The sequence below is a fragment of the Engystomops pustulosus genome, chromosome 1, assembly GCF_040894005.1.
Source record: "Engystomops pustulosus chromosome 1, aEngPut4.maternal, whole genome shotgun sequence".
NCBI classification, from domain to species: Eukaryota; Metazoa; Chordata; class Amphibia; order Anura; family Leptodactylidae; genus Engystomops; species Engystomops pustulosus.
The window spans coordinates 210,339,676-210,795,101 of NC_092411.1; the positions used below are offsets into that span (position 1 = coordinate 210,339,676).

Genomic DNA, 455,426 nt, shown 5'->3' on the forward strand with positions numbered 1-455,426 from the left:
CTTCCAACAAAAGAGAATATTAAAGGACTTATACTATTAGGTATATTGATGTTAGACACAGCAGGCACACGCGCAGAGACTTTCCATGCGAGCCGGAGTGCAGCTGAGAGATTTAAGTGATGTCACCAGCAGTCTGAATTATATTGGGCTGGACCCAACTACAATTAAAATATACAGGGCGTTAGGAGCTAGGAGGCACTCAGATGATGTACTCCTCAGCGCCTCCAGCTCGTTAGCACATAGAATATAAGTTTAAATTTCATCAAAGACAATACCCTATCAAGTAATAAAAAATGTTTTAGACAGTGCAGAAGACGGCGACTGGTGAGTTTATAGGCGTTTACCACCACTATAGAAAAAAAAATTGTTCCAGCTCACCAACCTCTCATGCTGAAAGGGCATAATAGCAATCCAAATCCAGCTTGTGAAGATCTTTTAAAAAGCTGTATAATCGCTCTAAATCATGTCATGATTATGAGCGGTTATACCGCTTGAAACACGTTGAACTTTTATTCGCTGCATACCTGGATGTTGAATAAGCGCAAATAAAGATGATGTTTTAAAAAGATCTTCACAAGCTGGATTTGGCTCCTTTTTACAGTTTACCATCACTATACCTGATGGTAGATGTCTTTTTTGTGTATCATTAAGCCAACTAGCTTTTTAGTGCTTTGGTTCAGCCCAGTCTTCTTGGTACAGTGATTTTCTTCTTTGTACATTGTCCAGCACCCAACCTTTACTTAGTGTGTGACGTCATCTAAAGGAGGTGCAAATAAGGTGCTAAAAAGAAAATGGGTACACTAGCAGACATACCTACCTACCTACTGCACCAAGAAGCTTTTTTGCATAATGATCAAAAAGCATGTTCTTTCTAATTACCAGCAGAATTATTTATCTTTGTAATTGGTTTAGTTCATTTTGTAAATGCACCCCCCCCCCCTTCATGAAGTCATTTCATAAATAATGTATCAATTAGTGTATCCTACATACACAACACTTTCCCCTGTGAAATCATCTGCTGCTTCCATTATTCTCTTAGATGCTCATATAACTCTTTAATGTTACGCCACTTTTGCTTATATGTTTTTTAGCAGGCTCAGGGAAAAGCGGTTGGCAAGGTCATATTTTATATAATGGTTTTGACCCATCTTTTAAAGATTTGCTATAAAGGTTAAGAGGTCACTAACCTTTTATTAGTGCACATTCCACAGTATAGTTCCACAGTATAGGACGTATCCATCTGCCATTATATGTCTATGTATAGGCACAGCGTATACGTCCAGGGTTCTACTGGCATATACAGAAAAATTAGATGAAAAATTTGATTAAATTAGTGAATGTAATACACCAAGAAAAATACTGACTGGAAAAGGAATGGAAAAGAAGACCTTTCACCTAGTGAGAGTTTTCTGATGATTTTTGATGTACTCATTAATGATGTTTACATTTTAATGATAATGTGTTTCATTTGTGATGACAGTTCCAATTGCAGAAGGAAATTAGTCACTGTCATTAGCAAGACAACAAAGTGATTAAATTGCAATGATTTGCCACAAAGAAGCAACAAAATAAATATAAACTCTGAAATTATATGAAATTCTCAAGTCATTTGTATAACTGAGTTTTATTAAGTTTTCCATGCAATAGTATAGAGTTTATTTTGTTTATTAGTTAAAAGACCAAGATCTAGTCAATGAATGCTAGTACTCTGAAGTTAAAGGGGAAGCATGTCTTAGACAACCCATATGCTTGTTACTGCATGTTGATAAAATAGAGGGCCACCTACCCAAGACTTATTTAACCAGTTGCTTACTGCTGTACGACTATGTACTGGCTTAGCCCTCTTCATACGCGGTGGATGTCAGCTGTATTACACCCGCCGGTGACTGCTGTGGTTGGTGCTTGCACTGAATGCGGCAGTTAACCTGTTAGGTTCCGTGGTGAAAGCTGACAGCGGCACCTAACAGATTTTCTGATGGGCGCCACCTTCTTCGATTTTTCTGTCAACGCCTTTCGTGACGTCATTGGAGGGCACCGATTGGTTGCCATGAAAGCCTGCTTAAGATATTGCAGTATATTGCATGAGTGATGAGATACTCTAGAGTTAAACGGTCTGAAATAATAGTAAAATTAAAAAGTTTTGAATTTTTATATTTTTTAATCACCCCCTTTCCCTAGAACACAAAAATAAGTAAAATAAAAAATGTGTCCCAAAATGTCCAATCTATCATAATATAAAGACTATTATTCCCGACACTGAACCCCTTAACAGAAAATGGCAGCCCCATACCCCATAGTCTGAAAAAATTTATTGCTGTCAGAATATGGCAAAACCTAAGAATTTTTATTTCACATTTTAATTTTTTTTTTTTTTTAGTATTATTACTTAAATAAATTTGGTATCACTGTGATCATACCAACCCAACGAATAAAGGTGAGGTGTTATTTGGACCGCCCAGGAAAAAAAAAAGTAAGAATATGGTGCGCATGTGTTTTTGGGCAATTCTACCACATTTGCATTTTTTTTCCAGCTTCCCTGTACAATGAACAAAATAAAAAATTATGCCACTAGAAAATACAATTTCTCCCTCGCATAACAAGCTCTTGTAGGTCTCTGTAAATGGAAAATAAAAAAAATCTGGATTGTGGAAGGAGGGAAATAAAAAAACGAAAATTCAAAACTGGAAAATTGGCCGGTAATGAAATGGTTGAAAAAAAAGTCATGTGTGTGCACCACAGTAGAGCAGGTAGGATTCAGCCCTCTTTACATTTACATAGAAGGTCCATTTATTTTAATAGGCAGCATGTACTGCTCCAGATACAGAGCTGGCAGGTTGTTTCCCTGGGAACAGCAGCTAATTGTAGGAGATTTTTTATGTTTGACCCAATACTCCCCTACCTGTGTGTCTTTTGTTACACTCTAGATTTAGTAGAATTAGTATATTGGTGATGGTGTTAAGAGAATTCAGGATGAGTGTTGTTTTACCTGTAGTAAAAATAATTATGAACTAATTGCTCATTTAGGGAAAATTTTAAAATAAAAAATCATCATACAAAATATGACTAAGCCAAAACCCTTAGTTATGATACAGTAGAAAGCATGTATGTGCTTTGCTTTACAGTTAGAAAAACCTTTTCGACATATAGGCAGATATTTTTTTTCTTTTGCATTCAAAGTTTGCACAAAGTTTCAATATGTGAAGATCTTGTTTCCTGCTTATATTGTTTCATACTGCTTTATTTTGTGTTGCAGTTTATATGATTTCATTTTTGTTTTCTTCATTCTTGCATGCCAAAAGTACAGTCTTCACAGTGGAGGGTAGCACAAGGAGCTTCTATTCAGCTCATCAGTCTTCCTGCTGCTACTCTACCTCTTTGTCTTCTGTTCCTTCTTCATCCTCATCGTGTTGGACACCAGCCATAGAATGCCCCAGTGGCCGCACCTGTTGCCAATACCTGATGAAGATTCTGGTGTCACTATACATCTTCATTTTCATTTGTTCATATGTTGTGTTTCTTTCCATCAATTCTACAGCTAAGTGTACAGAAAACACAAATTCAAAGAGTCATTCGAATGAATCAGATCCTTCTCAATCCAATACTCCATTTGCTCAGTGTAAGTGTAGGAAAGATTATATGGTTAAGAGCCATTTCATGACATATATTAGTAATGACAACTAAAAATGACTTTAAACAATACATTGTATAGGTTAGAGCATTATTAAACTTGCCCAAAGTGCATATACCAAGATTGCAGGAGATAATCGTTAATGTAAAATACTTATTAAAGAAAGATCAAAGATGTTTCTGATGAGTTAAAGAGATATATATATTTCCTTTAATTAGATGCATAGTCCCCCAAGTTATTATGACCAACACTGGTCACATTAACCTCTTACCCCTGTGTGCCTCTTCATATATTCGGTGCATGGCTCACCACAGTTGTCTCCAATGTGGGACTGCAGTCAATAGTAGCAAGCTTTCATGCCAGGTTTTTACATAGAAAATTATGCCTTGTTGTGCGTAAAATTGGCATTCATAAATGTATCCCAGTAAATTTTCTCTTACCGTATTATTATATAATATACCGTTATTGATGAAAAATTTCTTGTTATTTAGGTCATGTGATCTCAAAGTGACCTGGTAAAAAAATTACATGAGGTCATTTTTATTTTCTGCTGATAACTAGTGATGAGTGGACCCAAACCGCAAAGGCGGGTTATGTCACCATCGGCATTTAAATTGCTAAACCCCATGAGTGAGCACTAGCTTGCTGACGTCGCAGGTCACTACCATTTTGTTACATGTTACTACCAGTGCACACTGTCGCAGGAATTTAAACGCTGCTAGCGACTGTTTCAGCAGCTATTAAACAATTACGACTGCCACTGGTGGTGGTGGTGGGGTCTGGGTGACAGCTTGGCCTCCTGATTATACATTAATATTCCTTTTTGTACTATGAAGCAGGGAACTTTTGCATACCTTTCACTGTTTGCTTCAAATGACACCATACTTTGTCAGTATAATCACAGGGATGTTACGTAGCTGTTTTAGGTTTTAAATTTGTGATCACTTTTTATACAAATTTTTATCAGTTGCGAAATGGCAAAAAAGTGTCCTTTCAGACATTTGGCCACTAATTACCTTTATGGGGTTCACTGTTTTTATATTTTGATAAACCTGGCATTTAGAGATAAGAGATGCCTAACATGTTAATTTTTTTTGTTCTTGTTTTTGTATTGGCTCTAGGCAAAGGGAGGGGAATTAGGTTTTAGGTTTTTTAAATTAATTTTTTACCATTTTTAGACCCCCTAAGACTTGTAGTATATGATAGTTTTGCTATTGATGTCTAAACTTAGAGATCAGGCTGAATAACAGGCCTAAAAGTCTAGCATAAAAAGAGCTAAAAAAATTGCCTAGAGAAATCTTTTTCCTTAATAAAGTAAATGCAAAGTTTACTTTTATCACGTTGAGCACATTTCTGGTCTTATTTTACTTCTACCTTTTAATGAATCCATTAACTATGTACATATAAAATAACAACACATTTTATTTTGTTAATCTAAGAATAAGCACAATTTGCATTTACGTAGAATTACTTAAAATATAATTTTTTTTGTCCTTTGCAAGTATGCAGTTGTATATAGTATCTTCAGTTTCACGAAAGATAACACATTTTAGCTACCTCATTTACATTACTGGAGGACTTTGGTAGGTTTCCATGACAACATGGAAGTGCTGAATTTGATCAGTAATAATAAAGCATTGATAAGTGACTTAGCAGGGTTTTGGGTTTTTTTTTGTTTAATAGCATGCAATCTATGTGCTTCATGCTTGTTATAGCCATGTGTTAAATGACAGATTTCAGTGGCTAGGCTTGTTTTAGCTTGGTTAAACATTGATGCTGGTTTTATATGAAAAGGAGTAAGGCTGCATTCGGACAAACATGTACTTGCCATAGCCCGTAGCACACGGCAGTGCGCAGGAGAGCAGGAGGAGGCGCGTTTGTATCAACGTTCGTCTGAATACAGCCTCACTGTGTATACACCGTACTGTACAGCTCCGGCTTCACTACGCGACTGTGCTGCGGAGAGCAGAAGACATGGGTTTCGATGCGTCTCATCTGACGCATGTTTAGGCAAGTATAAAGGTTTTTTTTTTTTTTAAATATAGGGACTTGGTAAAGAACGATTTGGGACACTAAATAACCAGTCTGTAAGGACTGATAGGTCCTCTTTAATTCTTTTCTTTTCAGTATAATATAGAAAAAGCTGTCTGCTTAGTGCTTACATGTAAGTAAAAATGAAATCCCTATTGTGTCCCAGGGCCATTGGGATAATTCCATATTTTGACAAAAAATTATTCTTTATCATTTCTTCAACCAGGTAAAATAATAATAGAACACCCAAAACTTGGTTAGTGGTTATCTGTGTTTAAGATTAGTAGAATGATTTTATTGCATTTTCTGTATAGGCACCCAGTACATAAACCATCCTCCTTATGTTTTTGTGTTGTTAAATTGTGTCTTGGTGTCTAAAATTCATTTCTACTATCTAGAGATAACTCTAGAGGTTTGTGAGCATGGTTCTAATGTACTTTATTAAGAAATGCTGCTTATGTTTGTAAAGCAAAAGGCTTCAATGCTCACTTTTGTAGAGATCCATATTCCATCTATAGTGTGTGTGTCTATGGAGGCTGCTTATGATCTTACTTCTAATGTCCCTATGTTTGGGCAGAGAGAAATTGTTCATCAGTCTGATAGAGAGACAGATCTGCCTTTTGAACTCAGAAGTAACACCTCTACTAAGGGGAACTTTGCAGCCTGTTTCCAACGAAGTATATTTTATCAAATGTTCACAACACTCCCTCACCATATATTAAAAATTATCTGAAATGACAATTACTCCTTTAAAACAAAGTTCTGGGGTAACTATAAACTCAGGTTTTACAACATTAATTTTAAAGTAATTACCCTTTTAAACATAAAGGTTTTAATACCACATAAATGTATAAGCATTGTCAGCTGGAACCCTACCAATTCTTCAAACTAAAGGGACTCAGCAAAAATTCGGCAATTTAACATTTAGATCAGACTGTATGATCTTCTATATTATTTTTGAATCATTTTATCCTTGTCCATTTCTTGTTTATATCATTCTGCAGCATATGTAATTTTTTTTCTTATTTCTATAATTTATATGTGGAATCTGTACCTTCTGGAATAGAAATACTGGTTTGGTTTTATTTGTTTTAATCCTGCCTCGTATCATTAGGCTTCTTGAAAGTCATGCTTGATGTCAAGTGGTCTGCCTTACAAGGTAGTTTAAAAGATGTGGGTTTTCCTTAACCCATCCTGGAAAACATATTTGCATATTTTACTTAGAATCTGCTTAGTAACCATTTAATGGGTAAATATTATAGAAAGATTAGGTTGCTATTACTGGTGGTAATGATGGCCAAATTGTATATTAGGTTTATTGGAGAGTCACCATCCAATACGCATTTAAATCTAATTTCTGCTATAGATTTAGTTTTCTGAATATAAAGAAAAAAATGTAAACACTACCTGCAACTCTATCAATTTTGATGTTGAAACATTCTGCACGGTTAAAAACATTAGGTAGGAGCTCTGGTTTACCAAACCTTTGCCACACCTAGCCATAGGTTGTGTGCATCATTGCAGCTAAGCCTCATTCATTTCAGCAAAGCCTAGCAGCAACATCCCATGGAGAGAAGTAAATGTGTTTCTTGAAGAAAGCAGACACGTTTTTCTGATCCAGTACAACCACACTAAAAGAAATCTACAATCAAAATCAAGAATGATAACCCAGGGACACTTACCCATAGATCCAGGCATTGTAACTGTGGTAATATTCCTATATTTGTTATCCTTGACCTCCTTCCTGCTAAAATAAACTTTTAAAATAATGCAAATAAGCCTGATGGGCTTCTGGGGATGTTACAGGAGCTGGCTTGTGAATTTGCAGCGCGGAGTGACTCGGGGCATCATTTTGGAAGTTTATTTTAGAAAGAAGGGGCTATGTATGACAAAAATGAGGATTACCACACTGCCTTTATCTATGAGTAAGTGCCCCTGGTTTCTCCTTCGTCATTTTGAGAGTACTGTCCGGGAATGCATAAGAGCACATAAGAGACATTTAGCCCCAAAATCTAGACAGATGTGTCACACGTGATCTAAGCAGTGGGATGTCATCTACTTGTTACATAATGACCTTATGCGGTTGCAGTCTGCTGCTATAAGTTCCACTGATACTACAGATTTATTAGCTGTTTTGGTTTTTTTGTCTATTATGCCTGTAATGTAATTTAATTACTACTTTTTCCATTTAGCTCGCAAGCAGGAAATTATCAAAGTCACAGAGCAGCTTATTGAAGCAATTAACAATGGAGACTTTGAAGCTTATACGTAAGTGTCACTAGAATAGTGTTATTAATAGTCTGTGTCTATTAAGTATTTGATCATGTGGATGATGTATTCCAGAATTTAGAAATATCTATTTTCCACTGTTAAATGATATGGCTGTTAAAAAGCATATTCATGCCTGCAATTTACAACTGTACCTTAGTGGTGATTATGCAGTCCAGAGGGATAAGGAAGCAGCTTATTCCCATCTCTCTATTGAGAAAATACATGCATGCTCTGCCAAATGTTCTTGTTTGTGAGTTTGGAGGGATGGATGTAGGCCAAGCATAGTTTATCCAAATGTTATCTCAAGCCTATAGATGGCTTTAAAGGGCTTTGTCCACCAAAGAAAATTCTCATATTTCAATACCCTAGTGCTGTTTACACAACAGAGATCATTTTAACCCCTTACTTTACAATTTTACTCAGTTTTATTACTATTTTAGCTGGTCAGTGCAATAATATAAATATATATACATTATTATATTATAGCAGTGTTTATAATATTCAGCAACTCTCTAAGCAGACACTTAATGATACCTCTGGTGCTGTCAGATGCAGTGTGCTGACAGTATGGTTACATTGTCAGGGTCGGCACCAGGTTTCAGTAGGTCTCTTTGCAGTTAATGTGGCGGCATTAAAAATTCTGAAACTAGGGAACAGGAGACCGTTTTAGTTTTTAACCAAACAGCCCCTAAATGGTTATTTTATACAAGCCCCCTTATCCAGATGGATTCCTTATTTACAGTCTTATGTGGGCACCGACTCTTCCCCAGGTATGCCCTGAGCTGGCGCCGGCCATGATCAGTGTACACACTTTTTCATTTATATTCTGACACATAGAAAGAGAGATGCGATGATAAGATCCATGAGATAGATATCACACACAATGACACAGTCCGCTCTGCCACATTTCTGCTCTATCACACGATCAGATCTGCTGTGCCTCCCTCTCCATTCCCCTGGATAAAAAAACATATTTTCCTGTGGCTTGTAGCTCTCCTCTCGCTGCTTCTGTTGTTTGTCAGTGTGAGCTCATAGGGGGGCTTCAGGGATCAGAGAAGAGCTCAGCTCCACAGTGTCGGGCTAGATGGCTGCTGACCTTAAAGTCAGAAGATCCATGGTCGGAAACAAGGGGCAACTGAAATTGTGTACAGTAGGACTGATGGAGACAGGTTGGAATTATATCTGTGAAATGCTGTATTTTTGTTAATAACCGTTAATTAGAGAATGTGTTATTTTGAGTATATAAAAGAAACTTGTCTTTGTGGGAATACCCCTATAACTTCCTAACGACCATGCCCTTTTTTGTTTTTGCATTTTCATTTCATTTTCCCATGTAAAGAGCTGTGTGAGAGCTTGTTTTTTGGGTAACACATTGCAATTCATAGTGACAGTATTTAATATTCCATGCCGTGTACTGGGATGCGGGATAAAAATTTAGAATCCTGTGAAATTGGTGAAAAAAAGCTGCATTTTCACCACTTTCATTGTGCGCCCCAAATGACATGTCTCCTATATTTTTTTAAGTTTGGTATTATCACGGAGATGATACATTTATATAGGTTTTCATACAATTCTCCATTTTGCCATCTTCTTGCGCTGCTAACTTTTTTATACTTCGGTTGTACGGCGCTGTGTGTGGTGTTATTTTTTGCAAGATAAGATGACTTTTTCATTGCTGCCATTTTAAGGACCACTTTTTATTACATTTTTTGTTTGTTGCAAAAGGGAGAAAGAGTGGCATTTTCGCCTTTAGGCACTATTTTCTGTTACAGGGTTATACGGCAGAAATAACATTTATCATTTTTTTAGGTTTAGACGCAGTGATACCTAACATGTTTAGGATTTTTACTGTTTATTTTCATATCAATTCTAGGGATTTTTTTTATTAATATTTATTTACATGGTGTACTATAACTCCGGGTTGTCTAATAAGTCACATGTCGGTAAAGGGTTAAAAGAAAAACTACCATTAAAATTGTGCAATAACCTGGGACATTTACTCACCCATAGTTGCAGACCTTGACTGTGGTAATCTTCTTAGATTTATTATCCATGTCCTTTTTCCTTATAAACTTTTAAAAATATGCTAATGAGCCAGAAGGGCTGACCTAGCCCTTCTGTGATCTTGCTTTACTGGCTATTACACTGTCTCCCCTTACGCCTGCTACCTCAGGAAGTGCTCACTGCACAAGGGCTAAAGATGCAAGGGGAGGGTGATACTGTGTAACAGACTTTAAAGACAGATCACAGAGGGGCTGTGGTAACCCCTCGGGCTAATTAACATATTGTTTTAATGTTGATTTTAGAAGGAAGGAGACCATTGATGACACGTATAAGAATATTGCCACATTCACTGTGCCTGGAACTATGGGTAAGTGTCCCAAGTTGGTTTTGTGATGGTAGATTTACATTAAGTCTCTCTGACTACTGAAGTTACCTGGGATCCTGTCGGACCCACCGTTCTCGTGATCTGTGGGGGTCTCATGATTGAGACCCCCATCGATCAGCAAGTTAGGCCCTATACTGTGGATAGTGGAAGTAATACACGTCACTCAATGTTGGTGGTATGGGTGCACAAGTAGGCTGCAACACCTCTCAATAAATCTTGAAAAAAAACTTGGCACTCCTGTGATAGTTGATTTGCATATTTTATTATAGTGAATCGGCAATCCAAAATTAATGCAACGTTTCGGTCTTATAACATCAGACCTTCAGGCACGGATTTCTGGGCTTAAGGTGGTGTGAATACAGTTCTATGACCGTTGTGGCGCTTGGGGAGATGTGGAGCGCGGGAGACCCCGCTGTAAACTTTGATTTGGTTGCTTTTAAAATTCTACTTGATCAGTGCTCTTCTTCCAACTGGGGCAACAATGCACGCACGACTGACTTAAACAAATTTAAGAAATTGGTTAGGAAGGTGACCTCAATTGTTGGCTCTAAGATGGAGGATTGGGAGTCAGTCTTGTGTGCACGTATGCTTTCCAAATTTAAGTCCATTGTATGTAACGAGAAAAACCCATTACATAACACACTGATTGGTCAACGTAGTACATTTAGTGAACGGTTTCTGCATATTAAGAGTTTTAGAAACTCTTTCATACCTAGGGTAATTGCACTAGTTAATATGGGCAAGTAATTAATATTTTTAACCATGGTGCTTTCTTTTTTTTTTTTTTACCGTCTTTTAAAATTTCTTTTACTTATCTGTGGATCTATTTAATTGTTTGTAATATATGTATGTTAGTATCTTAATTGTTTGTATATGTATAATTGTGATCATGAATGGAGGAGTTGTTGTCGTTGTGACAAAATCAATTTCCCCTATGGGGACAATAAAGCATTCTATTCTATTCAACTCTGCATAGTATTTGTAAAGTGTCTGGAGCTCTCTGAAACATTTCAACTTAAAAGTTAATATTTAATTTACAGAAAGATTTGTGATCCTGGCCTTACTTCATTTGAGCCTGAAGCCCTGGGAAACCTTGTAGAAGGCATGGATTTCCATCGATTTTACTTTGAAAATGGTATGTTTCTTTTTTTTTTTTTTTTTTTTACTGAACAAATATTGAGACAGATTTAAGTTTTGGCCTCCATAGGAGGCCGCTCACCCATTCCAAAATCCACAACATCTTGTTTTAATTGTCTGCTAACTTCCCGCAAATTACACTTTACTTCTAGTACATTTATATCTTCTTTTTATTTACCGTATATTCCGGCGTATAAGACGACCTGGTGTATAAGACGACCTCCCTACTTTCCTGTTAAAATATAGAGTTTAAGATATATTCGCCGTATAAGACTACCCCTTTTCCAACGCATACAAAACACCGGTAAAAATTTAAAAAAAAAAACAGATTTGAATTTAACATGGTCCTTTTTTAATTTAAATTCTTATGACATTAAGGTATATAGCAGGAAAACTGTTGCTCATAAACATAAGGCATACAACAACAACATTACCATCGTCCATTTTACTGTAAATGTTACCATACTGTACTATAATACTGCCCCTTATGTACAGGAATATAACTACTATGCCATATACCACTGCCAGTCCCCCCAGTATATATCTAGTCCTCCCCTGTATATAGCCAAACAACCACCCCAGTATACAGCCAGTCCCCCCAGTATACAGCCAGCTCCCCCTGTATTTTGCCAGCCAGTCCCCCCAGTATACAGCCAGCCCCCTGTATATAGCCAAACTGCCCCCCCCCCTAGTATACAGCACATTCCAAACATCTGAATTGTCATCCAGGGATTTTTTTTGTGTAATATTTATAATAATGTTCCCCCCACACACACACACACACACACACACTCTTTCCTCTCTAATTTTTCTCTAGAGCTTCTCACCTTTCCCGCGATCCACCGAAGCTCCGCTGCTACACTCCGGCCGGCGCTGGCGGCTCACAGAATATTCTCTGCGACGCCGGCACCCACGGAGCTGTCACCGGCGACCGGAGTGTAGCAGCGGAGCTTCGGTGGATCGCGGGAAAGGTGAGAAACCTTACCGGCGTATAAGACGACCCCAGACAGAAGATTTTTCAGTCTTCAAAAGTCGTCTTATACGCCGGAATATACGGTAATTGAATATTACATACATGCACTTCTTATGTTCCCATCTCCTGTACAGACTTGTAATCTTATCTTTCGGTCCCATTCCTCCCTTCATCTGTCCCAGCATGAAATAATGTTGCCTTTATTTGTATACGCTAATTCAGCAGGAAATGAACAAAACTGGTACGGTAGTACAGTTAGGGCTCTTTTCTGGGAGAACTCATAAAAAAGCGCTAACGCTTCTCCTGTTATTAACCCCTTCCCGACATTTGACGTAATAGTACTGCATCGCGGGAGCTGTGTTCCCGCAAAATGCAGTACTATTACGTCATGCTTCTGGCCCCGGCTCCTGAACAGAGCCGGGGCCAGAAGCTGCGGGTTTAGGCTATATGTTATAGCTGACAACTGCCTCTAACACCTGCGATCGGAGATTTCTCCGATCGCGGGTGTTAACCCCAAACATGCCGTGGTCGCGCTGACAGCGGCGTGTTAGGGTGCATTTAAAGTAAATCGGAACACACCTCCCGCATCCACCCCCACCCCCCCACCGGCGCTTACCGGGGGGGGGGGGTCCGCTGTTCCGATCGCAGCCCCGGGGCTACGCGATCCTCCTTCCCTAAACACAAATATTCCCTATATACATGCAATAAAGTGAGAAGAAAACCACAAAATCGCCAAAAAAACCCACATATTTGGTATTGTCGCATCCGTAACGATCCGTACAATAACTCAGAAACATTACTGGACCCACTCGGTGAACGCCGTAAAAACAAAACCCGAAAAACATGCCAAAAATGTAAATTTTTCATAAAATCTCTGCACAAAAATGTTCTAAAAAGTGATCAAAAAAAGTTATGTGCACCAAAATGGTACCACTGAAAAGAACAACTCAACACGTGAAAAATAAGCCCTAAACTAGCTCTGTCAACCAAAAAATTTTTAAAGTTACGTCTCCGAAAAGATGGCGATGAAAAAACAAATGAGATTTCCTCTATATTAGTTTTTATGCAGTAAAATTGTAAAAATAAATGAAAAACTATATAAATGAGGTATCACCGTAATCATAGTGATCTGTAGAATAAATATAATATAGTATTTTTAGTGTACGGTGTACGACCCCCAAAAAATACAAAAAGAAAGTAAACCAAAATTGAGAATTTTCTTTTCATCCGTACATTCAAGAGTTAATTAAATCTCATCAATAAGCTAATGACCCACTAAAATGAAGTATTTGTAAAGTGCATCTCATTTCCAAATTTTCACCAAATATCTGATTTTCTCATACCATACCAACATGCCACCAAAATTTTTCAACTAACCTGAAGTACAATGTGTCACCAGAAAACAATTTTAAAATCACTTGGATATGTTAAAGCGTTCCGAAGTTATAACCACTTGTAGTGACACAGGGCAGATTTGAAAAAATGGGCCGTGTGAGGAAGGTGAAAAGTGGCTCCAGCGTTAGGGGGTTAATGTCCAAGTTCCATAAATAATAGCCCCTAAAAGGACTTGGCATGCTTACTATCTCCTTCATTCTCAATATCAGTGCGGAGCCCAGAGGATGGGGCATTTAGCTATGTGGATATGCTATAAGTGACCTTTTAGGTTCTGTGTCACACTTTAAGTTGCCAAAATTTTAATGAATTACCTTAAGATTGTGTTATATTTGTACATTGTTCTTCCTTTACACAAAATAAACATCCAACTGATGATGTTCTGGCTGGTCAAGCTTTTGTCAAGGATTGTCAGTTGTGAATGCAATGTTATTGAAATACATGACCCTCATAACACCTTGATAGACACTTCTCTATCATTCAGTACATGCATAATTAATCTTTAGGAACTCTGTTTTTCTTTTCCATTGAATGCATTCAAAGCCTTTATTTCTATTTGTAGCTTTATCCAAGAGCAACAAGCCAATCCATACGATTATCCTGAACCCTCATGTTCACTTGATTGGGGAAGATGCGGCCTGCATTGCCTACATTCGACTCACCCAGTATATGGATAACACAGGGTTGCCAAAGACCATGCAGTCAGAAGAAACTCGTGTTTGGCACCGCCGTGATGGAAAATGGCAGAATGTACACTTCCACCGTTCTGGGTCACCAACAATACCCAAGTAAGGACCAGCTTATTGCATAGGATCTTCCTGAAACAGAAAGACAGTTTATCTAGTTTACCTAGAAATCTGCCTTTATTCAGAGCTGCAGAGCCCATAGGAAGTCCTTTTCTTACAGGGAACTAAATGATCTTGTTTACAATAAAAAGAAAAAAAGCTTTTATTTTACACTTAATCAAATATACATAGCTAAAATACCCCCTGTCCCCTTTCTAAATCTTCCTGCTCTTCTGATTCTCATTCCCCTCTTTATTTCTGTAAAATGGGTTCCAACTTTCTTTTGCTACCTCTACAAATACTGTGCTTTGGTTGTCTTAGACATTGCATTATATACATCTGGATGATCATTTGCGCTCATCCATGAGGCATTACAAATAATATATTTAAGTGAACCTCAGAGCAATATGGAACACTAAACCAATCACAGGTCTGTCTCTCTCTCTCTCTCTCTCTCTCCAAAATGCCATATATAAGCAATGGCTGAGGCCAGGATAGCCTTACGTAGAGATAGAATGGACCCATCGCTGATGTTCCTGGTGCCATCACATGATATGTACCATTATTAATAAACATTGACCATATTTAAAAGGAACCTGTCAGGACAATTTGGGACATTAAAGGTTTTTTTCTTTTTTTTTTTAAACTGACCAGTTCTTTTGCATATATTATAGTTACACACCCTAATCTCACCACTCTGGGCTGTATACCTTGTTTTCCTTCACTTGACACTTCACGGCTCACTGCTGCAGCTGCATCACTCCAAGATGGCTACCCCCATTCTGATTACATCTCCCACAATCCCCCTGGTCAGCACAGCTTCTTCATACACAGGAATGTGCAACCACACCCCAATGCAGGAAACAAGGAGCTGACTGCACATGCCCGACTGCAGAGAAAATATACAGGTCGTTTGTATGGAAACTGCAAATGTAGGAGGAGCTGGCAGGGCACAGGAATGACTTTGATTTCAGGAAAAAGGGACAGAAGATTTTTTTTTATTCAGACACTGAATTAGTGAAATAATAAGTGTGGGGAGATGAGGTCTAGTGAGGTCTTTGTCATCGGAGAGCCCCTTTAAGTGTGTGGTCCATAAGGACCTCTAGGCTGTTTGGTATCCCAAATCTTCCTGCTGGATTCCTTTTATATGCAGTCAAGGTTTATGAACCAAAATGTAACATTTTCCTATATGTCATTTTCACATATCACATCTTTCCAGTATTCTATTCTCATACTTAAACCAACTTCTCTCTTTTCCCTCTAGCTAACTCTAAGCCTTGCAAGCCTTTTATTGTAAACACTCAAGACAACTGGATGGTATCTCTTAGACCAACTGCATCCTTCCTCTGTGTCCTAATCACAAGTGTTTATTTGAGCACAGAATGTCTTCATGTGTAATGCTTTTGTGTGTTGTATTTTTATATTTTCATCTCTGCCACACCTGAGGACAATCTAACTATGGCTTGGTTGTGACACCACACAAAACTTTGCCAATTCAAAAGCTGTAACAATTAATATTAAAATGCTTTTACTCTTTTGTTGAATTGTTCAGTCTACAATATTAAGGTATGATAACCCAGATGAAAATATATCTAGAGCGATTCCGACCTTATAGTTTTGAACATTTGAAGTACTTTGTTTTAAGCAACTGCTAAAGTACTCAATGTTAATATGCATAAAAAGTACAGCTATAACTGCTGTATCATGTTCAAGTACAAGTTAGACTTTCTAGTATAAGCATCTATTACACATTTTTATATATACCAAGATTTCTGTCTTATAATTATACAGTATATAGATAATTATGAACGGGTGATAGGTGGTTTTTGATAATAGACAAAGCAAAATTTTGCAATCAGGGTTATTTAGTCCTTTAACAAAATAGGTATTTTTGTGTTCTAGTCCCAAAGTACAGTAAGAGTTAGATATTGTATATTGTGTGTTGTAATGAATGTGTATTAAGTTGGTTGTGTTACACAAAATAGCAAGCAATCTACTGTATGTAAGGAATTAAAAAAAAAATCTTATAGTAATTACCGAGAACTTTATACTTATCCAGTGTACGATACAATCCATATTATATTGGCATTGTGAATGATATTGTAGGAAGACCATGACAAATGTTTTTTTCAATAGAAGTTTACTTTAAGATGCCCATGTACTATTGGTTGTTCTGTAGTTGTGTAGTTCTATTCAAATTGCTCCATACATCTGTATGTTCGATTCCATTGCTCACTTTCTTTCTAGGGGCTGTGAACTTCATGTGTGCACGATGGGATATCCTCATTCTTGATTTTTAATTCTTTTTGTATTTTTCCACTTTAAATTGTTAATGTTGTTTAATATTGGATGTAATACTAGTATGCTTATGAGCATTTAATTTTCTACCGTATGTTATCAAGATGTGCTGAGCCATTGAAACCTGCCAATTCAATTATGTGAAAATAAATGCTTCTTTTTCTGTACATCTTTAGTCTAGAAGTGGTATCGCTGTCAGCATCTAGATATAGTGGATGATGTAAAGTTCTTATTTTTTTACTTTTTATTTAGATATCGCATGGAATGCAGATATAGTACTGTAGATCAATTCTGTCTTCCACAAAACCATATGAAAATAGGCTGCACCATGGTGGTTTTATTTTATCATCTTTTGTAATGTTGCAATATACAGTACCAATAAACACAGTGTATATATTTCAAATTGCCATAAAATAGCTGAGAAAATTCAAGTAATAATAAAATTGTGTTTTCTGTTGCAGTTGTCGTGTTTGTATTTTAATCATCATAAAGCTTTATCTTCCTTTATGATTTCATTATATTACTAACAAATGTATGGTAACCATAGGGGAAAAAATAAAATGAAATGCACATGAAGACTACGTGAGTGTTTGTATGTGTGTTTATAACCATAACCAATGCATACATTTTAAAGGGAATTAAAATCCGTAAAAAATGGTTCTCTAGTCCCTGTCTGTAGTACATAAGACCTCACAACATACATCAGTAGTGTAAAGACGAAGGAACCTTGTCACCGTGGTCCTCTGTTTGTCTACAGAGGCCGGCAGTGCTGTTCTGACTACAGCCTTTTGCCTGCCACAAAATTCAGGCTATAATAAACCATAACCATGGCTCCCCAACATCATGTCACATCAACAGCTACAAACAAACTCCAATTGAAGCATGTGCGTGACCTTCTCTCCTTGTAGTCTCCACTATTTCTTTACTCCCAAAAACACTGAGATGTGAATGCGAACTTCACCAATATTTGTTTAAATATTTGAGTCTAGTACAAGGTTTTTTAGGTTGTGAAAAATTAAGTACATTGTGGTCTCCGTATTTAGCACTGGTATTGTTTTCGCTTCATTGAAATCCTTGCGTTTTTACTTTACAAGCTCTCAATAAAGTTATGTTGTAATGTTTCCTTACTCATGAGGACTCTTATAAAATATACTTCATAAAAAATATTGTTTTCTTACTGTTTTCTTCCTGCAAAGACTAAGTAATCATGTATGTGTGTTATGAATGTATATAAAGCAGGGTAATGGTGTTACCAGCACACTTCAGCTGTGATTGGCAGGTCGAGGCTTGTTCACACAAGGGTGTTGCAGTGTGTGGCCCGCCACTAATAATGTGTAAAAACTACACTATTTGATGGATTGCAACAATTTATAGATGGACTGGATAGATTATAGGTTGTAATTCTATTCTCATAGACATCACAGATAATACATCTCCGCCAATTTTTTCTTATTAAGAAACCTTGTCTTGATCCTATGTTGTTAACTTTTATGATACGATATAATTTTAGTTGGTTTTGTTGCTTTCTATTTCATGTTCTATTAATGATATTGTATAGTACTTAGGTACGTTGTGAGAACTTTGCAAATCAAACCAAGAAAAAGTTTTTAATGTCCCTTATAAGGTATTTTTTGAAAGACAGGTAAGAGAACTAGGTATAAACTGTTGTGCGTAGGCTGAGGTTTTAGGTGTGAAAATGAAGCGTTCATTGTTAGTGTGGGCTATGTATTTTGGTAACAGATAAATCACGCCACTAGTTGCCAGGTGGGAAACGTATAGGGGAGCTTACACCTCCTTTGGCAGATCAATCTCTGCCTCGCTAATTTGGCTTCATCGTGTGCTGTTTGTTACATGGACAAAGTCATTTGTCGTGTTTGTGTATATCTTGCATTATGTTTTGTAAGAAAACTGTGCGCATTTGGATATATAACAACTGCTTAGCAAAGAAGGAAATCGTAGCACATCCAACGGGATAAAAACACTTTATTCTTCATTCTTTAAAAGGCATACATCGGTGTGTAAGTAGGCAATGGAGACCTACGCCTACGCGTTTCAGCTTATTTAAGCCTTACTCATGGTATAATAAAAACAAAATGAAAGCACACATTAAATGCTCTACGAACACCTGATTGCAAGGATACATAGTATCCGGTTGGGGTGGGGACAAGAGAAGGCAAACCGCAGCAAGAAATAACATCAAATTCACAGACGAAAGACAGAAGATCGCAAGGCATATGAAAAGATCGTTAAAAATAGTGAATGTATGCTCAATAATAAAAGCAACAAAGTTAATAAGTGCCTGATGATATATGGTACTTGGTAGCATAACATAAGGAAACTGCTGAAAAACTAAAAATATCAAGAGCATAAACATGAAAATGTATATAAGAAACAGAAAAGAAAGCACCTGTAAGTAGATATATTCAAATGGGGTTTAGTAAATATAAGACAAATCATTTTTAGAATTCATGCCCTAAAAAACGGAGGGAGGAGAAATTCCTATCGTGCTGTTCAATGAAATGTTTAGCTGCCCCAGAGGCATTTATGTCTCCATTTTTGATGTTAGTGATATGTTGACTAATTCTGGTTTTAAGTTTTTGGACAGTACAGCCTACATAAATGCCTACACACTTAGTGCAACGAATAGAGTAAACAACGTGATGTATGTCACAATTAATTAATAAATGCGTTGATTTTCTGTGTTTTGTGTTCATTGATGGTAAACTCCAATGTTCTATTAAGGGCATATGTGCACACATTCCATCTAGCTTCTCCACATCTGTAGAACCCTTTAACCGATAACCAGGTTTTTTCAATGGACTGTGTTTTAATCATGCTGGAGGATAATATATTAGCGAGTGTCTGTCCTCTCTTAGCTACGCATCTATGTCCCTTCTGCATGATTTTGTACAGAATGGTGTCTTGGTTGAGAATAGGGATGTATTTCTGTATTATTTTCTTAATGGCATTATATTGAGGGCTATATGCGGTACTGAAGGTAGGTATACTTTGTGTGTCTCTACTAGATTGTTTGTTTCTACGATTGTTGCCGTTCAGTAAATAATTTCTATTAACAATATTTGCTTTTTGTTGGGCATCCACCAAAATTTTTTTAGGGTGTCCTCTTTTGAGTAATTTTTGTTTAATCTTGGTGGCCTGTGATGCATATTCCTCATTGTTAGAGCAGATCCTTTTGGCACGTAGAAATTCGTCATAAGGAATGGCATGTATCGTGTGGATAGGGTGACAACTCGTAGCCGACAATATTGAATTGCCCGCTAATGGTTTGGAAAACATAGAGGTGGTGACATGGTTACAGGTAGGTGATGCAGATAAAGAAATGTCAAGAAAGTGTATGTAGTATGATGGGTTTTCATAGGTGAATCTTAAATTTTTTTCTCTTTTTGGATATATAACAGTTTATCTTACAGATTTATAACAGTATTAAGTACAGGCGGTCCCCTACTTAAGGACACCCAAATTACAGACGACCCCTAGTTACAGACGGACCCCTCTGCCCACTGAGAACTCTGATGAAGTTCTCTAGTTGCTTTATTAGGCTCAGTTTGTAACAATAAGCTGTAAGGTGTCTATAATCAAGTTTTATTGATAATCCTTGTTGCCAATACAGCAAAAAATTTTAAAATCCAAATTACATTAATAAAAACCTCAAGAACCTATCTTGTACATAACCAGGGGACTGCGAACGTTGACCATGCAGTGTCAGGCTACTTGCATTAATCTTACTATGGAAATTACAATATGTTTGGTGAATTTTACCCTTACAAAATGGAGATATATTTAGATGAAAACTCCTCAAGATCCAATAATATAATCACAACCTGTGCTGTAGGGAATACACAGAGCAGTTTACCCATTCTCCATATCACCATGACAGCACGAAAGAACAACCCAACTCGGACAAGACAGGAGCTGCTATTTTTAGTTCAATAAAAGTAATTAAGGATTCCTATTTATTGCCTGGCTCCCATCAGGGGTAAACTGCAGCTGCTTCCTTTGTGTATAGAAAGGAACAATCGACATTCCTACTGATAGTCAGCTGTGGTCACTATTACAGAGCACTGAGCAGCTCATCACTTTATTTGTGCCGACGGTTATTCATGTATAATTTGGGGTGACACCTGGCTGATATTTTACTGTTCTGCCAAGTAAGTGGCAGATTGTCTGCCAAAATGCATGGATCATACAGCAACAAAATAATATATGGATATCTGGAGAGTTTCCGTACTTCCATATTGTCTGTTCTCCAGCTAAATAGTGTAGTGTTGTAAATATTGGTAATATTTCTGTGTAATTGTATATCACATCATAATTAATTGTTATATTGCTTAGTAGAATACCATTTGTGCTTCTTTACTGGCGCAGGGGTTAAACTAACATTATGAATATTACAGATCAGTGATACTGGAGCAAACTTTAGTAGATCTAGAAGATGAAGATCAGAAATTAAAAAATAGAAAATGGTGAAAAATGTTGCTTCACAGATTTATCAGTCTGTTTACCACAGAAATAAGTTTCATTTGTAACATTTTTTCTGTATTATTCCTATGCTTGAGATTACATTGGGTTTTTGAAGATATCTGAAGGTTTGGTTTTTTTTACACTATTGGGACAGCATCTTGTTTTGTTTCTTCCTGTCCAGGTTTTTAAAACACTTGATATGACAAAACATTACCTTTCTGCTTGGACATGTAATACCGAGCACATAACAACTGCAATGACATAGTAATTCATCTATAGTTATGTGACCTGCTGGACCACTGGTGTACAAAGATACAATTTAGGTGGGAAAAAACTGTCTTCTGTAATGACATTTTTCACTCTGGTGTAGTAGATTGAATCACGGTTGTTGTTTTTTTTATTTTATTGTATCAAATAAATCAATTGAATCTACTCTATGGGAATGGAGAATTAGATTGCAGGATGTCATAGGCCTATTTTCATCATAGGTAGTGCAAGAAATAGAAAAATGTTATAAACACAATACATGCCAAGGTGTGCCAAATGAATGATGCGTCATAAAACACAGTTGTTGCCAAGAAATATATATATAAAATATATAGTTGTTGCCTAAATATAATTCACTACTATTGTTCCATATGACTGTTTGCACTCTGTAATGTATTTATTTGCATGCCTCCCTATGATTTGTAAAGCACTATGGAATATGATGGAGTTAAATAAAGATTATTATTATTATTATTTAAACAAATAGGGTGGTGATATATTAAATCTGGAAACCTGGTTAGATAAAATAAATCTGTTTACCACATAACTTAATGATTTGAAGTTAATGGAATGATATGAAAAGAAATGGTAAATGAATGTATTGCCTTAGAACTAAGTATTATGCTTTATCAGTAAATATAGTTTTGTGGATTGTCCCTAATTACCATTAGAGGATAAAAGTGCATTATGCTAATGAAAAATAGCAGTCATGAAAAACGTAACAACATACCCTTAAAGTTTTGTCAAGGGTGAATACAGACGGATACAGTCAAACTCTAATAGGAAGATGGTCCTTCCTATTTGAGAGTCAATATAATTTGTTGTATTGTTTAAAATAAAGCAATTTCTTTACTATGAGGCACATCATAAGGATGCATCTGTTTTGCACATCAAGAGACTGAAATTCTTGCCCATTCTTCCTTGGAAAACAGCTCTAAATCCGTGAGGTTGGATGGAGAGGGTTTGTGAACAGCAGGTCTCAGCTCTTTCCACCGACTCTCGATTGGATTCAGGTCTGGACTTTGACTTGGCCATTCTATCACCTGGATATGTTTAATTGTGAACCATTTCATTGTAGATTTTGCTTTATGTTGGGATCATTGTCTTGTTGGAAGATAAATCTCTGTCCCAGTCTCAGAAAACAGGTTTTCTTTCAGAATGGTCCTGTATTTGGCTCCATCCATCTTCCCATCAATTTTAACCCCCTTTGGTCTGGAGGTAGGCGACGAAGTCTGCAATGTGTCTAATTAATAAAGAGAATCGGTACAAAAAACTCATGCACTGGTATCAACCTCACCCCCCCCCCAACTCCTGCATAACCTCAAACCTTCCTGCCCACAGCCTTGCTGGAGGTGCAGCGGGCCCAAGGCCACCATCTTCCATATTTTTTGGGACTGTTCTCTGCCCACACCTTTCTGGGACCAGGTATAACAAATCCTCTGTTGTTAATTCTTCAAAAAATTTAAATTTTATATCTTTGTTTAAAGCCTGAAATGTGGGAAAATGTAGAAAAGTTCAAGGGGGCTGAATACTTTCGCAAGGCACTGTACAAGCCTGGATCTGTGAGTTGGTGTCCCTGGTTTATCATGGTGGATTTTCTTTAAGCTTACACTTGTATATAAGTCATAGTAAATGCTACTCATCTGATAATATATGTATATAGGTCAGATACTCATTAACATCTTTAGGATTACATTATGTTTTCTTATGTGTCCATGCTATGCCTTTATGCCCTGTGTTCACATACATGTAATGTGAGTCTCCCCTATTGAAAAGACTTTGCTTCTATCTCCAGCAATCTGCATTCCTCCTATAACGTCTATCAGCAGGGAAGAAGCAGCTTGGCAACAGTCACACCATGTCATTCAACATTTCAGCCTGCGATATTGAACACATTTGTCTAAAAATACATTTTGGTAGAAAAATTTCAGTATTCTCAGTACTGGTTATTATACATGTTTAATGAGGAAACCCCTTGATTCCTCCATTTGTAACTTGCAAAGAATATATTTATTCCTAACAGTTCACATTTACAATCCTTGCACAAAGGAAATTTAGAAAAGGAAGGATGCACTAAAAATGAAAGCTGCTCTTGATTGAAATAAGTAATCTGCTCACATCTCGAGGCTCTTCTACAGCACTGGGGGATTGAACACGATGGTGTAGCACATGGTCAATGATCCTAGGTGCATGTTTAACGCACATAATCATTTACTTTGGTTCTGTGTCTGGGAGCATACACCCACTGGGGATGTAGGATGAAAAATGAAACAATGTTAAAAAGTTTGGAGCCAATTCATCTATTCCACCTAAGGCATATCATCAAAATTCAATCTACACAGAAGCAAAGTCATTTGGATCCTGTCCCAGCTTCACAGTAGATGAACAATGAGTGATTCTGCCTTGTTTAGAATGCATTTAGTCAGCTGTCATATTACCAGGGATACAACTTTACTCAAAATCTTTTCGTGTTGCCACTGTGCTGCAACACATCTCTTAATTGTATGATTATTGCACTTTGTAAAGGGCAGTAAAATGCCACACACTGTTACCGGGCTCTTAGCTTGTAGGCATTGCAGAAAAGCATTTTTAAAGGTATGAAATAACTGTTTATAGTAAATCTACCACCAGGGGCGCACCTGCCATGAGGCGAGTTGAGCATCTCGTCTCAGGCGGCGCGCCTCCTGCTCAACGAGGGGGCGGCACCGGCCGGCACTGAACTCCCGGGCCGCACGCCGGACGGGACCGCGTTGCAGCCCACCTTGCTCCCCGACGCTGCCGGCACCTTGCGCCCGCCCCCCAACGCCGCCGGCACCGAGCTTCCGCCCCCCTGCCTGCATCAAACTCCCCCACTCCCCGTATACTTTCGGTCCCGCCCATAACTCCGCTCCCGGCTCCCCCTCCATTCCCTTCTCAACCCCGCTGCGCTCATGTCTCCCCTCCCCCCTCCAGGCTCCCTGCTTCCCCCGCCCCCGCTCAAGTTCCAGGCTCCGTTACCGCTCTCCCCCCCCCCTCATGGCTCTCGGCTCCCCCTCCATCCCGTCTGAACCCCCGCTCACGCCCCCCCCCCTTCCCCGCTCCCGGCTCTCGACCTACCCGCTCCCGGCTCCCGCACTGCGCCACCGCCGCTGCAGGACAAGGCCCCGAACTTTCCAAGAACAGGTAAGGTTACTTTATATTTACATATTTATATATATGTGTGTGTAATATGTATATATATGTGTAATATGTATATGTATGTGTAATATGTATATGTATGTGTAAAATGTGTTTATATATGTGTAACATGTGTTTATATATGTGTAACATGTGTGTATATATATATATATATATGTGTGTGTAATATGTATATGTATGTGTAATATGTATATGTATGTGTAAAATGTGTTTATATATGTGTAACATGTGTTTATATATGTGTAACATGTGTGTATATATATATATATATATGTGTGTGTAATATGTATATGTATGTGTAATATGTATATGTATGTGTAAAATGTGTTTATATATGTGTAACATGTGTTTATATATGTGTAACATGTGTGTATATATATATATATATATATATATATATGTGTGTGTGTGTATATGTGTGTGTGTGTATATATATATATATGTGTGTGTATATATATATGTGTGTGTATATATATATGTGTGTATATATATATATATATATATATATATATATATATATATGTGTGTGTGTATATATATATATGTGTGTGTGTATATATATATATGTGTGTGTGTATATATATGTAATATGTGTGTGTGTATATATATGTAATATGTGTGTGTGTATATATATGTAATATGTGTGTGTATATATATATATGTAATATGTGTGTATATATGTTATATGTGTGTGTGTATATATGTTTGTGTGTATATGCTGTATCTACTGTTTGTTTATGTGTATATATGCTGTATGTATATGCAGCATTTGTACTACATGGTGGTATTCTGTATGCATTTTATACTACTTGGTGGTACACTGTATCTATTTTATACTACTTGGTGGCACGCTGGATGCATTTTATACTACATGGCGGCACGCTGGATGCATTTTGTACTACTTGGTGGCACGCTGTTTGCATTTTATACTACATGGTGATACGCTGTATGCATTTTATACTACATGGTGGTACGCTGTATGCATTTTATACTACATGGCTGTACGCTGGATGCATTTTATACTACATGGCTGTACTCTGGATGCATTTTATACTACATGGCGATATGCTGTATGTATTTTATACTACATGGCGGTATGCTGTATGTATTTTATAGTACATGATGGTACGCTGTATGCATTTTATAGTACATGGCGATACGCTGTATGCATTTTATACCACATGGTGATAAGCTGTATGCATTTTATACCACATGGGGGGAGGCTGTATGCATTTTATACTACATGGTGATACGCTGTATGCATTTTATACTACATGGCGGTATGCTGTATGCATTTTATACTACATGGCTGTACGCTGGATGCATTTTATACTACATGGCTGTACTCTGGATGCATTTTATACTACATGGCGATATGCTGTATGTATTTTATACTACATGGCGGTACGCTGTATGCATTTTATAGTACATGACGGTACACTGTATGCATTTTATAGTACATGGCGATACGCTGTATGCATTTTATACCACATGGTGATAAGCTGTATGCATTTTATACCACATGACGGTACGCTGTATGCATTTTATACTATATGGCGGTACGCGGTATGCATTTTATACTACATGGCGGTATGCTATATGCATTTTATACCCGCTGTATGCATTTTGCATTGCTTTATTTTTACACCAAACCAATATGATGGATCTGGTCCTGACACTCCCTGATATATCACATATATTGGCCGGGGGGGGGGGGGGGCGTCTCTCTATGGCTCGCCTCAGGCAGCAGACAGGCTTGGTACACCCCTGTCTACCACACGCCAGCTAAATGATGCTAGAAAAGTCTTTAATCTTTATTAAAGATTCTAAAAGGTTCTGGGGGCCCAGCCTTTTTAACTTTCCAGATGCAGGCAGGTTAGAAGGGCTGAGCAGAGGATGTACATTTTAAGTTCTACGTTAAAACTCTGTTAAACCCCCTTTAAAATGTTATTCTTTACTTTTTTGATGGAGGGAAGGCATGGTAGTGTGAAATGAGCCTAACATTGTTGATTTGCATCTCCATCCTCTATTTACTGTATATATTTCCCATTTAGAAATGCCAAAACTCACAGATGGAATTGGCAGTCACATTACTGCACTGTTACATGTTACAAATCCCATAATAATATTAATTAAAAGAAGTGTCAACCTGCTTTGGGTAATGTATACTGAGTTTGCCCATGTACTGTGAATTGTTACAGTATGTTTTTGGGGTTCATGTTGCCAGCATTGATCAGTATGAATCAGTCTTTGTTGAGGGCATTTGCACAATTTTCCAGTCTCCCAGCTTTGTACACTGAATTTCCCTCATGTCAGATAGATCCTACTACAGCTGCCTGAATGGAAGATGCATCTTTGGACAATTTGGGTAACAGGTTCCTAGTCTTCCATCAAAATCATCATGACAATCTTATTGCTCTTTCTGCATCCTATGCTGGCTCAGGGGGTAGTGTTTGAATCTGCTCTCTTTTCTAAGTGTTTCTTGGGATTTGATGTCTTGGATATGATCTTACTCCGAGTTATATCCTTTACCAAAGCTTGACTTTGTTAAACTGTTGGAGATGAACTGTTCAGTGACTTGGATTTTTGTTTATGGCAGGATTTGACTTCAGGAACTCGTTTTGTGTATCTCTCATGGTTTACACTTGGTTTGTTGACTATTTTGAATTGTCTATCCAATTATCTGTTTTTGGTATTAATCCGCAAAAAGCAATCTGGATCCTAAGCAGCCAAACCCAACTTGCCAACTTGTAGTAGACAGGGCCGGATTAAGGTTGGTGGGGGCCCCTGGGCGCAAAATCTGGTGGAGGCCCCCACTGAGTGTACATGTCCTCCTGATGCCTTTCCACTATCCCAGCAGTAACACAGCTACATACAGCCGCCTCTTCCCCAGTAACACCGCTACATACAGCGGCCTCATCTCCAGTAACACAGCTACATACAGCCGCCTCATCCCCAGTAACACAGCTACATACAGCCGCCTCTCCCCCAGTAACACAGCTACATACAGCCGCCTCACCCCCAGTAACACAGCTACAAACAGCCGCCTCACTCCCAGTAACACAGCTACATACAGCCGCCTCTCCCCCAGTAGCACAGCTACATACAGCCGCCTCACCCCCAGTAACACAGCTACAAACAGCCGCCTCACTCCCAGTAACACAGCTACATACAGCCGCCTCACTCCCAGTAACATAGCTACATACAGCCGCCTCATCCCCCAGTAACACAGCTACATACAGCCGCCTCGCCCCCAGTAACACAGCCGCCTCATCCCCAGTAACACAGCTACATACAGTCACCTCAACCCCAGTAACACAGCTACATACAGTCACCTCAACCCCAGTAACACAGCTACATACAGCCGCCTCTCCCCCAGTAACACAGCTACATACAGCCGCCTCACCCCCAGTAACACAGCTACAAACAGCCGCCTCACTCCCAGTAACACAGCTACATACAGCCGCCTCGCCCCCAGTAACACAGCTACATACAGCCGCCTCAACCCCAGTAACACAGCTACATACAGCCGCCTCATCCCCAGTAACAGCTACATACAGCCGCCTCGCTCCCAGTAACACAGCTACATACAGCCGCCTCGCTCCCAGTAACACAGCTACATACAGCCACCTCATCCCCAGTAACACAGCTACGTACAGCCGCCTCATACCCAGTAACACAGCTACGTACAGCCGCCTCACCCCAGTAACACAGCTACATACAGCCGCCTCTCCCCCAGTAACACAGCCGCCTCATCCCCAGTAACACAGCTACATACAGCCGCCTCTTCCCCAGTAACACCGCTACATACAGCCGCCTCATCCCCAGTAACACAGCTACATACAGCCGCCTCAACCCCAGTAACACAGCTACATACAGCCGCCTCTCCCCCAGTAACACAGCTACATAGCGCCGCCTCACCCCCAGTAACACAGCTACAAACAGCCGCCTCACTCCCAGTAACATAGCTACATACAGCCGCCTCACTCCCAGTAACATAGCTACATACAGCCGCCTCGCCCCCAGTAACACAGCCACAAACAGCCGCCTCATCCCCAGTAACACAGCTACATACAGTCGCCTCAACCCCAGTAACACAGCTACATACAGCCGCCTCTCCCCCAATAACACAGCTACATACAGCCGCCTCACCCCCAGTAACATAGCTACATACAGCCGCCTCGCCCCCAGTAACACAGCTACATACAGCCGCCTCAACCCCAGTAACACAGCTACATACAGCCGCCTCATCCCCAGTAACAGCTACATACAGCCGCCTCAACCCCAGTAACACAGCTACATACAGCCGCCTCGCTCCCAGTAACACAGCTACATACAGCCACCTCATCCCCAGTAACACAGCTACATACAGCCGCCTCAACCCCAGTAACACAGCTACATACAGCCGCCTCAACCCCAGTAACACCGCTACATACAGCCGCCTCATCCCCAGTAACAGCTACATACAGCCGCCTCATCCCCAGTAACAGCTACATACAGCCGCCTCGCTCCCAGTAACACAGCTACATACAGCCGCCTCATCCCCAGTAACACAGCTACGTACAGCCGCCTCATACCCAGTAACACAGCTACGTACAGCCGCCTCACCCCAGTAACACAGCTACGTACAGCCGCCTCACCCCAGTAACACAGCTACATACAGCCGCCTCTCCCCCAGTAACACAGCCGCCTCATCCCCAGTAACACAGCTACATACAGCCGCCTCATACCCAGTAACACAGCTACGTACAGCCGCCTCATACCCAGTAACACAGCTACGTACAGCCGCCTCACCCCAGTAACACAGCTACGTACAGCCGCCTCAACCCCAGTAACACAGCTACATACAGCCGCCTCTCCCCCAGTAACACAGCCGCCTCATCCCCAGTAACACAGCTACATACAGCCGCCTCATCCCCAGTAACACAGCTACGTACAGCCGCCTCATACCCAGTAACACAGCTACGTACAGCCGCCTCACCCCAGTAACACAGCTACGTACAGCCGCCTCACCCCAGTAACACAGCTACATACAGCCGCCTCTCCCCCAGTAACACAGCCGCCTCATCCCCAGTAACACAGCTACATACAGCCGCCTCTTCCCCAGTAACACCGCTACATACAGCCGCCTCATCCCCAGTAACACAGCTACATACAGCCGCCTCAACCCCAGTAACACAGCTACATACAGCCGCCTCAACCCCAGTAACACAGCTACATACAGCCGCCTCTCCCCCAGTAACACAGCTACATAGCGCCGCCTCTCCCCCAGTAACACAGCTACATAGCGCCGCCTCACCCCCAGTAACACAGCTACATACAGCCGCCTCAGCCCCAGTAACACAGCTACATACAGCCGCCTCAGCCCCAGTAACACATCTACATACAGCCGCCTCAGCCCCAGTAACACATCTACATACAGCCGCCTCGCCCCCAGTAACACAGCTACATACAGCAGCCTCACCCCCCAGTAACACAGCTACATACAGCCTCCTCACCCCCAGTAACACAGCTACATACAGCCGCCTCACCCCCAGTAACACCGCTACATACAGCCGCCTCACCCCAGTAACAGCGCTACATACAGCCGCCTCACCCCCAGTAACACAGCTACATACAGCCACCTCACCCCCAGTAACACAGCTGACTACAGCCTGGCAGGCACACGTTAGGCGTGCTGAAGAGGAGAAGCTCACCACTCCCCTCTCCATAGAGAATAGAGCTGCATGGTCGTTCTTACTGCACGCTCTCTTTTGCGGGCGCAGCACAAAACAGTGAGTACTCGTTGTGCTCACCGTACCGAGCACAGGCGGTATAGAAGCCTATGGGGGAAGTATATCCGGTAGCAAATTTGCGGCCAGATATACGTCCCCCATACGTTCTTGTGAATGTACCCTTATACAGACATGTTTATACAATTACACACATTTATTATACACTGATATATACACACCTTTATATACTTATATACACACACTAAAGTTCTACACTCGTATGCTTGCACCCATACATACACACAAGTATACACTTATGCACACACATTTATGCACTCAAATACATTTATACACTAATACACAGAGTATACACAAACTCATAAAGTATATACACACATACAGCAAATACACACACATTCAGTATATACAGCATATACACACACACATACGGGAAATACACACGCACATTTAGTATATAGAGCATATACATACATACCATATACCCAGCATTATGTATATATATATATTTAAATGTACACACATATATGCGTTTATAAATACAGTATATGCATCTATACATAGTAGATGCATATATACCCATATAAACAGTATATACACCTATACACAGTGTGTGTATATATATATATATATATATATATATATATATATATATATATATATATATATACACTGTGTATAGGTGTATATACAGGGTATATGTGTATGTATGCATCTACTGTGTACATGTGTATATATGCATTTACTGTGTATATGGGTATATACTGTTTATTATATATATATATATATATATATATATATATATATATATATATATATATAATAAATAGTATATACCCATATACACTGTATATACATATATACACATATACACTGTATATACACACAGATAAATACATGTATATACTTACATTTTGGGGTGACCGTCTGTGGCTTCAGGCAGGCGTTCGGGCGGGTGCTTGTTCAGACGGCTGGGGGGTTCTTTCGGTTGCTTGTTCGGCCGGGGGAGGGGGTGCGGGGGAGTCGACGGGTGCTTGTTCGAGCGGTGGGGGGCGGAGGGGGGGGGGGTCGCTTGTTCGGCCGGGCAGGGGGGGGGGCTTGTTCCAGCGGGGGGCGGGGGGGTCGAGCGGGGCTGCTTGTTTGGGCGGGCCGGCTGTGGGTTGGTAGCTCGGGCATGCACGGCAGGGTATGGGCGCCGGGAGGCGGTGACTTGTGCCGGGGGGGGCGGGGGGTTTGCCGGAGAGGCGGACGCAGTGTCATCGGTGCCGAGGGGGGCGGGCGGAGAGGCGGACGCAATGTCATCTGTGCCGAGGGGGGCGGGCGAAGAGGCGGACGCAGTATCATCTGTACCAGGGGGGGAGTCACCTGTGGGCGGGCGGAGAGGCGGAGGCAGTGTCCCTTGTGCCAGGGGGAGCGATGCAGCCGCGCTGCCGCGGGCATCTCAGGAGCGGGGATGCGGCATCGCAGGGGGTGCGATCTGGTGGGGGCCCTTAGGGGGGCAAGATGGTGGGGGCCCCGGGGCTCTAGCCCCGGGAGCCCCGCCTATAATCCGGCCCTGGGACGCGGCATCGCAGGGGGTGCGATCTGGTGGGGGCCCTTAGGGGGGGCAAGATGGTGGGGGCCCCCACCTATAATCTGGCCCTGGTAGTAGACCACTTTGGGGATAGACAAACCTATGGCATATACTTAAATTTTGCTAACTAGAGTAGTATTGGACTTGAGATAACGGGTTAACTTGTACACTTAAGTCAAACAGTCGACAGCTGCTTTTAGGAAATCTTAATCATAAACCTTCTATAAGGATACTTGCTTAAGTAGCTATTCCTTGACAGTTTCCCTTCTTTCCAAACTGCAATACACACATGCCTTACCGAGTAAAATACATATGCAAAGACCAGTATTAACCCTATATAGTGACTATATTGTGATAGATGTCAGATGGTTGTTACTTAGCATGTAATAGCAAGACTATGGCTCTTCTAGGGAGCCTGCTGTTTACGAATTATGGGGTAGAAGCCGTGGAATAATCACAAATTCAGTGCAAGAATTTGCAATTAAAATGGTAAATACGCCACCTCCATTCCATGTGGGTGTGGGGGGTTATGGCAGACGGTGGAGGTGGCAGTCCCTGCCCTGTTTGAATTGAAAAAGAGGAGTCGTTCGGCACCAGCTGAGTAAAAAAATCTTCTAAAGTTTATTCATAGCAAAAAAGATATTAAAATGGATGACATAGTGAAAAAATAACAAAACATGATAAAAACATGTTTGTACAAACAGGACTGGGTTGCGTTCTTTTGCAAACCCATGAAATTTTCATTTTAACGCAAAACTATGCCAGGTCTGACATGGTATAGTTTTACTCGCTGTCTGCCGGATACATCAAGAGCCGTGGCCTTGATCTCCCTCTACGTGTGTATGAATAAAATATTTCTGTGCACATGGTTTAATGTATATAGTATGATATTTTATCCTGTGTTTTTTTTTTTTTTTTTTTTTATAAGTATATTGCCCCATTTTCACCAGCGGACATACACTTCAATCAATAGCATTGGTTAAGAAGCCGATACTAGTGACTACAAGAGCGTTGCACAGGGCTCCTTCTCTCAGTCCTTCTGCAGCTGCCTCTATGCAACACACAGGTAGTGTAATGGATGTTATCACGCTAACTTTGTCGGGTAAGGCAAGTGGTTTTATCATTTTATGGTGAGGTCACTGTATGTATATAAGTGATTACAGGTGTTAGATGGTGGTCACTGTGTAAATGTAAATTAGAGGTACTGTGTATATTAACAAGGGGAGATCTGTATTTATGTAACTTCATTTGGGATCTGAAATCGCCAGGGAGCATCTTACAGGGGTGCGCTTCTAATACTAAGGTTGATCATCTGCAGCAATAAAACTCATACACTGCACTGCTACTGTATTACAATGTAGAGTTACAACACAAAAATGCTACATGGCAAACATATGCAGCTAATGTGGTACGTGTGAAGATACCTTAACAGTTTTGGGGTGGGAAAAAACCTGTTAAGTGAAGGGGGCCCAAGCCAGAATTTTGCTTTTGGGCACTGCCTTTCCTAGTTGTACCCCTGCAGGGTGGCCTCAGTAGGCAACAGCATGCTACAGTATCAACAGGACACAATGCAGTCATAAGTAAAGTCACGAGTAGAAAAAATAAAAAGGTAAAAGTCCAGGATCTAGCAGCAGACTAATCTTCAGTACAACTCAAAGTTTTGGATTACAGAAGGATCATATACAGTGAATCGAATGAATATAATAAAAATGAAGATCATGTGCAGGGGGCCTAATTATGGGGCATGGGGCAAATGACTCTGCCCCAAGATTGTTTGTACCTGAAGATGTTCCATCATAGACAATGTCTTGGGGATCAATAGATGGTGTTTGTGAACAAATCTAGAGGATGGGAGAGAGTGTGTAATAGTTGTCTGTGACACTCCAGCTAACAGCAGAAGCTGAGACACCGCTATGTGACTATTGAGAAACATTAAAAAGGATGACCGTGAAGTATATATATCAAGTGGAGATATACTTGTATTTCCTGATGAATATAATTAAGGACTCACAAGCCTCAAGGCAAAAGTTTAGCTTTGGCTTTGGTGCTCCCACACAAATACTCCTTATGCCCATAAGTAGCTTTCAACTGTAACATGACCCAATGACGCACCACTGGCAGTCAGATTCGTTGCCAGGATAAAAAAAAAATAAGAAATACACATTGTAAACAGAACATCAGTAATACAATGTTCATAACAAGACAGCCTCTCCACTCTATGTAAGGAGGATGCCTGTAACAGAAGCTTAGATCCCGCGGCTCAGCTCTTTATAATATTGTATATATTCCAGCTGTACACAAGAGAAGTGATTATGCTCCACTTCCATCAGGTTACCTCATCTCTGAATGTAATGAGAATATAGTAAAACCCTGGCAGCTGCATATTTATAGCATCAGTTACTTTGCTATGAAGAGACATTGTACTACTTCTAGCATTCAGAGGTTAACAATATCCGAAGGGGAAAACATCTGGCCGCTTGTGCTATAAAACATAATTCACAGGGTAAAGTTGAAGAATTTATGATACTTAAATTGGGAGGAGGTCCGAGGATCTTGCAGGTTATGTCAGTGTTTTGGAGTATGCGGTAAGTTGTGTCAAAAGAAGCCTTTGTCATGTTACATGTTTACATTGGGTAATGTCCGAAGTTAAAATGGAAAATTCCAAAATGAGTAGTTTCCAGTGTCTACCAAACGCTGAACGGTTTACTGGATGATTTGATCACACAAGTTCATATGTGTTAGAAGTCTAGATTGTTGTGACATTCAACTAACAAAGCTGTGTTGTGACCTTTTCTGCTGTACATTATAATGGCTTACCAAAAAAATAGATACAATTGGAGGAAGTTTACATAAAAGAAATGAGAACTCCTGGCACCCTGTAGCTACTGCTACAAATTTCTAACATAGAGTGATAATGCACCTCGGGAGGAAGGCAGTGAAAGCTTTTGTATAATAACATGTAATGAATACAGTCTAGTTCAAACAGTTTGGTAGATGCACTCTGGAAGCAATCATTGGAACCCAGACAATTGTCATTTGTATTGAGATGAAAGTGCAGTGCAGATAAAAGACAAATAAGATTAAAGACCACCACTGAGACCTCATACAACAAACAGTTTGTGCTCCGATCGAAGCATCAATCACCAGAACAGAATATTAATTTCATGTCTTAGTCTTCTCTTAGTTGACATTATTCAAATGATTTCATGTATTACTGGTACAAGACATTTCGACTGCACCCAGGCATTTGGGCAACCAACCCATGATGTCCATGGAATGAATAGAGAAAGTCGGTTGCACATAACATTACCACAACAGACAATGCTGGGATGTTACCTGGTTAAGAAAGAATGAATAATCAACTTGGAACTATGAGAACATATAAATTGTGAGTGACCGTAGTGACAGGTTTTCAGTCTGATCTTCTAAATATAGTACCAGAGGCTTAGTTCTACCTGGCACCTATATCTGTCCATACAACATACATGGATCTGTGTTCAATGTATTGACATATATCAACTTATTTTGCCATGAAATAACTATATAAATATTGTAACTTTTGCAAAAAATGATTTATAATTATATATTTTCCTTATGATATAACAAACGTGCAAAACCCCCTCTTCCCCAATCAGTATTATACAAGTTGGATGACACAAACAAATCCTGCCTATATTCTGATTTAAGAGTATATGTAAAGTATTTACACACAAATTCTTCCCAGATAGCATAAAGATTCATTTATTATCAAATATCCCAAGTTCGCAGGCACCTGAGGCCCCTGATATATGCGGAGGGGCGGGGCATTCATCATACAATGGCAGAATTAGCACCACTGTATGATAGATGTCTCCCACAATGTCATATGGGTATTCTATTTTCTTCCTGTACTAAACATGATGACAAGTTTATGATACTATGAAATAGGGTAATTATATTCTTATGGGAATAGTGACAAAATATAGTTCTCTGGAGAAATTCTCCCTGCGGGTTCATAATAATTATTAAGAAATTCCTATACAGTATCTTATTTCCTCTTTCAAAACAAACAGAACAATGCCAATATTGTGTGGCTCATAAAGTGTATATTTTGTGCTGTGTTAACATTAACTGTTAACAGCTAAGGTGAGGAAAGAGACAGGATCTCAGGAAAAAAAAGCGACTCTGCATCCACAGAGCTGCACAGGAATAAGGCTCTCCAGCTAGATACAGAGAGCAGTATCACATGGTCTCCCCCTCCTTCCAGAGTGAGCAGGGATCAAAATTGTCTGAAACCTAGAGGTTGGTTTCCAACAAGATAACAACTGACATATAAAACTGAGGAGAAACGCAGAGGAACTGCAGGACATTGGTATTGAAAGTATTGGGCAAAGTTGTCCTACATGACAAGAATTATTGGGTTGCGGAAGAAAATTATTTTCAGTAAAATAAAAATACACCATTTATATATACCCTTTATAATACAAAATAATCTATCATCATAGTGTATGACAACCTGTGATGGGAAATGTATTGTTAGGTTTTACTGTATAATAGGTAGCCTTTATTTGTAACCATAAGGCTGGAAACCACTTTCATACAGAACATAACTGCAGATAATAAAACAAATATAAAATGTTATCGCTGTGATGTTTCTCCATCTGGTGGGACTAGATTTGTGCAGATAATACCAACTTTAATATAGAAGCACAATGTCTGACCTTCCTGATGGTACGCGGTCTTTAGTCGCTACTGTATAATACGCTGTTATGAGAATATTTGGAGCTGATTGAGAAGTTTCTACACTTATCACTGTCAAGCTGTCCTAAAAGAAAGCAATCTCTATATTTGTAAAATCGAGTTTTTAACACAAATGTCACTCATTTCTTTCAAGACTACAGTTAGAGTGAAACCTTCAATTATCGTTGTGAGGGATGATGTGAATGGGATATTGCTTTCAACACTTTCTAGTAACCCTCTGCTTGTTCATTTGTGCATGTTATAGACAATCTCTCCTTTTCCAAAGGCAGAGTTCAGTGTGCACCCCCCCCCACCAACTGGTAATAAGTATTTGACTAAAGGGACCCATGCAAAGCCCAATCACACACCCCTGTGCCCCTAGTGAATATAATATAAAGCACTGCTAATTACTTGTATACAACACTACCAATTTATATACAGGGCCCCCTAATAAGTTCATGCACAACACAGCCCTAAGGCTAAGCTTACATTAATTTTGTCATTTTTATGCAGTGCACAATCCCCCTCTCCCCCCCTCGCTACATAATATCTACAAAAACTACAACTCCTGTATTAGGAGCACGCTGTAAGGGGGTATCCAAACTGGTGTGGAAAACGCTGATAAATGCCCACCAAAGTTCCCGGTCCTTGTAAGACCATTGTTGAAGTTGTGGAAAGAGACAGTGCTGCAGATTTATAATTCTGTTCAAAGGGGTTTTCCCAAGAAAGAAAGTTTTCAAATTTTGATAAATTTTTTAAACCCATTACTTTACAATCTTACTCAGTTTTATTGCTGTTTTGACTCCTATCACTCTCTAAGCAGACACTTTATGATCCCTCTGTGCTATGATATGCTGACAATGTTCTTACATGATCAGGTTTATCTACACCTTCATTTAGCGTCTGAACAATTACCAGTATCTGACAAATAAGAAAAGAGAGAAGATCAGATCTCATCAGAGATGATACACCCTTAGCTTTGCAAACTTATCTATAACACAATCAGTAAGTTCTGCTCTATGCCTCTCTCCCTCTCTCCTGGATAAAGACCTTATCTGTCTGTAGCTTGTAGAGTAAGCCTCTGCACACTGCTGCAGCAGGACATGCCTACATCTGAGCTCCTCCTGTAATGCAGGACGGTGGGGCAGGAGGCAGAGGGCACTGCAGTGTGCAGCCAAGAGAAGCTAATCATGAGAATAATCTGACCATAGTCAGAAGATTTACTGATGTATCCAGGAGCAACCAAAATTATGTACACCAGGATAGGATGGAATTATATGTGTTAAATGCTGTATTTTTGTTAATAACAGTGAATTGGAGAATGTGTTATTTTGTTATCCTGAGAATATTTAAGAATGTTGTCTTCATGGGAAAACACCTTTAACCCCTTCCCTGTCTCAGCTGTAGTACTGTAGTATGACAGTATATGATAGGATCGATCAGACAACCTAGGGTTAAAGTACCCTAGGGAGTAGAAAAATAGTAAAAGTAAAAATAAAAAAATGTATTAAAAAAATAATAAAAAAACCCTAAAAATTCAAATCACTGCCCTTTCCCTAGAACTGATATAAAAATTAACCAGCAGTAAAAGTCTGAAACGGTTTTTCACTGTGTTTTACCCCGTGACTGAAAATAGCGCCCCACATAGTCGAAAATGGTACTTTTTTGCCATTTCGAAAAATATTAAAAATCAATAAATAGTGATCAAAAGGTCGCACAGTCCTAAAAATTATAGCATTGAAAACGTGATCGCTAAAGTCGCTAAAAATTACACCATCCACAGCTCCGTACACCAAAGTATGAAAAAGTTATTGGCGCCAGAAAATGGCAAAATTAAAAAAAAAAAAAGTTGTACAGGTTTTAATTTTTGTAAATTTGTACGAAATTTGTACGAAATTTGTACGAAAACATTATAAAACCTACTGTATACAAATATGGTATCTCTGTGATCACACCGACCCAAAGAATAAGCAAACGTTGCAAATGCGTTTTTTAAATTATTTTCACTGCATTTGGAATTTTTTCCCCGCTTCCCAGTACATGGCATGGGATATTAAATACAGTCACTATGAAGTGCAATTTGTTACGCAAAAAATAAGAGCTCTTTCTAAATAAAAAAGTTATAGATTTTTGAAGGTGGTGAGTGAAAAAACTAAAAAGGGCCAAGTTGTTAAGGGGTTAAAGGTAGAATTCTGTCTTATTTATCAAGGGTTATGGACAATTTTTAGACACTTTTACAATTAGTGTGGTTAAATAAAAGGGAATTAGTTCCCTAAAGAAACTGATCAAGTAACAGGAGGTGCAAAGTACAACTAGACAATCTTACCCTACACTAAATTTAATTTTCAGCTTGATAACACTGGCACAGTTTAAGACTGTCTAGTCTTACTGTGCACTTTTAGTGTGTCATCCTTGTAGAAACGTTTGCCAAGTCTGCTCCACTGTACCTGAATTACTGCATGACCACTAAATTCCAATCTTCGGCATATTGTATCTGCGTGGGGGGATCGTTGATCCATTATGATGTCACGGGGAGCGGCGTGGCTGGTAAGAGCTACCCACATTGCTTTGCTAGTGGCATTTAAATAGATAACATTTATTGCTGCCACCGATCACAGGAATTTTAAATTTGAGTTAAGCTGGGTTCAGATTTTAATAGGGCCCGCCAATCCCTAATCACCATCAATGGAAAGCATCAGTTGGAAGAGTATTTAGCAGACATGCTTGCATGATAAGATGATTGGTATACTGTATAAAGGTATATGCTATATAGTCAGTATGAAAGTAAGTGACTGCCACGAGTGGAAATCTGTGGTACAAAAGATAGGTCAGGTCTGATAGGAGGATCTCTTTAATCTAATCTTTGTTTCCTTAAAACGGTATTGCATCTCAGATATTTATGACATATCCACAGCCTTGTGGTTGTTGGTCCCATTCCACGAAGCCAGGTAACTTATATCGAGCAGAGTGGTCGATGATTTGAATCAAGCAAGGAATGGCCTGAGGTCAACCGTTTTATGGTTCAATGGCTCCCAGACTGGAGGGCCTTTCAATTTGACATAAATGTCTGAGATAGGAATTAATGTTACAGCCAGAATAGCTGCTTTTGTAACCCAATGATAACATGGAAAACAGAAAAGGAAATGAAAATTTATGTGACAGTTCCAACCTATCAGTAACGAAGAGAGGAGAACCCGAGAAAGAGAGAGAGAATTTGCAAAATGCTATTAATTTGCAGCATCACATAGTAATTCACAATGCCAAGTATTTATAGGAGAGCAGCAGCACAGCCTACTGGATACATACTAGTATACAGCCCCAGAACCAGGATTGTAGCATACATTTTCTACCCCATATTAGTTCACATACCTGCAGAGCCTACAAAAACTATTCACCTCTTTCAAACTGATCTCAATATGGAATTGTGATAGATATAATTATCACAGACAAAGAGGAATTTAAAAAGATAGAGCCCCGAATGCATCAGAGGTGTAATGTGTTCATCCATCTTGTTGTCTTTTCAGGTACTGCCATGTGCCTATATGATCAGAATAGGGAAATGATTTATACAATCCATACTGTTTAAAAAGGGGGATCCTGTAGGGGTCCTCCCTTTGTTTCCATTACAGAAATAGACTATAATGCCATTGGGGCTATTACCTTCAAAAGCTGGCATACAAGCCCTGGCAATGTATACCCCAACCTCACGCATGGCACAGACAGAAGGCTGGCTTATAAGCAACACTTTAGGCTCCATTTAAAATGAATATAAACTGAATGAAATAAAGAGATTTATTATTCATCAAGGAACTACAATCAAGTACAAGAGAAATGGTTGATGAGGTTTAATGTAGATAAATGTAAAGTTATGCACTTGGGCCATGGAAACAAAAAGTATAATTATGTTCTAAACGGTCAATTACTTAGTAAAACTGAAGCTGAAAAGGACTTGGGCGTATTGGTGGATGGTAAACTTAATTTTAGTGACCAGAGCCAGGCGGCTGCTGCTAAAGCAAATAAAATAATGGGATGTATCAAGAGAGGAATAGATTCTCATGATAAAGACATAGTTCTGCCCTTATACAAATCCCTGGTCAGACCACACATGGAATATTGTGTACAGTTTTGGGCACCAGTATATAAAAAGGATATAGTAGAGCTGGAACGGGTGCAGAGGAGAGCAACCAGGATTATTAGGGGAATGGGGGGACTAGAATACAATGACAGATTACAAAATTTGGGATTATTCAGTTTAGAAAAAAGACGACTGAGGGGAGACCTCATTACAATGTACAAATACCTGAACGGACAGTACAAGGATCTCTCCAAAGATCTTTTTATACCTAGGCCTGTGACCAGGACAAGGGGGCATCCTCTACACCTAGAGGAGAGGCGATTCTACCATCACCATAGACAAAGGTTCTTTACTGTAAGAGCAGTGAGACTATGGAACTCTCTGCCGCAGGAGGTTGTTATGGCCGACTCTATGTACATGTTCAAGAGAGGCCTGGATGCCTTTCTGGAGAGAAAAAATATCACAGGTTATGGGGATAAAACATTTATTTAATTCTTGAAGGTTGGACTTGATGGACTTGTGTCTCCTTCCAGCCTTATATACTATGATACTATGATACAAGCAACAAAGTAAAAAAAATTAGCGAATATTTACTAAGTTAATGATAAAACAGGTCCACAATATCAGATGGGTGGGGTCTGACACTAATAAATTATTCTCAGCAGCCGATACACAGATAATGGTATAGGAAAGCCAGGCCCCGCTCCTTCCCTGTACCATGCACCTACAATAAAGGATTCTTGCACGTAATGGTGACTTCCGCTTTTTCTTCCCTTACTTTGCATTTAATGGGATAGGAAGCAGACAGCTCAGGTCTATTTTCATTATTTTAATAGGAGTTTAAGCTGCAGTGAAACAGTTTAGACACTACACAATGAATGGAGCTGTCTACTTCCTGTTCCATTTTCTGTTTATTATTAACCTCTTAACGATCCTTGACATACAGGTACATATAACTTGGTACTATAACTTACAAGGTGTACAAACAAAGACGCGAATCAAACGCAGCCGCGAGCTGGATAAATGCTGCAGTCACTGCAACTGCTTCATTGAAATCCCTGCTGTGGAATTCTCCCCATGACCAGCACCCCGCAGAATTCACAGGAGGTGACAATAGTTGCTATAGCAGCCCCAGGGTCTGATTTAAACCCCTCTTCCTGGGCCTTGCAGACACTGTTTTAGTTTATGAGATTGCATAAGCTAACAGTTCTAACACCCTGCAATATGTCAGTATTGCAGGGTATTACAATGAAAAAGCAATCCAGTGATTGCTTGTTCATGTTCCATGGTAGGGCAAGGAAAAAGGTAAAAAAGTAAACCATAATAATCTTTATTTATATAGCGCCATCAAAATCCATAGCGCGGGACATATACACATATAATATTACATTACAGAGTACAAACATTCATATGGAACAATAGGAGTGAGGGCCCTGATCCCAAGAGCTTACAATCTATGAGGATGAAGGGGGTGACACAAGAGGTAAAGAGCTCGTATACTGGTCCAGCCATTCTTTATAAGGCATCAGAATAAACTAATTTGATAAATACAAATTCTGCTGCATGAAGCATGAAGCTTGAAGATGAAGGTGACTGCAGAGAAGCCTGGAGCTTAGTTTATATCTGGTGTTTTCCGGATAACAGATGGGAGATAGGACATAGGATGGATTAGTAAAGAGTAAGCTAGTGTGATAGGCTTGCCTAAAAAGATAGAGCACTTTTGAAACTTTGGAGGGTGGGTATTTGGAACTGGTGCAGCTCGAGAGAAGTCCTGGAGACGCGCATGAGAGCTTCGAATTAAGGCAAAGATGAATCTAATATCACCGGCAGATCGAAGAGCACGGGAAGGGTGATAGACTGAGATGAGAGAAGAGAGGTAGGGAGGTCCAGCATTATTCCGAGCTTTGTGGATTAAGGTTATTATTTTAAACTGAAGTCAGAAGGAGAAGGGAAGCCTAATTCTGTAGGGCAAAATTAGCTGCTGCGTGGCCCTCCTTCCATTCTGCGCCTCGTTGTGCACCCAGAGAACAAGTAACGTCCACATGTGGGGCATACTCGTACTTAGTAGAAACTGAATAACAAATTTTAAGATGGGTTTTCTCTTTTTATCTTTTGTAAATGTGTACATTTTAGGGCTAAATGATCATATTACCAACAACATTTCAAAATTTCTCTTCCATTTTGGTTTAATTACTATCTCAAATGGTGAACAATCTTCCTAAAAGCAGTTTCCAATAGTTTGGGGGGTGCAGATTAGAAAATGGAGTGGACTTTCTATTATTATATATTTTAAAGTTAATAAAAAATGATGCCCAAAAAGTCATTTCTGAAATCCATGAAAATATGTAAAAATGATGTTCAATTTATAAGCAATGTGACACAAATAAAATATCCAGACATTTTAAAAATTAGGAAAATATTAAGCAGACATATGAGAATTAGTTACTAACTGTATGAAAACGAGATAAGAAAATTTGAAAATGGCAAATTTTTTCTGTAATTTTGCCAAATATTAGTTTTATTTTATAAACAAAAAACATTTATACCCAAATTTCCCATCAACAAGAAGTACAACAAATCAAGAAGAAAAAAACTCAAAATCACTTTGGTAAGGTAAAGTTTTCAAAACTTAGAACCATATAAAGCAACGCATTTCAGATTACAAAAAAATGGGGCTAAGCTTTAAGCTACAATATGGCGGCATCCTTAACCCCTTTAATTTAACACTTTGAAAATTCAACATTTTCAGAACTCTTTGTCTTCTTTATGGCGGAATTATTTTTTATTTTTTTATTTTTTTTCCAAGGATGTTGGGAGGTTTACAATCGAACAGGAATTTTCTGAATGTTCAGGGAAATTTCTGAATTAAATATTTTAGGCAGCAACTTATTTTTAAGGGGTTGTGAAGGTTCTATTTATTGTAAATCCTAACTAAGCACCCATTTATAAATCTGCACCCCCTCAAACTATTCAAAACCGTTTTAGTTTAGCCTTTTAGCCCCAAAAGCTTCTCAAATTATTTAAAATAAAATGGAGGTTTTATTTGGAATGTTCAAAATTTGACAATACAGCTCTTATTTGGACCTAAAATTTACAATTTTATGCTGACTGAAAATTCAAAATCTGTTGTGCAGCTTCTCTTGAGTATGGCATCACCCCACATGTGGATGTTACTTGCAGGGCAGGCAAAGTGGGCAGTTGCCCAGGGCCCCAAGCTGTTGGCCGTCCTGGTGGGTGACTCAGGAAGCCACCCAAATCCCCAACCAGGAGTATGGCCCTGCCGTACAAATATCAATAGCACCTGTATTAAGACTTGTCTGTGCTGCAGACTGCTCAGCTCTCAGTCCCTAACTTTGTGCTCCTGTAAATCTCCTCCCTCTCCCACTAATGTCAGTTCACCAGGCTGTGAGCTCCGTGAAGGAGCAGGAGGGAGGAGCTGTACAGGAGCACAAAGGTGGGGGCTGGGAGCTGAGGAGTCTGCAGCACAGACAAGTCACGTGTTGTTTTTTGAAATGCAGCCAAATCAAAGCACAACCCCTGGGACTACACAGAGGATTCTGTCAGGGAATTTATAACACACAATTATATTGTAATGCAAGTGCTTAGAAAAAGCATAAAGGCATATTTGCAATGCATCTCTAATGGGCTTTTGCAACCTTTCTTTAGTGAAAATGAGGTCCCTGGTGACAGGTTCCCTTTATTATTAAAACACACTTTGTAACTTATATAAAAAACTTATACATATGCATCTGGTGATATGTTTTTCCTTGTGTGTTCGCGCTTGGTTTCAAAACAAATTGCATGTATATTATTAATAATAATTATGGATTACTGTATGTAAGCACTGGATTATCCAAGTGACATTATACTGTAAGTGATTGTGCTATTTTTAGGGATGTTAGAAATGTGCTGGACAGAGCTCATTCAGCAGTGACAAGTCACGGTCGGGGGCAGTGTTAATGAAGTCCTCTTCCTGATGGAGCAGATCACATCCTGTAAGGTACTAGATGTCACTTATGTCCGTGTCACTGACTGATACTAGAATGGGAGAAAGCGTCAAACTGGTGTCAGTCATTAGTCAGCAATTTCTGATCAGGGTTTGGGCACTTTTTAAAGATTTGTCTGTGAATTCAGTGAGACGTATATAGCAGGTTAACACGGGTTGGAGCTGTTATGTCTTTATCTGTCTCATATCTATCTATAATGGATCTCATATCTGTCTATCTGGAGAAAACAGCAGCACTCCTGTCCAGGTATCAGGTGAAATAAACTGAACTTCCAAGCTGTAACGTTTCGACCAAGTAGCCTTTTTCATGCTGGAAACATTGCAGCTTATTTCACTTGATACCTGGACGGTTAATAAAATGGTTTCATTTCGGGCCTCCCTAGTTTTGTCCAGGGCCCCACTTTTTCTAAAACCAGCCCTGGTTACCTGTTGTATTGATCTAAAAGGGAAGGAGCCCTGTTAATATTTTGGAGGGCAGATATTGATGGAATCGTTATCAGGTGCCCTGACTTATCTGGTACCAGAACAGATGAAACTCCCACAAATGACACCATTTTGGAAAGTTCAACCCTCAAAGAATCTATCAAGGTGTACAGTGAGCCAGGGATGGTTCTAGACAAAGTGGGGCCCTGGGCAAAACTAGTGAGGCCCGAAATGAAACTATATTATTAACCGGGCCCCAAAATTAAACCTATTTTATGACCAGTCACAGTCAGTAAGAGACTGCCTTTAGTAAGGTAAAACAAACTGTAATATGGGAGAATTTTATAGGAGAAAGATAGATGATGGGGAGATTGATGGGCAGCACAGTGGCTTAGTGGTTAGCACTACAGTCTTGCAGTGCTGGTCAACATCTGCAAAGAGTTTGTATGTTCTCGCCGTGTTTGCGTGGGTTTCCTCCAAGTCCTCTGGCTTCCTCACACACTCCAAAAACTTACTGGTAGGTTGATTAGACTGTGAGCCCCATTGAGGCAGCGACTGATCTAGCAAGCTCTGTGCAGCGCTGCATAATCTGTGTGCGCTATATAACTAAAGGAATTATTAATTATAATTATTATGATAGAAGATAAATATGAAAGATGATAGATTTCTAGATGCAGAACTGTAAAGTAGATGATATATACAGTGCATGATATATATACAGTAGAATATATATTTATATATAGTAGATGGATATGAGAGATAAATACAGTAGAAGATTGATTGAAAATAGATAGAGAAAATGTGACATACATAAATGGTCAGATTTTGTCGCGTTATTGGCCAGAGAAATTTTACCATTTTCACGTTTACGAATAAAATCAAAATTACAGCAAAAAGAATTAAAGTAAACTGCAGCAAACCACATATTTCCTGAAAGCAGGATTCAAACTGAAACATTTTATAAAAAAATACTTAAAATTTGACTTTGATGGCAAAAAAATGTGCTTCAAACTGAGAATATTTACCTTCACATCTCCTAAATGTAATAGATGGACATGTGTATAGTTCACAAATGCCTCATATCGATATGTTCACATGAATAAATCCACATATAATTAACAGTTGAAAGCCCGGACCAACCTCATCTAACTTTGTGACAAACACAAATTATTAAACAAAAAGTGCATTGAAAATGCCTTGATAACGTACATTTTTACATAAAACTCACGTTGAAGTGGAGGTTTACTCACAAATGGGGATTTAAAAATAATAACACAAAGTGAGCAGATTTATTTATACCACAATACAAAACATTAAGGCCCCTTCCACACTTGCGTTGCAGATCACGTCAGAGTTTGATCAGGGTGCGATCAGAGTTTGGTCAGTGAAAAACGCACATTTTGCATCAGAGTGCAATCAGTTTTCAGTCAGAGTTTGTTCAGTGTCTCAGTTTTTCACGCGCGTTTTTAATGCAATTTCAATGCATTTTTCACGCGCAGAAAATGCGTGTGAAATGGACTCAGGGCTGAGCTCTATCTTTTCTATGGCAATTGATGCGCGAAAAACGCATTGCACTTGCAAGTGTCTCAGAGTGCAATGCGTTTTTGATGCGTCTCAATAGACTTGTATGGCGCGTTTTTCACGCGTCAAAAGCATGCGCAGAAAACGCACGTGAAAAACGCAAGTGTGAAAGGGGCCTAAGAATTTACACTCGCTAAAATGCTGAAACAAAAACCATGACATATTTGGTTGCTATCCACAAATGTCTTTAAAAATATATAATGCACAATCTAAAAAAGCTCCTATTCTGTAATCACCATGTAAACAAGAATAACTTTTAAATTCATACACACTACCACCTTCATGCAACTTTGCAGAAAACGGAAATAAAATGCAAATATTGGATGAAAATTCTAAATTTCCTCTAAAATATGTACAAATCCAGAAGATCTATCATTATATGATCCCTTACACAATGATAACCCAAATAAATAATCGTATATCCATCAAGCTAATGAGATGAAAAGTCACTTTTAGATGTGCGCCATTGTATTAGCTGCACAATAACAGAACCCTCAGCGCTTCATAGGAATATGAGTGAGAACATCATATCATAGGTGTAAATAATGGAGGATGGTGTGAAATAAAAACTTCAATCCAGAACATGTGTGTGCTTTTGGTGTTACATATAACTTTATGGACATTTTCTGGTCGCAGTGTTAATATGTAGTGACATTAGGCGAAGAGGATTGAATGTTCATTGTATCAGTCAATTTTCACCCCCCCAAAAAATATCACAAAATAAAAGACAATGAGAGAGAAAGTGTGTTCTTAAATAGTTCTGGATAGGAGAGGGTTAAAAACATGAATATTAGTTGATATTATCCCTTATCAAAATGTAGTAACATATAAAGTGAATATTTCCATTATCTCTGAGGTGCAGCAGCTCCTGTGTGCAGCAAATTCTCCCTGTAGCCTGATGGCTAAGAATCTGGAGGGGGCTACACTTCAGGGGGCTGTATCTCTGGCTCTGTGACACATAGAACCTCACTTCTTTTTTCCTATGAAAGAAGACAGTCTCTTCTTTTATATGAATCTGTGTTTCTAAGAGTAAGGAAAACAGAGATATTAACTGCTAACTGTGATTACTGGTAGCATAGCTAACGGAAATCTTCTAATTTACATGTGTAATGCAGCATTTCATATCCCTGCCATGCTCCACACTGCATATTTAATGTCTTTAATGCTAGAACAGAGCATGATGTGCTATGCCTCACTCGTACAGTGGTCAGACTGACCCTGAAAACATTTTTTTTTTTTTACTATTCTTACAATCAGAATAATATAACTCCATTGTAAATGTGTTTAATTATCGGTATTCACAATTTCTTCATTCCATTAGGCACAGTTTTTTATTGGAACCGACAGGAACAGTAGCAACGTGCCTTGACAAATGGTAGAATGCTGGGACTGCAGTTGGAGAGGGAACCACAGGAATGGGTCATCAGCCTGGATGCAATGGCAGGTTGGAAGATAGCTGTGTCCTAGTAGGATGCTTCAGCTTGTCCTGGGTTGCTTCAGATATCACCCTTAAAGGTAGGATGATACCCCTTTCTCTCACTAACTAGCTGCTCAGAGCTGCTCAGACAGTGAGCTGAGCTCTGGCTGCACTGGTCTGTCTCTCTGTCTAACTAGACTGGACTGCTCTCTAGAACTTTCCTGACCAGGGGTTTTATTACTCCCACTGGTCAGGTGGTGGATCCTCCTCCAATTGCATCACAGCTCACAGATACAATAGGATAATACATGTGATTGGTTGACACATATTACATCACATCCAACACTTAACTCCTTGCTGAGATGGCCGATTAACCTCTCTGATGCTGGAGGGCGGCTGCGCTGACTCTGAGGTACCTCGTGGGCTCACACTGGCGTTGCAGCGTGGGAGAGTTTCGCGCCAGAGGGCAGAGCTTGAGTCCTTTCTGTCAGGAGCAGTGGCAGGCTGAATTTTCTCGTGCAACATACTGCTCCGAGGCAGGATTCGTGCCATATACGCAGGGGGCAGAGCTTAGCAATGCCTCTGGGTTTCCCGCCAGTGAAGGTTCTGACGGGCTGGAATTACTTGCTGTGCCACAGTTACCTGAGGTACGCTCTTCAGGCGCTGCTGCACCAGACGTAGCAGAGCTTACAGAGTCCGTTGCAGGGATTAACCTCTTAACCTCTGGAGCGGAGCTCGATAGCATGGGGCAGCAGTAACACAGTTCGATGTAGAAATGCACACAATCACTTGGGCCTAAACCCGAATGGCAGCAGGGTTAGGCAGCACAGTCTTTGTAATAAAGGACAGTCTATAGTGCCAGAATAAGGCACAGAAGTATAAATCCTGTTCGTGACGCCACTTGCAACATCCCCCACTGGGGCCTAGCTTTTTCTTGGGGCCTGGAGACAGCTGGGCCCGGAATACCTGAGTGGTTGGCGGTTGCGGCCTAGGCACGCTAGTGTCGCGGTGCTTGGTATGGGGACTGGAGGGCTGTCCTACAGCCTGGCGGGTCTCCAGCAGGGTAGTGTTGGCAAGAAATGATGAGGGAGAGGCTGCTATAGCGGTTCTCCCTGGGGCAACCCTTTAGTGTCTGGAGTATGAGTCTCTGTGTGGTGAATAGGGTGCCCGTGATGGTGACAGCCATAGTAGCAGGGACCAGGTGGAGGCAGACGTTGAACAAAAATAACTTACAGTTCTTTATTGGAACCGACAGGAACAGTAGCAACGTGCCTTGACAAATGGTAGAATGCTGGGACTGCAGTTGGAGAGGGAACCACAGGAATGGGTCATCAGCCTGGATGCAATGGCAGGCTGGGAGATAGCTGTGTCCTAGTAGGATGCTTCAGCTTGTCCTGGGTTGCTTCAGATATCACCCTTAAAGGTAGGATGATACCCCTTTCTCTCACTAACTAGCTCCTCAGAGCTGCTCAGGCAGTGAGCTGAGCTCTGGCTGCACTGGTCTGTCTCCCTGTCTAACTAGACTGGACTGCTCTCTAGAACTTTCCTGACCAGGGGTTTTATTACTCCCACTGGTCAGGTGGTGGATCCTCCTCCAATCGCATCACAGCTCACAGATACAATAGGATAATACATGTGATTGGTTGACACATATTGCATCACATCCAACACTTAACTCATGCCTTACTAGGCAGACTCTACCGCTGCAGTGCTCCCCTGTGTTATGTAGTGACCTGCTGTGGGGTTTATCAGACCCTTCACAAGCTGTAAGCTACATGGTGGGGCGTATTCGCAACAACCCCTTGCATCGGCAGGGGTGTTGCATAAGTACCAGTCTTGAATTTGCTGGATATCACTTGTGCTTTATTGGGCAATTTCTGCTTTATAGTGTACAAGTTCCAGAAATTGTCAGCGGACCTGATATTTATGTTTTCATTAAATAAAGAAGTCAGCGGAGCAGAAGGCTAAATAATTTACCGGAATGATTAGTCTCTGCCTCTTGGTATTTATGTGGCTGTCATGAGTGACCTTCTTTAAATCTGATTCCACTGTACAGAGATGATTGTAGCCATTGTATTTCGGATTGTGTTATTGATGACACCCTTTAACTTTAAAGTTGCTTGGAAGTAAGGTGAGCCCTGCATTTCAATGACCAGAATGGCTTTTACCTCATTAACTTGCCACAAGAATTAATATAAGAATACAAGAAAAGTCGTATATCAGGGCTTTTCCAAACATACTTGTATTATCTAGGCAGCTTTAAACACAAAAACTTTCGGCCATGATTAATAATGTACAATAAAGCCAAAAAAGAGGGGGGAATGGCTGATCCGACACAGAGCATATTCCACACTGAATAGCTAAAATACAGTCCAAACAGTTCTTTGCCCAGAGAAATGGTCACTTGTTGCCGATCTAGCAGATTTTAGGGCAACCACTACATGCCTTAATCTCCTGGTTCCTTTATGATGGGTTCGTATAAGGGCAATACACCCTCTTTATACAGTGTTAGCTATAGGCAAATTGGTCTCCCACCTATTTGATGACTCAATAAATACGACTTAAAGGAAATCTACCACCAAGATCAAAGATTGTAAGCCAAGCAAACTTAATGCTAGTGTGTGCCCCCTATATCAGGACTTGCTTTTCTTTTAGCTTATAATGCAAATGAGTCCAAGGGGCTCCATATCTGTTATTTGAGCCTGGAGCTTCTCAGGCTAATTTGCATGATTTTTTAAAACCTTTTTTGGTAAAAAAAATAATGGCATAAGAAGCTAAAAGAAGAGTGGATCACCAGCATGTAAGTATGCTTGGTCTACAGTCCTTCATCCTGGTGGTAAATTTCCTTTATATTGGATACTAATGTATAACCTTTTAGAATAGAGGGAATTGTTAAAAGGGGTATTTTGCGATGAAAAAAAAATCTTCAGCTTGCTGCTTTTCTAAAAAAAAAAAATCGATAAACATTGATAATCATGTCCTGAGGGTCCTCTACTTTCAGTGTCTAGTAATGCAGCACTTGCCAAACTCAGGTATGAATGGCACATGAAGGGTGAGCCAAAGATTGCTATGTAATCACATGCACAATGTATGTAACATTATCACCTCTGGCCCAATTTAACTTGAAGCCCCAGAGTCCAGGATTCTGCTGCTTGAACCAGGGTGGCCGCGGAAGAGGTGGGTCTGTTATTTCTTTCTTAATCCAACATCCACAAATAATACAATGATCTACTGCCGCTAGGCTACAAGGTACTTCGATACATTTTGATCACATTGGGTGAGCCCACTAACAACTTTACATTGATCTTGTTTTATTGTATCCCTACTTTGATGATGATTGCGCGCCATGCAATAAACAAAAGCCAACAAATTTGTCTATGAAAGGAGGAGACAATCCACCATAAAGGTAACTGACCACTTAATAATACACACCAACTTTCTTACACTGACAATGTTTTGTCCCTTTATCCACTTTTTGAACAGAGAGACCCTGGACAATGACATAGGGCCCCTGGGGTTTTCAGCACATAGACATTATACAGGCGGTCCCCTACTTAAGAACACCCGACTTACAGACGACCCCTGGCCACAGAGCGGCCAGCCATTTGAAGCTACTGCGTTTTCTCAATCCTGTGACATCAACACAGGAGGTGGGAAGCTCTGTTAAATGTGTGCAGGTTTGGTAACCCGACAGCCATAAGATCAAAACATAAATTGATACATAGGTAACTCATACACGCCATGATCAAGTACCATTGAAAGCTAAATGTGAACTAATCAGGGAATTTACCACATAGAGACAGACACAGATTCAAAGAAAGCTTAGATTTTCTATCATTTAGTCCAATTGGACCTAATGCGTTGTACGTAAAATCCATATTGCTTCCATAGTGCGATAGAGCACTTTATAGTTGGTTTCTTGCACTTTACAGGGCATGGAGAACTTGTGCCATAATTTCCAACCATGGAAAAATGAAGGTATTGAGGTGAAACTATTTTCCATAATGATGTTATATACAGCAGAGAGAGTTCTAATACGAGGCGAGGATGATATTCACAGAGGTTCAAAAGGAATTAGGTCCCTGAAGAACCTCCTTGCAGGATATTTAGTAGTGCGGGATGCGAGATTAAAACAAAACCAGAATAGGTGTTGTGTAAATGTCCTTCCTCATGCCAGTAGCTACCTGGTGAGATTGATCACCTCACTAGGAGGTCTTTAACATGGGAAACTTAGTAATTGCAGCATGAAGCCACTGCCTAGTAAGGCAAGAGTTAACATGTGAAATGTTATTAACCAATGATATCCTTTGTACTATTGTAAAGCAAGCTGGTAGCTGGGGAGTGCTACCACCTCACCAGGGGAATATAAAAACCCATTGTGGGCGGGAGCACATGGTCCTGAATCAGTAGATTCCAAAAGCAGATGAGAGTGCAGCACCCGTCTGTGCTGCACAAGCCAGTGTCATGCTACCAGGAAGCAGAGGTGTATCAAACCAGATGCCTGACACCTTGGGCAAGTCAGAAGACTAAGCCCCAGAGCAGAGGTCCACTGTCCAGACTTGGTTCCATCTACCAGTCCAGCCTGAAGCTACTACCAGGCTGTGAGCAACCATTTTTGTGGACCAGCTATCTCCTACCAGCTTTCCAGCCTGCTGTTTCTTCTGCTAATGTTTGGCTGTTGCTTGCTGTTTAAGGTTGAATAAAGAATTGTTGAGCTGATTTGCACAAAGTGCCTCTATGTGATCCCTGGATCATGCTGCTTCGCCATCATGGGCTCCCTATCCTTCATCACCCATATACACCTCAGGGGTTGCCCCAGGGAGAAACCTATTGCATCAGCCTCTCCCTTCATATTTCTTGTACACACCACCTGCTGCAGACCTGCCAGGCTGCAGACCCGTCCTCTGGTCCAGCCACTCCGGTATTCTGAACTCAAGCCATTAATCTCACCTTTTATATTTCATAGCAACAAACTTATTTTGTAATGTATTATTATTTACTATTAGTGCCAATTCACAACTCCAAACCCAAGATGTAATGTAAAGATTTGTACCTGTGGTTTGTGTTCTAATTTTAGTTCACAGTAACTTAAATAAGAAATAAAGAATTAGAAGTTTTGCCTTTACATAGACAGGCAGGCTATTAGGCTTGGATCTAGGCCCAATTGGCTCTCACCCAATTGACCTGGGTCTCTCTGTTAGGCCCCCTGAATATCAAGTCAGTACTCACTTTTTAGGAGTATTAACTTTATGGGGCAATAAGATGTACATGTACGTAGGGAAATGTCTGTTGCTGCATCCCGACAAAATCACTCAATAATCACTTTTCAGGAGTATTAACTCCATGGGGCAATAAGATGTACACGTACGTAGGGAAATGTCTGTTGCTGCATCCCTCAATAATCACTTTTCAGGCTTTACCTGCAAAACAAGTCAACCATAAAAATCGCCATAATCGTGGTGACACATAGAATAAAGATAACATATAATTTTTAAGGTACAATGAAATGCCAAAAAACCCTAAACCAGAATTTAGAAAAATCTCATCAGTTAGTTACTGAACCCCCTAAATAATGTACCTGAAAAGTGGATCTCATACCGGAAAAAAATAAACTCTTATATGTCCACATTACAATAGGAAAAAGCTGGTAAACTGTGACAATGCAAATATGCTCTCAGTAGCGATGTATTCCATTCTATACCTGGCCGTGTTAACTCCTGTGAAACACCTGAAGGTATAACTAACACGTTAAAGTTTGTTTTTCATACATTGAGGGGTGTAGTTTCTGTATTGGGGTAATTTATGGGTTTTAGGTTGCATTCACACTACCATATGGGGACGTGTGTACGGCCTCACATATGTCACCCATAGACAACAATGCATTGTTAGCATTTTAAAGCACTGCAGCAAAAACAAGCTTAAAACATTTCAAGAATGAAATAGCCTAATATCCAATAAGGAGAGGCTTTACCTATGTTTGATAAAATGCATGAATGAGATGTGAAATAAATAAATGGCTAGTGTAATTTTCAATACTACTCAGAGCAATCATCTGGAATTACGGGTTTATTTGCAGTACTGGATCTATATAAATCCGCACTCAGCAATGTAAACAGCTTTTGTTTGCACCTTAAATATTTTATTTCTGGTGGCTATGGCATTAAAATGCCTCTGTGACCTTCCTGCTGCTCAGGGAACCTGTGATTCTATTATGTGGGGAAGTAAATAGAGATGGTATTCCCCGTTATTCTCCTGCCGCTCCAGAAGAAGAATCCTCAGTGGAATGCAGATGAAACTAGGACTATGTAGTGGAATCCTCAAGGCATAAAGCCAATGAAACACGTAAACAAGAGCAAGGAATGATTCCAAATCAATAGGTCGTGGAGTTTACAAAGTCACTTACACACAGAATTGGATTTTTAGTTGGAACAGTTTGCACATGAATAGATAGTAATTTTTCATTTCTGTACACAAAAAATCACTATAAAAGCACCTCCTGTATTTTGAACTTACTTTTACACGACCCCTAGAATAGAAGAGAAAGCAGCACCACCCTTTAAATTAAATCTACCATAAAAATAATAATTAGCATAATTATAAAATTTATTTTAAAAGTAAGGAGGCCATAAATAACATATATAAAAAGTCACAGTGCCTGGATCTATAAGTAACTGTCCCCAATTATCCCATTAAATTGAGTAGGAGGTAATTCTGATGGAAGTTGTTATAAGTATGATGGAAGACAGTGGGGGTCATTTACTAAGGGCCCGATACGCGTTTTCCCGACGTGTTACCCGAATATTTCCGATTTGCGCCGATTTCCCCTGAATTGGCCGAACGAAAACTCGAAGTATTCGGAAAAAACGCCGCATTTTTAAAAAAAAATGTGTTGCGGAGCTTGCACTTACCTTCACTTGGAATAGGCCGGTGAACTTGAGTGCGTTCCGATGCTCTTCAGCGCAGCAGCGCCACCTGGTGGACGTCAGAGGAACTGCCTTAATGAATCCCTGTTGGCCCGAATCCACCGCAGAGAATGCGCCGCTGGATCGCGAATGGACCGGGTAAGTAAATCTGCCCCATTGACATCTCCAGAACACATTGCTGTGTGAGAAAACCTGCAAATGATATATTAGCTGTGCAGTTGCCCCAACTTTGTAGAAACCAGATGTGTGTAGCGGTCCTTGAACTACATAGGCTTGATGATCCTAGCCAAATAACAACTAAACTGGGGAGATCAGCCCCCTGTTACCATCAGGTGCTTAGACAGTTAAACAGAAAAAGAGGTTGTAGGTAGGTTGAATAAGTGACACCATGGTACTTGTTATACACTTAGCTATTGATCTATACTGGCACTTACAGGTGTACACCACCAAAGGTACCGCGTAAATTTATTGTGGAGGTAGGGGAGAGATGGGGAAAGGAGTGTTTGTTGATACTTAACTTTTATTTCATTAAATCAATTACAAGTAATAAAATAGAGTAACTTTCATCCGCAAGAGTTTCTAAGTGACACCATAATGTTGGGTCGGTACTAACCAGTCACCAGCCAGACACCACAACAATGGTGTGGAGAAAAAGTCAGTACAATCAGAGGGAATGTATACTGGCTGGGTTTTGGCCAAAGCTTTGAGCTCATGCACACTAACATAAAATGGAGATGTGTGCTAGTCCCATTTATCTCTTGGGCTCATGCACGTGTGCACAGGGCTTGGAAAACATGGCCAAGTAGGCTACCCAATCCATAAGATTCTATTTGTGCTCCAATTGGTGGCTTGGGTAACCTGTTCCTTTTGTCAATGGTGCCGGAGCAGCACTCACACTCCAATGACAGCTGAATTTTGCAGACAGAGGAACTGTGTAGGGAGCCTTATGTTGCTGTCTACTTGTAATAGCCTCTTGACTCTCTTGTGAAATCTGGTTCAGTTTATCAGATGTGTCCACCAGATAACTGTTCAATGGTGCTTGTTCCCAGTGTTCCCCCTCATGTTTAATACTTGTGCTTTGTGTTACACAACAGAGAAGAGACAGGCAGGTATTTGTACATAGAACACTTTATTTAATTAAATCAGCCATTGTACACGTTGCAGCTATGTATTGTTAGTGTGATTTATTTTTTGCCATTTTTAACTAAGACATGCCCTCATAGATATATTAAATTAGTGTTATCACCATGGGAACAAGATGCTGAATCATCAACTTAAATGCCACTTCTCACAGTAGTAAACTTTGTTTTATAACAGAGCAGAAATAAAAAAGAATAAACCAGAACCATAAACGTGAGGAACAATTTATGCTGTTACACAGACATCATCTGCACTGCAAATAGCACAACCAATTTTGTTTCTTCAGACCTTGTCACACAATGGACACGATGGCCCTAAATGACAATAGCTGCAAGACTCCTGTCCAGACTTTATGGTAAGTGACTTGACTTATCTGCCTAGAAAGTCATTGAGCGATGTCTCCGCCAGAAAGAAATGAAGCTACACAGTAGGTCATTTTAATTAAATAAACCCTACAGAATTGTTAAGGGGTTTAATGAAACCCTAATAATTTACAACTGACATTCATCTCTCTCGGTGGGTCTCCCCCTCTACCCACCTTAATCGTGAAGAGCAAAGGCCTAATTTAATTTTTTTTCTTTTTTTAAGATTTTTTTTTCACTTTTCCTTGTATTATTTATAAATTAGTGTGTCCTTGATTAATTCAGAGTTTTGTTCTTTTCAATTCCCAAACTATACTTACATTAAATAAATGGGTTTATAATGTATAGTGCTTATAGTATTTATATATATATATTTGTACGTTAAAAGGCTACATAGTTTAAACCACGAGAAGAATAAGGTACAGAAGACAAAAAATATTTCCGTTTTCTTTATAATCCCTTCTTTTTTTTTTAAAAAAAAAGTGCATAAATGCTAGAATAATTTCCAAGGATTAGTCCCGACGTAAAAACATAAAAAATAACTGAAACCTGCATTGTGTCTTTAGCTTTTGACATAAAAATAAAATACAGAAATAGAAGAGGACACATTTGTGAAAACTGCTTGCTCAGTGCTAAGAGGGTTAACAAGTTCCACACATGATTACAGGAGTTTAATCTTTGTTTAATGCCACATGCATGTGCCATAGGAAATCCTGATAAACAAGGTGACTTACTTATTATTAGTTTTCTTTAACTGGGGAATTATCTTTCCCGTATCATTATTTACAGTGCCACATCCGCAGCCGTTTCCACTAGACATAGGACTACATGGTCTGCTATAGCATTGACACATGTCTGCATTAGAGTAGGTGGGTGCGGACTAGTGAGTCCACTTTACAATATCAGAATATTGTGTTCGTCTGCCTTATATGTAAGCAGCAGCTTGGTTATGTTTTTGGTTATTTTAACTTTTTCTTGACTTAGATGTAGCGATCCGGACACTAGAATAACCTGGGGCTGTAATGACAGTGTATTGACGTCATTGTAATCCTGCCCTAAATGCAGAAAACTTTATCAAGTCTATTTCATTTCATTACTAGAGCAAAGTATAATCAAGGCCTATAGTTGCATCTGGCATCTTCAAATCCACCTAGCACATTCACTCTGTGTAAGTAATATGGTATGGTCCATCTTTAGAAGGTTGCCTTTGTAGACACAATGAAGAGGCCTGTGGACGGAGCTGACATGTAGGAGAAAGGGAATTGAATCCATTTCAGACAAAAAAAAAAGATTGTATGGATTATACCATCCATAAGGAAAGGATGCTATCTTTGGTCACAAATTATCTTTGCACTTACAAAACTGATCATTTTGTTTATGACATTTGCAGAACAGGAGTGTCAGTGTTACCCGCTGCGCATGGTACCTGTGGCCCTTGTGCATGGACTAGAATGTATCTTTTGCATACTGACTACAGATATGTGTTGTAAGTATGAAGCAGCAGCCTCTCATTTGGCCTTTTTCTTCCAGTCCTCTCCACAGAAGCGGTTGAGAAGTTGCTGAAGATCAGTCTGGAGGTCGTCCTTCTGTAGCACTTCTGGAACATCCTCCAGCTGCTCAACAAAAACATGTTTCCCATGCTGGTCCTTCACCACAGTCCTCTTCTGTGTGCAGGCTTTATTCATCATTGTTCTGAATGGAATAAGACACATGAAATATTTACTGGACCTTCATGGTATTTCTCATTTCCTACAGATGACAGCATACACAAAATAACAATGCGATATTAGGCCTCATGCCATATTACAATCACTCAACACCCATATAATAAATCTGTGTATATTAAAAACGGGATTTTGGTATCCACAATAAGCCACCGTGAGAATGCTCAATTACAAGCTCCATCCTGGTGCTTCTTGGGGAAAATACGGCACCTCATGACACTAAATGACACTTTACATTAGGCACTTACCTGAAGCCTCTATATTTTCTTATCTTTCACACACCTGCTATTGCATATCAGAAAAGAGTGTGCAGAGCTGGAAGCAGATGGTTCCATAGAAGTCATAAAAATGCCAAGCTTCTACCTGTTTCAAAGGATCCAGATTCTTTATATTTGAAACACTAAAAAGTACTGTTGATCTACTTACCTTTATGAAAAAGTTGGAACCTTTGAAACATTTGAGGTAGAAGCCTGGGATTTGAGACTGGCATTTTATTTTTTTAGGTAGGACTTGCCTTTGAGCTGTAGCTCCCTTTTCTCCACACAAGTTAATAGAATTTTTTCAAGACGGCTCCATAGACTGCACCAATGGAACATTCATTCAAATGCGTAGGCAATAACCTCCAGTAGTGCAGCACAGGCCATTCATTGGTTGACCCCTGTACATGCATGCTTTGGCATTAGGCTTTATGCAGCCTTTTTTGAAATGTATAAAATACCCGTTTCTGTGTTTAGAGATTAGCGTTCGTAGATGCATGAGCACAAGTAAGACATGTTTATTTAGCTGGCTAATTCATAAACCAATAGCTTGTTATCTCTAGTGTTTACTATGGCGGCTTGAGGAGTGTTCCAGATGGCTGCTATTAAGCAGGCTTTAGAGATGAATTTTAAGTAGGATTTTCATTTCGCTGTTTGTTTTCGCATACTGTAAACCTTCCAATGCTGGATGCATTGTGCTTCCATTGACAATCATGCCATTTACAAAGAATTAATACTTCAGACCTGAATGACAATAACATGGAAGTGGGCGTTGTGTGCTCGGCCAAATAGCAGTCGATAAATTCTCTCTGCCACTACTGAACAGAAAATGTACGATACTAAGGGACAAGCCAAATATCCAAATGTATACATACTGCTAAATTCTCATTTGAATATACATATAATATATGGTAAACAGCACCCATTATGAATGTTACACATACTCCCAATATTCCAATTTAGACACTTGATTGAACAGTATACATCTGACATACAAGAGGCATTGTCCAGTAAAAGTATCTGTAGAGAGAGGGATTTACTATATACTGCCTCTACAAATAAAGTTATAACCTGACTGCCTTTCCAAATCCAAAATAGGATTATAGCAAAACAGAACACATTTCTTGTTTCAGCAGTTTTTCTAGTTCCTTTGGTAAGCTCTGTGTTGAACAGGACTGTGTCACATAAATAGACAGGAAAACCATTCAAGTTTATTATTTTGGTACCAATAAACAGTGTGACCATGGGGCGGCCAGGATGTGCACAGCCGCAGTTATGATCTGGATGCCCAGATCAAGTTAACACATTTTTTTCAAGAAATCAGAAAATTTATAATTACAAAATTATTACTGTTAACATGATATAGTTACTAAATAATAATTTTGTAAAGATTTACAGACGAAAGTCTTTCACTCAGTGTGGCTCACCGCATTCTGGTTGCACTGTATGTTTCCGCCTTTATTTTACTCCTATGTTTGACTCAAAATTTGCAAAATGTCAAATGTAAGACACGTAATGGACCCCACTGCTTGCATGGCCCTAATTCAGTTTATTGCATATTGTCTGTATTATCTGACATAACAGCGTAGCATTTTGTTGTAAACTTGCTGGTACAGTATATGGGCTTCCATATAAAATCCAGTTTAAAGTGCCTGGCGCTGCCATTCCTTTGCAGATGTTGGTAACCTTTGCTGTGCAATGTAGAGAGATTTGCAGTTCAGTCTTCACACCTCAGTCTAAGAGCAAGTCAGTGAGGTTATACAGTAGACAGGCATTATTGGTATTACATATTGACAGTAATAAAGTTTGCAGATTGTATGGCGTGAGTTTGTTACATGGAAGGTTAAAATTCACATGAATGTCACCTACACACAGCGAAGGCAAGTTATTTGTGCTGTTTTCTCTGAGTTATCCCATAATAGGTGAAGATAAAAGCAGTAGTATGTATTGTACGGTACTAGAGTTTGCTCATATAAGGGAAAACAAATAACCAAACCAAAAAATAAAACATATATTATGACAGCAAGGGCTGTGGGCAGACCAAAACTGCCTTCCTCTGTGTATAAATGGGTAACAGATACTCATCATGTGAATAGGTGAGCACTTCTGTTAGTTTCACTACAGAACAATTAATGTTGATGCCATGCCAGCCCAAACCTTTTAAGAACAGATCCATCCTCTTTGGTAATCTGTGATTCCACTAAATTTGGTAACTGAACTTTTACATCTCCACCCACATAGCATAAAGCCTAAAAAATGAGAGAAATCTTACTGCTGAGCGATTTTATAGGTTTTGTTTTTTCAAGGCATGAATAATACATCTAAAGACAGGCAGCCGAAATATTCACTTGAGATTATTTTAGCTGTGCACATGCATAACACTTAGATATAAAAATAGCTCTGCAATGTACTTCTGATCTGCCAACAGCAGCAGCCACCCACTCCGCTATTATCTATGAGTATGCATTAGATGTGCTCATCGGGATGTATCTGTCAGACTTATTTTCTGTTATCTATCGATTTTCTTTACATCTATCTAAATGTGTCCCTTTTAGTGACAAACAAACCCCTCAGTTCTCCCATTCTCTTCTGCTATGAGATCTCTGCCTGGATTCCCCAGATTCCCAATGTTATTCACCACATCCCTGGAGTATTATAATTCTGCAATGTGTTGTTCTAGAAGTATGCCTTAGCTGAGGGAGATTTGCATATACCAATATGTTTACAAACAGAGTATCCCTGTGGAAGTTGTTAGATTAATTAACAGATTGTAGAGAAGGATTTACTAGTTTTTTTTATAAAGCTCTTCAATCACCCAGTTTATTGAGGAAACACAATTATTCTGTGACATTGCTCATTGGGAATTTGCAGTTTCTTATTTGACAGTTTCTTTGGTGCGTCTTGATGTTATATTAAAGGGATTTTCAAGGATAAATACATTTTTGTACTGATCCTGTACTGGGCTGATCCTTAAATGGTTTGTCCACTTTCAGCAGGTAAATAGTATTTTTTTTAACATGAAAAGTTATACAGTTTTTAAATATACTTTCTGCATCAATCCCACACAACTTTCAAGATCTTTACTTGCTGTTATTTCATAGGAAGCTTCATTGTTTACTTCCTGTGGATAGAAATCTGTCCCTGGTCATGTGGTAATCAGAGCATTGTATTATAGCAGCTCACACAGCTGTGTAATATCATATCACCATGGACAGATTTCCATCCACCGGAATATATAAATCAAGGTTACCATTGAACGATGACAATCAGAAATCTATAAATCTGCAAGAAATTGATAAAAAAAGTATTTTGGAAAATCGTATTGCTTTTCATAACGCAAACAATATAATTTAATTGCTGAAACTTGACAATCCATTCAGCATTCTGCTCCCCTCCAGCCCAGCGCAGTGTGTCCCATCACTATGCAATTCTGTTTGTATACAAAGGCTTTAACATGCTTTAGTGGACACACATTTGATGAAACCTCTGTATTCAGACAACCTGTCTGTCTGTAATTGTTTAGATAAGAAAGATATTATACCCAGATAAGCACTATAAGTTAATGCATAACTAAACCTTTGAAGCATTTTTTTAAGTTTCAGAAATAAATAGCACAGGTGATAAAAGGAAGCTTTGTAATGTATTTCTTTAAGTAAAGTAGCCTCTCCTTTTTGCTCCTTCTTACTCCTACTGTGAGTACTGTATCTAAAAACCTTCTGAAGTATGTACAACTCAAGACCGATAAGGATCACTAATAATCACTTTTTTCATAAAGTATTTCTCTTGATGATTGAGTTCTGTGAGGAGATTAGACTATCCAAGAATGGTCTGTAATTATACACTTTATCTGGAGATAAATATACAGGAAGATATTTCTTTAATAGAGTACATTACAAAGTTTACTATTATCATCTGCTCAATTTATTTTGGAATAGTTGTTGAAAGTTTAGTTACGCTTCAACTGTGCTGGTTTTCTAGCAGCAAACCATAGATATAACAATGTAAAACCCCAAAAGTAGTTTAATCAGTTTAGTCTTATTTTGGTACAAAATAACGGAAGTGTATTTGCCCAAAAGAACTAATAGGGTTTGAGATTTAATGATAGAATGTACCTCTAGTAAAAGAAGCTGGCATGTGATTGTTTAGTATAAATCAGTTACACCTAATCCTGCAAATGGTTTGATCTACAGATTAGTCTCTACAGAAGCAGAAATTTTAAAAATGATATTCTACTATATATGATGCCTTCAGGCAAATCTACTACCACCACCATGTTACCTGCTCAAAGTCATCCTTAGCCGATGGCAAATCAGATGCTAAACTAGTGTCTCCAAAATATTTTTCTGTCCTTTCACCATGGACCATGGTGGTCTTCACAACTTTGCTGACCTTACGTCCTTTCACAGGTTCAACTTCAAATTCTGACGATACAACTCTGGGCTCAGAGAATGAGATCTGGTGACACAATTTTAGTTTTTTACATCTTTATTTTGAATTTATTGTTTATTACCCTGGGATTTTTATATTACTGAACAATACATGAAAACTATTTCCCATGACCAATGCAGTTGGGGGAGCTTTATCAAACAGCTTGAACCAGTATTCTGGTGTAATTTTGTACCAAAAATGAAAATGTGCCACATAAATGAATGGTTTTAGACCATTTTTAAGCACTTTTTTTTACTTTTATGATATCGGGGGCATGACCTAGTTTTGCCATGGTATAGTGAGAAAAATGTTTTCTGTATCAAACTAGACAAACTAATAGATGGTGCAAAGTACTTCTAGCGCAGCAAAAGGCTATATAGCACTGTTTACTCTGAAGCGGCTTTTTAATGATCCCTGTCAAAACATTAATGGTCAAAAATGTCACTTGCAAAGATGTGACTAATAGGCCTTCAAACAAAAAATGTAGTATCTGGCTTGTTGGATAGGTAATCAATTTATTTATTCTTCTGAGAACCTTAATATCAGTCTAAGGCTTTATGAACAGTTGGGTGCCGTAAGCACAAATGGCATCTAATTCACAGTTCCCAATGATCTCTGTTGTGGACTTTCACAGTGAGGCATGGTGCATGTACTGCGTGCATGTACTACTGTAAATGCACACTGCAAATTATAGAGCAGGTTCTTATGCAACATTGTCTTTAAATATTATTTTCAAAGAGTTCACTAAATGGATCCACTACTTTGAATAGTAACAGGTTTCCACTGCATCATTCTATCAATATTTCATTAGACTGTCAATATTTTGAAATGTTATTAATTATCTAAGGACTAGTTAACATGTAACCAGTTTAATAAACATCAATAATGTATTATTAATAGAGTATTTTGATGAGGGAATTATAGGCACTTCTCTATTTTCTTGATCTATTTTAAATGATTAGTAATTTGTATTAATTTAAATATTTTCAGGTAATGATTAGCATTAAGAATATTCATTTATAATCATACATGTATACTCTTGGTGTAAATTTATAATAATGTTTTACCAGTTGTTAACAGGTTTGTAAACCATCAAAGGGAACCTAAAATAATGGACTGATCTGCAGGCAGCATGCTACAGAGCAGGGGGAGCAGTAGTATTTCTATAGTAGTTGCTTATTATTTGCCCATCAGCCTCACCCTGCATAGTGTATAAGCCTTCCTACTCAGTGAGTAGCACCCTATCTTGCACACTACTCAGTAACAGCCTCACTTGCATGGTGCATCCACCTTACTAAGTGAGTATAAATGTGCAAACAGATAGTTGCCAATTTTTGAGCACAGCTGCCCACTAAACTGCCAGTATGGGAGGAATAAATATGAATTACATTACATTTCTCATAAAACTGTGCATTACTCTGCTCAGCTCCTGCTCTATGACATGCTTTCTACAGATAGATTTATATGATTCCTGTATGAAGACTTTTAAAATTCACTTTCTATTGTATATATTATGAAACAGTCTTTTTCAATTCATGTTGTTTAGGAGGTCTTACCTCAGACTGCTTACTGTCACTTTTGAGTACGGTGCGTTTCACAACTTTAGATACGGAGTCTCCATCTTCTATAGTAACTTGATCCTGTGGTCCTCCCTGCGCCACCACTTCTTCTCTTTCTGTACCATCAGGCAATACAAATCTTCTAATGATTTTCCTTGTGACCTGAGTGTTGTAAAAGGCAATATGCATATCACCTGGCTAACTAATGAAGACTTGCATGCAGCTTTACTACATTTTTTGGTAGACCTGCTGAAGTTTTCATTGATACCACTATGTGACCTAAGTTACCAATTTTGTCATACGGAAAAAAAATTACGGTATATTTTAAAGGATTTAGTTTATTGATTTAAATGTGAATTCCTGGAAAAGGATGTGATTTTTATTTTCCCCCTTTTTTCTATTGTTTTAGGCCCCCTAGGTTTGAGCCCTAGGAGGTCTGATTACTTATACATAACAGTTCATCTGTAAATACCATGGTTTAATGTTGAGCATCACAGAGGCTCCCAGCCACAATAGAAACAGATGGTCGTGCCATTATGTCATGAGTGGCAAAATTAAATCCAATATGAAAGCACCTCTATTTAAGTGCACCGATCACATTTACATACGTCACTTAATGGAAGTCTACCACCTGGATCAAGGATTGCAAATCAAGCACAATGATATGATGGGGTGTGCCACCTCTGGCAGGATCCAGTCTTATTTTAGTTTCTTATGCCCTCATTTTTTACCAAAAAAGGCCCTAAGGACCCTCCGACTCATTTGCAAAATATGTAAGGCCTTTTTTTGTAAAATCAAAGGCATAAGGAGCTAATATGAGAGCAGATCCTGTCAGAGGGGGCACACAGGGATCAGACCTTGATTCACTCATCCTGTCTGGAAAGCTCTGTGCGGGTTTGATAGAGCCAACCATGAGCACCAGAGCTGAGTTCCATTTCTGGCACCCATGCCAGGTGTTTGCCACCACTGCCATAAACATTGCTAATGCAAACAGTGCTTGTTTAGTAGCATTGTAAGGAAAAAGTAGATGGTGGACAGTAGATCATGGCCAAATAATACAGCGTTTCTGTCTGATATTTTTGGCATACAATACCTTTTTTACCACGATATGGCCATGCTCGTCAGTGTACTGCTCTTCTGTTACAGTTTCAGGAAGAATATCTGCCATATTGTCAGCCTAAGTAAAAGAAAAAAAAATAGTTGACATTTCCTGGGTAGTTCCATTTGCTTCCCAACCACATTACTGTTAGAAGGTGCATGAAACAAAAGAAATAGGTAAAATTAACAATAAAACTCTAAAAACCAATCTGCAAAAAAAAGTGTTAGGTTCATGCATGGACCTTGGACAAAAGTGCAGTAGTCGACCCTGCATTGCAGATGATCATGATGGTCTTCTATCTGAACTTTTGAAGGTGAAGTGAGGAAGCTTATAATGTACTTACTCTACTGGTATCAGTGGGGGGTGCTGATTAGTCACAGAACTGGGCATGCATAATTTGGGAATCATGCAGACAGCCATGTTGTTACGCAGTGCATAATTGCATAGCATGGCCATCAAAGACTCCTTGCAATTGTGACCAGGACTTTGTTGCTGAGGGACGTGCAGGTATTAAACGCTGTGTACCTGAATAATCACACGGCGGCGAACGACCCTGGTTGTAACCATCTCGTCCTCATCAGAGTTGGCCTCTAGATCACCTAGCTCATCTGCTAGGTCCTGGTGGAGGCATGGAAGCAGTACTCTTTTACTATTCTATAGGTTTGGCTTCCTTAAATTCTACGTCAATTTCTAATATATCAACTAATTAAAAATGTAATTTTTTTGCAAGCTGTCACACAAATTCATTAAAATACTAGAGTAATGTAATTGTATTTAGATGCTAAGCACATTATATTTACTGCACTTCATTTAGAATGATGTCAATATTATTTCCTAATTAGGAATTCATTTACATTTTTTGCTTGTTTTACTCTCCTGTAGATGCTTCTCCTCAAATTTAAAGAAGACTAGAATTTTACCCCTCAGAACCGTAATACCTGCTGTTACATGTACTCTCCGTATGACCTAAAATGATTTGCCACTGAGGCACAGTACCTTCATTACAGCTGTTTTTCTGATATGCAAATGAGTAGACAAAGAGTCAATTCTGAAGAGAAGAGTCATGTTTCTCCAGGCTACCAGTGAACCATGCCTCCTTCTTTTGTTTGCCAGTTCAGTATCTCTTCAGACCTCAGCCTGCCCGAGCAGACAAGAAGTTCTGCCCTGTCCACTTCCTGTCCATACCAGAATACTATCCTCTCACTGTGTGGTGTATTAAGCAGTGATCACTGTGTGGGAAACTGCAGATCTTGTCATTATTTCAAGCACCCCTTGACTCCTTACTGCTGCAGCCCTGTTTGGTGTTTGCATATCCTTTTCTACTGCCAAATACTCAAACCTTTTTTTCCTTTCCAGTTTACAGAGATGCATGGGGTTGTCTGTCAGTCAGGTGTTATTAAAGGGACTGCCTGTAGTGCCATTTAATATCCCATACAATGTATTAGGAAGTTGGAAAAAATTGCAAAAAAACTAAATTGTAATTCCAGCATTGCCTTACTGACTCTGTGTAGGCTACTTTAACTGTGCTATCCAAATGTCAATCTTATTTATTATTAGGTGCATTATGATCTCAGAAACTTATATAAAAAGGTAGATAGTGTGTAGTTCCCTCTGTTCCCTCATTCGCCAGTGCTTGTGCATGGAGGTGGCGGAAAGGGGGAAATAATTGCAAGTGTTAGCAATAAGCTCGTACTTGTGATTATTCCATGACATGGCGCAGAAGGCCTGATAGATAACCCCCATTTTCTTTTATATTTTTATATAATTTTATGCATTTGTAAACATCCGTATGTGAATAAATAAATGGAATGGGGGGTATTTATCATTTCTCCCCTTGCACCACTTTTTTGAAAAGTTTGCGTCAAGGGGTGGGTGTAAATTTACTATGGCCTGTGCTGTTATAGCAGTAACCTACACCCGGCCAGACCTGCCAAAGATTTCATTTGGGGTGCCAAAACCTCTTAATAATTACCTTAATACTCATTTGGGAACAAAAAACATGGTTCTATATATGATTCAATATTAAATTCAGAATATCATTTATTTATACATTCTACTCTGAATGGACTAACGGATTAGGACTTTTGGATGTTTTTTTTCAGTTACAGTGTTCAATGTATGGGATAATTATTGTTATATTGGGACGCAGGAATACTTAACATGTTTATACTTATTTATAATTTTTACTTTTGTGTCCTAAGGAAAGGTTTGTGATCTGAACATCTAGGTTTTTGTTTTTGAACTTTTTAAAATAAATTCTCTTTAATTGTAAACCCACTAAGGTATTTTAACCCTAGGGGGTCTCACCACTACAACTGTATTGGAGTATATTTTCATTCTGTTGCATTTCTGATAGAACCTGCCTTATGGCTGTCTTACTAACACCTTAAACACCCCCTGATGATGTCATGGGATACTATGATCTCAACAGAGATTGCGGCATTTCAACCATGGCACTTAAATGGTTAACACCACTGGTGAATGTCTGCTGCATAGTACAACAAAATAAATAAAAGTTACACAATGCTTCCCTGATTTTCTCTGTACAAGGGAGAAACCAGTCACCAATGACAATGAAAAGAAGCTTCTACAGAAGGGAAACTACACATATTTGTTCTAATTGCATACATGTAAGGGGAATAATGCTTACCCCTTACTTGCAACGTAATAATAAAAAAAAGGGGTAAACGTAACAAATATTGACTATGCTGTCATTTGTTGTTTTTTTATGTCTTCTTTAAGTGTACACAGCTTTATGTAAACAGCTTTACATATCATAACAATTTATACTTAGTTTTTTTCATGAATTTAGATCAAAAAGATAGTTTGTTTTATTACATATTTTTCTTCTTTATAGAATTAGAAGAAAAATGACTCTAATGGATAAAACCCATGACTTTAATGTGTATTTTTCACCCACTAATGTTTTTTAAGAAATAGTAAGATTGAATAAAACTTTACCAAAATATGTAAGTGGTCAATTTACAGATACAGTGTGCATGTTCTTCTGTAAATGCTCTTAGTTTCATAGTATATACAGTTGAAAAAAGACAAATGTCCATCAAGTTCAACCAAGGAAGGGAAGGGATTGGATGAGGAAGGGATTTAGGGGAAACAATTCTATATAACATAACAATCAATGTTATTTAGGTGTAAAAAGGCATTTAAACCCTCCCTGAAGCTCTCTGCTGGTGAAGAAACACAGTTCTTGTGTGATATTAAAGACATCTGGATTGTGTTTTTAGGTGTAACAGAACCGGAGATATCAACTTTAAAAGGAGATCTACTACCAGGATGTAGGATTGTAAACCAAGCACACTGACATACTGGTGTGTGCCCCCTCAGGCAGGATCTGCTCTTATTTTAGTTTCTTATGACATTGTTTTATTTAAAAAAGGCCTTAAGTGACTCATTTGCATAATTTTTAAAGCTTTTTTTCATAAAAACAATGGCATAAGAAGCTAAACGAAGAGTAGATCATGCCAGAAGGGACACACAGCAGCATGTACATGTGCTTGGTTTACAATCCATCATCCTGGTGGTAGATTTTCTTTAAAGTTAGAGTTAGGAATGGAGAGTTTTATATAAAAATCCCTATGCTCTCTGGTTTGGAAACAGCTAGTAACACAATCTTCACAATCTAGTCTTCAATATAACATGAGAACTATGTTTGTAGGTGTCAATGTTCAGAAGATATAGAAGTTTTAATTGGGCCACTGTTATGATGTCTGTTATAACGGTAGCATAGGAAAAAAAATATTTTGCATAATTATTATATTTCCTTTGCTTCCAGCAATTCTCTGAACCTATGCTACCTGTGATTGGATAGAAAAAAAAATCTAATTCACTTGACTAGTTTCACAACAGTACACTAGCGTATTGTCAATTTTCAGTGCAACAATTTTTTCAAATGAACAAAAACCTATTTCTTGCAGTGCCAATTTTACTAAAAGGAACAGCAACTGAAACTAAGGTTCAGCTTATTAAAGGGGTATTCTGTTCTGGGCATCCACATTTAATTTAATTCATCTGCCATATAGAGAGATGTTAAATAAATGTACCCGTGTAAAGATAATTTCCTGTACATGAAGTCATATGGCCACCTAGAAATGAAGCTGTCCTTGGAGACGACTGGAAAGAATGATGTAAAGAAACCAGTTGTTTTATTATATAAAATGGCCGGCAGTAACTGCATGTCCCTCAGCCATCCTGTGGTATTGAAAGCTGAATCCCTGTGGTCAGGCCTCGATAGCGCATGCCTGGCCACCGGTGCAGGAGTGAGAGTGTGCTCGTATCCATCAGCTATCATGTTTCTAAGGGACAATATGAATACAATTATGCAAAGTTATCTTAACACAGTTAATCTTTTTTTATAACATGCAATTTTGTAAATGTGCCTATATGGCAGATTAATCAAATTAAATTTGAATGCCCATATAAGAATACCTATTTAAAGGAGCTGTACACCACAAATCTTATAGGAGTCTGTCCATATGTGTATGGGATGTAGATGACAGTCCCATGGAATATGTGGGTGAGCTCTGCTTACAACTGCCATCAGAACAAGGAGCTTGCCACTAAAAAAACCCAGCTAGCACATGTCCTAAAACAACGATTGTGTGCATTTATACCAAAGATGAGTTGTGAGCGGCTGAGTCAATGGTCTGTTTTGCCAGATATATCTGGTGTTCACATACTTTACTACAATGTTTTGAAAGCAATATCTGAGGGAGGCTTCAGGAGCAGAGACGGAATATATCCTGTAAACATCCATGCATAATGTGCAATACATTATGTTCATGATTTACGAACCGTACTTACAAACAGCTGCCTTAAACTGTGCACAGGTCTGCCACAGGTCATTCATCCTTATAATCAGGTGCGCCTTATAACCTGGTACGCCTTATATATGAACCTAGACATTTTAGCAGGCATTTATTGATGGTGCGCCTTATGATCCGGTGCGCCTTATAGCCCGAAAAATACGGTATATTGAGAACAGTATTTATATATTTATAGATAAGAGCCTCATCTAGTTAAGGGTTCCTGTACACAGCTGTATTATGTCTAAGGTGTGGAAAATATGTATTTGATACGCTGACCATTTTTGTTTTCCAAAGAATTGAGAGGTCTGTAATTTTTATCTATGGTTGATAATGCCTTTATGGCGAAGGCAAAACGTCGCATAACTATGGTGGAATGAAAATATCTTCACTTAACCAAACGGACCATTCAAAATGTATTCTGTACCACCCTGTGCCACCTACTAAAAAAATGTTCCAAACTCCAATTTAAGCTAAATGATGGAGGTATTCTCTCCCAGACGCTAAGCTTATTGCAATATAACAGCTCATGAGGTGTCTATGACTCCATAACACAGCACTGTGAGACTTTCAGGTTAAGTCTGGTTTTAGGGTATTTTGGGTTACAAACCCTAAAAGCTGACCATTAGCACAATAGGTGTCTATTTTGTTTAGGGTACAAGATGACCCTAGTAGAGATTTACCTTTTCAAATGAGTCAAGCGATTTATACTCAGCAACCTTTTCCGACTTGTTTGCTTGCTCGTCCGATGATTCCACTATGCAGAGGTCATTTTTGTTTGTTCCATGCTGTTCCTGCTCCAATTGATCTTCTGGTTCTTGCACAATAGGAGACTCACTATGCTGGTCAGGCACAGGAGTCTCTGAATTGGGTTTACTTAAATCTTTAGATGTTCCAAGTGGGGACTGAGGGATTTCTTTGCAATCCAGAGTGTCTTCAGCTGTCTCTGTCAGCTTTTTCTCTAGATCAGGGGATGTAACACTACGGGGTATAAGGAGAAATAAAATTTAGGATTTATTCAATAAATTTCAATTATCTTTTACTAGGGTTCATTATTATAGAAAACTGTGCAGGCAATGTTATACGGGATAATGTTGAGATCAGTACTAATATATATTGTGGTGGGCACTGTCTCAGTGTCAGAGGAGGATTCCTAGGGCCCCCCAGTAAAAGCTGTTGTTGTTTTGAGGTCCACCGCTCAACAGCTATTTGCAAATAGTTCTGAGCCATAGCTTTCATTTGTCTCAGCATTAGATTGCTTCAGACTGTCCCCAGGTCCTGTGCCCTAACAGTAACCCTTACAGCGACACACCTCCGACAGCAGCAACATTTTATTCTGAATGTCTTTTTGGATCTTCATGTTTTTTGTTACCATGATAAGGGTTGTAAAAATGTAGAATAAAAAGTCTATTCAACAGAAAATAAATATGTGCTCTGTAACACGCTGTAATGTTCACTTACAATTTCTGTGTTGTAGAGAAATAAAACTATACAATCTGACTAAAATCAGATGAAGTGTCACACAACCCTTTTTCAACAGATGAAAACTTACACATACTCTTGCTCAGAAGACACTGCCCTTGATATTTCCTGTGATTCCCTTGAGAAGACTGACACTACTTTCTCTTTCTGTAGTTGACGGATTATTTCTGCAACAGACTTGTCATCTTCAGCTTTGGCTGAGCTTTCATGGAAGGATGAATAACTGATTGAAACGTCCTCCTCAGACACAAGGGGGGGATGTTCACCTCTGTCACAGCCCCGTGATTCTGAATGATCAATACTGATCTTTTTCTGCGGGCTAGAGAACTCATCCTGAAGAGCTGAAAAGCCTAAGAATAAAAATGAAGCATTCACTACTCCGCAAAGTATTACCAACATGACTGTACAAGGAATATCAACCAACTATGAAACGCTATAACCACTCACTGCTACTGTTTGTACATAGGTCTGTAGTAGAGAGTTAGGACTGTGGGCCTCAGTGGATAGAGGGATAGATGTCAGTGAATGCATTAGTACGTACATAGGTCTAGAGCAGGGGTCTCAAACTCGCGGCCCGCGGGCCAACTGCGGCCCGCGGGACAACATTTTGCGGCCCCCACCTAGAAAAGCACCGCCCGCCGTGTATTCACGGCGGCGGTCGGGAAGCGCTGCATGGAGAGGGCTCACGGGCTGAGCCCTCTCTATAGCCGGTAAGTCTTTGCTGCATATTGCCAGCACCGATCGCGGGTGCTTTCACAGCGATGGCTGCCGGCAATGCTGCCGGCAGCCTCAAAAAGATAGCGGCGCCGCCATCTTACCTGGGATCGCCGCTCCCCTTGACGTCATCGGGGGGGCGGCGGCGATCTGTCTCCATGGTAGCCTCGGGTCTTCCGAAGACCCGAGGCTATTTCGTTTTAACCCCTTCATTACAATGTGCTGATAGCACATTGTAATGAATGAGGAGGAAAATCCCCATATACTGCCATACTGTAGTATGGCAGTATATGATAGGATCGATCAGACAACCTAGGGTTAAAGTACCCTAGGGAGTCTGAAAAATAGTATAAATAAAAATAAAAAAAAGTTAAAAAAAAAAAATTATAATAAAAAAACATTAAATTTCAAATCACCCCCCTTTCCCTAGAACTGACATAAATATAAATAAACAGTAAAAATCATAAACACATCAGGTATCGACACGTCCGAAAATGCCCGATCTATCAAAATATGATAACGTTTTTTACAATGCGTTTAACCCCGTTACGAAAAATAGCGACCAAAGTCGAAAATGGCACTTTTTTGCCATTTTGAAAAATATAAGAAAATCTATAAAAAGTGATCAAAAGGCCGTACAGTCCTAAAAATGATATCATTGAACATATTATTAAATTTCGCAAAAAATGACACCACCCACAGCTCCGTACACCAAAGTATAAAAAAGTTATTAGCGCCAGAAGTTGGCAAAATCAAAAAAAATAATTTTTGTACAGGAGGTTTTAATTTTTGTAAATCTATGAAAACATTATAAATCCTATACAAATTTGGTATCCCCTTAATCGTACCGACCCAAAGAATAAAGTAGACATGTCATTTGGGGCGCTCAGTGAAAGACGTAATATCCAAGCCCACAAGAAAATGGCACGAATGCATTTTCATTGCATTTGGAATTTTTTTCCCGCTTCCGAGTACATGGCATGTAATATTTAATACCATCATTATGAAGTGCAATTTGTTACGCAGAAAACAAGCCCTCACACAGCTCTTTATGTGTAAAAATAAAAAAGTTATAGATTTTTGAAGGTGGGGAGTGAAAAATGGACATGAAAAAACAGGAAAGGGCCCGTAACCGGTTAATCCCCTTCCCTCCGGTACTTGAAGAAGATGAAGTCGCCGCTCTGAACGCACTTGGTGCAGGTCAGAGCGGCGACTTCATCTTCTTCGATGGGAGGGACACGGGGAGGCAAGTACCGGGGGGGAGGGGGGGATGGAGTGTCCCTGACTGGGCTCAGTGCGGTAGGAGCTTGGGACCCCTCGGGTAAGCGCATTTTGTGTGGAAAACTTGATGCGGCCCAGCCTTACCCAGAATCTACCTCCAGCGGCCCCCAGGTAAATTGAGTTTGAGACCCCTGGTCTAGAGAGATAGAGAAATATCGTTTGCACTGTTTTTGGTCAATATGGGCCACGTCTGATGCTAATAACCTTTTCATAAAATAGCTGAGTTAGACATCATTTTTTGCAAGATAAGCTGCCGTTTTTAATTGCTACATTGATGTTTTTAATATGCAGAAAACCCCACCTCTGTATGACAAGGGCTCACCCGGTGAGTCCTCCTTATACATCGTTAACAGCAGTTAAAAGGTTATCTTTCTACAAGCTTCTAACAATAGTTAGTAGGAATTTGGGCTTACTCCTCCTGACCGAACTGTTGTAACAGAGCTTTGTTTTTAGGCCTTCTTGCTCACACCTGCCTTTTCAGCTTTTCCCATAATTTTCAATAGGCTTGTGATGGCCACTCCAAACATTGACATTGATATCATTGACTTTGTAACCAGTTTGGCAGTATGCGTGGGGTCATTTTTTGTTTAGACCGATTTAAAGTACAACTGTAAAGCATAAAGTCTTTTGCCTAGCTCTGCACTAAGCCAAAATAAGCAATTCTGTAATTAACACTCATTAGCTAACTGCAGCCACTTTGTCAGCTAGAAGGCTGGCAGCTAGCAGTTATCTGGCTGTCTTTGCTTGGTTGGCTGTCATTGGAATCTGTAGCTAGATGGGGAGGGTGGGTGGATGTTGTTGGGAGCGATTACTAGCACATGCACAATCATGATCATTACAGGAGAATATCAGTCCCGGCAGCATGTAAAAAGCTCCAGAACCTGCACTGATGCCATAAGCAAGTGACTAATCATATGCTTCAGGTCATTCAATAACATACCAGGAATGGTATGTAGCAGAGCTGTTTGTGTTTGAAAGTTTGAATATGGTAGACATGTGTATGTATGAAAGTTTGAATGCACAAACAGTATATATACAGTATATATACAGTGAAACCTCTTTGGGCAGATCTCTTTGCACAGATAGGAGGCAGCTTCTATAGAGTATAATTCAAAAAAAAAAGAAAAAAAATCAGTGATTGTATAAAAAAAACAAACAGTCTCTCAGGGAGGTGGTCTTTTAAATAGGTTTCACTGTGTGTGTATGTAGATGTGCACATACTGCAATGCTGCCATGTGTTCTTCCTATGTAGGTGTTTTATAGTGTAGGTGGACATGTCTTAAAATATTATTTTCTTTGTGATGTAGCAGATTACTGTATAATGCAGAGCTCCAGTGCTATGTCTTCCCAGCCTTGTTCTGCGCTAGATCTCTGTACAATCTGTACACTGATCCTGTGTCCTGATTTGCTGGGTTTGTGCACGTTCAGGTAAATGCCCTGAATGCTAGCGGCATCATTGCCCGTAGCTGCTGTCACAACAAGGAAGTCCCGCCCACTTCAGAAAAAGCTGAGAGTGTTTTATAGGTAGCCTCATATATCTATTAACCCTATATCTTATAGTAGGAATAAGCCAGAAACATGATACAGGTATTGTTGGAATCGTTGTCAAAGGCTCTTTCCAGTTGTGCTAACACTATTTTTTTTGTAAATATATATAATTTTGGTCATTCCAATTAACCTAAAGCTGGAAAGGTTTATTCTGATATTTTTATACTACATATGTAAACTTCTGGGTTTAACTGTAAAAACAAAGTACATTTTAGAAAAAACTTGAGAAGCTAACAGTTATTTTGTTTGTGCTATCTACTATTATCAGCTTTAGACAATGACTATTTTCAGTCACTTTGAAACCCTACTGAAACAATACACACATTTACTGCAAATACCTCAGTGGTAGTGGCTTCAGTCAGAAAACAGGTCACAAATAGAGACATTACAACAATGTGGAGTTTGCACACCCCTCCCGCTATTATGGTGGGTAAGCAGCAAACAGTAGCAGGGATGCAACTGCCATTGGATGTTCTAAATTGAACCACACATGGTAAAAATAACATTGATAAAGTTTCAATGCTCTGCACTGTGCTCAGTCCATGGGATCTGTCCAACATACAGGACCAATTCCACAGAGCAAACACAAACCTTTTAGGACATTCTTACCTTCACTATGATCCAGAGTTATTGTCTGTTCTATATCAGCATATGTGCGATTGGCATGGCGTAACATGGGTTCTTTCATGTATGATTCCATTAAATGCACAATATCCATTCGGTTGATCTTGGTGAGGCACTGGTTTAGGCTGGAATCTGGATTTAAGAAAGTTAAAAATTTAACAATGAATCATGGTAATACAATGCAATGGGAGCACCCATACCATCTTATTTCCTGCAAGGAAACATTATATATAGTATAAGCCAATCCGAATATAAGCCATGGCTGGTAATTTTACCTCAAAAAACTTGGAAAACCTATTAATTGGAGTATAATGCTAGGCGTGAAATGCATTGGTCACAGCCTCCCCCCAGCTGCCTGCCTCAATATATAGCCAGCAAGCCCCTTGCCCAAGTATATAGCTAGCCAGCCTGCCCCTGTACATACCCATCCTACTTGTCCCCAGCATACAGCCAGCCCCCAGTATGTAGCCTGCCCCTGGCCCAGAAGAATAGCTGCAGGAGGCATCAGAAAGGTGAGTATTTTCCTTTTTTTTTTTGACTCGAGTATAAGCATGGAGGTACAATTTCTGTATTCTATGTGTCCACCATATTACAGTCTCTTTAGACTCACACATTGGGGATCATTTATCTTAAATTTTTCTCTTTTTTTTGCTGTAATATTGCAATTGCATTTTTGCACCAAAATTTGGAACTAGCAAAGTTAGCCAAGCAAAGACTTTTCATTGTGCCTGTTATATCTTTAAAGTCAAGATGTGGACATGTGTTCTGGGGTTCTGTTATTGATGAAATTAATAAGTATGCGGAGGTAGACCTACCATTTTCTTTCCATGGGTGTATCTTGGGTCTTTTGGAAAGTACAGGCAGTCCCCGGGTTACATACAAAATAGGGTCTGTAGGTTTGTTCTTAAGTTGAATTTGTATGTAAGTCGGAACTGTATATTTTATCATTGTAATCCCAGCCCAAACTTTTTTGGTCTCTGTGACAATTGGATCTTAAAAATGTTGGGTTGTCATAAGAATCAGGATTAACACTAAAGCTTCATTACAGACACCTGTGATAACTGTTACAGCTGATCATTGTAGCCTAGGACTAAAGTACAATAAATTACCAATATCCAGAGGTCCGTTTGTAACTAGGGGTCGTATGTAAGTCGAGTGTTCTTAAGTAGGGGACTGCCTGTATACCACTACACAACAAGGGATACGTTATAAATAAATTGCTATCTTTGGCATGATTCTGTATAATAAAAAAATGGATGTCAAAAGACCCCCCTAATGTTGGAAAAGAGTTGTTTATAATACGATCTTGGCAGTAAAATTGAAGGGAAGTAAAAGAGGATATGAAAAGTTTAAGTTCACCTGGTATTTTTGGACTAATAAAAACTTTAGCAGGGAACAGAGTGCAATACTAAGATGAGATAGATGTTAAAAGGGGATCAAGGTATGGGGAGGGAGAGGGGAAGAGACAAATTGATTCCTTTATTTTTTTTTTTTTGTGAGGGGGGGAGGGGGTTACGGAAATGTTACTTCATCCATGGTAAAATAAGCCATCATTTTCGACACATGCTCATAAGGTCATTTTAAGAAATTGTTTGATTCAAGTGTTGTTTGAAATGTATTGATAAAACGTATAAATACTGTTTATATATATACTGTTTAAATGACTTTTTAATATTAGCAGGCCTATGATATGGTATTCACCAATGATGGCTATGTAATAATATTATCACTTTAGGAAAAAAGAAAGAAAATATTTTTTGTATGGATTGTTACTATGGTTATAACGTGTAAACTAATAAAATTCTTTTTAAAAGATGTGGACATGTGAAAAAGTAGCAATTTTGGTGCAATTTTGTATTGCAGTATATAGCTATTTTACTATGATTTCTAATAGCCTGCCCTCTGCTGGCTATTAGAGATCATTGCACATGGCAAGCGTACAAGTCTCATTTGGACTGTAGGCTGCCATGCCAGCCGATCCGATAATGTCACAGGGGGCGGCGATCGTCCATCCAAGATGGCGTTGACCATGTAACGGTAAGTTAATTGGGGTTAATAAAGCCAGCACCAACTGCGGCAGTAACAGGTGACGTCAGCTGCGTTATACAGCCGTTACTCTCTGTGTATGGAGAGAGCTCAGCTCTCCATACACCCTTCGCAGCACTACGATAATATAGTTCGTCCTAGGACGCAAAGGTGTTAATCCATTTCATCTGGCTCCAAGTGTGATTTAGTTATTGCCACCACCTGTTAGGTGTTAGAGAAGCATAACATGATTTTTCAAACAGTGCCAATACTTTTGTCCACCCCTTTTTTATGGTTGGTGTGGAATTATATCCAATTTGGCTTATTGACAATTCTTTTTGTGGTTTTCCATTGAAGACAAATTAAATGAAGATAAAAAATACCAAAGAATTTCTGATTGCAATAATTTTTTGGAAAATGAGTATAGTCTGACAGAATTGCAGGGGTGCCAATACTTTTGGCCACCACTGAATATAGAGCTGAATCTTCTTAGATACCAGTGCGTTGAGCTTGTGTAACAAGTTGCAGAGTTTAGTAAAATCTAAACTGGCCTGCTCCCACACTATATTGTAATGGTTTACCTGTTGCATGTTTGCCATCCCTGTCAAGCCAATATTTTAGCAATGCATGGCTCTGATCCTGTAAGGAATTTGGATTTTCAACTCGTATTTGGTGTATTTGTTCTTCGGTAAAGTCCAGCTCTCTGGCTAATTCTGAGAATCACAAAGAAAGCATACAGTTAGCGAAAGACAACAAATTCACTTGTAAAAATATAATGCCATCTAGTTGGCACTCATGATGCTTAGCAAAAATAGATGCAACTGAGTCACATTGGACAATTTATCTCCAATAGGTGGGTCTTCAAGGGTTAACACAGAGGAATCACTTGCTCATTCCCCAGAATTAATGTTCCAAGCCAGGGTACTGTTGAGCCACTCTCCCTAACACCCTTATAATTGACTTACAAGGGCAGTACCACATACTGTTCCCTAAGTTTCACCCCCTCCCTGACGCGTTTCCTCCAATAGGATTCTTCAGTGGGTCTTTTGGAGCAAGATGCAAATAAATAATCAGATCTCAGTTGCACAGATCAACATGGGGTGCACTGTTGATAAGCTGTAGTGACAGCTAACCCTCCTGTTCGACCATGGTCAGATCAACGGTAGCCAGTGGATAATAAGGTTATTATCCGGATGCGCTCTATGCTGTGTCTATGCTGTTACTGCTATTGGACATGTATGGTTTATCACTGTTTTAAAAAAACTGAAATATAGAAATACATTTTTGCTAATTTATTAAACAAGAAAAACTGAAATATCACATGGTCATAAGAAATCAGACCCTTTGCTCAGTAATGAGTAGACACTCCTTTTGAGCTAGTACAGCCATGAGTCCTGGGAATGATGCAACAAGATTTTCACACCTGGATTTAGGAATGCTCTCCATTCTTCCTTGCTGTCCTGGTGAACGTTGGTGGACAGTGATTTTCAAGTCTCAGGGCTCTGGTCAGGGCTCTGGCTGAGCCAGACAAGATTGGTCACAGAGTTGTTCAGATACCTGTTTTGTTATTTTAGCTGTATGCTTAGAGTCATTGGGGCACATTTACACAGTGATGCAAACGGCACTAAATGCAGATTGCCTGTGTATAGTGCAGGATGCGCCAGATTCATGAAGAACGGACTCCAAAAATAATGAGTCTGGTGCCCTCTGTACGGCCCCGACAGAGTTCACTAACTTTTTTGTGGTGCACCTTTAACATAGGGCTTGCAACATACTGATCTGATAAATCTGGCGCACGGTCAGACTGAGCACCGGAACGCCTACTTATTTGTGTTGCTTGATGCCTAGCACTGCTGCGCCACAAAATGGTGAAAGTGTCTTAAATACATGTACAAGCAGTTTGCACAGACTGGTAGAAGGCTGCAGTGATAGTTGACGTTGTGGAACTTTCTCCCTACTGTATCTCTGGAGCTCAGCCACAGTGATCTTGGGGTTCTTCTTTACCTTTCTCACTAAGGCTCTTCTCCCATGATTGCTTAGTTTGACTGTATGGCCAGGTCAAAGAAGAGTTGTGCAGAAATTCTTCTGTGCCTTGCTACAATTCTGTCACTGAGCTCTTTGGGCAGTTCCTTAGACCTCATGATTCTCATGTGCTCTGACATGCACTGTGAGGTCTTATATAGACAGGTGTGTGCCTTTCCTAATCCAGTCCAATCAGTTTAATTAAACACAGATGGACTCCATTAAAGGAGTAGAATCATCTCAAGGAGGGTCATAAGGAAAAGGACAGCATGTGAGTTAAATATGTGTGTCACAGCAAAGGGTCTGACTTATAACCATGTGATATTTCAGTTTTTCTTGTTTAATAAACAAACCTTTTTTGATCTTACCAAATGGCTGCAATGAAACAAAGAGAGAAAAATTTAAAGGGGTGTGAATACTTTCCATACCCACTGTAACAATTTTCATAAAATATTATCTATACTGAGATGAGCAGCAGAATATGTTGGATAATGTGCAGAGATGTAAAATAGAACTTCTGCATGAGTAACTAGCTCTTATTACTAGAAAAGCAATTTGAGACACATCAATCAAACGTTGCAAGATGTTTGATAAAATTGGTGCAATTTGGTGACTGTTTCATGCAGCAGAATTGTTTATTCATTTTTAACTATCCCAATTGCTGCAAAAATTTTAAGTTATTGCACAGAAAAAAGAAGTTATGGCACTTAGACCAATAAATTGGCTAAAAATGCCCCAGTAATTAAAGCTTTTTCAGACCTGGTCAGAAAGGGGTTAAATAATGACTAGACTGTTATACAAGCTACTGTGTAACATCTTTTTCCTCACTCCTATTGTTTCATCTGACACTGTTATTCCTCTGAAATGTCTTTTTGTCTGTACACAGACCCTACTATTTGTAAAGTGTTGCAGAATATTATGATAGAATTTGTATTATTATTATCATAACACTTATGTCCCCATATGTTACTTCCCTTTCCATCTCCTCCCTTCTTCAACTATTTGTACAACTTTTGATAAAGATGGCTATGATCAATGCTCGAAAGGCTAACTTCTCCTACCTTTCCATCATTTTTTCCACTACGAATAGAATAAAAATGACAACATAAATAATTTTGCAGATAAGTACAACAAATATATTTAGCAACTGTTAGCTTGTTTGTGTGACCATTGACAATAATAAATATATTAATATCTGGGTGTAAGAACAGATACCGGTTAAGGTACAGCAGAAACCTCTAACATTCATGCACACTGAATGCGCTTACATGGGTTTGTTGTTGTAATTATGAATAGAAGAAAATGCTTTAAAAAAATTCCTTAACCCCTTAATTATGAGGACTGAAAGGGCTTTATTGACTAGCAAATTTAAGAACATAGCTGTTTAAGGACCATGGGGGATATTTATCATACGCTGGCGCAGGGCCTGGCGTAGAAAAAAAACGCAGCCGGCGACTTTTCACTGGCATGAAGGTGGCGGATTGGGGAAAATAATCGCAAAAGCTAGCAATAAGCTAGCATTTGCGATTATTTCAGGGCCTCTGCGCCACTGGCGGTGCGCAGAGGTCCTGATAAATATCCCCCCATAACTGTATTTTTGGTGTACTACCATATAAAAAATTAGGGTTAGTTAAAAAGCATCAAATGTTGAAGGTTTTTTGTTATTTTATTTTCAAATGAACTTAGAGTAAACATTATAAACTAATTCCATAGTTTGTGATGGTTAATATGATATGTAACATGTCACAGCTTCTTTACATTACACAGCATCCAAAAAACTACTGTATGTAGCGAGGAAAGGAAAAGGTAGAAGTGGTAATAAACCAGCCCTGCTCCTGATTTTTATTTACCAGTAGTTTATTTTTATCAATTAGTGCATTTTAACATGTTCATCTTGATATTTTATTTTAACAGAAAGTGGCCATTTAGTTCTTTCCACAAACTCATCAAGATTTTTGTTGAAAATGAGGTCTGTCATTGATTCTCAATGCAGAAAATGTGGGAGTTTTAAACGTTATTCTCCAAAACAAGAATACAGGAATTTTTTAAGGGGGGGGGGGTGTTTTACTGCACTATTACTGCACCACATTGATAAAAGACTATATTATAGACTTCAAATTTTTGAAAATTTACCAGTCCAGCTAAAGCCCAGATGATCAGCAATATGGGCAAGTCTTTGCTCCGTCCTTTCTTGGTCCTCCTCAAAACCTAAAAATGTAAATCATTACAATTTAATATTTTAACAATATATGATATCTGTCTTAAAGGAAAAGGTCAATGTAAAAGTTACTAGTGATCAGTTACCACTTTATCTTTATATAGTAATAGATCTGGACGTTCACTGTACGTCTTTTTTTTCACACAAAAAAACAGAAGAAAAAAAAAGAGAAAATAAGACTATAGGAAAAAAGTAGAAGTTCTACCATTGTTTGAAACTAGAAAAATAGGTCAGTGTGGGGTCTGCAAAGATAGATGTTCATAAGATCTAAAAGGACAGATGCTGTTTCAAATAAGATATTAAAAAAGACTAAGTTCAGACCTGCATTCGGCAGGTTCAGTTACATGCTGGGAGAGAAAGGTGACGTCATGCTGGGAGAGGAAGAAGACTCTTGTGTGACGTCACCGCCTTCTCCAATGCTCAAGGTGCGGAGTGTGTATAATTAGCAGCCCGGAGCTCTGGGCATCTTGGCCCTGCTCTCTGGGCTGCTAAGTAGGTGTGTAAACATTAAAGAAGCAGGTAAGTATGTCTGGTTTGTTGTTTGGTATGCTAACTGGTAGTTACCCTTTAAAAGGCCGTGGTTAAATTATGGTTACCCAATCTCATCAGGAAATTTAGAGATTTATGGGTAGTAACCAATATGTAAACCACCAGTATAAGCACATAAGTAGTAATTCAATTCAAGAATATAATTTTTTGCTATTTGTAAATCTCTAAAGTTATTGCTGTCTTATTGTCGTATATCAAAGTAGTCTTTTTGAGAACGGAAATGTATGTGGCACCAGTTATGGTTGGCACATGAACTTCCCAGAAGAAAGTGAAAGCTCTAAAGTTTAAGGCGGGTATCATATTTCATGCTTTGATAGCCTTGTGTAATAAAAATTAGGAGTTATGACCTGACCCCTTAGTAATCATTTTTATATGAAAGCAATAAAATGAATGTTTTATTTTAAAGGCTCTTAAAGGCTATGTTTTTATTGTACAGTTAAAAAGTATCTGCAAACAACTTCAATGAAGATTCAATGAAAGCAGAGTAGAAACTGTGTCCAGTATGGTCATATTGCTATCCACTGGTACACTTATCTTTGTTAATTTGTAGAATTGGATTACACATAACTTAATATTTTTCTAGAAATATTATTCTTAGAAATATAAAACTATAAACTTGCACATTGCGCATAGCAAGCACCCCACTTACAACTGATAAAAGGCAAAAATTAGTGTCCTACTATACTATGTGTGCCAGTTTTCTGGCATATCAGAGACATCTTGAAAATCCTCTTATGTTGAATGCACAATACATACTCTTATGTAGTATGTCCAAGTTAAACTATTTAAAAGCAGAATTCTTACATCCAATTTTTTTGATCAAATAACAAGTTTAACATAAAAAGGTTCATCTTTGCAAACCTTCACACTGAACTAGACAGCTCTTCAAAATGTGTGTTATGATTACTGCCTTATGAGGCGTTCACACTGTCCAATCTTGAGATTTGTTTTACAAACATATATATGATGTTTTACAACATAAAAACAGACAAAACGTGCACAGACAAGACAGTCACCACTAAAAAAAAATGTTCACAAATCACAAAAGTGAATTTAAAATCTATGACATGCATAACAGAGGGAAATCCCACTTTCTTTGGCAAATACCTTGTGCATTGTCATGGCTATGGTCATCTGGAATACGTTCAATTTGAGTTTCAATTGACTCATCCCATATAGGTCTGGTATCAAAGATGTCTTCTGAAACAGGCTGCTGGGTTTCAGGCATTGGAACATTTTCAATGACCGAAATATCAAAGGCACTGCTTTCATCATCAGAAACTGGTTCTTGTTCCTTTTCAGCCTGGGTAAGTCTGTCCACTAATTTAGATGCCTCGTCACTAATTTCTTCAAAAAAATCTATAGAATTTTTGTACATTTCAAAAAAACTTTCCTGTTCTGTTTTTGTTGATGATGATGATGATAAACTCTTTGCTTTAACTGGAAGTTTTGATAATTTTTGTTTAGTTATCTCAGCACTTTCTTTCTCAACTTCCTGACATGATCTTTCAGAAGTTTCACAGTGAGATTCTGTGCAACTTCTCGTTTTGGTGGAAGTTTTTATTTTGGAATCTGATACACTGGCATCAGACTCAGATTTACATCTATTGTCTTGTTTTACTGGTATTTTGCTACTAGATTCGGATGTTTTCACATCTGTAAATGTAAATAATTGTTCTGTTTTAGATAAAGTTGCTTTTACAGGGATCTTGGACTTTGGCTTTTGATCTTCTACAAGTGTAAGGCCATCATTTGTGCACTTGGTTTCAGTATAAGTGGATATAAAAGTTTGTGAATTTTCTTCAGATACTGAAGAGACCGACCTGATAGGAATTTTAGACTTTGATACAAAAGATGAAGCACTTTCCACATCTGCTGTTGGGATTTCAATGACAGACTTCTGTTCTTCTGGTGAAGAATCAGGAGACTCTTCCCGTTCAGATGTCCGTACTTTTGTAGGGAAATTAAAATCAATTTGCATATCTACCACGGAATGATCAGGAGAAGGTGACCAAGAGTCTAGTGAACTATCGAAGCTTTCCTGAGATTTTGTGGACTTCTCTTCCACACAAGTCCTCTCATTTTCTTTTTTAGATGTTTTTGAGGAAGCAGATATACCCATTTTTATTGGGATTCTTGACTTTTGTTCTGCTTTAGTACTATCTGATTCAGAGTCATCAACATCCACATCACATTCAACAACTGACTGGTAATCAAACATGGATTCTGTTGCATCTTGTAAATCACTTTCTGTTACATCAGTTTCTACAGCAGAAAAAGGATCTGATAAACTTTCAGGATTTGGTGACTCTTCCTCTCCACTCTCCTCTTTGATGTCCTCCGGCACACTTTCTGCACACTGCTGTCCAATCTGGAAGAAGTGAAAGCTTTCATCTGCATAGTTTCTTTTAGTCATATCAATAGCCCCACTGCGGGTCATTTCAAAGAGTTTCCCTTCTTGAAACATAAATGGATTTTGTTCGCTAGTTGGTGTGCCCTCTTCTGTAGGTGTACGTGCTGGAGTAGTATCAGGAGTAGTTCCCTGTGACTGCTTATCAACCATCAATCCAAATATTTTCTGCTCTTCCTCTTTTACACGTGCTTCAAAAGCTGCATCATCTTCTCTAATTGAACTCCATGAATCTGGTTCAGCTTCAGGTTTAGTTATAATAATGCGATCACTATGATGACCTACAGTTTCATCATCTGTTGAGGAACATACTGGTAGTTCTTTCTCCTGTTGATTGTTAGCCTCATGCATAACAGATGATGGACTTTCAACTTTGCTTATGTCTTGTGAAGCTTCTTCAGTAGAATGACTGGTAAAAAATTTTTCTATTGGTACATTTTCATATGGACTTGTGATTTCAGGTGCAGGAATCCTTTCTTCCTCAACTATATCATTTTGTGATTGAGCAGAAGTTTCAATCACTAATGATGATGTTAAAACTAATGATTTGCTTAAAGTATCATCCACTGGAGATATGTCAGTTTGCATAGGGTATGTTACACTGTCATAGGCTGATGTGTGTTCTTCAACAATTTTCTCACTCCCAGATGAATCATAAGAAACAAAAAGATTTTTTTCTTCTTTAGTTCTCTCTTCAATAACAGTTACATTCCCATAAGTGTCTTCAACTTTATGGATTGAGCTGTAACTATCTGTAAGGGTTACTGATCCATTTTTACTCATTTCTTCATTTACATTTGTTTTCATAGACGAGTCAAAACGGATTTCTTTACTTTCAGGCTTGGCTGTCAAAACTTTATCTTCAGAAATAATTGGGCCTTCATATCTACAATGTTCACTTTCTTCTATATTTTGAAAGCTTACATCATCTGACTGTGTATCTTCAGTCTTGAATGATTCCTTTACTAGCTTAATAGGTTGAAAAGCTGTATCTTCAGGGCTTGAGTTAGAATCTAAACTTGGAGGTAGTGGAGATGGAGGTTGAACTCTTATTACAGGATCCAACAATAGACCAGAGTCTGCTCCTTTTTTCAGCTGGGTTAATTCTGGTTCACTTTCTGAAGAAGAGCTACTTTTTCTGCTTTCTACCGACTTGACTACAATTTGAACATCTTCATCGTGCATTAATTTGATGCCATTCTCTTCAGTGTCATCATCATTTGGAATTTTTGTGTCACTTACTGGTATATTTTCTTCCTGCTTATATTCCTTTTTATATTCTCTTTTCTGCTTTGCTTCTTGCTCAAGCTCATCAAACATTTTTATCTTTGTGACCATTTTGAACATTTCTTCTTCAGGTGTGAATCGTTTTTTTGGCTCATTTTCAGATTCTTCTTCTGTCTCTTCAGACACTTCTGGAATTATACCTGGCTTCGGAAGCGTAGAGAATGCCTGCAAATCTTGCATTTTCGGTGTAACTTCGTAACTTATCTCCTCAGAACTGGGTGTATCTGGAGAAAGTGGACTTTTTCCAGAACTTTCCATAAGTGATGTCTGTTCTATGCTATCATCATCAGCACTACCATCTTGATCCCTGAGAATTCTAGATCGAAGAGCCAACTCTGATGCCAAGTCTGATTTCAAACTTGCATGGAGGGCTGAACCTATGAGGATGCTGGACTTAATTTTTTGCTCCACTGGACTACTCTCAAGTGAATCATGACATGGTGATTCTCTAGTGGGACTTGGCTCTAATGAATCAGGAGTTTTATGTGAAGAGTTGTCTTCTAACACTGGACTTGCTTCTAATGAATCCTTATGACTGATTGCTACTGATTCATCAGCCAATGGGCTACTGACCTCATCATCTTGTGTATGTGTGGAGGACAGAATTAACTCTAATCCCTGAGGGCTTTTCAAAGTTACATGACGTTCACCTTTCACAGTCACAGGATAATCTTTACATTCCAAAGGAGATTTGTCATTTTCAACACATTTTTCTTTGCTGTAAACTTTCTCTATGGTAGTTGTGACTTTATTGTCTTCTTCAGCTAATTTTGTATCCTCAATTCCAGTTTTACTAACTGACTTACTGTGATGTTCATCCTCTTTTCCCACCGTAGATTCATCTTCAATTTGATCTTCAGATTTCTTTGGTGAAAACGAAAGGCTGTCAGGGCTTGTTCCTGGGGTTTCTGCTAGACCTTCATGCTTGTAGCTATCTTCTGAGCTCATGTGAGGTGTTCCATCTAATAGGCTGGCACCTGGAGAATCTGCAATTCCTTCATGCTTAAGACTATCTGAGCTATCATCATATGTACCACCTTGTAAATGTAAAGCTGGTAGAAAGCCATCTGTTCCATATTCAGATGGAAATGATACATTAAATGGACTAATGAGTACCTGATCTAAATTTAACTGAACACCTTCATTTTCTGGGAGATGCTTAAATTGCAAATAATTGTCATTATCCTCAAGTTCCTCCTTAATAACATCTGAAAAATCTGTGGATGTTTTTCTATCGGGGCTAATTTGTGGATCAGCGTCTTGGTCACTAATGCTAACTCTTAATCTTATACTTGATTTTTCACTAGAGATTTCATCAATGACTGATGAATGATGGATAGATCCATCTTTTGTATGGCTCTGCTTCACTACATCTTGAATTTCAATAGGGGGCAATATAGAACTTTCCTTGTATTCATTTTGATCATCAGAAATTGACCTTAACTTAACATGACCTTTTTTGAATTCCTGCTCACTTCCACTAGAAGTTACTTTTACTGAGCTTTCAATTATTTTATTAGTATCTGAAATTTGAATAGTACTATCTGCTGATTTGCTTTCTAAAGAGAACTGTTTATGTACTGTTTTTACAGTTTTGTACTCAAAAAGTCCGGATTTCTCCTTAGACGGATCATGCCCTGACTGAAATGCTTTCATTAATTCACGAACAGACATAGTTTCTTCCACCTTCTCAATTTTAGAAGATGGAGAAACAGGTGGCTGCACTACAGTCACCACACTTTGGTGCTTGGCAGGCTCACATACAGCCTCCTTTAGTTGTGTTTTGCTTGATTTGCTTGATAGTCCCTTTTGCTCTTCTTCCACTCGCATTTGCAAAGCTTTTACTTTGTCTTTTATGGACCCAATTGGTGTTTCTTCAATTACTGGTGAAACTTCCTTTACACTTGGGGCAGGTACTGGAGCAAGACCAAGATCATCATCTAGAGACTCTTCTGAACTAAATGTTGTTAATGGCTCTTCAGTACCATGGAGCTCTTGTTCCCGCCTTCTTTCCCTAAGTTTCCTGCGGATAGGTTTTTTGATCTCCAGTGGAAGTTTACGTTGCTCTGTTTTCTGGCTTCCACTAGGAGCCGTTGAGTCTGCTGAATACGAATTTAGGTCATTTGTAAGATAATTTACCATGTCATGCATGCCTGTTTTTATTTTAGGTTTCTCCCCTCTGTCTATTCTTATTTCTATGCATGGTATTTCGAGATCTTTCTGTGGAGCATTCAATTTTGCTTCATCAATTTCATCATCCCCCACAACAACCCATTCTTCATCTTTTTGATATGATCTTGAAAAGTTAGCTTCTTCATGCAGCAATTGTTCTCTTTTGTAGGATCCAGTTCTGAGAATTTCATTCACTTTTTCCAAATCTTCTTTTACCTTTTCAACTATTTCAAATGGTTCTCCTGGTTCTTCTTCTGTCCTTCCAAAGTCTTTATTTTTAAGAGAACATGTATTTTGAGGAGCATCGACAGTTAGAATTGCACTCATTTTCATCAAATCCTGCTTCATTTCACACACTTCCGACAGCAAATCTGGACTTGCTAATACTGGCTCATCATTGACTAGATGACTTTTCAGGATGGATGTTTCTGTGGATTCGGTTTCTTCATCATCTTTGAGGTGAATGAGAAATATTAACATAAAATGGCAATAAATAAATAGTGACTGAATAATGTAATCATGAAGGAAATAATCACAGCTCTGGCTGAGGTGGTGGGTGAATGCAATGAACTGACGTGGTTGGTGGATCCAAACGGCCTTGAACATCATGCTAAAGGAAAAAGGTAACTGGGGAGGAAAATGGGCAGGAAATAACTTGCTTAGAATCCACACTGCACTACATTCACACATCCAACAGGACAACAACACAAATTTTGAGACAAAACAGCAAAATGAATAATTAACATGTAGAAAACAAAACCACAGTGAATTTGAACAAAGGCATCTCAAGATTGTTTTGATGCTATACAACCAATAAAAAAGAAAAATAGAAAGAAGAGCTATAATTGTTGATTGTCGATTGCCTCAAAGAGAAAGCCAGTGGTACTGAGCTGCCAGAGAAACAGGTTAAAGGAACTGGTACAGAATGTCATATATTTAATATGAAACCATCACACACATAGAGATTGATATATTTGTGTGCCAGTCTCTACCAATCTACTGTTGTGTACCTTGTGCTGCCAGAGAGGTCTGCAATCATATTTAATCTTTAATTTAAAAAGTTTTTTTTCATTCCTGAAATTAAGATGTTGTAGTGTCTATAATCTATAAACCTAATAACACACTTTCTAAACCAAAATGTCATTCAGCAGTATATTTCTGATTATTATAGAAGATTAAGTTTTAAGAAACAGGATTCCTGGCCAACGTTTTCTGATTGGCTGCCACAGGAATCTCATGCCAGGGACAAATCATCAGAAAGCAATGGTAGGTATCAGTAGCATACTGTATGCAAGTCCTGAATATGAGAAGAATAGAGGAATGTGCAATTAAGAAAAAGTGGATGGTTTTAGAATGATTTATGCTGAGAGTGGTACAGTATAGGTACACTTGAGGCAAAGCAAATACAATAGTTATTGTGTTGTCTCCGAATGTCTATAATTCACCTTGCTCATTGCACATGTAAGTCAAACTTGAATTTTGAACGCCCTCTCTTGCAGCAGAAGAACTTAAAAAAAGAATTATCTGAACCAGCTACAAACCGGCATTTCGTCTAGGAAGAAATCTTGTGAAAAATGAATGCTTCATTTTATCATGATTAAAATAAAGAGGGGGTATGATCCTATCAATGTATCCTCAGACTTTAGGACACATAAGGTGAGGTCTGAACAACAAAATCATAGGAAAAAAGGAGTTTTCATGGATCAACATAAAATGATTTGAAATACAAGATGTTATGCACGGCAAACAAAAGGTCAAAACATCCACACAAAACACACACACGCACTGTATATGTAAGTCAAGTTATTTCCATGCAAAGCAAAGGTGCTATGGGATCAGGTTATATGGCAGTAGCCAAAAAGTGACATGAAAAATCTGCAACATACTGTGGTGAAGTACAGCATTTATATATACATATATTTCTTGTCTCTAGTGTGATAAGTGCATGGCCAATATTTTACCAATTATTAATTACTATTACGGTATATGGATTTAAAAATACCCAAGCGAAAGGGCATATTCATTGTTATGGCCACAATGTGGCTCATCTGCAATCCAGTGGAGGCTAGTGAAGGATCTCCAAAATACTGCCATATAGGTGAGTAAAACCTTTAGGAAAATATTACCTCAAGCTAACCATTCAGTTTTTGCAAGAATTAAACAAGTTAAAGGAGTTGCCCACTTTCAGCTAATGACTTATATTGTTTGTTTAATGAATAGGTATACTATTTTCCACGTAGGGGCATGGCTCGTTATGATGTACAGCTCTGATTATGCTTGTGCAATACTAACGAGCCATGTAACTGTGTGACATCACATGTCCAGGGACAGTTTTCTATCCATAGGAAACAAACAATGAAGCTTCCTATAGAATGACAGTAAGCTGAGATCTAGAAAACAGCAATACTGAAAGTATATAGATTGACAGTAAGCTGACATCATTATTGTAAAACTTTTCATTACACAAACAATATCAATTATTTGTTGAAACTGGACAATCCCTTTAAAGTTAAACAAGTTAAACGATCTTTTCAAACAGACTTGGCTTAATCCTATCTTTCTAGACATGATAAGGAACTCACATTGGTTTCATGAAAGACTATTGTAAACAAAAATCTGGTTACATATCTTTCTTTGTGGGATGGCACAGGTGGTACTCGTTCTACAACTGGCATACCTTGTGTGATTACTTGTGGGGGCTGTCTCATGAAAACAACTTCTTTTTCAATGTATGATATATCTGATATAAGAATGACAAGCTGCTTCTTGTTGAGGAGAGTGATGAATTGGAGACCCTCCATGTCACATCTTTTTGTCCACAGAAGTTGTCTAAATTAGACAACTCCTTTGATCACAGTTCTTTAACAAGGTCATTAAATATAAAAACATAGATTTGATATGGTGAAAGATTTATCACAATTCCATGGCTGAAAATATATTATTAGACTGACACTCGTAAAGACATCATCTTCTTGCTTACTGAAGAAGAATTAAGAGACACTTCACCACAGTTACGTTGACAATGGTCATCTAATGCGTTAAGACCATATCCGTTTGGACCAAGCTTCACATTGTATGGACTGCAAGCATTTAGTTGGAGTTAAGTTTGCAGAAAATGTAATGTGAATTTTGCTTGGCGCCCAAAAAACTGATACAGTCGTTAGCCAGTAAATGAGATGACAATGTCATGTCAACAAATGCACAGCAAAAAACAGAAAATGGAATGGGCTTTGTAGCAGGAATAAAGGGGAAGGTTATGGGAAAAGTCAGTAGCAGGGAAGGGTAAGTTCAGTTCAAAAATAAGGTTGTAGCTTAGATTCCTATGTAGTGTTACAGTATATGAACAGTGCTAGTATATTATGTGTATATTTTTATTAAAGCAGTGTTAGTATCAGATTAGTGGAAATTGTCTGCGTGACTTGCATGTTTAGCAGTATTAAAGTATTCATTCAAAGCTTAACTTGTATAGAATAGTAAACCACTTACTTTTCTCAGATGTTAGATTGCCCTGGAAAAACGACAAACAAATATATGATTAGTATATACAAACCCAAATACATATATGTATATGTATGTATACACACACATAACATATACAATATATATATATACTACAGACCAAAACTTTGGACATTGAAGGCATCAAAACTATGAATTTACACATGTGGAATTGTATACTTAACAAAAAAAGTCAAACAAAAGTGTGAACAAACTGAAAATAGGTCTTATTTTCTAGGTTCTTCATAGTAGCCACCTTTTGCTTTGATTACTGCTTTGCACACTCTTGGCATTCTCTTGATGAGCTTCATGAGGTAGTCACCAGAAAAGGTTTTTACATCACAGGTGTGACCTGTCAGGTTTAATAAGTGGCTTTCTTACCTTGTAATGGGGTTGGGACCATCAGTTGTGTTGAGCAGAAGTCAGGCGGATACACAGCACAGCTGATAGTCCTACTGAATAGACTGTTAGAATTTGTTTTATGGCTAGAAAAAAGCAGCTAAGTAGAGAAAAATTAGTGGCCATCATTGCTTTAAGAAATGAAGGTCAGTCAATCCGAAAAATTGGGAAAACTGTGAAAGTGTCCCCAAGTGCAGTTGCAAAAACCATCAAGCACTACAAAGAAACCGGCTCACATGAGGACTGCCCCAGGAAAGGAAGACCAAGAGTCACCTCTGCTGAGGAGGATACGTTCATCCCAGTCACCAGCCACAGAAATCCCAGGTTAACAGCAGCTCAGATTAGAGAGCAGGTCACAGCCACACAGAGTTCTAGCAGCAGACACATCTCTACAACAACTGGTAAGAGGAGACTGTGCGCAGCAGCCTTCATGGTAAAATAGCTGCTAGGAAACCACTGCTAAGAACAGGCAACAAGCAGAAGAGACTTGTGTGGGTTAAAGAACACAAGGAATGGACATTAGACCAGTGGAAATCTGTGCTTTGGTCTGATGAGTCCAAATTTGAGATCACTGGTTCCAGCCAGTGTCTTTGTGCAACGCAGAAAAGGTGAACACATGGGCTCAACATGCCTGGTTCCCACCGTGAAGCATGGAGGAGGAGGTTTGATAGTGTGGTGGTGCTTTGCTGGTGACACTGTTGGGGATTTATTCGAAATTGAAGGTATACTGAACCAGTATGGTCACCACAGCATCTTGCATGCTATTCCATCTGGTTTGTGTTTAGTTGGACCATCATTTATTTTTCAACAGGACAGTGACCCCAAACACACCTCCAGGCTGTGTAAGGGCCAAGGGCTGTATTTGACCAAGAAGGAGGGTGATGGGGTGCTACGCCAGATGACCTGGCTTCCACAGTCACTAGACCTGAACCCAATCAAGATGGTTTGGGGTGAGCTGGAATGCCGTGAATGCAAAAGAGCCAACAAGTGCTAAGCATCTCTGGGAACTACTTCAAGACTGTTGGAAGACCATATCAGGTGGCTACCTCTTGAAGCTCATCAAGAGAATGCCAAGAGTGTGCAAAGCAGCAATTACATTGAACGATGGCTGCTTTGAAGAACCTTGAATATAAGACATATTTTCAGTTGTTTCACCACAAAGACCACAAAATCTAATGTCCAATAATTTCGAGTCAACAATTGACACATAGCTCAGTAACATCTACATAGTATATATAAATTGTTAGCATTACCTCATCTTCAAGTTCTTGATCAGATTCAGATTCCTGTGAAATTCAGGGTGCCAGACAAATATAAAGAAAAATGAAAAGAATGATTTAATTTCATGTTTATTTTATTTGGCTAATGGTTCAAACATAAATAACAGCAAACTGTTGAGCCTACATGTATTTGCTACAGAGTGATAAAATATATACAGGGGAGAAAAGAAAAAGTATGAAAAAGTGAAAAAGCCAGGGTGCCACTCTGCTCAGCTCCTAATAATGCATGCAAAAAGTGTGCATTAGAAACAACCTACTCCCTCCCCTTCCTGAGAGCTGGCAACGTCATACAATTCTAGGGGAGTGGGTGGCCGGAATGTGATGCACGGTAGAGGCGTGCATAATTAGTATTCATGCAGAGCCACTGTTTGAGCCCTGAGCTGAAGCGTGGGAACCTAATTTGCGTATTGTCTAAAGACGTTTTCTGGACTAACTAAATGCTTTTGAGCTCAAAGAAGATATGATCCAGTAGCAGTATGTGAACCCCACAGCAGGTATGTTTGGTTTAGATGTTGCAAAACGTAGTGGTAGATTTCCTTTGACCTCTTCCCGACATTTGACGTAACAATACTGCATGGCGGGAGGTGCGTTCCCGCAATTTGCAGTATTATTACGTCATGCTTCTGGTACCGACTCCTGAACGGACCGGTACCAGAAGCATGGGGTGCCAGCTGTATGTTACAGATGGCACCCGTCTCTAGTACCCGCGATCGGAGTTTCCTCCGTTTGCGGGCATTAACCCCTTTCACGCCGCGGTCACGCCGCGGTTTGCAAGGGTCTGGTGTGCTAAATCGAACCCCCCCGCGGCGCTTACCGGGGGGGGGGGGTCCGATCCTCCGCTGTCATCCCCGGGGTCTGCTACTGCCCCGGGGATAGGCAGCTTCTTCCGGGAGCCGGGTCCTGTCTATGGCCTCCTCGCCCATAAAGCAGGTTACCACCACATATGGGGTATTGTTACACTCAGGAGAAATTGGGTATCAAACTTTGTGGACAGTTTTGGTATTTTATCCACTGAGAATTTGTACATTTTTTGAAAAACACAATCATTTAGCCAAAAAAATGTATATTTCAAAATTGCATCCGATCTTGTTTTATCCCCTGTAAAATAATTAAAGGGTTAACAACCTTCATGAAAGTTGTTTTACATACATTAAGGGGTGTAGTTTTTATAATGGGGTAATTTATGGGGTTTTACTTTTATTTAGGCCTCTTAAAGTGACTTGAAATCTATGCAGGTCCTGCAAAGCATGATTTTGTGTTTTTTATGAAAATTTGAGAAATCCTGCCTAAAGTTCAAAGCCCCATAACATCTTACAAAAATGAGAGAATGCATAAAAAACCATGGATACATAAAGCGGACACTCGTTAATGTTAGTTATCAAGTTTTTTTGCTGTTATGACTACGTATGGAAAAAGTAGGAAATTTTCAATTTCAAAAATCGAGACTTTTTCCAAATTTTCACCAAATATCTGTTTTTTTAAATATAAATAAACACAACGCATACCACCAAAATTTTTCAACTAACATGAAGTACAAAGTGTCACGAGAAAACAATTTCAAAATCACTTGGATATGTTAAAGCGTTCCGAAGTTATAACCACTTATAGTCACACAGGGCAGATTTGAAAAAATGGACCGTGTCAGGAAGGTGAAAAGTGGCTTCGGCGTTAAGTTTTATCATTGAAGTTCTCAGATTCTGAGTGCTGTATTCACCTGTTCCATAGTTCCAGTCACTTCTATGGATTTCTACTCTAAAGGCAAATTCAAGTTGATGTGTGCAACATATAAACCTTCCAATAATTATTCTATTGTATGTTAAGGTAATACGGTTTATGGTTTTGCTTATCTAAAATAAGGCTGAATCCTTAAATATTAATATAATTATTCATGTCTAACTGAGCCGGAAAAGAAAATCTACAATCTCCTATTATCTGAAGTACCTGTTGTACTAAATTATCTGAAATATTGAAACAGAAAAGTGCATTTTCAATATAGATTCACAAAAATAGACACTAATGAAAGGTACTCTTTTGAATGTATGTGGTTTTGGATCAAATAAATTGGTTATATTTTTGCATGATATGATGGCTTTTGTTTTTTAAATATAGCACAACAATTTTCTACTCCCCAAATCTAGTGAAAGAAAGTCTTGTTGTTCTGTTAAATGGGATAAGAATCCCTGAATCTCATGTAGAGACTGTTATTTATGTGATAAAGAATTCCTGTATAGCTTTGGCTCAGTTCACACCTGCTTTCGGCAGGATTTATTCTCTCTTCTGTTATGAAATGACAGAAAAAATATCGCAGCAATAATATAACGGAACGATAACGAAATGCATCCTTCCATACAGTTATTTCTGTTCTTAGGAAACCCCTGATGCAGATGTGAACTGAGCCTAAATTTGTCAAAAACAGAACAATGCAAGATAAGATAGTCCCTATGGAAACATAATAGGTAAATACAAAAATTATCATCAAATATTTTTTTCTGAATGACTTCAGGCCAATAAAAGCTCTCAATATTGAGATTCAAACAACTCCATAGCTCAACCTATGGCACATACACCTGTTTTTGTAATAATAATATTACTGTATGTCTTGTGTATATTTGTTGCGGAAATGTAATTATAAATGAAATCCAAAAACATAAAGAGTACATAAACATATACTTGTCAAAAGAAAACGTACCTTATTATAAAGTGGTAAAGTGATGTTTAGGTTGCAAATGGCTTGTTGCACAAGGCCTCTATAGGATTTTGGCTCCTTCATAAAAGAAAGGCGTCCACAAGGTTCCTGGGTTGTATCTCGCACCTGGTGTTCATAAAAAATATGTCATACCTCTTAAGTGATGGTAGGAATAGATAACAGGTTAATCCATCCTGCTAAAAATATCCACACTTACAAGTTTGCAACACCATAAATAAAAATTACATGGATTAGGATGGGGAGAGGGGTGTGGAAGAGAGTGAAAGCTTTAAAACATAACTTTTATTGAACATTCTGTTAAAATTAAAAAAAACGTTTTATTACTTATTTTGTATACAAGTAATGCCCATTTGACAGTGGCCCACATTTATCGAAAACTATGTGCAGTTTGCCTGCAAAGTGTGCAGGGTGTGCCAGATTTATGTATTGTGGTGCACAGTGTCCATTAATCTGGCACTCCCTGCACTGTTTAGGCAAAATGCACCATTTTTGTTTTGGGTGCACTTTGTTCATGCTGCAGAACTCTGGCGCTGACACAATTGTCGCACACGTCGGACAGAATTGTGGTGCACAGTCTGACTAAGCAGTAACACGCCCCTTTAGGTGCACATTTTTTCTGTATTGTCGGAAACAGTGCACCTGCGATACTTGCGCAGACATTTTATAAATACAAGTTTGCAAGTTCTTTCTGGTGCAAAGTCAGACAGAAAACTGGTGCAAACTTTAGTTGATTGTAGTTGCTGTATCTTATATAGGTGACAGCCACTAGAGGGTATTGTTATTAGCAGAGCAACAGCAGTGCAACACTGCATTGTGTGTCTGTGCTGCCGTAGAGATCTGCCCGCAGTGCTGGTGAGCTGCATCATGTTGTGCGACTCTCCCATGCTGTTCGCTCCCGTGTAGACTGCCGTACGCCTCGGCCGAGGTGCTGCCTCCATGGTACGCAGCGGCACTGGTCGTAGCTGGGAGCGCATTAGGATAAATATGTGACACAGCCACAAGAAGTCGATGCTACACTGGGTAACTGATGCCTGCTCTGTTCCTCACAAATTGGTATCCCTAAACTACCAAGTATTTTGGCGGGTCATGCCACCTTCCTTTTTATTTTCATTTGTTCAATCAAATGGCAGAATACAATATGCTATTATTGGTCATCCTTCAATGCCATTCATGGGGTTTTCTGGGACAAACTATGAATGAACTATCCATACCCCTCCCTAGAAATAAGCTGAAACCAGTAGTGGCTGTGGTGCTGCTTCTTACCGGGTGGAGTCCCATGCAGATGGCTCATAGTGTAGAAGCCATCCAGACTTACCGCAGACTTAGCTATTATTCACTTCTTCATGTTATACACCATGGACAGAGCTGTGTGATTTCAGCTCTGTACTGTGTGTAGCAGTTCTGCAGTGTCTCCCTGACTAATCGACCCCTTTTTGGGATTCAACTGTTTGAGCAGATACCTCTAATTCCTAGAATAAACACAACGTATTACAATGCCATCACCAGTATTTGTTATCATGTTACCTTGACAAATAAAGGAAGTCTATTTTCCTTAAAGGCGTAGAAGCTAAATATGTGATGCTGACCACTCTTTATTAATGGCACTAAGTTGCCAAAGCAGTCCAAGTAGATTGGCTTTCCTTCCAGCACCTGAAAAAAATTATTATACATAATAATAAATAAATATATCACTGCGTTGCAAGAAACATGATTTTTGTAGTTCTTCAACTAAAATAATATATTTCTGAACCGTTTTTACCACTTTCTGTAAAAGGCATTTATATATATATATATATATATATATATATATATATATATATATATATATATATATATATATATATATATATAATATAATGGCCACTTTGTTAAATGAGAAACATTCACCTCTACATCTCTACTTCTGGCAACTTCTGCAAAGTTTTCTTGCTGTTCCAGTGTCTTGTCTACTTTATCATCGGTCATACAGAAACATCTTAGACGCGCCTCGATGGGGTCATGGGATTTGGCAAAAACAACAAATTTGGCCATATAAGGTACACAGATAATTTCCCTGTACACTTGGCTGGCAAAAGTAACAGATTCTTGAATTTGTCGGCAGTCTATCAACCAGAACCTGCAAAATAAAAAAGTTTATATATTTGTATTGTGGCCAGCAAATAACAAAGCAATAGATATTATGCTGACTAAAAGAATGGAAGTACAGGCGGTCCCCTACTTAAGGACACCCGACTTACAGACAACCCATAGTTACAGACAGACCCCTCTGACCTCTGGTGAAGCTCTTTGGATGCTTAACTATAGTCCCAGATTGCAATAATCAGCTGTGAGGTGTCTGTAATGAAGCTTTATTAATAATCCTTGGTCCCATTACAGCAAAAAATGTTTAAACTCCAATTGTCACTGGATTTTGTCTGGATCTACAATTATAAAATATACAGTTTCGACTTACATACAAATTCAACTTAAGAACAAACCTCCGGACCCTATCTTGTATGTAACCTGGGGACTGCCTGTATTTTAGTAGAAAAATTTTAAGGCAATAAAATTACGTTTATTTGAGATTGCTCCAACAATCCCAACAGCAATACAGCTTTACAGTGACAATATTGAATAAAAAATATGGGGCAACATTCATCAGGGCTTGTATACCTGAAATCTGGCCTACAATTTTTTTTTTTCCTAAATCTTAAACACACAAAGGATATCCTGATCTGCACAATTAGTTACCCTTGTCGAAATATATGTATGGTGATACATAAAATGTTATATTCTCTTCCCCAGTAATGATGCTATTACCATAGCCAATCTAGTTACATGCAGCGAACTTCCACCTGTCAGACTCCGATCGAATGTGCACACGTTCCGATCACCTGATCCGCAGGCCGGCATTACGTGTCCCACCGTGACGTCACCGCCATGTGTGGGTCACGTGCATGCAGGCGGGGTGGGGGTGGGGGGTGGGGTTGTCCCTCCCTGACGGCGTGCACTCGATAACGCCGTTCAGAATTGTGACTACTTCCTGACAGGTATGTGGGCGTTTTCGCCACTGGCCGCTGCCTGAATAAAACCTGAGTGCATTTATTCATACATCACCCCCAGGCGAAGGCTGGCGGCGAAACGCGCGACAGGGAATTTTGCATCAGACGACAGGTGGAATCTTGATAATGGGTATGTGCAATATGTTAATTTTAGCTTTACTGTAATAGGCTCTGACCAACTAATGTGTCCTGGGCACTGCTTTCCTCAGTAAGGTGTATTTTTTGGACGTTTATTATGTGATTAATTGCAAGATTGCATTTGGGACCTATAGGCACTGTGCACTTTAAATATTTGATATCTGGTCCATGCTGCTATATAGGTATTATCTATCAAGTCCATAGTACACTGCTCTATATACCTGCCTATGACATGTAGAGCAATACTCATCCCCATGCATCGCTCTGCATTATCTGTCTGCTTGTTTTCTTTAATATGACCAGCCTGTTTACAGTTTTTTATTGTTTATTATTTGTTATTTAACAAAGATGAACTTTTTCCCACATTACGGGTTAATTGGCTTTCTTGTTCTTGAGATAGGTGTAACAATTAGTTACCTAGCAGATACATTGGTAGTAAAGGAGACACATTCATTAACGAATGTAAGTGGTGTTGTCCCGGTGATGTCTTCCCATTGTGCAGGGGTTGTGCCACCTAAAGAGAAACACATTTATAAAATGTAAATATAATTTACTGTATATATTATTAATAGAAATTATTAACCCCCTCAGACTGCTATATATGTCCATATGCCCTAAGCACATATACTTATGCGATGAGAAGAGAATCCCCCTTTAATTATAGTGTCTATATAAAGATTGTGTTTCTAAGAGAAAAAGAACCAGAGATATACCCTATTACATTTTCAGTAAAACTTTAAAAGTGGATATCACCTAGAAGGAGATGCAGGGGACACTTTGCAAAAGCACATGCACCTTTTGCCTCTGAACCTGTAAAATGGTGATGGATTGACACTATACATTTTTTCAACAAATTAAAACATTTTAATGGGAAAAATGACAACATTTTTAACATGTTAAGTTATTTGGCTGCTAATTCATATAAAGAAGAGCAGAACATAAAGTAACCTAAACATATAGGCAAAAATGACCACTGGCCATGAAGGGGTTAAAAACTGAGATAACAATATATATTACATTGGTTATTATATCTTTTGACATTTTCTTTTTAGTCCTTATTGCAACACAATATACCGGTACTCACAGAAACAAATCAAATTTATATCTGTGCAGTACACTCCACTGAGTATATACACTCACCGGCCAATTTATTAGGTACACCTGTCCAACTGCTCGTTAACACTTAATTTCTAATCAGCCAATCACATGGCGGCAACTCAGTGCTTTTAGGCATGTAGACATGGTCAAGACAATCTCCTGCAGTTCAAACCGAGCTTCAGTATGGGGAAGAAAGGTGATTTGAGTGCCTTTGAACGTGGCATGGTTGTTGGTGCTAGAAGGGCTGGTCTGAGTATTTCAGAAACTGCTGATCTACTGGGATTTTCACGCACAACCATCTCTAGGGTTTACAGAGAATGGTCCGAAAAAGAAAAAACATCCAGTGAGCAGCAGTTCTGTGGGCGGAAATGCCTTGTTGATGCCAGAGGTCAGAGGAGAATGGGAAGACTGGTTCGAGCTGATAGAAAGGCAACAGTGACTCAAATCGCCACCCGTTACAACCAAGGTAGGCAGAAGAGCATCTCTGAACGCACAGTACGTCGAACTTTGAGGCAGATGGGCTACAGCAGCAGAAGACCACACCGGGTGCCACTCCTTTCAGCTAAGAACAGGAAACTGAGGCTACAATTTGTACAAGCTCATCGAAATTGGACAGTAGAAGATTGGAAAAACGTTGCCTGGTCTGATGAGTCTCGATTTCTGCTGCGACATTCGGATGGTAGGGTCAGAATTTGGCGTCAACAACATGAAAGCATGGATCCATCCTGCCTTGTATCAACGGTTCAGGCTGGTGGTGGTGGTGTCATGGTGTGTGGAATATTTTCTTGGCATTCTTTGGGCCCCTTGGTACCAATTGAGCATCGTTGCAATGCCACAGCCTACCTGAGTATTGTTGCTGACCATGTCCATCCCTTTATGACCACAATGTACCCAACATCTGATGGCTACTTTCAGCAGGATAATGCGCCATGTCACAAAGCTGGAATCATCTCAGACTGGTTTCTTGATCATGACAATGAGTTCACTGTACTCAAATGGCCTCCACAGTCACCAGATCTCACTCCAATAGAGCATCTTTGGGATGTGGTGGAACGGGAGATTCGCATCATGGATGTGCAGCCGACAAATCTGAGGCAACTGTGTGATGCCATCATGTCAATATGGACCAAAATCTCTGAGGAAGGCTTCCAGCACCTTGTTGAATCTATGCCACGAAGAATTGAGGCAGTTCTGAAGGCAAAAGGGGGTCCAACCCGTTACTAGCATTGTGTACCTAATAAAGTGGCCGGTGAGTGTACGATGTTAAGCAGGAGGAAGCAGGATGGAAAGACACAGCTCGCTACTTCCTTCCATCCTGTATTTCCTACAGGATGTGACCGATACTTGTCACACAGGGGCAAAAAGGATTCCTCTGTCTGCCATTATTTGAAACATTGAAAGTATCATGAAATGAGATGTGAATATAGGCTAAACTGTATAATTAATACCTAATTGAAACCGTATCCTAAAATACGTACCAGTTATACTGCATAGTAACCGTAGTGTAGGTGTTTCACCACCATATCCATTCAGCATTGCTTCACTTGAGGCCTTTGGAACTGGAATAGTCATTGTTATGGGCTTGTGGAATTTCCTTCTTCTTGGTTCCAATGTTACAATAGGACTGAATGTTGCTTTGTTGCCTAGTATTTTCCTTACAAGTTCAGGATGCATTGGCTGGGCCTTTCATTTAAATATATATATAAAAAACATTAGTCCCACATTATTTGTGCAATTCTATCTAGTTGTACAGAAATATAGATTGCAAAAAATATTGAAAGAGGCCCAACAATCTATGGAAATCCACATCAAAGTAAATAATCTGAATGTAATGCAATTGAGTCTCTTAGGTTTATGAATCAGATATTGATAATTTATTGAAGAATATGTCTACAATGCACATTTGAGAAGTCGCTGGCTGCAGCAAGTGCGCCACCGCAGGGACAGGAACACCGGCATTGGCACTCTACACTGCCTTCTGCTGCGGCTCACTGCCTATGCCCACTCTCTTGCCAGCCTCGTCCCCTTCACGCCGCCCCTGGCATGGAGGTGGTGGGAAGGGGAAAATAGTGATAAGCTAGCATTTGCGATTAATTCAGGGCTTCTACGCCACTTTAGTTTACCCCCTTTGTCTTTAATTGTCTTTAATTTATTTCTGGTTCTGTGGTTTAGAGAACCACAAGCCTATTGTGATCTGAAAGATGAATATAATGTTTATAGGTAGTTATAAACTGTAGATACAGGTGTTTGAAGAAACACTTCAGCTTCTAAACTTGACTCATCTCCGACAAAATGTGACTATTCTCAGCTCATTTTCACATGACTTTGGAAGAGACTTTTACAGGTAAATGGGTAAGATTTCACATAAAAAAGGGAATTCTAGAAAGGACATTACATACCCTATCAGTGGGGGCTAGTAGTTTACTGGGGTCAAATCTGGTGACAACTGAGAGATAAAGGAACTTAATAAATTGTCTATGACTTCAGTCTTTACAGACATTCCCTGGATAGTCTAATCTGCTTACAGAGCAGAATAATTGAAGGAAATATTCTCTAAGGCTCCATGCACACAAACAGATATCCGGCCGCACAATTTGTGGACATCCATCTTCACACCTACGGTGTCCGGCCATGATAAAGTGAGTGGACACATGTCACCATACAGTACATGGGAAAAAGATAGAGCATGCCTTCCCTTGAGCATCATGCATCACTCCATCCCCGCTGTACCCTGGTGTTGATGTCTGGATTTTATTCCCAATAAAGAAGAACCTCTTTTCACACAGAATTTGGGTGAGTGCTGTCCTTCCTCTTTCTATTTGTATTCGTTGTTTGGACTTGCATCTTTTCGGGACTTTGGCACCACATTATTCTGGGCTCTGAGCACGAGCAAGATTATCTCCGATCCAACCCTCCGTGAAGCCGTCTACCTTGAAAGGGTTATTGGAGGTGCCACTATCACTATCTGTTTCTATTGACATGCTCTATCCTTTCCTGGACCTGTACGCGTCCCTATGGAAAGGGGTTGAACAGCATTCACCTCTTGACCTATCCACCCCAACGTATGCTGCACCAAGGTACTGGCCCAGGCACAGCATATGTCGTGTACATACATTGTGGGATATTTCTCACTGCAGGAGATAGAACAGAAACAAGGCTAAGAGAAGCTGCTTTATTTATTGAAGTATTTAACAGAGTTTACTATTATCACCAGGTTTAGTAACTCTTTATATCTTACCTGAAGCCCAACGCGGATTCTCTTGGTAAGTGCACCTTCTGGGAAGACAGCCTGTACTTGGGGCACCACAGTGCTGCTAAGAATTCCCCCCTCTGGTCCAATCAAGTTGTTGTCCTGTTTGACACGAGAAACCACTGCGAAATACTGTGGGAAGTCCCGAGTGATAATACGGCAAATACGTTTCCTTTCCAGTTCTTCAGGGGGGTCAAGAACTAAATTTAAAAACATAAAAAGAGAGAATATGAAATCAAACAATATCCACAAGACTAGATGCAAAGTTTATTCAAATCCTCACATTACTAGGCCATTTTATAGAAATCAGAAGTCAACACTGTATATCAGTTTATAGACATGATATGACTGGTAATCTTTAGTTTATAGCAACATTTCCCTCTGCAGTCTCTGTGACTGCGGTCCTGGGTAGAGACCTAGCTGCTGCGAATCACTGCTCCCCTTCTCTGTGTAACCAGCTTTTGTCCGTCTTACTAGCAATTTAGCACATATTGAAAAGCCATTAAGAAATGAGAAAGATGAACTCTGCTTTTACATTACAAAGTTTCTTGTATTCCCTTGTATTACTGATTTCTGCAAACTGTGTTGAACAGTTAGGGACCATATATTTAGTGGCTTTTAAATTTCTGTTCTTTTCCGGTATTATTGCGCCAATAAGCAAAGCTAGTCTAACTGAAATTTAAAGGAACAATACCTTCATCCATTCCATTAAGTATCTCATTGAGTTCATCCTCCGTGAATTCACAAAAGTGCTCTTTCCAGTTGTCACCAGTTTCACTCCGCAATATGACAAGCTCTCGCTCTTTTCCACGCAGTGCAGCAAAATGAGGGATCTCCACAATCACTGGCCTGAGTAGCAATACATCATATTGAGATATCAGAGGAAAAAGTGATTTATTTACTGAGACAAAGGAACCTGGGATTTTCTGTTAGCAAGCACACACAACACAGGGTGGAGGCAACTAATTCATTGCATTGGGAACTGGAGGTTGACATTTACCATTTTAAAAAAATGAAAGTCAACCAGTTTATAATTCTTTTAAATCAAAATTTGGTTAATTTGGGGGTCATTGCCAATGGACATGCTGTCTAAATTATGATCCAGGTTCCTCTGACTCCAAGTCAATCACTACAGAAAAAGTGAAGAGAAAATCACATGCTCAACCAAAAAAATTAAAGGCCACTAAATAAATACACAAGAGAGAGAAAAGACACATACAATACCACTAAAACCATAAACACACAAAGATTAAAAGGCTTCATCAGACCACAATTGCTAATGAAATTTTTAAATAAAATACACTGACAAAATCACTGACAAAAAGTAAATAATACTGAAGAAAAACGGGGACGAGGCCGGCATCCATCAACTCGATCTTAAGTCTATCCTACCCAAGGAATTTGGTCCCAGGAGGTCCCAGTTGAAGGATTCGGCTGACCAAGCTTTCTCCCTCATTTAGAGGGGGAGGAGCCGTAGGAAGGTGAAGTTTACTGAGTACATCCAAAGCAGCAGTGGGAGAAAGAACATAGGTAAGAGGAATTTCAGCTTATCTTAGAGATGAGGGAGGGAATTTGGGAAATCAGAGTTCTGTATACTATTACATGTCAGAGTAAGAAAACAAATTTTAACTTGGGCATGGATATCAGTTTATATCTGTGTTGTTGTTCTTAAAAAGTCATAGTATATGTAAGGGCTTAAGAAAATGTTGAAAAGGCTTTGATACAAATGCTGGATTTAAACAGAAATTTTAATATGATCAAAGAAATGATTTAGCTAAACCTAGAGGTATAACGTAAAATGTAAAATTTGAAACATTGCACCCGCCAACCATGAACCAAGTTCAATATTAGTATGGTGGATGATCTCCCTCAGGAACCAGGACAAGCTTCAGTAGCTACACCATTGGCAACATTAAAACATTGTTAGGATAAATTCACACCTATTCACACTATTCCGTTATTAATAGTGTAAAATATAACACAACACCATGAGTGTTTCCTGCTATTAATTACAGATGTGTAGCTGAAGGTCTATCAAAGTATATGGGAATTGGAAGGTGAACAGAAATCCTTCCTCTTAACTTTTGACTGTTTTTTTTTTTTTAATTTCCGCTACGCCCTACTTAAAGGAAATCTACCTTCAAAATCAAGCATGGAGAAACCAGGGACTCTCCTCATAGAGCCAGGGACTGTGACTGTGGTAATATTCTTACATTTGCTATTCATTGCTTCCATCTAAAAATTCTAAAATACACTTTTAAAATTATGCTAAGCCCCTCAGTGGGGAGACCTGCTCTTCCAACCAGTGAAAAGACATCACTGAAGAGCTCTGAAAAAAAACATCAAAGCCCCTTTGGCTCATTGGCATAATTTAACAAGTCGATTTTAGAAGAAAGGAGGCCATGAAAAACGTATATAAGAAGGTCACAATCATGGTGCCTGGATCTATGAGTAAGTGTCCCTGGTATATCATGCTTGATTTTGATGGTAGATTTTCTTTAAGGAGTTTCCCAAACACAGGTGTAAATGGGCCTTATTTTAAAAAAGAAACACAAAATACTATAAATAAATAAGGTACTGACACAATTGTCTCCAGGTTTTGGACACACAAGCCGAAGCCTTTACAGAGGCACATGATGCTCAGACAGTTCTCTACTGCTCTTTCGGCTGCCTAATCTTATCTGTTTGGCAATGTACTAAATACATACTCTCCGCTAGGAGCAATGCTTTGACTTTTATGAAACATGCTAAACTTATTTGATTCAAGACTTCTTAATAATCAAAAAACGTCCATACAAATGTATAGCAAATATAGCATTAGCCCACAGAATTCTTTAGTTGTTATAAAATGTTTTCACACTGTTCAGAATTTGTAAGGAGCCTTAATAGGACTGTGTGCTTAAAGAGAACCTGTCACCCAAATAATCCCTAGCTCTTCCCCAGTGATAGCAGTGTTAAATTGCTAGCTTTATCGGAACATGTCGATAAAGATAGCAAACACTGTACTACATAGCCCTGTGAACGCTGGACCAAGCTTACAGCGATCCGAGGCACTCCCCTCTGCTTAGCTGCTCCCCTGGACCGCCCCTTCCACGCCATAGGCCGGCGGTGACTGCCAGGCTTCAAGTGGTAGTCACCACCTCCTCGGACCACCCCCTCATAAATACTGCTAACCGCTGTAAGCTTGGTTCCAGCATCCGGAGGGCTATGTAGTGTAGTGTTTTCTATCTTTATGTTCAGTATGTTCCTATAAAGCTAGCGATTTAACAATCCTATTACTAAAGTAAGCAGATCCTAGAGGGATTATTACGGGTGAAAGGTCCTCTTTAAGCTCTTGAGACTCACTTTAAGCAGAAAAAAACAGTTGGGAGTATGTAATCATAAAATATGTAAAATCTGGACTGAAGTGTCCTCATATCTTAAAATACACAGATGAAAATGGTGGATTTGCACAATTAGCATTTTCAGCCTTGCTTATTATGTCGTTTCTTAAATAACCTTTACAGCTGCAGGTGTATTACAAATTGTAACTTACCCAAGGAACTGAGCTCCAGAAGGTCCTACTTCGATAAGCCGACTGGCAAGACCTTCTCCTTCAACCATGGGAGGCATAGTAGCCAATCGATGACGCTTCACCAAACGACAGGTGACTCTAGTAGGGGCTGTGCATTTGCGAGGTGGAATTATTATTCTAAGTCCATTATGCCTGCAACCTCTCATGGAACCGCCACGGGCATCCACCATAAAGCTAACTAGAAAACTAAAGGGAAAATAAATGGTATAAATCAGGCTAAAAACTCAAATTTTACATAGTCATATCATTTACAATGTAGATACAAAATATGCAGATCTCATAGCTATATCGTTGTGGTGACTCAATATAAGGTCTCATGTTGATGGCCGCCAAAAACTTCTATTATTCACAGACATTGTTTGGACCAGTCTCCCCCTCCCCGCATTAGACCTAAACTGGGGAAGTGTATTGATCCAGGAGCATTGGTTGGATATGCCCTTTTTTAACATGATAGTCAACATTATACTTGTCTTGCATTAAGGGGGGGGGGGGGGAGAAAACTGTGTCAAACACAAAATGAAGAAACAGAAAACTGTAGAACAAACAAATCACATGCACAAAAAATAGTTTGTGGCAAAAAATTGTTTGAGATTGAGAATAAACAAGTCAATTGAAACAGTTTACAGATTGAAAAGCAACCTTAGACAATTTGGCTCTGTGTTGGGAAAGAAACTTCATGCAATGCATGTGAATGGTGAAAGTATTTTAAGCATGCGCATTCACACATTGGGGGACATGAATCTTATTTTTCTTTTCCTTGGTGTATAATTGAGACTTATGGCAGGTCTTTTGCGCCTTATGTATGATCCTGTCTTTTTACTTGTGATACATGTTCAGGTTTGCCTATCCTGGCAGGCGCAACTTTTGTCTTTTTTTGAGAGGCTGTGGTCTGCATTTTTAAGCACTTTAGTTACATCCAGGGGATAAGACGACATAAGAAGCTGCGGACACTCGTGGAAGTAACCCATGTGTTTTCAAACGCATCACAACAAATCAAACGCTCGAACATACATAAGGCACAAAAAAGGCCTTCCAAATGTCTCAATTGTGCACCAAAGAAAAAAACCTAACAAACATGTCCCCCATAGAAGGTCAAACTGTTTATTTTCTACTACATTCAGTTGTGGAGCTGCGCTCATGAGGTGTGCAAAAGCTTCAGAAGGAAAATTCATGCTAAAACACAGGAGTTATAAATCGTCAAGAAAAGTATTGAGGTTCCTAACAATCTGTTAAGAAATTGAGACATTTCGAAACACTGAAGAAATGCTAAGGAGAGATGGCACAGACTGGAAAATAGTATTACCAAAAAAAGGAGACATTTGGAGTTTGTCTAAAAATATTAAATTTTATTATATAGATATATAATTCATTTATGCAACTTTTTTATTCATCATACTTTTTTGGACAATTTTTACTCATGGGAAAGAGGTCCAGAATGAAATTAGGACAGAAACAGGATAAACAAACCCCTTCAGGTGTCTAAAACCAACAATAATGTCTATAACAACCAAATATGTATTACCATAGATGAGCGTTCATATATAAATTATACAGAACGCTTCAGTGAGAGTAATTAATTTTTTTAAAATTACACTGTTCCGGAGGTACCTTCCGGCCAAAATACACAACACCATCAGAATTCAACACTCACCTGAAAGCAATGTGAAAGAAGGTAATGGGAGGTCCTGGGAGGTCAATGTAAGTAATGAGTGTAAGGAACTGTCCATTACTTTCTTTCACAAAGCTTTTGGTTGAGTGTTGAATTCTGATCATGTTGCGTATTTTGGCTGCTGGTACCTCCAGACCAGTGTAATTAAAAAAAAAAATAATTTACGCTTTGTAGGTCGCCTAGTCCTTGTACTGTTACTATTCTCTGTCACTTTGTTAACAATAAACTTTTATTGAACAATAAAAAAAAATTACACTCTCTGAATCATTTTGCATTATTTTAACCCCTTAAGGACCAGACTCTTTTTTGTTTTTGCGTCTTTATTTTTCACTCCCCACCTTCAAAAATCTATAACTTTTTTATAAAGAGCTGTGTATGGGCTTGTTTTCTGCGTAACAAATTGCACTTCATAGCGGAAAAAAAATTCTGAATGCCGTGAAAATGATGAAAAAAACACATTTGCGCCATTTCTTGTGGGCTTGGATTTTATTTCTCTGTGTGCCCCAAATTACATGTCTACTTCATTCTTTGGGATGGTATGATCACGGTGATACAAACATGTTACTATTGGTTTTAGAGACCTGAGGGTGTCTGCCCTTTTTTCATTCTGGGCCTCTTTTCCTTGAGTTAGAATTGTCCAAATAATGATGAATGAAAAAACTTTGTATAAATGAATCATATGTCTATATAATAAAATTTGATATTTTTAGACAAACTCAAATTTCTTCCTTCATTTGGTCTTTCAGATGTTGTTGTTTGGATTTTATGGAGTAGTCATTGGAGGCTACGGTGGACAAGTTTTTTGGTTTTGTATTAGTCAATACGTCTCCCTAGTGCATCTACTCAAATCAGGCACACTAAAAGGAACCTGAGATGGGAATTTGGGCTCATAAACCTTTATCCAGATTGATGACAAGTTGGTCACAAGCGCTCTTTGCAAAAAAAGATATTTGAATGATATGTTCAATGAGTTACGGGGGTGGGTAAGAAACACATTAGTTTGTCCTGTTATTCCTTGGTTTTAGGACCTTTGGATGACCTTCAAAGGTCCTGAAATAGCTCTTATGTACATGTGTATTGAGAGCAAAAACAGATGCATGAGGCCACTTATAAATAATGTGGGGCCACTCAGAAGTGCATGTTACATTGTGAGGGCTATGGTGGGAAGGCACAAAAAAGGGTGGGGCCATGTAGGAGGGGCTGTAAGTGAATTTGATGTACATAAGTACATATTTCTGCTTCTCTAGGGCAAAAGTAACATGCACAGTAACAATTCTTTAACACCAGAGTTCATAGCCATTTTTTCTTTAATTCAGAAGAGTTTCACTGTATACAGGATATAAAGGTTTTATTATTTGACCAATTGATTGAATTATATCTTTAAGATATGTTCCCACGCGACTGAAGTACTGCAGATTTAGGCAGCAGAAAAACAAAAAACTGTTATTTTTTTGTTATACTATTTGCAGTAGAGATGTGGCTGCTTCGCAAGAGAATTGCATTGCCACGGGTGAAATATGGAAAAAACCCTGCAATAAACAATTAGAATGCAGCAATTTTCTAACATAATCTTTGTTTTTCTGCTGTATGTGGATAAGAATTCTTAAAACCTGAACTAAATTGCAGCTTATGTAAAATGTAAATTAACACTTTCTTTAGCAGTGCAGCATTTCAGTCCTGTAGGTACATACCTTTGGTATGTGTATAGATTGAAGGGACACCCCCAAAAGGCAGACTGAAGGGTAAGGAATGGGGACTACATGGCATCAATGCAGTAGGTATAATTACATACAGTCTCGGTTTGGGGGTGTCATTTGTGCATATTATATGTAGTTATAGAAAATAATATGCCCAAATGTTATATGAAGATGAATCTGAAAAGTTTTCTCTGAATAGCCAATCATTTATGAGCTGTGTAATTCAGAACAATCAGGTTGCTTCATTGTTTACTTCCAAAAAAACAACTTTCCCATTCCGGGTGGGTTCCAGGTTTCAGGAGGCCACTGGCGACAGAGCTACAGTGGGCCCCTTTACACTGAACTCCTGTGGCAGCATTACAAATTCAGAAACTAAAACAGACTCTTGTTCCCTAAAATATTCCCTAAAAATCAGCCCTCTCATGGTTATTTTATATAAAACCTGCCTCACACCCAGGGGCGCACCTGCCATGAGGCGAGTTGAGCATCTCGCCTCAGGCGGCACGCCTCCTGCTCGATGAGGGGGCGGCACCGTGCGTCTGGCAACATGCTCCCCACCCCCGGCGCCACCGTGCTTCCGCCTCCCCGCCGACCGGCACAGAACTCCCGCGTTCCTTTTGGTGGGCGACTCTGTCTTCCCACCCGCAGTCCCCGCATATCTGTGCTCCCGGCTCAACCCGTCCTCCGTGCATCATGCTCCGCGCCAGCAGCGTGCGCCCGCCCCCTCGCTCTCCGGCATTGAACTCCCGCCTGGCGTTCCCAGCCCAACCATAATCCACCCCCCCTCCCGGAACGTCCGGCCCCCGCCCCCAACAACGCGCTCCCTGGCCAGCCGCCCCCCCACCTCCCTACTGCCGCAGGAGAAGACCAAACTTACCAAGACCCTGAAGGGAAGGTAAGGTTATCTTATGTATGCATATATGTGTGTATGTATATATGTGTGTGTTTATATTTATGTGTGTATATGTATAAATGTATATGTATGTGTGTGTGTGTATATATATATATATGTATGTGTGTGTATATATATATAGTATGTGTGGGTGTATAAACAGTATGTGTGTGTGTATATATAGTATGTGTGTATATTTGCTGTATGTACAGTGTGTGTATATGGTGTATCTACTGTTTGTATATGTGTACATATATGCTGTATATATATGCTGTATTTGTGATATTTATAAGAGCTTCTATTTTGTACTATTTAGTGGTACACTGTATGCATTTTATACTACATGGCGGTACGCTGTATGCATTTTATACTACATGGCGGTACGCTGTATGCATTTTATACTACATGGCTGTATGGTGTATGCATTTATACTACATGGCGGCACTCTGTATGCATTTTATACTACATGGCTGTATGGTGTATGCATTTATACTACATGGCGGTACTCTGTATGCATTTTATACTACATGGCGGTACGCTGTATGCATTTTATACTACATGGCGGTACGCTGTATGCATTTTATACTACATGGCGGTACGCTGTATGCATTTTATACTACATGGCAATCTGCTGTATGCATTTTATACTATATGGCGGTACGCTGTATGTATTTTATACTACATGGCGGTACTTTGTATGTATTTTATACTGCATTGCGGCACGCTGTATGTATTTTAGACTACATGGCGGTACTCTGTATGTATTTTAGACTACATGGCAGTACTCTGTATGCATTTTATACTACATGGCTGTATGCTGTATGCATTTTATACTACATGGCGGTACTCTGTATGCATTTTATACTACATGGCGGTACGCTGTGTGTATTTTGTACTACATGGTGGCATGCTTTATCTATCTTATACTATATGGTGGCACGCTGTGTGCATTTTATACTACATGGTGGTGAGGTGTATGCATTTTGCATTGCTTTATTTTCACACCAAACCAATATGAAGGATCTGGTCCTGACACTCCATGATATATTACATATATGTGCACGGGGGGGGGGGGGGGGGCGGCGTCTCTCTATGTCTCGCCTCAGGCAGCAGACAGGCTTGGTACACCCCTGCTCACACCATATGGATTTAATAGATGCATCCCCCTCACATCCATGGATTCCATATGTCCAACCTTATGTGGCCCCCCCAAGCAATTCTGGGCCCCAGCACTTGCCCGCGTATGCCCTGTTCCCGCATATCATCGTCGGGTGATTGCTTTTTACAAGCCAATGACAATAAAAACTCAGTCTCAGTCAGTTTATGCAGTCGGCTGAGTGCATGAACCCAAATAATTCAATAGGGACACGTGCTAGCTGTAGAAGATACGGCTAACATGCGTCCTTATTTCCTTGTCATGTGCATGAGCCCTTATCCTGTAAAAAGCCAGTCTGATGTTTTCTTAAACTTTGCATATTGTGCTTAGATTTAGCCTTTCCATGAAACTGATACACACATGAAAATCAGCCATCACCCACTGCTGCTATTCTGATAGACCTCAAGACCAATTTGTTAAAAAGCACTCACAGGAAGTCATTTAACTTAGTTTTCCTTTTTTTGCACATTTGTATATACTACGAGCAAATGTGCATCTTGATGAAGCTGGCAAAGGTAAGTGGAGCTACTGCACACGTGCAGGGAACCAGGGACGCTGGCGAGCCTGCATTTACTGCGCATGCACATAGAACAGCATGGCGAGGACACACATGGATACAGTGGTAGGCAGAGCTAGGAGTAGCCTCTAGATTTGCATATAGCAAAAATAAAGATTTTATTTAGTTACACTAGGTAAGAGGATTAGCTAGTGTATGAAAGATTATAGGAGTAGAAACCTACCAATTGTGTGGTTTAACTTACTTTGTACACTCACAGAATCACAAAGTTGGGGGCTTAGAGCTGAGGAGTGAGTGAGCAGCACAGACAAGTCACAACTGTTTTTTTTAATGCATCTAAAACAAAACAAACTTGGGACTTAAAACAGGATTCTGTCAGGGTGCAAGGCAAGTTAAAAGACACAATGATACTGCAAAACACAGGAAAGGCAGAAAGACAATTTTTTATCAAGCTGTAGTGGGTTTCTGCAACCTGTTTTTAGTGAAAATTAGGTCCCTGGTGACAGGTTCCCTTTACCCAACTCTCCTGATGATTGCTCTGCAACACCTAAAGCAATGTAGGTGAATAAGGTTATTCTGGTTGCCACAAGAGAGCCTCCAAAACTGTGAGCATGGACTAATTTTCTTACAGCGATGTGGGTCCTCATTACTTGAGGTGTTGCAAACCAACATAGTGATCTTGAGTAGCATAACAGGAGCCATAGAAAAAAGAGCACCCAATCATTAGAAGTGAACACTAAAGCATCCTGATGTCAATTACTGGCATACAATGTGGGAACAATGGAGTTAGATATTGAACACAAAGAATCACCTGCTGTGGTCTCGGTCAAGGCAAGGAGATAAGCGGCTGCAACAGAACAGATTAGTTACCATGAGAAATAAAGAGAAGAGATAGAAAAAGAGGCAGATGTAATAAAGTTAGAGATTTACAGAAGAAGATTGATGACCATGCCACTACCATATTCTAGACCCGCGTATCACTGGGGAAATCCTAAGGCCAAAAAATAACAGTAATTGGCAATGCACTAATTTGTAGAGTAATGAGGGGATAATTATTGGGGGAGGTTTATCAAAGTGTTTGCGACAGAATTCGGTCAAGCCACAAATGCTTTGTGCCCCATTACACCGTATTATAGACAGTTTTCTGACTAGTATGGATAAGGGGTATGGTCTTCAAAAGGGGAAAAAGTCCAAAAATAGACCCAACTTTTGGTGCAGTTTTCTGGAGTAAACTAAATCAACTAATAGTGCAAAGTATGACTAGAAAGCCTTCTACTAGACCAGATTTATCACTCAGCATCAGGCACAAAATCTGGTGCTGTAACAGTTTTGATAAATCTCCCCCATTGCCTTTATTCTAAATTCTATGATGCATTAACTGTCTAACGGAACTATCATTGTTGACGTAATGCAAGGGGGAAAATGAGATTTCACATATTTTTACATTTTTATTTAGCTACACTTCCAGGTTTGCAATGCTAACAGTGGAGCCTTTACAATAATGGCCATGTCCAGGAGTCCTCCCGGACCTGACCCCGAACTTCATTAGAAGGCATTTAAATGGCTGCAGGCAGGACACCTCCATTTTGGTGAGGATTGTTGCTCCCTGATGAAGTAAACGGGATCAACGAACCTCCCCAAAATGGGTTGGCTCAGCCGGCTCGCAGCCATTTCAATCCCACTTGGTGACTTTGCCAGCAGCATTTAAACAGTTTACAACTGGCTGCCAGCAGAAGTATATGGTAAATGTTTTATTTAGTATTTTTGATCTAACAATTGAAAAGGGGTTAATTCCGTCATAAGTAACAGCTGATATTTTCTTAGTTCTACTAAAAAACAGATATTCATTGTGATCATCCTATCTAGCAAATCACTGGAAAATCTGCTCTAACAACATCCACTTATGTCATTGAAATCATTTTCTGAACACTATAAATGTGAGAAGTAGAGGCATTATACATTAAGTACAGAGTAATGGATAGCAACCAACTCCACATGTAATATGCCTTATACTCAGGTACATTAGTACAGAGATAGAATACCACATAATAACTGAACAGGAATTGTAAAGTCTTCCAGTTTACACATACATCAATGCACTGACAGTGCCACCTGTTTGTGGGATTAAGTACTGCAGAGGAAAGGTCTCTTAGAACATATGTCTTCACTCACCCAGAATGGATGGGGCTGGAGGAGAGAGCCACATTGTCCAGATTGTCATTCCCCCAGCTGAGGCGATATGAGTTCTGTTCTGATTTTGTTAAATATGTGACCTAAGCAGTTAAACAAAAGTAAAATGAATCTGAATCAATTCCATACAGATAAAGAAATTAAAGAACGACAAGCAATAGAAGTGAACTACTCAACACCTTAAATAGATAGATAAACTGTCTAAAAAGAGTTTTAAAAATATTTCAGCTAATGTAATGTATCTGTATGGTTTTCATGTTCTGATGACACATTCACATGTCCTATTTAGGGCCAAAAATCTACTATCATTGCAGTATTTTTCATCCTCTTGCATCACTGTTTTATATTATGCAACGTTCTTAAAAACTTCACTTCAAAAAGTTGACTGTGAGAAAAAGTACAATATAAAATTATATTAATTCATTTAAAACCATACGGGTACAATCATCCCGTGTACAAAGACCCCCTGAGAAGATCTAGTCAGGACTAGTCTCACTTATACTCAGTAGCTTTAGAACCTACCTCTTGCTGACTGCAATGAGTAGACCGTGCCCTCTAAGTACAGCTATCTCTATTCTTGTCGCTGACTAAGGCTATATTCACACTGCGTTGCCTGCCCGTACCGTAGCGGGCAACGGCAGTGCATGGGGAGAGGAGGTGAGCGCAGCTCACCCCCGCCCCTCTCCATAGGAAGTAATGGCGCACGGCGCCGTAATACGGGTAAAGATAGGACAGGTCCTATCTTTTTCCCGGGTACGGAGCGTTACGGTGCCGCACGTACCCGGGAAGGTGCCATGCTCCCATAGCCGTCTATGGAGGACGTATATCGGCCGTATATACGTCCTCCATACGTTAGTGTGAATATAGCCTAAGTCACACACCACCTACCACAACGTATCACACAAAGCTGCCTGATCCACCATCATTCAATTTTCATGATTAGTCTCTCCATCAGGCAACCCTTCAGAAATGGGTGGGGCATTCTATTTAAGTTCTTGGGGTCTCTGGTGCCTGTGGTACCCCTGATATCAATGTGGGGGGTATGTACACACACTAATGTGCTTGTCTAGCTGACACAAATACAACTTGAATATGACCCCTGATGATAAATATTCAATCTAGAAACACATGGGGTCTTGAGATAGCAATGAATTGATGATGCATCTGGCAGTGATGCGTCATAGGAGGTAGTTGGTCAGCAACAAGAGTAGAGTTACCTGTACTTAGAGGAAAGGGTCTTCACATCAAAGTACAGGCAGTTCCCGGGTTACAGACAAGATAGGGTCCGGAGGTTTGTTCTTAAGTTGAATTTGTATGTAAGTCGAAAGTGTATATTTTATGATTGAAGTTCTAGACATTTTTTTTCTTTTGCCCCAGTGACAATTGGAGTTTCAAAATTTTAGCTGTAATTTGACCAAGGATTATCAATAAAGCTTCAATACAGGCACCTTACAGCTGATCATTGCAGTCTGGGACTATAGTAAAGCATTCAGAGAGCTTCACAGCAGGTAGAGGGGCCCGTCTGTAACTATGGGTTGTCTATAAGTCGGGTGTCCTTAAGTAGGGGACCGCCTGTAATCAGTAAGAAGCCTTCACTATTCTATATGGAATTGAAATATATGAATATGCGGCTCATTTGTAGCAATTAAAAGACAGCATCATTGAAGGGATTAAAATACCAAAGCTTGTCTATAAAGTCCAAAAAAAAGCTGTTAGGATTAGAATTTGCAAAATGTAAATTTGTTAAAAGCCATATCAGAACCCCCCTCCCCATTGTTGGTGGATTTCTGATATGACTGAAATTAAAATAACGAGAAGAAAAACTAAATCACCCACCTGGTCATGGGGTATGATGACAGAGTCGTCTATAATGGCGCTGCTCCTGGGGTAAGAGTGATGACTCACTGAGTGGGACCTGTCTGAACTGAAGGATCGCAGGCTGGTCGGTTGACACATACAAATCACCAGAAATGTGAGGGTGGAATGGAAAAGGTGAATGGGAAAATTAGCCATTAGCTCCTGGTGCAACTTCCAGGGGAAAATTTATTTTTTGCAAGACCAAATTTTGAATACAGAATTTTATATTCTTAAATATAATAAAACATATGCCAGTGAACCCTAACTATTTTAAGGCGTATCTCACACTTGCAGTACTCTTATTTATAATCTGTACAGTTGTCAGCAGTCCTTCATTTACCAGGACTGCCCTAATGTTTTGGTAACATTTCGGGAAAATTCAGCTTATTCCAGTCCAAAAAGGGATGTTGTCTAAACAAAGCCCAAAACTGGTAAGTTTTTTGTCCCCATATAGGAAATCTTTGCAGTTTTGACCATACAACACTGCAGACCGTGTTACCTACCAGTCCTACAGATCTGTGTGTAGTCATACCTTGGTGTATGTTGTATGTAGTGACAGGACAGCTCTACAGTTCATGCCAGGTCTCTGAACAGGTCTCACAGCCTGAAGAGCTTTCTGCTGTCTGCACTATGCTGCTCCACAGCCCCTCCCCTTCTAAGAGTAGAAACTGCATCATGATTTTGGTTGGGTATTTACAACAATCACTCATGGCAGGGGAGGGGCTGTGCAACGTTTCATTTCAAAGATCAGAAAGCTCTTCAGGCTAAAAGCCACTTGTAGGAACTGCCAACCTGGATTTAAACTTCACTTTCCATAATCTTGCTGCTATTTACTACACACTAAAGTATGATGACATAGATCTCCAGAGCCTATACCTAGCACTGTCTGCAGTTTATTATGGTCAAAACTAATAATGGATTCCCTTTAAATTGTAATGTATGTGGATGTCAAAATAAGGAATCATTTACACAATTTATAATTTGTGAGATTTAAAGGGTTTGTCTGGAATCAGAAAAAGGTTTATATATGGCTTGGGGGTGTATTAAAACGATAAACATCTCCCAAACACAACAGCAGCTTCTGACAGCCTCTGCTTGTATTGGAGGCCGGCAGTGATGTCATGCCGACAGAGCGAACACCGCTACAGCAGGAGATTCATTGATTGTTTTAACACAAACCACAACCATACATAAACTTTTTTATAATCCTGTACAACTTTTTCAAATGAATTTGCTTTGTACAAGCCTCTCAAAACTGAGTGTCATATTAAAGAAATCCCTTTAACATAAGTGTGATATTAGCCTTAATACAATTCTTGCAGATTTCCATTGTGGCTTTCTTTCTTTCTTTCTTTCTAATAGAAACACCATAAGTAAAACTAAAAAAAATAGTTTGGAAACAAAGAAAACCTTTTAATTAATACATAATTGAAGAAAATTGCATATCCCCTGGAAGATACTGTGGATTCACTGGGAGACTGTAGGACATTGACGCAAAGCGCAAACAGCCTTGTACATCAGCAGGATGACACTTAATATGAAAACAGGAAGCAGACACATAGATTGACGACAATAAACATTCCCTCCCCCTTAAATAGAGTATTAACTGGAATTGTATATAGGATGCAGAAAATACATAAATAGGATACATAAAATCAAAGATAGAGTAAGGACCCTTATGGCACTACATTAAGGGTCCATTAAATATAGATTTGTGATTAGGTCATGTAGGAAAACAACAGATATAAAATATTATAGGTCATTTACACTGTCTAAAAGCTTATTTTCAGCTAAAGCCAGGATTCACTGCAGGCCATTTAGCTTATGTTAATATACGGCACAAGGAGTGAAGCATTGATGGATGAGTATATGTGGTGGAGGGTTAGAACATAAAGACCATAGTGGTAATATACCATGCGATGTCATACCTACCTAGGCATGGTGCTGTTGGTAGCATCCACAAAAATGATAGGGAAGAAAAATAAATAAATGAAAGGGAAATAGTTATGAAGTTACAAGTGATCGTAGTATTAGTAAGAAATGAAAAGGCGTATAGAAAGGAGACATAACACTGTGTCGTTAGTCATGTACCATTATATATGGAAGTTAGGTTTATCCTGAGGTTAGTAATATCAGCTTTTACAGAGTGTATGTATTACTCTATATCTTCTTTTATGAACACAATAAAAAGTTCATAAATAAAATTACATTGCACATAATAATGGAGACTTCCTAAACCCAAAGCACATACTAATGAGTGATCTCAATTTACAGACAGGGGGACAATTACCCGTATTTTTCGGCCTATAAGGCGCACCAAAAATCCTTTAATTTTCTCAGAAATCAAAGGTGCGCCTTATAGGCCAGTGCGCCTTATATATGAACTTATACAGAAATGTACTACTACTAGAAGATGTACTGTACATTTACCAGTGTTCCCACACACCTTCCCACACAGTGTACAGGGTCCCTAGCTCCTGAAGTGCCCTGACACCACAACTAACATTGTGCCCATCCTGCCCTCCCCTAGCACGGAGAGACCGGAGCTGTCATAGGGACGACCACGAGGCAATCATCATCATCAGTAAACAATCCCCCATACCTGACAGCCCTGTAACAGGGGAAAGAGAAGGAGCCACAGGGAACCCCACAGGAATAACACCCTGGCTGAGGGGGGAAGGAGAAGGGGCAGAGGGAGACCGCTTAACCCCTGCTGCATCACCCTGCATTAACCCCCAGCAGCCATACCTCTGAGATCGGAGCTCTCTGACACGCTGAAGACAAGTTTCCCGGTAAGTGTAGCTGGCTTGAACTGCGCACAGGACCAGCCATCTGCTGGTCATTTTTAGGTACTGCATTTGATCCTGCGCCTTATATTCCAGTGCGCCTTATATATGAACCTAGATGTCTTAGCAGGCATTTATTAGAGGTGCGCCTTATAGGCCGAAAAATACGGTCTTGTCTTATTGTCTTATACAGGACAGCCTCATATTTTTTAAAGAGATCCCTTTGCCTCTACTTTATAATAAGATAAATAGTACAAGGTGTCTTCCCTGTATTAGTATTATACTTGCACAGAAAGTCTATTTACAACCTCAGTTAGCTAAAAATGTGATGTTATTTTTAGAAGCCATTAGAATCCATTGTGGAGATAATCATGGTTATCTTCTCCGAACTTGAAGTAGCAATTTTGCTAAACTGGAAGCTAATTGTAGGAAAGCACCAGGAATGCACCATGCTGGGAAAGCAGAGATGCGCTCATCAGCAGGCAAATGAGACTCTTGTACGTGTGTACGATCCATTTAGGGCTCAGCAGTTACATGGCTGTCATATTACATTGCTAACGTGAGACCACATTTACCTCCTTTTACATATGATTTAGAAGTGTAATATACCACATATGCTGAGCTGTCTGAAGTAACTACAGTACATATTGCTACTAACTCCAATACCTAAATCCAATAACACAAATTGCATAGAAACCAACCAGATTATAGCTTTAATTGTATCAATGCCGTTTGGAAAAATGAAATCACAAGTAAGGCTAATTTCACACTACCGTTCAAACCTCCTTTCCTTACCTCCGTTAAAAAAAGTAAAGAACGGATGTTTAACATATCAATAAAAAATCCCATTGATGTGTTTAGGCGTGTATCAATTATCCATGCATTTTCTTGACCGAAAAAATGATGGAGGCTGCAGTACTTTTGCTCCGTTTGAAAAAAACACAAGGATAACAGATACCTGCCTAAACTGACCATAACGGATGACATAAAATTTACATTGATGTCAATGGGATTTTTAACTGATACGTTAAACCTTCGTTAAAACCTCAGTTCTTTACCTTTTTTAAGGAGGTTTAAACGGTAGTGTGAAATTAGCCTAACCTCACTTGTTTCTATGAATAAATGTTATAAGGGTTCACAGCTCCGGTTGAATGGACCATTAGTTTTGCAAACTATAGTATAATTTTGTTCAATATTAAAAAAATCAGCATTTTATTCTACACGTATTTACACTGTTCCCTCTATACAAGTGTCCAGATAAATAGTAATCTCACAATATAAAATAAAACTTACCCTTCTAATCCTTTCTAGTGGGTTCTTGGTTAATGTCCCCAAAACAAACTATTCATTAATCCCCACATTTTTACCTCCAAAACTAGACATTATGGATCGACTGACCAGTCTTGGATTCTTCTGATGTTTCTAAAAAAATGTTTTTTTTTTCCAGCATAACATATCACCTTAGGTACATTGACATACCTGTCTGAGCGTCCACCTTCTAAGCTGTACCTCAGGTAGGTCATTCCATCCAGAAACTGGCTGCTTGGGAGGGAATCATCTCCTAGCTCCTTCAAATCTTCAGGTCGCAAGTACTCTCCTCCATCACCTGTCATTGTATCATCTACTTGTAAAATTCAGAATAGAAGCTTTAGACCAGCCGCATATCTCACAAAATGAAATATTATGAACACATATAATGATGTATAATTAAACTAACAAACTGCTCATTTCCCTACAGGAGAAACTAAGAAACATATCATTTTACACTTTTTACTGTACTTTCATGGTTATATATGATTACCTGAAGTTATAGGCCAAAAGTTTGAGGCTGCTCTACTTAGATAATAAGTTTGAGTACTACTCAGGAGTACTGTAGCAACGCCTTGTATGGATGCAAAACAAAACTATATTTTTCCATGTATGCACACATAGCTTCCACTATGTATGCCCTACAGAGTTGAAATATGTTTGCTATATTTGTATTTATGAATGTGAAAAAATACAAAAGTACACATTGATTAAGAAGTCTCATGCCCCCGCTTGGTTAAAAGATGTACTATACTGTTCTCTTTTTTACTGGAGAATATTAGAAAAAGAGTCAGCTTGAGTCAGCAAAACACTTAGTATAATACTGTATGAACCAATACAGTTTTACATCTGTCTTATAATATACACTTGACCACACAGTCATATTCAAGCCCCAGAACATGCATCAACAACACTCCATTAAAATCAAAGTTATTCTCCAATTGTAAAATAAACAATTGATCTCACTGCAAGCCACACTGAATGCACAGCATTCTCCATCAGTCCGCATACACCAATACCTTGTATACTTAGAAGTTCTTCATCAGACATGAGGTCACCGGCTAATAATTTAATGGCTGCATAAAGCACATTTTAGTTTGTAAGGGTAGATCTCCAGATATAAAGCTCTGCTGGCATGTAAGCTGCACTCTTTAGATGCATAGATATGTAAGACATACTGGAACATGTTTGAGTGTATAAAAATGACATATATGTAACAGTTGTATAAGTACATTAAAATCTGTAAAATAAAATGTGTTTGAACTTCTGCAAACATTGGCAAGTGCTTAATGTCAATGTGCTTGTCTCATTGTTATACCCCTTCACGGTACGGCTCAAAATGAATCTCACCTTCCTCATCGGACACATCAAGGACTTCAGTCATAGTCTCCGGCACATTCAGCTTGTGCTTCTCCGTCACAGTCTGCACACAAAAGACCAATATCAGTAAACTACAAGAAAATTCACATCTGTTTGTTAGCATTTTATTGTAAAGCATCCTGTAATAGGGTGAATCATCAAATCCAACATTACATACGATGGCTGGCAGGAAGCACATCCAGCTCTGCAGATCACAGCTTTGCTCTGTTCAGACAGTTTCCATAAGTCCACATGCTTATAGCAAAATATAAAATTATAGTTACATTGCCTTAATGTAGGCAATCAAATATCAATTTTTAGCTCTTCCATATTTAAATTACAAAGCCCCAATGGAATAGTTTCTTATTGCAGTCTTATATATAACCGCTTACTGAAGTTTACCAGTATTGTGTTAATTCTTTCCCAGATTGAAAAACAATGAATATATGGACACAATTAAAAAAAAAAAAACATTAGCAAGTTACTAGGGTCTTTTTGGTATATCTTGGGCGTATCCAAAGTGTTCCCACATGTCAATATACACTCACCGGCCACTTTATTAGGTACACCATGCTAGTAACGGGTTGGACGCCCTTTTGCCTTCAGAACTGCCTCAATTCTTCGTGGCATAGATTCAACAAGGTGCTGGAAGCATTCCTCAGAGATTTTGGTCCATATTGACATGATGGCATCACACAGTTGCCGCAGATTTGTCGGCTGCACATCCATGATGCGAATCTCCCGTTCCACCACATCCCAAAGATGCTCTATTGGATTGAGATCTGGTGACTGTGGAGGCCATCTGAGTACAGTGAACTCATTGTCATGTTCAAGAAACCAGTCTGAGATGATTCCAGCTTTATGACATGGCGCATTATCCTGCTGAAAGTAGCCATCAGATGTTGGGTACATTGTGGTCATAAAGGGATGGACATGGTCAGCAACAATACTCAGGTAGGCTGTGGCGTTGCAACGATGCTCAATTGGTACCAAGGGGCCCAAAGAGTGCCAAGAAAATATTCCCCACACCATGACACCACCACCAGCAGCCTGAACCGTTGATACAAGGCAGGATGGATCCATGCTTTCATGTTGCTGACGCCAAATTCTGACCCTACCATCCGAAAGTCGCAGCAGAAATCGAGACTCATCAGACCAGGCAACATTTTTCCAATCTTCTACTGTCCAATTTCGATGAGCTTGTGCAAATTGTAGACTCAGTTTCCAGCTGAAAGGAGTGGCACCCGATGTGGTTTTCTGCTGCTGTAGCCCATCTGCCTCAAAGTTCAACGTACTGTGCGTTCAGATATGCTCTTCTGCCTACCTTGGTTGTAACGGGTGGCGATTTGAGTCACTGTTGCCTTTCTATCAGCTCGAACCAGTTTGCCCATTCTCCTTTGACCTCTGGCATCAACAAGGCATTTCCGCCCACAGAACTGCCGCTCACTGGATGTTTTTTCTTTTTCGGACCATTCTCTGTAAACCCCAGAGATGGTTGTGCGGGAAAATCCCAGTAGATCAGCAGTTTCTGAAATACTCAGACCAGCCCTTCTGGCACCAACAACCATGCCACGTTCAAAGGCACTCAAATCACCTTTCTTCCCCATACTGATGCTCGGTTTGAACTGCAGGAGATTGTCTTGACCATGTATGTCTACATGCCTAAATGCACTGAGTTGCCGCCATGTGATTGGTTGATTAGAAATTAAGTGTTAACGAGCAGTTGGATAGGTGTACCTAATAAAGTGGCCGGTGAGTGTAGACTAAAGGCACAACAGAGATGAGAACATGGCTTCTTTGTGCTAAACTTTTGAATGGTGAAAACTTATGGCTATAGATGAACAGTAATGTCAAGTGGTCACAGAGCTTAAACTATTATGTTCATGTTATTTTTAATCCAGAATAAGACCCCTATAGGGTATATGCTTATTGTCTTCAGGGGAAGACATGTTGGGTTCATGTTCATGTATTCTTTCATACAGGCAAATATTTATTTACATACATGTTAAGTTTTGCGAAAGTTGCAGTGGATGCCTCAGGCAGTTCATGTGTTAAAATGTGTTTTTGTTTTTTTTTTAAACAAATCTATGACAGATTTTCATAGACAAAGATAGCACAGATATAACAGCAGGCGGGTGGGCAGTACTGAAATTGGTATAGAGGAGGGGGAGGTGGGGATTCATACATATAAAACTGATTAGACAAGAACCTCATTTATGGCTTGCATGAAGGTTAAGCCTGCCTGGAGAGAGTGCACAAGTGTTACAAACTTGGGAAAAGTAAGTTTGGCACTCAACCCAAGTCGCTTATGTAAAGAAGAAAGCCTAAGATTTTGACAGCCATATAATTATGCATCTTCTGTGCCAAGGCTTCCTTTGCAAGCATTGTGAAAAGTGGCAATCTGCCTATTATTTTAAATTACATTACACATCTATTAGAATGTTATTTAAAAAAAATCATATAGAATTCATAAAGTATATAGCCAGCAAAGGAACACAATACAATATAAATATATTACACAACATGAGATAAAGCGCTGGGCGGAGGCTGTTAAAAGCCAGGAACAGATGGGTCGGAATGTTGTTCTGAATGTGGCCTAAAAACATTGTGACCGCAACAAACAACAGCCATAAATTAACGGTTTCAACGGCATTGCGGTTGAATTCAACATTTGCAATGCAAAGACTGAATTCCACAACCTAAAGCTGTGTTCGCACAACAGCCTTGAGCTTCGAAACACATTTCAAGCGTTCCTCCCTGAACACACATGCGTTTTGACCTAAATGCTTGCTAAGAAGCAACACCTGTTTTGTCAGACCATGTGTTGTTACTTACTGGGGCTCATTTACTAAGGGTCCGTCAGACGCATTTTCGTCGGGTTTCCCGACGATTTCCGTTTTGCGCCAAATTTCCCTGGGGATTTCTGCGCACCCAATCGGATTTTGGCGCATCGGCACCAGCTTGCACGTGGCAGAAATCAGGGGGCGTGCCATCGGACAACCCGACGGATTCGGACAAACCGCGGAATGTAAAAAAGGAATTGTGTCGCAAGATCAAGCACTCACATGCGCCAGGAAGAAGAAGGTGAACTACAGTGGACCTCAGCGCAGAAGTGACGAATGCAGGAACACGGGCGCACGAGCTTAGCGAATTGCGGCAGACCCGAATCCTCAACGGACAACGCACTGCATGATTGCGACAGGACCGGGTAAGTAAATCTACGCCACTGAATGCAAGCATTTTGGTCCAAATGCATATGTATTCACAGAACAGTCATTCCTGATATACTTGGCATGCAAACGCAATCCAAGCGCAACACTGAACAGGGCCTGAATGGGGAACAATAAATAACATGTGTTTAATTAGTTAACTGAGTTTCGACTACAGGTTGTTATTGTTTCTTGTGGAGGTACAGCCTATTCTGCTTTGGCTAACCCACAGCTAACTCGCCCTGTACATACAGCATATGTTACTATAGTCTTTGTGACAACTCCGGAGAAGACGCAATAGTACTGGTAGGAGAATACTACAGTACAAGACAAAATTTATATCCCATCATTGAGTATGAATACACAAGATTTGGCGAGTATAACCAACAAATCTAGATATAAAGGGGGGATCCATATGACCCATTTTTATAATACAATGGGAGCACTTATATTGGAACTTGGTGTTGTTTTCAGTGATTTGAACTGTTATATTGTATTATGGTGCACGGCCTTAATGTATTTGGTGCACCACAAGAAGAACAAATGAGCATCAGATATTTTAACCCATACTCATTAAGGGGTTCAGAAGTTTCTTTTAGACTTTAGTCTAAATTTGTACCAAAAAAAGGGTTGGGAGACCAGAAGTGCAGGAAAATTCTCAGGATTGAAGAGGTGGACCCAGATTGAGCAACAAAAAAAGGCATAAGTGTCAAAAAAGAAGCTAAATTGTGGCACCGACATATAATATATGGTGCACAAGGCAATAACAAAGACCACCAAAAAACTGACACAAGCCCAATCATAAATGTCCCCCATAGTGTTTGTATATATCAATTGCCAGGTGTGTTAGAGGAAGAAAGAAAGAACTCTTCATTTCTTCTAACTATTGCTAGTAAAGGGGATTCCTGAGCTGGTTATATACCCAAGAAGGGTATAGAAAGGACTCTAGGACTATAGTATGTGTCTACAGTGGATAAGATGTACCTTGCCACTCTCCATGGTGCACAATTTCTCCACAATAAAGAAACGTCATGAACAGAGATGTATTTGCAAGTAAAATGATGAATTCATGAACTAATTCTGACACAAAGGCATGAATCACATTGTATAGTACTCACACACTGTAATTATCAGAGTCTTTGTAGTGTATTGTTTCTGTCACATCTGATGTTATCAGGCTGGAAACATTTAACCCATTTTGAAGCAATGTATAAAGTGAATTGTGCAGTTCTTAAAGACATATAAAACCATTAAATTGAAATATTCATAATCCTCTAAATTTAGTAAACTTTATGTCTATAATATGTGGTGTGTAGAGGGTGGGGAGCGAGTTCTCTATGTGTAAAGCTGAAGTTGTTAAACATATCAAGTATTTTTTACATCTTTCACTACTCATGATTGTTTTCCCATATAGAATACAGCAATTTCAGACACCTATATGAACACTTCTGGAACACAGCAGGTCCCAATGTCATGACTGTTGTCCTAGCACATGCATTACTGACAAGCTGGAGGCAATACTCACAGTGGTTGTAGTGATAACTTCTTCTGTGACAACCTTCAGTGTGTCCACAACAGATATATATCCCAATCGCCTGGCAATCGCGAGGGCAGTGTTGCCATTCTGCAGGGGAAGATGAAATGGTGGAGACAGAGATGAATTGTGAGCCAATGAGATCACACACAGTACAGTGAGTGAGCCAGCCTTTCCATCCAAAACAAGGAAAAAGCGCTACAGTAATGTGTAGTTGACTTCAGAAGTCTTTCTGTGCAGCTTCAATCCCCATAGCAACACAACACACTGACATCTGCCAGCTTCTCCGCAGAAAAATCTTCTGTCTGCTTTAAGGATGTGAGACATCGGATGAAATTTGCCTTAAATTCCAGCTACTTAAGATGCCGTCAGATGCAGGATTAGTGTAGAGATAACTTACAAGGGGTAATGACACTGCTTGTGTATCTATATTTAACAAGTGAGGGGTATTTGTGCTGCAGTGTCCACCCTACAGGACTGAATAACCCTAAAAACACTTATCAGAACTCTGGGCTTCCTTAAGAAAAATACCACCACATAAACACATCTGACAGTCATTTAGGAGAAGTCATTTCCATAGAGGAAATTTTTAGTCGGCTATCTAAATAAAGGAAACTATAGGTCAGTAAAATATCTCTGAGGAAAACCTTTCCATTGGGCTCAATAAAGCACATAATATTAGATGTTATGGCTGCACAATGCATTAGTAATTGTAACTGCAAGTTCAATTCTCAGGGCTAAAACCATGGTCGGTCTGTGAATCCCATTGTATGTGTGGCCACATTTCACATACCGACTACAAGGCTGAGGATTATAGTATATTATATACTATAATAATATTATATAATATTATAGTATTATTTAGCACCTCCATCCCAGCAAAGCAGTAGTACCAGACTGTAATCATTTGGTCCTTATTACAGTGGGGTAAAAAAGTATTTTGACAATTGTTCAAGTTCTCCCACTTAAAAAAAAAAATGAGAGAGGCCTGTAATTGACACCATAGTTACACCTTAAAGATGAAAGACAACATGTGAAAACATATCCAGAAAATCACATTAATTTATTAGCAAATTATGGTGGAAAATAAATCTTTGGTTAATAACAAATGTTGATCTCAACACTTTGTTATATATATTTGTTGGCAATGACAGAGGTCAAATCTTTTGTCAATTCTATAAATTCCCTCTGTGTTTACTCATTGAAAGTCTTATGTCTACTATTTTAATAAAGTTTATTTGAAAATAAAAAAAACGCAAAACAACGTTTTCTGTAAGTCTGCACAAGGTTGACGCACACTGTTGCTGCTATGTTAGCCCATTCCTCTTTGAAGATCTCCTCTAGAGCAGTGATGTTTTGGGGCTGTCGCTGGGCAACACTGACTTTCAACTCTCTCCAAAGGTTTTCTATGGGGTTGAGATCTAGATACTGGCTAGGCCAGTGATGGCGAACCTTTTAGAGCCGGAGTGCCCAAACTTCAACCAAAAGCCACTTATTTATAGCAAAGTGCCAGCGCAGCAGTTTAAGCAGTAATTTTTTCTGCTTGTTCTTTGACAACTTTCAATCGTTCAGCCTGCTAAAGACACCAATGCAGTTGAAAGGAGGAGGGCAAACTCACCTATCATTGTAGGAAGATTCTGTAGGAAGATTCTTTGAGTCCTGTCTGGTGAACTTCATGCTGGGGTGATGGCCTGGGTGCCCACAGAAAGGGCTCCGAGTGCCACCTCTGGCACCAGTGCCATAGGTTCGCCATCACTGGGCTAGGCCATTCGAGGACCTTGATATGCTTCTTACAAAGCCACTCCTTTGTTGCCCTGGCGGTGTGCTTGGGATTATTGTCATGCTGAATGACCCAACCACGTTTCATCTTCCATGACCTTGCTGATGGAAAGAGGTTTGCACTCAAAATCAAATACATGGCCCCATTAACTGTTTCATGTACACGGAGCAGTCAACCTGGTTCCATTGCGGAAAAATAGCCCAAAAGCATAATGTTGCCACCCCCATGCTTTACAGTTGGTATGGTGCTCTTTGAATGCAACGCAGCATTTACTGTGCCTCAAACACCATGAGTCGTATTTCTACCAAACAGTTCTACTTTGGTTTCATCTGAACATTTGGCATTTGCCCAATACTGTTCTGGAACATCCAAATACTCTCTATCAAGCTTCATAAAGGCCCATCAATGTACGGGCTTAAGCAGGGGGACATGTCTGGCACTGTGGGATCTGAGTCCCTGGCAGCATAGTGTGTTACTGATGGTAGCCTTTGATATGTTGGTCCCATCTTTCTCCAGGTCATTCATTAAGTCCCCCTGTGTGTTTCTGGGATTTTTGCTCACCATTCTTGTGATCATTTTGACCTCACAGGGTGAGATCTTGCGTGGAGCCCCTGATCAAGGGAGATTATCTGTGCTCATCCCCTTGACAAAGCTAAAGTGCGAAACGCGCATTGGGGTTGCCGGAAACGTGTGAAACAAACATAGGTAAGACACCATCAAATCCAAGTGCTAGATGAATAATCTCTTTTGCATTACGTGTTATAACTTTTATAATCATTGAAATAAATGGAAAGAAAGCAGATATGTATATATATGAGCAAAATCTTTATTAAACAAAAGGCAGAAGTTAAAAACACTTTAAAAACCCGGAATGGGTATACAATCAGAGAACTCCCCAAGTGGTTATAGTATGATAACTCAAAGTAAAGATCAAAAGGTGAGCTGGGCAGGCAGGTAAGTATATAGTATAAGTACAGTGGAACTGCAAGTAATAGCACACCACAGCCCCACACACATACAAAAATACAATGAAATTACATTACCGTTAATGAGAACCTGGGGAGGAAGAAAGACCCCAAGCGTATCGCCTGTCTAGCACGCTTCGTCAGGGGATGACGATACATTCCCTGATGAAGCGTGCTAGACAGGCGATACGCTTGTATCCTGCTAGACGTATTTTTGTATGTGTGTGGGGCTGTGGTGTGCTATTACTTGCAGTTCCACTGTACTTATACTATATACTTACCTGCCTGCCCAGCTCACCTTTTGATCTTTACTTTGAGTTATCATACTATAACCACTTGGGGAGTTCTCTGATTGTATACCCATTCCGGGTTTTTAAAGTGTTTTTAACTTGTGCCTTTTGTTTAATAAAGATTTTGCTCATATACACATCTGCTTTTCTTTCATATATTAGACTAGATGTGTCTACTCTTTCCAGTGTTTACCCCACTTTTTGTCTGCTAACTTTTATAATCATGCTGCATTTGTAGTGATGGAAGGAGTAAACAAAATTTTTAATTGATAAGAGGTCTATTAGATTTTAATTGTGTAATAGAAGTTGGTATCACACTAGTGATTACAGTGGCTTTGGGTATTTTTACTATATGCATATGGTTATTATCACTTTGCTCTACATTTGCTTGTTTGGAAATCCATTTGCTTGATTTTATGTAATTTGATACCTTTTATAGGAATTTAATAAAATGTATTGTACTAAATATGTGATTTATTACTCCTTTTTTGTGTAAAGATAATTGTGTTAGTTCAAATGAAATGGCGGCTCTTGAAGTGGAATGCCCTAGCCCAAGATATGGAGCATTGGGATGAATTTCCTATTAATTTTCTAATTATTGCTCCCACAGTTGATTTCTTAACACAAAGCTGCTTGCAGTTTCAGTCTCCCCAGCCTGGTGCAGGTCTACAATTTTGTTTCTTTTGTCCTTCAACAGCTCTTTGGTCTTCACCATAGTGAAGTTTGGAGTGTGACTGTTTGAGGTTGTGGACAGGTGTCTTTTATATTGATAAGAAGTTCAAACAGGAGCCAGCTATTACTACAGGTAATGAATGGAGGACAGAGTGCCAGAGGACAAAGAAGAGGTTACGGGTCTGTGAGAGCCAGAAGTCTTGCTTGTTCATAGGTGACCAAATACTTATTTTCCACCATAATTTACAAATTCATTCTTTAAAAATCAGACTTGTTTTTCTCTCATAGTTGAGGTCTCCCTATGATGTCAATTACAGGCCTCTCATCTTTTTAAGTGGGAAAACTTGCACAACTGGTGGCTGACTAAATACTTTTTTTCCCAACTGTACATCATATATCAGTATAAATCACGGAGTTCTGTCCTCGAAATTGTGGAAGTTATGTGAAATCCGGCAAGCACATTGTTTGTGACCACAGGACAGTGTTGGTAGGTTCATTATTTATTTTATTGGCTCCTACTGTAGTTAGGTAAATTGGTAAGCCATATTAGTTTCAGCAGTGGCCTTGTCTGACTTCTGTGGAATAAAAGGGATTCAGATTTTTAAAGGTATTTTGACAGAAAAGTCTTTGGCTCTCGGTGAGCAAGTCAGGCGACCAAACGTGGCCACTCATCTGCCTATGGAAAGAGGAGGGATGAGAAGCGCTCACCCATTCCACCTCCTTTACCTGGCCCTGTACACACCTGGTATCTGGTCCTGGAGAGCAGACAGCCGTCTAAATGTACCCTAACTGTAGAATTACCACTGGGTAAATTCTGAAGACATTCAGTAAATTCGATGACAGTATACAATAACAGTAAGGAAATACGAAGAAAACAATGGGGAACTGATAAAGATTATATTGGGAAATTGAATAACTTTGCAGATGCATGGGTGGGCAGTTAGGCATATCCATAAAGAAAGTGTTTTCTGAGGATTTTCCAATGTAAAAAGTCATACTGTATTTGCTGGAAATTGACATCATTATAAAATGAATGACACATCTTTTGTTTGGTTTTAATACGTCAAACAAAACAGAAGTTTTCCCCCTGCTATGGCATTTACCATACGAGATGAATATTTGAATATTAAAAGTGTACAGATAGTTTAAGATGCAGTATTAACTTTTTATTTCTGTATTGGAAAATTTTGGGAAAGGGGGTTCATTCAAATTGAATATTTAAGATTATTTGACAATTCATTTATAAAGACATCACTTATTTACCTTCTAAAATTCAATTACACTAAAGGTACATTCACACGCGGTATGCCCGCCATGCGGGCATACTGTCGTGTGCCGGAGGTGAGGAGGAGGTGACCCCTCCTCCCTCCATAGAGAATAGTGGCACACGACCGCACATCCACCGAAAGATAGAGCATGCTCTATCTTTTTGCGGTGTGCGGCCCGGATCGGCCCACCATGCCACTACTGCCGTCTATGGGGACATACATGCGGCTGCAAATTTGCGGCAGCATGTACGGCCCCACAGACGGCAGTGTGAATGAGCCCTAAGTAAAATACACAAATAACAAATACATGTATCAAACTTTTGGTTTGCCTTTTTCTTTGAGACTTTTCATGGTTCTTGTGCTCATTTGTGACTTTTTTTGCACCTAAAACTGTCTCCCTTCAAAGTTCGCTATTCTCTAGTTTTCAGCAGAGTTCCCTGAGTTATCACCTAAATCCAGAGGTGAAAATTGCGACTTTTTCAAGTTACCAATTTTTCAGCAAATCTACGGCTGCCCCTAACCTGGCGTAGAAATAAGCTGGGGAACTGTTTACGACTTTTGGAGACTTATTGCAAGTTTTCTTTTAATAAGTTGCAAATTCACTACAGACCGGACGCCACAAGTACCAATAAGAAAAAGCGTCTAAGATACATCTGACCAGCAGGAAAGCCAAGAAAAGTTTCAAAAAACAGACAGAAAAAGCCAGACTTATCATACATCTGCCCCTTGGTATATTAAGAAAAAGAAGAACTCACTGCAGTAGTCGCATTGGGTTTTGCACCATTTTGCAGAAGAACGTTGATGATGTGTGTGTGGCCTTGTTGGGCAGCTTGATGTAACGGTGTGTAACCATTCTGTTATACAAGAAAGAGAAAAAAAATCAATAGTTCAATCTAAAATGGTAAACATGTCGTTAAAAAATGATATGTTTAATACTGGTAAGTCATTGTAAAAGTTAACAAAGAATGTTAATGGAGTTGCTTCAAGACCTCATCTCTTCTTAAGAAATTAACAACTTGGGATGACATTTCCCTTTGTTGAAGGGACATCTATGTGTTTGTTTGAGTCACAAAGGGGAATTTATTAAGGCTGGGTCATTTTGCTCTAGCCTTAAAATTCCCCTCTGTCTCACAATGCACTGGATATAATAACCTGTTCATCTATATACTAACCTGTTGCATCTGTTGCACCACTGGGACCAACCAGTCATGAAATATACTTGCTAAAATATACTTCTGACATAATCTTAAAATATTTATCATTCAACATCAGGCTCATTGACAAATCTGTACAAGATTATTCTGTCCAACTTTTAAACAGTATGAATAGATCTGCCCCATAGTAAATCTGCCCCTCAATATTATTAAAAAAACATTTTTTGAAAGTATCTATAAAAATGGAAAATCTTGTTGTGATTCATTCATTCTTCCCCATATCTGACTAAATGGTCAGATCACAGCAGTGCTGATGACACAACCTGGATGCACAGAATAATTTATAGGAAATCGCTCTTTCCTATAATTTCCACCCATTTTCCTCTGTAGTGAGTAGTGTATCTGAAAGGAGTTCTGAAATACAAACAGATAAATATAGAAAAGGAGAAAGCTTAACTCCTTACATACCCAGATAATATTTTGCTTGATTATTTGGCTCTGCAAAAACTTTAACAACTTCTCCTTATCTAATTGCACATCGAGAGAACACAGGCACGGTGATACGAGGGCGGTTCAATAAGTACCCATGTTATAAATGAAGACACCATTTTTTCCCAAATTTTTTTTTTTTTTTTCAATATAGTTTCCTTTTAGAAAGATACATTTCTCCCAACATGCCTATCATTTTTTTAACCCCCCCCAAAAAATAGGATTTGTCGAACTCTCCAAAAATACACCTCTGTCTTGGCAATGACTTCCTTGAGCTAATTTTTTTCCCCGCAAGCCATTTCTTCATGTTAGGGAACAGTCAGGGAGCCAGATCGGGTGAATATGTGAGCAACAATTCATAACACAATTCACACAGTTTGGCTGCGACAACTCCAGATGAATGTGCTGGTGCGTTATCATGGTGAAACAGCACCTTTTTTTTTTACGTCAAATGCAGCCATGTCTCCTTCAATGTTTTGTCGAAGCGGTCCAATAACTCACTGTAGTATTGTCCAGTGATCGTTCCTCCTTTTTTAAAAAATCCATGAAGAGGACGCCGTTCGTATTCCAAAAAAGCATCGCCATGACCTTTCCGGCCAATTGGACTGCCTGCGCCTTCTTTGGAGCAGCTTCACTGGGAGAAATCCAGTGTTTTGATTGTTGCTTAGTTTCTGGTGTGTAATGATGAATCCAGGTTTCATCAATGGTGACACCTCCATGCAAAAACGCCTTCGGATCTTGCTTAAATTGCTCCAAACACTACTTCAAAGTTAACAGCCACATCCACTTGTTGTCCACAGTGAGCAATTGCGGCACCGATCGCCAACTTATCATGTAAAATATTAATTGCCGTTCCGGTGGGACACCGGACATGGCCTCTGTTACTTCCTGCACTTTCGTTTGTCAATCATCGAGTATCTGTCTGTATATGTCTGTCAGGCGTCCTGGTCACTCATCATCAAAAACGGATGTTCGCCCCCGTTTAAATTTGTTGAACCAATATCTAACTGTGGTCATAGATGGCAAAGTGTCCCCATAAACAGCATCCAACTTTGCTTTTATCTCCTTGTAATTTTTCCCATCCAAAAACAAAAAGTGAATTACCGAACGATACTGCTCTTTTTCCATCTTAGCGGAAATCACGAAACACGTCTTACTCAAATGGCTGCCAAATCCAAACTAACCTATCAATCAGTCTGCAATTTGTTTTGCCATCGTTTGATAGATGGCAGCACACGATGATAACAACTACTTCCCTCAGGAACGCCCTCTGTCGTTGAACCTCCCTCGTAAATGCAGGAAGAAAGAGAGCAAAAAAAAAAACAGAACAAATACATTTCTTTCTATAATAAAGCATATTACTTACCACTATTTAAATTTATCATTTGCACTGTTGAATTGTAAAGTTGGTTTAAAAGATTAGTTTAAGAAGTTACCAGGAGTCACTACTAAGATAATTTGAAAGTGACCCCAAATAGAATTTAGGTTACAAGGACAACCATTTATTATCAAAACCTTAGTTCTCTAAATTTCTCTTGCATACTGGAGCCTATATATAATACTCTAACATGTGTTCTTTTGCTATGGCTCATTCTTTTATTCTAAGTTATACAAACCTCCCAGATTTATAAAATGTCCATTGTTAATTGACTTATCATTTCTGAATTATATTGTGCTGTATTTCTGCTGAAGACTGTGATGCCTCACACACTAATGTAAAACACATGTATGAGCCACCAATACTCAAACTCTTTGCTATCCATTTTAGAAACTGTTGGAAATAGGGAAAATGATCTAATCTTACCTTTGTTTTAGCAGTGACACCAGCTCCATGTGACAGTAGAAAGTTCACCATCTTTATGTTTCCATAGTGACAGGCTACGATTAGTGGTGTGTAACCCAGCTGGAAAAAAGATATTAATGTACTGAGAACCAGAACCACCACTCCTAGCTTTTTACATGCAGATAATGAAAGGAAATATAAGCAAGAAGATAACTAATAAATGTCTATTATGCTCTTCTGTTAAAAAAGGAGAAGAATGAAAACAATAAGGTTTTTACTGATTTCAATAGATTTTTTAATAACTACCTTCATCACCTGCTTGTTGCCGATCGTGTTTCAGTAGAAACCATCTGTGATTGGGCCAAGCCCTTCCCCACATATTCAGAATTGCGTTTCAAAATGCAATCTAGACTCTGTGTGTGAATGCAACCTTAATCTACATGCAGCAGATTAACCCCTGCTACTCCTTAAAATTAAAAAACAAACTGTCAAACAATGCACACATTGACCCACATTGGCCCAATTCATGAAGACCGTACCTAGTGCACACTGCTCATGATGTTCTAAAACAGTACACCCGTTTTTTTGCACTCAGTTTGCACTCAGTTTAACAGGTGTGTGCCACAATGCAGCTGCGCCACCAGCCACATACAAGCGCAAACACAAATACGTGTGCAACCGCTCTGTACATGTATTTATGTGCAGTCTGTGCCGGTATTCTGCTATATAAATGTGGCCCATTAACTTACTTGGGAAGGGGGCTTACACTAAAGGGTTAACATTTAGCTGCCAGCCTATGCATGCTAAGGCAATGCAGGCATGTAAGGAGGAGGTCAGGGGTCAGGGCAAGGAGCACAGGGAGAAGGGGGGTTGTAAAGCGTGGGACATGCTGACACAATGGGGGCAGGATACAAACTCCTGTCCTCTGCAGAGTGCAGTCGATCCCACAATACACAACTGGCACCGCAGCTCAGACAGAGGAAGTGGGGAGAACAGTCCTGCATATTTATCCGCCTGGGACTTTTTTTTTCAGAAATAAAACTCACTTTACAAGCTCCATAATAGTGAATTCTGTCTCTTCTTAGTGATCTGGCTCATTAGGCTCCGCACACTAAGAAGAGCCGACTCTTCTGGTTCCTGAACGGCTCCCTATTACATGTATAATAGGGAGACGCAGTACAGCCAGTCACCCCATTCTACACCACTTTTAACCCGATTTAACTCGAGTTAAAGGGGCATGGTGAGCCAGTTAGGGGCGGAGTTAAGTGAACCATCAGCTTACTGAGGGGAGCCAGCTCCCGTCGTTCACGAAAAAGAGCCAGTTCTTAGAGCCGGCTCGTTCGCAAATGACACATCACTACGTCATAGATGCTTGTAGAGGAATTAATGCGATTTAATACCTATCAAATTGACTGTTAATTTTCCTTTAATTTACTATTATGGATCAAGGGAGACACAAGTATGTGACAGTGATAAGCACAGGAACATTTGTATTAAATTATTCCAAATAAAAACGTATAATATATTTTGCCTGACCTATTATGTAACATATGTAACATGGTTGTGATTCTTTTACACTAGATTATGAAATGTATGGAGCAAGCATTGAAAAATCTCATAATCTCATAAACACCGCATTACATTTTTACTTTATATATATATAACACGTTGAATGTAAAAATAAATGTAAAAATAATATAACCAGTTGCCTCTCAATAAGAATTCGGAGTATGGACAAAAATGCTCCTATTTTTTTTAAGGAGTGCCTCATAAATTTTTCTCTTATAAGAAGAAGAAATGACAATAGTGGGATTAAACCTCTGAAATTACTAGACTACATATCACATCCACATTTCTCATCTAGGTACTTGTCACTGGGGCAGATTTACTTACCCGGTCCATTCGCGATCCAGCAGCACGTTCTGTGCGGTGGATTCGGGTCTTCCGGCGATTCACTAAGGCAGTTTCTACGACGTCCACCAGGTGGCACTGCTGCACTGAAGTTCCCCGAGGTCCGCCGGAATGCACCATCCTATACCTGGTGAAGGTAAGCGCGTGTCCCGCGGCACTTTTCTTTTTTTTTTAAATGCGGCGCGTGCATGCCGACGCCAATGCGCCACAATCCGATCAAGTGCGCCAAAAACCCGGGGCAAAACAGAGAAAATCGGCGCAAATCGGAAATATTCGGGTAACACGTCGGGAAAACGCGAATCGGGCCCTTAGTAAGTGACCCCCTCTGACTTTTCCAAACCCTACATTTCCAGAAAAGCATCCTATAAATGTCCAACAAATAGCTTAGTAGTTACCTTGGTTTGCGCATCTAAATTGGCCCCATGCTTTGCTAGAATTTCAGCAACATTAACTTTGTCCTCTTGGGCCGCAAGGTGTAATGGAGTCAGTCCATTCTGTATAGAAAATAAAAAGAATACATATTGATAAGAACATATTATATTGTGCAGTACTTTTTTATCTTCGCCTTTACATGGCTGTATGTGTGTGTTTAGAGACATTGGGGAGATTCTAGATTATATTCTATGTACTTAGCAAGATCATTGCAAATTACACAACCTACAGCTGAAAGTTGCAAGGGTATGACACAAGCCTACTATGTAGATGATTATAAGATTTTTTTTTTAGTTTAACCATTAAAAAAAACACACTAAAAAACATATGACATTTAATAAAATGTATTTGCTGTATCTTTATTTCACAATATACTCTACAATATTATATTAAGGGTGGGTATCCAAGTGTATAACAGTATGAGACCTCTTGCTCATGAGCGAGTACAGACAGTAAAGATCGCTCCGTCTCCTGACCCGAACCTGTCATTACTGGAATGAACCCAGAATGCCAGTTCATTCAAGTGATCAGAGGTTCGTGTTGGGAGGTCCCTTCAGCACACAGAGCAATTTTTACTGACTGTACTCCCTCATGAGCAAGAGGTCCAAGTCTCAGGTAGTCCTGAATTCACTTCTGGTCTCATGACAGGTTCAGGCTGCTGATTTGGACCTGTTCCATGCTTAACTCTGCAGCAGTGCTGGTTCAGATTGGTTCATTGGAAATAAGAACAACAATATAATGATTTTAAGCGCTGGGGAATTTGATGGCGCTATATAAATAACGATTGTTATTATTATAAAACTGCAAGCAACTAATAGTTAATTGGTCATAAGAGATCAAATAAGCCTCAGGATGTAGGAAACTGGCTTGTGACTGTCTTATAAAGGGAATCTGTCTGCCAATATGTATCTAATAAACAGATTATCATCAACCCATGACTGTGCACAAAGAGTCTGTGGAAAGAGACCTAATGCTGGTCTGACTCCATGGACCAAGCATGGTTCCAGGTATGGGAGTCTTTGGATCATAGTGATGTATGATCTCTGCCAGCAGTCTCTGTAGTGCCATGCTGTGACAATTAGTTGTATAAAGTAGCAGGGGAGGAGAACCTTACCTTAGTGCCAACGTGGATATTAGCTTGCTTGTTCAGCAAGAGGGTAACCATGTCTGCGTGTCCCTCCTGGGCGGCCAGGTGAAGAGGGGTGACTCCTTGCTTGGTTAGAATGTTGGTCTCTGCTCCGTAGTTTAGCAATGTCATGGCTATCTGCATCTGATTCTTTTTGGCAGCGATATGAAGAGGTGTATAGCCATTCTACAACATTAGAAAAAGCAAAGGATCAACTATTTCTCCATGTTACAGCATATGTTCCTGTTATCTCCACCTATTCCATTCTATGTAAGGACCTGAAGACATATCACGTATATGTGTGAAGTATCAGTCTAGATCAGTGGTGGCGAACCTATGGCACGGGTGCCAGAGGTGGCACTCAGAGCCCTTTCTGTGGGCACTCAGGCCATTGAACCCAAGACAGAGCTCACCAAACAGAACCAAATCCACAGAATCTTCCTGCAGTCCCAGGCAATTTAAGAGATGCTGTAATCAGCGCTATTTTAAAGCGACACTTCATTGGCTGTTTGGAACTGCGGGAAAAGTGAAAAGGTGCTGATAGAACTGCATTGTCTTTGTAGGTCCTTCTACTGGACCCTACATTCTTACTGTACAGAGAGACCCTGGTGAGAAGCTACAATGATAGTCTGAATGTGCCCTCCTTCTTTCAACTGTATTAGTGGCCTCAAGGGGCCGATACGATTGATAGATGTTGAAGAGCAGGTAGCAATAAGTTACTGCTTAAAATGCAACGCTAGCACTTCACGGTAAATAAGTGGAATTTGGTTATAGTTTGGGCACTCGGCCTCTAAAAGGTTCGCCATCACTGGTCTAGATTGTTTATTGTGGCATTTATAATAAAAGATAGGATACTTCAAGGCTGCAATAGGCAACATATAAGATCTTATTAAGAAACACTAGATACATTTGGACAGGAGAAAGTGGGTACTATAAATCAAACTATACACGGATCTTTCTAGAGATATACTACATCCACCAGGAAAGGGGAACAGAGTTATACAGGAAAGCCGGTTACTTTTCAACTGTATTTTATCCAGTCCTAGATACAGGGCCGGCGCCAGCAATTGGCATACCCGGGCAAGTGCTGGGGCCCAGAGCTGCTGGGGGAATCCATAGGGGTGAAGGGGGCTGTATCAAATGAATCCATAGGGGGTGAATGGGACTTTATACAAAATAACCATGATGGGTCTTTTTGATATGATAAACTAGGGAATATTTTAGGGAAAAGGAAACTATTTTAGTTTCAGAATTTTTTATGCCACCACGTGAGTTCACTGCAAACGGGCCAACTAAGGCTCTGTCGCCCAGGGGTCTACAGAAATCTGCCTAGATACAACCCGATAAAAACATGCCACTACACATCACACTAAAATATTATATATATATATATATATATATATATATATATATATATATATATATATATATATGATATACTATGTGTTATTGATATAAAAAGCAATTTCTGCCCTGTGTTCTATAGTGTACATTCAGTAGATTGAGCACATTTATAACAGATGTATAGTGGCATATGTCACTCCATAGGTTCTCATGATAAAAATTCCTGTGTATTGTATAGTGCAGTCTACTGTGATGTTCCATACCCAAAAAGTATCCCCTATTTGACTAGAAGTTGTAACTAGATGTATGAAAACCATACAGTAACACTAACCCCTTTCTATCAAACTACTAAAAATATACATTCCCACAGCATATTGGTCTGACAGCTGACTTCCATATTATTTTACTGATTCATATTTATTTCTGGAAAAGAAAAAAGTGAATATGCCTCACTCTAAAAGTACAACCTCAGATGTGAAAAAAAACCCATTAGACTTGAGATCTCACCTTGGCTGTGACATGGGGAGATGCTCCCTTTTCCAGTAACAACATCGCCACCTTCTGGTTGTCATAGTGAGCAGCAACATGAAGAGGTGTGAGCCCATTCTGCAAAGGGCGTGTATGTTATGGGGTTAAACAGTTAGTTATTAAATCTCTAATAAAGCTACAGACATTAACACTGTAAGAAATAAAGATACTAAAGTCAAATGCATATTAAAGTAATGATGGCATTACATGAACATGATGACTGTAATGAGAACATAACATTGTGAACATTGTTAATATAATACATGTAACAAAAATCTAAGTATCTATGTCTAGAATGTAAAATGAATTACAACAAATTACCTTGCCAGCGGAATCTGGGGATGCTCGGCGTTGTAGGAGGAGTTTTGCCACATCTAGGCTTCCATACTTAGCAGCTACATGCAATGGGGTAAATCCCTTCTGCAGAAGTGAACACAAAAATATTTTTGTCATATTTGGCAAATATGGGACCCTATCCAAGGTTATGTCTAGGGGTTCACTCATCACTGCCTTAGCTTTATACTCTACTGACACCCTGGGAATTTTATTCAGGATTGTATCACACAGGAAGAATGCAGATTGGAATCCCACTTCACCCTAGTTCCCTCATCTGGTATAGGAAAAATTGGGGACCCCTTCTCCAGGACCCCATGCAGTTACATCAGTTGCATTATGGGTAAAAGCACCCCTGACTATTTTGACATAAGGTGGTGCTCCAAGTGCACATTTTCTGCATTTTTCTAACAGAAGAATAGACAACTGCTGCAGTGTGGAAACGGGCAACGTCTTCCATATGGCAATAAGCCACCAACACTTTTCCTACTGGAAGATCATCTATTATATATATTTTACAAAACCACATTTATTTGAACACCCAAAATAAATGTTTGTACACTTGGTCTTTTTTATTCTGTTTTTAAAAACTTTAATAAAAAATGTCAGGGCTCCCTATAATTCCCCTTGATTCCTCCCCTATGTATACAAGGCTCCAGGATATAGACAACAGCTCATACAGCAATATGAGACAAGGGATACAGAAAGGCTGAGAATCCCTGGCTAGGGGAAGATAGATGTAGCTAAGGATTCAGTGATTATATCTTGTTAACAGTACATTCTAAAGTTACTAAATAATAATGTAATGAATTATAATCAAAATGCGATAATTGGATGCAGCCAGCCACATCTTAACCAAAGCTGCCCGTGCTGTGTATTGGCACCCTTACAGGTGACTGGTAGTTTTTGCCACCAAGGAGCTAATCCTCCATTAAAAAAAAAGAATCTTTGATTTATCTAGTATTACAAGATCTTATTTTCCAGAATTCACATGAATTAACAGAATAGATATCATAGAATAGAACAGCAGAGATTCTAGAACTAGAGACAGATGGCAGGAACTACTTCTTTATATGTATTCTACTCTGCTGCCCTCTAGCAGATAAGAACGGCATGTGCACACATGAAAGCCTATGGAAGATCCTGCCAATGAATAATCTGCTATTCAACAAGACTGACATTACTAGATGCTAGGGAACCAGACATTGGCAGATCTGAGCCAGCATATGTGGCATAAAAAGAGGGAACGTATATTATTAAATTGATCCCATTTAATTATCCATTAAGTATTTAGTTTTTTTGGATAATAATAATGTTTATTTATATAGTGCCATCAAATTCCATAGCGCTATATTCTGTATATACTAAGAATCCAGTAAGTGTTTTTATCAATGAATGACAGTTTTCAATATATGTGTACACACAGTAAATAGGACCGCCCACTGGACTCCAAAGCAAAGTGTACAGAATGTTAATCACTTACAATTTATATTTGCTATATTTACAATGCTCATTCTTATTACTAGTCATGTTAAAACCACTTTTACCTTAGTAGGCATGGAATGGGCAGCTCCAGCTTCAATTAAGACTGATGCCACATCCACCTGTCCCTCTCGGGCTGAGATATGAAGAGGGGTGTATCCATTTGTGGTGGCAGCATCTGGGTGAGCCATGTGTTGTAGTAGTAGCTGGACAATTTCTGTTTTTCCCAAACGGGAGGCAATGTGGAGAGGTGTCTGCTCCTCCTGCACAACAGAACAGGTCATACAATAAATTTGTATATGCATTTCATATCTACAGTTTCCATTGTACTCTCCAGGACCATCACCATTCTCTTTAGAGGGGCAAATGGCCTAGCACAAGCAGTCTAGGACACCAGTGTAGGAATAAAACATCAGATGGGTATTTATTTTTATATTATTGTTATGTTCTTTAATCTGATGGGATAATAAAAGTGAATTTTATTTCTACACTGGTGCGTTGGACTTCAAATCTCTCAACATTTTGCATATGTTAAGACAATATATCAGTGATGGCGAACTTATGGCACTGGTGCCAGAGGTGGCACTCAGGCCATCACCAGAGATGACTCCAGGTATCTTCCTGCAGTCCCAGACAGCCCAGAACTTGCTGTGCACAGAGCTATTTTAAAGTGACAGCTCTACCTGGGACTATTTTCTGCTATATTAGTGTCCTCAGGGGCTGGTATCAATGAAAACTGTGACAGACAAGGAAGTATAACTCACAAATTAAATTTCTGTGTTGGCACTTTGCGATAAATAAGCGGGTCTTTGTTGTAGTTTGGGCACTCAGTCTCTAAAAGGTTCGCCATCACTGCAATATATGATTCTAATAACTATAGCAGCTTACTATTACTATTTCATGGGTGCGTCCATAAAAGTATGCAGAGTTACCTGTCAGATGGATTGGAAGGTATCAATGATGAGATATATATGTAGACTCCAGATATATGGGACAGGAGACAGAGGAGAGTCCCAGAATGATAATATGGGGTTAAAATACACCTTGCTCATCTATCATCAAGTTACTTTCCAAAGAAAATGCTGGTTTTATGACAACGCAGAATGATTCAGAATCGCAGGAAACAAAAGACCAGCAGATATGATAATATCACCAGCTTTTACACCTCTAAGCTAGCAACACCCTGAGTTAGGGTGTAAAACATACTTTTGAGAAATACATCTTCTGGCTCAAGTCAGGGTGACGGCACATGTAGCGCTTTGAACGCATTTTTGGCCCGTTTTTAAGCCGTCTGTCAAAAAATGCTTTTGACCAGTTTCAATTAAGATAATTGGTCAAACATGTCTAAAACTGTTGCATTTTCAAAAAACACATGCGTTTTTAAAAACCGCATTCATTTTTTAACACATGCGTTTTTTGACGGACTGCTTAAAAACATAGAGATTGTTGTGCAGGTGGTGTGGATCCAGCTACTTCAGCTCTGTATTCAGCACCATGGACAACATGTTAAACAGCTGTGCTTCACAGGAAATGTCCCTGGTTGTTGCAAATTTTGGGAATACTAAAAAGGATATTTCATACTCTCCCCTGGGTGCTGTCAATTTACTGGTGTAAAAGCTGATGATAGCTTCCTTTAAAGTGTTAATTATATTCACTTGTGTGTGTCATTTGTATGTCATATCCCACAATGCAGTATAATGTATACCACAGGTATGCAGGATATTTTTATTTGCATTATCGTCTCTAAATATAATGACCCACATTTGTTAACTGGTAAAGTTTTCTGATGCAAGTTTTCTGACACCAGTATTGTGTCACGGCGCACAATAGAGTCGCGGCATACAATACTCTGCAACTAAAGGGGCATCCCAGTGTGCATACGCACTGGCCACCACATTTATGTTGACAAGTCTGACATAAATGTGGCACATGCCCATTAAACTGAGTGCACCAGAAAAAAACCGGTGCACTCAATTTATGTGGGTTTTGTGCGTGCCATATTAATGAAGACCTTGTGCCGGTCTTCATTCATTTGGCGCACTCTGCACATTAGTGAGGCAAACTGCAGTTTCTACACCTAGTACAATTTGCCTCACTAATAGTAAATGTGGGCCAATGTCTTGTGATATATATCGACTTTAGAATTAAGAAACACAATGAAAAGGTCTACAACATTGATACAGCTATATCTTCATCACAGCCTACTGAATATACCATATGTTAGTTTTCTATACAATATTAGGAATAATTGCTATACATGCATAATATAATTTTCCCCATAGATGAACACATGGGCAGATTCCCGACCTACCCTCGCTCTGGCATCCACCAGTGCACCATTTCTGAGAAGGCAACGGACCACTTCAACCTGCCCTGCACGAGCAGCCATGTGTAATGCTGTCTCTCCTCGCTGAAAATACAAAGATGGAGAATGATAGATTTCAGTGCTAGGCCTTTATGTCTTATATATTCGCTTAAAATGTAATGAATCAGAATTTGACTTGATATAATTCATCTTGGATTTCTACAGAAAACTTACAAAATAAAAGTGTTAAATTATGTTTTATTTTTGCATTATTTTTGCATCTGTATGTACCATAACATGAACACTTACATAGTAAAAAAGTTTACAATTTTTGCAGGATACCATTTTATTGAAAAGAATACTGGTAATTGAAACTTTTTAATACTGTTGTCATAAAGGCAAACTGATACATCTCGGCGAGGGTCAGAAGGTAAGAGTTCTCCTTAATACCAAGTATGACCAACAAGAAGTCTAATAACATGATGTGGGATTAAGCCAAAGCAGTATATCTATTCCAGAAGAAACAGACTCCCAACTGTAGACATCACTGTTTTGACCTGATTGGGTCTCCTCAGTACAGTGTAGGAAAGTGGTTTGGCTGTGTGAGAGGCTATTGACTAGGGTCAATAGTTCTCCTTCAGGAGAGTTTGCCAATTCAGGCCGCCTTATAGACGTGTGGAGATTTGCAGCCAAAGATGCTCCACTAAGGAAACATGTTTTCCAAGGTGTTAAATGGAAAACAATGCCTCCTTTTGCTAACTTCAAAGGCAGCCCCCTTAACACCAAGTATGACCTACAAGAAGTCTAAAAACATCTTTGCAAAGTAGTTTTGCCATGGATATATTCATCATATAAGCTGGAAGCATTTTTTGGTGTAATATACAGCAAAGTTAGTAAACAGTGTATATGTTAATGTTTCCCTATGTTCCTATATACCAGATGGAGAAAATAAAGTGTTTTTCAGTCCTCCTTTTGACCTGTATATATTGGCATGATGTTTTTACTACCGTGTAGGAAAGAACTATGCACTATGGTTTATTTGATGAATATGTTGGTGCTATAAACATGAAAATTATTGTACAGATAGCATACATACAGTTAGTCTATTTATCTCATTGGTCATTGTGAAAACTTCAAGATTTCAGGATTGTGTTTAAATATAGTAATAAAAAAAAGAAGAACAATACCATAAATGTAAAACAAAAAAGTTTATCATAAACTCTGATGCATAATAGGTTATTTTCGGGAAATGTCTTTAGGAAAGAAACAATAGATGAGATTTTGGACAAGTATCACCAACTAAACTGATGATTTTTACCCTTGTTACAGTGTCATTTATGTGGTTCAGCAGGCAGACAGGGACTGTATATTTCTCTATGCAAGGCTCCCATCCTCTGCATTGTGCTCGACCAGGCGTGATCTAACAAGGTTTTTGTGCAGGCAATTTTAAACGAAGATTTATGATTCAGTTTTATACATTTTGATAAATATGGTGCAGCCTAAGACTGTATAGTTTAACATTTACACCAAGAGTTTTGATAAATCTTCTGTAATATATGTGAATGTTTTTTTCTCAAATTTTGACACACATGTAAAAACGTTAAGAAATTCCAATTAAAGTATAAAAAAATGAAAAGTAATAATCAAAGACAAAGGGCCTGTGCATCAGTCTTAATGATAGGCTCAGTAGCACACAACATGGTGGAATTACTAAGAGCCACAACCTCTTAGTCCAAGTCATCCTGGCACCACATTTGAGCACCTCAATTGAATTATTCACCAGCCTGGTGCCTTGTGCCTAAAGGAGTAATTTTGGCATCAAGAATTTGTACAAAAAGCGGAATATAAAATTAAAATAGGGTTTGTTTTTTTTTTATAAATCAATCAATCAATCGTTAATCAAATAGTTATAAACATTGTTTAATAAATGTTAGAGTGCAACAAGGGTCCTCAGTTCCACAAGCATGCCAACCTCTTTTAAATTAGTCTTAACTTTTGGAGTTACAAAACTCCAAAACAAAACTTATTTTTAAATTTGCAATAGCAGGGAACTAGAATCAATGTGATGAAAGACAAATGCACCAAATAGCTTGATATCTAATTGTGATTGTATTCTTTCTTTATTGAAATAACACTTATTGCATTGCTTGAATTACCACATACCATAAGTCACATTGGGGGAGACCACACCTGATGCAAGGGACAGTGACACCTTGGCATTCAATCAGAACTTGGCAACTAAATGCTGTTAATGTCCATTGGTGACTACTCTAATTTGTTCTTGCACCATGTATGATACATTTAATTTTATGACACTTTTTGAAGTCTGTTTTGCAGGAGACTATCTAGACTTTCTCTATTACAGCTAAATTGGTAAAAGTTCTATAATTGTAGTGATGCAAAAAATTCTAAATTTCAAAAAATGTTTGCACAATTGAGCCCAAAGTGCTAAAAATGCCTTTTTTGGAACCTTTTTTGAATCCAGAAGGATAACTTATCAGAGACTTTGCCACTCTCCCATGATTTTGCACTGTAGGTCTGCATATTAAGAGAGCCTGTTGCATTTAAAGGAAATCTACCAATTGATTTCATGCATTATGAACCAAACATACCTTTATAATGCTGTAGCTACACTAATGCAGACACATGTCTTGTTTAATCGCTGAGTTGAGTGGTTTTGCTGAAAAAACAATTATGACATTCAGGGCCCTGGGAAAGCTGGATTGCATTCAGCCTCCCGCATTACAGGGAGCTTCCTGAACTGTCCTGACAGGACGTATCGACCTGAGCTGGATCACTCATACACAGCAGGTGGGGGATGGTGCAGCGATTGATGACTTCTGCCTATCAGGTACAACACAGTGGTTACATCATTCTCTGGAGCAGTGCATACTTAATGTAAGAAGAGAAGCACTGGAACCAGGTACAGAAGCCACGGAGCCTCATTCTCATAATTTTATTTTTGTTTTTTCAGCAAAGCCAATCAGCTCAAGGATTAAACAATGTTTCTGCATCAGTGTAGCTATAGCATTCTCAAAGTATGTTGGTTCATAATTCATTAAATCAAATGGTAGAATTCCTTTAAGTATAATACCAGCACAAGAATGCCAAGAAGTAAGTGGATGAAGTGCTGATTTCTATTGCTGTAGTGAAATAGCTATTTTCTAAAAGAAAAAACTTAAAAAAACATGTGTACAAAAACTTATATCATACACATATAGTCGCCACATAGATTCTAAGGGACAATCCTGTGTGTCGAATTTAAAGAGAAGCCATCATCAGTTTTGGCCACATTTATAGGTTTAGGCCGTTGAGGCTGTAACCACACCTTTGTGTAGTTAGTAGGAGTGAAACTGTGGAAAGTGAACTTTTATTCAAGGTTGACAAGGAGCCATCTGCTTTTTGCAATGAACTGCTCCATGTCCCTCATCTTGACTGATGAAAGCTCTTCAGGACGATGGACCCACCCAGAGCCTTTAAAATAGCTGCAAAGCTGGATTATAACTTCACTTTTCACAGTCCTTCATTACAAAGGTATGATTACAAAGATCTTTAGGACTGCCAACTAACACGGTCTGCAGCTTTGTTTAGTAAAAACTGCTGACAGATTCCCTTTAAAATGGCATTCCAATCTGAGGCATTATGGCATATACACAGAAAAGACAATAATGCAGTATAGGCAGGGATCCACCTTCAGAATCTCCACCATAGAGGCACAGGTATAAACCACTATTGCCAGTCCTTTATTTTAATAGGTGGGTGTCAGGGGAACACCTACCTTACAAAAAAGGAATAGCATAACTTGTTGATATGCTGTATATGCTTCAGATAGGAATTTTGGATAAAATATAAAATGAAGCCAGAAACTGAAGACTGAATGGATTATTAAAAGCACACAGGTGAGCAACATGTAAGTGACGCACATGAAAACACCACGGACGTCCTTCAGTGAGTAACATAGAAATACACGTTGAGAGATTTATCTCAAGACTTCAAGCTTGTTTCTTACATAAGCCAAACCACAGGTTTATTTTAGACTACACTCTACCCTCGCTAGGAGGCTTTAAATGTGAGCAGTCACTAGTGGACATTGGCTATTTAGTGGATACAAACATACAGTCTATGCACCATAGGCATTCCCACAGCTTATGTCGAGCACATCAACAAGTTAGGCAGTTTTACTGTAGAAACTGACTGGGTGAAATGTGAGATTTATCAAACGGCTAGCAAAATGTACAATAAATGCGGTTATTTTATTTTAAGACATACTCACAATGTTAGTGACATCTGGAGAGGCTCCATTCTGCAGCAGAAGGAGGACTATGTTCAAGTGGCCCATGAAAGCAGCCACATGTATTGGAGTGAGACCAGACTGTGAAACAAACCAACAGGCATTTTACTCCCCTGCACAAGACTAATGGGGGGTCAACAGAAGATAGAGAGAGGTGATGGTGGAAATTGTATGGAAGAGGAACACAGAGACAGGACAGGGGGAAGCAGGAAATGGCTGGATGTATTTGAAAGCTAAGAAAACCTGTTCTACCTCTGTTATAGCCTGGATTGAAGCCCCATATTTCACTAGCAGCTCCATAACTTTGATACGGTTTTTCTTGCAGGCAATGTGCAATGGAGTAAAACCATTCTGTTCAGAAAAACAACTTGTTAGCAAAACTCATGCACTCTTCAAAGCCTGCACATCATGCAATGCATGCAAACCACCTACATGGTGCCATATAGTATCATCATACGCTGACCACCAAATGGGGGACATTTATCATATAAAAAGTTCCTGAAAATGGCTGAAAATGAAAAGGATTATAAATATGTCCCGCAGCATATGTAGTAAGAAAAATGTGTTCCACTTTTACTCTTGTAGAGTAACAGATTTGTAAAGGAGATGCCTCAAATTGTCCAAACTACGAAAGTCATAATGTTTGCACCAACTGCATTGTGCCATTTTATTAATCCAAAACACTGGTGGAAATGAATGACAGCTGCAGTATAAGGCAGAGGTGTGCAATATGCACCAAAGTTGCATCATTTTGATATAATTGCAGCAATTTACGCCGGATTAAACGTCTTATAATTTCTGTGTGAGGAAGCTTTATTATAACACTTTTGATGGAGAAATATGTATAATCATATTAATGCTATTTTAAGATATTTTAAAGGTATCTAAGAATATGTCTATAACTATACAGTATATATATATATAAATTCATATACAAATCTACCCATGGCATAAGATTAATAAACTTAATCGATAACATTAATACTTTCTGTTAAAATAATACGCTGGGGGAGAATGTATCTAAGAGGTGTGTCTTTATATGGTAATGATCTAAAGGGTGGAGCCGCAGCTAAAACTTTAACCATTCACTGTGTATGGGCAGTCAATCAATTGTCAAATTGTAGTTAGAGCTCCTATAGGCCAGGGACACACAGCAGTAATAAAGAAATACTACAACAGATCATGGCGGAAACCAGCCAAAAACATTTGGCTTCTGACATGATTTTACTTCAGCAGGGTGAAGCTCAACCTTAGCATTGCAAATGTTGAATTCTGCACTCAAAATCCACAGAAATAATTCATTTAATCTCACCCTTGCTGCTGTCAATGAAAATCACTTCTAGTTAGGCACAGGCAATTCCACTGCAGCTAACCTGCAGCAATCAGAGCCCATGTCTCCCCGATAGAGGAAAGTTTTTGGAAAGTTTGGCCGCTTATGAATATTCATGAGCAGTGATTTTGATTAGAGTAAACAGACAAAATTCATAAGGATTCCAGTTATCAGTTATAGAAAGACATTATCCTTCTCATGATACAGAATAGAGTAATTATACAGTATTTAAACATGAACAGAATAAAAAAAAACTGGTATATTGGAAAAATCTTATTACCAGGGCCCGGGCATTAGGGTTTGCCCGCTTGTCAAGAAGAAGTTTGGTGACTCTGTAATGACCACAGTGGGCTGCAACATGCAGAGATGTCAGGTAATCCAGTGTGACATCATCTACAGGTGCCTTGTGTTGTAGCAGGTGTTTTACACATTCTACGTGGTCTCCTTGAGCAGCCATGTGAAGTGGAGACAATCCATTCTAAAAATAAAAACAGCCATCAGGTATATCGTAAGTACAGCAACAAAAAAGTCAGGTTTGTCAGGTATCCTGGGCACTTTTAGAATTTTTTTCTAATGTAATAACTAGTACATTTTGATGTTTCTGATGATAAAAAGACATAGTAAATAAGGATTTGCCTTTGTCCTTGCAAGCAGAGGAGCTCCTCTCTCCAGAAGCAGCTCTACCGCAGTATCATGTCCGCTTCGTGCTGCACAGTGTAGTGGTGTAAGTCCATCCTGCAACAATAAATAAACATTTTTCAGGGTTTTCCCATTAAAGGGAACCTGCCATTAAAATTAACCTATCCAAAATAAAGACTTCATTAAAAAACTATAATGAAAAAGCATTGTCCTTATCCCTAAAAGGTTCCTTTCCATGGCTGCAATGTTATCAAATCAGTTTGTAAAGTTATATGCAACTCGCCTGAGGTGAGTCCAATTATATTAATAGAGTCCTGCATATAAAATGTTACTTTCATTGCCCTGCCTCCTTGTTACTGATTACTGGTAAACTATTTTTAGCTAAAAAAAAGTGGCATTTAGTTAATAGGGCTTTATGGGAACCTGTCACTAGCTGTATATGTAAAAAATATGCTGACAGGTTCCTTTTATATATTAACATAATTAAAGTAGAGACTTTCTTCATTAATTTTATGTCCACTTTTTGCTGCGCCAATTACGCTTAAGTATGAAGGAGTCCAGAGAAGTGCCATACCTACCTCTCTTGTTAAAGGGAAGAGATACTTTACGATCCTACAAAGGATCCTGGGACGGAAGTGATCATACCCTCTGCATTGTCTCAAGTTATGTCTTTTTTAGAACAATGCCTATGTCCTAGGACTTCATAAAAGCAAAATCTTCCCCTGAGAGACTGGAGGAGCAAGTTAGGTTGGGACATCTACCATCAGATTTACTGACTCCTCTTTTAAATGTGCATATTTTATTAAGGCTCATATGTAATAATACAATGTATGTAACTTCTGTCTAGTAGTGTCCTCCCTGGCATGTGCTGTGCGGGTAGGGGAGGCCATAAAAAAACAGATATGGGGAAATTCATGTGCTTTATCACATAGACGTATGGGTGGCATATGTGCGTGCGAAAGGCGCATGGAGCGATATAGTTTCGCACACGGGGAAAAGATCTGACATGTCCTATCTCTCCCCGTGGCCACGTCTATACGCCGTGCATCTCTATGGAGAGGGGAGGGGCCAACAAGCCGGACGGGCACATGTTTGTGTGAATGTAGCCTTAAACTGTATTTCGATTGTGATAAATTCTCTGCTTAGTGTATACTACTTATCATTTGCAAAGTACATTGATTGAACAGAACAATTATAAGTGCCATCACACCCTAATATATTGCAGCCTCCCATTTTAATAATGACTTCTTACTGATCTACATAGCATGAGCTTTAAACAGAAACTCTATAAAAATGCTACACAAATAAAATTGAAAAACAGATCCAAGCTTGAAATTAAATAATTTAGATTCCTTATTTTTCAGGAGAATGGATGCAACTTCATCATCTATAATTAATTCCTCAACAGATTTATATCTTCATTGTGGTGTAAATTATTTAGGGATCTCTTAAACTAAACATGCTCAGAAAGCTTATTTATTCTCCATTAAGTTAAGAGGAGACAATTTAGGATACAACTAAGGTCCCTACTTCCCTCTAGATGTGTCTACACCAAATGTGTTAAGCATTAGTTATTAATAAAGAATTTATCTGACTGAGAAGATTGAAATGTACAGTAAGGTACACACAAGTTACAATTAAGTCAAATTGTATGTAAAACCTTCAACCAATGACTACTATGCCTAACACCATTCCCCTATCCCTAAGGATAAAATTACAATTACCGTATATACTCGTGTATAAGCCGAGTTTTTCAGCACAAAAAATGTGCTGAAAAACGTCCCCTCGGCTTATACACGAGTCATACAGTCATAAAAAATCTTTTAAAAATAATAAACTTATATACTCACCCTCCGGTGGCCCCGACCTGCAGCGCTGCTCCCCCGATGTCCGCCCGGGTCCTCTTCTGGCTCCCGTGGCCGTCTTCTGTCTTCACTAACTTCGTGCCGGGCTCCGGCACAAAGTTAGTGAAGATAGAAGACGGGCGCCGAAGCCAGAAGAGGACCCGCGCGGACATCGGGGGAGCAGCGCTGCAGGTCGGGGCCACCGGAGGGTGAGTATATAAGTTTATAATTTTCTTTTAATGCTGGGCTGGCTGTATATTACTGGGGACAGTGCTGTATACTACTGGGGGCAGTGCTGTATACTACTGGGGGCAGTGCTGTATACTACTGGGGGCAGTGCTGTATACTACTGGGGGCAGGCTGTATACTACTGGGGGATGCTGTATACTACTGGGGGCTACTGTATACTACTGGGGGCAGGCTGTATACTACTGGGGGCAGGCTGTATACTACTGGAGGCTGCTGTATACTACTGGGGGCAGGCTGTATACATACTGGGGGGGGGGCTGTGATCAATGCATTTCCCAGCCTCGGCTTATACTCGAGTCAATAGGTTTTCCCAGTTTGGGTCGGCTTATACTCGAGTACATACGGTATATTAAGCCACCACTTGGTCCTATGGGAAGTTAAATGTACTTTTCAACATTTTAAAACATGCTGAAAAAGGTTATTTCTCATTGTGCCACCTAAGAACAATGATTTTTATTAATTTAACATTATAAAGGCTTTGCTCTAGAGAACATTTGACTTATTGGTTAGCTTTTGTTCTCTTAGTGAAGTTTTCATGTTTACAATTGAGTGCTATTAATGATGAACTCACATGATTGATAGAAAAACTCCTGATACTACTAAAACTAGAGTTTTAAAAAATACAACAAAGTAGGAAATAAAAATGTATGAAATAAATCACAAATTGAATAAATAACCCCAGAGCAAAAGAAGGGGAGAGACAAAGGATTCCAGCTAGTAACAGAGAAAGCTGTGAATTTTAGATTAAATTGACATTGAGGCACATAATATAATTACACCATTAGTATACCTGCCCTGGAACAATTGCATTATCGGGATGCAAACAACTAAACCTTGGCGCCATTGGTGTAATCGGTGTGAGCTCATGCACCGATGACAGTAGAAAATACTGATTGGGCCACAAACAGCGGCAGTGATAGGGCTTGCTCTAAAATGTATGACCAAGGCACTGAAGAACATATTCTTTTCTTTGAACTTCAACAAGTTAAGCATCTTGTTATTGTGTGGCACTATACCGAGTAACAAGTCAATGAATACTTAATAAATCATTTCCAGGCAATTTGTTGATTGTAACTTACCCTGGTTTTGGCATCGATCTGTCCTCCTCGGTCAAGCAATAATTTCACCATATTTGTATTTCCTCTTTTGGAAGCCACATGTAATGGAGTAATTCCATTCTGCATGGAAACATAAATAATAATATTCAATACATTACAGACAACTGTGCATTTAAGTTCTAATTTTGGTCAATATCACTAAATGCTGCTTTAATTACACTACCAAAAAACTATTTTTTCCTTAAATGTTGGCCTATAAAGAAACATCAGACTGTGCTATTTCTCCAATCTAAATAGTGGATACATGATGAAAGATAATTTTATGTGTATTTAGCATCAGAAAAGTTACTATAGAAAACAGTGATGAGGATAAAGCCTTAAAGGGGTTTGTCCATGAAAGAAAATTCTCAAATTTCAGTCCCCTAGTGATGTTTATACAATAAAGATCCATTTTTAACCTGTTACTTCACAATTTTACTCCATTTTATGGAGTGTGGGCAGGGACTCTCTAAACAGACACTTCATGATTCCTCTAGTGCTGTGTGCTGACCAGAGATGATGAGATCCATGAAATGCATATTACACATGGCATTCTCCCCTCTACTATCAGCACCATTACATACTGTCAAATATGTTATATGCCTCCCTCTCCCTTGGATAAAGATCTTATCTGACTGTTGCTTGTAGTTTTACTCTCCTCACGATGTGTTGTTTTTTTGCCGGAAAGATGTCAGTGTGTGTGTAAGCTCGTCCTGGATTGCCAGGGTGGGGGCTAGAGACAGAGAGGAGCTCAGGGCAGCATTAGACAGGAGAACAATATGTCCGCTGACCCTAAAGTCAGAATATTACGGTCGGGTCCAGGGGCAACAAAAATTGTGTACACCAGGACTTATAGAGTCAAGTTGGAACAATATCTGTGAAATGCTGTATTTTTGTTAATAACATTGAATTAGAAAATGTGTTAATTTGTTGTTTTGTTGTACATTTAAGAATCTTGTGTTTGTTGTCATGACCATTTAACTATCTCACGCCAGGTTACTTTAGATGAGCTCAGACTAATCAACAGGAAGTAATATGCAGTCACTTCGTTCAGTCAGGGAAAAAACATGCTCCGGACATGATATTCCGGACAGAATCCACATGGATTCTGCTATACAAATAGGACACACAAGTCAAAAGCTATAAGGCCAGCAGTAAATTCTGCTTTGTGAATATACATTAACTGAACATTGTAACCATTGTTGAAAACATTCTTACTCTTGCAGTGAAATCTACAGCAGCTCCTCTGTTGAGTAAAAGCGTTGCCACGTTGACATTCCCATAATGAGCAGCAATGTGTAAAGGTGTAAAACCACTCTGCAAAATCCAAGAAAACAGAAAGGTAAACCGTGGGAGCCAGATTTTAATAATATATTGTGTGAGGAAGCATAAGCTGGCAGCGAGGAATAGCAGGGTACAGCCTGGCTGTCCATGGAGGGTCAGTAAGTAAGAGAAACATATTAGGCAGCGATGAGCAATTGTTACAATTAGTACCAAATTTATTCTGGAGCATCGTATATGAGTGCTTTCTGTAAATTGCAGGGCTTATTTCATGTCTAAAATATCATCTAAATAGATAAAGTAAGGCTCCGTTCACACCTGCATCAGACCTAAAATCAGACTGTCCCAACCTCATGAGGTCCTCCTCTGGCAGTCCTCTATTTTGGGCCTACAAACAAAAGAAAAAGCAGTCCCCTTCCAGGATCTCATCCAAAAAGTGGAATCAATTATTGGCTATGGATACCCATGGCTGTGGCTCTAAAACACTTTTTTATGTGATCCTTCTGGAGGATTTTTCCAGAGGAAATACTTCCACGAGGATTCTTTTTAGATAGATAGATAGATAGATAGATAGATAGATAGATAGATAGCCTGGGTCTACCTTTTCACTTATGTTTTGCCTTGGAGTACTTCCCTTCTCATGAATTTAGATAAAAAAGATGATTGATAAAATATGTTAGTATCCAGATACAATCTAATGGCAATGGAAAGACTGTAGCTATTCATTCATCTGCGGGATAAGTTAATGCACTGTGCTTTTGTTTTAGTGTGCAGTTCTGTTGGCTGTAAGAATCCGTTCACAGCAGAAATACCGCTGTGTGCAGAACTACTGCTTATCCACTTCCCTGCATTGCAGCACTAGGATGTGTTTATTTCAGCAGCCATTTATGAGCTCTATCCCTATACTGCATAATATAATCTGAGTGAGGATAAATATTACAAATAATCTGGATTGATGCATTGATAATATAGCATCTATTTTATGCTGTAAAGCATATACAATAATGAATGGCTTTGCTGAAAATCTTTATTCTATACATTATCTCTTCCAGCTATTACAAGTCAATTGTTCAGAGACAATCAATCTCAGCTAATAGGTGGGGTTCTGTATTAATACAGGCTGTCATTTGGTTCCCAAGGTCATTTATAATCACTGTATCATGAACTCTACAGAACATTTATTATGTATTTAATATTTTCTTTATACTAGGAAGTCAATGCTATATGCTTTGGACTCCTTGTACACAAATGTGTGCATATTTTTGGCCGCGAATAACAGAACTGCCGTCGGCAAGTGAAGTCCACTCACATGCAGAGGATGGCTATAAAGACTGCCCTAGCCACAAAAAAGGGCGCTTTTGACATCAGTATTTCTATTGGTCTGCTCACATTTTCTTTCACTGATGTGCAGACTGTGAGAAAGAAAATCGCAGCATGTAGTATTTTTTTCTCACAGACCACAGACTTGCATAGAAGTCAATGCACCCGCAACAAAGTAGACAGCAGACGGATGACATTTTTATACAGTCTGAACATGGATATGAAGCATCCACATTTTTTGTGGATCTGCATCTGACATGCCTGCCTGTATAATCACTAAAAGATAGCACATGGGTAAATACAATAAATCATTTGCAGGGAGCCTTTCATTGTGTAGGGTGCATGTTTCAAGCGGTGACCAATAAACATCCTTGTGTAACCACAATGGGACAGAATTGTGCCTGATAAGTCTCTGCTTTCTGTCCAATAATGTAGATCAGCACTTGAACCCCTGTGCCTGACCTATCTGCGTTCCTGAGAAATACATTTCATTAAATATTTATCCAGCATGTTTATCTTTGGCCTCCTCTTATTGTCATTCCTCTTATATAGGTTATAGAAAATTTTAACAGGGTAAGTAAAATATAATAATAGTTATACTGCCCTCATAAATTTTCCTGTTCGCATCCGGGTGCTGCTGGTCACATGACCCCGAGGCCACACAACTTGAGACTTCCTGTCATTTCCAGTGTCCTGCTGTTTTCCAGCAGATGAAAGGGGTAGGATCTTACCCTGTTGAAGTTTTCTATAAATGGCCAACTCAATTAAATAAAAATAACTGATTTTGGGGTTGAGACAAACATCAAGAGATGACATTATAGTTAATAGTTTATGCCTACTATCCATATATCAAAAAAATCTCCAGGATATCATAACAACCTTCCGATGGTCCACCATAACACATGGTTCTGTTTATTTAACAGGGAGAGAAGCTGCTGCTAATATTTTCCTTTCTACAATGTTCAGTTCGATATTCATTAGAAAAACACCCACCATTCCTCCATCAAAATTAAGGTTAAATAAAAGATAATCTGATTCAAAATGAAATGTGAAAATAATATTTACTTTAGTAAAGGAAATATAAATGAAGAAGTACATAAAACATAACATGAGTGTATTCAGTGACATCACAACATACTGGAAAAGATACATGCAACATATTAAAAAGGAAACATGTATTTTATGTATACCTCTGTCGTCCTATTCACCATCATCTGAAGTAGCATAATTTGGAAAAAGAGCACATATTAGTTGCACTTGATACATTCAACACTTTTTCCATTGTCAATGGATATAGGAACTATTATTATTTGTTCTTTACTTTACTACATACATAACAAAGCTAACAATAATAATACTATATATTAGGCTATGTGTTATAAGGAATACCTTGGCAAGTCCTTTTAATTGAATACTTGCATTTCACATGACAGAACACCACTAGTGAATCGTTTTCTTCAGTCCACTGTTCTTACTAGGGGACAGTGTATTTAAAGGAAATCTACCACCGGGATAAAGGATTGCAAAGCAAGCACACTGCCATAGTGGTGTGTGCCCCCTTTGGCAGGATCTGATCTTCTTTTAGCTTCTTATGCCCTGGTTTTACAAAAAAAAGGCTTTTAAAATTATGCAAATGTGCCTGAAGTGCTAATGAAGCCTGAATCTCCTCAGGCTAATTACCATAGTTTTTAGAGCCTTTTTTTCTTAAAGAAAGGACATAAGTAGTGTAAAAATGAGCAGATCCTGTCAGGGGGGGCACACACCAGTACTCAGTATGCTCAGTTTACAATACATGATCCTGATGGTAGATGTCCTTTAAAGAGCAACCGTCATTTAAGACGATTTTGACACTGTGTGGGGAGGGGGAACTGTTGTAAACAATTTTCTAATAAACTTCATTATGAACTTCTCCTTAGTTTGTAAAGCAATAGACTGATAAGATAGAGATTTGTCTTTAAAATATGTCTACCAGATTGAAGAGGAGTCTCTCTCTGTCCTCTCCTCTTTGTTTACACAGCAGTAAGCAATGAGTGTTAACCCTACCTGGCTATAATATGCTATGAGCATTATTATATCAAACATCAATATGAAAGTGAGAGGTTAATCCTCACTGCTAACAGCTGTGTAAACACACACAGGGAGATCAGATCAATGGACACAAACTATGCACACTACAATACAGATCTCGATGGGAGGGATTTCTGAAAGCTTGCTCCTTTCCAAATTAAGCAGAATTTCTAAATGAAGTATATTATTAAAATATTCTCAAACCCCCCCCCCCCCCCCCACACACACACAATATTAAAAATTATGGTTACAGGTATAGGTGTAACTACTTCTTTACAACTTGTTGAAAAGTTGATGAAGTTGCATTTATACTCTCTACTATTACAGTCAACCCTTTGAAGGCAACCATAAGCTTGAAGTGGTCCTTGTCGAAAATGTGTTTGATCCCCCAGCCCTATAGTATTGTAAAAGAAGATCTAGTTCGGTCTTAAGGTGAAACATGCTTCAAACATTATCCTCAGAAACCTATAGCACAATAAGACAATACATTCCTCACTTATGGTCCTTAAGGGAAAAAGTACAGGTTCCTTCATGACGCACAATGGCTTTGTCATGGCTGGATAGTTTTGTGTTCAAGACCAAGGCAGCAGCATCTAATGACAACCCTTAAGAATAACACTCCCTCACCCATTTTTACATAATTTAAGTAATATTTGTTCCTTGTTACTTACTGAATGCCAGCTCATGTCTTAGTGATATAGGCATAGCTTACCTTTGACTGCACGTCAGCATTATGGTCATTTTGTAGTAACAGAGCTGCAGACTTGGTGTCATCCTTCCTGGCTGCAATATGCAGAGCTGGCAGTCTAACCTTTCCTTTTGTATCATTCTCCAAAAGAATGGCAACCACCATGTTATGTCCTTGCTGCAGTGCAACAGCCAGTGGAGTGAAGCCATCCTGGCAAGGAAACAAAGACAACATCCACATTTTATAGTAGTGAATTATAAAGGGTGTGATATGCAATATTAATTAATTTTGTTGTCAAAATAGTGTAGAAATAGGGACAAAGGAGCATTTTAAATAAACATATCCAATAATAAAAGGTCTGTAGTAATATTAATATGTATTAGATGTGTTGGAAATTATATCATGGATTTTTTTCCAGCGTTCAGCTGGCAGTCAGAAATAAGTTTGTTTCAAATGGAGCTTCAGTTTCACACTTCACATCAATGCATATTAAACATTTACTGGTTACTGTAATTCAATCAGAAAATCTTATTACATGTTGGTATTGATGTAAGCACATTGCAAAATGTTGTCCTATCCCTCAGCAAATGGCGAGATGTAGGGTAGGTGTGAAGGACTCTCCACTTACCTCTGTGGCAGTACTTTGATTAGCCCCATTTTCAAGTAAATATTTCACCACTTCAAGGTGGTTCTCTTGGGCAGCCATGTACAGAGGGGTAAATCCATTCTATAAATAAAGACAAACAACACATTATATTAGTCTTTCTTTAACTATGCTTTTTAGAATTTATTTTAAAGGGATACATTATGATCAGCATACTAATGGCCTATCCTTTAAACAGAACATTAATATCAGATTATTAGTAGTTTGACTCTGGGCAAATATGGACATAGGACATTTATGTCTCTAGAGATAAGATGCACCCAAATCCTGGACCGGACCTAATTCATACTCTACATTGTTAAAGCTCCACAAATCAGAATATCATCCATTAAGTAGTAGGGGCTAAGTATGGTGTAGTAGCTCTGTTAATAATAATTATTTATGTATTTAGCGCACACAGATTACGCAGCACAGAGCTTTGCCAAATCAGTCCCTGTCCCCAATGGGGCTCACAATCTAATTAAACTACCAGTGTGTGGGAGGAAACCAGAGGATCCGGAAGAAACCCACACAAACATGGAAATAACATACACTCACTTGTGGCAAATCTGTTACAAGTTGAACAAAGCATTTTACACAATAGAAAGGCTCCTACAAAAACTGATTGGTAGGTGCCAAGAATAAGACTTCTAATGACCTGGTATTGATAACCATTGATATTGTCAAACCAGAAAGTAATCCTTAGTGAGGGCAGATTCACATTACAGACCACTATGTTATGTTGCACAGATTGACCACAGTGCAGAGGATGGGAAATCATAGTCCAGCGCCAAACTGCACTCACTGATTACGGTTTGGCACTGCGGGGATGCCATGCATCATATATCATCTAAGCCGCGTGAATCAGCCCTAAGTAACCTGTTATCTCTGCCTACAATCTTGGGGCATTTTGGATATGCTGTGTGACTGCATTACGGAAAGGTATGTAGTAGACAAACAAATTCTCTGATCTGATTTCTGTTCAGTGCTAAGACCATAGTAAGCAAATGTGGAACATTGTAGGCTGTAGTGTCAAATATCTGGAATACACACTTGTTCTGCTGCAAAGTGTCTTAAAAGTCTTGATTCAAGTCTTGCCAATCCTGGTTTTATAATCATGCACCTGCCTTTAGGGCGCTGAAACATGATATGGACCTCCACAGGCCGCCTGTCTGAACCTCCCTCTGAACATTGTAAAACTGATAATCTTACTGCAATCTAAGAATAAAAATATTTTCATGTCTCTGGGATCAGATTCTTTTCCATCAGTATCAATTATCTGTAGGAAAAGTAGAAAGTGGTTTCATCTTGCTCTAATCTATAAAATAAAATGCCTTACCACAATGAGCATGTCGGAGTCATGTTACATGTGGGATTTGGATCAGTGATAAGTAAGTGTAGTAAGTGCAGTGGAGTTGTGTGTAAACTGTAATTCTTAATCTTCCAGATTGTCCTCTTGCACAAAGTCTTTGAATGAGCTTCCCTAGCTTTCATAACTTCCTGAAGTGCTAGATAGACATGTCTACAAACTTCTTTATTTCATCTCATGTTATATCGTATTTTTCGGACTATAATAGTCCAGGGTGCCTTATATATGAACCGTACTTACAGACAACAGCTGCCTTGAACAGTACACAGGTCTGCCATCTGCTGGTCATTCATCCTTATAATCAGGTGCGCCTTATATATGAACCTAGACATTTTAGCAGGCATTTATTGATGTTGCGCCTTATACTCCGGTGCGCCTTATAGTCTGAAAAATACTGTACTACAATTCAACCATTTAATGTCAGAATAATAACTCTGTAATGTTGCACATAAATGGGGAACATACTTTTTTTTATATTTACTAGCACTATTTATTTCTGTAGAGTTTGATTAAAGTATCTAAATTATTACAACTGTGTATGGTGGCTACAGATATAAGATCAAATAGAAGATGCTGATAGATGCTGTGGATCAAACAGGATGCTTCAATGGGAGTTGTTGGTATATAATTTTATAATATGGAAAAACATTTATGCAGGATAAAAATGTAAAAATCTAAATTAATGGATTTGTGCAAGTAACAAGTGACAAGATGAAGCTTGAGGGTCTTAACACATGTTCTTGAACAAGTTATGATTAACTCAGTATTGCTCAAAACTGTATAATGGGCAATAGCAAAATGCTAACAAATAAACCAAGATTACATGGTTAACATCTTAATGCTTACTTCCAAAATGTTTAAAAAAATATAAATGCTGGGATAGATAAAGTAATACTGTCTAAAAGTTGGGCTAAGTTCACACCACTGCTAGTGGAGTGCATTTCTCTATTCTGTTGGATAATGAACACCAAGAATTGATGGTGAACAGAAGAACTTGCATTTACCATCCATTCTCATAGACTCATGAGTGCACGTTTCTCACCCATTATGCTTTCGTTATTTACAACTGCGTTTGCATTATTTTTGGTGTTAAAAATAAAGGAATATATAATGACAGATAACAAGAACATTGTTGTGAACAGGGACTTAGAATTAGGCCCTTAGTGTGTTGCTAAACGTGTCTTATACCTTACCAGATTCTAATGCTAGTTAGACAATCTGGTTTAGTTTGCAACTAAACCTACTAGTAGTGACATCAGAAAATTTTCCAAAATTTAACACGGTAAATCCAAAAAATACCTTGTACACTTTCACCACAGTCATGTCCTTTCCTGTACTAGTTGTATAAGCCTCCAAAAAATAAAACGCTTAGAAAATGTGTTGCACAAGAATTCTGGCTTAATTTGCACCAAAATACTGGGCCAGAATTGTCAGGGCTTGTACACCTAAAAGTTTGATGTACAAGCCCTTAAATAGGCACAATGCCTGCCGCAAGGTACCATTTTCACTACTTGAGCCACCTTCCTGCCAAGTGGGCATGGATAAGTGTGAAGGGGGTGAAGCCAGTGGGGAGTTCCAGCTCGGTGCCTATGCACAAGATATAGCCTGCAACTGAATGGAGTTAGTGTAGAAGTGCCATGTCGGCATAGTGGGTGTCGGGGGAACATCATATGCTGATAGCGCCAGCATATGATTGTTGTGCCTCACTGTCTTCATTTATCTCCCCCCATTGTTAGAAGCGTGTGTAAGAAGGAATAAAAAATCATGGCAAAAAAGAGAGCCAACAATCTATTCCCTATGACATACAATGAAAACACTTTTCTGAAAAAAAAACATTTTTACATCACCATCTGCTTACAGTCATAAGCTAATACAGCTAGTTTTGGGGTTTCTGCTGGATAAATGCAAACATCCAGTTGGCAATGGCACAATGGAAATATAAATATTAACCCATTACGTTACCATGCAGCAGCAAAGACTTCTTTGGATAAATTCTAAAACTCATCTATATTTAAGTGTGATTCTTTGACTAATTAGTCAACCACTCAAAAAGACCACTTTTATGAGAACACAACCCGCTGATTCATACACCATGCATGTCGGCTTATCTTCTTTGAGAGATCCCCAATATCCTCACTGATACTGAAGTGTTCCTTGGACTATGTCTGGTAGGATAGGGAATGCCTGGCGCGAGCAGCTGTGATCACATGTACCAGCAAGAAGACTTTTTCTTGCTATGCAGAGATGGAATTACCAGTCACTAAGTGCTTGGTAACCAATACACAAACCAGGATGCAAACGCTCTCTGTGATATGCCGGGTACAATTCTAAAAATGTTTTATACTATCATGACATCTAATGAATGAAATGATACAGCAGCTGAATATGCTTCCAGTGATGTATTTATCCCATGGACTGGCATTAAATAAAAAGAAAACACTTTAATGTTAACTATTTCTACAGAATAGACATGCAGATGTTACTAAAAATTTTTGGTGAGTTATCCATTTATCCATCCATTTTTGTATATGTATCTAAAACGGTGACATATGAGCTTTGATCATAATGGTTTATGGATCGTCTGTATCACCTATATCTATGCCTGCATCTATCATATCTATCTATCTATCTATCTATCTATCTATCTATCTATCTATCTATCTATCTATCTATCTATCTATCCATCCATCTACCATCTGACCCTCCCACTCCCATACATAGCTGGGTAATGTGTTCCAGTACATAAGCTCCAATACAATTCTATTAATTAACTGTATACCACTTCATAGATCATACATGTCCTCCTTTGTCACTGTGACCTCATTGGCAGAAGATTGTACGATGTCCTCTGATAAACTATAGAACATTTGCTGGCAGTGTCCCTTATTAATCCAATGCAAATCCCCTGTGGCTAGGTTATCCATCACAGAATCCTCCAGTGCTAAATAACTGGTGGTCGTGAGCACGCTCATTTTAAACTGTAAATCCAGCAATGACAAACATTTTAATCCAAACTGAATATGTAGTAAGCCATGCTTTAGTGCCTTATATAATGTAGAAAGCACTTTGGGTGAAAAAAAAACTCTTCATTCTCAGCTCAGTTTGACTGTTCTACAAATGATAATAGGACAATTGTGTAAAGAGGTGTCCCACAGAGGCTGCATGCAAGGATCCCTGCAGGTCTATAAAGCCATAAGAGAAGATGGAGTCCCTGCTGTCTCTTGTTTTCATATGATGCCAACTACATACTTTCTTTAAGAGTCTCCAAAACTTTCTAAAGCATGTCTGGATTCAATTGACTTGGGGAATTAAAAGCAGTGGCCCAGGATAATGGTGCAAACGGCCTTAGTGCAGTTTGCATCACTAATGTGCAGGGTGCGCCAGATAATCCAATAGTGGCGCACGCTTTTAGTGACAGGTTTCAGGATGTGACACATTAGCACCTTGTTTTCTTGGTATACTTTGCTTCCTGCTGTTGCGACAGAATTGTGGCGCAGCTCAGTAATAAATGCATCAAACAAAGTGCAACCACGATACAAAACTGACGCCACAATTCATTAATACATGTGCGAACTCCAAAAAATAGTAGTAGTCGAAGAGCGTAGTAGATAGTTATGCCTTAACATGAGGTTTTGCTGTAACTGTTTAAAATATTTGGGATTTATCTGTCCTATTTAGACTCAACATTCTATTACTTACTGTCCACACGCCTGCGCACACGCTGCAGATGGCGAATTTTCACATGTGCAGGGCAGGATAAACGCTCTTGATGTATCAGGCGGATCAGTGGCGGAGCGTATGATAAACATCCACCTATGAGTCTATGAGTGATCTGTTAGCAACAGTTCTGACAAGGTTTTGAGATCTTATATACCATAAAAAGAGTTTCTGAAATTTACATGGGGTATAAGAATTAGAGGATGTTAACTTGATTTAACCACAGGCCTAGGTAAAAAGAAATCATTACAAAGATCCTTGTGGTGCCCATTCAGGTATTTGTACATTGTAATGAGGTCTTTAGGCCTTAGTCCTCTTTTTTCTAAGCTGAATAACCCTAGGTTTAGTAATCCATCATTGTATTCTAGACCACCTAATAATCGTGGTTGCTCTCCTCTGCCCCCGTTCCAGTTGCACCATGTCCTTTTTATACACTGGTGCCCAAACCTGTGCACAATATTCCATATGTGGTCTGACCAGTGATTTGTATAATGGCAAAACTATGTCCAGCTCCATTACTGTTCCATGGTAAATACAGTTTTGTATCATACATGAGAAGTGGCCTATACACCTAAGTAATGATGTTCACTGAATAAACAAGAATTGTAGGGATCAATGATTGATGCATTCAACAATCTCAAAAGATGAACTGAAGACTTTCAAGACCGGCAAAAATCTTCTTTTTATACTGCAGGGTGCACGTAGTGTATACACCATTCCAGTGAGTTAACATGTAATCTGCTATGTGAGCAATGGATATGAAGCTTCTGCTGAAGGCAAAGTCTTTCTGGAAATTACATGTCACCAGCATGAGAGCTCCCATATTCTCCATCCAGACATTCACTAGAGGCGCAACCTGCAAAATAGCACTTAGTGTAATGCTTTTACTTCTTCTTGATCTACTTCTACTCATTTACTGCCATCATGGACAACCAATAATAAGTTAATTATGGAATCGTTATTGATCTCGTGAAATCTGTTGGTAAAATCAACTGCAATTGTTTAATTTTTCTGCAAGTACCAGGCAATAATATACTGTATGTGTCACTGAATTTAATAAGCTATCCATGTAATACATCTGGGGCTATTAACGTCTCTCTCTCTCTACCATGACAAATAAATGAAGGACATGAATGGGAAAATGATTTCTCATGGATACCAAAGTATCCATATCTGCAACCTATAACAAAACAACCTCAATGGTTTCATGTAAACATTCCACCAATGAAGGATCTCCTTATAACATTTAAGGAAATAATGAAGATGTCAATATCCCATTAAAAGTGACTTTAATTAGACAGACTCTGGAGCATAGTAATAGCAGCTGAGAAATGCAGAACTTTAAGGCTGTGTTTACATAGTGCTTTTACATTTTATTTATATTGTGTTAACGTTGCATTTACATCCTTTTTAACAAACATGTAAAGACAGTGTAAACATCACATAAAGTCAATGCTACTATAATGCTTACAACGTGTTAACAAATGCAGGGGTGAATATTTCATCAGGTATGTTATGCAATTTTCGGTGTGTTTGCTCAAATATGTAAACGTGATTTTAGTCTCACACTTTGGAATACTTCATTTATCATTGGTTTTGCAGGGTTTTTTGGTGTAAAAAAGTCTCAAAAAAGTTTCATCAAAAAGATTTTTTGCGATTTTTCACTGCTAAAAAGTTGCACAAGACTATTTTCACCACTTCACTACTGGTGTAAACAAAGAGCTACTGCTAGTGCAATGCTGTGTAAAGCCAGATGCATTAATTTCGTTGCCAAGTCAGTCCAGTACCCTAGCTGGCAGATGTCCTGGGACTTCATATGAATTTTGCAACTTTTTTGTGTTTTTCTGAAAAACAAATCCCAGGCAGCAAGTAGAATATAAAACATTTATTAACCCTTTCCTGACATGGGGGTTAATAGTAAAGCACAGGCCGAGATAACTTCCAGACCCATGCTGTACTATTACATTCCACTTCTGGCACTGGCTCCCAGATGGAAAGGGCATGCATAATTATCAGCCCGCAGCGCCGGACATCTTGTCCCCACACTTCGGGTTGCGAATTACAAGTTTCTTTTTTTGGTGATCCTGGAGTGTCAAGACTAGCGACGGACAGCGTCAGGATCAAGGTTAAGAGGAACAGAGGTGAGTATTTCTAGTTTTTTGATGTTTTTTCAGCGGTTGATTTTCTTTAAAAAAAAGAAAGCAGTTCATATAGCATTTCAATGTCTAAATCAGAAAGACTGTTGATCACTACACAATCACTCGTCTTGATCCTCTGTGAGCTATGGGCTGGCATTCCTGGCACTCAAACCCATGAGTTACGCAATAAACAGCAGGTGAAAGAATAATAATGAGCTTCTTATTCAGTATTTACAGGAATGGTAGTGTGCTCCATAGACCATTGTTAATTATTGCTTTTACTTTCATTATAATTATAATGATTTCTAAACAATACATGCTTGTTATGATACCAGTGTTAGATCCATACCTGAGACTGGGCATTGATATTGGCTCCTTGCTTGATAAGAGTCTTGACAACTTCTACCTGCCCCGCGAGTGATGCAATGTGCAGAGCTGTGTTCCCTTTCTAAAAAAAAACACCAAATGTAGTGGGATTATTACATTTCAAATATTTCAATGAATAATAGACAATGACCTATCACTGAAATGCTTCTTTCCATGGCTTCCCTTTTCTCATCGTCTTCAGGCTTAGGCGTAGGCATGGACATAGTATACTCTACTGTAACCAGGAGGTGGGTTATATGTCTGGTAAATTCTAGCTCAGCTAAAGCAAAGGGTTTCAGGCGAGCCCTTATTCTTCATGTGATAAAATGCACAATGACATTTAAAGTATCCTATAAGATAACTGTTATTACCTTAGTAGAAGAGTCCACAGAAGATCCTCTTTCCAGCAGCTCCTGCACAAGATAGAGATGGCCCTCTTTGGCAGCAAGATGTAAAGCATTGAGTCCATTCTGTAACAAAGTAAAGCTCATGAATACTCAACTGGAGGTACAGAAACCTCTGTTCTAAACCCAACCATAGCAGAGAGTCTGGATCTGAATGTCAGCAGGGATGGGAAGTCTTAAGATGCCCTGTCATCCGATTATTTTAAAGATAGATGCAGGTGCTACGAAGGACCCAAGTACACCATTTTGGTAAGCCTGATAAAGGCAAAATATAGAACTTGAATAGCCCAAAGCGTATATAGAAATGTCACAACTCCAACTCCTTTAAGCAATTTTAAGCAGGCTTTATCAACGAATAATGTAGTGACTTGCAAAACACATGCCACTGCCTAGAAGGCATACACAGATGACATACATATGGGCCTTTATTACCATGTAACAGAACTGGCACCTCTGATGGACCCCTTGTTCCAAAACAAGTAAATGCAGTAGTTGATATTGACTGTTGCACCTAAATGTTTAACTGCCCAGGATGAGAGGGTTTTTTTTTCAATCCTGGGATTTAAGGGCAGTTGCTTACTGTTATACAAGCCTTACTCAACACTGGACCCCTGTGCAAGGTGTCTCAACATGCACTGGTTTTAAGCTATAGCATCCTAATACCTGTCCTAATCCCTGTTCCAGACCCCTTCCTTTGTACGTGTGGTGACTTTGAGCCTCTGCAATCTTTTTTAGTAATTTTTGTACCAATTGCACCTCCCTGTGTTAGTGTCTGTTCTCTGTTTTTACTGTAGTAACTTTTTCTACTACAGTTTCTTGAAAGAAGTCGTCTTTTTTGTATATAAAAAAACTACAGTGATATTGATTCCCATACACATGTTGAATCACAACATACACACCGCCTTGAATACAGTTTTTACACTTGTTGAAGCACAAAATTTACAAACCCCCTTCAAATAAAAAATGGCCCATTCATCCCAAAGATCCTTTTCAGCAGAGAAGGCATATGCCTCCCTTGCCTCCGACACTGATTCAGAAGAGGAGGATTACCCTTTCCTCTATTTCTCATCCTCCTCCTCATCCGGTGATGAGGGGTCCTCCAGAAGGTGCCCCGGCCAACGGTGGAGGTTGTTCCCTAGCCCCCAAGTGACCCTAAATGGACCCAACCCCTTGATAATTATGTGCCTCAAATTCCTGAATTTGTGGGAAGCTTAGGAATTCATTTTGAGACAGAAGGCTTCACATAAAATGTTGTCTTGGGGAGCTGTGGAGCGTGCGCAGCCAACCTACAGCGGGGTCTCCCACGCCCCACAGCTCCCCAAGCGCCACAACGGTTATAGAACCGTATTCACACCACCGCAAGCCCAACAATCCGTGCCTGAAGAAGGTCTGATGTTATAAGACCGAAACGTTGCATTAATTTTGGATTGCCGATTGACTATAATAAAATATACAAATCAAGTATCACAGGAGTGCCAAGTTTTTTTCAAGATTTATTGAGAGGTGTTGCAGCCTACTTGTGCACCCATACCACCAACATTGAGTGACGTGTACTACTTCCACAATTATTTTTCATTTAGGCCTCTCATAGTCACATCAAACTTATCTTGTCCCTCAAAACATAGCGTTTGTCGGTTTTCACAAAAATCTGAAAAATCACTTGTAGAGTTATGTTATACTTCCAAAAAAAAGTAGGTGCTTAAAAAAACCAAGATAACATAAAGAAGACTTTAGGTAAATGTTAGTTATTAAGTTATTTTGGGGGGGGGGGGTATGACAATCTGTCTAAAAAGCAGAAATCTTCAAAGTTTGAAAAGAGCGTTTTGTTCAAAATTTTTGTGATATATTCTTGCAGGATACCTGCAAGCTGTGCAAGAATTCCAGACAGCCGGGTGATGCCACAGGCTGTCTGGACGCAGAGAAGCTTGGGAGTGGGGAATAACAATGAGTCGGGGGAGGGGAGAATGTGCATAAATTAAGTCTCGTAGGACCCAGGAGGCACTTGTCAGACAGGACCTTGAGCGCCTCCGTCTCATTTTAAAAGTCTATTTTCTCAATGTAACGGAGGCCCCGGAGAAAGGGAAAAGAGGATCCCTGATGCCCTACAGTAACAAGGGTGCATTATGGGACTGTCTACCACCGAGAAAACAGTGATAGATGTCCTTTAAATCCAGTGGATTTTTGGCCCCACTTGTGACTGTGATGTCACTGAGAGGGGGAGGTCCACATTACCCCCCCCCCCTTCAGAGGATTATATATATGATGATTTTGATTGAAACCCCATTACGTTTGATCGCAAAAATGTGCAATTGTTTCCAATCATCGGGATACCTTGCTACGTCTTACCCCATACCAAATCAGGGGTGCTCCTTGATTTAACTGGGTTCCAACCCAGCTATGTTCTTGAAACTCAGACATAAATGCACCCCAGCCCTTGAACCCTCTCCTGTAACTGAGAGCTCAATCATAAATTATGGGACAAATATGATTTTCCTTTGTGTATTTCTAGGTAGGAAATCCTCCCCCAGACACACAAACTGTGTAAGGTACCTCTAGAAGGTATACATACCAATGCCACCTTCTTTGTTTCTGAAGTGTGAACATTGGTGCCAGTCGAATAAAAGGAGATCTTTTTGAAGTCCCTCTCTTCACCTGATTAACCCGTGTGGAGGGAATGGCTCCTATGAGGATGTGGACAAGAAAGTGGCCTAATAAACTAATACCAGTATTTTGTCAAGAAGATGAACAGTTTCTAGATTCCATGGCCCAGATTTGTTGTACCATCCAGAAAATCAACTTTGAAGTGAAATGTTAATTGGTTCTATCAAGTCAGGGAGGCAGAGAGATAAACACCGTCAAGTTCTCTCTGCCTCTGAACACCTCCGCCTATGTGATTGACATCAAGCGCCAGACTTGAGGAGATCTGGTTAATGATGTCCCTTGGCCAAGGACCATAATTGCAGTGAAGGGGACATTCTTATGCAGGGAAAGCTTGACTTCAGTGTTATACTCTCCGCCTCCTTGACTTCATTAAGTTAATTTACATCTCACTTCAAAGTTGATTTTTTGGACGATGCCACCACACCAGGCCATGAAAGAAACATGATCAAGAAGCGTCTGAGATGCTTGACAACATACTAGTAGTGTACTGGTACTGGTTATTAGGCCTTTTTCTGATGACAGGTTCATCAGAGTAACTGTAAAGTTTTTTTTCCCCACAAATCAATAGCTCTTGGGATGTAAAACAACTTTGCCTATTATCTTTGTTACCTAAATCTAGCTGTGGAGTCCATAGTATAAGCAAACTTTATGGACTCCTGGCAAGGGCTGTTGCTCCCTGCTCACAGGGGAGGGGAGTCATGTGACAGAGCTCTCTGTGTATGTAGCAGAGCTGGAAGTGTTCATGACTGTGGATACAGATGTCTCCTGCACAGAATAGTGAGGTACAAGATCTCCCCTGTACTCTTCCCAGTCTGTGATTCTACAGAATCTATTATGTCTCTCTATGTCTCTTTATTTTCCCTTCCCCCACCTTGAATTCGCACTTTGCACACTGTGCAGATAAGCTATTAACCCTTAGTGCTTATACATTGACTTCATGTAACTGTTGTACTTCTGATTTCTACCACTAATTACATGTTCCTTGCTCCTCTATGTGATAGAAACTGCCAGGCTGGTTACCATATACATCCATTTACTTGTGGGAAACTAAAAGGATTTAATGCTAAATTACTTTGAAAGAGAACACAAGGCATCGTGGGATCTGTGGGCAAGCGAACTGGCCTCAGTTTGACGGCATAGACCAGTGGTTCTCAACCTTTGTAATGCTGTCACCCCGCAATACAGTTACTCATGTTGCGGTGACCCCAAACCATGCGATTTGCAGTAAAAACACAATAAAATCGTGGCTCCAAAGGCTTTAGTCGACCCCTGTGTTTTGGTCATTCGACCCGTGCTGGGGTCACGACCCACAGGTTGAGAACCTTTGGCATAGACAGACAGACATTAGTCTCCACCCACTTCACCTCTGGTGAGAATGATTTTGGTCAAACATTTTCAGAACAGAAAATGCCATAATTTTGAATAGAAATGGGTGAACACCACAAAGTAGGCATCATTCTTATGTTTTTAAAAGGGGAATCACATATAATAATTTGGTAAAATTACTTTACAGTTATGCTTTAAGTATTGCTTTTAGAGATTTTGTCAGAACTCCTGCAGATTCTAGTTCTGCAGTTTGAGTTCTGCTGGTTGAGTACCACATCCAGATGCATACTCTGCAGAGGTATTGATGGACATCTTTGACATGACTTTGTACAAGATCTTTTTTGTAGGTAAAAAGGCGAGATTTTACATAAATGAGTGGATTCCAAAAATTTTATATCCTACCTGAGGGGGGGCCATAGTTTAATGGGGTAAACCTTTAAGGAATAAAGGTGCAAAGGCACAACTGTATGCATAGACTATGGTTAAATGCAAACAAGTTTTTGGAAGCACGCTTAGCACATTTTGGCATTATCTTGAACACAGACTATAGTGCATATACAAAATCCTTTAGCTATGAATTTGTTAATGGAAACATAAAATATTCTACCAGCTTTGCAAAGCGTAACATAAATGTGCCTAAACAAGCAATTAGAAAAATGCCTAAAACAAGTTAATTAATGGAAGTGAAGGCAATGAAGATTTTTTTTAAGAACACAGAGGTACTTTTCATGTCATTACTCAGTGATCTTCCGCCTGCCCCGGAGGCTCAAAATAACACTTAATGAATGAATATTTTTAGCAGCTGCAGTAATTTTCACATGATTATTATCCTTGAGTAAAAATAGGATAAGTGCAAAATAACAAAAAAGGGCAAAATCTGGTTAAAATGTAAAGTGTTTTCTAACATCAGAGCTCAATTATATTATATAAAATACAAGGTTATGTCAGAATGGCTCAAATGTGCCCAATCAATTGCTATATTGTGCAGGTTATTGGGTTTTTTTAAATCTAAAATGGCTCTATGATTGGATAGCTTGGATATATAAATATTAAGGGTGGTTTCACAGTGGCGTGTCTATTGCACATCCATTGTGTTTTCTCTCCACTGAAGGTTAAACATTGGTTTGGAAGCATCACACTTGGTTTCTCAACTTCGTCAGTTTGTTTTGTGGACCCTTATGGGCTTATTTAGTAAGGGTCCGCGGATCGGATTTCCGTCGGACATTTCCGTGGGACTTGTGCTGCTGGGACAGATATTTAGCAGGGGATTGTGTCACATGTGATCGGATTGTGGCACGGCTGTGCTGGCTTTCATGTAATAGAAATCGGGGGGTGGGCCGTCGACCGATCGGACTGATCGTGGGATTGAACATTTAAATTGTGTCACAAGCACAAGCACTTGCATATACCAGGGAGAAGATGGTGAATTCGGGCAGACCTGAGCAGGAAATCGACAGATGCAGGATATTGGGCGCACAATCTTTGTGAATTGCGGCAGATATGCATTCCGGTCGGACAATGCACTTTCAGGGATCACGCAGGACAGGTAAGTAAATGTGCCCCATAGACTTCTATTGCTTTCCGTGTTCCACATCAGTGAAAAACAAAGGACAGGTTTCAAAATTTTTTCCAGGGACCACTTGAGAAATGCTTGCTTGCCGAAACATGTGTTGGGGTGGACGCAGGGCTGTTGTGACTTGGCTGGTGGGTATTCACCTAATGTACTTATATTATATGATGTTTACAACATTTTTTTGATGTTTAGAAGCACTCTAGTATAATACAGTCCGGCGTATTCATGAGGGGACGAGACTAGGAGGCGGTGTACCGCATGAAACCTGGCAGTCAAGGGGGGTTCCGAGGGACTGCTTTTCCCCCCATAGGCGGGAGGTGACTCATGAATACGCCAGACCGCTGTGAGCTTGGTCCGGCGTTCCTATTGTACAGTGTGGCAGTATGTGCTAGCTTTATCAGAGGGTTCCGATAAAGCTAGCAATGTAACACTGCTATATCTGCCATAGCACTAGGAGCTACTTACTTTAATAATACGATTGCATAGCCACTAACCTATGCAATCGTATAGACTGACAAAGTGCCTGTAAGGTCCTGTTTGTGACACCAAAGTCAATTTGTCCAGGTCTGGTGGGCAAACCCAAACCCGACCATCGGGTTAGTCCTGAGGTTTTCTAGGCATAGACAAAAGTATGTGCAGTGCAGTATGTGAACAGAAACACATTGCAACTTTAATAACATATTTTACCTGATTACACGTATTGATGTCTACTCCTCCTTTTAGGTATTCTAGTACCTTGTCCAAATTGCCCGATCGAGCAGCTTTAAGAAAGCTGGTATTGCTGTCCGACTGTAAACAGAAAAAAAATTGGTTACAAATTTTCATTGTTTGGAGCTTTTTTTTCACAAATATAATTACCTGAAGATCAATGTATCTGCAATATAACAACAAAGAGAGCAATAGTTCACACTGATAAATGTGTGTCATTAAAACACAGTAAACCAATACTACAACTAACCAATATTAATATTATTATCATTGAAACATAGAAGTGCGTAACTATCTGTGAATTTCTGAGAAACTTCTTTCTTTCATGCTGAAGAAGCTTGTATCACAATTCTAGCCTCATAATTCTCCCTGTTTTGGCCTACTATGCTAGAGGGCTGCTTGACAGCCGGTACACCTGCATGTTTCTTAAATGTATTGAAAAAAGATAAAAGTTAGGCCACCTGCACATGACATTTGTCAAAGTTGCCAAGAAAAATGGACAGTAACTTTGTCTTCCTTTTAAAATCCATGCGTCCATTTTTAGCAGACAAGTGGCATCCATCTGTCATCCTTTTTTATCAAATCTATAACAAAAATACTTGATTTTTACAGTCATTCAATAGTGTACCCTGACAGCCATCCGTTTTCAATGGACAGTACTCAGATGCTATCAAGTTCTGTGTATTTTCTCACTGACCCATTGACTTCTATTGGCCAGTGAAAACATTTCAGATAAGGACATGATCCTTCTTTTGACAGGACTGAAGCACAATCTGTAAAAATTACAAAAATGTGCATTTAGTGCAGCCTTGTGCCTAAAACATTTAGCTGTACGTTAAAACTGTGCAGACTAATATTGGACCGCCTGTTATTTAGCTCATATTTTGATTCAATTTTAGCAAAACTTATGTTGAAATTGATATATATCTTGCAATCTGTTTAGGACGGTTTTGTGGCACAAATTATGACATAATTCTGTTGTAAACAGTTTGGTGCCCCATTGCGCTTGATAACCACTTGAAGGGATGCCAAGGACATCTGATGTGCGAGTGGGTATCACAGAGGGGGACATGCAGACAATGATACAGAAGGCATAAGCCATGGGACGTCACAGGAAATCTTGAATCCTGCTTTTATTGCCAAAAGTTTATAGTATACTTTGTTTAGTCTTATATCCTCACTTCCCTATACTGGATTCTGGAATGTTTTATAGTAGCCCTAAGGCAAAATCTAAAAAGACACAATCAGAAATCTCACTACAAGAATTGTATCCTAAAGAACCTACGGTTCATCCAACGGTAATTTACATTATGCCCAATAAGGGGCACATTTATGAAAAGTGTTGTAAGGTAACACAGTGAGGTATTAGACTAGAAAGTCTTATGCTGCACAAGATTCATATAACAGTCTGATGCTGGATGATAAATCTGGCGCATAAAATAAATCTATACTACTTTGCACCTTCTATTAGTTATAGCTCCCTGGTCCTGACAAGAATTGGGACCAGAAGGCGGAACGCAGAGGAGGTATGTGAGACACAGCTCCTACCTCCCACAGTGCTCCCTTTGGTAGTGTTCTTCCTCCTGCGGGACAAGCTTACTGCCACATCCCTCCCACAGGGACAGGCAACACAGTACCTCCCACAGGTAGGCCCCGCACCTCCTCCCTGAATAGACAGTGTCCTCCATGAGTTGCTAGGGGGGGCAAGGTATGAGGGGAGCTGCTGCTGAAAAGGGGGACCAAGGTATAAGGGAAGCTGCTGCTGGGATGGGGGCACAGTATGAAGGGATGTGCTACTGGAGGCCACAGTATGAAGGGAGCTGCTGCTGTGGGACAAAGTATGAGGGGAGCTGCTGTTGGGCTGCACAATATGTGACATGGAGCTGAGGGGACACAATGTAAGGGGAGATGAGAGCATTATGGGGGGAACTATACTGTGTTTGGGGGTGGAGTCATGGACAGCGCAGAAATGTGTGGCTCAGTGGGAACAAAAATTCTTTTGTCCCTCTTTTGCTTCTCGAAAGTTGGGAGGTATGTATTAGTTAAACAAAATTCAAACCGGCACTTCAACGGAGAGAGTCCAAGAAGGTTGTTACCTAAATACGTTCCTTTATTCGCATAAAATATCCATTACAACATGAGGGAAAACAAGCTGGTTAAAGCGTTTTGACGCTAAGCCTCTTACTCATAACTTACATGTTTATTGCAGTGTGTTACCTTATATCAATTTCAGCTGGCCGGCACGGCAGACGGACCAGAAGGACCTCCCCGACTGATCACCTGATACCCAGTAGTCACCTGATACCAGGTGATATTAGCTAATCATGTGATTGGGACTCAGCCTCAAGGATATCGGTAAATATAAAATGCACTCTATAACAATAAAACCTGTATTACATAACAAGAATACATAGTCATTACTGACCATAATACATATACGTCCAATTAAGTGGGAATGTCCTATACAAACAGGATCAATGTTTAACTTGTAAGTCTAAATAATGATGCACATATGTGTTATGGTCAGTAATGAATATGTATTCTTGTAATACAGGTTTTATTGTTATAGAATGCATTTTATATTTACCGATATCCTTGAGGCTGAATCCTGATCACATGATTAGCTAATATCACCTGGTATCAGGTGACTACTGGGTGATCAGTCGGGGAGGTCCTTCCGGTCCGTCCGCCGTGCCGGCCAGCTGAAATGGATATAAGATAACACACTGCAATACACATGTAGATTATAATGGATATTTTATGCGAATAAAGGAACATATTTTGGCAACAACCTTCTTGGACTCTCTCTGTTGAAGTGCCGGTTTGGATTTTGTTTTTCTATATTACCAAGACGGCTTTGGTTGCTTTCCGTGCACCAGGAGATGCCTGAAGGAGATCCCGTGGTAGGGTGAGCTGGCATTTTCTTTGTCTGCACTTGTCGCAGACATTTACTTTAATAATAAATTCTTTGAGCATATGGGTAAACCTCTGAATCAATTTGGCAGTAATAGATTAACGAGTTATACACAGTATAACAGTTTTTGGGCACAAAGGTAATACCATCAATAATATCTAGTTCTATAGTGCCCGATAGACAAATTTGTGCATCAGACTCAAGGTCCACCGAGAGCACCCTTCTGGATTAAATGTAGCACTTATTTCCAAAAATCTCCAAGCTCCCTACTTTCCCATATAATATGCAATAACTTTGCATAAAGTACAGAGCATCTAGGGCAGTGATGGCGAACCTATGGCACGGGTGCCAGAGGTGGCACTCAGAGCTCTTTCTATGGGCACTCAGGCCATCACCCTCAGGCCATCACCAAACACTTCCAATCTTCCTGCAGTCCCAGGCAAATTAAGAGATGCTGCTCTCTGTGCTATTCGACACTTTGTTGGCTGTTAGGAACTGCAGGAAAAGTGAGGTTTTGACAGAACTGCATTATCTTTGGAGGTCATCATGTTGGACCCGACCATTGTTCCTTTAGAGAGAGAGCCTGGAGAGAAGCTACAATGATAATTTGAATTTGCCCTCCTTCTTTTAACTGGTGGCCTCAAACCGCCAATACAATTGAAAGATGTGAAAGAACAGGTAGCAATAAGTTACTGCTTAAAATTTCATGTTGGCACTTCACGGTAAATACATGGATTTCGGTTGTAGTTTGGGCACTCAGTCTCTAAAAGGTTCACCATCACTGATCTAGGGAAACAGGAGTCAGGTCTACAAAATCCCTATTCTGTAGTAGACTGGGAGTCTTATAACCCCTATTTATGAAGTGAATCTGAGAGTCATTGGAATATCCCCTCCAGAACCTCCCCCTGCCGGGAGTCAGATATTTCCCCATGTTCGGTTCCCACTTCTCCTTACGAGATACAGGATGAATATTGTGCGTCCAGTTTTCTACTTTGATGTGAAATCTGTTATTTCGCTGTGAGTTTTATTCGCAGATCCATAGTTTTGAATGCCTTCACAAATACTGTATATAAAGGAGCCTCAATTTAAAAAATAAGTAAAAAAATACATTTATCCACAAATGTTTATGAGACAGGTCAATATTAACAGGCTTTTACTATGTTCCACTGAGCAGATATCTGAAATGGTAATGAAGGCAGTGACAGCATATAAAATATTTATCATTTAGCTAATGGCTTTTATGAGTGACCTGCTTTCCATATGAAATGCTAAGGAATGAGTAAGGAAAAAGCAAACACATAGGTAAGGTTAGGGACACATGTTGGGGTTTTTATGCAGTTTTTGGAGTGTATTAAAAAAAAAAGTACGTTGGCCACAATTGCGTTTGGTCAGTTACTGTACCTCAACAGGAATCAGAGAACTGAACAGACAGGCTGAGTACAGTGCAGTGATTTCAGGTTCAGTCTGGTCAATCTCACTACATTTACTGAGAGTGTTTGTCTGATTGTGGGCAATGTTGGGCAAGGGGGGGGGGTATTAACACATTTGTGCCACAATTCTGGTGGTTTTGCGCCTATGTGGTGAAAAGCCTTACACCACATTTATCAAGGCTTTATAGACCTGTTTTTAGCCATTTTCTGACTTGTCGAGAAGGGGGCGTGGCCTATTTGTATGTTCCGTGTGCCAAAAATTGTGGACAGAGTTTAGACCACTTTAAAGTAGGTCTAAACCGGAAATTGACAGTCTTATCCTGCACAGTGTTTAACACAGTGTTAAATCTGGTGCAGAAAATGACCAGGGGTTTCCTCCACTAAACTGATGGAACCTGGGACACATTGATAAATCCCCCCCATTGGGTATTTGCTGTCAGCTAACTAGAGATCATTCAGGATGTGGTCACAAATTCCATTTAAACAATACAAGACACCACAAACTGGTTAGGGATCACCGGAAAACACAAATGTGATCGAGCAGAGCCCCGTGTGCTAGCATTTCATAAGGAAACGCAACGCTAGCGGAAAGACACCCTTACTGTTGCAGCTAAGTAGATGGGATTTAACCAATTCTCATTCACATATTATGTATGTAAGTCTGCAGTCATAGGCTACTTTGAAGCCCCAGTACACCAATATGTGCTGCACAATTCCCCTTTTGCAATCTGCAATCTGCATGCAGCAGATGTGAATTTGTGGTGTGTTTGCAGCAGGAGATACTGTAGCTGTATATGCTAAGTGGAAATATTGCATTAGACTTGTGTGTTCCCAGCACCTCTCCTATATTCATCCCCTTGTAATCCAAACCTAGTTTGGCATAAAACCCAGAATCTGATTGAACCCTAGTGTAGTACTATCAATCCTGATGAGACTGGTGATCTCCATGTAATCATGTTACAATCCATACAGCACCTATGGATGTGAGCATTAGAAGTGGTGCTATATGTAAATGTTATCATTTTGGCAGATTTACTAAAGGTCACGGGAAGCAGCAGACCAGTAATCCGCATTGATGTGTCACCAGTCCCCCTGATGCTTAGCCAATCATGTAAGCAGATAAAGCACAGCTCAGCTGAGCGGTGACTGCAGTCAGGATGAATGCTGCATCACACCCACTGGAGTTCTCTGCACACAACACAATGCAGCTTAACCAGCGCAGGACTGGAGGAACAACCAAACATACAGGCCCACATTTATACAAAACTAGGTGCACTTTGCCTGTGTAGTGTTCTGGCACACATTCATGAATATGGCACCCCTTACACTACCCCTACAGAGCGCACCAACTTTTTGTTGCACCTTTAACAAAGGGAATGCAACACATTTCTGTCGGACCTTGCATAATAAATGGGGCGCGGGGTCCGACTGGGCACCAGAATGTCCCTTTCAGTGCAGAAAACTGTGTCATATGAAGAAAAGTGCAGCCGCGACCAAAAATATCTGTGCAAGCAGTTTGCGCCCATAAGAATGTGCAAAGTTCCCCAGAAAACTGGCACAAGCACCTTAGTAAATGTGGGCCACAGTGCTCTACCTGATCTGCGCACCACCTAGTCTTGCATGTCACAAAGCTGAATTTATCCTACAGCTCTTCTCTGCAATCTCAGATTTTACAACTTACCGTACTCAATTTTTAGCAGCAGTTGCATTAGTCTGATATCATGCTGCTGGGCACTACTAAATCTGTGTATATTTCATACCAGAAGTTACCAGTAGGCAGGCAAATTATTTTTTGATGTACATAATTTACTCTGTTATATCAAATACAATATCCTTAAAAAAAGGTTAAAAAACTGACAATTTGATCTCATGGATGAAATAGATAGTACAGTATCAGCATATGTTGATGGTTACAAGTAAGCCTGCTCAAGGTCAGACTGCTACAGCAAGAGCAAACACTATGTAAGGCTGGATGCACAGGACCATGGTAGGTGCGTGAATTGCCCGATTTCACAAACCAACCACAGTGCAAAGGTCAGGGTTCCAAGAATCATGGCGATATATGATCTATACAATGTCCCTTCTTACCCCTGGAAAGGCTAATAATGAACTAGTTAACTAGTAAAAGTCAGTTATTTTGGAAGTTCAGTGTGACTATAAATGAACTGTAAGCTATGAATGAACGCATGCTCAGACAGTTTACAGTCAGACCCGGAAGGGATCTGACTGCCAGGTAGATGGTGCAGCCCCGAAGGTAGATTGGGCTGCCCAGAAGTGGATCGGATCCTCCGGTAAGCGGCATGGGGGATCCGATCCATAGCAGGAACACCCTCACACCCTATTTGTGGATATCCCTAGACCTCTATTTCCACTGCTGGTGCTGCCCCTGCATCAGACAAACCTTTTATGATTGTTAAGGTTATATAAAAGCATTAGGATTCAGCAAACATGCTGAAATACATGAATCCTGTATAAGCTACAACATTTACGTTAATCACTACATCAATGCACAATAATGATTTGTGCCTGATTTGTCTCATTTCATGTTCAATATAGATGTCCAAAAGGTGTTTTTAGTCACTGACAGCAAGCAGGGTTCAGAGCTGCACTCTTTCAGCATCCCTGTCTGCACACACCATGATCTCGACTGGAGAAAAACGACATCTCTTACTACATTGCAGACACTCAGGAAAGCTGCTAGGCATCTGTGTGAGGACAAGTTGCATGACAGTTTCCACTGACAACCAGAGCTGTTAGCTTGGTGGTGTAATACACACTGTAACATTTTAATAATATAATTTGAGTTATAAAATGTTAAACCAATTCACATAACATGTAATTAAGTTTGTTTTTTTCTAGGATATGTTTGGCATATCACAGGTGAGATAGGAGCATGTATCCCGGGAAGATTTATCAGAAGTGTCTGAGAGCAGAACTGTTTTAGTTGCCCATGGCAACCTATCAGAGCTCGGCTTTCAATTTCTCACTGTCACTGCTGTTTATCAAATTACAGCTGAGCTTTCATTGGTTTCCATGGGCAACTAGAACAGTTTTACCCCAGACATCTCTGATAAATCTCCCCTTTTATAGTTAGTGTATTGTATGATAATTTATGATTAAATAATACATTTCAGCAAAGCTAGATCTGTACATTAACAACCAGAGTGTAGGCAGAAAACCAGATTGACACAAATGAAACGTGGAGAAGATGTGAGTCACTGCATTGCTACTCCTACTGGATTCTAAACTAGCACCAGCAAGCACAAGCCATTCATGCCAGCCGGATCTTGATTTTCTGGCAATGCTTTACTCTTGTAACAAAGCCAATGACAATTACCTGTTACCTTAATTTCAAGATCTGCCATTCATATGACCAGTTCTTACACTCATCTGATATCAACGTCCTGCATAGTACACATTGCAGACAGAAGTAGCAGAGGTGACTGGCATCTGTGTAACCTCATCTATAGCCATAAGGAACCTCACATAACATAAAGGGATATCAAAATGAGACAAGCCATATAACAGCTTTTCAAAATTAGTACTTTCATTAAGCACATATATGGTGAATGGATACTGACATGACTTGTGAATTGGTAGGGGTGTTATGCATTATTACCTATAGAGCCAGACTAGTTGCATCGCTATCCTAGGAGGCATAGAAGTCTGCTTTATCTGCCTCAACTAGCCATTTCTGAGTTGCAGTAGCCAAAGCAGTTATATGCTGTACCCAAAGAGGAAACATAGAAAGAGAGTAGACGAAAAGACATAAAACATTACAGACCTGAATAATATTTTTCTTGATTATTCAGTGTTCTTAAAGGACACCTGTCATCAGGTCTGTGTCACTTGTCCTGTCACTACTACCTGTTGGAGCAGCTCACAAGGATCCCATCCCAGCCTTTATCTAGTTATTTCATACATTATTCATTGTAAAATCACGTATTCTTTATCATGTAAATGAGGCTGGTCACATGGTCAGAGGCAGTGATGTCACCCCTGTTACCCCTCCCCTCTGCTCCCCCTGCTCATGTCTGTGTGTAATGTATAGTAAAGCATTGCTAGTGTGTGTATGTCATCTGCTGACATGCTGCATCCTCCTAATATACAGGTGAGAGACACAGACATCAGCTACACATGAATCTGACATGTTCTGCTGTAACATGGCTGCCTGGAGCTGCTGTATCTCTCCTAAACACACACACATGCACACACAGGCTGCAGGGGGCGTGGCCACCAGCACCAGGAAGCACATCATTATACAGCCCGACATCATTATACAGGCTGTCAGTCAAGCACTGGGGGTGTGGCTGTGCCTCCCACTCATGAATAGAGTGGACAGCTTGAATATGCTAATGCTTCATTGGACATTTCACAGGTCATTTGCATACAGCTTTAGGACCTCATTGCTTAGGTTTACAGGCATGTAGAGGGACAATGAAGGGATAGAGGCAATGCTCTCTAATGGCAGTTTATGAAAATATATTTAGTTTAGGGGGGTTATTTTGCATGACGGGTTCTCTTTAAGCCTTGAGTATATCAGATACATAGAATCCCAGGAGGCTTAGGGGTCTGCTTTGGCAGCGTCAGCAAACCATTTGGCCGGTTCCAGTTAGAACTTATGGCCATGACAACTGGACCCTACGATGACCATATTTCCTACACTGATCACTTTGTCCAGACTGGTGTTAGTACAAGACAGTAGTATTACCACAAAGCCACTAAGCTAATAAAGACCATCCCAGAATTGTTTCGCTCCTTGATGATTTGGTAACAGTGTCTGTTCTGCAGTTTGGCCATAAGCAGGGAGTCCTTCTATCATATGCACCAGTCTGAAGATTTTCTGTCAGACTTTGCCTGTTCTTTTTAGTGCAAACTGCTTGTACATGTATTTAAGAAGTGTTTGGCGCATGTGACACAATTGTGATGCACCCTGCATTATACATAGGCAAACACACCTTTAGTGCAGTTTTCACTACACTTAGTAAAAAACCCCCAATGTGATTAATCAGTGGTCTTTACATATTTTACATATTGTTTTCAGAGTAAAATAAAGTTATGTGTAGGGATTTCATGATGTGTAATGTCCTCAACAGATTTCTTTATACATTTAGGATCTGAAAATAATGAAAGTAATATATATTTTTTTCAATTAGATTTTTCTATATGACAAAAAGTGACATTACAAGTAAAGACGAGGGCCTGGTATTGTGAATGTCACCTGGGGGTCACCTGGAATGAAGCAGTACATTTTCCATTGAATCAGGCATGCATAATGTTATTGCCTTTACATAGGCCTAAAGGCAGAACATCACATGAACACATTGATCAGTGATCCCACTGTTGATTGTAACCGAAACATCACGAGCTAAATCTTATGGGAATGTTTTTTTCAATTATTTGTAAATATACTTCTTCTTTTAATTATTCCAGTGACCAGTATTTTATATAATTTTATATATCTAAGGGTGAATGCACTCAGAATCTATGAGGGTTGTTTATCCCCAAACAATTTGCATTAGCTTGCAGCAAAGCTTACAAGGAGCAATGTGCTGCACGCAACCTAACATATATAAAGTTTCATTAAAACAAAAATCCTATTACCCAGCAAGTGGACTGCTAATAGTAGTGGCATGTAAAAAGCCTGCAAAACATACAATTATGCTAGAAATCACAGAAAACTGCTGCTTTATTGGTACATACTATAAAGTGATCAGATGATTAGAAAATGCAATCATACAGTATGTAGAATAAAAGTTTTCATTGTCTGGCCTCCACTCTTAAGAATATGTGGAATGTGTTCTGTGGCTAAAAATAAAGCATTACATAAATGTTCATTGTAGTTTATTGATAAACTATACCAAATAAGTAAAAAATGTCATAAAAGTATACCAGCTGGAAGATTTGTGTTGCGTTTTAAGTTGCTGTAAAAATTGGTTAACGTCATACTGTTTAGATACTTAAAAGGAATGAAAACAAAGACACATTATATATATTTGATAAATGTAGTAATCTCCCTGTCCGGCAATTTGACTGTCACTGTGTCATCTATATCTCATATTTACCTACCTACCTCCATATATCAAGCATATATATAATATATAATATATCAAGGAAATAGTCTAAACTCAAACAATCCTTTCCTTGACATGACGACAACCACCTCTTCTACTGGAACTGATGTACTCACCGTATATTCCTCCTCTGAGATTTCTTCTATATTGTACCCATAGTAGTCCAAAATTTTCTCCAGATCATTGATATTTCCCACATGACCAACAGATTTCCCAGTGTGACATGCCTGGCAGAGGGGTGCATTGCCCATAACTATTTAACCCTAAGCTATGGACTTGTCAGCAGCTTCAGATAGCCATGTATAATGCAGACAGCCAGTGTTCACTACTACTTTCAGTTTATCCCTCTGCTCAGTGGAATCTCTCTGGCGATTCATCTCTAACAACTGCGGTCATCACTGAGTGACCATTTCCAATTCGGGCACTGTCTGTCTATTTTTACACCTACTAGGCCAGTTATGCATGTAAATGGGGTTAGGAGGGGGCTGCCTCCCTGTACACAGCCAGCCTTCTCAGCACATGGAGTAAATGTCTGCCAGTGTGAAATGCTTCTCTGTGCACGTGAGCCCTATTGAATTACTCACTGTGGGCCATGTTTTGATTTTTTTTTCTCCTCGCTGTCTTTCTGATTATGTAACAAATACCTCTGAAAGACGTCATTCTCACAAATCACACAGCCTGACATCTATGTCATCACACTAGTGACTAGTCAGAGAAATAGAATGTGGAAAAACTCTATGCAATGTAGAAATTAAAGTGCACATTTTCTATACTATAAACCTCTGCAAACCCCACAATGTTTTGTACAGATTCTTATGATTCAAAGTGGGAAATATCCCTTTCTTTCATTCATATTCATACACTGAAATAGTTCTGAAAACATATATTTTAACTTCAAAGTACACCAAACAATGAAACAAGTGACAAGCTACATTGAATATATAGTTAGGAACTAGATATTTTCGGTAGCAGTAAACTATCCTTCAAGGGTCAATAAGAGGGAAATATAAAGAGGTAAAAGGGTCTTCAGTGAAAAGTAGGGATTTTCCCTTTAAAAGAAGGACACTTGGCAACCATTCTTCTCATTTCTAAAAATTAGGTATTGCAAAAGAACACAAGAAAAGAGTGAATGTAAAAAGATGATGTTTTTGTATATATTTATGTATCACCTTTCATGGATCCATGCTACAATAAATAGATGTGCAGGAGATCCTGATCCAATATAAATGTTTAAAATTTTAATAAAAGTATGTGACTGCCTACCAACAAAATAGAGGTCGCTCTAACAATTTTACAGAAGAGTAATAAAACTCCTTTTACCATTTTTGAGGACCATTTTTAGCCGTGGTGGGGTTTTCAGTAATACAAATAAGTAACTTATAAACGTATATAGTCCTAACCGCTGGGATAGGTGGGTGTGCCAGGCCTCTCCGAAGTGGTCCAAACAGGGGGACTGCGGGTCCTCAACGCAAGACATCTGCAACTCCGGGAGAGGTAAGTACAAGTTTATTTTTTTATGCAGCCCCACCACCTCGCTGCTTTTTTCTTACTGTCGGACAACCCCTTTAAATTATCTTACTTTTAAGTCAGCTGAGTAACAATGTGATATGACTATATTGTCATATCACATAAAAAGGTGCAATGATCCTGCCAAAGTACAGGTCCGAACCGTGTGAATCAGGTTTCAGATACACTTACGCCTATGCATTCCCTTTAAAAGAATCAAGCTCTCGCCATGAATGATGCTGGTCTGTGGTGGCCATTTAAAGTCTGTAAATGAACAGCAGTGAGGAGGGCAGAAATTTTAGAGCTCACAATGGAGTTATTACAGTACGGGTTAATTTCAGTTTGAGTATTGGAAACAATTGACATATTCTCCAAATGCAATTCTGACATGATGGTGATTACCGTAGTTATTTTTGGAATAAAGAATGACCTCTGAATTTTTCCTTCATGCTTCTGCACTCCGAATATCAGTACAGCTGAATATAATGAAACAGTGATTGGCATCCGCAGCGCTCAGAGAATACAATGTGCAAGTCTTCTAGACTCACCTAATACGGTTTCAGGATAGGTTTCTTTGGTAAAAAAATCTTTGGCATATTTTTATCAAAAAACTAAAAATCTGAACTTTTATTATAGAAAACTAGTTTAAACTATTCATAGTTAGAAGTGAACTCTGGCAGATCTTTTATTCTCACAGGAGATATGCTACTGCCAGATTCCAAACACATGCACACTCAGCATAGTTGAACATGGTGGTGTCGGTAGAAAATGCAGATATTACCACTGGTTCTATGACATAAGTTAGACTCAATTTAGTTCTAGTTCTAAGATCTGGTTCTAGTTCTAAATGTGCACAAATAAGGCTCAGTTCACACCTTTCATTCACCTTCTGTTCCTCATTGACTTCAATGTAAAAACGTCCATTATAATAGTGGAAAATAGATCCTAGCCGCTATACTATTTTTTCTGAGGAAGGAAAAAGATGGAAGGAACCTGACAAATGCCATTGTTAACTGAGCTTAATAAATAAGCAATCCTTATCTCTGGTCCAGTGCGGTATCTCCCATATACAAAGCCTTGTTTACAAAGGCTTTGCTTTGGCGTCACATTGAGAAAATGCACCTGTTAAAGTCTAGTACACAGCAATCCGTGCAAAATACGTGTGGTCCCTTCCTGTGGTCTGTATCCAGACATTTTCTTGTATTCACCTCTTGCTCATCTGTAGCACTTTATTCATTGTATGATTTAAGGCAATTATTTCCACTAGTAAATAAGGGTGACAATATGACAGTGTGTACCTGTGGTAGTCTTTGATTTGTTACTCTGACAGCTATACTTTACTACTATTCTAATAGTTTATGGATTTTAAGGGCTGAGCAAATGCCCACCAGCTAGTGAGTCACCTTTTTACCTCCTGGCATTATCCTTTTCTACCACCAGTGTTTTTACTATTAATTTTAATTTGTTTGTAATTGTTACAATATGCATACCAATAAAGTTGATTTTGTTATATTTTGATCTTTCTTTTCTTCCTGTGTTTATGGTTTATAACTAAGAAGGAAATGGTTTTACGATTTTGTAACCTGTGATTTATAGGTGTTGCTAATACAGACTGCAGCCAGACGCTGTAGCGGGAGATGACACGATCACCACTGATCTAACAACATAGACGCAGTGATGGGAGGTGACATGCCGGACAGAGGTAAGTAAATATTCTAGGTTATTTAAACACCACCAGGTGCAAAGTGTAAAGAAAAATGAATGAAGCTTATTTCACATCACCTTGTTCTGTGCAAGAAACATGTTTGAGGAGATATACAGGCGGCCCCCTACTTAAGAACACTCGTCATACAGACGACCCCTAGTTACAAATGGACCTCTGGATGTTGGTAATTTACTGTACTTTAGGCTTAGGCTTCAATGATCAGCTGTAAGAGTTGTCAGAGGTGTCTGCAATTAAGCTGTATTGTTAATCCTGGTTCTTATGAGAACCCAACATTTTAAAAATCTGGTTGTCACAGAGACCAACAAAAATTTGTCTGGAGTTATATACAGTTCCGACTTACATACAAATTCAACTTAAGAACAAACCTACAGAACCTATCTTGTACATAACCTGGGGACTGACTGTATTAAAAATAAATCTTTTACTGCAATAGGGCTATATTCACTATTAACGCTGGTGGGTAGAGTACTCCTCAATGCTCTCTAGAAGCGCTGAGAGAGCAGGCGGGGGAGAAGTGCTCTTGCACCTTATTTAAATAAATATCAAAGTTAATTTTTGCTAAAAGTAGTAGCATAAATCTCCTTAAAAACATACGGCTGAATTCATCCTGCTGGAACCTAACCTACCCATCAGCAATAGTGATGAATTCAGCCCTATAGCAAGGGTACTTTTCCTTTAAGCAAAATACACCAATATTCGGGCCTTATATGTGTCACTTCCCAGACTAAGGCAACATTCACACGAATGTACCATTCCATAGCTGCAGAAAGATAGAGCATGCTGTATCTTTTGCCATATTTACGGACGTGTGGAATTATTTTCAATTGAGAGGGAAGTGATCACTTCTCCTCCTCTCCATTTTGGATCACGTATGCCCGTCGGGTCGTGTAAATGTAGCCAACGACTGTGTGGACCATACTGTGTGCATCTAGGTGAGTTGCAATGCAGTGAGCTCTTGAAGGTCTGTACTGTTCTCACATAAAGCTGGCGTTCCAGAGCTCATTTACATTACATGCTTGGTTACCACGATTTTTGGACTCATTGAAGGACTAAGGTAGCCAGACTGTATACCAGTCTAAGACTAGATATTGATCATGAATTTCATGGGGAGAAGGAGATGACTTTTTTGGGTTGCATGGATGTCAATTAATTCAAGCATGTAGCAAAACTTACTAATAATGACGCACATGGACGCTAATTATACTGTAAATAATATACATAACAAAATATGAAGCAGTTTAGCTCTTTGCTGATATTAACTGATTCCATACACCGACACTCCACCCTGTGCACACAGTATCCTAGCAACAAAAGATTCCTACTCTCATCATGTAGCCATTACATAACAACAGGTAACATAGGAATAGCTCCCTGTTTCTGTTTCTCAACAGATTCTGATTGTAAAGTACAGCACAATATGCTGAAAGTAAATATAAGATATCTCTATTATTGCTCTTCTCCTAATAAACACTGAGGCTGGATTCACACATGGAGGGGGGGGGGGGGCATTGGTAATCGCAATTTCCTGTATTTGATATCAAATATAATTTGATTTGATAATACCCTTCCTCCGTAAAGACGTCAATTGTAAATAGTTGATCTCTCTGCATCCTTGCATCCTCCCCATCCAAAAAGCATCATCACTGATGTAAATATGTCATAATATGTCTAAAATTCTTCTGCTAAATTCTGTCATACTGAGCAGATGTGATATTTATACAGTTATAACGCTAGTTATAATTCAATGATTCAATCCAACTCCTAACTATTCAACACACAGAAGAGGAAACCTAATGGACATAGGATGCCTTTGTCCTTTGCCTCATATATCTTCTCTTCTTTGATTGATTTTTCAAAGTGTTCTACCAAACCCAAAAATCTATGCTGATGGCAATATATAATCCATACTATAATATCTGCTAGGATGGTGACAGTGGCTGGCATTCCAGGTTTAGTTATAATTATTACATTTTTATGTTTTGATTACCATAGTCATATGAATTGGTGGCAGTCACTGTCAAACACTGAAGTGGATAAAATAAATTAAAACTAATCATGAGATGGGGCCTGTATGGAAAATACATAGAAATGGAGAGAGCTTGGGGATATCTAATTTTCATTGCTATTTCATTCAGATTGAACATGGGGGAAGCATATGACTGTTCTGTGTGAGGAAGAGAATGGGAACACTGACATATACAGTTCCATCTGGCATTTGGCTGAGTAGATTAGTGGTTCCTGCACTGTGAGCTAATCCAAAAAGGGGAGGCACAGTACAAGAATAAAAAGCAAAAAATATGTAGTGCGTGTAGAGCAAGTGATGTACAGACAAAAACGCATATTGTGTGACAATTTCAATGTTTCTTTCTACTTAACCAATTATGTTTAAAATGAGTACAAAATAATAATGTCTTAATATGCATTGCTTTAATATGGAAGCTTTACCTAAATTGCAAAGAATTGAACTAACACATTGCGTTAAAGAAGTGCACTGACTGAAAAGTTTAATTAAAAAGTTCCTGTCGAAACACTAAACCACCCATAGGTCCTCTAGCCCTTTAGCAAATCCCTTTGTGGGTGCTATAAAAAAAAAATTAAAAATAGCAGACCCATCTCTTGTGTTCCCTGCGACGGCGCACTTCTTCAATGAAGACGGAACTGTACACTCTGGCTCCATTGCGCAAGTGACAATGGCGCATGTGCAGTAATGCTGGGGTGTAGTATCCCGGCTCCACTAAATGACTGTGGATGTGCATGAAACAATGGAGTGGGGGAAGTATAAACTTTGTTTTAATTGCTGGCACATAGGGACTTGTGGGTTGCTCAGTGTCCCAAAACTGTCCTGACAGGTACTCTTTCAGTAGACCATGTAGAAAAATGTAAGATTGGCATTTGCTAATATTTTCGGTAAGCCATGTTAAGTGGCAGTACTGGAAAATGTAATATTCTATTAGTTCTACCTACATAGAATGGCTTCACAAATATCTCTGTAATGCTGAAATCTCCATTCATTTTATTTCTTATCAACATACTGTTTTATTTTGGTGATGTGAGACGAGCTTATATAAAATTCTGTGACAAATCTCTTACAGGAGAGAAACAGAATCTGGTTCAACCAAGAGTAGAAAATTATTACTATTTATGATAACTGTCAGTGTACAAAATATGAATATCAATACCATATAATGCATCAAAAGCCATTACAATACAACAAACAGCTGCAGAAAATGTTTGTTTGCTCATTGGTATTTAAAAAGATAATTACAATTGTAATTGATCTCACATCCAGGTCTTATAAATCAAAGAGACAATAATTGACTTCCCCTAATATCTCCTTCCAACTCTGTGACTCACCAACACACCAATTACCTCTTTGGAAGTGTAAAAGCAGCCACATGCTGCTACTTGAAGAGAAATGTGAAATCTTCTACCATACTTGGAGGGTGGATGGATTAATAAATGAAAAGCAATAGGAACAAAGGAAGGACCTCAGCTGTTCAGACATAATCACTTGATTGGAGCTCAAGGAAACAGCCTTAGGCACTGCTGGGAAATACTAGAGTAGCTAAATCCCTCATTCTCTCCAATATCAGAGCCGAAGCATGGACACGCCACCAGCCATAAAAGGAGATTTATGGCACTTAAAATTCAGTATTTTGGCGAAAATATTGACTTTTCCAAAAGTCTGTGAGGAAGATGGGGTTTTAGTGTGAGGGGTGTGAGATCACATCCTAACAAATTTAATATAATTTACACTTCAATCTGGCATAAATTATAATTCAATTTTTGTTTTCCTTTTTGGCACAAAAAAGAGGAACTACATACAGCATGCTGTGACTGGTGACTTGCAATGCGCCAGCTTATATGAATCTATGTAGTCACTCTTTTAATGTAACCTATTAAAACATTGAAGATTTTTTTAGTCCAGTTCCGGAACTCCTTCAATTTTTCTCCAGTGTTTGTTCTGTTGGTGTTCGGACAACCTGTGCCATGGCACGCACCTGGAATGAGCCTCGGGGATCTCCAGGGGTGAGCTGTATTGGCCTTTTTTTTCTATATATTTGCTTCTGTGACCAGGGATAACCCTAATTCTTTAACCGGTGTGCCTCTCTAAATATATTAAAATAATAAATCACTGCGGCTGACTAGGATATGTAACTTGACATCTGCAATATGTAGTGGTAGATGTTAAGTTACACTTTGGAGTTGTAAGCTTTGAGTTCTCTGTTCAATTCCTACTCCCCGATTTATACTGCCAGGTCAGAGTGCTTTGTTGGAAACCCAAAGGAACTCAACTATTTGAAAATATTAGACGACAAGAACAATGCCGTTAGATCTACGATTTACTCGATTTACTAGGGTACTAAAATCATCATCATATTACGATTCTATACTGTCTATGGCTATAGTACGTATATCTACTCTCTGTGCCACATGACTGCTTGCTCCATGTACCTTAGGGGTGAATATTACAGTGTGTACACTCTATTAGGTGCCCTGTATTCAGCAGTAAGGAAAGCAGCGCAGATTACATTTTGTAATTAAAATGTGTCCTGAAACAAAGCCAAACGTCTGGCAGTGCCCCATCAAATCCAACAAGACGACATGTAAGAAAATCCAAAAAAAAAGTGTCTGAACATTTGGTAATCTCACTCTTCAAATTAATATGTTAGATAGGATTTGGACTATTACGGTACAATCTGTTCACCTATCAATTCCGAAATCAGACAGGACTCCTTCAATAATTATATTGTCTGGTTCTGTAAACACAGACAGGCCAAGCACAGATGAAGCCATGTGCAAGAGCACAGACATTTTACAGATGAAATGGGCAGAAGTGATTTCATGTGGAGAACAGACTGATGGAGGGGGCAGAGGTTAAAAGATTTTCTTTCGAGGGATAGAGTATTCATTCTACCCATACAGAAATATTTGCATTCAGACAATATACACCAAACAGAGCAAACACGAGGATAGTATAACCAACAACTGTTAGTAATATTTAGGACTTTATTTTCATACTAATTTTTTAATAGTTTGTGATTTTTTTTTATAAACTATTTTTCGGTCCCCTAAACAATGATTTTACAACTTGTATACATTATAAATAAGACACAGACTATGTATTGTATATATAAAGTAGCTAAACCTTTGCTAAGGCAGACAAATTTAACCCATCACAAATATGATCATCTTCTCTAACAAGTCCCAGCTATACTTGCTCCTAGTTTATTCCAGTTCTCAACCTATGATCAAACATCAGTAGACCTAATCGCTGACTTTCAAACAACAAACCAGACTAAACTTACTTCATCCATTCATCAGTCTTGATATCCCCACTTTCTTAATCCAGTTTCTATAGAGGACTGGAGTCAATTAAAGAGATTTCACTCCAGTTTTCAACACCTCCCCTCACCATACATCTTTTTTAGAAGGTGGCAAGGGAGTCCAAAGACTCCATTTGCGCAAATGGAGAAAGAAAATAAATATACATTTACTTTATTTCTATATATTTCTAAGTATACCTGTATATACTCGAGTATAAGCCGACCCAAGTATAAGCCGAGGCCCCTAATTTTACCAGAAACCTGGTAAAACCTATATTTTTTTACTTGAGTATAAGCCAAGTTTAGGTTTTTGTGCTGAAAAACTAGGCTTATACTCAAGTATATATGGTAATTTATCTGTAGTGTTTTCTGCTGCAGAATTTACAACTTGCAAGGGATATAGGGACATTTTTTTTTACTTTTTTCCCTATTAATGCATATACTGCATATTCACACAAAAATATGTAGGTGTAAAATATCATTTGTTAACCTAGAATAGTGTGCAGAAGGTCTGGCATGTATGTTGCTCTACTTTCAGCCTACGGCTGCTTAAAGGAGTAGTTCAATTAATAATTCTAGGCGAGACTAATTAGACTATATATTTTCAATGAAGCAGTTAATATTTAACAGATGTACAGTCATAGACATTTACCTTTACCATGACAATTGCAATAGTCATTTGTACAAATATAAACCGGTAAATGAAATATGTATTATCTATTAATAATTACATAGAAACATAATTATAGTATAATAGTGTTCTAGTGATGTAAAATGGAAGGACAGAAAATATTATGAATGTTTAGGGAAAAGTAGGTCTAGCATGACCTTGATCACGAAAATCTACTTCTGGAATCAATCATATAAAAGGAATGCAAGTGCAATGTATTTTATGATCAAACACAGTATTATGTAAAACCTGAACGGATCTCTGGGCAGAAATATGCTTTTATGTGATTTCAAATAAAATATCAGAACATATTGGCCTTATGTCTTTCCATTTGGCACCTACAGTAAACTTGGAAGCTATTGAGATGTCTGTTTGCAAAGGGAATCTGACTTGATCGGTGGAAACAGAAAATGTATTGAAGAAAGTGATTTTATTTTTTACTAATTTGGCATTTGGATTTATTACTTATATACTTATAGATTATGATCACATTGCCTGAGGGTCCCTCCCACTTAATGGGGCAGATTTATCAAGCAGTCTGAAAGTCAGAATATTTCCAATTGCCCATGGCAACCAATCACAGCTCAGCTTTCATTTCACCAGTGCTCATGAATATTTTAAAGGGGAGCTGTGATTGGTTGCCATGGGCAATTGGAAATATTCTGACTTTCAGACTGCTTGATAAATCTCCCCCAATGTGTCTTCTTATGTTTACATTGGTCTTCTATATTGTAGGCTCCCGTGTTTCTGAATGTTGTCAGTGGGAATCCATTATCTGATACTTGTACTATTTATGTCACCTCCAGAATAATGAACTGTATCATGAGCAGCTCTAAATATAAGTCCATATAATAAACTACATGTTTGGTTGTAATATGCTTACACTTATAGCAACACAAAGGGAACAGAGAGGAGCGAAGCATCAATCAAACCCCACCCTGCGTCTGCTGTAACCAGGCCACATGATGACAGGCAGAGGAGAATGACTCCTGGGAGAGCATGTGTGCCCAAACCATAATTACAGGAACATGAAAATTTCATTTACAACGATTCCACGGTTCAAGACAAAGCACAGCTAAATTATTTTCCAAGCAACACAAGTGGCACCTGCAAAAAATGTCTTTTCCTATTTGCAGAAACTCTTGGGGGGAGGTGTGAATGAATAGGGGTATTTCCAGAACAATTTATTTTATGGGGCTTTATGGTAATAATAATATTTTTTCCTGCCTGTGTTGAAATTTGGGCACACATAGAATATACTGCTTCTCACACCCTCACCCTACTATTTCCTGGTGCAAGTCTTACTGTGTGTCTGTGACAGAGCTATTCCCTATAGCTCAGGTGTAAAGCTGGGCTTGGTACTGCCTCATTATAAGATTACTTACTTCATAACTATTGTTTGTGTGGTGGCTCATGAAATAAATTCCACCGATGACATCACAACCAGGTGTAATTATTACAGGAGATAAAAGATCTGAAAGAGTTCTACAAAATAAGATAGATGTCTATAATAATTGACATTGGGCAGATTATTTCGATAATAATGAGCAGAAAGCTGTAAGGATTAGGAACAACACTTGATCTAGCTACAAAATTGCCTGGTATAGAATTCCCAAATTCCTGTGACAGCATAACATCAAGTTTGCCAGTTTGACACAATGTGAAACTTCGGGGGGGTTATAGAAGAAATTATACATTAATAGGGATACATCAAGTCTACATAACAATCATTGACCAACTGTCCACTAATGTAATGGTAATATTGGTCACCTATGGAGGAGGGCGACAAGCTGCTCTGCTAGACTGGGGACCAGTTACACCTGGGCTGGCATACACTATGTGCCAAATAATACTAAGAGGGATCCCAGTAATGAGTACTGTAGGGAAGGCTGAAAAATACACATTTATAGGAATAGGGAGTGGAATTATTATTTACAATAAAATATTGTATACTAAAGGTCCATGTATTTCCTAGACATTATTACCAATCCAAAAATAGTCCCTGAGAAAGACTGGATATTACAGTTTACTGCCCCTTATCAATGACGGAAGAGTAATATATGCAGTTCACATATGAGTTATATTATAAGGACTCGTCCGCTTTGGTAACTCTAACTTTGTGATCTACCACCACATAATCAACATTATATGTACAGCTTATTAAAGTACCAAAGATGAAACAACGGTAAAAAAATATATGTAATGCAAATAATATATATTAGGGGTTCAATGTGTACATGCATAAATACTTAGATCAAAAGATCAATTTTACAAACCGACCCAGATGTATTATACACTGCCATTGAAACGAAGCACTATACAACTGAATATGGATTATCTTCTAGGGGACGTACAATATTTGCTAAGGAATCGCACTCCATTGTATCATAAAGCTATTTCTACTCTATAATCTAAATCAGTCTGATCTTTCAGGTTAATGTATTATTCTAATGGAAGAAAAGCTGCAGCCCCTAATATTCAATCAACCATTGTTAGAAGAACTCGATACTATCGTCTGATTTGGATACAATTTGGACTCTATTTCAGATCCCTGGGCGAGTAAATAACAACATGAAGAACTAGTTTCAGCAGGCCAAGCCAATCTATATTTCACAAAGAAAGATATTGATTTAAAATAGTGAATACAGACAGTTTTCCCCAGTAATAACAGCAAATATGCAATGGGTCGAGTAGACTTTATGGGTTGGCTAAGACCACCAAGCATGTCTTAGACAAGCCATCTAAAGATAGGTTAATCCAGCAATTGCCAAATATACTTTTTGAGTTGCTTATGGTAAATAACTATTCCTGCTCAAATGGGAAGTGATACTGGTTTTTTAAGGCTTTTGACTTGGCCCATGGCGGACATCTAGTTGTCATGTATAGGAAACAATGATTGTCCTAAAAATACTTTTTCAAAGAAATTACCTCAGAATACAAGATTTATATATTCACATTTCCCTGCAATCGCTAAATATCTTAAAGTAAAGAGATCGTAAAAAATGGAGCTATATGAATATCCTAATACAGTAATTCTGAAGAAAAAAAAAAATAGACTGCATCTTTACGGACAGGATGAGTAATGGGCACATCAAGAAACACAAGATGACTAGACATTTTATCCCCACACTTTTGCTTAGTCACATCAACAAAGTGCCAGGGGTGTGAAGTAACGGAATTCAGCTTGAATCAATGTCCAAAGATGTCCTTGCAATCTCTGAATTAGGGCACGGCTTTAGAAATACTTTGACACATTCAGGACACAAAAATTTCATACACGGATTGTAAGACAATTATTTGCCTAGTCGTATGGTCTTACTGAATGAACTGTATATAGATTGTTATGGAACTTCATACCAGTACATCAGCAATTATCTGGTCTGTGTTATAAATGGACATTTGCCAATATAATTGCTTGGATCATAAAATAACGCTGAATGAATGAATGGACTGGTCAGCACAAATGTATAATCTATGTTGATTGGATGACAAGGCAACCAGTGTTCACCTGAAATATTACCAGTCATGACAAGGCAGGGGACCCTTGTAGAACCTTGAAAATAAAACCTTTAGAATTAAAGGGCATTTTCACATTAATCAATAACAAAGGAACATGTTATGTCGCGGGGGGTTCTATGATTTGAGGCCTAAACAAGCTAGACCAAGTCAAAGATTTCCAAAGAGATTTCTTCTACAGGCAGTCCCCGGGTTACGTACAAGATAGGGTCTGGAGGTTTGTTCTTAAGTTGAATTTGTATGTAACTCGAAACTGTATATTTTATAATTGTAGATCCAGACAAAAAAAATTTTGGCCCCAGTGACAATTGGAGTTTAAACATTTTTTGGTGTAATAGGACCAAGGATTTACAACAAAGTTTCATTACAGACACCTTACAGCTGATTATTGCAATCTGGGACTATAGTAAAGCATTAAGAAAGCTTCACCAGAGGTCAGAGGGGTCTGTCTGTAACTACGGGTTGTCTGTAAGTCGGGTGTCCTTAAGTAGGGGACCGCCTGTAATTTGCATAAAGATTTCTGCTGTTCCATAAGTCATCCTACTTTCAATAATGTGTCACTAAAATCAAGAGACATTTTAGAGCAACACCACAATTATTTGAAGGTTCAACAAGGCGATGTGGCCATCTCATTTTGGAAACTGATCATAATCCAATTTAATTGACTCCTCCCCATTTAGTGTTTTTTATCTATAAATTCCCTTCAATACAAAATATACTGCATCGTAATGTGTAGAAGTGATATTATTGTGGTTATAAAGTAAGAAATACTGAAAAGATTGAGTCCAATTATATATTGTCTATAACTTGCATTACACAAAATGTAGCATAACGGATATTGTGAACATAATATATGTAGATCCCAGCAGCGTCTGTAATAATCACAGGAGTGGAGTTCTGTATTGCAGGGAGGGCAGCATCAATAATTGACGGCTGGTGCACCATTTGTCTAGAAAGAGGCAGGCAGCTGATCATTCTGTACAGCTGTACAAGCCAAAGACCACAGCTCAACCATTTTACATCTCTGTGAAGCCACAAATACCTACACAGGAATCTGATCATGTCACAGGTTGCTGGCATTTACATAGTCATTTGCTTGCACTGGATCGTCCGTGCAAAGCATAACAACGAGCTGAACCTTCTCTGCATGACATGTTACAATAACCTCCATAATCCCCTGTGCGAATACATAGCCACACCTGTATCTGCATTCCATGTAGCAATACAGCTGTTCTGCACTACATGGTGCCCAGCTGATATGATGAAACATGAGGAAGGTGGGGTCTGCACCGAGGATTCACTGATGCGGGGAAACTCTGCATCTCTATCAGGGAGGTGTACAGGATAAACCCACATCCAGCAACAGATTGACATACTGCATGAATATTAATACATACATGACCATATGAATAAAACAGACTGGGGAAATACATGGAAAGCGATGAGACCCATTTACGTGACTAGAGATCTGCAATATCATAGATCCAGAGTCTAGAAGGCATGGATAACAGGCAGACATGACAGCGAGGAAAAGGATGATACAAGCACTATTAGATAATTATCAGCACATCTGTGATCGCTGCTACACACTGACTGAATAGAGGAAGTACAGTCTTCATACCTTGCGTTTTCGATCTAAACGTTCCCTAGGGATCTTACGTCTTCTCCTCTCCTTTTCCCTCTCTTTCTCTTTCTCCTCAATGGAAGGCAATTCCAGATCTCGTACTTTTTTAATAGAAGCAGCAGCATGAGCCATTTTGAGGAGGCAAGAACCAGCTTCAAGGACTCAGCTCCTACCACAGGGATAAAAATCCAGTGTTTTTTTCTCCCACTAAGTCTATGGCCGTCAGCCAGAACTTTCCACTGTAATCCTCCAATCCACAGATAAATTACAGCTTGTGTCCATATGCTGCAGGACCCATCAGACGAGAGAGTATTCAAAGCCCACAGAGCATAGAAACAGTTACACCTAACACATAGCAGGTGCCATTGACAAGACACAGGAAAGAGATGGAGAGAAAAAGATCAGAAGATCTGATCCTTCACATTGGCAAGGTCCCAGATTTTCATTGACTGTACATAAATGCGAGCTTTAGACCAGCTGACAGTCCATCCTTTAACTCCTCACAAAACCAGTAAGGTCTTCTGGGACCTTTCAATACAGCTTGCGTCCTCTGACTACAGCCAGGAAGAGGCCACCTTGGAGAAGTCAGCAGGGGAGGAGGATCTCCTTTAAATTCCATAAGCACCTCATAGCAGAGTACGAAAAAAATGGTGCAGTCTGACTTAATGACTTGCTGCTGCTGCTGTAGCTGCTGCCGCTGCTAGGACTGCCTCGGATTGAGCACATGACATGTTTCCTTCCCTCCGTCCTTATGCTTCTGGTTTCTGTTTAATTACATTATTGCAGATACTGGCTCTTTCTGGTCCACCTGCTTCTGACCTCGCACTGCTCACATACAAGGGTGAACAAGCAATAGAAGCTCTTTGAATATTCATACGGCTTCAATTGTAGCAAGCGGCTTACGGTGAACGTGAGTCTGCATAGAGTAAGCAGAGAACGGAAATTCCTGCTGGAAATATACATTCTACATTCCGGAACCAACAAGATTATCACCTGCTTTAATAGTCTCCCCCTCCCCTTCCTTAAACAGGTTTGTACACGATGAAATACATCACTGTTTTTAAGGAACATTTGTATGTAAAGAACTGTATAGAAATGGATTGATATCATATGCAATAGAAGATTGATAGAAGAAATACATACAACAAATAAAATGGTGAAGCACAAATGTGTTAGGAAAATGAATCTGGACGAATAACTGTAATATAATAGTCACTGTAAATATTCAGGTGGGAAACACAAAATACAATAACGCAGTGACTTTAGCTCATCCTTTATTTAGATAAAAACAGCTCTCCGCAACATGAGTGTGAGATATAAAAAGAAATAAAAACAAGAAAATGTGTGAAAAGAGGAAAGCGCAGTACGATGGACGTAGAATAGAGACAGATATCTTCCTAGGAGGAAGACACATACAACCTCCCTAAATTTATCAAGGCATCCCAGATCCTTACTGACTGGGAGCTCTTCTACAAGACTGACCTTGGCTTGGGATGTGTATTTTATGGGGTGGCCAAGTAAGATTCCAAACATTCCCAAATATTCCACTAATATTTCAGGGCCCTTCACTCAAACAGAATGTGTAATTTGTTACCAATGTCCATCCAGCATTGAAGGCATTCTGAGGACTCCTTGCCAAGGAAATGATGGCACCTCCAACAATTGTCCATGGGGAGAGGTTTACTCTTTTGGGGGAAGCTGATATTCTGTAGCTATGTGTCGAAAGTTTAAAGGAACTCTTGTGGGTTCGGACACCAAGTGGGAACCTATGAAATAACATCTCCCTGTAGGAGAACTGCTAGCCATGTTTAGTTTCCCAGTCTCTGACATAGTAAGGTTTACTTTCTCCAACCAATTTTCTATATGGTAGCACAGTGCTCCTATGAAGGACCCTGACAGCGTTGTAAAAAGAGAAGGAGTGAGAGAAGGACCTACCCAATTCACCCGGAGGAAGAAAGGAAGCCATATCCACAGCAGCATAAGTATTTGCAATGGTCTGTATCAGAAGGTGTAAAGGATATCCCCAGGGGGAAGCTATTTATGAAGGACCTTTCTCAACCAGGTGGATATCAGACACATGATTGAAATTGGTGTAGGTTCCAGAGAATAGGTGAGAGTCCCAAAAAGGTTAATCACAGCTTTATCTTGACTTTTGTGAGAGTGCTAACACAGAGGTGCAGCAATACCAAAAGGAAAATAAGTAACAATGATTGAGAATATGACACCGCATCTTAACTGTCAGACCATACGCCAGATTTATCATGCAAAGTCCGACAAAAGTGTGTTGCAAGCCCTATGTTAAATGTGCACCACTAAAAAGTTGGTGTACTCTGTCCGGGAACGGCGGGGAGCACCACATTCATGAAGAACGGGTGCCAGAAATCATGAATCTGAAGCACTTGCATTATACACAGGCAAACTGCATTAAGTCAAAGTCAGGTGCACAGCAGAGATATTCAAAGAAATATTTTATTTTCTTATAGGTGTTAAAAACCACATTTCGGGGACTAAAATGGCCCATTTTTCAAGTGGATTTAGCATTTTTTAGGCTTGTTCTACTTGGATTCGAAGAGAGGCATATTAAGAAATCATATTACTTACCGTACCTAAATTTCAATCTGATCTATTTCTGTGTTTACAGTATCCTGTCTGTAAGTTCATAGAGTATTTATTCCCAGATAAATTTATTCCTGCCATCTACACTTGCCGCTGCTTCTTAACACATTAATATCAATTTGAGGGGATCATATCAGGTGGCTATATTCCATTCAACCTTGCTTTAGCGTCTTTACATATGGCTGAATTGAGTGGCGTATGGCATGCAGAACTGTATACAATGTTATTGCCCCAAAGAAAAGTATTTATCAATTCCCTGTCATAATAATGTAACTTAAATCTTCACAAATTTCTACAATTGGATGTCATGAACAAACTGAACATCCAGTCAAAACCACTGACTTTACAGCAGTCAGTGGTATAATTTCAGAATACAAGCAGAAGGGAACAAGGGATTTTGTCAGTGAGGGTTGTGCAGAACCCTGGGATCCCTAGAACATAGCATGGTAAACATACTATAAACACAGACATTAAACTTAAACTCATTCATGGATGCATTCTACAACAGTATAGTGCTTATTTTGCAGCAGAAGTATGCATATTGCCACTCATTTCAGTATAGATTATAAGGAAAATGTTATATTTTTTGTCTTATTTTATAAATAATCAACAAATGAAAATAGATGAGGACGCAACTGTGAAGATTCTATGTCTAGACAAATTCGAGCCATAAATGTAGCCCAAAAAAACTGCTCTGGTTTACTTTCTGGTTTTTAGGTTACAACTAATAACACAATTTCTGATAGTCGCTGATATGAGAAAATTGCTAAGGTCAACCAATAAAGCTGGTAGAAATTGATAACACAGGGAATTCATGGAATTTTAAACTATTCCTGACCATTCATTAGACTTTGTATAACCCAATAGCACAGTTTGTGTAATAAGCTCTTGGTGACTAGGGTTGTGGTTACAGCAGCTGCTGCACCTGTTTACTTTATTCTACACTGCCAAACATCACGCCTTTTCACAATGACTCAATATTCCCCTAGTGCACAAGAAGATTAGTTGCATAAAAATACAACTAGAATTTTATCTAAGATACCAGATCGATGGAAAATTGGAAAGCTTTGTCTGAAAAGCTTTAATTTTAGAGAACTAGTCTTGATCAATTGCTTTCGTATAAATGTATACAACTAAAGTCATAAAATTGAAACAGAGATGACTAAGAGATGCCACTACAAGATACGTCTTACCTCCAAAACAAAACAAAGGATGTGGCTTGTATATATTCAACATGCCTGATCTTTGTTTTCCCTAAACGCACATAATGGGGATCAGATGGCCTGACACCACACATGAGATTGGGAATCAATGTATTGTTTACAATCAATACTTTTAGTGACAAGTGTACAATAAGAAAATAGTATTTCAGGCAAGATTGGAAAGGTTGGAAAGTATGTAATAAAAGTAATTTATAAAAAAAAACAGCCTTTACAAGTGATGTGACCCACTGATAGGACAAGAGCACATCATGAGGTGCCAAAGTTTATTATTCTGTAATGGGTAAGCACATCTATATAAAACAATAAGATAGAAGAGCAGATTATACAATGGTTCAGTAATGGATGTTACGCTATTATAACTGATTGTACTTGTAACATATCATAGATGCGAGGTTTCATCTTGAATGTTTACACTCGATTCAGTTGATAAGAGCTTGGAACTAATCCTATTGTAAGAGAAATGTCAATAGAATGAAATGCAACAAGATCTCCATGATGGCTGGGTACCCTTATATATCTGTCAGCAGGGCGTATTGTAACTTCACCATGTAAAAATGGAGATGACAAACTGGTTGGCTGGCCAGCTGGAGCCAGAATATTGAAAGTAGGCATCCCTATGTCAGCAGGCCCCTACCACTGCTTTCATTTCCACATAGAGAGGAGTAGCAGCAGTGCCTCAAGCAGATAATTTGCCTGCATGGAAACATTAATTGATTCAGCAAAACTAACAGCTGAGGGCAGAGCTAACCCTAAGCCTAATGTATAGAAATATGTCTACATTCAAATTTATTCATCCATAGATCCTGTGACACAATAGTTCTGCTAACTCAACACCTAATGTATATAAAGATATACACTGACAGCATCCATTTGTTATAATAATTAATACTAATTATATATTGTTCATTTATATCAACTATTGTTTGCAGAAAAATTAAGCATCAATCTTTTGGCACTCATTGTGACATTTTTAGGGAAAGCCTTGACCCTTCCTCCTAGGGCACTCTCCTTAATTGTGGGGTAAAAGAGTCAAAGCAAGCATAACATATTTGTGGGTGCAGACTGCAACCTAGTTCTCAAACACTGTGATTAATATGTCTCCCCCAATTTATGCACCACTCCTGAAATATTAGAATTAATTTCTTTTAATACAGAATGAGAACGTTGTGTAACAGAGACTCAGCAGTTTGTGGGCGAAGTGTAGAAGATGTGGGAACAGAACGTGGATAAAGCAATCTGGATAGAACTTTATTAACATTTTAGCTATTTTTCTAAAAAGAAGCTAAATATTAGAGTCCTTTTAACAATGGAAAAACACAACGCTCCATATCATTTATATGTTTATAAACAGTTATGGTAGACTAAAAGCCATAACAAGCATGGCCAAAATAGTAAAAAAAGGATGGTATTTAATGTTCTGCTTATTCAAATAAAAGATGCAAGCCATATGTTCAGTATATTTTGGGATCGATGAGACACCAACAATATACACATAAATGAGACATAAATGATGTGCTGACAATGTTCCTTAAGTTGGCAAACTATCTTTATTTTAATAGAGAAAAGCCCAACAGGGCTCCTATGTGCCTTTTTAAGCAAAGAGGCATATAGAGACCACTTAAAGGAAAACTACCACTATGGATTTAAACCATATATACTCACTGCTTGGGCTTCATCCCGCAATTACGGAACAAGTGTTCATTAGGCTTTAACAGCAGGACAGCTGGAGAAAAACAATGTTTAAAAATATGCTAATTAGCGCATAATTGTGGCATTATTTTCTATGGAGCGTTCACCTCTCCTCCTCTCCAGCATGCTTTAGGTATGCATCCATGTGAATGCAGCCTAAAGATCATCAGTTTTATTGCTGTTTTTGGTCCTATCACTCCCAATACAGGTCAGTGTAAGAATCCATAGAGTGGGCGGTAACTCTTTCTGCAGACACTTCATGGTTCTTCTGTGCTACGAAATGCTGTGTGCTAACAATGTAATTACATTATCATGGAACGGGGTTTATCTACTCTAGGGGCATTCTTTTGAAGAGGCTGAGCCCCATAGCAACTTTCTGAATTGGACTCCCACAGCCAGGAACGGCTCTAAGTTTCAGTAGGCCCCTAGAAAAAGAGCCTTAGTAGACCCCTTTGCAGTGAACTCACATGGCAGCAGTATAAAAATCAGAAACTAAAACAGCCTCCTGTTCCCGAAAATATTCCCTAGTTTATCATAATAAACAGCCCCCTCATGGTTATTTTATATATAGAACCCCTTGCCTCCTGTGGATTCACTAGCTATAGCCCCCCTCACCCCCAGATACAGTCCCCCTCACAGCCTTATGTGGACTCCCCACCAGCACTGGCCCAGGCATACTCATTGCTGGCGCCAGCCTGCCCCCATCCTCTTAAAAAATGATGCATATTTGTTTAGTCACGCATGTGAGTTACACATGTGAGTTACAAACACGCACATTTACACACTCATATATACACAAACCATTTATATACACACACAGCTTTCCACATTTATAAAATATTAGGCCTTTACATACAGAGTGCACATAGATTGCAGGAAGTAGAGAAGAGAGATTCCAGTCCTGTCATTCTGCTGTCCCCCCTTTCTCTCTCTCTGTAATGCGGGGGGAGGGGGAAGAGGCAGAAAGCACTGCAGTGTGCAGACAAGAGAAGATATTCCTGAGAAGAATCCGACCATAGTCAGAAGATTTACGGTTGTATGCAGGGACAACCAAAGTGGTAGAGACAGGTTATAATTAAATGGTGAAATGCTTTTCTTTTTTGTTAATAAAAGTGAATTAGAGAATGTGTTATTTTGTAATCCTGAGTATATTCAATAATCTTATCTTTGAGGGAATACCGCTTTAATCTGGAAATCTGGAAATGCTGCCTCCTTTCTAGATGGAAAGTTAGATAGACCGATAGGCTTGAGCACAACACTTGTGCCAAAACATTGCTGCTTACATGGAATAAATCCAACTGATCACATTACATTTGGAGGACCTGACCCTGAATTGTGCGCACCTACCATTTTCTTGCATCTATTTGTGCTGTTGAAGATTTTCCTTTTGTAGGTAGACAAATAGATATGGGTGCGCATGTATCATAACTCCGTCTTTGTCCGTCTGTTTTTTGGGACTTTTCTAGACATTTCTGCTGGTCAGATGTATCTTAGTGGTTTTTCCTTATTGATGACATGTGGTATCTGGTCTTAAGTGAATTTGCTACTTTTTTAACCAAAAGTTTTAAAATCGCAATCAGATTCAAGCTGATTTCTACGCCTCAGGGGCAGTCATAGATTGGGACCAAAATTTGTGGCTTTCAAATCTGGATTCAGGTAATAATTCAGGGAACACTTCAAAAAACTAGACAATATACGGCTGATATACATCAACCATAGACGGCAATAGGCGCACGGCACCCTACGGGAGCGGTACGGTGCAGCACACATGCGGCACCATACCGCTCCGTACCCCGTGAAAAGATAGGACATGTCCTATCTTTTCACGGCATACGGCACCATGTCCCATATATCCCTATGGAGAGGGGCGGGGTGAGCAGTGCTCACCTCCACCTCTCCCCGCACGCTGCCGTGTGCCTGCCGTGCTACGGTACGGCGGGCAAAGGCAGTGTGAATCCAGCCTTAGGCACAAAAGAAGTCACAAATGAGCACAAGCATTATGAAAAATTTCTAAACTCATAGGAAAAGGCAAGCCAAAAATTTGATACATATACCCCATAGTCTGAGACATTTGCTACAACACGCACATAAAAGAAGGGCATTGTATTTTGTGAATACACGAATCAATGATGTATTAGATGTTCATATACATAATAGTGATGTGTTTCTATGACAACCAGCTCTTTCATTACTGTAAAAGAGTATAAATCCAGTATGATCACAGATTTATTTTCCAATCTATATTATCCTCGGAAAGCAATGCTATGGTAAACTTTTATCCAAGTGTTTCTGTTTATATTTCATCACTACAAATATGTACTATACATGTTGGATATTATCTTTTTTACTATGGATTCTAGAATGATGTTTGCTCAGACATATATTGTATAGCTTAACCTATAGATAAGCCATACTCCACAGGTTTGTATGAATGTTATCAAGTGTGTGAAAGTCTTATTATTTTTATAAGACAGTAGACATACACCCAATACAATTGACTCAGCAATGAGCTTTTGGTCAAAAGTCGTATACATGTGGTCCCCCAACTTAAGGACACCTGACATACAGATGACCCCTAGTTACAGATGGTCTTCTCTGCCCACTGTGACCTCTGGTGAAGCTCTTCGGATGCTATACTTCAATCCTAGGCTGCAATAATCAGCTGTAACTTCTCTGTAATAAAGTTTATTTGATAATCTTTATCCCCATGATAGCAAAAACATATGAAAATCCAATTGTCACTGGGACAAAAAAAAATTTACCTAGATCTACAATTCTAAAATATATCAGTTCCAAGTTCAATTTAAGAGCAAACCTAAAAAAACATATATTGTACATATCGTATATACTTGAGTATAAGCCGACCCGAGTATATGCTGAGATACCTAATTTTAACACAAAAAACTGGGAAAACCTATTGACTCGAGTATAAGCCAAGGGTGGGAAATGCATTGGTCACAGCCTCCCAGTCCCTATAGTATATAGCCAGCCCCCTCTAGTATATAGTCTGCCAGCCCCATTGTATATAGCCTGCCAGCCCCCTGTAGTATATAGCCTGCCAGACCCTTGTAGTATATAGCCTGCCTGCCCCTGTAATATATAGCCTGACAGCCCACTGTAGTATATAGCCTGCCAGCCCCTGTAGTATATAGCCTGCCAGCCCCCTAGTATATAGACTGCCAGCCCCCTTTTGTATATAGCCTGCCAGCCCCATAGTATATAGTCCGTCTGTCCCCCTGTAGTAAAAAAAAACCCCACTTTACTCACCTTTCCAACATACCCCGTAGGTCCTCTTCTGCCTCCGATGCTCAAATATATACGGTAACTCGGAGACTGCCTGTAGTGTATGTATCAAAATGTATGAGTTTTACAGTACAGACAAAAAGTTTGGATACATCTTCTCATTCAAAGAATTTTCAGTATTTTCATGACTATAAAAATTATAGATTCACACTGAAGACATCAAAACTATGAATTTACACAAAAAAGTGTGAAACAACAGATATTGGGGGTCATTTACTAAGGGCCCGATTCGCGGTTTACCAGACCTGAACCCAATCAAGATGATTTAGGGTGAGCTGGACCACAGAGTGAAGGCAAAAGGGCCAACAAGTGCTAAGCATCTCTGGAAACTCTTTCAAGACTGTTGGAAGACCATTTCAGGTGACTACCTCTTGAAGCTTATCTAGAGAATGCCAAAAGTGTACAAAGCAGTAAAAAGGTGTCTACTTTGAAAAATCTAGTATATAAGACATATTTTTATGTTTCACACTTGTTTGTTAAGTATATAATTCCACATATGTTAATTCATAGTTTTGATGTCTTCAGTGTGAATCTACAATTTTTATAGTCATGAAAATACAGAAAACTCTTTGAATGAGAAAACTTTTGAACTTTTGGACTCTACTGTATGTATCTATTTAGTGTTCAGTATTGACTATACACAGACATTTATCCAGACAATTTCTGATATACAATGTTTCCTGAACATAGGACAGTGTCTTAGCATAATTTTTGCTCTTAAAAATGCACTAGGTCTTATTTTCAAGGAATGTCTTATTTTTTTATGAACAAGAATTCACATTTATAGTTGAACCAAAAAAATCAACAAGTATATATTAATGCTGTAGCTATACTGATGCAGAAGGATATCTTTCCAAAGTTATGGCATTTTCTATTGTGAAAGTGTTTGACAAAAATCTTTCTCGCCAGAGGTGAAGTGGACGGAGACGTATGTCTGTCAATCTATGCCCTCGGGCTGAGGCCAGTTAGCTTGCCCACAGATCCCATGATGCCTTGTGTTCTCTCTCAAAGTAATTAAGCATTAAATCCATTTAGTTTCCCACAAGTAAATGCACATACAGGATGTATACGATGACAGCCTGTAAGCTTCCATCACATAGAGGAGCAGGGAATGTGTTGTGTGAGCACTAAGAGTTAATAGCTTATCTGCACAGAGCTAATAGTGCCGATGACAAGGTGGGGGAAGGGAGTAGCATGAAGAGCAGAGACAGAGAAAGTTCTGTAGAATCCCAGACTAGGATGAAGGGACTGATAGAAAACAGAGGAGATCTTGTGCCTCACTATTTTGTGCAGGAGACCTCTGCATTCACACATGAGCAGGAAGCAGCAGCACCTCCCCTCCCATGAAACTGACCCAGAAACATAGTATAAACAAGCTAGGGACTCACAAGGCTTATCAGCACATGGAGAGGAAGCAGCCAATGCAGCTCTGAGGTAATCTGAGGGGGATAGCAAAGAAACTACTGAAGATAGGTAACAAGGTTTATAGGCAATGTTGTTTTACATCCTAGAGCTATTGATCTGTGGAAAAAAAAACTTTACAGTTACTCAGGACCTGTCACCCATAAAAAAAGGCACCAGATGAAGCTTTGTTACACTGCTAGCGTTATCGGAAAGATCTGATAATGCCAGTAGACACTGTACAATAGGAACGCCAGACCGTGCTCAAAGCATTTCCAGGTGAGGGGGCGGGTTTAGGAATCGGTGACCGCCAGCCTATGGAGTGGGAGGAGTGGTCGGGGGCAGAAGTAGTGCCTTGGACCACCCTCTCATGAATATGCCAAAACACAGTCTGGTGTTCCTATTGTACAGCGCGGCAGTGTCTGCTAGCAGGTTTCCGATAATGTTAGTAGTGTAACACTGCTGCACCTGTTGTAGCACTAGGAGCTGCTTACTTTGGACTAAAGGCGCTAGACATTTAAGCAGGCATTTATTGATGGTGCGCTTTATAATTCAGTGCGCCTTATAGCCCAAAATATACGGTACTGCAATGCCTTCACCTATGTCACATTTTGAGGAGAGGCCTTATATTTCTAAGCTTGAAAAAAATTGAACTAGGTCTTATTTTTGGAAGCATCTTATTTTCAGGGAAACAGGGTATAGTATATATATATATATATATATATATATATATAGTATAATAGCATTGCTGGGAATCTGCTGAATGCTTGCACTACAAAAGTTAGAGCAGGTCCTATTCCAGCATCAGCAGTCATTTCCTGTGGACAGCACAGCAATAAAATTACATTGAAACCCTGTAAGAACAGGTCATGCATGTACTGTATTTACCAGGGAAGATGTCAGGTAGGCTAAATAAAGACTTCTTAAAGGACTTTTTTTCTATTTATTTGATATTATCAGTCATTTTTACACCTGTACAATGTTTCCTTTGATATGTTTTCAGCAAATTATCTGTAATGTGTATGGGAAACTTTAGTGTTCATTTATTTGACTAGAGTTTATAATCTAAGTTAATAATCTGTAAGCTATCTATCATTGGTTTTGTATGTCTTTTTTGGCATAAAAAAACTAAAAAAAAATCACATTAAGGTTTTTTTGCAACCTTTCATTGCTAAAAAGTTAGGTATGACTATTTCCACCATTTCCCTATTCTTTCTTAAACACAGAACTACTGCTAATGCAATGCCATGCAAAGGCAGATTCATCATTTGTGACTTTTAAAAAAATGTTTAAAAATATGTTAATACGTGTCGGGTGCTCCTGCGCAAGTAACACTTCTTCAACTCCTAATTATGAATGTCTTTGTGCTGTACACTTACCGCCGGTGAGCTACTCAATTGGAATGGACACCGCACATGCGCAAGACTTCCCAAGAACCGGATGACGTCACCAACTGTCGGGCAGAGGTAAGGAAGAAAGTGCAGCAAATGGAAAGCATGGAGGAATTCATAATTACGAGATGAGGAAGTGCTGGGCAGCCTGTGTTACTTGCACAGGAGCACCGGTGCTAATTAGCATATTTTGTTTTTCTCTGGGTTTCCTACATTTATAGCCTAATGAAAATGGTTTCAGTTATTGGCAAATAAAGCCCAAGCTGTCAGTACATATATTTAGTTTAAATCATGGCTACCCAAATGGTAGTTTTCCTTTAAGAGACCTTAAAAACAGTCTCTTATTTACATGGTATTTTAGGTACAGAATAGAAATATTACCAGTTACTGTACATACAATGAAAGTATATTTCTGGAGCAAAACTGAAGCACAGTGAGTAGACCTAAAAGTCCAGCTGCAGTACTCCTGCCATCTAGTGGCCTTTTTATATTACTACCGTAAATTTATATGTCCTTGTCGAGAACAGAGGCATAGTGATGAAATCAGTACTTTTATCTGGTGGAAAAAGCAGTGAGTGATATATGTATATGTAACAACTTCCAGTTAAGTTAAGAAGCATGTGATAACTCACCCTGTACCAACCAAGACACACAGGTCTAATACTGCCATTTAGAATATCCATCGTGGGAATTTATATTATATTTGTGATAAAACAGCAGTGCCAGGGTAGATAACCCACCACCAGCATCACCCAGACAGATGCATACTAAAAAGACCTAGCATTGTATTTTTGAGACACTGAGGGCCTGAAGAAGTGAGGAACAGTTGTTTATTAGTTGATTGAATAGATCAATCAATAAAGTCTCCTAATATCTTAAGAATTTCATTTCATACTGAGAAAATTAGCTTTTTTATTTTTCTTTTCACACACGACCCCAGTTTTCATGACTGATGAATTTCCTAGAAGTGGGAACACTGTGAACTAGACACTAATCCCCTTACCACATGATAAGTGTCATTTGTGGAGCAATAAAATGACAAATACATTGACCTAAATCACTACCAGTATGTTGTCAAACAGGTTAAAACCTACCAGATAATGTTTCTTTCATGACTCAGTGTGGTGCATTATACAGAATATCAACTTTGGAGATGTCAATTGGTTCTATAAAATCAAAGATGAAGAAGGTAGAGGGTTCAGCACCAAAGTCAAATTCTCCTCACCAAAACAATTTTCACTGTAATTGATGGCATCAAGGGACATCAGCTCTCCAGAAGTCTGGTGAGTGATGGCAATCAGATCAGAGGGGTTGTACTTTGGCAGGGAGAGCTTGACTTCAGTGCTACTCTCCTACTCTGTGACTTTATACAACCAATTTACATCTCACTCAATCTTCTGGATGATGCCAACATACCGCCCCATTAAAGAAACCATACATGTGTGCCGCCATCTTGGAGTCTCATTGAGACTCGTAGGCTTGCCATGTGTAATGGTCTCTAATAGCCAGCAGATGGCAGGCTATTATAGATGAGCAGTAATATTGCTATATACTGTACTGCAATACAGTAGTATTGCAGTATAAAGTATTAGCAATTGGACCATGCAGGGTTAAAGTAAAAAAAAATTAAAAAAATGAAAAAAGTAAAGTTTAAATCACCGCCCTTTTCTTAGATCACATATAAAAGTAAATAAACAGTAAGAATCATAAACATGAACATCCCAAAATGTCCAATCTATCAAAATATAATAACGGTTATTCCCAGATTTTAACCCCGTAACGGAAAATAGCGCCCAAAGTTGAAGGTGCCACTTTTTTTGCTATTTTGACCCAAAGAATAAAGTATGCATGTTATTCAGGGTGCACAGTGAAAGCCATAAAATCCAAGCGCAAATGTATTTTTTCCACCAATTTCCCTGCATTTGGAATTTTTTTTCCACTTCCCAGTACATGGCATGGAATATTAAATACCGTCACTATGAAGTGCAATTTCTTATGCAGAAAATAAGCCCTCAAACAGCTCTTTACATGGAAATAAAAAAATGTATGAATTTTTGAATATGAGGAGTGAAAAATAAAAATGAAAAAGGGCCTGGTCGTTAAGGGGTTAAATCAAATCTACCATCAACATCAAGCACAAAAAACCAGGGGCACATACTCATTGATCCAGGTATTGTGACAGTTGTAATCTTCTTTACATTTGTCATCTATGGCGTCCTTCCTTTTAAAATCAACTTTTAACAGTATGCTAATGCAACAGAAAGGCATGCAAAAAGTTTCCATGGGACCCTGGAAAATGTAATTAATCTTTATATATAGCTCAATAAAAGACATATAAGGCCACAATACATCACACAATTTCGGCAAACTGTGCCATAGTCCATTAATAAGTCCACACTGAACAGTGATGGCTCGTACTGAGACGAAGAACGCCCAGTGTGTCGTGACGTTTCGGAGGAGGTTCCTCCTTCCTCAAACATGCGACAGAAAGGTTCTACCAGAGCCCCTCTGTCTTTACAGCACCTTCCCCTCCCTCTTCCTGCTGCATCCTCACATCAGCACCACACAGTGGGAGAGGGGAGTTCTGAGGACGTAGGGGGGAGGGTGAGTCAGTGAATGGCTCTGGTGAATGACAGAGGGGCTCTGGTAGAACCTTTTTGGCGTATTAGTTATGTTAAAAGTTGATTTTAGAAGGCAGGACGCCATGGATGACAAATGACAAAAAAACTACTTGGAAAAAAACAACTTTTCTACATCCCCTTTTCCCTAGAACACATGAGTTACCTCAACATGCCTGATCTAGTAAAATATAAAAATTATTATTCTAAACAGTGAAAGCTGTAACAAAATAATAAATAAATAATAAATTCCTCATTTATCTAAACAGAAAATAATACATAAGTTATCACTCAAACCCCCTAACAATATTTTTTAAAAATCTGTTATTTCCTGCCCGACGATTGTAACATCATCTAATGATATGCTTTACAGATCACCGCAGCCCCATGGCCATAGGGAGCAGTATTCTATAGCTGAATTTATGGAGAGTTTTCTGCAGACAGGAGGTGTGAATAGGCTGTGATATCATCTATTGTCGGTAGTGGAGACAATGATTGTAATTTCTACAGAGGTGTTATCTTCTATTGTACTCCTACCTCTGTATACAAATACCCACAAAATTACAAAATTACAGTTTAAAATTTAATTAAAAAATAGATAGTGAAATAATTTTTTAATAATACTCCGAAAATATATATAACAGAGAAACATAAAAAATAGGTCATTTCCTGGTGGCATCTTCCTTAGCTCAAAAAATGCTGCAAAAGACTGCAGTGCCCAAAGCAAAAAGATGGATGTTCTTATACTTTATAGTGTTTTTTTCTTTTCTAAATGTGCACTAAAAATTTAGGTAAGTTTACTCTCAAATATTTAGACCAACTTCTAACAAAATATTTAAGTGGATTTACAGCGATATGGAAACCTCTAGTGGCTGGGGAAGGAGTAAGAAAAAAACCCACATACTTATCCTGCTCCAGTACTTCCAGTTTCAAGCCTCCGCTCGACCGAAAGTTTCAGAGGATCACAAGACCCGGCTTCATTCAATGATATCAATATTGTCACTAGAGGTGGTTTCACTTCCTGTATTTACCCTTGGTCTGAGGAGGCAATTAATTGGATGATGCAGGCCCCATTAACACTAGGAGGCTGCAGGCCCGAAGTTAAAAAAAATCAGGGTGACTCAGGAGCTGGATCTTTGTCAAACATCAGAGGATCAAAATGTAGGTTGGGTTGGCCTTGTTTTATACTTTACTAGCTGTAGCTCCCGGAGTTGCCCAGGATAGTATACAACTGCTCTTAGCTACAAGAAAATAGAATAGGTTAAAAAATATTTTATATGTATCTATATGCTGTCTCAAAATGTCACTGACCATCTCTGTCACTGACTGTCCCTTTTTTGTAAACTTTTTTGACACTCTTATTCCAGCGACTGTCTGTCTCTGACACTCTCATCCCAGCCACTGTCTCGGTCTCCAATTGTCCCTTTGTCTGTGGGGAGATTTATCAGAAGTGTTTGAGAGCAGAACTTCTCTAGTTGCCCATGGCAACGAATCAGAGCTCAAGTTTAATTTTCCCACAGCTGTTTAAAAAATTACAGCTGATCTCTGATTACTTTCCATGGGCAACTGGAACAGTTTTACCTCAGATATTTCTGATAAGTATCCCCCTATGTCTGTCTCTATCCATCTTACCTCACTCATAAGGTGTCTTATACTTATTGCCCATAGTAACCAATCACAGCTCAGAGCTCATATTAATGACCTGTGGCAGAATAGCAACAAATCACGGCTCAGCTTCCAACTGCCACAGCAGCAGCAAACAATGGCTCTTGTATACGGTAGTTAATAAGTGAATTTCGGAAATCGTGGGATAAAAATTTTGGCTCAAAACCAAGTCTATGACGTTCCCTGAGTCACAGAGAGCGGCTGTGCAAAATTTAGTGATTGTAAACAAGATGGTACAGAGGTACAGATTCCTTTAGCAGACATACATACACATACAAACATATACTCAGCTGTAACCCTTTTTTGCCACTTCCATGGCTCTAAGTTACTCTACAGGATCATGTCACAGGATCATGTCATGCATGATATATGTGTGGCAGTCTTTTGTATAGTTGCTCAATGATACACCTTGTGCAGCCATCCTTCTAGTTTGTGGTCATCACCCTGATTTTATCATTTAGTGTTGTTACGGGTGCTCCTGCGACCCATATCCCGGGTCGCATGCGCACCATTGTGCCCTACAGTGCCCCCAGAGCTTGCCTGTGGGAGAACTCACTTCTCCCGGCTCCAGCAACGATCTCTGCGGCTCCCGCAGTCCGGTGCATGCGGACTTTAAAGGGCCAGCGTCAATAATTGGCACTGGCCTGCCGCCTTCCCTAATTGATTCCCAGCCCCTTCCAGTGTCCACTGCCGGATCTTTGTGTTTCTATGCCTAGGAGAAAACTTTGTTCCATGCCCTTAGCAATTATCCCAATTTCTCGTTATGACCTTGATTCTGTTCCTGACTCCGATCCCGTGCTGCCTGTCCTGACCTACCGCTATGTCCCCGATTCTGATCCTGTGCTGCTTGTCTCGACCTCCTGCATGTTCCCGCCCACCAGTTTGCCTGACTATTTTTTACTACGCCTTGGCCATCAGTGTGGACAAAGTCACCCCTGTGGAACGACCTGGTGGTACTACACAAAACAAGTCCAACCTGCTTTGCGGGGGGCTCTGGTGAAAGGGTACCACTTAGACTTCAGTCCCAGGTGTCGGCTTATGTCATCGTCCGCGGTGGTACACTACCACTAATCCTGACACGTGTATTGTAATTGTCTGTTTTATGTGTCAATAAATGTTTTACTGTATCTTTTTTTACATTTGTTGTATCTTCTCTTTCTTCGATAGGTTTGTGTATAAATTACGAGAGGTCATAGGTATTAAAGGACATCTACCACCAGGATTAAGGATTGTAAGCCAAACATAATGACATTATGGTGTGTGTCACCCTCTGGCAGGATCTGCTCTTCTTTCAGCTTCTTAAGCCTTTTAAGATTTAGAAATTATGCAAATGAGCTTGAGGGGCTCCAGGCTCCATTAAAATCGACGGAGCCCGGAGTCCTTCAGGCTCATTTGCATAATTCTAAAGCCTTTTTTGTAAAAAACAAGGGCATAAGAAGCTTAAACAAGATCCTGCCAGAGGGGGCACCCACCAGCATGTCAGTGTGCTTGGTTAACAGTCATTAATTCTGGTGGTAGATTTCCTTCAATTATTAGGTATTACGTAAATAAAGGTAACCAACACGTTTTAGATAAAGGACCAATTGGACCAATTGGTAACCTTTATTTACTTTGTTCTTTTTACACCACTATTTTTGACCATGCTAGGTTAGATGCCAGCTATGACTATGTTAAAGATGATATCTGATGTAGCTTGTTGGTTTCTAATGCAAAAAAAATTATCAATTATATCCTTATGGTTTCTTTACAAAATGTATCCAGCTAATTGTAGTATTTATGTAATTCCACTGGTAAGAGCCTTTTTCAGAGACTTAGAAGCAATATTTAAAATACACCCTGTATCCATTCTTTGTACTAATTAGGATAAAAACCAATACAAACTACTGATGACTACAAATGGCCTGCATGCAGAGATAACACCTATAGATGGCACCAAAGAAATCGTCCTCCTTTTTCAGGTCAGCATTTTCCTATGGGAATATCCCTAATTTATTTAAAGGCTTACATTCTCATTTACTACCAGAAGGGGGCAGCAAATCCTTATGCAAGTAAGAATTACCGATTTTAAATCTTTGAACAAATTATTCTTTCCTGGACTGAATACACTTGAAATGATTTGTCAAGGCTTTTTATTATTATGAGAAAATGCAGAGTGATTTTCTGCTAGGCTTTACATAAAGCCAGACTGTCTTAATATTTCATGAGAAACACTACATTAAAGGTACTGATATGGTCTGCTGGTCTAGATTATATGCTGTGTGCCAATTCATGCACACAAACACAGTTTTTGTTGTATTTCTGTGGGCTCAATGGCCATAGAGTAAATTCTAATAAAGCTGCTGCTTAAGCAAATAAAATGATGGGATGTATCAAGAGAGGAAAAGATTCTTATGATAAGGACAAAGTTTTGCCTCATACAAATCACTGTTCAGACCACACATGGAATATCGGGACTGCACATTTTTCAGGGTTTGCATGGTTTGGATAGGCATTTGCAGGTGTCAGCACTGGGATTGTGTCTCACATGATCCTTTTGTGGCGCAGCTGCGCAGGCGTTCATGCAACGGAAATCAGGGGGCGGGCCTTTGGACGATCTGACTGATTCAGTCCCAGCGCTGGATTTAACTTTCAAATTGTGTCACAAGACAATGCACTTACATGCACCATGAAGAAGAAGGTGAACTCTGTCGGACATGAGGGGGAAAGCCACACAAGAAGGATATCAGGCGCACAATCTTAATGCAGAGGAGAGCAACCAGGATTATTAGGGGAATAGGAGGAATATAATACAATGATGGATTACTAAACCTGGGGTTATTCATCTTAGAAAAAGATGACAAAGGGGAGACATCATTGCAATGTACAAATAGCTGAATGGGCAAGACACCTCATTTTTTCACACATTAATTTTTCCCCACTAATCAGTGGTCAGTGGAAAAAGAATTTAGAGCCTGACTTGTTTTGTTCACTGACAAGATTGGAACAATGGAAAAAAAACTAGAATGTCAAAAAGCCCATTGAATAGAATGGTTCAGTAAGGCAGAAAGAGAAAACAAATCCATATGTGTCCAGAAGCTGAAACGGTTTCAGTGAAAACTCAATGATGTGAAATTCACACTGATGTGTGTATTGCGTGTTCATTGCACAAAAAAAAGTTTAAAAAAAAGGTTTAACATTGGTTAGAAAACATAACACTGGTTTCTCAGTCTCTTCAGTGGAAAAAAACCGGACCTGTCATCATATTTTTGTGTGCCAATTATGTGCTTGATAACAATCCAATATACCCTAAACCAAGTGGTAAAAATGCCACACATAGCAATAAATATAATATGATGAAATGTGATGTCTGAAGGATGAAGATGTATGAAGGAGGAGATTTTCTTGCACCTTCTGCTCTCAGATCCTGGGAACTCATAGTTGTTAATTTCCTGCATCTCCAGTGGCAGGTGCGCCAGTCTTCTCTGTCGCTGCAGCTGTAATTCCCCGCGTAGGGCTGAAAATTCAGCACTTAACGGTGAATAATTCATTAAGGGTTATGATGTGTCAGCTCTCATCTTCTGGGTCATTGCTTATATGTGCACTTGTCGGGTATGAAAGTGTGCATTTGCCTTAGCTGGTGGAGTGGTGGAAATGTAATGGAAACACCATCTGTGAGCAATTATATTAGTTTAAGAACACTCAATGCCCCCCACCCCTATCAAAAACAGCACACACAGGTTATGCCCAGCCTTTTCTAGAAAATGTTTATGTAGTCAAACTATGACTGAGGTTTTTCAGGGCAGTGCTCCCTTATACATTCCTAACTGTGCATCTGTACATACAACTTTAATACATGGTGATTACTTTTTTTCATGTTCCTTTATCCAGAATGAGAAGTTATTTAGGAGGGTAGTCGAAACAGACCTACCCTGGTTAGAAAGGGTTAAGAAACACATATAAAAGGTGTACAAAGGTGAACCCTGCCTTCATTAGGACATCCACAAAAGTAAAGAACCATTTCATTTAATTGGGAGCAGAATAATTCCCACACATCTGATACAGAGTGAGGTATATAATTGATCATATTACTATGTGTAATAGTAGTCATGTGAACATGTACATCTGAATGTGATCCATCCTTGTATTTAGGCAGTGGGATGACTTACACCAGAACAAATGCTGATAGAACACTATACACAACATGGATCTTGAGAGATTTAATTTTATGAAAATATATTTTCAATGTAATCACATAACATCTTCATATGATGTATATATTCTGGTCGCTATGCAGCACACAAATATGTCCTATATCCTATAGGAACTAGGTCATGTTGTTACCTACTGGCAGGAACACCCCTGCCGTGGAGCTAGAAAACTGCTAAGAAGAATATACTATATGTGAATACCCAACCAGATACATGTTAGTAGAAAAATTCTGGCTGAGTGATAGATGTCAGCTACATGATCAGAAGTCTATGGAGAACTTAACGACTGCTGGACCCAGGTAATATTGAGAACTATAGGGACAGTTTCATCAGATTTCAACCTGCCTGATCCTATTGCTTCTTCTATTTATTTGCCTGCATGTAATTCATGTAAATTCATTTGTTTGTAAATAAATAATGTAATAATATGATAACAATTAATAACAACTTTAGCTATCACTCTAATAGTATGTCCTACAGAGGTTAGAGAGTTGATAAAAAGCAAACTGGAAGGTAGTAATCCCTTTGATACTATCACAATCATTTATTACAAGAGTTGCAAGAAAGCTCAATATTGTGCTGTTTCAATAACACCTCAATGAATAATTGCTGCAAATTATTATTAAACTAATGCAAATAGGATTACTATAGGTTTTTCTCAGCAATAGTCTAAGCTGCTTTTGGCTTATTTTCACAGTTGGGTCTGGGATAAATGCGATTAGCAATTTCATCAAGAGAAAGGTTCTAATGACTGACGGTGAGAGCTAAACCTGCTGGTCATGAGCACAGTGGCATAAGGCACAATGGGAAGAATGTATTTTTGCCTTTGAGACTGACACTTATATGAATCTTGCACAGCCTATGGCCACTTTCACATGGACATTGTAGGGCCCGACAATCCCCATAGACGTCTATGGCGCCCTGCCACAGTACTGTCAATGGGAAAAGATATTTTCCCGTATGTATGGATGGATGCCCATCCTGGGTATAGCTATAGAGAGGGGAGAGGTTAGAAGTGATTGTGTAAAAGGGGCCTAAGACTGTTTACTATAACTGTGCGCTATCCTACCAAACGACACTTTTCCTTTTAATATTAGCACAGCTTCTGTTTCCTGCCACTATTTTTTAGACTTAGATTTTTTATTTTTAACTTTTTTTTGTTTAATAAAAACATAATAACAATACAATGACACAGGTACAGTCTTCCACACAAAAAAAAAATAAAATAAGCACCCAAACATCTTCCCCCTCCCACCTGACACTTTTATTACATTTGTTGTGTCCGTAGACCTATTTGTGGTGCAATTAAATTTGCTCTGGAGAGTCTAAAGCTAGTGAAATAACACTGCTGAAATCTAAAAGGAGGAAGACAGCTTAAAAAAGGCCATTGTTTGCTAACATTACCTTTAGATTACATGCCATGTACGTTGAAGGACAAATAATCAGAATATTTCATTATTGTAGATAACGCGTGTAGCGACCAAAATAAACAGGGGGAAACTAAGGTTTCTATGTATGCAGCCCCCAGTAAAGCTGACAGTCTTATTGCCACTGCTTTACTTTACAGTGAAATTGCCTGATTCATGGAATAATCTGAGAAATATGAGGTATATTCATGCCAGATCCACTAGTACCCCCTCCCTACCATGGTAAATGCCTTGCAGACACACAGTGTATGGAACAAGCAATAATAAAAAAAAACACGACTGCCGCATCAAAATAAACAAATCACTTCACCCTAGAAAGACAAAGTTTCCACTGTTCCTGTCCTTAAACCAAGATGCTAGAACCACAACACTCCAAAACAATAATTAGGCCTATTTAATGTCTTGGCACTCACACTGGCACTGACAAACACAGACGCTAATTGACAGATATAATTGCCTGTAATACTTGGCGGGGGGTATAGAGAAATCACTGCTAGCCTATTCATCTGCAAAGTAGATTATGCAAATGACTAAGAGCACATTGGAAGTGTTAATCCAGAGGCTGTGTTACATTATATTTCATGTATTGTTTTGTTACCCCGCTATAGTAGTTACTATTACAGTAGTTTTCACAGCTTTTTAATTTTCAGCAATGGCCTAGTGATATATATTTTATATGCTGTGCTGTCCTGGATCCCTCCCCTTTCTTCATGGCAAACCTTGGAGGACTCCTTAGTATTAATAGGTATTTCAATATCAGCAAACATGTGGGCAAGGGGCTGCCCTGGAAAGTGCCTGGCATATATAGGGGCCTAGTAAGTAGGCTAAATAAATGAAGTACTCTACAATACATTAAATAGCAGGTAAGGGACATGATTCACAGTTACTGCAGGACTATTAGGTTATCTGCACACACTGCGAATTGTCATGTGAAAAATAATATGCACAGTTGTGTTTGTATTTTTTAAGCAGATATGTGATATATGTAGCGCGTTTTTGACACAGATTTACGTGCATTTTTCTTTCATGCATTTTTTTATAGCTTATCTGACATACTTTCACGATTAAAACTCTGCATCAAATAAAAATTATTACATAATTCTTTATAACCCATAAATGTGAAAAAAAGAAGTAAAAACAAATTAAAATAGTGAAAATAACCTGAAATCAGTAGATAACAAAACAGACTTTGGAGAGAATCATGTAAAACTCACTGCGACCCATAGAAACTCATTTTTTTTAATGAAAGCTATAGAGTGAATGGTTTCTATAGGCGACCAGGACAGTTGGTCTTTTAGACAGTTTTTATGAAACCCTGTTACTAATCCCAAATACCTATGCTGTAAGATATTGAAAGTAATAAACAAGACCAGTTGATAATAGTGAACATATTCTACCAATATATTCTTACTTAGATAAAGAATGATTTATTTACTCAATAAATGAAAAACTTTCATCTGACACTTCTAATGCTCTAATTCTCTTAATGATCATATACATCATAGTGTTCTCAATGCTAGATCTTTACAATATATTATATAAACAGGGTCGGACTGACCTACCAGAACAATTGCAGATCCTCCGATGAGTCCAATCCAATTCTGAACCTCAGAGGTGCAGGAGAAGACAGACAACTTTGGAGGCTACTAGGATCTTTTGTCTGGGGGTTGAAAGACAGTGGGCTTGTAGGATACGTTTGATCTGGTGGGCCCAGGGAACCCCAGTCCGAGGCTAACTATAAGTGTGTCACAGTCTCCAATATCCATATAGTATATAAGGTTCACACTTCATCCAGTAGATAGCAGAAGTTAATGGTCAGAAGGATTTTGCGACACATGTAGATTAGTGCAGCCATTTCCTAGTAAATGCTTTATTAATTTAGATCAACATTACATCAACATGTATATGTAGAACAGGAAATGACGTCAAATCAGACACATATCAGCATGGTGGTTATGGGCAAAGAAAACACTATATAGAGAGAAATCACAGATAATCAGACAGATATATTCCTAGAACAATAGGTCTCCGTTGCCCCCATCAGACTGGAACTGACGATGTCACATGCTTTGTATATGTGCAACACCCTCGCCGATGCAATGGCGAGGTAGTGCTTGCGAATACGTCCCACCTGTAGGTAACACCATATTACACTACATGGTCCTTATAGGATCAAAAGGGGAAATTGCAGTGGTTAATCCTGCCTGGCAAGGCAGAGGTTAAGTATTTTGTATAATGCAAGATGCTATTGACCAATGTCTGTGTTACATCCTGTGCTTTGTGAGCTGAGATGTGATTGGAGGAGCAGCCACCACCTGACCAAAGGGAGGTAATAAAACCTCTGGCCCAGGAATGTTCTGGAGCACTCTTAGAGAGTTGGACTGAGAGAAGTCTCTCAGTCTGTGTAGTGAGTGAGTGAGTAAGTCTCTGTCTGGCCCATACCAGAGCAGGAAGAGCCTAGCCCCTGCCTCTGAAGAGTGGAGCTATTAGACTAGAGTAGTGTAGTGAGGAAAGGGGTATCATTCCTACCTTCAAGGGTGATACCTGAAGCTCTACAGGACAAGCTGAAGCTTCCTATAAGGACACAGCTGCCACCCAGCCTGCCCTCTACATCCAGGCTGGTGAACTATCTCCTGAGGCTCCCTCCAACTCACATCTCGGCACTCCATCTACCTGTTAAAGGCTCGTTTTCTGCAGTTCCTGCCGGTTGCAATAAACTGTAAGTTGTTTGCTTCAACTTCTGCCTCCGTCTGGTCCCTGCTAATACGGCTGCCTTCATCACCGGCACCCTGTCCATCACCCAGAGACTCACACTCGGGACAGTAAGGGGTTGCCCCAGGGAGATCCGCTATAGCAGCCGCTCCCTCATCATTTCTTGCCAACACCACCCTGCTGGAGACCTGCCAGGCTGTAGGACAGCCCTCCGGTTCCCCCGTACCAAGCACCGTGACACAAGCGTGCTTAGGCCGCAACCGCCAGCCACTCCGGTACCGCGGGCCCCGGCTGTCTCCAGGCCTCACCTTAAAGGCTAGGCCCGGTGGGGGATGTTGCAAGTGGCGTCACGAACAGGATATAGACTTCTGTGCCTTATTACGGCATTAAAGACTTTCCTTTATTAAAAAGACTGTGCTGCCTAACCCTGCTGCCATCCGGGTTTAGGCCTAAGGACTTGTGTGTTTCTGAACTGTGTTATACTGCTGCCACGTGCTGCCGAGCGTTGCTCCAGCGCTCCGGAGGTTAATCCTGGCAAGAACTGTACCAGCTCTGCTACATCCGGCGCTGCCGCGCCTGAAGATTTTTACCTCAGAAACTGTGGCGCAGCAAATAATTCAAGCCCGCCAAAACCTTCACTGGCGGGAAATCCAGATGACACACCAAGCTCCACCCACGCGCGAATGGCGCAAACCCCGCCTCCTGTGGCGCAGGAAAAATTAGAGCCCGCCACAGCTCTTGGCGGGAAGGACTGAGACTCCACCCCCTGGCCCGAGGCGGACGTCCTGCCCTGCCTCAGAGAAGCGCCAGATCTCAAGTGGATGTTGAGCAGAGAGGACTACATCATGTGGGGTCCTCCGCTCTTCCCTCCTGTGGAGCGTCCTGAGTTTTATGAGGTCTTAGAGACTATGGTGGTGGTCTCTGCGCAGCCCTTCCGAAGACCCTCCGCTGGACATCGGCTGCACCGAGGATTGACTCGGGCCTTCGTCACCAGGACATGCTACCAAACGGTGACGCAGTACCAAATCCCACCCGGGCGGTTCCTCGTCCCTATCCCGGCTACCATCCCGGTACCGCGGGTCCACGTGGAGGCGCCACGTGGGGAGGCCCCGACTCCTGCTGAGCCAACGCCTGGGCCTAGGGTTGCCGCTCCACCTGCTCCGAGGCCTACTACTCCTCCTGCGCGGCCTGCTGGCCCCGATATGGTGGTTCCTGACCCTCCGGTGGTTCCTGCTCCTGTTCCGGCACCTACCTGTCGTCCAAGGAGATCCGAACCTGAACCGGAGCCACGAGCCCCAGCACCGAAACCTCCGCAGCCTCAAGGCCGAGGTGAGGCTGCCCGCCGGCGACTCCGAGACGCTGTCTCGGACCAGCGACGCCGAGAAAAGGAGGCCCAGCAGTATATGGCCGGCCGATCCACAGCTGGAGCTTGGGTCGAGAAGAACCGCACCACCGGCATGGTCAGGTTCTTCGACAAGCGGAAGGGCTATGGCTTCGCTACCCAGGACTATACCGGACGGGAAGTATTTATACCCCGCCGGTCCGTCAAGAGGCCTGATCTGCCGGAGAGCCAGCACAACCTCAAGCCAGGCGAGTGCATCGAGTTCTCCCTGCAGGAAGGACCGCGAGGACCCTGGGCGGCTGGAGTGATCCGGATCCCCGACTCCGATGAGGACCGCTACTACCAGCAGGACGACTGGTATGAGGACGACGAGTGGCCGGAGTCTCCGAACACCTCTTCCTCCTCGGCTGCAAGTCCCCGGGCGGTGACCCATGTGAATGCCCCATCCACGGTAATCGTGAGTACGGGTCCCATTGCCATCCATGGGCCGGGCATGATACAGGGCGCCACCCCCAACGGTTCCCCTGCTGGGAGCATTGCCAGGTCCCGCGGCTCTTCCGTGGGTGAGGACATCCCGGCTGGTGAGCCTTGTCCGGAGGCTTCCACTAGGCCCTCTTCTCCAATTGTCACCTACCAGTGGGGTGATGACCCGGCCCCAGAAGAACCGGAGCCGGAAGGAGCCGCGGCGCTGCCGCAGGTTCCCATTTATTTCTTCATGGACCCCTCTGTGGTCCCTGGCTCAGTTGAGCCCCCGGCTGGAACAGCCGACACCCCGGGTGACAGCGCTCCTCCCCCTGCAGGTCCGGAGGATGTTGCTGCACCTGCAGTACCCGCTACTGCCACCGGGTGTCCCCAGCCGACATCTACTCCCGCTGAGGATACACAGGACTCCCCGCTGGAGCCGGATCCTGTTTTTGTTGAACCCAGCGATGCAGAGTAACCCCTGAAGGGCTGTAGCCCACTTCAGGTATTGTACTATGTAAATATTGTGTATATTTCCATTTTCCCCAAAGAGCCAGAGACAGTCCTGAGACTCTTACCCTTATTTATCTCAGTCAAGAGATTATGTGCTATGATAGCACCCTTCCTCTGCCACAGCAGAGATGTCATCAAAGGACTCTGTCCCTCTACAAATAGAGGAGACCCTTTGTTTCTTCATTGCACTTTTCCCCACCTCAAGGGCTGTACCCAGAAGATGGACTTTGTTACTAGAGACCTTCTGAGAGACTTTTGCCAACCTCCAGGAAAAGTTGCAATGTAATTTATTATCATTTTGCACTTAATGCCTTCCTTTTTAGGTACGGACATTCTGTTTGCACTTCTATGCCTTTTCTTTGCAGGAAAAGAGACATTTGCTATCTTGCTACCCTGCGTAGCCTATCCACCTCTGTAACGTTATGTTATAAGATGTGTACCCATTGGGCTCCTAAGCCAATGTGATTTTGCTAACCTGTTGCACACTGTCATATCTGCCAGTAGTCTGCATTAACCCTTTTATAGGCTTTTCAGGTTGTAGTGTGGCTGTGTCGGACCGTCTTTTTATGTAAAACACTGACCGCTACCTGATCCCTCAAACTGAGGTTTGCACATGGGGGTAGTCCGTAAACTGCGGGTCTTTAGGGGACCGGGGGTGTTACATAGATAGCACCTGGATGCCACCCATACATGGGTAAGGTTGTCAGTCAGGAGGTACTCGTGTCGCATATGCTAACGCAATGCAGATATACACCATATAATTGCCGCCAGGGAAGAAGCGTTGATCAAACAAATATACAGGCCTTGGTGCAAGGAGTGGATTACAGGACATGACACCACACCTTTCCTACTGTACAGTTCGGTTTAATGGCGTCAGCGACCAACTGTCATACAGCTATATTTTTGTCTTAGTCCGACACCAACCCAGGTGCCTGTCTCCAGGACCATGGGCGGTTTGTCCCTACACCTCACACAGCCTGCACTTCCCAGAAGTGCCCTTAGCCCCCTCTGTGCCCCAAAACATCTGTAGTCGAGCCGAGGGCGGCTCTTTCAATTGCCCCCGGGGTATGCAACACCCTCGCCGATGCAATGGCGAGGTAGTGCTTGCGAATACGTCCCACCTGTAGGTAACACCATATTACACTACATGGTCCTTATAGGATCAAAAGGGGAAATTGCAGTGGTTAATCCTGCCTGGCAAGGCAGAGGTTAAGTATTTTGTATAATGCAAGATGCTATTGACCAATGTCTGTGTTACATCCTGTGCTTTGTGAGCTGAGATGTGATTGGAGGAGCAGCCACCACCTGACCAAAGGGAGGTAATAAAACCTCTGGCCCAGGAATGTTCTGGAGCACTCTTAGAGAGTTGGACTGAGAGAAGTCTCTCAGTCTGTGTAGTGAGTGAGTGAGTAAGTCTCTGTCTGGCCCATACCAGAGCAGGAAGAGCCTAGCCCCTGCCTCTGAAGAGTGGAGCTATTAGACTAGAGTAGTGTAGTGAGGAAAGGGGTATCATTCCTACCTTCAAGGGTGATACCTGAAGCTCTACAGGACAAGCTGAAGCTTCCTATAAGGACACAGCTGCCACCCAGCCTGCCCTCTACATCCAGGCTGGTGAACTATCTCCTGAGGCTCCCTCCAACTCACATCTCGGCACTCCATCTACCTGTTAAAGGCTCGTTTTCTGCAGTTCCTGCCGGTTGCAATAAACTGTAAGTTGTTTGCTTCAACTTCTGCCTCCGTCTGGTCCCTGCTAATACGGCTGCCTTCATCACCGGCACCCTGTCCATCACCCAGAGACTCACACTCGGGACAGTAAGGGGTTGCCCCAGGGAGATCCGCTATAGCAGCCGCTCCCTCATCATTTCTTGCCAACACCACCCTGCTGGAGACCTGCCAGGCTGTAGGACAGCCCTCCGGTTCCCCCGTACCAAGCACCGTGACACAAGCGTGCTTAGGCCGCAACCGCCAGCCACTCCGGTACCGCGGGCCCCGGCTGTCTCCAGGCCTCACCTTAAAGGCTAGGCCCGGTGGGGGATGTTGCATATGTGACACTGATCAATGGTCACATGCTGTTGATTCGGACACAACCACTGAGGCAACTGGCTTAGACATTGTGTGCACCCTGTAAAGTATACAATATAACCACAAATCCCTAAATTGTAATATACACATAATACTTCAAGTAACTTCAATGACAATTTCATACATGGTATATTATTATCTTATCCTGGCATATTTCGCAGGCAAGCTACTCACTTTTCGCACATTTAGTAAGGACAATTTTAAAGAGAGTAAATCCTGTCTGTGTTCCACATGTGTATGATGATTTTTCACTACCTGTATAATCTCTTCAGACAAAGATCTGGCCTCAGATGGCACAAAAGCCTTTTTGAGGCTGTCAGATGAAATGTGTCAGGTTCAGTGCACGTCACGGTATGCTGCTTCATCTTAATATTGAATGAGTTGTGACTGCACAGCCATTTATTACACGTGCAGTCTAGCCAAAAGCTGCAAAATATGCAAATCTGTCTTATGCAGAACAAAGATGTAGGGGGAAGAGAATTTACTAATGAAATACAAACAGAATGCTCATGGGTTATATATAATATAGATAGTCATTCATTTTTTTTAAGAATTTAAGTTTAATTTCCCGTGTAGAATTTATTCCTCATCAAAATATGATTAAATTTACAACGTAACCCCAAATTATTGTGGTCAATATTCAAATAAAATGTATAGTTTACCGACAAAAAAATAGTATCTTGTCGTTATATCAAATTGCTGTTAAAAGCCAAGAAACACATACGCAACTGTAGCCACTATGTACACCTCTGATGTATGGTGGAAAGATTAATGTGCCACATATTCCCCAGGAGCTATGGTGAGGGCACTCACATATCATGATTCCCTGCACTGAAGAAGCATTTCAAGTAGAACAGATCCTATTTCTAAGAAGTCAGCTGAGAGTCACTGAGAAGCCAGTATACCACTGGATTTGTTACTTCACCTTATATTATAGCGGTTTTCCTTTTCCTAATTACATGTTTACGGATGTTTTCTTTACTTTTTTTATTATGTTATGGCATTTCTATGATTAGTTTTACCTTGCAATCTGGGCTCACGTTACTTTGTGTCAAAGCTTACAATAGTCCTCCCATATATGGGACGAGAAATACAGTGATTTACTTCATAGGACATTCAAAATTTTGTAATTTGGTCAGTTGTCTATTCTAAACCATTTTCCCTCATAGGCAAACGTTTATTTAACCTATGTTAAATTATGCAAGTGATACATTTTACACTATATCTAGACTTTATCTTTACAGGTGGTCCCCTACTTAAGAACACCCGACTTACAGACGACCCCTAGTTACGAGGACCCTCTGGATGTTGATAATTTACTGTACTTTAGCCCTAGGCTACAATAAACAGCTATAACAGTTATCACAGGTGTCTGCAATGAAGCTGTATTATTAATCCTGGTTCTTATAACATCCCAAAAGTTTTTAAATCCAATTTTCACAGAGACTAACATTTTTTGGGTTACAATTATAAAATATACAGTTCCAACTTACATACAATTTAGACTTTAGAACAAATCTGCAGAACCTATCCTATCTTGTACGTAACCTGGGGACTGCCTGTACTGGAGATCAGAATTAGAGATCAATGATCAATTGATTTTTTCTGAATTAATACTGTCTCCGTTTATCAACATTTGATGAATTTTTTTTTTGGAAGGGGTACACTCTGCCACTAGAAAAGAGTTTAACAAAATGTAAAAAGTTTATCAGCTGAAAACCTTTATTTAGCTAAAAATGTGATCAGGCCTCTCGGTTTGCTACTTCATTGTTTCAATGTTTTCTGTTTCAAGGAACTGGTTTACCAGCTTTTCTGAGTTATAAGGGGCATTGTGCTGCATTAAAATTGCTGGGGGATTGAGTGAAGATGATGTTCAAGCAGTTGGTCTGGGTGTGTGTAGCCAGATTAAGTAGAATAGTTGTACTCAGAGACACAACACACTGCTTGGCCCTGTAACTAGCAGTCTAACACCTAGCCTTTATTCAAAGGTGCCAATAAGATCAGTACTGCCCACCCAATTATACAAGATACAATAGAGCAAGATGGTTAAATCTTAACCAGCATAACTTTTAATGTGTAAAGTATAAAATTATCATTTGATATAAAACTACAAAACATCCAACTGAGTGACGCAGCCCAGCAGCTACAACAAGGTGCGTGCAGCCATATAGCAACACAGATGTGATAGTCCACAACAATGTTAAAACTTATGGAACGTTGGTCTGCGGTGATCAACATAAATGTGTATCACCATTCACCTATCATTCATAGTTACTAGACAGATCTTATTGCATATTAGACTGTAAAGAAACAATAGCACCAGATCCTGTAGTACGGATTGCCTCAGTCCAGGATCGGGAGTAAACCAGCCGGGGGTGATGATGTGCAGATGTGTATTACGTCCCTGTTATTGCTGTAACTGTAACCTGTGACCTAATGGTTGCTCCTGCACTAATAAGGGCAGTCCCAGACTTACCCTTATGGCTGAGCTATCCCTGAGTAACAAAGGGCTTGGTATAATTCCTCCCTAATAGTATATTATCCCAATGCGTTTCCCCCGACTATTTGTGGCGTTCATCAGGGGATAAATGGCGGGCAATTCCAGTTGCAACATTGAATTAATTACCCATAGAAATTCCCTGCTTTATTCTGTCCTCTCCTGCATTTGTCTTTCGACCTTCTTGGGGGACTTGAATTATGTTGTGATGTTGTAAAGATGCAATATTCTAGAAAACACAGATTTGGAAGGACCAGCTTCTCTTGCTATGGCTGATATGATCACCCCTTTGGCCTTTGTCTGGACAACCTGGTGCCAGAAGGTTTCAGTCACTTTGGAATGGCACACCATTTTTACAAAGTCAGTGAAAACTGGAAAGTTAGGCTGTACTTTAGAATATATACAATTTATGAAATAAGCTTAAATTACTGCTATTTTGCACATTATGACATATTCACATAGGACTACACAACAATCTTGACATTTATAAAACTGTGTGTAATTTTGATCTCCAGAGGTCACAGTGACCACAAAAATACAAAAGCGTTTATAGGCTTATCAGCACCACATATGAGGCTGCATTTAAGGACATAAATAAGGACTATAAAAGATTTTATCATTCAGTCTAAAAGACACCTTAATAACTAGGTACCATGCAGCACTCTTTACTCCTAACAGAGGTTCTATTTGCAAGACACAAACTCCAAAACATAGAAGCTATACATTCAGGGAACAGTAAATGTTATAATATGATTATGGATCAATGTCCACTGAGAACCTGATGTGGAGTTGCTTCTGATAAAACAATAGAGGCCAGCCTTGTAATAATATGTAGCCCTCACCTAGTGTTCAGGAGGAGTCTTGTGAGGGTGGCAGGTGCTGATAGTACTGAAAAAGACATTGTGAGCAAGTCACTGTATTGCTACAATCCCAGGGGGACTGAAGGTAATGGATGAGTGACAGAACTGTAAGGGTAAGTACACCAATTACTTCTCTGAGCCAGAGAGAAAAACAGATACTTTTTTCTCTGAAAGCAGTTTCTATTATAAGAAAACTCAAGTTCTGCTTTCATTAAGGACAATTACAACTTTACTTTCTTTTTTGATAAATATCACAAATTGAAGCAATGCCCTTTTGTGATCTTTTGCCGAGTTCAATTTGCTCCACAGCAATAATCCATGTGGATTTGTATGGTTTATGTGGATTTGTATGGCTGTACTCATGTTATTCACTTTGCAGAATGGTACAATTTGTTTCCAAATATTCTTTACATTCCTCCAGCCAAAAGCCTCCTGTCCAGGTCTGTGGGAAACCCCTTTTTTTCCATAAAGATTTTACCCCAAGGGTTTTGGGGCAAAGAATCAAAATAATGTACAGCTACATGGAATGGCTGTTGACAAGCATTATGGGGAATATGAAAAATGTATGGTAATACTTTACAAGTAGCATGACATAGCAACATGGATTAATTTAAATTAAGAAATTAATTAAGAAGAGCTTTCAGAAATAATACATCAAAGAAAGTTCTCATATTATAAACCCCTAGTGATTATTTTTAACCCTTTTACTTTACAATTGTATTGCTGTTTTAGCTCCTATCACTCAGTGATGGTCAGTGTAAGATTCCAGAGTGTGGGCAGGGACTCTCTAAGCAGACACTTCATGATCCCTCTGTGCTATGAGATGCTGTGTACTGACAATGTACTTAGATTATCAGGGTAAATGTTTATCTACACTTTTATCTTGCTACTGAACTTTCTAATAATATCTGACACAGAGAAAGAGGGATGAGACAGATCAGAGATGAGAGATCATGAGATCCATGAGATGGATATAACACAATGGCACCTGCTAACTCAGCTGTAACACACACACAGTAAGCTCTGCTACATCTCAGCTATAACACACATAGTGAGCTCTGCTACATCTCAGATATAACACATACAGTGAGCTCTGTAACATGCCTCCTTCCCTTGCTATAAAGATCTTATCTTTAGCTTGTAGAGTAAGTTTGTGCAGGCTTCTGCTTGCCAGCAGAAAATGTCTGTCTGTGAGCTTGACTTGTAAAGGAGGGGCAGAGCTCACACTGCATCCTGCAGTCAGGAGAATCAATTAATGAGCAGAATCTATCCAGCCTGATTATATTTACATGTGAATTATATGCACTGCTGATACTTCTGAGGTAATGTACACTTTTTATGACTTCATTGTTACTGCATTGCTATTGTTTATACCTGTGAGATTTTTATTATTCAATAAAATGTAAGTTGGAAATAAAATCTGAAGAATTATGGTTGGATCCCAGCAACAACTTAAATTGTATACACCAGGACTGATAGATTATATCTGTGAAATGCTGTATTTTTGTTAATAACAGTAAATGAGAGAATGCATTATTTTGTTATCCTGAGTATATTTAAGAATCTTGCCTTTGTGGGAATACCCCTTTAATAAAACCACCTTAGTAGATTCAATGTGGATACACGCTGTGCCGAATGAATCAATTCAAGGGCTTCTGTTTTCCCAGTAGTATTCACTTGAGCTCCATTCTACATTAAATATTTAGTAAGCCCTGTATATTACTGACTACAAATTTGCACTGTATCCTTGTATTCATAATGTGCAGGAATGCATGGAAATGTACATTTTATTTACTGCTTCTTTTATGGCTATTGATATAAATGCTCTATTAGCAGATAATAGGTAGGGGAATATGGGGCACATAAACTGCGGTCTATCAGAACACTCCACAAATATACAAACCACAAGGGGCAAAAGGGGGGTCTACATGGATAAATGCATGGTGAAACATTATTGTACCACACAGGATAAATAAATATTTATCACACTCCTTGTGCATTCTACTCATCAAACCTCCAACAGTATAAAACAGACTTCATAATACAGACTATTATCGCTAGCACGTGTTAGGTATGTTTAACTTCTCATTACTGCTTTTCTCTTGTTACTGCACCAACTCTATACAGTAGTTCTAGCAATAGCATCTTCTGCCAATGAATCCGCCAGGAGGGTAATGTTACAACCAACAAAACATACATCAGCACTGGAGTAGCACCACACAGGCTACAGCTTTCAGTGAGTATTGGTTTTTGCATAGCTCACAACCGTCCCAATTTTGACGGGACTTTCCCGTTTTTCGTACCTCTGCCCCGCGTCACGGGCAGCTATGAGATTGTCACGGATTCTCCCCCCAGGTCCTGCTGCTGTGTCCCCATAGTAAATACTTTGAAAGTCTGAACTCACAGTACAGAATGGCTTCTACAGACATCGGGAGGGAATCCTTTTCAGAGAAGTGTCGGGCTTAGCGGAGAGAGCAGGGACCACGTCATCAGCTTCAGATCAGCATCTGTCCATATATGGTCACTGCATCTCCTAGGGTTCCCCAGAGCAGACATCGGGCAGGGAATCCTTTTCAGAGAAGTGTCGGCTCAGCCAGAGAGCAGGGACCACGTCATCAGGTCAAATCAGCATCTGTCCATATATGGTCTCCAGGGCTTCCTCCTTTTCACAAATGTTGGGAGGTATGTTTTTGGTATTTCATCACTACCTTTTTTCACATTTGAAAATTTTTCAGAAATCCCTTCTAGTACATAAAAGAGTCCACAAAAGTAAACAAAGCTTTACAAAGCAAAAGTCAGAAGATAAAACTTCTAAATGTGGTTGCAAATATATGGTTGAAACAGCATCCTCAGCATCCTTAACATCATGGACTCTCTAATAATGAGATCCATATTTCTCCTCTGATATTAGTAGGAAACTTATTAAAATAGTCTTTCATCACCATAAAAACAAGCATTTGAATGCTAGCTAACCATAATGCATCTCTGTAATGTAGCATAACACACTATCATTATGTGAGCTTACATTTTTCACAGTTGTTTCTGCCCTAAGGGATTCTGACATTTCCTTTAATATGAAAACAGCACAGCCATAGATTAATGGTAACACTTGATAGAGAGCAGCGGATGCATAACATTTAAACATGTTTATATTCTTAATTTAAAAAAAATCTAATTTAAATTTAAACCCAGAGAATCAAGTCAAGTAGTAAGCCAATATTAAAAGTTAATTTCATAAAATGAAAAATAAGCTTTAAAAATTTTAGAAACTACAGAAATGAGCAGTTTAGGTGATAATAGTAAACTTATTTCTGTAAAGCTTTTCCTGCAATGGTAAAGCTCCTTCTTTTTCCTGTTGTGAGTGGTTTCTGAAGTCCCATAGACAGCATACAGATAAGGGAAGCAGGTTAAAAAACTCTTTCCATATCCACAGTATATTTCACTTGATGAGTAGTTCTGTAAGGACATAAGACTATTTTACTGTTAAAGGACAGTTTTACAGATGGTAGACGTGTCCTACTAAGGAGTCTTTTATTATTACTCTATACACCGTGATTGCGGCAATATAGAGTTATCAAAATTATGCTAAATGGTCTGGTGTGCTCCAGTGACTTAGCTTCTCTTTTATTTTATTCAACCGCCTGTCTACAATGCATAGAGCAGTTGACGAACAGGATCGGGCAGGACTTGTAACAAAATGCGGGGGAGTGAATAAATTAAAATACACTTACAGTATATGCTGTTGTGTGCCCCCTCTGGCAGGATCTGCTCTTCTTTTAGCTTCTTATGCCCTTATTTAAAAAAAAACTTTATAAAATGATGCCAATGAGCCTGCAGCCTCCGGTTCCATTGATGTTAATTTGCACAATTTTTTAAACCTTTCTTATTTTTAAATACGTATATAAGAGGCTAAAGGAAGAGCAGACTCGGTCAGTCTTCTTGATTTCCAATCTTTTGTCCTAGATTTCCTATAACAATGTCATAACTTTGAAATCTCCAATAGGCAGCAGGCACATGGTCACTCAAAAAGCATGATCTAAAAAAGTTTTTTAGCAGGGCTCAGCATGGGTTAGAAAATAAATAAGAGGCAAACTAACATCATTTATATCCCACTAACTTACTGGTCCTTAAGGGGTCACAGATGAAGCGATAACTTAGTCAATCACTGGCTGAGACGTGTAACGTGGCACAGTGGAATTTCCTGTGTGTCAAGAGGGACCAGTATGTGTGAAGCTACAGAACAGAAGCAGTGGGGGTTTGGTAAAAAAAAATTCCCACCACTGATTGAGACATGTTCCTCAAGTGCCAGGTAAAAATATGCACGTGCCTGCCTTGGCTACAGCAAATACTGGGCTGAAAGCAAACTAAATACTTAACCGAGATGACAGAAAGTTTATCATTCTTATTATTTTTTATATTAAATTCATATAATTGTGAACAAACGTTAGAAAAGGCTAAAAATATAACCTTTAACTTGACACTTTAATACCAGAAAAATGAGGAACCTTCCAGACACTTTGTAGTGCATATAAACTATCTTAGTAATCCAAGGAGATCCACTGGATGTGTTGAATGAAATAAGACTCATCCATTAATGACCAGCAAGAAATATAACAGTGTATGACAGAAACGGACCAATATATCACAGAAAATACTTGCAATATCAATAACCATAAAAATAAGATGCAGACATTACGTCACATGCAGACATTGTCTGCATAGGATGTGAACTGTATGGCTGCATTGTGAACAGAGGAACCACAATATGAATATTAAACACATAGAACAAAGTCATGGACTTTTCAGATCCAACAAAACTGGCCGATCTAATAATAGTGGAAAAATGACCTCATCCAGCATATGACTTTGGACAACCAAATAAGATGGAGCAGAGGTAGAATCTCATCACAAAGTGATTGCGAGATACAGCAATGTTCACGTCTATATGGATATTTTCCTAGTGCTGCCTACATTGTACAACATAAATATTACATATACCTTTTTAGAACAACTTGATATATTTTACTTTCTAGCACTTGTATATGTATATTAAAGGAAGTAATCAATTCAACTAATAACTACCTGCTTTCCCTACTTCCTATCCATAGTGCAGTGGTGGCGAACCTCTGGCACGGATGGCACTCAGAGCCATCTCTGTGGGCACCAAGTCTATCACCAGAGGGGACTCCAGGTATCTTTCTGCATTCTTAGAGAGTCCTGGGCTGTGCACAGAGCTATATTAAAGTGACAGCTCTACCTGGGACTACTGGAGGGAGTGTGAATGTGTGGACAGATCTTGATTTATCATTGTAGCTCCTGCTCTGGCCCTGCCAATTCTTCCTGTTTAGGAGATCCTGGAGGGAAGCTACAATGATCATCCAAATTTCTGCTTTATTGGTGTCCTCAGGGTGCTGATATGAATGAAAGCTGTGAAAGAGCAGGGAGCATAAATCACTAATTAAATTTCTGTGTTGGCACTTTGTGATAAATAAGTTGGTCTAGGTTGTACTTTGGGCACTCGGTCTCTAAAAGGTTCACAATCACTGCCCTAGTGGATGTCTGAGAATAATGCTATTAGACAGGTGTAGCAATGTCCATTTACAACACATTCCACTGACTCAGCACAATGGGAGTATATACCATTCATTCACTAAAGCAATGTTGACCATATACAAAACACTATCAATTTTTTCTTGAAAAGTAATGTGACCAGTGATATTATGGTACTAGATTATCTATGGAAGTAGCATTGAAGAATGCAGTTCCCTATAGATCAATGTCAGCCCTCCAGGAAGCCATATCATGTGACTTTGGATAATTGCTAAACAAGAAAGTCTATTCCAAAAGGACAAAGCACCCAACTGCAGACAGTGTTATTTTCAAATCTTTGCATCTCCTCAGTGCAGTGTATGGAACTGGACTAGATATGTGAGAAGCCATGGACGTGGGTCAGGAAGAGGAGTCTAGGTATTCCCAAAAGACAAGATTCTTAAATATACTCAGGATGAAAAAATAACACATACCCTAATTCACTATTATCAACAAAAATACAGCATTTCACATATATAATTCCAGCCTTTCTCTACCAGTCCTGATATTCACATTTTGGTTGTGCCTGGATACAACCATAAACTCCTGACGGTCGGCTAGATTCCTCTGGCAAGAATAACTTCCTGTCCAGCAGCAGTGTGCAGAGGAGCTACAAACTCTACAGCCAAGATAAGGGCTTGATCTGATAGAATAGCAGTGCCCACTGTGTGTTCTATTGATTAGGTCAGGTAGTAGTGCTGAGAGTGTCATGGAGTCTTACATCCATCTCATTACTCTGTTGCATTGCTCTTTTTCTATGTGTCTGATATTAGTAGAATGTTCAGAAACTAAAGGAAAATGTAGCTATAACCTGTACCCTGATAATCTAAGCACATTGTTAGCACAAGTCATCTCATAGCACAGAGGAATCATGAAGTGTCTGCTCAGCTAGTGACCACCCACATTGCTGAATCTTAGTGACCACCCTAGAAAGTGATAGGAGCAAAAGCAGCAATAATTATAATAAAATCCATTATCCTATCATTCTCAATGCTTTTGCATCATGGAGACAGGAAATCTGTAAATATTTCCTTTGTCAAATAGATTTACAAGATGCAGGCAGCAAAAGGGATCATACTTCTCTAGCTGGCTACTTTGTACTCTAGCTCACTAATACCCTTGGTGACTAATTCTCCCACATTGAACACAATTACATATAGTTTTCTTTCTTGTGTTTTAATCCCCTGCCATCTGGTCCCAATAAGATGTGAGTGGAGAGTGGAAACTAACCTATTCAGTAGTTAAGAGCACTACTGAGAACATAGGGCTGTAGACATCTGTTCTTTTATCTACCTAGAGTATTCAAAAAAAATGATAACATATCTAATATATAAAGCTGAGTGTGTGTGTATGTGTGTATGTCCGCTAAAGGAATCTGTACCGTCGCATTTACAATTACCACATTTTGCACAGTTAATGCCTGTGACTCTGGGAATGTCATAGACTTGGTTTTGGGCTGAAATTTTCACCCCACACTTTCCAAAATCCACTTATTACCCCCCATATACAGGAGCCATTGCCTGATGCTGCTGTGCCAATTGGAAACTGAGCAGCCAATCTGCTGTTCTGCCACAGGTCATTAATGTGAGCTCTGAGATTTGTATGGTTACTACAGGCAATGAGTAGAAGACAGCTTATGTGTGAGGTAAGATGGATAGGGATACAGAGATAGAGGGAGATTTATCAGAAATATCTGAGGTAAAACTGTTCCAGTTACAGAGGGAAAACCAATCAGAGATCAGCTGTAATTTTATAAACAACTGTGCAAAAATGAAACTTGAGCTCTGATAGGTTGCCATGGGCAACTAGAGCAGTTCTGCTCTCAGACACTTCTGATAAATCAAATTGACAGTCAGAGACAGAGACAGTCTCTGAAATGACAGTGTCAGAGACAGACAGTCGCTGGAATGAAGTGTCAGAGACAGTCACTGGAATGAAAGAGTCAGAGACAGACAGTAACTGGAAGAGACTGTAAAAAAAGTTTATAAAAAAGAGAAGTCAGTGACAGTCAGACAGAATATATAGATATAGATGAATATTTTGTTTTAACCTATTCTATTTTGTTGTAGCTAAGAGCAGTTATTTACTATCCGGGGTAATGCCGGGAGCTACAGCTAGTATAGAATATAATACAATGTATATAAAAATGATGACATTCTAATGAATAACCGTATTCCATTATATTACTATTCTATTATATAAATTCTATGCATTTACTTAAATGGGCCTAAGCTGCAAGCAGGTCATGTCACAAGTGGATGTAACCTCAGTGGCACTGGCCGAAGTGCCATGACTGCACTGAGTCGCTAAACAGCAGAGGTGCCTTTAATACTTATTACAATACAAAAAAAATAATGTTGAATGACAAATCGAACTAGATACAATGTAATGAATCACAGATCTGACTCTTATAACTTTCGCTAGTCTCAAAGGAAGCAGCAAAGAAAAAGACAACCTTTGGACTACTATAGCATTACTTTGTGAGATCCCTTCTTCTATCATTTATTTACAGTCAACAACCACAGACCTCTGTGTAAGGTTCAGTAGTCATCCAAGTATTTGGTTTGAAGAAACAACCAAGCCTTTTGGCAAAATAGAAACAAATGAATTTCGCTTTCCAGTAACATTCAGGTTCGGTCCCTGGCCAAAGAACATTTTCCATAGTCTCAGTTTTGAGTGGGCTGAAGATAAAAACAGTGACCTTTATGAAAATGCGTTGGCTTATTTATAGACAACAGATCAAAGATAGTGGAAAAACAGAACCTCATTTAAATACATGATCAGAGATCCAAAATAGATAAAATTCTAAAGACAAATATAAGCAGATGTGATCACTGTATGGTATTACCCATTGTGTGATGGATAAATGAATAGACTTGGAGAATACGACAAAGTGTAAGTTCCTGCTTTGGTTCCTGGTTTGATTTATATCATATTTTAGTGTCTTACAATTAGAGAATAAATCAGTACTGATACTGTATGGCGGCCTACCTAGTAAACAGGGTATGTTAGTCTCTGCCATGCACTTCTATGGAGATGCAAAAAAGACACACTGAACAATGATATCTTCTGTGTGCTTTGTCGATGTACAGACTGTTTTTTAAATAAAATCATCTGGTTTTGTTCACGCACCTATGACACATGGACTAGATGCAGATTTGACATAAATCACACATAGAACAAAACATGGGTGTGTAACAGTCAAAAGAAACCCATCATGTAAGACCAGGCAGTTTTACAAAAACTGATCTGATTTATGGACTATAAAAAATAAACTACCCAATCCGTGTTTGTTCCGTGTTTCCTCCAGGTGCAGTCTTTTTGTAATAGTGCCATAGTTTTGCATGGTAGCACTGTCTATATTCTTTCAGGATAGAAGAATTGAGAATTACAGTCTTGTGATTTCCACAGATAGCATAATTACCCTTTATTTACAATGAGGCTATGTGCTGCCCACTTTTTTCTCAGATGATGCTGGAGAACCAAGTTTTTTTACCATCTAATTTTTGAAAACCGTTCGGAAAAAAAAGCATGTGGCTACAACACAATGCACACTGCAAAGGGATGCGTCTAAATTAGCCCTAAAGTATAACAAAACAGGACATTGGTAGATTACAGATGGCTCACCAATACATATGCTTGTTACCACGTTCCCCTTTAGCGAGCACCTATATTGATCCTGTACTAACTAACTAACTAATTTTGTATGTATATGTCCCCCATGATCTGTTAAGTGCTGCAGAATGGCATTATGACATTACAGAAATAAAGACTATTTTCATTATCATTGTTACATCATCTTAATGAGAACATTAGTGTATGATAACTCTCTTCCTCTCAAAACAAACAGGGGAGTTTTATGTTATTTGGATACTTTTGTGTTTCTTTTTTTGTGCGACTTTTTCAAGAACATACAGTAATTTGCCATGTACTAGTAATCCTGGCTTTCGCCTTATTCATCTTTGTATTTCACCTGCTTCAAGATGTTGATGCTTAATTTACTATTGGATTGCGCCTAAAAAGTCGCAAAAAAGTATATCAGTATAGGCTGCGAATAAATTGACAACTAAAAACTGAAACGCTAAAAAAAAACCTGTTGCACTATTCCTGACTAATGATAGCTGTGCCCCAAAATGTTATGCATAGCAAGAAAATAACAGCATCTGGTGGTCCATTTATCTGAAAATCCAAAAATGCTCAACAACACATCAAATGTCAAATTAATCTGTAGAATTTTGAAGAAATATCTTCCATTAATTCCAGTTAATTGAGAACATAAGAACATTTCTTAAGTTGAACTATGATTCATAGTCTGATGGTTCTCGGGAAATATGACAATGAAATGATGCTTTAGTTTCTGAAGACTCTGAATAGCTGTTATTCAATCGAAGCTTGCCAACAAGTGGCTACATTCTGGCTGCAGATCAATTAATAGCCAAGTGTTTACCAGAAAGCCTTACATGGAGCGCTTGTTACACATTCACAGGAGGGTCAGCAATAAAATGCTCCTATTATGATCAGAACAAACTGTCCTAACAGAGCAGGCCCCGATTCTATGCTTGTAACCCGAGGGTAAAAGAAAACAGAATACAAAGAACAGCTGATATATTCAGTCTCTGGGGTGCAAGGCAGTTCACCAATGATAAAATAAGTGTAAAAAGACAGCTTTGTCCCCAGGAATGGTATCTGTTGAGAACATGCATAGAAACGAGTAACACAAACCTCGGTTGCCAAGATTGTTCCTTAGATAAAATGTAATCTCATCTTCTAAGCATTCAGTATGCATATATAGAGAGAGAATATAGACCACATAGATTCACAATATAGACCATTTTTTGCAAGCACGTTGATATTAAATTTCCATACATATGGCTGACATGTATATATTTATACTAGAGTGTGGGTTTTCATATATGAATTGCACAGATATTATAGAATAAATTTGATATTTTATACTTCCTATGCAAACCTGTGTAGTTCACTTGCTCAATCTCAATAACGTTCACCTCACTTTGAATTTTGGACCATTGGGTTGCTGCCTGCGTTTTTCCATTGTGACTATAAATAAATATAGATATAAAAGATGCAAGTCCATTAAGTCCAATCTTTAAATATTAATTAATGTTTTTTCTCCATAACTCGTGATATTTTTGCTCTCCAGAAAGTCATCCAGGCCTCTCTTGAACCTGTACATAGAGTCCGCCATAACAACCTCCTGTGGCAGAGCGTTCCATATTCTCACTGCTCTTACAATAAAGAATGCTGTATATCAGTGGTGGCGAACCTATGGCACGGGTGCCAGAGGTGGCACTCAGAGCCCTTTCTGTGGGCACTCAGGCCATTGTCCAAGGACAGAGTTCACCAAACACTGAATCTCCCTGCAGCCCCAGGCTGCAGCCCCAGACAACGCAAGAGATGCTGCTCTCAGTGCGAAACACTTTATTGGATGTTTGGTAAGAAAGTATTGACAAAACTGCATTATCTTTGGAGGTCATCCTGTTGGACCCACCATTCTTCCTGTACAGAGAGACCCTGAAGAGAAGCTACAATGATAGTCTGAATTTGCCTTCTTCTGTCAACTGTATTGGTGGCCTCAGTGGGCCGATACAATTGAAAGATGTGGAAGAACAAGTAGCAATAAGTTACTGCTTAAAATGCCATGCTGGCACTTCACGGTAAATAATTGTTTTTTGGTTGTAGTTTGGGCACTCTGTCTATACAAATGGCCCTGTGGATGTTTGTAATTTACAGTACTTTAGCCACAGGCTACAATGATCAGTTGTAACAGTTATGAATGGTGTCTGTAATTAAGCTTTATTATTAATCCTGGTTCTTATGACAACACAACATTCTTAAACTCAAATTGTCACAGAGACCAAAACATTTTTGGCTGGAGTTACAATTATAAAATATATAGTTCCAAGTTACATACAGTGATCTTAGATTTCTACATTCTACAGGAATCTTCTGCAAAACAAAAAACATATCAATAAAGAATCTCTGGTTCATTTTCCTTTGCTGGGTCTACATTACAGTCTGCTGAGCTACCCCAGTGCCAAAAAGCTATTATTGACAAAATGTTGCCTCCCATAGAGATCAATGAAAACTCTAATAGGACTATTTTATACCACTGGTTATCCACACCAACTAGGAAAGAGCAAAAATGAGAAACTGTGTAGAGCACAGTTAATAATAGAGCAGTAAGAACATTGATTTCACATTAATTATAACAAAGTCCCTGTAATCCTAATTAATATCATGATAGATAACAATAATATGTTTTCATTGTGATCAGCCTTCCAACAAGTCAATTGCTTTAATTCTGCTTAAGAGGGTAACATCGGTGACCTGATGATCAATCCCTGTCTCTAAGAGAAGGGGTCGTCTCATTTCCTCTTCTAAGGAAATCATATATAGCGCCAGCTTATTCTTTGGTGCTTCAAAGATCATGGGGTTCATACACCAACAAAATTAAACATAAGAGATAAAACCATAGAAATGAGGGCCCTGCTCACAAGAGCTTGCAATCAATGCTATTTTGTATGTGGGTGTAATGAACCATGCACCAAGGCAGCTATGAATCCACTTCTCTGTGCCAGAATATTAGTTATATCAGCCGAGCATAACATAGATGATGCAGTGTATTTCATTTAAGGTTTGATAGCAGAACACTAAACCGGAGCTCTATTTTCTGATGCCAGAGCATATTGCTATGGTTACTGTAGTCATTGGACTAAACGTTCGCTCTTTACAAATATATGTTCTGATTATTAATGCCAACCATGCAATCAAAGGTGACACAGGAAAACTGCAACTCCAAAACATACTGTTAGGTTGTTTAGATTGTGAGCCCCATGGGGACAGGGACCAATTTGTCATGCTTGTGCAGCGCTGCGTAATCTGTGCACTATATAAATAAAGAATTATTATTATTATTATTATTATTATTAACCTTCACAAGATGTCACCATACAGTCTGCACTGTAGCCGTCATCATCTCCTCAATAGGGCTGGTTGACCCTGTTGCTTTTGTCTATGAAGACTTTGCTAATGGTCAATGACCATGTTTATTCAATGTTTTCCTCATGTCAGGGTGTCACATCACTTTGATTCCTTCCTAACCTTTTCTATTCGCTTATTTAATCTCACATTATTTCTCGGCCATGATCTATTAGATCATTTAATGGAGGATGACCTTGATGGAGGTTTCCTTTAGGATCTTCCATAACATCTTCCTACTGGTGGATTCATCACACTGATTGCTTAATGACCTATTATCGAGACCCTTAATACCAAGGGAAGCAATACACCTTAGTAGTCAGTAGACAGATAACCCTCTTATTTCCCTATACACATGCACTCTCATCTTCTCTGTGAGAGGTAAATAAGTAACTTACAGATGTAATAAATATCTCCTGAAAAAAACAAATGTGGTATGCTAAAATTCAGGATGTCCAATTCATCTTTACAGGAAAACATGCCTACAGTGAATGGTAGGCTTAGCTCAGATTTCTCCTATTTGTGTGGTGCCTTTAGTGGTTATGAGCAGGAGCTTAAAGGGAAACAAAGGGGACAATTGCCTCCAAGGCCAGGAGAAGGCCCGGTTCACACTTGCTGGACTATTTATTACACTCTCCTTTACAGGATAGAGCAATGGAAAACAAAAACCGAAGTAGAACAGAAGGTTTTCCGTTTGCCTTCCTTTCCTTTACAATATAATGGACCCTTCAGTTTTTAATAATGGAAAAAAGCAGTCTTTTATACTGTTTATTCCACTATAAATAACAGAATATGTAAGGGAACGCGACAAACACAGTTGTGACCTTAACGAGGAGACTGCCATTATCAATAATACTTTACATTAATCAAGCCTGGCACAGATTTTGCATTGATGGGCGCAGGACCGCCAGTTGGGGTAATTTTAAGATTGGCATTAAAAGTGCCAGTTTTACTGAATTCCCCCCAAATGAGTCTACGTCAATATGATCGCAGTATGCCAACATTATATTTTCTATAGATTCTAGAGTAGAACGTCAGATTATAGCTAGAACATCCTGGAATGCCATGAAACAGCTGGAGTAATACATGTCTTCTAGTACCATTTGTGGTTACCCAGTAAGGAATTGGCATCTGTCTTATGCCAAATTAAATTGTGCAAGAGATAAACTTTACAGCAGTTTGTATGAGATTTATGATTATTAGTCAGTATGGCTTATCTCAAACTGCCTTAGGGGGATTTCCCTAGTTCCTGGTTATATTCTCTTGTGGTATTCTATAAAGAGCGAATGAAACGTTTTTACATATAAAAGCAATAGCCGTAAATTGTAACAAATGGCTTCCCAGTTCTGAGACATAACAGGGGAAGCTGCTTCCTCACCAAGCTGGTGGAACTAATGTTAGATATTTAGGCTCCCTGTTCATGTGCTGGGAAGTAGAACAAAAACTGCTGAGACCATGTGAGCAGCCAGGAGTGCTGACAGGGGGCTGTCAGAAGGAAATATTACACTCAGAGATGAAGTTGTGAGGGAAGGTTAACCCCTTCCTGCCCCTCTGTGCAGTGGGAAGACCTTCTGGGGCAACCTCATAATACACCTAGGAAAAATGACATCTTTGTGACATCTTTCAAGTAAGTCTCCGTACAAGTTCATTTTCTGGAACATTTTTCTGTTTTAAAGGAGAATTCTTTTATTTCTGACAGATTAAAATTTACACCGTGCAGAAATATGTTGAAAACATTGATAACTGAGTTCTACCAAAGGTGAGATCTAATGGTTGTATCCAGTAGAATACAATGCAAAAACATTTAAAAAACACATATACTCTACTGTAAAATGCCTCAAGGCACCCACCAGTGATGCTCTTTTGGCCCCTTTATGATAAATGCTTACATGCCAGCATTCAATCACTGGCCACAGAGGTGAAGTCAAAACATAAGTGCTGGAAGATTGCTTTTTAGTTTTATTACATATACTGCTAATGTTCACTGGTTTGTAAGGTCAGATATCCAAAAAATGCAATAAGGCAGCACTCCAGTAAGTATAAAGGTGATCTTCATTCACCCACCCATGGCAAAATAAGGTGCAACGTTTCAGCTCATCCATAGAGCCATTATCAAGCATGGATATCTAACATTGCTTATATTTACTATTGACAAAGTGACAGTTCTAGGAGATTTGTTAAACTTTCTCTTTGTGAATGACTTTTTCTTTGTGTGAATATAACTGCTAGCAGACAGTGTTGTAGTAAAAGGGACACTGCTGTCTACTACGTTCTAGCAAGAACAATAGGTATCTACAGAAACTGCCTCAAGGGAGAGGATTATTATTAATTCACAAATATATCCCAATTATTCATAATATTAAAGGACACTTATTAGTTGAGATAGCAATGGAGGGAAAATTCCATGTGGGAGAAGTAAACTGTCAGTGAATGTGTTGGAAAAAAGTCAAATATAAGCATCTAAGGGACTTGGAAATGGCCTAAATGTTGATGATGGCTTTTTCACATAATATCCAAAACTACAATTTTGCAGGGTGCTCCAAGTATGCAGTGGTTTGTACATAACAAAGTAACCCAAGGTATAACAAATACAACACATAGTGATCAATAATATCTTGGTGAATATTGCGCTGGTAAATATTGGGTCCAGACATTCCTAAGGATGTTACCTGACACAAACGACCCATTACGAACATTACTGCAGACCAAGTTTCCCCCTCTTAGGATTCCCCAATACCAGTTATCTCTTTTAACAGAAATATACACAACTGCCTCACTGCCAAAAATATCCAAGAACGGTTTGAGGAACCTGTCAATAAGTCAAGTTGTACACTTGGCCTCTGAGCTGTTCATATCTCGATCCCACTGAGCATGAAGAAAATCAGATCCAATGAGGCTTCATCTTGTAATTTATCAACTGCTAAAATGTTGGTGTCAAATGGTGAGTAGTTTTCTTGCTTTGGATGACAGCCACTTGTATGCTATTCATTGCATCTGAGAAAGTAGCAGAAAAGCTAAATCACATCCCCACAGTTTTCTTGGAACACAAATTACATTCATACCATAAATGTTAATCATAAACACAATGTCACATAGAATCATAAAGAATATAAGTAAATATGACTAATGGTAGGAGTTTAGCCACATCTCATAGTAGATGAAAACAGCCAGCTATACATATTAATAAATATTTAATGAGTACTGACTAATGACTTTAAAGTATATGTCGCTGTAAATGTATGAACAGGGGAAGAAATAAGTGTCCAAAATGCTCAGCTTCTCGCAAATGTTGAATAAAATGGGGTTCAATGAACAGTTTCCAAAAACCTAAAGTAGTAGGTAACTCTCCTAAACAGATCCCAAACATCCTCAAAATGTTTAGCTACTTTCTCAACACTTCTATGTATACGAGTAAAAAAAAAAAAGAGTGTGGTTTAAGCTTGCTTTAATGTAATAATTCCATACTTATCAATACTTTTTACAATTTACAGGTATTGACACAAACTTTAGCTATTTGCTAGTTATGGCAATTGGTCACCATTCCCACTATAGTTATGTCCCAGAGATAACTAAATGGTAATACATTTTCATTGCAAACAAAAACACTCAATGTAATAAAGAATCAAAATCTATAAAGTTCCAATTACTGTTCCAAGTACTGTTTGGATATCTATCATTACTGCCATTGGGCCTATGGTGTCAGCACCAGCTGGTTTTACTAGACTGGGTCAACCTTAAAGGAAACCTACCACTTGTAGTGGCAGGTTTCCGATGGAAATACCGGGCACCAGCTCAGGGTGAGCTGGTGCCGGAGCTTATTTTAGTTAGTGTTTTAAACCGCGGTATCGCGGTTTAAAACACTTTTTAAACGTTATAGCCGGCGCAGGCAGGTACGCGCTCGGCGCTTACCATGCACGCGGCTCTCATTCACTTCCTATGTAGCCGCGTGCACGGTAAGCGCCGAGCGCGTACCTGCCTGCGCCGGCTATAACGTTTAAAAAGTGTTTTAAACCGCGATACCGCGGTTTAAAACACTAACTAAAATAAGCTCCGGCACCAGCTCACCCTGAGCTGGGCCCGGTATTGCCATCAGAAACCTGCCACTACAAGTGGTAGGTTTCCTTTAAGTAAGGCTGCATGCATAACACAATATAATTTGCCTGTGTGCTTTCCCTTTGAATCAATGGATAGCACATGGCCCAATGTTTTTGGACACAGTCGTGGTTTCAACTGGCTATGTATGAGCTGGCGGCCTAGGATACATATTATAGAGCAGGTGGATGCCTGCCAGAGATAGCAACTTGGGCAGTCTGTTGTATTGTCAATGGTGCATGACCAGACCTCACAAGCTTACAACTCACAGGAAATGAGATTGCAGAGGTTCATGTGGGGGATTTAAAGCCTGGCCCATGTACCCAGCATTGGGTGGTTTACTGGTTGAAAAGTATTGTTTGGACTGGGATATTGAAAAACAGGCCCTATTTGCTGTTATATTTTTACACAGATCAGCAACCTCTTAAACTATTACTACCGTATATTATTTTGACAACATATTTGTCCTCGCAGAAGACACCTGCTTTTTTAAGGAGAAATCATTAATTACACAAGGCCCAGTTCTACGAGGGCTCACATGGCATTTGTACATCAATCATTGGCACGCATTAATAAGTCCCTCTTGATCGTCTAATTAGTAAGAAAGTGTGCGTCTCTATCACGTCCTGCTGAGGGGAAAGCATTTATTATCACAAGTAGAAGTGAAGCTTGACGAGAAGCCAACCACTATTTCCATTTATTAGAACAAAAATATTTAGTTTAACTGAGAAACAAAAAAATACTCATCTTTACATCAACATATATTAATATTGTTAGAAAAATATTGTCTGGACATGGAAATCTACTGTGATAATACTGGATTACACCCATTCTAAACAGTATCAGTACCAACACAACACTACCACCTGATCCTCATAGCAAATAAACAACATCAAAATTGTATCTTTCATTTTGTAATGTTTTTACCAAAAAATCTGCAACATTACTGTGTACATAAATGCAACATTACATTTGAAATAACAACCACACAAAAATGATTGCCAACAAAACATTCAATACAAAATGCCATAAAATTTCATAATTTTAAATTTTCAGCATAGTTTTATGAAGTTATAATACTTTGCTGTGATAATACTGATCATAGTTACTAACTACGTCTGTACAATTAAGAATATGGTATTGTTCATAGGACACTCGCTGATAAACGATCCTATGATCATCACGACATCTGATTGTTGTTTTTGGTCGTGATTGTCTATGGCCAGCTTATCTCCCTGAACTGCTCATAAGAAGTAGATACAATGTAGTTTACAATGATACCTAGAAGAAGAAGGAAAAGACTGTCCTCATCCCCTAGTGCTATTAAATGGTGTATTGATTGGGTAGACAATTACTATTGCAAGGCCTTGTGCTAGCCTGTAAATGTGTCACTCAAACAAACCTTTACTACGGGCAAAGAATGATTCTGTTTCTGTGCTATAAACCCATAAGCTATAATCTTGGGGTTTTTCAATTATTATTTCCTTACGTATGACATTATTCACATATGGCAGATTTGTTGTGGACGTTACCGTGATTTTCCCATGTAGAAATCTAGCAGAAATCCATGTACATTCTGCACAAACAACATAATTTACATGTCTGGAACTGATTTTCAGAAGTGGCCATTTTTGCAATAAATCTGGTGTGGGTTTAAATAAACATTAAAGACTCCCCATCCCATATAGAGAAGTCTTGCTGTTTACAACCAGCATCCTACTTTCTTTACACAAGATAGAATTATATTCTGAAAGTGAAGCTATACCCTAAAATACGGATCCAATGAAATAGCTTTCTGTCAAAAGACATATTGTAGATTGGTGTCATTTTTGATGTCTATATAGTAAACCTACATCAGCACAGCAAGGTGTTAGCCAGCAGTTCTATGGTATTTGTACATCTTCTCCTAGGTGACTGGGTGTGGCCATAATACACTATTATATGATGCACCTTACCAAATAAATGGATGACATCCTACAGAATGTCTGCACAGATAATATTAATCTTTGTTAAAATATGAAATAAAAGTGCACTTTTTAACCCTTTCCTACTACATGGTTATTCTTTTTACTATGACATGAAACAGCCCATAGGCAGAGATGTAGCATAGCCCTCTGGGGTGCATGATTTAGGTATTGCAATAAGTATGAATACCAAGTAATATCAACACAGATTCGCTGAAATGATAACCTCAACGCAGCTAAATATGACAAACTCAACCCTTCTACATCATCAAACTAGTCGCAACCTCTGGAGTAGTAAAAACATATTCATATTTTACAGACAAATCAAAGCTGTAGAAACAAATGAAAAAAATCAGACTAAAGAGCGGGTCATAGCAGTAAGTTCAATCCATCCAATAAAGCTACATGAGCCTGAGTCTCATGAAATAGTAGTCAGCATCTGGGATTTCTAAGTGTAAACAGTAGCGAGCTGTGTCTCTGGTTACATCCTTAGTACTGCTCACTTGTCACAGTGAGCGGAGATAGCAGAAAGCACAGACACGCCTAATAGAGCAGCCCTGCACCCCCGGGAAGAGTGCTCCTTTAAATCCAGACTTTACCTTTCGGGGTCTTTTCCTTCTTAAGTTGGTGCCATTATGCTTCTCCCCTCCATCCGTTTTATGATTACTTTCCTCGTTCATCATTTTAAAGCAGTTTCTCCAGCACAGAGCATTGCCATGAAAGCCTCTCCACAGCACGGACCACTGTGTCGCTGACTAGATGGAGACTGGGGCGGGGGATAGGAGGAGAAGCAGAATGACGTTACCATGGCAGCGCTGCCACAAATGTTTATCTGCTTGCATTGTTAAATCTGATTCAACCAATTACCAACAGGATCTGCTCCCTCCACAAAGGAGGAAAGCTCCGAGCAGAGAAAGAAACGCCAAGGAGGGCTCAGCAGAGTATTCACAAAGAATAGAAGACCAATACATCTCTACTATTGATTAATAGAATAGTTCCATACATGTCATTAAGGATAAACCAGAGTAGAATGGCATTGAGAGGAATATACCACAATAAATCACAACATATATACTATAATAGGGTCTTCAGCCTGTCTGCATATACATAAGGCATAATGGGCTTTAGATGACCACTAGATAAATATTGAACTATTGCAAAAGACTGTCAGGATGAGAGGTTATTCAGCAGCTAAGTGCTTAACTTAGGTGGATAGACAAGCAAATAGAAAAAGTAAATATATTAGATAGATAATAGATGACTGATATAAGAAAAATAGATAATTCATATATTACATAATGACTGAAAAGCAGGCAGCACTCCAAAATTTAGTGAAGTGAAAAATGTATTTCAAGATGGCAACATTTCAGTGTAATTAACCTTCCTCAAGCCGAAATGCCATCTTGAAGTTCATTTTCACCTAGATCTTCACAGAATTTTGGAGTGCTGCCTGCTTTTCTGTAATTATTAAAAAGGTTTGTACCTGAAATCTGCAGATTTGCACCCAACCTTGTTGGTTTGACAAAGTGCTGTCTTGGACTTCCATTCCATATATAATAATGATAGGTAAAACATTATAAATGTGGTTCCACTGTGGAATAAAGTATTTGGAGTGCAGCCCATTTTTTCATGTTTTATATTGCAAGGGATTGATTGGGCAGCATGGTGGCTTAGTGGTTAGCATTACAGCCTTGCAGCACTGGGGACCTGTCCCAGGGTCAACATCTGCAAAGAGTTTGTATGTTCTCTACGTGTTTTTGTGGGTTTCCTCCCACACTCCAAAACATACTGGTAGGGTGATTAGATTGTGAGCTCCATTGGGAACAGTGACCAATTTGGCAAGCTCTGTGCAGCACTGCGTATTTTTTGTGTGCGCTATATAAATAAAGGAATTATTATTATTATTTATTATTATCAACCCTCAACTGAGCACCCATGTTGCATATTGATAGAGCAGGATAATTTGGGGATAGATACACTGATTAACACGACTGGATTAACCTGATGTGATAACTCAGTCTGCTATAGTGTCAGGCAATACAGGGCAAACCAATTTTGTGTATTAACTGAATAAGTCTTAAACTTTAACCAATGTAGGTGCTGTAGATAGATTGATGGATAGATAATTGTTTTCTTAGTACAAATGCTTGGGAATTATTGGACACATAGCCGATCTATGAGTAGAGCCCTGTCTATCTCTGCTTTGACCTAGATAACTATAGTGATTTCATTCCAGAATTTACTGGTATCGGCTGAGCAACAGTAAGTGGCAGGAGGATACACTGATCATAGGGGTGTGACAGTTTCTATGATTTGGTATTATAACAGACAAGATGAATGTCTCAGAATAACACATACCCTCTATATTTGAAGATTTTTGTAAGTAAGTAGTTGTCTATGGTGCCCCTGTAAAAAGGGGCATAGTTTAAAGAGAACCTGCCATATCAGAATAGCCCCACATACCCCAAGTAGTACCTTATAGACTAGCATCCAAGTATTGCCTTAGGTGTTTTCATATCTGCTATGCACTGATTTATCAATGTCCTGTCTCTCTTAAGATCCAGTCAAGAAGCCGGGGGAGCTCACAATTTTACAAGTTTTCAGACTCCCTAGGGTACTTTAACCCTAGGTTATCTGATTGATGCTACCATATACGGCCATGCTACAGTATAGCAGTATATGGGGATTTTCCTCATCATTCATTATAATGAGCAAATCGCACACTGTATTGAAGTAGTTAAATTCAAACAGCCTTGGGTTTGTATGACCTAAAGCTGTCATGTGACCAGATAGTTGCTCTGAGTGACGTCATCGGGGAGCATACCGCCGTGTGCTGGAGAGGAGGAGGAGGTGACCCCTCCTCCCTCCATAGAGAATAGCAGCGCACGGCCGTACACACGCCAAAAGATAGAGCATGCTCTATCTTTTTGCGGTGTGCGGGCCGGATCGGTGCCACACATGTGTGGCACCGTATCTGCGCCGCGCCGCTATTGCCATCTATGGGGACGTACATGTGGCCGCAAATTTGCGGCCACATATACGTCCCCGCAGACGGCGATGTGAATGTGCCCTTACTGTGTATTCTGTGTGACTGCAAAAAATGACCATTCTCCCAGTGATTTATAGAGCATGAATTGAATGGTTCATTGTCAGGACAGATAAGGTCACACTTTGTAGTAGTGTGCAGTTGCAGTAGTTTTGAAGTTTGCACCATCCCCCAGGCCCACCCCATGCTCATTTTTTCCCTAGTGTTTCAGAGACTTGTACATAACATCTATAGAACACTGACATCAGGTAGTGATTTACTCCCTGTAAAATCCATGCCAATGACTTCCTCTGTAGCTTATTAGGATGCGTTGATATTTAGTTTGCTTGTTTAGTTTGACATTCCTAGTGTGAACTATGGTTTATGTTGAGTCTATTTGCCCCTCTGCAGCTCTCCTCTGGTCCAGCCATAGTTAACTGTCTGTTATGGACAACCCTCTTCTCCAGTCATCTGGGGCTGAAGTTTTCTGGCTACCTGTTAATATCCTGTCCACAGCTGTTTAGATTCCATGGCTAGCTATTGTCCGTTTATCTCTTGCTATACCATTGTACTTCTGTTTTTTTTCGAATTTTGACTATTGTTCTGTGCCTATACTTTGCACATGCAATTATGTACCTTATATGCCATATCAGTTGATTACCACTCTTATTATGTTTAATTATTTGTCTGCCCTGTTTCAAGGCCGCACTTTGACTGGATTGTTTGTCCTCCTTGAACCCAGTCCCTTAATTAAACTTTTTACATGTTTTCAGTGCTTTTTCAACCAATGTTTTAATAATAAAATAATTCTTTATTTATGTAGCGCACACAGATTGCACAGCGCTGCACAAAGCATGTTCAAATTGGTTGGTTTATTTGCAAGATGTTAAAGACTAGCCTATCCTATAGTCCAATATCTTTATTCTCATCATCTATTTTGTATTTAAGTACCCCATTCTCTATCTTTCTATCCCAGTTTGAAACAACTTGCAGAGGCAAAAAAATTCTTTTATAAAAATAAAAAATAAGACATGCCTCTGCCCCATCATGCCTGAAATGATGTGCGGGTCGGAAATCCACATAAAGTGGATTAAGGCCCGTTCCACACTTGCGAGTGTGATGCGATGAACGCATGCTGCCGGGAACGCACGGCCCAAACGCTGCACCGCGGGAGTGAACTGACATGCTGAGTTCACTCCCGGTGTGCAGCGTTCGGGCCGTGCGTTCCCGGCAGCATGCGTGCGAGTGTGATGCGAGTTCATCGCATCACACTCGCAAGTGTGGAAAGGGCCTAAATGTCTTCTTCGGCAGTGACCCTGCAGTCTGATGATAACATCATCACACTTTACGAGTCATCAGAAGCAGCCAGGAGATGCAGGAGGAAGAGTAAACCCCCGGAGGGTGGGTAAGGTCAGCAATTTTAATAATTTAAAAAGGGCCAGTATATATATATATAGTATGTTGGGACACAGTGTATACAGTATACAGTCTGTGTTGTGGCACAGTGATGATATATAGTGTTTCTGCTAGGGCACAGTATATACATATATATCTATATCCAGTTAAGGGGCTGATTGTACATAGATGTCTCTGTAAAGGGCCACAGTATATGTCTGTATTCTTTATGGAGGATACTGTATAGGAAGGTCATATATATCTATATATATAGAGATATATATATATATATATATATATATATATATATATATATATATATAGATATATATATAGATATATGTGTGCATGTTTTAATTAAATGATGTGTCACAGTAAATGCTGAAACTACACAGGCAAACTGCACTAGTTGTCATGAATGTGAAAACTGGCGCAAACGCTTTAATAAATGTGGCCCATTGGGTTGTTTTTTTTGTAATAGCCAGCATCATGCTATCAATAATGCCCAGCAAACACAGTGTGCTACAAATTTTTAACTCCAAGTTATATGTTTTACACAATTTAACTTTACTTAAGGCATTTTATAACATACCGTATATACTGGCGTATAAGACGACTTTTGAAGACAGAAAAATCTTCTGTCTTCTCTGGGGTCGTCTTATACGCCGGTAATCGTCTTATACGGCGGCATGGAGAGGGCTCACGGGCTGAGCCCTCTCCATAGCCGGTAAGTCTTTGCTGCATATTGCAGCAAAGGCTTACCGGTAACACCCGCGATCGGTGCTAGCACCGATCGCGGGTGTTTGCACAGCGATGGCTGCCGGCAGCCTCAAAAAGCTGCCGGCAGCCTCAAAAAGGCATCGGGGGGAAAATACTCACCCTCCGTTGGCCCCGATGTCCGCGCTGTGCTGTCTTCAGTCTTCCGCGCTGTCTTCTTTCTTCTGCTGGGCGCCGCCATGTCTTTCCCCGGGTCGGCGCCTAGTATGACGTCAGCAGCGGCGCGTCTTACTAGGCGCCTGCCGGGGAAGATCAATGGCGGCGCCCGGCAGAAGAAAGAAGACGGCGCGGACATCGGGGGAGCATCGGGGTGAGTATATGTTTATTTTTTTTTTAATGCTGGGCTGTATACTACTGGGGGCAGTGCTGTATACTACTGGGGGCTGTGCTGTATACTACTGGGGGCTGGGCTGTATACTACTGGGGGCAGTGCTGTATACTACTGGGGGCTGTGCTGTATACTACTGGGGGCTGTGCTGTATACTACTGGGGGCTGTGCTGTATACTACTGGGGGCTGTGCTGTATACTACTGGGGGCTGTGCTGTATACTACTGGGGGCAGTGCTGTATACTACTGGGGGCAGTGCTGTATACTACTGGGGGTTGTGCTGTATACTACTGGGGGCAGTGCTGTATACTACTGGGGGCAGTGCTGTATACTACTGGGGGTTGTGCTGTATACTACTGGGGATTGTGCTGTATACTACTGGGGGTTGTGCTGTATACTACTGGGGGCTGTGCTGTATACTACTGGGGGCTGTGCTGCAATGGTAATGTTGTTGTTGTATGCCTTATGTTTATGAGCGACAGTTTTCCTGCTATACACCTGCATGTCATAAGAATTTACATTTAAAAAAGGACCATGTTAAATTCAAATCTGTTTTTTTTTATATTTTTACCGGTGTTTTGTATGCGTTGGAAAAGGGGTAGTCTTATACGGCGAATATATCTTAAACTCTATATTTTAAACAGGAAAGTAGGGGGGTCGTCTTATACACCAGGTCGTCTTATACGCCGGAATATACGGTAATTAAGAATACAGAAAGAAAAACCACAATAAGAGAAGAATGAGTTTAACTTCATTTTTCACTCTTAACCTGATAAACTAAAGTTCCTGCACCGTCATGGTCATTTGTAGCTTTAGGTCCAGTTTAGTGTCTTAATGTATTTGTCTTAGATAGGTATAAGCCTACACTGCACTTAGTGCTACACAATAAGCAGCTAACTGTGGGTGTTAAGTGATTTAAAAGTCAATTGTACACAGCTAGTGTTTCTTCCATGTTATAAGTACACAGCAAGAATTGCTTGTAGCTCGAGGTGGGTTGATTATGAACTGTCACAGCCCACATGCCATTTAAGTATAGGTTTCTATGACTGAGATCTAGATAATTAACACTCTTGTATTTGCCTTTAAATTAGAATTAAACTGCAATGCATTATATGCCAGTATACGAACAGTAAGCATTGGCAAAATATTAAAAATATATATCTAATTACATTCACTGCATAGATACAGGCAGTCCCCGGATTACGTATAACATATGTTCTTTAGGTTTTTTTCTAAAAATGAATTTGTATGAAAGCCGGACCTATACCTACCGTATATATATTTTATAATTGTACCTAAAGACAAAAAATGTTTGTCCCAGTGACAATTGGATTTTCAACATTTTGTGCTGTCATGGGAACAAGGATTATCAATAAAACTATATTACAGGCATCTGCAAAGTAAAGGATTTAGAGAGCTTCACCAGAGGTCACAGTGCACAGAGGGGTCCTTCTGTAACCAGGGGTTATCTTTAAGTCGGGTGTCCTTATAGGGGTTTTCCCAGCAAAACAAGTTAGGCCCTATCCATAGGATAGGGCTTAACTTGCTGATCGATGGGGTTCTCAGTGATGAGACCCCCACAGATCACAAAAATGAGGGGTCATATGGGGGTCCCACGTACCTCCGTCGGACCCCTTGTCGCTCCATGAGAGTAATGAAGCACAAGGCCGCGCATGACTGTTCTGCCCCATACATCTCAATGGAGCAGAGGGAAATTGCCAAGCGCCTCGCTCGGCGATCTCCGTCAGCTCCATAGAGACATAGAGATGTAGTTATATCATCATTGGGAGCAGAGCATAAGAGGGAGGAGGGGTTACTGAGAACTAAAGGATAATGGGACTTACAGTTTCCAGTGGTGGCCATCTTAATGATAACTCAGCCTACTTTAGAAAGCCCAAAGAAGATGCAGGGGTGGGAGTAAGGAACGTAAGGTAAAACAATCCAAGAAGCAAAAAATGAGAGACAAAAAGTTTATCTATAGAAGACTAGCAGAAAGATCTGGGTTGAAGCTCTTAAACTACATTGTCAGTCTGGGGGATTGGTTGTTTCCATACTCTGGCTGTGCTGATAAAATGTTGTACTAATGACTTTTTGTGAGCTAAGAGCCACAAAAATTAATAATAATAGTAGAGCAGAAGACTTCAACAACATATGCTTTGTGCAACCTAAGTGAAGTTGCCCCCCCCCCACCTTGTTCAAATCAAACAAAATTGGTGTCAAACGTTGTGCTACATTTGTGCTGGTTTATGCAGCAAAAATTTTCGTTTGTGCCACTATCATTTTTAAGATATTAATGAAAGTTTCCAGAGGTCATCAGAGGTCAATCAGCCCCCCCCCCATATTGCCCAAATCACACAAAACTGGTGCCAATCACAAATGTAGCACTAACGTTTGACACTAGTTTTGTTTGATTCGGTTAATGTGGGGGGGGGGGCTGGTTGAACTTTTGACTTTTAATTTTTTGTTCATATATTCAAAACAAAAGCAGCACAGACAAAAATTTGAGCAGCACAAACTAGCACAAACGTAGCAGAGTTGTTTGGCACCCGTTTTGTTTGATTTTGGGCAATGTGGGGGGGCTGGTTGACCTCTGATGACCTCTGGAAACTTTCATTAATATCTTAAAAACTATAGTGGCAGAAACTAAAATTTTTTGCTGCACAAACCAGCACAAATGTAGCACATACGTTTGACACCAATTTTGTTTCATTTGAGCAAGGTGGGGGCCAACTTTACTCAGGTCTTTGTGCACCATAGCTTCCAGGTCAACACATGACACTCCCAAAAGACATATAGGAACGTTTTAGCTCTGCATCCATAAGAGGGCTACAGACTGCATACTTTACATTAATAAATTAAACTTTGAGGGAACCCTGTAGCAAGAAATGAGGACATAAATCCTGCATCCTCTATTCTGCTAGTGAGAGAAGATAAGTGCATTAGGTTATGTCCACATGGCTGAAATTGGATGATATCGCTGCAGAGTTTGACCAACACTAAATTTGTAGCAGAATATTTCCAGATTTAGCTCAGAATATAAGGCATGCTGCTTTACTGTGGGCAAACAGAACAACTTGCAGAGAAAGGATCCAATATCCTTCTCTTGTTTTCAGTAGGAGAGAGATTTTGGTACAGATATAACCATCATGGGCTGACAAGTAGGCATGAAAAGTGGGCAGTGGGACAGTGGAGACAATTGGATGAGTAGTTTGCCAGGGTGTGAACGGATGGGTCTCTACCACCAATAATATAATGACAGAACTGATACCCAGGTTCCGGATTAAAGGAAAAGCTGGACACATTATATACTGGTAAATAACTAAAGAGAACCTGTCTGCCATTTGAAAACATTGCCCCTATCCCTGCTTTGCCCCTCTACATGCCTGTAAACAAAAACAATCAGGTACTAAAGCTGTATGCAAATGACCTGAGATGGGTCCAATGATCCATTATCATATTCAGCTGCCCAGCTTATTCATGATTGCCTGTATAATGATCTGACTCCTGGTGCTTGCTAACTCTATGTGCTTCCTGGTGCTGATGCCCCCTGCAGCCTGTCTGTGTGTATGAGATACTCCTATAGACATGACTGACAGCCTGTCGAATGATGTGTCACTCCTGGTTCTGGCGGTCATGCCCCCTGCAGAATGTGTGTGTGTATGAGATACTCCTATACACATGACTGACAGCCTGTATAATATTGTGACACTCCTGGCTCCCTCTATTAGAGATGGGAATATGGCTCTTCTTAGTGAGCTGGCTCATTTGGCTCCACTCACTAAGAAGAGCCGGCTCTTCTGGCTCCTGAACGGCTCCCTGTTAAATATATAACAGGGAGCTGCAGGCAAGTCTCAGTCAGCCCATTCCACAACACTTTTAACCTGATTGTTTTTGGTTAAAGGGGGCGTGATGAGCTGGTTAGGGGCGAGGTTAACTGAGCCATCAGCTCCCAGAGGAGCCAGGTCACATTCACAAACAAGAGTCGGCTCTTTGAGCTGGCTTGTTCACGAACGACACATCACTAGCCTCTATGCTTTTATTGGTTCTGTCGGCCATGGACCCTGCAGCCTGAGTGTGTATGAGATACTCCTATACACATAACTGACAGCCTGTATACTGATGTGATACTCCACATGCTGGCTCCTCTATGTGTTTCCTGGTGATGGTGGCCACGCCCCCTGCATCCTGTGTGTATGAGATACTCCTATACACATGACAGCCTGTATAATGATGTGACACTGATGTCTGTGTCTCTCTCAGGCAGCACATAAAGGACTAGCAATGCTTTTCTATATTTTACACACAGACATGAGCAGGTGAGGAGAAAGGAGGGGTAATCGGGGTGACTTCTTTTTCTCCCTTCAAGTGCCCAACCTCATTTGCATAATAGAGAAAAGATTATTTTAGAATGATTAATGTATGAAATAACTAGATAAAGGCTGGGATGGGATCCTTGGGAGCTGCTCTAACAGGTAGTGGTGACAGTAATAGTTACAGAGACCTGATGACAGGTGTCCTTTATGAAAAGGCCTCTTGGCCATAGATGGTATTAAAGGGGGAAAGGGGAATATCTAATTTGGGATAGACAGTGGTGGCAACATCTAGTGTGGATTTAAATATGGGGCATGAACATGTTAGCAAGGAAGTCTGTATGCAAAGCTAATACAATAATATGCTGATTTGTAATTTGTGGTAATGTATATGTGCATATAGTTAATATATGTATTAAACAATGTTATTACATTTTGAAAATAATTTTCCGGATTTTTTTTTTTAAATGTACCAGAAATTCTGTAAATAACTAACTGGAACCAAAGATGAATGACCAACACAAGGATTCTTTTCTTTTTGGGGTCTAACCACCAATGATTCCTGCACCTCACCAGTGATTCATGACTATGCTTAAATTAACATGTGTACACGCATGGAAAAGAATATTTGTTGTATTCGGTGACCTAAGCCAAAATACAGGGCTGCTATAATCTTAGTAAAACCATTGCAGTAACTTCCATGTTACTGAATCTTCACAAACAGGGGCAACATAAACTTCCACGGATAAAAGAGAGATGAAGCTGGCCTGAATTTTCTACGCCACGTGAAGTATTTGATAAGACACGTGAATACTGAATCCTATTAAAGCATGGCAAGCACATTAATTTCACTTAGTATTCCCTTAATTGCACAAGTCCTGGCTGCTTGAAGATAATATGCCAGTAAGAAATTGGAATTATTCTTATCTCATCTGCCACTGGAAAGCGTGCTCTCTATATACATCATCAGAATTACTGCTAAACATTAGATACAAAGTACTTATATTTGTCATTATCTGTGTAACTTTGAAAGTATAGAAATTATCATGAACTTAACAATACTCTTTATTATCACCAATAACACTGATATATATTCACCTTCCCCGTGTAATATACAACTGACATGACACTTCTATCCACTTCTAACAACTGCTATAATGGTATTTTCTCTAAATTAAACCAAAATTGAATATTGAATGCAGAACCATCTTGGTATTAAATCCATCTCTTCACAGATCCATTGTGATGCCACATCCCATGATTCCCACGAAGACAAGTTTCTTATATGTACTCAAGATAACAAAATAACACATTCTCTAATTCACACTTATTAACAAAAATACAGCATTTCACAGATATAATTCCAACCTGTCTCTATCAGTCCTGGTGTACACAATTTCAGTTGCCCCTAGACACGACCCTGTAACTTTTGACTTAGGGTTGCGTGGCTGCCATCTTGTATTTGTATGTGACAGCGTACAGATGAGATTTCTGTCTCTCTCTCTGCTCTGAGCCTGTAGCCACGCCCCCTACACGGAGCTCAAAGACTATCACTTCCTGCCAGGAGATTGTGAGCAGATAGAGAGGTTGCAAACTATAAGGAGATAAGTGATCTGGAGAAAGGGGGAGGCAGGCACATATCTGTGAGAACAGAGATGTAGCAGAGCTCAAAGTGTAACAGTGTAAAAGTCTGTCAGCCTCTGTGTAATAGCAATCTCATGCATCTCATCATCTCTGATCTTTCTCATCTCCCTATGTGTCAGAAGCCAGATCAAAGTATATATACACCTCTAACTTAATAATCTAACCACAAGATGGATTATAATTTATCTGCTCAGAGAGTCCCCACCGGCACACCCTGGAATCTTACACTGAGCAACCTAGGGAGTGATAGGAGCTAAAACAGCAATAACACTCAGTAACATTGTACAGTGTATTTGTCCAAACAATTTTCTGTCTCATATTTTTTAACATAATAAAATTTTTTATTATGTTTTGACGACAAAAACTGTGGTTGAAGTCTGTTTTCTGTGGTTGATAGAATGTATTCTATCTATGTATATACTATAGCTCTGCACAGACTTATTCAATGCATAAAATACTGACCACTTGGCAGCCATATTCCCCATATCTGCCATATCTGACCTCCCAGAACTCTCTGCTTCACCTGGGACTACTGCCCTGTGTTTGAAAACTGATGAAGTAAAAATAATTGCATTCCTGCAGGGGGAAGGTGGTTGTACCTGCCTGTATGTACTGCCTCCCCAATGTCAGCTAAAGCACCCCCTGCATTGTTGTATATTGCCAGCCTCATATGGTGCTATTATACACATATGTTGTGATGGTGTTTGTTACTAAAATATGGTGGTGTAACTTACAGGCGTGTTATCCTGCTGTAGTGTAGCGTATAGAATTATTATTCAGTCAATCTGTGGTGGGTGGGATTCAGTCAGAGTATAGTTGTACTATTCAGCCACGGTGTAGTGGTATTATATTGTCAAAATATGACTATATTATGTGGTCAAGATATGGTTGTAATATTTATTTAAAATATGGTGGTGTTATTCAGACGCTCTGTATGGTAGTGTAAATTGAGTGTGCACTTGAGGGCAATTTACATTTATCAGTTGTAACATTGAAAACAACTGAACACACCACAGCTACTGCAGAACATCATAATGCACATCTCACCTGCTGCAGAACCTCATAATATAAACCTGATACACATGATAGATGTTGCACAACCTCATTAAACACACCTCTGCTACTGTAGATCATCAGATTACACACCGCAACTGCTGCAGAACCTCATAAAGCACTCCACAGGTGATAGATCATCAAACACATCAGCTACTACAGAACCTTATACTACCATCTTCAGCTTATGTACACCTCATATTACATACCTCTGCTGATGCAGAACCTCATAAAACACACACACACTTAGTTTCTGCAAAACCTCATTACATATGTAGAAGGAATGGTATCTGCATTTGTGCAATGTGACTATTGATAATCTGATGACTCTTGTGTTGGCTCCCCTTCTGACAATTTGGACCAGCCCACAACATGGGGCCTCTTTTAAAAATTTTTCCAGGGCCACATTAATTTCCCAGTCCACCCCTGGGCCTCACACTGCAATGTCTCAGACATCGCATTTCTTTTCACTCGTCATATTTTGCTTCTAAAGAAATTTCCATGCTGTTTGTGCATATGAATACTGGATGTTGATTTAAAAGATAAAGAAAAGCTAAATATTCAGCACCGATCTGTAGAAATGAGTGTCACTCAAATATAAAATACACTATGCTTGATCATGAAGAATTATGGTGTCTTTTTATGGTTTTCCAATGAGTGATCATGATATAACTGCCCCCCACAGCAGGAGAAGCCCACCTATCCACAGAGATAGCCACATGGGGCAGAATCTATTAAAGATAAATGTTCCCTGTCCCATTTTTGGAAAAGTGGCTTGAGGGTTGATATAAAAAGTACAAGGCCAGGAATTGCGACTTTTTGAACGCCGGAAAACTGCTCTATTTTATCAACCAACATATAACATGTCATATTTCTATCGGCAAAACATGTAGCAGAGTCAATGTTGCATAATTTGGACATCATAAAAACTTGCTATGCTATTGAATTCATTAGCCGGGTCTTAACAGATGGGCCCAGGTATAACAGAACTCCAGTTTGGTTAAGGAATGCAAAATAATTAAAAAAAATATCATAAGGTGGTAACAAAGTACAACAACAATTCACACCTTTCCTCCCTTAGGGTATGCACATATGGACATATAAAGGAGAACTAACATATTCCTAGTGTTAACTTATCACACAATTGGTTTGAGAAAAGCTTCTTAAAGGAATCCTGACATCAGAATTTTCACCACCACAGCACAGGTAGGGTATTCAATATCCTTGCTCCTTTATGTTATATAAATATCGCTTGTTTCAACCTTACTGCTGTATGCAAATTAGCAGAGACGTGTCGCACATTTCAATTTATATCAGGCTGAGATGGGTAGGTTTATTTCAGATGCTCCTATCTTGGACTATGTACTTTAGAAACAGACTGGGGATATAGATCTTAGAAGACTTAGTTGGGAATGTTGTACTTCTTAATTTCCTATATCTCAGTTTTGGTGTATAGAGAGCCATAATCTTGGTGCATTTTAATGCTAATGTTCTCATCTTTACAATGACCCCAGAAGTAAGCCCAAAGGAATCTCCTCCTCCTCTTCCCCTAGCATCCTGTCTCAGCTTAGGCAAATTGTGAGTCTTTTCTGACACTGTTTAAAACTAGGGACTTTCTTTTGGTGCTAAATCAGCATTTTCTGCATTACAGAATGTTAAAAACAAATCTTTCACTTGGAGGCCTAGAAAAGCTATCATCTATCACTGACCATCTCTCTATCAAACATCACAAATGGATGAACCATCGGCTGCTGTAATGAGTCAGGAAGTGTCAATGCCAAGTCTGAGAAAGCCTTACTAGAGGATCAAGGCGTTCATTATTAATTTAGAAGGGTAAGTGTACGAGGCCTCGCTCTCCGCAGTGCAGAGATCCCCTAACTTCCCACTGGGCTGGTGGTGGAATGAAGCGGATATGCATACAACCTGATACATTACAGTCCATATACATGCATTTTCAACATGATATAGCTGGGCATCAGTAGGTAGTGAAATGTCAACTTATACTAATTCATACCATACTATATTCACTGAAATTGGCTTCAATATCTGGCATGTAAACACAATCTTACTTGCTGTGTGGTTATGCCAAGCCATTGACAATATGTTATGAGATCTTGTACTGCAACACAGCCCCATTCAACGACATTTAATACATTAAATATATGCTTTTTTGTAAGTATAAATGCTGCACTGGATTTGTATGGAAGAAGGTGAAAGTATTCAAGTCTTAATGTTACTTTGTAATTCACATTAAAGGGGTTATACAAAATAAAACAAAAAAGATTCTGTGTTTGAGTGGAATGTGTCTGGCATTGCAGCTTTTGAGATATAGGACTCAACAGCCCCTGGACAAGAATGGAACTAGAATAGAATTACAGACATTTCTATTAGTACTTATTCTATAAGTACATATAAAGAAAGGTATGGAAAATTGGATCAAAATTATGACATAGTATAACCTGTGAAAGATGATCAGATTCCTTTTAGATCAAGAGACATGCACAATGTTGTATGTACGCTTGGCTCGTAGGCAAAAGTGTATTTGATGCATACTGTGGTCCCCTATAGCAACATCATCATTTATCTGCTCATAAAGTATATTCATCTGCAGTAATACTGCATATTGTATGATAATTATAATTACACTTAGATAAATCTGATCACTTAAAGCCATTCTATTGCTGATGGTTCTGCTCGCACTGCAATTATCCATGTCTTATGTAGACTAATTGCTCTACTGACTCGACGTCCCTATAGTGACACAATAGGTGCTAGTGTCAATGTCAATCAGCTGCTTATCCATGTGTTCTACATGTTTCCCTCTGATGAAACATGACAAAGGGAAGAGTTATGTTTTAATAAATTATGTTAAAATCTAGCAATAACTCATACTGGATACAATGCACTGTTTCTTCTGTCTCTGACTGCCAGGAAAGTTTTAGACATCTAGAACAGAAAATGTCATCCACAATTATCTGGAACATCATGCATTCCAATTGTCATTGACAAATGATTCAGCTTTCCCATTGTACACATTGCATATGTTGTCTTCCTTATCCAAAGTAAATGTCTACAGCCATATAGAACTTATATACATATAGATATAACATTGGCATATTAAGGACCCTTCATCCCCACCAGAATGAAGGGTTGTAAACCAAGCACACTTCCATGCAGGTGTGTGCCCCATCTGACAGGATCTGCTCTTCTTTTAGCTTCTTATGCCCTTGCTTTTAATGCAAAAAAGGCTTTATGAATTATGCAAATGAGCCTGAGAGGCTCCAGGCTCATTTGCATAATTATAGCCTTTAAAAAAAAACAAGGAATAAGAAGCTTAAAAAGGGAAGTGCAGACACAAACCAGTATGTCAGTGTGCTTGGTTTACAATCCTTCATCCTGATGGTAGATGTCCTTTAAAGTGGTTGTGCAGAATTAGTTATACATTTACTCCAGATGCAACACCATAACTGTCTACAGGTAAAGTGTACTTCTCTGAACTTTTCACTGCCAAAGCTAGTTAACTTTACGGTGCAATGTTTTCTAGTTAGAATTTAGTCTAAACCACTATTAATTCAGCCCCATTAAACAACATATCCAGTATAAGACTTATGCTATTTTATAAATATAAATACTGCACTGGGTTTTATATTTATTTTCTTAAGGGAGTCATAGATACTGATCCTATCCTTTGGTAATCCCATTTCTGTTATATTGCCATGGGTCCTACATTGAATTTGATGAAACCTCTAAATGAGTGTAACAGGCTCTTCAATGCTCGCTGAGAGCAGTGCCATAAATTGTATACCGGCTGTGCTTGGCATTTCAGATGAGCTCTATTCCTTTGAATGGGAATGAGCATAAAACAGGACGTATGACAACGGGACATCACCTGCCTGAGAAGTGTAATTGGGTTTACAGACACACCACTGCCACATTGAGAAGCTTATCAGTGGGGATAATTGGTGTCCGTTGTCACCTGACATTAATGATCTATCCAACGGATGGACTATTCATTTAGCATCATTAACAATAAAGATTGGTTGGTTTCTTCCGGGTCCTCCGGTTTCCTCCCACACTCCAAAACACACTGGTAGGTTGATTAGATTGTGAGCCCCATTGGGGACAGGGACTGATTTGGCAAACTCTGTGCAGCGTAATCTGTGTGCTCTATATAAATAAAGAAATTATTATTATTAATAAAGATATCATTCAGTGTGAAACTCAGATGATTAGGAAACATACTGCAGGTGGTACTTTATGTACCCAGTTCCAAGTATACCAATTTATTAGATGGCAATCAAACTGTTACCTTCAAGTATGTGTTAGACAAATATAAAAAAGATACGAGCATGGAATCATTTTTGGTACCTGTGCTGAGGAGACCTGATAGTCTTAGATATCCAGACACAAGGTGCTGGCTTATTTCAGGGACACCGCTAATTATCATTTTGATCACATGCCATATGGCTATTACTATAGCAACCAGCCTCCCCTGGCGTGGACATTCAGTGACTTGGCATATTCCCTTAGGTTTACTATTGGTCTATAAAAGAATAGACTAAATGAAAGGTCATAACACAGATTAAAGCTCATACAATAAAAATATGTGCAGTCATATTGTAGCAGTGAAAGGAAATTTAGTTTCTAGCAAATTTATGCATGCTTAATGGTGATGCATGTAGTGTGCCAATAACACAGTATGGATGGATTCTAGCAATAATGACACAGATTGCCAGAACATGAGATGGAACTTGGCTACTCTATTATGTGTGTATAAAGATGGCTATGCCCTCATCTATCAGACATCTAATCCCACCTCCCCCATATGCACCCATGCTCAGCTCAGCCACGTCTGCATGTATTTTCAATAGGTAGAGTCTTCTCTGGCAATGTCTTATCTACTGCTGAACAAAGGATTGACATGATTGCATGATACATCTTTCCCTTGACAGCTGCCATCAGGGAAAACACCCTCTTCATTTGTGAAAATTGTGGACCCTTTTCATTAAAGATTTGCACAATAAGAAAAATAGATGAAATCTTATTATCAAGCTTTCTCCAGAAAAACAAGTGGAACATTCTTAATACATCTTGTGTGTATATAATTGTAACCTTTTCCTTGTAGATGAAGGCCTATAACAAATTATATTTTATTATCATCTTTGAGACAGTATTTCAAGATAAGGGCCATTGCATTGGAATATGTGAGCAGCTGTGACCCTAAATGAACCACCTTTGAAGAATTTTAATTTGGACTCCATACTGTGTGATTGTGCAGGAATATCCTTTGTGTTTCTGAACCGAGGACCAGCCATTTCAATTCTATAAAAATGTACCAGCAATCTAATTCAGTTCAATGTAATATATTTATTATACATATTGTATCATGGTAAATTTGTAAATATTGTACTAAACAGTGGGCACTATGTATAGTATTGTTCTGTATCCCTGAAAATTCTATATAATTAGGTCTCAGGGGAGACTAAAATGCCCAACAATATGTCTTATCCAATTAAGGGAAATACAATTAGGATGTTATTCTTAAAGCCTCAGTACCAACTGAAAAAAAACACAGACAAAGCCTGTGATAAGAGACAATACATGTCTTAAGATCTGGTATATGGAAGTGCTATCTGGAACTAGGTTGCTTTTAATATATATAAGGCGTATACATGTGTTGTAAAGCTCACAAGATACTGCTAGCGGCTTTCTCCCTTTAGATCATGTTAGCCAGTATAGTGGGTAGAAGCTGACATGCACTCACTTAATGTACTATTTGTATATTCTGCTTGATCCAGAAATAGTCATTTTACCAAGAGAGAAGAATGAAAAAAAAGCATAATAATTACAATCATAATAAAAAAACATGAGTAGACATCTTTCCCTAAAGGGATGGCTGGGGAAAAAATATAGGGGAGAGAACATTGATCAAGGCATCTCGTAATAACATGATAATGTAAACTATGCCCCCAGGAATCTCATTACTGCTTCACTCATCTCTTTTGGTCAAGGCATGGCCAAGTTCAGGCTTTTCTATTTCTTGTGTGTACGGAAATGAATATTCGTTTGATACCCATCTTCCTTCCAGTTGTGATGTGACTAGCTTTATATAGTATATATCAAGAAGAGAGAAGCAACTTCATAGGGAGTATTTTACTTTCTAAAGACCTTTTCTAATTTAGAATTTACACTTTCACTTTATTTAGTGTATTCTGATTCATAGGGAAACTGTTACAGCAATATCAACCTGTCTCTATCAGTCCTGGTGTATACAATTTTATGGTCAGGCATGGCAGATACTTCTCATGACTATTTTCTAATCTTTGCAGGATGTAGTGTGATCTCTGCCCCTCCCTCCTCCATTACAAGATGAGTTCACACACAGACACTTCCTGCCTTCAAGCAGCCTGCAGAGTTTAATCTACCAGCTACAGATAAGATAATGAAGCACATTTACTAAGGGCGATGTGCCAGTTTTCTGTCAGACTTTGCACATTCTTTTGCACCACATGCTTTTGTGCGGCACTATTCTTCATTCAACACCAATTTCTTCATTAAAATGTGCGTTATAATGCACAGTCGGACCGTCAACATGCAACAGTCAACATACAAAGTCCGACAGAAGCATGTCGCACGCCCCATGTGAAAAGGGCACCAAAAAGTTGTTGTGGCAGTGCAGGGAGGGCCAGATTCATGAAAAACTGGAGCCACAAATCATGAATCTGGCGCCCTTTGCACACTACACAGGCAAATTGGACAATATCTTTATAGCAGGGGAGAGAGGCATATAGTAGACTGTTTTTATTATAGCTGAGATGTAGAAGTGCAGACAGTGTGTCATTGTGTTTTATATACATCTCATGGAGCTCTTCTCTCATCTCTGATCTGTCTTATCTCTTTTTTTCTATGTGTCAAATACAAGTAGAATGTTCAGAAACTAGATAAAAGTGTAGATTAACCCGGTGCCCTGATAATATAGGCACTTTGTCAGCACACAGCATCTCATAGCACAGAGGAATCATGAAGGAATCATAAATATAGCCAGGGGAAGGGGGCCTTATATTCCTTGGTGTTGGTATACAATTCCTCTTCCCTCCAGCCTAATCTTGATTAGCCTAATTGAGCTAAAGTGTTATCTATCACTTCCAGAGGTAGAGCCTGAAAGGAGTTTCCACAGACACCTGGACACCGAAAGTTTAGGAGCTTCCCTCCATTTTGTTTGACAACAAAGGGTCATAAAAATCTTCATCTAGTATGTTGGCTATGGACAGTTATAGAGTTATGGTCCATTTCATAACTCCAGGGGCAAATACATTTTTGGAATTATTATACCCAGGGACATAACTATGACTAAATAGATTCTATGGTAGCATTCTTGGACACAGAGATATAAATATCTCTGAATGGAACCATAACAAATGGGTCAGGTTTGGTATCATTGTGATCCAGGGATTCTCCCGGATCCAATGAGGCCAGAACACTGATTTCCCCTTGAGAAGCTAGAACTTCTACAAGGTTCTGGACCTGATACCACTTAGGAGTGTCCCTAGAGCCCTCCTATGGGTGTGCAGGGGTGTGTCTGCACCTAATAGAATCAGAGAACCCCTTAGGCCCAGTGTCTCTTTTCTGGGAAACCATTTACCATCACTAATCTTAGGAAGGATCATTAAGTGTGGCCTACTGTTTCCATTAGGCCCCACAAGGTAACTTACATACTACATACTGATACTTGTAGTCCTACCCGTGTACTTTGTATTCTTCTAATTATACATATAATATATATATATATATATATATATATATATATATATATATATATATATATATTGTGTGTACTGTTTGTCTAGTGTGCCCTTAAGGTAATTAAATATAAAATTTAACCTGTGTTGCTCTTTTATCTCGATCCATGAATCCCCACGTCCGTATCTCGGTTAAATACATGCTACCGGTTTGGTTCCCCCCCCTTTATAATCACCTTACAGACTGGGCTTAAAAATCAGCTTTATTGTGTAAACATCACTAGGGAATTGAAATTTGAGAACTTTCTTTCATGGGCAAACCCCTTTAAGAAACATTTTACTGCTGCTTTTACTGTTTTTCAGCTTTGATATTTTCTTGCATTTCTGTATTCTATAGTCCCCATCTTTGATTTGACTTACAACTGCCTTTAGTTTCGTATTTCCTTAACAGATGAAGGAACAGATTGTTAATTATAAGAGGTAAGAGTGTGAATTTTCCCTCTAGACATCTGATGTCACTTTGTTTTGATAAGGACTAGATAAAAAAAAGACATAAAAATGGATGAATGGTAAATAAACAGGACTATCGTGAAGCATCCAGAAATACTGTTATCTTTGTTTCTTCATGGTATATTTTGGTGCTTGCACAGTAACTGCAAAGTCACAGGTTGTCTGTTTTAGGCCAACTGTACAATTTTGCAGTTTTGCAGTTGCCCTGGTTACAGGATAGAGAAAAGATGCAGCCGTATAGTGTAACAAACACTTAAATTTGTTAAAATGCAGAAAAAGTCAGAATTTCTAGCAACACAATAAATATTACAATAATCTAAAAAGTTACTGAGCCATGACAAACAAAAAATAAATGGAAGCAGCAATCCCTAACCTTGATATACTAACAAGCCACACACCTAGAAGATATGCCAAAATGTTTCTAAAATTGGTCAGAGATTACCATAATCTTGAATATTAATATCTTTGTAAAAGCGGACCTATTGGCGGCACTTGACTGACAGACACCATATCAGTCATAACTTTATTATTATTTATTTATAGATCCCCATTAATTCTACGCCGATGTACATTCAATAAGTGTCTAAATTACACTACATTGAGATGAAAACAAACAAGTACATAACTACACTGAATTACAAGTGGAAGGGGGACACTGCCAGTAGGGCTCACAGTCTATATGCAATCCCAATCATTAAAGCCCAACCTTAAATGGAACCCACCTAACTAGCCCCAGCTGCTGCTACAACAGTTGGGGAGAAGGTACATGATTCTCCCCTTCCCCGTCAGTTCTGTTTTTCCCCGACTCGCATGACACTTTAGGTGTGTCGGGTGGGGTGTGGTTGGGTGGAGGGTCCATTTACTATGGTCTCTGCCTGGAGGAACTCAGTAAGTTCAGATCTGGAATCTTTTAGATTCCAGGGACAGACTTGTGAGCTAGCGTCCCGCTACCAATTTTATTGCGCATTTTAAACTTTTATCTTTGAGTATGATGAACTAAATAAATTTTAAACTTGTTGGAGCATACTACACCATCTGCTTGCATATTCCTTTTAGCAACACTGTTTGATAAGAGCAATCAAAGACGAATGGGGAATAACGCGTTGGTGCTGGTCTGAACTGGGACATAGTCTCATCGGAAGGATCTGTGGTTGCAGTGGTGGACACTGACATACGGAGATCGAATACTATAGGAGAGCAATAAGAAGTATTTTGGGAGCTCCGGCTAGATTGAAATTTGATTTTTCTCCAAAAGATTCCTGAACTTATATTAAGACTTTGTGGCTCAGCCTTGTTCCGGGAGAAGCTCCATAGGGGTAAACTGTGCACCGGGAAAAACTATAAGTTCAGATCTGGTCTCTAAACTGGCGAAGTCTGCGAATTTACTAAGAGGCCAGAGCCTCTGAGTGGATATGAGCGCAGGACTAAATATAAGGATCGAGAGAGCTTCACCAGAGGTCACTAAGGCAGAGAGGTCCTCCTGTAACTAGGAGTCATCTGTCCTTAAAGGGGTTGTTCCAAAAATCTGCTCCAGTCATCGAGGGTTGCGGTCCCATCATTCAGACCCCCACCGATCAGCAAATTAGGCCCTTACTATGTGGGACAGCCCCTTTAACTTGGGGACCACCTGTATCTTCTCTACTGCCAGCTGCAGGAGTACTTTTACCTATGTGCTCGCCTCTAGGAGTTAAATCAATCTTACTCTTAGGCTTATATGCTAAGCAATGTGGGTAATTTATTATTATGTATATACAGGCGGTCCCCTACTTAAGAACACCTGACTTACATACGACCCCTAGTTACAAACGGACCTCTGGATTTTGGAAATTTACTGTACTTTAGTCCTAGGCTACAATAAACAGCTATAACAGTTATCACAGGTGTCTGTAATGAAGCTATATTGTTAATCCTTGTTCTTATGACAATCCAACATTTTTAAAATCCAATTGTCACAGAGACCAAAAAAATGTTGACTGGGCTTACAATGATAAAGTATACGGTTCCGAGTTACATACAAACTCAACTTAAGAACAAACCTACAGAACCTATCTTGTATGTAACCCTGTATTGTTTTTTTTTCTTTTGAATGAAACATTGAACTAAGTATCTTCTGATATCTAATAACTTTTCCATAAAGAAATCGGCGAGGCTGTGGCATCCTTGCCCCTGCTATAAGTGTCAATGAGCGGTTATAAGATAGGATCTTCTGACCTCTATAAGTATATGTATAATTAAAGCGTAGCTTCACACACACAAGCTGCTCAGGTTTCAAGATCTACTGACAAGAGCTGAGCTCTCACTCGTATTGTTTCATGCCGATGTTATGACTCTGTAATGTCTTATTTTATTTGTATATGTAGCCTATGATCTGTAAAGCGCTGAAGAATATAAATGAAGATTTATTATTATTTAACAAGAGCTCCATGAGAAAAAGAGACTGAATGAGTATCAGCAATGTTGTGTTAGTTTATTATACTAACTCAGAGATAACACATCAGGAGCATACTTTATATTTTATATAAAAATATAAGTTCTTATTGTCTAGGATACGTTACATCAGGCACAGGAATGGTGCAGCATAGTGGAAGCTTATCTCTCGAACTTGTTCTAAATATAGGTCTGGTTTTAGAGTGCACGGCCAAATGAACCTTTGATGCTTTTAACCTTCAAGGCACTAGTCAAAGACACAGTTGTCAGATTATAGGCCCGGTCATGCCACGTATTCTCTCTTGAAGTGTAGATAATTGGACAGAGTCTGGATCTAAAATTTAAAGGGGTATTCCTATTTCAGCAAATGAGTTTTATTGTATGAATTAAGGAAAGTTATACACTTTTACAATATACTTTTTGTATCAATTCTTAAAGGTTTTCTAGATGTCTATAGAAGGACAGCAAGCAGAGATCTAAAGAAACATGAGGAATTTATACAGAAAGTCTATTTGAAATTTGTATAATTTTTTATCATACAAACAATAACATTGATTTGCCGAAATGGGACTACCCCTTTAAGCTAAACACAAAGAAGGTGCATTATTGAAGAAACCTGTCAGTGTGAAGTAATACCGCTAAACGTGGTGTATATTAGAAAAAGGATCAACAGGGAACACGCATGTATGATATTTATGTTGTAATGAGTTAAATATAGTACTCATCACTTGTATTCTGTAGCTGGACAGAAAATCCTATATGATCATATAACAAATATTTAAGTAAGAAAAAAGGGCAGACTGTACTTTAGAAGACAATTTCATACATATTGCTACAACAGAGGGTCTATGAAAAAGTCCTCATAGAGTACCAAGTTTTCTTGTCCTTCCTCATCCCCATCCCCTGCCACCGACCTTCTAAAAATATTGTGGCAATGGACAAGAACTGCGTTTGTTTTTATGATATAAAGCTCCAAATCTTGAGCCTTCCCTTATCACCACTAGAGGGAGTTTAAAAGCTGTGGCATACTGATATAATATTGAGTTCATTGGGGGACACATATCATTATTTCCGCTAGTCAAATTGTCTCATTTTCACGACTTTTGTCGTATTTGCAACTTTTTTGCGACTTTTTACTCTGCTGTTTTTCAAGTATGCCTTTGCTGCACCTTGTACAGTGTGCCTTATGTATCATTGTTTCCCAGATGTTCTGTTCGACTTTTCACTTATGTATCACTTTTTTTTACTTATTTTTGTGACTTTTTAGGCGCAGATCTGCACCTGATCCAGGGCAGGGGCAAAGGTAGGATTTTTTTTGCATGGACACTATTTTAACATGTAAATTGGAATTATTTCACACACTTTAAATGTTTACAATTTTGCACAGTAACCTGTTTTTTAAAATTTTTGCATTTACATTTTTTTTTTAAATGTATTGGTTACTTCTAAGGTTGTGGTCACACGTCACGTTTTAATTGTGCTTTAATTGCATTTTGAAACCTATTACAACAGCTGAGGAGAGGTGATTTAACTAATTACATTTACGAAATGGAATATAAACGTGACGTTAACACACGTGTTTACATTTCGTTTACTATGCGCTTTGTAAATGCAAATGTTAACCCCTTAACGACTTGGCCTTTTTTTAGTTTTTTCACTTCCATTTTTCACTCCCCACCTTCAAAAATCTATAACTTTTTTACTTTTTTTATATTTCACATAAAGAGCTCTGTTATGGCTTATTTTCTGCGTAACAAATTGCACTTCATAGTGCCGGTATTTAATATTCCATGGCGCGTACTGGGAAGCGGGAAAAAATTCCAAATGCAGTGAAAATGGTGAAAAAACACATTTGCGACGTTTTCTTGTGAGCTTGGATTTTACAACTTTCACTGTGTGCCCCAAATGACATGTCTACTTTATTCTTTGGGTTGCTACAATTACGTGGATACCAAATTTGTATAGGTTTTATAATGTTTTCATACATTTAAAAAAATTGAAACCTCCAGTACAAAAATTTTTTTTATGGTGTTTTCATTGCTATCATTTTTAGGGCTGTGCGACCTTTTGATCACTTTTTATTAATTTTTTAATATTTTCCAAAATGGCAAAAAAATGTCATTTTTGACTTTGGACTCTATTTTCCGTTACGGGGTTAAACGCAGTGAAAAAACGTTATTATATTTTGATAGATCGGACATTTTCGGATGTGGCGATACCTAAAGTGTTTATGATTTTTACTGTTTATCAATATTAATATCAGTTCTAGGGAAAGGGGGGTGATTTGAATTGTTAGGTTTTTTTATTATAATTTTTTTTTTAAACTTTTTTTTACTTTTACTATTTTTCAGACTCCCTAGGGTACTTTAACCCTAGGTTGTCTGATCGATCCTACCATATACTGCCATACTACAATATGGCAGTATATGGGGAGTGCTGATAGCACATTGTAATGAATGGGTTAAAACGAGACAGCTTCGGGCCTTCGTGACACCCGAAGCTGTCATGGCAACGGATCGCCGCTCCCCGTGACGTCATCCACGGCAAGATCTTTTTGAAGCCTCCGGCAGCATTGCCAGCGGCGATTGCCGTGAAAGCACCGATCGCGGGTGTTATCGGTAAGCCTTTGCTGCAATATGCAGCAAAGACTTACCGGCTATGGAGAGGGCTCGGCCCCCGAGCCCTCTCCATGCACAGGGACCCGGCACGCGCCGTACTAGTACGGCGCGCGTCGGGAAGGGGTTAACAGTAATGTAGTTAGGAAAATCCACTCTCCTCAGCTGTTGTAATAGGTTTCAAAACGCAATCAAAACGCAAAGTGTGATCGCAGCCTCATATGTCGTCATCTCCTTGGGGTGTGACTAGAGTGTTTAAAAATGCAGGACACAGCCTCAAATCCCAAATTAACAATAGTGTCCACTCCTGTATATAATCCTGACACGTGTATTGTGCTAAATACTTGTATTCCCCATTAACCCCTACAGACTTTTTCTGTTTTTGCATTTCTGTTTTTTACTCCCCATCTTCAATTCTATTTTTCCACATACAGCGCTGTATGAAGGTTTGTTTCAAATGTATTATCACTTTTTTTGTTGCGGATCATTTATAATGAGTTTGCGCCAGAAAGACCAGATGTTTCCGACTATCCAGACTCCTAGGTTTTTTTTTTGGTGCAAGTGGGCATGGCCTAAGTTCTCCACGTTATCCGTCACATTTATGTGTATTTTGTCGGCCTTTTTTAGGCGCACAATAGAACAGGAAAAAATTGGTCAGAAAGCAAAATTAAGATTTTGGCACACATTTCATTGATGTCGGCATTTTTATAGTGCACGACTGATAAGTTCCGTTTACCCATGCATTACTTACAGTGCGCCACTTTCTTTGGGCTGTGCTTTCCGGAGACTGATCTCTGATGCCGACAGTCGTGCTTGCGCCAGAATTAGTAAATCCCCCCCATAGTGTCAGTATTTAATATTCCATGCAGTTTACTGGGAAGCTGGAAAACATTTATGGGCTTTGTTTTTATGGCTTGCACTGTGGGCCAAATGACACTTCCCCTTTGTTCTTTGAGTCTGTATGATCATGGAGATACCAAATGTATGTAGGGGGTAATTTATCAATAGGCCGGCTTCTTGCGACTGTTTTATGTCTGTCTTTATGTCCGCTGCCCATTAGATTTATTAAAATGCCACTAGCCCTTAATAAATCAGTTTGCGGAGTTCTTGTGCTATGGTTGTTGTTTGCAACAGTTGCATATAAAGTCGCAAAATACTATCAAAAGTCAAGGAACAAAGATAGCACATTGACTGGAGACAATTTGTCCCAAAACTTGCCCCTAAATGCAAACTTGCAATAACATGAATTCAGTTGTTTTGTGAAGTCTTGCCTATGTAAGTTTATTGAATTTGGTGCAAGCAGGGTCTATGTCATATTTTCAAAACAGCACCACACAAAGACAAAATAAACAATGATACAACAACCCAAAGGTTTTATCATGTTTTAGTAGATTTAAAAAAATGTTTAAAAAACTAAGTTTCTCAAACTTCACTTTACTGTGCAAGGTGTCATTTTTGTGGATCGAGCCAACGTGTTAATTTATATCAATTTGGAAGCTATATGACCTTTTGATCTCTGTGTATGGAAATTTTAAGCGTGACAAAATAGTGAAAAAGTGGTGCTTTGGAAATTCAGATGCTACTTTTTCAATATATTCACTCATACATTACATGTCATAAATGCTTTTATATTTTGATAGATCATGTATTTTGGGATGTGGGGGTATCTAACATGTTTTTGTTTAAACTTTTGTTTATTTTTATATGTGTTCTAAGGAAAGGAGGTGATTTAATATTTTTTATATTTCTTATATAAACTGTATATATATATTTTTTTTATTTTTGTTTAAATCTGTTATTTTAGGCCCCCTAGGGTACTTTAAACCTATGGGGTCTGATTGCTTATACAATATACTGCGATATTACTGTACTGCTGTATATTTTAAATTTACTACTACAACAGTTTGTTACAGATCAGTGGTCCGCCATGCCGCCAGATGAACATGCTTCAAACAGAACTATGACTCTGGAGTTAGCTCCTTCTCCCTCTACAGACACAGTGCTTGCATAGCTATACAAAGCTTCTCACTAGAGCCCCTGTACCTCCCACAAAAAGCTCAACACTTTTTGTCAATGCGCTCACAAAGGGATGTTTCCATGCTCAGTCTGACTTTCTGACAGATTTATGTTTTCTTTTGCTCCAGAAATGTATTGCAATGCCAAGTCTACAACTAGCAAAAAACAGACAGGTACCCTGTTTTACGGCTTTTTTTGTTGTTTACTATTAAAGTAAATTTAGTTTTGATAAAAATTAAAATACGTATTATATTGTCATAAATCTCATTTTTTTTCATTTATAAAAAAAACAATATGAAAAATTTTAGGACTATATATTTAAAAACAGACTCAGGTTCTTTTTTAAAACTTTTTGCAAACATTCATTCACAAATCCTATTTCAGCCTAATATATGATGAAATATGACAAAATATGTACCATGCACAAAATAGGCAGCTCCTTGCAGTTCTTTATAATATCCACCTACCTGCGAAATATAGACATCTTTCCACTTTTTGTGCAGTTATAGACACGTTTTTTTCGTATACCAGGACCCTGGTAAAAATATGTCACAACCATCATAAGTCCAAAAACTGACAAATCTGCCCTATTGCCTTTAAATGTGAGATTTACATTTAAAGGTGTTCAACTGTGGGACACATTTGAGGGACATGACATGAAAGCAAGTGACATAAACTACCATAGCCCTTCCATCTTTCTGCTTTTGCAACTCTGTAGGGATTAGTTCATAAATATCTAATCATAATAAAACAGTACTGTAAGGTAAAGTAAGGATAAACTAAGCACCAAGAGAATATCTTGTTTGGTGGAGTGTGTGTTCAGTTATTAAGTTAAGAGCCAATAAAATTAGGACAATAAAAAATAACAAAGAAATACAAGGTACCATAGCCTTTGCTTTACTCAATAAAAATATAGAATCCTGCCTTGAACTTGTATATGCATCTTCAAAGTAAAATAATGTAGTTACAGGTTGCCATGGAAACATTTAGTTTTTTCACAAAATAGATGCTTCACACTTATCATTCCAACATTGTAAATGCAATTCATGACAATGGCACAGAGTCAGGTAGCGCTGCTAGACTGCATACAATGGAAATTTTGTTCTAACAAATTGGAAATGTTCTTTGTTGGGTCAAGGAAAGGGCACATTGCTTGCCATAAAAACATTCAATTACGGTATTTGGAAAGGATGGGTATAGAGCCGAGTGCCATAGAAAGATTTATTATACTGGGAAATATTTTCTGAAAGTATTTGATGTAAACTGTTCTTTCACAAGACAAAAGATGTTAAATATTTTTAACTATAAATCATTATTGCAATATATAAACTTAAAAAAGTGAAAACTACAAAAATTCCATACAAAATATATTCATAACCTCATCATTGGTAAATAGATGCTCCATCTATATTTAAAAAGAACCTGTCATGCAAATTAACCCACCCAAAACAAATACTTCAGTAACCCTTCAAGGATGTAGCCTGTTCTTACGTTAAGGCTCTGTCCTTTTTTAAATAATTTGACCAGTGTCTCTTACTGTGAGATTGTTTTCTTGTGAGACATTGTAGTTTATGTTAGCAGTTTAATTTCACTGATCAGTTACCGTATGTAATCGAGTATAAGCTGACCCGAATATAAGCCAAGAAAAACTTATTGACTTGAGTATAAGCCTAAGGTGGAAAATGCATTGATCACAGCCCCCCCCCCCCCCCACCAGTATATAGCTTTTCAGCCTTTTCCCCCCAATACTTCTCCATCTCTGCTCCAGTGACCGGAGTCCACCTGTAGGATTGTCCATAAAATGGAGTGAGGTTTTGGGCAATACTGTGTGCAGCATAGTGATTTGTCAGGACTACAATTAAATTCAATAGCTCTTCATCCAAAAATATTTTAAAAAGTCCACAGCTCTGAGCCCTTCCGTGCCAAATGTAATTCCAGGTTGGCCCAAAAATTCTGGGACCTGAGGGGTATAATTATCTGGGGCTACCCATGTGAGGTCAGTGGATGTCCTATACACTTCACCCCTAGAAGTCCCAGACACTTCTCCCACAGAATTCTCAATCACTTATCCAGCATAAACCCTACGGCGCCTTCTCGGGGTTCCTACAGGTCACTCATCATCATCCCTTATCATCATCATCCCCACCCCATCATCCCCACTAGCTGACTCTGTGTCAGAGGCCAGCATATTGTATGGTTCCAACATGGTGTACATCTGCTGAGACATTGTACACAAAAAAATAAGATAATATGCACAAAAAAATTGAATAATGTACACCAGAAAAATTATCTAATCTGCACTCAACTACACAGATAAACCACCTAGCCGGCACACATCAAAAAATTAGATAATGTGCACCCAACTACACAGTCAAACCGCACAGCTGGCACTTATCGGCACCATATCGTTCCATGCGGCCATTGCCGGATTGTGTGCTATGTGTGCTAGGTAGCAGAGCCGCCTGTGTGCATATTGCATTGCTGTTAGTGTGGAGCTTGTATGACAACCAGGGAACTTAAATATTTTTTTTTTCTTTTGATGTCCAGATCTGAGGTGTGTCTTAAAGTCAGGTGCATCTTATAGTCTGAAAAATACAGTATGTACTTATGTTTACAGGCTGCTTTTGGATTATTAAAATTAAATAAATAGCACTGTTTGTTTGCCAGTTTATCCAAGTCATCTTCAAACTTTCTCGAAATCAGATTATTTTGTAACATACATAAATTCACAGAATTCAGAGAGGATGCAATTTCTTTTTGGCACAGCTGTAAAAAGGTCTAAGAACCAAAGCAAACTCTTTAAATTATTTTCTTTGCATGTGTGGTTCAAAAGATTATTAATTGGTTAAATCCCAGTGGTTCTTAAAATAAAACATGTAAATCCTTTTTTAGCATCCCATCCTGTCAATCATGGCTGTTCTGGGTTTTTATACCAACCACATACTTTTCTGAATAGCTGGAGCAATGTCATTAATTTGCTTCCTACCTAGTCTATTTAAAACAGGTTTATTGTGACATATTTTGATTGTACGGACACATTTCTGTTTATGCAAAAGTTCAAATCCGATCTGTCCTTAATTTTATTTCATGTACATCATAATACAAGCATGTGATAAAGAGTCAAAGAAATCATTTAGACTCCTAATTTAAATATTAAAGAGAATATTATGTTAGAAATGAATCTATTGTTTTAACCTATTTGTATTTCAAAAACTTAGTTTAGTTTATCTAAACAGTTTTTTCCCAAAAATGTATCATGTCACTATCTATATAGTTTGTATGTTATGCTGTATAATGTGCTGATCCCAATCACTGGGACCTCCACCAGTCATGAGAACTAAGATTTAGTTTCCACCAGTTAATGGGGCAGCAGATATAACATCTGCTACACCACTACATTCAATGGCTTTGTCACTGTCATAGATAGCAGAGCTGTCAGACCCCAACCAATCAGCATCGCCTATCCTGTGTATACCGGTTAACACCCAAACTTAGGATAAGTCTTGCCTCACAGTTTCCACTATGACTACTAGAAGTTCTTTTACAGTTATTGAGGACCAATAAGATCAATATCTGCAGTTGCAATTGCCTTTCCAATGTGGATTTTTCATCCAAAGCAAATAAGTGAAATGTCATTTATTGTGGAACTTACTGGTGCGAAAATCGATCTTCGCAATGCAAAGATTGAGCTCCACCCCCATGACCTCGGAAGAATCATGGAAATATACACATCAGGAACAAGCCAATCCTGGCATATTTCTGATGCATGCAGAATGACTGTAGGATTACCATTGCTAAGTCCCACATCCATTCCTCAAATGTGTGCAGTTACCCTTAGTGTTCTGTCCTAACCTTCATCCGCCTTAAAATTGAGAAACGGTAATCATCATCTATCTTCAAAAGTATAAAACATACAGCAACCCCAATGGGAAAATGAAAATGTTATGGACTAAGGTCACAGACAAAACTGAACAGACTTATTTTTCAGTACATTTGCTCTCTTCAATAGTATATTGTGTAAATATTGTATAGGGACACTTACTCATAGATCCAGGCACAGTGACTGCTATAAACTTGTTAAATCTGTTATCCATGGCCTCCATCCTTCTAAAATCAACTTTTGTAATTATGCTAATGAGCCTCAAGGGCTCTGGGAAGTGTTACTTGAGCCCTTATGTGCTGCAGCCTCACAGGCTGTTACAAAGTGCAGGGAGCACTTCCCCCTTACTACTTCTTCTGCAGTTTACATTACATTAAGCAGAGGGAAGGGTAAGTGCCAAGGGAGCAGGGGGGAGAGTGAGACAGTGTAACATTTTGTGAAACCAATACATCAAAGGGCTCAGAGTCCTTAATGACGGATAACAAATATAAGAAAATTACCAGTCACAGTGCCTGGATTTATGAGTTATGTCCCTGGTTTATCATGATACATTTTGATGGTGGATTTACTTTAAATATCAAATCTATGATAACAGTAGAAGATAAAAGCCTAAACAACTGCAAGAGGCATCAGATGTGCTAAGGAAGAAGCTGCATTTATCTTAAGAACTAGTCATTACAAAATGTTAACTCTCATTAAGTCATTCAGAAGAAACAGAAATCATCTTCACCCTCCTGGAGATTATAATATCCATGCATATTAAGCAGCAGGGGTGAAAGGGCAGAGTTAGAAGAATCAGCATGGCTGTGCACCAGGCTAAATTGCAGGTCAGAGTCATGAATGTGGAAATGGCTAATCACAATGCTAACTATAAGCAGACAACATCCCCCAATACGGTCAGCCTGTACCTACAGCAGTTTATGTGACAGGTGCTAACATTCCCAGCAAATCCCTCACAAAACAACTTATTAGCATTCTGTATATCATGGGAATAAACCCCATGAGTCATATGGAAACATAAGGTGCTGAAAAAAAGTGTATTTTTCTGGCAGAGGTGTCATGTACACAGTCCTGACATTGTGCTAAAAAAAAAGAATCAGCAAACGCTTGGCTGAATATAACCATTAATACTGTAGGTCTATGTGTTTCCACTACGTTAAGCCAGCTATTGTACTGAAGGGGTTAAATGACATCTGCCTTCTTTTTGTGACATACTGTAGCCTGCCAGCCTTCATTTAACAAAGCAGGAGGAGGCATTCAGCTGAACAAAAAGCAAGGTACACAGACGTGCCCATGCCCTCAAAGCAAGCTGTTTATGCTTATTACACCACTGGAGCTCTGGGACTCATTAAAAATAGCATAAGAGCTGTATGTGGGGGCATGTTAAATTAGCACGCTCTTTCATGTACAGAAGGTAGCCACTTTTATTCATTGTCTTCCCATAGGCCTGAGGGATTTGGCATGCTGGGGAAAGATAAGAGAGACTGTACCCATAAAACACCTGATCAGGGCTTCCAAATGCCATGGAGACTTTCTTGAAAGAACCTGTACACATTATACATCCGAAATACATCAATACCAAGGATCCCAAGAAATGTAATTATATCTTGAGGAGCCACAGCTCACATGCCCAGAATATTTATGATACTTGACTTCAATGGTTAAACTTGAATTTGTGAATTTTTCAAAACATCTGTCACAATTTTAAAATTTGAATAAATGTCAGTTAAAGGGGTTTGCCCATGAAAGAAAGTTCTCAAATTTGAACCCCCTAGTGATCATTTTAACCCCTTACTTTACATTTTTACTCAGTTTGATTGATGTTTTAGCTCCTATAACTCAGTGGTCAAAGTGTGGGCAGGGACTCTCTAAGCAGACACATTATGATCCCTCTGTGCTATGAGATGTTGTGTGCTGACAATGTGCATAGATTATCGGGATACAGGTTTATCTATATTTTTATTTAGCTTCTAATCAGTCCGTTAGTATCTGGCACAAAGAGATGAGACAGATCAGTGTCATGAGATGGATATAAGACATAATGACACACTCAGCTCCGCTACCTCACCTAATCAATAAAACACACAATCAGCCCTGCTATGTCTCAGATGAAGACCTTATCTTGTTTGTAGTGCTGCTTCTGTCTCCTCTCCAGTGTGTAGAAGCAGCTGCTGCTGGACCAGGAAGTGCCTGTGTCTGCAGTGTGATCTCTGCCTCCTACCCCTCCCCTCCCTGCTTTTGCAAGGAAGAGAAGCTAGAGGAATCTGCTGGCCATAATCAGGAGTTTACGGTCAGATCCGGGGACAACCAGATGGTAAACACCGGGACTGTATTTTTGTTACTTACATTGAATTAGAGAATTTATTATTTTGTTATTCTGAGTTTTTAAGAATCTTGTCTTTGTGGGAATACCCTTCTAAGCATCATCTGTAAAGATACTTTCATAAAATGAATGAAATGTCTTGTTAAATAAAGACTTTTTTTCCAGGAAATTTTCCAGGCCGTCTTACATGACTTTGTGGTCTTTTCAGACATATGGATATCATTGAGGGCTTGGGAGAACGAAAATTAGCAGAACCAGTGCATCTATGGTTTTATCCAAATGTCTAAAAACTTGTGGTATGTGATAATTTACCAATTATATCAACTCTTGCTAGGCTGGGGAAGTGTTGTCACAGAAACCAATTGTGTTGGATCACTTTCTGAGGTGGAAACTTCCCTTAACAAAAATGGCTACTGTAGAATATTCCATGGTTATTTATCCTATCCCTATTTTTGAAAAATAATATTTTAGCCACTGCCGGCAGCTACCTTGATGGGTCTTGAATCCCCAATGAGCAACAATGAACATGTTTCAAAACCCAATTCATGCAGAATGTGTGAACACAGCATAAGGATATATTCACATGCAACAGATATTTTGTTTAATTCCATTGCTGCCAATAGCATTAGCAGTGATAGAGATGTATGAAACAATAACAATCACAATTCACTACAGCTATGAATGTGCAGCTATCATTATTTTATAGTCAGTCAATCATCTTATACATACTTGTGTACAAACAGATAGTAGTCTCATGTTTAAAGTTGTAGTGAATTGTGAGTTATGGAGTCAGAAAGTCTAAAGTTCCAAACAGCGTTTTGATTGTCAGTGTATATTACAGTATTGTAGCTGGACTTGAAGCACTCTCTGAGTTACCTCAAACTGTTGTGTTCTCTTATGTCTTCATTCAAACTGCTCCCTGGTGAGTACAGTACAGTAAAGCAGTGTTCCCCAACCACCCGTCCGCGGCCCAAGACCGGGCCTTGGAACACCTGGTACTGGGCCGCGCCTGACCTCTGTAAAACAAAAAAAAACCCCACCAAATATTGCACTGCTCTATTGACAACAAGCGTCATGATGTCATAACATCATGCTATTAGTGAAGGGAAGGAAGAGAAGACTGTTGCAGGGGAATGAGGAAGGTAAGTATTTTTGTTTTTGACAGAGTTCGGCTGGGAAAGGGGACATTGGAAGCATATGGTGAGGGAAGCAAAGGAAAGGAGACATGGAGGGAAGACATAATGCAGTAAAGGGGACATGGGAGGGGAGCATGCTACAGGAAAAAGGGGTGCGTCTTCAGGAAATGGAACGATGTAAGCTAAGCACACAGGGAGTTATGGTGGAGCATTCAAATATACATTTTTAGCTGTGAAACTATGACACCAGACTGCAACCCCCCACCAAACTGGTCCCTGAAGAAAATGTATGTTTACAGCTGGTCCCTGGGCAGATAAAGGTTGGGGATCACTGCAGTAAAGAGATCTTACACAAGAGTGAACCCACAGCTCCAAGTAAAGATAAATACTGGAATATAAATCCATTTTTCACAATCCTACTGTTAAAACTATATATACTACCTAACATTGTATGAAGATTTGTATGATAAAAACTGATGGCAGGCTCCCGTTAATGACTTAAACCACAAATAAGATATTAGTCAGTGGATAATAGGTGACAGGCGCCCCTGCCACTCAGCTGTTTAACGTTGAGACTGCAGGCTCTTTTCTGCTTTTGTGTTTCAGATTTTCACTTCCCACAATCCGACAAATGCTATACTATATAAGCTCAGTTATCTATGGAAGGCTGATGCAAGTATGAAACTGCTAAATTGTGAGAAGTCAGTCTGAGAGCCATGTGTCAGCTGAGCTCTCCACATGAATCAGCAGAGGGCACACTACTACAACTACCAATAAGCAGCAGGTGCTGTAATATAAGTGAACCTACACATTTACTGGAGCTATTGAATAGCATTCATTAAAGAAAATACAGAACTGCCTATGTTAAGTCTTATAGACAGAACTTCTTTACATGGTCATTGGTACATTACAGATAACAGTAAATGGTGGGTTTCCTATTGCTGTTAATTGGAGAACCGGGTGTTGGGATAAGTGCTTGTTACAGGCTTTGGGGAAAATATTGACACAACTCAGTTAAACTGAGTTATCTTTACAGGATTATTAAGCAATATTGTCACTACATAAAGGTCACACTACATGCACTCTATTGACTGGTCCTGACAAATTATAAAATAGATATTTCCATAAATAATTAAAATTGCCCTCATTGAGGGTAATACAGAAGCTACCCATACAAGACGTTGTGTTACTGGATTGTCTTTCCACTGTACATTCAGCTAAATAACATTCTCTAGAAGACATGTGCAATCATCATAGATCAAAAATGTTATTTACATTTCGATACTGAAAGGTCAATGGGCATTGTGACCTATTAAATATATTAATACATATGCTACAATTACTTTTATTGAAAAGTCCTCCCATTTTGTAGCTGTAAATTCTGAGTAACTCCTTCACATAGTTGACTGTCCAGCAGATATAGGTGATATATAGTCATCATCTTGCTGCAGATGGTGTCACTGTGCATCGGTCAACAATACAGCACGCTTTGAACAAGGAGAAGCTGTATGGGAGAGTGATGTGAAAGAAGCCGTTTCTACAAGCATGCCACAAACAGAGTCGCCTGAGGTATGCAAAAGCACATTTGGACAAGCCAGTTTTATTTTGGAGGAAGGTCCTGTGGACTGATGAAATAAAGATTGAGTTGTTTGGTCATACAAAAAGGCGTTATGCATGGCGGCCAAAAAACACAGCATTCCAAGAAGAACACTTGCCACCCACTGTAAAATTTGGTGGAGGTTCCATCATGCTTTGGGACTGTGTGGCCAATGTCTTGATAAAGTTGTGGTCGCATGGATTACTGTCAGTATCAGAAGATTCTTATGAATAATGTTCAAGAATTAATGACGAAGTTGAAGTTACGCTGGGGATGGATATTTCAGCAATGATCCAAAACACTGCTCCAAATCTACCCAGGCATTGGAATGTTCTGGAATGGCCATCCCAGTCCCCAGACCTGAATATCATTGAACATCTGTGGGATGATGTGAAGCGGGTTGTCCATGCTCGGCCACCGTCAAACTTAAGTGAACTGGAATTGTTTTGTAAAGAGGAATGGTCAAAAATACCTTCATCCAGGAACTCATTAAAAGCTACAGGAAGCGACTAGAGGCTGTTATTTTTGCAAAAGGAGGATCTACTAAATATCAATGTCGCTTTTCTGTTGATTCTGTTGAAGTAACCATACTTTTGCAACTGTCAAATTTTGTTTTAATGCATATTGCACATTTTCTGTTAGTACAATAAACCTCATTTCAATCCTGATTAATAGGGGTGCCCAAACTTTATCATATGATTGTAGCTTCTGCTCATGGCTGTGTCAGCTCAGAAAGCATGCTCTCTTTTCTTCCCCAAACTTCTCTCAGTGCTGAGATGGCCAAACACTTTAGATTGTCTGAACCCCTCCTTCTACACAGCAACTTCTTATCTTCCAATTTAAAGGGAACCTGTCAGAGCAATTTGGGAATGAACTACTCATAGGTCCTTTTGGACCATACTTTTAGTTTCCCTTTATTGTTTAACTCTATGTCCGCATTTAAAAACAAACTTATATACATACTGTTGTATGGTCCTTGTCCCTAACAAAGTCCCTAAACCTCAGCTTCAATGTACAGGTGCCATAAGTACAACACACACCTGTAGGTAGGACTCATCTATAGGTAAGTATAAACCTTTAGGGATACAAAAGAGCAGATTAGGACACTAAACCACTGGTCCACAAGGACCTTTAGTTTGTTTCGTGTCCCAAGCCTCCGTGGCAATTTAAGCAAAGGAGATTTAGCTAGCTTTGAACACATTAGATCTGTTCTGGCCATACATATAATCACAGTGCCTTTTTCTAAAGACTTGACCTGCACACAACACACAAGGTGATGATGTTAAATCATCACCCCATTCACTCCTTTTATGAATTCAAACAATTGTAATTTAAAGATCTTATAGATTTTTTTGTTTGAGGGTTATAATAAATTAACCTAGCAACTGAGGAAATGGTCTGTTTATCAATGTAAATCACTAAGTAAGAAATATCAATGAAACAAGTAAAAAAAAAAAGAGAGAGAGATCGGTTTAATGAATAGTAGTTATAGAAACCGCAAGTGCATGTTCACACTACTGTGTCCAAGTATTACATTTTCCTGATACACCTGGGAAATGTCATTGCTGCGATGCAAACGGAACAGCAAAAATAGATTTTACAACTAAATATTTCCTCATATCCCTAGACAGATGATCACAGTTAAAATGTGCACAATTTATAGTTATTGAATATCTTTATCTTTTTTTAAAGGATAATTAAATGGTTTTTTTTTTATTTACTGGTTTGCATTCATTGTTCCCTTATTCCTATGCATACCTACATCTTACATTTGCTTTACTGTAGCAGCGTAGTACAGTTATTAACCAGGACAACCTGTCCAACAGTGACACCAATGGGAAAGAAAGCAGAAGGCAGCATTGTTACATTGTAATTGTGTGGCCAAGGAAATATGGCTTCTTCACTGTTCACAGCTTCTCTCTCTTTTCTAGTTACCACAATAATCTATTTTTACACAATATATTTTCCACTATCAGAATAAGTTCTGGCTCTGAATATGAGTGGATTCTTAAAAGGATTTCTAAATAAATTATTAATTAAAAGGAAAACTATTCAATTTTAATTGTATCAAAATGAATGCAGGAAACACTTTCATTGCATTATGTACAGTGTATTAGATGTTTATGACAATATATAAAAATACAGAGACAAATACCATCCAGTCTAAGCGCTCATTCAGACAGATGTGTCTATTGCACGTGTCTGCAATAAATGTGGACATGTGATATCCTTGTGCAGTCCGTATTGAAGCCACACCAATATGTCATCCATTTTTTTTTTATGTCCACAAAAAAGGGATGTTTACTAATGTAGTTTCCGCCCTTCCCAGTAGGTTGCCTAGCCACATTTGATTTAAAAAAATGTGTGCCGTCCATACTTTTGTGGATCCGTGGAGTTCAGTGGTCCGCATGTGAGGAAAAAATAGTTCATGCTGCAATTTTTTTCTCACAGTCAGCACAACAGTAAAACAATGGACATGGAAACAGACCCATAGAAATCAATGGGTCAGTATGATATCTGCAAAAAAACTGATAGCATAATGATGTTAAAAAACTTGAATTAACCCAAAAGCAGTAGTTCAACCTAAAAAAGCATAATGACCATATTGCTTTACTAGTAATAGAGGATTTTTCTCCCCCTTCATCAGCTCCAGCTCTTTGCATAATTTATTATGTGCTGCGCCCCGGGTTTTAGTGGAGTTTAACCCCTTAACGCCAAATTCACTTTTCACTTTCCTGACAAGGCCCATTTTTTCAAATCTGCCCTGTGTCACTATAAATGGTTATAACTTCGGAACTCTTTAACATATCCAAGTGATTTTGAAATTGTTTTCTCGTGACACTTTGTACTTCATGTTAGTTGAAAAATTTTGGTGGCATGTTTTGCGTTTATTTATGAAAAAATGGATATTTGGGAAAAATTTGGAAAAGTCTTGATTTTCAAAATTCAAAATGTTCTACTTTTTCCATACATAGTAATAACAGCAAAGAAACTTAATAAATAGCATTCACCAAATGTCTACTTAATGTGGATATGGTTTTTTAGCAAATCACTTAAGAGGCCTAAATAAAAGTAAAACCCCATAAATTACTCCATTATAGAAACGACAGCCCTCAACGTACATAAAACAACTTTTATAAAATTTGTTAACCCTTTAATTGCTATACAAGGGTTAAAACTAAATCGGATGCAATTTTGAAATTAATATTTTTTTGGCTTAATGAGTGTGTTTTTCATAAAATGTACAAATTCTCAGTGGATGAAATACCAAAATGGTCCACAAAGTTTGACCCCAATCTCTCTTGAGTATAACAATCCCCCCTATTTGGTGGTAACCTGCTGTATGGGCACACGCCAGGGCATGGAGGGGAAACTGCACCATTCACAGCAGCTTATGCATTTTCCCTTTTTCTTGGCAATACAATCTTTATTTTTTTGGCAATTTGAATACGAGCTTATTTATTGCGATATGATATGTACATTACAAATACTTCATTTTAGTGGGTCATTAGCTTATTGAGGATATTTTATAAACTCTTGAATGTATAGAGGAACAAAAATTTGTCAATTTTGGTTTCCCTTATTATTGTATTTTTCGGGGGTCATACACTGTACACTAAAAATACTATATTATCTTTATTCTATAGATCACTATGATTATGGTGATACCTCATTTATATAGTTTTTTATATATTTTTACAATTTTACTGGATAAAAACTAATATAAAGAACATTTCTTTTTTTATTGCCATCTTTTCGGAGATACGTGTATAACTTTAATATTTTTTGGTTGATAGAGCTGGTTTAGGGCTTATTTTTTACATGTTGAGCTGTCCTTTTCATTGGTACCATTATGGCGCACATAATATTTTTTGATCACTTTTTGGAACAATTTTGTGTAGGGATTTTATGAAAAATTTACATTTTGGGTTTTGTTTTTTACGGCGTTCACTGAGAGGGTCCAATAATGTTTCTGAGTTATTGTACAGATTGTTACGGACTCGGCGATACCAAATACGTGGTGTTTTGTGGTGATTGTTTTTTTTATTTTATTAGATGTGTATAGGGAATGTTTGTGTTTAGGGGACTTTTACTTTATTTAATTCTTTTTACTAGAAAAACTTTAGTGTTTTTAACTTCTATTTTTTACTTTTTAACAGGTTAGCTTGAACAATCGATGCTCTGATTGCTTGTTCAAGCTTTTTTCACCTAACACAGTGTAATACAGATGTATTACACTGTGCAATGTAAGACACTGAGCATTACGCTCATGCTCAGTGTGTTACAGCCAGGTCCTGCTAGGAGGCAGGACCTGGCTCCAGGAAGGAGATCGCGCAGCCCCGAGGCACTGGCAGACCCCGGGGCTGCAATCGGAGCAGCGGACTCCCTGTGTAAGGGGTTACACCCGCGATCGGAGTGTTAGAGGCAGGTGTCGGCTATAATATACAGCCGACACCCGCAGCATGACGTAATAGTACGCATCTCCCGCCATGCAGTACTCGGGGAGGGGTTAAATGTCGTGTCTAGGCCCCACAATTCCTGAGTAATCTCATTATCTTTAGATCTTTATTGATGGGCAGCACCAGGCCGTCTGGCCCAGCCCATAAAAGCTATATTTAAATCAAAAATCTAATTACATTGGGTAGTAAAATGTTTCTTTACACCTGGTTGATCTCCGTGATCATATTGACCCAAAGAATAAATAGGATATGTCATTCTGATGTAAAAATAAAGCCTGCAAAAAATGACACAACATAAAGAGGCAGTCAGAGACAGTCAGACAGTCACTGAAAGAGACAGCTAAATATCTTTTGTTAACCCATTCTATTTAGTTATAGCTAAGATCAGTTATTTCCTATCCTGGGCAGCGCTGGGATCTACAGCTAGTATAAGATAAAATGAATGTAAGGGAAACTATTTTTAGCTAATAGAAGGGTGGCATTTAGTTTATAGGGCTCTATAGGAACCTGTCAGTGGTTGTATATGTGAAAATGTGGTCAACTAGTTTTTATTATTATGTTTTGCAACTGGGGTGGAGATGCAAAAAAAATTGGTTACTACTTGGTTACTATTTACTCCTTACTCCCTTAACCCCTACAGGACTCAGCCTCTTTTGGCCTTAAGGAGACAGCCCCATTTTTCAAATCTGGCCTGTGTCACTATAAGTGGTTATAGCTTTGGAACGCTATGAGATATCCAGGGGATTTAGAGATTGTTTTCTCGTGACACATTGATTTTAAAATTAGTTTAAAAATTTGGATGAAATCTTTTGCGTTTAGTTATGAAAAAAAACAAAATTTGGCAAAAATTTGGAAAAATTCTTTATTCTCAACGTTCTAAATTCTCTACTTTTGATGCAGATAGTCATAGCACCCAAATAAATTCATAACTTACATTTCCCAAATGTCTGCTTTATGTTGGCATGGTTTTTTAAGATTCCACATATTTTACTAGAATGTTATGAGGCTCTTTTCTTTTTTTAATGTGGACCTATCGGGGCTAATTTCTTTTGCCACATGAGATGCACTTTTCTGGTAGGTAATTTTGGGGCATCTATAGCTAATTGGTGAGATTTTATTAACTCTTTGTTGGTGGAGGAAATGAAAATCATCAATTTTTAGGAAAATGTTAATGTTTTTTTTTTGGTCGTTAACCATACCATAAAAATAGTATATTATTTTTATTCTATGGGTCGCCACGATTACGAAAAGACCTCATTTATATAGATTTTTTATTCTTTCCCATTTTTACTGAATAAAAAATAATTTGGCATAAATGTTGTTAATTTTAGCATCACCGTCTTTCATATGCATAACTTTTTTATTTTTCGCCTCACAAATCTGTTTAAGGGCTTATTTTTTGCGAGAAGGATTGTTCTTTTTAGTGGTCTTATTTTAGAGTGCATAACATTTTTTAAATCACTTTTTAGAGCATTTTTTATAGGGTATTAATTGAAAATGATCTTTTTTTGGAGCTTTTGTTTTTTTTTTTACGGGGTTCACTTTGCGGTTCTAATAATGATTCTGTTTTATTATGCAGATTGTTACGGACGCAGGGATACCAAAAATGTGGGGGTTTCGTGCATTTTATTTAATTGTACCGAATAAAAACTAATTTGGAGAAAATCTTGTTCATTTTAGCATCACCATCTTTTCATAGGCATAACTTTTTTATTTTTCAGCTGAAAAATCTGGTTAAGGGCTTATTTTTTGCGAGAAGAGTTGCTCTTTTGAGTGGGCTTATATTAGAGTGCATAACATTTTTTAAATCACTTTTTAGAGCATTTTTTTATAGGGTATTAATTAAAAATGATCTTTTTTCTGAACATTTTTGCGTTTTTCTGGTTTTTATACTTTATTAAGTGTTTTTATGGGAAAGTGACATTTTAGGGGCTTATATTTTAATTTATTTATTTTTTTATTTATTCTAATGTGTAGTGTTCAGTGTTTTTCACTTTTTTTACTTATACATACTTGAACTTGAACCAGCGATGCTCTGATCGCTGGTTCAAGTTCAATACACTGCTCTACAATACTATTTTATTGTAGAGCAGTGTAATCTGTCTGGCATGCCCAGGGTCTGACTGCCAGGGAGACCGGGCAGCTCCGGGGCACATGCCAGTCCTCGGAGCTGCCCAGAAGTGGATCGGATCCATAGCGCAAACACCCTTACACGCCGCGGTCATGCTTGACCTCGGCGTGTAAGGGGTTAACACCGGCAATCGGAGTCGGCTCCGATTGCGGGTGTTAGCGCAGACTGTCAACTGTGATAGACAGCTCACAGCCGCTGCTTCTGGTGCCGGCTCCCTTCGTAAGCCGTTGCCAGAAGCAGGACGTTAAAGCACGTCCCCACACGCTTAACATGTAGCCCCGGGGACGTACTATAACGTCCTGGTGCGCCTAGGGGTTAAAGTTGTAAAATTTCCCACTGCACTGACAATGAGAATCAAATCATTTCTGTGGATGCAGAGCTGCACAGCAACCATATTGTGAATACCTGACTACAAACTTTATGTCCATAGAAGCACACACCTTTTATTTTTCCAACTTTCTCTACAATTAAACTTGCATGTAATGACATAAACCATCCGACATTTTCTTAGTTTAGACATTTTCACGTATATTTCCAATGACAAAGCCAGATATACCATAAAGAATGTATTTTACAAATACACAATACAAGCGGTCCCCTACTTAAGGACACCCAACTTACAGACGACCCCCAGTTACAGACCGACATCTCTGCCCCCTGTGACCTCTGGTGAAGCTCTCTGGATGCTTTACTATAGTCCCAGACTGCAATGCTCAGCTGTAAGGTGTCTGTTATAAAGCTTTATTGATAATCCTTGGTCCCATTACTGCAAAAAAAATGTTAAACTCCAATTGTCACTGGGGAAAAACATTTTTTAGTCTGAAACTACAATTATAAAATATACAGTTTCGACTTACATACAAATTCAACTTAAGAACAAACCTATGGAACCTATCTTGTACGTAACCCGGGGACTGCCTGTATAACAAATACAAATGTGACAGTTTATCTTAAATTGTATCATTGTAACAGCAAATACTATAAGCTCAATGTTGATGAAATTGGAAAAATACTGTTGACTACAATAACACTAAGATAAATAGGTAAAATTATGAATACAGTATTCAGTGACCTTTTTCATTTTTATTGATGTAAAACCTAGTAAAGACGACTAGTAATGATATGTCAAAATGGTTACTGTATGTTACTGTGTTATTTACTATGTAATGGAAATCAATACATCATTGTGGAAAAAATGTTTTCAAAGATTTTTCCATTATAAGAAAACAATCAACTAATTCCAATCAATGCCAAAATGAGTATTTCAGTAATTGCAAGAATCCGCTAGTCACTGGAAAATCTGGAAACAGCCAATGACAGGGCCTTATGTATTCTGTATGAATCGATAAGTACTCCATTCATCTCTGGGGCTGATGAAGATAATTCTAGTAGAGCAATCAGCAATATCTATCAGACTAGTAGAGATCAATGTTGTAGCAACATACATGCAAAAGCAGCTGTTCAATTCATTAGGGCCATATGGGAATCTCCTTTTTTAATAGGGACAACTGCAAATACTGGATTACTCCTTTAAATCATTAAGCTCTGACCTGAAATTAATAATGAGTAAAACTATTGAATAAACTGTGTATACCCAGCACATATATGGTGGAAATGTGAAATAGTTTATACGTTTGGTGTCTTTTATACACAGTAACAGATATACACTTTACTTATTAGGTCTATTACTATCGTACAAACACCATGTATTGGTCACTCCCTTGACTATAATACTGCAATAATACTGACTTCAGTGTATTGGAAGCAGACGTCACTGTGAAGACGTCAAAACCATTGGATAAAAGCTATACCAGAACACACATGCATGTTTAGAGCAATCCGATCATTTCAGCATATATCGTCCTATCTCTGATCTTTCCGGAAAGACAGGAATGTCTTTATCCAGGGAAAACAAGATTTGAACAAGTCACCAATGTAGTGTAAATGGAAAAAAAAGTAATGTGACTTCCACTGGACGACAAAGGAGACAGACAAAATCGATTGGGCTTATCTCAAGGGAGAAACAGTGATGCAAAGTCTAATGTCTGCATTTCTAATGTGCCAGAAGCTCAAGTAAGGCTACTCACTTTGTATTTATTTTGGAGATTTAATGAAATTTAAGAAAAAAAATGCTTCTAAAAAATATACTAAGTGCTAGCCTTCACAGTATACTGTATAATAAGACTGTCAGGAGAATCTAAATTCTTCAGTGGGAACCTGTGAGGATGATTTAGGGCACTAAATCACCCACTGGTAGGGCCATATATAAAACCCTTAACTGAACCACCGTAGAAGTGGCAAATAAGTGTTTTACATTATTTTTTGTTGGAACTGTTCCGGGAACTTGTTAACTGTCTATGGAACCAATAGCTTTTGATCATCATACAATCAGTAATGGCCATGATGCCATGAATTTGTGGCGTCTGATCTTGGAGCCAGCAATCCGGCAATATGTCCGTGTTGCAGGGGAAGAATCCAAACCTAATGGGAACCTGTCACCAGGTTTTACCACACTGAACTACTAGTTGCATCTGGTAGACTATTAAATGTCCTGTCTCAATTCCTTCTTTTATTTTAAGTTTCACATTTTTACCCATAAAATAAATCTCACCCAAAGTCAGGAAAATATGACTCTTAAGTTTAGTGATTGCAGGTGGGGTGTCACTTTAAAAGCCTGTATCTTTAGTTCTATAGAACCTAGAAACAATCTTAAGGGTAAGAATCTCATCAAGCTTACAGTTCTTTACAATTCCTTCTACAAAACAAGCAGTTAAAAAAGGTGGGAACTGGATCTTTATCTGCAGCTTGCATTTCCAACTATGTATTTAGCTGTATCTCTGTTTTTCCGTAGATTACAAAGCAATAAGCCTGAAGTCATCTGAAATTGAGATTTTTTTTCTAGGTACAGAAGATAGCGGCTTTCTAGGTGACACTAGCCCTAAAAACACTAAACCTCATATGAAAATGAGGTGAGAAGAGTCATATTTGTCTGACTTTGGATGCGATTTTTAATAGATATATGGCTGATATTTGACATAAAAGAGGGAATTCTAGAAAGTTTACTAAAAAAAAGTTTAATCCTTTAAATTGTATAACGCTCCTAGCATATTGTTTAGTGATTTTGTAGCAAACATAATCGATAAACAGTTACATAATAATATGTTGTATTGCTATATATATGTCAACAATATGGCATTATAAGTGATACAATTAATAAATGGAAAAGTGCAGTCAGGCAGAGGGTGGTGACCTATTTCAGTAAAATCAGCACAGTGTGCAACTTAAAAAGTCTTAACCCTAGGCATAATATTTTTTAATCTGCTGAAGTCATATTACACTAATCTTCTACTAATTATGGCGAGCGTTTATCATGTATGTGAACGTTTAGTCCACTAGATGTCACTGCTAATCTCAAGAACAACTGACCGAAAGCTCGAGTCTTCCGATGTTGTTAAAGATTATTATTACCACTAATATTTCAATAAAGAGCAATAATATATTTAAATAGAAATATCACGGAGAAGATAGAGGAACGATTGTCCACCATTTACTAAACTCTAAGATTTGCCAAATGTAAACGTGTTGTTGTTGCTGCTTGTAAAAATGCTTCTTTTTCAATAAGAGAAGAAGTTATATAGACTCCTAGGAAGAGATTTATCAGGGCTACTATGCCAGAAAACTGGTGTAGAAATTTTGAAATAATAGCAGTTGCTAGCAAACCACCAGAAATTGCAATTATTATGTGCTTTCCTTGCTCTTCACGCCAAAGCGGCGTACAGAGGTGTGAAAGTGGGTGCAGCCAGTGGGGAATTGGCCCATCGCAGGGCATTTCTGACCTGCATCAGAGCACTTGCTGCAGCTAGCCAGCTTTTACAAAGTGAAAGCTCACATGCTGCACATATTTCAATGCCAGGTAGGTCCTACCTGGCATAGATGTGTGTGCTTCGCAGTCAGCTGTCGGATACAGCAGGAAACCTAAGCCAGGGCTAACTAGTGTAGTCTGCTGCTGTTCTCTGCCTGCTAGGACAAAGTCCACTACACAATTGATGCATATTGGATCCTGTAAAAGTTCTACCCCTACTTGACCAATGTGATGAGACCCCAAGGCAGTGATGGCAAACCTTTTAGAGACTGAGTTCCCAAACTACAACAAAAAAAAATATTTATTGCAAAGTGCCAATATGGCAATTTAAGCAATAACTTAACTTTGTCACAGCTTTCAATTGTATTGGCATCCAATACAGTAGAACGTATGGAGAGAAATACAGATTAACACATTATTGTAGTCACCCTCCAGGGTTCCATTAACAGGAAGAATTGTAGGGCCTAGAGCAGGAACTCCAATGATAATATAATCCAACCTGTTCTCTCCTCCTGTAGTCCCAGGTGTGTTGCTTTAAAGGAAGAACCTGTGTGGCATGGGACAGCAGGAGGAGGCCATAAGTCTTGTCTTGTACTCCATACTGGGGTGATTGCCTGTGTGCCCACAGAGAGGGCTCCAAGTGCCACCACTGGCACCCGTGCCATAGGTTCGCCACAACTGCCCTAAGGCAACACACTAAATGGTGTCATAATGGCACTACTGACTACCTATGAGAGTTCTCAGAGATGTCCTTCAATGAAGAACTGAAACCAAACTTGACATATTTGTGTCAGTAAATAATATAACTTTAATTCCTTATTATATAAAATCCTGAAGCTCATTTTAGCAGTACAGATTTTAGCAGTAGGAGTGTGCACTGTCCAATAAAAGAACGCTCATTGGAGAGGCAAAAAAGTAATGCCTAGGTTCCATTTTACTGATAAAAACACAAGAGGTAATTCAAAGAAATTTGCACGTTCTAAATTATTTGTCAGAAAATTGTAATTTCAAGGGAAAGTGACAGATCCTGTTCCTCCAACTTGCTGCAATTTATTACAGTACCTACTGTAGATGTCACAACTGAAATACATTTTCTTTTTACCTTTTATGAAAACCTAGTATAAATGGCAGAAAGATACAGAAAACACCATGGCGGCTGTGGTCTTATTTCTGTCTAGACTTCTGTCTACTTACGGTAGTGCCAATTTGGTTGTGAGCTGAAGTCTTAAGAAATAGAAGACTAAGGGAATACCACAATTTACAATTTGTATAAAAGGATTATCTGTGTATTCTTTCAAATTAGGGTGTCCCCTATGGTTGCTGTGGTCAAAGCAAGATGACACAGGATGGTGGCTTGTCAGAAGTTAAATCATGTAAAGGAAAATGGCGATGGGAGTGTGCTGTAGGATGAGCTGAATGCATGTTGAGTAAAATGTTCCCATTACAAACCAAAACTAATTTTATTGTATATAATAAATAATAATTCTTTATTTATATAGCGCCTACAGATTACGCAGCGCTGCACAAAGCATGACAAATTGGTCTATACCCAAAACCAAATATGTTCTGTCAATATAAATAATAAAGACTTATATAACCAAAACCATAAGTCCATAATTTCACTAATAACAGCAAGAACACAAAGGATGCGAATGTTGTGGTCATAAATAAATTATAACTGCTGACATGTAAATCTTTTCTTGGCATCCTTTTAGAAAAAGGAAAAGTATGAGCCTTTAAGACAAATCAATAACTCCTAGCAGTCAAAACTGAGATGGGAAGGCTCCTTTATCTAAAAAGGTTTGCAACATCAACTAATGCACAGTATTCAGAAGGTAAACAGTAAGTTTATGATGCAGTCAGAGACTTCAAAGCTTTTAAGCTAATTGCACATAAAGCAAGGTTATTGGAAACACTGCAGCTAATATTATATCAGCTGTATGTTCCTTGTTTCCCATGTATTACTGTTTGTGGGGAAACATTCTGGAGCAGATATGATATGGAAAGTGACTAAACAGTCAATTTACAGCTATTGTGTGAGAGTATTATTAGGGTGAATAGTGCAGTAGTGAAGAACAATCATAAATGTTGCTTGTCTCATGTTGTACAGGTGACAGAGATGTGAGGACACAGGGAGCTATACCCAAAATGTCATAGCCATGACTATAGAGTGATGTATGGTTGATAGTGTATACCACACACATCACAGGAGGTTACCTTTAAATACTTTAATCTGATGCTTTTGTTGTACAATATATAGACATGACAAGAACCATACATTACTCATACACTGCTGCATGGCATATACAAGCATAAGTGAGTTGTACCGTACATCCAGATTAGCGGGTAGTTGCTACATTATACCTTAAGAAAAGGAGCCCAGGGGTCTGTCTAGCTTCTGCTGATGGACTTAGTTTGTGTCTTTACTAATTACAGCCGTTTAACCTTTTAAACACCTCTGTCAAAGTTGAGAACCCCTTTTTCAAATGGAAAAGAGAATGAGGGGGCTACTTTTATATCTGCACACCTGTACTGTGGGGTTTCATAGGGTGTATGGTTACCGGGTAGGCCTCAGGGCTGCTATGTTTAAATGCCAAGTAGAGCACATACACAGCCTTCCTGTCAGTTTTGTTATTGGTACGGGACCCAGAAGTCAGTCCCCCACTAACTTGCTACTTAAACTTGCTACAAAAAGAGCTAAAAATTGTCTGCACTTGGAATGGTTAATAACCTATAAAAGTATGCTTTAATGAAGTGAGAGGGATATAGGAAACAAAACAGCACAAAGTACTTAGTGAATAATGTATGTTCCACATCCATAGTGCATACTGTATATATTCCTATATCTCAATTTTATCTAGGGTAAAGAGACAACCGCATTGCTTCTAGCTAGATGTACTAAACCGGACTTCTCTAAACCCAGCAGATAGCAGGAGGGGAAGGCACCATACATTTACCCTGCAGTGACAATGTAATATTACATGGTGGCACCTCCTAGCCATGTGCCCTATAAGCCTTCTATTTATGTATTTACCGTATGCCAAGAAACAAACTGGAATCTATTAATCTACTGTGCACTGTCAGAAGCCCGTTTAGAAGGCCGGCTACTGTTCATTAATATATAAACTGACTCATAAAAATATTTTTGAGCTGTGGCCTGTGACATCTCCAATAATGCGGGCGACTATCATGCATACTGATGAATGCGTGACAATGAAGAGAGGATCAGCTTGGTTTGGTGGCCATAGCAACCACCAGATAAATGTATTCCGCACTGTTTACAAGTTATTTAGCTTCATGGAAAATAAGGGAGAAAATCTGTTGTAGACACAAATACTGGTATGCCTTGATTTAAAGATTCAAACAGGATTTAAGTGATTTTTGTCTATTTATTCAAATGAAGGTGACCAAGCAATAAGTAGTGTCACAGATGACAGTCACCTCCCAGGCATGATTTGTAACCTGTCCACAGGTCTCTGTGCAGTGAAGGGTACACGGTGGACCAGGACATCACCTGTTATCAAAATTATGTTGGATACATTGCTATTTGACTTCTGCTTCATATTATTTTTAATGTTATGGTATTTTAATATTATATTTATAAGAAATTCTGGCAGTGAGAAGTACTAAGAAGTTATCTCTAGAGAACAGGAAGTGCCCATGTCACACTAACAGGTGAGGGCCGCACAGTTTGCAGCTGGATATCGGTCTCCAAAGATGGCTATGGCACCCGGCCACGGTACAGTGACCATACATGTGTATCATCATAGTATGCACAGGGCATGCTCTATCTTTTTCTGCATGTACGGCTGGGCACCATGTCTCGCTACGGAGAGGGGAGGAGTGAGCAACGGGCTAGCATACATTAGTGTGAAAGTAGCCTAAGGCTATGTGCACACGGCCTTATGCAGAAACTGGCCACAAACTGGGGAAAGGTGGAAATGGGAAGGGTGACTGCTGTTCGACTCGAGCCACTGTGACTATGCTCAATATTCCCCTATGGGGGCCATGAGCTGGCTGCAATTTGTGTGGTTAGCTCACGTTTACATAGGCAGTTTGAAAGTTTTATTGCCTCTGAGTCAATGGAGATTTATCATTAGACATGCTCCTTGGGGGAGATTTATCATTGATTTTGCTGGGCTTTTTTGGCATTAAAAAGTTGTAAAAAGTAGCCACTTCACTATACTGGCATAAATATAGAACTACTGCTAGTGCAACGCAGTCCAAAGACAGATTCATGACTTTCTTAAAAAGTCACATTACTTTTTTTAAAAAGTCGCAAAAAGTCTGAAAGTCACTTCAGCCCTCCAGCAACATATATAGAGCATAAGAGCATTTATTAAATGGCCAAAGCCACTTTAATGAATCTGATGAGCAGCAAAGCTCCACGAAAAGACAGACTCATAGATTCAGGAACCACAAACATTAAAAGATAACCACAGTCATGGGGCATGGATCTATAAGTGTCCCTGGTTTATCATGTTTGATTTTGATGCTAGATTTCTTTTAACATCCATTACATTAAAGGGGTATTCCCACGAAAACAAGTTTCTTAAATGTACTCAGGATAACAAAATAACACATTTTCTAATTCAATGTTATTAACAAAAAGTATTTCACAGATTTCACAGAATTCCAACATATCTCTATCAGTCCTGGTGTACACAATTTTGGTTGCCCCTAAACCTGACCCTGGATCTTCTGAGTTTAGGGTCATCTGTCTGATGCTGCGCTGTGCTCCTCTCTGCCTCTAGCCCCCACCCCACCCTTGCATTGCAGGACGAGATCACACAGACACACACACTCACTTCCTGCCAGCCAACAACAACACATTGTGAGGAGAGTAGAGATACAAGCTACATACAGACATGATCTTTATATCAGGGGAGGAAGATTGAAGTACATAGCAGAACTGTGTGTGATAGGTGAGTTAGCAGAGTCATTGTTTGTTATATCCATCTGATGGATTTCATCATCTCTGTCTCATTCCTTTTTCTATGTGTCAGATACTAGTACAATATTCGGAAGCTAAATTAAAGTGTATATAAACCTGTACCCTGATAATCTAACCACATTGTCAGCACACAGAACTAGAGGAATCATGAAGTGTCTGGTTAGAGACTCTGGAATTTTACACTGATCATCGCTTAGTTATAGGAGCTAAAATCGCACTAAAACAGAATAAAATTGTAAAGTAAAGGGTTAAATTATGGGGTTCTGACTTTATTGTATAAACATCACTGGGGGATTGAAATTTGAGAATTTTCTTTCATCAGCAAACCCCTTTAATTTGTCGGGAAAGGAGTTAAAAGGTGTGTTTTACAGTGATTAAATAGTATAAGACCAATGATTGATAACTAGCTCAACTAACAATTTAGAGTCTTCAAAGTTTCCTCTGCTTGAATAAAATATTCTATATTACCTCAGAATTAGAGGTGAGCAGATCCAAACTATAGACTTTAGTCTGTGGTTCGGGTGCGTCCTGAATAACACAAACATTCCAGCAACTAATCCGGCAAATTGACAACCCTACCAACTAGCCATGACTGTGATTGGCCAGGGGTGTAGTGCGGAACGCACTCAAAACACTTTTTTAATTTTAAATAAGGATATTTTTACTCTGTATCAAAAGTACACAGTCTTTCTGAAGGTTAAAGCCAAAGAACATACTAAACAGGAGAGTGAGCTTATGTCACACTCTGATATCACTTGCTATATATAGGTCAGAGATAAAGCCAGTCCACAAAAGGAAAAAAAGATGGTATTCTCAACAACAGTGTTGTCTCCATAGGCAGACAAGCTGCTGTACTCGCTGGACCGTAATCAGGGGCCATAGACTTCTATGTGGCCATAGTATTGCTGCCATTTGTGCAGCCAGATCACGGCCACAATTGTAGGGGTGTGAATGAAGTATATTGAGGTAACATTACGTCTCCATCTTGTTTATGGAAACTCAATGTTACCTCAACTTGATTATGGTTGGAGCCTTGTATTTGTGTTTAAAATGAATCAAGAAAAACAACGTGTGATTGAGGCATCAGTGTATATACAAGAATATTTCCTGGCATTCACATTTACGTGTGCCAAAACTGAGCCAAAAAATTGGTATTGGTTTGGGTTTTTTTTCAGACACATCTCTGCCCACTATCTAGTATCATGGTGCAGGCAACATGAAAACTATCCAGCGGCAAATTTGAGGCCAAACACTTTTTGCTTTATTTCATATTGTTAAAAATATTGGTAAAGAAACGAGGCACTGCTAGGGGTGCGACCAAAGGGTCTGAAATGTTGGGAGGTATGAAATAGGATATTTTACAACTTTCACCAACCCAATAAATCCTTTAATAGGATTCATGATACTGGAAGAGCTGAAATTTTCTTTTTACCGTTTCAGAGATTATTGTCACAGATTAATCAATTTATTAATGCAGGGCCAGATTATAAAGTGGGCGCCTGGGGTGCTCGCCCCAGTACCCCCACCACTTTTCTCCCACGAGGGCTCCCACCATTTTACTGGGAACTGTATATAGTTAATGCTGGGGGCCAAATATAGTTAATGCTGGGGTCGCTGTATATAATTAATGCTGGGGGGCTGTATGTAGTTAATGCTTGGGAATGTATGTAGTTAATCCTGGGCGGCTGTATACAATTAATGTTTGGGGGCTGTATATAGTTAATGCTGGGGGATTGTATACAGTTAATGCTGGGGGGCTATATATAGTTCATTCTGGGGGACTATATACAGTTAATGCTTGGGAGGCTGTCTATAGGTAATGCTGAGGGGGTATATAGTTAGTTATGGGGGACTGTATATAGTTACTGCAGGGGGGCTGTATATAGTTATTGCCATAGGGCTGTGTATAGTGATTACTGGGGGGCTTATATAGTGAATACTAGAAGCTGTATATAGTTGTTAGTTGGCTGTATATAGTGAATACTGGGGGCCTCTACCAAATTTTACGCCCACGGGCCCCCCTCCAACCTTAATCAGGCCCTGAATTAATGTCAATATTTTTGTCTTCTTATTATCAGTTAGGTGATGCCTGACTGAGTATTGCAGGGGGGCTGTATATAGTTATTGTTAGTGGGCTGTATATAGTGATTACTGGGGGGTGTATATAGTGAATACTGGAAGCTGTATATAGTTATTGCTAGGGGGGCTGTATATAGTTATTTTTAGGGGGCTGTATATAGTGAATACTGGGAGCTGTGTAAAGTTGTTGTTAGTGGGCTGTGTTTAGTTATTGCAAAATACAGTGAGTCAGCGCCACTCACTGGTTATATAGATATTTTTCTCTTCATTTGTTCATTTCACCGGACCGCCGTGGGTTTTTGTGGGTTTCGGCCTTTTATCTTAATAAAAGATTGTTTTATATGTCATCAGTATAGTTTCCGGATTGTTATAGTACCGGTGTTTCATGGTTGATCAGTAATTACAGCTATTTGAACGTAAAGGGAACCTGTCATGAAGAGTAAGGCCCACAGACCACCAGCAACTTGTGATTCAGCTGATTACGGGCAGCTGCATCGATGACCAGCGATAACCTCATATGACCACTACACAGATGACAGAACTGTCAGGTTCCTGGTCCATTCTCTGTGCATCAGACGCTCATATGTTGGGGTCCTTGGTGTAGCAGACATAGCAGCCGCTATGGGGCCGCAGTGTCAGGGGGCCCTGTAATCTGACCTGACAATAAAGAATGGAGGATGATCACTATTATATACATATCATGTTGCACATTGTACAGTATGATATGTATGTAACATATATGTGCTGTAAGTACATATGTGTGTATCTGTGATGTGTATATGCTATATGTGTATATGGTGTATGATGGGTGTATATTGTATGTGTGTACATATGCTGTACATCTGTATATGGCACTGTTTGTGTGTGTATACAGTATGTAATGTGTATATGTGCATATGTGTGTAAGAATGGATAAATGTGTGTGCGTATGAGTGAATAACTGTATATTGCACTAAAGAAAAAGTAAAATCAGTGAGAACATTTTAAAACCTTATTGAAATTTTATGAGGGTTGACACTGCCTGGCCATGAAGTCTCCAAAATGTATGATAAATGCATTGTATTATGGAGGGAATAAATACGCATGATTAGTAACTGTGTTATTACATATTGAAAATACAGTATGACAAGTGCATATGCTTAGTGGCATCTTCTATCTGGATGCTATCCCAATACTTATGAAGTCCGGATTGCCAGTTTACTTACAATACTACTTCCAGAAGCGGAAAGCAATGCGGAGGCGACTGGCAGGTGTGTCGTGGGTGCTGTTGCAGAAGCTTGTATTTAAACAGTGGATTTCCTCTAAAAACCATCAATGCACTGATTCATTTAGAATCAGGATTCAATAAAGTGGAAGTGAATACTTATTACCGAAGCAACTGATACTTGTACATTCAGCAATATAAATGATCTGGTTATTCATTTTACACAAGATATCTATTATCCAAACACAAGATCACATGCACACGGATAATTTTGATATTACTAAATGCCATCCAGCCATCATATATCCCTTAACTGATGTCTCCCAACTGTGTAATGCTATTTGCTGGCCTGCCATTACTCTCATCTCAGTCCTTACAGTCCTTACTTTCTGTTCTACGGAGCGTCATCTTTAAGATCAAGCAACTACTCCAGGTAATTACAATACTATGGAAGCTGACTATGGGCATATGGAGGAGCTGAAAGCAGGTGATGAGGAGAACCTGTATGTATTCTCTCTACAGTATATGGGTCCTCTGGTTAGCCTTCCAGGGATCCAAAGGCTTTGGTGGCTGGCTGTCCAGGGGGACTCCTGGTGTTCGCTTGCTACTTTGCCCAGAAATTCCCCTACCCCTTCCCACCTTTCCATTCCCACCTATCTCTCCTGCCTCCTCTTGTGTGATACCTTATTTGTCCTTGCGTTTAGTTGTATTGATTTGGTTAACCTTGCTTTGGTGGAATTGTTTTTTTCTGTCCTTATTTACTGTATTTGTAATTCTCCTGTATTCGGCCCCTAAAAATAAAACAGTACAGGCGGTCCCCTACTTAAGGACACCCGACATACAGACAACCCATAGTTACAGACAGACCCCTCTGACCTCTGGTGAAGCTCTCTGGATGCTTTACTATAGTCCCAGGCTGCAATAATCAGCTGTAAAGCGTCTGTAATGAAGCTTTATTGATAATCCTTGGTCCCATTACAGCAAAAAATGTTTAAACTCCAATTTTCACTGGGGCCAAAATTTGTTTTGTCTGGATCTACAATTATAAAATATACAGTTTCGACTTACATACAAATTCAACTTAAGAACAAACCTCCGGACCCTATGTGGTACGTAACCCGGGGACTGCCTGTATTCACCAATGGTATAGCAAAATGACTTAAAGAGGTTGTAACCACATTAGAGAATGACTGTGCTCTAAGTGGTTAATGGTAGATCTGTGTGCTTAGGCCTAGAAAAGAGGAACATTGTGACGTAAATTATGATGCAATCTTGTGCATATACTTACTAACAGTCATCTCTAATCTCTAGTAAGAAGATTCTTACATAATGGAGGTCAGGAACCCAGTATTTCACAGCAACTAATTTATGTCTGATAAACATTTACTGAAAGCTCCTCTAATATAATGTAGAATTCCATGGCAACAAAAGAAGTCTAAATGTAGAGCTACTACACTCCCTACCTCACAGAGATTCTAAAAAATTTTAATAGTACATTTTTGCACTGTATCTAGTATCACGTATGATGTCACCCCCTGAATTACCTACTTCTAGTTAACATATTTGCACTGTGAATGCTAATCAGATATGATCAAGATTTACCATTGTCTGCAGCACCCCGCGCTCTGGCACTACTCAAATGTGACAAGATTATACAGTGGTTCTCACATTTATTAAGAGATGCTTGTGTGTACATCAATGATGTGACCTTTACAGAAATTATTTCCTCCTGAGCAAATTCTCTGACATTTGTAGAGAAGGCAATAAACTAAGAAAGTGCAATGTACCGACTTTGACCATCTGAGAGTGGAAAAACATGATAAAATTATTGATCATGTGACTCAGTAATTATGATCATTAAATGTAACGAATGAGCAATTTAAACTAATTAAGAGATACAATATGTCTAGGCAGCATGGAGAGAGTAGCAGAAATGTGATTATACCATAAATGCAGGCAGACAGGATTGAATCATTTTTCCATTTTAGCCAAAGCCACTTGGAGCTTGACTATGCCGGGATATATTGCAGCTCTGCGGCTCACTGACTATTTCTCTATGTAATCTAATGTGCTGGGCAATGCATAAATGATATGATAGACCGTCCGCTATGGCTAATCTACAGTGCTATGGTATGCAAGGTATCTAGACTTTTCCATTCAGCAATAATACTTTTACATCTCAAGTGAGAAATGCCTTGAAGCCATTATTTGCACAAATATGGACTAGTCAAGCTATAGCGTTATCTGTATTATAGGTTTTTACCACCAAATCCTTGGTAATAGTTGTGACACTATATATCAGTTGGTAGCCAACTAGAAGTCCAAAATTGACCCACTGCATGTTTCCTTTACATGCTTTGCTTATATTTGCAACAATTAAAAAGAAGTAAATGGCCGGACATACATATTAGACAACATTGTTGTTTTCAGACAACTCCATGCAAGCTCAGCTGGATTTGGTTTACATGTGTCCAGAATAGAAACAATGCACTAATCCCTTACAACATGCAAAGGGTGCTGTCACATGGGGTGTTCTTGGACTGTTTTTAAACGCACTGAGAACAAATGCATTGTTGTATGTTTACCAAGTGTTTGGCTGGTTTTTACAGCTGCTTATACTTCCAGAAATGAAGAAAAACAAATTCAAACCAGCCAAACGCATGGTAAACAGTCCAACAAACTGTCCAAGATTGCACTGTGTGACAGCACCCTTAGGGCGAAGACACACGTGGCATTTTTAGGCCGTTTTTAAAAAACGCATCCACATGCGCAATTTCGGAAAAACGGACAAAAACCCATGTGTTTTCAAAAAACGGATGCGTTTTTTTAAAAACGGATGCTTTTTTTAACGCATGCGTTTTTAACCATGTGAAAACGCACTTAGTAAAAACGGCCCAAAAACGCCATGTGTGTCTTCACCCTAAGCGTGTAGCCACACGTTCAGTTTTTCAGATGCAGTTTTTGGAGCCAAAAGCAGGTGTGGATGATAATGGGTTGAGACAAATAATTGAAAGGCGCTGCTCCTCCTCCTACTTTTACTTTATTCCTGGTTTAGGCATTAAAAACTGCATCTAAAAAAAACTGAATGTGTGACAGCACCCTTATAGTGAAGGCTTATCTTCCTCGAATACAAAAGAGCTCTGACTGCCCAATCATTCTCCACTCTCAATACTGCGGGTGCGTCCAGACATTCAGGTCTTCAGATGCAGTTTTTGATGTCCAAATCAGGAGTGGAATAAAATAAAGAGTAGCACCTCTCAATGTCATGTTCTAACATGATCCACACCTGCTTTTTGCTTCAAAAACTACAACAGATAACCTAATTGTGTGGATGCACCCTAATTCTCAGGAAACAGTCAATCACCTTCTGAACACAATTAATGGTTGTGTTAAAATCTCCAGGTTCAGCCGACAATAATCAAATGTACATAGTCAGCAAAGAAATTTACAATCAAAATCCATCATGATAAACCAGGAACACTTATTCATAGATCCAGGCACTGTAACAGTGGTAATCTTCTTATATTTGTTATCTATGGCCTCCTTCCGTGCTCATTGTAACAGCCTGTGAAGCTGTAGCACTGAGTTGCACTGGAAACATCAACCAGAGCCACCTCGGATGCTATTGCATAATTATAAAAGTAAATTTTAGAAGGAAGGAGGCCATGGATGACAAATATAAGATCCACAGTAACAGTGGATCTATCAGTAAGTGGCCCAGACTTATTATGATAGATAGTAGATTTTGATATTATATTCCCTTTAAAGGAAAATCATCAAAATCATCATAAAAGAAAGTGAGCGAAATATAAGCAAACAGAACAGAGAAAAAGTTTAGCAGGTGGGAGGAAATGCTCAGTGTGTGTCTTCCACCTACTTAATGTCTCATCTTGTAGTTGCGCACCCATGAGCAGCAAGTTAATTAGCACCCTACATAACAAGTCTATTGTTATCTCACCACACAAAACCCAGAAATAGCTGCCAACATTCTCCGGACCATGCTCTGGCTCCACTCTCTTCCATCAGCCACAAGTACAAAAGTGATTTCTGGAAGCAGAACTGCACAAACGCCGTGTTCACTAGCTGTGAAATGTAAACGCTTACTACATGCTGGGTCAGACTTGCTTCCTAGAAACCAATTTAAGCAGGAGTATATTACAATTTAAACACTGCAGACATCGCTACATAAATGGGAAAAATGCTATTTAATTCCATTCCTTTATAACACTAGAGAAAAAATAAGTACAAAAATAGAAATGATTATTTTTGATACATTAAAAACACTTAAAAACCATTGAAGGGGGTAAATGAAGTATAATAATAATAATCTTTATTTATATAGCGCCATCAAATACCGTAGCGCTTTACAAATGAATGAAAAGGGAATGCAATGCGACAGTGAAATGTGTGTACATATAACTGCAAACCGGTATCTCTTACCGCCTCAGTGGAGTACCGTAATTTCCAAATCCCCAAGATCCTTCTAATCAATATAAGATTTTAGACACCTGTTTCTTGGTGTATTGCTTAAAGCTATGGAGAAAGGACTTTGGTCAACTGGTATTGCAAGATTAAAAGAAATATATAACCTTGCCTCCATCATTATTATTCTTAATGTTTCTCAGGTTTACATAAGCTCTGGAGGCTCCATTACAAGCTTCACTCACAGATTTGTTTAAAAATGCAGGACTTTTATGTCAGGTAAAGTAACAAATCCCCTAAAAGAAGGTTAAAGGGAAATTTGCAGTTAAAATTTGTTCCAAATGCAAACCTAGCCTCAACATTTCCATCAATTTATTTTGTGGGGAACACCCCCTGTGAAGGTAAATTAAAAGATTAACATTGGTTCCCTCATAATTCTACCTGTTGATGTTAAAATGTGTTAAAATCCTCTTGCTTTTGAAATATTCATTTTACAGCGTCATAAGCCATGACAACGTATGAACTTATGTGAACGTTATGTGAATGTATGAATGTATATAGAGATGTGGAAGGACTCAGATGGAGAGACATGGGGCAAAACCACATGTACTCACATTACTTTATACTAATGACTATATTGCCAGAGATCCCGGCCTTCTAGCTATCGTACAGTATCAAAGTTTCAAAAACTGGCAGCACTCCGGATTGGTATCAAAAAAGTGACGGGGTGTCTTTTATTCCATGTGCAACGTTTCAGCTCACAAGGAGCCTTTGTCAAGCATGTTACATAGGTCAATATGCAAACATATAAAGGCCAGTGATACATCTCATTGGTCCATGCAAGGACCGTGAAAAACAATACATATAGCAATCAATACATGAATATATAAAGTGTATATGTGAGTAAGTGATAAAGAAGACCTAAACAGATCTTGGTACAGTGAAAATTTGTAGCAGATTGTGCATAAGTTATATGTGTACCTGTGTAAATAAAAGCAAGTACCCTCCCATCGGCGATCGGACCGCCCCCAGTCTCGGCTCTTCATTCATGAATTCCTGATACAGTGTAGAATCAGCTGTGTTCTGGCGCCAACCTCTATCTGTTGTGGAGGAAGTCGGCTGTGTGTAATGGTTCCGTTCCGTCTGAAACCGGAAGTGACATGTTGCCCTGGCAACCGGACTGTGCAGAAAGTTGGTGCATGCGCACTAAAGTCCGTGGTACCGGCGGCCATCTTGGATTTGGGCAGACCTCACATAAAATCATATTGGGGACTCCTGATGTGTTCAAGACATACTGGTTGGCCGCTAAGGGTCATATGTCACACACATATCGTACAGTATCAATACCACAGTCACTGTTGTCCCTGTTCCCCCTTTTTTTGGGGGGGGGGGGGCAGGGGTGGATTAATACTGCTGTGGGTCCTGGGCTGTATTAGTATTATAGCCCCTACATGCTCCTGGAAGTCACTTCCTACATATGGTACCAGAGTCAAGATATACACTGGAGATATACCAATGAAAACATATACTTAGAAGCCATGTGAAGGTAAAGTGGAATCCAGTGTGCGGTACAGTTCGACTACGTTCACATCTCACTCCTACCCTCTGGTGTAAGTCACATCAGGATAATTTCCAACATATCCATACAAAGGAGGGCTGCATAGTATCCTGCCTTATGCTCATCCAGTGGGATACATCTTCCTGTTCTGCCCTCTCCACGTAAGTGTCAGGAGGAGCAAACAATGCAGCAGGCGTTATAAATGTGCCTTATCGTTTACTAAAGTAACCCGGTTTCCGTGGAGTGTTTGATAATTTCTGTAAATGTTGGATTGTCTTTTGTCCCCGAGAGCGCTGTTTTTTTCAAAATTTGTTTTGTTTTGAAAATCTAATAAAAAAGTTATACGAAAAAAAACAATGGCAGCAGGCAGTGTTTGCTGGTGATGATGCTTATGGCGTCCATATATGAGGGAACACTCAAAGTGAATGTTCAGCAGCTAATGGGGGATGGATGCCAGGTATACTATAATTTTCTATATCTTGTTTTCCATGCTGGATGCGTTGTACACTTCCCAGACATAAGCCAAAGGGAGGCCTCCATCTGACAGTATATGTCTATGGATACGATCAGTGAGTACGCCAGGACCTTTTCTAGAATACACGCTGCACGAGTGCCAAACCATCACCCTCCCGTCTCTATTCCTATCTCCTGTCATGCTGTTCAGTATAGTTTCAGGACTTATTTTCTGGCCTTGGGGACAGAGGTCTATCTGGTTAACCAGTAATAATAGACATTCTGGAGAGATTTATCAGAAATGTCTAAGAACAAACTAATTGGTAACCAATCAGAGCTCAGCTTTAATTATAAAAACATCTTTGGGAAAATGAAAGCTGAGCTCTGATTGCTTGCCATGTTCTGCTCTCAGACACTAATAATACATTTTCCAGCACAAACTTGAAAATGGCTGCAAAACTTCATGCAGCAATGTAAGCTTTTCATTCTTCTATCAAATACTTTGATAGATAAAACAACCTGAATGACAGTGAGTTACTCAACCGGACATAGTAATTAGTAACCTGACATCATAGTTTATGGCAAAAAAACTTACATCCAAAGCCATCTTAAACATTTAGAATCATCTATCATTCTTACCATGTACCCAAAACCACATACAGGGCCCTGACAAAGGGACAATCATTGAGAGACCCTACATAGCCATTTCATGAATCACCATTTTGTTATATTTCCAAATTTATGGAGGCATTTAATGTGTAGGATTGCCAGAATCAGCTGTTCAATGTCTATCTAGGCTAGTTTCACTAGCACAAAGTAAGATAAATCAATAAAAAAAACAAATAACACCCAAATGAGGCAATAACATCAGGCTGCTCATGAAGGAATTTTACCACCAGTGACAAGACAGAAATACAGCCACTGCAGTCTGACATCTGAACCAATTCTTCATTGTTTTTTTATCACATATTTATAGAAAATATATCCCTGTTTGCAATGTAAAATACATTGACCACTGCTTTACAGTCGAAAATATCCACAGCTTTGGGACTAAAAGAACCCCAACAAAAGAAATGTAGCTCCTATCCCCAGGATAGGGAATAAATGAGCTCTGACTGCCGCATGCCCAACCTGTATCTTATTCCTGTCTATTGGACTTCTAGGGCAACTTGCTCCCCCATTGGTATAGAAGAGAATAAAACACAGGAATGGCATTTCATGGGACGTTCTAGACCCTGCCCTTAAGATCATTGGAAACGAAATAATCAGCGGCACAACCCGTGTAAGCCTTCAATTTCCATCTTGCCCCAATTAAGACCAGTATGTTAAAATACCTTTTGCAGCATGGTGTTCATATACATTAAATCTTCATATCTCTTAACAGCTACTTACCTAGAAAAAAAAATGGAATATTACAATGGTGACAATTCTTAATCACTTACTCAACACAGATTTTTCCAGATTTTTTTTGTATAATGTTAAATCTATGCATCAAATAAAAGTTGTACAAATTCCAATATTACATGTTTTAGTTCCCATGTTTGCTGCTTATTAAGAACATTGGTTTAAATTCAGAGAACAAAAAGTATGGTATATACAACCTACAAATAACAATCATCTATGCACATGAGAAGGGAAATATACTGGCAATGTTACATAGGTACAAAGGAACACAATGATAAATTAGAAAGTAACGTGTTAAACATATCTTCACAATAAGTTGACTGCTTCATATAACTAAATGCTATAAGCAGAGCATCGGCAAGATGGAAGCGCACAGAAAAAAAACATTTCAATGACAAAATAAAAAAGAAAGCTGCTTTATATTAGTAAAGGAGAAAAATTTTGAAACATTAGGCAAATCTTTTAAACAGGATGGGCCTGTTTTCTGTCTCACTTTGCATTAGAAAGAATGTGCAAGCTACCTGCAAAAGTATTTATTAAGTGTCTGCGCCACTCTTGCACTGTCACCCACACCGCAAAGGGGGTTCTGATGCTGATTCGGACTGTGCACCACATTTCTTACTGCGATTCTTACTGCGAAATGTGGTACACGCCCATTAAATTGAGCGCACAAAAAAAAAAAAATGGTGCACTCAGTTTTTTTAAAGACCCTGTGCCAGTATTCAATAATTTGGTGGCAAACAGAGAGGCAAACTGTGCATAGTAACATCACTACTGATTATTGAGTTGCTGCTTTTATTTCTTGTTTTCATTCAACCATTGGTCAGAAAGCACTTTTATTCATCCTCTCTCTGCACTAAGGAGGAAACTCAACCATGAAGTCACGCTCCCTCCACCACCTTATGGCCGCTCAGTCTCCAAACACCACCCTAGCTCCTACATCACACTCGCTTAACACCAACTAAGGATGAATAAAGTTCTTTTTTAGAGCAACAGTTGAACATAAATAAGTATATAAGTAAATAAAGGCATTAATTGTACGTATGTAAAGTATAGAATAAGTCACTCTTGGTGTTTTATGGGGCATATCAGAGGTGACAGGTTCCCTTTTACATAGTTATACCACTTTACACAGCACAAATTAAGCATTTTTGGAACTAGTACATAAGGGGTTAAACTGGGCAACTACAATAATAAAGAAGGAGCATCTGCACACATTCGCTGAAATGTATCACCCAAGAGTTGAACTAGTTTAGCTGACACAGAATATGATACTCCTGAGTGCCTGCCATGCTGAGGGGGGCCTTTACAATCCGGCACATTATATGGATGAAAAATATTAAATTTAACCTTTTACTGGCAAACTTGGAAAAAGATCTGTGGATAAAAATTGATTTCAGATGATATTTTGGACATGTGCTGGTTCTGTTAATCACCACACGTTACTTTAAAAACAGACAGACAGAAGGAGGTCACCGCTCCAGATAACAAAATCTGATTATTACACAAGATATGCAGAGAAGGAAAATGAAGGTTGGGCGATGAGCAAGTATTGCTAAAATATGCAAAAATGGGAATGTATTTCTAGACCAAGAGCAGAGCGTACATTCATATTGACACAATCTACTGAACTGAGGTAGAATAATATAAAAGGGTGATATGGTTGTAAAGATGAGGTCATAAATAATGTACGACATGATCACACAGCCCCCCTATTCCTACAATAATGTGAAATTATACAGATGATCTAAAGTTCCACCTATGCATTTTCTCATTTAGGGAGATGTATCTTTATTTCTGCTAGTCGAATTGTCTCATTTTTGAGACTTTGGTCATTCTTGCGATTTTTCACTGCAATTTTTTCTGTCGTTTTTCAAGTACCCCTTGGCCTGCACTTTGTGCAGTGTGCCTTATGTATCTTTGTTTTCCAGATGTTCTGTGCAACTTTTCACTTATGTATCACTTTTTTTGCTTATTTTTGCAACTTTTTAGGCGTAAATCTGCACCTGGTCGAGGGCAGTTGCAAAGGAAGGATTATTTTTCATGGACCCTACTTTAACATGTAAATTGGAATTGTAAATGTTTAAAATTTTGCACAGTGACCTCTTTTTGAAAAATTTTAGCATTTACATTTTTTAAAAATGTATTTGTTAATTCTAAGGGTGCGGTCAAAAGTTTGTTTTGAAACCCATTACAACATCTGAGGAGAGGTGATTTGCCTAATTACATTACTGTTAACATTTGCGTTTACAAAACGCAATATAAACACAACATTAACGCATGCTTTAACATCGCTTTTACTATGCTTTATGTAAATGCAAATGTTAACCAGGGCTAAAAAAAGCTAAAAGAAGTGCAGATCCTGTCAGAGGGAACACACAAGACCGCCATGGTCTGGGTTCAAAATCCATCTCATTGCTATTAATAATTGTTTGAATCCAGGTGAATCCATGTGCTCATAGATAACCCTGCCTTTTATAGGTCACTGGTTTTTTAACATAACCAATTTAATAACGAAAAAACTCCTTGAAGTGGACATTTTTACTTGAGTCCAATACACAGATTTGAATCTACTTCTGAAATTTGTACTTCAGCCTGGTGATTCGCTATAAGGCCCCATGCACACGACCGTCAGCTGGACGCACGTACGGCTGCAAAGAACTGTTTATGAAAGCATATTGTTTGGTAAGATCCAACTTAGCATAAAAAGAAAGAAAAGTTTTATTCAATGGAATGACAGATAACTGCTACACATGCCATAAAAACTAATGCCCTTAATATAGTCTAATAGTTTTAAATAAATTAATCATGTCCCCTCGTAGTCGTCTCTTTTCCAGACTAAATAAATCTAGTTGTTTAATCTTTCCTCATAACTAAGACCCTCCATACCCCTTATCATTTTTGTGGCTCTACATTGAACCCTCTCCAGCTCCAGGGCATCCTTTTTATGGACCGGTGCCCAGAACTGGACAGCATATTCCAGGTGAGGCCGAACCAATGCCTTGTACAGTGGTAATATTACATCCCTATATATACACTCACCGGCCACTTTATTAGGTACACCTGTCCAACTGCTCGTTAACACTTAATTTCTAATCAGCCAATCACATGGTGGCAACTCAGTGCATTTAGGCATGTAGACATGGTCAAGACAATCTCCTGCAGTTCAAACCGAGCATCAGTATGGTGAAGAAAGGTGATTTGAGTGCCTTTGAACGTGGCATGGTTGTTGGTGCCAGAAGGGCTGGTCTGAGTATTTCAGAAACTGCTGATCTACTGGGATTTTCACGCACAACCATCTCTAGGGTTTACAGAGAATGGTCCGAAAAAGAAAAAACATCCAGTGAGCGGCAGTTCTGTGGGCGGAAATGCCTTGTTGATGCCAGAGGTCAGAGGAGAATGGGCAGACTGGTTCGAGCTGATAGAAAGGCAACAGTGACTCAAATCGCCACCCGTTACAACCAAGGTAGGCAGAAGAGCATCTCTGAACGCACAGTACGTCGAACTTTGAGGCAGATGGGCTACAGCAGCAAAAGACCACACCGGGTGCCACTCCTTTCAGCTAAGAACAGGAAACTGAGGCTACAATTTGCACAGGCTCATCGAAATTGGACAGTAGAAGATTGGAAAAACGTTGTCTGGTCTGATGAGTCTCGATTTCTGCTGCGACATTCGGATGGTAGGGTCATAATTTGGCGTCAACAACATGAAAGCATGGATCCATCCTGCCTTGTATCAACGGTTCAGGCTGGTGGTGGTGGTGTCATGGTGTGGGGAATATTTTCTTGGCACTCTTTGGGCCCCTTGGTACCACTTGAGCATCGTTGCAACGTCACAGCCTACCTGAGTATTGTTGCTGACCATGTCCATCCCTTTATGACCACAATGTACCCAACATCTGATGGCTACTTTCAGCAGGATAATGCGCCATGTCATAAAGCTGGAATCATCTCAGACTGGTTTCTTGAACATGACAATGAATTCACTGTACTCAAATGGCCTCCACAGTCACCAGATCTCAATCCAATAGAGCATCTTTGGGATGTGGTGGAACGTGAGATTCGCATCATGGATGTGCAGCCGACAAATCTGCGGCAACTGTGTGATGCCATCATGTCAATATGGACCAAAATCTCTGAGGAATGCTTCCAGCACCTTGTTGAATCTATCAGTACCAAATTCAAGTATACAGAACCACAATAAAATTCTAAATACATCAAAGGTAAATATTTAAACAGTATATCTTTATTTCTATTTGTGCTCAAAACTGGCAATCAACAATCAATATTAAAAACATCCCATAAAAACAAAGAGTGGTGGTGGTCAATACAATGATCAATATTAGGCCATATTAGGCATACAAGTAGAACAGGGAGAAATATCACGGTATAACCAGAATTCAGAGCCCTAACCAGGCATTCCACACTATCTATTCATACCACAGTAGAGAGACTCCCCGACCACCACCACAGCACCCCGACGCACGTTTCGCCGTCGCTTCCTCAAGGGGGTGTGAGGAAGCGACGGCGAAACGTGCGTCGGGGTGCTGTGGTGGTGGTCGGGGAGTCTCTCTACTGTGGTATGAATAGATAGTGTGGAATGCCTGGTTAGGGCTCTGAATTCTGGTTATACCGTGATATTTCTCCCTGTTCTACTTGTATGCCTAATATGGCCTAATATTGATCATTGTATTGACCACCACCACTCTTTGTTTTTATGGGATGTTTTTAATATTGATTGTTGATTGCCAGTTTTGAGCACAAATAGAAATAAAGATATACTGTTTAAATATTTACCTTTGATGTATTTAGAATTTTATTGTGGTTCTGTATACTTGAATTTGGTACTGATGCTTTGGTTAGTATAGGGACCTTATGTGAATATGTTGTAAGCGTTATCCCGATTGGTAATCCTTGTTGAATCTATGCCACGAAGAATTGAGGCAGTTCTGAAGGCAAAAGGGGGTCCAACCCGTTACTAGTATGGTGTACCTAATAAAGTGGCCAGTGAGTGTAGGTAATATATTTCAGAATTACTTTTTATTCCAGAAAGTTCTAAAAATGCAATTTAAATACTATGCATTTTTTATATGTCTTTTAATCAAAAATAAAAGCTTTGGGCAAATATGGAATATCAAGTTTTGGCACAACACATACATGAATAGCTCAGAGGGAAGTGTCACTGTCACAAATGGAAAGGTGTCATCTTTTATTAAAATGACAATTACAAATTTAAAAACTCTTTCATTGCATTGAAAAAGTTGCAAGAGGTCATTAACATAAAGAAAGGTTACACTTTTCTTCACAAGTCTCTGCTACAGTCCACTTCCTGGTATCTCTTGGCACATAGGAAGTACTTAGATAAGCTACCTAATGTTAGTCACTACTCCAGCCAGTGATTTTGTGCCTGGGCATCTTCAAGCATTTCCTCTGATTCGGGAAAAAGCAGGAATTGGGGTGCAAAAGGGACTTGAGCACTAGCTTAAAGGGAATTTGTAACCACATTTTAACATATACAGCTAGTGACAAGTTCATATAGAGCCCTATTAACTAACTGACAAACTTCTTTTAGTTAAAAAGTGTTTCCCTTACATCCACATAAATCAATTTTATATTTCCTGGCATCAGAGAAGGCTTATTTTACCCGTCCGACCCCTCCTATCTCAGCATGTCATGTAACCAGAGTGATATAACAGGTCTTTTAGCCTCCTAACCTTAGAAAACTGTAGACCATGTATATATGATCACATGAAATCACAGCTGACTCCATGGACTTTTGCTCCTCCTCATCCTCCACGGATTTCTACTTCTCCTCATCCACCATGGAGGCATGCTGTGATTGCATGTGATCAGATACATACAGGGGTAGACGTTGCAGGTGTAACAGGAACTTTGATTATGTAATTCTGGTCACAAGACTTTAAGTCCCCAAAGATGTAACAGAGCTCTCTACATCAGAATATCATACCAGGAACAAAGAGGCAGGGAAATGCTAGTAACCCATAAATATGCAGAGCTTCACTAGACTTAAGTAGTGTCACTGGATTCAACATAGGTGAGTTGCATATTAGTTTACAAACTGATTTTTTAACATTTCAGCCATGGAGAGGAACCATTTAGGGATAAGGGTAATGCTTTTTAACCCTAGTTTTTAATTAAGTATTTATTTTGGGTAGGTGAATAAGCATGACAGGTTCTCTTTAAGCAGTTCTTGATGTGCTGGTAATGTGAAGGAGAATATCTGTACATGAGCTTTATAGTTTTATACATGAATGGGAATATTTGTATATGAGCTTATAGTTTTATATTTTTATACTTTTATACTTTTATATAGCTGGCAAATACTAAAGTTTTTCCTCCTCAGCAATATGCTCAGATATGTTACTTAAGATGGCGCCGGCATCCACTGATATTACACAGCCAACACCCAATTTCCGGAAATAGATCAACATGCCTTATTCCAAGATGGCGTCAAGACTCACATCGAAACCTAAGGTTTTGTCAACGCCCAGGACATTATCTGCCCAGATACTGGAACTGACCAATCAGGGCACATCGGATGCTAGACACATATGCTTAATCCTTGCCCACTATGAAGCTGCATGACACATAACCACGCCTTTTTTACCGTTCTGTATAAAGTTTGCTAACACGGAAATAAAGTCTTGTTGTGCTGGGCAGTACGAGCTTGTCTCGAGACTGAAACTGGACAACTTTGTATCAGATTCTTTCTTGAGAATGTGCACGCTTGCTCTGTTTGATTTGAGGTGACTGATAGGACCGGTTGTTTGTCGATTACGACCCCGACAGTAACTGCTTTAAGTTTTTCAACTATAAATTCTTTCTTCCTCTGAAGTAACCTTTTTAACGTCTTACTATATGAAACAAGTTGAATTGGTAGGAAGCATGGATATTGTAGTGGTATTATGAATCCACAGATTATATGCGTTCTTATCTTTTCCCCACACAATTCCTCCTTGTATTCTCTGGGCTACATCATCTACCTTAAGACTTTTTTATATTCCATGATCTTGATACAAACGACATATTAGGAAGACCTGTCAATAATGAGAATGTTAATAATATCATGGTGACTGACTGTCCTTTTTGGAAGCCAATCTATTAGCATTCTTAAGATGAAATCCAAGAAAACGACAGAGTTGTTTGTCCCACATGAAATAAGATAGTAGAATACAAAAATCACTAACATTTTTTAGCCTCACAATCAAATATCTTTCAAATGATACTAGTGTGGCAAAACTATAGAGATTACTTCTGAAATCTACTTAAAAATGTTTTTAAACCCCCTTAAAAATATATAGACTACGGGGGAGATTCATCATAAATATGATGAAGTCCCCGTTCCTCAGACTTCACTGGATACACATGGAGGCTGTGACTGCACAGTGGACAACTCTATGCCAGACCCTGCACATTGTAGTCATAACCTGTAAGCTTTCAGTCATTAAAGTTTGCGGGCTATAGCGAGTGCACGGACGCAGGGCAGGTGCACCCTACTCTAGCTAACTCCGGCACTGGCCACACCAACCTTCATGTCCATCCATGGCCACATGAGGTGGAGATAGTAGAAGGGGGTAATCCTCTGTAACTCCAGCAAGTGACTTCTCTTAAAAATACACCTGAATAGCAGTAGCCCAATAACAGGTTCCCAATACTGGATTACAGTAGATGTGATTTGGGCTGTAGCCTGGGACCAAAGCCTTCTAGGGGGGCCCATGGCCACCCAAACCACCCAACAAATTTTATACTGAGAAGGATCTTTACCCATCAATAATATATACACAAGAGAAATTGGACCTCCAAACGTCCTTAAACTGCATATTTAAAACAGACAGAAGGGACACATCCTCCATTCCCCAATACGCTTGATTCTAGTACCAAATGTAGGAAGTGCATCCAAGACGTGTAGGGGCTATAATACTCATAAAGCCCTGGGCCCATGCCAGTCTTATCCACCCCTGCAGTTACCTCTTCCTCCAGGAGCTATTCTCCCTTCTCCAAAGACTTTTCCAACCAGTACCCTAAAACCTAAATAGGGGCAGAAAGACTGATAGAAGAGAAGCAAGATCTGACTTACTTTATAAAATATTCTATTAAAGTTTACTGTTATTACATGCACATTTGTTTAATGAAATCCCTATTACAAAATAGCAAAACTGTGTATATTTGTCAATTTGACCACATTTGGAATATTCTTCCAAGGTTGCGGCACTAGAAGGCTAATTAACCCCTGAAAGGGAACCTGTCATCAAGATCACACATTTTCACCCAATTACATCTCCCTGCTAGCTGGGGCGTCTGTTACAAGGCTACAGTCCTCATCACTATCTGTTCTGCTAGATCTTCCTTAACTTTTATCAACTTTGAACTATGGGAACCTGTAATTAGATGAAAATGTATGCCCTGATGACAGGTTCCCTTTAATGATACCCATATTGCACAGTGTTGTTAAGGTTGTATGAGGAGGGCACACGGCCTGAGCCATTTTCACGGACAATAAGTGTCTGCGCCATTATCTCAGCATTCATTTAATATAAATACTGAAATGACAAAAACAAATAAGGGAGTTAAGGGGTGAATAGTACTACTACTACTACTTCTACCACTACTGATGGTACTACTTTCAAGTAGGCAGAAGCAAACTTTTGCAGTGCACAAATAATAAGGTGGGAAGGACATAAAAGTCATAGGTGACAACAAGGAAAACTGAATGCCATAAAAGGGGCTTTCCTAGAGAAACTGAAGCCCTGACGGTCCCCTGTTGTACATTATTGGCAGCCGATAGAAAATTGCTCACTCTTCCTCCCTTTTCCACCCAGCCATGCTTTGGTCCAGACGTGTACATGGCTGTGTGCATGAGGCTTAAAGGGGTTTTCCCAGGAAAGGAAATTCTCAAATTTCAATCCCCTAGTGATGTTAACACAATAAAGATCATTTTAACCCTTTACTTCACAATTTTACTAAATTGTATTGCTGTTTTAGCTTCTATCATTCCCTAGGCTGGTCAGTGTAAGATTCCAGAGTGTGGGCAGGGACTCTCTAAGAAGATACTTTATGATCCATCTAGTTCTGTAAGCTGATAGTGTAATTAGATTATCAGGGTACAAGGTGTATATACACTTCCATCTGGCTTTTGAACATTGTACTAGTATCTGACACATAGAAAGAGAGTGAGGAGACAGAACATAGATGAGATGATAAGATCCATGAGATGCCTAATACACACAATGACACACTGACACAGTCATCTCTCCTACATCTCTGCTATTCAACAACACACTAGATCTGCTGTGCCTTCCTGCTGTGCCTTCCTGCTGTGCCTTCCTGCTGTGCCTCCCCAGATAAAGAACTTATCTGTCTGTAGCCTGTAGTTCTCCTCATGCTGCTGCCTGCAGGAACTCAGATTCTGTGTATCAGTGAATGAGCTCGGCCCTGGACTGCAGGGAGCAGAGAGAGAAACTCAGCTCCACGGCCATCACACAGAAATCCAAGGTGGCTTGCCTGACCCCAAGTCAGAAGTTACAGGGTCGTGTCTAAGGGCAACTGAAATTGTGTACACCAGAACTGATAGAGACAGGTTGGACTTATAGCTGTGAAATACTGTAATAACAGTGAACTAGAGAATCTTGTTATCCTGAATACATTTAAGAAACTTGTCTTCATGGGAAACCCCCTTTAAGATATCCTTGCATTACAAAATGCCTTAAATATCAAAATATAAAAATGGTTATTCCATGCAGTAAACCCTGTAATAGAAAAAAAATGACCAAATATCCTATACTGATCTTGTACTAACTCCATTCTCAGGTAATCCAACCCTCCCACACCCTCCTCCCCCATTCACGTGTTCACTTTAATACAGTTACTGGCTATGCATTACTCCAAAATTACTTCTATGATATCCTCTTACAAAGGGGCATATGTTATGTCATGACCTATTGTTGGGCACTATTGTGCTTTTAATTCAAAAACATTTTGTTGAAACTAAAAACATTTACTAATTTGGTTTCCACGTGAAAAAACTAACACAAAGAATAAAGATGCTGTTCCCTTTGGATCATTCGCTGAGTGTTGTAAAAACAGAAACCCAAAGAAATTGGCACAAGTGCGTTTTTCTGCCAATTTCACCACATTTGAATTTTTTTTCAGCTTCCCAACATGCCGCTTGGAATATTCAATGGCACCACTAGGAAGACCAGCAAAAAACATAAAAAATGGAAACAGCATAGGCAGAAAGGGGTTAATGAGGATAACTTGTTGCTATATAGACCTATGAACCTTTTTGTTATGCGCCATTCATTTTCTATGAAAAGGTACAAAAAAGGAGAAGGTATAATTGCTTTAACATGCGTTACAAAAATAAATAGCTTAAAGCAAAAATAAGAATATTAGCGGTAACAATAAACAGCATACGTCTCCAGGACCTGAGAAAGACTTTAGATGAGACTGAGAAGCTTTGTTGCTAACATGGAGCCTACAGCTGACCCGTACTGAATGTTCTCTGTATGTCTGAGCAGTGGCTATATTACAGGCAGTACAAGCATACATCCCCTTCTCCTGACTTTTCTCAGACATGCTGCTGTATCTCTATACCCAGGGATGGGATCCCACCCGCTCGTGCAAGCCGGTTGACAAAATCATTAGCGGCTCACCAAGCCGGGGCAGCACCCTGAAGAAGGCACAGAAAGATTAGTATGTTTATTTTTTTTTATATCATTGGCTACTGGAGGCATCACTTTGACTACTGGGGATAGCACTGTTACTACTGACTTCTGTGAGCAGGCACTGTGACTGCTGCCTACTGTGGGGTTGCTGGCGTGACTATTGGCCACTGTGAAGCAATTGCAGGCAATGTGACTAGATTAACCACTGTGGGTGGGCACTTTAAATATATTGGTTACTGTGCCAAGCGCTTGGTTCTGGTGTTATATATTACTGTATATATATGTTGTATAAAAACAAAAAAAAATAACTCTAACCACTTACCAATATAATAACAACTTCTCTTGGTTCCTTGCCATGTGTGAAGAGTGCCGGGATAAGTTATCCCATGCCAATTCACGTCAGCTCAAAGGATATGTAAATCCAGCACATATTTATGTTTTGAGGCTGCATTTATGGTATGATCTGGGCTCTGTGGTTGTATTTAACATGGTTCTGGTGTTGTATGTAACATGGTTCTGGTGCTGTATGTAACATGGTTCTGGATCGATTTAGTTAACACAGAATTTTTGCTTTGGGTGAGTATTTTTTGTGCTAGGCATACTAGGAGTAGGGGCCTGACCATATACTGGAGGGCACAGGCTGGCTGGCTAAATACTGCGGTGCACGGGCTGGCTACATACTGGGGGGCATGGGCTGGCAGGCTATATACTCGGGGGGCACGGGCTAGTAGGCTATATACCAGGGGGGCATAGGGCTGGCAGGCTATAAACTGGGGGGTTCGGGCTGGCAGGCTATATACTGGGGGGGGGGGCTGGCAGGCTATATACTGGGAGGCATGGGCAGGCAGGCTATATACTGGGGGCAGAGCTGCCAGACTATATACTGGGGGGCATGGGCTGCCAGGCAATATACTAGGGACAGGGGCTGGCAGGCTATATGCTGGGGGAAAGGGGCTGCCAGGCTATATACTGGGGCCAGAGCTGCCAGACTATATACTGGGGGGCATGGGCTGGCAGGCAATATACTGGGGACAGGGGCTGGCAGGCTATATACTGGAGACAGGGGCTGGCAGGTTATATACAGGGGGACATGGGCTGCCTGGCTATATACTAGGGGGCATGGGCTGCCTAGCTATTTACTGGTGGGCATGGGCTGGCTAGCTATGTACTGGGGTGCAGGAGGCTGAATGGTCATGTACTGGATGGAAGCTGTGCATTTCCCACCCTAGGCTTATACTCGAGTCAAAGAATTTTGTTGTTTTTTGTGTTAAAATTAAGTACCTCGGCTTACACTTGGTCGGCTTCTAATCGAGTATATAATTTTATATTCAAAACGGTTCATTTAAATAGTATATTAATATAAAGTACATTTTAGATATTGTAATTGTTGATAAGAGTAGGTACGAAATTTTCTTATGCAACAGTATGGGACGGACTTCACGCTTCCAAAGAAGGGAGCCTGTTAAAATTTTTAATCCCACCCCTCTTTATACTGAGGTAAAGGAAGGCAGAGCTACACAATGCCACACCTCCTCTGCTAGCCAATGCATCTGGAGAATGAGGCTGTCCCAGATACATGTTCAGCCTTGTAGTCATCTGTACTCAGGAGATCAACATGGGAGAAATGGGGTTGAAGTACTTGAAACTAGAGGGATTAGTCACATTACAGAAAGATCTACAAGAGGCTGCTGGTCAGGCAGGGTTATGTATGTAAATATATACTAACTGCTTCTATTCTATGTCTGGTATATACCTTATATGGCCTTATTCACAAGGTCGCAATGTATGAAGTATAGGCCATACAATAAGTACTTCTTCACAAGCTGCGCTTGAACTGATATTGGACTTTCCACTTCCACTTTGGTATCTGCAGCATTTTAATTATTGCTCAGATATTCCAATTTAGTTCTTGGTGCACACACCTGTGTTGCGTGAAAAAGTTGTCTGCGTGCTGTGAAATATAATGCAGAGTCTCTGCTTATAGGCGAAACTCCGGCGATGAACTGTAATTGTGTCTTATTACATTCCCCCTTTATCTCTCATCCGCCAGATAATAGATGTGGCTAATTCATTAAGCAGTCTACACCTTTTGATGAATTGGGAGCTAGTGTTTTTGTGAGCTATGACTTGCGTCATTTTCTAACTGCACATTAGCTATATAAGGTTACATTTTTATTGCTGACTGGAAAGTCCCTTGAACGGGTTACTTTTTTAAAACAGATTATTGATTATCTAATAGATGCTTTCAGGAATTGCAGTTGTCCAGACATCTATGCATAAGTGTATATAATGATGTCTAAAATTGCTGACAATTCTGTAAAGGTCAGGAAAGGCAAGCAAAGATGTTTTTGTAAGGAGAACCTGTCACTGGCTTTGTCACTACTAAACTAGCAGCACCCTCAGTGTGTGTCCACACATTCTGGTTTTCTGACACTGTTTTTGATGTTCAAACCAGGAATAGAGTGCAAAAAAGAGGAGGAGTAGCATCTCCATTATATGTCCTCACCCATAAAGATCCGCATCTGCTTTTGGTTTCTAAAACTGCATCTGAAATCTAGGCTTGCTTCTGATACTGTTAGAAAAGTACTAAAGCTTATCCTTCAGTTCAATGTCTCTAAACCTCCCATGGTGGTTCTTGCCCTACACATTGAAAAGTCCTCTGGTAGTGTCACTTGGCCATACATATTTTCTGTGCTAGAGGGGTTCGGTAACGGAGGTCTACCTTCCGCTCCCTACCACTAACAGGTCTATTATTTGTATTACCAGAGGCACTAGGCAAGGCTGCCCTCTGTCCCCAGCATTATTTGCCTTGTCAATGAAGACACTAGCGAGACTGATCACGGCTAATCCGAACATTGCAGGACTTGAACTTGGGGGCATCCAATATAAGGTGTATCTATTCGCAGGCTATCTACTACTGTCTATATCTAAGCCTCTGACGTCATTGCCTAATCTTGCTGCACTGATGGATAGGTTTGCTCGGTCCTCTGGCCTAAGCGTAAACTTTGATAAAACTGTGGCACTCTTCTGCAACATTGGCGCTTATTTACTAAGGGTCCAAGCACTCACTTTCGTCGGACTTTCCGGCGTTTTGCATGGCTGTGACAGGTATTTAACGGGTGTCTACGCTGGCATTGTGTCGTATGCAATCAGATTTTGGCGCAGCTGGCTTTCGTGCGACAGAAATTGGGGGACGTCCCATTGGACGATTCAGACTGAGCGTGGGATTTAACTTTCAAATTGAGTCACAAGACAATGCACTTATATGCACCACAAAAAAGATGGTGAACTCCGTCGGACCTGAGCGGGGAAGTGACAAATGCAGGATATCGGGCACACGATCTTAGTGAATCGTAGCAGAGTGCATTCTCGCACAATGCACTTTCGGGGTACTTCGTCGGACAGGTAACTAAATCTGCCCCATTGCCTCCCACATAGGTAAGCTGATAGAACTAAATTTTGGATTCAAAGCCAAGCCCAATTATATTACATATTTGCTGATGTTTTGGAAATTTCAATCTGACTTTGCTAACTGGGATGTCTCCACCATATCATGGGTAGGGCACATTAACACATTACTTAAAATCCTGTACTTGTCCCGTTGCCCCCCCCCCCCCCATTCATATCCCTGTAATGGACCTACAAGATTTCCAGAAGGCCATCTTCACTTTTATATGGGAGGGTAGGAAGCCTAGAATCAAGACTCACCTGATGCACCTACATAAGGGAGTTGGGGGAATGTCAGTACCCCACATTGTCAAGTACTATCAGGTGGCCAGGTTAACACAAATAAAGCTGTGCAGCTCCAGCTCCTTTGTGGAGTCCACTGCCACCCAAGTTATCACTAGGCACCTGTTTTACCTCCCATTCATTTACTATGTGGTGTAGGTTGTGCAAGTCCTTCTCTCTGTTGGACAATCCCTCCAGACTATTCTCGATATTAACGCACAGGGGGTTATAAATAAGGATACATCCGGGAGCCTTTAGTTGGAGAGAGAGGGGCCTGAGGCAAATGCGTCACTTGCTAAATGGGGATAAGTTGACTACAGCGGCCACCTTTGTGATGAAACATGACCTTCTCCATGTTCGTGTTAGGGCATCTGCTTCATTTCGCTAGTTCGCTGTGTCATCAGACTACCCTCCCAGACATGGCGTACTTATACTCAATGTCTAGAGGTGTTTTGTCCATCTACCATTCTTCCTGTAGATAAGGAACCGGAAAGATGCTACGTTAGTCAAAATTTGCCTTTCTTCTTTCAACTGTTTTGTTGTCCTCAAAAGGCCGATATAATTGAAAATTATGGTAGAACAGGTAGCAATAAATAACTACTTACCGTATATACTCGTGTATAAGCCGAGTTTTACAGCACAAAAAATGTGCTGAAAAACGTCCCCTAGGCTTATACACGAGTCTATTATAAAAAAAAATGTCTCTTCTTTCTTCCGGTATGGACGCGACCATGTTTTCTTCATGACCGCGCATACTATGACGTCAGCAGCGGCCGCATCATAGTATGCGCATGCTAGAAGAAAACATGGCCGCGTCCATGCCGGAAGAAAGAAGAGGTGCCACGGAGAAGAAAAAAGACGGGGCACGCTAACATCGGGGACATCGGTAAGCCGCGCCGACATCGGAGGGTGAGTATTTAAGTTTATTTTTTTAAGGTCCGTGGGGGCAGGCTGCTGTATACTACTAGGGGCTGCTGTATACTACTAGGGGCTTGCTGTGTAGTACTAGGGGCTTGCTGTATACTACTAGGGGCTGCTGTACATTACTAGGGTCTGCTGAATACTACTGGGGGCAGGCTGTATACTACTAGGGGCTGCAATTAGGAAATAATGCATGATCGAGTGTGAATGGCACCTTAACAGTGTGTTGAATACAAGGCAAATGGTAGTGATCTGTAATTGATCAAACGAGACTACATGTTTGCAGAGCACACTTTACTCAGTGGGAGAAAGGTTCTGAGTGGGACCGTCACAAATAAAGGTTCCTCTGAATCTACCTCTAGATACCCACTGAATTGCCTGTTTTAAGGAATTTTGTGGCTGAAGAGTGGCCCTAGTTTTAACAAATAATCAATAAAGTATTACATTTTTAAGTGTTCTATATTTTCAGGCAGTAACCTTACTTACCCTTGAACACAAACTTAGTATCTTTCATCACGACAATTTTGTTTATTCCATACTACTAGGGGCTTGCTGTATACTACTAGGGGCTTGCTGTATACTACTAGGGGCTGCTGTATACTACTAGGGGTTTGCTGTATACTACTAGGGGCTGCTGTATACTACTAGGGGCTGCTGTATACTACTATGGGCTTGCTGTATACTACTAGGGGCTTGCTGTATACTACTGGGGGCAGGCTGTATACTACTAGGGGCTGCTGTATACTACTGGAGGCTTTCTGTATAATACTAGGGGCTGCTGTATACTACTGGGGGCTGACAGGCTGTATACTACTGGGGGCTGGCAGGCTGTATACTACTGGGGGCTGGCAGGCTGTATACTACTGGGGGCTGGCAGGCTGTATACTATTGGGGGTGTTGACCAATGCATTTCCCACCCTCGGCTTATACTCGAGTCAGTAGTTTTTCCCAGTTTTTGTTGGTAAAATTAGGGGTCTCAGCTTATACTCAGGTCGGTTTATACTCGAGTATATACGGTAAATTGCCGTGCTGGCACTTTGCAATAAATAAGTGTGTTTTGGTTGTAGTTTGGGCACCTGATCTCTAAAAGGTTCTCCATTACTGATCTAGGGATTTGAAATTCCCACCATGAGTGTCAGACCTTAATGTCAACATGTCACTACAGAGGAGCAGACACTGTTTTGGCGAGGAGGAGTCACCTGGTGATTCTAGTGGAAACGTCCTTTAAGATCCTACATAAGTCCTATCTGGTCCAGGAACGTATCCATAAATTCTTCCCCTCTGCCTCACCCTTCTGTTTTAGAGGATGTTGATCATGCCTGAGGGTGATAGTGTTTTGGAACCACATTGCTCAAATGATTTCAACAGTCCTAAAAATGATTGTGAAGCCTACTCCTGTAGTACTGTCAGGGAATGGTCATGACATAACCAAAGTATTTCCCATCCACACTACCCCCATCCCTATAGCGTTCAGGCAAAAATTACAAGGTAAGTATAATAAGTATACAGTGGTAGGACTGGCCAAATAACATATCATAATCAAAATGCAATCATAACATAACCTGGTAATGGTCAATAGCCATGCAGTATGACAAAAGTAAAATAGAAACCACGAGTTCCAACATATAACAATGGTATCAGACCTGCATATCGTAAACACCCGTGGCTTTCTCAGGGGTAACTACATGTCAAATAGTGAAGGTACTGTATATATCTAAATGTGACTGCCAATGGCAAGCAGCGGTCTTACCCTTGTGTTGGCTTGTTTGTGTATATGCCAACAACCGCCACCCCGATCCTCCTCCTCCTCCATGTCAGGGAAGCACCGATCACTAGAGGACCACCGCTTTTGTTTGTGTCTCAATAGACAAAGGGTACCAATGCAAATTAACTTGGATGCAAGGAGTATCCAGTTTTACAGGAAGATATTTACATAGGAGATAGGTAATGTCTTGGCTGAAAGTCATCGATCCTGTTAGTAGCCCAGGTGAAGGCAAGGCTCTCGCAGATGTCACTTTATGAAAAGCTCTTGGCAATACTGGATGATAACATGGTGGTGTTTTACAAAATGGGGCAGCCTTGGACAGACTACTTCCAGCTGCCATCACCCTCAACACTACTAGCGCCTTGGCTCAATTAGCTGACGTGTTTTTGTGTTGAACCCGGTAGGAATCCACTCTGGACAATCCCCTGCGTTCTAAATTTCTGCAGTGAATTATGCTGCCGATTCATATCTCCCCTGCGTGGGTGAATCTAGGGCAAACTCTGCCTGATTATTTCTTTTAGTTTAGTTTGCAATTTTACTTTCTAGCAATTGCACCTGCATGGTTTCTCCTATGTGCCTAATAGGAGAACTATCATCGGACTGATTTATAGTACCATCTATGCAACATTATCCACTGTGAGCGATTCTTCTAAATGGTCCGGTATCTTCTGTGTTTTTGTTCAATAAAATTATTTGACATTAAAACTGCACCTGAAAACCTAAACACATGGACACATCCTTATGGGTCATACACACGTGTAAATGGGAAATATAATAGAAATATAATATAATGCCGAACATCCACCCCATGTATTAACTATTACAATTCTGATGCGACAGTTCAGTCGGAAGATGGGACATTCTTGCATTATATTTCTGAGGGTTTGTCCCTTAGTGCCGTTGTCTGGTCAATACAGCAGGAAAATACTTCTACTATATACAGCATAGGTATGATCAAGTAGAAAAAATGATTTTTGCGTTCAGCTTATCTCCTGTTCACTCTGGTGTTAAGTGCCGATGCACTGATCTGTGAGTACTGCATACAACTTGAAACAAAAATATTGATCCAGCATCTTAAAACATCCTAATCTATTATATTTCGATTAAAATCATGGTATCGCCACTAAAGGTACCGTATATACTCGAGTATAAGCCGACCCGAGTATAAGCCGAGACCCCTAATTTCAACACAAAAAAACTGGGAAAACCTATTGACTCGAGTATAAGCCGAGGGTGGGAAATGCATTGGTTACAGCCTCCCAGTATATATACAGCCTGCCCAACCCCTGTAGCATACACCCTGCCCAGCCCTGTAGTAGGAAAAAAAATAACACTGTACTCATCTTCCCGACGTCCCCCATGGGTCCTCTTCTGTCTCAAACAGAAGAGGACCTATGGGTGACGTAAGAAAGATGAGTTTTGTCTTTATGTTTTTAGTTGACTCGAGTATAAGCCGAGTTAGGGTTTTTGAGCACAAATTTTGTGCTGAAAAACTAGGCTTATACTCGAGTATATAAGGTACTAGGTCTGACGTCTTTCGGACGATTCATGTCCTTAGTTATAGCCTGACATAGTGGTTTTAGCAAAGCTAAAGGACAATCCCCTCAAAATCACATGATGATACAAGAACACAAGAACAAGATGGAGCTGGTGAAAACAAACTTGCTGTGTGAACACTATCTAATAAAGTTACATAAGATCACTTCTAAAATTTAGACCATGTGTTTTGCGTGTCTGCTAATATCCTTAATGCTTCTTTCATCCAGTCTCGGACTCTAGGTGGGCGGTCTACCCTTTCATTAGGAATGATATGTAACCTGGAAACGCTGCCATGAAGAGTATCTATAAAGTACTTACTTAACCCTGAGATTCCCGGTTTATAAGTAGGTTCTTGTTTTGTGGCTGCAGTGATATGTTCAGAAATACTGCGTTTTAAAGGTCTAATGATGCAATCTATATACTGCAAGTTGCAACTTGTGCAAATTGACAAGTACACTACATGATCTGTATTACAGTTCAAATGTGATTTGATTTTATTCTCTTTAGAGGAAAAACACTAGTCTTTTGAATAAAAGGGCAGAACATGAAACGATTGCCTCCATACTTTACACTGCAATGGTAGCTTAACCAGTTAGAAGCAGTTTTTTCTCTATAAAAATATCAGGAGATACTATTTTGCCAATGGAAAAGGCATTTCTGGAACAAACCATACACCTTCACGTAAGACCTGTAATAAAATGTTGTCTTGTCTTAGGGATATGTCTTTTGATTATCTTAATCATCTCAATCTACTTGGTGGGATATGTTCTGTAAGAATAACATTAGGCCATGCCCAGTGTATGGGATATACCAGTAATGGGGATCTCCTATCCCGAGCAAACAGTCATGTATTACCAGACTACTGTACATATAAATAAAGAATAAAACATATTAACGTATTTCAAAAGAGTTAAAAATAATTTTACTAAAAGGGTTTTTTTAATGTCCTAATAAGTTTTGTGCTAATCAGTTTGCATTTTTGGCATTAGAAGATAAATGAAGAACAGAACTTGTTTAAGTGAGCCCACAAAAGCTTGTAAGCAGGACCGGATTAGGGTTGGTGGGGGCCCTTGGATGCAAAATCAGGTGGAGGCCCCACTGAATGTAGCATACAAACATGTCCTCCTGCTCACTATTTACTATGCCCCTGTAATACATCTACATACAGCCTCCTCACCCCCAGTAATTCATCTACATACAGCTGCCAACATCGCCAGTAATACATCTATTTGCAACCACCAAACCCCCAGTAATACGTCTCTATATAGGGCCGTCACACCCCCCAGTAATACATCTACATGCAACCGCCAACCTCCAGTAATAGGTCTATATACAGCCGCCACACCCCCCCATTAATATATCTATATACAGCAGATTCACCTCCCACTAATGTATCTAAATACAGCCACCTTGTCTCCATTAATACAGCTATATACAACTGCCTCACACTCAGTTATACATCTATTTACAGAAGAGTAATCCCAGTAATACATAAATATACAGCCGCCAACCCCCCAGTAATACATCTACATACTGCCTATTAGCCCACATTAATACTACTTTATACAGTCGCCAATCTTACAGTAATGCACCTACATACAGCCGCCAACCCCCCAGTAACAAATCTATAGGAGCTGGAAAATAATTATGCATTCTTGTGCAGTGTAAGAAATAGCGATTTTAACAGCGACTACGCCATCTCCACGCCATGTGGGCATGGGGGAAGGGAGAGAGCGAGGCAACCACTAGAGTGGGCGGGCATAAAGCGTTCCTGTGTCGCAACAATTTTGAATAACCTGCATTTGGAGGTTTTTACACACAACTACTCGAAGTCCCACCTGGCATAGTTTTGCCCAGCTGCATCACCGCCGGATGCGTTAAGAGGCTCATGCTCCTTGATATATCTAGAAGGCACATGGTGTGTGGCCACTTTCATGTGCCTGTGCACGAGCGCCAGTGCATGATAATTCTCTCCCATAGTTACCATAGTTGAAAAAAAAGAGACTGAAGAGAAGGAATGTCGTTCTTGAAGTTCTCTGCTGTCCTGCTGTGGCCAGCTCCTGAGATAGGTTACTGCACAGATTACCAGTTCTTATGGTAAAGAAACCTTTTGCTGGAGACTAAATCTATTGTTTTTCAAGATGTAGACTGTGCCATCCTGATTTTTGATATGATTTGACACCTGTCAGCAGGTTACTGTAACTATTTCTGTCACCACTACCTGTTAGAGCAGTAAGATAAAGTTAATGTATGGGGTGGTGAGTGAAACAATTTTTCAGTAAAAGAAGGGTGACAGTTAATAATTAGGAAGTTATAGGGACCTGTCACTAGCTGCATTTGTGAAAATGTGCTGACAAGTTCCCTTTAACAACCTTTCACCATATTTTTGTATGGACCATATTTAAATAAATTAATCATGTGCCCCCCATTAGTCATCTTTTCAAAAGACAAATTCATTTAAATTGTTTATTCTTAATACTCGGAATAACTAGGATTCATAATTTTGTGGCTCTTTGAAGGATCCTCTCAATCCTTTTTATGAATTGGAACCCTGAACTGATCCACATATTCCAAGTATGGCTGAACCAATGGTTTGTATAGTGGTAATATTACATCTCTATCTATAGAGTCCATACCTCTTTTAATACATGACAATATCCTGCTTTCTTTAAAGACATTGCATGCTACTATTTATCTATGCTGTTATAAATCTTCTAGTACATCCAGATCCCATATAGATTACTAGTCCTCAGGTGCTTAACCTTACATTTATCCACAGTCAACCTCTTTTGTCAAGTGGATGCCTAAACAATCACAGTATCCAAGTTGGCTTGTAGCCTATGAACATTCTCCAAGTTAAATAATAGTGGGCCCAGCACAACCAGGGGCAGTTTCAAATGCATTTGCAAAATAGTGGCAAGTGAAAGAAATAGAAATTAGAACCACTGGGTTTGGTGTATGCCGCTATTTGTATATATTGCTATACACTGTATGCAGTTGCTAAACGTTATACTATACAGACACCAATCAGCTGTGAGCCATTAACCATAATGGATTTCTGTGCAATGCAATGCCTGATCTGCTCACATTTGTCAGCACTACAGTACAGCGGTAACTATAAATTGCAAATGTTCTCAGACACAATGATAGCATCCTAGAATCCCGGAGAACAGCTCGGATAAACAAGATGGTCCCTTGACATTTACTGGTGAGTACCACTAACACAGATTATCAATGAGAAGAGAGTTTGTAATTTAATATGTAATCTAATCCCCTAATGGAAATCACACTAAGTACTTAGTCATTAATATGGTTATTTCTTTATCCTGGTGTATTCTTTCCTGTGCAAATGAAAAATGCACGTTTGCTATTATATGCACTAGATGGATGTAGTAATCTAGATAAAACACTAAAAACTAACCTTTTCAAAAAATGTACATAAATCAATATTATTGTAGAAATAAAATTCTGGCCGTTACAGGGCTTGTTTTTTTTAGCATCTTTGCAGTTACTCTTGTCAGTTGTCTCAGAGCAAGTGGAAGAAGGTTAGTTGTCCTATTGTCTGTCATACACTACACAAAGAACATGAGGAAAATCTTCGGATCTTGCTTTGGAGAATCAGCCCTCTCATAAAGGACTTTGTTGCATTCCTCTCAATATTAGCAGTCATGTGACAATTTTAAGTCCCATGTGGCCCACAAATGTCTGAATTGTCCATTTTAATATTTAATTGAGGGCAATATTTAATTGAGAGCATTTTAATATTTAATATAGGGCAGCTTAGTGGTTAGCACTACAGCCTTGCAGTGCTGGGGACCTGGGTTCAAGTCCCAGGGTCAACATCTCAAAGAGTTTATATGTTCTCTCCATGTTTGCAAGGGTTTCCTCCAGGTCCTCCGATTTCCTCCCACACTCCAAAAACATACTGGTAGATTGATTAGCTTGTGACCCCCATTGGGGACAGGGACCAATTCAGGTGCAGCAAGGGGAAAAAATGTGACAGTTTTCAATTCGAGAGGTGATAATAAATGCCCTCCATCCTGTTTGTGTTTAGTTATGTTTGTTCCACTATCTCTCCTTTATCACTATGTTTGTGTTATTGGAAACAGGACTGGAAAAAATACTTATATTCCAGAATTGTTGTTGGACTTGGTACTCTCCTGTGTTAGAGCTGGAACAGAACATTGCACAGTTCCAGCACTTTTCCCTTATGCTCTGAGTAAGAGGAGTGAGTGAGAGTTGTGAGATATTACTGTCTCTCTCAGTCCAATTTGCCCCTAGACACAACCCTGTAGCTTCTGACTAAGGCTTGGTAAAGCCATATTGGATTTCTGTGTGACGGCCGCAAAGCAAAGTTTCTCTCTCTCTGCTCCCTGCACTTTAGCCTCGCCCCCTGCAATCTAGGACAGAGCTCATTCACTGATACACAGACACTGAGTTCCTGCTGGCAGCAACATGAGGAGAACTACAAGCTACAAACAAATAAGTTCTTTACCTGGGGAGTAAGACACAGCAGATCTAGTGTGAAATGGAATAGCAGCGATGTAGGAGAGTTCAGTGTCGTTGTGTGTAATAGGCATCTCATGGATCTCAACATCCTTGATCTGTCTCAACTCTTTTTCTGTGTCAGACTAATACAATGTTCAGAAGCTAAATTAAAGTGGAGATAAACCTGAATCCTGATAATCTAACCACATTGTCAGCTAACGGAACTAGATTGATCATAATGGGGCAGATTTACTTACCAGGTCCATTCGCGATCCAGCGGCGCATTTTCTGCGGTGGATTCGGGTCTTCCAGGTGTCGCTGCTCCGCTGAATACACTGGAGTTCACCAAGCCGGGCCAAGAAAGGATAAGCGTGTATCCGGCAACACTTTTTTAAAAAAAAAATGTGGCGGTTTCTCCGAATCCGTTGGGTTTACGTTCCGCCACGCCCCCTCCATTTCCGTCGCGTGCATGCCGGCGCCGATGCGCCACAATCCGATCGCGTGCGCCAAAAACCCGGTGCAATTAAGGGAAAATCGACGCAAATCGGAAATATTCGGGTAACACGTCGGGAAAACGCGAATCAGGCCCTTAGTAAATGACCCCCAATGTGTCTGCTTAGAGAGTCCCCACCTACACCCTGAAATTTTGCACTGACCAGCCTAGGGAGTGATAGGAGCTAAAACAGCAATAAAACTGAGTAAAATTGTGAAATAAAGTGTTAAAAAGTATCTTTTATTGTGTTGACATCACTAGGGGGTTGTTATTTGAGAATTTTCTTTCATGGTAAAACCCCTTTAATGAATATAGACTAAAGTCTGCAGCAGAAATCTACAGATTTAGGTTAGTTTTTAATGCAGTTGCACAGGTCAAAAGTCAACAGTGTATTTGAGAAGAACAAAATCCATGAAAACTGAATAATATGTGTAGATTATTTGGGGTCTTCACACACTAACATGTGAGTTACAATCACACAGATCTTTAAACTCGTATATTCACACATTTCTATACTTATATGCATAAATTCTATACAACCATACAGCATAAACATACATACATACAGTATGTACACACCACATATGTGGTTCAGCAATTATTTTTAGTGTCAACTTGTCAGTAGGACTCCTCTTATCAATGGGATGTGTAGTAAAACAACAGCATTGCCCACTCTGGACAGTGTCCATTGATGAGAGGATTAGCAATAGATAGTTGTCCATTTATCAATAAGAGGGAAGGCACAACACAGACTTGTAACAAAAGGGTCTCCATGAATTACACTGCAATCAATGGGGGTCAATTATCTAAGTTTTTATATTTCTATAATATGTTACATCTCCAACTTCTCTTTTTAATTTCTACTTTTTCACTAACCCAGCAGATCACCACAGCAACGTTTTTCAGTGTTGTGCTTGACATAGCTTTAGACAATTATGCTAATGAGCCAGAAGTTCTATGGTGGCGTTACCTGAGCACCTCCGTGCTATAGCTTTACAGGTGGTTACACTGTGCAAAGCACTTCCCCCTCCCATATATTTAAGATATGTGTAAGCAGGCAGAGGGAGGGAGTGATGATGGAGCAGGGGAAAGGGGAGACTGTCTAAAAGTCTGTAAAGTACAAACATGGGTTGCTCAGTAATTCTAACTTATCTCATATACACATTTATACACATACGCACACATATAGAGCATATACACATTACATATATAAACACACATATAGTGCCATATACAGACATACAGCATATATAAAACATATACCATATTCACATACGATATACACACACATCACATATATGTGATATACATATTATGCTGTACAATGTGCAGCATAACAAGTATATAATGGGAAACATACTCCATTCTTTAGTGTCTGGTCGAATGACGGGCCCCCTGACACTTTGGGCCCCATAGCGGCTGCGATGGCTACCGCAGTTGTTACGCTTCCGCTCTTGTTCCAGGAATTTTGAGAAAGTGGGCTCTGATTGTAGGAATATTATTAAAACTAACAATGTTTTTAAAATAAAAAACCTGAAAGCACAAGAGCTTTTACTTGTCAATAGTCATGTGAAATAATGGACCTCAGATCATTATTTCATGATTCCTGGATATAATGGTAAACCAAATGCTGAACTTGCACTTCCCAGTATTGAAGGAATGTGGAAGAATATCAGGAAATGTTTTTTTTCTCAGAGACAGCATGCTGTGTATCTATGTCTTCAACAACAAGCCACTCTGTGCGATACCTAAATACAATTCTAAATATGCTTTCTTTTCTCTTCCCGACTTCCCAGATCTGATAAACAGTAGCATCTGGCTATTACATGAGTCAATCTTTACAATCCAGAAAGCAGTGACTGTAGCCTTCTCAGACATTTCTGTGGATGGGCTTTATGCCCAGTCTATTATAATAACCCAGCACAGCTCCTGTCTCCCGCAGAGAGTACATTAGCATTGTTATATATCTTTTGCTTTATTTATGACCTCAAGTACAATTTATCTAAGTTATTTTCCAGTAAATGATCGCAAGACTATTAATGTATATAAAAATTAAATACAAGTATCCTCAAAAGATTTTTCCCTCATAAGATACATATAGTTAAAATATTAGACCCTCACAGTAATTAAAGCGTAACTGTAATGCACTAATGATTTTACCAAATCTACTTTGTGCTGCTCGTCCTTTTCTTTCCGGTGATGGCATTTTCTGTTCTGAAAGTGTTTGTCAAAAATCTTTCTCACCAGAGGTGAAGTGGGCAGAGACTAATATGTCAGTCTATGCCCTGAGGTAGAGGCCAGTTAGCTTGCCCACAGATCCCATGATGCCTTGTGTTCCCTCTCAAAGTAATTTAGCATTAAATCTATTTAGTTTCCCACAAGTAAATCCACGGAACTGCACAGCGCACATACTGGATGTATATGGTGACATCCCATAGAGGAGCAGGGGACATGTAATAAGTGGAATAAATCCAAGTAAACCAGTTGCATGAAGCCTAGTATAGCCTGTGCTGTGTGAGCACTAAGGGTTAATAGCTTATCTGCACAGTGTAGAAAGGTGGGGGAAGGGCTGCAGCATGAGGTTCAGAGAGAGACAGAGAAAGTTCTGTAGAATCACAGGCTGGGATAGAGGGACTGATGGGGAACAGGGGAGATCTTCTACCTCACTATTCTCTGCAGGAGACATCTGTATCCACAGTCCTGAACACGTCCAGCCTGCTACATACAAAGAGAGAGCTCTGTGAGCAGGGAGTAGCAGCCCCTCCCCTCCCATGAAACCGTCAGATAAACAAACTACAGACTCCAGGGCTTATAAGCACAGGAAGAGGAAGCAGCCATTGCAGCAGAGAGGTAATCTGAGGGGGATTGCAAAGAAACAGCTGCGTATAGGTAACAAAGATAAAAGGCAAAGTTGTTTTACATTCCAAGAGCTGTTGATTTGTGGGGAAAAAAACCTTTACAGTTACTCTTTAACTTGTGTCCCCAAGGCCTGTAGGATTGTTCTTGCAGAGCACAACATAAACTACAATACTTGTAATATAATAGTACATGACTGAACCCTTTAGATTAATGAGGGAATTAATGCACCAATATTTAAAAAATAAATAGTTTAATCTTTAGACAGAAACCTTGTTGGCATTTATCCTACCAAGCATATACCCCCTGATCAGCCATTCAGTTCACAGTGCAGTACCCTGCTATGCCAGTCAGCAGCGCTCAGTGGAATAACATGTAAATAATATATTTCAGTAAATCCAACATGGGTGAATGGCAGAGTGTATAATAAAGTATTCTGAAATTACAGGTTCAGTCCACAAGTGATTTCTACACTGTGTACATGCTGCATCCAAGGCAAAAACATTTCAGCAGTGAGAGCAAGCTGCATTATTACCCACAGTTCAATAGGATAAGCAGATTGCTACAAGCTAATCAAGTAATCCCACACTACCTTCATTATGGTTTTCTGACAAGCTCTGCCCTGTCATGCTGCTTACTATAAGAGACGTCCCAGGGGAGAACCTGAGTAAGTACACATTTACTGCTCAAGGAAACGTCCATAAATTTAGGGAAATTATCAAGCTAACAATGAGCAATAAATGTGTCATAACAGTGCTTTAAATTATATAAAACATCCAAAATAGAGATGATGAGATTCCCTCGTACCTTCGGGAATTAAGTAACTGCAATGTGGTTGGTATCACTTGTTTTATCATTTTATATCATCCTCAGCAGACAACTGTTATACACTGCATATACACATTAAAGGTGTTTATATTATGGATTAGGATGGGACTGACTGCAAATCTAGCATCTCCTAATGTACCCCAACAACTCAAAAGGGACAACAACCTTCCCATTTCAGAAGCATTAAGCTTCTCTGTGAACGGAAACAAACCAGTTTATTTATAGTTGAATTTCAGCTTTATATGAATTGGTTAGCAAAATTGGCCAACACAGTCATAACTGAGAGAATTCCTAATAATCTCAAAAATACTTTTACTGGAGAACTGCAGAATAAAATCAACATTTAGAGGCAGTAGACTTACATTTTGGCTCAGGGGTTTTTCCATGTTTGCTCCCTTCATATTCTAGGTTATTTGTTCTCTCAACAGTATAAGAGCCAATAAGAAAGTGCAGGGAAACCCCGGTACTCATGATTAGAAGACCCACTTTATGCCCTTTTAATATACCTTGTGTTAACACTAGTGATTATTTGGAACTTAATAGGGGACCTTTACAATGCACTGGTGCTAAATGCGCCAACGTATGATGTTTCCGTGCCCCCGGTAGTCAGTGGATCTATCAGGAGGTCCTGGTGGGGTAGTTTTACACCAGGTCTGGCCTAGTGTAGAATTGAGCCATAGTCTGCATATGACCAGTGGCATATACCAAACATATACTGGGCACACCCCCTTTCTCATCTTTTCATGGGCATTTGCCGTGGTCGGTACATAAGTCAGAAGAATGTGCAATTCTTGGCGCTGCAACAGTATTTGTGGCTATTTCAGGGCTTCAGGGCGTACAAACCCTGAAAATGGTGCCCAATTAATGTTTTACAAACTTAACTAATTCCGGGGTTTAAAATAAAAAAAAATCTTTCTTTTTAAAAATCCATATGAAAACAATTTTGCTAACTAACAGTTCATTTACACTTCTCACAGCTTGAGAGATGTGAATCTCTTGTATGCTGCTTCTACAATGCATACTGATGTTCATTGTCCATGTGGTCTGCTTGATTTTTTTTCCAAAAGTAGCATCAAGAAGGCCGTTAGGTGAGAATAATGGACATTCACGGTGATAAAATATTTACTGTGGACGAGACAGATGGCAAAAACTATGTGGCTGAGGACACTTTAGAACTGTAATAATGTCAATTAGGAATATGTTTTCATATTCCATAAATCAAAAAAAGTGTCAGAAAACCATTTCAATTCAACAATATGCAGAAATCTTTATCGAATGGTGGATTCAGGCAACTAGAATCATGCAGATTTGTAAAAAAAAGTAAAGCAGATTTGGGGGAGGTGGGGTCAGTAACAGAACAAACTGTGCTCTGTATTTTCGAAACATACATTAAAAAAACTATTCAGCACAGAATGCTGGACTGATGGAAAATCACTTTAAGGCACACCTGAATTTTCACTTCTGTAGTGGAGTGAGGTTTTGAATAATTTATTACACCTAAGTGTAAGTGATGAGATGGATTTTCATTGACTTATAGTTTTCTCTCTAATATCTCAGCTACATTGTTTAGTGCATTTGTTAGGGAATGTGCCAAAGGGTTGATATTCTTTGTAAAGAAATGTATCACACTTACTGTAATATAGTGACGTCACATCGGCCACTCCCAAGCAGTAATTATTATATTATAGATAATGACTCGTATATTACAATCTATGGTTTTATCAGTGCATGATCAGCTACATCCTACAACATAATGAATATCCATTTCTACCTTTACTAGCAAAGCAAAGTGTGTCTCTATAGCTGCTTCACAAGCCACCCTCTTGATGGTAGACACGGGTAAGTATTGTGTAGCCAACAGCAGGTGTCACAGGTTGCCGAATACCATTTTCGCCTCTGGCTACCTCAAATTGATCCTTGCTCTTACTCCCCTTCTAAAGTTTACATCCCTGATGTTCTTTGTTTGGGCTTATTTCTGAAAAAGATGGTGCGGTGCTTTGATGCGGTGCTATATTATTGCAGAAGTATGACTGAGGAGTTACATGTTATAAAAACAGAATTATGTCACAACATTATGTCATAAATAACAAATGTATATAGTTTCGTTATGAGACTTTGGCTGTGATGCATGATAAGTATTCTAATGTAAAATGTTTGAGCATCTCATGGTTCTTAGTAAATTGGTCTGATTCCCAGAATGAGAAGGGTGTGGCAGCCCGGAGCCAGACTGTTTGGTACCTCACTCCATTCCCATCAGTTGCAGTAAAAGCATCATTCGCGATCATGTAACAAGCAGTAATAAGAGTAAACAAATAATATCATATAAAACACGATGACTTCCATTAGTGCACTGTCCTCTATGTAGAAAGTTCTGTATCCCAGCCAGGCAGCTATATATAACACACGGCACTCTTTCAGCGCATTCAGATGAACACTTACTGGCCACAGGCAGCTGTGTCTGGCAGTCACATCCACAGATTCCCCGGCGCGATGCTCTGCAGCCCGTACAGATGATCGGACATGTGCTGCTGCTGAGGATGCAGCTCACACACTGGCCGCACCGCCCAACACACTACACCGTGACGTCACCGCACAGCGATCTGACCAATCGGAGCAGGCAGCTGCGCCCTCTACTGACGACTGATGGTGCTGTCCCGGTCCCATCTCTTGGTGTCCAGTTTCCTCAGCAGGAGGTCAGGGATTATCGATCTGCAGAGTGCAATATGCTAGTTGACATGGACTGATGGACTGAAGGGGAGAGGTGGGGGGCACTGGGACTTCCTAATGTCACGATGATTCATGTCGAGGACAAATGTAAGTGCTGATTGTCAAGGGACTGTAAAGCAATAATAATGTCACTATAAATGGGTTTCTACCTAGTGGCTGAACACTATAGAAAACCTACACGTGATGCAGCATTGTTAGCAAAAAACAGGAAAAAAATAAATAAAACTATGTACATTAGACACTTACAGATATATAATTGTTGTAGAATACTTATAGCATTATTACCAGCTGTGCAGATAAGAATAAAATGGGGTAAAGTGGGGTATTTATCCCCCTCCAGAAAGAGTTAATACAATTCAGTCAATGTTACATGCACCTCAAAATGGACACAATCACAGTTACCTCGCAAAAAATAAGCCCGCAGATGGCCTACAGAGCAGGAGCTGAACTATCATTAGACAATCAAGCATCTGCTCTACCAATCTTGGGACACTCAATATGCAATGCTAGCATTAGGTCTCCATAAAAGGCAGTGACCTAGCCTATGGTCCTTTAGTGACCATCATTACCCTGGTGGGGTGAAACAGTAATCATATCAACATAACTAAATGTATACTAGCTTTCACAGGGGTTAACACATATACCCATATTGCAACACATTGCCTGGGGCTATACACTGGTCTCCTCAGGAGAGCAATTACATTAAAATAGTAGAGCAGGAAGCAATAATCTCATTGTTCTGACATTCAGAGAGGAACTATGCATTGGGGGAGCCCCCAGACAAAATTGTAGGCTTTGGAGCACCATCAGGGGCAATGTTCAGATTATTTAGATTCCCCTTCAAAAGATTTACAGTCCACCTGCAAAAATAAGAATATATTCAGTGGCCTCAGAATCAATAGTATTCCATACAGCATGAATTACAGCATATACTTAAGTATAAGCCGTGGTTCCTACTTTTACCACCAAAAACTGGGAAAACCTATTGAGAGTGGGAAATGCATTGGTCACAGCCTCCCAGTATATAGACAGCAAGCCCCAAGTAGTATATAACCAGCCATCCCCCATTAGTATATTACCAGACCCCTGTAATCAACCCCCTTTAGTATATTGCCAGCCAGTCCCATGAAGTATATAGCCAACCCCCTTTAGTATATAGCCAACCAACGCCCTTAAGTATATAGCCTGCCCCCTGTAGTATATAGCCAGCCCCCAGTAGTATATATAACCAGTCCCCTGTAGTATATAGCCAACCCCCTTTAGTATATTGCCAGCCAGTCCCCTGTAGTATATAGCCAACCCCCTTTAGTATATAGCCAGCCAACGCCCTTTAGTATATAGCCAGCCGTCAGTAGTATATAGCCAGCCAGCACCCTGTAGTATATACCTAACCCCCTTTAGTATATAGCAAGCCAGTCCTGTAGTATATAGCCAATCCCTTTTAGTATATAGCCAGCCAATCCCCTTTAGTATATAGCCAGGGAGTCCCCTGTAGAATATTGCCAATCTCCTATAGAATAAAGCCAGCCCCCTTTAGTATATAGCCAGCCCCCTTTAGTATATAGCCAGCCCAGTGTAGTATATAGCGAGCCCAGTGTAGTATATAGCCAGCACAGAGCAGTATATAGTCAGCCCAGTGAAGTATATAGCCAGCCAGACCCCAGTTTGCCCTGCACATAAAAAAATGAACTTACATACCTTCCCGGCTCTCCTGATGCTCGGCGCGACTCCCTGATGCTCCTATGGCTCCCTGCTCCTCTTCTTTCTTCTCTCTAATTAAGCAGAGAGAAGAAAGAAGAGGAACTGTGGGGGGCTGCAGAGAGCATCTGGAGCTACGCCAAGAATGGGGAGCGCTGGAAGGTGAGTATGTAAGTTTATTTTTTTTATTGACTAGTGTATAAACCAAGGTGGTTTTTTTCAGCACATTTTTTGTGTTTAAAAACTCATAAACAAGTATATACGTGTGTGGGGGGATTTAATAAGTCACCAATTGTTCAAGTTTTCCCACCAAAAAAGATGAGAGAGGCCTGCAACTGACATCATAGGTAGACCTCAACTAGGAGTGACAAAATGTGAAAACAAATCCAGAAAATCACATTGTCTGATTTTTTAAGAATTTCTTTGCAAATTATGCTGGAAAGTATTTGGTCACCTATAAACAAGCAAGACTTCTGGCTCTCACAGACCCGTATCCTCTTCTTTAAGAAGCTCCCCTGTCCTCCACTCATTACCTACAGTAATGTTGGAACTTGTTATCAGTAAGCAACATCAAACAGTAACACTCCAAACCCTACTATGGTGAAGACCAAAAAGCTGTTGAAGTACAGCTAGACCTGCAATGGGCAGGCTGCTTGGTTTGAGGAATTCAACTGTGGGAGTAATAATTAGAAAATGTAAGACATGCAAGACCACTGATAATCTCCCAAGATCATGGGTTCCACATAAGATCTAAGCATGTGGGCTAGAGAGCATTTGCATGTTCCTGAAGAGTATTGGGGGAATGTTATATGGTCAGAAGAAACCAAAGTAAAAATGTTTGGTAGAAACCCCAACCCGTCGTGTTTGGAGAAGAGTGAATGCTGAGTTGCATCCAAAGAACGACATACCTTCTGTGAAACATGGGGGTGGCAACATCATGCTCTGCGGCTGTTTCTCTGTAAAGGGACCAGGACTGATCTGTGTACATGAAAGAATGAAGCTCTTTCCATCACACATGGTTGGGTCTTTACCCCATGACAATGATCCCAAGCATACCACCAGGGCAACAAAGGAGTGGCTTTGTTAGAAGCATTTTAAGGTCCTGAAGTGGCCTAGCCAGTCTCCAGAACTGAACATATGGCATTCCCCCAAAAATAGAGACTGAGAGAAATATTGCCAGGGAGAGCAAAAATAATCCCAATTTATTTTTCAAGTATATAAATGATAAGAAACTAAAAACAGAGAGTGTGGGTCCCCTTAGAAATAACATGGGGGTCATGGTGGAAGGAGATGAGGAAAGAGCCAATCTACTGAATGTTGCCTTCTCAACTGTCTTTACCCAGGAAAATCCCCTGGTGGAAGACACAATGAGGAATAATGTAAATTCTCTTTGGAATGTCAACAGTTTAACCCAGGAAGAGGTACGGCGCCGCCTCGCAACCACTAAGATAGATAAATCACCGGGGCCAGATGGCATACACCCCCGGGTTCTGCATGAACTATGTACCGTGATAGGCAGACTGTTATTTTTAGTATTTGTAGATTCACTGAGGACTGGTTATGTTCCACAGGACTGGCACATAGCAAATGTGGTACCAATATACAAAAAAGGATTAAAAAGCGATCCTGGAAACTACAGACCCATGAGTCTAACTTCTGTGGTGGGGACAATATTTGAGGGGTTTGTTAGAGATTCTATCCTGGAGTATCTCACTGTGCACAACCTTATAACCCAGCGTCAGCATGGGTTTATGAGAGATCGGTCTTGTCAGACTAATCTGATTGGTTTCTACAAGGAGGTAAGTTCAAGACTGGATCTGGGAGACGCTGTGGATGTTGTATACCTGGACTTTTCAAAGGCATTTGACACCATGCTGCATAAAAGGTTGGTATATAAAATGAGACTGCTGGGAATAGGGGAGAATCTGTGTATTTGGGTAAGTAATTGGCTTAGTGATAGAAAACAGAGGGTCGTCATTAATGGCACATTCTCAGATTGGGTTGAAGTTACCAGTGGAGTGCCACAGGGGTCAGTATTGGGGCCACTTCTTTTTAATATTTTTATTAATGACCTTGTAGTGGGTTTACAAAGTCAAGTTTCAATATTTGCAGATGATACTAAGCTGTGTAAAGTAATAAATACCGAGGTCGATAGTTTAGCATTACAGAGGGATTTGTGGAAGCTTGAGGAGTGGGCAGAGAAATGGTTGATGAGGTTTAATGTAGATAAATGTAAAGTTATGCACTTGGGCCATGGAAACAAAAAGTATAATTATGTTCTAAACAGTCAATTACTTGGTAAAACTGGAGCTGAAAAGGACTTGGGGGTATTGGTGGATGGTAAACTTAATTTTAATGACCAGAGCCAGGTGGCTGCTGCTAAAGCAAATCAAATTATGGGATGTATCAAGAGAGGAATAGATTCTCATGATAAAGACATAGTTTTGCCCTTAAACAAATCCCTGGTCAGACCACACATGGAATATTGTGTGCAGTTTTGGGCACCAGTGTATAAAAAGGACATAGTATAGCTGGACCGGGTGCAGAGGAGAGCAACCAAGATTATTAGACGAATGGGGGGACTAGAATACAATGACAGATTACAAAATTTGGGATTATTCAGTTTAGAAAAAAGACGACTGAGGGGAGACCTCATTACAATGTACAAATACCTGAACGGACAGTACAAGGATCTCTCCAAAGATCTTTTTATACCTAGGCCTGTGACCAGGACAAGGGGGCATCATCTGCGCCTAGAGGAGAGACGATTCTACCACCAACATAGACAAAGGTTCTTTACTGTACGAGCAGTGAGACTATGGAACGCTCTGCCGCAGGAGGTTGTAATGGCGGACTGCCATTACTGCCCAAGAGAGGCCTGGATACCTTTCTGGAGAGAAAAAGTATCACGGGTTATGGGGATAAAACATTTATTTAATTCTTAAAGGTTGGACTTGATGGACTTGTATCTTTTTCCAGCCTTATATACTATGAAACTATGAAACCCCTTTGAAAACCTTTGAAGGGAATTGAAAGTCTGTGTTGCCAAGCGACAGTCCCAAAACATCACTGCTCTAGAGGAGATCTGCATGGTGGAATGGGCCAACATACCAGCAACAGCCAATATTGTGAAGACTTACACAGAAAGTTTGACCTCTGTATATAATATATAAGTATTGAAATTAATTTTTGTTCTTGACCAAATACTTATTGTTCACCATAATTTGCAAATAAATTCTTTCAAAATCAGACCATGTGATTTTCTGGAGTTGTTTCCACATTTTGCCTCTTGTAGTTGAGGTCTAGTTATGATGTCAATTACAGGCCTCTCTAAGTGGGAGAACTTGCACAAGTGGTGACCAACTAAATATTTGTTCCCCAACTGTATATACAGTTGGTACGGAAAGTATTCGGACCCCTGAAATTTTTCACTCTTTGTTTCATTGCAGCCAATTGCAGCCACTCTTTGTTTGCTCATTAATGTACAATCTGCACCCCATCTTGGCAGGGAAAAAATACAGAAATGTAGTTATTGCTAATTAATTAAACAAAAACAGAAATATCACATGGTCATAAGTTTTCAGACCCTTTGCTGTGACACTCATATTTAACTTACATGCTATCCATTTCCTTATGATTCCTTGACATGATTCTATTTGATTTGACTTGATTAGGAAAGGCACACACCAGCCGCGTACAGTGTGCAAAAAACACAGAAAGGCCTCTTAGATTATGATAAATAAGATTCTCTAATCTGATGAGATGAAGATTGAACTTTTTGGTGTCAAAAATGGAGAAAACCAGGCAATGCACATCACCTATGTAAAAGTGGCCAACCCTGTTAAGGAAATCTGTGCCATGTCAATGAATACAGAGTTAACAAACTTACTATAAGATGCCGTTCTGTGTTGTTCCATTTTGTGATTGACTGCATTACCTGGTACTGACTAGGAGCACTACGGCTATTCATATTTTATATAGTCACTAATGCACCTCACTAATTCAACTGACCACACTTAACCAAAACACAAATGACTAGATGCAAGCATTTTTTGTTGTCAATAGCTCTCATTGTTAGATCCATGCATTAAAATAAATACAGTACAAATTTATGTATCCTAATTCATACTAAAAATTAAAAAAAAAATCTAAACTAAAAATTCGAATTAGTGATTCTGTAAGTTGGGTGAAAGGACCACCTGTTAGTATTCATAAAAGCATAATTGACAAACTATTCTGTCTAGTAAAAATTATAAATATATATATAAAGATGGCTCCCAAGAGAATAATGGTGACACCAAGGACAAACTGAATTCTTCTACAAGGACATATCATGTGAATTCTTTCAACATACTTGAGAGAAAAAGTATCATAACATATATCAATGTCCCTAGGGCCTTCCAGTATGGAAACAGAGATCTATCTATTTAAAGGGGTTTGCCCAACCCCCTAGTGATCTTTACTCAATAAAGATAATTTTCAACCCCCCCTTACTTTACAGTTTTATTGCTCAGTGATGGTCAATGTAAATTTCCAAAATGTGGGAGGGGACTTTCTACGCAGACACTTCTTGATCTTTCTAGTGCTTTCTAGTGCCCCCCCCCCCAAAAAAAGCCCTTATTAGGAACAAAGAGATGCTAAATCGAATGATCTTTTATAGAAAAACGTTTTTATTGTATAACACAAGCAGAACAAAACATATATAATCGAGGCATCTTCCGAGTTGCAATAAATTGCATTATAAAGATAACATGATACTTTTGCCTTAGGATAACGGTGCTAATTATTTAATCAGATAATACACTCCAAAATTTGTGGGGGGGGGTTTCAGCCCTTCTCCAGTACTCAATACTGTTAATCACTGTACAGAGCAACTTACATCTTCTGGCCCTGGGGTTCAAATGTTTTTGAGAGAGCACAGTCATACTTCTAAACTTAAAATGGACGCAGTTGTAACCACCATTCCAGAAGCACAAAATACCCCAGTGCAGCACAAAATACCACTCCAGAAACTACATATACCACATTGTTATTAAAAATAACTTCCCAACAGTGTCATACAAATACTGCAGTGCAGCTAAATACCAAACACCACTCCAAAAATGTTAAATGTCATTCCTAAACCAAACAGGCGATTATTAATAACAGAGATTCCAGACCTGACAATAGTTTATAATCCAGACTCCAGACCAAGCAATGGTTTATCATATAGACCAGACAATGGCTGATAATATAGACCAGACAATGGCTGATAATACAGACCACAGAAAAGGCAATGGCTAATATTACAAACCACAGAAAAGACAACGGGTGATAATGACAATGGCTGATAATACAGACCACAGACCAGACAATGGCTGATAATACTGACCACAGACCACACAATGGCTGATAATACAGACCACAGGCCAAACAATGTTACAAACTAATCTCCTTATGGCTGATAATCAAGACCAGGGAGGGGCTAATAATACACACCATGTTGACCACAGATCTGAAAATGGCTGATAATACACATATACACACAGACAATGGCCGATCATGTAGAACACAGACCAGACAATGGCTAATAAAACTACAAAAAAGACAAAGGCTGTTTATTGACCATAAAAAAGACAAAGGCTGATAATACATACCAAACAATGGCCGCTACTACAGACCACAGACCAGACAATGGTTGATAATACAAACCACAGACCAGACAATGGTTGATAATACTGACCACAGACCACACAATGCCTGATAAAACAGAAGACCACAGACCAAACAATGGCTGATAATACAGACCACAGACCAAACAATGGCTGATAATACAAACAATGGCTGATAATACAGCCCAGATAATTGTTGATAGTCAGACCACAGACCAGACAATGGTCCACATGTATCAACTGTGTGGCAAACTGCACTAAATGCATTTGTGTCCAGGGTGCGGCAGATTATTGAATAATGGTGCACAGTCTTCAACTATCTGGTGCATCCTGCACTGCTCTGGAAGCGTGCACCATCTTTTTTAGGTGCACCTTTAAAACACTGGGGCTCATTTACTAAGGGTTTGTGGACCGCACTATCGTTGGATATTCATTTAGTAGGGGATTTTGGCACACAGGATCGGATTTTGGCGTATCGGCGCCAGCTTTCATGCGACACAAATCGGTGGAGACAGGCCATCTGATTCGGACAAAGCACAGGATTTAACATTTAAATTGTGTCGCAAGCCATGCACTTACATACACCAGGAAGAAGATGGTGAACTACGGCGGACCTAAACGGGAAAAGCAACATGTGCAGGATTTCGTCGGACAAGTCACAGGGACGGGTAAGTAAATGTGCCCCACTGTGTTCAACACTCTTCTTAAATACATGTGCAAGATTTGGGCCAATGTTCAATAATGCAGACCCCCCCAGACCTGACAACTGGTAATACTGCACTTACCACCAAAAAAATTTGGATAATGCAGTACCAGAAGGTGTGTGCTCCCAATGCTGAAAATGGTACTGGAGAAATTGTGTAGCACTTCATATGAACTTATTGCTCAGAAAAAGGTCTGACCCTGATAGCAGAATTGTCTTACACTAATTTAGGCCCCATGCACACGACTTGTGGCCCCAATTTGCGGCCAGATGAAGGCCCCAATAAAGATCTACACTCACCGGCCACTTTATTAGGTACACCATGCTAGTAACGGGTTGGACCCCCTTTTGCCTTCAGAACTGCCTCAATTCTTCGTGGCATAAATTCAACAAGGTGCTGGAAGCATTCCTTAGAGATTTTGGTCCATATTGACATGATGGCCTCACAGAGTTGCCGCAGATTTGTCGGCTGCACATCCATGATGCAAATCTCCCGTTCCACCACATCCCAAAGATGCTCTATTGGAGTGAGATCTCGTGACTGTGGAGGCCATTTGAGTACAGTGAACTCATTGTCATGTTCAAGAAACCAGTCTGAGATGATACCAGCTTTATGGCATGGCGCATTATCCTGCTGAAAGTAGCCATCAGATGTTGGGTACATTGTGGTCATAAAGGGATGGACATGGTCAGCAACAATACTCAGGTAGACTGTGGCGTTGCAACGATGCTCAATTGGTACCAAGGGGCCCAAAGAGTGCCAAGAAAATATTCCCCACACCATGACACCACCACCACCAGCCTGAACCATTGATACAAGGCAGGATGGATCCATGCTTTCATGTTGTTGATGCCAAATTCTGACCCTACCATCCAAATGTCGCAGCAGAAATGGAGACTCATCAGACCAATCTTCTACTGTCCAATTTCGATGAGCTTGTGCAAATTGTTGCCTCAGTTTCCTGTTCTTAGCTGAAAGGAGTGGCACCCGGTGTGGTCTTCTGCTGCTGTAGCCCATCTGCCTCAAAGTTCGACGTACTGTGCGTTCAGAGATGCTCTTCTGCCTACCTTGGTTGTAACGGGTGAGTCACTGTTGCCTTTCTATCAGCTCGAACCAGTCTGCCCATTCTCCTCTGACCTCTGGCATCAACACGGCATTTCTGCCCACAGAACTGCCGCTCACTGGATGTTTTTTCTTTTTCGGACCATTCTCTGTAAACCCTAGAGATGGTTGTGCGTGAAAATCCCAGTAGATCAGCAGTTTCTGAAATACTCAGACCAGCCCTTCTGGCACCAACAACCATGCCACGTTCAAAGGCACTCAAATCACCTTTCTTCCCCATACTGATGCTCGGTTTGAACTGCAGGAGATTGTCTTGACCATGTCTACATGCCTAAATGCACTGAGTTGCTGCCATGTGATTGGCTGATTAGAAATTAAGTGTTAACGAGCAGTTGGACAGGTGTACCTAATAAAGTGGCCGGTGAGTGTATGTCACCTGGTCACGATGCTGTGCAAAATATATGACATCGTATATTTTGCCGTATCACAGTGCTGGACGCTCGGCATTCTCTCTCCTGTGCCTGGATGCATGCTCGCCTGCGTTACAGCCTGTAAGTGTTGTTTTAAAGTATATACATTGTTTTTAATGCTGGCTTGAGATTGTGTGGGGAATAAAAAAGCGAAATGGAATTTTTTTTGGGATAGAGATATTCATGGTTTATTCTGAGTTTGAGTCATTAATGTCAGATTGATGAGGTCTAATATCCAAGCTCGCCTTGATCAGCTGTTTGAATGCTGCAATGATATGATTTCATTGATCACAAAGTACATTTGTCAGAACCGTTCAGTGTGAATTGTGTCTCAGGGGTTTTGACACGCCCGATTGCGGTGGTGCAGCAAGTTCTGACAGTAATGTGCAATGTGAATTATGCCTTTGGAGTCTGGACACACCCGATGACTTTGGTCCAGCAGTTAATGAGTTACCTGGTCTTTGCTGGACTGATGCAGGTGATTTCAGCTCCAATCAGCACTAGTCCTATCAGCTTCTTGTCTGTCTCTCCAGCTTTACTTATAAGGCAGCTAGTGGCTCAATTGCGTGCTGGCTATTGTCTTGTTCTTACCTGGATATCCCAGCTCCCCATATTTCCCTGTGACCTCTTTGTACCTTCTGTTATCGTTGCCGAACCTCTGCCTGACTTTTGACTACCGTTTTTTGCCCACTGAATTTGTACTGCGATTCTTCTGGTTTTGATTCTGGCTTGTCGACCACCCCTTATTGTGTTGTCTGTCTTGTCCTGTTACGTGTGTCACTTACATAGTATAGGGACCGCCACCGTGGTTGTCCGCAGTTGCTAGAGCTGTCTTGAGGCAAGTAGGTAGGGACAGTGGGGGGGGTTCAGCCTTAGGGCTCACTGTCTGGTTGTCTTGCCCCCCTATACTGACAGAATAGCCAGCCCAATATACTGTCGCTGTCATGGACAGCAGAACTGCGTTGACAAATATTGTGGAACAGATGCAGCAAATCAACACCATGGTGCAGGAACTAGCTGTTCGGCTTCATGAGCAGGAGACGGCCCCACGTCAGTTTACTATGGCTTCCCCAGCACCACCTGAGCCACCTGTACAACTCCCAGATAAGTTCAGTGGGGATAGAAAGAGATTCTGTGCATTTCGGGAGGGGTGTAAATTGTTTTTTAGATTGCGCCCCCGCTCTTCTGGGGATGAGGTCCAGAAGGTGGGCATAGTTATGTCTCTACTCCAGGGGTCACCACAGGAATGGGCTTTCTCGTTACCTCCTAGTTCTCCTGAGTTGCAGACGGTGGATGGGTTTTTTCAGGCCCTAGGGCTACTGTATGATGACCCGGATAGTGCAGCTAATGCTGAACGTCACTTGACAGGTCTGAGGCAGGGTAGACGTCCTGTGGAGGAATATTGCTCGGAGTTTAGGCAGTGGAGTGGTCCCTCCACTTGGAATGACTCGGCACTCCGATTTCAGTTTCGTGTCGGACTGAATGATCGGTTGAAGGATCTGTTGGTAGCTTATCCCACTCCTAGTTCCCTTGAGGATAGCATGACATTAGCTATCCGAGTTGACAGACGCTTGAGAGACAGGCTAAAGGAGAGAGGTACATCAGACGCTTTTAGACCTTCACCTATTCGTGTTACCAACCCTAGTCCTTCCCCTTCTGCTATACCCCCATCAGAGGAACCTATGCAAGTGGATTCTACTGATGCCAAGACCAGACATGCATATCGTGTGTTGAACAACTTATGTTTCTACTGTGGGAAAGCAGGACATCGAGTCCGGCAATGTCCATCCCTTCCTGGACCACCGCCGGAAAACTTCTACGCCTGAGTGACTATCGAGGGGGTCACTCAGGCGAACAGGTAACCTTCACCAATAAGAATAAGTTATTATTGCCTATTTCATTGTCTTTGGGAGGGAGAAACATCTCTGGTTATGCTCAGATTGACTCGGGGTCTTCTGCTAATTTTGTTAACCCTATGTTCTTTTCCGGTCTAGAGGTGTGTCCCCTTCTGCTCCAATCTCCTGTTAATGTCACAGGAGCAGACTCAGCCCCCTTTGCTCAGGGGGATATACGTTACATCACTCCCTGCCTTGAGGTTAAGGTGGGGGCAGTTCATGTGGAACGTATGAAGTTTTTGTGTCTGCATAACCTGTCGTCTGATGTGATCTTAGGTTTGCCTTGGTTGGAGAAGCACAATCCTGTTTTTGATTGGGCAAACCGGGAACTGGTAAAATGGGGTACTGAATGTGACTCCCATTGTGAGGTGGTTTCTTTTGCTGAGTGCTCTTCCATGGAAGAGGGTATTCCGAGTTTTTTGTCCGATTATGCGGATGTATTTGATGAAAAAGCTGTGGACGGATTGCCGCCACACAGACCATACGACTGTACCATTGAATTAATTCCCGGAGCCAAGTTTCCTCGAGGTCGTATTTTTAACTTGTCTTGTCCAGAAAGGGAGGCTATGCGGGAGTACATTAAGGAAAGTCTCCAGAAGGGTCACATTCGCCCATCTTCCTCCCCATTGGGAGCAGGGTTCTTTTTTGTGGGAAAGAAGGATGGGGGATTACGACCCTGTATAGATTATCGACAACTTAACAGAATCACTGTTAAGAATCAACACCCTCTACCCCTGATTCCTGACTTATTTAACCAAATTGTGGGGGCCAAATGGTTTTCCAAGATAGACTTGCGAGGGGCTTACAATTTGATTAGAATCAGAGAGGGTGATGAATGGAAGACCGCTTTCAATACACCAGAGGGTCATTTTGAATATCTAGTGATGCCTTTCGGTTTATGCAATGCCCCGGCGGTCTTTCAACATTTTGTGAATGATATATTTCGTCAGCATCTAGGTCGTTTTCTTGTGGTCTACTTAGATGACATTTTGATTTTTTCTCCCGACTGGGCTTCACACATAAAACATGTTCGGGTAGTGATGGAACTGCTTAGACAAAACAGTCTGTTTGCTAAGTTGTCTAAATGTCAGTTTGGTATCCAGGAGGTCTCTTTTTTGGGTTACTACGTCACCCCTAATTCCTTCCGTATGGATCCCCTTAAGGTGGTGGCCATCGAAAAGTGGGAACGTCCCAATAATTTGAAGGCCTTACAAAGATTTCTGGGGTTCGCTAATTATTATAGGAAATTTATTAAGGGGTTTTCTGTTATAGCCAAACCACTTACTGATCTCACCAGGAAGGGGGCAGATCTTGTCAACTGGTCTCATGAGGCTATCCGAGCATTTGACAAGCTCCGTAAGTGTTTTTCAGAGGCCCCAGTACTGACTCAACCTAATTTTGAACGTCCATTTATTGTGGAGGTGGACGCATCAGAGGTAGGGGTAGGAGCGGTGTTGTCCCAAGGATCGGACACTCTCACTAACCTGCGACCTATTGCGTTCTTCTCAAAGAAGTTCTCTCAAGCTGAATGTAACTATGATATCGGTAATAGGGAACTATTGGCCATCAAGTTGGCATTTGATGAATGGAGGCATTTCCTTGAAGGTGCCAAACATAAGGTGGTGGTACTCACTGATCATAAGAATCTGGTTTACCTAGACAATGCTAAACGTCTCTCACCACGTCAAGCCCGATGGGCTTTGTTTTTTACCAGATTCGATTTTGAAGTCACTTACCGACCTGGTTCCCGTAATATCAAGGCTGACGCCTTGTCTCGTAGCTTTGATTTAGAAAGTTCCCCCAGAACTCAATCTGATACTGTTTTAAGACCCGGGGTAGTAGTGTCTATTTTGCAACCTGACTTGGTGACCCTGATTGCAGAATCTCAGGGTCAAGCACCTCATAACACTCCAGACTCTTTGTTGTATGTTCCGCCTAACCTTCGACTCCGAGTTCTTGAAGAGATTCATAGTTCTGTTTTGTCTGGTCATCCAGGTGTGGCAGGTACTAAGTATCTGCTCTCACGCCATTACTGGTGGCCATCTTGGGCTCAAGATGTCAAGGCTTTTGTCGAAGCTTGTGAGGTTTGTGCTAGGTCCAAGGTCCCTCGTAGGCCACCCGAGGGTCTGTTACATCCTCTACCGGTCCCTACGAGACCTTGGACGCATCTTTCTATGGATTTTATTACCGACTTGCCACTATCTAAGGGTAAGACAGTCATTTGGGTAGTGGTGGATAGATTTTCTAAGATGTGTCATCTCATTCCACTACGTAAACTGCCTAACGCTCGCACACTCGCCACACTTTTTATTAATCATATTCTACGTCTTCATGGGGTGCCTGAGAATGTTGTTTCCGACAGGGGTGTCCAGTTTGTGGCTAGGTTTTGGAGAGAGTTCTGTGGCAAATTAGGTATCTCTCTGTCCTTCTCGTCTGCATTCCATCCTCAGACTAATGGACAGACAGAGAGGACCAATCAATCGTTAGAGCAATTTCTAAGATGTTTTGTGGCTGATACTCAGACTAAGTGGAAAGACTTCATTTCTCTAGCAGAGTTTGCTATAAACAATCATGAACAACGTGCTATTAAGATGTCACCATTCTTCTGTAATTATGGTTTTAATCCCAGGTACTCGTCTGTTCATTCTGCAGAATCTATTAATCCCTCAGCCGAGGCCATTTTCTCTAAACTGTGCACAGTTTGGGCCCAAGCTCATCAGAACTTGGTAAAAGCCCAAGAGTCTTATCAAAGACATGCTAATAAAAGACGTATATCTGGCCAGCAATATGTACTAGGTGAGAAGGTCTGGCTTTCAGCTAAAAATCTGAAACTTAGGGTGCAGTCAGGGAAACTGGCACCCAAATATATTGGACCTTATACCATTGTGGAAATCATTAATCCGGTAACCTTTAGGTTGAAACTACCCAATGCTCTTCGTATCCATCCTGTGTTTCATAAGTCTCTTCTTAAAAGATATGTGCCACCGGTGTTGCCTTCACCTCCTCCGGCTCCACTCATCGTCCAGGGGGAATTGGAGTATGAGGTGGAGAAAATTTTGAATTCCCGCTGGGTACAGGACTCCTTACAGTATCTGGTCCACTGGAAGGGTTTCGGACCGGAGGAGCGCACGTGGGTCTCTGCTAAGGACATGCATGCGCCCCGTCTGGTCCGGCGGTACCATTTACATAATCCTTCTAAGCCTGGTCCAATGATTAAGGGTCCTGAGGCCCCTCATAAGAGGGGGGGTACTGTCAGAACCGTTCAGTGTGAATTGTGTCTCAGGGGTTTTGACACGCCCGATTGCGGTGGTGCAGCAAGTTCTGACAGTAATGTGCAATGTGAATTATGCCTTTGGAGTCTGGACACACCCGATGACTTTGGTCCAGCAGTTAATGAGTTACCTGGTCTTTGCTGGACTGATGCAGGTGATTTCAGCTCCAATCAGCACTAGTCCTATCAGCTTCTTGTCTGTCTCTCCAGCTTTACTTATAAGGCAGCTAGTGGCTCAATTGCGTGCTGGCTATTGTCTTGTTCTTACCTGGATATCCCAGCTCCCCATATTTCCCTGTGACCTCTTTGTACCTTCTGTTATCGTTGCCGAACCTCTGCCTGACTTTTGACTACCGTTTTTTGCCCACTGAATTTGTACTGCGATTCTTCTGGTTTTGATTCTGGCTTGTCGACCACCCCTTATTGTGTTGTCTGTCTTGTCCTGTTACGTGTGTCACTTACATAGTATAGGGACCGCCACCGTGGTTGTCCGCAGTTGCTAGAGCTGTCTTGAGGCAAGTAGGTAGGGACAGTGGGGGGGGTTCAGCCTTAGGGCTCACTGTCTGGTTGTCTTGCCCCCCTATACTGACAACATTGCTCTGGATTTCATTGTGGCTGTTCTTGCTATTGCAGCTAAGCTTGTTTCATTTGAATGGAAACATGGGCATACCTCCATGAAAATGTAGCCTTATGTTGACTGAAATGCCATTTCACAAATTTGCTACTATAAATGGATGCCTGGACAGAAAAGCATAGACTACTATGCTTTTGTTTTGAGTAACATATATAAAAAAGAAAAGTGACAAACAAATGTAGATGCATTGGATGAAAGAGATAACATCTAGATGTAGCAAATAGCCAACCAGTATAATATTAATAATTTATTTATATAGCGCCATCAAATTCTGTAGCGCTCTACAAATCATATAGGACATGTACAAATATAATATTACATTACAGAGTACAAACAGTCATATGGAACAATAGGAGTGAGGGCCCTGCTCACAAGAGCTTACAGTCTATGAGGATGAAGGGGGTGACACAAGAGGTAAAGAGCTTGTATAATAGTCCAGCCATTCTTTATAAGGGAACAGTATAAAATAATTTAATAAATAATAATTCTGCTGCATGAACCAGCCATCAGCCGCAATCTTATATACAAAGTCCAAGGTGAAAGTTAGCGAGTATGATAGGCTTTCTTAAAGAGATGGGTTTTAAAAGCACGTTCGAAACTTTGGAGGTTGGGTATTAGTCTAAAAGTCTACGGAAGGGCATTCCAGAGAATTGGTGCAGCTCGGGAGAAGTCCTGGAGACGTGCATGAGAGGTCCAAATTAAGGTAGATATTAATCTAAATGAGGGAAGAGAGGTAAGGAGGTGCAACATTATGCAGAGCTTTGTGGATGAGGGTTACTATTTTAAACTAAATTTGGAAGGAGAGAGGCATCCAGTGCAATGATTGGTACACACTGGAGGCATCTGTGTAGCATTTGGTCTGAAAGACAAGCCTGGCTGCTGCATTAAGAATAGATTGTAGAGGAGAAAGTTTAGTGAGTGGAAGACCAATTAGTATTGAGTTACCATAGTCTAGTCAAGAGTGAATAAGCTCAACGATCAGCATTTTAGAAGTTTCAATTATCAGAAATGGGCGGATTCTGAAGATGTTTCTGAGATGCATGCGGCAAGAGAGAACATCATCATAGTGAGGTCATCATAGTGTGCACCTGCCGGCAGCTCGCATGGACGCGACTGCCGGCTAGTGAAGAAGGCAGAGAGAAGCCGCCGCCGAGAATCCGGGAGCCGCCGCCGAGGATCGGGAGCCATGCCGAGTATTAAAAAGTGCGTTTTTTTTAATTAGCTTGGCATACTTGGGGCACGCTGTATACCACTTGGGGCAAGGCAGGCTGTATACCGCTTGGGGCAGGGCAGGATGTATACCGCTTGGGGCAGGCTGTATACCACTTGGGGCAGACTGTATACCACTTGGGGCAGGGCAGGCTGTATACCACTTGGGGCAGGCTGTATACCACTTGGGGCAGGGCAAGCTGTATACCACTTGGGGCAGGGCAGGCTGTATACCACTTGGGGCAGGGCAGGCTGTATACCACTCTGGGGCAGGGCAGGCTGTATACCACTTGGGGCAGGCAGGCTGTATAATACTTGCAGCAGGGCAGGCTGTATACTACTTGCAGCAGGGCAGGCTGTATACTACTTGGGGCAGGGCAGGCTGTATACTACTTGAGGCAGGGCAGGCTGTATACCACTTGGGGCAGGCTGTATACCACTTGGGGCAGGCTGTATACCACTTGGTGCAGGCTGTATACCACTTGGGGCAGGGCAGGCTGTATACCACTTGGGGCGGGGCAGGCTGTATACTACTTGGGGCAGGGCAGGCTGTATACTACTTGGGGCAGGGCAGGCTGTATAATACTTGGGGCAGGGCAGGCTGTATACTACTTGAGGCAGGGCAGGCTGTATACTACTTGGGACAGGGCAGGCTGTATACTACACCCTCGGCTTATACCTGAGTCAATAGGTTTTTCCAGTTTTTGGTGGTAAAATTAGGGGTCCCGGCTTATACTCGGGTCGGCTTATACTCAAGTATATACAGTAATTAGCAGGTCGGAGCATAGGGGCATGATGTTCAGCACTCTGGGCTGCTAATTATGCACGACCCCTTCGTGACTTCCCTGACTAACGTGGTAGAGGGATACATCTTTCACGCAGGAGGCGTTAATTCATGCCTCTCGCGTTACATCACCTGCCTCTCCCAGCATGAGAGAAAAAAATAGAAATGTAATTGACACTCATATTTAATTCATTTGCTGTCCATTTCCTTCTTGAGATTGTTCTACTCCTTCATTGGAGTCCAGCTGTGTATAATTAAACTGGCTGATTATGACTAGACCCATACATTCCCATTCTGTAGTGCTAAAAACACTACAGAAGGCACTAATGTATAAATGTACAAATACTTTATTAAATGCTATACATACAAAATTGTCAAATTCCCACAACGGGGTAAAAAGAGACGGCAGTTAAAACAGGACCAGCAAACAGAAAGAAAGCAGTACACACTAAATCAGGTGTAAAGTATAATATGCGGCGGTTATCCCTAACACACCCACAATAATAAATACAAGAAAGGGAGATTACACCCATGCGGAGACCCCTGAACAAATGAGCGTTGTGCACACGCTCAGGCTCTGTATGTCTGACTGGTTATTCCCTCCCTTCTTCCCTAATCACATTTTCTGGTACATAGAGGTCACCCACATTTGTTCAGGGGTCTCCGTGCCTGTAACCTGTACCCTACTATGGGTTTTGCTGCTGCAGAATTTATGCCAGCATGGGTGTAATCTCCCTCTCTTGTATTTATCCTTGTGGGTGTGTTAGGGATAACCGCTGTATATTATTCTTTACACCTAATTTAGTGTGTACTGCTTTCTTTCTGTTTGCTGGTCCTGTTTTAACTGCCGTCTCTTTTTACCCCGTTGTGGGAATTTGATAATTTTGTATGTATAGCATTTAATAAAGTATTTGTACATTTATACATTAGTGCCTTCTGTAGTGTTTTTAGCACTTAGTCAGTGGTTTTGCATATTTGGTGGTAACTGGCAGTGGCCCTTTTGCCAGTTTTTCACCCCAACATATCCTTTTTTGGTGTGCATATAACTTGCATTGGCTGCATTTAGGAGAAATGTAACTTTATTAAATATACAAATTAGCCAAACATTCTCTGCAGAGCACCCTACTTGGTCCGGTAAATAGTGTATAGAGAGTCGGTGACATCACCAATTCTCTCTGCAAAACTTGTGCATGTGTGAGAACAACATTGCCAGCAATGTGCGAGATTTGCAAGGAGACAGAGCTGGTGACGGAGTTGGTACACTATGTTGGCGGACCAAGTATGGCCAGGGGGCATGAATTATATAGCCGCGAAAGCAGGTTTTGCTCATTTTCATATTTTAATAAATTGAATTTCTCCTAAATCCCATTGCAAGTTATTATAAAAGAAGATGAGTGCACCTGGGGACGGGACAGGGAGGTGAGTTGTAATCATCTATTATTAGCTGATAGATGATGGTAGATGTCCTTTAAGTATAGAGAGCAATAAGTACAACACGGGCATGCATTTCCATGGAAATACATATACTCTAGTTTTATCTAGATTTATCAATCTGTCTGCACCAGAATTCTAAAGCAATTTCCTGAAATACCATGCGCCATAATTCTAGGGGGTTTTAGACCATTTTTAGGGAGCTGTCCGATTTGTTAAAAAAATGGGTGTTGCCTTTTTTTAAAGGGGTGTGGCCTAGTTCAGGTGCTAGAGAGTTTAGTTGTAAACTAAACCAACTATTAACTGGCCTAAAGTACGACTCCACAGTTCTAAACTACTCCAGATAAATCATTCAGTATCATTTATCTGTGGAGTCTAACTCTGCATTGGTCTATTCACATACACTTACATAAATCTCTCCCATTGTGTGTATCTTGATTTTGCCTTGTAAAAATCACCCCTTTTCCATAGAAATCATATATAAATAAATAAAACAAAATCATAAATGCATTAGTTGACCTTGGATCCCAAAATGCCTGATCTGGTAAAATATAAAAACATTCCATATGGGAAATCCATTTGATGAAAAAAAAATAGAACACAAATAGGAGATAGTTGTCACAATTGCTTTATTTACCCAATTCAATTTTTTTTTCTTTTTCTTCTGGGCATGAGATGAAAACCAGGGGGGCAATGGGGGAAAAAAGGAGAAAGCGATGCATGTATGATACTGCCTTGTGTGTGGTTGTATTCATATGGCTTACTGGTAACACGGATGGCACCGGAATGACACCTGTGAAGGGGTTGAGTCTAGTATGTGGAATCTATATTTTGGTGATAAAAGCTGCTATTATAGAAACTGTATTAAGGGAGAACACAATTTTTCCGAGGTGTTTCTATACATGCATAGAATTTTTGACAACAGATTTCTCTCTTTTTTTTGGTGGAGTATTCCCATTACCAAACAATATTCCAACAACAGAACTACAATTCACAATTCACTCCAATGTGTGGATATAAAAATTACACGTTTTTGAAATAAATTCAGTAAAAGAGAAAGGCACACTGCACACACATGAGACATAGTAATGGGAAGCAGCAATATGAAACAACAGGGGAGGAGAACAAAACAAGATTAAATGCAAGGGCTGGGGGCAGCAAATGCTACTAGGTTGTACACATGGTTACTGAAGCCTCAGTTCAGAGAGGACTGACAACACATATTCACATCACTGTCTCCAGCATGATATCATAACAGTGCCTGGATTTGTTTCATTTCTTCTGAGCTCCTTCTAATGCAATAGCCAGCTTCCTCTGACTGTAAAATACCTAGCATTTTTGGGTTATATGCAGATGTAAAGGGTTTTCCCATGAAATTTGGAATATTGCTAGAATTTGCCAACTCTATGGTGGAGTGTGTGTATAGGTTTTCATTCAGTCATTATGTAATTTGCAACTCTATGGTGGAGTCACTGTGGACATGCAGAGAAAAAGGAACAGAGAGAAACAGCGCTACCTAGTGCGAGATTATCCTTGGTTAGTTCGGGGGTGCTCTTGAGGAAGAGGTGCTCTTGGGTGAGATTGGGTACTCACCTTTGCTGGTTGTGCTACAGACAGGCACAACGCTGGGTCAGGCATATGTGGTAAGTAACCGCTGCCGCGTCCTCACCCTCGCCCCAAGGTTGGGTAAAAATGGGACATCAGAAAGGCGCTGGTCATCAGGGGTAGGAGGTTTCCTTTTATTCAGAGATATTTAGGATCACTTCTCCAGCACAACAAGCCTAGACCTGAGGAAGCACTCGTTGGAGTGCTAAACGCGTTGTCCTAAATATCTATGGTGGAGTGTGTGTATAGGTTTTCATTCAGTCATTATGTAATGGTCATGGTACAGTGGTAATATTTGGTCTGAACTAAATTATGAATCTAAAGATGCCATTGTTTTTAATATCTTCAGTACTTGGGCTGATATATTTAAAGGGAACCTACCACCCCGATTCTACCTATAACGGTAGAACTGGTGGTAAGTGGATGAATGGGACATGAGGATAGCCCTTTTTTGGGCTAATCCTCACGTCCTGGCTATCTTTTAGAAAAGTTTAATGAAGGCATATGTAAATTTTTTTATGCGGCTCCTGGGGCGTGGAGTAGCCAGACATGAGGCTACTAGTCGCGGCTACTCCACGCCCCAGTAGCCACGTTACTCCGCCTATCATTAAATCTTCGGCGCACAGCTCCTCGTAGCTGCGCGCCCTCGTCCATGTCCCCCTGCATCTGCGGCCTTCTGCGCATGTGCAGTAGCTCCGGCCTCGGAGCCGGGGCCGCACAGCCGAAGGCCTGCGTTCTGCGCATGTGCAGAGCGTCGGGACTAGGAGAAGGGCGCGCAGCTACGAGGAGCTGCGCGCCAAAGATTAATTGGCAGGCAGAGTAATGTGACTACTGGGGCGTGGAGTAGCCGCGACTAGTAGCCTCATGTCCGGCATTTTACAAAAAAAAAGTAGGTTTTGATTGTAGTTTGGGCACTCAGTGTCTAAAAGGTCCGCTATCACTGATATATTTCAGTTTAAGTATGTATATTTTAGATTTATTGTAGTGGGAGGGGACGCAGCGTTGGCTGCCAAGCCAGGGGGGCCCATCCTAAATGAGGTGCTCCATACTGCTGGGACCTTTAATCTGGCCCCGCATGTAAAATAGTCCTGTGATGCCTTCATACTAAGGTTCATTACAGATTCCTTGGGCTGTTAGAGATTGTTCCTCTTTGGTGGATATAGACCCTGGATCCATAGATAAGACATGTTGAGTGCTTCAGTATAAAAGGATAATGGTCTTTAATATCTGATAAATGTACACATGTATGCTATCTTATTGCTTGAAGGCTCATCATTATTTGATGTAAGAGATGTCTGTTCTGGTCTATGAGAGAGGTCTCCATCATTACTAACCCTTCTTCACTGTGCCTTATTTCTTATAACTAATAAGCAAATCCCATTGTATTTTTGGACAGTCTATCAATGCACCAGGGAGAACAGGATGAACAGTGCTATAGGCCATGTCTAGATTTAAGAGATCAAATAAAAACATTGACAAAACTTTTATAAGGGTAATTTAGCTCTTTAACTCTTAACTTGTGCTTCTAGGCAAAGAAGGGTGTGGATTTAATATACATGCACCAAAGAAAAATTCTACAGAAGAGAATGTTCAGCAAAATTGGGAACATGCCTATAGTTAAGGTGGGGCAGACACTGGCGGACTGTCTGTTCCAGTAATTCATTGCCAGGACACATGTGCATGTCACAATACTGCTGATCTCATAATAATATAAAGCAGTATTATTTTTCCCTCACAATTTATTATTTATATAAAGACCAGTATACTTCCAATAAACCTCCTATATACATTTGTTTTAATTCCCAGCTTTCAAGATCTCTGCTTAGGCCATTATAAAACATTACTGGGCCCATAAGTAGTAGTGTGCTTTGTCCACATATATTGTATAGGATTAGTAGTACTGTAGCCACATCTACAAGATAGGAGTAGCAATTTTTTGCGTTTAGTTCTGAAAAAAATGGAAATTTGGTGAAAATTTTGAAAAAAAAGTTCCTATTTTCAAACTTCAAAAGTGAGAAACTGTACCCCCTCATAGAATGTAAAACAAGTTTATGAAGCTTGCTAACCCTTTAACTGTTTTACAGGAGTTAAAACGAAATCTAGTAATATTTTTAAATTTAAATTTTTGGGGCTGAATGAAGGTATTTTACAAAAAATGTAAACATTCTCAGTAGATAAAATACCAAAACATTATACAAAGTTTGATACCCAATGGGGCACATTTACTAAGGGCTCCATTTCCGTCGGGTTTCCCGACTATTTCCGTTTTGCACCGCAATTAACAGGGTTTTTTGGCGTATGCGTTCGTATTTGGGGGCGCAAGTGCTCCGACTTTCATGTGACACAAATTGGGTGTCTGACCGTCGGACAACCCGACTGATTCGGATTGTGTTGCAAGACATGCATTGGGAAGAAGATGGTGAACTCCGGCAGACCTGATTCTGAGCGACAGAAGCAAGATATCGGGCGCACAATCTTGTTGAATCGCGGCAGACTTCATCCTCGTCGGACAACGCACCTCAGGGATCGCACAGGGACCGGGTAAGTAAATGTGCCCCAATGTCTCCTGAGTACACCAGGAGGACCCTTAGCTCGTTGATGAGATTTAAAATATGTTATCTTTATTCTATGGATCACTACGATTAAGAAGATATATCATTTATATATTTTTGCATTTTTACTGAAGAAAAATAGAGATGTTCATGAAGTGGGTTCAATACATTGTACAGATTGTTACAGACACATGATACCAAATATGTGGGGGGCTATTGTGTTATTTTGTACTTAGATGTGTACAGCAGGGTGTCAGCTGTAATACACAGCTGACACCCACAGCTTCTAGCACTAGCTCCACTTGTGAGCCGATGCCACTTTTGCGGGAGATCTTTTCACTATACTGTTTTACTGTTGTGGACTAACTTCCTAATTTTTTTCTGCACCACTGGGGACTGGGGTGGATTTGCTTTTAAGGCCGAACTTCATAAATCTGTCAACCACATCTTAAAATCACATCTTGAGGTATGGTGTGGAATAGGTTGGCAAAATACAGGTGGTCCCTGACTTAATGACACCCTACTTACAGATGACCCCTAGATGGAGATGGATGCCTCTGTGCACCGCAACCTCTGGTGAAGCTCTCTGCATGCTTTACTTTAGTCCAAGGCTGCAATGAACAGCTGTAAGGTGTAATCATGTTTTATTGATAATCTTGAAGAAGATTTTGAAGAAAGCAGATTAAAGAAACTGCAATGATATATATATATATATATATATATATATATATATATATATATATATATATATATATATATATAAAGCAAAGAAAAACGGCAGCACTCCAATGTTGTGAACAAACAAGCGTGTTTATTCCACCTCCAGCAACGTTTCGGCTGTTAGCTCAGCCTTTGTCAAAGGCTGAGCTAACAGCCGAAACGTTGCTGGAGGTGGAATAAACACGCTTGTTTGTTCACAACATTGGAGTGCTGCCGTTTTTCTTTGCTTTGGATATCTTACCCACTCAGACTGGTGTGAGTGGAAGGATAGCACCCGCTATATTTCATTACTAAGGACTGTGCTGCTGTTTTTTTGCTTTTATATATATATACCGGCCACTTTATTAGGTACACCTGTCCAACTGCTCGTTAACACTCAATTTCTAATCAGCCAATCACATGGCGGCAACTCAGTGCATTTAGGCATGTAGACATGGTCAAGACAATCTCCTGCAGTTCAAACCGAGCATCAGTATGGGGAAGAAAGGTGATTTGAGTGCCTTTGAACATGGCATGGTTGTTGGTGCCAGAAGGGCTGGTCTGAGTATTTCAGAAACTGCTGATCTACTGGGATTTTCATGCACAACCATCTCTGGGGTTTACAGAGAATGGTCCGAAAAAGAAAAAACATCCAGTGAGCGGCAGTTCTGTGGGCAGATATGCCTTGTTGATGCCAGAGGACAAAGGAGAATAGGCCGACTGGTTTGAGCTGATAGAAAGGCAACAGTGACTCAAATCGCCACCCGTTACAACCAAGGCAGGCAGAAGAGCATCTCTGAACGCACAGTACGTCGAACTTTGAGGCAGATGGGCTACAGCAGCAGAAGACCACACCGGGTGCCACTCCTTTCAGCTAAGAACAGGAAACGGAGGCTACAATTTACACAAGCTCATCGAAATTGGACAGTAGAAGATTGGAAAAACGTTGCCTGGTCTGATGAGTTTCGATTTTTGCTGCAACATTCGGATGGTAGGGTCAGAATTTGGCGTCAACAACATGAAAGCATGGATCCATCCTGCCTTGTATCAATGGTTCAGGCTGGTGGTGGTGGTGTCATGGTGTGGGGAATATTTTCTTGGCACTCTTTGGGCCCCTAGGTACCAATTGAGCATCGTTGCAACGCCACAGCCTACAGTATTGTTGCTGACCATGTCCATCCCTTTATGACCACAATGTACCCAACATCTGATGGCTACTTTCAGCAGGATAAAGCGCCATGTCATAAGGCTGGAATCATCTCAGACTGGTTTCTTGAACATGACAATGAGTTCAATGTACTCAAATAGCCTCTACAATCACCAGATCTCAATCCAATGTGGTGGAACGGGAGATTCGCATCATGGATGTGCAGCCGACAAATCTGCGGCAACTGTGTGATGCCATCATGTCAGTATGGACCAAAATCTCTGAGGAATGCTTCCAGCACCTTGTTGAATCGATGCCACGAAGAATTGAGGCAGTTCTGAAGGCAAAAGGGGGCCCAACACGTTACTAGCATGGTGTACTTAATAAAGTGGCCGGTGAGTATATATATATATATATATATATATATATATATATATATATATATATATATATTTATATATTATAATGTTGTGGAATGGCTGAAAAATGGTTATCACCCAGGGAATGTCTGTTCTGCCATTCATTGGCTGATATTACTAATTTCTGTGGGGTTTAAAGCTTTTAATGTTTAATTCCAGAACTGTATTTAGTCCACTGGACTTGGTGTAGTTATCAATACAAGCTTGACAAAATGTTATTTGACTCAGCTGGTAGAAAGCCTGGGAGTAGGAAGCAATGGCTTGTTAATCGAAACGTAACAGTTATACATGATATCTAATTTGTACTTATGAAAACAGCAGATACATTAATAAAATAAAAAGGGAATAAAGTAAAAAAGAAATCTATAACAATTTGGAAAGCTTTTGTCAATTAAAGTAGAGTCTAAAAGCTTGTTCTTTGGACACATATAAAAAAGAGCAATTTTTAAAAGACAAAGCTTCAGTTCTGTATCCAACTATTGAGCAATATGCTAATGAATACTAATACTATTCAGCCAACAGGTTTCAATAAGACACATTTTCTGACTGTGCACACTGCAATTACTGCCAGTTCTCAATTAAATGGTATTTGCCAGCTAAAGACTGCATGACCTTCTGCCAAGTCAAAATGGTCTTGTGTGCAGTTTTTTTTCAATGAAGATGTAAATTAGCCCATTTATAAGTATAATAAACAAAGATTTGCACAGATAAAAGCAAAAAAAAAACCGAGAGAAATATCTTTCTATCTTATATATGTTTTAAATAAAAGGTACTGTGCAAAAAGTAAGGGAGCATTAAAAAAAATATGCCTGTGTGAAGATAATTACTCATATATGTAGTGTGACACAGTCAGGGGTTTGTTGCTGGATGGGAGGTATTATCCTCTCAGCTTGTGTTGCTCAGAGTAATGCAGCAAGCTGAATTCAAGCACCGGTCCAAACCGGGTTTTCAGGGTGTTCCAGCTAACAAAGCTGAGCTGGAAGTGTGCACAAGAGAGTGGAGTGAGCTCTAGTCTCAGGGGGAGAAGCCTGTTCCAAGAGCAAACACGTGTCCTGTCTAGGAGGACAGGTTGGCTGTTTTGGACTTTAAATGGAGTGCTATGCAGCAGCTTCTGCAAGGTGTGAACATACACCAACAATTTGGACTATTTGTGAAGACCCTGCTACTGGGTGAGAAGGCCAAGCCTGGTCTGTATGTTTATGTTTTAAACAAGCATGAAGACAATGCTGGATTTTTGTTCCATTTGTTTTGTGGTGTGAATAAACACTGAACTGAACTGAGAACTGTCTCTTTCCCTCTGTCTGCGACCGCTACCTAGCTTATACCTGAGCAATACCCCACAATTGGTGGAGGATGCGGGCAAAACGCAGTGAGGGTGGTGCAAAACCGGAGTTTTTTTTCTGGGCACCATTGCATGTCGTGGATTAAACCTGCAAAGTTTCAGCTAGCATCACCGGACAAGATGGAGGAGCTGATTAAACAACTTGTGCAAGCTAATGTTCAACAGCAGATGGCACACTCTGAGGCTATGCAGGCCCAGCAACAGACTAACGACTTACTGTTACAACAAATAAAGGCGCTGCGTGAGACTCCAACAGTGGTGACCCAGCTACAGCCTGCGGCCAGAGAGAGAGTCCGAACTGCGCTGAGAAAGCTGACAGCGGAGGATGACGTAGAGGCCTTCCTGGCGGTGTTCGAGAGAACGGCAGAGCGTGAGGGGCTGCAGCCTGACCAGTGGGCTGAAGTGGTGGCCCCGTTCCTGACTGGCGATGCGTTAAAGGCATATTTTGACCTCACTCAGGAGGATGCCCTGGACTACAAGAAGTTGAAAGGTGAGATCCTGGCACGCATGGGGGTCAATGTTTATGTGCGGGCCCAACGTGTATATCAGTGGGGGTTTGTGGAATCCCGAGCTGCCAGGTCTCAAGCTTATGACCTACTGCACCTGGTAAAAAGGTGGCTTCAGCCTGAGACTTTAACCCCAGCCCAAATAGTGGAGAGGGTGGTGGTAGACCGTTTTGTGCGCACTCTGCCGGTTGCCATTCAGCGCTGGGTAGGTCAAGGTGACCCAGGTAATTTAGACCAGCTGGTTGGTCTGGTGGAACGTTACATAGCCACCCAGGACTTTGTGCGGGACTGTACCCCTACACGTAAGCCACCCCGTCCCTCACCCCCACTTGCAGTGACTGAGGAAAAGCCCCGACCTTCTGCTGGGAGTAGCTCCCCAACGATGTCCAAACAACGTTCCACAAAGATTCGTGAGGTCCCCACACTCCGCTGTTGGCGCTGTCATGTCCTGGGACATGTGGCTGCAAATTGCCCCTTGGCCTCCGAACCTATGGACTGTGGGTACGCTCGCCGTACTTCCTTCTATGCACGGCCTGTATGTACCGCTGACGTCCTGGATGCGGATAGGGCACCTCCCATGTGCCCAGTGTCCGTTGATGGGTGCAGGGCTAATGCACTACTTGACTCAGGGAGCCTAGTGACCATAGTACGGGATACCCTGGCGCTACCCTCTCAGTTCACTAGTCGCAAGGTTCGAGTATTGTGTATTCATGGAGACTTAAAAGATTATCCAACCGCACTGGTGGTCATAAAAACACCTGCTGGGAGGAAAGTCCACGAGGTGGCAGTAGCATCAAATCTGCCCTATGACCTAATTATAGGAAGAGACTTTCCATTATTCTCTGCACTATGGCCATCGTTACTGCATGTCAGTCCCCAGGGGTCAGGGAGAGCAATAGCTGAAGGTCATGTTCCAGACCTAGAACCAGAACCTTGGGAACCCGAGGCGGAAGGGCCAGCGGTAGGGGTGACCGCCACTTCGGTGGATGATGGGGAGACACTACCAATGAATGTAATGGTTGGGGAAGTAGAGGACTTGCCGCCAGGCCCTGAATTGTCAGACTTAAACGTCTCTGGTGACAATTTTGGTACGGCGCAACTCCGGGACCAGACTCTGTCCCGAGCCTGGGGGAATGTGTTAATGGTTGAAGGTGAGCCACAACAACCAGGAGCTGAGGCAGTTTTTCCTCGTTTTGTGGTTCACCATAATTTACTGTATCGGGTCACCCAACTACGGGGTGAGAATGTTGAACAATTAATAGTGCCTCAGGCATATCGTAGGATGGTACTGGATCTTGCTCACCAACATGTTTTAGGTGGACACCTTGGGCCGCAGAAAACCCAGGACCGTATACTGCAGCGATTTTACTGGCCCAGTGTGTTCAAAGAGGTGGAAGAGTTTTGTAAGTCCTGTCCGACCTGTCACATAACTAGCCCCCAGCAGCACTTCCGCAGTCCCCTAGTATCCCTCCCAATTATCGAGGTACCTTTTGAGAGAATTGCCATGGACCTTGTGGGTCCAGTACCTAAATCTGCTAGGGGTCACCAACATATTTTAGTGGTCCTTGACTACGCAACCCGGTATCCAGAAGCAGTGCCACTGCGTCATACCTCTGCCAAACTTATAGCTAAGGAGTTAATGGAGATGTTTTCAAGGGTTGGGATACCTAAGGAGATTCTGACAGACCAGGGGACTCCCTTCATGTCGAAGGTCATGAAGGAACTCTGCAAGTTGCTGGGGATTAAACAGTTAAGGACTTCAGTTTACCACCCCCAAACAGACGGCCTGGTGGAGAGATTTAATCAAACTTTGAAAAATATGCTGAAAAGAGCAGTGTCCAAGGATGGAAGGGACTGGGATCTGCTTCTGCCCTATCTTATGTTCGCAGTGCGAGAGGTGCCCCAGGCCTCTACTGGGTTCTCGCCCTTTGAATTACTATATGGCAGACATCCCCGAGGTTTGCTGGACGTGGCCAAAGAGGCATGGGAGCAACAGCCCACTCCGCATAAGAGTGTCATTGAATATGTCACTAAGATGCAGGAGCGGATGGAGACAGTGTTGCCCCTTGTCAGGGAACATATGGAGGCGGCTCAGCGAGCCCAGAGTCAGGTCTACAATAGAGTAGCTAAGGTGCGGAGCTTTAACCCAGGAGACAGAGTCTTGGTTTTAGTACCAACGGTAGACAGTAAGTTCCTCGCAAGGTGGCAAGGCCCTTACGAAATTCTGGAAAAGGTAAGCAATGTAAATTACAAGGTACATCAGCCAGGGCGGCGGAAGCCAGAGCAGGTCTACCATGTCAATTTGCTAAAGCCTTGGAGAGATAGGGAGACCTGCGTTGGGAGCACCCCGCAGCCGGTATGTTTAGGGGAAGGGAAACCAGTACCTCCAACTGTTCCCGGGGAAGCGGCTGCCACAGTGCGCATTGCTGACAGCCTTTCCCCTAAACAGGCTCAAGAGGCCAAGGAGTTCATTAGTCGGAACACGGACGTGTTCTCTGACCTCCCTGGACGTACTTCCGTAATCCAACATGACATTGTCACGGAGCCCCAGGCAAAAGTCCGGCTGAAGCCGTACCGGGTGCCCGAAGCTCGGCGACAAGCCATCACGGAGGAAGTACAGTTGATGCTGCGGATGGACGTAATTGAAGAGTCAAGAAGTGAGTGGGCAAGCCCAATAGTTTTGATACCCAAACCAGATGGGACGCTACGTTTCTGTAACGATTTTCGTAAACTGAACGAAGTGTCCAAATTTGATGCTTATCCCATGCCCCGGGTGGACGAGCTAATTGAGCGCTTAGGACAGGCCAGGTATTTTTCTACCTTGGACCTCACTAAAGGGTACTGGCAAGTGCCCTTGACGGAGGCTGCCAAGGAGAAAACTGCCTTTATCACACCTGAGGGACTATTTCAGTATAAAGTGTTACCCTTTGGCCTGCATGGCGCCCCGGCCACGTTCCAGCGTTTAATGGACATTGTGCTTCGTCCACATCGGCGTTACGCGTCAGCGTACCTCGATGATATTGTCATTTTCAGTGCTGACTGGGAGAGTCATCTGGCAAAAGTGCAGGCTGTAGTAGACTCCCTCCGTAGGGCCGGGCTAACTGCTAACCCAAAGAAATGTGCCATAGGGCTAGAGGAGGCACGGTACTTAGGCTATATCATTGGGCGTGGAGTCATCAAACCCCAGATGAATAAGGTAGAGGCAATACGGAGTTGGCCACGGCCGGTCACCACCAGGCAAATAAAGTCATTCCTGGGGATGGTGGGGTATTATATGAGATTTATTCCCCATTTTGCTACTGTAGCGGCTCCATTGACAGGGCTCCTGAAGGGACGTAAGACAGTGATGGTTCGCTGGAATGACCAAGCGGAGAAGGCTTTTTCCGCTTTGAAGTCGGCCTTGTGCGGGTCACCAGTCCTGGTGACACCCGACTTCAAGAGGGAGTTTGTAGTACAGACCGATGCCTCTGAAGTGGGCCTCGGTGCTGTACTATCTCAGGAAATTAATGGGGAAGAGCATCCTGTTGGGTTCCTGAGTCGCAAGCTCACCCCAGCCGAAACCAGGTACAGTATAGTGGAGAGGGAGTGCCTAGCCATCAAGTGGGCACTCGAGTCTCTCCGCTATTATCTGTTGGGGAGGAAGTTCCGACTGGTGACTGACCATTCACCTCTCAAGTGGATGAGCCAGGCCAAGGAGAGGAATGCTCGGGTCACCAGATGGTTCTTGTCTCTACAGAACTTCAAATTCACAGTGGAACACAGAGCAGGCCGGCTACAGGGGAATGCAGATGCCCTGTCCCGGGTGCACTGTCTGGCGAGTGTTCATCCCCTCAAGGTTGAACAAAGGGAGGGGGTATGTGACACAGTCAGGGGTTTGTTGCTGGATGGGAGGTATTATCCTCTCAGCTTGTGTTGCTCAGAGTAATGCAGCAAGCTGAATTCAAGCACCGGTCCAAACCGGGTTTTCAGGGTGTTCCAGCTAACAAAGCTGAGCTGGAAGTGTGCACAAGAGAGTGGAGTGAGCTCTAGTCTCAGGGGGAGAAGCCTGTTCCAAGAGCAAACACGTGTCCTGTCTAGGAGGACAGGTTGGCTGTTTTGGACTTTAAATGGACTAAGTGCTATGCAGCAGCTTCTGCAAGGTGTGAACATACACCAACAATTTGGACTATTTGTGAAGACCCTGCTACTGGGTGAGAAGGCCAAGCCTGGTCTGTATGTTTATGTTTTAAACAAGCATGAAGACAATGCTGGATTTTTGTTCCATTTGTTTTGTGGTGTGAATAAACACTGAACTGAACTGAGAACTGTCTCTTTCCCTCTGTCTGCGACCGCTACCTAGCTTATACCTGAGCAATACCCCACAGTAGTTATTTGGTCCCTTAGAAACAAGACTGTGTCTTTGGATACGGCCACCTCTGCTCGAGTGATTAAACAAAGAAACAAAAAGTTTTTGTATATGAAATGTCCGGGAGTTACTGCATGTCCTACAGCCGTCCTGTGGTAATGATTTCTGAATCCAGGTGGCCAGGCAGTACTTGTCTTGCCACCGCTGCCAGAGTGCGGGGTGGTCGTAACCTAGGAAGCTATCTAGTTTCTAAGGGACAACATGACTACATTTCTGAGAAATTATCTTCACACAGGAACATTTTTTTAATAACATCCAATTGAAGAAATATTTACATATGACAAATAAATTAAATGTGAATGTTCATATGGGAATACCCCTTTAAACATCACAGTATAAGACCAAGTCTACTAAATTTCAGGAATATTAAACTGTCCATTGTAAAACAACTCCACTTATTCTGTAAATGAAAGTGACCATCAGTGCAACATCAAGACAACCCACAAACGTAATGGTTTTGGTTTTACAGGTGGTGGCCACAAACATACTGGGGGACATTTATCAGGGCATTTATCAGAGAAGTGGCATATAAGCCCTGAACTAATGTGGGGGGTCGGGAAAAGACATGAAGGGGGAGGTAGAGTGAGCCTGCGCACTACTTCACTAAGTCACCTTGTATGTTCGTATGTGATTTGCACAATAATACACCAGCCACCCGCCATCAAGAAGCCTACGGCTACCATGTGAAGTGTGTAATTCTGACCAAAATGTCAGACACAACCTGTATATGAATGGTATTAGTGTTTACAGTCAAGCATTGTGCAGCTGCATTGGCATTTCACTAGAAAATACTAGAATTTGGAGGTCCACTATTGGACAGTGAATCAATTATCGAACAACATGGTATATCCTTGTAGGTAGGGCCTTTGAAACCTCAATGTGTTAGTTAACAGTACCTAAACTGGGTACCAGGATGAAAACCTCAATGCCATTTTTAGACCTGCTTTTAGAGCGTGAAACAGGCTGTTGCTCGTGGTGCATTTCCCCTGCTGCTACTCCACCTGATGTTTTGCTGTTTATTATGAAGGACTTTTGAATAAAGATTATTACACTTTTAATCGTGAGTGCTGCAGTTTTCACAGTTTTCATGCTTCACATGCTTATGCTTATGAGATGACTTCTATTTCTATTGCTACACTGCTGAGCACCACAATATTGAGTTGATGTACCTGCGTCTCATCAAAGTGCCCCACTGTTTGTTTGGTGTAGGGGTCACTGTAGTTCCTTCTGGTGAAGGACAATACACAACCTCTGAAGGCCAAAATGTGCAAATAGTTTCTGGTTGATAAAACATGATCTTGTTCTCCAAACCTGAATCCAAGTGACATTCCTAGAAAATAAGTAAATCAGTGATTCTGACACTGTCCACCAAGTAACAACACAGCTTGTACATGAGCCTACGTTTGCCCTAATCCAGGCCTTGGAGAAGATATCTAAGGATACCATCTGAAATAAAACTGGGCAGCCTAAAGTTTGCTGGGTGGCCCAACCATTTCTGAGTGGAGCATTTCAGTAGGGGTAAGATTTCTCTCTGTGTGTTTTGCCACCATGCAAACAAGATACACCTGTAACTATTGTAAGTGTTTGATTTATTAGAGCTGACAATACCATATGCGTACCCTATACCCACTACCGCCATTTGTACCTGACAAAACAGATGCTATGTTTAAACAGTCATTAAAATACGTTCAATGGGGGTAGGGCTTCTTGTGTCAGTTTTTAGATTTATTCCTAGGAGCTTTTCGTGTGTCATAGTTGCTTAGTTGTATTTTTGTAAGTTTTTACACTAACTTACTGTTAATACATTGTTAAGTATTTTTTACACCAGGAGAGGGCTGGAGTGAATTTGCACCTCAGGGTGGTGGCACACATGGCATTTTGACCTCATTTAAGGCCGTTTTTAAGCAGTCCGTTAAAAAACACATGCATTTATTTGAAAGAACATCAGTTTTTTGACCATTTTTGTCAGTTTTTCAATAATCTTAATAAAAAAAACGGCCCAAAAACAGGTTAAAAACGCCACATGCCACAACCCTCAAAGTGGAAGTTTTTTGAAATGTTACACTCCATAAATCTGTCTTACTTATCTGGATTCATTTCATAAAGTGAAAAGAGGAGAATGTTGGAAAATGTTGCAATAAAAATCACAGACAATTGTGTGACATGTGTATGACAGAAAATGGAGGGATATTGGGGGATATTTATCATACACCGGCACTTGTGCGCTGGAGTATGATAGCCCTGCCTCTGCTTTTTCGCAGCACAATACATCGAGAGGCTGAAGCGGGGTGCTGCGCAGCGTTTATCTATACGCCAGGCCCTGCCTATTGTAGAAATAAAAGCAGCAGTCAAATTATCACCTGTGAAAAGTCACTGGCTGCAGCGAGTACTAGAGGGAAGGTGGCGGATTGTTTTTCACGCCCCAAAAACACCATGTGTGACATCACCCTAAGATGCATTGGGGGATATTTATCATAAGCATTTTCGCAGCACGATACATCAGGAAGCTCCAGCCTCTTGGTGTATTGGGCAGGGTGCTGTGCAGTGTCTAGTGTAGAAATAAATGCAGCCGTCTCAGTCGTCTGCGTCCCCCCTTCACGCCCCACTGGCGAGAAGGTGGCGGAGAGGGCAAAATAATCGCGAGTGCTACCAATAAGCAAGCATTTGCGATTATTGACATGGCACAGAGGCCCTGATAAATATGCAAATATGTATCAGACTCACAAGCCAGCAATCAGAATTTGGGGATTAATAAACCTAGCTCCAGCCCTTTCATGTCTATGTGGCAGCATTGAGAAAAGTGGAGAAGTAGCAGTATCAAGGAAACATGGCGACAATAGTTAAAGAGGTCGATTACATTTTCATTTAGTAAGCATGAGGACACATTCATGACAAAACCAACATTTTCTCTAACTCTCGCTTTTACATATGAATCATCTTTCTTGGCCAAGTTGTGATGGCTGTATACATAGATATACAAAGGTTCAAGCCTTTCCCGCACATTGGTGATCAGCCTTTGCATATAAATGAAACCTGGCAAGGGCATTGCCATGGTTGCTGTGCTATAGCAAGGCATCTAGTGGCTTGTCAGGATGCTGAACCTCTCTGCTTTTCAATTTGTATCATCTAGCAGTGAATCCTGGAAATACAAATGCATTCAGATGGAGTCTGGATGCTGTCAATTTTTTCCATCCCTGTTGACTTATATAGGCCAACAGACTTTGTGAATCAGGCACTTCTGATGTGGGTATGTGTGCTGCTCAAGTTTGTGTAATTTAGTTCTTTTAATAAGATAGCGGGGAAATATTTAATATAAAACCTTAAACCCAAACACAAAATACCCTCACCTTATACCACACCATCCTTATTAAATTGGTTGTATTTTTACAAACAACATCTCATATTTTTTTTTTTTGTATGAAACATCAAGCTGGAAATGCATTTGTGTATTCTAGTATAGGAAGAAATACCATGCGCACAAACATGCAATGTATGTTTCTCTGTCTGTCGTGGGTCATGGCAAGGTGCGTGTCATGTACAGTATATGACTACTGTGTTATTCATACAACAGAACCTATTTATTTAAAGAAAACCAGAATGCAGCCCAGAACAAATGACTTTTATTTATTTCCAGAGAGATACTGTTTAGTAATATGATTGCTTAACCCTGTAACAAATATGCAATTAAAGGTGATATGGTGGAAATTATTAAAACTTGTAAAATACTTAAAGGAAATCAACCATCAAAATCCATCATGATAAAACAGGGACACTCACTCACAGATCCAGGCACTATTAATGTGTATTACTTTTTTGGGCTAATCCTCACGTCCCTGCTATCTTAAAGAAAACTTTAACCGGGATATGTAAATTATTTTAAGCGGCTACTGGGGCGTGGAGTAGCCGGACATAAGGCTACAGGTCGCGGCGGCTATTCCACGCCTCAGTAGCCTCTTTTCTCCGCCTACCATTGCATCTTCGGCGCGCAGCTACGAGGAGCTCCGCTCCGGCCTCGGAGCTGTGGCCGCAAACCCACAGGCCTGCGTTCTGAGGGGGCTCAGATACGAGGAGCTGCGCTCTGAAGATGCAATGGTAGGCGGCGAAAAGAGGCTACTGGGGCGTGGAGTAGCCGCGACGTGTAGTTTCATGTCCGGCTACTCCATGCCCCAGGAGCCGCTTAAAAAAATTTACATATCCCCGATTAAAGTTTTCTTAAAGATAGCTGGGACGTGAGGATTAGCCCCAAAAAGGGCTATCCTCTTGTCCCATTCATCCACCTACCACCCGTTCTACCTTTATAGGTAGAATCGTGGAGGTAGGTTCCCTTTAAGGGACCGCCTGTACTTCAGACAAGCAGCATCCTTATGGAAATTAATGAAACATTCTTGGAAATGGGTTTTATAATAAATATTTTGAAAAAGAAGAAGTGCCACATATTACTCTGTGTAACTTAGTAACTTATTCCACGACCCTTTAATACAGTTCCTCATGTTGTTTTGACCCCCAACTATAAAATTATTTTCGTGGCTTCTTCATCTGCACAACTTCAACTGTAATTATGCTACTGTTATGAATCGTGGTCACACTGATCTCCCAGTAGCCAATAGTCACAGTGATCCCATCACTAGTTACAGCGATGCCCATAGTAGACAGTAGTAACAATGATGCCTCCAGCAGTCATGGCATCTGCCCCCTGTAGCCAGTAGTCACAGTGATACCCCCAGCAGTCACAGGAATGCCACCGGTAGCCAGCAGTCACAGGGACACCCCCAGTAGCCAGCGATGCCTCCAGTAGCCAGTAGTCACAGTGATGCCCCCAAGTAGACCCAGGGATGTTCCCAGGGAGTTTTGGCGTCATCTGTGACAGGTCATCTCTGGCCATAGGCCTCTAGAGCCCTTAACCTGGTGCACACAGATGTGTCATCTGTGCCTGCCATCACATTTCATGCTCATGATCTGTTTGGTAGATGGAAACCAGCGGAGCATGAGATCTGAAAGAGCTCCTTTTCTGCTGCCACACGTGGCAGGTGGGAGCCAACACTCTGCCCTGCCTTGTCTTGGCTCCTAAGACCATGAGAAAACACATACACTCACTGGCCACTTTATTAGGTACACCATGCTAGCAACGGGTTGGACCCCCTTTTGCCTTCAGAACTCCCTCAATTCTTTGTGGCATAGATTCAACAAGGTGCTGGAAGCATTCCTCAGAGATTTTGGTCCATATTGACATGATGGCATCACACAGTTGCCGCAGATTTGTCGGCTGCACATCCATGATGCGAATCTCCCGTTCCACCACATCCCAAAGATGCTCTATTGGATTGAGATCTGGTGACTGTGGAGGCCATTTGTGCACAGTGAACTCATTGTCATGTTCAAGAAACCAGTCTGAGATGATTCCAGCTTTATGACATGGTGCATTATCCTGCTGAAAGTAGCCATCAGATGTTGGGTACATTGTGGTCATAAAGGGATGGACATGGTCAGCAACAATACTCAGGTAGGCTGTGGCGTTGCAACAATGCTCAATTGGTACCAAGGGGCCCAAAGAGTGCCAAGAAAATATTCCCCACACCATGACACCACCACCACCAGCCTGAACTGTTGATACAAGGCAGGATGGATCCATGCTTTCATGTTGTTGACGCCAAATTCTGACCCTACCATCCGAATGTTGCAGCAGAAATCGAGACTCATCAGACCAGGCAACGTTTTTCCAATCTTCTACTGTCCAATTTCGATAAACTTGTGCAAATTGTAGCCTCAGTTTCCTGTTCTTAGCTGAAAGGAGTGGCACCCGGTGTGGTCTTCTGCTGCTGTAGCCCACCTGCCTCAAAGTTCGACGAACTGTGCGTTCAGAGATGCTCTTCTGCCTACCTTGGTTGTAACGGGTGGAGATTTGAGTCACTGTTGCCTTTCTATCAGCTCGAACCAGTCTGCCCATTCTCCTCTGACCTCTGGCATCAACAAGGCATTTCCGCCCACAGAACTGCCGCTCACTGGATGTTTTTTCTTTTTCGGACCATTCTCTGTAAACCCCAGAGATGGTTGTGCGTGAAAATCCCAGTAGATCAGCAGTTTCTGAAATACTCAGACCAGCCCTTCTGACACCAACAACCATGCCACGTTCAAAGGCACTCAAATGATGCTCGGTTTGAACTGCAGGAGATTGTATTGACCATGTCTACATGCCTAAATGCACTGAGTTGCCGCCATGTGATTGGCAGATTAGAAATTAAGTGTTAACGAGCAGTTGGACAGGTGTACCTAATAAAGTGGCCGGTGAGTGTATTTCTTATGTGACCCTGCGAAAGGGTTGTTTGAACCCCAAATGGTTCAAGCCCCACAGATTGAGAACCGCTGCTATAAATAGACACGGCTCTGGAAGATGGCACTATTGTGGTATTTTTGGGTTTTTTTCCTGGACAACCTCATTAAACTTTATTTGCATTATTTTTTATTATCTCTCAAGTTTACTATTATTATAATTCACTGGGTTAGGCCCCATGCACAAGACCACATCACAGCCCCCATAGAGAACTATGGCACACAGTCACACCATGTCTCACTGCTCTGTGACCGAGCTGGAAGGCTGCACCAAGTTTTTAGGGTGCAGCCAGTTGGCTTTCAATGGAGGGCGTAGGGGTGAGGAGCTCTCACAGCTGTTTGCTTGTCCAGGTTACGGTCGTGTGCATATCCTTATTTCACAATAAACAGCAGGGATTGTAGTTCCCCCACAGCTGCTTCGCAGTGACATATGTGGTCAAACAAGAATATCATTTCCAAAGCTGGTATTATATGAATTATGGCAATTACTGCATGACCAAAATAAAATAACGATGCAGTATAATTCTAAATACATCTCAGATTACATCAACTAAATGGCTGGATAAATGTTAGATGCTTAGCAAAACCAACATTCACGGCAATATCAGCATTGGGGGCTCTAAACATAAACATTTCAACTGCAAGTTTAATGAATATTTTTTTCAGCTTCTCAGTACATTGCACAGAATATTGAATGGGATCACTAGAATTATTACAATTTCTCCCACAGATAACAAGCTCTCAAATAGCTATAAAAAATGAAAAATCAAAAAAGATAGGGGGAAAGGTGAAAACACAAAAACACAAAAAAACTGGTATAGAAGGGGATAAAACTACTCTATTGCTTTCAACTACTTTATGAAAAAACAAGGTAAAGAAGCAGCAACACAGACAGACAAGCAGCAAGACAAATGAAGAATTTGCTGTATAATGTTGAGACTCAGGAGTAAACCCTGAAACTTGAACTTTGTGGTTGCATAAAATAACATTTCTGATCTGATTTTACCATGCTGAGATACAGATGTCTGAGACTATCTCATAGCAGCCTTCTCTGAAAGCAAGATAGCTGTTTTTATAGCCCTTAGGCTGCTCTGTGTGCAAAGCAGACATGTATGGATAATGTATATGCAGAAAATGCTTCCATCTACCCGACTATACAGATCTGACTGTGTGTGAAGGTTTTATAGTAAAGTGCGGTGATGGGAAACACATTGATCTGTATTGTAAGTTCCCGCTGTAGGAAACTGCTCATGTTTTTGTGGAACCTGCCGAGAGTATCAATTTTTGCCAGAGCAGTCAAATTCCATTGATGTAACAAGCAAAAAAACACTTGTCAATTGACTGTCTACAGGAACTTACAATAACCTTTGTAACCATAACATTGCGAATCAGAAATGTAGATCAGACATATTACTACAGTTGTCTGCTTGCTAAAAAAATAGGCAAATGCTTTAAAAAAATTATAGAAACTTTATTCATCCCTTCAATTCCCCACCAATCCAACTGTTCTATATTTACATGTCATCAGTCAACTTAGTCATCTACTAAAAGGAATACTGCACCAGCATGTGAATACTATACTTTTTACTTAAATGGCTTCCTGTATCAGCAAATAAATATCATTGTTTGTATAATTAAAAGTTATACAATTTTCCAAAATACTTCCTATAACAGTTATACAATTTCCCAAATCTCTGCTTTCTGTCATAGAAAACTTTTATATTTACTTCCAGTGGATAGAAATCTGTCCATAGTTATGTGATGTCACACAGGTGCACGTCTCATTTGTATAACAGAGACTAATCAGAGCTGTGTAATACAAAGAGCTGTGCACCTGTGTGACATCACATGACCAGGGACCGTTTTCTACAGAATGTAAACATAGAAGCTTTCTATAGAATGACAGCAAGCAGAGATCTAGAAAACTGGGAGGAATTGATACACAAAGTATATAGGAAAATTGTATAACTTTTCAATATACAAACACTAATATGTATTTGCTTTAAAATCCTTTAAACATAAAAGTGTAGAATATAAAGCTATATGGCAGTACAGGCGGTCCCCTACTTAAGAACACTTGACTTACATACGACCCCTAGTTACAAACGGACCTCTGGATATTGGTAATTTATTGTGCTTTAATCCCAGGCTACAATAAACAGCTGTAACAGTTATCAAATGTGTCTGTAATGAAGCTTTAGTGTTAATCCTGATTCTTATGACAACCCAACATTTTTAAAATCCAATTGTCACAGACACAGTTCTGGCTGGGATTACAATGATAAAATATACAGTTCCGACTTACATACAAACTCAAGTTAAGAACAAACCTACAGACCATATCTTGTATGTAACCCAAGGACTGCCTGTATATAGTAAGTATATGGATATATGTTTCTGCCCTCACAAATTAGTTTATCATACATACTGTGTGAAGGGATTGTATATGAGTATATAATATGTATATAATATGTACAATTTGAAATAGAATAACGTATACACGTAGGGAAATTTGTTGATCTAGTGAAACAGAAAATGCCATTAAGGTGATTAAGATGCTTGTGCAAACTCTGTGATTCTGACATCTTCATCTCTAGGCCACTGTGAATGAAGAGACGGCTACACTTGAATAGTTTCTTTCATTCAGGTTATGGCATGCCTATAGGCAGAACTCCAAAACAGATGAATAGAGAGACATACTGGCATGGTCACCTCACAACACTGGTTCTAGAGATAGGTTTGGGTCCAAGAGGTAAGGTCTTTGACTACACCTGCATTCAGCCCCTCCTTTTGAGTTTTCCATTGAAGGCTCTGTCACCATTGAAGTGGCACAATACAGCATTATTTCACGGGTCTCTGCATGTCTCGGGTCTCTGCATCACTTACCTCTCCGGGTTCCAGCGTTGTCCCCGCCTCTTAGGGCTAATTGGTGCTGGCCATCCGCTGACCTATAAACGGTCTGCCTCTTCCTGTCACCCCTGCCGGATCTTTGTGCCTAGTTGCCATTGAGAAAGCTTGTTTCCTATGCCCTGTGCTGATATTGTGATTTCCTCTTGTGACCCCGATTCCGTTATTGACTTCGATCCTGTGCTGCCTGTCCTGACCTTTCGCTACGTCCCCGACTCCGATCCTGTACTTCCTGTCTTGACCTCCTGCCTGTCCCGGACTATGATTCTGCTTTACGACTTTGTACTTCGCCTTGACCCCCACTGCGAACATAGTCGCGCCTGTGGAGCAACCTGGTGGTAACGCACTGCAGCAAGTCCAACCTGCTTTGCGACGGGCTCTCGTAAAAACAAGGTGCCAATTAGACCCAAGTGTCGGCTTATGTCATCATCCGCGGTGGTCCAGTGGGTCCACTACCCCTGGTGCCTGACACATCCTATTGTAACTGCAGCAGCTGAACTGCAAACCATGAATGAAGGTGCGTGTTTCTGGTGTCCCACCCACACCAATCTCATACTTATGACCGATCTCGTACTTATGACAAGGCTATTAATATAAAAACCCCTTTCACATTTTACATTTGAGAAATACAGTACATGTCCCTCTGGAAGTTCGCACTGAGTGGTTATGATGATACCTACTTCTAGAAGGAATAACCTTGCAGAAATTCCTGCATACTTATTTCTTTAGAAACCAGAGCTCCAAACCAAATGGATGATCAATAGAGTGAGGCGCACTATAAGGTCACCACAAAGCCCATTCAAGCATCCAGCTGATACTCTTTAAAATGCAACAAAAGAAAAAAGGGGCAGATATATTAAAAGGATTTCCCTTACTCCAGCCACACAGATTTCCATACTCCCCACAATAGTTACTTGTTTAGCTTCACTCCTACAGTGCAATAACACTGTCCAGCCGGTACATCACACAAGATCTTATTGTCTGAAGTCAGCTAGCTGAAACTTACAGAATGCTGAGACAGCATACTTCCATCTGTATATCAAGATAGTACATGCTCATTACATGAGATTTCTGCATGATAATCCTCTAGTAAGGGCCACAACTAGACGGTACTAGAAACACACTTTACTTAACATATTGGGGGAGACGTGTTCTTCCTTTCCAACTGCCTAACACCAGCCTGCAGTTACTACCTGAGACAGTGTTCACATGTTGCGTTTTCATTGCAGTTCTGAAACACATTTTATGAAGGCATTTGTACGTATGCATTTTACATGATGCGTCTGCAATGTTTTTCAAAACTGCAATGAAAGCATAGTAACATGAACACGTATGCGTGTAAAACGCATGCGTCCAAACGCCACTTGTGAATGCGCCCTGACCAATGTTGCTGTATTGGGATGAAAAAGCAAAGAGCTAGGAAAGGCCACATGCCAGGGGCTGTGTGGGCACATTACTTACTGCGGGGCTGTGTGGGGGACAATTCTGGGGGTAATTGGCTCATTACTTGGGGCGTGGCACTTGGACAAGCCTTGGTTTGATCTCATTTGCGTTTCCAGTAATACCCATGTGATGGGTAACAAGCACCTGGTGTTGTTTAAATGCACGACAAACGTGTGAACACAGAATTACACTTTTTGGGGGAGTTTGTTAGGGGCAGCAGCAGGATAACACTGCCGGGGAACCAAGATTTAGGGACAATGAGAGACATAAGATGTGGTGATACACAAGCCTAATGGAGGACGTGTCACCTGCAGTCACTGGATGTAAGTAGGGATTTTTTCTGTGTTGTCTGTAGCTGTATACACCGTCAGTAAAGTTGTTATTGGCACAACCACATGTGAGGGGTTATGTACAGGAGGGGGCATTACTGTAAGAGCGCTACATATGTATTGGGGCCCGTGCCCCGGATCTTTTACAACCCTAGCAACGCCCCTGCCTAAAACAGAGGGGAAACTAGAGGTGGCCCTTAACACCTTAAGAACACAGCCATTTTTCGGTTTTACGTTTCTCACTTTTTGCAGGTATAGACCTGTACAAGGTCTTGTTTTCTGCATAATTGTACTTCCTAGTGATGGTATTTTTATTATTCCATACCATGTACTGGGAAACCGCAAAACTGAGTGTGGTTTTGTTCAAGAAATATGGCATCTTAAACTTTGGGACACCGAGGGGAGGAAATATGCTAAGGAAGGGGGACACATTACATTTTGAAATGCAGCTTCCCGAGACTTCGAGGAGGATGCCGGCAGGGAGCCAGGTAAAGTTTAAAATGCCGTATTTTTCGACCAAATCAACAAACAGTTATTATAAAACCATGTCTGCAGTCTACATTACACTGTCTTTGGGAACCTGCCACCAGTGAAAAATAGCCCTCTGGTGACAGGTTCCCTTTAAATTTTAGCTTTGCATCTACCCTTCTTTTCCCTTTCCCTTATATTTCACTTACCAAAGGAGTGTTTCTAATTGTAAAACAGATTAATATTAATAACAAATTAGGACTATTTTTAGCCAAGGAGGAGTCTGAAATTTTAATTAATACAAATTAATAAAAATGAAAATAGATCATAGGCATATATAATGTTAATAGATAATTGTAATCTTGAATTATGCATTAAACTGGGGGCCACATTTGTATCCACCACAGAAGAATCAAATACCACGCTGCAGCACAAAATATCTCCCCAGTATTGTCAATCAGACAATGGCTGATAGCAGAGATCCTAGTCCAGCCAATGGCTTATAAAATGGATTCTAAATCAAACAAAGGCTGGTTGTTTTGATGGATAAACAGTTTTTTTTGAGTGGGGGAATATCCACAAAAATATTTCTTTCGCGACCTCACTTTGTGTATGTGGCTTTAACCTTTAACATCACAGGATAGCACAACATATGTGGTATGAAAGCAATTGAAGTTATTAAGAGATGAACTGAATTTTTTTTTTTAAAGTAATAGCCAGGGACTAGGGGATAATTTATACTATGTAAATTGTAAATAAAATCAGCTTCATTCAAATGTAGGTTACCACAAGCTTTAGGGCTCATTTTGTTTAACCCTTTAACAAACACAGTTCATTTGGGTCCCCTAAACCACTAGCATATAATTTTACAGCTGGGATTTAGGATCCCAAACCTTAGTCCCTGTGACTGCTATAAGGATGTAGCACTAGACTAGCACCTTCCTTCGTTTTTTCTCAGCATGTATGAAGGTTTTAGAAACCTACCCACCCCAACACCTCTAAGAAGAAAAGCATGAAGTATCCAAACCTTCATCCAGGGCAGTTCTACTTCATCAGAAGAAATTTGTAAGACATTGGGCCTTGTTTGTCAAAACTGTTATCAATGCCCAGCACCAGCATTAACAACCAGGAATGGAAAAGCTTCAACCCTGGGTTTACAACCCCTTAGATAAAATCTTCAAACATGGGCAGCAGTGTCTAAATAGGTGCAGAGAAGGTGGGCTCCCTCTGTCAGCCATCAGCATCCTGTGATCGCAATGACATCACATACCCGCCAGGGGTACTCTGAAGGACTGTACCCACATTGGCATGGCCTAATAGAATGCCTGTTAGTTCTGATTACATAAATAGTGCAGCATATTACATAAGTGTTCAATTTATCTCATGTCAGTGTCCTCTCCAAAAAGCTTAACCTCAAATGATACCAATGAAAATTAAAGAAAAAAAAATAAACATTTACCTACCTCCACGGTCCCTTTCGGCGTCTGGCGCTGCCATCTCTCCGCTCCGTGCCCCCGTTTGTTTACAAAGTTGTGCTGTATTCAGCTTCTGGCCAGCAGCAGTGGCTGGCTGAATATAGAGCTTGGCAGCACCAGACGCCGGGAGGGACATACAAACCACATGTTCATATGTCTAGTACTGGGTAGGGCCGCATCTGCCATGAGGCGGGGTTAAGTCCTGCCTCAGGCGGCAGATTGCGGAACCTTTTGGAGGGCGGATCTCTGCTGCTAGTACGACAAGTCCGTACTACCTGAAAAATCAAATAAAATTGATAAGCAGAGTGGTGCAGCACATCGCATCTGTGTGCACCGCTCTGCAGGACACAGACCAGCCTGTGTCACTTTACAGGAGAAGCGGCTGCCGGCGCTGGCAGGAGAGGAGCTGTGGTGGAGCCTCGGGGCTGGAGCCTGACATTGAGAACAAGGTTTATTATTTTTTGGGGTTGTCATAGCTGTGTACACAGGGAAGGATATGTATATAGGGAAGGATATGTATACAGTGCAAGCTGTGTATACAGGGAAGGATATGTATACAGGGGAGGCTGTGTATACAGGATTATTTACAGACAGTACACTACTATGTCAAACATGTGAACAGACAATTAACAAATTGCTTGTTTGCTTGCTTGTCAGTTAATTAGTTACATGTTACTGAATAATATACAGGGTTACATACATACTCTAATTACAGATTAATTACACGAGGGTACAGTTAACAATAGACAGGGATTACATAGATTGTGCTGGTTCCCTGCTACTGGAGAGAGTGATAGATAGGGGTGATCAGTTCCAGCTTAGATCTGCTGAATATTGCAGCTATACTGGTGGCATTGGCTGGCGCTATTAGCAGCCTCATACTGGCAGCCACAGAAGCTATATAAAGCTCCAAGTGAAGGTTACACCCGGTGGCAACCCTGCCATTGGTTCACCTACATTTCAGAGCCCGGAGTCACCATGGGATTCGCCCAGTCAAGTGGCCCATGCTGTCTGGTGCAGGTGGACAGGAGTCAGCATGGGTTGGGAACAAGGAGAATCGAGGGGGGTGCAGAATAGGGTTGTAACCTAGGTGCAACCAAGGTTGGCACCTTGTGACTCCTGCCGCATCAAGTCCAGCCTGGAGTCGGTAGGCCAAAGAGTGGGTGGGGTAAAGCCTAAAGCTTTTAGGCTTGGCAAGAGCTAATGTCTTGCATTGAGATCACGAAAGTTGGAGGTGGCATGTTCGGGCATTACAAGCCTGATACCGGCCGCTGGTGTACAGGTGAGCCAAAGTTTCCATTGTGATGCCGGTTGCTAAAGGAGGCCACTGCCAAAGGTTAAACCTCAAATAAGGGACAGAAGCACCTGGAGAACAGCTGATTCACCACGTTGGACTGTTCCACATGGGAAGCCTTCAAGTACTGGCCCCGGTGAGAAAACAAGGAGTACTGGCTACGGCGAGACACCAAGGACTCTACTGGACAGGCTGCCTCCTTGTGGCAGTCCTCGCTCCAGATGTGATGGGAGTGCAGGGGGACCCGATGACTGCAACTGCCTCTTGATGTCCTTGATGCCCAGAACGCTGGCCATGACTCAATGGTGCAGGCCTGATGGTCTCCGACTGCTGGATCTGCTCCTGTGCTCTTTGATCTCTGTTTGGCTCCTGTCACTACAGGAATCTTCCAGGCGCGCTACCAGGCATGGAAGGTTGGGAGAAGGGAGCAATGTGCCACGAAGCAGGGGGAAAGAGACATTGGTGAATCAGGGAGGGAGAGGGGGAAGTGGGGGGATTTGATAGAGTGGGCGTAACGGCAGTCACTATGATGGCGCCATCATGACATTAAAATAACAATGTGTGGTGCCCATATAAAGAATATAAGTTGTACTTTGCTGTGTCTATATAGGCTGGATAGGAATAATAGTCCTGTGTCCTGTAAATAAATGCTGCGCAGGATAAGAGAAGTAGTATTTTGCTTTGTCCATATAAGTAATAGTACTTGGATGTGTACATATATGCAGGAGTAATAGTACTGTGCTCTGTACATATGCAGCATAGAAGTTGTACAATCCCATATACACAGGATAGGAGCGGAGTAGACAGGCTAACACAGATAGATCGCTACCACCACTGCTAGAAATAGTTGAAGTTAGGGCTGACAGGGGAAGAATATGGGTCTGTACAAATGGGGGTGAACCAGCCAGTCAATCTTGCTAATTCCACTGCAATGTAAATAAAGTTAGACAGTGTTAGCTTGTTCTTGCAAAGGGGTAAAACTTCGGGTTATTGCTAATATTGCCTCAAAATGTGGCAGCTTTTGCAAAACATCAGCATTTTGTAGCAATTTTATGGTATTTGCTGGAATACGCAATAATTTGACTTAATCCAATGGCACTATACATAGAATATTTGATCACATTTACTGTATACACATTTTCATATAGTACCATGGATAGCAGTGATACCACTAGCCCATCAGACTGGGACCAGGTACAAGCTTCACTCCAGCTGTGTCTATTCTTAAGAGAAAAGGAGTAGTGGAGCAGCCTGGCAACTATCATATGTGTCCGAGGAGCCCAGCAGGGCACAGAAGGAAGATGAAGGCGGCACTCAGTCAGACCACAGATAAAGATGCACTGTCATGACTGGTGACGTCACCTGCAGCTTTCCGGAATAGCTGTGACATAAAAGCCTAAACTTCATTGTTGTACAATGTAGTCCCTCAGTAGTTTGGTAGCCATGCCAGTAGTCAGGAGGCTAATAATGTCTCATTTGACTGTTGTAAATGGTCCCTGTATTACCCACCATTTAGTGCATATTAGTAGGGATGAATGGGTGTGGTATATTGATTTTCACTCACTTGTATATACATTGATTCCTTGAAGAGACTGCAGTATTTTGCTTTTTCTCATATGAAATAAAAATAGATAATGCAAATTTCCTTAAATCAAATGTAAATGAATAAAAGTGAAGCATGAAGAAGGACGGACGTCTGAGCAGCAGCATGGGCACAGAGTGCCAGTCATGTTTACCTGTTGACTGATATACATCATATATACATCCCATAGCTTATATGCTGGGCTCTATGTAAAGTCTTGCCACATTATAACATACACTATATTAAGGGAAATAACCAGTAGTAGCTGCAGTAGTGCCAACACTGCCATTACTAGCCACAGGCGTGGCAAAGCCACATAATTCTCAATGCCCTGTGCCAAAAACAAACAATATGCACCTATCATGTGCTACCTGTGTCCCTTTCTATCCACACTATGTGATATTTCAGGGACTGGTGCCCGCTATGCCCCATGGACCATCCATGTGCCAGTTGTGAGGCGTGCTCATGACAAGTCAGTGCCCTTGTCTATGAGGAGAGAGGTGTGGGGAGGTTCCCATACACATAACACAGGGCAGAGCAGGGCACATGTAATAAGCAGCGCACGTTATAGGTATACAATGGCATGGGCACCAGCTGCCCCAGCGGAGTCACCCACCTGGCGGATCCTGGGTGGCATGGGGGGAGATACACCACCCCCTGGTGTAGAGGCGGCAGAGGTGGGAGAGGCCATGTTCCCTCCCTCCTTCTCCAGCAGCAGTCCCCTCTGTGGCCGCAGGCTTTGGGCGGGGAATCCTGTCGCCGTCAGACACCTTCCACCTGACAGGCTTGTGGCATGGGTGGCAGCAGGGCAGGGTGGCAGCAGTGCTTGCTGCAGTGACCTTCCCGTCTCCGTCCAGCAGTGATCTGCAGAGCAGCGCCAGGCAGTCTGCAGTGAATGTGTGACAGACACTGGGGGGAGAGTGCTGGGATTATTACAGCAGGAGCTGGAGGCTGGGCTGCTGATGAGCTCACACACAGCTCCCTCACACTGGCAGAGATGCCAGGGTGCACTTATCAGTATGGGATCACCCAGTGACACACTGCTAAACTCCCAGGAGGTGAGCAGTCAGTGCTCTTCTGCAGTACATCCCTTTTACTAACCCTCTCTTCCCAGTAGATGGCGCTGCAACTTTAAAAGGGTCTTACAATTAAAGGCAGTCCCCAGGTTACATACATGATAGGTTCTGTAGGTTTGTTCTTAAAGGGGTTATCCGGGTTTAAAAAATTTTTTATGGCCGGGCAGGGGAGGGCTAGTTAAACATAATAAACATGGACTTACCTCCTCCGACGCCGCCGATGTCACGCGCCGCGGTCACTTCGATCCGTGCCCCTGTAAACAAACAGGGGCATGGAAGCCGTGCACAGGGAGCTTCCGGTCCGCGTTGTGGACAGCTCCTCCTATCCGTCCCTATCTCTCAGCGTTGTAAGCGCTGGGAGATGGTGCGCATGGGAGCTTCCAGCCGGCCGGAAGCTCCCTGTGCGCCCTTGTACTGAAACCGGCGCACGGAGAAGACGGGCCGCGGCGCGGGACATCGGCAGCACCGGAGGAGGTAAGTACATGTTTATTGTGTTTAAATAGCCCTCCTCAGCCCGGCCATAAAAAAATTTTTAATCCCGGATAACCCCTTTAATTTGAATTTGTATGGAAGTCGGAACTGTATACTTTGTTATTGTAACTTCAGTCAAAATTATTTTGGTCTCTGTGACCAAAAAGATGTTGGGTTGTCATAAGAACCAGAATTAACAATAAATCTTAAAGGAAACCTACCACTTGTAGTGGCAGGTTTCCGATGGCAATATCGGGCACCAGCTCAGGGTGAGCTGGTGCCGGAGCTTATTTTAGTTAGTGTTTTAAACCGCGGTATCACGGTTTAAAACACTTTTTAAATGTTGTAGCCGGCGCAGGCAGGTACGCGCTCGGCGCTTACCGTGCACGCGGCTACATAGGAAGTGAATGAGAGCCGCGTGCACGGTAAGCGCCGAGCGCGTACCTGCCTGCGCCGGCTACAACGTTTAAAAAGTGTTTTAAACCGCGATACCGCGGTTTAAAACACTAACTAAAATAAGCTCCGGCACCAGCTCACCCTGAGCTGGTGCCCGATATTGCCATCGGAAACCTGCCACTACAAGTGGTAGGTTTCCTTTAATTGCAGACACATTTGAGAACTGTTATAGCTGTTTATTATAGCTTAGTGTTAAAGTACAGTAAATTACCAAAATCCAGAGGTCTGTTTGTAACTAGGGGTCGTCTTTAAGTCAGGTGTTCTTAAATAGGGGAGTAAGGAGCCCCACTAATCCAATGGGCACGTGACAAATAGCTGGAGCACAGGGTGTAACAGAACCCCACCGCCAATGTTATAACAGCATGGTGAGCATAAGATCCTACTACAGGAGTGGGCTATTAATTATCCTATGGGGGCCAGATGAGAAATTGGAATCAAAATGCCCCCTCTCATTATGCCCCAAGGCATAGTGTCCCCTTCCATTATGCCCCCATCTCTCATTACACCCACATTCATAATGCCCACTTTTATAATGCTCTGTCCATTATGCCCCCATTTTTACTGACCCCTTTTATAATGCTCTCACGATAATTACCCAATCTATAGTACCCCCTCTTATTATGCCTCCATTCATAATGTTCCCTCTCATGCCCCCATTTATTGTGCCATCTTTTATAATGCTCTCTCCATTATGTCCCCATTTATAGTTCCCCTTCTCCTTGTGTTCCCTCTCATTATGCCCCCATCTCTCGACACACCTCCATTCATATTGCCCCCTCTCATTATTCCCCGTTTATAGTGCCCCGTTTATATGCCACCTTTTAAAATGCTCCCTCCATTATGACTCCTTTTAAAGTGCCCCTCTCCACTTTTCCCCCTTTTATAATGCGCCCTCCATTATGCTCCCATTTATAGTGCCCCCCTCTTCTTATGACCGCATTTATAGTGCCTCCTCTACATATGTCCCCTTTTATAATGCCCCGTCTCCTTATACCACTTCTCCTTATGCCCTTTTATTTTTTGTCCTCCATTCCATCCTCCACTTTTTATGACAGTGCAGGTTTTAAGAAAAAAAACAAAAAAACAGTACTCACCTTTCCTCTAATCTCTCTCGTGGAGGCAGCCTTCTGTTCTGCTCCAGCAGTGTATAACTCCCTGCTCTTCCATGGTGACAGCTGCTGGTCCCACTCTCAATGCCTGAGCGGTCGTGGTCGCCTACCTGCAAAGCATCAGCATGCAAATGCAAGGTTGGGCCTCTGAAAGGAGAGCTCAGGCTGACCAGTCAGAGACAGTTACAGGTAATATTTTGTGATATTTGTAGCTCCAATAACAAAAAGTTCTCTTCCCCCAGTTTTTTTGAGCAGTAACTGCAGTAGGGTAAGATTTTGGTGGCTGCTTTAATATAATGGCCAGGTGTAAGGTGTACACGAGATGATGAGTGTTCCCTGCTGTCTGTGTGCAAGCGAGTTTGGTGAGATGGCCACCGTTCGTACTGAGCTCTCAGCTGCAGAGTTGCCCCACCTCCGGATGCTAACAAGTTAGGTTAGAATCCAGGATTATTTATTACAGATTAGGGAAGAGGCAGGCAGACGTATTCTACCATCAGATCTACTTCTTATGGTAGATTACTCCTGGTAGGTTTCCTTTAAGGACACAGCTCTTTTTTTCAAATGTGCCATGTTTTATTATATGCAGTTATAACTTTAGAACGCTTAAAGGAAATCTAACACTAGTTGGTTTTAAAATTAAACTACACGTACCTACCTAAAGTCGTCTTTTCCACAATCCCAGCACTGGACTTCTTTAATGTTGAAACGCTGGGATAGCTGTAAAAAAAAGAGCTATGAAAAGAAGCTACAGAGTACCAGGCGCAATTTTCGGCATACCAGGCTGTTAATTATTCATGCCTCCTGCTTGATAGATACCTCACTCTGGAGAGGGAGGTGACCCCACGAGAGAGGCGTGAATTCACGCCTCAATACTAGCTAAGAAGGCAGCAGGGATGACTGATAAACCGTCTAAGAAGGTCAGTAGGATTAGAGCAGAGCCAATATTTTTTCAATGTAGACACCTAAATGTTGAATAATTGACTGAACACCCGATAAAATTGGCCTACCTTTCAAGGGATTTGTACCTTTATGTATTTTTGGCAAACTGTAAAAGGCGGCCATTACAGGGTTTTTGGGCAGCAGTCATATTCCTCCTTGATAATCATTTTGGCATCCAGGGCTGAGTCAAGTATGCTTTGTAATTTTAGTAAGGAGATTTCAGTGGGATTGTTTTGCACCACTGCAAAGGATCGTTATCTATCTATCAGTTGTAAAGTGACTTTCGGATTTACCCTTTTAGCCAAAAATGGCTACCGGTACCGGGATGAGACACTAAGACACATCAGTCTCTTAGAAAATGCAGACTCACAATCTTTATTAGCGTGCAGCCGCATATAGAAAACACAGAAAATCATCTTTATAGGGGCGTGAAAAGGTGATAAAAATACTGCAATGCTATAGGCCTGTTTGGATATCTCCCCATAAATTCACTTTCCCAAAAAATGCAGATGAACTTTACATATTATTTGTCACACAGAGCACTGTTTCCAGGGAGACTGAATGTTTGATTCCTGAGAAGAAGACTCTGATGGCTACTCGGTGAGGCCAAAACATAAGATAAGCAGGAGCTGAAGCAAAAATATAGGACAAGAGTCAAGGACAGAACTGTCTCTCAGCAGATTACACAAAATGATGTTTGAATCATGAGATGCATAGACATTTTACAATATGGCTGACAGTGGTCAGCATGACCGCTGGCTAAGACAAAATGGCATCCGTTTAGACCGAAATGACATCTGTAGAGAAATATATCTCTCACGATGACCACTTTATTACTTTGGTCCTTCAATACATTACTTCCCCCTTTGTCCAAGGGTTTTCTCTTTCTTTTTTCTCCAAACACTCCAACTGCAATCTCTTCTATACTGCAATTCAGTTTCTTTATCATTAAATACCAACAAGTCATCCAATACCACTACTAATAACAAAAACATCTATACTTGATCCGCTACTGGGGGGGTTTAGTGCTCCAGTAAATGGACCAAGGCCATTATGTGATAGTGGCATCTCAACAAGGCTTTCCAGTAGACTGATGTCAGATAAGATATCAGTCAGGATGCCTAGTTCCTTACTCTCTTTTCTGTCTTAATTTGCATAATAATTTTATCTACTTATAAAAAATGAACATATTTCATTTGTTAGTTGGAACGAATGATAACCCTTTGCTGACTACATACATTTCTGCAGTAGTAAGTTTTGTCGAGGACAAATTAATTATCAGGAATTTTTGGTCCGTCTTCTCTGATTCCAGTTGCGGAGAGAATATACTGGGCCCTGAGCTAAAAAAGGTGACAGGAGGTAGATGTTGCTTTTGAGGTGGCAGATTGTATTACAGTAAAAATCCCTAAAGAGTAAGACCAATCACGGAAAACAGTAACTCTATTTTTGGGGTCAAAAGTCCCCATTGATTACATTTTGTTAGTTTTTTTGGGGGGGAGTGCAAAGTCCCAGGGTCAACATCTGCAACATCTGTATGTTCTCTCCGTGTTTGCACGGGTTTCCTCTGAGTCCTCTGGTTTCTTCCCACTCTCCAAAACATACTGGTAGGTAGAGTAGATTGTGAACCCTATTGGGGACAGGGACTGATTTGGCAAGCTCTGTGCAGCACTGCATAATCTGTGTGCGCTATCACTTTTTGATTGGGTACATGTGACTTTTTATCACTTTTTATTGCTATTTAGTTTGAACAGATGCACAAAAATCTGAATTTTTGGCATGTTTTTTTTTTTTTTTACAGCATTCACCGGTCTAATAATGATATTATTTTAGTGTACGGTTTGTTATGGATGAAGCAATTATTAATATGTGTGTTTTTTATGTTTGGGAGTTTTTTTTAACATATAGGGCATTTAGGGGACTATTATTACTAATATTTTAATTTAAAATGTTTACAATTTTTTACTGTCCCACTGAAGTACTTGAACACTGGTGATCACTCCTTCAAACTGATGTATGGCAGTGCATTATAGCAGTCAAAATATGCAGATGCATATATCATATATATATATATATATATATATATATATATATATATATATATATATATATATATATACACTCACCGGCCACTTTATTAGGTACACCTGTCCAACTGCTCGTTAACACTTAATTTCTAATCAGCCAATCACATGGCGGCAACTCAGTGCATTTAGGCATGTAGACATGGTCAAGATAATCTCCTGCAATTTGAACCGAGCATCAGTATGGGGAAGAAAGGTGATTGCCTTTGAACGTGGCGTGGTTGTTGGTGCCAGAAGGGCTGGTCTGAGTATTTCAGAAACTGCTGATCTACTGGGATTTTCACGCACAACCATCTCTAGGGTTTAAAGAGAATGGTTCGAAAAAGAAAAAATATCCAGTGAGCGGCAGTTCTGTGGGCGGAAATGCCTTGTTGATGCCAGAGGTCAGAGGAGAATGGGCAGTCTGGTTCGAGCTGATAGAAAGGCAACAGTGACTCAACCAAGGTAGGCAGAAGAGCATCTCTAAACGCACAGTACGTTGAACTTTGAGGCAGATGGGCTACAGCAGCAGAATACCACACCGGGTGCCACTCCTTTCAGCTAAGAACAGGAAACTGAGGCTACAATTTGCACAAGCTCATCGAAATTGGACAGTAGAAGATTGGAAAAACGTTGCCTGGTCTGATGAGTCTCGATTTCTGCTGCGACATTCGGATGGTAGAGTCAGAATTTGGCGTCAACAACATGAAAGCATGGATCCACCCTGCCTTGTATCAACGGTTCAGGCTGGTGGTGGTGGTGTCATGGTGTGGGGAATATTTTCTTGGCACTCTTTGGGCCCCTTGGTACCAATTGAGCATCGTTGCAACGCCACAGCCTACCTGAGTATTGTTGCTGACCATGTCCATCCCTTTATGACCACAATGTACCCAACATCTGATGGCTACTTTCAGCAGGATAATGCACCATGTCATAAAGCTGGAATCATTTCAGACAGTTTCTTGAACATGACAATGAGTTCACTGTACTTAAAGGACACCTGTCATCAGGTCTCTGCCACTAGTCCTGTCACCTCTACCTGTTGGAGCAGCTCACAAGGATCCCATCCCAGCCTTTATCTAGTTATTTCATACATTAATCATTGTAAAATCATCTATGCTTTATTATGTAAATGAGGCTGGTCACATGGGCAGAGGCAGTGATGTCACCCCTGTTACCCCTCCCCTCTCCTCCCCCTGCTCATGTCTGTGTGTAATGTATAGTAAAGCATGGCTAGTGTGAATGCTGCATCTGCTGACATGCTGCATCCTCCTAATATACAGGTGAGAGACACAGACATCAGCTACACATGAATCTGACATGTTCTGCTGTAACATGGCTGCCTGGAGCTGCTGTATCTCTCCTAAACACACACACATGCACACACAGGCTGCAGGGGGCGTGGCGACCAGCACCAGGAAGCACATCATTATACAGCCTCACTCCATTATACAGGCTGTCAGTCATGCACTGGGGGTGTGGCTGTGCCTCCCACTCATGAATAGAGTGGACAGCTTGAATATGCTAATACTTTATTGGACATTTCACAGGTCATTTGCATACAGCTTTAGCACCTCATTGCTTAGGTTTACAGGCATGTAGGGGGACAATGAAGGGATAGAGGCAATGCTCTCTAATGGCAGTTTATGAAAATATATTTAGTTTAGGGGGGTTATTTTGCATGACGGGTTCTCTTTAAATGGCTTCCACAGTCACCAGATCTGAATCCAATAGAGCATCTTTGGGATGTGGTGGAACGGGAGATTCGCATCATGGATGTGCAGCCGACAAATCTGCGGCAACTGTGTGATGCCATCATGTCAATATGGACCAAAATCTCTGAGGAATGTGCAACGTCCCCCACCGGGGCCTAGCCCTTGAGGTGAGGCCTGGAGACAGCTGGGGCCCGCGGTACCGGAGTGGCTGGCGGTTGCGGCCTAAGCACGCTATTGTCACGGTGCTTGGTACGGGGGAACCGGAGGGCTGTCCTACAGCCTGGCAGGTCTCCAGCAGGGTGGTGTTGGCAAGAAAAGATGAGGGAGAGGCTGCTATAGCGGATCTCCCTGGGGCAACCCCTTAATGTCCCGAGGGTGAGTCTCTGGGTGATGGACAGGGTGCCGGTGCTGAGGGCAGCGGTAGTAGCAGGGACCAGACGGAGGCAGAGGTTGAACAGAAACACTTACAGTTCTTTATTGGAACCGACGGGAACATCCGCAACGTGCCTTTAACAAGATGGTGGAGTACTGGAGAGGTATTTGGAGGGAGCCACAGGATGTAGATCACCAGCCTGGATGCAAGAGCAGGCTGGGAGGCAGCTGTGTCCTTAGAGGATGCTTCAGCTCGGTCCTGGATCTCTTCAGGTATCACCCTTGAAGGTAGGATGATACCCCTTTCCTCACTACACTAACTCTAGTCTTATCCTCCACCTCAGGCAGGGGCTAGGCTCTTCCTGCACTGGTCTGGTGTGCTAGAGACTCTGAGCTACTGCTCAGCTAACTACTCTCTGCTTGCGTCCTGCAGACCCAGAGGGCCTGACTAGGACCGGTCTCTTCTCCCTTCTGGGAGAGACTGCTCTCTTCTCTCTCTTGAGAGAGACTTCTCTAGAACATTCCTGGCCAGGGGGTTTTATTACCTCCCTTTGGTCAGGTGGTGGCTGCTCCTCCCATTACCTCTCAGTTCACAGAGACAGGATGTAACACATATCATTGGATTAATCACTGCAATGTCCCCTGTGTGATGTGGTGACATGTTATGGGGCTTATTCGCAAACCCTACCTCGCCATTGCATCGGCGAGGGTGTTGCATACCCCGGGGGCAATTGAAAGAGCCGCCCTCGGCTCGACTACAGATGGTTTGGGGCACAGAGGGGGCTAAGGGCACTTCTAGGAAGTGCAGGCTATGTGAGGTGTAGGGACAAACCGCCCATGGTCCTGGAGACAGGCACCTGGGTTGGTGTTGGACTAAGACAAAAATATGTAGCTGTATGACAGTTGGTCGCTGACGCCATTAAACCGAACTGTACAGTAGGAAAGGTGTGGTGTCATGTCCTGTAATCCACTCCTTGCACCAAGGCCTGTATATTTGTTTTATCAACGCTTCTTCCCTGGCGGCAATTATATAAGGTGTCTATCGGCATTGCGTTAGCATATGCGACACAAGTACCTCCTGACTGGCATCCTTACCCATGTATGGGTGGCATCCAGGTGCTAGCTCTGTAACACCCCCGGTCCCCGAAGGACCCGCAGTTTACGGACTACCCCCATGTGCAAACCTCGGTTTGAGGGATCAGGTAGCGGTCAGTGTGTTACACAAAAAGACGGTCCGACACAGCCACACTACAACCTGAAAAGCCTATGAAAGGGTTAATGCAGACTACTGGCAGATATGACAGTGTGCAAACAGGTAAATGCTCATTGGCTTATGAGCCCAATGGGTACACAGATTATAACATCACAACGTTACAGATAGATAGGCTACTCAGGGTAACAAGATAGTAAATGTCTCTTTTCCTGCAAAGGAAAGGCATAAAGAGTGCAAGCATAACGTCCATACCTAGAAGGAAGGCATTAAGTGCAATATAGTAGTCAATAGCAATAGCAACTTTTTCCTGGAGTATCTGGCAAAAGTCTCTCAGAAGGTCTCTAATGACAAAGTCCATCTTCTGGGTACAGCCCTTGATGTGGGGAAAAGTGCTCTGAGATGCAAAGGGTCTCCTCTTTGTGTAGAGGGACAGAGTCCTTTGAAGAAATCTCTGCTGTGGCAGAGGAAGGGGTGCTATCATAGCACATGACAGTGTATAATCTCTTGACTGAGATAAATAAGGGTAAGAGTCTCAGGAAAGTCTCTGGCTCTTTGGGGCAAGGACAGAAATATACAATATGTACAATGGACATAGTACCTGGAGAGGGCTACAGCCCTTCAGGGGTTAGTCAGATGCACCTTCGCTGGGTTCAGCAGGGACAGGATCCAAAGTCAGCAGGGAATCCTGTGCATCCTCAGTGGGAGTAGGTGCCGGCTGGGGACACCCGGTGGCAGTAACGGGTACTGCAGGTGCAGCAACATCCTCCGGACCTTCAGGGGGAGGAGCGCTGTCGCCCGGGGTGTCGGCTGTTCCAGCCGGGGGCTCAACTGAGCCAGGGACCACGGAGGGGTCCAAGAAGAAATAAACAGAGCCCGGAGGCCGCGCCGCGGCTCCTTCCAGCTCCGGTTCTTCCGGGGCCGGGTCATCACCCCATTGGTAACCGGCAAGGGGAGATGTGGGCCTAGATGGAACCTCCGGACAAGGTTCGCTAGCCGGGATGTCTTCTCCCACAGAAGAGCCGCGGGACCTGGCAATGCTCCCAGCAGGGGAGACGGTGGGGGTGGCGCCCTGGATCATGCTCGGCCCATGGATGGCAATGGGACCCGTACTCACGATTACCGTGGATGGGGCATTCACATGGGTCACCGCCCGGGGACTCGCAGCCGAGGAAGAAGAGGTGTTCGGAGACTCCGGCCACTCGTCGTCCTGATACCAGTCATCGTGCGGGAAGTAGCGGTCCTCATCGGAGTCGGGGATCCGGATCACACCAGCCGCCCAAGGTCCTCGGGGCCCCTCTTGCAGGGAGAATTCAATGCACTCGCCTGGCTTCAGGTTGTGCTGGCTCTCCGGCAGATCAGGCCTCTTGACTGACCGGCGGGGTATAAATACTTCCCGTCCGGTGTAGTCCTGGGTGGCGAAGCCATAGCCACGCTGCTTGTCGAAGAACCGGACCATGCCGGTGGTGCGGTTCTTTTCCACCCAGGCTCCAGCTGTAGACCGGCCGGCCATGTAGCGTTGGGCCTCTTTCTCGCGGCGGCGCTGCTCCGAGACAGCGTCCCAGAGTCGCTGGCGGGCGGCCTCACCTCGGCCTCGAGGCTGCGGAGGTGCCGGTGCTGGGGCTCGTGGCTCCGGTGCAGGCTCGGATCTCCGTGATGGTCGGGCAGGTGCCGGAACAGGAGCAGGAGCAGCCGGAGGATCAGGAACCGTCACAGCAGGGCTAGCAGGCCGAACAGCAGGAATGGTAGGCCTCGGAGCAGGTGGCACAGCCGCAGTAGGCCCAGGCGTTGGCTCGGCAGGAGTCGGGGCCTCCCCACGTGGCACCTCCACGTGGGCCTGCGGTACCGGGATGGTAACCGGGATAGGTACGAGGAACCGCCCGGGTGGGACTTGGTACTGCGTCACCGTTTGAAAACACGTCCTGGTGACGAAGGCCCGAGTCAATCCTCGGTGCAGCCGATGTCCAGCGGAGGGTCTCCGGACCGGCTGCGCAGAGACCACCACCATAGTCTCTAGTACCTCATAGAATTCGGGACGCTCCACAGGAGGGAAGGGCGGAGGACCCCACATGGTGTTGTCCTCACTGTCCAAAATCCACTCAAGTTCTGGCGTTTCTCTGAGGCAGGGCAGGAAGTCCGCCTCGAGCCAGTGGGAGGAGTCCAAGTCCTTCCCGCCAAGAACTGTGGCGGGCTCTAATTTTTCCTGCGCCACAGGAGGCGGGGTTCGCGCCCTTCGCGCGTGGGTGGAGCTTGATGCGTCATCTGGGTTTCCCGCCAGTGAAGGTTTTGGCGGGCTTGAATTATTTGCTGCGCCACAGTTTCTGAGGTAAAAATCTTCAGGCGCGGCAGCGCCGTATGTAGCAGAACTGGTACAGTTCTTGCCAGGATTAACCTCTGGAGTGCGGGAGCGGCGCTCGACAGCACGTGGCAGCAGTATAACACAGTTCATTCCAGAAACACACAAGTACTTGGGCCTAAACCCGGATGGCAGCAGGGTTAGGCAGCACAGTCTTTTTCTTAATAAAGTACAGTCTTTAGTGCCAGGATAAGGCACAGAAGTATATATCCTGCTCGTGACGCCACTTGCAACATCCCCCACCGGGGCCTAGCCCTTGAGGTGAGGCCTGGAGACAGCCGGGGCCCGCGGTACCGGAGTGGCTGGCGGTTGCGGCCTAAGCACGCTATTGTCACGGTGCTTGGTACAGGGGAACCGGAGGGCTGTCCTACAGCCTGGCAGGTCTCCAGCAGGGTGGTGTTGGCAAGAAATGATGAGGGAGAGGCTGCTATAGCGGATCTCCCTGGGGCAACCCCTTAATGTCCCGAGGGTGAGTCTCTGGGTGATGGACAGGGTGCCGGTGCTGAGGGCAGCGGTAGTAGCAGGGACCAGACGGAGGCAGAGGTTGAACAGAAACACTTACAGTTCTTTATTGGAACCGACGGGAACATCCGCAACGTGCCTTTAACAAGATGGTGGAGTACTGGAGAGGTATTTGGAGGGAGCCACAGGATGTAGATCACCAGCCTGGATGCAAGAGCAGGCTGGGAGGCAGCTGTGTCCTTAGAGGATGCTTCAGCTCGGTCCTGGATCTCTTCAGGTATCACCCTTGAAGGTAGGATGATACCCCTTTCCTCACTACACTAACTCTAGTCTTATCCTCCACTTCAGGCAGGGGCTAGGCTCTTCCTGCACTGGTCTGGTGTGCTAGAGACTCTGAGCTACTGCTCAGCTAACTACTCTCTGCTTGCGTCCTGCAGACCCAGAGGGCCTGACTAGGACCGGTCTCTTCTCCCTTCTGGGAGAGACTGCTCTCTTCTCTCTCTTGAGAGAGACTTCTCTAGAACATTCCTGGCCAGGGGGTTTTATTACCTCCCTTTGGTCAGGTGGTGGCTGCTCCTCCAATTACCTCTCAGTTCACAGAGACAGGATGTAACACATATCATTGGATACTGGACTTTTACATCATATACAGATTTAACTTCTGCCTTGCCAGGCAGGATTAACCACTGCAATGTCCCCTGTGTGATGTGGTGACATGTTATGGGGCTTATTCGCAAACCCTACCTCGCCATTGCATCGGCGAGGGTGTTGCAAATGCTTCCAGCACCTTGTTGAATATATGCCACGAAGAATTGAGGCAGTTCTGAAGGCAAAAGGGAGTCCAACCCGTTACTAGCATGGTGTATCTAATAAAGTGGCGGATGAGTGTATATATATATATATATATATATATATATACCTTTATATAGATTAATGTGATACAGGATAGAAACTTAGATGCTGCTGTTGGTTGTGTGTGGCAGGAACATCTGGTTAATACAGGTGTTAGCATACACTCTTGTTCTTTAGATAGATACAGCGGCGTACCTACCACTGTAACAGTTATAGCAGCTGCTACATGGCTGCTATACCGTGTACTACTGGGGGGAGGGCTGTTGAAAATCTCTGATAATTATCTCCCCTTTATTTTGGAGGGAGATAGTTATTTTGTCCTGTCAGCGTCCTTGTCCTGTCACCTACTAGGACTGAGAAGTCATCCGCAGTTTATGGCCTAACATATGTCCTCCATAGAAAGGCAGTGGCCGCAAGGAGCGATAAGGCACTGCACCTCTCCGTACATAGGGAAAAGATAGGACGTGTCGTCAGACACCCCTCCTTCTCTCCATTGCACTGGACGTATGCCCGCCCGCATAGGCCAGTGTGCATGCAGCCTAAGTGTCCCTGGTTTATCATGCTCAATTTTAAATTCCTTTAACAATGTTCAGCACACCATATAGGGCCCCCATATACCCCCTAATTTATTAAATGTCAGCCCTCTTAGTGAAGTTATATAATGTATATGGCCAGTAATAAAATAATTTTAGTTAATTTTAGTGGAGGGTCATAGAGAGCGTGCAGTCAGCAGTATTTGTTGCTCTCTGTCAATTGCATCTGTGTCTTAAAGGAAAACAAAAAAATAAACTAAAAATACTCATCTGCACTCCTCTTCATCCCAAAGACTGTAAATGTAGGTTGTGTAAAGAATTGGGTTGTAGGTAGTGGGATATTCTATGACGGACAAATCCTTGTAAATGTTAAACCTTTGGTGTACCCTGATCTCTATTGTACAGCTAAAACATTCCTCCCCTTGTTGCAGCAGTTTGGTTCCTTCACAAGTGATAGCATTTTTTGTTATTGTCATGGGCACCCCCAGATCCATTGCCCTGGCTCTGGACTTACCTCTTCACGCTCCTGCTCCTGTCCAGACTAGGCCCAGTGCGCATCCCCACTCCCTAGGGCGTGTGCGCGGCAGTACTCACAGATTTAAAGGGCCAGCGCACAGGTGATTGGCGCTGGTCACTTCAGGGTCTGCAATCCAGCGGCTCCCATCACTCCCCGCTGAATCTTCAAACCATACCTGTGAAGAGAAAGCCCTCCTGTGTCTCCAGTGTTCCTGTGTCTCCAGCATTTCTGTATCTCTAGCATTCCTGTGTCTCCAGCGTTCCTGTGTCTCCAGCATTCCAGTGTCTCCAGCGTTCCTGTGTTTTCCCGTGTATCCTGCATTCCAGTTCCTTCTCCTGTGTTCCCGTGATCCTGCTCCTGCTCCTGCTTTCCTGCCAGTCCTGTGCTCCTGATGTGAGTCCTAGTGTTCCTTCCTGTGCTGTTCTCCCGCTGTCACCCCAGGTACAGACTGTCTCCTGCATTGCTACCTTGGCTACCACTGCAGACTAGTCACACTTGTGGAACGACCTGGTGGTACCCTGCCGCAGTAAGACCATCCCGCTTTGCATCGGGCTCTAGTGAAGACCAGGTGCCACTTAGACACCAGTCCCAGATGTCGGCTAGTACCATCTCCTGCGGTGGACCATAGGTCCACAGAATCCTGACAATAATATCATAAAAGGCTTATTTTTTGTGCAATAAATTTTACATTGATATTTTTTTAGGGGTGAAATTACCTCATTGAATAAATTGTATTATCTCTTTTGGGGAGATGCTAAACAATTCTGTAACTGAGTTTATTTTAATTTGCTGTTCACTGACCATCATAGATAACAGGTTACTAGAATATAAATAGAAACTTATTAATTCTGTGGATCAATATGTTAACGGTGAAATTTGATTTCTACCTTTTTCTTATGTCCAACTAAATGTCTAGAATGAAGATTCATTTGTGAGCAAAAGGCATAATTTACTTTCTTTTGAAGGATTTTTGTATGAGTAGTATATTATATTTCCATAATTTTATGATAAATTTGTCTTTTTGATTGCCTTTTATCCACTTTGTGTGAGTCTGGTCGTTAAAAAACATTTTCAGCACTCACGGTGTGATTCAGTCAAGTTTCATTTTTATTTTATAGCTTGCTACTGATGTGGCAATAGGTGATGGATAAAGTATGTGTGACATTTTCGTCCAATTTTTAACTACTCTTTTTGAAAACTTTTTCTTGAACAGTGTTTGCATAAGCATACACTCAAACTGTTAGACCTCGCTAGAGTGAGTGACTGCAGGCAGCCCTGGAGTCCTTCATTGAGGACAAAGAATTCTTAGTTACATTATATTTTATCCGTTATTGCTATCATAGTAACAATCTGGATGCTCTATATTTCACATTGCAATTGTATACATTACAATTAGTATACTTATATCTCATTGTTCAATTAAACAATTGAACAGTTAAACAAAAGCAAATAAACAAAACAAATAACAAGTGTTTTAAATGTTGCTACATGATTGTGATGATGCCCCATGTTGTTCCTCTGATTTTCTTCTAAGCTACCAATATCTTCTGGAGAGCAGACAGTAAGGTATGTCCATGTGAGATGGAAAAGTCCTGCATGATTTTAGCACAAACTTGCCTGTAATATCCAACGGATTTTCAGTACATGTGGCCTGAGCCTTAAAGCGGTTTCTGGTATTGATAGCCCCTGGCGCCAAAATTAACACAGATGACAAAGCCAGAAGTATAAATCCATTTTCAAGGTAACTGAGTTTTTGATAGTGGTGTATTGATAAGTATGTATGCTGGATATCTTGTCACAAGAGGTTTCTTTTAATTATTTCATCAGAAAAATCATTTTACATCATTTTACAGACAAATCTCATAAACAATTATCATAACAGAAATACAAGTAAGTCAGAACTGTATATTTTATAATTGTAGCTTCAGAAAAAAAAAACTATTTCTATCCCAGCAACAATTGGATTTTCAAAATTTTTTGCTACATTGGCAACAAGGAATATCAATAAAACTTATTTATGGACACCATACAGCTGATTATTGCAGCCTGGGAGTAAAGCATCTAGAGAGCTTCACCAGAGGTCACAGTGGGCAGAGGGGTCCGTCTGTAACTAGGGGTCGTCTGTAGGTCAGATGTCCTTAAGTATGGGACCGCCTGTATTGCTCATATATATAGCATATAGATGCTGGTTCACATAATGCAGAAAAACAGCATTCATAGAATCATATCTGTTATATTTGGTAACTGTAGTTTGAACACAAAAATGACTAATATCGATATGATTATGCACCTGTGTCAGATTTCTGTCAGATATGCGCCAAAAAACTGAAACAACTTTTGGCTCATTCATTAAGGCCTTGAATAAGCGTGCGCAATGGGCAGTCTGTGGGCCAAAAGGCACACAGTTTAGACCAGCTAAAAGCAGGTCTAAAAGTAGAACAGTCTTAGGCTACATTCGCACGAACATATGGGGGACGTATATATGGCCGACATATATACAGCAGATATACGTCCCCCATACATCACAATGGGTGCACGTGTGGCACCATACCGCTCCATACCCCATAGAAAGATAGGACATGTCCTATCTCTCTCCGGAATACGGCACAGTGTGCCATATATTCTTATGGAGAGGGGTGGGGTCGAGCGGCACCCTCCTCTCTCCCCACGGTACGGCGGGCGATAGCAGTGTCAATATAGCCTTAATCTGTGACAGATTCATCATCACAATGCGGCAGTAGACTAGTGTTGTCGAGCTCTGCACTTCATTAATGAAGCAGTTTCAGATGAAACGGTAAACAGTACCTAGTACAAATACATAGATTATACGGCATCTTTTGTGAATTATCTATGTATATGATATGTGAAATAATCTGGATGAGTATATCAATAAATGTAAGCATGATTTCTTCTATACTATTTTGAGAGCGATCATCATTTAATTTACCTCTGCTCTTACCTCAAGAACATGAATGTTCTTATGTAATATAAAGAAGTTAGCATAAACTGTGACTTTGTACTTTATCCACAGATACAGAATTATTTTCTTATTGGATGAGGTCCGACTGCAGGGGTTCAATTGCCATAAATAAATGAGGCAGCATCCTTCATTCTATTCATTCTCTATGGGACTTTCGGAGATAGCCAAGTACAGTCCTATAAGTTTGCAACTTGAGGCGACCTCCTTATTACCCATATATAGGAACATATATTGTAAACTTTTTGGTCTTCGATTTGATCACATGTGATTATAAATATTTTTAGGTTATAACCAGTCTTATGGTGATTGAAGTTCATGGTAGGATCCACTTAAATAGATGTAAGTTAAATCCTGAAAAAAATAAGAAGTAAAAGATAAATATGGCATTAAATGATTAATCGGTAATTTGTACCTACACAAGGGCACATGGTGGGAATTTATTAAGACTGCTGTTTTGAACTTCAGACTTCAATGGCCTAATGACCTAATGGAAACCTAGTGAATACTGTAGCAGAAAGAAATACCTGTTAAAGGGAACCTGTCACAATGTATTCTGCAGGCAGCATGTTATGGAGCATATGGAACTGAAAAGATCAATATTTAGGCTTGTGGAAAAGATTAAATTTTCTCGTCTTTGTCAGAGCCTGGGCCAACAAAAGAATCATCAGGCAAGCCCTATCCTCAGTCAGAGGGATGGTCCTAACAGTGATTGACAGTTATCTCTGTATGCACTACTATAGAGGAGAATCAGTAAGGACCACCCCATGACTCATTTAACAGTTTAAAGTGTAAAACATCTGAGATATAAACGATGAAATGACAAGTTATACAAAATCTTTTACACATAAAATACTGCCTGCAAATTGGACTGCATTTTGCAGCTTGCTGCAACTGCGCTGTATAATCACCTCCTAATCACCTGGCATAGTTTATACCAGGACATGAATATAAGCCTCAGGATCGAGATTCTGGATTGAATCTTCTTCTACCCAACTTTGTACTCACTGCTAGTGCGATGTGGTTAACTTTTTAGATGGTGTGGTCATAGAGACTGTATCATCTAAAGAAGTTTTTTTTTGCAGAGATAGGTTATTTGCTCACCTCTGCCTGCCCCACGCATGGCATGTGATGGAGGACAGCTGGGGGCCTAGTAAAGATCCCCAGGTCTGTCCTCATCATTTACCGATTAGTCCCTGCCAGAGGCATTTTGGCAATTTTGATGTTTTCTTACATTACAGGGTTTACTTTAAAATCTTAGAAGTACAGGCATTTTCAGCCACAACTATACCAAGTATTTGTATTTTTATATTATTATAATTATTATATTATTATTCTTTAGTTTTATATGTAAAAAAGGGAATGATCTCAAATTCTTTGCCTGTTTTATATATTTAAAAAAAAACTTTCTTTAGTTTATATTTATAGTCTCCCTAGGGGACTCATTAGTTAAGATCATATTCCACTTGTGCAGCATAGTACTTTTATATTGGCTGGTTGTAAAGGCTTTAAGAACCTTCATGATCCCACTGTCACATGACCTGAATGAGTGCCAGCTAACATTCAAATTGTCATTTGAAGCTTCTTAATGAAAGTAAATATGTGGATCATCTATGGTTGTGCCAGGGACAGATTTGTTGCTGTTCCTAAGAGCACCGGGGGCTGCACCTATCTTCAGCGGTGTCGCATTTTTTAAAATTATCCCCCTGGAAGTGCTTTGTTATAGAAATGTTGGCCTCAATATAGTCATACACTTACTTATAACAGGCAACCACTGGCATAAGTAAAATTTCAATAGACCTAACACACTGATTCAAATAAGAGAATTGCTTACATCCAATGCTCACTTTCTAAAGATCAGGATCTGGTACTTACTGTGTAAGGGTGTTCATCCTCTTGGATACATTCATTGTTTTCATTCTGTAAAATAAGGAAAGTAATTATTTCATATAATCTGCCATACAGCAGATAGAAAATTAGTGCAGGTCCTATTCCAGCCCACGTCCATGGAATCACTGTTAGGGTCCGGTGATACCACGTGTCTAACCCTCCGTCTCTTGTCTTCTTCTCTAATAAGTATCCCTCTTGTCTGGGCTGTCAGTTTTGGTGGCAGACCATGTCTTACAATCAGTAATGCCATTTTACTTATATTTACAAATCAATTCAATAGTGCTCCATGAAGATTTGGTTGCATTGCCTAGGGATATCTGATTCACACTTTTAGTGGGCTTGGTGTTGTCTGGAGTGGTGGCGAGTGTTGATGAAGAGCAAATGTCTGTGATGGGTTTGTTTGTTTACTTTATTTTGTGCTGTAACTACTGTTATATTAGTGCCATCGACTGTACTCCATTCTCTTTGCCAGAAAGGACATTAAAGTTTGTGACTCTTTCCTGGGGATATGCAATCCTCTGTATATGATATTCTGGGCACCTCTCCTCCTCTCTTTTGTTACACAGATAACACTAATATCTGCCCTTCTTTCTTTGTTTTACTACACTTTGTTGTGCTACATTTATAAATGTAGCTTTGTTATCACCCTCTGTGGTCATTCCACAGATAATAGTTTTGAGTTAGAAATGGATTCTCTATTCCTGGAGTCACTGACTGGGATTGAGGAACAAATAAAACAGGGGAGACATTTTACTTCAATATTCTGTGTAGAAAACATCTGTATCCACAGATCTGAACACTGTAACATGACCTGCCCCTCCTCCCTTACAGAGGGAGCAGCAGCCCCTCCCCCTAGAGTTCATAGAGTTTTTACAAAACGGTTTCACAGGGCTTAACAGCACAGCCAGGGGAAGCAGCTACTTGAGGAATAGGCCAAACTGAGTAGGATAGCAAGGTTATAGGTAATCAAGATATTGGGGCACATTTACATACCCGGGCCACTGGAGTTCACCGAAAGTGCATTATCCGACTCCAATGCACTGTGCCGCGATTCACTAAGATCATGCGCCCAATATCCTGCATGTGCTCCTTCCCCACTTAGGTTCGATGGAGTTCACATTCTTTTAAGTGGTGCATGTAAGTGCTTTGGCTTGCAACACAATTTGAATGTTAAATCCCGCGCTCAGTCTGAATCAGTCGGAGCATCCAACGGCACGCCCCTTAAATTGTGTCACATGGAAGCCAGTGCAGCTGCGCCAAAATCCCAGTGCAGACACTTCTTAAATACCTGTGCAAGCCGTGCAATCCCCAAAAAAGGCGCACAGTCCCTTAGTAAATGAGCCCCAATAGATAAAGAGCTATTTGATTTATGAAAAAATATCCAAGTTGCACTTTAATGCCTTTTTTGGATATTTGCCCCTTTGGTTAAATTATATATAAATGGCATTGCTCTCAGTGGATCTCTTACCCCTTCCCCACTCCATAACGTTTAGTGTAATTGTACATTTTTGTGAACTTCTATCTATTTTGCAAGTAAGGCAGAATTCAGAAGAGTTTTCAGCATGAATGTCTGTTTATCAAGGAAAGAGAAAGTGCTAGTCCCCTAAAATAGGACATCCCCCAAAAATAAGGCCTAGTACAATTTTGTTCAATCTTAGAAATATTAGGCCTCCCCTGAAAATAAGACCTAGTGGCAGTCATTGCAGCAGCTCCCCCCAAGCTGCATATTAGTTTTTTTAGATGCTGCAATAGGTTGTGACATGGGTGAAGAATTGCGGAATAAAATTACTGACTGTTGCAGGACAAATACACTACAAGCAGCTACATGGACTTGAAGTGGTCATTTAAGGAAAGTGCTGTTGCTAAACATGAGAGATTGGGGCCAAATATTCCAATAATTCAGAGTTTGGAGAGTTATCAGGATGTTTTAGAAGATGATTTTTTGTTCACCAATAAATGTAAGTTCTTGTTCCCCTGAAAATAAGACCTAGTGCCTCTTCAGGAGAAAAATTGAATTTAAGACACTGTCTTACTTTTGGGGAAACAGGGTATATGGCGATAGAAGTATTTTCCTCTGATACAGTTTCTTAAATTCACATGTACCATTGATTTATGCAAATTGTAAAAAGTTAGTGAACATTTAAAACTATTTTCAACTGACCTGGTAAACCGTAGGTGCTGGAATTGAGGGCAGTCTTCTGTTGATATTTTTGTGCGGCTTGAAAGACATGTCTTCATCTATAAAAAAAAAAAATGTATTGACCATATTATTTCTTACAGTGCACTTTGCAAATGTCTGGTTTTGTGAGGACAAGGCTGTTAACAGTTCCACGAGGGGTTGTTTTTTTGTGACACATATTAGGGAATATAAAACATAATGAAAATTATTTATTAAAAAAAACAATTCCACATTCATTTAATATTAATAGTATTTAATATTCCATGCCATGTACTTGCAGGAAAACAATTCCAAATGGAGTGAAATTGGTGAAAAAATGCATACGTGACGTTTTCTTATGGGCTTGGACTTTACTGCTTTCACTAAGCAAATGACATGTCTACTTTATTCTTTGGGTTGGTACGATCACGGGGATACCAAATTTATATAGGTTTTATAATGTTTTTTATACATTTGCAAAAATTAAAACCTCCTTTACAAAAAGTAGGTAGTGGTCTTAGCCTCACATCAGATGCTTCATGCTTATTTCATGTTTTTTTTATTGCTTGTATATTGACCAAGACTGGACATTCCGTATTCTTTTTTTATATTATTTTGTTTTTATATTCTTTTTGAACAATAGAATAAGTGTGATATTTCAGTTTTCTGGTTCACATTGGGGGAGATGTGTCTTTTTGGCACAGTGCACATCTGATAAATATGGCCTAGTGTAAGGCTATCGCATCCTTCTTTGCAACTTCTATTATTTGTTCTTTCTGTAAGGCAGTCTTATCCCAGGAGGGTCAGAGTCCACAGATCTGACTTCATGCAGCCCAGTAGCTGCTGAAGTACCGTAAATGGCAGGAAGTAGAGGTGAAGGATTCCTATCCCTACCCTCCTGGTGTCTCCTCTGAACTGCTGGATCAGGTGTGTACTGTGGGATATGTGCACTTTTATATACATATTATGCTGTACCATGTGTGGGATAATATGTATATAATGGTGCACATCCTCCATTTTTTAGTGTGTCAGGTCAGGTGACCAGACCCTCTGACACCCTTCCTCCCAACAGTACCGTTTTATGAGCGCATTCCTGCCACCTCGGGCCATTCGGAGTTTGTCCTGCGAGGCGAGATCAGCCCCTGCTACCTCCTTACTTGTGCTTCTTCATGACTGCATGGGGGCCACAGGAAGAAGAGGAGGGTGCCAGCGAAGGAGGATAGAGGACAGGAGGCCATGGGAGGAGGCTGTGGGACAGGAGGCTACAGGAGGTATCTGGAGGACAGGAGGAGGCCACAGGAGGGGGCTGAAGGACAGGAGGCCACAGTAAGAGGAGGATAGAGGAAAAGAGGAGGCCACAGGAGGAGGCTGGAGGACAAGAGGCCACAGGAGGAGGCTGCAGGACAGGAGGCCACAGGAGGAGGCTGGAGACTACAGAAAGAGGCTGCAGGACAGGAGGCCACAGAAAGAGGCTGGAGGATAGGAGGAGGCTGCAGGATAGGAGGCCACAAGAGGAGGTTGGAGTACAGTGGGCTACAGGAAGAGACTTGAGGACAGGAGGCTGGAGGACAAGGGGCCACAGGAAAAGGCCAGAGGATAGGAGGCTACAGGAGTAGGCTGTAGGACAGGAGGCCATGTGGGGAGGCTGGAGGACAAAGGGGCCACAGGAGGAGACTAAAGGACAGGAGGCCACAGGAGGAGGCTGCAGGTCAGGTGGCAACAGTAGAGGCCTGGGGTACAGGGGCCACAGGAGAAGGTTGGAGGACAGGGAACCACAGAATGACAAGAGGAGGCTGGAGGACAGGATGAGGCTTCAGGACAGGGGGCCACAGGAGTAGGCTGTTGGACAGGAGAAAGCTAGTGGTCAGGAGGTAACTGGAGCACAGGGGACTACAGGAGGAGGCTGGAGGACAGAGAGCCACAGTATGAGGAGGCTGGAGGAAAGGAGGTGCTGGAGGACAGGGGGACACAGGAGGAGGCTGGAGAACCGGGTGGCCACAGGAGGAGGCTGGAGGATAGGAGGAGGCTGAAGGACAGGGCGGCACACAAGGATGCTGGAGGACAGGAGGCGGCTGGAGCACAGGGGGGCTATAGGAGGAGGCTGGAGGACAGGGGGACACAGAAATAGGAAGATAAAGAACAGGGGACACACCATGTGAGGAGTGGTGGGGTCGGAGCAGGGCCGGATTGTAGGGGGGACACTCGGGACGCACGACCAGTGGCCCACACCACTGCTCCCGAGGTCATGTGCTGCAGATGTTCCCACAACTTCAGTCTATGGCAGAGGAAGGGAAGGAGGTTGGCATGCATCGGTGGAACGATGGAAGGTGAGTACAATTATATTATTTTACCTAGGACTGTATATAGTTATAATGGGAGTCTGTACTGTATATACACTCACCGGCCACTTTATTAGGTACACCTGTCCAACTGCTCGTTAACACTTAATTTCTAATCAGCCAATCACATGGCGGCAACTCAGTGCATTTAGGCATGTAGACATGGTCAAGACAATCTCCTGCAGTTCAAACCGAGCATCAGTATGGGGAAGAAAGGTGATTTGAGTGCCTTTGAAAGTGGCATGGTTGTTGGTGCCAGAAGGGCTGGTCTGAGTAACTGCTGATCTACTGGGATTTTCACACACAACCATCTCTAGGGTTTACAGAGAATGGTCCAAAAAAGAAAAAACATCCAGTGAGCGGCAGTTCTGTGGGTGGAAATGCCTTGTTGATGCCAGAGGTCAGAGGAGAATGGGTAGACTGGTTCGAGCTGATAGAAAGGCAACAGTGACTCAAATCGCCACCCGTTACAACCAAGGTAGGCAGAAGAGCATCTCTGAACACACAGTACGTCGAACTTTGAGGCAGATGGGCTACAGCAGCAGAAGACCAAACTGGGTGCCACTCCTTTCAGCTAAGAACAGGAAACTGAGGCTACAATTTGCACAAGCTCATCGAAATTGGACAGTAGAAGATTGGAAAAACGTTGCCTGGTCTGATGAGTCTCGATTTCTGCTGCGACATTCGGATGGTAGGGTCAGAATTTGGCGTCAACAACATGAAAGCATGGATCCATCCTGCCTTGTATCAACGGTTCAGGCTGGTGGTGGTGGTGTCATGGTGTGGGGAATATTTTCTTGGCACTCTTTGGGCCCCTTGGTACCAATTGAGCATCGTTGCAACGCCACAGCCTACCTGAGTATTGTTGCTGACCATGTCCATCCCTTTATGACCACAATGTACCCAACATCTGATGGCTACTTTCAGCAGGATAATGCACCATGTCATAAAGCTGGAATCATCTCAGACTGGTTTCTTGAACATGACAATGAGTTCACTGTACTCAAATGGCCTCCACAGTCACCAGATCTCAATCCAATAGAGCACCTTTGGGATGTGGTGGAACGGGAGATTCGCATCATGGATGTGCAGCCGACAAATCTGCGGCAACTGTGTGATGCCATCATGTCAATATGGACTAAAATCTCTGAGGAATGCTTCCAGCACCTTGTTGAATCTATGCCACGAAGAATTGAGGCAGTTCTGAAGGCAAAAGGGGGTCCAACCTGTTACTAGCATGGTGTACCTAATAAAGTGGCCGGTGAGTGTAGTTAGTTATTATAGGGGGATTTATATATCGGTAGTTAGAGGGGACTGTATATAGTTATTATAGGGGGTGTATATAGTTATTATAGGGGACTCCATATATAGTTATTATGGGGTACTTTATATATAGTTATTATAGGGGGACTGTATTTAGTTATAGGGGGGATGTACATAGTTATTATAGGAGGACAGTATATTGTTATAGGGAGTCTGTATATAGTTATTATAGGGGGCTGGATATAGTTATTATAATTGTAAACAGTGATTGCAGTGGGGCTGTATATAGTGATTACGGGGGCTGTATACAGTGATTGCTGGGAGAGCTGTATATAGTGATTGCCGGCGGCCCTATATATTGTGATTACTGGGAGCTATATACAGTAATTGCGGGGGTGGGGGGGGGGCTGTATACAGTGATTGCTGGTGGAACTGTATATAGTGATTGCTGGGGGCTGTATATAGTGATTGCTGGGGGGCTGTATATAGTGATTACTGGGCAGCTGTATACAGTGATTGCATGGGGTTGTGTATAGTGATTACTGAGGGAGCTGTATATAGTGATTGCTGGGGGGCTGTATATAGTGATTGCTAGGGGGTTTATATAGTGATTTGTGGGGGCTGTATACTGTGATTGCTGGGGGAGCTGTATATAGTGATTGCTGGGGGGCTGTATATAGTGATTACTGGGGGAACTGTATATAGTGATTGCTGGGGGGCTGTATATAGTGACTGCTGGGATCTGTATACTGTGATTGCTGGTGGAGCTGTATACAGTGATTGCTGGGGGGCTGTATACAGTCATTCCTGGGGGTGCTGTATACAGTGATTGCTGGGGGTGCTGTATACAGTGATTGCTGGGGGGCTGTATACAGTGATTGCTGGGGGAGCTGTATACAGTGATTGCTGGGGGAGCTGTATATAGTGATTGCTGGGGGGCTGTATACAGTGATTGCTGGGGGGGGGCTGTATAAAGTGAATACTGGAGGCTGTATATAGTGATTACTGGGGGCTGTATATAGTGATTACTGGGGAGGCTGTATATAGTTATTGCTGGGGAGCAGTATATAGCGATTGCTGTCCCCTGTCTGGACTACATTCAATGGGGGCCCCCACCATATTTTGCACCCAGGGGCCCCCACCAACCTTTATCCAGCCCTGGTGGTAAATTTTCTTTAACTTATCTTTGGAACAGTAGGATCTAGTTTAAACCTTTGGTGTATTGTCCGTGGACTATGTGGACTACAGCAAAATTATTTCAGGTAAGAAACATTTTGTTATAATTACCATGTGGGTTGAAAGGAGTTGTCATGTTTCATACTCACTTGGTGACGATAAAGTTGGCTTTTCATGTATAGAATCTGGGGTCTCTTGTGATTTATTACAGCCTCTTCTTCTATGCCAAATAAGAGAGGCAGCCACAACCAAAATCACTGCAACTACTGATCCAATTATAACACCTATTATAAGAGGAGTGTTCCCATCTGCAACAAAAGGAGAAGGTAATTTATACATAAATTTACATACATTTACTGCATAAATGTTAAAGCAGTATTCCCATCTCAGACAGTTATCTGATAGCTGGGAATATCAATGCAGCTATGGTCAGATGCAGAGCCGGATCATCATTGGCGCTCTTGGAGCGCCAGCGCCGGGCCCCCGGATGCAAATTTATTGATTGGGGGCCCCCGGGCTGGCGCTCCAATGATCCGGCTCCTGCTGTGGCCCCCGGTAGGCCTCGACCATCGGCAGTCGGGCAGGGGCCTCCGTCCGTCCGGACCGGAAGCTCCTGCCCGTCACTATATAGTGCTCGATGCGGCCATTTCCGGCCGCTCGAGCACTATTACTGGAGCGATGTGGCCGGAAGACAACCCCGGCGCACATCGCTCCATGAACTGGGATGCGCGGCCGCGTGATGACGTCACCACGCGGCCGCGCACCCCTTCCTTCCCGGACGCGGCAAGAAGAAGCAAGACACGGGACCTGAGGTGAGTAAAATGTTTGTTTTTTTTTTATCAAACAGTATTAAAAGATGGTGGGGGCAGAAATATCTAAAATAATTAATTTGTCGTGGGCAGCACATTAAATAGTTAATTGTGTGTGTGGGGGGCAGCAGCATATTAAATAGTTTATTATGGGGGGGGCAGCATATTAAATAGTTAATGGTGGGGGGGCAGCATATTGAATAGTTAATGGTGGGGGGGGGCAGCATATTAAATAGTTAATGGTGGGGGGGCAGTATATAAAATAGTTAATTGTGGGGGGGGGGGGGGAGCATATAAAATAATTAATTGTGGGGGGGCCAGCATAAAAAATCTTTTATTATGGGGGGCGGCATATTAAATAGTTTATTATGGGGGCATTAAGTAGTTAATTCTGGGAGGGGCAGCATATTAAATAGTTAATTGTGTGTGTGGGGGGGGGGGTAGAATATTAACTCCCTCACGCTCTGAGGTTTACATGTATGGCACAGAGGTGCGGCGCCACCATCTTTATTCCTATCATCGGTTGCCATAATAGCCTTGGGTCTTCATCAGACCCAAGGCTGCATGGCATCTGCAGTTTCGTTACAATGTACCAGTGGCTCATTGTAATGAATACTTTATAAAAATGCCATAAACTGCAATACATATACAGTAGTATTGTAGTATATGGTAGGAATGATAACACCATCGAGGGTTAAAGTACTCTAAAAAGTAGTAAAAAAAAAAAAAGTATAAAAAACAAATCCCCCCCTTCCCTAGAACTGATATTAAATTTAAAGGGGTTGTCCGAGTTTTCAAAAAAAACTATATGTGGCCGGGAGCGGGATGACTAAAACAATAAAGCTGTGCTTACCTTCCGGTGCCCTCCGGTATCCAGCGCTGCTGTTGCTCCGGTCCGGGCGCCATGTAAACAAACATGGCCGCCATAGCAGCGCTGGATTCAGCTTCCGGCCGGACCCGACAACCTTCCGGCCCCCATACACAATGCTGTGTACAGGGACGGATATGCGTACCCGGCCACGGCCGGCCGGAAGCTGAATGCAGCGCTGCTCCGGCGGCCATGTTTGTTTACATGGCGCCCGGACCGGAGCAACAGCAACGCTGGATACGGGAGGGCACCGGAAGGTAAGTACAGCTTTATTGTTTTAGTCAGCCCGCTCCCGGCCACATATAGTTCTTTTTTTTTTAAACTCGGACAACCCCTTTAATAAACAGTAAAAATCACAAACACATTAGGGATTGCGCATCTCAAAATATCTGATCTATCAAAATAAAAAAACGGTTATTGCTGGTGTTGAACCACATTACTGAAAATAGCGCCCAAATATCCGAAACGCAACTTTTACACAATTTTACATCACATAAAAAATGTAATAAAAACTGATCAAAATGTCGCACAGCCCTCAAAATGGTAGCAATGAAAACGTCAGCTCATGACTCCGCACACATCTCAGTACCTTATACACTCAAGTATAAGCCAACCCTTATATAGCCAGCAACTGAACCTGATATAGCCTTCCTCCTGCCCCGTATACAGCCAGCCAGCCCCCATATATACCCAGCACCTGCCCCCGATATATAGCCTGCCCCTGCCTCCGTATATAGCCAGCTCCTGCCATTGTATAGCCTTCCTCCTGCCCCGTATACAGCCAGCCAGCCCCCATATATACCCAGCACCTGCCCCCGATATAGCCTGCCCCTGCCTCCGTATATAGCCAGCTCCTGCCATTGTATAGCCTTCCTCCTGCCCCGTATATATAACCAGATCCTGCCCTTATATAGCCTTCCTCCTGCACCTGTATACAGCCAGCCAGCCCCCATATATACCCAGCACCTGCCCCCAATATAGCCTGCCCCTGCCTCCGTATATAGCCAGCTCCTGCCCTTGTATAGCCTTCCTCCTGCCTGTACATATAACCAGATCCTTCCCCCGTTTAGCCTTCCTCCTGCCCTTATATAGCCAGCTCCTGCCCCTATAAAGCCTTCCTCCTGCCCCAGTATATAGCCAGCTCCTGCCCCGTATATAGCCAGCTCCTGCCCCTATATAGCCTTCCTCCTGCCCCCGTATATAGCCAGCTCCTGCCCCTATATAGCCTTCCTCCTGCCCCAGTATATAGCCAGCTCCTGCCCCGTATATAGCCAGCTCCTGCCCCTATATAGCCTTCCTCCTGCCCCCGTATATAGCCAGCTCCTGCCCCTATATAGCCTTCCTCCTGCCCCTGTATATAGCCAGCTCCTGCCCCTATATAGCCTTCTTCCTGCCCCCGTATATAGCCTTCCTCCTGCCCCCGTATATAGCCTTCCTCCTGCCCCCGTATATAGCCTTCCTCCTGCCCCGTATATAGCCTTCCTCCTGCCCCCGTATATAGCCAGCTCTTGCCCCCGTATATAGCCTTCCTCCTGCCCCCGTATATAGACTTCCTCCAGCCCCCGTATATAGCCAGCTCCTGCCCCCGTATATATCCTTCCTCCTGCCCCCGTATATATCCTTCCTCCTGCCCCCGTATATTTCCTTCCTCCTGCCCCCGTATATAGCCAGCTCCTGCCCCCGTATATATAGCCAGCTCCTGCCACCGTATATATAGCCAGCTCCTGCCCCCGAATATAGCCAGCTCCTGCCCCCGTATATATCCTTCCTCCTGCCCCCGTATATATCCTTCCTCCTGCCCCCGTATATTTCCTTCCTCCTGCCCCCGTATATAGCCAGCTCCTGCCACCGTATATATAGCCAGCTCCTGCCCCCGAATATAGCCAGCTCCTGCCCCCGAATATAGCCAGCTCCTGCCCCCGTATATATAGCCAGCTCCTGCCCCCGAATATAGCCAGCTCCTGCCCCTTGTAGCACTCAAAAAAAGAAAGTCTTTTTTTTTTTATTGACTCGAGTATAAGCTGAGTTTGAGGTTTTAGCACATTTTTTGTGCTGAAAAACTTGGCTTATACTCGTGATGAGGTTTTAATTTTTTAAGATGTATTAAAACTCAATAAAACCTGTATAAATGTAGTTTCCCTGTGATCTTACTGAACCAAAGAGTAAAGTGTACAAAATTCATTTGGGGGCCCAGTATACTGCATAATTAATGGAGGGGGCAGAATATAAAATAGTTTAGAGGAAGCCAGTGTATGAAATTTATTGGGGGTGAGGCCCAGTATGTAAAATAGTTCACAGGGTGGGGTGAGGGGGCAGTATATTAAATAACTAAATAGGGGGGGGCAGTATATTAAATAATTAAATTAGAAGGTCCAGTCTCTAAAATTCAAGTGGCACCCCAGTATATTAGAAAGGGCCATAAATCGGTAAATTACTTCATTAAAGGGGGCAATATATAAATGAAGTCATGGGGGAACCATATATTGTGTAACTGGTGGGTGACATAAAATTAGGGGTACAGTATTACTCAGGGTCTGTAGTATAGTAATATATGCAGGGAACACAGAGGTTTTATTGTGGGGTATATTTGGGGGGGGGGGCATATTTCTGTTATCCAGGTGACATTATACTGTGAGTAACTGTGGTATTTTTAGGGGAACAGTGTGGGGTATGCGCTGCCAGGAGCAAAAGACATCTGGTGGAAGATTCTTCAGCCATAAGTTACGTCGATTCTGGCCCTGACGGAGAAGAAGTAGAAGTCACCTGTGAGGTACTAGATGCCACTTCTGCAGTGCCGGTAATGTATTAACTGACTAACCTTCTAGTGTGAGACATCTCTCAGCTTGTACTGTACATGTCCTGTTATATTCCTAGTGTCTATAGTGAGCCAGCATTGTGGTGTGGGGTTATTGTCATCAGTTATTGTTATGGTTTTCAGTGTTTTCTTATTTATCAAGCTTGATAAAGGCTCCCTGAGAGCCAAAACATCGCTCTACTTTATTGTACTCTTGCTTAAACATGGAATAAAGAAGACTACTTGTTTCACCTTACATTGGATATTTTGGAGTGGGTGTGAGGGGTATATATGATATGTGGGGGTACAGTGTGGTCAGTTGTGGTGTGAGTGGTATATATGATATACGTGGAGCACAGTGTGGACAGTTGTGGTGTGAGGGGTATATATGATATATGTGGGAGCACAGTGTGGACAGTTGTGGTGTGAGGGGTATATATGATATATGGGGCACAGTGTGGTCAGTTGTGGTGTGAGGGGTATATATGATATATGTGGGGGTACAGTGTGGTCAGTTGTGGTGTGAGGGGTATATATGATATATGTGGAGCACAGTGTGGACAGTTGTGGTGTGAGGGGTATATATGATATATGTGGAGCACAGTGTGGACAGTTGTGGTGTGAGGGGTATATATGATATATGTGGGAGCACAGTGTGGACAGTTGTGGTGTGAGGGGTATATATGATATATGTGGGGGTACAGTGTGGTCAGTTGTGGTGTGAGGGGTATATATGATATATGTGGGGCACAATGGGGTCAGTTGTGGTGTGAGCTGTATATATGATATATGTGGGGGCACAGTGTGGTCAGTTGTGGCGTGAGGGGTATATATGATATATGTGGGGCACAATGGGGTCAGTTGTGGTGTGAGGGGTATATATGAAATATGTGGAGCACAGTGTGGACAGTTGTGGTGTGAGGGGTATATATGATATATGTGGGGGCACAGTGTGGTCAGTTGTGGTGTGAGGGGTATATATGATATATGTGGGAGCACAGTGTGGACAGTTGTGGTGTGAGGGGTATATATGATATATGTGGGGGTACAGTGTGGTCAGTTGTGGTGTGAGGGGTATATATGATATATGTGGGGGTACAGTGTGGTCAGTTGTGGTGTGAGGGGTATATATGATATATGTGGGGCACAATGGGGTCAGTTGTGGTGTGAGCGGTATATATGATATATGTGGGGGCACAGTGTGGTCAGTTGTGGCGTGAGGGGTATATATGATATATGTGGGGCACAATGGGGTCAGTTGTGGTGTGAGGGGTATATATGATATATGTGGGGGCACAGTGTGGTCAGGTGTGGTGTTAGGGGAATATAGGATAAATGTGGGGGCACATTGTGGTCAGTTGTGGTGTGAGGGGTATATATGATATATGTGGGGGCACAGTGTGGTCAGTTGTGGTGTGAGGGGTATATATGATATATGTGGAGGCACAGTGTGGTCAGTTGTGGTGTGAGGGGTATATATGTTATATGTGGGGGCACAGTGTGGTCAGTTGTGGTGTGAGGGGTATATATGATATATGTGGGAGCACAGTGTGGACAGTTGTGGTGTGAGGGGTATATATGATATATGTGGGGGTACAGTGTGGTCAGTTGTGGTGTGAGGGGTATATATGATATATGTGGAGGCACAGTGTGGTCAGTTGTGGTGTGAGGGGTATATATGATATATGTGGGGGCACAGTGTGGTCAGTTGTGGTGTGAGGGGTATATATGATATATGTGGGCTAAAGTGTGGTCAGTTGTGATGTGAGGAGTATATATATGATATATGTGGGGGCACAGTGTGGTCAGTTGTGGTGTGAGGGGTATATATGATATATGTGGGGCACAGTGTGGACAGTTGTGGTGTGAGGGGTATATATGATATATGTGGGGGTACAGTGTGGCCAGTTGTGGTGTGAGGGGTATATATGATATATGTGGTGGTACAGTGTGGTCAGTTGTGGTGTGAGGGGTATATATGATATATGTGGGGGTACAGTGTGGCCAGTTGTGGTGTGAGGGGTATATATGATATATGTGGTGGTACAGTGTGGTCAGTTGTGGTGTGAGGGGTATATATGATATATGTGGGGGCACAGTGTGGTCAGTTGTGGTGTGAGGGGTATATATGATATATGTGGGCTAAAGTGTGGTCAGTTGTGATGTGAGGAGTATATATATGATATATGTGGGGGCACAGTGTGGTCAGTTGTAGTGTGAGGGGTATATATGATATATGTGGGGGCACAGTGTGGTCAGTTGTGGTGTGAGTGGTATATATGATATATGTGGGGGCACGATATGGTCAGTTGTGGTGTGAGGGGTATATATGATATATGTGGGGGTACAGTGTGGTCAGTTGTGGTGTGAGGGGTATATATGATATATGTGGGGGTTACAGTGTGATCAGTTGAGGTGTGAGGGGTATATATGATATATGTGGGGGCACAGTGTGGTCAGTTGTGGTGTGAGGGTTATATATGATATATGTGGGGGCGCAGTGTGGTCAGTTGTGGTGTGAGGGGTATATATGATATATGTGGGAGCACAGTGTGGTCAGTTGTGGTGTGAGGGTTATATATGATATATGTGGGGGTGCAGTGTGGTCAGTTGTGGTGTGAGCGGTATATATGATATATGTGGGGGTACAGTGTGGTCAGTTGTGGTGTGAGGGGTATATATGATATATGTGGGGGTACAGTGTGGTCAGTTGTGGTGTGAGGGGTATATATGATATATGTGGGGCACAATGGGGTCAGTTGTGGTGTGAGCGGTATATATGATATATGTGGGGGCACAGTGTGGTCAGTTGTGGCGTGAGGGGTATATATGATATATGTGGGGCACAATGGGGTCAGTTGTGGTGTGAGGGGTATATATGATATATGTGGGGGCACAGTGTGGTCAGGTGTGGTGTTAGGGGAATATAGGATAAATGTGGGGGCACATTGTGGTCAGTTGTGGTGTGAGGGGTATATATGATATATGTGGGGGCACAGTGTGGTCAGTTGTGGTGTGAGGGGTATATATGATATATGTGGAGGCACAGTGTGGTCAGTTGTGGTGTGAGGGGTATATATGTTATATGTGGGGGCACAGTGTGGTCAGTTGTGGTGTGAGGGGTATATATGATATATGTGGGAGCACAGTGTGGACAGTTGTGGTGTGAGGGGTATATATGATATATGTGGGGGTACAGTGTGGTCAGTTGTGGTGTGAGGGGTATATATGATATATGTGGAGGCACAGTGTGGTCAGTTGTGGTGTGAGGGGTATATATGATATATGTGGGGGCACAGTGTGGTCAGTTGTGGTGTGAGGGGTATATATGATATATGTGGGCTAAAGTGTGGTCAGTTGTGATGTGAGGAGTATATATATGATATATGTGGGGGCACAGTGTGGTCAGTTGTGGTGTGAGGGGTATATATGATATATGTGGGGCACAGTGTGGACAGTTGTGGTGTGAGGGGTATATATGATATATGTGGGGGTACAGTGTGGCCAGTTGTGGTGTGAGGGGTATATATGATATATGTGGTGGTACAGTGTGGTCTGTTGTGGTGTGAGGGGTATATATGATATATGTGGGGGTACAGTGTGGCCAGTTGTGGTGTGAGGGGTATATATGATATATGTGGTGGTACAGTGTGGTCAGTTGTGGTGTGAGGGGTATATATGATATATGTGGGGGCACAGTGTGGTCAGTTGTGGTGTGAGGGGTATATATGATATATGTGGGCTAAAGTGTGGTCAGTTGTGATGTGAGGAGTATATATATGATATATGTGGGGGCACAGTGTGGTCAGTTGTAGTGTGAGGGGTATATATGATATATGTGGGGGCACAGTGTGGTCAGTTGTGGTGTGAGGGGTATATATGATATATGTGGGGGCACGATATGGTCAGTTGTGGTGTGAGGGGTATATATGATATATGTGGGGGTACAGTGTGGTCAGTTGTGGTGTGAGGGGTATATATGATATATGTGGGGGTTACAGTGTGATCAGTTGAGGTGTGAGGGGTATATATGATATATGTGGGGGCACAGTGTGGTCAGTTGTGGTGTGAGGGTTATATATGATATATGTGGGGGCGCAGTGTGGTCAGTTGTGGTGTGAGGGGTATATATGATATATGTGGGAGCACAGTGTGGTCAGTTGTGGTGTGAGGGTTATATATGATATATGTGGGGGTGCAGTGTGGTCAGTTGTGGTGTGAGCGGTATATATGATATATGTGGGAGCACAGTGTGGTCAGTTGTGGTGTGAGGGTTATATATGATATATGTGGGGGTGCAGTGTGGTCAGTTGTGGTGTGAGGGATACTACTACTATATGGTCACTATATGCTGGTAGATACTGGTCTGCGTGTGTAGGTTATTATGTAGTATTGCAGTATTATCCAGTCATTATGTAGTGGTGATAATCAGGATGTAATGTTATTATTTGGGCCCTGTACAGAGGTGTCATTAGTGATATTGCACTTTGCTCGGTGGTGTTTGTATTATAACAATATAGCGGTAAAGATTATCAGTAAATGGAGTTTATAGTTGGTAAATTATTGGTAATACCGGTCACGTTGTGGTAATCCTGTGGGTCAGTTTCGAGGTATCCTTTGCAAATAGTAGCGCTATTGTTTGGAACTTTGGTCTTATGGTACTTTTATTTGGTAACAGTATTGTGGTATCATTATTCAGTAATAATATGGCGGGAGTATTTTTTAGTTTGTCATGGACCAAAATTGGAAATGGTTTAGTAAGTAGGAATTTATCTAAAACTAAAGATACCATTGTTTCTAATATCTCTAGAGCCTTGGAACTGTGTAACTATGTTATATCTTTTTACATATATTGTTATGGGAGGGGGCCCCGCATTGGCTAACGAGCTGGGGGGCCCCATCCTAAATGAGGTGCTCCATACCACTGGGACCCTTAATCTGGCCCTGGTCAGATGGAATACACCTTTTAGTTAGAACTGAAATTCAGTAATATCTGAGTTTTTTTTTTTATTATTTAAAGGCATAGAGGTGCATTGTGCGACAGAACTTGATGTTAATTCCCTTTGCTCCTGCCAGATATTCGGCTTCGAGTTATTCCAAGACTGCCAATAGTTATCAGTGGAGTTGTTTTTTTAAAATTTTAAATATTTTATTTTTTCTTATAATAACATACAGACCAAAAACTGAAAATATAAAAAAATCTTATAAATTAGACAAAGCCTTTTAACATTCAAAATAATCAATATCAAACATTATTAATTCCAAACAATGTTTAACGCACCTTGCCCACTACACAGCAGAACTGCATAGAACTTCAGTTTACACTGTTTTTGATAAATGTGGGCCTCTGGGGCACATTTGCTTGCGCCAGTTTTCTGGCAGACTTTGCACGTTCTTTTCAGGTGTTTAAGAAGCCACATTTGTGTCACATGCAGCCGTTTTGTGGCATGGCTGCATAATTCTTCATGCGACACAAATTTCTGCACTGAAATGGGCGTTCTAATGCTCAGTCGGACCTTGTGCCACATTTATCATGCAAAGTCTGACAGAAGTGTGTGGCACACCCTATGTTAAAGGTGCACCAAAAAAAGAAAGTGGTGCACTCTGTCGGGGCAGTGCAGGGAGCGCCAACCTGACCTCGGCACCTAACATTGGTGCCAATGGGAGCTGCCATCTTGGATGGCTGATCACAGTCCCCCTGTGACATCATCGCAGGGTGGTGATCAGTTGCCATTGCCGCCTACAGTGTCATAGAGTCTCATAGGCTTGCCTAATGAACTTTAACAGTGCCCGAATGGCGGTGAAATTGCAGCAGTATTACAGTATATACTATGAGCAAACAAACCCTGCAGTGTTCAAGAGAGTCTGAAAAAATATTTAAAAAATGTTTTTTAAATAACAGTTTTTTTTAAGTAAAAGTTAAATAACCTTCCTAGAACATTTTGAAAAATAAACAGTAAAAATCATAAACATGCTAGGTATCACCCCATCCCAAAATGCCCATCCTATTAAAGTATAAAAAGATTATTCCCAGCCATGAACACCATAAAGTAAAATAGTGCCCAAATGTCTGAATCGCCACTTTTTCGGCATTTTCCATCCATGATTATTTAAATTTAAAAAAAATAAAAAACAACTCCACTGATAACTTTTGGCTGTCTTGGAATAACTCTGCCGAATATCTGGCATGAGCAAAGGGAAGGGGTTAACATGTCCCAAATTGATATAAATTTAAACACCTGCACATACCGTAAAAAATGATAACTTGCATGATTAGGTCTGTACACCAAAGTGTGATAAAGTTATTGGCCTCTGAATTTGGCTAAATGCCAAATATTTTTTGTGTACAAAATATTTAATTAGTTTTTTTTAATCTACCAAAACTTTATAAAAACCTATATAAATGTATTATCCTTGTGATCGTATCAATCCAAAGAATAAAGACAAAGTACCTTTGGAGTGCAAAATTAAAGCCGTAAAAAAGAGCCCAAAAGTAAACACAGCAAATGTGTTATTTTTCTAAATTTCACAGCACTTAGAATTTCTTTCCAGCTTTCCAGTACATTGCTTGGAATATTAAATGGCACCACTAAAAAGTACACTTTGTCCCTCAGATAACAAGTCCTTACACATCTCTGTAAACATAAAAATAAAAAATGTATCACTTTTGGAATGAGGGGAGTTAAAAAACAAATGCAAAATCGAAAGGGCTGAGTCCTGTAAGGGTTAAAAATGCACCAAAAATGCACCCTTAGTTGAATGGGCATATTCATATCTGCAACTTTCTGCATCAGACCATGCAGAGAAAATCACAAAATGGATTACTTTTTACTGATTCTCACTAATCATTTACATCAGTGGTTCCGTGACAATAAATTGAAAGCAGATGGACACAATGGTGCAGATTTACTTATCCGGTCCATTCGCGATCCAGCGGCGCGTTCTCTGCTTCGGGTCCGGCCAGGATTCACTAAGGTAGTTCCTCCGACATCCACCAGGTGGCGCTGCTGCGCTAAAGTCCGCCGAAATGCACTCAAGTTCACCGGCCTATACCTAGTGAAGGTAAGTGCAAGTTTCGCGACACTTTTTTTCAAAAAATGCAGTGGTTTTTCCGAATCCGTCGGGTTTTTGTTCGCCCATGCCCCCCGATTTCCATCGCGTGCATGGCAGCGCCGATGCGCCACAATCCGATCGCGTGTGCCAAAATCCCGGGGCAATTCAGGGGAAATCGGCGCAAATCGGAAATATTCGGGTAACACGTCGGGAAAACGTGAATCGGGCCCTTAGTAAATTACTAGGAAACACTGTAAAAAAATGCGAACAATGATGTAAAATTATTTGTTATTTCCTCACTAAACATAGGCATGTCTGCCATTGCTGGTCTGAATATTGTCAAGGTCTGAAAGTTGTACACATTTCCTGCCCAACAGCGGCTTGATGGATCTTCCAGCATTACAGATATGGTCAAAACATAGGGGCAGATTTACTTACCCGGTCCATTCGCGATCCAGCTGCGCGTTCTCTGCGGTGGATTTGGGTCCGGGATTCACTAAGGTAGTTCCTCCGACGTCCACCAGGTGGCGCTGCTGCGCTGAAGTCCGCCGAAATGCACTCAAGTTCACTGGCCTATATCTAGTGAAGGTAAGTGCAAGTTTCGCAACACTTTTTTTTTTAAATGCAGCTGTGTTTCCAAATCCGTCGGGTTTTCTTTCGGCCACACCCCCTGGCGCCTCACATATTACCCATGGTCAGATGAAGTGTTTTGAAAAGCAGCCATGTTTTCGAACCACTGGACAACCCTTTTAAAAGTGGATTGTAACTGCACTCAAAGTCAGAATTACTTCATATTCAGCCTCCTGTACGTATTACATCACTAATCTTTGATTGAACACATTGCAAACATAAGTTGTGACGTAATATCTGAGTATTATTTTCTTTACCTTTTGCTTGACCATCTGTGGGTTTCAGATGTGGTGGAGCCACAGTCACATGAGCTGAAATGAAATAAAATACTTTTTGAAATCATTTTCTGTACATGTCCTTTTGTATTTTAAATTGTTAATGTGATTCGTCCCCACTTCAGAGGGCTATAAAATCTGCTCTGTAGGACATCCCTGCACACCTCCTGCATAACGTCACCTCCCTCTCCCATAATTAGCAGTCCGGAGAACCGGACAACTTGTCCCCGCGCTCCATGCTGCTAATTATAACTTTCTTTTCTCTATAAATCCAGCGTGTCCAGTGACGGACAGCGCCGGTATCAAGAAATCAGATTCTAGGTTTTTTGTTCTTTTAACTGCTTAATTTCCTTTAAGTAGAGACAGACAGTGGGATCAATTTATTATTGACGTTGTGACAAAATTGACAGTTTTGGAGAAAATAAAATGCCTACTGATTTGCATCAAAAGAGCAGATTTTTGTACTTTGCTGACCCTTTTTAAAACCGTCTTATAAACAAGGGAAATTAAAAACCTTATTTAGCATTCCCTCGCGGGTTCGCGACTGGACTGGGTAAGTAAATGTGGCCCAATGGCTGCTACCACTGTAGTTACGCCCCTGATGAAAATCTAGGCTTTCAAATCACATCAGGATCATAGGAAGGCATTTATCAGGGCTTCTATGCCAGAAAAGTGGCATAGAAGCTCTGAAATAATTGCAATTGCTAGAGTACTGCCAGCAATTACAATTATTTCCCCCCTTCACACCATCTCCATAGCTCCTACTCCTACCATGTATATTTATGGGCACATAACTGGTACTACCATCCTGTATATATGAACCTATATGAGATACTACTACTCCGTTCCTGTATGTATGGACAGAGAATAGTACTACTACTCCTATTTTGTATACACATGGGCACACTACTGCACTCACTACTCCTATCCTGTACGTATGGACACAACACAGTACTACTACTCCTATCCTGTATATATGGGCATAGAACCTTACCACCACCACTATCCTATATATATATATGGGCACAGCTCGGTACTACTACTGCTCTCCCGTATATATATTGGCACAGCTCAGTACTACTACTACTCCTATCCTGTATATGCAGGCAGAGCAGAAAATTATTACTCCAATCCTGTATACTGTATATGGGCACAACACAGCACTACTACTCTTATCCTGTATATATGGGTCCAGAACATTACTACCACCCATATCCTATATATATCGGCACAGGTCAGTACTATTAGTACTCCTATCCTGTATATATGCAGGAACAGCAGAATAATATTACTCCTATCCTGTATATATGGGCACAACACAGTGCTACCTCTCCTAATATGTATATATGGGCACAGATAAGTATTACTATTCCTAGTCCGTATTTATTGACCCATATATGGACCCCAATACTACCACTCCTATGCTGTATATATGGACACAGCACAGTTTTACTACTCCTGTGCTGTATATATGGGCACAGATTAGTACTACTACCCCTATCCTTCATATATGGGTAGAGTTCAGTACTAGTAATGATAAAGGCAGGTTGGTGGATTTAAATTGAAGATTTTCCTTTCACATCTGTCATCATGGATTGAACTGTAACATGGATTTCATTAAATATATCTTATTGTGAACCAGTCAGGTGGATTCGGGACATCATCCCTGTATGATTACTGTTCGAGACCACATTACCTCAGTCAAGGGCTCTCAGCTCTTCCAGAGAAGTATACCCCGGCTTCACTGCACAAGCACTGTAGGTACACAGCGTGCACCATGAAGGCGGAGTGATCCAGCTTCATTGAGAGAGGAGGTATCAAGATCTCCAGATGTGAGTCCTATGTGCCTCATCAAACTCACATCTATCTCAGTATAAACCCCCATAAGGACCTGTGGGTGGTTTAGTGTCCTGCCAGGTTCTCTTTAACAAATCCAAGATGCAAAGTCCGGAGTAAAGAGGTCCTGTAGGTCACTACGTTATGTTCTGTGATTATTAATAAAGAGTATTTATCTACCACTATATGGTCACTGTATAGTGGAATACTGATACACTCGGGTTGGGGGACCACTTGGGTTGGCTTGCCCCCCGATGCTGAACCCCTAGCTACAACCCAAGACAATAAAAGATTATAGGTGCAGGGCCTAAAGGGAGGAGCAGGACTAATTTTCATTGTATTCCTAGAACCTTGCTAGAACCTGGTGTCATGCTCCTTCCTTCAGGCTCTGCATTATGCAATGCATTGGCTTTGACAGGAGTGTTGCTTTAAAAAAACAAAAACAAAATTAAACAATAGAATAAGGTATATTGTATAGCTTAAACACAACTGCTGACATGAAAACACAATTTTCTGAATGTGCTACTTACAATTTACAGTCAGTTCATATGTACCAGAATCAAACGTATTTGGACTTGAAATTACTAGAGTGTAGTTTCCACTGTCTGAAGCAGTCACATTTGAAATCTCAAGGGATCCATTAGCTGTTACTTGTATTCTACCATTATGCATCTTTCCAATGGTCACACTGCTAGGATCAGAAGGGTTATATGACAGAATATTCTTTGAGATAATTCTTTCTCTTCCTCTGTACCAGTTTACCATGTTGATCGTATCGCCATATTCGAATAGCAGTGTAACATTTTCACCCTTATTTGGTTTTGGTGGTTGTGATTTCATTGGTATTTCAGAGCGGCTCTTTTCTACTTCAAAACAAAAAATTACTTGAAAATAAAAACAAAGAAAATATTATTCAGCAAATAGCGTGAAAAGTTTAATTTATTTTTAATTCCTCAAATTATATACCTTTTTAATTTTTTTGACCCATTTTAGGAAATATATACACATGATATTATCATTTATTTTGTATATACCACTTTTGGTCACTAGAGGAAGCATCATCTGTGCAAGACACACAACACAGATTAATTTTACATGTTAAATGGAACCTGTCACCAGGGACCTTATTTTCCCTAAAGAAAGGTTGCAAAAGCCCATTACAGCTGCAGTGCAAGTATGCCTTTCTGCTTTCTCTAAGCACTTGCATTACATTATAATTTTGTGTTATAACTTACCTTGCACCCTGACAGAATCCTTTGTGTAGTCCTAGGGGTTGGGTTTTGGTTAAGATGCATTTCAAAAAACAACATGTGACTTATCTGCTGCAGACTGCTCATCTCTTGGCCCCCACCTTTATGCTCCTGTACAGCTTTTTGAAATGCATCCAAACCAAAGCACAACCACTACACAGGGGATTCTGTCAGGGTGCAAGGTAAATTATAACATACAATTATGTTGTAATCAAATGCTTAGAGAAAGCAGAAAGGTATATTTGCTATCCACCTGTAATGGGCTTCTGTAACCTGTCTTAAGTGAAAATGATATCCCTGATGACAGGTTCCCTTTGAAGATCATTTGTTAATGTCATGTCACTAGGGAGCGACGAACAACCTGCTCTTGTTCTTTTGAAGCAGGAGGGAAAATTTGAAAACAGGGGAGACTGTACATGGTACTGAGCTGATCTGATTGCTGCATATCACTACAAATATCTTACACATTGCAGAAAACGCTCTGAGTGAGACCAATAGAGTGCTCTGGCCTTTCAAGACATGATCACAGGTCTTCTTCCCAGCAGGGCCGGCGCTATGGGTAGGCAAAGGTGGCAATTGCCCAGGGCCCCCTGAAAGAGGAGAATATCTTCTTTTAAATCAATCTTGAATTTTGTTTCTAGGTGCTATGGATCCAGAGATATTCAGGTTTAAAGTGAGAATATCAGGTGCCATTTTTATATATAAAAATCACTCCCAACGGCAGTTTAACAGTTATTATTAGAAACACACATTTAGATTCATATAAAAGAGGAGACTCTCTTCTTTCATAGGAAAAAAGAATTGAGGTTTTATGTGTCACAGAGCCAGAGATACAGCCCCCTGAAATTAGCCCCCCCCCAAATCCAGATTCTTAGCCATCAGGCTGCAGGGAGCATTTGCTGCACACAGGAGCTGCTGCACCTCACAGATAATGGAAATATTCACTTTATATGTTACTACATTTTGAGAAGGGATAATATCAACTAATATTCATGTTTTTAACCCTTCTCTATGCAGAACTATCTAAGAACACACTTTGGGCCACATGTATCAATCGTTTTTTTCTGTTGTTTTTGCGCCTTTTCATTCAGGCATGCCGTTTTTGAGCCATTTTTGCGACTAAACGGCAAACTAGCTGCACAGCAAAAATAACCAGCTTTCCCTCATTTATCATAGCAATCCAGATGTTTTGCTGAGACTAATGATATTCATCACTTGCGACTTTTCATTTAGGCGCAAAAACGGGCGCAAAAAAAAACACTCCAACCCAAAGGTGGCGTTATCTGAGAAGAAAGCACTGAGCCCCTTTGCAGAACAGCTCATTTCTAGCAGCAGAGCTCAGCCAGACACTAGAACATATAATACAGACATTAGATACACTGCAGACAGGAGCTGCAGACTCTATTTACAGTTCATCACCTTCTATTTACAAAACATTCTGCAGACTCCTGAGCTCAAAGCAAGAGCTCAGAACTTTGCAGAATGTTGCAGATACTACAGACAAGTGTCCCCCATGTAATACTGCACAGTGTCACCAGTGTGTCTGAGGGGGATACTGTGCAGAATTACAGGGGTGCAGCAGGAGCTCAGCACTGGGGGATCCCCTCCAGGAGAAGCCCCTGCTGAGGAGGTCACAGGGTGCAGGGTGTCACACACCTGGGTGCTGCTGTGAGTGTTATCTTCATTCTGGGCTGTGGGAGAAGCAGAGAGGAGCTTGTAGCAGGATGACATGTAAGTGCCTGAATCTAACATTGCGCCTAAACTGTGTTGAAGTAAAGTGATTAATAAGAGGCAGGAAATTAACTTATCACAGATGGTTGTAGCTTGTGATAATTCTGCGCCAGAATTTAGGCGCAACTACTACACTTAGGCGCACAAAAGTGGTAAATGGGGCCCTTTCTCTCTTATTCCCTTTTATTTTGTGATAGTCTTTTAGTGTTGGAAAAATTTACTAATGCGATGAACATTCGATCCTCTTCGCCGAATGTGACTACACCGTTCTGGATGGTGAGGAATAAAGTTTTTATTTCCCACCATCCTCCATCATTTACACCTATGTTATGATGTTCTCACTCTCATTCTTATGAAGCGCGGAGGGTTTTGTTATTGTGCAGCTAATACATTGGCGCACATCTAAAAGTGACTTTTATTATCTCATTAGAGGGATTTATGGATATATAGTTATTTATTTGGGTTACCATTGTGTAAGGAACAGACAATGATACATCTGTGTGAATTTTCTGCAGTTCCATTTGCTGCATATTTCGGTGAATACAGTATATTGGTGTGGGGTCTGTATGATCTCCTCACATCTTACTCTTTTAGGAAAGTATATTTTCTTTATATAAGTATCTGGATTTGTACATATTTTAGAGGAAATTTTAAATGTTAATTGCCAAATGCATCGCCTGGTTGTCTGCTTTCAAAATTCTATAGGTTTTATGGCACCTTTACTTTTTATTCTGTTTTATTGCTATATTTTGCAGGTTGTGACTGTCTAAAAATGTCTAGCTGAAAAGCAGGTATCTAGTTATTACAGTTTTAGTGATATTTGTGAACTCTACACATGTCCATGTATTACATTTAGGAGATGTGAAGGTAAACATTTTCTGTTTGGAGCACAATTTTTGCCATCAAAGTCAAATTTTAAGTATTTTTTATAAAATGTTTCAGTTTGAATCAAAATTGCATGCAGGCGCCTATGTCTATAAACTCTTTGATGCAATTTTAAAAATCGGGCAAGTGTCTGCTTTCAGAAAATATCGGTCCCTCTACCCAATGGGCCTCACAGTCTAATCAACCTACCAGTAATTTTTTGGAGTGTGGGCGGAAACCGGAGGACCCGGAGGAAACCCACGCAGACACAGAGAGAACATACAAAATCTTTGCAGATGTTGACCAGCGCAGCAAGGCTGTAGTGCTAATCACGGAGCCACCATGCTGCCCATAAATCTCCCTATCATCTATCTATCTCCTATAAAATTCTCCCATATTACAGTTTGTTTTACCATACTAAAGGGAGCCACTTCCTGACTGTGACTGGTCATAAAATAGTTTTATTTTGGGGCCCCACTTTTAGTTTTGCCCAGGGCCCCACTTTGTTTAGAACCGGCCCTGTCTACGGCGTCCCCCTGCTCCCTCATCAGCAGGTGGTGTCTCACCCCGCCCAGGACCACGGCCTCTGACCCCTGCAGTAGTTGGACGCCCACGCCCTCGTCCTCTACCCCTAGCCCTCGGGTTCAACATTTTCAAAATTAAAGTGTAAACTGTAAAATTTTTTTGTGTTTTTTTTGTATTTTTGTTTTTTTAACAAAACGATGCTATCCTATTGCTATGGCTAGTTTGTAGCCTACACTGACAGCACACAACTGGATTTTGTGTTGTGCCAGATGACTTTGAGTTATAAAAACAAATAAAAGTAAAAAAAAAAAAAAGAAAAAGGAGAATGTGCCTAATTCAATCAAACCCCTAATAAATTGTCCCACTTAGGTTTTTGAGATGGACATGTGTGTCACTAAGAGCTAAACAGAACGTTTGCAAGACTCCCTGCAAATTCATCACAATATGGTACTAGCTGCACTACTGGTGCCAGCAAGGCCAGCCACAAGCAAATCAACCAAAAATAAAATATATAACACTATTGTAGCCCTAAGAAGGCCTGTTGGGTTCTCGTATGGCTAGTTTCTAGACTACACTGACAGCACACAACTGGAATTTGTGCTGTGCCTGATGACTTTGAGTTATAAAAAAAAATAAAAGTAAAAAAAAAAAAAAAAAAACGTCAGACTGTGCCTAATTCAATCAAACCCCTAATAAATTGTCCCACTTAGGTGTTTGAGATGGATATGTGTGTCACTAAGAGCTAAATATAACGTTCGCAAGTCTCCCTGCAAATTCGTTACAAAATGGTACTAGCTGCACTACTAGTGCCAGCAAGGCCAGCCACAAGCAAATCAACAAAATATATATAACGCTATTGTAGCCCTAAGAAAGCCGGTTGGGGTCTTGTATGCCTAGTTCCTAACCTACACTGACAGCACACAACTGGATTTTAAGTCACTTTAAGTTTTGAAAAAAAAAAACGTCAGACTGTGCCTAATTCAATCAAACCTCTAATAAATAGTCCCACTTAGGTGTTTGAGATGAATATGTGTGTCACTAAGAGCTAAATATAATGTTCGCAAGTCTCCCTGCAAATTCGTCACAATATGGTACTAGCTGCACTACTAGTGCCAGCAAGGCCAGCCACAAGCAAAAAAAACGCTATTCTAGCCCTAACAAGGGCTGTTGGGTTCTTGTAGACTCACTCCTGCAGCAGCTCTCTCCCTAACGGCATCCAGACATAGAATGATGCGAGCAGCGCGGGCAGGGAATAGTCTATTCCAGGGTCACCTGATCGGGCCAGCCAACCATTGCTATCGACGTGTAAGGGTACCACGTCATGCTGGGTGGAGTGCAGAGTCTCCTGGCTTGTGATTGGCTCTGTTTCTGGCCGCCAAAAATCAAAACGGCGGGAGATGCCATTTTCTCGAGCTGGCAAAGTATTCGTCCGAGCAACGAGCAGTTACGAGTACGCTAATGCTCGAACGAGCATCAAGCTTGGACGAGTGTGTTCGCTCATCTCTATTTATCATGCTTTTTTGATGAAAGATTTCCTTTAAAGCACACCTGTTTTTTCAGAAGAGTTTGTACTATATCTGGAAATAAAAATGCTATTTTTCATCTGCCTTCCACCATGGGTGCTAGGTTGTAGTGAGATTGTGCACCTGACACCAGTTTTAAGATTAAAATATAGATACATGTACGGAAAATTTACCAGAATATTCTCAGTAAGAAGCACCATTCTCGTATCAAAGGTGACATCAACAATAACCTGAGAATTACATTTTTGTACAATAGATTCCCCACTTTTCATGGAGGAAGACTTCAGCTGTATCAGCCACCCGTAATACACATACTCTAAGAAAAGTTCCATTACAATATTTAAAATGTAAACATACACTCACCGGCCACTTTATTAGGTACACCTGTCCAACTGCTCGTTAACACTTAATTTCTAATCAGCCAATCACATGGCAGCAACTTAGTGCATTTAGGCATGTAGACATGGTCAAGACAATCTCCTGCAGTTCAAACCGAGCATCAGTATGGGGAAGAAAGGTGATTTGAGTGCCTTTGAACGTGGCATGGTTGTTGGTGCCAGAAGGGCTGGTCTGAGTATTTCAGAAACCAGGGTTTACAGAGAATGGTCAGAAAAAGAAAAAACATCCAGTGAGCAGCAGTTCTGTGGGCGGAAATGCCTTGTTGATGCCAGAGGTCAGAGGAGAATGGGCAGACTGGTTCGAGCTGATAGAAAGGCAACAGTGACTCAAATCGCCACCCGTTACAACCAAGGTAGGCAGAAGAGCAACTCTGAACGCACAGTACGTCGAACTTTGAGGCAGATGGGCTACAGCAGCAGAAGACCACACCGGGTGCCACTCCTTTCAGCTAAGAACAGGAAACTGAGGCTACAATTTGCACAAGCTCATCGAAATTGGACAGTAGAAGATTGGAAAAACGTTGCCTGGTCTGATGAGTCTCGATTTCTGTTGCGACATTCGGATGGTAGGGTCAGAATTTGGCGTCAACAACATGAAAGCATAGATCCATCCTGCCTTGTATCAACGGTTCAGGCTGGTGGTGGTGGTGTCATGGTGTGGGGAATATTTTCTTGGCACTCTTTGGGCCCCTTGGTACCAATTGAGCATCGTTGCAACGCCACAGCCTACCTGAGTATTGTTGCTTACCATGTCCATCCCTTTATGACCACAATGTACCCAACATCTGATGGCTACTTTCAGCAGGATAATGCACCATGTCATAAAGCTGGAATCATCTCAGACTGGTTTCTTGAACATGACAATGAGTTCACTGTACTCAAATGGCCTCCACAGTCACCAGATCTCAATCCAATAGAGCATCTTTGGGATGTGGTGGAACGGGAGATTCGCATCATGGATGTGCAGCCGACAAATCTGCGGCAACTGTGTGATGCCATCATGTCAATATGTACCAAAATCTCTGAGGAATGCTTCCAGCACCTTGTTGAATCTATGCCACGAAGAATTGAGGCAGTTCTGAAGGCAAAAGGGGGTCCAACCCGTTACTAGCATGGTGTACCAAATAAAGTGGCAGGTGAGTGTATATACACATAAATACAGCACCAGTATAAAACATAGTACTTGAGCCAAAATCAGTAGAAACATAAAGTACCAGAACCAACCTCTGTACATAAATACAGCACTAATCTCAGCACATAACAATGCATGGAAATCATCCCTAGTACATAAATACAGCCTCATAACTAGGCATAGTGCATAAAGCACCAGAACTAAGCTTAGGACATTTAAGAAAAATCAACCACTTAGACAAAGTGTTTTTAGTAGAGCTCACTTACATATTGCTGTATCCATGGTGACTATCCGTGGATCTTATCTTTATTAGTCCCGGACTGTCCCATGACTGAGATAAAAGCATATGCTAATTCCAGGATAGAGTGCCGGAGCATATCAGAGAAGACCTCCAGCACTCCCTCATTACCTTATTATGCACACCTCTTGCATGTGCAAGCCGACTCTTGTACATGGGAATGGGAGGGAGGAGGATGGAAGAAGCTCACGCAAGAGGTACTTCTTCCCTCCTCCTCCCTCACATTTCCCTGTGAGAATGCTTTCAAAAGTGTTAAAGCATAAAAATAATTGCAAGTACTAAAGGGAGTCCCCAGGCTTCTATATCCCACCACAAGTAAAACCAGCATTGTGTAGTACACTTGATAATCTTCTGATGTTATTTTTGTCATCCAGTCATCTGTCACTTCAATTTTATGCACCGGGTTTCTATTTAATTCATATTAGAGATGTCAATCATTGTGTACAAAGGAAATGCTGAGTAGCAATGGACATAATAGACAGTAAAAACAGGTGCATCATCAGGCACTATATTGCCCCAAATCCTCTAATTTGCATAAAATGATAGATTGCATTTGCACTAAAATGACATATAAGTTGGAAGCAGCAAAGCTACGTGTACTGCTTTTTTTATTAATTTTAATAATTTAATTATTTACTTATTTTTGTTGACCTTTTTATTTTTATTCTTTACACTTTTTAAAAACTATATAAAAAATGATCATCATTTTTAATATTTCCCACTTTTGGCCACTAGAGGGAGATTCATATACTATGTCAATAAACACAGACATGGTCAATAGTAAAGTAGAAACAGTAGGTTTATTTTTCCTCTATGATGAAGCTGGGAAGCAGGGCCGGTTCTAGACAAAGTGGGGCCCTGGGCAAAACTAAAAGTGGGGCCCCAAAATAAAACTATTTTATGACCAGTCACAGTCAGGAAGTGGCTCCCTTTAGTATGGTAAAACAAACTGTAATATGGGAGAATTTTATAGGAGATAGATAGATGATAGGGAGATTTATGGGCAGCACGGTGGCTCCGTGATTAGCACTACAGCCTTGCTGCGCTGGTCAACATCTGCAAAGATTTTGTATGTTCTCTCTGTGTCTGCGTGGGTTTCCTACGGGTCCTCCGGTTTCCGCCCACACTCCAAAAAATTACTGGTAGGTTGATTAGACTGTGAGGCCCATTGGGGAGAGGGACCGATATTTTCTGAAAGCAGACACTTGCCCGATTTTTAAAATTGCATCAAAGAGTTTATAGACATAGGCGCCTGCATGCAATTTTGATTCAAACTGAAACATTTTATAAAAAATACTTAAAATTTGACTTTGATGGCAAAAAATGTGCTCCAAACAGAAAATGTTTACCTTCACATCTCCTAAATGTAATACATGGACATGTGTAGAGTTCACAAATATCACTAAAACTGTAATAACTAGATACCTGCTTTTCAGCTAGACATTTTTAGACAGTCACAACCTGCAAAATATAGCAATAAAACAGAATAAAAAGTAAAGGTGCCATAAAACCTATAGAATTTTGAAAGCAGACAACCAGGCGATGCATTTGGCAATTAACATTTAAAATTTCCTCTAAAATATGTACAAATCCAGATACTTATATAAAGAAAATATACTTTCCTAAAAGAGTAAGATGTGAGGAGATCATACAGACCCCACACCAATATACTGTATTCACCGAAATATGCAGCAAATGGAACTGCAGAAAATTCACACAGATGTATCATTGTCTGTTCCTTACACAATGGTAAGCCAAATAAATAACTATATATCCATAAACCCCTCTAATGAGATAATAAAAGTCACTTTTAGATGTGCGCCAATGTATTAGCTGCACAATAACAGAACCCTCCGCGCTTCATAAGAATGAGAGTGAGAACATCATAACATAGGTGTAAATAATGGAGGATGGTGGGAAATAAAAACTTTATTCCTCACCATCCAGAACGGTGTAGTCACATTCGGCGAAGAGGATCGAATGTTCATCGCATTAGTAAATTTTCCCAACACTAAAAGACTATCACAAAATAAAAGGGAATAAGAGAGAAAGGGCCCCATTTACCACTTTTTTGCGCCTAAGTGTAGTAGTTGCGCCTAAATTCTGGCGCACTGTTTTCCAGAATTATCACAAGCTACAACCATCTGTGATAAGTTAATTTCCTGCCTCTTATTAATCACTTTACTTCAACACAGTTTAGGCGCAATGTTAGATTCAGGCACTTACATGTCATCCTGCTACAAGCTCCTCTCTGCTTCTCCCACAGCCCAGAATGAAGATAACACTCACAGCAGCACCCAGGTGTGTGACACCCTGCACCCTGTGACCTCCTCAGCAGGGGCTTCTCCTGGAGGGGATCCCCCAGTGCTGAGCTCCTGCTGCACCCCTGTAATTCTGCACAGTATCCCCCTCAGACACACTGGTGACACTGTGCAGTATTACATGGGGGACACTTGTCTGTAGTATCTGCAACATTCTGCAGCTCTGAGTTCTGAGCTCTTGCTTTGAGCTCAGGAGTCTGCAGAATGTTTTGTAAATAGAAGGTGATGAACTGTAAATAGAGTCTGCAGCTCCTGTCTGCAGTGTATCTATTGTCTGTATTATATGTTCTAGTGTCTGGCTGAGCTCTGCTGCTAGAAATGAGCTGTTCTGCAAAGGGGCTCAGTGCTTTCTTCTCAGATAAAGCCACCTTTGGGTTGGAGTGTTTTTTTTTGCGCCCGTTTTTGCGCCTAAATGAAAAGTCGCAAGTGATGAATATCATTAGTCTCAGCAAAACATCTGGATTGCTATGATAAATGAGGGAAAGCTGGTTATTTTTGCTGTGCAGCTAGTTTGCCGTTTAGTCGCAAAAATGGCTCAAAAACGGCATGCCTGAAAAAAATGATTGATACATGTGGCCCAAAGTGTGTTCTTAGATAGTTCTGCATAGAGAAGGGTTAAAAACATGAATATTAGTTGATATTATCCCTTCTCAAAATGTAGTAACATATAAAGTGAATATTTCCATTATCTGTGAGGTGCAGCAGCTCCTGTGTGCAGCAAATGCTCCCTGCAGCCTGATGGCTAAGAATCTGGATTGGGGGGGGGGGCTAATTTCAGGGGGCTGTATCTCTGGCTCTGTGACACATAAAACCTCAATTCTTTTTTCCTATGAAAGAAGAGAGTCTCCTCTTTTATATGAATCTAAATGTGTGTTTCTAATAATAACTGTTAAACTGCCGTTGGGAGTGATTTTTATATATAAAAATGGCACCTGATATTCTCACTTTAAACCTCACTTTAAACCTGAATATCTCTGGATCCATAGCACCTAGAAACAAAATTCAAGATTGATTTAAAAGAAGATATTCTCCTCTTTCAGGGGGCCATGGGCAATTGCCACCTTTGCCTACCCATAGCGCCGGCCCTGGCCGCAGAGCTACACTCCCTAGGTTCATGTCTCAAGTTACTGGGACTCGTGGTAGAGCACTGTTGAGGCCAGAACAGTGCGAACAGGTGATGTCATGGATTGCGGACAATGCTTCTAACCATTTGTCCACCAGTCAGTCTTCCACGCAGTCCACCCATGTCACCGACATCAGCACTCCTCCAGCTCCTCCACCTCAGCCTCCTTGCCCCCAGTCTGCCCCCTCCCAGCAAAATTTGGCATTTGAACTGTTTTCTGGACCCTTCCCAGAGTCACAAACCACTTGTCCGGTTGCTGCTGAGCTCTTTTCCAATGCCCAGGTTTTCCACCGGTTGCAGTCTGTGGGTGATGATGACATTGTTGATGTAGTGGAAGAAGTGTGTAAAGAGGTGTCGGACGATGAGGAGACACGGTTGTCAGACAGTGGTTAAGTTGTTGTCAGGGCAGGAAGTCCGAGGGGGGAGCAGACTGAGGGATCGGAGGATGATGAGGTGACAGACCCAAGCTGGGTTGATAGGCCAGATGAACACAGTGCTTCTGAGACGGAGGCGAGTCCTCGACGAGAACAGGTTGGAAGAGGCAGTGGTGGGGCCAGATGGAAAGGCAGGGCCAGAGCTGGTGCAGATTTTTGGAAGTCTGGAGGTTCTTTAAAGAAACACCGGATGACCGACGGACTGTGGTGTGCAACCTGTGCCAAACCAGGATCAACAGGGGTTCCACCACTACCAGCTTAACCACCACCAGTATGCGCAGGCATATGAATGCTAAACACCCCACTCAATGGAACCAAGGCCGTTCACCTACGGCCGGGCACACCACTGCTCCTTCCCCTGTGTCACCTGCTGCCTCTGCTAGTCAGCCCCCTGCCCAAGACCCCGGCCCAAACACCTCCCGTGCGAAAACCACACCTTCGCCTCCACGATCCTCCACAACATCAACCAATGTTTCCATGCGCAGCGTTCAGCTCTCCATACCACAGACGCTGGAGGGCAAGAGGAAGTACAGTGCAATCCACCCACACGCCCAAGCCCTCAACGTACACATCTCCAAACTGCTTAGCCTGGAGATGCTGCCCTATAGGCTGGTAGAGACCTGGGCCTTTTGCAACCTCATGGCGGCGGCCGCCCCTCGGTATTCGGTCCCCAGCCGCCACTACTTTTCCCGATGTGCCGTCCCAGCACGTGTCAGACAAGATCATCCGTGCCCTGACCAACGCCGTTTCTGATAAGGTCCACCTGACCACGGACACATGGACGAGTGCTGCCAGGCAGGGCCACTATATATATCGCTGACGGCACATTGGGTTAACTTGATGGAGGCTGGGACCGAGTCTGACCCTGGGGCTGGTCATATACTGCCGACGCCGAGGCCTACCTCGGTCCAGGTCTCTCAGGCCTACTATGCCTCCTCCCACCCCTCCTCCACCTCCTCCTCCGAATTACCATCCGTGGGCATGGTGCCATCAGTCGGTAGCTCTAGGCACAGCAGTAGTGCCATCGCTAAGCGACAGCAGGCGGTGCTCAAACTGCTGAGCCTAGGCGATAAAAGGCACACCGCCCTAGAGCCATTACAGGGCATCACAGCGCAGACTGATCTGTGGCTGGCACCGCTGAACCTGAAGCCAGGCATGGTTGTGTGTGACAACGGCCCTAACCTGGTGGCGGCTCTGCAACTCGGCAGACTGACACATGTGCCAGCACAGATGCTGCCACTCTCAGGGCAGCGCAGCGCCGCCTCCAACTGCCCGCTCACTGATGGTTGTGCGACGTGCCCACGAGGTGGAATTCAACATTAACCATGTTATCCAGAGTTTACCAGCAGCGCAGAGCGATTGTAGACTGCCAGATGTAAACTTCCACCAGAACTGGTAGTCAGGTCAGTCAGCTTCCTCAAGTCTACAATGAGCAGTGGACGTGGATGTCTGATATCTGTCAGGTGCTGAGTAATTTGAGGAGCCAACACAGATGGTCAGTGGCGATGCCGCCATCATCAGCCTCACCATCCCGCTGCTTGGCCTGTTGAAAAACTCTCTGGTCAGCATGAAGTCAGAAGCTTTGTGCTCATCACAAGAGACGGGGGAAGAAGATTCCCTTGTTGATAGCCAAAGCACCCTCAGGTCTGTTTCTCAGCGCATATCGGAGGAGGTGAAGGACGATGAGGAGGAAGAGGAGGAGAATGTTGGCGAGACACAAGAGGGGAGCATTGCTCAGTCCTTCACTGTTCAGCGTGTATGGGCAGAAGAAGAGGAGTTGGAGGAGGAGGAAATGGACAGTCAGGCCATTGAGGGGAGTGAATTCTTGCGCGTTGGGACTCTGGCGCATATGGCAGATTTCATGCTAGGCTGCCTATCCCGTGACCCTCGCGTTCAAAGAATTTATTCCAGCACCGATTACTAGGTATTCACTCTCCTGGACCCACGGTACAAGCAAAATCTTTCCACTCTCATCCCTGGAGAGGAAAGGAGAGTGAGAATGCATGAATACCAGCAGGCCCTGGTGCACAAGCTGAAACAGTATTTCCCTTCTGACAGCGCTAGCGGCAGAAGGCGTACCTCTGCGGGACAAGTAGCGAGGGGGAGTAGGCGAGCAGGAAGCTTGTACAACACTGGCAGGGGTACGCTTTACAAGGCCTTTGCCAGTTTTATGTCACCCCAGCAAGACACTGGGCTGATCTTTACAGAAAGATGGTGAGGGAGTACGTAGCTGACCATACCATTGTCCTAAATGATGACACAGCTCCCTACAACTACTGGGTTTCAAAGCTGGACATGTGGCACGAACTGGCGCTGTACGCCTCGGAGGTTCTTGCCTGCCCTGCCGCTTGCGTGTTGTCTGAGCGGGTTTTCAGTGCAGCTGGTGGCATCATCACCGATAAGCGTACACGCCTGTCGACTGACAGCGATGACAGGCTGACACTTATCAAGATGAATAAAGCCTGGATTTCTCAAGATTTCCATTCTCCACCAGGTGAAAGAAGCTCAACCTGAATAATGTATGCACTCCTCCTCCTCCTCATTTTCCTCCTTTTCCTCCTCTTTTCACACTAAAGCAGAGGAAACTGGCTATTTTTTGCCAGGGCCAACTGGCTCTAGGTATAGTACTTTATATATTTAATTTTTCTGGAGGGCCACCTACCTGGTCCTCTGTTTTAAACAATTTTTGGGAGTGCCACATACAGGTACTCTATGTATTAAAATTTTCTGAAGGGCCACCCACCCGGTCCTCTGGTTTGAAAACTTTTTTGGACTGCCACATACAGGCACTCAATCTATTTAATTTTTCTGGAGGACCATCTACTTGCTCCCCTGGTTTGAAAACTTTTTTGGACTGCCACATACAGGCACTATCCAAATTTAATTGTCTCCATAGCAGCCTCCACACATAGTCTTTATAGCTGCCTCCACACGTTGTCTCCATTGCTACCTCCACAAATCATCTCCAAAGCTGCCTCCCAAAGCCGTCCATACAGCTGCCTTGATACATCGTCCCCTTAGCAAACGAGCTGTGTCAGGCAGAATTTTGGGTTGTTTTCATGGCTTTCACATCAAACTTGTTAACTTTGTCGCCACCCTGCTGTGTTATCCACAAAATATACTGGCAAACTTTTATCATTTACCGATATTATTTCAGCGCTTCTTGCGCATCTGTTTACATTCCCCTCACCCGCCATAACCAAAACTTATAAGAACAGTACTACACTTGATCTTATCTAAAAGGTTCTTAGAAGTGCTGTTTGTAGCCCCCGCCTGCTTTGAAAATGATACTTTTTTCAAAGGAAACGCTTCTGGCCCCCAGGCCCATTTTGGGTGGGGAGGAGCCGAGAGACAGGGGCTTGGACAGGCGAAAGCTCGCCTGGCAGCGGACCGCCAGCTCCATCCCAAGATTAGGCAGCCTCAGAGGCATCCATGCATGCTGCCCCTGCTGTTTCCTGTCCATTTTGCCTCCACGATCCTCCACAGCGTCCACCAATGTCTCCATGCGCAACTTTCAACTCTCTATACCCCAGACGCTGGAGCACGAGAGGATATGCAGCACATCATCCCCTTAGCAAACAAGCTGTGTCAGGCAGAATTTTCAGGTGTTTCACCAGATACATAATGGAACTCGGCGCATCTGTCGCCGCCATGCTGGAGACCTGAAGTTTCAATCATAGCAGCGCAACATGGATGCCCCATACTGTCACTCTTAATCATGGAAGTCGTCTCCATGGCTGCCTCCACATGTCGTTCCCTTATCAAACGAGCTGTGTCAGGCTCATTATTCGGGTGTTTCACCAGATACGTTATGGAACTTGGTCACTATGTCGCCACCATGCTGTGTTATCGACTAAATATACCGTCAATCTTTTGTTCACATAGGAAATCATTTCAGCGCTTCTTGCTCACCTCCTTTGGTTCCTCTCTGCCACCCATTGGTTTGAAGCCTGAGTCCATTTGGGGTATGTCGCCATGACACTCTCTAGCCTGCCGCTGCTGCCGCTGCCTCTGCATGCCGTCTTCTATAGTGTCAGGGTCAATTATTGGATGTTTTAGATACTATCTAGCCTCATTCGCACACTCTGTCATCGCCATGCTGTTGCCCATAATTTTGGCATAATGGTGCGATTAAGCAGACTCAGAGGCATCCATGCATGATGCCCCTGCTGTTTCCTGTCCATTTCCGTGGTGTTTCCATCATTTTCTGAGGTTTCCAGGTGTTTGGCCAAGCTTCCATGTGCAGACCCTTGGTCCCCTTAAAAAATGCTCGAGTCTCCCATTGACTTCAATGGGGTTCGTTATTCGAGACGAGCACTCGAGCATCGGGAAAAGTTTGTCTCGAATAACGAGCACCCGAGCATTTTAGTGCTCGCTCATCTCTAATGATAAACCAAGGACACTTAGTTATAATTACCGGTACCATGACCAGCTGGACGAAGGCTCATCTAAAGCCGAAAAGTGCCTCTGGGACGTGGTCAACCTGGGCACTGGAGTCCATCACCTTTTCCACTGGTGTAAGAGCTGGAATATGATGAGTTGGGTGCCTACCTAACACAGGCATACTACAGGCAATGTTATAAATTACAGGTCCAACTATTTAGTGACCAGCAAATAGGCTCCCAGAAGATATTGTTATTCCAGTATGTTGTTTTGCTTCCTGTTACAATTATGCTCCATATATGTCCAGGCTGACTGCTATTATCCTCTGTGTACCACCACTAGCTGCATTTTTCATGTCAATATTGTTCATTTTTGTAGTTTTTAGCATTGTATCAATAAAATGTATCTTTTATTGCAACTTCCCTATGAGTCTAGTCTTGTCCTCCTTCCTCTCAGATTGCAAGGTACATTTTGGTATGACAAACTTAATTTGGAGTTGTGTGAAAATGGCCTTTGCTTGCTTCCTGCACTGATGACACTAGCACCCTTCCTCTCCCCTGTAAACTACCCTATGTCTTAATAAAGGACTGCACATGAAGATCAGCTGTTTGGTGAGTGTCATTCTTTTCTTACTACATGTTTAAGGTGTGCTGCCTAGTGGCATGACTCTCAACCAAGAATAACCGATTAAATTAGCCAAGATATTGGTATTGGTGTTGTAATATCGAAAACACATTATAACATTTTAATAGATTTTCACCAAAGAATGTATCAAGCAAAAAAGGGAAGGAGAAGAAAGAAGAAATATGATAAACTATTACACAAATAGCTTCTTTATATGATATCCACAGTTATGTACATTACTGTTTGAGGCTAGGCACATAAGGACCATATACATAAATGGGAGGATGAGTACAGCAGCTTAAGCATAGACCAGAACACTACCCATGGCTTCTAGATCTCCGAAAATGCTTAAGATTACACTTTCCATTTCACTTAGTAAGTAATCTACTCTATAGATTTATTTAAACTTTCCATAAGAATAAAGATAGTGGCTTTTACTTGAACTAAAAGAGTGGCAGTTTCTGTAGGCCCTTGAATAGATAAATCTTTCAAAAAGAAAAATGTAAAAAATTATCAGCAACTCAACATGTCTGATTGGTGAACTTAATCAACATGAAAAGAGTCTGAAATTAAAAAAAATACCAAACATTTTGAAATAAAACTATATTAAAAATTATGGCAGAGTGAGTTCCATGTCAACAGAATCTGTGAAAGCTGATTAAACTTTTGCAAAGGAACATTATACTAGAAAAACTAAACTGATTTAAATGTTTGACCCATATTAAAAGAAAGCAACTAAACAATTTTATATTTTTTAGATGTTTCTTAAATTCCTGCCTAGAAGACATTTTGAGTCAGTCCAAGTTTCTTACCTGCGAGAAATAATCCCCAGAACATCTCTACAAGAGTTACTGCTATCTGTGTCTCATGAGAATGTAATAAGGAAATGTGCTGGCAAACATTACATGGAAGGAGAAGAGTGAGATGGTGAAACATTTTAATTGTCTGGGATTTTACCAGTAACAGGCGGTAGTTTAACAATTCCACTGTCTAAACCAGCAATTAATTATTGAGAAACCTTGTAGCCCGGCCCAGATATCTTAATCATGACTATATCTTGTGCTTATAATAGAAAACAAGACTTACAAGAATTGGTGGGATGAATGTGTGAAAGGTTGGAAATGCAAATCCATCATTCCAGCATCAATGGGAGGTGACAGACCTGGTACAGATTGTGCAAACAATTGGTGCATATCGTATGTATCAGACTTTTTACTTCATATTGACTTTTAGGCTTATCACTTCTACTTTTAACTGTGTGGAAAGAAGGAGGCAAATGAAATAAAATATATTCTGTGAGGCAGAGTATCTAACAAGTCAATTCATATATTTGGTGAGATCAACTTCCTGTTTGTAGCACATTAGTATATGAGAGGGGGGGAAAACTTTTCAACATGGGTGCTGACAGTGGTGGCCATTTTGAAATTGGCCAATTCTGATCAAACTTTATTTTTTCAAAGATAAAGAGGATCATATAACACATCAAACATATTGAGGATTTCACAAGAAAAACAATGGTGTGCTTGGATTATTATGTTATTGACATGACGCAGAGGTTAACACGTTAGGAGTAGATAGAAATTGTGTTGATGCCTGGTGACCGCAGCACCCGGGTCATTGCAACAGATTTCAATGCAAGATACCATATGAGACCACCAATCTTCCATGCTACAGTTAGCAAACTGCTTGCCATATTTTGTGAAACAGGTTCAGTGTTGGATTTACCAAAATGTGGACGCAAGAAACTGTCACAAATAAAAAAAAAACATCAGGTAGCAGACCACACATATGATATGTAGATATTGGAGCAGGGGGGGGGCAGGACTATGATATTTTATTCCCCAGGAGGAACAATTAAAGCATCAAAACCCTGTTGTTGCTGTAGAGTAGTTTGCAATGGGATAAAAATTGAGACTGATGGTGAAGGAGCAATCCCATATCCCATAGACTCCATAGACTTTGGAATTAGGAAAATAAATGCTTTTGGTTTCATTTGTACTTATATATATGAATGCGAATAATAAAGAAAGAAAAATCATAAAATCAAAGTCTTCCATGGTGTAATATCTTCTTCATCTGGATTGTTAGAATCCAATAGATGGGTGCTGACTTATTGAGATGTACACAAGGGATAGATCTGGACTAGAATGGACTATTAGGTCACAAATGACTGTAATTTCTGGACTTCATCATTAGTATATCTGTCTATACATAAACATTTACAAGCAATTAGAATCCCCATGGAATGCTGAGTGTTCTGTCATGGAGTGGGTGTATCCCTACTTGTGCAACAGAAGCTACTACAGGCGTTAGGTGTATTACTTTGTTATTACGTAACGGGAGGAGGCGGGGATTTTTAACTACGAAGACAAGCACTGTACAAGAATGATGCTATCATGTTTTATTCTGTTCAAGATCTATGACACTACTACATATGCACCATATGTGCAATATAAACGGTATAGCTGGGGACAGGGGTGGGAGGAGGAATTTAGTACAATGGTACTGTATAGGAGGAGGGCCCATTATGCAGGGGCAGGAGGGAGTGCTGTGAAGTAGAAGAAGGGCACTGTACAGCAGTAGTGGGTGCTTTATGGCAGAGAGTGCTGTATATAATTTCAAGAGGGGGAACCTGTATAAAGGGGCATAAAGCAGCTACTGTAGATACATGTATAGGGGCACAGTATATTAGATGGACTATAGATAAATTCAAGAGTGGTGCATTGCATAGCAGGGGGCATGAAATATAAAGTTATGAAGGAGAAATGTATAGCAGGAGTGTGCTGCATATGAATTAATGAGGAGACTACCATTTTTACCTTTAATGACCAGGTCCTTTTTTGTCTTTGTGTTTCCATTTTTCACTTCCTACCTTCAAAAATCTATAACTTTTTGATTTTTTTATGTAAGGAGCTGTGTGTGGGCTTTTTTTCTGTGTAACAAATTGCACTACATAGTGATGCAATATTTAATGTTCCATGGAATAAAAAAATACAAATGCAGTAAAATTGGTAAACCCCCCCCCCCGCATTTGTTGTCATCTTCTTGTAGCCCTGGTTTTTATGGCTTTCACTGTGCACCCCAAATGGCACACCTCCCTTCTTTTGGGTTGGTACGATCATGAGAATACTAAATTCATTTATGTTTAATACATTTAAAAAAAAAAAAAAAAAGAAATATTAATTTCACCAAATTCTGGCACTAATAACTTTTTAATGCTTCGTTGTATGGAGCTGTGTGAAGTGTAATTTTTTGCGACATGAGCTACTGTTTTCTTTGCTACCATTTTTGGGGACTGTATGACTTTTGGATCACTTTTCTATGCTACAAACAAGTTAATAACTATGTTATTTCTATGTGGCAAACAAGTTAATAACTGTTATTATATTTTGATAGCTCGGACATTTTGGGAAGTGGCGATACCTAGCATCTAAATATGTTTACAATTTTGCAGTTTACTTTTATATCATTTGTATGGAAAGGGGGGTGATATGAATTTTGGAGCAGGCTTAGTGACATAGTGACATTCACCTCTTAACGACTCGTGACGTAATAGCACGGGTTCACGGGCTGAGCCCTCTCCATAGCTGCAATCGGTGCTAGCAAAGCTGCAAAGCTACCGGCGGCTTCAAAAAGATGGCGGTGTCCATCTCTCTCTTGTTGGAGATTCTCGCTTCCTGTGATGTCATTGGGGAGCGGCGGTTGGTTGCCATCTTCTGAAGGCCAGAGGCGGTCTCATTTTAGCCCATTTATTACAATGTGTGATTTGCAAATTTTAATGAATGAGGTGAAAAATACTGTAGTATGGCAGTATATGTTAGGATCGATCAGACAACCTAGGGTTAAAGTACCCTAGGGAGTCTGAAAAATAGTAAAAGTAAAAATAAAAAAAGTTTTAAATAAAAAAACTAAAAATTAAAATCACCCCCCCTTTCCCTAGAACTGATATAAATACCGGTATAAACAGTAAAAATCACAAACACATTAGGTATCGCCGCATCCGAAAATACGTGATCTATCAAAATATAATAACGTGTTTTCACTGCGTTTAAAACCGTAACGGAAAATAGAGGCTGCATTTGAAAATGGCACTTTTTTGACATTTTAAAAAGTAAAAAAAAATCAATAAAAAGTGATCAGAAGGTCGTACAGTCCTGGAAATGGTAGCGTTGAAAACTTAATCAAAAGTCGCAAAAAATTACACCTCCCACAGCTCCTACAACAAAGTATGAAAAAGCTATTAGTGCCAGAAGATGGCAAAATCTAAAAAGAATTTTTGGAATTTTGAACGAGGTTTTAATTTTTGTAACTGTATGAAAACATTATAAAACCTATACAATTTTGGTATCCCCGTGATTGTACCGACCCAAAGAATAAAGTAGGCATGTAATTTCTAGTGCACAGTGAAAGCCGTAAAATCCAAGCCCACAAGAACACGGTCCAAATGCGTTTTTTCACCAATTTCACTGCATTTGGAACTTTTTTCCCGCTTGAAGTGCAATTTGTTACACAGAAAACAAGCTGTCACACAGCTCTTTACGTGTATATTTTTGATTGAGGGGAGTAAAAAATGAAAAAACAAAAAAGGGCAAGGTCTTTAAAGGGTTAATAATTTTATGCAAATTAGCTTTTAAGTACAATGAGGGCACGAATGTCTCACGTGCACACGCCAAGACTTTTCTAGTGCAGCCGCTCTTTTATCTAGCCGGCTGTGTAAAGAAGTCTCGGTGTGTCTCGACTTAGACACTGCCAGCTGGCGTCACCAGCAGTGTGAAGGATACCGTGGTGGGACATGGAACGACGGGGGCCGGGAATAAATTATGAGCCCACAGATTTAGGAGACACTCAGAATTTATCTATTCTGGGACTTGAATAAGTGATCAATAGATCACCTGTTCAAATTAATACAGTTTCATATGTATGGCAATGTATTATACCAGTCAACCTATGCAGCCCAGCAGGCAGTTAGACAAGGCAGCCCTGGGGTCCTTCATTCGACCTCAGGGTTGCTGGGGAGACGATTGCTGGGGCGGTCATGTTTGGTTACTATGGCGATCCCAGCTGTAAGTGCAGAGGCTCGGCTGTCACATACAGCCGAGCCTCTTCTTCTGAGTCTGTACTCCCCATGACGTTGAGGAATGTCATGGTAGCCGAAACAGAGGCTCACCATGACGTTCCCCAATGTCATGGTAACTTAAGGGGTTAATTAAGGTATGTTGTGCGGTGAATTCATTGGTATGATAATTTTAATATTTTACAGATAAATTGGAAATGTACCGTATATAGTTTGTAGGTATGTATATTTGTGTACACCTAGATTTGAGTGTTTCTTACATTTGCTTATGGTGCTGTGTTTATATATGTGTGTAATGTAAATAGACTGGTATCATGTGTTTAGGGTAATGGGTTCCTGATCTGAATTACACATTGGGGCCCCGCAGTGTCTTGTTAGGCTGCTGCTCCTGCCACCCAAAAGGATACACTGCTTACCTTTTCCCATGTATATTTATGCTTCCTAGGGAATAACAAATAAACAAAATGTACTTACTGAATTTCTAACAGACTTACTGAGTCCTCAGGCAGCACAGCTTTTCCACCAGTACAATTATTTTTACTGCTACCACCAATACAAGGATCATGTGATTTATTTTTGCTTACAAACTTATCTGTTCTGATAGCATCCCGGGAGTACACCCCATTGGTATTTGTGCTACCTGGAGACTCCAGAAAACATAAAACTTTGATAAGTAAAGTTGTTTTTTGTTGTGTAGCCCCTGGAATCCTCATTAAGGCTCTCAATAGTCAGACCATTTAAGTGACTGACATATAATCTATAAAAATATGCACCTGCTGTAAATGTCTGTATCTCTTTAAAAGCAAATATTGCAGCAGAGGGCTTTTTTCAATTATTTGTGTTGATGGCCCTTACATTCCCAGGCAAATGCACTTCCTCATTGTCAGGATGTAATTAGATAGATCTCTTTAAAAGGCATTAAAACATGTTACAGAATGCAATTTGTATCTGAATTCCACTTGTTCATTACAGGGCATAATGGTAAAATGTTCCTTGCTGTTGTTGGCGGTGGAGCGGATGTGATAAATAATGCACTCTGTTTATATTTTTGTAGTGTACTGAGTGGTGACAGGGAGTAGATGTTCTCTCATAGCAGACAACTCTGGGAATAAGAGAACCTGATCTGCACATGAATGGAAAGTAGCCAAAAACCTGCCCTGACCCCAAATATATGATAGACATAGCTTATACCCTTATATATAATAGACATTGTTATACCCTTGAAGGTGTACCATTCTTTAGGCCCATTGCACACAACCGTCTTTGCAGTCCATTTTGTGGCCCCTACACTTGCAGGTAACTTATGATGACACTAGTGCCCCTTAAAAAAAAAAAAAAAAACCTCAGGGCATGTCCTATTCATGGCTGTGTTTGCGGCTCTGCCATCCCATAGAAATCTATGGAACGGTGCGAAAATAGATGCAACACAAATGTTTGTGTATATGACTGTTATTTTTATGTCATTGTGTTCTACGTTGGAGCAGTGTTAACAACTGTACTTCCTCTTTGAGATAAATTATAAAATAAAAGCCTCTATATCATGACCAATAATGCCTATAATATCACTGTACCAGGACCAAATATTACTTCTAAATGCAAAGAGAAAACCACGTGTGAACGCGGCCTCATACACACAACAGTATGCATTATACAGAGACATGAGTTATATACTGGAGACAGAAAACAGCTGCAAAAACAGGTCGTGTATCACCTGTATGTAACCCATATGCCACAATCAACAAGGCTGGAACCCAC

At 40.5% G+C, this 455,426-nt stretch overlaps 3 protein-coding genes and 1 long non-coding RNA gene across 68 annotated transcripts in view; 2 read left to right on the plus strand and 2 right to left on the minus strand.

The window, feature by feature from the left end:
• The window catches only part of CAMK2D (calcium/calmodulin dependent protein kinase II delta), a 134,448-nt gene extending 117,084 nt beyond the window's left edge, over positions 1 to 17,364 (plus strand). For 10 of the 20 annotated variants that reach the window (XM_072119214.1, XM_072119216.1, XM_072119225.1 and 7 more), the window contains 4 exons: positions 7,852 to 7,927; positions 11,360 to 11,454; positions 14,384 to 14,609; positions 15,871 to 17,364. In XM_072119214.1, coding sequence (XP_071975315.1) covers positions 7,852 to 7,927; positions 11,360 to 11,454; positions 14,384 to 14,609; positions 15,871 to 15,874 — 401 coding nt within the window. In that variant the 3' untranslated portion in view covers positions 15,875 to 17,364. Of the gene's footprint in view, positions 1 to 3,535; positions 3,617 to 7,851; positions 7,928 to 11,359; positions 11,455 to 14,383; positions 14,614 to 15,870 lie in introns of those variants that run through there. The other 10 variants (XM_072119208.1, XM_072119210.1, XM_072119207.1 and 7 more) reach the window with 2 other exon arrangements.
• Positions 17,365 to 56,389: 39,025 nt separating this feature from the next.
• ANK2 (ankyrin 2) lies at positions 56,390 to 392,860 on the minus strand. Of its 46 annotated transcripts, XM_072119243.1 has the most exons (52): positions 344,199 to 344,310; positions 314,387 to 314,444; positions 175,715 to 175,816; positions 169,435 to 169,533; positions 169,047 to 169,145; positions 161,459 to 161,557; positions 160,855 to 161,040; positions 159,266 to 159,289; positions 156,693 to 156,791; positions 155,457 to 155,555; positions 152,282 to 152,380; positions 151,926 to 152,123; positions 150,568 to 150,666; positions 150,298 to 150,396; positions 146,031 to 146,129; positions 143,785 to 143,982; positions 142,226 to 142,324; positions 141,884 to 141,982; positions 140,021 to 140,218; positions 138,870 to 138,968; positions 136,585 to 136,683; positions 133,893 to 133,991; positions 128,154 to 128,252; positions 123,411 to 123,483; positions 122,232 to 122,373; positions 119,899 to 119,910; positions 117,946 to 118,048; positions 116,092 to 116,192; positions 114,731 to 114,766; positions 107,950 to 108,174; positions 105,807 to 105,905; positions 105,109 to 105,263; positions 104,403 to 104,614; positions 102,643 to 102,847; positions 100,484 to 100,580; positions 98,775 to 99,003; positions 98,412 to 98,537; positions 96,870 to 96,992; positions 94,154 to 94,186; positions 92,490 to 92,511; positions 84,242 to 89,455; positions 82,501 to 82,575; positions 78,927 to 79,058; positions 76,306 to 76,452; positions 72,224 to 72,503; positions 71,355 to 71,652; positions 66,374 to 66,466; positions 65,843 to 65,926; positions 64,747 to 64,911; positions 63,041 to 63,217; positions 60,920 to 61,011; positions 56,390 to 58,473 (listed from the first exon to the last, which is right to left on the minus strand). In XM_072119243.1, exons 2-52 carry the CDS (start codon positions 314,411 to 314,413, stop codon positions 58,290 to 58,292), a joined length of 11,352 nt encoding a protein of 3,783 aa, XP_071975344.1. In that variant the 5' UTR covers positions 314,414 to 314,444; positions 344,199 to 344,310; the 3' UTR covers positions 56,390 to 58,289. The 46 variants fall into 46 exon arrangements, with proteins under 46 accessions (XP_071975344.1, XP_071975339.1, XP_071975338.1 ...); XM_072119238.1 differs by lacking the exons at positions 314,387 to 314,444; positions 344,199 to 344,310 and adding an exon at positions 392,412 to 392,860; XM_072119237.1 differs by lacking the exons at positions 314,387 to 314,444; positions 344,199 to 344,310 and adding an exon at positions 251,754 to 251,930.
• LOC140072383 (uncharacterized) lies at positions 156,705 to 193,740 on the plus strand. Its single transcript, XR_011849183.1, has 3 exons — positions 156,705 to 156,816; positions 158,999 to 159,089; positions 193,645 to 193,740. It is a non-coding gene; the product is annotated as an uncharacterized lncRNA (long non-coding RNA).
• Positions 392,861 to 408,550: 15,690 nt separating the features above from the next.
• LOC140103819 (uncharacterized) lies at positions 408,551 to 449,509 on the minus strand. Its single transcript, XM_072127104.1, has 7 exons — positions 449,410 to 449,509; positions 432,522 to 432,875; positions 430,138 to 430,191; positions 417,876 to 418,034; positions 412,952 to 413,028; positions 410,776 to 410,820; positions 408,551 to 409,254 (listed from the first exon to the last, which is right to left on the minus strand). Exons 1-7 carry the CDS (start codon positions 449,432 to 449,434, stop codon positions 409,201 to 409,203), a joined length of 768 nt encoding a protein of 255 aa, XP_071983205.1. The 5' UTR covers positions 449,435 to 449,509; the 3' UTR covers positions 408,551 to 409,200.
• Between the last annotated feature and the right edge of the window lie 5,917 nt (positions 449,510 to 455,426).

Bases quoted from the DNA above. Each gene is read 5' to 3' on its own strand.
- LOC140103819 (XM_072127104.1), bottom strand. From the start codon at position 449,434: ATGTTCTGGGGATTATTTCTCGCAG. The intron at 432,876-449,409 runs GTAAGAAACTTG...TTTATTTTCAAG, and splicing joins CTGGGGATTATTTCTCGCAG to TAATTTTTTGTTTTGAAGTA. The intron at 410,821-412,951 runs GTCAGTTGAAAA...CTTATTTTACAG, and splicing joins CAGCACCTACGGTTTACCAG to AATGAAAACAATGAATGTAT.
- ANK2 (XM_072119228.1), bottom strand. From the start codon at position 200,654: ATGGCTCATGCTGCTGCTTCTATTAAAAAAGTACGAGATCTGGAATTG. The intron at 143,983-146,030 runs GTAGGTCGGGAA...TCTGTTGTGCAG, and splicing joins TGGTGGATGCCAGAGCGAGG to GAGGAGCAGACACCTCTCCA. The intron at 104,615-105,108 runs GTATTGTTCCTT...TTTTAAATTTAG, and splicing joins ACTTAATGGAATGGATGAAG to TTCTTGACCCCCCTGAAGAA.